Raw genomic sequence first — 576716 nt, forward strand, 5'->3', positions numbered from 1 at the left:
CACTGATGGGCATTGACAGGCATCACTGATGGGCACTGAAAGGCAGCACTGATACATGGCACTGATAGGCGGCACTGACTGGCACTAATAGGCGGCACTGACTGGCATTGATAGGCGGCACTGACTGGCACTGATAGGCAGCACTGACAGGCACTGATAGGTGGCACTGATGCGCACCGATAGGCAGCACTGACGGGCACTAATAGGCGGCACTGATTGGCAGCACTGATAGGTGGCACTGATTGGCATTGATAGGTGGCACTGACTGGCACTGATGGGTGACACTGAAAGGCAGCTCAGATGGGCACTGATATGTGGCATTGATGTGCACTGGTAGGCACTGATATGTGGCACTGATGTGGCACCGATGGGCACTGGCACGAGGCACTGATGAGCACTGACATAAGGCACTGATGGACACTGACAAGTGGCACTGCTGGGGCTACACTGATCATCAGGGCACACTGATCATCAGTGCCCTGATGATCAGTGTACATGTCCCCTCCACGGAAAGCCGATTACCGGCTCTCCTCTCAAGCTGTCAGCGTGACAGCTCGAGAGGAGAGAAATGCCGATAACCGGCATTTCCCTGTTTACATGTGATCAGCTGTGATTGGACACAGCTGATCACATGACCGAGCCGACATCTTCGGCTCTTTCCGTGATCGGTGATCCGCTGTGTCCGAGGGACACAGCGCATTGCCGATAGCCGCGTTGCGCGCTCCCTGAGCCGCGCATGCGCAGTGAGACTGGGAGGACGTCATATGACGTCCTCCCAGAATGAGAGAACCACCTTGCGCCCGTCATATTACTATATGGCGGGCGGGAGGTGGTTAAAGAAGTTGCTTACTGTGATTTCACTGCACACTCTGAGCTTCTCACAGCATGCATTTAGAATACTAAAAGTACAAATTAATAAGTTTTGTTCCTCTTCAGTCAGGTAAATATCCCACATGGAAGAAAAATATATTTGAAATACATTTTAAAAATATTCTTTCCAAATATATTGACATATATTTGAAATTTTGACCATATTCAATATATTTCAAAATATATTTCAATAAATAAATATATATATACTGCATGTTGAAATGCGTTTTTATTACAAAACTATGAAACATATACTGTATGTCTTTAAAAATACAAATCTACATTTATGGAATGCATATACAAATATATGTAAAAATATATGTTAAAATTACTTTTTTATATGTTAAAAAAATCTGAAAAATATATTTTAAAAATGTATATTTTTAAATATATATATTTTTTTTAATATATTCTTCTTGTTTTTTTCTACATACAGTTGTGCTCAAAAGTTTGCATACCCTGGCAGAAATTGCCAGGTTTACATACCCTGGAATGTTTGGCCTTGGTACAGACACACTGTATTTTTCTTGTGGTTACCTATGGGTTTCCCTTTCTATCCTGAACAATTCTTCTGGCAGTTATGGTTGCAATCTTTCTTGGTCTACCTGACCTTGGCTTGGTATCAAGTGATCCCAGTACTGATTGACATAGTCAAGGCTTTGGACATCTTTTTATGTCCTTTTCTATCTTTATAAAGTTCCATTACCTTGTTACGCAGGACTTTTGACAGTTCTTTTCTGATCCCCATGGCTCAGTATCTAGCCTAGTCAGTGCTTCCACGTAAGAGCTAACAAACTCATTGACTATTTATACACTGACACTAATTTCAATCTAAAAAGCCACAGATGTGGGACATTAACCTCTAATTGGGATTGTAATCCGTGTGTGTCACCTTGTGTGTCTGTACCAAGGCCAAACATTCCAGGGGATGGAAACTTTAGATCATGGCCATTTGGGTGATTTCTATTAAAATTATGATTTAAAAATGAGCCAAACAATTATTTAATAATAAATGGCTTCATATGATCATCATCCTTCAATAAAAGAGCATTTTTTGGCATGATCAGTCATATTTTCAATATCAATGCCAAAATTTCACAATTTCTGCCAGGGTGTGCAAACTTTTAAGCACAACTGTATAAAAAAGTCATTTTAACATATATTTTTACATACAGTGGGGCAAAAAAGTATTTAGTCAGCCACCAATTGTGCAAATTCTCCCACTTAAAAAGATGAGAGAGGCCTGTAATTGGCATCATAGGTAGACCTCAACTATGAGAGACAAAATGAGAAAAAAAATCCAGACAATCACATTGGCTGATTTGGAAAGAATTTATTTGCAAATTATGGTGGAAAATAAGTATTTGGTCAATATCAAAAGTTCATCTCAATACTTTGTTATATATCCTTTGTTGGCAATGACAGAGGTCAAAGGTTTCCTGTAAGTCTTCACAAGGTTGGCACACACTGTGGCTGGTATGTTGGCCCATTCCTCCATGCAGATCTCCTCTAGAGCAGTGATGTTTTGGGGCTGTCGCTGGGCAACACGGATTTTCAACTCCCTCCAAAGGTTTTCTATGGCATTGAGATCTGGAGACTGGCTAGGCCACTCCAGGACCTTGAAATGCTTCTTACGAAGCCACTCCTTCGTTTCCCGGGCGGTATGTTTGGGATCATTGTCATGTTGGAAGACCCAGCCACATTTCATCTTCAATGCCCTTGCTGATGGAAGGAGGTTTGCACTCAAAATATCACGATACATGGCCCCATTCATTCTGTCCTGTACATGGATCAGTCGTCCTGGTCCCTTTGCAGAGAAACAGCCCCAAAGCATGATGTTGCTACCCCCATGCTTCACAGTAGGTATGGTGTTCTTTGGATGCAACTTAGCATTCTCTCTCCTCCAAACACGACGAGTTGTGTTTCTACCAAACTGTTCTATTTTGGTTTCATCCGACCGTATGACATTCTCCCAATCCTCTTCTGGATCATCCAAATGCTCTCAGACGGGCCTGGACATGTACTGGCTTAAGCAGGGGGACACGTCTGGCACTACAGGATCTGAATCCCTGGTGGAGTAGTGTGTTACTGATGGTAGCCTTTGTTACGTTGGTCCCAGCTCTCTGCAGGTTATTCACTAGGTCCCCCCCGTGTGGTCCTGGGATTTTTGCTCACCGTTCTTGTGATCATTTTGACCCCACGGGGTGAGATGGAGCGTGGAGCCCCAGATCGAGGGAGATTATCAGTGGTCTTGTATGTCTTCCATTTTCTAATTATTGCTCCCACAGTTGATTTGTTTACACCAAGCTGGTTGCCTATTGCAGATTCAGTCTTCCCAGCCTCGTGCAGGTCTACAATTTTGTTTCTGGTGTCCTTCGACAGCTCTTTGGTCTTCACCATAGTGGAGTTTGGAGTGTGACTGTTTGAGGTTGTGGACAGGTGTCTTTTATACTGATAACAAGTTCAAACAGGTGCCACTGATATAGGTAATGAGTGCAGGACAGAGAAGCCTCTTAAAGAAGAAGGTACAGGTCTGTGAGAGCCAGAAATCTTGCTTGTTTGTAGGTGACCAAATACTTATTTTCCACCATAATTTGCAAATAAATTCTTTTCAAGTCAGCCAATGTGATTGTCTGGATTTTTTTTCTCATTTTGTCTCTCATAGTTGAGGTCTACCTATGATGCCAATAACAAGCCTCTCATCTTTTTAAGTGGGAGAACTTGCACAATTGGTGGCTGACTAAATACTTTTTTGCCCTACTGTATATTTGTAAATGTATTCCAAAAATGTAGATTTGTATTTTCAAAGACATACAGTATATTTGAAATGTATTTTAAAAAATATTTTTCATATTTTGTAATAAAATGCATTTCAACATGCAGTATATATATATATATTTATATTGAAATATATTGTGAAATATATTGAATACAGCCAAAATTGTAGCATTTCAAATATATGTCAATATATTTGGGAAGAATATTTTTTAAATATATTTCAAATATATTTTTCTTCCATGTGGGATGAAATACATCATATAAACATTTCATACAGTTAGCAAACTATTAGATCCTGTAGCCAGCAACTCTCCCATCCCAAACACAGTAACTTTCTATTGCACAGGGACACTTACAGGCCTTCTAATCCTTCTCCACTCTTTCCAAAACTAAAAAAAAAGTTTTACCCTTAGTTATACTTTAATTTTTGAGCTTATGTAAAATCTTCCTTTTTATGACTTGCTTCATGCATCCACAATCCACACAAGAGCAATGTAACCAGGTTTCCACTCCATTAAGAGTGTATGCATCGCTAAATGTTTTTTCAGTTTTGTAAGGACTATGGTGTGATTAGAACCCCTGTCATGTTTTTATTGCTATTTTTGTTCCTGCTGGGGAGATTCACCCTCTATGTCTGTCCTGGTGACTGTGTGACCAAGACAGAAAATGATAGGGAAAATAATGCTAAATGTTTCAGTGGGGAAACCTGTTCCAGTAGCAACTGGCTAACAGGAACATTCCCCTCGCTTTAAAAAGATTTTCTTTCACCTCCTATTGTATGTCAGATAAAGGGAGTGAAGGGAAATCTCCCCAAAGGGACACATGCTGGACCCTATTGGTGCCCATGTTGAGTATGGCGTGTACCATTTGGTTTTTTTTCCTCTAGGGCTCTTCATCAGCCTTCCTAGTTTTAGATTTTTTTACACCTAAAATATAAATAGTTTTAGGTATATCTTTAGGTATAAAAGAGAGAAGGGATCCCGGAGGAGTCGAGTCAGTGATGTTATGGTAACAGAGCAGGAACTGAGGGTAGATAGTGTCTATGCCTCTGTGGGAGTTCCAGGGCCTGCATCTTCAATAATGTAGACTATTTGGTACACTAAGGCTAGTTTCACACTAATGCGGTGCGGAACATCGCATGTGATTCGTACAGGAACTGCACCACATTCCTGTGCAAATCACATGGATATGTATAAAAATCAAAAATGCAGCGCTACAGAACCAAAGTATTTAAATGAAAGCAAATGAATGATTCAAATGAATGAATGAATGAACCAATAAATAACTGAATAAACGCAACAGTTCATGAAATAAGGTGACTTTTAGTGTTCTCCTCTATGTCCTGTCCTTCTGATGCTCAGGCGTTGTGCAAAATAGTGCTGAAAGAATGCACACTCACCAGAACGCACAGGGAAATGAGCGTTTTATCAATACAGTTGTGGCCAAAATTATTCAACCCCCACTGAAATTGAGTGTTTTGGCCAGTTTGACATTGCTTTTGATCATTCAGTCATCTTGCTTACATTTACATTAAAGAGGCACTTGTAGGTCAGACAAATATAACATAACAGTTATAATGAAATAACCACAAATGTCTTTTCTGTGCTCACAGCATTATCAGTTTTATTCAACCCCCAAGTGACATTCAATCTTAGTACTTAGTACAGCATCCTTTTACAGTTATAACAGCTTTTAAACGTAAAGCATAGCTTGACACAAGTGTCTTGCAGCGATCTACGGGTATCTTCGCCCATTCTTCATGGGCAAAGGCCTCCAGTTCAGTCACATTCTTAGGCTTGCGCACTGCAACTGCTTTCTTTAAGTCCCACCAGAGGTTCTCAATCGGATTTAAGTCTGGTGACTGCGATGGCCACTCCAAAATGTTCCAGCCTTTCCTCTGCAACCATGCTCTAGTGGACTTGGAGGTATGCTTGGGATCATTGTCCTGTTGAAAGGTCCAACGTCTCCCAAGCCTCAGGTGTGTGACGGACTGCATCACGTTTCCATCCAATATCTCCTGGTACTGAAGAGAATTCATGGTACCTTGCACACGCTGAAGCTTCCCTGTACCTGCAGAAGCAAAACAGCCCCAAAGCATGATTGACCCTCCACCATGCTTCACAGTAGGCAAGGTGTTCTTTTCATCATAGGCCTTGTTCTTCCTCCTCCAAACATAGCGTTGATCCATGGGCCCAAACAGTTCTAATTTTGTTTCATCAGTCCACAGAACACTATCCCACAACTTTTGTGGTTTGTCCACATGGCTTTTGGCATACTGCAGTCGACTCTTCTTATTCTTTGGAGACAGCAAGGGGGTACGCCTGGGAGTTCTGGCACGGAGGCCTTCATTACGCAGTGTGCGTCTTATTGTCTGGGCTGAAACTTCTGTACCCACATCTGACAAATCTTTTCTCAGTTCCTCAGCAGTCACACGGGGACTTCTCTCCACTCTACGCTTCAGGTAGCGCACAGCAGTCGAAGTCAGCATCTTCTTTCTGCCACGACCAGGTAGCGTTTCAACAGTGCCCTTTGCCTTGAATTTGCGAATGATGCTTCCTAAGGTGTCTCTTGGTATGTTTAACATCTTTGCAATCTTCTTATAGCCATTGCCCTTCCTGTGAAGAGAAATCACCTCTTCTCTTGTCTTCCTGGACCATTCTCTTGCCTTCACCATGTTTGTAACCACACCAGTAAATGTCTAGAAGGAGCTGAGTATCACAGTCATTTTAAAGCTGCCTAATTGGTGCTTATTATGCTTGATTGCTGCTCGGTGACATCCACAGGTGTTTTCAATACCTGATGGAAAGCACCTGTATGAACCTCTGTTCTTCAGAGTGGTAGTCTTTAAGGGGTTGAATAATTGTGGCAATGAAGAAACCACATAAGAACCATTTACTACTGTATTACATAAACAATTGATGTCATTTTAGTTGCATTTGGGTAGTTACAACGTCCTTGTAGGATTTGATTCTGAATACAATTCCAAATGTACACTATAGTCCCTAAACCCCTTTACAGCATTGGGGGTTGAATAATTTTGGCCACAACTGTATATGTTCCCCTTAGAGTCATCAGCTGGTCAGGATAGGGTAGTATGCTGGCCTCCCTTCAGAGCTCCTGGATAATCCTGTGTGATCCCTTGGCAGGTAGCCTATGGACATGCGTTCCTTACCCAGCGGAGAGATGAATGACTGTAAATAAATACTCCCCAAGGGAGTCAAAACAAGGACGCCTCCATAGTGTAGTAGGTGATTAAAAGAGGGTTTATTAACAACTCAATCATCCGAGATACACGGCAGTGTATATAAAACAACGGACTGACCGTCCACTAGTAAAGATGGCCGCCGGAGCTCCACGATGCTCCGGCGGCGTGACGTCACGGCGTTCCTGGCTCTTCCTACGCGTTTCGTGCACACGCACGTCGTCTGGGGGGATTTGCCAAATCCCCCCAGACGACGTGCGTGTGCACGAAACGCGAGGCCAGCATACTACCCTATCCTGACCAGCTGATGACTCTAAGGGGAACATATATTGATAAAACGCTCATTTCCCTGTGCGTTCTGGTGAGTGTGCATTCTTTCAGCACTATTTTGCACAACGCCTGAGCATCAGAAGGACAGGACATAGAGGAGAACACTAAAAGTCACCTTATTTCATGAACTGTTGCGTTTATTCAGTTATTTATTGGTTCATTCATTCATTCATTTGAATCATTCATTTGCTTTCATTTAAATACTTTGGTTCTGTAGCGCTGCATTTTTGATTTTTATTGTTTTAAGGGTGTGTGGTTACCTGATGTACAGCTGCTACAAATAGGTGCGCTCGTATACATATATTCCCCTTTTTACATGGATATGTATGGCTTCAATCGCACAGCACCCTTACCCGCACCAAAAAGGTGCAGGACCCTTTTTTGGGTCTGCCCTAGAATCGGATTACATGGGTATTCACACCTATGCGATCCGATTCTGCACATTGCACCGGGTTTTTTGGACCGATTTTGGGGTGTTGTTAACTTTACACACCCGCATCGGTTTGCATGAATGGGGTGTGGCAGGTGCAGCACCCTTTGGTGCCTAGTGTGCTGTGGCATTAGAAAAATTATGCAATTGCTGTTTCTTTGTTTAATTAGACTGACTTTACTCTGTAATTCCTCCAATGCCGCTCTATGGATGCAGTAGGTTTAAAGAGCACACCGAATACTTTAGTTAACTTCTTTAATAACTTCAATCTTCTTCATATAACTGCTTACAATGGCTTGTTTCATTTATCATACAGTAGCTTATTTCTTTATATTACAGTGGTTTGATTTGATAGCTTGATAAATTTGTTAGATTCGGTAAATTTGTAAGTTCGATTCGATTCGATAAGTTCGTTATATTCGTTCGGTGGAACTACAAGTAAAACACACACAACAGTTTCAACACACAGATCCACCTGCACTGCTAAACAATAGAAGAACACACAAGTGCATTAAATACCTATTTGGCCTTCTCTGCCTCCATAAAGCTTTTCTGATTGGAACTGTCTGTTTCCTCTTCTGTCTGGTGAGCATGTGTCTCTAGAAAATCCTAGCAGGGAGTTTTACACAGGCATAAATGTGAAACTGGTTGGGATTGGTTAAGGCTCTGTACAGTATGAGGCTGTCTGTGATTGGCTCATCTTTAACTAACTCTTAAAGGCATATTTTCCTTTTCTGCTTCTACTAACACAATGAATATATAAATGTCATATAACAATCAAAGACATAAATTACAGCAATGATTCTGCTTTTGGCTTTAACATATGTACATATACACTGTACTGAGGTTATTGGCAGGTTTGGTATACACATATATGTGAACCATATTAGCAACCTAGGACTGGTCTTAGCTGGCCAGCTACATGGGGTGCGATTCTGATGCGGTGTGGAATTCGTACAGAAAACACTGCGAATTCCGCACTGCATCAGTGTGAACCCAGCCTAAGTGGTCCTCCCACCTTAGTGGATTTCCTACAAAGCTGGAGCACTCTATTAGAGAGAGTACCCTGGAGTGGGATTAGTGCTGTACAGAACCAACTATGTTTTTTGGAACCATGAAGTAATGGACTGTTGTATGTTATGTTGTTTTGAACTGCTAAATATCACGCTGCATGGACAGTTGCTGTATGTGGCTTGTTGTACATGCAAATAAAAGTTCCCGCAGAAACCAGATTGAACCCTGTCATTCCAGTGGCCTATACCTGGGGAATAAAACATAAACACAGAAACCTAGGGACTGGTTGTGGTCGAAAAAAGGAGCGTCAGTCTTCTAGGTCTCCTGTCTGGACATTGCGCTGGAAAAACCCAAGACCCTATGCATTAGGGCAGGATGGGTAGCACAGTCTATGATGGACACTGGAACCACTATACTGGTGCTCCTGAACAACTGTTGTGAAGTATTCATGCAGTCTTCTTGCCAACTGCCTTCCAGTGGTGGAGACAGAGCCACACAAAACTTCTAGCCAGCACAACCTCGTCTAGAAGTGTAGAAGGCCTTTTTGATGGAGATTTGATAGACAAATAGATTATCTATGTAGCACCCTCCTAGTTACACTTGGTGGAGATCCCTAATGGTTAGATAGAAGCTGAATAGCAGCTCAGGTGGAATTACCCAGAGGGGTCAAATTCATGTCAGCACTGAGACTCTGCAGGACAACCCCCTCTGGAATTTCCCCCTGCTTTGAGACTTTTGGAAGGGGGCCTTGGAAGCAGTGGGTGGATCTGAAGAGTGGTTGGCTGCACCTTTGAGGGACCTCAGCCAATCCCCAACAGGAAGCTTGGCAAGGGTCTGGACTGTCAGCACCTGTGGTAGTGAGCCCTTATAGATACTCAACTTGGGGTTCCCCAGGGTGCAGAATCTAAGCCCCAGCCTGCTTCTTCACCAGATCCCCTGATGGTGGGGATGGACTTGCAGCAAGCTGGGACAAGGTCACTGCCCCCAGCTGAGGATGAGGAGACCGCTCGCGGGAGCAGAGTACAATGGGAGGGGACAAACGGAAATCCGTTAGACTAGCCGAGGTCAGGACAGGCGGAAAACAAGCACAGTCAGAGAACGAATCCGGGGTCGGTACACAAGTAGTCGATACAGGAGATAGCAACACACAGGAGCTCAGACAACTAGGAAGTTGCTCAGGCAAAGTGGCCCAGACTGAGCATGTCTTATATAGGCAGGCAAACAAGGAGGCAGGCCAGGAAGTGATGGAAGGGAAGGAAATAAAACCCAGAGAACAGCAGAAGACGCCCATAGGTGAGCACAGACAAATACACATGTGAAGGGATCAGGAACAGTACTGCAGCAAGAAGGTAAGAACACACAAACAAGAAACTGCAGGCTAACTTGTGACATGGACTTCCTTAAAAAGTGTTAGAGTCTGCTCAGTAGCAGGAGTTGGAGGGTGGTGGTGAGAGAGGAGTGAGAAGCAGGAAGATGTGAGGCTGGAGGTGGAAGGCTGCTAGGAGGCCTAGTGGGATGGGGCCTGTCTGTGAGCCTGGAGCTGGAAAGGAGGAAAACTCAGGACTCACTGGCCCCCTGAGAGAGGACCACCTGTATGGCAGGAAAGGAGCAGCCCAGCTGATAGGTGATAGGCCTGGTAGCAGCAGCCATTACGCAAGTGGTACAGGAGAGGATCTGAGTGAGTACACCTATTTCCCCTGGGTGGATAGTGGAAGGAGCACTCTGGTGGAAAACCAGATTAGCCACCTACCAGTGACTGTCTATTTCTTAAAGTAGCAGGAACTGGATCCCCTGTTCAGAGACACCCCCAGACTGCTGGGTGAAGAGGAGAAGTTCATCTAGGGTCTGGGGTAGTACACTAAGGAAATGCTGGCTAGCTCTCCAACAGGGACTGTGCTGCAGAGAATGATTGTAAATAGTTCCAGAAGTTGTCCTCAATTTCTCAGTACCCTTGAGCATCCTGTACTCCCCTAACCCTATCCCAGTTCATATCCCTCAATTAAACAACCAAACCAAAGTTCAAGGACTGATTTATGACTCTGGATGCAAGCTGTTGTGGAAATGCATGATTCCTGGCTGTGCAGGACTATAGTGGGACCCAAATCTTCTAGCGCATCCTAAGGAGGTAGTGCTACGTATAATCTGTATATATCTTAAAAAAAAAAAAATATTCCTTTCCTAAAAGAATACTGAGGTTGCAACAATGAGGTGGATGATCCAGGTAATATTTGCATCCAATGCGCAAGCAATAAATGCTCACATAAGTGAAATTTCAATCCTGTGAAAAAAGTAATCCCAGCAATTCACACAAATCCTTGCATGTGTCGCAATGTAGCATCGAGAGGGACTAAAGTGAAAAACATAGAGTAACGTAATAAACATAGTTACTTTGAGGTTTACATTTATGCTACATTACCTAAAAGTTGCACTAACGTAAAATCATTTCAATAAGCAGACTTTATTAATTTTATTTTGTAGAGTTGAGTTGAGTAAATTATGTAAATGTTGCTTAGGAAAAAATTAGGTAAATACATTTTTTTATTTTTTTTACTATTTATTTCCAGTAACAACCAAGGAAATAAAAATATGTGTCCAAATTGGCTATTCAATTGATTTGATTGAAGTTTTATTTGTCCTGAAAAAACATATAATGCATTTGGGTAGACTGCAAAACCTAAAAGATAAAGTGCAGAACTAAGAAATCTTTGAAAAAAAAAAAATGCTGTAGGACTGTACGGATTTAGGGAAGAAAAGGTCTGGGGACTCAAGTGGTTAGGTAAATTGTCATAAAATGTACCCTTGTTTTCACACCTGAAACAGCTGCAATTTTGTTTTATGATTCTTTTGGTCACATTGTCATCCACCTGTCATGAATAAAATAGACTGACACAGCCTTTGTGGAAAAGCACAGTTGGTGTTTAAAGAGTGTTTTCATGAACAATCACCTGACTTTACCTGTTGCTTGAGGCTGAACCCTACGCTATTACAAAACTTCCAGTAAAATGAGCTCAGCCGTCAAGTACTAGCATCAGTCATATAATTTGCTTTGTGGGATGTTCTAGGAGATGACTCATAAACTGGGGCCTCTACAGACACGTTTTCTGCTGACAGATCAGGACTTCCTTATCAAGGTACCAGTCTGTAGGAGGAACTATGTAACATGAACTTTACACGAAATAATTCTTTCCAATTGCAGATTACAGACAGGAAAATTTGTCTTTCTATATATGTTAATGGTATTTTTAGGAAAACTGGATTTTTTGAGGCTCCACAGTGAAGGACATAAATGGCAGGCGGGGAATTTAAAGGTAAAAAGCTTGGAGTTCCCTGTGGTGGCCTTCTTGCTATGCTATCACTGAAGGTCATTCTGTACCAGTTGGATCTACAAGCACAGTTTCCAGTTGTGCTTCTCTTCCTTATTGCATCAATACTTATTCCAGCTGTGCCTCCACTGGCTGTAACAGAACCAATGGTATCACTTTCTGTAACATTAGTAGTACTAGTGGACCCAGTGCTATGACACTTAAAAGAGAAGTTCACCGTGAAGACCTCCTTTTCTCCACCTTGTTCCAGTGTAACCATTTATGTATGTGGGAGACCAGTGACATCGTACCTGTTGTTTGCCAAATTACTTGTATTACTTTCTTTTATTTTCACTTGTATTACTTTCTTTTATTTTTAAACTCATAGCCTCCCTGGCGGTATTCCCGAGTGTAGCTCCGGGTAAAGTTTCAGTACCACAAGTGGTAACCCCAAGCTACACTCGGGCTTACCATGTGGCGCTGCTCTGGGATCTGTTCTTCTCTTACCTTGTCCTGTGCTCCCGCGATGTCCCTCCTGCAGCGTCCCCTGTAATGTCCTCCGGCGGATGTCGGCATCTGTCTCCTGGGTTCCGTCCCTTACGACATCGGGGCGTACGGTGACGGAACGGCGGAGAATTTGAAAATGACAAAAAGTGACATTCACTAATACACTAAAATCACATAGTATAACATTCCTGTATCAAACCATTTCACATACATTTTGTCCCGAGTGCTTTGTCCTGTGCCCTGCCTGCATTTTTACTGTTCTTTCTGCCTGGAAACTGAGAAACGTCCATGGCGTCCAAAAAGCGTCCCTTTAGGTCAAAATCGGTTTTAGACCAGCTAGAAAACATCGATAGTAAATCAGAACCACTTGCAGAATTGAGTGATAATGATTCGTGGGGGAAATTCATCATCAGACACTGGAAACGATTTTGCGACTTTGCTCAGTGATGTGTGAACTTGGCGCTATATTTTCAAATTTCAGTGTTTTTGGTTTGATTATATTATTGAATTAAATGTATTATTATAATATTATTTTTATGATTATTTATTAAATTATAATTTATGATTTTGTGTTTCAAATTTTATCCTACCTGGGATGTTTACTAGACTCTTGTTCGGACAGATTTCAGTGAGTTATTCCTAAAAATTACAGGCCTACAATAAAAAAACGACATATTTCCATGCAAAAAAATGTACCGCTTTGTGCACAGAAATATGGACATAATCAGACCGCTAGGGAGGTTAATAAAAAATATTGGAAATGAAAAGTTTAGAAATGTAAAAAAATCTGGATGGATGCCAACTTTAAAAGTCAGGATCTCTCCAGAGCCTGGACCTTCCTTAGTGATGTCAGCCTTTAGCCCACTGCTGGCCAAAAACTGGTCACAAGACTGGACAATCAAGTGCACTTCTGTAATCTCCAGGAGAAGTAGGGTCAAACAAGGTTTGGCCCTACTTCTTCTTTAAGAAATAAGCATCAATATTGGAGTCATATCCTTCTGCATCAGAAGCCAAATTACTTGCAATGCACGGGATCACCTTCCTCCTGTGGCTCTTTTTGCAACTTCCTGATAGTACCCCATAGTACCCCTTGTCCTTTTCTTACTTTTATGCAGAAGCATAGGCTGCGCAACTGTTTTCACTGATGAATGTCTCTGTTGCATTCATTGGTGCTTTTTCATACATAGGTGCAAATAGAGAAGGGGGACCATAAGGGTATGAGAGGGGAGACACATAGGGGTTGATTTACTAAAGGTGAATAGACTGTGCATTTTGCAAGTGCAGTTGCACCAGAGCTTAGTAAATGAGATGGAAGATTCACATTGCAAAGAATACCCAATCACATACAAGCACAAAAAACATAATGTTTTGCTTACAAATGATTGGATGATTAAAGAAAGCAGATATTCCCCTCATTTACTAAGCTTTGAAGCAACTACACTTGCAAAGTGCACAGCCTATTTGCCTTTAGTAAGTCAACCCCAATAAGTGCTAAGTTATCTTGAGCAAAAGTGTCCACCTTTCCACTACTGTTTATTCCAATATCACTGTAAGAGGAGGACTGGAGGCAAACACAACAAAGTCACCCTTCCATAATAGGAAAAGATTTCTGTGGGCTAAAGAAAGCATACTACACAAAGTGTACCATATGGTGGATGTTCCTAAAAGACGTGACACAGCTTTTCACATATTCCAGCATCTTTTTACTTTGTGACATTGCAGAGATGCAAAGGAAATCGGTGCCAGAAGACCTCCTTCTGCCAGATGTTGTGATCACAGGCCTAAACTTGGAGTGAGTAGCTTTATAATACCCAGTAATGGCAAGTCCTCCCCTTATATCTGTACAAGGACAAGACCTAAACAAGAATGCCAGACTGTTTAATGTTGTAGTACAGGGTATCTCAACCAGGGTTCCATGGAACCCTAGGGTTTCTCCAGAAGTTGCTAGAGGTTGCTTGAGCAATGAGACATTTCTGCCTCTCAGATATGTTCCCACTGACACCGTTGATCTTTTTAGCTATCTTTAATCCTTCCCAGTGACCAAAAGTGTAAGGAGCATTCTTCCCACTGATCATCACACCAATGTGTGATGAGTTGTAGATATAGTGATTTCTATCAAGGGTCCCTGAGACCGGAAAGTTATTTCAGTGGTTCCTCTGTGTTGAAATAGTTGAGAAAAGCGGTTGTACAGTGTAACTAGGCCTATTGCTGTCATTAATATCCCAGCAAGTGATGGCAATGTGGTGAAGATGCTACTAAGGGGTTTATTTACTAAACCTGGTTCACTCAGAATCTCCGACAGCTCTGCATAGAAACCAGTCAGCTTACAGGTTTTATTCCTAAAGCTTAATTGACAAAGCTGAGGTTAGAATTGATTGGTCACCATGCACAGAGCTACAAGATTCTAAGTGAACCAGCTTTAGTAAATAAACCCCTAAGAACTAGCCTGAAATGTAAGATGAATGGATAGTTAGATGTATTGGAAGAACAGGGGCGTATTCATAGCTGGACTTCTCTATGAAACATTTATCTGCCTGGAGTGACCAGACTGGGTCAAGTGACATTATAGCAAGATGGAGCAACAGTAGTAAACATCAAAGTCAGGGCCCATTTCATAATCACTTTTAGTAATGCTTGTATTGTCTGGCAATGACCGGGAAGACAGTGTCTTCTACGACAGTTGGTCTTCAGAATGGAGTGCTTACTCTTCCTTCCTACCAAATGGTGTGAGGAGAAAAAAAAGAAAAATGTAATAGATGAGGTAATGGGGTATAATGACAGACAGTAGAGAGTGAAGTCATAGAGGACCATGGTAAAAGAGGTCTCATGGGAGAATGTAGCCTGTAGTCACACAGCCTTTAGTACCCAAAGCAACAAGTTTCTGCTAGAATCACCTCTATTATATAATGAATAACCTTGAGCCTTCTCCATCTATTAGTCATCATCAGGTATTGCACCTTTCTGCAGAGCACACCTGACTTATTAAGAATGCCTAAATAGACTGCTGGGTATTAAGCCTGTACCTGATCAACAGGTTAGTCTGTCTGATCATCCTATGTATAGAGGTCTGTTTGACTGTTCGTGCCTTGGACTATTATGGTGATTGTTTGGATTGCATTTGTGCTCAGCTAGTCTGTGCTTATCTGGATCATCAGCCTGTTGACTCCGTTACTGTCAGTTATTGTTCTGCCTGTTTGAAACTTGGACTCTGATTGCCTTCCCCTGCATCAGTCTGCTGGTTTTGCCACCATTTGCTGTTTGCTGTGACCATATGAGGATTTAAAGTGTTACTAAACCCAGGACCCTGAATTCAGTATATCCGGTCTCCCACAGTACACAGAACATGGAAATGCAATTATTGTATTAAATATTAACTGCTAAATACCTTTTCTTGTCAGCAGTTTTTAGCAGTCTTGTGGCTTCTATCTGTGTCCAGCGGAGCAATGGTTAAATCCCAAAGGTGGAATTTTCATTCTGCTCTGACGCTTCTATGAGGTTGAATAGCCCCTGACCCTCTGTCTGGACAGTGCTGATTGGCCTTGTGCTGATCACATGCACCCTCCTATAGAAAAAGAAACTCTCTAGCAATACTCACTAAACTGAACATGTGCAGAGTGACTCCTAGAGGTCTGCACTATCAGCAGATGGACTGGGGACAGTAGAAGAAGGGGAGGATCAGAGAAGACAGGATCAAACAGCCTTTTTACACAATGTGGAGTATTAACCCCTTAAGTTCCACAGTGAGTATAACAAGTATTCTTTACTGCATATACAGACTGATTTTACTGTTGTGAGTTTAGTAACACTTTAAACTTTCTAGCATCTGTCCTGCTTGTTAATTGTCTGTCACCCCTGGTGACAAAGATGGGTAGATCCACTAAAACGGGAGAGTGCATAATCTGGTGCAGCTCTGCATAGAAACCAATCAGCTTCCAGTTTTTTTTTTTTGCCAAAGCTTACTTGAACAAGCTGAAGTTAGAAGGTGATTGGCTACCATGTAAAGCTGCACCATATTTTGCACTCCTTAGTTTTAGTAAATCAATTCCAGTGGGTCTACCAGACTGTGTGACATATTACTAGTGATCCCACAGCTGCTCTTAGATACAAGCCTACTGTGTTTAATAGTATGTATACATCCAATGAAACTAAATGTATAGGGATGGGCAGATCCATTCTCAAATTCTCAGAATGGAAATGAATGGTACTGGAGAGGAGCAAAAAAGGAATGCAGTAGATGGTAGGGCCTTGCAGAATCTACTATTCCTATTCAAACATCAAAGGGATGTCCATGTGCAGCCACAAAATTAACCCCATTTGGAATACTGACATGACAAATTTAAGTACAAAAATAAAATTCATAATTTAAGTAGGAGTTTTTACTGTTTATATTGATAACCAAAGTCAAAGTTCTCCTCTGTGCTCTCCTCTGGAATGTTCCTTTGTGTTGTTGTTACATTACTGCACAGGGATTTATTTTCTGAGAAGTATCTTCTACTGCTGGAAGGAAATGCTGAGTAGAGGTCTTGATGGTAGCTTTCTGGTGGTATGCTGCTTCTTAAATGTGAGCGGTACACGTTGTGGGGTGACTGCGGAAAACGTGGGTTTGAAAAAATACGAGAGGAGTCATGGCTTGCAGAGGCGAAATCCGGACTGCGGCAAGGACTGTGAGGTAGATGACTGGACTGTGCGCAGGGGGACCGAAATCCAGCATGAATGTCTAATTTTGCAATAAGTGGCTTTCCAACATCAATTTTCTTCCTTTCTTCCACCATATCCTCAACTCCTTCATACATGTAGATAAGACAGACCGTGAAGGCCAGATTTTCCTTTGTGAGAAAAGAAGAGATATTAGAAAGGATTATATCATCATGGCAAATTAATTGAAGCATGTTTTTGAATGTTCTGCATCAATGAAAAACAACCTGCCAATTAGTACTTTATTCGAATGTTACAAGTACCCAATTTATAAAAATGGTGGAAAACCAAACTAACCTTCTTGTCCAAAAAAGTATGGCTTTAAGCTACTCAAAGCAATTTTGGATCTCACACATGTTCATACTGTATATAGAATATGCAACCCATGCATAGTAAGCAATCCACTTCTTGGCCCAATCATTGTCCTCTTAGGGAATTCAGTTTAACAATTAATGAATTTGTGTATGTATGCAGTAATTATGTACTATTTACTTTGCTTGTCCATGTGTCAGGAATGGACTTGCCAATAACGGTGGGACTCACCTGCCTTGTGGGCTGCAGTATCAGGGCTGGCCAGCGGGTGCTCTCAGCAATCAGAGACTCACCCCTGCAGTCAGCCAAACACCTGAAGCTGATTGCAGGGGTTGTATTTAAGGAATGGCCAGACTCACAGTCAGGGCCTTGGTGTATGTTTTTCATGGGCCCCTGTATCTTGTAACCTGCATTCCTGTTCCTGTTTCTGCCTGACTTGTTGCCGATCCTGACCTCTGCTGACTTCTCCTGTTTGATCCCTGGCTTGTGACCCTGACCATTCTCTCCGCCTGCTCCTCCTGTACCTACCTGCCCGATAGTTATCGACCCGGCCTGCCTGACTACCTTGTGCTCTATATGTGTATGTACCTGTGTATCTATATCAGTTTAGGTTTGGGTTTGTTTCACCTTGTTGTATGTATTTGTGTTAGCTTGGGGTTTGGTGCACTGCGTTTATATTTGTATTGTTAGTCTCAATAAATTATATTATTTACTATATCTAAAGCCTACGTTTCCCTGTGTCAGTCCACACACTTCTGGTCACACCCGCATCCCTGACACCATGATCTGGAAGTCCTGTGTAGGTGCTGCAAGACTAGACTTGTAAAATTTGGTCTCACACATGTGCAATAAAGTTGGCTGCACCTAAGTTGGGTTTTGGTGGGACACTCAATATGTCTATCTTCAGCATTAGGCTCAAGTCACAGTAGTGATCTTGTTGATGGCAGCAACTTGTCCGCAACAGCGATAACATCTACTAACTCCTACGGCATCACTCCCATGCAGGTTGAACCCAGGAGGTGTTCGTGACAAGCAAGAGTTTTGCAGTGTTTTAACCAGCTTGGAGAGACACTGCAGAAACATGTGAGTAGTTTCTGGCCAGTGGCAGGATGGCTAGGGTGATATGACCTTTAAGCTTTAGGCCTACAAAAGGAAGAACTTGGTGCAAATTGCTATTGTCTTCTTAATGCATTCTATGTGGAAACAATATGTTAAGAGGCCAAGGTGGATGAGAACAATATATTAAGAAAGTCTGAACAATGTATAGTCAGGCCTGGCGGGTAGGCAGAGCTGACCAGAGCCATTTAAAAATTATGTAAAAAATACATAAAATGATGTAGACAACTTCTGCAAGGAGGAGCGGGAATGCAGCCTAGCCGGTCCTTACCCAAATGGAACGCTTCCTAAAGTTGAGATAACATAGTCCTTGCACTTTCTCCACTCCTTAGGAACATTTCCCTGCTGTTATGCGCTGTCACTGCCAGGCGGAGAACCTGTTCCTACACTAGCCACTCATCCAAAAGGGCGCCAAACCGGGATCAAGAGTCTTAAATAGACACTGCCCTAACCCAAGATTGCCGCAGAGGTCACATGGGGTGCCAATGTCCACTCGGACAGCTGTTCACCTAGTGATTGCAGGAAGTCATAGAGGAACCACATTCCTCAAGACTTCCTTCCCCCTTGTACATGGCCGCATTGGTTGAGCGCCACTTTCAGACTGTACCTGCCGACATGTAGAGTACAAGGACTCCGCAGATTAGGGAGTTGCCAAACATAAAAGAGCCTTAAAATGGCTTCTTGTATGGAATCTATAAAGTTGATAAGAGAAAAGGGCTTCACACTGATAGGCTGGGAGGGCTGCAGCATTAATAACTTCATACAATGTCAAGGTAACAAACATATTTTGGAAGCTAGGCTTCAGCACTTGGTTATTAAAAGCCTTTCAGTAACCATCTGCTGAAGTCTACTTGCAGAACAAAAAAATTATTTAAAGAGGAGCTGCAGTCATATTTCTGAAAATTAAAGTCAGCATCTACAAAAGCTGTAGCTGATGATGACTTTTAATAAACAGATAGTCACCTGTCCAGGGATCCAGCACTGTGTCCACCTGAGCTGTGCTGCACTTTGTGAATGGTCCTGAAGTTTTCTGGGACCTGTGACATGTTCCAAAAGACTGCTGGGAAGGAGGCGGAGAGGAGAACTTCTGCTCAGATTACCTAGGCAACTCAAATGGAAGTGGTAGCGAGTACCTCTCAAAACCAGATACCCACTCCATATCACCCCAAAAAATGTGCCAAATATTGCAGAGGGGGAGGGATAAGCAGGAATAGCTGAACTTTCCCTTTTGGGTGAAGTTCTGCTTTAACTACAGAATCTATCAAACTTCTATGAGTCCATTCTTATTGTTCTCTTCAAACTAAGCTCTAGGAAGGGGGATGTGTTTATATCCCCTGATAGGTGTTGGATTGTTACTTTGACATTTTATGATTGAATCTACTACAGGACCCATAATTATTGGTGCAGCACTCGTCTTTGCTCAAGTTTTGAATTATTGTGACTCTGGTAGGAATTCACTCCCCAATCCTGATCCTTCCCATAACCAGGTCCATGGCCATGAGTTGAACTCCCCTGTTTCTTTCTTTTCCTTGAGTGCATTTTTAAGATATTCCTATGGAAAATGATCCACCATGAGTTGACACCAGAATCATGGAACACACGGAGGATGCTTTCTAAAGGGCAAAACCAGGAAGTGCCACTCACAGCCAAGCTCTAGCTATCTAAAAAAAATGAAAAAGAGCACAGCTGTCAATGGTATTTTGAAGTACAAGTTTTATTAGGATTAATTCACCTTTACCAAAAAAACTAACTACGCAGGTAAGGGGCACCTATAGATAGAAACAAACTGTGCAGCTTTGACTGAAGTTGGATAATGTCCTTCCTATAGGTGTAGTCCATTTACGTACCTCCTGATGTCTGGCTTAAAGACTCCCAGAAATGGCATCATCCCATCTTGCCTTGTTGCTAGGATGTTGCTAAGACACTACCAGATGTTACTGCCCACCCCCTTCAACAAAGGAGCAATCTCTCAAACCTCTGCACATGAGCAGTCCACTATCTCTTCCATTGCTGAGCTCAGAACTACTGGGACAGGGGCAGGGGCGGACTGACAACTCATGGGGCCCCCGGGCAATAGGGGATCATGGGGCCCCTGTGTCCTTGCCCAAACTCAAAAAAGCCTATGAAAAAGGTACCAGGGGCATCTCATGGGGCCCCCTACTGACCCCGGGCCCTCGGGCAGTGCCCGACTTTCCAAATGGTCAGTCCGCCCCTGATCAATAGAAAACCATGTTAAATGGACTGTCCGCCCCTGGACAGGGGAGAGACAGCGCATGCGAAGGGGATTAAATCAGAGAAATAGCTTGTTCCTGAGATGGGGGGGGGGGGGCAACAGTAATGGCTGGGAGTGTCTTAGCAACAACCTAGCCATAAGGCAAGACAGAGGGATGCCATTTCTGGGAGTTTGTGGTCAGGCTTCAAGAGATACATAAGTGGCCTTCACCTATAGCAAAGGCATTATTCAACTTGGTTCAAGCAGCACAGTTTGTTTTTATCTACAGGCCTGCATTGACAGTTTTGTTTGTAAAGGACATCTAACCCTTTAAATAAGGCACGTATGCACCATTCTGTATTTTGTTTCACATTAGTATCCATACAGACCTTTAGTGTTTGTAATGAGCTCAAGCGAGTGTATAAGCAATGTTTAGGAAGCTCCTTAGACACCAAGAAGCTGCCAGTCTCCTCCGGAGTGCCCTTATTAGTTTCTTTTGGGTCCACATATAAATCCTGCATAAAAACAAACATAGTGCAAACCAGTTTTAAATGTCTTTGATGAATTTTATCAACACATATACATTACTTTCTATACTTACACAACTATCATTAAAAATGACCATGTCAAAAGGATAAAGTAATATAGCCAGCAACATCCTGTAAAATACAATGTTGCATATTTGACTTTCTGAGGGTATGGATAAAATATTTGTTGTCTTGAATAAGTTCAGGCATTGCTTTCTGACACCTCCAGGCTTGTTGGATAGCGTGTTTCCTGCAGAGCGCTGTGGTTCCTCCCACCAGCCCTTCAGTACAGGACAGTAAACGGTAGGAGGAACCACAGCGCTCAGCGTGGAACACACTATCCGACATGCCTGGCAGTTATGGACAGCAGTGGCACCTGGAGCTTGTTCAAGACAACAACATTTTCACTTATTATCCACAAGATATATTGGTAAGCAAAATGTTCTTTTACAGTATGCTGCTACACACACCAATCAGCCATATAATTATGACCACTGACAGGTAAAGTAAATAATATTAATTATCTTATGACAATGGCACCTGAAAGTAGACAGGATAGTGAGCAGTAAGTGAACATGTTGTTCCTGACGTTGATGTATTGAAGGCAGAAAAAATGGTCAAGTGTAAGCATTTAAGTGACTTTGACAAGGGCCAAATTGTAATGGCTAGATGACTGTGTCACAACATCTCCTAAACTGCAGCTCTTTGGGGATGTTCCTTGTCTGCAGTGGTCAGGAACAATCACACATGGTCCAAGGATGGAAAACTGGCTAACTGGCGACTGGGTGGCCAAGACTCACTGATGCACGTGGCGAGTAAAGGCTGGCTCATGTAGTCCAGTCCAATAGATGCGTTACTGAAGCTCAGATTGCTGAAAAAGTTCATGCTGGTTCAGATAGAAAGGTTTCAGAATACACAGAGCATCACACATGGCTGTGCATGGGGCTGTGTAGCCGCAGAGCAGTCAGGGTGCCCATGCTGACCCAGGTCCACAGCCAAAAGTGCCTAAAAATGCCACATGAGCATCAGAACTGGACCACAGAACAATGGCAGAAGGTGGCTTGGTCTTATTAATTCAATAATGGTTTGAGGAATAAAACAATGAGTTTGAGGTGTTGATTTGGCCTCCAAATTTAATTTAATCTAATTGAGCATATGTGGGATGTGCTGGAAAAACAAGTCTGATCCCTGGAAGCCCCACCTCACAATTTACAAGACTTAAAGGATCTGCTACTAATGGCTTTGTGCCAGAAACCACAGCATACCTGCGGGTGGTCATAATGTGATAACTGATCAGTGTGTGTGTATATACAGTTGTGTTCAAAATAATAGCAGTGTGTTGAAAAAAGAGAATAAAGCTCAAAATCCTTCTAATAGCTTTTATTTCCATACACACAAATGCATTGGGAACACTACACATTCTATTCCAAATCAAAACATGAAGAAAAATATATCAAATTTGTGTTGTTCCTCAAAAAAAATTGAAGAAAAGTGAAGACTGTTCAAAAAAATAGCAGTGTTTGTATTCTTTACAAACTCAAACATTCACTATATAAACTGAAAAATGTTTGAAGATTTTGCTTTCCTTTGAATCACTTAATGAATACTTGGTTGTAGTCGCACTGTTTCTGAGAACTGCTGTACATCTGTGTTGCATGGAGTCACCCATCTTCTGGCCCCTGTGATCAGGTATTCCAGCCCAGGATGATTGGACTACATTCCACAGTTCTTCTCTATTTCTTGGTTTTGCCTCAAAAACTGCATTTTTGATGTCACCCCACAAGTTTTCTATTGGATTAAGATCCGGGGATTGGGCTGGCCACTCCATAACATCAATCTTGTTGGTCTGGAACCAAGATGTTGCACGTTTACTGGTGTGTTTGGGGTCGTTGTCTTGTTGGAACACCCATTTCAAGGGCATTTCCTCTTCAGCATAAGGCAGCATGACCTCTTCAAGTATTTTGATGTATTCAAACTGATCCATGATCCCTGGTATGTGATAAATAGGCCCAACACCGTAGTATGAGAAACATCCCCATATCATGATGCTTGCACCACCATGCTTCACTGTCTTCACAGTGTACTGTGGCTTGAATTCAGTGTTTGGGGGTCGTCTGACAAACTGTCTCTGGCCACTGGACCCAAAAAGAACAATCTTACTTTCATCAGTCCACAAAATGTTGCGCCATTTCTCTTTAGGCCAGTAAATGTGCTCTTTGGCAAATTGTAACCTCTTCAGCATGTCTTTTTTTCAACAGTGGGACTTTGCGGGGGCTTCTTGCAGATAGCTTGGCTTCACATAGGCGTCTTCTAATTGTAACAGTACTCACAGGGAACTTTACACCTTCTTTCATCTTCCTAGAGCTGATTGTTGGCTGAGTCCTTGCCATTTTGGCTATTCTTCTATCCATTCGAATGGTAGTTTTTCCCTTTCTTCCACGTCTTTCAGGTTTTGGTTGCCATTTTAAAGCATTTGCGATCATTTTAGCTGAGCAGCCTATCATTTTCTGCACTTCTTTATATGTTTTCCCCTCTCCAATCAACTTTTTAATCAAGGTACGCTGTTCTTCTGAACAATGTTTGGAACGACCCATTTTCCTCAGAATTTCAGAGAGAAATGCACTGTAACCAGCATGTACAACATTTGCTGCCTTCCTCCCTTAAATAAGGGCAATAATTCCCACCTGTTTTTCAAAGAATGAATGACCTCACTAATAGAACTCCACACTGCTATTATTTTGAACATGCCCCTTTCAATTAGCGATTCAATTACACAGAATCAGCAGCATGCATGTCATGATTGTTGGGTCTGTTGGATTTCTATTACTCTACTACACCTGCTAGTAAATTATTTGCCATGTAGAAATATCATTTCTACCAAAAACAGTGATTGATCCGGTTAGTGATGTCTGACTGCTATTATTTTGAACACAACTGTATATATAAAAAAACAGAATAGCCAGGTTGCTTCTCTAGCATGGCCCCCCTAGATAATATACTTACCTTTGCGCCCATGGTGCCTAGTCAAGGGGAGGTTAGCATCCTTCCAGAGAGATCCTGGGGAATGTAGAGTAGATCTTGCTGAGAAGATGATCCTGCAGTGTGCATAGCATCATCTTGACAGATTTAGGCTGCTGAACATTCCTTGGGATCTCGTTGGCAGGATGATAATGTAATTCCCTGCACTATTAAATCAGAGGAAAGGTAAGTATATTCTCTACATTTTTTCACTACAGAAGTTTTTTATGTGGCATTTTAGTAAGGAAAAGGGGCACACTAGAAAAGCAGACCTTGATTTAAGAGCAAAGAAGTTGCTTTCTCTGCAATAACGAAGCTAGTCTCATGCAACCCCTGGTCTGCATCATGTTCCCCTTTTTTTTCAAACATAAACACGAGGAATCTGAGGTAGCCAGATGTACATGGGAGCACATCTGTTTACATCCATCTTCCTATCGGTCTAACAGGGTCAGTTAAGCTTTGGGAGGGTATGGATGTAAAAAAGGAACATTCACATTGTTGGGCTCTGATTTAGCAGGGGATTTGTTCACTGATCTCCTGTTGATCCGAACAGGCACGGCTGGTGTGAAAGGGCTTGTATCTTGCTCAGTACCCCCCGGATTTCATTAAGATATTTAGCCTTCACTTACCAGTGGAAAGTCTGTGATGTTTGCTGTACAGTCAATGATGTTGGAGGGTTTGCTGACAATTCGAGTGTAAATGATCACGACATTGGAGAATTCAGCAGCAAATCCGAGTTTGATTTTCACACCACAATCAAATTCAATGCATATGCTTTCTGGGAGTTCTGGAAAGGTATCACACGACCAACATTACAATCTGATATTTCATTTTATGCCACTGTTAGCAACTACTACAAAGGATCTGCTAAAGGAAAATATCTAAAATGCCATTTTCATTTTATTTAGGTTCACTAATGTATTCTTTCACAATCCATTATATCATTTTTAAATACAGCTGGTATAATTACCTGAAATCTATGTTTATACTGAGATCACACACATCAGTGTGAAATCAAGCTTGCATAAGGGGTGCCCTTCGGTAATTTGATGGGTGGGAGGCAGAGGTAAGTAGGTGTTCTTAAAGAAAGGAGAGACTTAAGGGTGGAAGTCACCAATGTGGACATGTTCACCAGTAGTCCAAAGAGCAGCTTGGTGGCAAAGTAGTTATCCTTCCCATTCAAACATTTAGACCAGCCATTCTCAACCAGGGTTTAGAGGAACTCTAGGGTTCCTCCAGAGGTTAGTAGGAGTTCCTTGAACTGTGCTTGATTGACCTTACGTTTGATGGTGCCTGCATTTTTCCAGGGCCAAGCCACTTGAAAGAGACTGCAGCATGAAACCAATAGTCGTTTTAGCTGTATTGAAGGGTGGCATTCTCACCACCACTGTAAGAAGGGTATTATTCACACTAGTCACCAATGTAAGAGATATTTTTCCCACTAATCCCAATAGACTGGTTCTATCACGGGTTCCCCTAGACCTGAAATTGATTTCAAAGCTTCCTTGAGGGTAAACATTCTGAAAAAAAGGCTACTTGAGAGAATGTCTAATCCAATAGAGCACAGAATACAAACTCTTCCTAAGACTGAATGGAGAGTGCGCAGCACAAGTGCGGACCCAGCTCAGAACATTTTGGAAAGCCACTCTGTAGCCTCCTTGGCAATATGTCATTGGATAAGTGTACCTGTTCCCATTTGAGGACATGTATAAAAATATAGATTGCTGCAGACGGGAGGGCATAAATTAAGTGCAAGGGTTAGAGCTGGGAAGAATAAGCTTTAAGCTGTTTCGAACACCATGATAGAGTTGGGAAGGGTTAAACTGTTGCCTACTCTTGTTCTATCTTGTAGATACAACAGAAAGTCAGAGAAAATATCTCTTAAATATGGGAAATTCTCTCTCCACAGCAAATGCCCCCACTAAAAATATCCCTCTATTTCTGTGTGTTGCTATGGATATTTATTGGTTTTTATAGCTTAGATATTAGTTAAATTGTTAGATTTTAAGACCATGTGCTGTTTTAGTTTATGTCTGTTTAGTAAACCAAATATTAATACAATATAGAGTTTTATTTGCTTCCTTGGCTTGTACCACAAAAGAACTTTTAGTAGACCAAGCAAAAGGATTGTTTTGCGGCAAATTAAAACTTTGGGGATTTTCCCACCCTTTTAGTCCTGGTGCCAAGAGTCACCTGGATAAATGGAGGGGGGGATCTCCTGTTTCACTGTATGTAGGAATGTAGCCACCTTCTTTTGCTCGCTTCCAAGATGGACTATGGATTATAGGATTTATAGGTGTACATAGAGCAGTTCACATGGCTACTTCTAACATGCGATCGTCATTAAGTAGTGCATGGTCCGGTGAGAAACTTGATTAGCCCCATCTGGGACTGTAAATCTAAAGGTGGCAGATTATGGGTTCCCTTAACCAGGGATTCCCTCAGGCAGCTGGGTGAAGAGGAGAAAACGTCTGGGGGTCTGAGGTGGTACACCTGGAAGGCTGGAGAGTTCTTCCAACCAAGAGACTTTGCTGTCCAACGGACTTGTACATAATTGCTAAGGAGTTTGTCCTTAGTTCACAGTCCCCTTGGGCATCCCATACACCTCTCAACCCCATCCAAGTTCAATACCCCTTAATAAAACATAAAACCAAGCTCAAGGACTGTTTACTGTCTCCTGTGTGCAAAGTCTGAAGAAAATGCATGTTGCCTGGCTGTGCAGGACTATAGGGGGATCTAACATTCCATGACTCCTAAGGGGGTAGTGCTACATAAATAACACAAAGGTGTGGGATCCCAGGGTAACAAACATCAATTAGCAAATAGGTTGGGAAGTGAACTGCTTTTCAAAGCTGAAATTGCCTTAAACACTATGGCAGCTTACCATTTGCTTTTTCCCACTGCAGGTTTCTTGCCAAAGATTCGGGTGAGCAGGCCTTGTGCTGTATTGGATCCGTTAATGCCCTCCTAACTGATAAACTGCTGCAGATCTCAAGAGCTTGTACTCCTTTGGTGAGCGAACAATGCCCCATGTCTGAAGGCAAAGCAAAAGAAAAAAAATTACAAATTTCTCTAAAATTACAGTTTTAGAAAATGTACAGTATATCTGCAAAGAACTTTTAGCAGAAATATATTGTTGCCTAAAAGGTCAGTCGATCTAAAAATGATGTTCCAGTTTTAGCTAAAGTCAGGTGGAATGGTACATTCCCTGACTCCTTTATCTCGAGGACCCATTGGTGAAATATACACTATATTGCCAAAAGTATTGGGATACCTGCCGTTACATGCACATGAACTTTAATGGCATCCCTGTCTTAGTTCATAGGGTTCAATATTGAGTTGGCCCACCCTTTGCAGGACTACCAGCTTCAACTCTCCTGGGAAGGCTGTTCACAAGGTTTAAGACTGTGTCTATGGGAATGTTTGACCATTCTTCCAGAAGCGCACTTGTGAGGTCAGGCACTGATGTCCGACTAGAAGGCCTGGCTCACAGTCTCCGCTCTAATGCATCCCAAAGGTGTTCTATGGGGTTGAGGTCAGGACTCTGTGCAGGCCAGTCAATTGTCTCCACCCCAAACTCGCTCATCCATGTCTTTATGGACCTTACTTTGTGCATTGGTGCGCAGTCATGTTGGAACAGGAAAGGGCCATCCCCAAACTGTTCCCACAAAGTTGGGAGCATGAAATTGTCCAAAATGTCTTGGTATGCTGATGCCTTAAGAGTTCCCTTCACTGGAACAAAGGGATCAAGCCCAACCCCTGAAAAACAACCCCACACCATAATCCCCCCTTCCCCAAACTTTACATTTGGCACAGTGCAGTCAGGCAAGTAACGTTCTCCTGGCAACCGCCAAACCCAGACACATCTATCGGATTGCCAGACAGAGAAGCGTGATTGTTCACTCCAGAGAACACGTCTCCACTTCTATAGAGTCCAGTGGCGGCGTGCTTTATACCACGGCATCTGACGCTTTGCATTGCACCTGGTGATGTAAGGTTTGGATGCAGCTGCTCGACCATTGAAACCCATTCCATGAAGCTCTCTATGCACCGTTGTTGTGCTAATCTGAAGGCCACATAACGTTTGGAGGTCTTTAGCTATTGACTCTGCAGACAGTTGGTGACTTCTGTGCACTTCAGCATGCGACTCTGTCATTTTATGTGGCCTACCACTTGGTGGCTGAGTTGCTGTTGTTCCCAGTTTCTTCCTCTTTGTTAGAATACCACTAACAGTTGACCGTGGAATATTTAGTAACAAGGAAATTTTATGGATGACTTATTGCACAGGAGGCAACCTATCACGGGACCACGCTTGAATTCACTGAACTCCTGAGACAGACCCATTCTTTCACAAATGTTTGTAGAAGCAGTCTGCATGCCTAGGGGCTTGATTTTATACACCTGTGGCCATGGAGGTGATTGGAACACCTGAATCCAATGATTTGGAGGGCTGGCCCAATACTAGGGGTGTCCTAGAATGAAGGCATGAGCCGCCATGGAGGCAAGTATAATATCTTTGATTTTAGCTGCATTTTTTACAGCCTGACAGGGTCACCTTAACTGAAATAAAGAAAAGCAATGTCATTGACTCATTTGTGCTGTCTGGCAGGCTACCTGAATCAAAAGACCACCTGCAGGTTTGGCAAGTCAGACAGCTCCGATAAATGTATTTCAGTTTAGTTTTTAGCGGTTTTGACTGGAGTTCAGCTTTGAGTGCAACTGTGGCTGCTCTATAAATAGGAGATAATAATAATGCAGACAGCATCTGCACTCCATGCCCATTATTGCAACAATAAAATATTGAATCACCTTCTGCAACCTGATCCAGGAGGACTGTGATTTTCTTATCTTCCAATAAGCGCTTTTTCAAAAACTTCATAAAAATGCCATTTGCAAGATCGGAATGCTGGATTTCAAATGCCTCGGCCCCTTGGCACCTACAGGAAATTGGGATAGGCCATATGAGAGGTCAGCAGAAAGAAGGAAGGTAAAACAGTACATTGCTAATAACGTTCTCTAGCTTGCGCACTAGACTTTAGAAATCGATGTTCAGTAGTCAGTTTATCACTTCTTCTGCGATTGCTTCCCTTGGGCCCAATTAAGAAAATGTTGGTAGCTTCATGCTGAAAAGCGCTTAGAACAGAGCCCCATGGGAGCATGAAGGAGTTCAAGAAGACATTCCCCAAAGAACCAAATTACCGTTAGCTTGCCATGATAAAAATAACTTCAGACATCATTTCTAATTATTTTACATTATTCGCATCTAAGCTACAGTTGTGTCCAAAATTATTCAACCCCCAATGCTGTAAAGGGGTTTAGGGACTATAGTGTACATTTGGAATTGTATTCAGAATCAAATCCTACAAGGACGTTGTAACTACCCAAATGCAACTAAAATGACATCAATTGTTTATGTAATACAGTAGTAAATGGTTCTTATGTGGTTTCTTCATTGCCACAATTATTCAACCCCTTAAAGACTACCACTCTGAAGAACAGAGGTTCATACAGGTGCTTTCCATCAGGTATTGAAAACACCTGTGGATGTCACCGAGCAGCAATCAAGCATAATAAGCACCAATTAGGCAGCTTTAAAATGACTGTGATACTCAGCTCCTTCTAGACATTTACTGGTGTGGTTACAAACACGGTGAAGGCAAGAGAATGGTCCAGGAAGACAAGAGAAGAGGTGATTTCTCTTCACAGGAAGGGCAATGGCTATAAGAAGATTGCAAAGATGTTAAACATACCAAGAGACACCTTAGGAAGCATCATTCGCAAATTCAAGGCAAAGGGCACTGTTGAAACGCTACCTGGTCGTGGCAGAAAGAAGATGCTGACTTCGACTGCTGTGCGCTACCTGAAGCGTAGAGTGGAGAGAAGTCCCCGTGTGACTGCTGAGGAACTGAGAAAAGATTTGTCAGATGTGGGTACAGAAGTTTCAGCCCAGACAATAAGACGCACACTGCGTAATGAAGGCCTCCGTGCCAGAACTCCCAGGCGTACCCCCTTGCTGTCTCCAAAGAATAAGAAGAGTCGACTGCAGTATGCCAAAAGCCATGTGGACAAACCACAAAAGTTGTGGGATAGTGTTCTGTGGACTGATGAAACAAAATTAGAACTGTTTGGGCCCATGGATCAACGCTATGTTTGGAGGAGGAAGAACAAGGCCTATGATGAAAAGAACACCTTGCCTACTGTGAAGCATGGTGGAGGGTCAATCATGCTTTGGGGCTGTTTTGCTTCTGCAGGTACAGGGAAGCTTCAGCGTGTGCAAGGTACCATGAATTCTCTTCAGTACCAGGAGATATTGGATGGAAACGTGATGCAGTCCGTCACACACCTGAGGCTTGGGAGACGTTGGACCTTTCAACAGGACAATGATCCCAAGCATACCTCCAAGTCCACTAGAGCATGGTTGCAGAGGAAAGGCTGGAACATTTTGGAGTGGCCATCGCAGTCACCAGACTTAAATCCGATTGAGAACCTCTGGTGGGACTTAAAGAAAGCAGTTGCAGTGCGCAAGCCTAAGAATGTGACTGAACTGGAGGCCTTTGCCCATGAAGAATGGGCGAAGATACCCGTAGATCGCTGCAAGACACTTGTGTCAAGCTATGCTTCACGTTTAAAAGCTGTTATAACTGTAAAAGGATGCTGTACTAAGTACTAAGATTGAATGTCACTTGGGGGTTGAATAAAACTGATAATGCTGTGAGCACAGAAAAGACATTTGTGGTTATTTCATTATAACTGTTATGTTATATTTGTCTGACCTACAAGTGCCTCTTTAATGTAAATGTAAGCAAGATGACTGAATGATCAAAAGCAATGTCAAACTGGCCAAAACACTCAATTTCAGTGGGGGTTGAATAATTTTGGACACAACTGTAGTAGCATAAAATAACACCAGTGTCATTTCAGGAAGGATTTAAACCATTTCTGTGCAAGAAAACAAAACACTTAAAGTTTATATAAACCCCAACAATGAACTTCTCTTATTCGCTCCCTTTTGGTCTGTTAAATGTGCTATTCAAGTTGTTTTCTTATTTCTGTTCGGTGATTGAAAAAAAATAATTCTTGCAACCTGTTTCCCACACTTTCTACTGAGCTCTGCCTCCCCGTGCTGATAATAAAAGGGGAGAGGGCTCTGCCCAGTGAAGTAGTCTGCATGGAAGCAAGACACAGACAACCCACAGCATGTAATCTTCAGCTGCTTACACAGAAGAGAGAAGGGGAAACGGTTCCACCCCAGAGAGCAAGCCTGCCTGCTGTCACATCCACCATGTAGAGGGATTGCTTAGACCTTCAGTCCTCCCTGAAGAACACCAGCTCTGGAGATCAGCCACTGTGGACTCTGTATGGACTTTTGCCTGTATAGGTATGCTGGGGAAGCCACAAGCCTGAGTTAGGGATACGTTTACGGAAAAGACTGTGCACTCTGTTTTGGAACTGTTACGCTGAGAGTTTCCAGTAAATCTTTTGAAAGTTTGTCCTAGCCTGGTCTGAAGTTACTTAAAGGGGTACATGGTGGTAATGGTGTATGGAAGAACAGGGCTGTAATGCGCACACACACAGGGTGAATTGGTGACATGCAGTTGCTAGGGGCAACAATTAGAAGGATGAGATGACAGACAGACAGTGGGAAAGCGGTACCGGCAGGTTTGATGGGTCTCATGTATATTGAGGGGAGCGCAGTGATGTATTTAGATTTTGTGCTGCTTTAGGCAACTAAACAATTGTGCAAGAGACAGAGATTCTTCCAGTACTTACCTTCACAGCTCTCCTGAATGAAACCAGCCGGCCATCACCAGAGACATGATCAGGAAATGCCGATGCCATCCTTGTGCGGTGCCACGTATACGGACATGCCAGGGAACAACAGTCGACCTCTCCCTGCACCCTCTCACAGCCTCTCTTAGATCCCATGTAGTGCCTCCCCTGGTCCCCATCCTCAGTCACCCATGTCTCTTTTTCCGGGGGGTGGCACTGCCTCCCAGAAAAGTGCTGCCCAAGGCAAACACTTTGTTGCTAGTGGAAGATATGCCCCTGGGGGAGCAGTTCATGGCCTATCTCCCGAGTGGTCGGTGCCCCAGCAGCTAGGACTGGACCCATGTGGCAGAGACCCTAGAGACCTAGCTGTATTGTACAGAAGAGAAAAAAGTAATTTAAGAGCATGCATGGGGTCCGCGCTGGTTCCTCGGTGGGACCTGTTCTGTCACTGGGAGGTAGATGGCAGAGTCAAGATGGACTGGTGGAGAGGGACACTGCTCTGTGGTATCTCCTTCAAAATGTTGCATCCTGAGCAGGTGTATGTATCATGGGACCTGAAGGCAGGTGAGTTACTGAAGGCTGACAGTGGCGCAAGGCTGAACCATGGACTACCCACATTATGCTAGAAGCAGCAGGAAAAGACGAAGATCTTTGAAGACAAAGGGCAGGAAAGGAACAAGAAGTGCACGTGTGCCACACTGTCCCTATCAGATGAGGTCATTACTACAAGAGGACATGAATTACGAAGAAAAAAATGGCACCTAGCGGTTAACACTGTGACACAGTTCTCTTTGCTGCAACATATTCGACCTTAAAGTTTTACTAAACCCACAACAGTAAAATCAGTCTGTATATGCAGTAAAGCAGGCTTGTTATACTCACTGTAGAACCTAAAGAGTTAATCCTCTGCATTGTGTAAAAGGCTGTTTGAACCTGTCTTCTCTGATCCACCCCTTCTTATACTGTCCCCAATCCATCTGCTGATAGTACAGAGCCCTAAGAGACACTCTGAACATGCTCAGTTTGGTGTGCAGAGTAGAGGCTTTTTTTTTTAGGGGGGTGGGGTTCATGTGATCAGCACAGGGCCAATGAGCACTGTCCAGACAGAGGGTCAAGGGTCATGCAGCCTCATCGGACAGTCAGGGGAGAATGAAAACTCCTCCTACAAGATTAACCAGTGCTCAGCCAGACACCTGTAAAAGTCACAAGACTGCTATATAATACTGATGAAAAAAGTTTTTTAGCAGTTCATATTTACTAAAATATTTGCATTTCCATGTTCTGTTTACTGAGGAAGACCAGATATAGTGAATGCAGGGTCCTAGGTTTAGTAACACTTTAACCATTAAATATAATATGAGGGACTGGGTCACACCAACAGACGGTGTCACGGTTTTAAAACTGAAAAACTCAGAAAGATATTAATACAGTGCACAAACAACTGAGCAGTGACAAAAGGCAAGGTCAAGTGCGAAAGCTATACATATCAAGATATGTTAACCACAAACAGACGTACTCACTGGGAGAGAGCCTACAGGGTCTGGGTTACACCATGGGTTGTGTCACAGTGCTGAAACTGGAAAGTAGTCTGCGGCTAGCTGACACAATACATGAAGGTCTGGAAAGCACCAAGATATAGAGCCTAGTGGGCGAAGGTTGCCTAATAGAGCTCCCACTGATCAGAGGTTCACAGATTAGGAAGGTGTTCAGAGATTGGATACTGTCACTGCTCTGGACAAAGTGTAGAAAGTGACACAATGTAGAACCAGGGACGGACTGACCATTTGGAAACTCGGGCATTGCCCGAGGGCCCGGGGTCAGTAGGGGGCCCCATGAGATGCCCCTGGTACCTTTTTCATAGGCTTTTTTGAGTTTGGGCAAGGACACAGGGGCCCCATGATCCCCTATTGATCGGGGGCCCCATGAGTTGTCAGTCCACCCCTGTGTAGAACTCATCGCTCAAAAGCCATACTTTAGATAGAATTAGTAAATCCAGAGGCTTACTTAACCTGGGAGGCATCAGAAACTGGATAAGCCAGAGGTTATACCACTGCTATGAAACTGGAGAGAACTCTGTGGCTAACTGACACCATACACACAGTCTGGAACATGCCACGATGCAGAGCCAAGTGCCCAAAGTTCACATTCCAGCAATTCCATGGGCCTACTCATAGAGTGAGTCTTCAGAGACTTGGTCAAACCAGAAGTTGTGCCGCAACTCTGGACCTGGAGAGGGCTCTGCAGCTAACTTACACAGTACAAAAAGGTCTAAAAAGTGCCAAAAGCAGAGCCCAGTGCCCGAAATTCACATTTGGCACTAGCACACTTACCAGCCAGCCTGCAAAACAACCAAATTGACCCTGTCTAACCGTTTACGTTAAAAACAGAGGGTTTTGTTTGAACACATTTACAAATATATGCGTAAGCCACAGTGCCCACGGCAAGGGACCTCTATATATACTGTGGTCCTAACTCTAACATTTCCAGAGTCTCCATAGTGGAAGCACATATATTAATGAATAGGTTAAGATCAGTTGTGCCTGGAAGGGAGCCCACCCCTCCTTAAAGGCACAGGGACGCATGTGCACCTTGCTGCAAAGGCTAGTTTAGGTTGGGGTGATTGCCATTTTTTTTTGTACAGTTGGCTGAATTGGGTGCAGGAATGCACTGGATGCCTTTGCTGCCATTGTGCTTTTGCTTGGCGGCACATGCACTCCTGTGTGTTTAAGAAGGAGTGGGCTACCTCCAGGTACACCTACCCTCAACCTATCCATTGTTATATGAGCTCCAACTATGGAGATTCTTAGAGTTAGGACTGTGGTATATACAGGGGTCCCTTGTCATGGGCACTGCGGCTTATACATATACAGATATTAGCAAATATGTGCAAACAAAATCCTCTGTCTTTAACATAAACTGTTAGAGTCAATTCAGTTATTTTGCAGGCTGGCTGGTAGGTGTGCTGGGAAATCTCTTGTTTGTTTGTGATGTGAATAGCCCTTCCATGTGCACCTTGTTGCAAAGGCCAGTTATAGATTGGGATGGTTGCCATTTTTTGCACATTCTAGACTAGCCACACAAATTTGGTCCAACAGTGTTTGGGTATGGCCTCAAAGGCATCGTCAAGCATAAGTGATCCAGATAGTGGATGGATAAGGACTAGCTCATGCAGCATTTTAAAGCCCAACTCCAGGAAACATAAAAATTATCCCTTGCAGTAGGGCTGTGCCCGCACTGCAAGACTTAATTGCTCGTTTAGGTCTGGGAACTTGTTAAAGAGGGTTTACCTACCCAATCCTCTACTCCTCCGCACTGCTAGACTGTTCCCCTTAGCATCATCCCCCTATGCTCCACAGTCTAAGGTCTTGACATCATTAAGATCAACACAGGATCTATAGCCCTGCACTAGACATAATGATGCCGAAGGACAATCCAACGTCACACTGTGGGGATGCTCCATCTACCAAGGGTGCAGAGGACCAGTTAAGTTAAAAAGCATGTCCAGTCCCTTAGATTACACAAGCAGTTAACTCTTGCAGAATGGACACAGCCCCACGGAAAGGGCTGATTTTCAAATTTCCCGCAGTAGGGCTTAAAGTGCCTTGATTGAAGAGAACAAAATGATGCAGGGAACTAACTATGTTAATATGAAAAAAATTAAATTGTTAAATTTGTTAAAAAAAAGAGTCCAACCTCCTAGGACACTAGCAAAAAACTGAACAATGACAGTTACAAGCAAGGCTATACAGGGGCTGGCCTTCAAAGTTTTATTCTCTTTGCCAATGTTCACAGCCTGTAGGCAGCTGTATATAACCCAAATGTCTAAGGTTATCTACAAATCCTATGTCCCCCAATGGACAATAAAAAAGATCCAGGAAGAGTTCAAGTGAGCTCCCAACTTCTTGCAGTGAGCGAACAACATAGTGCCTCTGCAGTACTGAAGTCTTATGCTCCATTCACATCTGAGCGTAACGATTTTGTGCTTTTTTTGCACATATTTTACTGCGATTTTTGTGCGTTTTCATACAGCGTTTTTGAGCTTTAGGATTTTTATATTAGCCAATAGAGAAAAATATCGTCTGTTGCATCATATGTTGCTAGGTTTTTCTGCTTTTTTAGCTTTTCCGTCAGCTTTTTTATTATTATTATTATTATTATTCATTTATTATTATTTTGTTTTTTGTTGGGTAAGGGGTTAGAGTTAAGTTAAAGTTAGGATTAGGGTTTGGGTTAATATTTAATTTATTATCTTATTATTATTTTTTTTTTGGTAGGGTTAGGTGTTTATTATTATTAATATATATATATATATTTTTTTTAGGGTTATGGGGTTAAGGTTAGGGGTTAATTAATTATTTATCTTTTTTTTATTATTTGTGTATTTATTTTACATTTATTTATTCATATATTATTACTTTTTTTTAAATTTGAGCAACACAAAGGCACAGAAAAATGCACCAATCACGACTTTCTATTCATTTCTATGGGAATAAAAACTTGCCAAAAATGCGCAAGTCTGCCCAATTTGAGCTACAAAAAAAGCTCCTGAACTTGTTTGAACTCCAGGCGTTTGGCTTCAGGCGACTTGGAGTGGAGATGTAAATCACCGCCATTAGGAATAATTGATTTTTTTCTCCACAAGTGTTTTGGAGCTTCAGGTTGGAATGTCGCTTTATTGGCCCTGCCCAGTTCACCGCTTTGAACTACAGAAAACCTCCCCGCTATGGGAAAAGGGAGAGGAAAGGGAGAGGAGTCCTGCACTCCTAGCACACTTCTTGTCCTAGGCAGGAGCGTATTTACAACAAGGCAAACAAGGCATTTGTCCAAAGCAGCATATTTATAGGGGAGCAGCACTGCCCCTGGAAGAAGAGACATGCAGCATGGGGACCCGGTGGGATCCGACAGAGGCTGCAGGTTGCTTGATGGTGTATGCAGAGCCCGACTGTCGTTCCCGGGGATGTCCAGAGCTGTAAAGATGAGTGTCTTTCTCTCTGTCACCGGGGGGGATGATGGAGCAGAGGTTTTGTTGGTCATTGTCAGGCTCTCTCCACGGGGGGAGAGGGTCTGGTGTTGGTCGGTATCAGGCTCTGTTCGAAGAGGGAGAGGGTCTGGTGTTGGTCGGTGTCAGGCTTTCTCCACGGAGGGGAGAGGATCTGGTGTTGGTCACTGTCATGCTCTTTTCGCAGAGAAAGAGGGTCTGGTGTTGGTCGGTGTCAGGCTCTTTCCGCGTGGGGAGAGGGTCTAGCGTTGGTCGGTATCAGGCTCTCTCCGCGGGGGAGAGGATCTGGTGTTGGTTGGTGTCAGGCTCTCTCCACGGGGGGGAGAGGGTCTGGTGTTGGTCGGTGTCAGGCTCTCGCCAGGGGGAAAATGGTCTGGTGTTGGTCGGTGTCAGGCTCTCTCTGCGGGAAGAGAGAGTCTGGTGTTGGTCAGTGTCAGGCTCTCTCCGCGGGGGGAGAGGGTCTGTTGTTGGTCACAATCATGCTCTCTCCACGGGGAAAGAGTATCTGGTGTTGGTCGGTGTCAGGCTCTCTCTGTGGGGGGAAAGGGTCTGGTGTTGGTCGGTGTCAGGCTCTCTCTGCAAGGGGAGAGGGTCTGGTGTTGGTCAGTGTAAGGCTCACTCCGTGGGGGGGAGAGGGTCTGGTGTTGGTCGGTGTCAGGCTCTCTCCGCGGGGGGAGAGGGTCTGGTGTTGGTCGGTGTCAAGCTCTGTCCGCGGGGGGAGAGGGTCTGGTGTTGGTCGGTGTCAGGCTCTCTCCACGGGGGGGAGAGGGTCTGGTGTTGGTCAGTGTCAGGCTCTGTCCGCGGGGGGAGAGGGTCTGGTGTTGGTCGGTGTCAGGCACTGTCCGCGGTGGGGAGAGGGTCTGGTGTTGGTCACTGTCATGCTCTCACCATGGGGAAAGAGGATCTGGTGTTGGTCGGTGTCAGGCTCTCTCTGTGGGGGGAGAGGGTCTGGTGTTGGTCGGTGTCAGGCTCTCTCCGCGGGGGGGGGGGGAGGGTCTGGTGTTGGTCGGTGTCAGGCTCTGTCCGCGGGGGGAGAGGGTCTGGTGTTGGTCGGTGTCAGGCTCTGTCCGCGGGGGGGAGAGGGTCTGGTGTTGGTCGGTGTCAGGCACTGTCCGCGGTGGGGAGAGGGTCTGGTGTTGGTCACTGTCATGCTCTCACCACGGGGAAAGAGGATCTGGTGTTGGTCGGTGTCAGGCTCTCTCTGTGGTTGGAGAGGGTCTGGTGTTGGTCGGTGTCAGGCTCTCTCCGGGGGGAGAGGGTCTGGTGTTGGTCGGTGTCAGGCTCTCTCCACGGGGGGGAGAGGGTCTGGTGTTGGTCGGTGTCAGGCTCTGTCCGCGGGGGGACAGGGTCTGGTGTTGGTCGGTGTCAGGCACTGTCCGCGGTGGGGAGAGGGTCTGGTGTTGGTCGGTGTCAGGCACTGTCCGCGGTGGGGAGAGGGTCTGGTGTTGGTCGGTGTCAGGCACTGTCCGCGGTGGGGAGAGGGTCTGGTGTTGGTCACTGTCATGCTCTCTCCACGGGGAAAGAGGATCTGGTGTTGGTCGGTGTCAGGCTCTCTCTGTGGGGGGAGAGGGTCTGGTGTTGGTCGGTGTCAGGCTCTCTCCGCGGGGGGAGAGGGTCTGGTGTTGGTCGGTGTCAGGCTCTCTCCGCGGGGGGAGAGGGTCTGGTGTTGGTCAGTGTCAGGCTCTCTCTGCGGGGGGAGAGGGTCTAATGTTGGTCGGTGTCAGACTCTCTCCGTCGGGGGAGAGCGTCTGGTGTTGGTCACTGTCATGCTCTCTCCACGGGGAAAGAGGATCTGATGTTGGTCGGTGTCAGGCTCTCTCTGTGGGGGGAGAGGGTCTGGTGTTGGTCGGTGTCAGGCTCTCTCCGCGGGGGGGAGAGGGTCTGGTGTTGATCGGTGTCTGGCTCTCTACGCTGGGGAGGAGGGGCGCCATATTTTATTGTTGCCTAGGGCAGTACTACAAAACCTAAATATACCACTGGTCCTAGGGTGACAACACTTCTCCCCCGTAGACACAGTACCGCGAGTGAGCGCTGTCACCTTAGTTTGGAAACGTGTTACAGGCAGGTGAAAAAGAAGAGGATAGAAGCTTGAAAAAAGTCGAAAGAATGCAGCGCCCACTTCTAAGGACAATATATTTTTTGCTCTTGTGCAATTTACTGTTTCTTGGGACTTGCCAGCCACAGTTCTGCCTTAAATCCTTCAAAAATAACAGTGGAAACTTTCAAGAAGTTTGAAATGCTCAACTTAGAAAATCTTAGATAAAAGCAGGAAGTCTCAGTTTCGGTATTCTGAAGAAAAGCAAACGTTTCTCTTCTGGCCTTGTTAAATTTTCCACAGACAGTCCTGACTATTCCTGGGACTCACGGTCAAAGTAACTGTCATTTCTTTGTCTGACTTCTAGGACTCATGGTCAGCCTGCAGTACAGGACACCTCCAACCTTTGTGACTCATGAGCTGTCAGTAGAAAGCCAGGCATATGAGGATGAATCGACTTGCCTCCATTTTACAATTATTTCCTACAACAATATTTATTAGATTATATACTGTATACCTTAAAGGATAAGTTCACCTTTCATAACATTGTTACATGGCACACCCGTATTCAGGGCATAACATGGAACGTGTTACTAAGGCTTCGTTCACACTAATGCAACTTATCATGCGACTTTGGACACAAAGTCACATGGTAAGTTGCAGCCCATTTATTTCAATGGCACCGTTCCAATCTAAAACCCGTTCCAACTTTAGCCCCTTGGCGCCGACCACCTCCCGGGCCCTTTAAAGAGTCTAAAAGCCGAAAGGCGGAGGCGGGAATTCGGTCATGTGACCGCTGTGATTGACTGTCACAGCAAGGAAAAATGTCACCAGCACACCAAGGATCACCAATATGGGTCCAAAAGTTGTAATCAACGATCACATAGTTACAGCAAGGCAATGTTTCGGAGTCTCGCAGGACCCCTTCATCAGGCATGTGACGAGGTCCTGCGAGACTCCGAAACGTTGCCTTGCTGTAACTATGTGATCGTTCATTAAAACTTTTGGACCCATATTGGTGATCCTCGGTGTGCTGGTGACATTTTTTCTTGTTGATTTTGCTCGGTTCCAACCGCCGGTCGCTGCAGCACCCACTTATACAGCCATTTTTAACGCAGGAACGTGTGCCTTTGGATTGTACACTTGCATTCTTGACTGTCACAGCAGTCACATGATCGGTAAGCTCCCTATCACAAATATGCATCGGGAGCAGGGGCGGACTGACCATCGGCACTGCCCGAGGGCCCGGGTCAGTAGGGGGCCCCATGAGACGCCCCTGCTACCTTTTTCATAGGCTTTTTTGAGTTTGGGCAAGGACACAGGGGCCCCATGATCCCCTATTGCCCAGGGACCCCATGAGTTGTCAGTCCGCCCCTGATCGGGAGCTTACCAATCCCTGCCAGATACTATGTTGGGAGCGTGCTCTCAGCACGGTAATTTGTTTTACCAACTTCCCATCCGGCCCATGCATATAACTGGCTGGACAGGAGCACTGCAGGGGCGGGTTGTCGTTTATAAATGTCACCCCGCACCCTGCTTGTGCGCACTCCCTGGGAGCGTGCAGCACCGGGATCCGGTGCCAGGACACAGCGGAACACCAATCATTCTACGGGTCCTCTGTGTGAGATCCCGATCATGTGATCACTGATTGGCTAATCAGTGGTCACATGAATAGTAGTAAGCAAGATGTCACTTCTGACATCATTGCTTACTATGTGTGAAATCTGTGAATGATCACAGAGGTCACATGGTACAAGGTTATTCACAGCAGCCTTGTACCATGTGACATGCTGTGACCAATCACAGCACGCACAGTATTTCTCAATGGCTGCAAGAATGCAGCCAGAGAGGAGAAATTATTGCTTTTATAGCCTTTATTGGTGTAAAAGCAATCAGTGTGAAAAAAAAAACGTCATCACCCCCCACAAGTAGTACAGTGTCACTATGGTGACATCACCCCCCACAAGTAGTACAGTGTCACTATGGTGACCTCACCCCCCACAAGTAGTACAGTGTCACTATGGTGACATCACCCCCCACAAGTAGTACAGTGTCACTATGGTGACATCACCCCCCACAAGTAGTACAGTGTCACTATGGTGACCTCACCCCCCACAAGTAGTACAGTGTCACTATGGTGACATCACCCCCCACAAGTAGTACAGTGTCACTATGGTGACATCACCCCCCACAAGTAGTACAGTGTCACTATAGTGACCTCACCCCCCACAAGTAGTACAGTGTCACTATGGTGACATCACCCCCCACAAGTAGTACAGTGTCACTATGGTGACCTCACCCCCACAAGTAGTACAGTGTCACTATAGTGACCTCACCCCCCACAAGTAGTACAGTGTCACTATGGTGACATCACCCCCCACAAGTAGTACAGTGTCACTATGGTGACCTCACCCCCACAAGTAGTACAGTGTCACTATGGTGACATCACCCCCCACAAGTAGTACAGTGTCACTATTGTGACACTGTACTGCTAGGGTGACGGTATGTTAAAATAAATAAATAATAATATAAAAAAATAAAATAAAAACATAAAAAAATTTTTTTTTAAATTATAAAAAAAATTATTTGTGGTTATACACTAACTTGGGTTATTTTTTTTTTTTAGTAAAAAGATAACTGAATAAATTTTGTCCAAGATTTATGAAGAAAGATTATTTATTTGCAAAATTTTATAAGAAAAACATTTTTTTTTCAAAATTTTTGGACTTTTTCATTTATATAGCAAATAAAATAAAAATCCCAGTGGTGACTAAATATCACCAAAATAAAGTTTTATCTGTCTCAAAGAAATGCTAAAAAATTCATATGGCTACAGTGTTGCATGACCGCGCAATTGTCATTCAAAGTGTGATAGCGCTGAAAATTGGCCTGGGCAGGAAGGGGGTAAAAGTGTCTGGACTGGAAGTGGTTAACAGGGCCGCATGTATACGGCTGCTCGGCATTAAGGCCTCCTCACCGAGCAGGTGCATATATGTGCATTGTGAGTGCCAAGAGGTTAAAAAAGGTCCCTGCATTACTTTCATGCGACTTTCTTGTGGCCTGAGTGCCATAGAGTGTAAAGTTGCATGAAAGTCGCACTGGAAATCACTCAACTTTGGAGTTGCACTAGTGTGAACAAGCCTGAATCAGCAAACCCCTCCCCCCAGCCCCCATTGTGACAGCACGTGGGGGATCTTCTCCCCACATCTGCTGTCACAGTTTAAAAAATAGAATGGCCATGCGGGGTCACCCGATCGTGTCACTCATTCACAGAGTTCTGTGTGTGAATGAATGAACTACACCTACTGTCAATCATTGCAGCTAACGGCTTGTAGTTCTCAATGAATGAGCACTCTCATTGATTCTTCCTGACAATCAGCAACTGCCTGCCTATATGAGGTACGAGCTCACAGCTACACTGACAATCTGTAGGAGCCTGAAATTGCACCACGAACTGCTGATTGTGGGGGCAATACTTTACAGGCTGTGATGTAGAAAAATAATAAATGCACATTTTTTACTTACAAAAAGATGTGCATGTATTTTTTTTTTTTAATAAAGGCAAACTAAGGGCCGGTTCACATCACATGCAGTCCACTGTGTTTTTTTCTGCATCAAAAACACACGGCTAGCAGGTTATATGATTTCCAATGGCATAGTTCACACCAGTGCGGTCAGTTCTATAAAGAAAAAAGAAAAGTAGAACATGCTGCATTTTTTCTGCACTGAACTGTACTGGAATGCAGCAAAACACATCAAAAACGCACTACCACGCACCTAAATAAACCAAAAAACACACTGGAATGCACATGTTCATATTTAAAATGAATGAAGACAAAAAGGTGGAAAAACGCACCGTAGAGCGTCAAAAACGCACCAGAACGCATCAAAAACACGCATGCAAAAATGCATCTGGAACGCTTCTGGACTGTGTTTCTATGGTGTGGACTGGTCCTTATGCTGGATCTCAGCAGGGACCGGCTAAGATTCGATCCAACTATGGGCAGGCTGATTGTACCCAAGACAATCCATCGACAAACTTGGATACAACCACCATGGTTGAATGCGATTATTGCTACAGCCATTAGCAATGATCATTGTGTTCTCCCGGCAGGGATGCCCCCCAATCCCAGTGGAAGAACACCATAGCTCTGTGGGAGACATTCCCCCATCCACACTGACTATGCTAATGGTGGAATCAAGCAATTTTCTTTCCTGCAACTCATGGTTGCAGGAAAGAAAAATCAGATAATTACAAAATAAAAAGTAATGTCACTGATAGTAAAGTAGAGCCAAAAGGCAAAGCTTTTTTATTTTTTTTATTTTAGATAGAAAAAGGGAGGATAACCCTGTCATTTGTTTTCTTTTTCGCTACCATCTGTGTTCCATTGGGAGATTGCTCTTTACTTCCTGTCCCAACATTAGTACAGAAAGTAAGAAGAAATTCCTCTAAAGTGATGGAATCCCTGGTTCCCACCAGAGTCATCAGAACTAGTGTCCCCATTGGAAGATTTACACTCTGATGCCTTCTAAAACTGAATGATCAAATCTTCAGCTGCCAGCCAAAGCCAATGAGTATGAGCAGAACTTACGTGGCATAGCCAAAGACAATGTTAGCCGTCACCTTCAGGTTTTCAGGAATTAGGATAGTGTTGTCATACTGGTTCCTGTAAGAAGATATGTTTTGAGATGAGAGACAGACAGGCACACTGTATAACAAAACAGAAATGTTATATTCATACATTCTTTATTACAAGTTATTGTTCTTTATTCTTATATAGCGCTGCCAATTTACACAGCACTTTACATATATATTGTACAGTCACCCCAGTCCTTAACCCTCAAGGGGCGTACAATCTAAGGTCCCTAACTTTCATTCATACATATAAACACTAGGGCCAATTTAGACAGGAGCCAACTGCCAAACCCAGACACGTCCATCAGATTGCCAGACAGAGAACCATGATGCATCACTCCAGAGAACACGTCTTCACGGCTCTAGAGTCCAGTGGCAACATGCTTTACACCACTGCATCCAACGCTTTGTATCGCACTTGGTGATGTAAGGCTTGGATGCAGCTGCTCGGCCATGGAAACCCATTCCATGAAGCTCTCTATACACTGTTGTTGTGCTAATCTGAAGGCTACATGAGGTTTGGAGGTCTTTAGCTATTGACTCTGCAGACAGTTGGTGACTTCTGCACACTGTGAGCTTCAGCATGCGCTGCCCACGCTCTGTCATTTTATGTGGCCTACCACTTCATGGCTGAGTTGCTGTTGTTCCCAGTTGCTTCCACTTTGTTACAATCCCACTAACAGTTGACCGTGGAATATTTAGTAGCAAGGAAATGTCACGGATGGACTTATTGCACAGGTGACAACCTATCACGGGACCACGCTTGGAGTCACTGAGCTCCTGAGAGCGACCCATTCTTTCACAAACGTTTGTAGAAGCAGTCTGCATGCCTAGGGGCTTGAGAGAGAGAGCACATTTCCACCTAGCAGCCCTAGGGTTGCTGGTTTGAATCCCAACCACAGCACCACCTGACTGGAGTTTGCATGTTCTCCCTGTGCCTGTGTGGGTTTCCTCCGGGTACTCCGGCTTCCTCCCACACTCCAAAGACATGCTGGTAGGTTAATTGGATCTTGTCTAAATTGTCCCTAGTATGTGTATGTATGAATGTGAGTTAGGGTCCTTAGATTGTACACCCCTTGAGGGTTAGGAACGATGTGAATGTATATTATATATATGTATGTATACACACATGTAAAGCTCTTCGTAAATTGACGGCGCTATACAAGTACCTGAAATAAAATAAAAATAAAATTCACACCTGGCATAGTGGTAGCGTACTGTTTTTGCCACATTTTACTGGTGACATGCATAGGGCAGCCCATTGATTTCAATGGGCTGCCCTATGCACAGCAAAGTAGCTCATGGGGCATTTCCTGCATGTTGTGATTTTGCCTTTTTCTGCATTTGTCCCACGTATTTGAATGCAGAAAAATGCGTGTTTGCTTTCTGCATTTGGTGTATTGTTAACAATTAGTGGCACCAAAAGCACAACTCGTTCATTTTAGGTGTATAAAGGTGGCCATACACTATACAATCTCATTGTACAATCTCTTTACTTTAGATTTACCAAAACTATAAAAACTATATAATAGGAGGTCACACCTATCCATCTAATCACTCTGTATCCAGTCAGGCAGGCCCTTGCACTACATAGTTGATGGTAGATCTAAAAGATTGTACAATCAGATTGTACAGTGTATGGTAAATTTTACAAACTTCCAAGGACACACTTCTGTTTTCAATACTGCATAGGCTGTTATGTGATCCCTCAGCTTCTTCTCCTGCACACTGTGCCAAATGAACAATCTATGCCAGAAGAAGGCACACAACCATCATCACGTGCTCCCAGCACAGTGACCGAGCTGGTCTTAGTCTGTAATAATGATCAGGAGTCGGCGGGATGGGCTCTGATCATGTGACCACTGTGACAGCAAATATTATTGGACATGCAATCGGCAGTCCATTGCATTCCAACCTGTCCCACCCCCAACCGTATAGACTCATTTAATGCCAAGGCGGTGCAGGAAGGGGTTAAAAATGGGTGTTACTCTTTCTTTAGACATTGAGCTTTCTAATGATCCCATGTCATGGGGCAGACGGCTGCTTCTTACCTCTTCCGGCACATATCGAGTAAGAAAACATTGAGCCCGGTCTCTTTTTCTTGCATCCGCTTTAGTATGCTTTGCACACACAAACAGTTGGAGGACTTGTATGGTTTTGGAGCATCGATCGGCACCATGAAACTGTTTCCAAAATTTTCGTACCCGTGGCCAGCGTAGTACAACAATCCTGGAAGACAATGGACGTTACTTTCATATCCATCTGCATGGAAACCCCAGATTAGGCAGAATGAAGTCCATCATTTGCTCCGAAAGGTGAATATTTCATACTCTTACCATATTAGGGAACAACAAAATGGCCCCATGGAGTATTTACAATTTCCATATGTTAAGGTTATCAGATATTTTAAATGAAATCCGGGGACACCCTACTGACCCCACCTATAAAACCACACCCTCATTTGTAGTCACACACCTCAAAACCATGCCCCCATTTGATAAACTGAAAAAATAGTGATAGAAGGAAACCTTAGCAGCATGAATAAGTTACACACAGAAATCAGGGGCGAGAATAAAGCAACAGAAAGAGTTCACGGGTCAGGATTAGGTAACACAGAGAGTTCCGGGGTCAGGATTAGGTAACACAGAGAGTTCCGGGGTCAGGATTAGGTAACACAGAGAGTTCCGGGGTCAGGATTAAGTAACACACAGAGTTCAGGGGTCAGGATTAAGTAATATATAAAGTTCAGGGCTAAGGAATAAGTAACATATAAAGTTCAGGGGTCAGGATTAAGTAACACACAAAGTTCAGGGGTCAAGATTAAGTAACACACAAAGTTCAGGGATCAGGATTAAGTAACATAAAGTTCAGGGGTCAGGATTAAGTAACACACAAAGTTCAGGGGTCAGGATTAAGTAACACACAAAGTTCAGGGGTTGGGATTAAGTAAAATATAAAGTTCAGGGGTCAGGATTAAGTTACACACAAAGTTCAGGGGTCAAGATTAAGTAACACACAAAGTTCAGGGATCAGGATTAAGTAACATAAAGTTCAGGGGTCAGGATTAAGTAACACACAAAGTTCAGGGGTCAGGATTAAGTAACATAAAGTTCAGGGGTTGGGATTAAGTAAAATATAAAGTTCAGGGGTCAGGATTAAGTTACACACAAAGTTCAGGGGTCAGGATTAAGTAACATATAAAGTTCAATTGTCAGGATTAAGTAACATATAAAGTTCAATTGTCAGGATTAAGTAACACACAGAGTTCAGGGGTCAGGATTAAGTAATATATAAAGTTCAGGGGTCAGGATTAAGTAATATATAAAGTTCAGGGGTCAGGATTAAGTAACACACAAAGTTCAGGGGTCAGGATTAAGTAACACACAAAGTTCAGGGGTCAGGATTAAGTAACATATAAAGTTCAGGGCTCAGGATTAAGTAACATAAAGTTCAGGGGTTGGGATTAAGTAAAATATAAAGTTCAGGGGTCAGGATTAAGTAACACACAAAATTCAGGGGTCAGGATTAAGTAACACACAAAGTTCAGGGGTCAGGATTAAGTAACACACAAAATTCAGGGGTTAGGATTAAGTAACATAAAGTTCAGGGGTCAGGATTAAGTAACATAAAGTTCAGGGGTCAGGATTAAGTAACATAAAGTTCAGGGGTCGGGATTAAGTAACACACAAAGTTCAGGGGTCAGGATTAAGTAACACACAAAGTTCAGGGGTCAGGATTAACTAGTTGCCGACCGCAGATAGCCGAATGACGGCTAAACTGCGGCCGGCCAGTTCTGAGTGGACGTCATATGACGTCCTCCCAGAACGCGCTCTCCTGTGCGCCCCAGGGGGCGCGCACCCGGCGATCTCCGTGAACGCTGTGTCCTACGGACACAGCTGATCACGTGATGTGGTAAAAGGTCAATCATACCGGCCTTTTACCACGTGATCAGCGGTGTCCAATGACACGCTGATCACAGGGAAATGCAAGTGCCGGTTCTCGGCTGCACTTTCCTCACGCTGTCAGATCGTGAGGAAAGTACTGCCGAGAACCGGCAGTTGTCAGAGCGGGGATCGGCACTGATGATCAGTGCCCTGATGATCGGTGCCCAGCAATGCCACCCGCAAGTTCCGCCCACCTGTGCCCAGCAGTGCGCCCACTAGCTCCGCCCACCTGTGCCCAGCAGACCCACCTGTGCCCAGCAGTGCACCCACCTGTGCCCAGCAGTGCACCCACCTGTGCCACTCTGCAGTGTCACACACCTGTGCCCAGAAGTGCCACCTACCTGTGCCCAGCAGTGCCACCCACCTGTGCCCACCCACCTGTGCCCACCAGTGCCACCCACCTGTGCCCACCCACCAGTGCTGCCCACCAGTGCCACCCACCAGTGCAGCCCAGCAGTGCTGCCAGTCAGTGCCACCAGTCAGTGCCCAAGGGTTGTGCCAGTCAGTGCCGCCAGCCAGTGCCCAGCAGTGATGCCAGTCAGTGCCGTCTATCAGTACCCATCATCAGTGTCACCTATCAGTGCCGCCTATCAGTGCTGCATATTAGTGCCGCCTATCCGTGACACCTCATTAGTGCTGTCTATCAGTGCCGCCTATCCGTGCCACCTCATTAGTACTGCCTATCAGTGCCCTTTAGTGCTGCCTATCAGTGCCCATCAGTGCCGCCTATCAGTGCCCATCAGTGCTGCCTCATCAACGCACATCAGTGAAGGAGAAAAAATACCTGTTTGAAAAATTTTATAATAGAAACAAAGAAACTTTTTTTTTCAAATTTTTTGCAATTTTTTAATTTATAGCGCAAAAAGTAAAGCGCCCAGTGGCGATTAAATACCACCAAAAGAAAGCTCTATTTGTGAGAAAAAAATGATCAAAATTTCATATGGGTACAATGTTGCATGACCGCGCAATTGTCAATCAAAGTGCGGCAGCACTGAAAGCTGAAAATTGGCCTGGTAAATAAGGGGGTATAAGTGCCTGGTAGGCAAGTGGTTAAGTAACACACAAAGTTCAGGGGTCAGGATTAAGTAACATATAAAGTTCAGGGCTCAGGATTAAGTAACATAAAGTTCAGGGGTTGGGATTAAGTAAAATATAAAGTTCAGGGGTCAGGATTAAGTAACACACAAAGTTCAGGGGTCAGGATTAAGTAACACACAAAGTTCAGGGGTCAGGATTAAGTAACACACAAAATTCAGGGGTTAGGATTAAGTAACATAAAGTTCAGGGGTCAAAATTAAGTAACATAAAGTTCAGGGGTCGGGATTAGGTGACATATAAAGTTCAGGGGTCAGGATTAAGTAACATAAAGTTCAGGGGTCGGGATTAAGTGACATATAAAGTTCAGGGGTCAGGATTAAGTAACGCACAAAGTTTGTGGGTTAAGATTAAGCAACATACAAAGTTCAGGGGTCACGTTTAGGTAACATATATATATTATGGGGTCAGGATTAAGTAACACACAAAGTACAGGGGTCAGAATTAGGTAACATATAATGATCAGGGGTCAGAATTAGGTAACATATAATGATCAGGGGTCAGAATTAGGTAACATATAATGATCAGGGGTCAGAATTAGGTAGCATGTAAAGCATTGTGCCCAGGAGCCGCCTGGTAGTGTAAGATTAGCAGTAAATTGACTCCAATTCAGACTGAGAGTGTGAGATGGAAACAGCACAGCTGGAACAATCTGTGTGGTCCGGCCAGAGAACTCGCCATGTATACACCGGGCACCCTGATGGCACCATCTTTGGGTTGCTGGAGCCTCCACACTACAAATTTAAGACTCCAGGGGCAAACCTTGGGACAGACCCCCTCACCATGGGGACTATTTCTAGGAAACGGGGATGAATGGCAACATTTCACTAGATATAGAATGTGCCTCAGCCCCATCAACACAAAGAGAGAGCTCATGCTGTGGTCACCCTGTGAAGTCCATGGGAGATCTTGCTTTTAATGTTGCAAATAGTGTCAGGAGAGAATTACCAACCCTTGTAAAATCATTGGCCCAATAAAAAAGCACTATACTTCTTTAGGCCACATTTGCACTGTCAATCCTACATTTATATGCGTCTAGAGGACATTTTTAAATGCATATTAATGCATGTAATCATTTTTCAATGGCTGGATTTAGGGGATCATCTCTAAAAAGTGCTGTGGCTCTCTATTTGGATGGTGGATTACAATGGAGCAAGAGCTGACTCCAGGGTCTTGGCAGCCAGCTGAGTGCAGGGAATTAATAAAGATACAAGCTGCTCTATGAGCGGAGAAAGGGCTTGGGTTCATCTAACATTGGCTCTCACAAGCCCACCATTCTTGAGGTGCATTCACAGCTCCTAGCACTGGAGTGACAAATGTGATACACCTAAGATTTGCATGTTACATGAACATCTTGAAAAGGAAAGTTTTTGGTTGGCCTATAGTATAATCCAGTCCTAGAATGACCAACCTTTTAAAACGGAAGACAATATCAAGCAAGTTGTGTGCAGGTATCATTGACTACGGACTATTTGCATAGATGGTAAACAAAGCTTTCACTAGGCTGGTGCCAGATTACAGACTGTCAAAGCCAACTAAAAACAGACAGCGGAACTCTTTTGTAAAAGAGGGAAGCAGAGGTCTTATCAGTCTATAATATCTTGCAAAACAAAACCACAGGAAGTAAGGGTGGGTACAATTTCAGAACCAAGCACGAAAACCTAAAATTACCACGGAGCGCACTACTGAGAACACAGAAATATACATGCAAGCTGGATTTATACATAGGCATGTGGCTGTATTTACAATACAGTGCTCTTGAACCTGTGACTGTGTAGAGAGAGATATGGGGGGCTGTCCGAGAAAGAACCTTTGCCGTGGGTGGGGAGCAAACTCAACCATCTAGCCCTTTGATGGTGCAAAGTGTACCATGGTGCCATGTTGATGGAGCACCATGGGGTGGGCATGGTGAAAGATTGGTGTTCCTAAAGAACTTGGTTTATTTGGGAACAAACTCCATCATCTGCTTTTGAGGTTCTTGTCATTGGGTCACAAGACATCCTAGGGGTGCTAAGGAAGTCAGGGCACACATCACACATCAAACACATTTGGGTTGGCAGGCATTCTTAAGGATGTCCTACATTTGGAACAATAGAAGATGCAGAGAGATGTCCGATCTAGCAGCTAATAGTGGTTTTAAATGCTGGGAATTTTCATGGCGCTCATTACAACTGAAGAAGTGGCTTGGACAAGCTACACAATATCTTCAACATTACAGAACAAGTCCAGTTGAATGTGACTGACTACTAGTACTACTCAAAATCGTGGATATCTGAGAGGGGTATACCTCCTCATGAGGGAATAGTGATTGCGGGATTTGTGGTATACACAATGTGTGGTCCAGATGACAGGGACATATTTTAGATGTCATTTTTCTAGGGGAAGGGGAAGTTGATGAAGTTTACCAATATGTTATGTTGACTAATTTTGATACAATAAAGGAAAAGTTTTAAACAGCACTCAGTCCTAAATTAACCTGTCCAATCATCACCTTCACCTGCTACACACATTTTGTTCATAACCATGCCCTCACTACAATTGGATAAGCTGTAGCCTTTGGAATGTAGAACTTCTACATTGATGTTCCAGAGGTTTATAGGTTAGACAACCCCTTTATTAAAGCCCAACTCCAATGGTTAGTTTATGTATGCATTCAAAATGAGTGGCCTGCCTTTAAGCCCATCTGAACTTTGAATTTAAATTCAAACTCCAGGAAAATTAAAAAAAAACCCTTGTATTGGGGCTCTTCTGCACTGCAATGGTTAATTGCTCGTTATGTCGAGGATTAGGGAGAATCCCTATTATTTGCTACAGCAGGATCCCTCCAGTGCTGTAACCGGTCCCCCACATCTCCTCTGTAGGCTGCAACCAGCTTGGGTGCAAAACATACAATACTAGTGTAATGTCCCTGCATTGTATGTAAGGACTCCAAAGCTCTGCTTATAGACTGGAGCTTCGGGCAAAAGAGGAGAGCGCTGGAGCGGGGTAAAAGGTTCATTTTCATGGAGTTGGGCTTTAAGTCATCATAATTCTATATAACCGTATTTATTAAATGCTTCTTACCATAAACTCCTTTGTCCAGTAAAAGCAAGAATTCATCCACCGTATTCTTCATTTCGACTTCAGTGAGGTCAAGAAGAGATACAACCTTGAAGTCAAGTTGTCGCAGTAAGTTTGTGAGTTCGTACACGTCAACCATTGGAGCTTTAAGTTGCAAGTGGTTTTTGTAGGACATGTTCCCGATTAGTAAGGCAACCTTGTCTGTAGCTGTAAAGAGACACATTCAAACCCTTATAATCTTCTCAATGGACTAAGAAATATCTTAACCATTCTAGATTGCCTCATAGTGACCAACTGGATACAAACTTTATAGCAAAATATATATTATTTTTGTTTTGGATAGGTTTTTGTTTATTTTGTTGCCTGTGTACCATTGAGGAGACTTCCCTTTACAACACAGGGCATTTCTCAAATGTTAAAGCAAATTTTGGAAGATTTCCCCTCTATTCATGTTTTGATAGCCAATGTAAGATTGACAGTGGTCACCAGGACAAACATAGCGAGCAGGGAACATACAACCCTTTAAGAGTTCTAACCTTTCCTTACATCATCTAAAAAAAAATGGCTTTATATACTTTTTAAATATGAACAGGACAGCCTTTATCTCTCAACACTGGATTATGGAAGTAGCAATGTATATTAGGTCAAGTTAAGCTTTTTACACCAGAAATACTGTACATTCATATTTATGGAACTTAAACACAAAATAAGGATCTTTATTTTGACCATGTGAGTGTAATCTTTACATCTCATTGATCTCATTTGACAATAACTGTCACTTTTTTAATAGTAAGATCCTTACCCTGGTGTATAAGCTCTGTGAACGGAGCCCAATTTTTTTTTTCTCTTAATTTTTCTGTTACTTTACTGAGTTAAAGTGGAACTAAAGTCTAAGGCTTCATTCACATTTGACGTTTTGGGATCTTGGGCGGAGTCGCTGCAATTCTGCCTGCGATCTCAAATCGCGCTGCAATTGCAAAACGCATATTCAAGCGGAATTCATTTTCAATGGGACTAAAATGCAGTGCGTTTTGCCGTAATAAACCGCACAGCAATCGCAATGCGCAAAGGTTGTCACCGAAATAGGAGTAGGTTAAACTGTGGCAAAACCGCACCACATGTATGTGCCATTGAAAATGAATGGCACCTGAACATGCTTTTTGTGTGATTTGAGACAGCAGGCAGAATTACAGCGATTCTTCCCGATATCCCAAATGCCAAATGTGAATGGAGTCTAAAACAAGAAAAAATACTGTGAGAAGACAGGCATGCAATGCTTCTGTATAGAATTATATTGTAACTGTACAATTGGCTCTATACAAAGCCTAATTGACAATAATAATGTCCCTTCTGCAAAAAAAAAATAAACATACCTGTCTTCTTACAGCCTTCTGTAGAAAATACACTGAGCTGTGCACATGCAGCCCAGTTTCTATTCCAGCACAGTGCCTGTGTGCTGGGATGACTGCACCTCTGCGCATGCACAGGAGTGATGTCCATCTGTAATGACCAATCAAGATGGATGATGACCGGCACTTGGAAGAAGCAGGGAAGAAGATGCCGGTGAGGGACCATGAAGGCATCAGACCATTGAACCAGAGGTAAGTATTGCAGACTTTATTGTCACTTAAAGTAGGTAATGTAGAGTTATAGTATCAGAATTTTATTTGTTGAACACATGGACTACTTTTACTATATGGGTTTGTGAAGGGTAGTGTTAAAACTGTGTGCTACATACAGAGTGCAGGGTTCAGGAGTGTGCTACGTACAGAGTGGAGATTTCAGGAGTGCATTACATACAGAGTACAGGGTAGTGTTAATACTACAGCATACAAAGACATTACAGACCAGGGATGTTAAACTCATTTTCATTGTGGGTTGCATCAGCAGTATGGTTGGTCTCAAAGGGCCAGTGGATCTTGGGTATGTTACAGTGGGGATCGAAAGTTTGGGCACCCCAGCTAAAAATTTGTATTAATGTGCATAAAGAAGCCAAGGAAAGATGGAAAAATCTCCAAAAGGCATCCAATGTCAAATTACAGATTAGACATTCTTATAATATGTCAATAAAAGTTAGATTTTATGTCCATCATTTACACTTTCAAAATAACAGAAAACAAAAAAATGGCGTCTGCAAAAGTTTGGGCACCCTGCAGAATTTATAGCATGCACTGCCCCCTTTGCAAAGCTGAGACATGCCAGTGTCATGGATTGTTCTCAATCATCGTCTGGGAAGACCAGGTTATGTCAATCTCAAAGGTTTTAAATGCCCAGACTCATCTGACCTTGCCCCAACAATCAGCACCATGGGTTCTTCTAAGCAGTTGTCTAGAAAACTGAAACTGAAAATAGTTGACGCTCACAAAGCTGGAGAAGGCCATAAGAAGATAGCAAAGCGTTTTCAGATGTCAATATCCTCTGTTCGGAATGTAATTAAGATATGGCAGTCATCAGGAACAGTGGAAGTTAAAGCAAGATCTGGAAGACCAAGAAAAATATCAGACAGAACAGCTCGCAGGATTGTGAGAAAAACAATTCAAAACCCACGTTTGACTGCATGATCCCTCCAGAAAGATCTGGCAGACACTGGAGTTGTGGTACACTGTTCCACTATAAAGAGATACTTGTACAAATATGGTCTTCATGGAAGAGTCATCAGAAGAAAACCTCTTCTATGTCCTCACCACAAAAATCATCGTTTGAACTTTGCAAATGAACATATAGACAAGCCTGATGCATTTTGGAAACAAGTTCTGTGGACCGATGAGGTTAAAATTGAACTTTTTGGCCGGAATGAGCAAAGGTACGTTTGGAGAAGAAGGGGCACAGAATTTAATGAAAAGAACCTCTGTCCAACTGTTAAGCATGAGGTTGGATCAATCATGCTTTGGGGTTGTGTTGCAGCCAGTGGCACAGGGAACATCTCACGAGTAGAAGGAAAAATGGATTCAATAAAATTTCAGCAAATTTTGGATGGTAACTTGATGCCATCTGTGAAAAAGCTGAAGTTAAAGAGAGGATGGCTTCTACAAATGGATAATGATCCTAAACACACCTCGAAATCCGCGGGGGATTGCATCAAGAGGCGTAAACTGAAGGTTTTGCCATGGCCTTCACAATCTCCTGACCTCAACATAATTGAAAATCTATGGATAGACCTTAAAAGAGCAGTGTGTGACAGACAGCCCAGAAATCTCAAAGAACTGGAAGACTTTTGTAAGGAAGAATGGGCAAAGATACCTCAAACAAGAATTGAAAGACTCTTGGCTGGCTACAAAAAGCATTTACAAGCTGTGATACTTGCCAGAGGAGGCAGTACAAGATATTAACTCTGCAGGGTGCCCAAACTTTTGCAGACGCCATTTTTTTGTTTTCTGTTATTTTGAAAGTGTAAATGATGGAAATAAAATCTAACTTTTGTTGACATATTATAAGAATGTCTAATCTGTAATTTGATGCCTTTTGGAGATTTTTCCATCTTTCCTTGGCTTCTTTATGCACATTAATACAAATTTTTAGCTGGGGTGCCCAAACTTTCGATCCCCACTGTACGTGCAGAGCGCAGGGTTCAGGAGTGTGTTACGTACAGAGTGGAGAGTTCAGGATTACACTATGTACAGAGTGCCGAATTCAGGAGTGCATTACATACAGAGTGCAGGGTAGTGTTAATACTACAGCATACAAATACATTATAGACCAGGGATGTTAAACTCATTTTCATCGTGGGTTGCATCAGCAGTATGATTGCCCTCAAAGGGCCAGTGGAGCTTGGGTGTGTTACGTGCAGTGCAGGTTTCAGGAGTGTGCTACTTACAAAGTGCAGAGTTCAGGATTTTGCTACGTACAGAGTGCAGGGTTCAGGAGTGCGTTACTTTCAGAGTGCGGAGTTCAGGATTACGTTATGTACAGAGTTCAGAAATGCGTTACTTTCAGAGTGCGGAGTTCAGGATAATGCTACATGCGGGGTGCAGAGTTCAGGAGGAGTGTGTTATGGACAGAGTGAAGCATTCAGAATGAAGCTATGCACACAGTGCAGAGTTCAGGAGTGCACTACATACAGAGTGCAGTTCCAGGGGTTCCCTATGCACAGAGAGCAGCACTGAGGGGTGCGCTATGTACAGAATGCAGGGGTTAGGAGTGTGATACATGCATAGTTCTGGAGTGCTTTACGCACAGAGTGCAGAATTCTGGAGTACGCTACTTACAGAGTGCAGAGTTCAGGGGTGTGCTGTGTATTGAGTGCAGGGTTTAGACGTGCGCTATGCACAGTGTGCAACCCCAACCCTCCCCCCAAAGCTTTCTCACATCTCTACTCTCTCCTACCTGACACAGCTCCAGTACCTCCCTGTGTAGGCTCTACCTCACCTTCCAGGGAGATCTCTCCCACCATGCGTGCATGCAGGGATTTGATAGATCTGGGGACCGCTGAGAGCAAAGCTGTCCATTGTAAACACAGAAGGCTTCTACGTTTAAAAATGACAGTGGGGAGTGGGAGCAGAGGGTGAGAGCCAGAGGTGGGGAAATGGACTGGGTGCAAGGGCCACGCGTCATGGCCTGGTGAGCTGGTTTCAGCCCATGGGCCTTGTGTTTGACATGTGTGTTGTACACAATTGTCCTCTTCCATCCTTGTAGTAAAGATTTGGGGAAGACTCCTTTCCTGTTCAATCATGACTGTACCCCTGCGCACAAAGCCAGCTCCATAGAGTCATGGTTTACTGAGTCTGATATGGAGGAACTTGAGTGTCCTGTGTAGAGCCGTGACCTCAAGCCTACTGAACACATTGGAGATGAATTAGAATAGCCATTGGCAAGTCAGGTCACCCAACATCAGTACCTGACCCCACCACAAATGGTTCCAGAATAGGATGTCTAACAAGCTTGTACACCTTGTTCAACATCTCAGACTTTTTTTTTGCTAAACATTTTAAAAAAAATTTTCATAGACAAAGCTGTTTCATCACAACCTGCATCTAGACATTTGTAGAACAAAAAAATGTGTTTCATTTTGGATCAATTTGTTAAGTTACTCATTTTGTTTTGTCATATTCGTAATAAAAGTAGTTTTGTTTCATTTTGTTTATTCATTTTCAAATTTTTCCAATGGATTCAAAGTATTTGAATCACATTTGAATAGGAAATCGATCCAAATTTATTGTTTCTATTTTATTCTATTCTATTGTATTTTTTTTTGCTATTCTATCCTTTTCTATTCTATTCTATTCTCATGTTTTATAGTTTATTCTTTTATTTTCTATTCTATTCTTTTCTACTCTATTCCTGTATTTTATATTCTATTCTTTTATTTTATATTCTATTCTGTTTTACTCTATTCTTTTCTATTCTAGTCTGTCTTAGTCTATTCTTTTCCAAATTCAAATTTCGGAAGACGGCAATATTCTTTCCATTCTATTCTATTCTGTTCTATCCTTTTTATTCTATTCCTGTATTTTATATTCAATTCTGTTTTTTCTTATCTATTCTATTCTCTTCTATTCTTTTTGAAATTCAAATTTTGGAAGACTACTATATTCGTTCTATTTTATTCCAATCTATTCTATTTTTTTCTATTCTATTCTTTTCGTTTCTATTCTAGTACTTTATTTTCTATTTTATTCTCTTCTTTTGTTTTCTATTCTGTTCGGTTTTATTCTTTTTGAAATTCACATTTTGGAAGACAGCTATAATCTTTCTATTTTATTCTATTCTTTTATTCTCTATTTTTTTTTCTAATCTATTTTTTTTTTTTTTTTAATTTTGGAAGACGGCTACAATCTTTCTATTTTATTCTACTCTATTATTTTATTTTCCATTCAAATCTATTATTTTCTATTCTATTCATTTATTTTCTATTTTCTTCTTTTATTTTTTATTCTATTTGAAATGGAATTTCAGAAGATAGCTAAATTCTTTCTATTTTATTCTATTCTAATATATTATTTTTTTTCTATTCTATTCCTTTATTGTCTATTCTGTTTTATTCTATTCTTTTAGAAATTCGGAAGATGGCTTTATTGTAACACTAATACCCACAGTCTTTGAAGGAAATTAGCAATAGTCAGCAATATGTTTACATTTTGAATTTGTTCTCGAATTCAATTTCCAATTAGTTACAAATTCAATTTGAATTTGAATAATTTGTTATTTTGGACGGAATTTAATTTTGTTATTTTGGAATTGTTTAAATTTGTTACTATTATAATTGTAAATAGAAATTTTGTCCGAATTATGATTCTTAACGAACGAATCGCACATGTCTACCTGCATCTGACGTATTCTAGTGGACTAAAGATTACTTTAAAAGCACAGAACAATTATGTAACACATTTCACTGCCCTGCCAGGCTGAATCTGATTGATCAGTATGGGGAAGCTTGATTTACCGTGATTAATATATATATAAATTATGTTTTGATTGCACAGCAACTCAATTTCAAATATGACTGCTCAGGTGTGAGAAGTCGCACATGAAGTTCTGAGGCAGAATGATTAACAAAATCACGATGACTCATACTTTAGCAAAGAGAAAAAGGAAATCTTTTGGAAGACAGTTGTCTCAGTATTAATCATTTTTATCATAAAAAAGTGTAAAGTGACACATTCTGTAACTGCCGGAAATGACTCATTCCTAATGGGGCCCCACACAAATAATAGAGGCCAGTTCCATCTCCTACCAATGGCATCAATCTAAATTCTGAGACATTCTTTTCTGGATATAAAATAATAATGTCAGAGTTTGCTTCATCATTTTAAATGAACGGTAAAAATGTAATCTCGACAAAACATGTTTCTCTAAATTTACATAGAGCCATAAAAAACATACAGAGAAGAAAAAGGGACTTTTTAAGCACCAAAACTACAAAAGAAAAAAAGATCTTATATAAAAAAATATGAATTTATTGAACATAGTACATCAATGAAAAAACAATACATAAAACATAATTTTGATTTGGATGGCGATGATTAGGTTATATATCACCAAAGAGAAAAACTCCAACACGTTTCAATTCATTGAATTAAAAGTAATAAAATTTGAAAGTAATTCAGTGAAGAGAAAAAGACAAAAAACAAAAAACACACACACCATATGAAGAGTGACTCACATGGCCATTGATAAAAACAGGACCAAAAAAATATTTTTTTAAAAAAAAATATATATTTTTTTAATTTCTGTTTTTATGAATGGCAATGTGAGTAACTCTTCATATGATGTGTGTGTGTGCTTTTTTTTTTTGTTGCTCTAAGTATCTTTATGGCATTGCCTTGCAACCGGTACGTGTAGCCCCCATACATGATCATTCGTGGAATTGGGGTTTCTTTTTGGTCCCTTCTCTTCTTTGCTTGGGTTGAGCGTTTGTTTCTTTGTCTCCCTTTCCATTGGAGATATGTTGTGTAGCAACTCTGGGACACACAAACGTGTCGGCACTGATCACGCTGGACCGGAAATGACGCAGCGTATGTGCCGGAAGTGATGTCACGCCAGCCCGGATGTCGGTGGTGGACATCTTTAGTGAGGGAAGACAATCTCTCCCATCCACTGAGTGTTTGATTACCTAATGAGCAACTGGTGTGCTTTTTCATTTGGTCTCACTGATCTCTAACGGCTATGGTGTCTGTTTATGAGCCAGCGGTAATAGATCGCTGCTCAGTTCTCCGGCATTCACGGAGAACACAGTTCTCCTGTGAATGCAGTTTATGAAGCAGTTCTCCGAACGAAGGGAGAACGGTCTCCAAACGCTGGAGAACGGTCTACAAACGCTGGAAAACGGCTGATTTTACTATAATCTCGCGAGATTACAGTAAAAGATCAGTTTACTAAGCAGAGGTAATTTATCTCTGCTTAGTTTGCGGTCCCTCTGATTCTCCAGCTCTGGGCTGGAGAATCTGGAGGGAGAACACAGATCTCCAGTGAAGGGCTGACATGATCTCCTGAGTGTCATAAACTGTGAATGACCAGAGAATAGCTGAGATCTGTTGAATCGCAGCTATTCTCTGTGTCATAAACGGACACCTATATACGCTGTTTATGCAGGCCATAGATGGGTCGAAAATCAGCCGATTTTTGGATCGTTAGTGGGCTAATTGTTCGGCCATTTTTTGGTATTTTGGCAGATTTTTTTTATCGGTAAAGTTGGAAAAAGATCTGCAGATTTTGCCGATCGGCCGATTTTCGCGGCAATTATGGGCATATCGGCCGATCTTTTTACCGATAAAAAAATCTGTGCATGAGCAGTGACCTGCAAGAGGAAAACAAAAAGAAGAAGAAAAAGAAGAAGAGGATGAAGAAGAGGATGAAGAAGAAGAGGAAGAAGAGGAAGAAGAAGAAGAAGAGGAAGAAGTAGAAGAGGATGAAGAAGAAAAAGAGGATAAAGAAGAAGAGGATGAAGAAGAAGAAGAGGAAGAAGAAGAAGAGGATGAAGAAGAAGAATTCCAGTCCGGCAAAAAGTGTCCCTGCAGAGAGCTCCGCTATTTCTTTGACAGTTCCTTGACATTTATAGCGGCTGCAACATTGTATCTATTTGTTTCTGAATAAAAACACCTGTATCTGAAATGGATACAAATAGATACAATGTTGCAGCCGCTATAAATGTCAAGGAACTGTCAAAGAAATAGCGGAGCTCTCTGCAGGGACACCTTTTGCCGGCTGTAGACGGGATGAAAATCGGCCAATTTTTTTTACCGTTCCTGGTAACGTCGGCCGATTGAACGACCGATTTTTTGTTTTTTTAAAGAAAAATCGGCCGATTTTCTCCCCATCTATGGCCTGCATTAGTCCCAGTTCACTTTCTGCAAGTGGGAGCTGTAGTGGTTCTCTGAGCTGTTCCCACCTTAATATAAGTCCTCATGTACACGGGACGTTTTTACAGCTGCTGCTTTTGATGTTTTTTTCCACAGCCAGTAACCCCCCAGCATTATTTATTTATTTATTTCAGGGATTATATAGTGCTGGCAATTTACGCAGCACTTTATTATTATTATACAGTATTTATATATCGCCAACAGTTCGCTCAGCGCTGTACATTACAATGGGAGACAGTACATGAGACAGTACAATAACAATACAATGCGATACACGAGGGGTTCGAGGGCCCTGCTCCTTGGAGCTTACAATCTAGGAGGGAGGGGATAGTGGTACAGGAGGAAAAGCTGTGGGGGATGGAGTGGTAGGAAGAGTGGAGGAGATCGGCAATTAGCAGAGGGCAGGGTAGGCTTCCCTGAAGAGGTGCGTTTTCAGGGTGCGCCTAAAGGAGAGGAGAGTAGGTGATAGTCTGATGGATTGGGGTAGGGAGTTCCAGAGGATGGGTGATGCCCTGGAGAAGCCCTGGAGGAGGGCGTGGGAGGAGGAGACCAGGGAGCTAGAGAGAAGGAGGTCTTGTGAGGAAGGAGCGGAGAGTGCGTTTTAGGTGGTATTTGGATATTAGGTCGGTGATGTACTTTACATACATATTGTACATTCACATCAGTCCCTAACCCTCAAGGGGTGTACAATCTAAGGTATGTTATCCTATGTGTCCATGCACACATAGACTGTAATCAATGTTTTTTGGCTAGAAAAAAAAGTTGTAAAGAAAGCTGACGATCCCCGCAGGATGGATTGGATCCATCCATGCTAAAAAAAACTGAATAACGCACGTTGTTAGCGTGACTTTACACAGCTAACATTACCAGCGTTATCAAAACATCCCGTGTGCGTGAGGACTGAGCCTGTTGTTTGATCTTTATGGGTAGCTACATTTAGTATCTTATTTTTTGTATACCTTCTAGAGACCAGCTGTGGAAACATTTTGTTGGTTCCGCACTTTGATACGTCATACAGGGGAAGCTCATCGGTGATCTAGTCCAGGTATATTTATCGCCTTTATTGACTCATCTATCTGTATACTTGAAGTGGATTATAAATTTATCTGGGACAAGGCTGCTTTTTTATATTTTTGCCTCTCCCCATATAGATATCTCCCTTTGTTTCAGATGCCAGGGTTGATCTAAGTGCTTGATAGAGGGGTGTGTTACTATTTTCAATTCCCTATTGACCTCCATTAGACAATTTCATGTGAGTTTCTTTTCTCTTTTCTCACATATATTACATAGAATGCCAATAGACTTAATATATCTACCGTATTTTTCGCTCCATAAGACGCACTTTTTTCCCCCCAAAAAAGGGGGGAAAATGTCAGTGCGTCTTATGGAGCGAATATGGAGCGGCCGGTCCGGTATTTCCACCGCCGCCGTGTCAGAATACCGGGCCGGCCGCTCAGCTCTGCAGTGGGACCTTATGGAGATGACTGCTGACCTTTGGGGAGGGGGGGAGTGGGTACTTGAATCTGACAGGTACCTGCTCTTACTTCTGCGGAGTTGTTCTTTCACCTTACCTGTTCCTCTATCCAGCGGCGTGCTGTCTTCCCGGCTTCTGTAGTGTCGGCGCTGGGCATGACAGCCGGGTGCCAAGTGCGCATGCGCAAGAAACGGTGCTTTTTGTGAATGGTAAGGCGGTACCTGGGACACATGACAGATCCCAGAAACCGCCGGACCAATCACAAAGCGCAAGTGCTTCTTGCTCATGCGCACTGGGCACCCGGCTGTCATGCCGAGCACCGACACTACAGAAGCTGGGTAGGCAGCACGCGGCTGGATAGAGGAACAGGTAAGGTCAAAGAACAACTCCGCAGAAGTAAGAGCGGGTACCTGTCAAATTCAGGTACCCGCTCCCCCCCCCCCCCAAAGGTCAGCAGTCATCTCCTGTACTGTCCACAGTCTCTGGTCATCCCTGTGCTGTCCGCAGTCTCTGGTCATCCCTGTGCTGTCCGCAGTCTCTGGTCATCCCCTGTACTGTGTCCACAGTCTCTGGTCATCTCCTGTACTATGTCCGCAGTCTCTGGTCATCTCCTGTACTATGTCTGCAGTCTCTGGTCATCCCTGTACTGTGTCCGCAGTCTCTGGTCATCCCCTGTACTATGTCCGCAGTCTCTGGTCATCCCTGTACTGTGTCCGCAGTCTCTGGTCATCCCTGTGCTGTCCACAGTCTCTGGTCATCCCTGTGCTGTCCGCAGTCTCTGGTCATCCCCTGTACTGTGTCCACAGTCTCTGGTCATCTCCTGTACTATGTCCGCAGTCTCTGGTCATCCCCTGTACTATGTCCGCAGTCTCTGGTCATCCCTGTACTATGTCCGCAGTCTCTGGTCATCCCCTGTACTGTGTCCGCAGTCTCTGGTCATCCCCTGTACTATGTCTGCAGTCCATTAGTTCAGAATTTTTTTTTGCTGTTTTCTGCCTCTAAAACCTAGGTGCGTCTTATGGAGCGAAAAATACGGTAATCTATGGTTTTTATGATCATGTTTAGCATTCATTCACTTAGTTGGACCACTGAGGGTTCTGTTTGCATAGACTATGCCTGGAATTAACCAGCAAGGCTCCTTTAAATTTCTGTTTTTATGAATGGCGATGAGTCACTCTTCATATGGTCTGTGGTTTGTTTTTTGTTTTCTTGATTTTTGTTTTGTTTTGTTTTTTTTTTCTCTTCACTGAATTACTTTCTTATTTTCTAGAATACTGTTTATGGCATCTCACCTTTCTCCCTGAAGAAAATTCAAATGATAAATGCAATGAATTGAAACGCGTTGGGTTTTTTCTCTTTGGTGATATAAAGCCTAATCATTGCCATCCACATCAAAATTATGTTTTATGTATTGTCTGTTTTTTCATTGATGTACTATGTTCAATAAATTTGTATTTTTTTTTTTTTTTATACAAGATCTTTTTTTTTTCTTTGTAGTTTTGGTGCTTAAAAAGTCCCTTTTTCTTTTCTGTATGGCTCTGCAATTTTGGGATAAGCATGTATGTTTAATACATTTGACCAGCACAATATATTTTAAGTTTACATAGAGTTTGAAAGGGTTAGATTTGATATTTATTGCTCCATAAGGAGCTTTGCCCTCTGAAGAGCAACTGTGGTGGATTGCTTTTCAGAGGGTATTTTACAGGCAGTCAGAAGTTATGTCACTATAAAGCTCTGTATCACCATACTGCTTTGTGTAAATGCATTGAATGTGTCACCCTTGGTGGGCGGTACCACTCACCAAAAGCAACGTGGGGTTCATTTTTGCCATGTATGCTCCCTGTCCACTGCCTTTGCAGCTAAATGTATTTGTGGGGGTGGTAAAAACGCTACCACTTTTCCTGATTGTATACTCACCCCCCCCCTTCCTCAACTACAGGTACAAACACAGCCATAGAGTGAGATTTCTCCTCACTTCCTGTGAAAGTGACAACAGTAAGGAAATGAAGGAAAATCTGCAACAGGGACAATAAAAAGCTAGAAATTTTAGCCTTTTTCTACCTAGAAGCACTTGGCAGATGGTAAGGTGGCAATATGTCGCCTCCTCAGCGCCTGTTTTAACCCTGTAAATCCTGCACTGCAAATGCTCTGGCAGCGTGTTTGTTGGGCAGGCCTCATTCACTTGGTACTCAGTACTGCCCACCAAATGTGACAAGGGTATCATTTTTGGCATGGTACGTGTACAACCCTGTCTGGCTGACTTTGCAGCTCAAAGGGGGGTGTAGCACCTTCCTGGTCAGTGAGATGGAGCTAGACTCCTATTGTTAGTTAGAGGCTGAGTAGCAGACTGGGTGTGATAGCTAGCAGGGGTCAAATTGTGGCCAGTGCTGAAAGGCTCTGCAGACCAGTCCTCTGGAATTTCCCCCTGCTCTAGAACTTTAGAGAAAGATCTAGAAGCAGTGGGCGGATTTGAGGAGTGGCTGGCCTGTACTCTTAGAGGAACCTGGCCAATCCCCAACAGGAGGCTTGGCAAGGGGCCAGGACAGCCTTTAAGAGCAACCAAACCTGCTTAGTAGCAGGGTGTTGTTGGAAGAGAGTTGAGAAGGATGTGAAGCTTGAAGGTAGGAGCCTGTGATGGCACCCAAATGGGGAGAGGCTCACTTACAGGCAGAGGACCTTGGAAGGAGGAAAGCTCGGAACTTCACCGCCCCCCTGAGAGAGGACCACCTGTGAGACAGGGAAGGAGCTAAAAGGTCTGGTAGCAACCACTGACCCACCAGCAACACAGGACAAGGACTGAGTGAGTAGACCTGCACCCCCTGGGCCAGATAGGCGAAGGAGGCACTCTAGTGGGAAACTGGATTAGCCTGCCACGCAGGACTGTTTCACCATTTATGTGGCAGACACTGGAACCCCAGGGATACACCCAGAACAGCTGGATAAGGAGTATCTAGGGTCTGGGGTTCTGGGGTGGTACTACAAGAAATGCTAGCTAGCTCTCCAAAAGAGACTGTTTGTTGTATATAGTTGCAGGAAGTTGTCCTTGGTTTCATTGGGCATCCCGTACACCCCTTACCCTATACAAGTTACATTCTGCTAATAAAATCACAATTAAAAAAAAAACTCAAAGACTGGTTACTGACACCTGGATGAAAGTCTATATGGAAAATGTGTGTTGCCAGGACTATAGGGGGATCTAAAACTTCAGCAACTCCTAAGGGAATAGTGGTACAGGGGCAGTAAAACCATCAGCAAGACTGCCTGTAACAATAAGGCCACGTTCATGCCTGTGAATATGCCGATACCGATCCCAGTGGGGATCCTTGGCAATTAGCTGCATTGGGCAGGCCTTTTGAAAGCAATGGGAGGCTGCAAATCCTACAGTTAATCATGGCCCCTCGATGTCGCAGCAATCATTTGTGAGTGATCCGTCTGCACCCAGAGCCAATTACTCATAAGTGATCGCTCTATGAGCAGTTAAATGTGATCGGCCCCAATTGAATTACAGGGGGGCTGCTAATTGCTGGGAACCACCACTGGGGTCCTGGCATGTAATCAGCCTTGTGGCCATTCATAGGTGTGAATGTGGCCTAAACAGTTCTGAGATCAGACACACTCACAGCAATGGGGGAGATATCAACTGATCTCTGCATGGGCTCCATAATAGAAATGCCTACAAATTGGGCTGCATACAGGGGAAGAGCTCACAGGCCATAATAGCAGCAATAAAAATGTTCTTTTCTATGGAATCCCACAGCATTTTTTTTTACAGAAACGGTATTTGATCATTAATAAACAAACAAACAAACAGGTTTATACATTATTATCTTAATGAGATTTCTTCTTTAGTTCACATCCTAACTAAAAAAAACAAGAGTTTATTATAATGCAGCTTACCAATTAGTTTTCTATGTTTTTCTTTATATTCACCTGGTGATCTGGCAAGTAACACACCTCCTGTTTTAAGCTGGCCATACATTATACAATTTTCTTGTACAATGTTCTTTAGATTTACCTTCAAGGGTTTGCTAGTGCAAGGGCCTGCCAGACTGGATACAAATTGAAAGTGTTGTTTAGGTTTGACCTCGTATTATATGATGTTTGGTAAATTTAAAGGAAAATTGTACAGGAAAATTGCATAATGTATGGCCAGCCTTAGGCTGATAACATGGGGTGTCTCCACTAGTAATACTGCCTATGGAGGAGCAACCGAGACACCCTTGGACAGCAGCATGGTCTGGAGAGGGTAGTGTTAGATGGACTAGTAGATTTAGATGGACTAAGAGATTAAAGCCTAACTCTTGCTAAAATGTTTTACGCAGTTATAGAAATTATTTTTTCTTTTTTTTCTTGGGATATAGGTGTGACATAAATGAATAAAAGCTGATCATTGTAGTCATCCCCGCCATTGGTAAATGGTTTGTCTCAACCCTCTAAATGCCACTTTTTCTGGACAGCTTGGTCTGTTTTCCACTTGTGGGCTGACTGCCTGCAATGTACTGAGGATGGGTGGCCTGTACAGGCACAGCGAGATACCTGGACATCGCTGGCCACTTCCGGGTACAGGGCACATGCCTCTGTCCACCAACTCCCGCTCTGATTGTACACAGTGGGAGTTTGTCAGCAGGTCCTGGCCAATGAGTCATGACCTGCCACCAACTCCTGCTCTGATTGTACACAGTGGGAGTTTGTCAACAGGTCCCGGCCAATGATTCATGACTGGGACCTGCTGATCGGCTGAGTCCAATCACAGCCCAGGGGCGGACTGACCATTGGAACATTTGGGTACTGCCCGAGGGCCCAGGGTCAGTAGGGGTCCCCATGAGATGCCCCTGGTACCTTTTATTGGCTTTTTCATAGGCTTTTTTGGGTGTTGGTGAGGACACAGGGGCCCCATGATCCCCTATTGCCCGGGGGCCCCATGAGTTGTCAGTCCGCCCCTGTCACAGTGTCATTCAACACAAGGCTCTGTACAGAGGGAATGATCGCTCTGTTTCTTCTCCCTGTAAATCAGGGTGAAGAAACAATGAGATTTTTAGTATAAAGCAGCACACATTACACAAATAACACTTGTTAGGCACACACTTAACCCTTTGATTACCCAAGATGGTAACCCCTTCTCAGCCAGTGCCATTAGTACAGAGACAGTGTATACTATTATCACTGTTTGATAGTGACATTGATTGATCACTGGTATGATCACTGTATAAGTGTCACTGTCAAAGTCAGTGTCAGTTAGTCAGTTTCTACCCAGTGTCAGTTAGTGTCAGATTGCCTGCCACACTATCACAATCTCACTATAAGTCAATGATCGCTTCCATTAGTAGTAAAAATAAATAATAAAATAAAATTCTAGTATATACACCACAGTTTGCAGACACCATGAGGTTGATTTACTAAATCTGGAAAGTGCAAAAATCGGAGCAGCTGTGCATGGCAGCCAATCAGCTTTTAACTTCAGCTTGTTCAATTAAGCCTTGGTAATAAAACCTGGAAGCTGATTGGTTTCTATGCAGAGCTGCACCAGGATTTTGCACCCACCGATTTTAGTACATTAACCCCTATAACTTTCACGCAAACCAATCAATATACACTTTATTGGGATTTTTATTTTACAAATGACATTTTGCATAATGCATTTTGGCCTAAATGTATGAAGAAATTAGATGTTTAAAATTTTTTTGTGAATATGTTTTATAGCAGAGTAAAAAAAGATTTTTTTTTCAAAATGTGTGGTCTTTTTTTTCCCTTTATATAAAAAAAAAATAAAAAAAACAACGTTGATCAAATATTACCAAAAGAAAGCTCTATTTGTGTGAAAAAATTATATAAATTTTGTTTGTTTACTGAGTTTAATGACGCACAATTACCAGTTAAAGTAGCACAATGCTAAATTGAACAAAATAGCCTGCTCATGTAGGGGTTAAAACCTGAAGCTAAATTGGTTAAAGAAAGCTGCAAAATAACAGACTAATGCAGGCCATAGATGGGTCGAAAATCGGCCGATTTTTCTTTAAAAAAACAAAAAATCGGTCGTTCAAGCGGCCGACGTTACCAGCAACGGTAAAAAAAATTGGCTGATTTTCATCCCGTTTACAGCCGGCAAAAAGTGTCCCTGCAGAGAGCTCCGCTATTTCTTTGACAGTTCCTTGACATTTATAGCGGTTGCAACAATGTATTTGTATCCATTTAGGATACAGATGTTTTTATTCAGAAACAAATAGATACATTGTTGCAACCGCTATAAATGTCAAGGAACTGTCAAAGAAATAGCGGAGCTCTCTGCAGGGACATTTTTTGCCGGACTGGAATTCCTCTTCTTCTTCATCCTCTTCTTCTTCTTCCTCTTCTTCTTCATCCTCTTCTTCTTCTTCTTCATCCTCTTCTTCTTCATCCTCTTTTTCTTCTTCTTCATCTTCTTCTTCTTCATCTTCTTCTTCATCCTCTTCTTCAGCTTTTTCATCCTCTTCTTCATCCTCTTCTTCATCTTCCTCTTCTTCTTCATCCTCTTCTTCTTCTTCTTCATCATCCTCTTCTTCTTCATCCTCTTCTTCTTCATCCTCTTCTTCTTCATCATCCTCTTCTTCTTCTTCATCCTCTTCTTCTTTTTTCTTCTTCTTTTTGTCTTCCTCTTGCAGGTCACTGCTCATGCGCAGATTTTTTTATCGGCAAAAAGATCGGCCGATTTGCCCATCATTGCCGTGAAAATCGGCCGATTTTTTCCAACTTTACCGATAAACAAAATCTGCCAAAATACCGAGAAACGGCCAAACAATTAGCCCATTAACGATCCGTAAATCGGCCATTTTTATTTTTGGCCGAAAAATCGCCCGATTTTCGACCCATCTATGGCCTGCATAACTGGCCAGATCACCAGATGAAAATAAAGGAAAAAAAGCCTAAATGCAGCCACAACATGTAGGGATTGCTAAGTTTAAATATAATACATTTTGTTTTTGAGTTTAGATACGCTTTAACTAGGCAAAGTAACAGGTTCTCTTGAAAGCAGACGCTATACAGAGTTTATAACTATGTCCCTGTGTTTCTCTGCTGCTGTAACTTATGAAAAGGGGTACACATTATGCTCCCCAGGTCATGTCGGTGGCCCAAGGCAAAATCCATTTTCTTCACTGGAGGAATAAAAAAAAATACTTTCCTAAACAAAATATTATAAATGGGTGATGCTTACCAAAAATGGGCTCATCTGTGCGTACTGTTAAAGAAACAGAACAAAATATAAGTTGTAGAGGAATGTGAAGAACGATATAAAGATGTGAACAAACATTATCTGTATGTAAATGGTTTCACTTGCTTCACCTTCATCTGGTATTCTGAAGAAAATGGTGTTATTTTTTTTAACTTTTTTTTACTTTTATACATAACTCTGACATGTTGCATAGCATCTAATGATGAGCATGTACAGCAAGATTCACTCCACCAGAATTCCAGTGAATCCAAACATGGACTCCTCATAGGGGGGCTGATTATTTACTATAGCTGCCGGCCTGCCGCCATCAAAGCTGAACTTCAGGCAGGTAAGACAAAGATGAATGGATTTCTGTATTCATTAATGGGTATGTCCAATTAAAACATGTTTTCTTTTCTTGTATTGGGTGAACTGGGGAAGGATTAGAACCCCTGTCATGTTTTTACTGCTAGCCAGGGCTTCATTAACCACTTGCTGTCCAGGGTAATTTTGTAATTTTTCACACATGTTAATGTGTTACTAAACCCACTACAGTAAAATCAGTCTGTGTACGCAGTAAACATGCTTGTTATACTCACTGTGGAACCTAAGGGGTTAATCCTCTGCATTGTGTAAAAAGTCTGTTTGATCCTGACTTTTCGGATCCTTCCCTTCTTCTTCTACTGTCCCCAATCCATCTGCTGATAGTACAGAGCTCTAGAAGTCACTCTGCACTTGCTCAGTTTAGTGTGTATTGCTAGAGAGTTTTTTTTGGGGGGGAAGAGTGAATGTGATCAACACAGGGCCAAACAGCACTGTCCAGACAGAGGGTCAGGGGTTATGCAGCCTCATAGGACAGACAGAACAGAATGAAAACTACTCCTACAAATTGAAACCAGTGCTCTGCTGGACACTGATAGAACTCACAAGACTGCTCTAAGGCTAGGTTCACACCTATGCAGGTTGATTGTGAGCCATTTCTGCAATGCGTTTTGTGTTGCGTTTGTGCACTTGCATTCTTGGCGTGTTTTTGCCATGTTTTTGATGCATTTTGCGTTTTTGTTCTTATTTTTTTTTTTGCCTGTTGCTAGGCAGATTTAAAAAGCAGAATGCATCAAAAACACAATATATGCTTTGCTGTAGCATTTCCATTGAAGGAAATCATGTTAAATGGACTGTACTGCATTTATGCAAAACGCTGCAGAAAACACTTTGGTGTGAACCTAGGGTAACTGCTGATGAGAAAAGGTATTTATCAGTTTATATTTACTAAAATAATCACATTTCTATGTTGTGTGTACTGTGGGAGACCGGATATAGTGAATGCAGGGTTCGGGGAGACCAGATATAGTGAATGCGGGGTCCTGGGAGACCAGATATAGTGAATGCAGGGTTCGGGGAGACCAGATATAGTGAATGCAGGGTCCGGGGAGACCAGATATAGTGAATGCAGGGTCCGGGGAGACCAGATACAGTGAATGCAGGGTCCGGGGAGACCAGATATAGTGAATGCAGGGTCCGGGGAGACCAGATATAGTGAATGCAGGGTCCGGGGAGGCCAGATATAGTGAATGCAGGGTCCGGGGAGACCAGATACAGTGAATGCAGGGTCCGGGGAGACCAGATACAGTGAATGCAGGGTCCGGGGAGACCAGATACAGTGAATGCAGGGTCCGGGGAGACCAGATATAGTGAATGCAGGGTCCGGGGAGACCAGATATAGTGAATGCAGGGTCCGGGGAGACCAGATACAGTGAATGCAGGGTCCGGGGAGACCAGATATAGTGAATGCAGGGTCCGGGGAGACCAGATATAGTGAATGAAGGGTCCTGGGAGACCAGATATAGTGATTGCAGGGTCCTGGGAGACCAGATATAGTGAATGCAGGGTCCTGAGAGACCAGATATAGTGACTGTAGGATCTGGGCAGACCAGATATAGTGAATGCAGAGTCCTGGAGACGAGATATAGTGAATGCAGGGTCCTGGGAGACCAGATATAGTGAATGCAGGGTCTGGGGAGATCAGATATAGTGAATGCAGGGTCCTGGGAGACCAGATATAGTGAATGCAAGGTCCGGCAAGACCAGATATAGTGAATGCAGGGTCCGGGGAGACCAGATATAGTGAATGCAGGCTCTAAAATTATTGCTCTCTCTTGGATGTTCAAGTTAATACCTCATATGTGGTGCAAGCGCCATTAACACACGTGTACAGGACCTACACGCTCATTCACCTTTGCATGTCTGCGTGGTGTGGACGGGGGTGCTTTTACATTTTTTTTTTAATTAAAACATTTTTATACTTTTTTTTCATTTAACTTTATTGCTATCACAAGGGGACTAACAAGCCCCACATGATAGCTTTGAGCAGGTGATAGGTACATCAGGGGTCTATTAGATCCTTAATGTCTCCCCTGCACATTGAAGTAGCAAAGATCATGTTTGAATTGTATTGTAACTGTATTGTCTACCTTCATTTTGTAAAGCACTGAAACTGTTGGCAGTAAATAAATCCTGTATAATAATAATAATTATCTGCTTTCCTGGTCTGAAACTGATGTAAACATTATCACTTCTGGCTTCATTCATGATAGGAGATTGAGGAATGGATGTTCCTCCATCTCCCCTGTGTCCACTGTTTGTCACAGCCCTAGGTTCCCCAGAGAAATGGGAGAGCATGGGTCCACAGTGGCTCGTGGTGGGAGGGGGGTTGACCTTCTCAGCACTGCAAAAGTGTTGGTACCAGCCTTTTGCAATCCTCTGTACAGCAGCACATAGGCTAGGAGTGAGAGGGGCAGTCCTGCCAATCAGGCGTGTTGCATTTAAATGTGATGACAAGGAACATGCTGATAGGAGGAGTGTGCAGAGTTAATGCAGAAAAGTTTTGTTGGACTAATTCACATTTTTACATAGTTACATAGTTAGTCTGGCTGAAAATAGACAAAAGTTCATCCAGTTCAACCATAGAAAAAAAAAGTTATAACCCTACACCCACAGTTGATCCAGAGGAAGGTCAAAAAACCCAGCAAGGCATGATACAATTTGCTCCTGCTGGGAAAAAAAATCCTTCCTGATCCCTCGAGAGGCAATCGGATATTCCCTGGATCAACTTTACCTATAATTTTTAGTAACCAGTTATATTCAGTGTATCTAAATACTTGGAATTTGTTAAAGCGCAATTGAAATTGCAGTTTCAGGGCCGGTTCACACCACATGCAGTCCAGTGCACTTGTTTCTGCATCAAAAACACATTGATAATAGGTTACATGGTTTCCAATGGCATAGTTCACACCAGTGCGGTCAACTCCAGTGCATTCCAGTTCCAGAAATAAAAGTAGAACATGCAGCACTTTCTGCACTGAATAGTACTGGATTGCAGTAAAACGCATCAAAAATGCACAGAAACCCACCTAAATACACCAAAAATGCACCGGAACTCACGTCTTTATTTAAGCTGAAGAAAAAAAGAGGGGGAAAATGCATGAAAAACTCATTGTAATGCATCAAACACGAATCAAGAACGTGCATGCAGAAACGCATCCAGACAACGTTTCTATGGTGTGAACTGGCGCTTAATAAGCTAAATACATTTTCATGTGCACCAAAACAAAAGATGGTCAAAGTCTTACAGTTTTTTTTTTTCCTTCAGGATGAAACCACAGTCTATGCAAAAAAGTCTGTCCCCTGCCAGCATGCTGGGAAGAAGGACCTTTAGCCCTCATGCACAGGGGATGTTTTGATAAAACTGGTAACGTTAGCTGTGTAAAGTCACGTTAAAAACGTGCGTTTTTCAGCTTTTTTTAGCGTTTTTGCATTAGAGTTTAGCTGCTTTTAACCGTGTTTAGCTGCATTTTCCTGCGTTTTTTAGCGTATTTTTTACCACAATAAAATATGGAGGGAAACAAATGTCCAAAAATGCTGGTTTGCGGCATTTTGCCATGTTTTTCACAGTTAGAGCGGTTTTACAGCTAAAAAGCTCCTCTAGAAACCCACTAGTCCTGGGGGTTTTTTCCAGCCAAAAAATGCTGATTACAGCCTATGTGTGTATGGACACATAGGATAACATGCTGAGGGGTTTTACTGGCTGCAGAAAAAAATGTCAAAAGCCAAAAACAGCCGCTGTAAAAATGTCCCGTGTGCATGAGGACTTATGCAGGCCATAGACGGGGAGAAAACCGGCCGAAAATCCGTCTGAAAGAATAATCGGCCGATTTTCGGATCGTTAGTGGGTGAATTTGTCGGCAGTTTTTCGGGATTCTGACACATTTTTTTAATCGGTGAAGTTGATAACAAATCGGCCGAATTTGCCGATTGGCCGATTTTCACAGCAATGATGGGCAAATTGGCCGATCTTTTTACCGATTAAACAAATGTGCATGAGCCGTGACCTGCAAGAAGAAGAGGAAAAAAAAGAAACAGAAGAAGATGAAGACAAAAGAAAAAGAACATCTGTACTTTTAAATGTCAAATAGAATAGTGGAGTGTCCCTGCAGAGAGCTCTGTCCGCTATTATATTTGACATTTAAAAGTATAGCAAAGTTGCATTATTGTATCCATTTGTATCCGAATAGAAACATCTGTATCCAAAATGGATACAAATAGATACAATGTTGCAACTTTGCTATACTTTTAAATGTCAAATATAATAGTGGAGCTCTCTGCAGGGACACCGCTATTATATTTGCCAGCCGTAGACGGGACGAAAATCATCCGACTTTTTTTACCAATGGTGGTAACGTCGGCTGATTGAACGACTGATTTTTCGTTTTTCTAAAAAGAAAACGGCCAGTTTTCTCCCCATCTATGGCCTGCATTAAGCCGGCCATACACGGGTCGAATTCCGAAAGAATTTTCTTTCGAAAATCTAAGAATTGTCGCTTGAATTTCGCACCATTAGTGGGTCACAGAAACGGCCGATTTTCGTGTGATGAGTGATCGGGCATGTTGGAAATTTTTTGAAAAACAAACAAATTTCGAATCAATGATGGGAGAATCGTGCGAAAAATATAAAGCTGTGACCTGGAAAGAAAAGAAAATTCTTGGCCAAGAAAATTCTTTTCTGTAGCAACGTGAGAAGAAATTGAAGGCTCGGTTGGTCGAATTTCGAAATCAATGATGGCACCATCGCATTACAAAATGCACAAAATTTCAGATTTTGTGAAGAAAATTTGCTCGGAATTCGACCCGTGTATGGCCTGTATTACTCTCTGTGGGAAAGCAGAGGTTCCTCTGCAGAGGTCTAACACACACCCTAATGAGCCAAAGCAAGAGATCTCTACTCAGCAAAACAACATCCTGTTATGAGGCACTTTGGCTTGCATGTTTATTTTGCAGACATGTAAAAGGTTTTATCAACTCAAGATAAATAATACTATGTAAAACAAAACGTTAATAGTTCCTTTTGCAAATATTTAGAACTTACCATTATCAATTAAATCACTCAACTCATCTGAAAAAAAGAAACAGAAATATTATTATTACTACTATCATTATTATGATTATTATTATCATCATCTTTAAATTATTATTGAGGAATAATAATAACAAAGATATTAAGCAACAATAAAAACAGAAATAATTAGACACAAAAGAAACCTTAAAAACAAACAATAATATTGTCACGGTCTCCCCCCTCGCCTGCTCTTCCTTCCTTCCCCCTCCCCTCAGTTCACAGGTGGCAGCGGCTCCCCCTCGCTCCCCTTAGATCCTCCCCCCTCCCTTCCCCTTGCAGATTCCTAATGTCCTGCACAAGCCTACATCAAAGGCTGTGCAGGATGGAAGGAAACACCCCCTGTGGTGCGGTTAACACCTCTCCTCTGGTGAAGCTGCAGAGGAGTCGGGCATCCCACTGGGCCTGCAAGGAACAGGCCGCCGGGGTGTCTCCACGCGCCCCACCGGTGGGCGCAGCGTGGGCCCGAGGCTTCCAGTGTTCTGCACCCGCCAGAGACAAAGGCCGTGCTCCCTGAGCGTGGCCAGAGTGAGGGGGGTGTGCCTCGCTGCCCCGGCAACCCGACGTTGGGCCAGCCATTGCCGGGGCAACCAGGAAGCGTCCTGCTACGGCATAAGAAGACCACAGCAGAACCCAGCCCGTTGTTGGTCCCCCGCTCTTGAGAGAAGCACTGTGTGGGGTCTGAGCTGAGGCCAGACCCCCACAGCCCAGACCCCGCTGAGTACTCTGCTGATCCCTGGGGGGCTAGAGGTGCCTGCTGTCCGCTGTGTGCCGAGGGTACTCCTGCCTGCTATCCACTGTGTGCCAAAGAGTACTCCTGCCTGCTATCCACTGTGTGCCAAAGAGTACTCCTGCCTGCTATCCGCTGTGTGCCAAAGAGTACTCCTGCCTGCTATCCGCTGTGTGCCAAAAAGTACTCCTGCCTGCTATCCGCTGTGTGCCAAAGAGTACTCCTGCCTGCTGTTCGCTGTGTACCAGAGGGTACTCCTGCCTGCTGTTCGCTGTTGCCAGAGGTTACTCCTACCTGCTGTTCGCTGTGTGCCCGAGGACACTCCTGCCTGCTGTCCACTGTGTGCCTGAGGATACTCCTGCCTGCTGTCCGCTGGCCGCTGTTTGATTGCTGTTTATCCCTGGAAATCTGTTCCTGTCCGCTGTTTGTCCCTGGAAAGCTGTTCCTGTCCGCTGGCCGCTGTTTGGAGGTCTGAGCTGAGGCCAGACCCCACAGCCCAGACCCAGCTGAGTGTCCTCTGATCGCTGTTTGTCCCTGGAAAGCGATCCCTGTCTGCTGACCACTGTGTCCCTGGGAAGCTACCCCTGCCTGCTGACCGCTGTTTGTCCCTGAAAAGCTGTTCCTGTCTGCTGACCGCTGTTTGGAGGTCCGAGCTGAGGCCAGACCCCACAGCCCAGACTCTGCTGTGTGTCCGCTGATCGCTGTTTGTCCCTGGAAAGCGATCCCTGTCTGCTGACCACTGTGTCCCTGGGAATCTACCCCTGCCTGCTGACTTGGATTAATACTTGACTGCCTATTGCGTGTCTGGATTATCGTAGCTACCTGGACTGCCCCCCCCCCCCCGAGTGCTCGGGCCATCGCTACCCGAATCGCCCTATCGTGGGCCGGATTATAATATGTTTAGACTCTTCCCCCCTCTTCCCCCCTTTTTGGGTACCCAGACGCTACCTTCCTACCCTGATTGAGTGTCTCCTCCGTGTCCGTATCCTGCCTACGCTTCCGTCACAAATATCAATCCACAAAAATTCAAATGTGAAGTTGTACTAGTCCAATCCATCATATATAGAGTCCTAATGTTGTGCTATCATCCAAAGATTCCAAAACCATGTTTGGATTGGAGCCCCACTCCATGCTCACCTTGAAGTTTGACCTACAAATTATAATCGGCCAAATGCACATTTACCCTGGGTTCACACCTACACAACGTTTGATGCCAGGGTGTGGAAATTTTAGAAAAAACGACTTGTCCAGGGACTAAATAGGTGTCCCAAACTACTTGTCCCTCATGACAATCTACTTGTCTAAATGTAAAAAAAAATTTTTTGTAGTCGATATGTAACATGTATATCACAATCGACGCCCCAGCATGTACTTTTACGTTTGTGCGTATATGTGGGGGGCCTCCATTTTTTGAGGGGCTGGAGATGTTATGTGCTTAGGTGTAGCTTTATTTTTTACAATTAAAGAAAAAAAAGTTTTCTTTTTTTTGGTGACAGGTTCTCTTTATTGAGACATCCAAAGTCTAAAAGACCCTGCATGTCATCCCTGTACTCCACTGAATGTAATGCCGTGCACATCGCACCACATTACATTGCTTCCCAGCCTCCATGGTCGGGAACCTCTCAACGGGAAACCTGGAAGTGACGGGTCGGGACAAGAGGGGGAGGGGACGTGTCCGCTCTCCTCCCTCCCCTCTAGCTGACAGCGGTGAGCCGGTCCTGGGCCCGCAAATAGACAAGCAGAGCATAGGAGACAGTGGGAGGGGGGAGGTTCACACAGGGAGGAGAGGCTGGCACTGTGTGGAAGCATTCGGGTGGCAGCGCTGCCGCCCGAATGCTTCCATCTGACAGGTGAGCCAAAGGTAAAAGAAAACTATCTGCCCGGCACCTGGAACTACATGTCCTGGGCGTCAGGCGACACAGTACAGGAGATGACCAGCGACTGCGGACACAGTACAGGAGATGACCAGAGACTGCGGACACAGTACAGGAGATGACCAGAGACTGCGGACACAGTACAGGAGATGACCAGAGACTGCGAACAGTACAGGAGATGACCAGAGACTGCGGACAGTACAGGAGATGACCAGAGACTGCGGACAGTACAGGGATGACCAGAGACTGCGGAAAGTACAGGGATGACCAGAGACTGCGGACACAGTACAGGGATGACCAGAGACTGCGGACACAGTACAGGGATGACCAGAGACTGCGGACACAGTACAGGGATGACCAGAGACTGCGGACACAGTACAGGGATGACCAGAGACTGCGGACACAGTACAGGAGATGACCAGAGACTGCGGACACAGTACAGGGATGACCAGTGACTGCGGACAGTACAGGGATGACCAGTGACTGCGGAAAGTACAGGAGATGACCAGAGACTGCGGACAGTACAGGGATGACCAGTGACTGCGGACAGTACAGGGATGACCAGAGACTGCGGACACAGTACAGGAGATGACCAGAGACTGCGAACAGTACAGGAGATGACCAGAGACTGCGGACAGCACAGGGATGACCAGAGACTGCGGACAGCACAGGGATGACCAGAGACTGCGGACAGCACAGGGATGACCAGAGACTGCGGACAGCACAGGGATGACCAGAGACTGCGGACAGCACAGGGATGACCAGAGACTGCGGACAGCACAGGGATGACCAGAGACTGCGGACAGCACAGGGATGACCAGAGACTGCGGACAGCACAGGGATGACCAGAGACTGCGGACAGCACAGGGATGACCAGAGACTGCGGACAGCACAGGGATGACCAGAGACTGCGGACAGCACAGGGATGACCAGAGACTGCGGACAGCACAGGGATGACCAGAGACTGCGGACAGTACAGGGATGACTGCTGACCTTTGGGGAGGGAGGGGGAGCGGGTACCTGAATTTGACAGGTAACCGCTCTTACTTCCGCAGAGTTTTTTTTTTTATCTTACCTGTTCCTTTATCCAGCCGCGCGTTGTCTTCCCGGCTTCTGTAGTGTGGGCGGACAGCCGGATGCCCAGTGCGCATGCGCGAGAAGCGCTGCGCTTTGTGATTGGTCCGGCGGCTTCTGGGATCTGTCATGTGTCCCAGGTACCGCCTTACCATTCACAAAGAGCACTGCTTCTTGTGCATGCGCACTTGGGACCCGGCTGTCACGCACACTACAGCCGGGAAGACAGCGCGCCGCTGGATTCTCCTGGCGTGCCCACAGATAAGGCTCGGCGTGCCGGCTGTGGCACGCGTGCCACGGGTTCGCCATCACTGACCTAGGGTAAGAAGGACTCTCAGGTGTGCCGTCCAGGAAGGTTCCGAGAAACACCGTTACAGATCACACACCATCCCATTGGGAATCCAAGCAGTTTTGGAATCTTTAGAAGCACATTAGGACTCGATATATGATGGATTGGACTGATACAACTTCGCGTTTGAATTTTTGTGGATTGATATTATTGATTGTTTTTAAGGTTTATGTTTCACATTCGAGAAGTTAGCGCATCACAATTTTTTCGTCTAATTATTTAATTCAAGCGAGAGTACACTTGACCACTGAGTGCAGCATTGTCCACCTTCCTTCATTATACCTAGGGTGTAGCAGCGCACAAGCCCATATTATTTGCAATAAAAACAACCAAAAACAACAAAAAATACCTTTGCCTAAAATTATTAGGTAATATTATTATATTATTATTATTATTATTAATTTAGCAACTTTTCCACAAAACAAAGCAGCCAAGAGCATCCAAACAGCAACCCATTAAAAAAACTTCAGCCAAAGGAAAGCAGCTGATTTAGGCTCCATTCACACTTGCGCAACTTGTTGTGTGACTTTAGATACTAAAGTCGCATGACAAGTCACACCCCATGTTTTTCAATGACAACCATTCAAATATGTGTGACTTATAGTCGCAGCAACTTTTAAAAGGTTCCTGCACTCCGTTGGTTCATTTTATATGAGACTTGAGTGCCATAGACTGGAATGTAAACTCTCAAAAGTTGCGTCTGACAGTTATACAGTACATCCAACAATTGTGCAACTGTTGCCAATTATCATTGGTCAAAGCCAAAGTCGCATCCAAGTCACACCCATACAAAAGTTGCATCAAAGTTCTGTCAAAGTTGTCGTACAACTTTGGAGTTGTACAAGCAGGGCTGGGACAAGGTGAGAAGAAGGGACAGCTGCCATGGGCACAGAGAAGCGAGGGGTCAAAGAACAGATGCAGGGTAGTACTAGGGTTGCCACCTCATCCCTTTTACATGGACACAGGGCACAGAGAAGCAAGGGGTCAAAGAACAGATGCAGGGTAGTACTAGGGTTGCCACCTCATCCCTTTCACATGGACATTCTGATTGGGTCCACCTGCCGTTTTTCAGGCAGACCCAATCGGAACCTCTATTCTTCTCTATGGAGTGATGGGTGTAAACTGATGTGTGTCCATTTACACCTGTCGACATCCAATCCGATCTGCCAAAAAGAGACAGATGAGGATCCAATTCCCCTTCCATCCATTGGATCAGATGGGATGGCAGTTGGATGGAAATGGACAGGTGTTCCATTTCCATCCGACCGCCCATAGAAGACAGCGGGCTGTGTCTGTGTCCGCTCTACAGCAGCAGAGAGGACACTGACCTTTCATCCTCTTGCTCAGTGGGGATCAGTGGAGAGATCCTCCGCTGAGCAAGCGGATCCACAGATAGGTCCACTCCGTGTGACAGGGGCCTAAACCCAAACACATTAACTGCACAGGTTCTGAGGCTAATTCAATGCAGATAATGTACTGAGTTTAATGACCACCCTAATCAGTCACAGAACCTGTGTAATTATTATGTGTTAAGTTTTAAGAGCCCATTCACGCTTGAGCGACTTATCATGTGACTTTGGGGGGCGCAGCAATTCTGGATCCTTGCCCTAGGCCAGGGGTGGGCAAACTTTTTGACTTGAGGGCCGCAATGGGTTCATATATTGGACCCGGGGGCCGGACCAAGAGTAGATGAATGATGTGTATGTGTCATCCATAGTAAGTATAGTAATATTCCCCCATAGTAAGCATAGTAATTAATCCCCCATATAGTAATTCATCCCCCATAGTAATTCATCCCCCATATAGTAATTCATCCCCCATATAGTATTTCATCCCCCATATAGTAATTCATCCCCCATAGTAATTCATCCCCCATATAGTAATTCATCCCCCATATAGTAATTCATCCCCCATAGTAATTCATCCCCCATAGTAATTCATCCCCCATAGTAATTCATCCCCCATATAGTAATTCATCCCCCATAGTAATTCATCCCCCCTATAGTAATTCATCCCCCATAGTAAGCATAGTAATTAATCCCCCATATAGTAATTCATCCCCCATAGTAATTCATCCCGCATATAGTAATTCATCCCCCCTATAGTAATTCATCCCTCATATAGTAATTCATCCCACATAGTAATTCATCCCCCATATAGTAATTCATCCCCCATATAGTATTTCATCCCCCATATAGTAATTCATCCCCCATAGTAATTCATCCCCCATATAGTAATTAATCCCCCATATAGTAATTCATCCCCCATATAGTAATTCATCCCCCATAGTAATTCATCCCCCATAGTAATTCATCCCCCATATAGTAATTCATCTCCCATATAGTAATTCATCCCCCATAGTAATTCATCCCCCCTATAGTAATTCATCCCCCATAGTAAGCATAGTAATTAATCCCCCATATAGTAATTCATCCCCCATATAGTAATTCATCCCCCATAGTAATTCATCCCTCATAGTAATTCATCCCCCATATAGTAATTCATCCCCCCTATAGTAATTCATCCCTCATATAGTAATTCATCCCACATAGTAATTCATCCCCCATATAGTAATTCATCCCCCCTATAGTAATTCATCCCCCATATAGTAATTCATCCCCCATATAGTAATTCATCCCCCCTATAGTAATTCATTGCCCATATTAATTCATCCCCCATATTAAGTCCCCAAGTCCCCCCTGTGTCAATTCACTTACCTTTGCTCCGCGCGTTCCTCTCGCCGTGTTCCCGCGCCGTTCCGGTGTAGCATGAAAATCTGTCTCCTATGAGGATCTGTCCCCCTCGACGTATCTGCGCATGTGCCAGTTTCAGGCATTAGCAGCCGATCGGCGATCTCCGGCACATACGCAGATACGTCGAGGGGGACAGATCCTCATAGGAGACAGATTTTCATGCTAGACCGGTCTTCAGGGTGGACTGTGAGAGGAGCCTAGCGGGAGCCTAGCTCCGCGGGCCGGATTAAAAGGTCCGCCGGGCCGTATACGGCCCGCGGGCCGTAGTTTGCCCATTGCTGCCCTAGGCACTGAATGACTCTCTCCCAGTACTACGTACAAGTGTGAATGGAGCCTAAATTCCATCTTTACATGAAGGGATAAATTTATTTTCTGATTCTTACAACTGGAATCTGGTGTATGAGACTACACGGCTGCGTGAGAGAGGCCCTTTGTCAAAAAGTTCCAGGTGAGATCCAACACCACACTCCACAATCGCATCTCAGGTGCTGGCTCGGCTCATCTCCACCGAAGAAATCAATCAGCAACAGGAGTGACGCACACCGAGATGCAAAATAAACTTCCTTTATTAAAATAGCGAGGATAAACAGGTTATCTTCTGACATGGTGTGCTTTAGGCATGGCCCTGATCCATACCTGTCCCTTTAGGTAGGAAGGTTAGGAGGGACCCACAGTAAAAAAAAAATGTTTTCATGTGCGTGGGGTTTCCCTTAAAAGTAATTCCAGGCCTGAAGGGCCCGGTATGGCTTTTAGGGGGAACCCCATAAACTTCCCCCCCCATTTTTGGGAGGTGGGGTTCCCCTTAAAAGTCCCACCATGACTTTTAAGGAGAACCCACCCCCCAAAAATGGGGGGAAAAAAGCATGGGGTCTCCCTCTAAATTCCTACCAGACCCTTGATCCTAGCACATGCCTGGCAGGACTGGAAAAGGGGGGGGGGGCGAACAACCCCCCCCATCCTCCTCACGTCTTACCAGTCCACATGCCCTCGGCATTGGGACGGTTTCCCCATGCCAGTGGGGACAAGGGCCTCTTCCCCACAACCCTGGCCCGGTGGTGGTGGGTAGAGATGAGCGAAGAAATGAAAAATTCGATTCGACTGATTCGGCGAATTCGTGGACAATATTCGATTCGAGTCGAATAAATTCGCTGTGAATTTAACTTAAAAAAGGGTGTTTCTAGGCTTCAGAGAGACTTAATATTAGTGCAGAACACTGTACCTTTAATTTAAATGCCCTTGGAGTCTGCTGGGGAAGAGAAATAATACTGTCTGTCAGTATGACATGCAGATGAGTGCCGTCGATCTTAGAATCACTGCACACTTCACTCCTTTGGCCAGTCACGGGGCCAAAACCAGTGTTTGGAGCCACAGTGTGGTGGTGGAGGCAGCAGCAATGGGAGGCCATACAGCAACCTATGACAAAATGGAAACCAGCAGGAGCGTGAGGAGACCTGAAAGTGGCACATGGCAGAGTGGGAGCAATGGGAGGCGGTACAGGGACCCAGGTCACACTGTGGGCCCAGCAGCAGCGTGACCAGGCGGTACGGGGGCCCATGGCCGATATGGGGCTTGGTGGCACCTATGGAAGGCCTGTAATCTGCCAGCAACCTATGACAAAATGGACAACCGCAGGAGTGTGAGGAGATTTCAAAGTGGCACATGGCAGAGTGGAAGCAATGGGAGGCCGTACAGGAACCCAGGTCACACTGTGGGCTCAGCAGCAGCGTGACCAGGAGGTACGGGGGCCCATGGTCGATATGGGGCCTGGCGGCACCTATGGAAGGCCGCTAATCTGCCAGCAACCTATGACAAAATGGACAACCGCAGGAGTGTGAGGAGATTTCAAAGAGGTACATGGCAGAGTGGAAGCAATGGGAGGCCGTACAGGGACCCAGGTCACACTGTGGGACCAGCATCAGCGTGAACAGGCGGTACGGGGTCCCATGGCCGATTTGACCTCATTCATCCCATAGTCCTGCCGACTCACGAATAGCGTGGCCTCCTCAAAGGGCCTGAGCAAGCGCAGGTGTCACACATGAGCTGACAATGGCTGACATCTAAGTTACACAGGGAGTACCTTTATCCGCTTTTAACATCAGGAAATCTGTGATGGCCTTTAGCTGTTCGTAAAGGCGGTCTAACATATGTAGGGTTGAATTACACCTTGTTGCAACGTCACAGCATGAGGAGTCGGTACGGGGGCCCATGGCAGATTACATGTCTGGCAGCAGCAATGGGAGGCCCGTAATCTGCCAGCACCCTATGTCAAAAAATTTAACACACCAGCAGTGTGAAGAGACCTGAAAGTGGCACATGGCAGCAGAGTGTGGCGATGGAGACAGCAGCAATGGGAGGCCGTACAGGGACCCATGAGAGACTCTGGACTTGGCAGCAGCATGAGGAGGCGGTATATAGGGGCCCATGGCAGATTAGGGGCCTGGCAGCAGCTATGTGAGGCCCGTAATCTGCCTGCACCCTATGTCAAAAAATTAAACACACCAGCAGTGTGAAGAGACCTGAAAGTGGCACATGGCAGCAGAGTGTGGCGATGGAGACAGCAGCAATGGGAGGCCGTACAGGGACCCATGAGAGACTCTAGACTTGGCAGCAGCATGAGGAGGCGGTATATAGGGGCCCATGGCAGATTAGGGGCCTGGCAGCAGCTATGTGAGGCCCGTAATCTGCCTGCACCCTATGTCAAAAAATTAAACACACCAGCAGTGTGAAGAGACCTGAAAGTGGCACATGGCAGCAGAGTGTGGCGATGGAGACAGCAGCAATGGGAGGCCGTACAGGGACCCATGAGAGACTCTGGACTTGGCAGCAGCATGAGGAGGCGGTATATAGGGGCCCATGGCAGATTAGGGGCCTGGCAGCAGCTATGTGAGGCCCGTAATCTGCCTGCACCCTATGTCAAAAAATTAAACACACCAGCAGTGTGAAGAGACCTGAAAGTGGCACATGGCAGAGTGTGGCGATGGAGACAGCAGCAATGGGAGGCCGTACAGGGACCCATGACAGACTCTAGACTTGGCAGCAGCATGAGGAGGCGGTATATAGGGGCCCATGGCAGATTAGGGGCCTGGCAGCAGCTATGTGAGGCCCGTAATCTGCCTGCACCCTATGTCAAAAAATTTAACACACCAGCAGTGTGAAGAGACCTGAAAGTGGCACATGGCAGCAGAGTGTGGCGATGGAGACAGCAGCAATGGGAGGCCGTACAGGGACCCATGAGAGACTCTGGACTTGGCAGCAGCATGAGGAGGCGGTATATAGGGGCCCATGGCAGATTAGGGGCCTGGCAGCAGCTATGTGAGGCCCGTTATCTTGCAGCACCCTATGTCAAAAAATTAAACACACCAGCAGTGTGAAGAGACCTGAAAGTGGCACATGGCAGCAGAGTGTGGCGATGGAGACAGCAGCAATGGGAGGCCGTACAGGGACCCATGAGAGACTCTAGACTTGGCAGCAGCATGAGGAGGCGGTATATAGGGGCCCATGGCAGATTAGGGGCCTGGCAGCAGCTATGTGAGGCCCGTAATCTGCCTGCACCCTATGTCAAAAAATTTAACACACCAGCAGTGTGAAGAGACCTGAAAGTGGCACATGGCAGCAGAGTGTGGCGATGGAGACAGCAGCAATGGGAGGCCGTACAGGGACCCATGAGAGACTCTGGACTTGGCAGCAGCATGAGGAGGCGGTATATAGGGGCCCATGGCAGATTAGGGGCCTGGCAGCAGCTATGTGAGGCCCGTAATCTGCCTGCACCCTATGTCAAAAAATTAAACACACCAGCAGTGTGAAGAGACCTGAAAGTGGCACATGGCAGCAGAGTGTGGCGATGGAGACAGCAGCAATGGGAGGCCGTACAGGGACCCATGAGAGACTCTGGACTTGGCAGCAGCATGAGGAGGCGGTATATAGGGGCCCATGGCAGATTAGGGGCCTGGCAGCAGCTATGTGAGGCCCGTAATCTGCCTGCACCCTATGTCAAAAAATTAAACACACCAGCAGTGTGAAGAGACCTGAAAGTGGCACATGGCAGCAGAGTGTGGCGATGGAGACAGCAGCAATGGGAGGCCGTACAGGGACCCATGAGAGACTCTGGACTTGGCAGCAGCATGAGGAGGCGGTATATAGGGGCCCATGGCAGATTAGGGGCCTGGCAGCAGCTATGTGAGGCCCGTAATCTGCCTGCACCCTATGTCAAAAAATTAAACACACCAGCAGTGTGAAGAGACCTGAAAGTGGCACATGGCAGCAGAGTGTGGCGATGGAGACAGCAGCAATGGGAGGCCGTACAGGGACCCATGAGAGACTCTAGACTTGGCAGCAGCATGAGGAGGCGGTATATAGGGGCCCATGGCAGATTAGGGGCCTGGCAGCAGCTATGTGAGGCCCGTAATCTGCCTGCACCCTATGTCAAAAAATTAAACACACCAGCAGTGTGAAGAGACCTGAAAGTGGCACATGGCAGCAGAGTGTGGCGATGGAGACAGCAGCAATGGGAGGCCGTACAGGGACCCATGAGAGACTCTAGACTTGGCAGCAGCATGAGGAGGCGGTATATAGGGGCCCATGGCAGATTAGGGGCCTGGCAGCAGCTATGTGAGGCCCGTTATCTTGCAGCACCCTATGTCAAAAAATTAAACACACCAGCAGTGTGAAGAGACCTGAAAGTGGCACATGGCAGCAGAGTGTGGCGATGGAGACAGCAGCAATGGGAGGCCGTACAGGGACCCATGAGAGACTCTAGACTTGGCAGCAGCATGAGGAGGCGGTATATAGGGGCCCATGGCAGATTAGGGGCCTGGCAGCAGCTATGTGAGGCCCGTAATCTGCCTGCACCCTATGTCAAAAAATTAAACACACCAGCAGTGTGAAGAGACCTGAAAGTGGCACATGGCAGCAGAGTGTGGCGATGGAGACAGCAGCAATGGGAGGCCGTACAGGGACCCATGAGAGACTCTGGACTTGGCAGCAGCATGAGGAGGCGGTATATAGGGGCCCATGGCAGATTAGGGGCCTGGCAGCAGCTATGTGAGGCCCGTAAACTGCCTGCACCCTATGTCAAAAAATTAAACACACCAGCAGTGTGAAGAGACCTGAAAGTGGCACATGGCAGCAGAGTGTGGCGATGGAGACAGCAGCAATGGGAGGCCGTACAGGGACCCATGAGAGACTCTAGACTTGGCAGCAGCATGAGGAGGCGGTATATAGGGGCCCATGGCAGATTAGGGGCCTGGCAGCAGCTATGTGAGGCCCGTAATCTGCCTGCACCCTATGTCAAAAAATTAAACACACCAGCAGTGTGAAGAGACCTGAAAGTGGCACATGGCAGCAGAGTGTGGCGATGGAGACAGCAGCAATGGGAGGCCGTACAGGGACCCATGAGAGACTCTAGACTTGGCAGCAGCATGAGGAGGCGGTATATAGGGGCCCATGGCAGATTAGGGGCCTGGCAGCAGCTATGTGAGGCCCGTAATCTGCCTGCACCCTATGTCAAAAAATTAAACACACCAGCAGTGTGAAGAGACCTGAAAGTGGCACATGGCAGCAGAGTGTGGCGATGGAGACAGCAGCAATGGGAGGCCGTACAGGGACCCATGAGAGACTCTGGACTTGGCAGCAGCATGAGAAGGCGGTATATAGGGGCCCATGGCAGATTAGGGGCCTGGCAGCAGCTATGTGAGGCCCGTAATCTGCCTGCACCCTATGTCAAAAAATTAAACACACCAGCAGTGTGAAGAGACCTGAAAGTGGCACATGGCAGCAGAGTGTGGCGATGGAGACAGCAGCAATGGGAGGCCGTACAGGGACCCATGACAGACTCTAGACTTGGCAGCAGCATGAGGAGGCGGTATATAGGGGCCCATGGCAGATTAGGGGCCTGGCAGCAGCTATGTGAGGCCCGTAATCTGCCTGCACCCTATGTCAAAAAATTTAACACACCAGCAGTGTGAAGAGACCTGAAAGTGGCACATGGCAGCAGAGTGTGGCGATGGAGACAGCAGCAATGGGAGGCCGTACAGGGACCCATGAGAGACTCTAGACTTGGCAGCAGCATGAGGAGGCGGTATATAGGGGCCCATGGCAGATTAGGGGCCTGGCAGCAGCTATGTGAGGCCCGTTATCTTGCAGCACCCTATGTCAAAAAATTAAACACACCAGCAGTGTGAAGAGACCTGAAAGTGGCACATGGCAGCAGAGTGTGGCGATGGAGACAGCAGCAATGGGAGGCCGTACAGGGACCCATGAGAGACTCTAGACTTGGCAGCAGCATGAGGAGGCGGTATATAGGGGCCCATGGCAGATTAGGGGCCTGGCAGCAGCTATGTGAGGCCCGTAATCTGCCTGCACCCTATGTCAAAAAATTAAACACACCAGCAGTGTGAAGAGACCTGAAAGTGGCACATGGCAGCAGAGTGTGGCGATGGAGACAGCAGCAATGGGAGGCCGTACAGGGACCCATGAGAGACTCTGGACTTGGCAGCAGCATGAGGAGGCGGTATATAGGGGCCCATGGCAGATTAGGGGCCTGGCAGCAGCTATGTGAGGCCCGTAATCTGCCTGCACCCTATGTCAAAAAATTAAACACACCAGCAGTGTGAAGAGACCTGAAAGTGGCACATGGCAGCAGAGTGTGGCGATGGAGACAGCAGCAATGGGAGGCCGTACAGGGACCCATGACAGACTATAGACTTGGCAGCAGCATGAGGAGGCGGTATATAGGGGCCCATGGCAGATTAGGGGCCTGGCAGCAGCTATGTGAGGCCCGTAATCTGCCTGCACCCTATGTCAAAAAATTTAACACACCAGCAGTGTGAAGAGACCTGAAAGTGGCACATGGCAGCAGAGTGTGGCGATGGAGACAGCAGCAATGGGAGGCCGTACAGGGACCCATGAGAGACTCTGGACTTGGCAGCAGCATGAGGAGGCGGTATATAGGGGCCCATGGCAGATTAGGGGCCTGGCAGCAGCTATGTGAGGCCCGTAATCTGCCTGCACCCTATGTCAAAAAATTAAACACACCAGCAGTGTGAAGAGACCTGAAAGTGGCACATGGCAGAGTGTGGCGATGGAGACAGCAGCAATGGGAGGCCGTACAGGGACCCATGACAGACTCTAGACTTGGCAGCAGCATGAGGAGGCGGTATATAGGGGCCCATGGCAGATTAGGGGCCTGGCAGCAGCTATGTGAGGCCCGTAATCTGCCTGCACCCTATGTCAAAAAATTAAACACACCAGCAGTGTGAAGAGACCTGAAAGTGGCACATGGCAGCAGAGTGTGGCGATGGAGACAGCAGCAATGGGAGGCCGTACAGGGACCCATGAGAGACTCTGGACTTGGCAGCAGCATGAGGAGGCGGTATATAGGGGCCCATGGCAGATTAGGGGCCTGGCAGCAGCTATGTGAGGCCCGTAATCTGCCTGCACCCTATGTCAAAAAATTAAACACACCAGCAGTGTGAAGAGACCTGAAAGTGGCACATGGCAGCAGAGTGTGGCGATGGAGACAGCAGCAATGGGAGGCCGTACAGGGACCCATGAGAGACTCTAGACTTGGCAGCAGCATGAGGAGGCGGTATATAGGGGCCCATGGCAGATTAGGGGCCTGGCAGCAGCTATGTGAGGCCCGTAATCTGCCTGCACCCTATGTCAAAAAATTTAACACACCAGCAGTGTGAAGAGACCTGAAAGTGGCACATGGCAGCAGAGTGTGGCGATGGAGACAGCAGCAATGGGAGGCCGTACAGGGACCCATGAGAGACTCTGGACTTGGCAGCAGCATGAGGAGGCGGTATATAGGGGCCCATGGCAGATTAGGGGCCTGGCAGCAGCTATGTGAGGCCCGTTATCTTGCAGCACCCTATGTCAAAAAATTAAACACACCAGCAGTGTGAAGAGACCTGAAAGTGGCACATGGCAGCAGAGTGTGGCGATGGAGACAGCAGCAATGGGAGGCCGTACAGGGACCCATGAGAGACTCTGGACTTGGCAGCAGCATGAGGAGGCGGTATATAGGGGCCCATGGCAGATTAGGGGCCTGGCAGCAGCTATGTGAGGCCCGTAATCTGCCTGCACCCTATGTCAAAAAATTAAACACACCAGCAGTGTGAAGAGACCTGAAAGTGGCACATGGCAGCAGAGTGTGGCGATGGAGACAGCAGCAATGGGAGGCCGTACAGGGACCCATGAGAGACTCTAGACTTGGCAGCAGCATGAGGAGGCGGTATATAGGGGCCCATGGCAGATTAGGGGCCTGGCAGCAGCTATGTGAGGCCCGTAATCTGCCTGCACCCTATGGCAAAAAATTTAACACACCAGCAGTGTGAAGAGACCTGAAAGTGGCACATGGCAGCAGAGTGTGGCGATGGAGACAGCAGCAATGGGAGGCCGTACAGGGACCCATGAGAGACTCTGGACCTAGCAGCAGCATGAGGAGGCGGTATATAGGGGCCTATGGCAGATTAGGGGCCTGGCAGCAGCTATAGGAGGCCCGTAATCTGCCAGCACCCTATGTCAAAAAATTAAACACACCAGCAGTGTGAGGAGACCTGAAAGTGGCACATGTTTGAGGCATGATTCATGGCGGATTTAGTCAGTTGTGTCAGGAACTGGTGGTTTGAAATCCAGACTAATCCACGCCTGATTCATTTTCACAAACGTGAGTCTCTCCACACTTTGGGTGGACAGTCGTGTCCTCCGCGGAGTTACAATACCTCCTGCCGCACTAAACACGCGCTCCGATGCCACGCTACTGGCCGGGCATGACAGCCTTTCAAGGGCAAATTCAGCTAGTTGGGGCCAAAGGTCAAGTTTCGTTGCCCAGTAGTCAAGGGGATTGTCTACCTCGGTTGGCAGGGTGCTGTCCAAGTAGGCCCAAGCCTGTTGTTTGAGCTCCTGCTCCAGGTCCACCTGATGCTGCTGCTGCTGCTGCGGCTGGTTAGTAGTTTCCTCACTGCGCTGGTGAAGAAAGCTACTCATCATCGACTGCAGACTGAGGCAGCCGCTGCTGGTGGAGCTGCCACTGCTCCTACCACCCCACCCCTCCCCTGCTGCCATGCCAGCGGAACGCGAGCGCACAGGGCCCACAGTGTCTGAGGATGGACGTTGGCGCACAAAGGCAGAGACCAACTGACTACATAGGTGGTTTTTATAGTACGTAATTTTGGCCTCCCTCTCAGCAGGTGTGAAAAAGGCCACCATTTTGGACCGGTAGCGAGGGTCCAACAAGGTGGACAGCCAAAAGTCATCCCTCTGTCTGATGGTTATTATTCGGCTGTCGCTACGCAAGCAACCGAGCATGCTATGGGCCATTTGTGCCAAGGAATGCGAGGGACTCCCTGCCTCCATCTCCACAGCATACTGCCACGGTGCGTCTGGGTCCGCTGTCTCCTCCTCCTCTACCAGATGCTCCTGCTCCTCCACTCCTGTCCGCTGAGTGGAAAAACCACCCATTTCACTCAATAATTCCTGAGCACAAATGTCCTCCTCTACCTCCTCCTCTTCTTCCTGTCCTGCCCCCACAGGGGTCATGTGGCGTTGAGATCTGTGCGCCACGTCTACCGCACCCTGACCAGCCATTGTTAACAGCATTTGTTCCAGGACGTGCAACAGAGGAATGACGTCGTTCATCCCATAGTCCTGCCGACTCACGAATAGCGTGGCCTCCTCAAAGGGCCTGAGCAAGCGGCAGGTGTCACGCATGAGCTGCCAATGGCTGACATCTAAGTTACACAGGGGAGTACCTTTATCCGCTTGTAACATCAGGAAATCGGTGATGGCCTTTCGCTGCTCGTAAAGGCGGTCTAACATGTGTAGGGTTGAATTCCACCTTGTTGCAACGTCGCAGATCAGGCGATGCTGTGGAATTCCGTTCTGCCGCTGCAGCTCAATGAGGGTGTTCTTTGCGGTGTAGGAATGGCTGAAATGCATGCACAGTTTACGTGACATTTTAAGGATGTCTTGCAGTGGGATGGTGGATTTTAGGAACCGCTTGACAACCAGATTGAACACGTGAGCCATGCATGGCGCATGGCACAACCTTCCTTGACGCAGAGCAGACACCATGTTCTTTCCGTTGTCAGTCAACATGGTTCCGATTTTTAGTTTGCGCGGAGACAGCCATCTGTCGATTTCTCTGTTCATTACACTCAGCAGTTCCTCCCCTGTGTGACTACGTTCGCCAAGGCATACCAGGTGCAGCACAGCGTGACACCGTTGCGCCCTGCACATGTGATATGCCGGTCGGGTAATGGGACTTGGCACGGGGGTGGCGGCTGAGGACACGGCGGAAAAAGAGGTGGTAGAGGCGGACATGCTTGCTGGACCAAGGACGTGCAAACGTGGAGGCAAAAGCGTCGTGACCTGTCCAAGTTGCTGGTGCGGCTGTGCCGGCACCACGTTCACCCAGTGGGCCGTAAATGACATGTACTGTCCCTGACCGTAGTTACAGCTCCACACGTCGGCGCTGCCGTGCACTTTGGCAGAGACCGACATGCTCAAAGACTGGCCCACCATCTCTTCTACATGTGAACGCAGGGCTGGCACTGCCTTTTGGGCAAAGAAATGACGGCTTGGCACTCTCCACCGCGGCGCGGCACAAGCCATCATTTCTCGGAAAGGTGCTGAGTCCACCAGTTGGAAAGGGAGGGACTGCAGCACCAGCAACTTGGACAGGAGGACGTTCAGCTTTTGCACCGTCGGGTGCGTGCTCGCAAACTGTTGTCTCTTGGATACGGATTCCAAGAAAGACTGTTGACGGAATCCGAGAAGAGGAGTAGCAGGAGAAGGAGCATCTGAACGAGCGGAAGATGCCAACGAGCGACAACTCCCCTCAGCAGAGGTGTTGGAGCCTTGACTGGCTGATAGAGGGCGATTGACGACGTCGGGTGACGGAGCAAGTAACGGAGCGGGTGATGGAGCGGGGGCTGGGGCAGGCAGAACCGCCGTATGTTTATCACGGTTTTCCCAGGCCACCGAATGGTGACGCTGCATATGCTGACGCAACGCTGTAGTCCCAACATGGGCCCCCTGGCCACGCTTGCATTTCTGGCCACATAGTCGACATACGGCTACGTTTACTTCCTCGGGCGGCTTGAGGAAAAATTGCCACACCACCGAGTAGGAAACTTTGCCCCCGCTACTCTTCACTGGCTGACTGCTACTTCCTCCGTGCGCACCGGCACCACTACTGGCCGTGGTGGTAGGCTGCAGTGGAGCTGGTGCTCTACTCCGTGGACGTTTGGCTCCACTGACACTGATGCGACCCTGCTGCTGTCTCCTGGGCAACCCACCGACTGTTTTGCTCGCTGCCAAGCTGCCACCCTCTTCTCCTGATGATGCGGAAGAAATTGCCTGATGACGACGAGGCTGCCAAGTGCGATCAACCTCCTCATCATCAAGTAGGGTCTCCGCCTCACTACTAGCCCCCTCGGCTGCGTCTGGGTCAGGAGACAGACCTGTCTCTAGACCGGCTACCGAGCCACTCTCCTCGCCAGTACTTGTTCGCTTGGCTGCTGAAAAGGCCGATGTCTCCCCCCGTTCCTGACCGCCCTCTGTTAGCTCTTCCTCACTGTACAGTGGGGCTGAGCCCACAGCATGCGATACTTCGCTTGGTGAGGGAACAGCAAAGGACAGGGGCAGGTAGAGGACACGTGATTTCAGTGGGCTTGCTCCCGGGCCATGCCAACTAACGGTTGTGTCTGACGTACCCACCGACCGTTGGCTGTAGGTGTCAGAGGTGACCTGGGAAGAGGAAGACGACCGAGCCAACCAATCAATGACGGCAGGGTTGTCGGTGGAGACACGACCGCTGGATGACACCGGGAGCACTGGCCTCTGGCTGCGAATACTGCTGCCTCGACCCCTTCCTCTGCTGCCACGTCTGCTCGCTCCTAAAACATTGCCTCCTCTGCCACTCCTCTGCATGTTGTCTGACATACTATTTAATTCAACGATTAGGTGTCCCTGAGTAACAATTCTCTGGCACTCAGTAACAATTCTGTCTGTCCCTGAGTATGAATTCTGTGGCCCTGAGTAACAATTCTGTGTCTGTGCGAGTAACAATTCTGTGTCTGTGCAAGTAACAATTTTGTGTCTGTGCGAGTAACAATTCTCTGGCACTCAGTAACAATTCTGTCTGTCCCTGAGTAACAATTCTCTGGCACTCAGTAACAATTCTGTCTGTCCCTGAGTATGAATTCTGTGGCCCTGAGTAACAATTCTGTGTCTGTGCGAGTAACAATTCTGTGTCTGTGCAAGTAACAATTTTGTGTCTGTGCGAGTAACAATTCTCTGGCACTCAGTAACAATTCTGTCTGTCCCTGAGTAACAATTCTCTGGCACTCAGTAACAATTCTGTCTGTCCCTGAGTATGAATTCTGTGGCCCTGAGTAACAATTCTGTGTCTGTGCGAGTAACAATTCTGTGTCTGTGCAAGTAACAATTTTGTGTCTGTGCAAGTAACAATTCTCTGGCACTCAGTAACAATTCTGTCTGTCCCTGAGTAACAATTCTCTGGCACTCAGTAACAATTCTGTCTGTCCCTGAGTAACAATTCTCTGGCACTCAGTAACAATTCTGTCTGTCCCTGAGTAACAATTCTCTGGCACTCAGTAACAATTCTGTGTCTGTGCGAGTAACAATTCTGTGTCTGTGCAAGTAACAATTTTGTGTCTGTGCGAGTAACAATTCTCTGGCACTCAGTAACAATTCTGTCTGTCCCTGAGTAACAATTCTCTGGCACTCAGTAACAATTCTGTCTGTCCCTGAGTAACAATTCTCTGGCACTCAGTAACAATTCTGTCTGTCCCTGAGTATGAATTCTGTGGCCCTGAGTAACAATTCTGTGTCTGTGCGAGTAACAATTCTGTGTCTGTGCAAGTAACAATTTTGTGTCTGTGCGAGTAACAATTCTCTGGCACTCAGTAACAATTCTGTCTGTCCCTGAGTAACAATTCTCTGGCACTCAGTAACAATTCTGTCTGTCCCTGAGTAACAATTCTCTGGCACTCAGTAACAATTCTGTCTGTCCCTGAGTAACAATTCTCTGGCACTCAGTAACAATTCTGTCTGTCCCTGAGTAACAATTCTCTGGCACTCAGTAACAATTCTGTCTGTCCCTGAGTATGAATTCTGTGGCCCTGAGTAACAATTCTGTGTCTGTGCGAGTAACAATTCTGTGTCTGTGCAAGTAACAATTTTGTGTCTGTGCGAGTAACAATTCTCTGGCACTCAGTAACAATTCTGTCTGTCCCTGAGTAACAATTCTCTGGCACTCAGTAACAATTCTGTCTGTCCCTGAGTAACAATTCTCTGGCACTCAGTAACAATTCTGTCTGTCCCTGAGTATGAATTCTGTGGCCCTGAGTAACAATTCTGTGTCTGTGCGAGTAACAATTCTGTGTCTGTGCAAGTAACAATTTTGTGTCTGTGCGAGTAACAATTCTCTGGCACTCAGTAACAATTCTGTCTGTCCCTGAGTAACAATTCTCTGGCACTCAGTAACAATTCTGTCTGTCCCTAAGTAACAATTCTCTGGCACTCAGTAACAATTCTGTCTGTCCCTGAGTATGAATTCTGTGGCCCTGAGTAACAATTCTGTGTCTGTGCGAGTAACAATTCTGTGTCTGTGCAAGTAACAATTTTGTGTCTGTGCGAGTAACAATTCTCTGGCACTCAGTAACAATTCTGTCTGTCCCTGAGTAACAATTCTCTGGCACTCAGTAACAATTCTGTCTGTCCCTGAGTAACAATTCTCTGGCACTCAGTAACAATTCTGTCTGTCCCTGAGTATGAATTCTGTGGCCCTGAGTAACAATTCTGTGTCTGTGCGAGTAACAATTCTGTGTCTGTGCAAGTAACAATTTTGTGTCTGTGCGAGTAACAATTCTCTGGCACTCAGTAACAATTCTGTCTGTCCCTGAGTAACAATTCTCTGGCACTCAGTAACAATTCTGTCTGTCCCTGAGTAACAATTCTCTGGCACTCAGTAACAATTCTGTCTGTCCCTGAGTAACAATTCTCTGGCACTCAGTAACAATTCTGTGTCTGTGCGAGTAACAATTCTGTGTCTGTGCAAGTAACAATTTTGTGTCTGTGCGAGTAACAATTCTCTGGCACTCAGTAACAATTCTGTCTGTCCCTGAGTAACAATTCTCTGGCACTCAGTAACAATTCTGTCTGTCCCTGAGTAACAATTCTCTGGCACTCAGTAACAATTCTGTCTGTCCCTGAGTATGAATTCTGTGGCCCTGAGTAACAATTCTGTGTCTGTGCGAGTAACAATTCTGTGTCTGTGCAAGTAACAATTTTGTGTCTGTGCGAGTAACAATTCTCTGGCACTCAGTAACAATTCTGTCTGTCCCTGAGTAACAATTCTCTGGCACTCAGTAACAATTCTGTCTGTCCCTGAGTAACAATTCTCTGGCACTCAGTAACAATTCTGTCTGTCCCTGAGTATGAATTCTGTGGCCCTGAGTAACAATTCTGTGTCTGTGCGAGTAACAATTCTGTGTCTGTGCAAGTAACAATTTTGTGTCTGTGCGAGTAACAATTCTCTGGCACTCAGTAACAATTCTGTCTGTCCCTGAGTAACAATTCTCTGGCACTCAGTAACAATTCTGTCTGTCCCTGAGTAACAATTCTCTGGCACTCAGTAACAATTCTGTCTGTCCCTGAGTATGAATTCTGTGGCCCTGAGTAACAATTCTGTCTGTGCGAGTAACAATTCTGTGTCTGTGCAAGTAACAATTTTGTGTCTGTGCGAGTAACAATTCTCTGGCACTCAGTAACAATTCTGTCTGTCCCTGAGTAACAATTCTCTGGCACTCAGTAACAATTCTGTCTGTCCCTGAGTAACAATTCTGTCTGTCCCTGAGTATGAATTCTGTGGCCCTGAGTAAGAATTCTCTGGCACTCAGTAACAATTCTGTCTGTCCCTGAGTAACAATTCTCTGGCACTCAGTAACAATTCTGTCTGTCCCTGAGTAAAAATTCTGTGGCCCTAATAACGTTTCTGTGGCCCTAAGTAACAATTCTCTGGCACTGAGTGAAAATTCTGTCTGTCCCTGAGTATGAATTCTGTGGCCCTAACTAGCGTTTCTTTGTCCCTAAATAACGATTCTGTGGCCCTCATTAACAAGTCTGTGTCCCTGAGTAATGGTTCTCTGTCCCTAAGTAACTTTTCTCTGTCCCCAATTCTCGTTTCTGTGGCCCTAACTCTGTCCCTGTCCCTAGTACAGAGCGGTCTGCCTCTGTTCAATGACTGCAGGCAAATGAAGATTTCCAAAATGGCCGCTATATATACCTCGACCATTACACAGTGCTGGCTGGCTGGCTGCTGATTGGCTGATGCGATCACATGTCGTTGAGGAATGCATTATGGGGCAGCGCGCCTTGTCTGCGCGCCTTCCCCGACATCCCCGCTCCGTCGCCGCACATGTCAGCCGCCATTTTCGGAAAAATTTCGATTCGCGCGTCCGAATTAGGCTGTTTTTCGGATTCGGCACGAATCGAAATTTTTCCGATATTCGACTCGAATTCCACTTCGGATACTTTGATTCGCTCATCTCTAGTGGTGGGGGTCTGAGAGCAGGGGGGCTCATCAGCATCAAGGTACCCCTTTAAATAAGGGGGCACCCTGATGCTGCTCTCCCCTTGTGAGTGATTAAGGGGTACTTGTACCCCTGCCCATTCACTAAAGGGTTAAATGTAGTAAACAATTAGACGCAAGACTTTTGAAAAATTCCTTTATTGAATAAAAAACCAAAACAACAATTTTTGACAAAAATAGCCAAAAAATGGTTCCATCTTCGTAATCCATGTTGTCACGCCACCGCCGATGCACTGAAATTAAAAAAAAAAACTTGACACCCGCCGACCTGTCCACACCAGCCAAACACTCGCCGCAATCTGACATTTGCCAGTCTAATGTAAACAAGTGGGTGGAGGTAGTGGTGACATCATTACTAGCGCCGCCCAATTATGCTGTGATTGGACAAAGCATTGCACCTGACCTGTGAGAGCAAAGTGCATTGTGGGGCATGGTGGGCGAATAGCCCGTTGAACACCCTTACCATGTTCAAACATCAAGCCCACCCCTGCTGGACATACACTATGTCCAGGGGCGGACTGACCATTCGAGCACTGCCCGAGGGCCCGGGGTCAGTAGGGGGCCCCATGAAATGCCCCTGGTACCTTTTTATAGGCTTTTTTGGGTGTGCTTTGAGTGTGGGCAAGGACACAGGGGCCCCATGATCCCCTATTGCTGGGGGCCCCATGAGTTGTCAGTCCGCCCCTGACTATGTCAACCATTCTTATCTTTCCACTAATGTACTTGTAAAGTGTTTGGTTTCTATTTAGAACAGTATCTGGTATCTAATACCGAACGTCAAAACAGCAACAAATATTGACTAGAATTTGCATAGAACATTATATGCAAAGAAAGTTATCCAGAATCTTTCATAAAGGAGCTCCTGGCTAGAGCATCGCACATACTATCAACGTGAAGAAAAGGCCTAGTGAAACAAGTTCTATTCCACAATACTTCAAAATCCATTGTTCTATATACACTACAATACAAGGACAATGGGGTAGATTTACTATAACTGGAGCACTCAGAATCTGGTGCAGCTGTACATGGGAGCTGTACAATCAGCTTCTAACCTCAGCTTGTTCAATTAAGCTTTGACAATAAAACCTGGAAGCTGATTGGTTACTATGCAGAGCTGCACCAGATTTTTCAGCTCTCTTCACATTTGCTGTTAGAGTTTAGGGAGGATAAATATTAACCTCCTTGGCGGTCTGATTATTTCAGATTTATGGTGCTGAAAGCGGTACCATTATTTTGCATGGAAATTTGGCGTTTATTGTAGGCCTGTAATTCTTAGGAATAACTCACTGAAATCTGTCCGAACAAGAGTCTAGTAAACATCCTGGGTAGGATAAAACTTGAAACACAAAATCATAAATTATAATTTAATAAATAATCATAAAAAATAATATTATAATAATAATATATTTAATTCAATAATATAATCAAACCAAAAACACTGAAATTTGAAATATAGCGCCAAGTTCGCACATCGCTGAGCAAAGTCGCAAAATCGTTTTCAGTGTGTGATGACGAATTTCCCCACGAATCATTATCACTCAATTCTGCAAGTGGTTCTGATTTACTATCGCTATTCTCTAGCTGGTCTAAAACCGCTTTTGACCTAAAGGGATGCTTTTTGGACGCCATGGACGTTTCTCAGTTTCCAGGCAGAAAGAACAGTAAAAATGCAGGCAGGGCACAGGACAAAGCACTCGGGACAAAATGTATGTGAAATGCTTTGGTACAGTAATGTTATACTATGTGATTTTAGTGATTTTTGTGAATGTCACATTTTGTCATTTTCAAATTTCCCGCCGCTCCGTCCCCCGTACGTCCCGACGCTCGCAGAGGATGGAACCCAGATGACAGATGCCGGCATCCGCCGGATTACATTGCCGGGGACAACGCAGGAGGGACATCGCGGGAGCGCAGGACAAGGTAAGTGACCGAAGGATCCCGGAGCAGCGCCGCATGGTAAGCCCGAGTGTAGCTCGGGGTTACCGCTTGTGGTACTGAAACTTACCCCGAGCTACACTCGGGAATACCGCCAGGGAGGTTACACAATCAGAAAGGAAGGGTCAGGCCTTCAGATAGGGGAAGAATTAAGCCTTCAGGTAGGAGGTGGTTAATTTTTCCAGCAGCATATGTTTAAATACTCAGGTAGGAGATGGTCAAGTGTTCAGGTAAAACAGAGGTCCCCAACATTTCTAAACCAAGAGCCAGTTCACTGTCCTTTAGACTTAGGGGGTACCAGACTGGGGCTTTTGGGAGTAAAAATGTCACAGCATCAGTGGGGGAAAAAAAATGATGGCTTAGTAGTGGGAGTAACTAGTCGGTCAGGATTCGGTAGGTCGGTAGGAGTAAACAAAATTAACTTGGTATCAGTGGAAAGAAAACTACCCCATTATTGGTGTGAGTGGGAGAGTTAGTGTCCTGTTGTTGGTGTCAGTGGGAGAAATAGTGCCTCATTGTTGGTGTCAGTGGGAAGAATAACACCCCATCATTTCTGTCAGTATAAGAAATATGTGCCTCATTATTGGTGTCAGTGGGAGGAATACTTTTCCATCACTGGGGTCATTGGGTGGGAAAGTGCCCCATTGTTGGTGTCAGTGGAAGAAATCATGCTCCATTGTTGGTATCAGTGGGAGGAATGATGCCTCATCATTAGTGTCAAGGGGAGAAATACTGTACTTCCCCATCATTGGGGGGATAGTGTTCCATTGTTGGTGTCTGTGGGAGAATTAGTGTTCCCTTGTTAGTGCCAGTGGGAAGAATACTGCCTCATGATTAGTGGCAGTGGGAGAAATACTTTCTCATCATTGGGATTAATGGGGGGAATAGTTTCTCATTGTTGGTGCCAGTGGGAGGAATAGTGCGTCCACATTGGTGTCAGTGGGAGAAATACTTCCCAAGGGCCATTTAAAAGCAAGAAAAGGGCTACATCCAGTCTGCGGGTCACTGTTTAGGGACCACAGAGCCAGAATTTATGTAAGCTAAGGTCCTTTTCAGGTAGTGCAGGATTATGTTTTCAAATAGAGGATGGGTAAGTTCTCAGGCATGGGAGGGTTAAATGTTTAGATAGGAGATGGTTAACCATTTAGGCAGTGGAGGGTAGGATATGTTTAAATGTTCTGGTAGAGCATAGTTACAGAGACACAGTCTCGCACAGGCCAACACATACAGCAAAAATCTAAATAAGTTCTGGATGTCCTGCAAATCAGAATTTAACCAAAGTCCTCAACTGTGAGATGTTTATGTCCCCAGTGAGCAAAGGAGAAACTAATGAAGAATAAGGCTAGCTCTCTTTGGGCCCTCAAAATCTGATGACAAATTTCAAATCTGAGATGAAGAAAGAGCTCTTTCATTAGGAAAGCTAATGTTCCTTTAACTGCAGTGAAAGATCTTCTGCACGCTTGTTGGGGCCCAGTTGGTGTGCTACAAGAATTCAGATCTCCTTGGTTGCAACAGGTGGAAGTCCCTGAAAAAGATGCATGTGAGCACAGACAGGCACTATCCCTTTAATTGGTATTTAACTTGGGCAGTACCCCCTTTAAGGCACAAGATGAAGATGCAGGTTTTAAGCAAGAGGTTTAACCTCTTGCCATCCGCCTGCTGTTTATAAACGGCAGGGCGGTGGCAGTCCAGGGGCGGGTTGCCGTTCATAAACGGCACCCGCCTTTTCTAGCTGTGTGCGCTCCCTGGGAGCACGCAGCACCGCGATCCGGTGCTCGCTGTGTCCTCCGGCATTGGGACACCCGCTGTGTCCTCCGGCATTGGGAAACACCGATCGTCAGACGGGACCTCTGTACGAGGTCCCGATCATGTGATCACTGATTGGCGAATCAGTGATCACATGCAAAGTAGTAAGCAAGATGTCACTTGTGACATCATTGCTTACTACGTGTGAAATCTGTGAATGATCACAGAGGTCACATGGTACAAGGCTATTCACAAGAGCCTTGTACCATGGGACAAGCTGTGACCAATCACAGCTCACTCAGTACTTCTCAATGACTGCAAGAATGCAGAGAGAAAGAGAAATGATTGCTTTTACATCCTATATGGGTGTAAAAGCAATCAGTGTAAAAAAAAAAAAAAAATCTTCATCATCCCCCACAAGTAGTACAGTGTCACCATGGTGACACTGTACTGCTAGGGTGACAGTATGTAAAAAAAAAAAATAAAAATAAAAAATAATAATATACAAAAATAAAATAAAAATGTAAAGAAAAATGTTTAAAAATTATAATTTTTGGTTATAAACTAATTTGGATTTTTTTTTTTACTAAAAAAATAACGGAATAAATTTTGGCCAAGATTTATGATGAAATATTATTTATTTGCAAAATTTTATTAAAAAAAACACTTTTTTTCAAAATTTTTGGACTTTTTCATTTACATAGTAAAAAAAAAAAAAATCCCAGCGGTGAATAAATACCACCAAAATAAAGCTTTATCTGTCTCAAAAAAATGGTAAAAAATTCATATGGGTACAGTATTGCATGACCGTGCAATTGTCATTCAAAGTGTGATAGCGCTGAAAGCTGAAAATTGCCCTGGACAGGAAGGGGGTAAAAGTGTCCGGACAGGAATTGATTAAGGGGTGGGCAGAGGGAATTGCTAACAATGGGTTAATTCCTCTCTAGGCTGCAGTATCAAATGGCAACAATGAGACACAGAGGGTGGAAACTGCAGCAGGCTCTGATGACTGAAATACGCCAGAGATGTGTTTGCTAATAGGCCAGGTGAACTAGGCTTCAACTTGTGTAACTGGTGAACAATGGCAGTAACTCTATAGACAATGGCTGATGCAAGAGAATGTCAGTGACAACTTAGTTGGCTGGAGATTGGGACTCTTTCACCCGATCTGTGGCATCATCTGAATCTCTGGTGGTTTCACTGTAGGTGGGGGTCCCAGAGGTTCCTCCTGAAAAGTTTATTTCTGACTGCAGTACTATGGGTTACCAGCCGACAGGGTAATTCTCCAGAATCTTTGGTGATGTCAGCGGTTGGCTGTTCCTTCCTCTTTCTGTATCTCCCTCTGTGGCCTGGTCAGGTCCTCTGGTGTTTCACACAGCTCTCTCCTCACACCTTCCTTCCAGCGCTCTCCCAGCTCACTTCCTGACTCTATTCCTTGCCTTCTACATTTATATGCCTCCACTCACATGCCAGCTCTTCTGGGAAATGTATTTCCCCAATTAGCAGCCTTCTAACAAAGTCCTGAACTTCAGCCTACAAAATCCATAAAGCTTTTCACCAGGATATGTGCCACTGAGGTGCAGGACACTGCCACCTTGTGTCTCTTTTAACATCCTGCAGTCTGAATAATAGCAGGGTGTTACAGAAGGGTTGAGCATTTAAACGGGATGGTTAACGGTGAGGGCATGCTTCTGGCATGCCATGTATAGATTTCTCTTATTCAGCCCACTAAATAGAATTGAGCTCTGGTTCATGTTGATGCAGTGCAGAATTTGCAGCATTTTCAGTGTGAATTGCACCGCATCAGAATCCCACCCCGTTCATACAAACCGCTGCGGGTGTGTATGTTCGGTTAACAACACCCTGACATTGGTCTGCAAAACGCAGTGCGATGTGCAGAATCGGATCACATAGAAGTGAATACTCATGCGATCCGATTCTAGTGTGGACTAAAAAAGGCTCCTGCATGTTTTTGCTGCTGTGCGCATAGAGCCATACAAAACGTATGGCTCTAATCGCACTGCATACAAATCGCATGTGATATGTACAGGAATGTGGTGCGGTTCCTGTGCGAATCACATGGGATTTACCGCACCGCTGTAGTGTGAACCCAGGCTAAAGAAGGAATCTACACTGCCAGCCAGGGGCGGACTAACCATTTGAGCACTTGGGCACTGCCCGAGGGCCCTGGGGTCAGTAGGGGGCCCCATGAGATGCCCCTGGTACCTTTCATTGGCTTTTTCATAGGCTTTTTTGGGTGTGGGCAAACACACAGGGGCTCCATGATCCCCTATTGCCCGGGGGCCCCATGAGTTGTCAGTCCGCCCCTGCTGCCAGCTATTGTATTGAGAAATCCAAAGTGCCCAAGGCTGTCTGAATACATGCAGTTGCATTGGATGCAGTTACTTTTCAGACAACAATTGTCCATAAGGCTTTCCATCTTTCTTTTTTACAAAAGGTATATTGGAGGTTTTTACATTATACAGTAAATAGAACACAAGTGTTCAGGAATGTACAAAATAGCCAATACTGAAGATAAAGCAAAAATGAAATATGGAGATAAAGCAGTAACAGGTTTAGATAAGCAGACAATTATAATCAACTGCACATCAGAGTCAGTAATATCCGAAAGATACAAATCAGGTAAAGTAGAGAAAGAACATTATCAATATGAGAACTACTAATGAATGAAAACCTCAGTATAAAGCTCAACCAACAGTAGATGTAAACCAGACGTGTTAATCCCGTGTTGGTGGGGCTGTTCAAAGACTGCCACACTGAGTGTGATGTCTAGATAAATAATAATAATTATTATTATACAGGATTCATATCCAACAGTTTGCGCAGCGCTTTACAATATACGGGAGACAGTACAATTACAATACATTTCAGTACAGGAATAGGAGGGCCCAGCTCGTGGAGCTTAATAGGTAGAGCAAAAGAAAGAAAGGAGTAATTTAATTAAAAAAAAAGGAAAGAAGGGTAGGGGGAAAAGGGGAAGACAAGGAAAGAGGAAGGGGAAAGGAGATGGGGAAGGTTCAAGGGAGTCTTGGAACCAACTACACCAAATAGTTGAAAGTGAGAGGTCAAATTTCGCTGGAGCAACCTACTCTGTCCAAGGTTGCCAAATCCATTAATGTAGCTGCCGGTTATGATAATATCATTGACTAGGTTTTTTATGGCTTTGAAACTGAGGACGGGGGTTTTCAAAGCCCTAGCCATAGTGAGTTTAGTTGCAGTGAAAAGATGTGTATAATTCATGCACTAAGAACAGAGGAGGGAGTCAATAGTTTAAAAAGTATTTCTTCAAATGGATTTTTCCATATGTTAGAGTGAAAAGGGTATGTAGTTTATTACCAAGGTAAGAGGGGATTTACATTGACCACCAATGTACAGGGGAATGTCCACTGACAACCAATGTAATGAAAAACTTACACTGACAACCAATGTAATGGGGGATTTTACACCAACAACCAGTACATTTCTACACTGACCACCAAATTAAGGGGGAATTTACACTGACCACCAATGTAAGGGAGAATTTACACTGACCACCAATTTAATGGTGGGCTCCTACATGGACCACCAATGTAAAGGAGGATTCGACATTGACTACAAATGCAAGTTAGGGAACGCATGAAAAATCATTTTCCTGACACCACCAAAATGTGTTGCCCTTTAGCAGATACAGCAGTGCCATTAATTGTTAATGACACCCTCACGCATCTGCTGACGTGTACATTTCCACATGCCCCAAAATTCACGGTGCTGTGACTCCGTGTGATTGTGAAAAAGTTTCGGAGACATTATTTCCACATTTCTAGCGCATAGAGCAGCCTACTGAAATGAATGGGTTGCCCTAAATGTGGCGTACATCTTTATCCACCCCGTCAGTACACCTTTGCATCCTAAATTTCCCTGCTAACCTCTGCACCTCCCCTCTCCTCTCCACTCTAACCTCCCCATACCTTAACTCCACATGCCTCCTCTGTTCATATTTGCACTCACCTTTCTTACCTCTGTTCATCAGATCCCATCTGATATTTACATATGAATGTCCCGCTATTTACTGTACATATCAATGCTGCTGCCCGCCTCTATTTACATATGAATGCCATTTATTTACATGTGAGTGATGACACATTCTGCATGTGAGTCATGGCAATAGGGCAGAGCTCACAGCTTAAGTGACAGCACTTCACACTGAGATATGGGGGCACAGTGCAGGATGAATACTTCAAGGGACAAGGGGATGTAAACTGGGACAGTTGGCAAGTATAGGGCCACTGCTTTGGGTCCCACAACAATGACTGGGCCCAGGGCAGCTGCCCCTTTTGCCCCTCCTTAAAGACGGCCCTGGCTGTTGAAGGCACTTAATATCGCACCTGGTCTGTAGGGATCTACTATATCATACCCTGTTATCTTGAAAAGATTTGACTAGCAGACTGCACAGCTACTTCATTTCACACGTACAGGTTTCTGCACTGTACCACCATCTTCCAGGAAGAACAACCTGAACAGCAGGGAAGGAGCCAGCCCAGCAAAAGTCCTGAAGGCAGACAACTACCCATTGAGCTATTGGGAAGGACAATTTGAGTAACCTTACACCCCCTGGCCCGAATAAGGGGAGAGGGCAGTCAGGTGTAGAACCCAACTAGCTCCTCGTCTGGGACTATTTCTTAAGTTGACAGTTTCTGGATCCCCTTGCCAAGGGATACCCTAAGACAGCTGGGTTAAAGCGGAGTTCCACCTGGAAAAAAAAAAGTCAGCAGCTGCAAAAACTGTCTTGCCTATTGCCAAAGACCGGTAATAAGAAGACAGATTAGGAATTCCCACTTCCTAATCAGTACATTCTGCCTGTTCTAGGTCAGGGATTCCCAAAAACTGTGGCTGCTGACTTTTAAAATACAGCCACTTACCTGTCCCTTGGTCCAGCGCTGTCCTCACCATGGTTAGTTTCATCTGCCATCTTGTCTCCCTGGCGCCGGCATCTTCAGTGTGGGCACCCGGCTGTGACAGCTTGCGGCTTCACAGTCGGGTGCCCACTGCGCATGTGCAAGAAGCACTGCGCTTTGTGAATGGCCCCGTAGTCTTCTGGGACCTGTCACATGTCCAAGAAGACTACGGGGAGGGAGGGGGGAGTGCCAATCCTTAATGAGGAGTGGGGGACAAAGGCTTAAAGCAGAAATTCCCATTTTGGGTGGAGCTTCGCTTTAAGAGGAGGCTTCAGCTGGAGTCTGAGGAGGTACACCAGAGAGCTAGAGAGCTCCTTAAAGATGAAACATTTTGTCCATGGACTTGTACAGAGTTGCTAAGGAGTTTGTCCTCCCAGTTCGCAGTTTCCTTGGGCATCCCATACACCCCTCAACCCCATCCAAGTTATGAAATCACAAAACCAAGCTCGAGGGCTGTTTACTCTCTCCAGTGTGCAGATGTGGAAGAAAATGCATGTTGCCTGGCTGTGCAGAGTTGTAGGGGGGATCCAAAACTCAGTGACTCCTAAGGGGGTAGTGCTACATATGTCATGTGACTTGTCAATGCTAAGAAGAAGCATGGAAGAGCTTCCCTCCACTCTGTATTAGAGGTCTGCTGAGGGCAGGCACACAAAGGCTATGGAGGCACTTCTATAGCATCCTATAGCTGGCTGTACACCCCTTCCCCAAGCCTCTCAACAGGTATGCCACTGTTTGCAAGTGATACCCGATTCATTACATCACATGGAAAGATCAGGATATATACAGTATACTGCCACACTGTGCACAGAGCTCTGATTAGAGACTATCAAAGCAAACAATAAATATTTTGGAAAGCTTATTCTGAAATCAATAGGCTTGCACAAGTCATTCAGCTGGAAGCTGATTGCACTGCCTGACATACAGACAACCAACTGAAAGAACACTTAGGGGTCTCTGCAGGGGCGGACTGACAACTCATGGGGCCCCCGGACAATAGGGGATCGTGGGGCCCCTGTGTCCTTGCCCAAACTCAAAAAAAGCCTATGAAAAAGGTACCAGGGGCATCTCATGGGGGCCCCCTACTGACCCCGGGCCCTCGAGCAGTGCCCGAGTTTCCAAATGGTCAGTCCGCCACTTGGTCAACGTATAAAATGGTTGTTGTGCAGAGGTGACAAACATCTGCACATTTAGAAACAAAATCGCTGTATTTTCTCTAATAGGGGCAGCACAGTGGCTAAATGGTTAGCACTTCCGCCTGGCAGTATGAGGGTCGTTGGTTCAAATCCCAGCCACGGCACCTCCTGCCCAGAGTTTGCATGTTCTCCTTGTGTCTGCATGGGTTTCCTTCGGGTACTCCGGTTTCCTCCCACACTCCAAAGACATGCTGGTAGGTGAATTGGCTCTTGTCTAAATTGTCCCTAGTATGTGTATGTATGAATGTGAGTTAGGGACCTTAGAATGTACGCCCCTTGAGGGCAGGGACTGATGTGAATGTACATTATATATGTAAAGCACTGCGTAAATTGACAGCCCTATATAAGTACCTGAAATAAATAAATAATATATTTAATCCCTTTATCTTCACCGCCACCTAGTGACCATAAAAAAAGAAAAAAAAAGCATTATGGCGCTGATGATAAAGGAACTTCATATACTAGAGAAAATAAGACAATTTTAGTTTTAAGTGTCCAGATGTGACTAACATTTTATACATAGGCCCCTTACATATCTGTATATGAAATCTAATCATGAAAAACAGTGCAGTTGCAAGTTACAACACAATAACCTCCAAGTAAGTAGTTAAATAATGAATATTGTTTGCCGTTAGATCTCGGGTGCCCTGCTGTCTTGCTATCGCCAAAGACCGGTAATAAGAAGACAGATTAGGAATTCCCACTTCCTAGTCAGTACATTCTGCCTGTTCTAAGAAATGGTTTGTTTCAATGCTCTAACTCATACATCTGCAGGAGAGTTGTTCTATTGAAAAACAACAATCATACTGGAAAAGAAAGAAAGAAAGAAAGAGAGAGAGAGAGAGAGAGAGAGAGAGAGAGAGAGAGAGAGAGAGAGAGAGAGAGAGAGAGAGCGAGAGAGAGCAAGAGAGATAGAGAGAGATAGAGAGAGAGAGAGAGAGAGAGAAAGAAAGAAAGAAAGAAAGAAAGAAAGAGAAAGAAAGAAAGAAAGAAAGAAAGAAAGAAAGAAAGAAAGAGAAAGAAAGAGAGAAAGAAAGAGAGAGAGAGAAAGAAAGAAAGAAAGAAAGAAAGAAAGAAAGAAAAAGAAAAAAATGTTTGCTTCTGGTTTTAATGTCACTTGAATATGTTGCAACTTACTACCCATTAGATGTGGTGGCTGCTTTAGTTTTCATTTGTCAGGCTAAGTGAATTTTCTGCAAGTGCAGAAAAATACCCATTGATCTTGTAAAAAATCCAATTTCCTTGTTCCTGTGCACTGAATTGAAATGTCAAACCGTGACTTCTCTGCAGTGTTCTGTGAACTACATAACACCTCCTCTCCCCTGTAATGAAGATGAGAAGAGGAAGGGTCTTTGTAATCCAAATCTGGAGAGAAGCCTAGTGTGACAAACCTTCTCCCCCCTATACAGTATACAGTACGGTGACTGAGGGTTGTCAGAGTAGCAGAAGTGTGTTACTGGCAGGATCACCATGTGAGAATTAGAGAAAAAAAAAGCCTGATAAAATAAAACGAATGCAGCCCCCACATCTAAAGACTGGTAAGCTGCAATATATTACATTTCGTTTCCTGAGCCTAGATACACTTTAACCTCGCTCTGGGCCCAGTCATGCTTGTGTTTTTTCCTGCAGTAAAACACATACATTGAACTGTATGAAAATTCGTTCCCTTGGGGTTGATTTAATAAAGGCAAAAAAATGATTTGTTTTGCAAAAGAAATTGCAATTTAAAATTTCACTTTGCAAAAAATACCCAATCGCGTTCCAAGAAAAATTTAAAAAACAGCATTTCTGTTTGCACATGATTGCATGACGGAAGTTAGCAGAGCTTCACCTCATTCACGAAGTCCTGGGAAAACTTCCCTTGCAAAGTGCAAATCCTCTTGTACATTGAACAGCCTGTTTACCTTTAGTAAATCAACCTCTGTGTGGCCAGTTCACATTTTTGCACTGCAACCTAGCTTGAGTGACTGCCATCCATTTTATTGGGTGTGCTGGAGAAATGTGTTGTGCATTTGCTTTAAGAGTGATCCCATTCATTTCTAATGGGTCCCCAATGCAATCAGCTCAAAATGTGTGACACTGTGACACAGTGCTTCTTGGGAAAAAAAAGGGTTTGATCATTTTTTTTTTTTGGGGGGGGGGGTGTAATTTCCCATAGGAGATTAATGGAAAGAATCAGAGCAACTCACACTGACACATCAATAAATGCATGTCAATGCTGACAGCAATGCATATACATAGTATAAATGGGCCCAAAAGCCAAAGCAGGCCTACTAAAATGAACACTAAATGCACACATGTATCATGGGAATTTTTTGCATTTGTACATACGATATCTATGAATGGAAAATCTCATATACATTCACACGATATTCACACATTCTTGTTTGTTAAAACCCAATTTCTGTTTAAATTATTCCAATTGCATAAAAAAGGTGAGTTTAATTTTTTTAGAAAGCAGCCAGCTTTTTTTAAATTAGAAAGCCTGTCCCCTGGCAGCATGCTGCAGAGGAGGACCTTTGCTGTCTAGTAGAAGCAGTGGTCTCTCTGCAAAGGTCAGAAATGCCCCCTTCTGTCAGAGCTAGAGCTCTCCAATCAGCAAAAAGCAGAAGATGTCTTGTGGGACGAAACACGTTAGGCCAGAGCCAAGCTGTGACGCCATCGTGATGGCTCGTATGAACGGCAATACTGTGTGCTGTCCTATATTTCTTCCACATTTGAGAGTATTTATATGAGTTTTCGTAAACATTTTATTTGGAAATACTACATTATGTGGCTTTTTCTGTTCCTCCCTGCACAGGGGATCTTATATTGTGCCCTGTGATAATTACTGCTGTATGCTCAGGAGCAGAATGACAACTCATGGGGCCCCCGGGCAATAGGGGATCATGGGGCCCCTGTGTCCTTGCCCAAACTCAAAAAAGCCTATGAAAAAGATACCAGGGGCATCTCATGGGGCCCCCTACTGACCCTGGGCCCTCGGGCAGTGTCCGAGTTTCCAAATGGTCAGTCCGCCCCTGCTCAAGAGAAAGCTATCCTTCCTGCCTGAGGCCAGTATAAGGAGTCTGGGTAGTGCTTGCGGCCATTACCATCATAAGGGAGAGTGTCAGCCATCCAGCCTGGGATCAGTTTAAAGCCTTGGGGACCTCCTTGGGGAAGTAATGGGGTCATATTTTCTGGTACAGGTGGTGGTATGAGCACTGGATGTGGTGAAAATCACACTGGAATTTCTTGCATTAATACTTTGGAATTTTTTGGGATTATTGGTTTAAATTGACATTTAATATTTTATTTTAAACCGTGCCACACATTTCGTATGCACTTCCTAATTGCTGAGCTATATGTCTGACTTTGGCAGGGGGCATGCCAAACTTGTGCAGAGAGACCGCTGCTTCCACACAGACAGCAAATATCCTTGTCTGCAGCATGATGGCAGGGGACAGACTTTTCTACTTTCTAAATAAAACAAACATGCAAAGTCAGAAACATCAGAAGTACATAAACATCAAAAACTGTAATACTGTATAGTTACAAGTGTGAAAAAGCCCAGTAATGACATAGACAACCCAACACCAAAACATGCAGAAAGATGTCATGCATTACACTACCTTCTGTGCACTCCATTGCCGTATTTGTTCTCTGCCTCCCATGTCCTTTTATTTCAAAAGAAAAACAAAATTTAATGTTTGCTTTGATTATCTCTGTTTAGATTACTTTCAACACTTTTTATGCTATTCACACTGATATCTGGAATCTACCTTCCCCACATTAGCTCATCTGGAATTACAGAACATCTCAAAAAAGGCAAACAGGTAAAGATGTTCAACCAGTAATAGGAAATTTCCAAGCAAAAAAAAAAATCATCAATAAAAAAGGCATTCTATGCTTATGTGGATCTACATTTTGTTTTTAGATATTATAGACTATGTAATCTGAGCCAAAAGTAAGCCCACCCAAATTCAACAGCAGTGATCAGTATAGCAGATAGGGACCTAGAGCAACAAAGTTTTAGGTTTCTGAAGTTGAATTCAGAAAGCTGCAACCTGGTAAGGGCCAAATCTAGGGGAGTGTTGAGGTTTTGATTTTGGTTGTGCCCCCCCGATCTCTGAAAGTGCATCCACTAATCTATGTGCCAGTCTGATGTGGACAGTTGATGCAAGGAGGCACTCTGAAGGAAACACCTGATGTAAGGGGACACTCTGATGGATAAATTGATTTTAGGGGAGAATCTATTGGGGACATTGATGTAAGGGAGGGCACACTGATGGAGACTCTGATGTAATGGAGCACTGTGACAGGGACCCTGATGTAAGGGGGCATTCTGATGGGGACACCTGATGTAAGCGGGCCTCTGTTGGGGACACCTGATGTAAGCAGGCCTCTGTTGGGGACACCTGATGTAAGGGGGCATTCTGATGGGAAGGTGATGTAAGGGGGCATTCTGATGGGAAGGTGATACACAAGGGCACTCTGATGGGGGCACCTGATGTAAGGGGCACTCTGGTGGGAACCTAATGTAAGGGGGCATTCTGATGGGGGCATCTGATGGAGACCCTCATGTAATGGAGCACTCTTGATGTAAGGGGGCATTCTCATGTGGACATTGATGTAAGGGGGCACACTGATGGGAACCAGATGTATGGGGGCATTCTGATGGGAAGGTGATGTAAGGGGGCATTCTGATGGGAAGGTGATATACAAGGGCACTCTGATGGGAACCTAATCTAAGGGGGCACTCTGATGGGGACACCTGATGTAAGGGGGGGGCCCTCTGATGGGGACACCTGATGTAAGCAGGCCTCTGTTGGGGACACCTGATGTAAGGGGGCATTCTGATGGGAAGGTGATGTAAGGGGGCATTCTGATGGGAAGGTGATGTACAAGGGCACTCTGATGGGGGCACCTGATGTAAGGGGCACTCTGGTGGGAACCTAATGTAAGGGGGCATTCTGATTGGGGCATCTGATGGAGACCCTGATGTAATGGAGCACTCTTGATGTAAGGGGGTATTCTCATGTGGACATTGATGTAAGGGGGCACACTGATGGGAACCGGATGTATGGGGGCATTCTGATGGGAAGGTGATGTAAGGGGGCATTCTGATGGGAAGGTGATACACAAGGGCACTCTGATGGGGGCACCTGATGTAAGGGGCACTCTGGTGGGAACCTAATGTAAGGGGGCATTCTGATGGGGGCATCTGATGGAGACCCTCATGTAATGGAGCACTCTTGATGTAAGGGGGCATTCTCATGTGGACATTGATGTAAGGGGGCACACTGATGGGAACCGGATGTATGGGGGCATTCTGATGGGAAGGTGATGTAAGGGGGCATTCTGATGGGAAGGTGATATACAAGGGCACTCTGATGGGAACCTAATCTAAGGGGGCACTCTGATGGGGACACCTGATGTAAGGGGGGGGCCCTCTGATGGGGACCCTGATGTAATGGAGCACTCTGATGGGGACACTTGATGTAAGGGACATGCTAATGGCAACCTGATGTAAAGGGGGACTCTGACAGGGACATCTGATATAAGGGGGCACAGGTTCGGTTTAATCACCCTAATGTAATGACAGACTAATACATGATAGTGTTTCCCAGGCCGTGACATGTGGCAGGAGGCGAGACTCCGTGTCTGTTTTTTTTTTCTTTCATCCCAAGGGGAATTTTGTGTTATAATGCCGCACCATGTGGCGTGCTCCTATTGATTTTAATGGGCACATTTGACAGGTGGTGCCACCTGCTAGCTGAATTAAATTGCTGATGCTGCAAAGCATCACAGCCCTGGCATAGGCACACTCCCGTCTTGCTGTAAAGTTAGAATCTATGTGGGCAGCCAGGGGCCAGTGGTAAATCTGTGGCTCAGTTACTAGTCAAACGTATGAAAGGGTCTTGGTCCATTTCTATCAGTCCTTTAAAGTCCTCTATCTCTACCACAGCTATGCAGACAGCCCGGAACACACTAAAGGCAGTTTGCTCAGAGACCAGTTAATGAACAGAATGTCTTTCTGTTGTGGAAGGAAACCATAAAACAAAAAACAACATCCATACAAACAAAGACATAACATATAGACACATGCAGACAGTAGTAACTGAACCCGGAAGACCTGCTCTACAAGTCAAGACTGCTATTCAAACACAATGGTATTTGAAGTGTTTGTACAGGAATAAAAGATTTAGAGAGGAATTTATTGATGGCAGTTCCAGTAAACATCACTAAATGTGAGTTTATTTTTTCTGCATCTTTATCTCAGTGTATTATTATGTGTGTTTATGCCATGTAACCCTTTTACTACCAAGAACATTTAAAATATTTATTGGAAACCATGGGGTTATAACAAGCTCCTAAGTTGTGAGCTTTATTTAAATATCACACTCTTTTTGATATTCTTTAAATAACACAAGTCTCTATTCTGTTCTATCATGACTATACCCCTGTGTACAAAGCCAACTCCATAAAGACATGGTTTGATGAGTATGATGTGGAGGAACTTGAGAGGCCTACACAGATCCCTGACCTTAACCCTACTAAACCCCTTTGTGAAGAGCTGGTACATCGATTTTGATCCAGGTCTTCAGGTCCAACCAGGGCCACCTGATCCAATCAGTCTCCCCATTAATTTTAAGCACCCCACCTAAGGCCTGGTGTCTCCTTATTTGCAGTAGAGGGCTACTGCAAGCACAGAGGTTGGGAGCTACCACGGCTGCCTATGTACACACAGCCCAGTGTTCCTTGCTGGGGGCCAACACCCAGACCCCAGGCCACCCTGAACACACTGAAAAGACAGTTTAAAAAAAGTGAAGTACTACCCCAGCATCCTTCCAATACTGACTCAGGGCCATCAATAGGGGGCTACTGGCAATACTCCTGAATAGGGCTCAGACCCCATCAAATCAGCAGGAGCGCCTGTACAGTAGTAGAAGCCAGTACCCCCCTATTGGTGACTCTCAAACATCAGTACCAGACCTCACATGCTATTTTGACTGAAGGGGCACACATTTTCCTAAACACACTACAAAATCTTGTGGAAAGGCTTCCCAGAAAACTGTAGGCTGTTATAGCCTCAAGGAAGCAGAAGTGGGGCAATGTCCAACAAACATGTAAATATACAGCAGGTGTAATGGTCAGGTGCAGGAACGGACTAACCATTTGGAAACTCAGGCACTGCCCGAGGGCCCGGGGTCAGTAGGGGGCCCCATGAGATGCAGACCAACAAAGAGATTTGTAGGTCGGCGTGCATATCGCCAATGCACATGACCGGAATTGACTTATCTGACGTATGACGTCAACGCATTTCGCCGATGGGCGTATCTCACTCAGCTTTGTCAGGACCAATTGCCTGATTGTCAATTATTAATGTGTAATAAAGCATAATTTTTGGAAATTTTTCTGAGTATCACATTCTGTCCATAATGTAGCCACTTTCTTGTGAATCTCTTTTCACAAATCTCTTTGTTGGTCTGCATATTTTTTGGCTACTGGATGGAAGCCATATATTGGGTGATACAGTAATTTATATTTGAACCTCTAAACCTATTTTTTACTAAAGGCCCCATGGTACCTTTTTCATAGGCTTTTTTGAGTTTGGGCAAGGACACAGGGGCCCCATGATCCCCTATATCCCGGGGGCCCCATGAGTTGTCAGTCCGCCCCTGGTCAGGTGTCAACAAACTTTTCTCTATATAGAGTAGTTCACCCGAAGAGGATTATTTTTATCGTCAACAAAAGTGAATATCCATGTTAAACATATTCCTTAGGTGTATAAAGATGTTGCATAGCCATTTGCCCAATGAAAGGGCAGGTATGTTAGTTCTGTACTAATGGGACAAAAGAACTGTAAATAGGTCATATCCTGGGCTGTTTGAATGTAAATCATTGTTTGAATAGAAAATACTGAATTTGGTCCCTAGATAGTGCTATGTATAATAGGAATTTCCTAGAATACTTAGCTTCATCTAGTGCCCAAATGTGTTATTTTCCATTTAAACCCAATAATTTACATTCAAGCAGCCTATAATATAGCCTGTTTACTGTCATTTGTTCCCCCTTAGCACAAAAGGAGAATACATGTACTTTTAATGGGCAAATGGCTATGAGAATTCAATAGATCCATCCCCAACGCACATTCAATTGTTCTAACAATTATTGAAAAGTACTCTTTCGGCTACAGATGGATTTTATGGTAAGTTAATTTCAGTTGGCAGCAATAAAAGGTTGATTTGTAACAGATGAAAAAGATAAAGCATTATAATCGGCTGAGTTACAATTTCTTTTCCACTTGCTGCAGACAATGGATTAAAAATGTATTAGATGGGTTAGAATAAACCTGAGATTTGTTCAGAGATTAGTATAACAAGCACTATGCATGCCATTCCAACAGAAGGAAAATTGTTATGAACCACACAAGCCTTTGTAGCGCAGATCCCTGATGGGCCCTGCAGATTTGTCCCAGGTTCTCTTCCCAAATGGGTGCAAAGCAGCCAGGAACACAGCAGCACAGACAGTCCTGACTCATAGTCCAAATAGGGAATGTCTTTTTGGGATTTAATGCCCGTTGAACTTGGATGGGGTGCAGGGTGATCTTTGAAATACTACAAATATTAGTGCCCAAGGTAATAGAGGAACATCTCTGCTAGTGGTGCACTGAAATGAAAATTCTGGTGCCGATACCAAAAATTCAGGATGCACTTGGCTAAAAACCAAAATTGAAATGGATGGTTTTTAAAAATGAAAATATATAAAACAAATAATACACTTTTATGATTAAAAAACCCCCCACAATATATACCCCAATTATTTTGTAAAATATGAAAGATGATGTTATGGCGAGTAAATAGATACCCAACATGTCATGCTTTAAAATTGTTCACACTTTTGGAATGGTATCAAACTACGGTACTTAAAAATCTCCATGGGTGACGCTTTAAAAATTTCTACAGGTTGGCAGTGTAAAGTTACAGAGGAGGTCTAGTGCAAGAATTATTGCCCTTGCTCTGATATTTGTGGCGATACCTCACATGTGTGGTTTTAACACCGTTTACCTATGTGGGTGTGGCCTACGTATGCGTTCACCACTACGTGCGAGCATGGGGGGACAGGGGCACTTTAACCACCTTCCACTCGCCCTATAGTACAATGACGGACGCAAGGTGGTTCTCTCGTTCTGATAGTACGTCATATGACGTCCTACCATTCTCACTGCGCATGCGCGGCTCAGGGAGCACGGAAAGAGCCGGAGATGTCGGCTCGGTCATGTGATCAGCGGTGTCCAATCACAGGTGATCGCATGTAAACACGGAAATGCCAGTTATCGGCATTTCTCTCCTTTTGAGCTGTCACGCTGACAGCTCGAGAGGAGAGGAGAGCCGGTAATCGGCTTTCCGCGGAGGGGACATGTACACTGATCATCAGGGCACTGATAATCAGTGTGCCCTGATGATCAGTGTGGTCCCAGAAGTGCCACCTGTCAGTGCTCATCAGTGCCATATGCCAGTGCCCATCAGTGCCACGTGCCAGTGCCCATCAGTGCCACATCAATGCCACATATCAGTGCATACCAGTGCACATCAATGCCACGTATCAGTGCCCACCTGAGCTGCCTTTCAATGTCACCCATCAGTGCCAGTCAGTGCCACCTATCAATGCCAATCAGTGCCACCTATCAGTGCTGCCAATCAGTGCCACCTATCAGTGTCAGTCGGTGTCGCCTATCAGTGCCAGTCAGTGCCGCCTATCAGTGCCAGTCAGTGCCGCCTAACAGTGCCAGTCAGTGCCGCCTATCAGTGCCAGTCAGTGCCGCCTATCAGTGCCGCCTATCAGTGCCATATATCAGTGTCATGTATCAGTGCTGTCTTTCAGTGCCCATCAGTGATGCCTGTCAATGCCCATCAGTGCCACCTACCAGTGCCTCCTCATCAGTGCCCATCAGTGCCACCTATCAGTGTCCATCAGTGCAGCCTATCAGTGCCCGTCACTGCAGCCTCATTAGCGCACATCAGTGAAGGAGAAAAATCACTTATTTACAAAATTGTATAACAAAAACTAAGAAAAAACATGTTTTTTTTCAGTGGTTTTTGGTTTGTTTAAGAAAAAATAAAAATCCCAGAGGTGATTAAATACCACCAAAAGAAAGCTCTATCTGTCTCAAAAAAATGATAAAAATTTCATATGGGTACAATGTTGCATGACCGCGCAATTGTCATTCAAAGTGTGACATTGCTGAAAGCTGGAAATTGGCCTGGGCAGGAAGGGGGTAAAAGTGCCCTGTAGGCTAGTGGTTAAACTTTTTTTTTTTAAATTTATTAAAATGTTTTTTGTTTTTACACTGTCCCTTTAAAAAAAAGTTTAAATCAGTTTTATTCCTATCACAATGCATGCATCCCCTGTGATGGAAATAGTTAGTGACAGGTCTTTATGGAGAGATATGGGGCCAGTAAGACCCCACATCTCTCCTCTACAATATAAAGCATTAGATCAAAAAAAGCATTGATCTAGTGCTTGAAAAAAAAAAAAGGCCTTGTTTACAAGGTGCAAGAACAAGAAGTGACATCACTCCGGTCCTCCAAGGACATAGAGATGAGTGGAGGCCATCTTTCCTCTACTTATCTTTAAGCCCAGCGCTGGGATCGTTCGGTGGTTTCTCAGGTAAGGCTGAGAACCACCGAGTGTTGGTGGCAGCGGTGGCAAGGGGCGGCAGCGGCAAGGGGGCAGGGTTATTTTTGGCACCTGTATTGGTGCTTACTTTCATATCGGCCAACGGCCGATAGGGGTGTTTTTGGGCCAAAACGTCTCAGCCACCAAAAGTTCGGTGCACCCCTGCCTTATCTCTACTCTTCAGAATCATTCCCTTCTTGGCTGACAATAGGAGAACCAGCAACTCAGAGACTCCAAGCGCAGGGACAGTTCCTATTCAGCAACAGGAGGAGCTCAAAGGTTTAAAGCCGCAACAATCATCCAGCCCTTCAGACTGGGTCTTCTCCTGGACAAGAACCTTATTGCTCCAAATGCCAGACAATTAATGCAACCCTCAGCCACCTACTGGGGATCCCCCCCTCAGGGATTGGCTGAGACCACGTACATTTTTCCAACTCTTCTGCCCTACTGCATTCTGGGATCCACTAGAAGTAAGGAAAAGTAGTTGAGCCTGCAGCCAGTGAGATTCTGAAAAGCCAAAAATAATCACACACCACTCCAATGAATACAGAGGAGCCACAAAAAAAACAAAATTCACCTTAACCTCTCTAGCAACCTATTCTAGGAGGGTGCTATACCTTGATTCACTAAAGATCGGAATATTATTTCTCCATGACTCAGACGCAAGCATTTGTATGTAAAAGAACATTCCCCACAATGTTCGTAGAAAACGAATTGACATTAAGGTCACTGAAAGAAAATTCGGGGGCTGCCGCTGCAGCATTTTTCTACCAAATGATAGTTTACAGGTTGTCATTCCTGTTCAGAACAATAATTTACCTATCAAGAGTTCTGATATCACTGGCTGCCTGCTTGCTCTAAGTGACTTATAAAGTATTGAATCCTGAATGTAAAAAGTGAAGATATGTTATAATTACTTATAACATATCTTCACTTTTTACGTTCAGGATTCAATTCAACTGTAAATGTTAATTGTGCCCAAGTGGTAGCCTGGACAGTGTACCTCTTGTCTTGAATTCTTCCTTGTAATGCCTATGAAATGTGTTGGCCTTGGACCCTTTGTTTCTTGGGTAATTTTTACAATAAAGCATTGTTGCGCAAATGTCAGGGGCACGAGAAGTGACTGATGTAATTTCTTTAGCCAAAGGAACAGAGTTACAAGATATTCTGCTGAGAGCAAGATAAAACCAAGTTTATGGAATGAACCGTGTTTATGACATCTAGTAACCTCACATTAGGAGATAAAAACCTGTTTAAGGGCATCTAAGTTAGAAATCCTTAAGTCTGGGGGAGATGAAAAGAGGTTTTGGGGTAGATAAGAAGCAAAAGTGTGACTTTTCAGATAACGAATATGGTGGTTGAATGTGACTGTTATCCTGGCGGAACCCTTCTGCTAGCCCCTCCTGTGGTGGGTGGAGCCGCCCACTATTGGACCACTTCCAGAAAAAGGGTTTATAAGGCAAAGGTCTGGGCAAGACCAGTGGAAGCTCCCCTAGTGACCAGAGGATGCTCTGACGCTGGGATTTTTACCAAGGCTATATGTGCTCATAGACTGGTCGCGCCTATGGCTTCTCCATAACCCCCTGTGCAGTTTGGTTCCAATGGGATTTGTTCTTCCCAGCTTCTACATAGCTTTGGTAATGTATTAATTCTATGCTGTGACGCTGTCAAATGATGTGTCTATTTCATGCTGTAATGCTCGCATTATTATTAGTGTGTGTTATTATGCAGATTGTGATGACTATAAGATATATCCTCCTGTGTGTCCTGTGATAATAAAAGTGGAGGTTTTGACAGTGCAAGAATATTGCAGTTGGATTCTATTATTTCTTGGAGTGCCGGGTGAACACTATGATGTTCCAGGTGCAGGTATTCATTTGGTAGATGGTCTTTCAAAATGCATAGAACATGTAATGGTTTAAATGCTGATTAAAAGTACCTGCACAACTGCATGTTGATTGTGTGCATGTGTATGACTTGTTTTTAGTAAATGCACCGAGCATCACTATTACATTCCTAAAAAATGGCAGGGTGCTTCTTGTACCTAGACACTCCTGTTCTGTAGCCTCATAACTGTCTATCTGCAGTATGAGATCATCTGAGGCACTGCTGCCTTTGACTGCTAGTCTCAGGAGATTGTGAGTGAAATTTGGTGATGTCACTACTGTGCTATTCACTGTTCTTGCTGGAGAGGAAACAGCACTGCATGCAGCTCCCTGCTTCTGCTTCCTCCATTCTGTAGATCTGTGCTTTGTAAATCTCTGCTGGTGCTTTTTGAACAGTCACGACTTTGTTCAGCCCAAACCCACATACTGTCTATGTGATTGGATGCTAGTCCTAGACCTCTCCCCCTCCTCATCCTCCTGGTCACTGCATACATTAACCCCTTCATGTCTAGAGTACTCTTACATAGGCCTATGCTTTATTTGTGGCCCAGACAGAAGTTCCAGAAACCCAACTGATCACCCAGGACCCATGAAAGATGGGGGGGCACGGGCCACCTGACACCAGGTACATGAGGGGTGTTCTCTTTCACCATCAGGCAGAGGATTCCTTTTCTTCCACCACCAACTTCAGAGCCAACCAGGCTTGCACCATTGCATAAATTGCATCTCCTTCCCCTCCAGACATTGGCTATACATCAGGCAGAGTCTCTTTATTGCAGCAAAACTGATCACAACTCCCACAAAACAGTCCATTCCAGTGGTAATACAAAGTCCCAAAATATGGTATATAAACATTGGTTCAAAAATCGTCACTTGACAGACCGCATTGGCTAGGAGGAAGCCTTTGGGTACTCACACAATTCATAACAAATTGCTTTCAGTCTCAATTCCATTCTGAGGTCTAATAGTTATAGTCCTTCCTCACCCCTTGCATGCACAACCCGCTTCTACCGCTCTCTCCTTTCTGGTGTCCAACTTGCTCTAAACTCCACCCACACCTTAAATATGCAAACAGTTTATAGCACCTACAGGAAGGAGTAGGAATTAAAGGGAACTTGCACCTCCCTACACATTTACCAAGATAGCCACCTCCATATTGACACAGTGTAGGGCAAGGCATGGTGGATCAGTAATGTGGAAAAAGACAGGGCCAGATTAAGGGCAACTGATGCTTAAAGTACAGCCCAACAATTGCACCCCCTTCAGCGTTTCCACTGCTTAATTGACGTTACCAGGTTTTTTATCATAAACCGCGGCGAAGTTAAGTGCACTGAGGCGATGCGGTGCAATTCATTCTGAATGGCAATGCAATGGCACCCTAGTACAGCTCAATGCAAGATAACACACTAACATGCATGTGCCAGTTTTTGGCGGCACCGCTGTGCTGTCTGTCCGATACCGCATTGGAGTGCCATTTAAAATGAATTACACCATATTGCAACAGCTCACCCAATATGCATTGCCATGTGTTCAGCCCAAACCCACATACTGTCCATGTACTTGCCAGTCCTAGACCTCTTCTCCTCTTCATCCTTCTGGTCACTGCGTAAATCAACCCCTTCAAGTCTGGAGTACTCTCACATAGGCCTATGCTTTACTCGTGGCCCAGATATTAGATCTAAAGACTCAACTGACTATCCAGGACTCATGAAACATGGGGGCACGGGCCACCTGACACCCAGTACATGAGGGGTGTTCTCTCTCACCGTCAGGCAGAGGATTCCTTTTCCTCCACCACCTACTTCAGAGCCAACCAGGCGTGCACCATTAAATTGCATCTCCTTCCCTCCAGACATTGGCTGTACATCAGGCAGAGGCTCTTTGTTGCAGCAAAACTGATCACAACTCCCGCAAAATAGTCCATTCCAGGGGCAATGCAAAGTCCCAAAATATGGTATATAAACAATGGTAAAAAAATGGTCACTGGACAGACCAACTTGGGTAGGAGGGAGCCTTGAGGTACTCACACCCAATACAATACAATGCCACATACAGGCTGTAATAAGGTACTGCACATCCTATTTAAAAAAATTGCAGATCTTTATTTATGTAATAACAACATTTTTAATTTAGAAATGTATTTCCACATTTCCAACCTCACTGACAGTTCCTAAAGACTGCAAGGTATCCTGGTTAATTGCAAGGGCTACTATAACTAAAATTAAAAAAAATGGTTATGAAGAAGCTACTGATAACATAGACACAGAAAAACTATCACTCTCCCTTAGCTGCAAAGTGAGACAGCAAGTTGATAGTAATTTTTTTCTATGAGATTACTTACAGGAAGTCAGCTGTATACTGGAAAATATCTCCCCTCACTTACCACCTATAAATATTAAAATGGGTTGGTATGGTACCACATCCACATTTTTAAAAATATCCCAAGAACAAAAGGTTGGACTTTAAATTTAGCAGCATGCAAATAAACAGTAAACCACATTTTTATTGCATAGTAAAAAAAGCTAATAAATTCTGAAAGAGAAATGTGGTTTTACTCTTTATTTGGATGTCGGTACCTTTTAAAGTCTGACCTTTTGTTCTTGGGAGACTTACCAACTATATCTAATGCATCTACTTTTCTAATAATTTCTTTATGCTATAACCTTTTCATGCATATTTCTTTAAAACTCTTAATTCCAAAGCCTCATGCACACAGTATGTCAAAAATGCCACTTTTACAGGCATCTGACGTTTTTTCTTCTGCCTCTAAATGCCGCTCTATGTTAGTCCAACAGGTGTTTAAAGGCAGACAAAAAAACATCACTTGCGTGTTCAGGAGAGGAGCGCTTGGGTGGAAAAACCACCAAATGCTCATAAACGCGCGTTAATACTAGACGCATTTAGACATGTTCACACACTTGCAAATTAATGCATTCTGTTGGCCAAAATGAATTAAAATACTGGTGAATAGAATGCATTTATGCCAAACACGCAAATGTGCAAAAGCACATTCAGGCTGCACTTTCCTCCCCTAGAGCAAAGACGTCCAGGGGAGGAATATAAAACATCCTTTGTACATGAGACCCAAAGAAGCCATAGATGGATCACATTTCAGCTGGCTCAACATGGACCGGCCAAGATTCGATCCATCTAGTAGCAGGCTGGTTGTACTGAAGTCGATTCATAGATCAGCTTCAGTATAACAAGCCTGTTGGATTTTTTACATGCGATTACTGCTGGTGGCTATAGGCTCTAGCAGAAATCATTGTGTTCTGCCAGCAAAGAAAACTCCATGCTGGGCAGAACACAATAGTCCTGCGGGAAGGATTCCCCCATTAACACTGACTGTGTTGACGGGGGAATCGAGCAATTTTCTTTCCTGCAAGCCATCTATGGCTTGCTTAAGTCTAGATTGGATTAAAATTTTTCATAAACCAGTTGGAAATTTATTGTAGCTTCCCTAGCAGTCTGATTATGTCAGTGTTTCTGTGCTCAAAGCGGTAAATTTTTTTGCATGGAAATATGTAGTTTTTTTTATTGTAGGCCTGTAATTTTTAGGAATAACTCACTGAAATCTGTCCGAACAAGAGTCTAGTAAACATTCCGGGGATGTTAAAATTTGAAACACGAAATCATAAATTATAATTTAATAAATAATCATAAAAATAATAATATAATAATAAATTTAATTCAATAATATAATCAAACCAAAAACACTGAAATTTGAACTAGAGCGCCAAGTTCACACATCACTGAGCAAAGTCGCAGAATCGTTTTCAGTGTCAGATGAGGAATTTCCCCCACGAATCATTATCACTTAATTTTGCAAGTGGTTCTGATTTACTATCGCTGTTCTCTAGCCGGTCTAAAACCGTTTTTGACCTAAAGGGACGCTTTTTGGTCGCCATGGACGTTTCTCAGTTTCCAGGCAGAAAGAACAGTAAAAATGCAGGCAGGGCGCCGGACAAAGCACTCGGGACAAAATGTATGTGAAATGGTTTGATACAGTAATGTTTTACTATGTGATTTTAGTGTATTTAGTGAATGTCACTTTTTCACATTTTTAAATTTCCCGCCGTTCCATCCCCATACGTCCTGACGTCGCAGGGAACGGAATCCATAAGACGGAGGCCGGCATTGGCTGGAGGACATTGCCAGGGACACTGCAGGAGGGACATCGCGGGAACGAAGGACAAGGTAAGTACAGACGTGATCCCGGATCAGCGCTGCAGGGTATCCCCCAGTGTAGCTCGGGGTTACCGCTTGTGGTGCTGAAACTTTACCCCGAGCTACACTCGGGAATACTGCCAGGGAGGTTAAAGTTTGTTACATTAAGTGATATTAAAGGTTCTTTTTTTTTTCTTTTAGAACTAACATGGTTTACTTACCAGCTCTGTGCAGTGGTTGCACAGAGCAGCCCCAATCTTCCTTTTCTCTAGTCCCCCGCCAGCATGCCTGGCTCCACCCCCTTGACCAGTGCCCCCAATAGCAAGCCGCTTGCTATGGGGGAACTGGTGCATGATTAACAGAAGTGGGGAGCCAATGGCTCCCGTTGTTGTGTCCCAGCCAATGAGGAATGAGACACTGGGGACAGCCGAGGCTCCTGTCCACATCACTGGATTGAGAGGGGACTAAGTATTAAGAGGGGCTGGGAGGGGAGCAGGACACAGAAGGTTTTTTACCTTCTTGCATAGAAAGTATGAAGATAAAAAACTTTCAGCCATTACAACCACTTTATATATTGGGTAGCACAGTGGCTAAATGGTTAGCACTTCTGCCTGGCAGTACTATGGTTGCTGGTTCAAGTCCCAACCACAGCACCACCTGCCTGGAGTTTGCATGTTCTCCCTGTGTCTGTGTGTGTTTCCTCTGGGTGCTCCGGTTTCCTCCCACACTTCAAAAACATACTGGTAGGTTAATTGAATCCTGTCTAAATGGGCCCTAGTATATGAATGTGGGACTTTAAATTTTTTCCCCCTTGAGGGTTAGGGACTGATGTGAATGTACAATATATATGTAAAGCACTACATAAATTGACAGCACTATAGAAATACCTGTAATAATATATATATACAGTTGTGGCCAAAATTATTCAACCCCCACTGAAATTGAGTGTTTTGGCCAGTTTGACATTGCTTTTGATCATTCAGTCATCTTGCTTACATTTACATTAAAGAGGCACTTGTAGGTCAGACAAATATAACATAACAGTTATAATGAAATAACCACAAATGTCTTTTCTGTGCTCACAGCATTATCAGTTTTATTCAACCCCCAAGTGACATTCAATCTTAGTACTTAGTACAGCATCCTTTTACAGTTATAACAGCTTTTAAACGTGAAGCATAGCTTGACACAAGTGTCTTGCAGCGATCTACGGGTATCTTCGCCCATTCTTCATGGGCAAAGGCCTCCAGTTCAGTCACATTCTTAGGCTTGCGCACTGCAACTGCTTTCTTTAAGTCCCACCAGAGGTTCTCAATCGGATTTAAGTCTGGTGACTGCGATGGCCACTCCAAAATGTTCCAGCCTTTCCTCTGCAACCATGCTCTAGTGGACTTGGAGGTATGCTTGGGATCATTGTCCTGTTGAAAGGTCCAACGTCTCCCAAGCCTCAGGTGTGTGACGGACTGCATCACGTTTCCATCCAATATCTCCTGGTACTGAAGAGAATTCATGGTACCTTGCACACGCTGAAGCTTCCCTGTACCTGCAGAAGCAAAACAGCCCCAAAGCATGATTGACCCTCCACCATGCTTCACAGTAGGCAAGGTGTTCTTTTCATCATAGGCCTTGTTCTTCCTCCTCCAAACATAGCGTTGATCCATGGGCCCAAACAGTTCTAATTTTGTTTCATCAGTCCACAGAACACTATCCCACAACTTTTGTGGTTTGTCCACATGGCTTTTGGCATACTGCAGTCGACTCTTCTTATTCTTTGGAGACAGCAAGGGGGTACGCCTGGGAGTTCTGGCACGGAGGCCTTCATTACGCAGTGTGCGTCTTATTGTCTGGGCTGAAACTTCTGTACCCACATCTGACAAATCTTTTCTCAGTTCCTCAGCAGTCACACGGGGACTTCTCTCCACTCTACGCTTCAGGTAGCGCACAGCAGTCGAAGTCAGCATCTTCTTTCTGCCACGACCAGGTAGCGTTTCAACAGTGCCCTTTGCCTTGAATTTGCGAATGATGCTTCCTAAGGTGTCTCTTGGTATGTTTAACATCTTTGCAATCTTCTTATAGCCATTGCCCTTCCTGTGAAGAGAAATCACCTCTTCTCTTGTCTTCCTGGACCATTCTCTTGCCTTCACCATGTTTGTAACCACACCAGTAAATGTCTAGAAGGAGCTGAGTATCACAGTCATTTTAAAGCTGCCTAATTGGTGCTTATTATGCTTGATTGCTGCTCGGTGACATCCACAGGTGTTTTCAATACCTGATGGAAAGCACCTGTATGAACCTCTGTTCTTCAGAGTGGTAGTCTTTAAGGGGTTGAATAATTGTGGCAATGAAGAAACCACATAAGAACCATTTACTACTGTATTACATAAACAATTGATGTCATTTTAGTTGCATTTGGGTAGTTACAACGTCCTTGTAGGATTTGATTCTGAATACAATTCCAAATGTACACTATAGTCCCTAAACCCCTTTACAGCATTGGGGGTTGAATAATTTTGGCCACAACTGTATATATATATATATATATATATATATATATGCAAATAAAATGAAAGGAACGCTTTGAAAACACATCAGATCTCAATGGGAAAAAATATCATGCTGGATATCTACACGGATATGGACGGGGTAATGTGCTAGGAACATAAGAATGCCACATCAATTGATGAAAATGATCAACCTACAGAGGACTGAATTCAAAGACACCCCGAAAATCAAAGTGAAAAAATTATGCAGTAGGCTAGTCTATTTTGATGAAATTTGATTGTAGCAACTCAAAATGGTACTCAGTAGTTTGTATGACCCCCACGTGCTTGTATGCATGCCTGACAACATCCAGACATGCTGCTAATGAAATGATGGATGGTGTCCTGGAGTATTTCCTCCCAGATCAAGACCAGGACATCACTGAGCTCCTGGACAGTCTGAGGTGCAACCTAGCGGCTTCGGATGGATCAAAATATGTCCCAGAGGTGTTCTATTGGATTTAGGTCAGGCGAGTATGGGGGCCATTCAATGGTATCAAATCCTTCATCTTCCAGGAACTACCTGCGTACTCTTGCCACATGAGGCAAAGCATTGTGATGCACCAGGAAGAACCCAGTACCCACTGCACCAGCGTGCGGTCTGACAATGGGTCCAAGGAGTTCATCCCAATGCCTAATGGCAGTCAAGATGCCATTGTCTAGCCCAAGGGTCCTCAAACCTTTTAAATGGGGCCAGTTCAATGTCCCTCAGACCGTTGGAGGGCCGGACTATAGTTTAAAAAAAAAACTATGAACAAATGCGGACACAGTACAGGAGATGACCAGAGACTGTGGATATACAACAGCGGTGGGAATACTGGACCAGCCGCTCCATAAGACGCACAGACATTTCCCCCCAAGTGTGTCTTATGGAGCTAAATATATGGTAAATGCAGGACACCTTGTTGGGTCAGATCTGTGTACAATGTAAAGAGAGAGAGAGGGGGGGGGAGATAAGGAGCGGAGAGAGAGGAGGGGGAGAGAGAGAGAGGGTGGGAGAGGGGGGGGGGGGAGACAGAGAGAGGAGGGGGAGAGAGAGAGGAAAGAGAGAGAGAGGAGAGATAGAAGAGAGAGGGAGCAAGAGAGAGAGGGAGGAGAGAGAGAGGAGGGAGAGAGAGAGAGAGACGGGAGAGGAGGGAGGAGAGAGAGAGGAGGGAGGGAGAAAGAGAGGAGGGAGAAAGAGAGGAGGGAGGGAGAGAGAAAGAGGAGGGAGGGAGGGAGAAAGAGGAGGGAGGGAGGGAGGGGGGAGAGAGAGAGTGGGAGGGAGGAGAGAGATGGGAGGAAGAGAAGAGAGAGAGGGGAGAGGGGGGAGAGAGGGGGGAGAAAGAAGGAGAGGGAGAGAGAGAGAGGGGGGAGAGAGAGGGGGGAGAGAGAGAGAAGGAGAGGGGGGAAGAGAGGGGGGAGGAGAGAGAGGGGGGAGGAGAGAGAGGGGGGAAGAGAGGGAGGGGGAAGAGAGAGGGGGGAAGATAGGGAGGGGGAAGAGAGAGAGAGAGGGGGGGGGAGAGAGAGAAAAGGAGAGGGGGGAAGAGAGAGAGGGAGAGAAGAGAGAGAGGGGAGGGAAGAGAGGGGGGGGGGAGAGAGAGAGGGGGGAGAAAGAGAGAGAGAGGGAGAGGGGGAAAGAAGACACAAGGCTGGCTGGAAGTGTGGGCGGGGCAGACACAGGAGGATAGAACGGGAGGAGGAGGGGCAGCTTTCTCTCTCCTCTCCAGTCTGTGTGAGGGGGGGGGAACTGTCAGCACTTGGGACTGAATATGCTGACAGATCCCCTGCAGTGCTGGAGGGGGGGAGGCCGTGGGGGAGCATACAGTAGCTAACATGCAGGAGATGGATGGGGGAGGTGATTGGTGGCACATAGAGCAAAAGAGAAATGCATGGTCCTCTATGTGCTACCCGGCCCCCTCTCCAGCCGGCTCCATGGTTGACAGGTTTTCTCTCTCCTCTCACAGCCGAGCACACACGAACCCGCCCGAACATGCCCAGCTCTAGCACACACGAGCACGCCCCCCTGTCCAAGCACAGCCCTTTGCAGCGACGGCATTGGTCCCTTCTGCCTCCTGCCCGAGCCCTGCCGAGCTCTCCCGACCTGCCAAACCCTAGTCCCTTGCCTCACGGTAGATCTGCCACTGCCCGGCGGGCCGGATAAATGTCCTCGGCAGGCCGCATGTGGCCCGTGGGCCATAGTTTGAGGACCCTTGGTCTAGCCTGTTGAGGACTGTGTGTCCCTCCATGGATATGCCTCCCCAGACCATTACTGACGCACCACCAAAACGGTCATGCTGAAGGATGCTACAGGCAGCATAATGTCCTGCACGGCTTCTCCAGACCCTTCACATCTGTCACATGTGCTCAGGGTGAACCTGCTCTCATCTGTGAAAAGCACAGGGCACCAGTGGTGGACCTACCAATCCTGGTGTTCAAGGGCAAATGCCAGTCAAGCTCTATGGTGCTAGGCTGTGAGCACAGGGCCCGCTAGAAGATGTCAGGCCCTCAGGCCACCCTTATGAAGTCTGTTTCTGATTGTTTTGTCAGAGACAATCACACCAGTGGCCTGCTGGAGGTCATTTTGTAGGGCTCTGGCAGTGCTCATCCTGTTCCTCCTTGCACAAAGAAGCAGATACCAGTCCTGCTGATGGATTAAGGACCTTCTACGGCCCTGTCCAGCTCTCCTAGAGTAGCTGCCTGTATCCTGGAATATCCTCCATGCTCTTGAGACTGTGCTGGGTGACACAGCAAACCTTCTGGCAATGGCGTGTATTGATATGTCATCCTGGAGGAGGTGGACTTTCTGTGCAACCTCTGTAGGGTCCAGGTATGGCCTCATGCCACCAGTAGTGACACTGACCCTAGCCAAATGCAAAATTTGTGAAAAACAGTCAGAAAAGATGAGTAAGAAAAAGATGTCAGTGGCCTCCACCTGTAAAACCATTTCTGTTGCCCATCTAGTGTACCTGTTCTCATTTCATTAACACCAAAGCAGCTGAAACTGATTAACAACCCCCTTTGCTACTTAACTGACCAGATCAATATCCCAGGAGATTAATTGACTTGATGCTATACTCTGATTTTTAAATTTTAAATTCTTTTAAACCACCAGAATTTTACATATACTGTATGTATTTATGGGCCATTAGAAAGATCTTCTCAATAACTTATGATGTAACCATTTAAGTTAATAGGCCTTGTTACAAGGGGTTTAGTCATTTAATGGTGTGATGTGCCTTAGGCAAAGGATTTACTTACCGATAATAACCTCCACCTCCCTACTGTCTTCACTGTCACTTCCATTAGACACTCGGCAGAAGTAGAGGCCTTTATCGTCCACTGAAACATTGGGAATCTAAGGAGAGAAACAAATAATACGACTATTTGGAGTGTGTGACTGTGCTTTGTCCATGCAGGGTATATTTTAATAATGGCCCCACTATCAGCATATACTCATTCAAACGACAGACTGATCACCTTTTAGCCTGGGGGGATAACATAACTAACTAAAGGGCTAAAGAACTTGTACCACACAGTGTGCCATTGTGCTTCATTGATTAATGATTATCCAATTTACTACAACACCAATTTACAAAATGCCAGATAGGTGGACTCAGTTTTCTGTAGCTTCGTTCATAAACATACATGGGTGCCCAATGTATCTTGTGAATGCCTGTGATTGAGCTCTCATTAGACAACCCAGATCAGAAAGGCAAAATGTATAGAGAGATTCAGAGTGACTCTGTACCCGTGATTGATATGAACCAATTACAGAGATTACAAGTGTAAACACTGTTAGTTTTTACAAATAATCTGCCCTTTGCTTCCTCTCACAATGGAGAAAAAGTATTCGGTTTCCAATGCTGCTTTATGCATTGACATACCTCCTTAGATCTAGTCTGTTGGGACAATATGATCACCTGCTGACTTGGCACATCCATAGGCAGCTTAACTCTTCAATAAGACACAGAGGTTGAATCCAACACAGTTTTGCTTCTAATAATTGCAGTACAGTGGATGTTTTTCCAGTCTTTTGAGGTGTAAGAAGACAATGACTTTCCTGAGCTCTGTCTCTGTGAATAACTAATGCTGACTGCCAGAGGCGGACTGACAACTCATGGGGCCCCCGGGCAATAGGGGATCATGGGGTCCCTGTGTCCTTGCCCAAACTCAAAAAAGCCTATGAAAAAGGTACCAAGGGCATCTCATGGGGCCCCCTACTGACCCCGGGCCTTCAGGCAGTGCCCGAGTTTCCAAATGGTCAGTCCGCCCCTGCTGACTGCGGGAACATGGAAGAAGTGGGGAGGGACTAGCTAAGCCTCAACTATCTAGTCCTAAACAAGAGGAGTGGACAGAGGAAAATACCAAAATCACATAGACAAGTTTTAATGGCCCAAAACCACCACATACTACATAAAACAGCATACTACAAAACAATAACAACCTAATGCAGTTCAATGCAACACAAAAAAATGCATGAACGCAGGATCTATTCGTATGTGGGTGGATTTGGCTAGCAAAGATTCTTCACCCCTTTTCTGTGGTGGTCATATTTACAGATCTGACATTTTCTGTCTGGGCCTTCATACTGTCTGACAACCTATATCCTTTGAGATCCTTTGTCGGTCTAAAAGCCCCTCGACAACATCTGATCTCTTTGATCTATGCTCAGTTGATACAAGATTCTCCTGATATTTCTAATCGACATCTACATAAATGGGAAGCAGAACTAGATGCCTTGCTGTCTGAAGACCAATGGACACAAGCCCTTAACACCATACATAAAGGTTTGGTTAATGTATCCATTCAAGAGCACAATTTCAAAGTTTTTTCTTGCTGGTATCGAACTCCCCACCTTTTGAGCAAAATTTACCCTTCAGTTCCTGATCTCTGCTGGAGATGCAATCAGGCATTGGGATCTATGTTAGCAGAAAAAAACAAAACAGGGCGCACTCTCCTCATGCATTAACGCAATAACCAAAAATGTATTAAAAAGATGCAAAAACATTCTCACAAGCCATAAAGGTCATAAAAACAGAGAAAAGAAGTCAAAGGTGCCAATCGTGGACAACATGTGTCCTCGGGTAAAGTGCTAATGCGTTTCGGGAGTCGAACTCCCTTCCTCAGAGCAATAGAGCAATATTTTATATAATAGAGGAAGGTTCTCATTTATCCAGGTCATGGTATAGCTAGTAATATTTGTCACATTCAACTGGATATGTTCTGTAATGTTGAAGAGGTTTCGTTCCAATTTGTAACTGAAGAAGAACGTTTTTTGGTTTATTTTTATATAGTTAAAAATTTAAAAAAAAAACAGTGTTGATTTTGGGTACATTATTGCATGTTCAAGGAATTGTCAGTCAAACTATCACAACACTGGAAATTTAAAATGTTCCTGGTAATGAAGAGGTATATACTGGCTGGTACTTAAGTGGTAATGGTAAAAGATGGGTATTCCTAAAGGACATGTGTCCAGCTTCACATAACAATTCCTATGTTACTATTGGCATTTGGTCATATGACATTTTAGTGCCGCAAACTGTGTTGGTTTTAGAAGGCTTCACGCCAGATGCGATGACCGTAGGTATGAACAGTGAGTAGGTAGCTATATAGAACTCAGCATGTATCAGTGACTGCAGGCCTGACCCTTTTCAATGTCTGAATTGTTAACAATCTCTGTTCAAGGCCACCAGCCCCGCATGTATTTTAATTACTGGCCCAAGGGGCAAACACTGGAGTTGGGTCAGGACTTAGGTGACATAATTAGGCCTTATTACTCTACAAATTGTGTGATTTAATTAGATCCTACAAAGGATTGCATTTTTATTCATCATAATACACCGTGTATTTAAATTGATTAGGAGGTATAAAGTATGTTGGCCTTCAGAAAGGAACTATGTGGTTGCTGCCTTACAAGACCATTATTCCATTGAGCTCCATTTCCTTGACAGAGAGGGACTTGAATTGTGTAGCCAAAAAGCTGCTTTAGAGCAGACACACTTTGGAGAAGATTAACAAGGAAGCCAGGGCTTTAATAGCAAATAAATCAGAGAGAGGCACAGATGAGCCTATTCTGGCTAATAAATGTAATGGTGGGCATCTTGTATACTATGCACATAGTTCACATTTATAGACGTATGTCAGCAAATATGTAAAGTCTATCCAGAGTTGGGTCATGTGGCCAGACTCGTGTGATTTCCACAGTGATAACGACCTCTGCATACCTGTTGGTCAATTAATCGGTTCCTGCTAGCTCTGTTTTGGTAAGTATACAAAACATATGACAGTGAAGGAACCTTGACCAGATGCTATGATTGTGCTTGGACTTTAGCAGTCCAAGGTATCCTTGGCCTACTGCTACAAAAGTATTATTAATAAATAACAAGTAAAAATTTGTAGGATCTCTGTGGTGAAGAATGGATGACCTAGATCGATATGGCTACTATGTACAGGCACAGGGGCAGACTGACAACTCATGGGGTCCCCGAGCAATAGGAGATCATTTGGTCTGTGTCTTTGCCCAAACTCAAAAAAGCCTATGAAAAAGGTACCAGGGGCATCTCACGGGGCCCCCTACTGACCCTGGGCCCTCGGGCAGTGCCCGAGTTTCCAAATGGTCAGTCCGCCCCTGTACAGGCAGCACCAGCTGGAGTGATATCAAACCTGAAAAATCCTATTTATTTGCAGTTCAAACTGTCTACAGCAAGAACCCCACAAGAGAAACATCCCTTGAAATCTGAACTTACTGTGCACTCTTTCACTATGTCTAAATACTTTAAGAAGTATTTGGCAAGTTGAAAATGTAGATTCACACTAGAATTAAACACTAAACAGCCACATAACACATGTACCCTGATAAATGCATAGCATCAGTTTGATTTCTGTCCATGCTATGGTTGTCCAGCAATCATTATTGGTATCTACTGACCATTTACATGCAACACTATGCAACTCACGGTGTCGGTCAGCATCCTCACCCATACTATCTGCTTCTTGTAATTGCAAGGCCTGACTTGGAAACATTTCCACCTTAAGGGCTCGTTCACACTTGACTGTTTTACCAACTCTTGCCAAACGCCCATGTAGCGTTTGGCAAGTGTTGGTCCGGCGTTTGCCGAGCATTTTTTAACGCTCGGCAAACGCTTCATGCGCGGTTCAACGGCGGTTGCTAGGCGTTTGCCGAGCATTAAAAACGCCCCACAAATGCCTATAATGAAGTTTAAATGGTGTTACCCCTCGGCAAACGCCCCGCAACCGCGTCCCAACCGCACCGCAAACGCCGGCCGGGCGTTTGCAGAGCGGCACCATAGACTAGAATAGGAGGCTTCAACGCCTCCTGACTCGACCAGAGGCATCTGTTTTGCCGCGACACGACGCTAACGCTCCCGTTAGAACAGCACCATGTGCTGCAATGTGCAGAATTGTCCAAGGCGTTTGGGAAGCGGTAAAAACGCTTCCCAAATGCCTCTCTGCCGCCTGCACACAACGCTAGTGTGAACGTAGCCTAACTTCAGACCTTGTTCTAAGATGATCCTTCCCTATTCCTTCTGATTACAGTAAATATCAGTTTTACACTTCCAAACCTTCCAAACTGAAACTCAATACAAAGCTTAGGTGCCAGGCATGCTGGTGTATGGTGGCCTGTATAGTTCAGTGCCACCTACTAAGTATTTTTGACAAGGATCATATGCACAGCAGTCTGATATCCAGTGCTGGACTTCTAGGAAAATCGAATATTTTTATAATTTGTTATTCATATGCAAAATGCAACATTTTTCCAGATTATTTTAGATGCAGTGAGTATTTTAGTGCCTAAACTCTACTCAGCATTATCACCACTGCCAAACATATACAAAATCTGGACTTTGTTTGAAAGTCTGTATTTGCATATATTTATATGAAGAGGACACTCCTCCAGCTTTCTGGGATTGCAATGTAGTCATTCCTTTCAGTCTACAAGAAAACTGGCATCTTCTATAGTGATTATAAGCCATGTTGGGCATGTGGTCTGGAGCATAAATTGTACCTTGCATTAACCTCCCTAGCGGTCTGATTATGTCTATATTTCTGTGCTCAAAGCGGTACATTTTTTTTCATGGAGATATGTATTTTTTTATTGTAGGCCTGTAATTTTTAGGAATAACTCACTGAAATCTGTCCAAACAAGAGTCTAGTAAACATCCCGGGTATGTTACAATTTTAAACACGAAATCATAAATTATAATTTAATAAATAATCATAAAAAATAATAATATAATAATAATAAATTTAATTCAATAATATAATCAAACCAAAAACACTGAAATTTGAAATATAGCGCCAAATTCGCACATCACTGAGCAAAGTCGCAGAATCATTTTCAGTGTCTGATGACGAATTTCCCAACGAATCATCACTCAATTCTGCAAGTGGTTCTAATTTACTTTTGCTGTTCTCTAGCTGATCTAAAACCGCTTTTGACCTAAAGGGACGTTTCTCAGTTTCCAGGCAGAAAGAACAGTAAAAATGCAGGCAGGGCACAGGACAAAGCACTCGGGACAAAATGTATGTGAAATGGTTTGATACAGTAATGTTATACTATGTGATTTTAGTGAATTTAGTGAATGTCACTTTTTGTCATTTTCAAATTTCCCGCCAGTTCTGTCCCCCGTACGTCCCGATGTCGCAGGGGACGGGACCCAGATGACAAATGCCGGCATCGGCCGGAGGACATTACAGGGGACACTGCAGGAGGGACATCGCGGGAGCGCAGGACAAGGTAAGAGAAGAACAGATCCCAGAGCAGCGCCGCATGGTAAGCCGGAGTATAGCTTGGAATTACCGCTTGTGGTGCTGAAACTTTACCCCGAGCTACACTCGGGAATACCGCAAGGGGGGTTAAGGCAGTTGTGATTTCAGGTCATCTATCAGTATGTCTATTATCTTAAAATGTTAATGATCTGGGATTAGGTCAACTGTTATGTAAATAATCGTATCAAAGGGCATTAATGCTTTAAAAACATTTTTTGTAGGTTTTAAGTCAATGTGTACATATTGGAAAGTTGAAACATGCACAGTAGTTTTGTGAAGTGGTCTGAAGTGGTGGGGGAGTGCTGGGAAGGTTTGAGCAGGATGCTTATGGTATCTGCTGGGCGTTAAACTTCTATGTATAGTAAGTAGAGGTTAGCTTTAACTAAGGCTGGCCATACATTATACAATTTTCTTGAGATTTTTGCTTTAAATTTACCAAAAGCCATATAATAGGAGGTCAAACCTAAACAACACTTTCAGTTGTATCCAACTAGGCAGGCCCTTGCACTACACAGTTGAAGGTAAATCTAAAGGAAATTGGGCAGAAAAGTGTAAGAAAATTGTATAGTATATGGCCAGCCTTAGCCAGTATACACTCACTGGCCACTTTATTAGGTACACCTGTTCAATTGCTTGGTAACACAAATTGCTAATCAGCCAATCATATGGCAGCAACTCAATGCATTTAGGCATCTAGATGTGATGAAGACAACTTGCTGAAGTTGAAACCAAGTATCAGAATGGGGAAGAAAGGGGATGTAAGTGACTTTGACATGGTTGTAGATGCCAGACGGGCTGGTCTGAGTATTTCAAGAACTGCTGATCTACTGGGATTTTCACGCACAACTATCTCTATGGTTTACAAAAAATGGTCCGAAAAAGAGAGAACATCCAGTGAGCGGCAGTTGTGTGGATCAAAATATCTTCTTGATGTCAGAGATCAGAGGAGAATGGGCAGACTGGTTTGAGATGATAGAAAGGCAACAGTAACTGAAATAACCACTCGTTACAACCAAGGTATGAAGAATACCATCTCTGAATGCACAACACCTTAAAGCAGATGGGCTACAGCAGCAAAAGACCACACTGGTTGCCACTCCTGTCAGCTAAGAACAGATAATGGGGGCAGTAATTCGCACAGGCTCACCAATATTGGACAACAGAAGAGTGGAAAAACGTTGCTTGGTCTGATGAGTCTCAATTTCCCTAGAGATTATTATTATTATACAGGATTTATATAGCGCCAACAGTTTGTGCAGCGCTTTACAATAGAGATGGTTGTACATGAAAATCCCAGTAGATCAGCAGTTTTTGAAAAGCCCCTCTAGCACCAACATCCCTGCCATATTCAAAGTCACTTGAATCTTCTTTCTTCCCCTTTCTGATGCTCAGTTTGATCTTCAACAAGTCGTCTGCACCACGTCTAGATGCCCAAATAGACTGCGCACCTTGCAAGATTTTGGTTGCACAGGATTGGAGGATGGAAGTCAGCAGAGCTTCCCCTCATTTACTAAGCTCTGCAGCATACTGTATGCTATTGCAGAATACTACTGTACTTGTGAAGTGCACAGTCAATTTGCCTTTTGTAAATCAACACCAGCGTCCTTATATCTTGACTTACTGAAGCATGCGATTCAATACTGCTGTGTTTAGATTCACCATACACTATGTAAATGTAGAGTAACCATGTCACTGTAAAAAAAGGCAATTATTATTTTGCTTACCATGAAAAGTCTATTTTTGGCACCTATCACAGCAATCCCATTTCGGAACCACTGGTAACGGGGAAGCGACTTTCCCACTGCACCACACTCCAAAAGCAGTCTGCTCCCAACTAGAAGTTTTTGGGGCTGAGGCTGGTTGCAGATTTGTAGTTTGTCATCAAAAAGTCCTACAAAAAAATACAATGGAATGAGATATTTAAAAATGAATAAATACACCATTGAAATGTTTCCACTGGAGGTGTTTTTACCTGTATTTCTGTCCATTCAGTCCTAAGCCTTGCCATACGGCACAGCCAGCTTAGTGACCTAACTTTTCCCTACTGCAGCTAAGCAACTCAGCTAGATCAGCTTCTTGCCTCCAACCCAACCATTCCCAACTAGGCTTCCTTCAGAGGTTGCCAGGGGTTCCTTGAGCTGTGGCTGATTGACCTCCCATTTCATTTTGCCTGCATAGTTCCAGGGTCAAGGCCCATTGATAGAGCAGCATGACATGATGTTTTTTTGCAGTCTGAAAGGGGGGCATTTTTCCCCCTGTACTGCAAGGAGCCAGTTTTAGCTGGGGTTCCCCATGACCTGCACATTTTTTCTTTCTGGAGTGAAAAAGTTGAGAAAGGCTGCTCCAACCTATGACTTTACAGTGAAGGTGCAGCTGCAGACTGATGGGACTATCACTATGCTCTCTACTTCTGTCAGCATGTCCCTTGTCAGCATATTTGTATACAGCACACCTGACTGGCCCCTATTGTTGCCTCCATCTCCTAGTCAGAGTGCTGCTGTATAGGACTGAAAAAAATATATATTTATGTATTTACACTAGATGTTCTTATAATAAATTTCAAGATTTTATAATATTTATAATATGTAATGCATTAATTCATGTTTTTATATCTGCCTGGAGTTTGGCTTTAAAGGCAACCTGTCAGATGGGTAAATCTGGAATTAAAGTGTCACACTGTAATAACTGAATCCAAAGATAGGTCTGTTCTAAACAAAGTTGTATACAAAATTAGAAAGGTTTTAGTGACTGTTCTCCACTCCCTTCATCAGGGCTAAAATATGATATAAAATATAAAAGATAACACCAATATTATATCCACTGAAGTAAAAACCTAGAAGCTAATGATAAATACCTGTTATAATGCAAGTCTAACATTTATCTGTATGTATTTAAAACATAATAAAATAATAATAAGATTACTAAATTATTATTATTATTATTATTATTATTATTATTATTATTAATAATATTATTATTAATAATATTAAGAAGAATAATAAAAACACAAAATTGGTGATATTATAATCATGATAATTGCACTTATTATATGAGTATGATTTATATGGCTATATCACCAATTTTGTGTTTTTCTTCTCATTATTATTTTTCTATTTCAATCATTTTTATTTATTCAAAAAAATATAACAAAGAAAAGGACCAAATCAGCCCACACAGGGCCTAAAACTGACTTTTGGCTTAAAAAGTGCCAAAGACAGGGAAGAATAACAATGACCAAACGTAAAAGATATGAACACAGGAAAGAAAAGTTCCAGGAAGGATCCTCCTCGGAGTTGCAAACCTCATTATTATTTTTATTATAGCTTAAATACATCCAGACAAAATTTAAAATGATTAAATTAAAAGATATTTATTTTTATTTTCTTTGCCATTGAACTGAAATAAACTAATAATAATATCGTATTCATTAGTATTTTTTTTTATCCTGGCATATTTATTGTGAACAGAGAAAGCTGTGTTTTATGTTTTCTCTGGATTTGGTGGTTCCAGATCAGGGCCTGGAGTTTAAAGGTTCTGAAGTAGTGTCTTGGGAGGGACCTTCAATCTTGTATCCAGGCTTTGCTTGGCTCCTGCAGCCTGTGTAGGTACACAGGTGTGCAGGGGCGTTTTATACCAGGATTGCAGATACAAACAATTCAACCCATGCCAAAGAAAATCAATACCTCAATAAATAATTGATGAGCCCTAGAACCAAATCTGGCAGTACATTGTGTTGGGTTCTAGGGTTAACCATAGTAACATCTACACCAGCATTGAATCAGATAGTCACTCAATGGCTCAGGAGTGTGTTGGAGGGTGGATCCCCACATGCTGGTTGTGTTGGAGGGTGGATCCCCACATACTGCTCGTGTATGGTACAATGGCTACCTGACATCAAAAGGTGATCGTTTGGAGATTGTCAAGCAAAGGATTTCCTGAGTGGGATACATTTGTGGAGGTTGTACCCCACCTTTAAGCCTGTTTGACTCTTAAGCCATATCAGCTAAGAGTCCACTGCATCTGAAAAGTGCAAACAGGGTTGGAAGTCAAGGATGGTGTGGGCACGTTGGAGAGTTTTTTGAGCACTATTTTCTGATTGGAGCACAAAATTTACTACTCATTTGTGACTTTTGGGTTTTTTTGTTGATTAATATATATTTTTTTTTTGTATATGTTTATTTATTGTTTATTAATTTATTTATATAATTGTTTTGCGGTTTGGTCACATCAGGATTGAGGATAGCTCAAGGCAGTTGTTGTTTCTGCCGTTCAGGTGCACAGAGACAAGACTCCATGTTGGAGAGATTCCCTTACCCGTGGGACTGGGAAATTTGGGACAGCTAAGCGGGTCTGCAGAGGACCAAGAGAGCTGAGGCAACTCGAGAGTCTTGGAAGGGTATTTGTGAGTCTCAAGAGTGGGAGAACACAAGGTGCTGGAGAACCCTATCCAGTGAGACCAGGAGTGGGGCCTGTGCCATGAAGTACTGCAAGCACATGCTACATATAGTTACATAGTCACATAGTTATTCTGGGGGAAAAAAGACAAAAGTCCATCCAGTTCAACCACAGAAAAAGAAAAAGTTATAATCCTATATCCACAGTTGATCCAGAGGAAGGAAAAAAAACCTCAGCAAAGCATGGTACAATTTGCTCCTGCTGGGAAAAAAATTCCTTCCTGATCCCCCGAGAGGCAATCAGATATTCCCTGGATCAACTTTACCTATAAATGTTATATCCAGTTATATTCTGTGTATCTAAGAAGCAATCCAGGACTTTTTTGAAGCAATCCACTGAGCTGGCCAGAACAAACTCTTGAGGTAGCCTATTCCACATTTTCACAGCTCTCACTGTGAAGAAACCTTTCCGTGTTTAGAGATTAAATTTATTTTCCTCCAGACTTAAAGAGCGCCCCCTTGTCCTCTGTGATGACCTCAGGGTGAATAGCTCTACACCGAGTTCACTATATGAACCACTGATGTATTTATACATGGAGATCATATCCCCCTTATGTATTATACATGGAGATCATATCCCCCCTTATGTATTATACATGGAGATCATATCCCCCCTTATGTATTATACATGGAGATCATATCTCCCTTATGTATTATACATGGAGATCATATCCCCCCTTATGTATTATACATGGAGATCATATCCCCCTTATGTATTATACATGGTGATCATATCCCCCCTTATGTATTATACATGGAGATCATATCCCCCCTTATGTATTTATACATGGAGATCATATCCCCCCTTATGTATTATACATGGAGATCATATCCCCCCTTAATCTCCTCTTCTCAAGAGAGAATAAAGTCTGTTCCTCATAGCTGATCTCCTCCATGCCTCTTATCAGTTTGGTTGCCCTTCTCTGTACCTTTCTCCAGTTCCCCAATGTTCTTTTTCTGAATTGGTGCCCAAAACTGAACTGCATATTCCAGATGAGGCATTACTAATGATTTGTACCGGGGGAAATTATATCTCTCTCTCTGGAGTCTATACCTCTTTTAATACAAGAGAGGATTTTGCTCACTTTAGAAACCGCAGCTTGGCATTGCATGCCATTATAAAGCTTGTGATCTACCAGAACTCCCAGATGCTGAGTAAGTCTGAGGAACCCATGGACTGGGAGACTGAAGACAGTAATAATGCTGCTGACTGAAGCACTAGGTGGCTTGATATTTTCGGAAACTGAAACCCTTGCTTGGGCAACCTGCTTTTGTTGGACTGCAACTTAGTTTTTCTTTTTAATAAAAGTGGGCTACCAGGCCCTCAAAAACACACTTCAAAAATGCATCTACCACAAGAGCCAAACATCCCCCAGATCACACTATCTTTCAATGAAACTAAATACTTTCCAGCACCATTAATCCACTCTTTGAGACAGAAATATAGGAGCTGCCACTGACTTGTGTTTGTAGGTGCGGCTGCAGAGCAGTCATACTTACCTTTGCTCTTGTACTTGTGTGAATCACTGACCCAGAACAAGCATGTGTAAATCTCTTGATATGCTCTTGTTTTATTCAGGTCAGTGACTCCTCAAGTAGTAATGAAATATAAGGATGGTAGCCCTAGTGTCCATCAAAAGTAAGTCAATGACGGCTCCCATATTTCTGTCCTAAGAGGTTCATGGTGAGTCAAGTAAAACTTCATGCTGTATAGGTATAAATATTTATAACCAATAAAGCAATTTTTGCACTTCATGACACTATTTCCTGGACTATTTCTAGGCACAGTCCACCAAAACCAATGCCAAGGTTTTAGGGTTCTTTATTTTATTTAGAACAATAGAAGATGCAGACTGCCTAAATACAGAGAAGCAAATCTTCCTAAACATTGGAAGTCCCCTTAAACAATTCCTAATGGTCTGTGACATTTTATTTGTTGTACAATGTATTTATTGCCCAGAGTTCTCTCTACAGGTCTATGGAATGTCCTTTGGAGTCAGCGTTCATTACATCTCATTCGTCTGGCCGAGTAACTCACCGTGACAGGCCAGATTGCTTTCAATAACATCCAGCTGTACCCAGTTACTGTAATGAAAAGAGTGACTGTTGTTTACTCTGCAGATGTATAAGCCGGCATCATTCACATCCAAGGGGTTAAATGTCAGTTCTGATGAGTTCCCATGTGGTACCTGGGTCGGGATATGAAAAAACCCATAGATCAACAGGTTGTATGTCATATGCATGTTGTATGTCCAATATTACATAGAGTCAATGTATACCAATCATTAAAGTGTTACTAAACCTATGACCCTGCAATCACTATATCTGGTCTCCCACAGTACACACAACGTGGAAATGCAATTATTATAGTAAATATAAACTGCTAAACACCTTTTCTCATTAGCAGTTAGTCTGGTGACTTCTATCAGTGTCCAGCAGAGCACTGGTTAAAGCTTGTAGGAGGAATTTTATTTCTCCCCTGATTGTCCTGTGAGGCTGCATAACCCTTGACCCTCTGTCTAGATAGTGCTGATTGGCCCTGTGCTGATCACATACACTCTCCCAAGAAAAAAAAAAAAGCTCTCTAGCAATACTCACCAAAGTGAGCATGTGCGGTTTACCCCCATGGCTCTGTTCTATCAGCAGATGGATTGGGGACAATAAAAGAAGGGGTGGATCAGAGAAGACAGGATCAAACATCCTTTTTACACAATGCGGAGGATTAACCCGTTAAGTTTCACATTGAGTATACCAAGCATGCTTTACTGCATATACAGACTGATTTTACTGTTGTGGGTTTAGTAACACTTTAACTTTGCTTTAACCCTTTTGCTGCCAGAGCCATTTTTGCATTTTTTTCACACGTTTACAAAATAATTTTAGGCCTGAACATTACACAAAACCCCCAAACATTACATATTTTCTAAAAGCAGACACCCTATAGATTAAAGTAGTGGTAGTTCTAGTTTTTTATATCACGCAATATTACCGCAGGTATAGGAAACGCAAAATTTCCATAAAAAACAAACTAAAGTGAATTTTAGGGCAAACAAATGCAATAAATTACCCAAATATTTGGTAAAATATAAAAGTTGAGGTTGCACCAAGTAAATAGATACCCTCATGTTGAAGTCTAAATTTGTTTGCACCCTTGAAATGGACACAAATTTCAGTACCCTATATTTTCCATAGGTGATGCTTCAAAGGTCCCCTATAGGTCGTATTAATTTGTGCATATATGTGGGGGTGGGGGTGTCTCAATATTTTTTGGGGGGATATTATAAGCACATAACACCCAATCAGGGGTGTAACTATGTTTTTTTACAATTTATAAAAAAAATTTTCTTTTGCTTAATTTTTTTTTCTTACATAGGGGACAGAAAAGATCCTGCATGTCTCCTCTGGGCTCCACTGAATGTATTGCAATGCAGATCGAATTGCAATACATCCTTTTCCGGCTATGCTAGCCAGAGGAAAGTGACAGGGTGACCCGGAAGTGACGTCATAAACATCACTTTCTGGATCACAGCAAGAATGGGCGGAGAGCGTATGTCCCCTCCACCCGCCGACACCTGCCATGTTACTTCCAGGACCGCAGATTGGCAAGCAGAGCCTGGAATATAAGACGGGGGCCATTACTGAGGATGTGTGGAAGCAATTGGGTGGCAGCTCAGTCACCGAATGCTTCCACCTGTCAGGCATGAGTCTGTTTGTCAGTTTTATACACAATCCTGGTGGCTGCAGCCACCAGATTGTGTGTAAAACCTCCCGCTGTCAGGTCAGTACGACCAGGGGCGGACTGACAACTCATTGGGCCCCTGGACAATAGGGGATCATGGGGCCCCTGTGTCCTTGCCCAAACTCAAAAAAGCCTATGAAAAAGGTACCAGGGGCATCTCATGGGGCCCCCTACTGACCCCAGGCCCTCGGGCAGTGCCCGAGTTTCCAAATGGTCAGTCCGCCCCTGAGTACGACTTACGGACCTGGCAGTGAAAGGGTTAAAACACTAAATTAATTTTAACCACTTGCCCTCCAGAGGATTCCCCCCCCCCCCCTTCCCGACAGGCCATTTTTTGCATTACAGCGCTGAGATACTTTAACTGACAATTGTGCAGTCGTGCAACGCTGCACCCAAATGAAATTTATGTCCTTTATTCCCATTAATAGAGCTTTCTTTCGGTGGTATTTGATCGCCTGTGCGGTTTTTATTTTTTGCGCTGTAAAAAATAAGACCGACAATTTTGAGAAAAAAAACAATATCTTTGACTTTTTGCTATTAAATATGTCCAGTAAAAAAAAATTTTTAAATCAAATTTAGTCATAAATTTAGGCCAAAATGTATTCTGCTCCATGTCTTTGCTAACAAAAAATCCCAATATGTGTAAATTAATTGGTTTACGTGAAAGTTATAGTGTCTACAAATGGCGGTTTATATAGGGTTTGTGTTTGGGTCAAGGTCAGGGTCAAAGGTCAAGGGCAAATTAAAAAAAAAAAAACTGGTATCAGTGTCAGTTAGTGTCAGTGTTGAGTGTTTTAGGTAAAAAAAACAAAAAACAAAATGCGCACTATTGTTTCTGGGCTGTGCTACGGGTACAAACAACAAATAACACACACACATATATGGTATCTCTGCGATCCTGAAGAGCTGGAAAATTTATTTTGAGTTGTTCTTTGGTGGTAGGTTATGGTAGTAACAAGAAACACACAGCTAAATTAAAAAAAATATTTTTTTTTTACTATTTTGGGCCAGTTTTCCTTTGATAATAAAAAACACATCAGGAGATATCCATTACCATTTACCACCAAATCAAAGCCCAATTTGTCCTGAAAAAAATGTGGTATAATCCACCTGGATATACAAAGTAGTTGCAATGATATGTACGGTTTTACTAACACATGTCAAAGTTGCAAAATTGTGCTTAGGCATTGAGATTTGTTTCACCCTTAGGCGTGAAGGAGTGAAGATAGAACAAAGAGTGTACTGGAATGAATTGGGAATGCAAGATATACGGTATTTAAACCAGACTGGTGTGGGAACTGGGCCAAGCTGCTGCTGCAACACTGTCATCTTAGAAGAATAGGAGTCACATGCCCCTCCATACCTAGAAGTATCAAGTATCTTCTCCCTGGATGAAAGAAGAGACAAAGCATCTAGGAACGGTATATGTTTGCTGGGGAGGGGGGGTTTAAAATGAATATATTTGTTTTAAGGAATAAAGCACAAGTACATGGTAAAGTATCAACCCTCATTGCGAGTCTCCTATCCCTGAGGGGCAAATGTCACATGGTTTCAACCATGAAATGAAACAAATCACATAGTTATGTACCGTTTTGGTTTCATACTCATCTCCTTGTCATAGTTAGTAGTCATTACCTCTTTGTCCATTTTGAACCACTGGTAATTAACTATGGGATGACCCGTTGCTACACAGGAAAGCTTGACCATTTGTCCAGACTGGACAGCCACTGACTCTGGTTGGATCATCACTTTTATCCCTGAAAAACAGACAACTTGTAACATTTTATATTATCTATTATATTATTATAATATTTTAACTAACAAACATTTACTGATCCACCCTCCCCAAAACTCAACTGATACAGTGAGGAACGGAAGTATTTGAACACCCTGCGATTTTGCAAGTTCTCCCACTTAGAAATCATGAAGGGGTCTGAAATTCACATTGTAGGTGCATTCCCACTCTGAGAGACAGAATTAAAAAAAAAATTCAAGAAATCACATTGTATGATTTTTAAAGAATTTATTTGTCTTGCACTGCTGAACATAAGTATTTGAACACCTAAGAAATAGCAAGAATTCTGTCTCTCAAAGACCTTTTACTGTGCCTTTAAAAAGTCCACCTCTACTCCACTCATTAATCTAACTTAGTAGCACCTGTGTGAGCTCTTTAAAGACACCTGCCCACCCCACAGTCAGTCAGACGCCAAATACTACCATGGGCAAGACCAAAGAGCTATCAAAGGACACCAGAGACAAAATTCTGGACCTCCACAAGGCTAGAAAGGGCTACGGGGCAATTGCCAAGCAGCTTGGTGAAAATAGATCAACTGTTGGAGCAATTGTTAGAAATTGGAAGAGGCTAAAGACGACTGTCAGTCTCCCTCGGACTGGGGCTCCATGCAAGATCTCACCTCGTGGGGTATCATTGATGATAAGAAAGGTGAGGAATCAGCCCAGAACTACAAGGGAGGAGCTGGTCAATGACATGAAGAGAGCTGGGACCACAGTTTCAAAGGTCACTGTCGGTAGAACACTACGCCGTCACGGTTTCAAATCATGAATTGCACGGAAGGTTCCCCTGCTCAAGTCATCACATGTCCAGGTCCGTCTGAAGTTTGCCAATGACCATCTGGATGATCCAGAGGAGGCATGGGAGAAACTCATGTGGTCAGATGAGACCAAAGTAGAACTTTTTGGTCTAAACTTCACTCGTCGTGTTTGGAGGAAAAAGAAGGATGAGTTGCATCCCAAGAACACCATCCCTACTGTGAAGCATGGGGGTGGTAACATCATGCTTTGGGGGTGCTTTTCTGCGAAGGAGACAGGACGACTGCACTGTATTAAGGAGAGGATGAATGGGGCCATTTATTGTGATATTTTGAGCAACAACCTCCTTCCGTCAGTCAGTCAGAGCATTGAAGATGGGTCGTGGCTGGGTCTTCCAACATGACAAGGACCCGAAGCACACAGCCAGGATAACCAAGGAGTGGCTCCGTAAGAAGCATATCAAGGTTCTGGAGTGGCCTAGCCAATCTCCAGACCAAAATCCAATAGAACATCTTTGGAGGGAGCTGAAACTCCGTGTTGCTCAGCAACAGCCCCGAAACCTGACAGATCTAGAGGAGATCTGTGTGGAGGAGTGGGCCAAAATCCCTGTTGCAGTGCAAACCTGGTCAAGACCTACAGGAAACGTTTGACCTCTGTAATTGCAAACAAAAGCTTCTGTACCAAATATTAACACTGATTTTCTCAGGTGTTCAAATACTTACGTTCAGCAGTGCAAGACAAATACATTCTTTAAAAATCATACAGTGTGATTTCCTGAATTTTTTTTGTTAAATTCTGTCTCTCAGAGTGGGAATGCACCTACAATGTGAATTTCAGACCCCTCCATGATTTCTAAGTGGGAGAACTTGCAAAATCGCAGGGTGTTCAAATACTTCTGTTCCTCACTGTATATTAATATTGTGTATTTGCTGGCAAGCTGTAGAGTATGTAGATATGTAGGCATTCGTTTCACATATATCAGAAAAATAGCTGGTTGTTAAGGAGCAAGCATCCGCCATATCCATAACAACCCTGATTCATCTCTTGTCAGTGAGATTCCCGTTGACAGCAGAATTTAAACAAAACAAGTGCCAGCATTAAAGTGGTAGTAAAGTCCATTCTTCGACTCATATTAAAACTTACCTGTAGGTAAAATGAATATGTCCTATGTGTGCACTGTTTAGGAGATATATTACAGCGAGCAGCCGCCGGAGACAACAGCGACAACAGCGACAACCAGCTATTCACATTATTTTGGATGCTTCAAACATCCAAATGAAACAAATGCCTTCCTTAATTTTGTTATGACTTGTTTTTTCTGATTCATTGACATTTGTTACTATGTGCATTTGGAGATCCATATACATCTGTATCTCCGAAAGTCAAATTTTCAGCTGAAAATCGATGTGTTACGAAATGCACGTCTAACAGTATGTTGGCTTCTTGTATGCCTCCCTGGGACTCTAGTATTAAGGTATCTTCACCAGATAACCAGTTACACTACAAAGTTGAGTGATGGTGTCAGGGACCATCGCGACGCATGGGTCTACACAGGCGTAGGTGTCTGCCAAGACGTGTAGGTGGCAGGGCACTAGGACCCAGGCGCACCCGTCGTCTTGACAGTACTAGGCAGGCACTAGGACCTAGGCTGCACCTGTCAGGTGCAGGGCGGGCTATTTAAACCAGCTCTGCACAAACACTTGTTGCCGAATGGTCTTTGTATGCTGTTACCTGTGCTGTGAGTATCTTGATCTGGATTGTTTGACCTTGCTGCCTTCTCCTGTCCTGACCCTTGGCCTGCCTGACTCTGCTCCTGGATGTTCCCCTTTAAATATGATCTTTTGGTATTGACCCTGCGTGTGACCCGACTATCCTTTGCCTATCGTTTTGTACCTCACCGACCCGCTAGTTACCGACCCGGCCTGTATGACTCTGATTTAGCTCATCCATCCCGCAGGGATCACTAGGCTCCCTCACATCAGACTGTTAGCCCCCTGGAGCTCCTGTCAGACTCCTCTACCCCTGTTGGAGATACCTAGCAGTTGCGACCTGGTACCGGAGCGCTCCAAGTCCATCCCCACCATCAGGGGCCCTGGTGAACAAGTGCTCCGGTGCTTAGACTCCGCACTCTGGCGAGGCTCTGCCAGGGGATTGATAGAGGTGCTGTCAGGCGGTCCATTACAGATGGTGTTTTGGCTTCAATTTACACCTTTAGCCATGTAAATTGAGGAATTAACACCTATGCAGACTCTGGCACCAAGGATAGGATTATGTAACTGGAACAGGATGGTTACACAACCTTCACACCACCCGCCATGTTCTTGGACAATCAACATCAACACATTTCATGGTGCTTGAATTAAGGTGTCTTTACTACCTGTGTGGATGTTGGCTTCTTATACAGTATGCCACCCCAGGACTCCAGTATTAAGGCACCAGATGCTCTTCCAAAGTTCTGCCAAACTGGTTTGGCCACTACAAAGTTGAATGATAACATTTTGACAATTCATGCCTTCAGCCATGTAAATTAAAGCGTCAATACTTCCCTTCCGGGTCTGGAAACGTTCAGCCTCAGCAAAAGCGAGGCCTGGAGCACATTTTGGTCATTTTTGATATTCACAGGCTGCAGATACTGGTGCTGATTTACAGGCACCACTCCATGTGAGTGCAAAATCGTTTGTATATTGTTTTAATGGTCATTTAATAAATACTGCACTTAGGTTATTTATCTGTCTGGTTTATCTGAGCGGTCTGGCACCAAATCACCATAAGGATTAGCCCATACCAAACACCATAGAAGTATCGGAGACATGTTGGGTGTCCCTATACTTTAGCTTATGGCCATATAATCAGAGAGCTACTGGAGGGGAGTAACTTTCTGAGAGGATGGTCTCCTATATGACCAAAAAGCGCATCTGACCACCTTTATGGGGGTCAAAAGGTCTGATGAGTGAGCAATTTTTATATTCCTTGCCGCACGTGGTGAAGCTATAAGTCACTTTCCTTGTTTGGGTCACAGCGTAAAGAAATTGAAAGGACTGTCACCTTTTTCTAAATTTAAATTCACCTATGGACTTTTATTGAATTTGTGTTTTTTTGTGTTTTTGTATTTTTTTTGCAAAAGTAGTGGAAATATAGGACTTACCTTTCGGTGCAATATAATTTTATGGTTTGATTTAGGGGCATGTTGCAAAACAAGCCTCTTATAAGTATATGCACATTTTAAATTTTATATGTAGCGCCTGTCTATTTACATTATTTATTATGTAAATTAAAGAATTACCACCTACAGACTTCCTAGTAAAAAGGATGGGATTTTGTAACTAAAACAGGGTGGTTCCACAACTTTCAAACCTCCCCTCCTGTTCTTGGGTAATCAACATCTACACATTCCATGGTGCTTGGATTAAGGTGTCTGTGCTACCAATGTGGATATAAATTCTACAGTAGGTATTTTTCTGCCACTCACTGAAACTGAAGTGGCTTGGAGAAGCTGCAAAACATCTTCACCATTACAGATCAAGTCAGGTTGAGTGTGACCAACTACTGCTGTCTTTGGTCTCACACTCTTCCAATGGAAGCTCTGTAATGTAAAGATAACAAATAACCATGGAACTCCTGATGTTATGGCTCTTGCATTAGGGGATGGGGAAAGCTCGGCATTAGAGTCTTAAAAGAACATAAGAGGCTAGCAGGAGACAACCCATTGGAGCTGTTTACGGTTGATGGTAAATATACAAGGACTACAACGCACCTGGAGGTTTCAGGATCTGAACGGCATTAGACTGGCCAATACTTTGTAGAAGATCCGCCAGTTCCTTTGTTGTACATCCTTGGTCTCCTAACAGTCTTAGCAGGCTGCGGGCAGGGCTTCCTTCGGGCTCCATGACTTTCAGGGAACAGTGGTGAAGCTCCGTAGAACTACAAATAAAGTTATTTATTCAATGTTAAACAGGCGTATTCGAGGAAAGGGAAAGTACATTGTATTTTGGGCAAGCACAGCTTTCAGTTATCATTGTATTGTAGCCAAAACTCTTTATTTTGTTTTGGATAGAAAGTGAAGGGCTTAAAGCCTATGAAAGAACAGAGACCCCCAGATCATAAAAAGACCGGTCACGGCCTATGTTATCACAAGGGATATTCTTCATCCCTTGTGATAGCAATAAAGTTTAATTAAAAACAGGGGTGGACTGACAACTCATGTGGCCGACGGGCAATAGGGGATCATGGGGCCCTTGTGTCCTTGCCCAAACTCAAAAAAGCCTCTGAAAAAGGTACCAGGGGCATTTCATGGGGCCCCCTACTGACCCCGGGCCCTCGAGCAGTGCCCGAGTTTCCAAATGGTCAGTCCGCCCCTGATTAAAAATTAAGGGAACAATGTCAAAAATAAATGTAAGTACAATAATAATTTTGTACCCCAGGGTCACACACAAAGGTAAACAGGCACTTAGGTCCCGCACACATATGTAAACAGTGATCGCACCACACATGTTAGGCATTGTTGCGAACGTCAGCGTGAGAGCAATAATACTTCCTGTCCTGTGTAACTCTAAACTGGTAACTTGTAAAAGCTTTTAAGATGGAGATTTTTAGGTACCATAGTTTGTCGCTGTTTCACGGGCGTATGCAATTTTAAGTGTGACATGTAAGGTATCTATTTACTCAGTGTAACATCATCTTTTATGTTTTACCAAAAAATTTGTAATTATATTGTGTTTGGGTGCACTAAATTTCATTAAATTATTTTCGTCCAGAAAATTTGCATTTGATTAGGCACTGCATAAATATTGTACAACGTGAAAAACTGCAACAACCACCATTTTTTCTCCAGGGCCTCTGCTTAAAAATATATAATGTTGGGGGGTGCTAATTAATTTTCTAGCAAAAAAAAGCTGATTCTTACACATGTGAGAGAAATCTCAGAATTGGCCTGGGGACTAGAGAACATGCTCTATATCACCTTTTGATACAAAGGCCTATTTAAGTAGGCAAGAATTTGCCCTCCGGGGAAGGTGGAGGCCGCAAGTGTGTGATACCATTGTATATTTATGACTTTACATGTTGCACAAGGATATTAGAAGATGCTATTTATGGACACTCATTTGTTCACAATATATTGCTTTTACGTTTTTGATTCTCCATGTTCATATAGGTATTGTGTTTTTGATTTTTTATATTAATGTGATACACAATTTGTTGATTTACTTCATTCATGTAGTACACGTTATTATGTATTATTTTAATTGTTGACATATAGTAGGCAAATGGGAATGTAATATATGATTTGATGTACTAGATCAGGGGTACTGAATTAAATTAATTTGCATGCATCAGAGGTCCGAATCTCATGTAGGCCCCTGTGGTGCATTTTCATGTGCACCAAACCACGTGTTGCTGCAGTGCGATTTTGGAGAAAAAGGTTGGGGGCTTCTTCAGGTTTCTAGCAGGTAGTGCTGACCTACCGGCAACGTGTGCACCAAATGCACATGTACAGATCTGAACCTGTTCATCAGTGTCCTCAATCCCCACTGCACATCACAGTCCCCTCCTCATTCACAGCAAGATCCCTCTTAATGAGTGTCCTCAGCTACCCCTTTACATCACTCCCCTCCACCTCTTTCACAGTAATATTCTCACACTTCCTTGACATCAAACCCCCCCCCAACAGTACTGTCCTCTGCCCCCTTCACTGAAGAGTACTCTGCCCCTTTTTACATCATTCCCCCACATTACTGTCCCCAGACACCCCCATGTTACTGTCTTCAGCCCCCACATTACTGTCCCTAGACACCCCCATGTTACTGTCTTCAGCCCCCACATTACTGTCCTCAGCCACCCACGTTACTGTCCTCAGCCCCTTCCACTTTAGTGTCCTCAGTCCCCACACACCACAGTCCTTAGCCCCCCACATTACTGTCCTCAGCCCCTCCACATTCTGTCCTCGGCCCCCTTTCACACTATTGTGCTTAGCTCCTTTAATTTTGCCCCCCCCCACTGTCTTACCATACACATATAGTGATTGATTGCTAGGACTGCCTTTCATCCTAGCAACCAATCACCTGCTTTTTAACCTCAGGCAGCTCCCACCCTCCATCCAGGACTGTCCTGCCTCCTGCTGTCAGCTCTGTGAGGATGACCATGAGACAGCTGGGGGAAGAAAAGGCTCTTAGATGGCAGGACTGCATGGGTCCAGATGGGACAGTGAATCGGTCTGCATCCGGACCCCGGTCTGCATCCGGACCCCGGTCCGCCATTTAATGACGCCTGCACTAGATTGTAGGGCTGATTTACATGTGTTTGGATTTAGTGTGGCATATTTTAAATATACACATTTTTGGGTGATTTTCTTTTTATTTCAATTGCTTAGGGTTAGGTGAAGGTTGTAGCACAAGACAGATTATAAGAAAGTCCTATTCTACAGCATGCTAGCAGGGGCAGGCTTTTCTACTCAGTCTGTGGCTGCTTTCTAAAGGCAACAAACTAAAAGATATGATCATATGAAGGACTATAAGTTGTGGTCATTGTAGTCACAAGTTTTTAAATCACCTTTTTTTATGTACCTAGGAGATTGTGTAGACAATTGTTTCTCAGCCTTTTTTCAGTCAAGGCACCCTTTCAAATCATGGACAGTCCTGTGGCACCGTTTCAAATGATGGACAGTCTTGAGGCACCCCATTCTAAAATGTGAAAAACTATTCTAATAGTTTTATATAACTCAGCAACATCCACACATGTAGGACACCCAACATTAGAGGTGATTTATTCTGCCAAAGCAAATACACTTTTGCACACTGGTACTGACTAGTATTCCAATGTTTCTCTTCTCCCTCAGTTTTTCTCCATCACTGAGCTAATGTGACCCCAGAATTGATGGAGAGGGGCAGGGGAGGGTCAAACCAGGATGCTGTGCAGGCAGCTGACATCCTCCTTATCAACTGATGATGTAATTGGTTGTCAGGACCCCTGCGGCTACAAGGTGGTAATGGTGCACAATGAAAACCTGTGACTTTGTGTAACTAACAGGCAGGCTTGTTCCACCCGCTGGCTTGTCTACAAGTATTGGGCAATTTTTAGACATTTTGCAAAGGCACCCCTAAAGAAACCTCAAGGCACCCCAGGGTGCCTGGACACCCTGGTTGAGAAAGGCTGGTGTAGAGTATATAGAAATATATGCACTAATATAAGTTATATCTATTGTGTGTGGAAACGCATGTAAGTGTCAACAGCACTAGTATACACAGGAGGTTGGTTATATTTTTTTGCTCTGAAGTTTCATTTGTACACGTAAACTGTAAGACTTTGCTCACCTTTTTTGCTGTGATGCACCTGAAATGTTTGTAGCTAATTTAAACTGCAAGTTCAGTTGGGCTTTAGTGAAATAAAGTATATGTAAATCCTCATGTAACATAACTATAAAAATGTGATTATTTTACCAGTAGCAGAAATGTAACATAAATGTAAAGGTAACATGATTGTTGATATAGTTTAAAGTGGTAGTAAACTGCATTAAAAAAAAGAATCCCCCCTGCAAGGTAAAGGCATAATGTGCTGTGCTCCCCGGGGCTTCCATCTTCACCAGGTCTTCCTTTTGGGTTCGTGAGCTCTGACTGGCCGAGCCGGGATAACGCCACTCTAGCGCATGCATGCGGGAGTCCTGGGGCAAGGCATAGTGCTCTGAAGGAACAGCACATGTATGCCGTTCCTTCAGAGCGCATGCGCCTGCTATCAGAAATGGCTAATATCTCCTAAATGGTTCACGTTTAGGAGATATTAATTTTACCTACATGTAAGCTTTATTATAAGTATACCTGTAGGTACACTTATCAAAGAAGAGTTTACTACCACTTTATTTCTGGGGTGTTATACTGTAGATACAATATTCCCTTCATCAGTAATCAATCATAGACATAGACAATTCTATCCTTGACCCAGCTATTGGAACATCAACGGTCCAATTAACCCCTTTCCCTACAGAACAGAGCCATCCTGGGGGTTGGGAAAAGAACACCCCCCAGGGATGATTGGCCAAGGGCTAATATTCAGCCCACATCCATATTCCAATAAACAGAGTATGTAGGACTCAGAGAAATAAACTTCAGTATGTAGGAAGAACTTCTAGGTCTCTACATATCAGATTAGGGCAGTGTTTCTCAATTCCAGTCCTCATGGACCCCCAACAGGTCATGTTTTCAGGATTTCCATTATTTTGCACAGGTGATTTGATCAGTTTCACTGCCTTAGTAATTACCACAGCTGTTTCATCTGAGGGAAATCCTGAAAACATGACCTGTTGGGGGTCCATGAGGACTGGAGTTGAGAAACACTGGATTAGGGGAACATATAACCAATATAAAGAAAGGGAAAAAGGACCACTGCCTCTCAAGGCATTTTAGGGATCGCCATAACTGCGACCCAAGTACGCTGAAGTTTTGTGGAATAGGCAGGATGGATACACTTTGGAGGGGCGGTGACAAATTAAAAGCCCTTTCCTAAAACGAGACCTCCTGGATATTTGAACTTAAGACCTTGAGACCCTATGGGTTGAATGTGGATCTGGATCTTAATTCTTTTATCTCTAATTTTTAAATTTTCTTTTTGGAGTTTTTATACTATTTTTGATCTATTTATGAGAGGATTTATGATAATTTATATTTTATAATTATTAGTACTTAGCTGTGGTTTTATAAGATGAAGTATATATTTTCTATATATTAATCTTTTTATATTTTATATTTTTGATATAATTTTAAATGGTATATCCATTACCCGAACAGTATATTTGGCTTAGTATTTACTATGAAATTGTGTATTGTCCTGATAGGTTGATATTGGGAATATGTATAGGTAACATGTTCATTCAGTTATGCTATTTCCATTGGCAGTTTATCCCTTGCCCTCAAGGGGGAGTAGCAAGATCGTTGTTATTATTATATATCATATTGTATATTTTATTTTAATTATCATGGATTTCTGTATTTTGTTGATTATTTGTTATTTAATGAAGCTCTGAGAACATTTAGTCAAGTAATGAGGTGTATTTGCAAATATCGAGACCACAATAGTGATGCCCTGTATGGGCAGCGGTCTCTTATATTTTATATTGTAAATTTTATGCTATTTCCATTGGCAGTTTATCCCTTGCCCTCTAGGGGGAGTAGCAAGATCGTTATTATTATATATCATATTGTATATTTTATTTTAATTATCATGGATTTCTGTATTTTGTTGATTATTTGTTATTTAATGAAGCTCTGAGAACATTTAGCCAAGTAATGAGGTGTATTTGCCGCAAATATTGGGACCACAATAGTGATGCCCTGTATGGGCAGCGGTCTCTTCAGTAATATGGCGGTGTTGACCTCAGTGCCTATGTCCGAGAGGAGTATAAATAAGACCTTCCTGTTAGACGTCCTTACCCTTTATGAATAAGTCAGGTGACGAAACGCGTCAAAGGGAAGTGACGTCAAGACACACAGCATAGCCGGCAGTTACCGGACGGCCATCTTGGATCCTGGAATCCTCAGTCAGAGACACAGAAGGAGCGCTCCTAAGGATCTGCAGAGGGACTGACTGTTTTATTGTTGTTTATGACTTTTGTTATTCATTAAAGGTTATCTGGTTATTGATGAGCCTATCATTGCTGGGTTTTGGTGGCAATATCCAGAGTCAATTGCTTACAGAGAAGTAGTATTGGATGAGTCTTTATGAACTGCACCATTATAGCCTGTTCAGTGGCATTGAGTGAACCTATATATGGATGGAGGATTAGTGTTCCATTTGCTGAATCCACAAGGTGGTCTCTTGATTGGGATTTTTACATGCTGGTTTAAATCCACGCTCTGGTAAGGGTATTCAATCCTTATACTTAGAAGTGTACACATCTTTCACAGTATGAACACGGCATGCAAGTGTCACTAGCGTTTTCATGCACAAGTTCACACTAATACTCACCTTTATTAGTGATCACGTGTGGTTTAGTGTGATTCACATGCGTTTGCAGTGATGTTCGTTTGATCCCATGTATATTTATGGTTTTACACTATGTGAGTTCTCTTTCCTTTGAGGTCTGATCTCCAGAAACAATTGGGAATATCACTTTGCTGGAAGTTACAATGTGGATTGTTTCTTTGGAGGACTATTTAATACATTTTTTTGGACATTATATATTATTTTTGTGGACATCATCATTTATCAAGGATTCTTATCGGATTATTATATGTATTATGATATATTGTTATTTATAACAATCAGCACTTTATACTTTTAATAAACAGAGGAACATGGGATATGGACGGGGTGATTCCCACTGAGCCGTTCCAACTGGGGAACTGTATTTGCTTCTGACATGCTCTTGTAACAGGATAAACCTTGGTAAAGTTTATTTCTGTTTTTATTCTCTTTTGTTTACATAGTGAATAGCCAACTGTGAATGTCTTTTTGTCTTTTTTTAAATTGTTTGCATATATTTTATGCACTGCCAACTTTCAGGATATTAAATTATAAAATTAATAAGTGACTTCTGTGTGCTAAGCTGGGGCTCATATTCCTGGAGAGATTGATGCATTTTAGTGTATATGTGCTTGGTCTAAGTTCATTGCCAGTCTGTATGCACTTGTACTGTGTGTTGGCAGCCTGCATGTTCTGTGTTAACTCTTCTTCAACAGTACTGTACAGCTAGGCTGAGGGCCTCCGTAATGCTGGTCTGCTCCTGGTTGCTATAGCAGTAGGACCACTAGGGAGGGAGCCCAAGCAGAGACCCCCTCAATATTGGAGGACCCCACACCTCGCCCAGATACCACACCTAAGACTGGTTTTCTTGTGTCATGAACGTGTACTTAGTTACCCTTAGCAAAGGCCTTGCTCTTCCCTTGCATACTGCATTGGCACAATAGTGAGGTGTTCTTTATACCCCTCTAGTTCTTTACAGGCCCAGGTTCTTATGGATATGCCAGAACCAACATGCACCCCTTTTTTTGAGTGATAACTGGAGATGTGATACCCAAAAAAAATTTTTGTCCATTGCCCTTGGGAGTTCCCTTCTCTCTGGGAGGTCCGTTGGATATCTGTTGGCCTGTTAACATCTGATTTATCAAGTGATGTGCTTTACCAAGTGCTAAGGAGCCTTTATTATGTGTAATATGACCTATTATATTTTTTTGATCAGCAAAAGTCTGATCTTTGGAGGAGAGCAGGCTGAGTTCTCAGCACAGCTAGGGAAATGACCACGCTGTGCTCTCATACCTAGTGTGGTCAGCTTTTATTAGGAAAGTAGATACTGGCAGGAACACCAGGGATTTCACACAAAGGAAATAATACAAAGTGAACAGGATACTTTTTCGTACAAGTACACATACAGTATTCTTTAAGTGATAGATTTTTGGGCAACATTTCCACTGCAAAAAGCCAGTTTTGTAAATAATAATTTGTAATAATATCATTTTCATATACTAATATGCAGTTTTAGTGAAATGTATTATTTACTAGCTGTGTTAGTCTGCAGTTTGTTGTTGTGACGGGAATGTGCACTGGTTATGGTTGGCTGGATTCAGCAAAGTGTGTCACTTGGGCTGTCTATTTTTAATGAAGAAGTTATTTTTCTCTGAGAAAAACCACATATGTTCGGAGATTTATACCACAGTGTGGCGGTGATCTGTATTAGGTTTGTTACTTTGTGCTGCTTCCTTTTACTTTACAGTGGAAAGGATGTTGTATCATGAAAATGTCCTTTGGTGCACTCACTAGCCTGCCTACCTGTCCTTGAGAAGGCAACCTTGTACTGTAATTCTCTAGGACCCATTTAAATCATTGAGGTGCATGAATTGTAATGTGCCTCCTGTCTAGGAAGCCCACTGAAAATAATGGTCTTCCAATGCACCCAAGACATGGCCAAAATCAGACGTTTCCTATTTTTTTTAAATATATTGATACGGGCTGTGACGTGCTACAATGCAGATGTGTTGCCTTGGTGCGGTGGGGTGCAATTTGAAATGAATGCATTCATGCACACTAATGCATTAATACACTAGTGGCACCAATGCATTAGTGGTTCTGTACCTGTTCATTGTAAACCAATCATGGCCATCACATGGAGTAAACAAGGCTAGTGTTTACAAAAAGTCAGCCCATTCACATTAGAGGCAGCTCCACTTAGACTGGGAGAGGGTTTAACGTGCACCTGACACCTGGTTTACAAAAAAGTCCAGCAGAACAAATTAAATTCGTAAACTGAGGTACGCCTGTATATGCAACCTCTGCTTGTGGCTGTTTTTGCTGTGCCTCCTGAGAAGCTGGACAGCTCCCTGTCTGATCCCTAGGGCAATCTTGTTTTGTACCTTGTTTCTGGACAGCCTTGAACTCTTTGTTCCTCTCATGCAGTGATGGGACAAGGTCATCTAGCACTCAGGGCAAAGATAGTGATTTGCAGCCCCCGCCAAGTGGAGTCCCCAGTTTTGTTCCCCTTTACATTAGGTGTCCCCAATAGAGTCCTCCTTTACATCAGGTGTCCCCCATACAGTCCCCCATTACATCAGGGGTCCCCATACTTGCGAGTTGTTGCCCCGTTCCCTTCCCCTTGTATTGAGAGATCGGTACGCACTGGAGTGAAGGCAGAGTCTTCTTCATCTCTCCAGTCACATGACAGGAAGAGAGAGGAAGAAGGACACAGTCTGCCCTCCTTCCTCAGCAGCGCGGTGATGAGACTGAAGACAGTTGTCTGTCTCAGCGCCAGCTCTTTTCTGCCCCAGGCAGACTGGAGGGAGAAGAAAGCCAAATTCTCCTTCAAGCAGCAGCTATTGGCCGCTGCTCCTTTTGACAGGAGTGACACTGCAGTCTCTCCTGTCAAAAGGGGTGGGACGAGTGACCAACTCTTCAGAGCCCCCCTCAACACAGCACCTGGGGCAGGTGCCTGCTTTCCCCCCCCTGCTCTGCTCCCATGAAATTCTTCATGTAAGCCATGTCTCTGCACTACCTGTTTGCCAGATTATTGCACTCCTCTCCAGCCAATATCTTGCACCTCTCACTCCTGCTGCCATCTGTATCTTCACTACCACTTGTTACCAACCTTTGGCTTGTTCCTTGACTACGCTTTGGTCTGATCCCTGCCTGCAACCACTTGTTACTGACCTTTGGCTTGTTTACTGACTTCTGCTTGATCCCTACCTGCTACATCTGCTACTGGATCCCGGCTTGCTCACCTCCAAGTGTGACGATATTGAGGCCCGTGACCTGGTACCAACATGCAGTAAAACCTCCACCATCAGGAGCTCTGGTGAAGACTGGTTAGTGTTAGGTCTGATCAGGCTGGGGAAAAAAGCACTAGATGATGTTGGACATCCTTCAGCCAGGAAATTAGGCTCTATCTGACTTGCTGCAGCTTCTAATGCACATTGTGAGACTATCACAGTGTGCAGTGAAATCAAAGTAAGTATTGTCAGTACAGGAGAGGAGCTGGTACAACTGTGCAAGACTGAAGGGAAAGCTGGAGTTTAGATCCAGATCATGTTGCGTCATGCATCTGTTCCTACAGGGTACACCACAGTGTGCCCCAGACAAAATACAATGTCAGTGGCTTGTGAAGCAATTTAATGCACATGTGCCCAGCTAAAAGGCTTATCATGGAACCCCGCATGTTGTAGGAAATGTACATATCACTGGAATCTATATGACACACACCAGCATATAACAAGTAATTTGCTGATCCGAGCTAGGACTTCTGAGCATACACACAAAATCTGCACATGTGCTGTACAACATGCCCATGTGTACAATTCTCTGATGCTTTCAAGAAATATATATATATATTTATTTTTTTTTTTTTTAACAAAAATGTAATGGTGTATATTTTGGATTTGCTGGCATACTGTAGGATGCCGTAGTATAAATTCCTCATCAAAGCAACCTTGTAGCCTGTATAAGCATATTCTTGCACAATGGGAACAAATATTAACTTCCGTGAGCAAAGGATTTTTAAGTTGACATGACAGTGATGCAAGATTGTACATGTACAGTATACCCATGATTAAATCAGAACCAATGGGCACCAATTCACCAGAAAGATGGAAAAAATGTTTTCTGAATCACACAGACCTCCAGTTACTACAGATAGGCACTGAGGGTATAAGGCAATTGGTATTCCTGTAATGATTGATTAGGTTCATACACTGGTGAGCACTGCATTCATTATCTTTTCGTTGGCAGGGCAATTTTTATTTTTTTAATATTTTTTTGTCCGTTTTGCACATACATGTTTAATTGCTCATTTTTTCAATAATAACACACATAAAAACTATAAAAAAAAACATTATATATTTTTGATGTAGCTCCCTCTAGTGTGCTGCTAGAATAAGTGTAGTGTATTATAGGCAAAATCATTGTGTGACTCCTGGTAGTTGTGTGGGTCATGTGATTGAAGGTCAGGTTATCGCTGGTCAGCTGGATGACTCTACAAGTTGTGGCTGTATTGCCTCCTCCTGACTCTGGAGGACCATAGAGCCTTCTAGAGGTCGGTGAGAAGGAAGGGGTGGAGGCCTAATCTGCATATTCATGGGGGGGTTTGGCCAATCCCAGGTTTGGAGGACTGGTGGAGTGATGGACTGGCCTATAAATATGTGAGAGTCAGGCTGACAGAGGATTTGGGTGGAAGATAAAGTGCCGAGGAGACTGTCAGTGTCCTAGGAGGGGCTCCCTAGGTCCAGGGGGGGGGGGGGGAGCCGGCCTCTAGGCTGGACTCAGGCTGGCTCAGGAGGATACAGCCTGCGGAGAGGCGTAGATGGGATCAAGGCCTGGAGAAGCAGGGAGAAAGGAGGACAGTGTGAGTACAGCAGTATACTTGGGATCTACAAGGAGAGATACTGCCACATGCAGCAAGTTCTCTAAGGACAGCATTGGGCTCAGTCCTTCATCCTTGTCCCAGGAGATCTTCTGAGAAGCCAGGAGGGTTGGTGGTGCTCGCAGGCTGTGGAGCTGGGAGCAGCTCTGTAAGGTGAGAGAAGACGTCTCTGCATGTAGCTATGAGAAGTAAAGTGATTTTTGAGGGGCTGCTAGTTCCTCACCCGTAAGGGGCAGCTGCTACTGATCAACAACGACTGGGGGCTTTCAGGAAAAGAACAGTCCAGGATCTGCTTTGTACATAGGAAGGAAGTGTCCCCCTACCATTGTTTCAAACCAAATTGGGCATCCCATAATCCCTATTTCACTATGCAAATTGAATTCCCCTAATAAAACAACAAAACCAAGTTCATGGACTGGTCATTGTCTTTGGATGCAAGTTTGTGTGAGGAATACCTGTTGCCTGGCTGGCAAGAGGGAAGCTTAGGTGTACCCACAACCAGGGGCGGACTGACAACTCATGGGGCCCCCAGGCAATAGGGGATCATGGGGCCCCTGTGTCCTTGCCCAAACTCAAAAAAGCCTATGAAAAAGGTACCAGGGGCATCTCATGGGGCCCCCTACTGACCCCGGGCCCTCGGGCAGTGCCCGAGTTTCCAAATGGTCAGTCCACCCTTGCCCACAACACAGCAGCCCTCACGAGGGTAGTGCTACATTTAAATGTAGAGGACCCATAGAGTCAAATCATGATAATTGCAATTTCTAGTAATCTCACACCATATTAGTGCAGCTGTTTATCAAAGCTACCGTATATACTCGAGTATAAGCCGTCCCGAATATAAGCCGAGGTACCTAATTTTACCTCAAAAAACTGGGAAAAACTATTGACTCGAGTATAAGCCGAGGGGGTAGGAATAGTGCCCCATCGTTGGTGTCAGTGGGGGGAGGAATAGTGCCCCATCGTTGGTGTCAGTGGGGGGAGGAATAGTGCCCCATCATTGGTGTCAGTGGGGGGAGGAATAGTGCCCCTTCATTGGTGTCAGTGGGGGAGGAATAGTGCCCCATCGTTGGTGTCAGTGGGGGGAGGAATAGTGCCCCATCATTGGTGTCAGTGTGGGAGGAATAGTGCCCCATCGTTGGTGTCAGTGGGGGGAGGAATAGTGCCCCATCATTGGTGTCAGTGTGGGAGGAATAGTGCCCCATCGTTGGTGTTAGTGAGGGGGGGATTACTGCCCCATCGTTTGTGTCAGTGGGGGGAGGAATAGTGCCCCATCGTTGGTGTCAGTGGGGGGAGGAATAGTGCCCCATCGTTGGTGTCAGTGGGGGGAGGACAAGTGCCCCATCGTTGGTGTCAGTGGGGGGAGGAATAGTGCCCCATCGTTGGTGTCAGTGGGGGGAGGACAAGTGCCCCATCGTTGGTGTCAGTGGGGGGAGGACGAGTGCCCCATCGTTGGTGTCAGTGGGGAGAGGACGAGTGCCCCATCGTTGGTGTCAGTGGGGGGAGGAATAGTGCCCCATCGTTGGTGACCCCTGCTCCAGCCTGGGCTCGTTCGCTCCCTCCCTCTCCCATGGTACACACTTACCGGTCAGATGTCTTCCTTCTCCGGCCGTTGTCCTCGATCGTTCTGCGCGGTACCGCTCGGCTCCTCCTCTCCAAGCTCCACCTCCTCGCCGGTGACTGGCCGCCGGAACTGTAGCTCAGGAGAGGCACACAGGCACCCAATCACCGGCGAGAGGAGGAGCCGAGCGGCACCGCAGATTGAGTGAGCGAGTGAGGAGGAGGAAAGCGGCCGGAGAAGGAAGACATCTGACAGGTAAGTGTGTACCATGGGAGAGAGAGGGAGCGAACGAGCCCAGGCTGGAGCAGGGGTCACCAACGATGGGGTACTATTCCTCCCCCCACTGACACCAACGATGGGGCACTCGTCCTCCCCCCACTGACACTAACGATGGGGCACTCGTCCTCCCCCCACTGACACCAACGATGGGGCACTGTTCCTCCCCCCACTGACACAAACGATGGGGCAGTAATCCCCCCCCCACTAACACCAACGATGGGGCACTATTCCTCCCACACTGACAAGATTGATCCCGGGGGGGTGTCCAGATGACAGGGACGGCATGTCATCTGCAACGTTGACTCGACGTTGACTCGACGTTGACTCGAGTATAAGCCGAGGGGGCCGTTTTTCAGCACAAAAAATGGGCCGAAAAACTCGGCTTATACTCGAGTATATACGGTATATTTTTTTGTAAAAAACTTTAGAGCACACAAACACAATAAAATTTTCGAAGTGTCTATAAAATGTAATATAAGAATAAATAGACACCAAATAGGTCAAGACATAACAGAGACAAAGTATATCTAAAATTGTCTATAGGTGATGATATAAAAACATTTACAGCTAATCAGTTTAGAATAAAACTGACCCTAGAATTAATCCTTGAATGGACATACCTAATAGACATATGTGGTTCGTTTAGTTCTGAATCAAAATTTTTATGAAATTTTAATTATTTGGAGATTCAAATGTATCCAAATTTCCGAATTACAACAGTAACAAATTTCAACAAATCCGAAATAAATTTTAATAAAACAACTAAATGAATTCATGTTATTCGGATGTTTGAAGCATCTAAATGAAATGAATTATCCAAATTGATTCGATAATAGCTAGGTATTAAGGAGCAGGAGGCCAACCACTGCATCCTTAACAACCATGACTCAGCTGCTGTCATCAGTAGAATGTGAAAAAAAAAAAAAAAAAAAGAAAATGTGTCACCCCCCCCCCCCCCCCCCAATACATACTAGTCCCTTTAAGTCTGGTATGGATTTTGAAGGGAACCCTAATCCAAAGTTAAATTACCAATTAACGCCCCCCCCCAATCCATACTAGACCCTTATCAAAGCATGTAGCCTGACAGGCCGATAAAGGGGGGGGGGGACAAGCAAATGGCATCCCTCTCCTGAACCATACAAGGCCACAGGTGCTCAACATGGGAGGGGGTGGGGTGCTGTTGGGCAGGGGGAGCTCCCCTCAAAAGCACCTTGTCCCCATGTTGATGGAGACAAGGGCATCTTCAGCTCAACCATGGACCAGTGGTTGTGGGGGATCTGCGTGCGGTGGGGATTATCAGACTCTCTAAGCCCCCTTTAATAAGGGGGCCCCCATATCCCAGCCCCCCCCCCCATACAAATGAGTGTGGGACACATAGTACCCCTACTCATTCACCAAAAAAATAAATAAAAACACAAACGGTTTTTGAAAATGAATTTATAAAAAAAAAAAGGAAAACAAAAAAACCCAATGTCCCCCAAAGTAAATTCAGCATCAATTACGATGAACGCTGGCCGCCAACCTGAAGAAAAAAAAGGGGTGCGTACGTGACGCTTTCCTCCCAGTGACTGAAAGCTCCAGTTCCCACTGATGGTAAATAAACAAAGGAGCCAAGTCATGGGTGACAGTGGGTGATTACGCCCCTTTGTTTATTTATCATCGCTAGGTACCCACGACTGACAGCTCCAATTCCCAGTGCCAATGATAATTAAACATTTACCATCAGTGGGAAACAGAGCTGTCAGTTGTTGGGAGGCAAGTATTGTGTGTACACTGTTTTTTTTATTCGGGTCAGTAGCCCAAAGCACCCCCATCATATTGAGGGCATGTGGCCTAGTATGGTTCAGGAGGGGGGCTGCCTCTCACTCACCCTCCCCCCTTTCCTGGCCTGCATGTTTGGACAAGGGTATGGTATGGATTTGGGGGGGGGGGCTGTTTTGTAATTTAACTTTGGATTAGGGTTCCCCTCAAAATCCATACCAGACTTAAAGGGCCTGATATGGATTGGGGGGCACCCCTTTTTTTTTTATTTGTTTACATTCTACTGATGACAGGAGATGAGTCTTAAGGATGCAGTGGCCAGCCGCCTGCTTCTCAACAACCAGCTATTATCGAATAAATTTGGATGGTTCATTTCATTTAGATGCTTTAAACATCTGAATGAAATGAATTAATTTAATTGTTTTATTAAAATTGGTTAGTGGTATAAATTTTGGATAGGACCTCATGCCATTTGAAAAAAAAATTCCCTCAAAATCTATACCAGACATGGTATACATGGGGGGGGGGGGAGGGGGTATCACGCTGCTTTTTTAAAAGAACATTTTGCTGTCAGCAAGGAATCCCACTGATAGCAGATGAGACACACTTGTTAAGGACGCAGCGGTGGCCCGCTCCTTGACAACCAGCTATTCTTCACAATGAATTTGGATCGATTCAATATTTTCAATTCAAATACTTCTGGAAATTCAAATCCATTCAAAACCCAATAAATGAAACAAAACAAAACAAATGCAATTGAATTAAATGTAACGTAACTCAACATAAAGATCCAAAATGTTTTTGTTCTGCACATGTCTAATACTTAATATGTTTTGGCAGTCATAGTTTACGTATGCTTAGTGCTTGTATGTGCACAGAAAGCCAGGGGTGGGTATTTTCTTTGTATTAATAATTTTATGTTTTAACGCTTTTGACTTTTCCCTCTATGTAATAGTAAACTGATTGTGGGTGTAACATGTAACATGTTACAAAAGGTAAACTTATCCTTTAAAGTGATACCAAACAGAGAAGTGCTAATTTCCATAATTAATTCACACATTCACAAATCATATGTATATCATGCCACTGTGGTTTTTTTTAACCCCTTCACATCTAAGGGAAAAAACAAATCTTAATGTCTAAGCACAATTTTGCAATGTTGACATGTGTTGGTAAAACCGCATATATCATCACAACTACTTTGTACATCCAGGTGGATTATACCTTGTTTTTTTTCAGGACAAATTGGGCTTTCATATATGAATAGTAATGGATATCTCCTGATTTATTTTTTATTATCAAAGGAAAACTGGCCCAAAATAATAAAAAAAACACACTGACACTAACTGACATTGATACCAATTAAAAAAAAAAAAATCCTGCCCTTTGATCCTGACCTTGACCTTTGACCCTGACCCAAACACTCACCCTGGCACTGAACTAGATCAAACCTTGATCTAGGTATTTTTTTTTAATTTTTTAAATATTTCTTTATTTATCTTTTTTTTTTTCTCTATGCCAGGAGTTAGAGCGAAACAATGTATCTCTCTCCTCCATTCAGAGAGAAAAAAAAACAAGGGGGGCAGGCTATAGAGTGACTGATCACTGTGATAGCCAATCAGAGGCTATCACAGCAATCATGTGACCCGGAATCAGGAGTTCCGAGTCCCAATCGTTAGAACGGGACCCCGGGCTCTCAGTGACACCTCGGTCTTTGTGCTGGGAGCGCGCTGTGTGGCGTGCTCCCAGCAGAAATACAGGAATGCAAATATGCAGCCCCATGGAAAAAAGCCCAGTTCTGTGAGGCCGCACATTTGTGTGACATCTGCCCGAAGGGGTAAAAATGTGCAGCTGGGGAGCGTTGCGTTAAGGGGCACCCATTGTAGAGTCCTGCATGGCTAATGTTTTCCTGGTTAGAATTAACTCCGTACTACAGATCTTTTTATTTTCAGTTTTCTGAATCAATCCAAAACAACTGATAATAGAGCAGTAGGTCAGGTGAGAATGTTATCTCTTGCAGATATTGATTTTGTTTTTTTAAACATATTTTCACAGCAGAACTAGAAAAAAACTCACATAGGATCTCACATTTCCTGCTTGATGGCTCTGACTGGTGCCTTCTTCAACTTTGATACGGATTCCTTGATCTTACTCAATGGAAATGGCCTTCAGCTCGTTGTTTCAATGATCAGTTGACTCTAAGGGATGTTTGTTTTTGAAGTTTTTTTGTAGAACTGGGGATAGGGATGGAGAATTGTAGTAAGATACTCCAAAAATTAGAACTATTCATACTGAGGACATCTAGCTGATCTCTTAGTTGAACACTGTAGAAGCCTTGGCTGTCAGTAGATAGTAGACTTCCTTGTAACATATAGCAGCAAGTAGTTTGAGAGTGAGCAAAGTCCCTTTAGCAGTAGTAGTAGTTACATGGCTGAGCTCCTCTGCAGGGGCGGACTGACAACTCATGGGGCCCCCGGGCAATTGGGGATCACAGGGCCCCTGTGTCCTTGCCCACACTCAAAACACACCCAAAAAAGCCTATAAAAGGTACCAGGGGCATTTTATGGGGCCCCCTAATGACCTCGGGCCCTCGGGTAGTGCCCGAGTGCTCGAATGGTCAGTCCACCCCTGCTCCTCAGGTATAAGCCCATTACAACAGACTGCGACAGCCCAGAGGTCATATAGCTGAGCAAAGTCCTTTGCAACAGCAACATTTAGACAAGCTCTCCAGAAAACTAGCCAGTGTTCCTTTTTTCCAGACCCACGCTGACTATCAAACACCAGGGGAGGTAGTAAGCACACAGCATCCCCAAATTCCTCAATGTCAGTACAAGGCTCACAGACAGAATGGTTGCCTCCTTCCAATCATCCAGGTGAAACCCTCCAGTGATACCAGACAGAGCTCTGGAGAACAGCTCCCCTCAGTCAGCTTCCTGAAGAACCAGGGTCACTTTCTCTATCTTCAGGCCCTCTGGTCGACCCACCTGAGGCCGCATAGTAGCAAGGCCTGCCTCCAGCCTGGCTGGTGCAAACTGCTCCTGGGGAAGACACTGAACACAAATGATCTCCGAATATAAATACCACTTCCAGCAGTCAATGGGGCTGCCTTCCCCTGCAATTGGTCAGGGATGTATCCAGGGGCGGTCTGACAACTCATGGGGCCACCAGGCAATAGGAGATCATGGGGCCCCTGTGTCCTTGCCCAAACTCTAAAAAGCCTATGAAAAAGGTACCAGGGGCATCTCATGGGGCCCCCTACTGACCCCAGGCCCTCGGCAGTGCCCGAGTTTCCAAATGGTCAGTCCGCCCCTGGATGTATCCATATTCATGCTGTTCATTTGCCTATCCCCTTCCCATGTTCTAGAAGGCTCTCATAGCTTCCAGAAGGCGGGCAGAGCTCAGACAAACTCCAACAACACCAGAGCAGCATGAGCAGACCTAATTAATCAATTACAGCACTCTGTTAACCTCTTCACGCCAGCCGAACGCAAATGTGTGGCCCCCCCGGCGTCTGGGCCTAGACGCCGAGCAGCCGCACATTTGCGTTCTATTAAAAAAGAGCATATGTGCTGAGAGCACACGCTCTGCGCGCTCCAAGCACACATGTCCAGTACTTACAGAAAGGTCCCGATCTCCTCTTTCGATCGGGACCTTTACGGCGTGTCACATGACCCTAAACCCCGCCCTGCCTCCCGGCTTCTGAAACCCTTAAAGGGCCGGGAGGCGCTGGCGTGAAGGGGTTAAGCTGAATACCACACTGAATTTATCTGACAGGCTCTCTGGTAAGCAGAGAAACACAGGTATGCTTAACCCAACTATACATATCCTAGAGCCTAACTAAGAGGGTGCTACATAAAAAAAAACTACTATTGAACATGATGATAACTCACAAGGCGTTGAGTGACTTGCCACTATCCTGCATGAGGAACCTTTGTTAGCTGAGCCTTCAGAACCCTAGCTAGAATCACTGTGTATAGTACTGATTGAAAAACAACCTGGTCCTTAACCGCTTACCCGCCGCTGTATAGCAGATATACTGCAACATGGCGGCATGGGCAAAAGCACAGCCAACCCGATCAGTGTGCTTACAGTGAAGCACACCCCCCCCGCCCACTAGTAAAACACTCCCAGCACACAGTTAACCCTTTGATAGCCCCTCACATTAACCTCTTCCTGTCCAGTGTCATTAGTACAGTGTCAGTGCTGTTTTTTTAGCACTGATCACTGTATTGGTGTCATTGGGGATGCCAGTGACACCAAATTAGTTCCCACCCAGTGTCAGAATGCCCACCGCAGTCCAAAGCAGTGTGCTTACAGTGAAGAATAAACACAGAACATAATGTAAAACAGCACACAGTTAACCCTTTGATCGCCCCACATGTTAACCCCTGTATTCGTGTCATTGGGGATGTCAGTGACACCAAGTCAGTTCTTAAGTCGCTGATCGCCGTCATTACTAGTAGGAAAAAAGAAATCCCAGAATCTATACCGCCATTTGTAAACGCTATAACTTTCACATAAACCAATTAATTTACACGTATTTGGATTTTTGTTTTAGCAAAGACATGGAGCAGAATACATTTTGGCCTAAATTTATGAGGAAATTTAATTTTTTAATTTTTAATGTTTTATAGCAAATGTCCAAAATATTGGTTTTTTTCTCAAAATTGTCGGTCTTTTTTTTATAGCTCAGAAAAAAAAAATACACAGGCAGTCAAATACCACCAAAAGAAAGCTCAATTTGTGGGAAAAAAAGGACATAAATTTAATCTGGGTGTGGCGTTGCATGACCACGCAATTGTCAGTTAAAGTAACGCAGTGCTGTATAGCAAAAAATGGCCTGGTCAGGAAGGGAGGTAAATCCTCTGGAGGGCGAGGGGTTAAAAAAAGAATTTCAGGCATGGTGTATATTTGAACCAATATAATTATGTATATACCATACCTGTCCAATGCCCCTGGAAGCTAGAAATCACTGAAGTAGACAATGCTACTCCAGTTATCTCCACTTGCTTCCAGGATCTGTGCTGAGAGGCTGTCCTGATGCATTGTGAATACAGGAGGTTGGCCACTTGGCACAGGCACAATCCACAGAATGCTTAGCATTTTCTTAATGAATGCAAAGCATTCTCTGATTGGACGAGGTGAAGAACTTGGGCAGATATGTCGCACTCTCCCCCTCATCCGATTACATCACAAGGCTGGCTGCTGAGCATGGGACCTGGAAGCAAGTAGAAATCACGTGAGAAGTGGTGGTTGGCTAGGTCGGTATATACACTTTGTAGAAATCATTAGTAACACCTCATCTGGAATATGCAGTTCAGTTTTGGGCACCAATTCACAAAAAGAACATTGGGGAACTGGAGAAAGTACAGAGAAGGGCAACCAAACTGATAAGAGGCATGGAGGAGATCAGCTATGAGGAAAGATTAGAGGAACTGAATGTATTCTCTCTTGAGAAGAGGAGATTAAGGAGGGATATGATCTCCATGTATAATACATAAGGGGGGATATGATCTCCATGTATAATACATAAGGGGGGATATGATCACCATGTATAATACATAGGGGGGAATATGATCTCCATGTATAATACATAAGGGGGGATATGATCTCCATGTATAATACATAAGGGGGGATATGATCTCCATGTATAATACATAAGGGGGGATATGATCTCCATGTATAATACATAAGGGGGGATATGATCTCCATGTATAATACATAAGGGGGGATATGATCTCCATGTATAATACATAAGGGGGGATATGATCACCATGTATAATACATAAGGGAGGATATGATCTCCATGTATAATACATAAGGGGGGATATGATCTCCATGTATAATACATAAGGGGGGATATGATCTCCATGTATAATACATAAGGGGGGATATGATCTCCATGTATAATACATAAGGGGGATATGATCACCATGTATAATACATAAGGGGGGGATATGATCTCCATGTATAATACATAAGGAGGGATATGATCTCCATGTATAATACATAAGGGGGGATATGATCTCCATGTATAATACATAAGGGGGGATATGATCTCCATGTATAATACATAAGGGGGGATATGATCTCCATGTATAATACATAAGGGGGGATATGATCTCCATGTATAAATACATCAGTGGTTCATATAGTGAACTCGGTGTAGAGCTATTCACCCTGAGGTCATCACAGAGGACAAGGGGGCACTCTTTACGTCTGGAGGAAAAGAGATGTAATCTCCAAACACGGTTTCTTCACAGTGAGAGCTGCGGAAATGTGGAACAGTCTCCCTCAAGAGTTGGTTCTGGCCAGCTCAGTGGATTGCTGTAGGAAAGTCCTGGATTCTTTCTTGGATACACAGAATATAACTGGATACTAACATTTATAGGTAAAGCTGATCCAGGGAATATCCGATTGCCTCTCGGGGGATGAGGAAGGAATTTTTTTCCCAGCAGGAGCAAATTGGATCATGCTTTGCTGGGGTTTTTGCCTTCCTCTGGATCAATTGTGGGTGTAGGATTATAACTTTTTTTTTTTGGTTTTTAAGGGTTGAACTGGATGGACTTGTCTTTTTTTCAGCCAGAATAACTATGTAACTGTTACATTGGTCCAAGCTATACCTATGTAATGGAACCATAAACCATGCCTGGAATTATTACTTACAGTTAAAAACTCTAGTTTACAAAAAGAAAAATTACCGGTATATTCAAGTCAATACCTTTTATTGCTCTCAGCCTTCTCCAATTTATTTTTTTTTTGCTGTCGCAAATGCGAGCTGTAATACAGCAATGCGTTCAGAGCCACAAAAAATGTTACCTATAAATTGCAACACTGGTAAGTAGAAGAGGATGAAGAATTGTACGTGTGTATAGGCATATGCATGTTTACATGCCCGGATGTGCATATATGCAAGGTATTTATGAAACAACTTTCTGCCAGCAAGATCATGTGTCTACCCATCAGTAAACTATTATGTCTCTGTGGAAGAGGCCTAAATGGGCTTCCAATGCACCACAATGGATAAAAAAATTCACATGATCCTTTTTTTGAGAATGCAGTGCACTGTAAAGTACGGTATGTGCGCTGCACTGCGATTCCTTGCTTTTGCATTGGCCATTACTGGACCGTGCATTTGGATGCTATTCATAATGAATGGCACTGCAAGCTACTGCAGTATGACACATACATGCATTGCGGTAAGGTGCTTTAAAAAGTGCCTTTTCTTGGCTAATACTTGGGGAGGTGATCCATTTTAACTTTGTAGTAGCTATACACGCTACTGTCACTTAACCCTTTACTCCCCCCCCCCAATATAAATTTTTCTCCTCTCTTCCCTTCCCCCGTATTTTCCCCACCAGCTCATCCTGCATCTCTTTTTCTTACTGTTCTTTCCGACCTCTCTTTTTTCACACCTGTCATACCACCTTATCATCCATTCTTCACCAACCAAATAGAGCACTTACCGTCACACAGATATGACTAACCCCAACTATATCATACACTCAAGTTATAAATACGTAAACCATGACGTCCACAACATCTAGTGCCTTCCATACCCTAATCTTCATATCACTCCATCACAAATAAATGCTGAGATTCAAGACGTGATAACATACAGCTACATTGATGTATCCACTTTCCTCTGCGTATCCACTGGTTTGCAGTGTATGCTTGATGTACTGTTCTACTCCACATTGTCCTGTATTCAGGGGCGGACTGACAACTCATGGGGCCCCCGGGCAATAGGGGATCATGGGGCCCCTGTGTCCTTGCCCAAACTCAAAAAAGCCAATGAAAATGGTACCAGGGGCATCTCTTGGGGCCCCTTACTGACCCCGGGCCCTCAGGCAGTGCCCGAGTTTCCAAATGGTCAGTCCGCCCCTGCCTGTATTACAGAGTACAATAAGTCCCATCTGCGAAACGGGAGACAACGTGTCATGTCTATGTTCTGACTGTGATCTATAGCTGTGTATGCTCTATATGCTCTCTTGTCTATTCTCATACTAAGAAAGTATTTTTGGAGGAAAAAAAGTGCCTTTTAACGGGCTGCCAAAGTTTAAATGGGCCCTAATATTGAGAAGGGTATTTACATTTGGTCTGGTTTCAGGGCTTTACATTTTTATGGATTAATTATGACGCATTTATAGTGTCATGCACCTTGTATGATTAGTTTTGCACATATTTTTTGCCATTTGATTTTGGCACAGTTTTCTTTGCATGCTGTTTTTTGTGCACTTTTATTTAGGACGTGTTAGTCCTATTATGTTGAATACATTATTTATGTTCACTTGGTGACTATTCACGTTGTATTTCATCACAATCTATATTGCACTTAGTTTGGTCTGGGTTCAGGCCTTTACATTTTGATGTATTATTTATGTTCACTTGCTGATTATTACTCACGTGGTCTTTGTCACAGTTCATATTGCATCTAATTATGTCTGGATTCAGGCCTTTATACTTATCACCTCTGTTTTGGGGTTATTTTTTCTGTCTCCCCACTCTTCGAATTATTGTGTCCTTAGTACTATTGATATTAGTGCAACCCCGTTTTATTTGTTTTGTTTCCTTGTACTATTGATATTAGTGCAACCCCGTTTTATTTGTTTTCTTTCCTTGTACTATTGATATTAGCGCAACACCGTTTTATTTGTTTTGTTTCCTTGTACTATTGATATTAGCGCAACACCGTTTTATTTGTTTTGTTTCCTTGTACTATTGATATTAGCGCAACACCGTTTTATTTGTTTTCTTTCCTTGTACTATTGATATTAGCGCAACACCGTTTTATTTGTTTTGTTTCCTTGTACTATTGATATTAGCGCAACACCGTTTTATTTGTTTTCTTTCCTTGTACTATTGATATTAGCGCAACACCGTTTTATTTGTTTTGTTTCCTTGTACTATTGATATTAGCGCAACACCGTTTTATTTGTTTTGTTTCCTTGTACTATTGATATTAGCGCAACACCGTTTTATTTGTTTTGTTTCCTTGTACTACTGATATTAGCGCAACACCGTTTTATTTGTTTTGTTTCCTTGTACTATTGATATTAGCGCAACACCGTTTTATTTGTTTTCTTTCCTTGTACTTTTGATATTAGCGCAACCCCGTTTTATTTGTTTTCTTTCCTTGTACTATTGATATTAGCGCAACACCGTTTTATTTGTTTTCTTTCCTTGTACTATTGATATTAGCGCAACACCGTTTTATTTGTTTTCTTTCCTTGTACTATTGATATTAGCGCAACCCCGTTTTATTTGTTTTCTTTCCTTGTACTATTGATATTAGCGCAACACCGTTTTATTTGTTTTCTTTCCTTGTACTATTGATATTAGCGCAACCCCGTTTTATTTGTTTTCTTTCCTTGTACTATTGATATTAGCACAACACCGTTTTATTTGTTTTCTTTCCTTGTACTATTGATATTAGCGCAACCCCGTTTTATTTGTTCTCTTTCCTTGTACTATTGATATTAGCGCAAAACCTTTTTATTTGTTTTGTTTCCTTGTACTATTGATATTAGTGCAAAACCATTTTATTTGTTTTGTTTCCTTGTTCTAGTGGTGTCTAGGTCTAGGTGTTTGTAGCTTTTTTCAATAGTCCTATCTATACCTATAGCAGCGCAGAAAGTTTTTCTATTATTTTTATTTACATAAACCTGACCTCTTTTTTTTTGTACTTGAAAAATTCATGTTGCCCTCCTGGTAATGCGAAGATCCCATCATACTACTATTATAGTGGGTGTCAGGCAGTCAGGATCATATAGGTTCTAATTTTTCCTTTTTAACCAATTCTTTAGTACTGTGTATAGATAGATTAGACAATCAGACCTGCAAATAGTGAAGCAAAGTTGTTTTGGGCATCTGTCTTATTATTTTTTTTTTTTTAGGCATTCTTATGTAAAACATTTTTGGGGGGGGGAAATCAGCCCCACGGAAGTTTTTTCCCAAACAGGAAACACGAAAGTAAACCCATGCATGTATCCTCATGTTGCAGGGAAATCCAAGATGATGAATGATTGTGTCTACATTCCTTCTGTAAACAGGTGGTGTGTGTCTTCTCCCTGGGGGCCCGGTCCTTGATATGTAGCCACAGGCTAAAACCTGCTGGACTCCTGTAGCTGAAGGCTGGGGCATGACTCTCTTATAAAGCTCAGCTCCGAGTACACAGCTACCTACACAGGTGAAATAAATAAATATGTGAACTGTTCATCTGTCATGACTTGTACTTCTGTTTAGCCAGCGTTGTGATCCAGATATCACATCCAGGTGTTTGTCATCTCTGTAGGCTACTCTGCAGTTAAGCTATACAGCCTAGTCCATGATTGCCCCACCATGTGATTATACAATGAAAGAAAAACACTGATGGAGTCATCATGCCTCTGCTCTCCTCTCTTGTAAGTATGCTCACAGTGTTAAAGTAAAAAGCACCAGCAACAGACAGTGATAAGAGCTCTGATTGTCCTTGTGTTTCCCAGTCTTAGTGCTCCTGTGCAGAGAATTTCAAGAGGCTAATATCAAGGTGGATTCAGGCAGCTATGCTGGCTCTACTGTCCTTGAGTCATGAGCATTGACAGATTGATCTCAATTGACCGGTCATGTATAGGGGGCACCACAGTTACCCTCTATGTAAGTGGGAAATATATTGACCACCCAAGTGTAAGAAGGACTACACTGATCATCTACAACCACCCATATCGAGAGGCATTGCACTGACCATCAATGTGACAGAGCACTACATTGACCTCCGATATAGGCGGGCAATACACTGGCCTCCAGTGTGGCAGAGCACTACTTTGACCACCGATATAAGGGAGCAATACACTGGCCTCCAATGTGACAGAGCACTACTTTGACCACCGATATAGGGGGCAATACACTGGCATCCAATGTGACATAACACTATATTGACCACTGATATAGGGGGGCAATACACTGGCATCCAATGTGACATAACACTATATTGACCACTGATATAGGGGGGGCAATACACTGGCATCCAATGTGACAGAACACTACATTGACCACCGATATAGGGGGGCAATACACTGGCCTCCAATGTGACAGAACACTACATTGACCACCGATATAGGGGGGCAATACACTGGCCTCCAATGTGACAGAACACTACATTGACCACCAATTTAGGGGGGCAATACACCGGCATCCAATGTGACAGAACACTATATTGACCACCGATATAGGGGGGCAATACAATGGCATCCAATGTGACAGAACACTATATTGACCACCGATATAGGGGGGCAATACAATGGCATCCAATGTAACAGAACACTACATTGACCACTGATATAAGGGAGCAATACACTGGCCTCCAATGTGACAGTACTCTACATTGACCACTGATATAGGGGGGCAATACACTTGCCTCCAATGTGACAGAACACTACATTGACCACCGATATAAGGGAGCAATACACTGGCCTCCAATGTGACAGAACACTACATTGACCACTTTTATAAGGGGGCAATACACTGGCCTCCAATGTGATGATGGTCTTCCCACTGAACAGCTGTGCTGGGGTGTGTCAGAACAAGTCCATTCATTGTAGGAGAGCAGGCTGCGTTCTCAGCACAGCTAGAGAACTGACTACGCTGTGCTCTCATGCCTAGTGTGATCAGTTTTTAATTGGAAAGCAGAGGGACTGGCAGGAACACCAGGGATTCACACAAAGGAAGCAATACAAAGAGAACAGGATACTTTTCCATACAAGAACATGGTACAGCAGGCACATATCAGGAATATGAAATGTTGGGTTTACATACTCTATAACTTCTCATATAACTCAGAGGCTACCTGTTTTTTTTTTTTTTAGTTTTTCTTTTTATGGTGGGGCATGTCCTAGACTCAGGGGACTGCAGTATTCTGTTTAAATAATGGGACAGTCCCGGGTAGTGTGCGTGAGTATTTCTTTCTCTTAAATTATGATTCAGCTAGAACAATAGAGTTTTACCTGACAGATAGAAAAAAAATACTTTACAATTTCCAGGTGAAACTATAAAATATAAAAATGAGGCAACAACAAGCAAGACAACATCATGGTTTAGAGAAGGCTATAAAAAACATATTCATATTATCTTAAAGGTGGAAAATCCCTTGAAATAACAATCCCTTTTCCCTTTCCTATTTCTGACAAGCGGTTGTTAATCACTCATTCACTCCCACAGCCTCCTACTACACCCACCACTTCTCAAAACTAGGTACCTGTTACCATCAGATCTCTTACTCATTTCCACTACACCAGCCTGTCATTCTTCGTTGTATTTGGGGCATTCTACAGAACTCTTCATTTTCTATTACACATAAGATTAAAAAATAGGGCTAATTTATACAAATATTAAAGGTCCAAAATAACTTTTTTGATTTGTTCCTCTGTATTTTTGTTAAATGTTCATCCTTCGAGTAAATTAAAAAAAAAAACCTTATTTTGTAGTGAAAACAATAATTTCATTTATTTGGAGGGCATTCCCCTTATATATAATTATGTTTTCAATCTAATTTACAAAAAAAAAAATTTTGTCTACTGTGCAGCTTGCTTTCCTCACATGTACTTGATAAACAGGGTTTCAAAATCGTATCTAAACCTGAAAGAAAAAATGTAATATATTGCAGCTTATCAGTGCTAAATATGGTGGCTAAATTAGTCTCCTTTTTTAGGATTTTTTCTTTTGTTTGCACCTGGATCCAGCCAGTGGGTCTGTTGTTTTTTTAATATCCTTTAACAGATCAAAATCTTGGCAGTTAGAGGAATGATACATAGTTACATAGTTAGTCTGGCTGAAAAAAGACAAAAGTTCATCCAGTTCAACCATTAAAAAACAAAAAAACTAAAGTTATAATCCTACACCCACAGTTGATCCAGAGGAAGGCAAAATAACCCAGCAAAGCATGATCCAATTTGATCCTGCAAGGAAAAAAATTCCTTCCTGATCCCCCCGAGAGGCAATTGGATATTCCCTGGAACAACTTTACCTATAAATGTTAGTATCCAGTTATATTCTGTGTATCCAAGAAAGAATCCAGGACTTTTTCAAAGCAATCCACTGAGCTGGCCAGAACCAACTCTTGAGGGAATCTAACAACAGTTTACCACTGACATGGCTTACAATAATCAGCTTTTATTCATTTATATAAAACAGGACACCCAAAAGGGAAAACAGTGTTAGCTGAAGTTTGGCTTCAATTTGTTAGTGTATCTAAATCTGCTACACAGGGGCGGACTGACCATTTGGAAACTCGGGCACTGCACGAAAGCCCGGGGTCACTAGGGGGCCCCATGAGATGCCCCTGGTACCTTTTTTATAGGCTTTTTTGAGTTTGGGCAAGGACACAGGGGCCCCATGATCCCCTATTGCCCAGGGGCCCCATGAGTTGTCAGTCCGCCCCTGCTGCTACATCTAACACTCCCCTTTCTTCAGACCGACAATGATGATAATCAAGAAAAAAAAATACAAAACATGTATAAAAAAAAAATGGGTATACGTGGTGGACCACTCTGTCTTTTCTCTGCTGTCACTCTTCTATGTTTCTATTATCACCGGGTGAAAATAAAGGAAAAAGAAGTCTAAAAAGGGGAAACTATAGCAGCCACCACATTCCCATAGATGAACTGTGGGCACATATACAAACTGACCCTTCCAATATAAACAGTGAGCTGTATCTGCACTGGTGTGTCTTAGGCTACTTTCTAACTGTTCCCTTCTAAAGACGCATATATGTTTTTGCCACGTTTCCAGTGTTTTTGACACGTGACAAAAAAACCCAACAAAAATGCAACCATGGGTGCGTTTTTGCCACACTTTTGATGTGGTTTCCATTCATTCCAATGAGGAGGTGTAGTCTTTTTACTGCACCAAACATGCATCAAAAATGCAGAATGCAGGATTTTACAAAATGCCTCGGACTGGCAGCTGATCTGTGAGAAGCGTTCAAAAGTTCATACAGACACTCAAACCTAAAACAAATGTTATTTCTGAAGTATAATAAAAGAAAAGTATTATGTATTTGAATCAATTTTATTTTATTTAAAAAAAAAGTAAAAGTTTTTTTACATCTATTTTCCACTATTTTATGCAGATTTTGCTTCACAAGTATAGATTTAATACATAACAAAGGTGTCCCAAACTACTACGGGGTGTATATTATATTTTATATACCGGTATATATATATATATATATATATATATATAAACGCAGAGCAATTTGTTGATTGGAATTGCGTGTGCATTTGTTCTGTGAAAATGGGAAAAACATTTTTAATGATGGCAAAATGCTGCATTTGACCACTAGAAGGCACTCATATCATAGAAAATGTCTACCTATCGCCCTCTAGTTGCTAGATGCAGTATTTCCTATTTTAAATGAATGCAAATCATTCAACTAGCACAGGAAATAGCCTGCAGTTTGTGAGCACATTGAATGTCTAGAAACAGGTGTCTCAAACACAAACACACACACACACACTGTACCCATTCATTTCAATGCACCTTATCTGTGCTGCAAATGCAGCATGTAAGCTTTTTGCAAAGAATCCTTTCCTGGGAGGAACATGGAGGCTGCTGCTGTAGAATTAGGCTCTCCTTTTGCAGATGTTAGTTGCCTGGTTGTAAAAGTGATCCTCCTGATTGAATACTAAATCTGGCAATAGATCATTCAATCCATCTATAGGAAAGCTGGTTCTGCTGAAGTCAATCCTTTCTATCAACTTCATTACAACCAGCCTATCTGATTTTATGCATGCGATCACTGCTGGTGGCTATAGCTGCCAGCAGTGATCGCATGTATAAAATCTGATAGGCTGATCATTATGTTCTGCTGGCCAGGAGGGCTCCCTGCCAGCAGAAAACAATAGCAGGAGGGATTCCCCATCAACACTGACTGTGTGTATGCAGGAATGGAGGGATTTTTTTTCCTTCCGCACATGGTGGAAGGGAAGAAAATTGTTTCATCATTGGACTGCCTTAGTCACTGGCCAGAACAAGTATGCAGATAAGAACTTCTGACCTTTATCTTAGGCCCTTTTCACACGGGCGTTCCCTATGTCCGTTTTTCATCTGTCCGTTTACGGATGAAAAACGGACATCCATGTATTTCTATGGACTAGATCATCTGTTTACATCTGTTAATGTCCGTATCCGTTACCATCCATTTTTTGAACAGAAGAAAACCCTATTTTTTCCGTAATAAAACTGGAAAGGGCAAAAAACGGATGTAAAGAGACAGCAAACAGATGTATACGGATGTAAATGGACATACGGTCCATTTTTGTATCAGTAAAGGATGTAAAAAAACTGATTTAAACTGATGAAAAACGGATGTAAACTGATGAAATACTGATTTGAACTGATCCATTTTTTTCATCAGTTCAATCACATTTTTTCCAAAAAAAAACGGAACACCCGTGTGAAAGGACCCTAACTATTGTGATCTGCAAAGTATTAAAAACAGACACAACAGCCAGGTAATTAACATTGTCATTTTAGTGTAGCTCCTTCTTTTAGAAGGCTTACTTTAATTGCATGAAAAATAAAAAATAATTAAAAAATAACTAAATAAATATATATATATATATATATATATATACATACATGCACACACACACTATATTGTCAAAAGTATTGGTCGGCCTGCCTTTACACGCACATGATTGTGTTCAGTATTGAGTTGGCCCACCCTTTGCAGCTATAATAGCTTCAACTCTTCTGGGAAGGCCGTCCACAAGGTTTAGGAGGGTGTCTATGGGAAGGTTTGACCATTCTTCCAGAAGAGCATTTGTGAGGTCAGGCACTGATGTCGGACAAGAAGGCCTGGCTGTCAGTCTCCGCTCTAATTCATCCCAAAGGTTGTCGATCAGGTTGAGGTCAGGACTCTGTACTAGCCAATCAAGTTCCTCCACCCTTTATGGACCTTGCTTTGTGCTCTAGAGTCCAGTGGCTTTACACCACGGCATCTGACGCTTTGCATTGCATTCGGTGATGTAAGGTTTGGATGCAGCTGCTCGGCCATGGAAACCCATTCCATGAAGCTCTCTACACACTGTTGTTGTGCTAATCTGAAGGCCACATGAAGTTTGGAGGTCTTTAGCTATTGACTCTGCAGACAGTTGGCGACTTCACTGTGCACTTCAGCATGCGCTGCCCACGCTCTGTCATGTTACGTGGCCTACCACTTGGTGGCTGAGTTGCTGTTGTTCCCAGTTGCTTCCACTTTGTTATAATCCCACTAACAGTTGACCGTGGAATATTTAGTAGCCAGGAAATGTCACAGATGGACTTATTGCCCAGGTGACAACCTATCACAGGACCACGCTTGGAGTCACTGAGCTCCTGAGAGTGACCCATTCTTTCACAAATGTTTGTAGAAGCAGTCTGCATGCCTAGGGGCTTTATTATATACACCTGTGGCCATGGAGGTGATTGGACAAACCTGAATCCAATGATTTGGAGGGCTGGTCCAATACTTTTGGCAATATAGTGTATATATATATATTCGTAATGCTAATCAATTAATTTAAATACATTCTAACCCAATATGGCAAGCAGGAATTTTTAACTCAATGGCTTCTTCCAGGTCAGTGATTTAGACAGTACTGAAACCACAGACAGCAAAGCAAATGATATTTTAGCAGAGGTCAGCAATGACAGTCCTATTGTTTCTGCTAGTCTGGTCTTTTTCACAGGCGTTGGTGAGACCCGCTGCCGTTCTGAACTCTAGCAGTCACACGTCTGTCATGCCACTTAATCACATAACTGTATGGTGAATATGAAAGTGGAAGCAAGAGCCGACTGCTACTTCCCCTTATTTAGCAACTTTATTTTTACACTACTTTCTGTACAGAACTCATCCTGTCATGTCTTCCTTCCTCTGCTGCTGTCTCCTTTAATAATCATCAAACATTTGAAAGGGTCAAATTTTACCCAATTGTATTTAAAAACTAAATCTTGATCTGCTTATATTTTTCCGTCCTCGGTTCTCCCCCCCCCCCCCACACACTTTCACACCTTATTTTAAATCCAGTGATCACATCACTGAGTCTCTGTGATTCTCTGTGCAATGTAGGCACCTCATGGCTGGTGGGAAGGATCAACTTTTATGTTTGCCATCTGTGTCCTATTGGAGAGATTTCCCTTCATTTCCTGGCCCATAGCCACAATAGGAAGTGAGAAGAAATCCTTCCAAAGTAAGGGAATCCTTAGTTGTCACCAGAACTAGTGTCACCATTGGAAGATTTTGCCTCTATTCTTGTTCTGGTGACAACCCAAAATTTGGGATTTTTGTTCACTTTCGCTCTTGGTGATAATGGTAAACAGGACAAATAGGGAGGATGAATCTCCCTAACTGGGGCAGAAAGAGCGATAAAAACCTAGCAGGTGTTCTAATCTTTCTCGACTCTTTTCAAATAAAATAAAAAAGTTTTGCTTTTAGTTTTGCCATAAAGTAAATCTAAATCCCAAACCAAAAATATAATCTATTACAGCTTACTAGTTCTTGGTGTGCTGGCTGCATTTGTTTTATTTTTTCAATCTCCGTTTGCTTTATTTGCATCTGATAATCCTGTGAATAACATACTTCCTGTCCCTGGGTGGCTACATCACTCCCTCACTGTATCTATGGAGGGAGTCAATGTTGTCACCATAGGCTGCTCTCCCGATATGGACTACAAACATGTCCATATTTCTTTACCTCCGTTACATGGGGGGCAAGGCTATTGGTAGTTTGCAGAAGATCGCTAGGAAAGAAATTATTCTTCAGTGCAGCTCATAGGAAATGACAAGGACACTGCATTTCTGGCAGGATCATCGGGTATTATCTGTATTTGTTGAAAACATTCTTAGTTTGAAAAAAAAAAAAAAAAAATATATATATATATATATATATATATATATATATATATATATTTTTTTTTTTTTTTTTTTTTTTCCTTGGGTTTAGTTATCCTTAAGGCCCTGTTCACACCTCAGCAATGCAGGAGAGTTGATTTTTTTGTGCTTTTTTTTGCATGTGTTTGGAATGACACCATTCACTTGATTGGGCTGCCCTCCACTCCAAAAAACATACCAAAGTAGCATCGGTACACTTTTTGGAGCCAGCTTTGGAGCGTTTTTGAATAGTGTGTGTTTTCATGTTTTTTGGGTGTTTTGTTGCATGACAAAACCTCCATTTCTTTAGCACTCTTGTTGTTGCCTTGAATGGTACTCAAATGCGCATTGCATGTTTTTATCGCATTCTGGAATAACAGGCAGAATTGCGCAGTTCTACTACACTCAGATGTGAGCAGGACCTTAAACTCCCTCCAAAGACAAAAACATAAGGAACTGACAGAGTTTCTAATCCCTATCCCTAAGAAAAAATTGTAATTTGTGAAGATGGGGACTTGGAAGCTGCCTTTGCTGGCTTGGATTTTAAAGATCCAGGTCCTAGGACTGTCATCCTGACTGACCTTCACTAACCCAGAACCAGGACAGATTCCAGAGATGAGTAGCTCTATCCGTATTCCTGGTCAGTAATCCATGAGGTAGGGAGGTTATGATCAGAATGATGGCCTTGGTCCTGTCAGCTCCAAAGCTTCTATACTCACTTCTTTCCTTGGACCATTTTACTGTCACTGATATATGTAGTATGTTGGTAGCATCAAGTGTGTAAATCTAACAAGCTGACTGTGAGATGGCAGCTTCACAGCTTCCACGCACCTAGTAGAAGCCAGCTTTCCACCCGGGAATGGGGTAGTCCCAAACAAGTATTTATGCCGGCTTTGTTGGGGCCCTTATGGTGGTGCACAGTTGTTGAAATTTAGTGCCTTCTGCCTGATTTCAGTTCAAATCCAGAGGCAAGCTCAAACAGTGGCAGAAATGCAAGTTCAGGCAGAAGTAAAAGTAGTTCTGGATTAATTCTGCAATCCTGGATGGATGATATGGTAGCACATGCAGTAGACTAAACAGGCTGGGTAAGTTCTAGAGGCTAGGAGAGTAGGGCCGTATCTGGCCTAAAGTTTTGATCTCTGCTGTACAGTGTGCATAAATAGTTGACAACCCTCTCACCAATCCTGCAACTCAGCCGTAGATGCCGGTGACAGAAGGGCCCCTCACGGGTCACTGTCTTTAACTCTGTGTACCCCTACCATGTCTGCACACCCAGGACCGCCATGGTGGGTGGAGGAGAGGAAGATCAGTAAACATCTGTTCACATATCTCTCCTTCCTGTTAATAACATGAATCAATGTGTAAAAATATCTGCACTACATTTGTTTCAATGGAGGTCAGATGAGAATGAAAGGGAGATTAAAGAGAACCTGTAACCAAATCTGTGATCCTGCTGGTTGGCAAGTTGTCACAGGTGTGACATGGCCCTGAGCAGGGGTGGACTGTCCATTTGGAAACTCGGGCACTGCCCGAGGGCCCGGGGTCAGTAGGGGGCCCCATGAGATGCCCCTGGTACCTTTTTCATAGGCTTTTTTGAGTTTGGGCAAGGACACAGGGCCCCCATGATCCCCTATTGCCCGGGGGCCCCATGATTTGTCAGTCTGCCCCTGGCCCTGAGTCATCTAAATATGGGTTTGTGGCACATTCGTCTTTTATGGGGGCTTCTGTTAAACTACAACTTAGTAGAAGTGTACTTGATAAACAGTTGTAAATCTGAATGTCAGAACATGAGATCCTTCTTAAGATTCAAGGATTGCTGCATAGCTAGCAATAAAGGACATGTGCCCTTTACCCAGTACAGCCATTATAACAAGCAGGGCTAAAGTCTATGAGCCTTGTGTATTCATGTTTTTTTTCCCCGACTGGAGTTATTTTTTCCCTGCCAGCAATAGGGTTCAATCTTTTTAGGACGGGTTTCATGCTGATTGGGGCTAAGAGAACAGTGACTTCAGTTATTAGTAAGAATACATTGACATTGGGTTCTATGTAATACTAACCTACTTGACTGTTGCCCTATAACCTCAACTGATCTGTCAGCAGTTTCAGGTTTCCATGCAGGGCAAAGCACGCAGGTTTACAAAAGAAAAAAAGCTAGCTAGCTGTCTCCAATCTACACATTAAGGCCTCTTTAACACGGGTGCTCCATATGCCCGTTTTTCATCTATCCATTTACGGATGAAAAACGGACATCCATGTATTTCTGTGGACTTGTGGATGTAAACGGATGAACATCTTTTAATATCCGTTAATGTCCGCATCCACTAACATCCGTATTTTTAATGGAAGAAAATCCTATTTTTCTTTTTGATGAAAAACCAATGTCAACTGATGTACACGGATGTAAATGGACCAAAAACGGATGTAGACGGATGAACATGGATGAAAAACAGATGTAAACGGATCTAAATCAGGGGCGGACTGACCATTTGGAAACTTGGGCATTGCCCAAGGGCCTGGGGTCAGTAGAGGGCCCCATGAGATGCCCCTGGTACCTTTTTCATAGGCTTTTTTGAGTTTAGGCAAGGACACAGGGGCCCCATGATCCCCTGTTGCCCGGGGGCCCCATGAGTTGTCAGTCCACCCCTGATCTAAACAGATGACAAACGGATGTAAATCAATGTAAACGGATGAAAAGCTTATCTAAACTGATTAAAAACGATGTAAATGGATTAAAAACGGATGAAAAGGATGTAAACCAATGTAAACGGATCTAAGCGGATGACAAACTGATGTAAACCAATGTAAACGGATGAAAAACTATGTAAATGGCTTAAAAACGGATGAAAAGGATGTAAACCAATGTAAACGGATCTAAACGGATGAAAAATGTACGTAAACGGATGAAAAACGGATGAAATAACGGATGTAAACTCATCCGTTTTTCTTTGAAAAAATGTGACTGAACTGAAGAAAAAAAAACGGAATACTCGTGCAAAAGGACCCTAAAGTGGTCCTCTGGGGAAAAAATAAAAACTCTGTTTTGCCAGATTACCATAATTCCTATACAATCAAAGGATGCTCTTTATAATTATTAATATTATTATTATACCGTATTTATAAAGCGCCAACAGTTTGCTCAGCGCTGTACATTACAATGGGGGACAATACATGAAACAGTACAACAATAATACAATGTGATACACGAGGGGTTTGAGGGCCCTGCTCCTTGGAGCTTACAATCTAGGAGGGAGGGGATGGTGGTACAGGAGGAAAAGCTGTGGGGGATGGAGTAATAGGAAGAGTGGAGGAGATCGGCAGTTAGCAGGGGGTGGGGTAGGCTTCCCTGAAGAGATGGGTTTTCAGGGTGCGCCTAAAGGAGAGGAGAGTAGGTGATAGTCTGATGGATTGGGTTAGGGAGTTCCAGAGGATGGGTGACACCCTGGAGAAGTCCTGGAGGCGGGCATGGGAGGAGGAGACCAGGGAACTAGAGAGAAGGAGGTCTTGTGAGGAGCGGAGAGTACGTTTTGGGTGGTATTTGGATATCAGGTCGGTGATGTAGTTTGGGGCAGTGTTATGGACAGCTTTGTATGTCAGTGTTAGGATTTTGAATTTGATCCGTTGTGCAATCGGAAGCCAGTGAAGGGATTGGCAGAGGGGGGTGGCAGAAACGGAGCGGTTGGTAAGGTGGATGAGTCTGGCTCATTTTTTTTATATATTAACACACAATGACTTTGTGATGATCCCATTTCCAGCCTTCTGGCCCTAAATCCACCTCTTCACTGACCGCCACAATACACATGGCTCCTCTCCAGCGTTATCCCCAGAAGTGCACAGCATCATTATCTCTCATTATCATGCTTGTAATCAGGAGTCAGACTGAGCTCTGACACTGCTCAGGGAAAGGGGAGCACGATGGCCGATGTCACTTCCGGTGTCCCCATCAGCCTGAAACAAATCTCCTCCTGCCAGCTACTTAAGTAATAGCCATCGCAGATTGGCAGCAGTCATGTGACATCACAAAAAATGGTTTAAAAAAGGTGTTTCTAGTGCTCATTTAACAAAATACATAAGAATGCAAAAGCAGTGGTAGAGGTATCAATAAGAGGTATCAATGAGTAGACTGCGTTCATATTGCCTTCTGTCTACTGTGATGTTTGGCGAAATCACTCAGTAGCAGTTCACGGCTGCCAGGAACTATGTTTCAAGACTTGATGACCCACTTTTATTTAAAATGAAAAGTTCCATAAAAAGAAAAAAATGGTTGCCCTCGCAGGGATTTCCACCATCACTATACAATGCCAACAAAAATGACATTAGCCTCCTGGCTCATTCCTGAAGCACTGCTATGGCATCAAACTTAGATCTTTTGCTGGTCCATCTATTCATTACACAGCAGCACTGTGCTCACATACACCTCTGTACCTATGACAGTTCCCTGCTGCACTCATTGTGAAGTCTCACCCTGGCCCTGCCAGGGAACCACCTGGCTCCTGAGCGGAGCCCGTATTACAGTATAACCTTAGAGTGAGAGATCTGTGCCCTTTTATTGGGTTGAAATAAATAAAATTACACAGGGTGCTCAAGGATGCTGATGGAGTGGCTCCAGAATTTGTTTTGAATGGAGAAAACTGCATTTTCAGTTTTCCCCAGGGTTTTTAACTCCTGGATCAGGGTCTGGAGTCAAGAGGCTTCGAAGAGCTTTGGGAGGGAAGAAGCCTTTAAACTAGTGTCCATGTCCTATCAGAGACCATATTATGCCATATTACTATGGCCAGGTCCTAGGTACACCTGCACACATATTACAGGACATTGCAGGACATTATTGCAGGACATTAGATATATGGTCCTCTGTGATCTATATGACCTATATATCTTCTATAGAGTGTGAGCTCTGTCAGTGACTTCCCACATATTGTTTGTTTCACTACAGGATGGGGACATCATGGTGCTTTGTATAGGAAACAAGATATACCATATATATTTCAACAGGCAGAAGAGTCTTTGGGATGTGTCTTGTTTTTTCCTACAAAAAGTGGTGTATAGTCCACATGTAGTGGTGAAGAAACCATTTCAAGCAGAGTGCTGCTGTGTGCATCTTTTCTTCCATCCTGGAAATAAATGGGGCATATTCCCATCCAAGAGCTCTAGGAAACAGCTATCTATATTACAGATGAATGGGCCCCAACCACTTGTGCCGGCACAGGAATGTATTGTACAATATATTTGACATTTATGTCTTCCTTCATACAGGTCTGAGGCCTGCTACTCTCCTTTTTGACGCATATTGTGCTTGCTCCATTGCATACATGTGATATATTTACAGCATAATTTTTTGGATTTTTTAATAGGGATTTGCCATTATGGTTACTGTTTAATCCCTTATATCCTCTATTATGGTATGCCCATGGCATAATTTTTGGATACACCTCCCTAGGGAAGTGTTCACCTGTGTGTTTGTGTTGCAGGGACACTAGACTCTTGTAGCCATTTTCCCTGCTACACATACATTTAGACCGGTTTTTGTGTCATTTTAAATGGTTTTAGGTCTGTGTGTATTGTCTCATACTGAGGTGATGGTAAACCAGGGCAAATGCCCATATGTCATATTCATTTGTGTGTAATAAAGCATAATTTTTGGAAATTATTCCCTTAGTGTCACGTTCTGTTCATTATGTAGCCGCTTTTTTGTGAATCTCTTTTCACAACTCCCCTTTTTTGTACACCTGCACACACAGCCTGCTGGTCTCTGCTGGTAAGACATAGGCCCCAGGTTAGAGGCTTTTACCCTCCCAAAGCTCTTCAAAGCCTCCGGACTCCAGACCTCAAAGTTAAAAAAACCTGGAGAAAACCAAAAAGGCAATTTTCTTCATTCAAAACAGACACTTTGGAGCCCCTCAATCAGCATCCTTGAGAACCCAGTATCATTTTTGCTTATTTCAACACAATGTAAGGATGCAGTCATGCAACGTTGTACCCAAACTACATTTTTTATCACTTGTATGCCATTTTGATTTTAAAACTGGTGATGAGCAGCAAAGAACCCTTCAACCTGCAATCTACACCAAATAGTGGCGTCACAACAATCCCCTGTAAAGCAAGCCATACATTGGTCATTGATCGAAAATACATTGATCGAAAATCGAAAACATTGTTTGTTCTGTAATCCGATGGTGCCACCAATGATTTCTAAATTGAATTTTCCAGCATGCCCGATAAACGAATTGGGTAGGAATCACTAAAATCGGCCGGTGCCATTGCCCCACTAACAGAGTGAAATCGTCCAATTATTCTTGGAACAAAAAATCGTTCGAAAATTGACCCATGTATGGCCAGCCTAATAGTCATCTCACAACCATAAGGCTCCATGCACACTGGGCGTTTTAATAACATTGGTAGCGTTAGCTGTGTAAAGTTTCAATAAAAATGCAAGTTTTTCAGCATTTTTTAGCTTTTTTTGCATTAGCGTTTGCATTTTTTAGTGTTTTTTTTACACACAAGAAAAAAAAAAAGAAAAAAAGCCCAAAAATGGTTTGCCGCGTTTTTCAGCATTAGAGTGTTTTTACAGCTAAAACACTCCTCTAGAAATCCTGGGTTTTTTTACAGCCAAAAAACGCTGATTAAAGTCTACGTGTGTATGGACACATAGGATAACATGCTGAGGAGTTTACTGGCTGTCAAAAAAAATGCCAAAAACCAAAAACAGCTGTAAAAACGTCCCGTGTGCATGAGGGCTACAGGAGAAGTAACAGAAACAGAAGGATGGAGTAAAAACAAAACAAAATTCACTATAAAAAGCATTGGGGGAGATTTACCAAAACTGGAGAGTGCAAAATCTGGTGCAGCTGTGCACAGTAGCCAATCAGCTTCCAGGTTTTATTGCCTACGCTTATTTGACCAAGCTTAGTTAGAAGCTGATTGGCTCCCATGTACAGCTGCACCAGATTCTGAGTGCTCCAGTTTTAGTAAATCTTCCCCATTGCTTCCTAGACACAAACATGGCACAGTATAAATGGTATTAACCAACTGCCCCAATTCAGGGCTCAACTATGCATGGGATTCTAAGCTGAACTCCACAATTTTTTTTTTACAGTCTTGTAGTGGGCCCTTCACACTACAAGGGCCAAATGTTCACCTTTTGACAAAAAATATTAAATGCGCATTTCTTTGCAGGTGAAAAATGTTTAAGGGTTTCAGAAGCTGGGATGCGGGGTTTAGGGTCATGTGACCGCCGTGACATGCCGTCATGGTGGTCACATGATCGGGAAAGGTCCTGATCGAAAGAGGAGATCAGGACCTTCCCGTGAGTACTGGACATGTGTGCTGGGAGTGCACAGGGCACACGCTCTCAGCACATATGTCTTTTTTTAATAGAACGCAAATGTGCGGCCGCTCGGCGTCTAGGCCCGTGACGAGGTTACGTTTTGAGAGCCTGTAGACATTGTAATCAGCAAATCGCTGGTGGTGCCATGCAGGTTTCACCTGTCAGCAGGGTTTTTTTTCAGCGGGAACACAGTTCCTGCACCTCCAGCACTGAATGCATTTAATGGCAAGGGGTGCTGGGGTGTGCTGGAGGGTCTATTGATGTTGGCTGCTGCGGGATCTATTGTCACTTGAGGAGATCTAATTTTGCATGGTGGTCTATTGTTGCTGGAGAGGAGTCTATTATTGCTGGGAGGTTAATTGTTGTCAGAAGGGATCTACTGTTGAGGAAGGGATCTGTTTTTGCTTGTCGATGGGAGATCTGTTTTTGCTGCTAGGGGCTAGTGTTGTCTAGGTGGTATTTTGTCATGAGGGTCCATTGTTGCTCGGGGAATCTATTGTTGCTGGGGGGGGGGCTATTGTTGCTGGCTGCAGGGGATCTATTTTGCTGCTTTTCTCGTTATCCTTAACAAATTCCATACAAAATGATACTTGGCACTGTATTCTCTAAAAGGAGCCATACTGGGAGGTGAGTAGGGAATGGAACCAAGGGATGGTGGTGGGAGGTGGGAAGGGGATGGAGCCAAGGAATGGTGCTCAGAGTTGGGGAGGGGGGCGGAAACAAGGGGTGAAGGGAAAGCCCTGCCTGTCAGTATATACAGGCAAGCAGGTATACTGACAGGAAGAATTAATGAACTACCACGGAGATTTGTAGTTCATTCATTCACATACTGTAACTCTGCGCCTCTCTGTTTTTAAAAAGTGACAGGGGAACGTCTCCCCATACTGCTGTCACAGAGAGGGGAGGGGGGATCAGGCAGCGGCTGCAGTACAGGGAACATATCACATGTTCCACCCTAAAAATAGGTGAAACATGTAACATGTTTCCAAAGGTGGACTTATCCTTTAAATCCAAGGGTAGTGGAACAAGCTGTAATGTTTGCCTTATTTCTCGCTCCAATAGGCTTCCACCGCATTGTGCCGCTAGTTCCCCGAAGCCTCTTCTCTTTGGTGGTCCAGCTGGTGATCGCATTCTAATGACATCACCTACAATGCACGACAAGCACATCTCTAGTGTTTCTACAGATTTTACTGACGTTCATGCAGGCAATATACCTAGTTTCTCCTTCTGTGGGATTGAAAGGATCACTCTGTCTGTAAGAGGTGGTGACTTATATCATAGAGTGTTGGAAAGAGAAGTGTGGTGGATCTTTAAATTGGTCTCCAAAAAATGGGTTGAGGATATATGATGTGTGTATGTATGGATACCTGATAGCTATGACTAAAGCCAAGGTGACTAAAACATGTTAGCGGGTCTGTTATTTTCCTGAGGTGTCAATAAATTGTGATATATATGGAAGATTTTGCCATGGTGCCAACTTTTTTTGATGGACCTTCTATTGGATGGCTGACAAGGGCAATAGTCTGAGCACCAGCACTTCTCATCTGTGGGACCGAGTTATTTGGTTGAATGCAGACTACTTCAATTATACCAATAGTCTTACATTTTACATAGTATATAAGGGTAACAATGCCCCCAGAACCCAGAGTGTTGAAAGCCTACTGGAGAAAGGAAAAGGGTAAGTATTACAGCCTTTTCCTCTAGACCAGCCATCGTCAACCATGGTTCCTTGAAAAGCTAGGGATCCTCCAGAAGTTGCTAAGGGTTCTTGGCCACGAATAGTCTTTTCTGTAGCAACATGAGGTGAAATTGAAGGCTTGGTTGGTTGAATTTCGAAATCAATGGTGGCACCATCAGATTACAAAGCATTAGTTCTTGTGTCCAGCTGCAAACAATAAATAAATCAATAAAGCCCATGCATGGAAAATCTCACTGTTTTCTGATATGCACAGAAGCACTCTGCCCTTTAGCAGACACTCGATGGTGCCATTAATTCTTAATAGCAAACCCATACATCAGCTAACACAGGCACAACCAAAGCAGTACCGCAGGTTCGATGTGGTTCGAATTTGCTAAAGGTTTAGGGACTTATTTTGCACGGTTCTTGCCCACAGGGCAGTCGATTGATATGAATGTGCTGAAGGACACGTGGGAACGAGCTAAAAACGCGCAGAGGTGCACATACGCTCTGTCAAACATACATTTTGTTGATGGAGCCTAAGGGTGTTCCTTAATCTGACTTTACTGTAACGTCAATAGTAGAAGCAACGTTCAACATTTTGGAGACCAAACAGCTCCCCTTCACTCTGCCTGCCTAACAAAGGAGACACAGTGTGGTCATGAAACACTGAACAGTCATCTGAAGGTGTAACTAAAACTTCACAAAATATTATTTTTCTCTTTACGCTCACAGTGCCTGCCAAAAAGAAATTAAATCAAACCCCTAGACTTCCCCCCATAAGAGTGACAACATTACAGCTTTATGTCCTGCAGGCAGTGAAGGATTGTCATGCATGACCATGGTGGACCACAACAGGACATGCTGATGCATAGAGTGCCAACATGCCAAGCATCATCATGTACTGAGATCCTAAAACATCTACACACCACCCATCAGATGAATGACTGACAGTGGAGGAAGGCAATGCCGTGCACGGGTGTGCGTTCTAATTGAAGGAAGATCAAGGAAAGAACAGCAGTGCTGCACGCAAAGAAGACAATTAGAATTATTAGCATGATTCTTATCTCAAAAAAGTCCCTTCTATTACTCCCAGCCTCCAAATCTCAAAAACCCTATTTTTTTTTCTTTTTGCTGCTGTGATATGACTTCATGTTAGAGGGTGGCTGTGTTCGTTCTCCACCCTCTCTTGCTCTCATCTGAGATGGACTATGGACTCTGGGATCTATAGTGTGCATAGAGCAGCCCACATGGAAGAAAAATATATTTTAAATACATTTAAGAAATATTCTTCCCAAATATATTGACATATATTTGAAATACTACAATTTTGACCGTATTCAAAATATTTCAACATATATTTATATATATATATATATATATATACTGTATGCTGAAATGCATTTTTTATATATGACAAAATATATGAAAAATATTTTTAAAATATATATTTTTTAAATATATTCTTCAGATTATTTGGCTGGCTCCCTAGGGTATGGTCCGGGATTATTAGTGGTGCTCCTCTGTCACCAACAGCATCTGGTCTTAGAGTAATGATGGGGAGATCAGGCTCACGATCACATGATCACTGCGGGAGCCAATCCACTGTTAGAAATCAGTTAATTCAAGGAAAAATCCAAGATTGCATTAATGATTAACAACTTGAGCTCCTGAGGATTTACCCCCCTTAATGACCAGGCCTCTTTTTGCTACTTGGTGCTGCACTAATTCAACTGATAATTGCGCGGTCATGCAATGCTGCACCCAAACAAAATTTACGGCCTTTTTTTCACACAAATAGAGCTTTCTTTCGGTGTAATTTGATCACCTGTGCGCTTTTTATTTTTCACGCTATAAACAAAAAAACGCCAAAAATTTTGAAGAAAAACAATATTTTGTATTTTCAGCTATAAAAAATATATAGTAAACTCAAAGTTGGTTATAAATTTAGGCCAAAATGTATTCTGCTACATGTTTTTGGTAAAAAAAATCCCAATAAGTGTATATTGATTGCTTTGTGTGGAAGTTATAGCGTCTACAAACTATGGTATAGATACTGCAATTTACGCCACTTTTCTGCTATACAGCGCTGCGCCTGTTTAACGGACAATTGCGCGGTCATGCAATACGGTACATAAATGAAATTTACATCCTTTTTTTCCCCACAAATTGAGCTTTCTTTCGGTGGTATTTGATTGCCTGTTCGGTTTTCATTTTTTGCGCTATAAAAAAAAAAATCTGACAATTTTGAGGAAAAAAAAACAATATTTTGGACTTTTTGCTATAAAACATGTCCAGTAAAAAAAAAATGAAAAAATCAAATTTAGTCATAAATTTCTGCCAAAATGCATTCTGCGACATGTCTTTGCTAAAAAAAAACCAAATACGTGTAAATTAATTGGTTTACGTGAAAGTTATAGCGTTTACAAATGGCGGGAAAGATACTGGGATTTTTAGAGGTCTTTTTTATACTAATAATGGCGGCGATCAGCGAATTATGGCAGCGACCAGCGACTTATGGCGGGACTGTGGTGGACATTCTGACATTGGGGGGTACTGACTTGGGGTCACTGACATCCCCAAAAACACTAATACAGTGATCAGTGCAAACAAAAAAAAACTGACACTGTACTAATGGCAATGGGGAGGAAGGGGTTAACTTTATTTAGCAGCGAAGGGTTATAGGAGTGAGGGGAGTGTTTTACTAGGGGGCGGGGGGGTGTACTGGGCGGGACAAGGCTGATCGAGAAAGTGAAACTATTCTTTCTCGATCAGCTCGTCCTCGAGCTGACAGAGAGGTGACAGACAGCACAGCTACTGCAGCTGTGCTCTCTGTCACCGTTTACCGCCGATCGCCGGGACATAGCCGCTAATGAGCGGCTGTGACCCGGCAACTGACATCTGCGGCGGTGATCCACAGGACAAATAGGGCGGCAGCGCACCTCGCGCACGCCCCCTATTTGTTTACAAAACACACGTTTTAAAACGTAGTTTTGCCTGTGTGTGCCGCCCTGCCACCGTATATGTACAGTGGCTGGGCGGCATGCGGTTAAAAAATGTAATGAACATTCCAAATAAAAAGAAAAATTTCAAACAAACTTCCACTAGTGTATGGCCAGTTTTATAGTCTGTGGTTTTAAATTTTGTGCCAGTGCGAGTATCAGTGTGTTCAAGGTAGGATAAAAATTAAATTAAAAATGGGTACTGTTGTTTCTGGACCCTACTACAGGTACAAACAACAAATGATGCAAGTATATATAATAAGAACAATAACACTAATAATATAAATGCACACAGATGTGGTATCCTTATGATCGTTACAGGTAGGCAAATTTATTTTGTTTGTTGGGGTTTTTTTTGCTGGGGGGTCATTGCAATGGCATAAAAATATACAGCTACAATTTAAACTAATTTTTTTTACCATTATATAATAAAAAAAATCAGGAGAGAGTCATTAACATTCACAATTTTTGCTGAAAAAAGACGACAAGGTACAATTCACCTGGAGTGCCCCTGGATTTTGCATACTTTTAAAGGGCCCATGACCCTTTAAAGGGTCCCAAGGTATGTTTATAAACATCCAATATACAAGGGGTTAAAGCTCAAAACTGCTACTGATTTTTACAGCTGATAAAAGACTTTCGGATAAACGAGATCCGGGCGGCTAAATCACTTTTTGGGGCTCTGGAGGTATGCCCCCCTCTGTCTTCAGATCCCCCATGCAACTAATGAACCTAGAAGCATGTATTATGTCACTCCCGGGTTCACAGCGGTCATTCTCTGGCTACTGTACCCAAGAATGCAGCTAATCAAGCACAATATGTGCTTGATTAGCTGCAGTGGAGGGCATGGGAGACATTTAGGATCTAATAGACCCCTGTAGTTTCCATAAAGAAGACCAGCCACCTGCTTATACTATCATATAGGGGCTTGTTAGCCCCTGGTAATAGCAATAAAGTTAATAATAATTGTAAAAAAAAAAAAGTGTAAAAAAAAAAATTTTAATGAAATCAAAATAATAAACATGTTTAGAGCACCCCTGTCACCCCCTACCCCTCCATTTCAAACATGCAATGGAGGGTAAGTATCTAAACTTAAAATGCATCACACATGTGCAGTATCATCACAAACAGTGAGAGCAATAATTCCAGGGCTGTAATTCACAGTTAACTATAAACTGATAACCTGTAAAGGCATTTAAACCATCGGCTATGGATAATGTTGGGTACTGTATTTTTTTGCAATTTCACTTGCTCACGCAATTTTAAGGCTTGCCATGTTTGGTATCTATTTGCTCAATGCAACATTGTCTTTTATATTGTACCATAAAAATGTAGTATAATATTACATTTATTTGCACTAAATATTTTAGTGCATTTTAATGTATTTTATTATATTTTTCCTGAAAGTATATGTGTGATAAATATCTAAAAGAAAAATGTTTGATATGTGTGGTTTCTATTTAATCAACGCAACTCCTTTATATTTTACCAAACAAATTGGGTATGATATTGTGTTTGTTTGTGCTAAAAATGTTAGTGCATTTTAGTGTATTTTTTTCTTAAAATAAATGTTTGCTAAATATCTGAAAAATTATGTTTGGTATCTACTTACTCAATGCAACTCCTTTTATATTTGACCAAAAAATTGGGTATAATATTGTGTTTGCACTAAAAATGTGAGTGCATTTTAGTGTAGTTTTTTTTCCTGAAAATATATGTTTGATAAATATCTGAAAATATATTTTTGATATGCTTGGTATCTATTTACTCGATGCAACCTCATCTTTTATAAATTACCAAACAAATTAGGTATAATATTGTGTTTGTTTGTACTAAATATTTTAGTGCATTGTAATGTATTTTAGTGTATTTTTCCTGAAAATATATTTTTTATAAATTTCTCAAAATATATGTTTGATAAATATCTGAAAATATATATTTTTGATATGCTTGGTATCTATTTACTCGATGCAACCTCATCTTTTATAAATTACCAAACAAATTAGGTATAATATTGTGTTTGTTTGTACTAAATATTTTAGTGCATTGTAATGTATTTTAGTGTATTTTTCCTGAAAATATATGTTTTATAAATTTCTCAAAATATATGTTTGATATGTTTTGTATCTATTTACTCAATGCAGCCCCTTCTTTTATATTTTACTAAAAATTGGGCATGATATTGTGTTTGTTTGCACTAAACAGTTCTGTTCATATTAGTGTTCTTTTTTTCCTGAAAATATATGTTTGATAAATATCGAATGGCACAAATAATTGCAACTGCCACCATTTTATTCCCCAGGGTATCTGCTTTGAGAAAATATATGTTTTTGGGGGTTGTGAAGTAATTTCTAGCAAAAATGCTAAATTTCAAAATACATGTGAAATATTTTTAAAATTGCCCTGGTAGACAAGTGGTTAAGGAATGTTGTGGTCTGCCGGTGATATGTGTGATACCTCTTGTATACACACACCAACACATGTTCTGAGATTCTCTCTTTAACATTGTCAAGTATGCTGGCACAGTGCTGCCTCTCCTGCTCTGCGTCTGCCGCTGGATGCCTCATACTCCTAAGATAAGCAGTATATCTAGTAGGAGTCAGTCCTTTTCAACTGGAGTAGGTCTATAATATTGAAGCTGTTTTGTAGATCCCCCAAGCCCCTTCTTAAGCCTCCAAGCCGTGACATTCATTTGTTGTATACACATGCCAACATGTGTTCTGTATGTTCTGAATTTTTTTTTACATTGTCAAGCACGCTTACACGCTGCTGCCTCCTCTCTAGCTGGATGCCCCTTAGTGGTAAGATAAGCACTATATCTAGTAGAGGTCAGTCCTATTCAACTGGACACGTTCCCTAAAGTTGAAGACGTTTCGTTGATCCTCCAAGCCCCTTCTTAAGCCTCCAAGCCATGAAATGCATTTGTTGTATACGCACACCAACGTGTGTTGTTCTGTATGTTCTGAATTTTTTTCACATTGTCAAGCACGCTTACACGCTGCTGCCTCGTCTCCAGCTGGATGCCCCTTAGTGGTAAGATAAGAACTATATTTAGAAGAAGTCAGTCCTATTTAATTAGACGTTTTCCATAACGTGGAAGACGTTTCATAGATCCTTCAAGCCCCTTCTTAAGCCTCCAAGCCATGACATGCATTTGTTGTATATGCAAACCAACATGTGTTGTTCTGTATGTTCTGAAATTTTTTTTTTTTACATTGTCAAGCACTGCTTCATCTCCAGCTGGATGCCCCTTAGTGGTAAGATAAGCACTATATCTAGTAGAAGTCAGTCCTATTCAACTAGACGTCTTCCATAACGCTGAAGACGTTTCATAGGTCCTCCCAGCCCCTTCGTAAGCCTCCAAGCCGTGACATGCATTTGTTGTATACACACACCAACATGTGTTGTTCTGTATGTTCTGAATTTTTTCTATTTTACATTGTCAAGCCCTGCCTCGTCTCCAGCTGGATGTCCCTTAGTGGTAAGATAAGCACTATATCTAGTAGAAGTCAGTCCTATTCAACTAGACGCCTTCCATAACGTTGAAGACGTTTCATGGTCCTCCAAGCCACTTCTCCAGTTCATGTCCAACCACCACTAGCTATACCATGACCTGGATAAGCGAGAACCTTCCAAGACACAAGCCGCACTCTTACCTTAACTTGAAGCGACTGGTTTTGGAAATTGTCCCGGCAAGCTTCCTCCATCCTCGGTCACTGGTCTGGTCTAGCAGATCGCAGACTTTTTGCAGGGTGGACTCTTGTAATAAATGAATATTGAGTGAATAAAACTGCTGAGTGTCAGACATCTCTGTAGAGCAAAAACACTCAGTTGGCTCATTAGCTTATTTCCTTTAAACTCCTTCCTGCTTTCTGTGTCTTTTACATACAATCGGCGTTTGCTGCCTTACGCCATCTTCTGGAGACACGTTGACGTTGCTTTCACTTGCGACCTGTTAAAGTGAAAGAAGCCTGCATATGTCACATAAGACTCTGTGAGAGTTCAGGGAAGTCCCTTTGCACAGCATGAGGTGTTTTCCTCTAATCCAATGTATGCATACACTGTGACTCATCCCTAATTCTTTTATATTATTACTACGTGTTTGTGAGAGTAATCATTTCTCCTGCCTGTGCCAAGGACTGTACATAATAGTTAGGCGTAAGGTGCATTTGCAACAATACAGTTGAGTACAGTTCATGACGCTTTTTACTTTAAATTGTGCTACCAATCAAAGCGGATTCACCCATTTCTTTCAACTTCCTCTTATATTATTGCCCATTGACAGTGCAGTGCAAAACAGATATTGTCAATTTTCTTCTTTATAAACAGTGGCATCATGAGCCACCATGTTTCCAGAGTGCAACTCCCATTCCTACCTATAGGGGGAGCCGGAAAGATGGCGGTGCCCATGAAGCGGGGACAGGAGAGAGAATCAGGGTGTGTGCTGTGTACTTCCTTTTTAACCACCAGAGGGAGACATCCATCCCCTTCCCCATCCCCCTCTGTCACCGACACATGTGGCATTACAAACCTCCTCTACTGCACCCCTACATACTGACATGGTACATTCCATCCATCACCCCCCTTCATGGTGACATGGTACAATCCATTCATGGCCCCCTACATACTGGCATGGTATATTTCATCAATCATCCCCCCCCCCACATACTGACATGGTACATTCTATCCATCACCCCCCACATACTAACATGGTACAATCCATTCATCACCCCCCTACATACTGACATGGTATATTTCAAGAATCACCCCCCCCCCACATACTGACATGGTACATTCTATCCATCATCCCCCACATACTAACATGGTACAATCCATTCATCACCCCCCTACATACTGACATAGTGTGTTTCATCAACCCCCCCCCCCCAACATACTGATATGGTATATTTCATCTACCCCCCCAAAAAAAAAATACTGCTATGGTATATTTCATCAACTACCCCCCTCCCCGACATACTAACATGGTAACATGGTACATTCCATTCATCACCCCCCTACATACTGACATAGTATGTTTTATCATGCAACTCCCCCCCATCATACTAACATGGTACATTCCATTCATCACCCCCCCCTATATACTGACATGGTATGCTTTATCAAGCCCCCCCACATACCGATATGGTACATTCCATCCATCAACACCCCCCCACACACACACTAACATGGTACATTCCATCTGGGATAGGGGGGAGGGGGTGACACCATGCTTTACTGCACCAGGTGACACCAACCCTAGTGACGCCATTGTACATAAATACCTTTTTAACCACTTTCCCGCCATCCTATAGCAGAAATACTGCTACAGGGTGGCAGGGATGTGCAAAATCATGTATATATAGGTGATTTTGCATTTCGGGGTAGTAGGCACGCTTGAGCGCACACCCTACCTGCACCACCATTCGTGGCTTCACCTGTTGATCATCGGGTCCCAGCCGGTGATTCCCCGCCGACATCTAGAGATCTCCGTTTGATCGCCCCTCACATTAACCCCTTTTTGCCTAGTGCCATTAGTACAGTGTCAGTGCTTTTTATTAGCACTGATCACTGCATTGGTGTCACTGGGGATGTCAGTGACACCAAGTCAGTTCCCCCTAGTATCAGAATGCCCTCCGCAGTCCTGCTGTAAGTCGCTGATCGCCGCCATTACTAGTATAAAAAAAAAATAAAAATCCTTTAGCTATACCTCCATTTGTAAATGCTATAATTTTCACGTAAACCTGTTGATTTACACGTATTGGGATTTTTTTTTTAGCAAAGACATGTCGCAGAATACATTTTGGCCTAAATTCTTTATAAAAATTTGATTTTTCTAATTTTTTTTACTGGACATGTTTAATAAAAAAGAGTGAAAAATAATGTTTTTTTAAAAAAATAGTTGGTCTTTTTTTTTATAACACAAAAAATAAAAAACGCACAGGTGATTAAATACCACCAAAAGAAAGCTCAATTCGTGTGGAAAAAGGACCTAAATTTCATTTGGGTGCAGCGTTGCATGACCACGCAATTGTCAGGTAAAGTACTGCAGTGCTGTAGCGCAAAGAATGGCCTGGTCAGGAAGGGGGGGAACTCCTCTGGAGGGCAAGTGGTTGAAATGTAGTTTACTGGCACTTCCTGTCCCGGGCTATTACATCATTAGGCACTTCACTAGATCTCCTGGTATTATTATTATTATTATTATAATACAGGATTTATATAGCGCCAACAGTTTGCTCAGCGCCTTACAATACAACGAGAGACAATACAGCAGCAGTACAGTTCAATACCAGAGGGTTAGGAGGGCCTGAAAGGCAGCTACAGCGCGGTCATCCAGTTCTGGAAGAGCATCCATAGATGTCTTCCCAGCACCACGCCCCCCCGTGCACCCGCTCTGGTGGGCATCCAGCACACCCTGTGTCAGGGGCGGACTGACAACTCATGGGGCCCCTGTGTCCTTGCCCAAATGCAAAAAAGCCTATGAAAAAGGTACCAGAGGCATCTCATGGGGCCCCCTACTGACCCCGGGCCCTCGGGCAGTGCCCGGGTTTCCAAATGGTCAGTCCGCCCCTGTCCAATCACAGCTGATCACATGTAAACACACTTGACGATTATAGGCAGTACTTTCCTCACATGCTGTCACAGTGTGAGGAGAGGAGAGTCGATAACCAGCAAGCATGACAGAGGACATTTACACTGATAATTCAGGCACTGATCATCAGTGGAGCTCCAACAGTGCCAATCAGTGCCCTTCAGTGTGTCCTCATCAGTGCCCATCAGTACTGCCTATCAGTGCCCATCTGTGCTGCCTATCAGTGTCTCCTCATCAGTGCCACCTATCAGTGCCCATCGGTACTGCCAATCAGTGCCCAGCTCTGCTGCCTATCAGTGCCCATCAGTGTCTCCTATCAGTGCCTCCTCATCAGTGCCACCTATCAGTACCCATCAGTATTGCCTATCAGTGCCCATCAGTGCCTCCTATCAGTGTCTCCTCATCAATGCCACCTATCAGTGCCCATCAGTGCCTCCTATCAGTGTCTCCTCATCAATGCCACCTATCAGTGCCCATCAGTGCTGCTTATCAGTGCCCATCAGTGCCTCCTCTTCAGTGCCACCTCATCAGTGCCAATCAGTGCAGCCTATCAGTGTCCATCACTTCAGCCTCATCAGCGCACATCAGTGAAGGAGAAAAATTACTAATTTGCTAAATTTTATAACAGAAAGAAAAACTTCCTTTTTTTAATTGGTCTTTTTTTGTTTAGCAAAAAAAAACCCCAGTGGTGATTAAATACCACCAAAAGAAAGCGCAGTCTCAAAAAAATTATAAAAATGTAGGTACAATGTTGCATGACTGTGCAATTTTCATTCAAAATGCGACAGCGCTGAAAGCTGAAAATTTGCCTAGGCAGGAAGGGGGTGAAAGTGCCCGGTATTGAAGTGGTTTAATTTCTAATGTAAATGTCACCTGCCCACATTAAGGGATTAATCTTGTAATATCAATAAAGTTAAATGAAAAAACATTAAAACAGTGTACAACAATAAAATAAAAAAAAAAAGTAAAAGCGTCCTAATCCCACCCCCCCACCCCCATCAGAATTGATCAGGTCCATCCTGGAAGCACAGATGGAGAAGAGGGGAGACAGCGGGGACCGGCTGTGAGGTTGATAACAGCTCAGAATCCCCAGAGGTAAGCACAATGGTGACTGGGGAAGGGAGAGGGTGTCAGTGCTGGTTCACTTTGACATTTTGTCTTATAAAAGGGAACTATTATTTAAATATTTAATCACAGAAAAGTACCTTCTGTTGCCATCAGCCTCCCCCAAATATCCAGATTCCTTTTCTTTGCTGCTGTGATCCGACTTCTGGTTAGAGGGTGACTACGCCTGTTCTCCATGGTCCGCTATATGTAGAGATGTAGCCATCCATTCTTGTTCGCTCCCTAGGTGGACTATGCAGTATGGGATTTGCAGTGTGCATAGAGAACATGCACTGCAGGTTTAAAACAACTGGAAGTCTCAATCTATACATCCATTTTACTTACCAGGCATATTGTGGTCCAAAATCCCCCCACGCTCGTTAAGTATTCATAATTCCATTGTTGCCCAATCATTGATGATTTGGTTCTGATATAAACTTGAACTAAATCTGGTCTTCTCTGTCTCCCCAGGAGCATCATTTTTTGGTGAACCGAATTTTATTACAGCATTTTCCTCTCCATAGGCGTTTTGTTGGTGGTACGATAGATCCTTTATCAGGTTATCTGACTTCCAAAGAGGAGGATCTTATATTACCTTTGAGATGCTGTGCATACTTTTTCATATTCCGCTTTGTGAATATTATCGTTATCGTCAGATTAGACATTTGTTTAATTCACATTTTGGCCTTAAACCTTCATCTCCGATTTCGTTCTTCGAAGGCATTAGCCGTGACTCTACTAGGGGCAAGGGTCTTATCTCTGATTTGTATCACCAATTCCTGGTCAGTTCCTTTCCCACACCCCCTCTATATAGACAAAAATGGGAAGCTGATAGTGGTATCACCTTTTCGGATGAGGATTGGGATGCCATGGTGGATAACATACGTAAGAGCTCTAGATCCCTCTCTGTCCGTGAGACAGCCCTCAAGGTGTTAATCAGATGGTCTTATACCCCATCTAGACTACACGTCCTGTATCCACAGGTGTCCCACCTATGCTTCTGGGGCTGTGGCCTTACCGGTACTTTGGTGCATACACTCTGGGCTTGCCCAGAGTGTATGCACCAAATCCTCTCCTTGGTGTGGCGCAGGATCTCTGAAGTAGCTTCTGCACTGGTGGGTACCCCAGTACATCTGACTATCCAATCCTGCCTATTGGGAGCTCGTATCCCGGGGGTTCAGACTGAGTTTATGAAGCTAATCCATACTATTTGTATATCCACCCTGTGGGCGATCGCCCTACACTGGAAATCTATCACAGTACCATTTGCCTCTGTTCTACATAGAGCTGATGCTGTGATGCTCAGGGATCAAATTCATTATACCTTTCTGGACAAGATTATTATTATTATACAGTATTTATAAAGCGCCAATAGTTCGCTCAGCTCTGTACATTACAAAGGGGGACAGAACATATGACAGAGCAATACCAATACAATGCAAAACATGAGGGGATCGAGGGCCCTGCTCCTTGGAGCTTACAATCTAGGAGGGAGGGGGTAGTGGTAGAGGAGGAGATAGCTGTGGGGGATGGAGTGGTAGGAAGAGTGGAGGAGGTCGGCAGGTTAGCAGGGGGTGGGGTAGGCTTCCTTGCAGAGATGGGTTTTCAGGGTGCGCCTAAAGGAGAGTAGGTGATAATCTGATGGGTTGGGGCAGGGAGTTCCAGAGGATGGGTGACACCCTGGAGAAGTCCTGGAGGCAGGCATGGGAGGAGGAGACCTCGGAACTAGAGAGAAGGAGGTCTTGTGAGGAGCGGAGTGTGCGTGCTGGGCGGTACTTGGATATTAGGTCAGTGATGTAGTTCGGGACAGTATGGTGGACAGCTTTGTACGTCAGTGTTAGGATTTTGAATTTGATCTGTTGTGCAATCGGAAGCCAGTGGAGGGATTGGCAGAGGGGGGTGGCGGAAACGGAGCGGTTGGAAAGGTGGATAAGTCTGGCAGCCGTATTCAGGATCGACTGAAGCGGGGATAGCCAGTGGCGAGGCAGGCCAGTGAGGAGGGAGTTGCAGTAGTCGAGTCGTGATATGATGAGGGAGTGGATGAGCTGTTTAGTGGTTTCTGGGGTTAGGAACGTGCGGATTTTGGCGATGTTGCGGAGGTGGAGTCTGCACGAGTTTGTTAAAGATTGGACTTGGGGCTGCAAGGATAGGTTGGAGTTCAGAATGACACCAAGTACTCTGGCCTGTGGGGCGGGTTTGATGGTGGCATTGTTGGATGTGATGGAGAAGTCAATGGGGGGTGGTGTCCGGGCTGGGGGGAAGACAAGAAACTCGGTTTTGGAGAGGTTCATTTTAAGGAAGTGGAGTGGCATCCAGTCTGAAAAGATGCACTCATTTGATAGAAAATGGGAAATTTGGAAAACTCATAGACATTTACTACATGACTAAGGGCATTCCATATTTAGGTTGATTGACTTACTCTGTTGGTGGATGTATAATGCAGGCCATAGATTTCTGATTTTCTTGCCAATAAAAAAATTGGCCGATATTCGTACCGTTAGTGGGGAAAAATGTTTCTTAATTTTAAGAGATTTTGAAAATCGGTCAAGCTGGAAAATCCTGGGACGATTTGTTAGAGCGGCTGCTTTTCGAGGTAATTTATGGTCAAATCGGCTGTTCTTCTGGCCGATTTGACAATAAATTGCCTATGAAGAAAAATAAGTAATAGAAGAAATAGATTTTGCAGGAGAAGAAGAAATAGATAGAATATCAAGAAGAAGAATAGAAGAAAAGAGGAGAAGATGAAATAGATTTTGCAGAAGAAGACGGAGAAGAAAAAAAGTTGCAACATTGTATCTATTTGTATGCATTTCAGATACAGATGTTTCTATTCAAGTTCAAATAGATACAATGTTGTTCTCTTCTTCTTCTGGATAATCTATTTCTTCTGTCAAATATAATAACGGGTCTCTATGCAGGGACACCGCTATTATATTAATTGACGGCTGTAGATGGGACTAAAACCCAACTTTTTTGTTTAATTAGTGGCAACGTCGGCCGTCTGAACGACCGATTTACGATTTTTTTTTTTTTTAAAAACGTCCGATTTTCCCCACGTCTATGGCCTGCATTACTCTGCCTACCTCTATTTATATTTCTCATGTACTTAACCTCCTCGGCGGTATGATTCTTTCCGATTTTTTGTGCTGAAAGCGGTACCATTTTTTTGCATGGAAATATGTAGTTTTTTTATTGTAGGCTGTAATTTTTAGGAATAACTCACTGAAATCTGTCCGAACAAGAGTCTAGTAAACATTCCAGATGTGATAAAACTTGAAACACAAAATCATAGAGGAGAATGGAGGTTCCAATCGGGTCCGCCTGTCCATTTTCATTCGACCCGATCTGACGGATGAAAGCGGACTTGGATCCCCATCTGTCCCTTTTTGGCGGATCGGATGTCGGCGGGTGTAATACGGACACATGTCTGTTTATACCAACCGCTCCATAGAGGAGAATGGAGGTTCCAGTCGGGTCCGCCTGTCCGTTTTCATTTGAACCGATCCGATGGACGGAAAGGGACTTGGATCCCCACCCGTCCCTTTTTGGCGATTGGATGGGATGTCGGCGGGTGTCAACGGACACATGTCTGTTTATACCCACCACTCCATAGAGGAGAATGGAAGTTCCGATCGGGTCCGCCTGCCCGTTTTTCAGGTGGATCCGATCGGAACCTCTATGGAGTGGTGGGTGTAAATGGTCATGAGTCTGTATGAAAGAGCCCTAACTTCAACCGACCCCTACGAACGCAGGTTACAAATGCATTGTGCTTGCCCGCACCTGGTTGCATGGTACAAAAGTACCGTACGTTCTGATTGCGGTGAGTTTCCAAAAGTAGCTCATGCACTACTTTTGGTGCGGTGCGATTTCAGCCCATTCAAAATGAACAGGACTGAAATCGCACTGCATAGAACTGCATGTGAATCGCAAACACAGCGCTTTCCTGTGCTCTTCACATGCAGATCCTAGTGTGAATGGGTCCTAAATGTGAAAAATGCTCGTCTATAAGGCTAGGCTCACACCTATGAAGTTTGCATTTGATCCGTTTCTGCAGTGCTTTTTGCAGTCCATTTTGCATTTTTGCACACGTGTTGTTGCCGCGTTTTTGATACATTTTGCGTTTTTAAAAATAAAAAAACCTTTCTTTTCTTGTTGCTAGGCAGATCAAAACGCATAAAAAATGCATCAACAATGCAGCAAAAATGCACTACATGCTATTCTGCAGTGTTTCCATTGAAGTCTATAGAACCAAAAATGCAACTTTTTGCATTTAAAAAAATCCATGACCCTTTCCAAAAAAACACACCGGGTGAAAACACGCAGATGTGAACATGTCGCATAGGAGATCATGTTAAATGGACTGCAGTCCGCTTCTTCAAAATGCTGCGGAAAACGCATAGGTGTGAACCTAGGGTAAGGATTATACAGATAGGAGAGCTGGAGTGGTTCCTGTATCAGGCTCACTGAATTTGTCATACAAATATGTACATGAACCCTACAATTATTCTGAATCATTTACATTTTTGAAGTCCATTGTGTGTAGCAGGTAAAAAAAAAAAACCTATTGTGACTCAGCACCTTGTATTCTCTGCTACAAACCTTCATTGTTGCCAGTTGGAATTTCATGCCATGTATGTCATCTGTGACCTGAACTCTATAGTATTCACACACACACTCCCTTCAGTGTTCAATCCATTCAAAGTTCCTTGAACTCTCACAGGAGTGTGAATAACATAACCACACAAATCCTCCAGACCAACTGTATACATTAGAAGGATATTAGCAAACTTTAAATAAGGGATGAGGTGGAAAATATCCATATATAGCCGTTCCTGCTCAAGGGAAGTTGAATGGGACAGTTGGAAAACTTTAATTCAATCAGTGCCTGCAGGCAATCAGCTGCAGCACTGATCTGTGTATTCTGACAGTAGAGGAGTCCCCACTGTAAGAATATAGTAGCACAGTGGGGGGTCTTCCTCTATCCATCGCGCTTATGTGGATGGGGGAAGATGGCTGATAAAAAAAAAGACCCATGTAGAGCCAGGGAGTACATATCTTCTCTAACATCTCATAATCCCCCCTTCCAGTCTGCCCCCTTAGTACAGACCACCCCAGTGCAAACCCCTCAGTACAGATCACCCCAGGACAAACCCCTCTGTACAGACCACCCGAGGACAAACCCTTCAGTACAGACCAGCCCAAACCCCTCAGTACAGACCACCCCAGCACAAACCCCTCAGTACAGACCACCCCAGCACAAACCCCTCAGTACAGACCACCTCAGCACAAACCCCTCACTACAAACAACTCCAGGACAAACCCTCAGTACAGGCCACCCCAGCACAAACCCCTCAGTACAGACCACCCCAGGACAAACCCCTCAGTACAGACCACCCCAGGACAAACCCCTCAGTACAGACCACCCCAGCACAAACCCCTCAGTACAGACCACCCCAGTACAGACCACCCCAGCACAAACCCCTCAGTACAGACCACCCCAGCACAAACCCCTCAGTACAGACCACCCCAGTACAGACCACCCCAGCACAAACCCCTCAGTACAGAGCACTCCAGCACAAACCCCTCAGTACAGACCACCCCAGCACAAACCCCTCAGTACAGACCACCCCAGTACAGACCACCCCAGCACAAACCCCTCAGTACAGAGCACTCCAGCACAAACCCCTCAGTACAGATCACCCCAGTACAGACCACCCCAGCACAAACCCCTCAGCAAGCAGCTGACTGTGGGGGAACCCGCTGCTCCGTGTATCCATTCACACACGGAGCTGCGGCTCGGCCCTGCTACCCTCTCTTTTCATTAGCTCACTGGGTGTGATTAACAGCAGTGGGAGCCAATGGCTCTCGCTTCTGTCTCAGCCAATGAGGAGAGGGAGTCCCGGGATAGCCAAGACTCCAGTGCACATTGCTGGATCGAGAGGGGGCTTAGGTGAGTATTGGGGAGGATGCTGCACAGAGGTTTGTTTACCATACAATGCATGAAGGTAAAAAACCATGAGCCTTTACAACCATTTAAAATACTGTTGGTGAGGGGGAGGGGCATAATCTAATATTTTATTGAGAAGTAGCTTCAAAAATAGGTCTTGCCACTATGAATGTTATCAGCATTCCTTCAGATAATACTTTATTACCTTTTTTTATTCACGTTAACTGATGATGGGAATAAGATAAGGACTGAACTTAACACGGGGCATGCTATAGGGCATGTTTATTATAATGTAATATTTCCACGAAAAAGGTTTCTAGTAAAATGGAAAAAAGAAAAGGGAAAACACGGCGCAGGGCTTTCCCACGGTGGCAGGTCCAGGTAGGAGCTATGCAGGAATGTGTTTGGTACATGGAGCAGGTCAAGTTGAGAATGAGTTGAAAGTAATTTGTTCAGCTTTTTGTCATCACTTACAGCAAAATATGCAGGTTTACGGAGAACTCTGGGTTGTTTCAACCCTTTCGCTGCCAGAGCCGTTTTTGCATTTTTTGCACACCTGTTTAAAAAATAATTTTAGGCCTGAAGATTACACAACCCCCCCCCCCCAAACATTATACATTTTCTGAAAGCAGACACCCTAGAAAATGAAATAGTGGTAGTTCCAATTTTTTTATGTCACACGATTTTACCGCAAAGGTAACATTTCAGTAAAAAAAGAACTAAAGTGAATTTTGAGGCAAACAAACGCAATAAATTACACAAATTTTTAGTAAAATATAAAAGATGAGGTTGTGCCGAGTAAATAGATACCGAACATGCCAAACCTTAAATTTGTGTGTGCCTATGAAATGGTGACAAACTTCAGTACCCTATATTTTCTATAGGTGATACTTCAAAAGCCCATAAAAGACATCAATTTAATGTTATGCAGGCCATACATGGGTCGAATTCCAAATGATTTTTCATCCGAAAATCGAAAACGGTCGCTCGGTAATCCGATGGTGCCATCGATGATTTGGAAAATCGGCCAACCAAGTCATAAAGTTCACCCCATATAACAGGCAAAACTTCTGTTCCTTCCAGGTCATGGCTCATGCACATATTCTTTTCAAAAAAACGACTCAAAAATTCCAACTCATGGCTGGATTCTATACCCCTCCTCGCTTGCACCCTCTCAGATAACCTCTCTTAACACCCCCTGTACTTTGGAGGAAATAACTTGTGCGATTAGCACACTAAAAAGCTCTACTGCACCGGGTCCTGACAGATTCACCGCTAGTTATTATAAACATTTTGCCTCTATGTTGGCTCCCTATTTGATAACCAGGGGCGGACTGACAATTCACTTTGCCCAGGACTCTGCTGATCTCCTGAAGCGAATGGAGAAGCAGAGTTGTGCCTGTATTTGTAAATACTGGCACAGGATCTGGCTGGTTCCTTTCTCCCTAGACCCTTTTCGGTCCAAGGAGAGAAGGGAAAACCCCCACCCAGGGGCGGACTGACAACTCATGCTGCCCCCGGGCAATAGGAGATCATGGGGCCCCTGTGTCCTTGCCCAAACTCAAAAAAGCCTATGAAAAAGGTACCAGGGGCATCTCATGGGGCCCCCTACTGACCCGGGGCCCTCGGGCAGTGCCCGAGTTTCCAAATGGTCAGTCCGCCCCTGTTGGCAACATTATTTAATGATGTTTTGCAGGGGGGTAAGTTCCCTGAGGAGATGTTATTGGCTAATATGTCTTTAATACCCAAACCACAGAAAGACCACCATTTACCACAAAACTTTAGACCAATCTCAGTAATGAATAACGATCTGAAAATATTAGCCGTATTTTGGCAGACAGGCTGGCCCCTATTATCTCCTCTTTGGTCTCTCCGAACCAATCGGGTTTTATTCCTGACAGATTTATTACTCATAACATTCGCCTTACACTAAATGTTATTCAAGATGCCAATTTACATTCTAAAGAGGTTCTGTTGATGAGTCTGGACATAAACAAGGCCTTTGACAGTGTTCTTTGGCCTTATTTATTTTCCTTGCTGCAGAAAATGGGCTTCAGTGACGAGTTTTTGGCTGGTATACACGGCCTATACGACTCTCCTAAAATGAGAATAAGGCTTCCTGGCTGTAATTCTGATTTTTTTACATTGGGTAGAGGTACCCGTCAGGGCTGTCCTCTATCACCCCTTTTATTTGCGCTGGTGTTGGAACCATTTGGCAATAGCAATCAGATCACATTCAGATATTTTTGGCTATCCATTATTAGTTTCACATTTCAAAATAAGTATGTATGCTGATGATGTTATGCTTTTCCTTACCAAACCGTTAACTTCATTTCCTAATTTATGTGCCGTATTGAACGATTTTGCCATAGCGTCAGGTCTTACTGTTAATTTTACCAAATCGGTGATTATGCCTATTAATGTCCCTGACTCCCTAAGTGCATCTCTCCGTAGTTCTTTTCCATTTTGTTGGGTTACGGAACGGATTTCCTATTTGGGTATTAATCTCACTCCTAGATACTCGGATATGTTTGCTGCTAATTATCCACCATGTGTATCACGTCTCTCTACTCTATTGAAGATTTGGCATGGTTACCATATTTCCTTTCTGGCTAGAGTCACGGCGGATAAAATGAATATTTTGCCTAAACTGCTTTATCTTTTTAGAGCACTTCCAGTTCCGGTCTCGAAAACGTTTTTGGATCACTTTCAGCAGACCATTAATAACTTTATCTGGGGTAATAAACGTCCACGTTTTACTTCATTTGTTTTGTACCGCTCACAACGGACGGGGGGTCTCGGTCTTCCTAATTTTTGGCTGTATTACCTCTCAGCTCGTTTTGCGCAACTATCACAATGAGCAACTGTTAACTCTCAGATCCCCTGGATCAAATTTGAATCTCAGTCTATACGCCCATTTTACTTACCGGGTATTTTGTGGTCCAAAATCTCCCCTCGATCACTTACCTTTCATAACTCCATAGTGACCCATTCACTGACACTTTGGTCCAAATATAAATTTAAATTAAATCTGGTCTCTTCTATTCCTCCAGGTGTTTCATTTTTTTGGTGATCCTACTTTTGTTGCAGCTTTTTCTTCCCCTCACACGTTTCGTTGGTGGTATGATCAATCTTTTATTAGATTATCTGATTTTCAAAGAGGAGGATCTTATATTACTTTTGATATGCTGTGCGTTTTTTGATGTTCCTCTTCGTGAGTACCATCATTACCGACAGAGTAGACATTTTTTTACTTCACATTTTGGCCTTATACCCTCTTCTCCGATTTCATTTTTTGAACGTATCAGCCATGACTCTCCTAGGGGTAGGGGTCTTATTTCTGATCTTTATCACCAATCTTTGATCTGTCTGTCTCATACATCCCCTTTATATAGACAAAAATGGGAGGAGGATAGTGGTATAATTTTTTCAGATGAGGATTGGGATTCCATGGTGGATAACATATGTAAGTGTTCTTTCTGTTCATGAGACTGCCCTTAAGGTTCTAACCAGATGGTATTATACCCCATCAAGACTACATGTATTGTTCCCACAAACGTCCCCTTTTTGTTTCTGGGGCTGTGGCCTCACAGGTACTTTAGTTCATATATTTTGGGATTGCCCGACCATATCTTTGATTTGGCGCAAGATATCTGAGGTGGCAACCTCGCTGGCGGGTATCCTGGTACGATTGTCTATACAGACCTGTTTATTGGGGGCTCATATCCTGGGGGTCTCTGATGCCACTATGAGATTGATATATACTATTTGTATTGCCAATATATGGGCTATTGCCTTACATTGGAAGTCCAATACTGTACCCTTAGCCTCCGTTGTACACAGAGTTGATGCTGTAATGCTTATGGAACTTATTCACTATACCCTACTGGATAAGATGCACTTATTTGATAACAAATGGGAATCATGGAAGGATTATAGACACTTACTGCATGATTAACAACATTCTAAATGAAGGTTGACTGGCATACAGTTGCAAGAAAAAGTATGTGAACCCCTTGGGATTACATGGAGTTTTTCATGAATTTGGCAAAAAATGTGCTCTGAACGTCATCTAAGTCACAACAATAGAAGAACACAGTCTGCTGAACATAATACTACACAAACATTAGATGTTGCCATGGTTTAATTTCACATAACATGTAAACATTCACAGTGCAGGGAGGAAAAAGTATATGAGGCCCTAGCTTAATGACTTCTCCCAGGGCTAATTGGAGCCAGGAGTGAGCCAACCTTGACTCCAATCAGTGTGATGATATTGGATGTGTTGCTGACAGCTGTCCTGCCCTTAAAAAACACACACCTGTTTTGGGTTTACTGGTTTCAAGAAGCACTGTCTGATGTGAACCATGCCTCACAGAAAAGAGCTCTCAGGAGACCTACAAACAAGAATTGTTGACTTGCATGAGGCTGGAAAGGGTTTCAAAAGTATCTCCAAAAGCCTTGATGTTCATGTGTCCACGGTAAGACAGACTGTCTACAAATGGAGAAAGTTTAGCACTGTTGCTACTCTCCCTAGGCGGGGTCATCCTGTAAAAATGACTGCAAGAGCACAGCGCAGAATGCTGCATGAGGTAAAGAAGAATCCCAGAGTGTCAGCTAAAGACCTACAGAAATTTCTGGCACATGCTAACATTTTTGTTGACACATCTACAATAAGGAAAACATTAAACAAGAATGGAGTACATGGGAGGACACCACGGAGGAAGCCATTGCTGTCCAAAAAGAATATTGCAGCACGTTTGAAGTTTGCAAAAGAGCACCTGGATGTTCCACAGCACTACTGGCAAAATATACTGTGGACAGATGAAACCAAGATTGAGTTGTTTGGGAAGAACACACAACACTATGTGTGGAGAAAAAAAGGCACAGCACACCAAAATCAAAACCTCATCCCCACTGTAAAACATGGCGGAGGGAGCATCATGGTTTGGGGCTGCTTTGCTGCCTCAGGGCCTGGACGGATTGTTGTCATTGATGGGAAAATGAATTCCAGAGTTTATCAAGACATTTTGCAGGAAAACGTACGACCATCTGTCCGCCAACTGAAGCTCCACAGAGGATGGGTGATGCAACAGGACAATGACCCAAAGCATACAAGTAATTCAACAAAACAATGGCTGCAACAGCACAGAATACGCCTTCTGGAGTGGCCCAGTCAGAGTCCTGACCTCAACCCGATTGAAATTCTGTGACATGACCTTAAGAGAGCGATTCACACCAGACATCCCAAGAATATTGCTACACTGAAACAGTTTTGTGAAGAGGAGTGGTCCAAAATGACTCCAGATTGTTGTGCAGGTCTGATCTGCAACTACAGGAAACGTTTGGTTGAGGTTATTGCTGCCAAAGGAGGGTCAACCAGTTATTATGTCCAAAGGTTCACATACTTTTTCCTCCCTGCACTGTGAATGTTTACATGTTATGTGCAATTAAACCATGGCAACATCTAATGTTTGTGTAGTATTATGTTCAGCAGACTGTGTTCTTCTATTGTTGTGACTTAGATGACGTTCAGAGCACATTTTATGCCCAATTCATGCAAAACTCCAAAAATCCCAAGGGGTTCACATACTTTTTCTTGCAACTGTATACTGTTGACAGATGTATCATTCAACCTACTTTATCGTCTATGTATTTCATGTACTTGCAATCTACTCTTTTCCATTTCTTCTCTTTCTTATTTACTTTTCTGTATTGTACTTTTCAAAAGTGCCTTGTTTTTGCTGTATGTATCACTTAAAAAAGTACTGTTGTTTGTCTACTTTTGGAAAATAAAACGGTTTGTAAACAAAAAAAAAAACGATCGTACGATTTGACCGTCATTGAGTCAAAAATCAGTCGTTTTTCACAAATTTTCCAACATGCCCAATCACCAAAAAGGGGAGGAACCCCGAAAATCGGCCGGTGCCATTGACCCACTAACAGAGCGAAAATCGGACGATTATTCTTAGGTCCGATTTTCGGATGAAAAATCGGTCGAATTTCAACCCATGTATGGCTGGCATTACAGAAGAGGTCTTGTGCAAGAATTATTGCTCTCACTCCGGCGTACACAGCGATATGTATGTGCATCGCTACTGATGTTTTCACGCGTAGGCACCCCAATGTGTTTACATTCGTATGTGTGTATACAGTGAAGGAAATACGTATTTGATCCCCTGCTGATTTTGAATGTTTGCCCACTCACAAAGAAATGATCAGTCTAAAAATTGAACTCCACGAGGTGAGATCTTGCATATGGAACAAGACCTAGGGAGACTGACAGTTGTTATGTGTTTCTTCCATTTGTGAATGATTGCACCAACTGTTGTCACCTTCTCAGCAAGCTGCTTGGCCATAGTTTGGAAGCCCAGTCCAGCCTTGTGTAGGTCTTCAATCTTGTCCCTGACATCCTTGGACAGCTCTTTGGTCTTTGCCATGGTGGAGAGTTTGTAATCTGATTGTTTGATTGCTCCTGTGGACAGGGTGTCTTTTATACAGGTAACAAAATGAGATTAGCAGCACTCCCTTTAAGAGACTGCTTCTAATCTCAGCTTGTTACCTGTATGAAAGACACCTGGTAGCCAGAAATCCTGCTGATTGATAGGGGATCAAATGCTTATTTCCCTCATGAACATGTAAATCAGTGCATCATTTGTTAGACATGCATTTCTTTTGAATTTTTTGTTGCTATTCTGTCTCTCAGTGTTACAATACACCGACCATTCGATTTTTAGACTGATCATTTCTTTGTGAATGGGAAACATTCAAAATCAGCAGGGGATCAGATACTTATTTCTTTCAATGTTTTTTTTTACTTTTTTTTTTCCATCACATAAGGGACACAAAGTCATTGTGGAGAGAGTCGGGGCATGGCCGAGTCACACTGTGTGTCTTAGAGACACACAGAGGCAGCTCAGGAATGAGCAAGCATGAGTGCCCCCACAGCAAGCAGTTTGCTCTGGGGGCACTTAGCAGGGGGGAAAAATGACTGTCTGCTGTGGGCATAACATTTTTTAGATACATGCGTGCTCATAATGCAGACCATTGTTACCTATGCCTGTACCAATCTGCAGAAATATGTTCCTGATCGAATGTTAATAGAATAAAATCTGATTGTCTACTATGGGTGACTGCATACCTCCCAACTGAGATAGGAAAGAGGAATATTTTGTAACCCAAACTGGGTTATTTATAAATGTAGTTGCCCCTTTAACTAATAGCTCCTATAGAAAATTTTTAGAAACGACAGTGGCTATAAAACGTAGACACACATTCCTGTTATAATGTCAGGTTTCTGTGATGTAAACAAATGAGACAAAGATAAATAATTTCAGAACTTTTTCCACCTTTAATGTGACCTATAAACTGTACAACTCATTTGAAAAACAAACTGAAATCTTTTAGGGGGGACGTAAACATAAATAACTAAAAATCGTGCACACCCTCTTATAACTGGGGATGTAGCTGTGTTCAGAATTAAGCAATCACATTCAAAATCATGTTAAATAGGAGTCAGTACACACCTGCCATCGTTTAAAGTGCCTCTGAGTAACCCCAAATAAAGTTCAGCTGTTCTAGTAGGTCTTTCATGACAGTTTCTTAGTCACATCCTACAGCAAAAACCGTGGTCCAAAGAGAGCTTCCAAAGCATCAGAGGGATCTGATTGTTAAAAGGTTTCAGTCAGGAGAAGGGTATAAAAGAATTTCCAAGGCATTAGATATACCATGGTACGCAGTGAAGACAGTCATCATCAAGTGGAGAAAATATGACGCAACAGTGACATTACCAAGAACTGGACGTCCCTCCAAAATTGATGAAAAGATGAGAAGAAAACCGGTCTGGGAGGCGGCCAAGAGGCCTACAGCAACATTAAAGGAACTGCAGGAATATCTGGCAAGTACTGGCTGTGTGGTACATGTGACAACAATCTCCCATATTCTTCACATGCCTGGGCTATGGGGTAGAGTGGCAAGAGGAAAGCCTTTTCTTACGATGAAAAACATCCAAGCTCGGCTAAATTTTGCAAAAACACATCTGAAGTCTCCCAAAAGCATGTGGAAAAATGTGCTATGGTCTGATGAAACCAAGGTTGAACTTTATGGCCATAATTCCAAATGATATGTTTGGCACTAAAACAACACTGCACCAAAAGAACACTATACCCACAGTGAAGCATGGTGGTGGCAGCATCATGCTTTGGGGCTGTTTTTCTTCAGCTGGAACTGGGGCCTTAGTCAAGGTAGAGGGAATTATGAACAGTTCCAAATACCAGTCAATATTGGCACAAAACCTTCAGGCTTCTGCTAGAAAGCTGAACATGAAGAGGAACTTCATCTTTCCGCATGACAACGACCCAAAGCATACATCCAAATCAACAAAGGAGTGGCTTCACCAGAAGAAGATTAAAGTTTTGGAATGGCCCAGCCAGAGCCCAGACCTGAATCCGATGGAAAATCTGTGGGGTGATCTGAAGAGGGCTGTGCACAGGAGATGCCCTCACAATCTGACAGATTTGGAGTGTTTTTGCAAGGAAGAGCGGGCAAATATTGCCAAGTCAAGATGTGCCATGCTGATAGACTCATACCCAAAAAGACTGAGTGCTGGAATCAAATTAAAAGGGACTTCAACAAATTATTAGTTTAAGGGTGTGCACACTTATGCAACCATATTATTTTAGTTTTTAATTTTTACTTCCCTCCACCTAAAAGATTTCAGTTTGTTGTTCAAAGTTGTGCAGTTTCTAGGTCACATTAAAGGTGGAAAATGATCTGAAATGATTTATCTTTGTCTCATTTTTTTACATCACAGAAACCTGACATTTTAACAGGGTGTGTAGACTTTTTATATCCACTGTACCTAAATACCCCTTTTACTCCCCTAAGGTTTCATGCACACTAGCATTTTTTTAAGCTAAACAAACACTGGAAAAATGCTGGTAATAGCGTTTTTTAGTAGCATTCAGAAGCGTTTAGGGGTGTTAATGTTTTATTAGCATTTTTACAGTACATATGGAGGAAAAAAACAAAAAGCTAGAAAAAAAGCTGTTATGATCATTATAGTAGCGTTTAGCGTTTTTTTTTCTTCTGGAAAAACATGCCAAAAAACTTTACAAAAACAATTTTTTTCTGCACCTATATGCTGAAACTCAAAAAATGCTAATAGCCTACAGTAGTGTGCATGGATACATAGAATGACACTATTTAGCTTCTAGGAGCAAAAAAAACCACTAGCATGCATGGAGCCGAAATCTGTGGTTATATGATGCTCCAGTCCCAAGTCTTCTCTCTTCTGCTGTGTTGAGGTGATGGGGTGCTTCTTTATATGTCACTGCCTGCAGACTGTGGAAACTTCCTATTGGCTGTCCAGCAGTAGGGTTCTCTCAGGATCCAGAAGAAGAGTCTCAGTGGTCACACCAGCAATATGAGACCAGCATGAACTAGCACTCACACACACACACGTTTTTTTCAAGGGTCATCTGGCTAGTTAAGTGGCATCATAGTTTCATAATGCAATGCAAGCCATTTCAGCCCATTACAGCTTGGGTTGGGAGGATGAGGCAAATTCAGTTGAAAAGAGGAATGCTGTCTGGAGAAAAAGTATTCCTGCAGAGGCCAGCTACAGACTGAGAATATGATCCAGGTCTCCCTTGCTAGTCCAGAGGCTGCCTGCCACAGACACAGCTCCATGCATACCGGCAGCACAGGCTCAGTCTAGAGCAAGGATCTCCAGACTTTCTAAACGAAGGGCCAGTTTACTGTCCTTCAATCTTTAGGAGGGTCGGACTGTGGCCAGTGGGAGTAGAAAAAGTCCTGGTGTCAGTGGCAGTAAAAAATGCCCCATGACTGGTGGCAGTGGGAGGAATAGTGCCCCATCGTTGGTATCAGTGGGAGGAATAGTGCCCCATCATTGGTATCTGTAGGAGTTATAGTGCCCCATCATTAGTGTCAGTGGGAGGAATAGTGTCCCATCATTGGTATTTTTGGGAGGAATAGTGCCCCATCATTGGTGTCAGTGGGAGGAATAGTGCCCCATCATTGGTGTCAGTGGGAGGAATAGTGTCCCATCATTGGTATATATATATTTGTCTAATCTCCTAGATTGTAAACTCCAAGGATCAGGCCCTCCTATTCCTCTTGTATTGAACTGTATTGTTGTTGTATTGTCTCCCGTTATATTGTAAAGCGCTGAGCAAACTGTTGTCGCTATATAAATCTTGTATAATAATAATAAACTGTACAGTAGTTTCAGGCTTTAAGTCAGCATTGAATTCTGTGGAAACCCTAGAAGGTAACAATGGCTTAATACCCTGACATTCTTATCTGTTGAGACAATCTGACCCCAAATCTCCATTTAGAAACAGGTTACAAAGCAACTGCCAAACATTTCACAAGACATAACTGTCTCCATATAGAAGGTGAGAAGAGGAAACATTTTGTGTGATTTATGGACTAGGCCTAATTCCTAAACTGGCATACAAAGAACAGTTTGGAAGGGACCGAAAAAAAAATATTATTGGGGATTGGAGAGATCACTAGATTCATCTAATAAAGCCCAAGATGATAATTTTCACCTGTAACCTGTCTGGTGCCCTTTCTTCATTTTATCATGTATATGTAAATCAAACATGGCATTATGGTCTGCATAGCAGGTATCATAGAATACCTGTTAGCTAGCTGGCTCTGCAAATGGTCTATTTAAGGATTGGTCCGACTCACTGTCAGTGCTGACTGATTTTCAGCTTGTCCCTTGTGACCCAATCTGTACTCTGTGTTTCTTCATTTCTGACCCAGCTTACCCATGACCTACAGTTGTGACCAAAATTATTCAACCCCCAATGCTGTAAAGGGGTTTAGGGACTATAGTGTACATTTGGAATTGTATTCAGAATCAAATCCTACAAGGACGTTGTAACTACCCAAATGCAACTAAAATGACATCAATTGTTTATGTAATACAGTAGTAAATGGTTCTTATGTGGTTTCTTCATTGCCACAATTATTCAACCCCTTAAAGACTACCACTCTGAAGAACAGAGGTTCATACAGGTGCTTTCCATCAGGTATTGAAAACACCTGTGGATGTCACCGAGCAGCAATCAAGCATAATAAGCACCAATTAGGCAGCTTTAAAATGACTGTGATACTCAGCTCCTTCTAGACATTTACTGGTGTGGTTACAAACATGGTGAAGGCAAGAGAATGGTCCAGGAAGACAAGAGAAGAGGTGATTTCTCTTCACAGGAAGGGCAATGGCTATAAGAAGATTGCAAAGATGTTAAACATACCAAGAGACACCTTAGGAAGCATCATTCGCAAATTCAAGGCAAAGGGCACTGTTGAAACGCTACCTGGTCGTGGCAGAAAGAAGATGCTGACTTCGACTGCTGTGCGCTACCTGAAGCGTAGAGTGGAGAGAAGTCCCCGTGTGACTGCTGAGGAACTGAGAAAAGATTTGTCAGATGTGGGTACAGAAGTTTCAGCCCAGACAATAAGACGCACACTGCGTAATGAAGGCCTCCGTGCCAGAACTCCCAGGCGTACCCCCTTGCTGTCTCCAAAGAATAAGAAGAGTCGACTGCAGTATGCCAAAAGCCATGTGGACAAACCACAAAAGTTGTGGGATAGTGTTCTGTGGACTGATGAAACAAAATTAGAACTGTTTGGGCCCATGGATCAACGCTATGTTTGGAGGAGGAAGAACAAGGCCTATGATGAAAAGAACACCTTGCCTACTGTGAAGCATGGTGGAGGGTCAATCATGCTTTGGGGCTGTTTTGCTTCTGCAGGTACAGGGAAGCTTCAGCGTGTGCAAGGTACCATGAATTCTCTTCAGTACCAGGAGATATTGGATGGAAACGTGATGCAGTCCGTCACACACCTGAGGCTTGGGAGACGTTGGACCTTTCAACAGGACAATGATCCCAAGCATACCTCCAAGTCCACTAGAGCATGGTTGCAGAGGAAAGGCTGGAACATTTTGGAGTGGCCATCGCAGTCACCAGACTTAAATCCGATTGAGAACCTCTGGTGGGACTTAAAGAAAGCAGTTGCAGTGCGCAAGCCTAAGAATGTGACTGAACTGGAGGCCTTTGCCCATGAAGAATGGGCGAAGATACCCGTAGATCGCTGCAAGACACTTGTGTCAAGCTATGCTTCACGTTTAAAAGCTGTTATAACTGTAAAAGGATGCTGTACTAAGTACTAAGATTGAATGTCACTTGGGGGTTGAATAAAACTGATAATGCTGTGAGCACAGAAAAGACATTTGTGGTTATTTCATTATAACTGTTATGTTATATTTGTCTGACCTACAAGTGCCTCTTTAATGTAAATGTAAGCAAGATGACTGAATGATCAAAAGCAATGTCAAACTGGCCAAAACACTCAATTTCAGTGGGGGTTGAATAATTTTGGTCACAACTGTACCTTAGGATTCTGCTATATACCATTTTCATATAATTTATGACCTCCACTTTCATCTCTAACCTTGATCCTGCTCATGATTTGGTACTGCACTGCTTACCCATCACTGACCTTGGCTTGCTATGTGATTTTGCTACTTCCTCTGACTCCTTTCTGTCAAGTGCCCACTCTGATCTGCTTCAAGATCCAGCTGTGGACTTCTATGAATGTTCCTACTGCCTGCCTGCTGATGTCATTAGAAAACTCTACTGTCCTGAACCCACTGTTCCTCTTTAGCTTCTGCTATTTCTCCCTGTGGTTCTACTAACTACTTGCTTGACACCCTGACTTGCACAATCTGCTGGCTCATCCTGGTCAGCATCACCAGCCTGAGGTTCTACAATCAGCATCTTCTGGCACTCTTGTTCCTCTTGTCTCTTAGTGCCATCTGGAGATGGGGCTTGGGCTGGAAATGCTCAGTTCCTGGCTAGTGAAACCATTGTCAGAGTGTAGGAGGGAGGGCAGACATAGCTGCCCAAGAGCTTGTTAAATCTGCCATGCTCTAAACCCACTGGGCATCTTTGGCCTATGCCAGGCAATGTGCGTGAGGTCAATTGCCGTGCACATAGATCACGTTCAGGTGAAATCAATGTTAAGGCAGCACAGTGGCTAAATGTGGTTTGAATCCCATCCATGGCACCACCTGCATGGAGTTTGCATGTTCTCCCTGTGCCTGCTTGGGTTTCCTTTGGGTACTCTGGTTTCCTCCCACACTCCAAAGACATGGTGGTAACTTAATTGGCTCTTGTCTAAAATCGGCCCTAGTATATGTATGAATGTGAGCTAGGGACCTTAGAGTTTATGTTCCTTGAGGGTTAGGGACTGATGTGAATGTACAATATATATGTAAAGCACTGCGTAAATTGATGGCGCTATATGAGTACCTGTAATAATAAGGCAGGCCCCTGACTTAGAGATGAGCAATGCACCAAGTGCAATGAATGCATGTACTGAGTTCAAGTGAAACATGCTGGCCTATGCTACTGCACACCTTGACTATGAACTGTTTCATTTAGGAGGGACACCACTGAGCCTATGCTCACTCCACCCCTCCAGCATACCTTTGCTACCTAACTCTCATTGACAGAATGGGGTCCTGCCAAGGACCTGAACAGACCTCATGTGTGCTCTTCATTAGCTCCTCTCACTCTCCCATATAGTACGGCTAGGCTGAGGGTCTCCAAAATAAAGGCTCGGTCCCCATTGCTAGGGGAAAATGACTGTTGGGGAGGGAACTGACCGCCTCCCTACAGGAGTACCCCCCACCTCACCTCACCTAGGTACCACACTTCACAGCAGGCTGCTATTCACTCTACACCAGTCCTTGGTTACCTGTGGCAAATACTCCATTACTTTCTTCTCAATGCCAAGTTAACCCTTCTGTAACGGACTTACTTCATACCCCGTAAGTGCATAACTGAGTTCATGTGCCTTTTACCTTCATGCACCCCTTTAAAGTAACTTCAGACCAGGCTCATAAGACGTTTAATGAACTTTACTGAAAGTCTCTGCAGCACAAGTTAAAGTGCAAAACACAGTTAAAAGATTTTTATACTTAACTGTCTGTACTGCTTGGTGGCTGCCCAGGCATACCTCATAAAGCTGATAGTCCATTGCTGGCGAAAGTCCATAACAATTCTTTGGGAAGCTTGCATCTTCAGGGAGACTGCAGGTCCCAGCAGTCCCCCTCTGCAGAGTGGTTTTAAAGCATTCCTGAACCCAAGACCAAACAACGACCAAGGACATAGTCAAAGCTAGGGCTCCTTGGCACCCGTCCTTCTCCACCTGTATTAGCAGCACAGGGCAGGTAGGATGGGTTGACAAAATCCAGGAAACAGGGTGAAAGTTTAACCATTTCCCCCAGCCTGGGTCAGCCATGACTAGCTAACTACTGTGGCAACCTGCTTAAAAACAGGACAGGAAATGAGGGGAAGTCCCTCTAAGGAATCCCAAGACAGCAGTAAAAACCTGACAGGGATTCTAATCCTTCCCTACTCTGTTCACATCCAAAAAAAAAAGTTTTTAGCTTGACATACATTTTAATCATTTCCCTCCTGGCCTATTCTAAAATGACAGCTGGGCAGGACTTTCCTCTTTCCTGGTAGACATCATTTGATGTCCTCCCAGAATGCAGCAGCTCTACAGCATGATCTGTCACTAGCTGTGTGACAGATCACTGTACTACGCCGCTGCTGGTACCATGTGATCGCTGTGAGCAATCACATGACAGTTGTAAACAATGAATGGCCTTGATTCATGCCATTCATTGTGTACAATTGTGTTGCTAGCTGTGATTGGTCACAGTGATCACATGGTACATACAGGGCCAATCACAGCGAATCACAACAATACACACTGAATTAATCAATTTCATTTGGTAAAAAAGAAATTCACTGGTATAAGCAATCATAATATGTAAAAAAAAATCCTGAACATTTCTCCAGAGTAGTAGAATGTTACTATGGTAACATATATTGCTCTGGTCACAGTGTGCTTAAAAAATCATAAAAAAAGAAAAAAGATTGTAATAGAAAAGAAAAAAAATCATTGCTTTACCAGTTATATGATGATGCTGTACTGCACTGGTGATAGTATGTAAATAAAAATTAACAAAAAATGTTTAATTTCTTCATTTTCCAAAAAAGATTATGACAAAAAAAAATACAACTTCAAAAACCTCGCCTTGCCTCTTACTACATACATTGGACTGTCTACTTTCCATAAAGGAGTCATTTGGGGATATTTGTACTGTCCTGACATTTTTGGGCCTCAAGAAATGAGATTGGCCATCAGTACAGCAGGATTGATCAATTTTCAGATATATACCATAATTTGTGGACTCTATAACTTTCCTACAGACTAAATATTTTTACACACATTTATTTTCACCAAAGAAATGTAGAAAAAAACACTTTGGCCTAAATTTATAAAGAAAATGTATTTATTTGCAAAATTTTATAACATGAACAAAGAAAACCGTGTGTTTTCTTCAAAATGTTTAGTATTTATTAGTTTACTTAGCAAAAAATAAAAAAACCCCGATGGTAATTAAATACCAGCAAAAGAAAACTTTATGTTTGTGAAAAAATGATAGTCCATATCATGGACTATCAATCAACGGAAAACTGCAATATGGTCCTGTGAATCGAGTTTCACACTGTTCCCAACTACTAGACGTGTTTACATGTGGCGAATACCATTCCAAGCTGACAACCAGGACTTTATTGTGGCAATGGTAAAGTATCTTGCTGGCGCAATCATGGATTGGGCAGCCATATCTTGGTATTCTGCAGGCCCCATCATTACTTTGAAAGGTAGAGTCATTGCCAGCGACTATGTACAAATTTTGGCCAACCATGTGTAGTCCACGGTGTAGACATTGTTTCCTGAAGACAGCGTCTTGACGATAATGCTCCGATTCACAAGCTGGTGTTGTCAAATCATGGTCTGACAAACATGCACATGAAGTCTCACAACTTCCCTGGGCGCCGCAGCCGCTGGACCTCAATATCATAGAGCCACTATGGTCAATTTTGAAGAACAAGGTGCAGACTTGTTTTCCACCTCCGGCATCTCTGTGAGACCTTGAACAATTTTTACATGAAGAGTGGTATCAGATTCCATTATCCACCATCCAAGACTTCTATTTGTCAATTCCCAGGAGAATTCAGGCCATCTTGGATGCCAAAGGTGGTCCAACACAATATTAGGTAACGATTTGTTCTTTTGCCTAGTATTTCCATAATTTTGACCAATCCCTGTATATCTAAATTAAACACTTGAACATTTGACAGCATATATGTATTTATTTTCCTGTAAAAATGTGTTGCTTTACTTTAAATATGAGAAACAGAAGGTGTCTTCACAATGTTCAAAAATCAGGTTTATGTAAATGCCTACTTTTCATTCTGTAGTGCCGTATTTTTATGATATTGCCTCAATATTTTAAAATCTAAAAACTAAGTACTTAAATCCCAGCCTCCTCGCCTATGATGACAGCAGCAGTATGGTCTTCATTGCATCAAAACTACTCCTAATAAATTGTCCTGCTGTCTTAACATGGTGAAAGAACTCTGCAGCCACCTGCTGGGCACAAGGGGCATGACAGCAGCTAACTCGCCACTCTTTTCCTTTCCACTTTGGTGGGGGAAAAATCATATAGCATATACAATTGCTACACAAGCCATATTGTAACTTAATGTACTAAAAGCAATTTTTCCTTTTCAATCTGCAGCTCTGTAATTTTCTGTAGAATTCAATGCAATATGGCAATCTGGTTGGCATCGTTATTTTCTCAACAAAAGTGGAGTTAGTCTTTAAAGTGATACTAAGCAATATCCTTATTTGTCAAAAATATTCCACATACATCCACTTCTTATAAATAAGGTTTTAACATTGTGCTGTTTATCTCCTCCTCCCCTCCCTGCCTGTCTCCAGCACCGCACCCAGGGACTAGCAGGGAGGAGAGCAAGGAAGTCATGAAAGGGGAATGTCGGGCTCTCATAACACTCAGCAGAAGCGCATCTGCTAAACGAGTAAATGAAGCGCCGGCCCTAATGAGAAAAAAAACCCCTTTATTCCTTCAGGTTACCCTCGCACATGGGTGCAGTACAAGCACATGCTGAGCAGCCAAATCAACTTCCAGTGTCCACTCCGTGAGGCTCCATTCATACCACATTTTGGGATCATGGCAGAATAGCTGTGATTCTGCATGTGATCTCAAAACACACTAAAATCGCAAAACGCATGTTTAGGTGCCATTATCTTCAACGGCACCTAAAATATGGTACTGTTTTGCCTCAACTGTCACATGATTTATTGAGCAGAAGTCGTAGCAAATCGCATCGTGTGAAGCTTGTCGCCCAAAAGACGCCATCTTCCCTGATTATCAATCGCTCGACAATTGAAAATAAGGAACCTGAACCTGCATATTGCAATTGTAAAAAGGCAAAACAAAACAAGCAATCCCCCCCCCCCCCGAAACAAAAATGGGTAGACTCTGATCACTCGGTCTTTTTCTGCCGTGACTGGTCTATGTTTATATGTAGTGCATTCTGAGATCCCAAAATGTGAATGGAGCCTCAGTTGCGGTTCACACTGATGAGAATCTGTTTCTAGGCCACATGTAATCTGCTTGCATCCGGCACACATTACGAATGTTTTTACCTGCAAATACTGCACTTTCATTCATCTGCTACATCTTGTTGTCTGCTATACCTCCTGCATTGCAATAAAATATCCGTGGATGTGAAAAACAGGTGAGTTTAGCTACCTGATAAAGACTGTCCGCAGTGATTGTATCTGATTATAAAGGCCAGGCAAAGAGGTCTCAGCAAGGGATAAGTCACTAATAAAAGAGTTGGAGTCAGAATATAGGATGCAAATTCATAGCCAGTTTTATATAAAAGTGGTTGGAAGGCAATTTTGCATAGAAGTGGCTAGAAGACAGGTTTGAATCGCACCTGAACCACTGATCAGCTACAGTGACAATTGCACTGAACACTGACATGAAAATTGCACTGCATAAAGTAAACACTGCTGCTTGCCCAAGGCAGGGCCAAATGTAAAAAATGAAAACCTGCCTGCATGTCCCATACTGCATGTCCCAGGCGTGGGGCAATATGATTTGCACATCCCCGAACACTACTCCTCCAGACACACAGTACAGTGAGTGGTGTCACCCTAGGCCAGGAAGTATGCTACTAGAAGGATCAAGAAGAAAATAAAGGAAAAAAAAATACTGGGGAAAAAAACACAAATGCAGCCACAATATCTAAGGACCACTTTTCCCACTTGCCCTCCAGAGGATTTACCCCCCCCCCCCCACCCTTCCTGACTAGGACATTTTTTGCGTTACGGTGCTGCGTTACTTTAACTGACAATTGCACAGTCATGCAACGCTGCTCCCAAATGAAATTTGTCTTTTTTTCCCCACAAATGTAGATTTCTTTTGGTGGTATTTGATTGCCTCTGCATTTTTAATTTTTTGGTGCTATAAACAAAAAAATACAGACAATTTTGAAAAAAAAAAAAGAATATTTTCGACTTTTTACTATAAAACATATCCAGTAAAAAAAATTTAAAAAATCAAATTTCATCATAAATTTAGGCCAAAATGTAATCTGCTACATGTCTTTGCTAAAAAAATCCCAGTACGTGTAAATTAAATATATATAAAATGTATATAGCTAAAATTATTAGTAGGACGAATATGTGTATAAATATGTTTGTAAATCATAAAATGTCAACTCATGAAATAGTAAAATAAATTAATAAAATTAATAAAAGTTCATAAAATCTTCAGAAAAAAACGCACCGTAGTTATACCTACGTTTATGTCATAAAATATTGAAAAATAAGTAAATAAATAAGCACAGTTCATCCAAAAATGATCTCCTGATGACGCTATTATTCCCAGTAAACTTGATATGTTCAGGTGGTTGTGTAAGAAATGGATAAAATGCGCACAGATGCGCATATAATTAGCGTGTTGTATCATATATAGGTGGTCTGTCAGGTTTCCCTTCTCAGGGTTGGTCTGGATGCAGCCTGGGGGTAGTCGGCCCTCCTTTTGGTTACAGGATAAGACAGGTCAGCCGGAATTCCCCTTTAGGAAATAGGTGGGTCATCCTCTTCCAGGCACTGGGATGGTCATCAGGGGATAGCTGGGAAATTAAAGTGCTCAGTGCGGAGCAAAATAAGAGGGGATTCCCATAGTGTAGTATTTAAAAATGAATGCTTTAATAGTAATGCATATTAAAAGGTCATAAGTAAACATACACTGTGATTTGTGCAAGCGAAATAAAGCAATACAGTGAAATTGCTCAGTAAGACCCTGACCAGCTGGTACCGTAAAATGGCCCCCGGACCTCCGTGATCTGGTGGCGTGGCGTCTCGGCGAGCAGGGTTCCTTCATTAACGCGTTTCGAACAAAGGTTAGTTTTCAAAAGGGTTGTGCTCCATGTACAGCCAGACGCCATCGTACTGATTTATATAGCCATGATAAAGCGCGCTCTAATTAACGAACGCCATTTTGCCGGAGACCAAGCGCTAATGCGCATGCGCGGGAGTGTGGGCGCCACTTACGCAATCACGTATATATACTGTACATGATTCTGCACAGCCCTGGCGCGCCGTAGCAGTACTTCTGCTATAGGGTGGTCGGGAAGCAGTAATATTACTAGTACTGGCAAAGGCGTACCTGATCATTTAATATAGAAGTATGCATTAGTGCATTGGCAGTGAGTGAAGAAGTCCAGTCGGTGCCTTGATGGTGAATGGGACAGTCCACATTGGGGTCGGCAAGTAAGGAAGTGTGCAATGGTACAGTGATGGTGAGTGCAGTAGTATGTATCAGTAGAGTGGCGCTGAGTGAAGAAGTGTGTATCTGTTCCCATATCTCCCCTCCTACCTTTTTTTCAAAGCGGTACTAAATCCAAAACCAAAAATGTAATATATTGCAGTCTACAAATCATTAGATGTGGCGGCTGCAGTAGTTTTCTTTTTTTGTAGGGTTTTCCCCCTTTGTTTTCACCCGGTGATCTGGCCCATAACACACCTCCTGTATTAGAGTGCCTCTACTCTGGATGGAGAAGCACAGGGGGCACCTTTGGATAGCAGCATTATCAGACTGGGGGAAGAGGAGTGTTAAATAGAAGAGCAGATTTAAATACACTAAAAAATTGAAGCCAAACTCCAGCTATTATTTTATGAGCGGTTACAGAAACACTTTTCTTCCTTTAGGGATAAAGGTTTTACATAAATAAATAAAAGCTGATTATTGTAATCACCCCTACTAATTCTTAAATGATTTGTCTCTTCCCATAGAGCACCTGTGGAGTGTTCTCAAAATAGCAGTTTGGTAAAGGAACTTTCCAATCTGAGAGACCTGGAGCAGTGAGCATGAAGAGCGGTCCAAAATTCCAGTAGAGAGGTGTAAGAAACTCATTGATGGTTACAGGAAGCCATTGATTTCAATTATTTTTTCCAGGGGGTGTGCTACCAAATATTACATTGAGGGCGCCAATAATTTTGTCCAGTCCATTTTTTGGGTTTTGCGTGGAATGTGTCAGATTTGCTTTTTGTTTTTCTGCTTTTTTTTAATCTCATACCAATACAAACAAAATAAATAAACACGAGAATGCCGAACCATTTGTAATTGCAACAATTTTCTGGGTGAAGTGGTGCATTATCTGACAATAATGTAGGGGTGCCAATATTTTTGACCGTGACTATACATGTGAGTGTGGTGTAATGTAAGGTTTTATACGGTTTAATAAAGTCAGCTACTTTGTGTAATGAACCTTTCCCTTGACACTGTCTTTTGAGTGTATTGCATTGGAAGGAATCACATCCTGGTACAATGGTCAAGTGGGTGACAAAACACACAGTGGGTCCAACCAAAAAAGCGCAGTGAGACCTGCCTAGTAATAGATGGTCCATCCATAGTGGTGAATGTAAATCCATGTGGGGTCACTAGGAGCACCCGGAGGTAGTCATGTGTTTATCTGTTATTAACCACTTGCCGCCCTGCCACTGTAGAAATACGGTGGCAGGGCGGCACTGGCAGGCAAAACCACGTTTTAAAACACGTTTTGTAAACAAATAGGGGGCGCGCATGAGGGGCACCGCCGCCCTATCTGTCCCGCCAATCACAGCCGCGGATGTCAGTCGCCAGGTCACAGCCGGTCCTTAGCGGCTGTTTCCCGGCGATCGGCGGTAAACAGTGACAGAGAGCACAGCTGCAGTAGCTGTGCTGTCTGTCACTTCCCTGACAGCTCGAGGACGAGCTGATCGAGACAGAAGAGTTGATTTGTTTTTTTTTCCTCAAAATTGTCAGCCTTTTTTTTTAAAGCGCAAAAAATAAAAACCGCACAGGCGATCAAATACCACCAAAAGAAAGCTCAATTTGTGGGGAAAAAAAGGAAGTAAATTTCATTTATGTACCATATTGCATGACCGCACAATTGTCCGTTAAACTAGCGCAGCGCTGTATAGCAGAAAAATGGCGTAAGTTGCAGTATTTATACCAAAGTTTGTAGACGCTATAACTTCCACACAAAGCAATCAATAAACACTAATTGGGATTTTTTTTACCAAAAACATGTAGCAGAATACATTTTGACCTAAATTTATAACCAACTTTGAGTTTACTATATATTTTTTATAGCTGAAAGTAAAAAATATTGTTTTTCTTCAAAATTTTTGGCCTTTTTTTGTTTATAGCGTGAAAAATAAAAAGCGCACAGATGATCAAATACCACCGAAAGAAAACTCTATTTGTGTGAAAAAAAGGACGTAAATTTCGTTTGGGTGCAGCGTTGCATGACCGCGCAATTATCAGTTGAATTAGTGCAGCTCCGAGTAGCAAAAAGAGGCCTGGTCATTAGGGGGGTAAATCCTCTGGAGCTCAAGTGGTTAATGGCACCAGCACCCGTTCACTTATTTTTTGTTTTTTAAGCAACTATTATTCAAATGGGACTTACTGATACTTTGGACATTAGTTGTATTCTCCGGTGTTGTTCATTTATTTATCTTTTGTACACGTGGCAAAGTGTTTATTAATCTTGATTCACATTTTTGGCAGCGCAGTCTATATACATATTTATAGGGTTCACTAATATGGAAGTCAGATACATTTTGAAGACTACAGCAGTCATATTCACCTTCATCTATGTTTCCTTTTTTTGTTTTTTGTTTTGCCTGTGGTACAGAGTTTTCATTGTTATTTGGAGAAATAGTGCCCCACTGTTGGTGACAGTAGGGTGGGGGGGATTAGTTACCCATTCTTCGTGTCAGTGAGAGGAACAGTGTCTATCGATGGTGTTAGTGGGAGGAACAGTGTCCATTGTTGGTGTCAATGGGGGGGAATACTACCTCAGTGTTGGTGTCAGTGAAAGAAAAAGTGGCCAATGATGGTATCAGTGGGAGGAATAGTGCCCCATCTTTTGTGTCAGTAGGAGGAACAGTTCTCCATCATTGGTCTCAGTGGGAGGAATAGCGTCCCATCTTTTGTGTCAGTAGGAGGAACAGTTCTCCATCATTGGTCTCAGTGGGAGGAATAGTGCCCCATCTTTTGTGCCAGTAGAAGGAACAGTTCTCCATCATTGGTCTCAGCGGGAGGAATAGTGCCTCATTGCTGTAATCAGTAAGAGGAATAGTGTCTCAACACTGGTATCAGTGGAAGTAACCCTATCATTGGTGGCAGTCCCATCACTGGTGGCAGTTGGAAGAATATTACCCGTTGTTGGTGTTAATTGGAAGAATAATGCCCATTTTCTGTTATCAGTAGGAGGAACAGTGCCCTTTGGCTAGTTTTAGTAAGAATAGTGCCCCGAGGGCCATTTAATAGCAAAGCCCTTAACAGCAAAGGTCTGCATGCAGCCCACAGTTTGGGAACCATTGCTATAGAGAAAGACTTTGTGAGCACTGCTGGGTTTGTTGTTGTATTTGTTTTTCTGCTGTCAGCAATTATAGGCAGGTGGATCAGCATTGGTAGTTTGGGAAAGAGAAAAGGAAAAAAGGGGGGTTGTTTTCTCTTTTTTCTTGCTTTTCCATAAATTCAGTGAGTCAGGGTAAAAAGTTATTGTTACATAAAACACAATCCATGGTCCCCACACCTTCCAGAATTTTGCAATCACATCATTATGTCTAGAGATTAATTTTTTTGAGCATCATGGCTTGTGAGACCCAATACTTGACTTCCACAAAGGGGACAGTCTGAGTTTTCTATGCAAGTGTAACACACTGCATTAATACTGTTTGCAGGATGTAATTTAAACACAATATGGTAGTGTAGCACATACAGTATATTGAGAAGCCCGAGAACTTTACACGAAGGAAGTAGATGGTGAGAGGCAAAAGATGGGTGTGTGTGTGTGGAGAAGGCCGTGCGAGACTCCAGAGATCTGGATCCTTTACTGCAGACCACTGGCATCACTGATGAGCAGGACAGTCAATCCCGTGGGCAGGCGGATAGTAGTGTTGTCATTGTCATCGCTTTTCAACAGAGGGACCAAAAAGAACATGGGCACCCCCCAACTGAGAGACTACTTCTTACGCTACAAATTGTGTGAGAGGGTTCCATAAACCAGACTATTACAAGTTGCAAGTGACTGTGTTAATTTCAATTGTTCTATTCAGTTCACCTTACAGCACAGATTATCCCACTGAGACCCAGACTACCTAGCCCATTCTGTATTATGGCCTGCTGCTTTAGTGTTTCACTAGAATCCTGAAACTGCAGGACTTTGGCTACAACACATGGCCCCCTGCAGACAAGATAACCCTAATATCTAATTTCAAGCCTCTTTCAGCTTTAAAGGAACTTGCTTCACCAGACTAGTTCACCATCTTTAGGGGTACAACCTCTGATGAAGTGTTTCCACCCCTTCTTAAATTTTGACCAATTTTTGCCTTTATCCTTTGTGTTAAAGAGACCTTATTCAGTTTCAACATCAATCAAAGGGATAATCTTTCTGTGACTAAACCATCTTGAACAAATCTTGCTCTTACACAAGGAAGGATCTGAACCTTAATGTGCACCAACTATTTTAACAATTTTCACCATTCTTTAAATAGATACAAAAGAGGACACTATTGCTTATAACAAAAGTTTTCATCTCAAGAGATAAACCCAGTTACCTGCAACTGAGAACCCAAAAGTGAGTTAGCCTGACATCTTGATAGTTCACGTAAGCTCACTTGGTGAGAGACATCTCAGAAGCTGGAATTGATGTTTAAATTCTGATCCTGCAGGACATTTGGGGTGATACTGTGCTTTATTAGCTTGTTAACTGTTTAGAGTGGTTACTTTTTCTTTTATGCACATCTACTGTCATCTTTGTTGTGCTTGCACTCTTTATGTTCTGACCTTGATATAATCAGAATACTTACTCACCTTAGACTGTGTGTCAGGGGTGGACTGACAACTCATGGGGCCCCCGGGCAATAGGGGATCATGGGGCCCCTGTGTCCTTGCCCAAACTCTAAAAAGCCTATGAAAAAGGTACCAGCGGCATCTCATGGGGCCCCCTACTGACCCCAGGCCCTCGGGCAGTGCCGGGTTTCCAAATGGTCAGTCCGCCCCTGCTGTGTGCTTATTTTATGGTTCAAAGCCAGGGAGTCTTCCTGGTCATAGTTGCATCTTGGTGTCATCTGGGGCTATACTTTCAAAGCAGGCTTGGAACAGATAGGGAACCCAAAAATACTCAGCAGCCCTCAAGAGGGTAGCGCTACACGTGAAAGCGATGACCTTTTTTGCTGCTGTGAAAATGTGTGTGACTAGTTTGAATTGGGTGTTGGTGCATGCCCCAGGTTTTTACTTAGAAGAGCCTTGTAAGGAACAAGCTGCCTGTGACTTTAGTTCATTTGATAGACCCTGATCCAGGGGTGGACTGACCATTTGGAAACTCGGGCACAGCCCGAGGGCCGCGGGTCAGTAGGGGGCCCCATGAGATGCCCCTGGTACCTTTTTCATAGGCTTTTTGAGTTTGGGCAAGGACACAGAGGCCCCATGATCCCTTATTGCCCAGGGGCCCCATGAGTTGTCAGTCCGCCCCTGCCCTGATCCAAAGTTTTTCGAGTGCAAATATTGCTACAATATATTTATCATCACTAAAAAAGAAGGTCCAGCAGCCACTTTGAAAATACAAAGCAGGATCCAGTTTTCAAAATAGCAGCAGAGACTCATATATTATAGTGGCAGAATGGTCATGGTGGGGGAGAAAGTCCAGGACGACTGGTGCACACCCATGGTATTTAGATAAAGGTTTTATAGATAGACACAACAAACTCAAGGTCTACATGCACTGAGCTGAGAGTTCAAATGCAGACATCTCTTACCAGAGTCCCTGAGAATCCAACTAGTTATTAGTTACATGACCACTTAAGCCTGGGCCCCTTAACCTGATGGGCCCTGCTACGGTTGCAATACACTTAAGTGACACCCAAGGCAGACTGAACTTATAGGAAATGTTGTTTGTAATAAATTAGTACTGAATCACTATCTAGTGACCTGGAAATAGAGTCAGCTGAAGATCAAGTGCATAATAAATGCATCAGAAGTATATTTCCTTAACGACTCTTCACCTCTAAGTATCAAGCACTCCTGTACTTGGCTGACAGATTGTGTCATATTACATTCCAGCACTAAGCAACGTGTCCAGGAACACTATTCATTTCACATGAAATCCCCATGACATTCAATATGACTTTTGCCATACAATTCTGCCTCTGGTGTCCTTGAAAGTAGGGCAGCCAAAGTTTCGAGTGGGAACTCAACTAAAGATCGACAGGGCGAGCCTGAAAGAAAAACTCCACTTGTAATTCTTGTTACCCCCCCCCCCCACACACACACACACACACACACACTCTTAGAGTTTGCAAACCTTTCTCAACCTTTTTCTGTTCCAATATATATATTGAAGTTTGAAAAGTACATAACAATCCACAGCGTGCCTACGCAGGGGCAACATCATGCATTCACATAAGACAATTTGCGCATGTACACATATTGGGTAGTGTAACAGCAAAATTCTACCAAGACTAAAGGGGATCAATTAAAAAGATTGGGTAAATATCACAGACTACGCTACGCTGTCCCCCAAGGGACAATAGTCCCCTCTAATGAACTTCATAGTGGAAGAAAAAGGGAGGAGCGAAGAAATAAAGGACCAAGAGAAAGAGAAGGGGGGAGGGAGACCGGGGGGGGGGGATCAAGGACATGGGACCAGCACAGGCAACGTTTATGAGCGACCAAAACTAGTCAGAGACAAGGACAGGAAAGAGTAGCTTATCCAAGATTCAGGAATTTTGCCTGTGAGTCCTTCAAAATACTGAACATCTACTCATTAACCATCAGAGCGGTCATCCTGGTTTTCATCCCCTGGAAGGCAACAGATGGGGTCTTCCAGGCATGGCAATGGTTCCTTTAGCAGAAACGGGCAATGTAAAACAGCCAATTTCTCAACCTCTTTAATGTAGAGGAACCCATAAAATAACATCTGCGTCTCAGGGAACCCCTCATAATAATTACTATATTTACAGCTCACAGGATATTAGCATTATGGTTAGAGAGAAGAATGCTCCTTACATTCGTGGTCAATGGGAATAAAATCCCAACCTTGTAGATAACGAAAAAAATCCTTGTGTCAGTGGTAGCTTATCTGAGAGGCAGAAATGGCTCAGTGCTCAAGGAACCCTGGTTTTGAAAGGCTGTCATAGACTGTAAGATTTTGATCAGTCATAATAACCACTTTAACCAACCACCATGCAATATAGAGGATATCCAATCCAGTAAAATAATCCTTCTCATTTAGTGTGTCACATGTCAACCTGATTAAGCCTTGTTAGAAATGGCTAGATCTGACATTAAAAGAACATGGTAATCATATATCTAGAAAGGTTTTAGTAGATTTATAGAATCTTCCAATGAGCCAATATTAAGCACATTAGAGCCTAGTTAATGCAAGTATAAACAGTTTATTGCTTCCTTTGTTAACTTGCCTACCACCCTATAGCAGATATACTGCTACAGGGAGGCTGCTCTGCACAAAATCATGTATATATCCATCATTTTGCAGTTCCGGATAGGGGGGCGCTCACAGCCCTACCCATGCTGCCATTGGTTGCAGCAAATGCCAATCACTGGGTCCTGGCGATTCTCGGCCAGCACTTGGTGATCGCCGAGAGAAAGAAAGCAGCATGTCTCCCTAGTAAAACAACATAGTGTAAGCACAACACAACACACAATTAACCCTTTGATTGCCCCAGATGTTAACCCCTTCCTGCCCAGTGCCATTAATACAGTGTCAGTGCTTACTATTAGCACTAATCACTGTATTAGTGTCACTGGAGATGTCAGTGGCCATTAGCGCCTGCCGCAGTCTCCAGTCGCTGATCACTGCCATTACTAGTATAAAAAAATAAAAAAACAAAAATTCCAGTATATATACCGCCATTTGTAGATGCTATATCTTTCACGTAAACCAATTAATTTACAAGTAGAAGAAAAGACATGTAGCAGAACACATTTTAAATTTATTAAGAAATTTTTTTTAATTTTTATGTTGTTTTATAGCAAAATATATGTGACCACACAGGTGATCAAATGCCACCAAAAGAAAGCTCTATTTGTGTGGAAAAAAAGGACATAAATTGTAGTAGTAACTCAGCGCTGTATCGCAAAAAATGGCCTGGTCATGAAGGGGGTAAATCCTCTGGAGGGCAAAGGGTTACCCCTTTTCTGACCAGGGCATTTTTTGCTATTTGGCACTGCGCTATTTCAACTGGTTAATTGCGCAGTCATGCAACGTTGTACCCTAACAAAATGTATATCTTTTTTCACACTGGTTTTATTTTTATTTTTTGTGATACATAAATGAAAAAAGACCGAAAATTTTGAAAAACAAAAAAGGATATTTTCTACTTTCTGTTATAAACATATCTAATAAACTCAAATTTTGTCATACATGTGGGCCAAAATGTATTCTGCTATAAGTCTTTGGTAAAAAGAAAAATCCCAATACATGTATGTTAATTGGTTTGTGTGAACATTATAGCGTCTACAAACTATGGTATATACACTCACAAGCCACTATATTAGGTACACCTTGGCAGTGCCAAGAAAATATACCTCTCACCATTACACCACCAGCCTGAACCATTGTTACAAGGCAGGATGGATCCATGCTTTCATGTTGTTTACACCAAATTCTGACCCTACCATCTGAATGTCACAGCAACCAGTCTTCCCATTCTTCTACTGACCTCTGACATCAACAAGGCATTTTCGTCCACACAAGTGCCACTCCCTGGATATTTTCTCTTTTTCGGACCATTCTCTGTAAATCCTAGAGATGGTTGTGCATGAAAATGCCAGTAGATCAGCAGTTTTTTTAAATACTCAGGCCAGCCCGTCTGGCACCAACAACCATGCCACGTTCAAAGTCACTTAAATCCCCTTTCTTCCCCATTCTGATGCTTGGTTTGAACTTCAGCTGTCGTCTTCACCATGTTTACATGTCTAAATGCACTGAGTTGCTGCCATGTGATTGGCTGATTATCAATTTGTGTTACCAAGCAATTTAACAGGTGTACCTAATAAAGTTGCCGATGAGTGTACAGTATACTGGAATTTACGCAGTTTTTACTTTCTGACATTTCTTGAGGTGCTAAAATGCCAGGGAAGTACAAACACCCCCAAATGACCCCTTTTTGGAAAGTAGACACCCAAGTAATTTGCTGAGAGACATGTTGAGCCCATGGAAGATTTTATATTTTGTCACAAGTTTTTAAAAAATGACCGAAAAAAGTTTTGCTTTTTTCTTACACAAAGTCCAGCTTGGGGGAAATGAGGCCCACTCTACACCACCTTGGGGGACATGAGGCCCACTCCACAACACCTTGAGGGACATGAGGCCCACTCTACACCACCTTGGGGGACATGAGGCCCACTCTACACCGCCTTGGGGGACACGAGGAGAGGCCTGCTCTACACCGCCTTGGGGGACACGAGGAGAGGCCCGCTCTACAATGGCGTGGGGGACACGTGAAGGAGAGACCCGCCAAAGGTGCACATCACTACACCCGCCAGCTTAAGGTAAATTACATTAACTAAACTTACATCTTTTAAAAGAGACTTTAGTTACTAAAGTGTCTTTAAAGATGCAGGAGATAAACAAAAAAAATACAAAATGTTTATTACAGGTTTAAAGCTGTAAAACTTGAATTTTGATTGCACCCAATTGCTATTAAGCTATTGCTGTTATGTTTAAATTGGCATAATAAAGCTATGTTGCAATTGCAGTTTTTTATATTTTGGACTCTTTATTCTACAGAAAAATGTAATTTCATAAACTTTAAGGGGGTGTGGTTTGGGGCAGTGCTGGGGACGGGGCTGGGGTTGGAGGCGGACCTGTGCAGGGTTGGGTGGGGCAACTGGTGAAGAGTAAGGATTGTGCCTGGCTAGTAGGTCTAGACTCGAAATTTTAAGCCCTGTACTAGACCACTGGTGCTCGCCAATTCACCAAAAGGTATTATGGTGCTGGTACTTGGTCTCTGCTGCATATGAGACAATTCATGCGTTCTTAGGACTTAAGCTACAGTACATGGGGCCGGGTATGCCTGATCTTAACAGGGACCTCTTCTCCTTCATCCAAGCTGTCAGGGTGCCACTGCTTTCTACAAGTTTGTATTCTGAGCCAGATTCTGCCAATAAGGACTCCCCTATGCTCTCATCTGACATGCCCAGAATCCTGCAGGCCTCTTAACTAGAGTAGGTTTTTTTGGACATTTTGGCCACCAAATTTACAGGTACCTAGTGGCTGTCAGGGATTGCTTGAACTGCTACCAATAAAATTCACCTGCTAGTGCTAGCAGAGATCAGGCCTGTTTCTGCTAACACTGCGGTTTTGTGTGCAATGTATGACATGTGACAGTGATCAGAAATGACACTGACTCTACACTTCTTGTTGGGGGGGCGGTCGGAGGGGCTAAACTCTAGTGCTGGCAGTGAACTGGGCTGATCCTGTGAACACTGCATTGTTGGGGACATTGTACTAAGGGGGCACTAGTATAGCTCTCTTCATGATCAAAATATTGATACGTACAAACACTTAGCTAGTAGTGGTGATCAGCAAACTTTAGTGTGAGTGCTATAGTGTGTGGGAAATCTAATGCTAGCTGACCCTAGCTGGGAGGGGCGCTAACTGACCCTGACACTATCTGATGTCACTAGTGGCAGTAATAGTGATCAGTGAAAAATAAAAATTGTATATACTGACACTGTACTAATGGTACTAGCTGGGTGACAGGGGTAATCAAACAGCTAAATGTGCTAATCTAACTTGTGTGTGTAAAATGTAGTGCTCTTACTCACAAAATGGTGGGTGCAGGGGTGGACTGACCATTTGGAAACTGGGGCATTGCCCGAGGGCCCAGGGTCATTAAGGGGCCCCATGAGATGCCCCTGGTACCTTTTTCATAGGCTTTTTTGAGTTTGGGCAAGGACACAGGGGCCCCATGATCTCCTATTGCCCGGGGGCCGCATGAGTTATCAGTCTGCCCCTGGGTGGGTGTTTTCCCTTCTCTCCTTGGACCGAAAAGGGTCTAGGGAGAAAGGAACCAGCTAGATCCTGTGCCAGTATTTACAAATACAGGCACAACTCTGCTTAATTCGCTTCAGGAGATCAGCAGAGTTCTGGGCAAAAATTGACTGGGACCCACTGATGAACTTTCTTTGGAAGGTAGGGGGGGCCAGCTCACACCTGGAAATACAGCACGATTTATGAGGTACGTCGCTTTGCCCCAAGCCTCTGCTCACCCCAGTACATTGTGGGTGGGCGGCAAGTAATTAAGGATAGAGATCAGGCCTAAATTAAACCTTTATGTTCCTGGGCAAAATGTGCATCCAATACCACAGACTATAATACAGAAAAAGCCTAATATTTTAGAGCCACTTATTAAGTGTATGTAAACCCTACCAAGAAACACTTATTTTCCCCATTGGATCTGTTAAGTACACAATTAAAAGTGTTTGATAAGAAAAGTGGTTGATCTTGTAAGAATTACCAACCTGTTCGAACCGAAATGTTGTCTGAAGGAGCGCTGGAATACAGAATGATTAGCCTTTATATTGAGGAGATCTGAGAGTCGGAGAGGTTGAGTAGTTTAGCAAATAAAACTGGGTAGGGCTGACACCACTTCGTCCACATATTGCTATGCGATGTCAGATCATAGAAGGACTTAGGACAGTGGTTCTCAACCTTTCTAGAGCCGCGACCCCTTAATACAGTTCCTCATGTTGTGGTGACCCCCAACCATAAAATTATTTTCGTTGCCACTTCATAACTGTAATTTTGCAGTAGGAGGAATAGTGCCACGTCATTGGTGTCATTGGGAGGAATAGTGCCCCATCATTGGTATCAGTGGGAGGAATAGTGCCCCGTCATTGGTGTCAGTGGGAGGAATAGTGCCCCCTTCATTGGTGTCAGTGGGAGGAATCGTGCCCCATCATTGGTGTCAGTGGGAGGAATAGTGCCCCGTCATTGCTGTCAGTGGGAGGAATAGTGCTCCATCATCGGTGTCAGTGGGAGGAATAGTGCCCCATCATCGGTGTCAGTGGGAGGAATAGTGCCCCATCATCGGTGTCAGTGGGAGGAATAGTGCCTCATCATCGGTATCAGTGGGAGGAATAGTGTCCCATCATCGGTATCAGTGGGAGGAATAGTGCCCCATCATTGCTGTCAGTGGGAGGAATAGTGCCCCATCATTGGTGTCAGTGGGAGGAGGAATAGTGCCCCATCATTGGTGTCAGTGGGGGGAGGAATAGTGCCCCATCATAGGTGTCAGTGGGGGGAATAGTGCCCCATCATTGGTGTCAGTGGGGGGAATAGTGCCCCATCATAGGTGTCAGTGGGGGGAATAGTGCCCCATCATAGGTGTCAGTGGGGGGAGGAATAGTGCCCCATCCTTGGTGTCAGTGGGGGGAGGAATAGTGCCCCATCCTTGGTGTCAGTGGGGGGAGGAATAGTGCCCCATCCTTGGTGTCAGTGGGGGGAGGAATTGTGCCCCATCGTTGGTGTCAGTGGGGGGAGGAATCGTGCCCCATCCTTGGTGTCAGTGGGGGAGGAATAGTGCCCCATCGTTGGTGTCATTTGGGGGAGGAATAGTGCCCCATCGTTGGTGTCAGTGGGAGGAATAGTGCCCCATCATTGGTGTCAGTGGGAGGAATAGTGTCCCATCGTTGGTGTCAGTGGGAGGAATAGTGCCCCATCATTGGTATTAGTGACACCAATGATGGGGCACTATTCCCACTGACACCAATGATACTTACCTTGCAGACCCCTGCTCCAGCCTGGGCTCGCTCGCTCCCTCCCTCTCCCATGGTACCGACACTTACCTGTCAGATGTCTTCCTTCTCCGGCCGCTCTCCTCCTCTTCACTCGCTCGATCTTCGCGGTGCCGCTCGGCTCCTCCTCTCCAAGCTCCACCTCCTTGCCGGTGATTGGCTGCCTGTGTGCCTCTCCTGAGCTACAGTGCCGGCGGCCAATCACAGGCGAGGATTGATCTCGAGGTGTGTCCAGATGACAGGGGCGGCATGTCATCCCGCCCACACCTGGAGACGGCGGTGGCGGCGGCGAGGAGCGGTGTCTCAGTTCCTAAGACCATCGGAAATATGTGTTTTCCGATGGTCTTAGGCGACCCCTGTGGAAGCGTCGTTCGACCCCCAAAGGGGTCGCGACCCCCAGGTTGAGAACCGCTGACTTAGGAGGTAATTACATTTCTAGCAGATCAATATTTTCCATCAAGGGATAAAATGGGACCTGGAAGCAAGTGGAGATCAGAGGAGTAGTGGTGTCTACTTCAGTGATTTCCATCACTTCTTATCTGAAATGATAAAACAATTGTCACCTGAACAATAAGAAGGGAACTTCTATCTTGCAGAGCCCCAGATAGTAGTAAAATCCTGACATGGGCTCTAATTCCTCCCCCATCCAAAGCTAAAAAATTTTTTTTAGCTGGCAGAACAAACACTTTTTCGGCTGATGTCACCAAGCACGGGCTCAGGGTAATTGGCTGCGTTGTTGTTTAATATTCATGATACAGATTGTTAACTTCTTTAGTACAGATTGGAGAAGCATGCCCAACAGCACCTGACAGATGAAATACTGCATTTAGGATTATCAACCAAAGAAAAATAACCGCTACTTGCAGATCACCAAGACGAACTCCCTACAGAGGGCAGTAACATTGCATTTCAATATATTTCTTATTAAAAGGTCAGTCTGTTTAAAACAGTGTCTTCTATCTCTCAGGGGCTCAATAGGTCAAACCTCTGAGCTAAGTTCCTTGGCACCTGCTGTGCCAATCCTAACTGGAATTTGTTTGTACGAGGCACTGGAACAGACAAAGTGGGCATGGACACCCAAAACCCCCAAGTGGACAGATGTTCTGGCAGGGAGATCTAAATGTTGGAGCATCCAAAACATACACTATATTGCCAAAAGTACTGGGACGCCTGCCTTTACACGTACATGAACTTTAATGGCATCTCAGTCTTAGTCTGTAGGGTTCAATATTGAGTTGTCCCACCCTTTGCAGCTATAACAGCTTCAACTCTTCTGGGAAGGCCGTCCACAAGGTTTAGGAGGGTGTCTATAAGAATGTTTGATCATTCTTCCAGAAGCACATTTGTGAGGTCAGGCACTTATGTCGGACGAGAAGACCTGGCTCTCAATCTCCATCCTAATTCATCCCGAAGGTGTTCTTTTGGGTTGAGGTCAGGACTCTGTGCAGGCCAGTCAAGTTCCTCCACCCCAAACTCACTCATCCATGTCTTTATGGACCTTACTTTGTACACGGTCATGTAGGGACAGAAAGGGGCCATCCCCAAACAGTCATGTAGGAACAGAAAGGGGCCATCCCCAAACTGTTCTCACAAAGTTGGGAGCATGAAATTGTCCAAAATCTCTTGGCATGCTGACACCTTAAGAATTCCCTTCACTGGAACTAAGGGACCAAGACCAACACCTGAAAAACAACCCCACACCATAATCCCCCTACACCAAACCTTACACTTGGAACAATGAAGACAGGCAAGTACCATTCTCCTGACAAACACCAAACCCAGACATGTCCATCAGATTGCCAGACAGAGAAGCGTGATTGGTCACTCCAGAGAACACATCTCCACTGCTCTAAAGTCCAGTGGCGGCGTGCTTTACACAGCTGCATCTGACACTTTGCATTGCACTTGGTGATGTAAGGCTTGGATGCAGCTGCTCAGCCATGGAAACCCATTCCATAAAGCTCTCTATGCACTGTTGTTGTGCTAATCTGAAGGCCAGACAAAGTTTTGAGTTCTTTAGTGACTCTGCAGACAGTTGGCAACTTCTGCGCACTGTGCCTACTACTTCATGGCTGAGTTGCTGTTGTTCCCAGTTGCTTCCACTTTTGTTATAATACCACTAATGGTTGACCGTGGAATATTTAGTAACAAGGAAAGGTGGCAGCCCATCACAGTACCATGCTTGAATTCACTGAGCTCCTGAGAGCGACTCATTCTTTCACAATTGTTTTTAGAAGCAGTCTGCATGCCTAGGTGCTTGATTTTATACATCTGTGGCCATGGAGGTGATTGGAACACTTGAATCCAGTGATTTGGAGGGCTGGACCAATACTTTTGTGTATTTTTGTGTTTATAGTGTATAAGACACTGCCCACCAAGAACCACGTACTGTATATCTAAAATAGCATGTCTCTGGTGGATTGGCCATTGAAATAAGGATTCTGTATTTTATAATAAACAAAGATGGTGAATGTATCACTCAGTGCATGCTCAATATTATTTAATTAATTATATTTCTATAGGGCTATTCTTCCTGGGAACTCAAAGTGCTTGAGCTGCTGTGGCAGCAAAGAGTGAGACAGCCATCTCAAGCATGAGATTTTCAAGTATTAGAGGAAACCTACTCAAGTACCTACAAACTACATGCAGATAGTATTTTGTCTGGGATTTGAACCACAGTCCTGCAAGACAGACATGCCAACTCCTACAGTACTAATATACAGTATGATAATTACATTGATCCCTTTTTGAATCCCTTTGTTCTTCATAAAGCTAAGGTTTAATTAAAAAAAAAATCCCTACACACTTACAGTGCCTTAAAAAAGTATTCATACCCCTTGAAATTTTCCACATTTTGTCATGTTACAACCAAAAATGTAAATGTATTTTACCTGGATTTCATGTGATAGATCAACACAAAGTGGCACATAATTGTGAAGTGGAATGAAAATGATAAATGTTTTCAAAATTTTTTAGAAATAAATATGTGAAAAGCAGGGGCAGGCTGACCATCTGGAAACTCAGGAACTGCCCGAGGGCCCGGGGTCAATATGGTGCCCCATGGGATGCCCCTGGTACCTTTTTCATAGGCTTTTTTGAGTTTGGGCAAGGACACAGGGGCCCCATGATCCCCAAATGCCTGGGGGCCCCATGAGTTGCCAGTCCGCCCCTGGTGAAAAGTGTGGTGTGCATTTGTATTCAGCCACGCGGAGTCAATACTTTGTAGAACCCCCTTTAACTGCAATTCCAGCTGCAAGTCTTTTGGGGATGTCTCTATCAGCTTTGCACATCTAGAGAGTGAAAATGTTTCCCATTCTCCTTTGCAAAATAGTTCAAGCATATTGTCACAGATTCTCAATTGGATTTAGGTCTGGACTTTGACTGGGCCATTCTAACACATGAATATGCTTTGATCTAAACCATTCCATTGTAGCTCTGGCTGGATGTTTCGGGTCATTGTCCTGCTGGAAGGTGAACCTCCGCCCCAGTCTCAAGTCTTTTGCAGACTCTAACACTCTTTTCTTCTAAGATTGCCTTTGGTCCATCCATCTTCCCATCAACTCTGACCAGCTTCCCTGACCCTGCTGAAGAAAAGCATCCCCACTTCATGATACTGCCACCACCACGTTTCATGGTGGGATGGTATGTTCAGTGATGTGTGATGTGCAGTGTTAGTTTTCCGCCACACATAGCATTTTCCTTTTAGGACAAAAAGTTAAATTTTGGTCTCATCTGACCAGAGCACCTTCTTCCACATGTTTGCTGTGTCCCCACATGACTTCTCGCAAACTGCAAATGGGACTTTTTATGGCTTTCTTTTAGCATTTACTTTCTTCTTGCCACTTTTCCATACAGGCCAGATTTGTGGAGTGCATGACTACTAGTTGTCCTGTGGACAGATTCTCCCACCTGAGCTGTGGATCTCTGCAGCTACTCCAAAGTTACTGTGGGCCTCTTGACTGCTTCTCTGATTAAGTCTCTCCTTGTCCGGCCTGTCAGTTTAGGTGGACGGCCATGTCTTGGTAGGATTGCAGTTGTGCCGTACTCTTTCCATTTTCGGATGTTGGTTTGAACAGTGCTCCGTGAGATGTTCAAAGCTTGGAATATTTTTTTATAACCTAACCCTGCTTTAAACTTCTCCCCAACTTTACCCCTGACCTGTATGGTGTGTTCTTTGGCCTTCATGATGCTGCTTGTCCACTAATGTTTACTAACAAACCTCTGAGGGCTTCAAAGAACAGCTGTATTTATACTGAGATTAAATTACACACAGGTGGGCTCTATTTACTAATTAGGTGACTTCTGAAGGCAATTGGTTCCACTAAATTTTAGTTAGGGGTATCAGAGTAAATGGGGCTGAATACAAATGCATGCCACACTTTTCAGATATTTATTTGTAAAACATTTTGAAACCCATTTATCATTTTCTTTCCACTTCACAATTATGTGCCACTTTGTGTTGGTCTCTCACATAAAATTCTTATAAAATAAATTTATGTTTTTGGTTGTAACATGACAAAATGTGGAAAATGTCAAGGGGCTTGAATACTTTTTCAAGGTACTGTATAATATAGAGGAAATCTACATCAAAAGACATATATAGACATATAATGAAATCTAACAGTCATGAAAGAATGGATGGTAGCTTAATTTATTCTTCCACTCTGTACCCAAAAGGTATGAATAAGGGCCCATTGACACTTCGCTGGTCCATTGTAGTGCATTCAATGTTATCTCAATGAATAGGTGTGAATGGGCCCTAACAGATATCACCATTCTAATGCTATGTCTTCTTTATTGATTGCAACATAAAGACATTACTTGTATACAGATACTGTACTCTTGTTAACATGGAAATAGATTATGACTCTAACATGTTGTCACTTATTTGAAAAAACTTTATTAAAACTTATTGAACAAAAAAAGTTTTTAATTATTTTTTTCCTTTTAACTGTGTTTTTTAGACAGTATGATGACCAATATCTGTGTTCTTTGTTTTCTGGAGTTCTGGCGAGATATTTAATAGCGACCAGAACAGAACAGAGGGAGCAGATGGCTTGGTATAATGTGGATGAAAAAAACAAGCCAGCAAATTTTATCCATGTAAGTCCACCATAACTGACAACCCTATTGGGTCAATAAGATTGGTTGACTGGCTTCTGTTCCTTCCCTCCATTTATGAAGAGAGGTTTATATTAAAGTTATTAAAGCTCACAATGTACTGCATAGAAGAGATAGATTTTAGAAGTTAAAATTTTAAACACTAGTCAGTAATACGGTCCTCTGCAAGCATGTTCACAAGTGACCATAGGTACCCGCAACCTTGTTCTTTCGAGATTCGCTTCATCACAGTTGCGTACTGTCCATGATACTTTTTTAGTTGTAGTAACAGCTACATTTCCAGGACAAGCTTTGAGGGTCTACCCTCTTCTTCTAAGGTCCAAGCAGTACTGATATACAAAATATTTAGAAAAGCGTTAACAAGTTTTCCCTTCCTCTAAGACATCCTTTTTCAAACAAGATTCCTCTTGAGCTTCCTAGGGGTTCCTTGAGCAATGAGCAACCATTGAAGCCTCTCAGATGAGTAACCACTATCAACTATGATCTTTTTAGCTATATAGAAGTGGGGGAATCTTCCAAATGACCACAAATGTAAGGACATTCTTCTAAGTTACCATCACACTAATGAACTGTGAACTTTTGATATAGGAATTATTATCATGGGTTCCCTAGAAACTTATTTCCTCCAAGAGATCCTCCATGTTAAAAAGGTAGAGAGAGGCTTCTCTAAGGAATGAAATCTTTGCTGTGGGACCACCTCGTCACTGCACAGCCCCTGTTCCATAATCTTTAGAATTCTGCAGAATTCTACCCATATGTGTACAGCTCATCTTCCCTTCATTTGGAAAGGCTGTACCCAACATGGCATACTGATTGGGTGGTGGGGGGCTTTACATTACTATCACTTTTGGCAAAGTTCTATTATTATAGAACCTCCTTCCCTCTCACATTAAATTCTCAATTGGTAAATATGTACCTGAAGCCTTGCTTCTTGTATCTTCACTGTGTGGCTTTGCCCAGGGCCACACAGCCCTTTCTTAAAAAAAAGTTCTGGTCATGCCTTGTATGCGGCCATTCCCATTCATTTCTGTGGATAGGTCTGTACTTGCACTGCAATAAGCCATGATAGCAATGAACAGGAATCTAGAGTGGGGGTCTCCAAACTCTCTAAACATAGGGTCAGTTTTCTGTTTGTTCAGTCTTTAGAGAGGCCAGGCTGTGGCCACTGGGAGTATAAAATACCCTGGCATCAGTGAGACTAAACAATACCCCATCATTGATGTATGTAGGTGGAATAGTGCCCCAATGTTGGTATTGGTGGGAAGATTGGTGTCTGTGGGAGGAATAGTTTTGCATCATTGGTGTCAGTGAGAGAAAAGATGCCCCATCACTTTTGCCAGTGGGGAAAATAGTGCCCTATGGTTGGTGTTAGTGGGTGAAATGATGCCCAAGGGCCAAAATAAGGCAAGCAAAGGGCCACATCTAGCCCACAGGCCATGGTTTGGAAATTACTGATCTGGAGTACTGAAATGAAGATGATTCACCCCACATGCCCAACCAAATACAGAGTGCCCATCATTAGCCTTACTTGTTCATTATGGAATATTAACTCTGTGCTCTCCAGTCTTAGAGTCCACCTTCATGGAAGTTACATTTATAAAACACCCACGGCTTAAAAAGCCCAGTCCAGATTCCTTTTCCAAAATGGACAAAAGCAGTTGAATGCTCAATCCACCCAAAACTGATAAATGATATATGATATATGAAAGGACTAATCGCCAACTACCTTTTTCAGACTATTGGAGATGTTCCTGTAAGACTTCCATTGCTTTGCCATCTCTGGTCCCGTTCATCACTATAAAGTCTCATTCCTGCTGCAGATTCCTAGATGTAAAATGTAGACTAAACCAATGAGAGAGGAAAAGCCTCTGTTGTACTGGCAGTGGCAGGTGTGCTGCGTATTGGGCAATAGTCTGTGTCACAGCGCCGCACTTTCTGTATTCGGTGTGAGTGCTGTAGGCACCTGTTCACAAGAAGACGTATGAGTGATAATTAGGCTCTGGTAAACTCACTAGTGAGATGAAATGTTAGTTGACATAATGTTGTTCCTACTTTATTGCAGCTGTGGACTAGGCTGTGTTTTGTCAGACGCAATGAAATTTGAGCACTTTACTGTTGTACAATACTATTCTAGACATGTCCCACAAACTGCCAGGGCCTACTGCATTAAAGCAAAATGCAAATTATTTTTTTTTATCCCCCCTTTGTGTTAAAGCGTTATTAATCCCAAAACCAAAAATGTAATATATTGCAGCTTACCAACCATTAGTTTTCTTTTTTTTTAGTCTTTTACCTTTCTGTTTTCACCTGATGATCTGGCCAGTAATACGTCTCCTGCATTAGAGCACCCCCACTGCGGGCACCTTTGGACAGCACCATTGTTAATTTGGATAGGGGAGTGTTAGCAGGGGCGTCCCTAGGGTTGGTGTCACCCAGTGCGGTAACAGTTGGTGTCACCCCTCCGACGATCCCCGCAGGATGGATGGGATCTGCAGATTGAGCATAATGGATCGGAGTCCGATCCCTTATGCTTCCCAATCCGCACATCCCATCCATCCTGTGGGGATCATCGGCTTGCGTTAAAACTTACCTTTTTGTGGAGCTCGTAGAGAGATCAGTAAACCCCGTATAGGTTGCAAGCCAACGTTCCCTGCAGGATGGATTGGATCTGCGGATTGGGGAGCATAATGGATCGGACTCCGATCCAATATGCTCAATCCACAAATCCGATCCATCCTGCGGGGATCGTCGGCTTGCTTTAAAACTTACCTTCTCAAATAGCGGGTCCGGTGTCACCCCGTGTGATAGGTGTCAACCAGCGCAGCGCACCTGCCTAGGGACCCCACTGTGTGTTAGATGGACTAGCAGATCTACAACTGTAGACACACTAACAAGATTAAATCAAATTCCATCTAATACTTTTATAAGCAGTTACAGCAACATTTTTGTTTTCCTTTTGGGATAAATGTTTTACATACATAAATAAAAGATGATCATTGTAAGCACCCCTGACATTGGTAAATGGTTTGTCTCATTCCTCTAACTGCTACGCCTGCAAGAGAGCTTCTTCTGTTAAAAAAAACAGCAGACTTACTGGTAGACATGTGCATTTTGTTTTGTTACAATTAATTTTTTGGACAAAAATTTTATTTTCGGAGATTGAGATGTATATGAATCTCCGAATGGACATAGAAACTAATGTAAACAAAAAAAAAAAAGTTATAACGAAATTAACAAATGCATTTGTTTTATTAGGATGATGTCACACAATGCGATAGTAGTTTGGGCTCATAGGGAAATTAATTTAATTTTTAAAATTGTTCAATGATTTGGATACTGAATGGATCCGAATTTCATTCCATTCGTTAATTCAGATGCACATGGTGCCAGTCGATTTCATCCAAACAGGTCATGCCATTTCCCTTGGTGGGTTGGACTAGTGTCTGAAAATATCAAATCCTTCTGATTTGAATCCGCCCAATTCCATAATATATCAAATAAATAGCAATCTTCGGGAAAAACTTTCAAGTTCACTTTGACCAACAAATATATACAAATGCTGAAGATACGAAACAAATTCCGAAAAACAAATCCGTTCAAAAGAACGAATATGACAAAACAGAAATAAAAGAAAACGAATGTAGCTGTCGCATCTAAGAATTGGTAAGCTGGAGTATAATAAATGTTTGCATTTGGGTGTAATACTGTTTAAAACATATACAGTAAATATAAAAACAGGCGTCCCACTTTAATAGGCAAGTAAAACTGAAAGCATATCCTAAAGTATATCCAAAGCCAACATTTTTTTCATTTTGGATCCATAGGTGAGGAGTTCGTCATGTCCTCTGTCATGTTTTTGTTGCTGTGTGTGATCCAGTTAGGCAGATTTGCCTTCTCCTTTTGTCCTTTTGATCTTTGTCCCTGGAACTAAAAGTGACGAATAATCCAAAATTTTGAGTTGCCACTAGAATGGGGATAGAAGGAAAACCTTCCATTAGGAACAGTTGTTGCAGTAACAGCTGTCTAAGGGAGTCTTTCCTTCAGCCTAGAGAGAGATTTCCTCTCACTTCCTGCTGTGTCCACATGCCAATAAGTGAAAGAAAGTCTCCCCAATAGGACATCAAAAAAAAGCACTGTCAGTGTTTTCTTTCTGTCCAAAATGAAATTGAAAAAGTGTGGGCTTTAGATACTTTCTTATGGACAGTAAAATCCCAGATTTCCCAGTAACAAGCATGAACAATACTTTTTCTGACAAAGCATTCAGAGAGAGATTTTGGCTTGATCATATCATGTGACAATCAAGGCCTGGGTTTATACACAGGGCCTACTTTATACCCTTCACTCTTACCTCTAGGAAAGAAAAGGAACCTCCAGGCTCCTGCTCCCCTGCCAAACACAACCACCCTCTCTATTCGCTGGCACCTACCTAAATGCTCCTTAAACTCACCTATTCATATGACATTCGGACCTTGAGACTTCTCTCTTTTTCCGTGTCACCACCTGACATGGACACTTCCTATTTTCTTTCCAGCATTGGAGTCCTCTCAGAAACCAATAGTTACTCTACAGATGATAATGGTAGGCTCAGAAACAACTGCAGCAATGGATTAATGGTCCTCTACACTCTGAAATAGCATCAGAAAGAGACCAAAACACAAACCCGGCTTTAAAATAGAACTGGACCAGGTTATGGGCATTCAAATACTAGGTATTCTTAAGCAGAAAATAAACTTTACTGACCTCCGAAGTTACAACAACTGTGGAGAAGTTCATCCTCATACAGTGCTACCCTCTTGAGAGCTGCTGGTTTTGGGTCCCCCCTTACCTCCTGCACAGCCAGGCAACATGCATTTTGTACTTACATCCAGAAACAAGAAACAGTCCATGGGCTTGGTTATTTAGGTTTTATTAGGGAATTTAACTTGGATAGGGTATAGGGTTATGGGATCCCCAATTTGATTGCAGAATAACGTTTTGAGGACAACTTCCTTCTCTAGAAACTGCTACAACAGTGGTAGATGAATGACTGTGGTCCAGCCAGAACCCTGACAAGCTCTTTATCAAAGTACTGCAGCTCGAAGGAGCTCTGAGTCCCCTTGAATAGATTTTAGCAAAATCTCAACTTGTAGGAGCTCTAACTCCCCTAAGTGTTCAAAATACCAGCCCACCTGCCTACGGTATCTGCTCTCAGGACAGGGGATTGGGTAAGCTATGAACTATCCCCGGAAGATTTGCCAGAACTTTCATCCAGCACACTTCTTCCTTTTAGGCCCTAGGGGTGTAGAGGTACTCACACTATCCTTGTCCTGCTGCTGTGGATAGAACTGCTTTCAGGCCTCTGTAGCTCAGCTGGTTCTTTTCCAAGCTTGTCAAGGTGTCCTTCCCCGGAGGACTGCAGGGCAGTGGAGCTCCCTCTTTCAGCTTCCTCATATTTCCATCTCCAGCTTCCAGCCTCCATCCTGGAAACAAGACCCCACTTCTTTGGAGCCCCTTCCCACGCCACAAAGCAACATTTCTCAGCAATCCATCTTCCACCCGACTTCCCTGCTGGACAGGCTTTGTCATATTTATGGGCTGATCTGCCACACTGCCAGGCCTCCTGCCTGGGGTTGGCCAGACTTCCATAAATATGCAGATAAGCCCCTTGCCACCTCCATCTACTGACTACAAGCTTCTAGAGCAGAGGGAGGTATCAGAGGACTGACCTGTAGATTCTTCCAGCCCTGACTTGAAGTAAATTCTCTAAGTAAACCTTCTAGCAAGCCTCTAACTACTGCTATATCAGTGGTCTCCAAACTGCAACCCAGAGGCCGAATGCAGCCCTTTGCTTACTTTTATCTGTCCCTTGGGACACTATTTAATCCACTGACACCAATGAAAGGCATAATTCCTCCTAATGACACCAACGATGGGACACATTCCTACCAATGACATAAATGATGGGGCATAGTTCCTCCCAATGACACCAACAATGGGGTCTAATGACACCAATGATGGGACACAATACCTCCCAACGACACTAATGAGGAGACACAATTCCTCCCACTGTCACGCAGTGATACAGGATTGTTTACTCCTGCTGATGCTGGGACATTTTGTATTCCTGTTGGCCACAGTCTAGCTCTTCTAAAGACTGAAGAACAGTAAACTGGCCCTTTGCTTAGAAATTTTGGAGACCCCTGTGTTACGATCGCAGCGTCAGACCCCAGCCCAAACTCGTGACCAAAGGACTAGCCAATCTAAAACCGCGCTGTCACGTGCGTAACAATGCCACTGCCCAGCTGCACTCTGCACAAAGATTTTCCAGCTAATGGACCACAATCTGTGTACTTGAAGCCTGGGAGCGATTGTTACTGGGTCAGGTTAATTAGGCAATTAACCCTTCACACTGCCACCACCTCCTTTTTGTACAGAGAAAGAGGAAACTCGGCAATATCAGCAATAACACTATGATGTTTGAATAATTGTTTGTATACACAATGTCACCGCAGACAGATGTATGCAGACGGTTAAAACACACAGTAGCGTTCTTCAGAGGCAGGAATTCGTAGTTTGCATTAAAGAGCGTTAGAAACAATTCAACACTTTCAGAAAGTAAGATTTATTACTAAAAGTTCAAAAGGGTGCAATAAAAATATTTACAGAAAAAGATGTAGACAATATATATATAAATATACAGAGAACTATAGCACAGCAAAGAGATAACAGAAAGGAATTTAGATAGATAAAGTACTTGCCAGTCAGCCTTGATTTAAGCAGCTTCCAAGTTTCAGAGCCAAAAGGATGCTTTTATCTCCCACTGTCAGCTTCGATGTTAAAGCGGGGAGATCTTCCACTCTCCCACAGCTCAACTCAGCCTGCTTTTTCTAGCAACTCCACAAGGCGTCTCCCTGGAGCAGTACCCAATTGCCTCATTTGGGGAGGGAGGTGTAGGTGGAGACCTAAGCTATAACCAAAAACTCTCCTAGCTTCTATTATGATTCATAAATTATTCTCGGTGCATTTAGCAGCCTTGCCACTAGTAGATTAATATGCAGATGCATCTGTGGAATGGTTAGATATGAAATATTCGCTTGAATGGTTCAGGAGATATAATTTTCTGCTCTCCGGTATATGTCAGATAGGGGGTGTAATATACTGGGGAATTTGTATTAACGTCAGCCGTCCGAATATGTGCTCCATGTTTGTGTAATTACGTCCTATTTGAAGGTATCACTTATATGAAACAGTGAGTTTTTAAATGTAAGTCTGTTTTTATGACCCCTTGGAAGGTCTTTTGAACTCCGTGATGGACTTGGTTTACGCTTTTACGATATTCCCGATTGCAGAGCTAACAGACAGCTAGGCACCAGCTAGGCTGGGGGTTTTATAGCTCTGGTGCTTTCCTGCTGTGCCTTGATTGCCTGTGACCTCTGTCATCACCCAGACCACATGTCACTCAACAGAGAGGGAGGGGGGATGAGGGAAGCTGCTTTGGGAGTGAGAGATACAAGATGGAGGGTTGGAGCAAAATGGATGACCGCGTCCATCTCTGTATGTACGATAGCTACACCCTGAGCTATATAAACCAGAGGGCGCTACACTCATATTTTACAAGACAAACAATGAAATCCTTCCAATCTGGCCTCAGCACTCCCCTATTCCCATGCACCTGCTCTGTGTAGGTGTAGCACTACCCTTTGAGGGGGCTTCTGTAGTTTAGCTGGTTCTTTTCCCAAAACAGTGCAAATGCAGCCACGTACACTCCAAGAAACCACTTACTCAGATACAGTAGCACAAGTACAGTCATACTGGAACATTCTTCAGGTTTACGGCTGGAGACCATGAAGCAGCTTCAACACAAGTAAAGGCAGACTGGAACAGTCCATGGGTTCACTTTTCAGGACCATGAAGTAGCTGCAGCACAGAAAACACCCACTGCTCTACTCAAAGTATCCTGGGGCTCTACTCGCATGGAACAAGAATTCCTGAATAGTAGTCCAGCATCCAGTCCTAAGGGCTCCAGGGGCAGGAACACCCCTCCCCCCTTCCATTCCCCTCATAGATCCATTCCCTCAGCGGGGATATAAAATACCATCTCCTCAGGGCTCCAGGCTATTTAACAGAATCCCAAACACCATCTGGGCACATATCCTCAGGGATTGGCTAGGCCCTGCTTAATATTCAGGCTGGCCATTTGAATTCTCCCTCCCTAAGTTCCAGAAACTCCTTCTGGAGGCAAAGGGAAATAAACAACTCCCAGCCTGTTAAACTCTGAGCAGAGCAAAGCAACTGATCACTGTTCCTCCAATTACAGCAGGGCCCAAAAACAAAATTGATGTAATTAGGAGGGTGCAACATTACTTCTGGTAGGGGAATGCTGAGCTACCTACTTACAGAAAGTGAATGTAAAACGGAGAATCTATGACTGCTGATGATTTACTTCACAGTGGCTACAGCTACGGGTCAGTGAGGGCTTGTTTTAAAGCCTATTCACTGCCTGACCATAGTTCTATTTTTAAAATGTAAGTATATAGCAACTAATTCATTTCAGTAAAGTATAAAACATGCAGTATTTTTTTATCTCTGTGTATTATTAGATGATTTTATGTAAAATACAAATATGTAAAATGATGGTTTTAAATTATTTACTTCAAATGTGTCACACGGTATTAAGATTTGTCTTTATATTATTGTTTTGTAGTATTCTGCATGCAAAAGTAAATTAAAAGAATTATTACTCCCTAAATCTTTGCATATTGGTAGGGGAAAGGAAAGTGCCTATGCATTGCCAACAGCAGCCAGATTGAAGAAGTTGAGTTTCTACAGCTGCCCTTTTCACCCTTTTTGCCATAGAAAAATCATTACAATAATGTTCAGTTCTCAGGGGACCTTTGCTAAAAAATGATTAAATCTAATCTCGTGGTACATTAGCATGATCAGTTAGCTGTAATTATAATTATTATTATACAGGATTTATATAGTTTGCACAGTGCTTTACAAAATGCATCCAGTACAGTTATAATTCAATTCAATACAAGATGGATTGGGGGCCCTTCTCATTAGAGCTAACAATCTAAGCAGGAGAGTCAAGTTATACAAAAGGGAATAGCTGTTGGGATGTGCTGATGGAGAGAATAAAAAGACAATTTTTTCTGTTAGAAGCTGGATAGGCTTCACTGAAGAGAAGGATTTTCATGGATCGCCTAAAGGTGGGTAGAGTAGTAAATACTTAGACAGATTGAGGTAAGGAGTTTCAGAGGATGGGAGAATCCCTAGAGAAGTCCTGGAGGCAAGCATAGGAGGAGGTGATGAGGGAGCAAAAGAGCAGGAGTTCTTCTGAGGACTGAAGAGAGCGGTTTGGTTGGTTCTTCGAGACTAGTTTAGTGGTGTAGCTGGGGGCCAAGTTGTTGATGGCGTTGTAAATTGCTGTTTATTTTTTAATATTATTCAAGGAGTGAGCGGAAGCCAGAGGAGGAATTGGTAAAGGGGAGTGGCACACACTGAGTGGTTGGTAAGGTGGATGAATCTAGCAGCAGCATTCATGATGGACTGAAGGGGTGATAGCCTATGTAGAGGTAAGCCAATGAGGATGAAGATGCAGTAGTCAGGGTGAGAGATAAGGGAATGAATTAGAAGCATTGTGGTGTCATTGGTTAGGAAGGATGCAAATATTCGCAAGCACCCCAAGGATCTCCAAATGCTGCCCAAAAGGTTTTTATTGCAGAAAGATCACTTCACAAAGAAACAAGTGCAACGTTTCGGAACCGAGCAAGGCCCCTTCATCAGATATGTGATACACACATCCTGCGTGGCTCCAAAACGTTTCACTTGTTTCTTGGTGATATGATATTTCTGCAATTATAGCCTTTTGGACAGCATTTGGAGATCCTTGGTGTGCTGGCAAATATTTGCATTTATCCAAGACGTTTCTAGTAACCAACTGGTAGTCGCTACAGCACCCAGTATTGGAGAGCCCTGTTTCCAGAAACGTGTGCTATGGGAATATAGACAAGACTGTAATTGGTTAGGAAGGGGCATATTTTGGAGATGTTGCAGAAGTTGAGGTCAGCAAGATTTGAACAGTGATTGGATGTGGAGCCTAAATGAGAGTTTAGAGTCCAGGATTATACCTAGCACCTTGAAATGTGAGGATGGACTGACAGTTGGGCCATCAATCTTGACAGAGAAGTCAGGGAATGCGGCACATGGGGGAGGAAATATTATGAGCTCAGTTTTGGATTGAGTTTTAGGAAGTGTCAATAATAAAAAATTAACAAATGAGGTATGTAATGCACCTAGTGAATTTTATTCCACAGTGCATTATTTTTTTAACACCACCCCCCACCCTTCTCTCTGCAGCTTACACACAAAAATATGCACATATACACACTGTGACAAATTTATTTGGAACAATAATCATGAGATTAAACAAATAATTTTGGCGATATAAGGAATACAGACAGTGGAAATTGCAGCATACTTAAGTGCATCGATGGTTAGTGGAAAGAATTTACCTTACAATGGTCCCACTCCTCTGGCTCTATCAAGTAACACTGCAGCCACTAACACGTGGGTCATCAATCTTCAACTGTACCCTGGAGGATAATGATCACACTAGAGCAGGGGCGGACTGACAACTCATGGGGCCCCGGGCAATAGGGGATCATGGGGCCCCTGTGTCCTTGCCAAAACTCAAAAAAGCCTATGAAAAAGGTACCAGGGGCATCTCATGGGGCCCCCTACTGACCCCGGGCCCTTGGGCAGTGCCCGATTTTCCAAATAGTCAATCCGCCTCTGCTCTAGAGAAATATAGGAAATAAAATCAAATATCAGATTGCTTGTCTCTTCCTCTAATTTTTATATACCCCTATACCTTTTCAAAGTACCTGTTGTTCTAATGACAAGTAAATTAGAGATGGACCTTTCAGGTCATGTGAAAATTCCTAACATGAGTTTGGTGAGTGGTGGACATCAGGTGGTGACCATGTAATAAGGATGGAGAAACAGTGTATATGTAGTGTCAGTGCCAAGAATAGTAGGATGCAGGGGCGGACTGACCATTTGGAAACTCAGGCACTGCCCGAGGGCCTGGGGTCAGTAGGGGGCCCCATGAGATGCCCCTGGTACCTTTTTCATAGGCTTTTTTGAGTTTGGGCAAGGACACAGGTGTCCCATGATCCCCTATTGAGGGCCCTGGGTCAGTAGGGGGCCCCATGAGATGCCACTGGTACCTTTTTCATAGGCTTTTTTGAGTTTGGGCAAGGACACAGGGGCCCCATGATCCCCTATTGCCCAGGGGCCCCATGAGTTGTCAGTCCGCCCCTGGTAGGATGGCCCAGAAAAGCAATCTGTGTTAAACCATTCTTAGGAACCCCTCAGAGACTGACATGCTGAGTAACCATGTCTATTACAAAGCTGCAGTAAGAGCAACATGAAACACGAACGTAGTCTCCTTCAATGAACTCTGAGGGCAAAAAATAGGACAACCCCTCAGTATGGCTTAGACAAGGAAAAGATGGCATCTCTGGAAGAAACAACCACTAAAAACTCTGGTCATTACAGTATATTAGAATGAAATGTGCTTTTATTTACCAAGCATAGTATTTTTGTGATCAGAATGCTAGGTTGTATTTTGGCATGGTGTGTTTTTTAAGACCTGATTAGGGGTTAATGTGCAATGCTCCATGTGAGAAGGACAACCTACAAGGACAATTTACTCCATACATACTCCAAAAGCATTTCTGTGATATTGAGAAATGTTTAAATGAGTTTATATGACTGCCCAAACTTATAACATTACACAAACAAGTCCTTCTCCCCTTCTTCGGTTTCATGTGGGCTGGATGATAGTGTTCTCTGTCCTCAACAACTGCTATAACAGCCATACCTGCTTTATTACTAGCTGGGAAATCCAGCAAACGGCAGACAAGAGGTAAGCTTTAAAGAAATTGCATAAAGGTATATTAAATAAATAAATAAATAAATAAAAAAGATCAAATTGAAAAGAAAACCTGACAACACTGTATTTTTTGGTTTAGGCACAAAGTGATTTGCACTGTTTGTTGGTAAAACAATTTGTCAACTGTCTGTTATACACAGTGAACAAATGTGGCCTGGACAATAAGGACTTCGTTAATTAAAGCTGAATGCCAGGCAAACGACTAAATATACAGTTTAACCACTTGAGCTCTGGAAGGTTTTACTCCCTTCATGACCAGGGCATTATTTGCTATTCAGCACTGTGCTTATTTAACTGGCAATTGCTTGGTCATGCAACACTGTACCCAAATTAAATTTATATAATTTCCTACAAATAGAGCTTTCTTTTGATTGTATTTGATCACCACTGCACTTTTTTTGTTTTGCGCTACAAAAATTGACTGAAAATTTTGAAAAAAAATATATACAGTGAGGAACAGAAGTGTTTGAACACCCTGCGATTTTGCAAGTTCTGCCACTTAGAAATCAGGGAGGGGTCTGAAATTCACATTGTAGGTGCATTCCCACTCAGAGACAGAATTAAAAAAAAAAAATTCAGGAAATCACATTGTATGATTTTTAAAGAATTTATTTGTCTTGCACTGCTGAACATAAGTATTTGAACACCTAAGAAACAGCAAGAATTCTGTCTCTCAAAGACCTGTTACTGTGCCTTTAAAAAGTCCACCTCTACTCCACTCATTAATCTAACTTAGTAGCACCTGTCTGAGCTCTTTAAAGACACCTGTCCACCCCACAGTCAGTCAGACGCCAACTACTACCATGGGCAAGACCAAAGAGCTGTCAAAAGACACCAGAGACAAAATTGTGGACCTCCACAAGGCTGGAAAGGGCTATGGGGCAATTGCCAAGCAGCTTGGTGAAAATAGATCAACTGTTGGAGCAATTGTTAGAAAATGGAAGAGGCTAAAGACGACTGTCAGTCTCCCTTGGACTGGGGCTCCATGCAAGATCTCACCTCGTGGGGTATCACTGATGATAAGAAAGGTGAGGAATCAGCCCAGAACTACAAGGGAGGAGCTGGTCAATGACATGAAGAGAGCTGGGACCACAGTTTCAAAGGTCACTGTTGGTAGAACACTACGTCGTCATGGTTTCAAATCATGCATTGCACGGAAGGTTCCCCTGCTCAAGTCATCACATGTCCAGGCCCGTCTGAAGTTTGCCAATGACCATCTGGATGATCCAGAGGAGGCATGGGAGAAAGTCATGTGGTCAGATGAGACCAAAGTAGAGCTTTTTGGTCTAAACTTCACTCCTCATGTTTGGAGGAAAAAGAAGGATGAGTTGCATCCCAAGAACACCATCCCTACTGTGAAGCATGGGGTAACATCATGATTTGGGGGTGCTTTTCTGCGAAGTGGACAGGATGACTGCACTGTATTAAGGAGAGGATGAATGGGGCCATTTATTGTGAGATTTTGAGCAACAACCTCCTTCCCTCAGTCAGAGCATTGAAGATGGGTCGTGGATGGGTCTTCCAACATGACAACGACCCGAAGCATACAGCCAGGATAACCAAAGAGTGGCTCCGTAAGAAGCATATCAAGGTTCTGGATTGGCCTAGCCAGTCTCCAGACCTAAATCCAATAGAACATCTTTGGAGGGAGCTGAAACTCCGTGTTGCTCAGCGACAACCCCGAAACCTGACAGATCTAGAGGAGATCTGTGTGGAGGAGTGGGCCAAAATCCCTGTTGCAGTGTGTGCAAACCTGGTCAAGAACTACAGGAAACGTTTGACCTCTGTAATTGCAAACAAAGGCTTCTGTACCAAATATTAACACTGACTTTCTCAGGTGTTCAAATACTTATGTTCAGCAGTGCAAGACAAATAAATTCTTTAAAAATCATACAATGTGATTTCCTGAATTTTTTTTTTAATTCTGTCTCTCAGAGTGGGAATGCACCTACAATGTGAATTTCAGACCCCTCCATGATTTCTAAGTGGGAGAACTTGCAAAATCGCAGAGTGTTCAAATACTTCTGTTCCTCACTGTATATATTTTTGACATTTTAATACATATCTAATATAAAAATTAAAAAAATAAAATGTCTTCCTAAATTTATGCCAAAATGCATTCTGCTACATGTCTTTGCTTAAAAAATCCCAATAAGTGTAAATTAATTGGTTTACCTGAAAGTTATAGCGTCTACAAATGGCGGTATATACAGTTAGTACTGGAATTTTTATTTATTTAACACTAGTAATGGCGGCGATCAGCAACTTATAGCGGGACTAATAGAACTGACTAACTGCCACTGACATCTCCAGCGACACTAATACAGTGAACAGTACTAATAAAAAGCACTGACGCTGTACTAATGACACTGGGCAGGAAGGGGTTAACATCTGGGGAGATAAAAGGGTTAACTGTGTGTTAGGGAGTGATTAGATTGTGTACTGTGTTGTGTTTTACTAAGGAGACCTGCTGTGCAGAGAGATACAAAGCAGCATGTCCATGCTGACAGGAGAGAACTGTTGTTTACACACAGATCTCTCCCCCATCAGCTTCGCCAACAATCACCAAGTCCCTGCCAGGACCTGGTGATTGACATCCTCAGCAGCCAATAGCAAAGCGGATAGGGCAACCTTTGCGCCCCCCCCCATCCGTAAAATGCGAAATCACGTATATTTATGTGATTTTGCACCGTCCTGTGCAGTACATCTGCTATGGGGTGGCGGGAAAGTGGTTAAAGAGACACTAGGGCTCGATGGGAGGGGGTTGAGTACATTAAAGATGAATTCCAGGTATGGACATTTTTGCATAGTTGCATTGTTCCTGCTTGGACCAATGTAAGTTTGTATGTGTCATAAATGTGGGATCCTCATAGAAGCTGGAAATCAATGTAATTGGCACCTTTACTACAATGATTTCTGCTAGCTTCTGGGTCCCATGCCAAGTGGCTGTCCTGCTTCTAATTGAACATAAGGGGTCTTCTCAACAAAATCCAAAAAGTTCTCTGATTGGACAAGGTCACTGTAACATCATGATCTTTACCTCATCCTCATCCTCATCCTCTTTTTGCAAGACTGTATCTATCAAGCTTCCAGCTGGCAGAACTATATACGGTCTGTACAAAATTCAAATCTATACTCTCCAGTAAACTGCCCAATTCCAGATTTCTGCATAGGTAACATAGGCCATGCCCTAGGGTGGCACATCTGATGGGGACAGCACACAGCAACCACACATCTTGTCTCTGACCCCAAACAACCCTACCAGTACAATCTGGCTGTATCCTCTTTGTTGCTGCTTTTGAAAAGTTTTGACATGTCTTCTGTGCAGGGGCGGACTGACCATTTGGAAACTCGGGCACTGCCCAAGGGCCTGGGGTCAGTAGGGGCCCCATGAGATGCCCCTGGTACCTTTTTCATAGGCTTTTTTGATTTTGAGCAAGGACACAGGGGCCCCATGATCCCCTATTGTCCGGGGGCCCCATGAGTTGTTAGTCCACCCCTGCTCCTGTGGTTATTGAATCTGATCTTATCAGTGTAAGACAATGGCAAGCCAGCTGTTTGGGTATTGGGAGAGGACAGTTGAAGACGTTTATCTTAAAGGTCCCCATGGGCGGCTCAAATTTCAGATTATTCCAAGTGATATGGATGATATTTGAGCTGTAGGCAGCCCTGAAAGCACCACCTGGCTCAATTTAAAAATTGGCTGAGCTGGGTGGGAAATTATTGGCCAAAACAGTGACTACATCCAATCAGATGCAGTCAGTGATTGAGTATTCAGGTAGGCTGCTGCCCATGGAGATTTTTCCATCTATGCTGTTAGCTGAATGAGTGAAAAAAGTTGGGTATGGCTGCCTTAAGGCCCATGCTATGCTAGTGATCCTATCACTGGTGAAAACTCAGATTGGTGAGCCATCACTCCTTTGCTTACAGAAACCCTGGAGAAGGAAAATCGCCACTGAGGAAGCAATGTCTCACTCCTCCAGCTTCTGGGGGAGCAACAAGCAATAGTAGGTGGATATTTAATTTCCCTGCCTAGCCCTACATACTGAATTCTCACCAGCGGCAGGATCGCTAGAGCTAGAAACATAAACCTTTATCAATACTCCCATCGTACACATTCCTGACGTAGGCTAACACATGCCTGAAGAAGGGTTCTTGCGTGGCTCCGAAGCACTGCACTCTTCTGCAGTGATGTGATCGCTTTTAATAAAACCTTTTGGGTGGTATTTGAAGATCAATGGAGTGCTGGTGTATATATCCATTGACCTGGAAAGCATAAACCTGACCTAGTTCTCAGGATCAAAAGGTACAGCCTCGGAACACTTGTCCTGCAAAATCTCAAGTATGCAAAACCAATGAATCATTCAACCAAGTGTCTGCCCAAATATCAGTTTTGGGTGGACATGACCCTTTAAACATATGAATTCGGCACTTGCACTGATGACAGGCTGAGCAAACAAATATTTACTATATTTATATATGTGCCTAAAGATATTTATTGCTAGTCATAGTAAAATGCAACTACCGTCCGAATAATGTCTTGTGTGTAAGCTTACACTTCGAGAGCGCGCATGGTAGAAGTGTCGATTACATTTACTTGGCAAATAGATAAAAATAGATCAAGGCAAGGCATTAAAGGTAGAAGCTAGCATCACAAGCTTTTCATCAACCTCTGCTCAGATATAAGGTAAGACAAACTGTTAAGTGCTTGAAAACTCAAGAGTTTCTGCTCGTAATATTACTTGGTGTGGATGCCTTAATACTGGTGTCACTCGGATGACGTGTCGCTGTCGTATTCTTGGAATGAGAATGATGGCTGTTTAAATTCCCCTCTCTGTGTGAATGGCTAGCCGTGGGAAAGTGCCTGGGCAGAAGATACAACTTAATGGGGCTTTTGATAGCACAAAAGGAGAAATACTGTATTTTATGTATCAAAACAAGAAACAAATGGACTATGACACCAATACAATATGCCTCCATAAAGTACAAATAGCTAATACTGCATTTTAGTCTTCAATTTAGATATTTTGGGGCAATTCTCAATTTTGTACTAACTGGTGTGCTTAATGTATATCTGTCATGTGTTATGGAGCAGATGGAAATAATTTTGAAGGTAATTTTTTTTGATTCAAACTGCCACTGCAGCGAAAACCAAATCTTCTATTGGAATCTCAAATTCTATAGCAGAGGACTGTATGGATTGGGGGCAGAAGTATGGTCTGTGCCAGGACACTGCAGATATGTATTTCAAATGGCATCAATCAAAGAAAATTAAGTTGCCCTGAAGACATACAACGGCAGCCTAAGTGGAAGTAAACACGAAAACTGATTGGATGCATTTAGTTTGCTGAAGTACTGTGATTCATGGAGAACTGTCTTTTTTTTTGACAATATCGTTTTCACCTTTGTTTTTTGTATGTCACCATTGCTGGTAATCTTTAGTATCATTAAGTAATTTCCTGTGTATTAGGGATGAGCAAATCTGCTTGTGCTTGGCTTGCAAACTGTTTCACACGTTAATCGATGTTCAAAAACTTTGCCATAAACCCAACTGAAGTCTATAAGGGATGGGGAGGCGAAACCGGTTATTCATTCCTAGCAATTTGTAAGGATAATAAGCAAGCTATTGGCAAATAAAGGGCATGGGAAGCCAGACACCATCAGGGGGAACAGGTAAAAAATGCCAAAATTAAAGTACAATAGTCTAGTACAATATTGCTTCCTTTACAGAACTGTCAGCTCTCCCAAACAGCACCTATTTATACCACTGGGCTGTCCATTCCTTCAGATTATTGGCTCTTGGGACTCATTGACAAAAGGGAAAGTCATTACAGTGTAGGTTGTTCCTTATTTTCACTGGTAAACCTGCAACATTTTATGAATTGCAAACTCAGAGGATTCGTTGTAAACCCATGGCATTTCGAGCGCATCCCAACTGTCTACATACATGTGTTCCAGTGGTGGCTGTATATCATTGCATTCAGGTAGGCAATGCACAAGGTGAAAATGCAGGAGAGCAAGTGGCAGACAGGGTCATAGTATTGTCAATCCATAAGAGCGTAAGAGAGGGTTAGTATCCCTTTTAGGGTGATCTCCACTCTGTCTACAGCCAGTCTGGGATGGACATCCTTTTTCTTACTAGTGTACATAAAGTGAGGGTAGAACAGCTAAGTAGTGTTGTGCCCAGGAAAAATTACAAAAGCTATCCATGAAGATCTCCATTGGGTGATGGAAAGATAGCCATGTGCTTCTCTTCAGTGGACCTCAGCGTGAACATTGTTCAGCAATATCAGTTGTCAGTGGACTGTAGGAGTAGCCTATGCATGGACTCAGATTTGGTACAATGACAACCAAATGTGTCTATGCAGGACTAGGTGTATTATGAAAATAACTGTTCTGTCAATTATCATTTGTTGTTAAGTAAAGATTCAGAAAAGCAAGTTCCCTGACTGGATATTCCATAATGGGCGAACTGGGATGTATGATATGCCTAGCATTGCATTGAGGACTCTCACGCCCTGGAGGACTTGTTGTTCAGTGTCTGTTCTTGTGGCCCTCTAGGAAAAAGAGCGAGGAGGATTCTGCTGCTGTTTTGGAATGTAATTGAGGAAGACCGGTCTAGGAAGAATTATGCCCTTTAAGTCCCCCTGTTACAGAGCCACCCATGGACTGTAATGTTGCATTCCCCATGGGCCATATGGCCTGAGCAGAACCTTTTAGGCCCTGCGGTCACAAGATGGTATTGAAACCCTCAGCAGTACAAGACTATTAGTAGCACAACCTCTCATGTCCCATGACTTACAATAAACCAGCTGCCATGGGAACTGCTTATCAACTGCCACTATAAGTGCCCTTCTAATCTGGGTACCCACCTTGCAGGTTTGGAACAGCTCTCCCATAAAATGTAAAAGATTACTAGGGATAAGGTGGAGTGTGGTGAGCTTGAGAGCTATGGCGGAGCTCAAGCAACATGTAGGAGCTAAAGTTGAATGGGTTATCCCACTGGGGTATCCAGCTTGAAGACCTCAAGAGTGAATATGAAAATACTGTATATAAGCCTTACAGAGAGAACCTGGCTCCTGATTTGTGAATACTGCCATATCCCCTCCTTACATTTATTGGGAATAGCTGTTTTCTGTTAAAATCTATTACTAATAAGATGGACTGAGGACTTGTTGAGTTACAATTTGTTCTTTAAAATGGATATAGAAACATGATACTTTACCAATTGTGTGGACTGATTATGTTGCATTACAGTAAAGCAAGTTATTCTGCAAGGATTCATGTGTCCGTATGATGGTGTTAAAGGTGGGATTGGGAAAGCCACTTAATTATTCAGTCATTACTAGAGGAGAGAAGAAATCAGACAATTCTGGTTTGGGATGGTGGACAGCAGTCTTCCCTTGTTACACCTCCTTTTTCACTGAGCACCTTTGTTTTATGGGCCTCCGCAAGGATTCAATGCATTGCAACCTTGACCTGGAACCATTTGTGTACTGAGGCTTCAGATTAAGTAAATGTGTTCTGTTGCACAGGCTTAGGGCTATACAGGGAAACAGAACAGTTTATTACAACCACTGGGGCAACAAATCCCTGAAAAGCTTTAGACCTCTTGGACTAGACAACTAATTTAACACTCAAATCCAGGCAAAAAAGTTTCCCCATGCAGTTGGGCTGTGCCCACACTGCACGGGCCAGCTGCTTGTTTTGTCTAGGGGTGAGGAGAAAACATATACCCACCCGATCTTTCATTGGAAAACAGCATTCCCCTATGGTCCATTGGTGGACTGTTCCTGGTCTATGGATCCTGCTCTGGGCTTGATGACGTCAGGAACAGTTCACAATTCAAGACCACTGGAGCGCAGGGGTGTCGGAAGGGTCTTGTGCTGGAAGGATCGTTGGAACAGGTAAGTATATCTTCTTTCCAATCGGCCTATACAAAAACAAGCAGTTAATCTGTCCCATTGCATGGGAAAACTTTTTTCTTTACCCAGAGTTGGGCTTTAACCACTCCAGTCACTGGGAGGCATTATTCAGATCACGTTTTACAAGAGGAACTACCGGAACAAGGACCTTACTGGTAGAATGACCAGGTATAATTGTAATAAAAGATGCTGATTTAAGCAGATTGAAAATTACTTTTGAAATAATATTAACATATTAAAGAATATATGAGATTTTAATGATTGAATTTACATATATGTTAACATTCCATGCACCATCCCTCTCCCCACAGATAAAATAAAAGTTAGTCAGTTATGCCTATCATCCCTGAATAAAACTGGCCTGCTGCTGGACAATTTTACACCACTGTATCTTCTGCAGTATTTTATTTCTTGTAGTAAAGTCCCAGCCTGTGCTTTTTGTCTCTAGAAAATTTGAGCCTAGTCTTGATGTTTAAAATTGTCCCGTTGCTGGCCAGTTTGTGTACTTCTGTCTCCTCTGCAGTTTCTTAATTCTTATGGAAAAACACTTGCCTTACTCTTTCCATAGTACATTTCAAGCAATTATCTCTCATTAAAAATGTCTTGCTGCTGGCCAATTTTTTTTTTAGACTCCATCAGCAGAAACAGACTGCCACTGAAATCAACTGACCAATTTATATCTGCTGGTCAAAGGGGGGGACTGTTCGACACATACATTTTTTTATCAATGTTAAAGCTAACAAAAATAAAAAACTTTTTTTCAAACTAAAATGAATCAGATTGGGGCGATGCTGCTGCTATATGTAAGCCAAGCAAAATGCAAAAGAAAATAAAAAAAATATGTAGTGCCAGTGTATGCTGTTGCTGAGACTGTGAAAAACGTATAATTCTGTAACACCACATACAGCTTCAAAGCATCCTCTAGGCATGTTTAAAGCATTTGGGTATTTTCAATGTTGCTCTTGAAGCCACATGCAAAGAACTTTTACCATTTGTATGGTATAGAAACAAATGCTTAGGTACATGTCCCCTAAGGCAGTGCCCACCTTCCCATGTATTGTTTTTATCAGTAGTTTGCCTATTAGCCCTAAATATCAACAGCATTAAACAAGGGTCTTGCCTCTAAGTGATTTGCCAGATTTTGAACCCTTTGTGACCTGAACCTGGTCAGATTTGTCCATCACTAATAGTCAGTCAAGAATTTGAGAAAGGTCAGTTTCAGCAAGACCACAGGCAATTCTGGTAACTAGTACAACAAATGGCCACTGCCCCAGTCTATAACTGGCCTTCACAGCAAGGAGCACATGGAAGGGTGACGCATGTCAAACAACAAAAAAGAAAAATTCCCAGCTCTAACTTGCCAGCCAGCCTGCAAACAAATCGAATTAACCTGTCTAACAGTATGCATTAAAAACATGGATTTAGTTAGCACACATTTTCAAATACATGGGTAAGTTACAGAGCCTCGTCACGGCACCTCAGTATTATGTAGTTCCTAGATCTACAATTTTGAGAGCCTGCATAGTAGAGGCACATGTATTTAATGGATAGACCAAAGGTAGATGTACCTGAGGGAGCCCACCCCTCCTTAACCACTTCCAGTCCGGACACTTTTACCCCCTTCCTGACAAGGGCAATTTTCAGCTTTCAGCGCTATCACCATTTTTTTGAGACAGATAAAACTTTATTTTGGAGGTATTTATTCACCGCTGGGATTTTTATTTTTTTTGCTATGTAAATGAAAATATCCCAAAATTTTGAAAAAAAGTGTTTTTCTTATAAAATTTTGCAAATAAATAATATTTCATCATAAATCTTGGCCAAAATTTATTCCGTTATCTTTTTAGTAAAAAAAAAAAAATAAGCCAAATTAGTTTATAACCAAAAATTATACTTTTTAAACATTGTATTTTACATGTTTATATTATTAATTTATTTATTTTTTTACATACTGTCACCCTAGCAGTACAGTGTCACCATGGTGACACTGTACTACTTTTGGGGGGTGATGAAGATTTTTTTTTTTTTTTTACACTGATTGCTTTTACACCCATATAGGATGTAAAAGCAATCATTTCTCTTTCTCTCTGTCTGCATTCTTGCAGCCATTGAGAACTACTGAGTGAGCTGTGATTGGTCACAGCTTGTCACATGGTACAAGGCTGTTGTGAATAGCCTTGTACCATGTGACCTCTGTGATCATTCACAGATTTCACACGTAGTAAGCAATGATGTCAGAAATGACATCTTAAACAAAAAACTGTAGTGCAGCGCATAGATAAGAAAACATCAGCAAATATAATAGACATGATCATGTAGATTGATAAAAAAGCCTTAGTGGTATAAATGTCACTTCAAATGATTAGATAAAATTCCAGGGAGTAATTACATCTGGGAGTGGATAATAGGCCAGGAAGATGTAAGAGAAAATAGCGAGAATGCAAACTCACCAGAAGCACTAAAATATTGCGCATTGGATGATGTAATCCGGCTTAAAGGACTCCCATCGGATGGAAATTGGTCTGGTCTAGAAGTTGTCCACCTCTGATCTCATGCACATAAAGGAAGGTGTCAATCAGAGGTCCCTCTTCGGGGTCTTTCTTAGAGGTCTGGTCATGTAGTATATCCCATCCTCCAATTTGGAGGAACCAGAATCCTGGGGGTTAAGTGCTCATAATGGAGCCAAAGAGAGGGGGGATCTCATAGTGTAGTATGGTACATAGTTTATTGAATAGTCAAAAGAATTAAAATGAGTGTGTATAATAAGTACATACATGTAGCAAAAAGTACTGATCAAATGAAGATGAAACACTATATCAATTAACAGTAACCTGTGCCTGCAATGTTACTGACCAGTGTGATGGTTGTAACATCTTGCTTACTACTTTGCATGTGATCACTGATTGGCCAATCAGTGATCACATGATCGGGACCTCATACAGAGGTCCCGTCTGACGATCGGTGTTTCACTGTGTCCGGAGGACACAGCGGGCACCGGATCGCAGTGCTGCGCGCTCCTGGGGAAAGCGCACAAGCAGGGTGCGGGGAGGCCGTTTATAAACCCTGCAGTGCCACCGTCCGGCCGTTTATATACAACGGCCGGTCGGGAAGTGGTTAAAGGTACAGGAGCGCACTGGACACCCAGCATGTAGCACAATGGCAGCCAAGGTGTCCAGTGCGCCCCCTTAATCATCAATTCAACAGTACAAAAAATGGCAACTGCCCCAATCTATAACTGGCCTTCACAGCAAGGAGCACATGGAAGGGTGACGCATGTCAAACAATAAAAAAGAAGAATTCCCAGCCCTAACTTGCCAGCCAACCTGCAAGCAAATCAAATTAACCTGTCTAATAGTATGCGTTAAAAACAGGGGTTCAGTTAGCACACATTTGCAAATACATGAGTAAGCTACAGAGCCTCGTCATGGCGCCCCAGTATTCTAGTAATTCTAGTGACTAGTCCATTGCCCTCTACCCGTTGGTGTTTGGGCACATGTTCCAGAGCTCAGTTCCTCAGTTCTCTGATGTCCCCCCTGCCCTCTAAAGCAACTAACCACGCGCAGATTGTGCTTCTCTGTGAAAACTAGGGAATGACAACTCTGAAACTGGAAGTGACCAAATCATTGTCGCTTCTGGATTCATTCACCACAGAGGAGATGGGGGAATGAATATTCATCTCTCTCCTCTGTGGGAAGCCATCCCAGCTGCTTACCACAGTCCTGGGCTCCCCAGAAGGTTCTGAGAATCACTGCAGATGGCAGGGAGGGGGGAGGCCCTTCAAAGTTCTGTAAAAGTGATGGAGCTGCAGCTGCCACCATGGTCTTATAATAACCACTTGCTGCCAGGTCATTTTTTACCTACGTTGGTCAGCAAGGGGTTAATCTAATTTAAGCTTGGGCAGAAAGTACTAAATAACGCTTGGGCATTAGCACTGTTGTTACTTTAGAATTGGTTCAGGACAGGCTAGGTGCATTTTAAATGATAACTGTACTCTAAAGCCTAACTCCAAGAAGTAGAAAACATCTACCCTTGCAGTTAAGGGGGGCCCACATCAAGGATAGGTTTTTTGAAATGTTCATTAGGGGGGTACAGGAACAGGCATTGTTATTTATGCTGTTGTCAGCTCTGGTTGACTCTGGTGCAGGGGCAGACTGACCATTTGGAAACTCAGGCACTGCCCGAGGGCCCAGGGTCAGTAGGGGGCCCCATGAAATGCCCCTTGAACCTTTTTCATAGATTTGTTTTAGTTTGGGCAAGGACACAGGGGCCCCATGATCCCCTACTGCCCGGGGGGCCCCATGAGTTGTCAGTCCACCCCTGCTCTGGTGTTGCCTTTCTTCTCCAAAAAAGTCTAGTATTCGGGTGGCTCATCGGCATAATCACATACAGTATGTAGTGCACCCCAGCAGGATTTCTTTCCACAAGATTAGCACACATGGAGAAAATGCTTTGTGCCTGGCTCTATTTCCACTGGCTTGAAAACGACAGTCTAGGGGTGTCTTTTTGATGCTTATGTGAAATTTAACTTGGATGGATCATGCTTTGTTGAGTTTCTTTGCCTTCCTCTGGATCAACTGTGTGCATATAACTTTTCTTTTTTGAATGGTTGAACTGGATGGACTTTTTTCAGCCAGACTATGTAACTATGATGGGGGGAAGGGAGCATGGGATACCCCAGAACTGCTGAACTGAATTCTTTGAGGACTCCTTCACACTGAGCTACACAAAAAGTCCCACATAACTATCTACTGGCTGACTATGACTTCTTCCAAGGACCCGAGCTACACCCAGTCACTAAGGCACAGCACTTAGGTCATCTACTCCCAATGCCACAGGATTACTGGCTGCCTCCTTCCAATATCCACTGGGCACTCTTCAGTGAGGGGGACACAGGCTCACACTACCACAGGACAGCTTCCCCCAACTTCCTCCTGGTACTCTTCAGTGAGCTCTCCAGACCCTTTTGGGACCCTTTTGACTTTGCAAGCAGGCCCCCCAGCTTAAGCTCTAGCTGGGACCTCGATGACTCCAGAATGACAATTCTGACTCTGGCAGGACTAGACCCAGGAACCCACAAATGCTGCTCTAGGCCCATACTATTTATGAGCTCTCTTGCCACCTACTGGGCACACCTCACCAAGGATTGGCTGAGTCTCCATAAATATTCAGGCTGGCTCCCTATTCTTCTTCCCACTATGATTCTATAATCCTCTAGAATAGATTGTAAACTCTAATGAGCAAGGCCCTCTGTTTCCTCTTGTACCAAATTGTATTGTAACTGTAAAGTGTTGCACAAACTCTTGACGCTATATAAATCCTATATAATAATAATAATAATAGAATACAAGGGGAAGTAATCCGATCAGTAGCCTGTGAGACACTGAGCTTGCGAATGCAATCAACCCCTGCTCCACTGATTACAGAGGAGCTAAACTAAATTTGCCTAACAACCTACACTTACTAGAAGGGGGCTACATAAACAATGCAGGGCTATGAGCCTTGTATTCTGTGTGGTGGGGCAGAGCAAGTGACTATGGCTGAGAGCACCTTTAAGTGTAAGTTGCAGGCAGGGGCGGAGTGACAACCCATGGGGCCCCCGGGCAATAGGGGATCATAGGGCCCCTATGACCTTGCCCAAACTCAAAAAAGCCTATGAAAAAGGTACCAGGGGCATCTCATGGGGCCCCCTACTGACCCCAGGCCCTCGGGCAGTGGCAGTTTCCAAATGGTCAGTCCGCCCCTGGTTGCAGGGAACCAGTCTCAATGCTGGAGGCTCTTTCTGAAGCACGGAATAAGGTATACTCCTTGTTCCGGAAGACCTAGGCATAACAAGCGTTTATGTTTTGGCGGGCCCCAGTACAAGGATAGATTGGCCTTTAAGAGTTGGGCTTTAAGATGACTCCTTTTATCCTCCCATCTTGCCCTTGAAACATGGAAGAAATAATCTAGGGGGTTGCTACAGACAGTAATAGCGGTTCTTGTGTCAGATACTTTTATCCTCGAGTGATTGATCCGACCTGGCCGGAGTTTTATGTGAAGAATTGAAGTGTGATGTTACTGTCCCAAAAGGTTAACAGTGAGCACAGTAGCCGTTAGTCCAAAATCTCTTTAATACCCTGGTGATTGATTTATGTCGGAATACATATCGGAAAAAGCGCTGACATGATATGCTACAGTCCTGACAAATCCCCCAAATAGTTTGTGATCTGTGTTCCCCCCACATACCCCGGATCCCCATGCTATCCTTTGTATTCAGTTTTCCATTATCCGTCTCTTATTACAGAAGTCTTCTACATGAGACATTTCTATATAACTAACTTTATAGGATTTACAGAGCTTACCTGGATTGTGCTACGTGTTAATGGTGCATCTGTGCTCTCTGGATTATTTCTGGACTGTGCCTTCCAACTGTCCTTTCTTAGCAGGGACTGTCCCGCGGGATGTAACTGATTGCATTCAAGGCATCACATCAAATGTGCGCCCTTCTCATTCTTGTCACTGTAGGTGAAAGCTGAACTCTAGGCAGATATAAAAGACATATATTAAAATAGTACTGAAAAACATTTGTTACATTAAATAGTAATAAAGAGCGTTAACTACCAACTCAAAACACTGTTAGCATTGGTGAAATATTTTTTCTCATTTTGAAAATGTTTGTACATCATCAGTACATCTCTATAGCAGCAGCTGCTGGTTTTTTTTATATTTCCAGTTCTCATTCATCAAAGAAAAGGGGGGTTAATACATTTATTTATTTCAGGTACATATATAGCGCCGTCAATTTATGCAGCACTTTACATATATATTGTACATTCACATCAGTCCCTGACCCTCAAGGGGTATACAGTCTAAGATCCCTAACTCACATTCATACATACACATACTAGGGGCAATTTAGACAGGAGCCAATTAACCTCCCTAGCGGTATGATTATTTCATATTTTTGGTGCTGAAAGCGGTACCATTATTTTGCATGGAAATATGTTGTTTTTTTATTGTAGGCTGTAATTTTTAGGAATAACTCACTCAAATCTGTCCGAACAAGAGTCTAGTAAACATCCCAGGTAGGATAAAATTTGAAACACGAAATCATAAATTATAATTTAATAAACAATCATAAAAAATAATAATATAATAATAATACATTTAATTCAATAATATAATCAAACCGAAAACACTGAAATTTGAAATAGAGCGCCAAGTTCGCACATCACTGAGCAAAGTCGCAAAATCATTTTCAGTGTCTGATGACGAATTTCCCCACGAATCATTATCACTCAATTCTGCAAGTGGTTCTGATTTACTATCGCTGTTCTCTAGCTGGTCTAAACCGCTTTTGACCTAAAGGGACACTTTTTGGACGCCATGGACATTTCTCAGTTTCCAGGCAGAAAGAACAGTAAAAATGCAGGCAGGGCGCCGGACAAAGCACTCGGGACAAAATGTATGTGAAATGGGTTGAAATAGCAATGTTTTACTATGAAAAATTTGTTTTAAAAAAAATGACATTTTTTAAAATTTCCCACCGCTGCCCATACGTCCCAACGTCACAGGGACCGGAACACAGAAGCTGGATGCCGGCATCGGCCAGAGGAGAAGGCCGGGAACGCTGCAGGGGACACATCGCGGGAGCGAAGGACAAGGAAAGCTCTGCGGGGACTCCCTATGCAGCGCCGCATGGTAAGCCCGAGTCTAGCTCAGGGTTACCGCTTTTGGTACTGACATTTTACCCCGAGCTACACTGGGGAATACCGCTAAGGAGGTTAACCTGCCAGCATGTCTATAGTGTGGGAGGAAACCCACACAGACACAGGAACAACATGCAAACTCCAGGCAGGTGGTGCCTTGGTCGGGATTCAAACTAAAGACCCTAGTACTGCCAGTCGGAAGTGCTAACCACTTAGCCACTGTGCTGCCCATAGAACTCTTGCTGATTGTAAAAGTGAAATAACACATCCCTGGGCACCCTTTAGATGTGCATGTTCATGGTTCCATAGGTTACTGTATATGCAGGATACCTTCAGGTGACTGGACACCTGAAATGCATAGTGACTGAGAGATGAATTTATCACTGTGCTGCTTCCCCTTTCACTGTCCAGTCACATACTAGAACGAGTCCAGGATGAACTGGGCTCAAGGGAAGTGGGTTGAATGATGCTGGCCATCAGACTGAAAAATCTAGTGACAGAAAGAAACTGCTTGGGAAATCTATGAATTGAAGGTAAATTTTGCAGCAAAACCCGATTTTGGTATTTTTTCTTTTTTGGGCTTATCATTTTTGCAGTGGGAAAAAAAAGAATCCCCCCGCCCCCTTTAAAATGATCACATTCTGTTGCTTTGCAGCCTGAAATGAAGGCAGACACAATTTTTATTTTATTCAGCTGTATTTCAATGCAACTTATAACATCCCAGTGAAAGATGTAACACCAACACGGTAGTCCTCATGCACGCTCGATGTTTTTACAGCTGCTGTTTTTGTCTTTTGACGTTTTTTTCTACAGCCTGTAAACCCCCCCAGCATGTTATCCTATGTGTCCATACACACATAGATTGTAGTCAACGTTTTTTGGCTGGAAAAACAACAGGACTAGTGGGTTTCTACAGGAGTTTTTTAGCTGTAAAAATGCTCTAACGCTGAAAAACGCTGAAAAACACTGAAAAATGTGGTAAAATGCCGCAAACCAGCGTTTTTGGACTTTTTTGACCCCAAAAAATGCTCTAACACTGAAAAACACAGAAAAATGCTGTAAAACGCCGCAAACTGGCGTTTTTGGACTTTTTTTGACCCCAATAAATGCTAAAAAATGCAAACATGGAAAAATGCGAGAAAATACAGCAAAACGCCGCTAAACTTTAATTCAAAAACACAAAAAAAAGCTGAAAAAACTCACTGACTTTACACAAATAACGTTACCAGTGTTATCAAAATGTCCAGAGTAAAATTAAAAATTCAAAAACAGGATCGCTGAGTTGGAAAAAGGACCACCCCTCCTCCTAATGACTAAACTCAATCAGGTGTAGCTAATCACCTTCACAATGGCACACAAAGCCATTTGACTTTGAACTGTAATCAGCTGTGGTTATTTTGAGTAGTTCAGCATGAAAAGAGCTTTCCTGGAGAATTTCAGTCCCTGATAGTGCAACTGAAGCAAACAATCAACTATGGGTCACAAGGTACTGACAAAAGATAAAGTTGTTGACAGGCACAAGTCAGAAGATGAGTACAAAAAAATGTCAAAGGCTTTATCAATACCAGGCACAGTGAAGTCTATTATTAAGAAGTGGACGGTATTTGGTACAACACAGACCCTCCCTGGATCAGGACGTCTCTCCAAACGAAATAAAAGAGCCCGGAGGAAACTTGCCACAGTGGCTACCAAGAGGCCTACAGCAACTCTGAAGCAGTTGCAGGAATGTATGAGAAAGAGTGATCATTGTGTGCATCAGGGGCGGACTGACCATTTGGAAACTCGGGCACTGCCCGAGGGCCCGGGGTCAGTAGGGGGCCCCATGAGATGCCCCTGGTACCTTTTTCATAGGTTTTATTGAGTTTGGGCAAGGACACAGGGGCCCCATGATCCCCTATTGCCCAGGGACCCCATGAGTTGTCAGTCCGCCCCTGGGTGGGTGTTTTCCCTTCTCTCCTTGGACCGAAAAGGGTCTAGGGAGAAAGGAACCAGCTAGATCCTGTGCCAGTATTTACAAATAGAGGCACAACTCTGCTTCTCTATTCGCTTCAGGAGATCAGCAGAGTGCATGTGACAATAATATCACAAATTCTCCACTAATGTGCCTTGTATGGAAGGGTTGTAAGAATAAAGCCGCTCCTCAAGAAAGGCCACATACAGTCACCACTGAGCTTTGCCAAAATGCACCTTGAAGATTCTGAGGCCGCATGGAAAAAGGTGTTCTGGTCAGATGAGACTAAAATGGAAGTATCTGGCTTCAACACAAAACGATATGTGTGGCGGAAATCCAATCCGCTCACAATCCGAATAACACCATTCCTACAGTACAGTATGGAGGGGGAATATCCTGTTATGGGGGTTTCTCTGCAGCAAGGACTGGAACACTTGTCCGGATAGAAGGAAAGATGGACGGGGCAAAATACCATCAAATTCCTAAGGAAAATCTGCTGCCCTCTGCCAGAAAGTTGTCAACGGGAAGAAGGTTTACCTTCCAACATGACAATGACCCAAAGCACACAGCAAATATGAGCACACAGTGGTTGGAGGAGATAAAGGTGAATGTCCTTGCATGGCCTAGTCAGAGCCCAGACTTAAACCCCATTGACAATCTGTGGAACAACTTGAAGACTGCAGTCCACAAACGGTCACCATCAAATTTAACTGAACCTGAGCAGTTCTGCGAAGAAGAACGGGCAAATATTGCAAAGTCTAGATGTGCAAAGTTAGTAGAGACATATCCCCACAGACTAAAGGCTGGAATTAAACCAAAAGGTGCTTCAACAAAATACTGACACAAGGGGAGGATCTTTTTTCCAATCAGTGATTTTGATTTTTTTCTTTTTTCTGACATGTTGATGTTATATCTTTCACTTGGATGTTATAAATTGCAGTGAGTAAATACAGCTGGATAAAACAAAAACTGTGTCTGTCTTCATTTCAGTCTGCAAAGCAACAAAATGTGATTATTTTAAAGGCTGGTGATTCTTTTCGATACCAACTGTATCTTTTTATTCTTGGCTGTTATCTCAAGACAATAAATTTTTTGTGGCTTTGAATAGACAGGTGGGTTGGAACCCCCTCCAATTTTTACTGCTTTCTGTGGCACTGCTGAACAAGGCTTTAATTCCTTAAAGCTTTTCAGGGAATCATGCCCGTGTCCATCTACGTCTGGCTACATCCAGGGGAGCATATCTGTCCCTAATCACATGTGATAACTTCATGTGTGACTACAAGCGAATAGCTGAGGACAGTTCCAGCCTGTCATTTATTTTATACAAGCTGATGGGAAACACCTGGACATGCCTGTTGCTGAAACCCATGCAGGAAACCCCCATTCCGTGAATGTTTCCCACACTGTGTTCAAAATGCACTGCATTTGTGATCTGCAGCGGGTATCAATGCAATCCAAACAACACCCCCAATGCAGGTCACAAATGCAGTTTCCTGCACCGGTAACAGTACCCTGCGATCCAGTTGCAGTGCATTTTTAAATAGGTGCATGCATCACTTTTGGTGCATTGCAGTGTGAGAGAGAGAGGGGAGAAGGGGGTGAGAGAGAGGTGGGGGTAAGAGAGAAGGTTTGAGAGAGAGAAGGGGGTGAGAGAGAAGGTGGGAGACAGACGGGGTGAGAGAGAGAGGAGGGGTGAAATGGGTTGAGAGTTAGAGGGTGAAAGAGAGAGAGGGAGGGTGAGAGAGAGGCAGGTAGAGGGGAGAGAGGGAGTGAAAGAAAGAAGGGGGTGAAAGAGGGGTGAGAGAGAGAGGGGGGGTGAGAAAGAAAAGTGGGTGAGAGACATGTGAGAGAGAGGAGAGGGGTGAGAGTGGGGGATGAGAGAGAGAAGGGTGAGAGAGAGAGGGGGGAAGGGAGGTGAGAGAGAAGGGGGACTGAGAGAGAAGGGGTGAGAGGGGGTGAGAGGTGAAAAAAGAGAGAGGGGGAGAGGGAGGGGTGGGGGTGAGAGTGGAGGAGGATGAGAGAGAGGGAGGTGAGAGAGAGAGAGGGGGCTGAGAGAGAGGGGGCTGAGATAGAGAGGGGGGAAGGGGGTGAGAGAGAGAGGTGGTGGTGAGAGAGAGAAGGGGGTAGAGAAAGGGTGGGAGAAAGAGAGGGGGTGAGAGAGAGAGGGGTGAGAGGGGTTGAGAGAGAGAGGGTGAGAGAAAGAGAGGGGGAGGGGGGAGAGAGAGAGGGTGAAAGAAAGAAGGGGGTGAGAGAGTTCCTCCTGTGCCTCCCTGTCCCAGTCCTTGTCTGCTAGTAGGCGTGTGTGATGCCCAGTACCTGGCATGCTAGCAGCAGGCAGGGTCTGTTCTCATTCTGGCTGATCTACTCCTTCTTTTACTCTGCGTTCTGCGCTCCCACCCATCCTTATCCTCCGGGCCCCTGGTCAGCCTGTCCTCCAAGCCGAGAGGTGCTACCGCCAGGGATGCTGTGCCCGTTGCTGTTCTCTGGGGGTCAGGGAGATGGTGGAGGTCTTCTCCATCCTGAGCTCTTAATCCTAGCCGCCCTCGATGGTCGCCTTCCCCCTACTCCCACCGCCACCAAGACTGGGACCCCCCAAGACAAGGGGCTCGAGAGGCAGCTGCTTCGGGCCCCACAACAATGACTGTGCCTGGGGCAGCTGTCTCTTTTGCCCTGTTTTAAGGATGGTCCTGCTGATGGACACAGATTGGCAGCAATGCTGGGCACTGATGGGCACTTCTGGGGCTGCACTGACTATCAGTGTAGATGTCTCATTTAGCACTTGCCAGTTATCAGCAGTCACAGCACGAGGAAAGTCCTGCGGATAACCGGCAAGTGTGTTTACATTGTGATCAGCTGTGTGGTAAAAAGCTACTGTGGTTGGCCCTTTACCATGTCATGTGAGTAGCTGGGTCCAAAGGACACAGCAATCACAGACAGCGCCAGGTGCGTGCCGGTGGGGGCGTGTGATTCTGGGAGGACATCATATGACGCCCTCCCAGAAATGGACAACTGCACTGTAGGCGTCATTCAGCTATAGCAGGGTCAGCAAGTGGTTAATGATAGGTTGCTGGCGACCGCAGCTATTCACGGCTGTCCGCACACTTCCACATTCATTGATAATAGTAAACAGGACAAATATAGAGGGGGAATCTCCCTAACGGGAAAACAGAAAGCAATAAAAACCTGACAGGTGTTCTAATTCCTCTCCACTCTCTCCAAAACTAAAAAAAGTTTTGCCTTTAGTTATACTTTAGGTCATAAAGAAGGGTGGAGGGTTAAAACAGCCTAAGAGTCAGGTTGGGGGTCTGGAGGTGTGAGGGCTCATTTTATTGCAAATTTGTTTTTGACACAAACTATGTCACTGGGTTCCTGTTTCCAAAACTCAACATGCCGCAGGAAATGGGTTTGTGTATTGTGTACCATGGTTCAGTTATTGTAAGATAAATGGATAGAAAACAATTCCATGGATCCATTTTTCTGGTCATACCCATGTATTGCAAAGATGACTTTACTAAAAATCAACTTCTTCTTAGATAAAAAAAATGTTCAGTTCATGGAAACCTTCCAGCTTACTAAGCCCTGGTTCACACTGCTGCGACTTATCATGTGACTTGTGACAGTCGCATGACAAGTCAAAACTTTGTTTCAATGGGTGCCATCTTAATCAATGCGACTCAAGTCACAGCAACAAAAAAAACGTTTCCTGCACTATGTTTCTGTGACTTTGGTGCAACCTGGGTGCCCTAGACTGCAATGTTGAATCACAAAGTCACAAGTAAGTCACATGACTTTGGGGTCGCAGCACCGAACCAAGCCTTAGTTTTTGAGTAGCCTTATGCCTGGTACACACAATGAGAATATCAGATGAATGATCGTCCGTTTTTGTTTTTTTTTTGCATGCTAGTCTCATATCTACTAGAGTTACGAAAATTCTCAAAAGACAGAATACAATGTCCCATGATGATGTAATGTATTGTATTCTTTCAATTCTGAGCATGAGCGATCTTGGTCACTCAATTTTTTTTATTGACAAATTCTGTACTGATCAAACGAATATCATTCATTTTGTTATCTTACGAGAACATTTTTTGTGTTTGTCCCTGCGGATAATTTTGCATGAACTGTGGTGATCGACTCTCGAACGATGTGTACTAACGATCCGATTGATGGACAATTGGTCTGAAAGCGGTATACTTCGTCCAGTGTTTTCATTGTGTGTACTAGGCATTAAATGTATTGACTCAATAGCAAGAATAAACCATTAACAATTATAAAAAAGTAATTATTGTAAAGTAATTGAACTAATTATTTTCTATTTTAGGAGAACCTAAAAGCAATCAGGATAAGTCAAGTGTGGCCTGTGAATATAAAGCAACCCACAGATAATAATGCAATTACCTTAATGTTCATGAATCCACAGTGCAGACACAATTTAAAGACTCATGGAAGGGGATTCCAATCCAATTGGGGTCAATGAAAATACACCAAAAAGTGACTCTCCACTGGATCCCTTTGTAACGGTGAGGGGTCTGGCATTCCTTCAAATAGAGGCCTCAAGTGACCAGAGCTCGGACGATGACACAAAGTTTGACACCGAAGAAGATGAGCCAACTTTCTTCACAGGAGACACCCTCTTTATCCTGGAGGATGTCGATCCTGATACAGAAAATTGCAAATTTGTGCTTTGCCCAATGACTCCATATAGTGCCGAAGATTCACTAAACATTGAAGACTCAAGTCGAAGTATAAATGGTGACCTAGTACCACATCACTCACTGTCTTGTAGGTTCAGGTGCCATACCAGTAATGTTGACCATCATTATTGCATGCGGCATGGTTCTAAATATTGTTGCAGAGCCCCTGAGCCAAACTGGGATCTTAAAGGGACTATAGAAAAGGAACTTTATGATGATTGTCTCAACTATTTAGAATGTTCTGATGTCATGACAGATTATGCCAATGGAATCTGGCTGAGTGCACTGCTAGGCAATGAGTCTGTCTTTTTACTGGAAACCGACCAGGATGATGAGACAAAAGTAAGCCAAAATGAGTGCGATATACTCCCGAGTGGTGTGACTTGTGTAAATGAAGGATCAAATAACACTCTAGCTATGGATGATTTAGCTAGCCTCTGTGTCAGTCACTCAAAAGCACCAGCAGTAGATGAAAAGGGACACCTCTCTGGAGATCTTCTAAAAGCTCTAGAGACAGAGATGGTGATTACAGTGGGGCACCAACAGGACAATACTTCCAGTCCGCGAAAAAAGGAGAAATGTAAACTTCCCTGTGCCTCTGCAGCTATCCAAGATGACCAGGCAGGAATTGAGGTGGAAAACAGCCCAGAAGAAGACCGATCAGCATCGATGGAACGCAGCAACAGTAATCCATTTATGGAACTGTATTTGGTGACAATGACAGATGAACCAGGGCCAGATCCACTATTATGTGATTGTTCTGAAGAAAGAGAACAGGAGGTGGAAAAGCTGATATGGGAGGAGGAAATGATTGATAAGGAATCTCCAGGAATTCATACAGAAGAGGGTGTCCACCAGCTGTCTGAGGGAGAAATTCAAGATCAGTTTACTCTGGAAAGCACTAAACTTCATGACAGTGGGCAAAGCCAGATGCAGGAGGAGCAACTGATGGAAGCAGAGGAATGTTCTGATTTTGCTGAAGAACATGTGGATATAAAGTGCCTGTGTACAATAGAAAGTGCAGAAGAAGATCATACCAAGGAAGGCTATCATATCAAGGAAGACGATCTGATCAAGGAAGACAATCATACCAAGGAAGATGATCATACCAAGGTAACACATCACACCTACCTACATTACAAATGAACTGTACAACGCACTGCATTTAGATTGAACTGTACAACATTCCAAAAGCAGTACTAAGCCCAAAAGCAAACATTTATTATATTGCAGTGTACCAATTCTTAGATGTGATGGCTGTATCAGTTTCCCTTTTTAGGCTTTCTTTCTTCTATTTTCATCCGATGATTCAGCCAGCAACTCTGCTGTTTTTCACAACACAAACTCTCCAGCAGAATGTATCAGTCTACATGGATGAGATAATCCATTTACCACTGACAGGGGTGATTAAAATGGTCAGCTTTTAATTATTCATGAAGAGCTTGAGTTTGTATTCAATTTGTTATCTGTATCTGCTAATAATTTTAACACCCCCCCCAAGAGATTGACAATGCTGCTGTCTGCTGTGTCATGTAGTCATTCCTCCAGAGTGGTGTCTCACTAATACAGGAGGTGAAAACAGAGGGGAAAAAGCCAAAGAAAAGAAAACCGATGCAGCCCCCACATTTAATGATTGGAAAGCTGTAATATATTACAGTTTTGGTTTTGGATTTAATATTACTTTAAAGTGGTAGTAAATTCTTTTTTTTTATACTTTTACCTACGTATAAGCTTTTAATAAAGCTAGAGTTTGCGAACCTGGAAGGAAGACCTGGTGAACGTGGAAGCCTATGCCAGTGACAGTGCTCCTCTGGAGGGCTTCATTTTATGGTAAGTCCTTCACAATGTGCTAGTATGCAATGCATACCACCACATTATGACATTACCTTGCAGGGCATTTTTTATTGTATTTCTAAGCTGCAGTTTACTACCACTTTAAGCTCACCACACACATCCCTATCTGACTGTACAATTGCCTTTAAATCTACCAAAAACTATGTAGTATGCAGGCCTGCCTATATAGATACAAATTAATTGTAAAATTTATATTACGTTGGAATGGTAGATCCAAAGGAGATTGTACAAAGATTGCACAGCCAGATTTAAATGTGTATTGTGAGCTTAAAGTGACCCTGTCGTGAACGCATTTTTTGGAAATGAGCATACCTGGAAAATAAGCAAACTGCTCCATTCATGAGAAATCTTCATATAAAGTCCAGAGGGCAACTCACACCTCCAGGAGTGCCAATCGGCTGGGTCCCACGCAATGCAAAGGTGTGAAGCTGACTTTATGCATGTTTGATTTTTTTAAATACAATCCACTTTAATCATGGAGCCTAAGGCTGGCCATACATTATACAATTTTCTTGAGATTTTTGGTTTAGATTTACCAAAAACCATATAATAGGAGGTCAAACCTAACAACACTTTCAATTGTATCCAGTTAGGCGGGCTCTTGCACTACATAGTTGAAGGTAAATCTAAAGGAAATTGGGCAGAAATTGGACAGAAAATTGTAAAATGTATGGCCAGATTAGCAGCAGTGGTTTAACCTGCCAGTTAATGTTGGATTTATTTTTTGCCAGAACTCCCTGCCATGGCTACACAGTGTTGTGCTGTGTTAACACTCAAAAATGTATGTTCTGCACATTGGTATCCTGTGGTGCCATTCATTCTCAATGTTGCAGCACACAGCATGTTGTGGTGCACTGCATTTCCACAAACAGTGAATTTCGGTGCATTAGGCAGCCTATTAAAATATGCAGGCTGCTTTTACTCAACACATGTTAACGTGTAGCATAATCTGCATGCATTAACATATAGAAGTGTGAATCCAGCCTTACTGTGCATTAAGAATGAATTTCACCACAGTGTACCAATGGGCATAACACACAGTTTGTGTGTTAATGCAACACTGTGTACCCGGACAAGAGGGAGAAAGATTAAGTGGTCCTGGAAGGACCAAGAGAGGGGCTGCCAATGCTAATTTTCTTCTAAAAATGCTTGTTGCCTGACTGTGTCTAGCTTCCTTACTTCTACGTCATGAATTCATAACAAGCAAATTAATGACTTCCTTATGTCTATACTAAATCCAAAACATTAAGATGACAGCCAGGCAACTGGTAATTTCAGAATGAGCACTTACCAGTTGCAGGCTGCACACTTTTCTCATCAGGTTCCCTTTAATTGATCCCATTCTATATGTTTGAATATAACGAATACAAGAATGTACAAGGAATTCCCAGGATACCATTTAGGCAGGAAAATGACTGACAGGTGCTGCTGCCGGATAGAGACAGTGATTTGAAAAAGACTGGGATAAACAGAGCGGGATCCTAATTATAGAAGGAGGCTGATAATAGTTGGATGGCCCAGTGGAGATTAGGACAGCTGGATCAAGAAATGTGATCCGCATACTCGATTTATATGTCGCATGTTTAACCCCGTCAGTGCGGTACGTCACACTACACTCCACATACCCCACCATTGACTACTGTCCTCACTAAGACTCATTAAACAGCGGACCGCTTTCATCATCACTGTCCTCACTGCATTAGACAACAGCAAACTGCAGTCATCACTGTCCCCACTTTGATTTACTAAACAGTAGATTACATTCATAACCACTGAATTACCCAACTCAGGATTACATTCATCATCTCTGTCCCTTATCTGATTTACCCAACATAGAAGTATATTCATCATCTCTGTCCCTTATCTGATTTACCCAACATAGAAGTATATTCATCCTCACTGTCCTCCGCTCTGATTTACCCAACATAGAAGTATATTCACCATCACTGTCCTCCACTCTGATTTACCCAACATAGAAGTATACTCATCCTCACTGTCCTCCACTCTGATTTACCCAACATAGAAGTATATTCACCATCACTGTCCTCCGCTCTGATTTACCCAACATAGAAGTATACTCATCCTCACTGTCCTCCACTCTGATTTACCCAACATAGAAGTATACTCATCCTCACTGTCCTCCGCTCTGATTTACCCAACATAGAAGTATATTCACCATCACTGTCCTCCGCTCTGATTTACCCAACATAGAAGTATACTCATCCTCACTGTCCTCCACTCTGATTTACCCAACATAGAAGTATATTCACCATCACTGTCCTCCGCTCTGATTTACCCAACATAGAAGTATACTCATCCTCACTGTCCTCCACTCTGATTTACCCAACATAGAAGTATACTCATCCTCACTGTCCTCCGCTCTGATTTACCCAACATAGAAGTATATTCACCATCACTGTCCTCCGCTCTGATTTACCCAACATAGAAGTATACTCATCCTCACTGTCCTCCGCTCTGATTTACCCAACATAGGTGTCCGTTTATGACACAGAGAATAGCTGCGATTCAACAGATCTCAGCTATTCTCTGGTCATTCACAGTTTATGACACTCAGGAGAATATGTTCAGCCCTTCTCTGGAGATCTGTGTTCTCCCTCCAGATTCTCCAGCCCAGAGCTGGAGAATCGGAGGGACCGAAAACTAAGCAGAGATAATTTACCTCTGTTTAGTAAACTGATCTTTTACTATAATCTCGAAAGATTATAGTAAAATGAGCTGTTTTTCAGAGTTTGTAGACCGTTCTCCAGCGTTTGGAGATCGTTCTCCCTTCGTTCGGAGAACTGCTTCATAAACTGCATTCACAGGAGAACTGTGTTCTCCGAGAATGCCGGAGAACTGAGCAGCGATCTATTGCCGCTGGTTCACAAACGGACACCATAGAAGTATATTCATCCTCACTGTCCTCCGCTCTGATTTAACCAACATAGAAGTATATTCATCCTCACTGTCAGTGCTCTGATTTACTAAACAGTAGATTACATTCATAACCACTGAATTACCCAACTCAGGATTACATTCATCATCTCTGTCCCTAATCTGATTTAGCCAACATAGAATTATATTCATCATCACTGTCCCTGCTCTGATTTAGCCAACATAGAATTATATTCATCATCACTGTCCCTGCTCTGATTTACTAAACAGCAGATTACATTCATCATCCTTGTCCCTGCTCTGATTTACTCAATGTAGCACTACCCCCGCAGGGGCCGCTTGATAATGTTTGTCCCCAGTGGTTGCCCTAACCTTGCAAGCCTCCCGACACCCGACACTCTGGGATCAGACATATTTCAACAATATAGGATAATAATGCAAGAGACACAGTTCTTTAGTAACACCTCTTTTTTCAAAAGAGTAGACTACAAAAATAATGGGTTTAGGATATACAACCCCAGTTACTTCATAAAAGCAGAACACTGCTAAAACAGTAATAATCAATTAGCAAGTAGTAAGCTTCAACTATTTAATTGCAACACCAACAGCAAGAGGGGGAAGAAAAGGCTTGTTGACTTATCAGCTCCCTCCGGGCCACCGGCGCTGCAAAAGGGCATACAGATAATTATGTAAATGTATACTCAGGCATAAATAGATATACAGTAAATACCCTAAATTGAATAACAATGGCCTTAGAAAAGAAAAGATCCCTTTAAATAGAGATTGCAACTCCTGCAATGTTTAAAGCTCCTGATATGGTGATAGCCACTGTCTTCTGCTAGCAATGGTGGGGCCCATAAACATTGCTAAATACTGGAAATTCAATGACGTTAAACAGATAAGCCACGGTACCGCTCAAAGGAAAGATATCCTGATATTGAGGTGTAAATGTGTCTTCATATAGTAGTATGTCTAGAGTAATGACAGAAAGAGGTTGGGCATCTGCCCACTCACAAATCCCATGGAAAGCACGACCACCTAGGAACAGAGTTCTTGCCCAGGCTCTTGGCTGTTTGCAGGGCTGAGTGGAGTTACCTCCTGACAGCCTGTCAGCGTGGCAGGCAGAGATGTCTGTGTGAAGACCGGACAGTGACATCCTTCTGGTTCCCCCAGCTCTCTGGTAATTGTAGTTCAATCAGCATTCAGGAATACAGAATGTTTTGGCTTTAGGACTACAGGTCCCAGGATCCTCTGCTGTCAGGAAAACTGGAACTACTCTGCTAACAGGAAGTGATGTAGTAGTCCAAGTACTGGGCACTAGGGGAAAAGGCAAATGTCCCTTAATGGCATAATGATAAAGCCGGCACCTGGCTACATCAACATTGGATTACATTCATCATCCCTGTCCTTGCTAAGATTTACCCAATATAGGATTACATTCATCATCCCTGTCCCTGCTTGGATTTACCCAACATAGGATTACATTCATCATCCCTGTCCCTGCTCGGATTTACCCAACAAAGGATTACATTCATCATCCCTGTCCCTGCTCGGATTTACCCAACAAAGGATTACATTCATCATCCCTGTCCCTGCTCGGATTTACCCAACAAAGGATTACATTCATCATCCCTGTCCCTGCTCGGATTTACCCAACATAGGATTACATTCATTATCACTGTCTCTTTACTACTGCTATATATATCTATTACAAAGTAGATATTTAAAAAAGCAACACTGTACTATAGGATAAAAGAAAAATAACTGTGTGAGAAGGTTCTGATGGAAGCAGTCATTCCCTGACTCTTGTGTCCTGTGCTAGGTCTGTGGCATTCACTGAACCTAATTCCTGAGCCACAGCCCTTAAACTAGAGTCAATGGGCTCATTCGCTCCAAAATTCCATGAGCCACAGCCAGGGGTATACTGACAACTCATGGGGCCCCCGGGCAATAGGAAATCATGGGGCCCCTGTGTCCTCACCCATACTCAAACCACACCTAAAAAAGCCTAGGGTACCAGGGGCATCTCATGGGGCCCCCTACTGACCCCGGGCCCTCGGGCAGTGCCCGAGTGGCTAAATGGTCAGTCCGCCCCAGGCCACAGCACATGCATTTTCATGCAAAATGAACAGGCTAGGCAAAAAAAATAGATGATGCTGCAATGCACCAAACCTATACAGTGCTTTGTGGTTGCTGCTGTGCACTGGAACACATCTGAGTTCTAGACGTGCAATGGGGTGCCATTAACAATGAATAGCACTCAGCGTACTAACACATACACAATGCATTACTGTCCATTGCAGCGACATATGTTTTACTGCATATTATCCTACAAGTGGGTTGGTGTGAACTGGTCACACACAAGGGTTTTGCTTCATTATGTGAAGAAAATGTTGTGTGGAGCTTCACTATCCAGACAGTGCTGGACCTTGATGTAATCAATATAGGGGTGCTTGCAGTGACTGCAACAGATGGTGACGTACAAAACCCAGCACCATAGTGGAAAGTCACCAGCACTCCAGGCATGTGTTTATGACATTTATTGCAATGCCACATAGGTCAGACAGCCAATGTTACAGGAAGGAAAAGATTGACAGAGTCAATTTAAAGCAGAACTCTCTTTCAAGCTTTTTTTAGGGGGTGCGGCAAGGTTTGAACCTCCACTAGATCTTCACTACATTAGGAAATTTTACCCAACTTCTTTTGTAATAGACAAGGCTGTGTTGTGGGGCTGAACTCCTGGGTTTCCATAACTGGACTGCTCTGTCCTATGGAGAATCCAGTAAAACTCAAAGACATTATAACTAGAGATGAGCGAATCTGCCTTGGTTCAGTTCATGAACAGTTTTTTGAAAATCTTACTCGGTTTAAACTTTGCAATTTAACCTGCTGAAGTCTATAGGGAGTGAATGTTGTTGTTCAATTCTATTTGTAGAACTAATAGTTAAACAAAAGTCATAGGAACCTTGTTTTTTTAGAATTGGGGGCTGAGTTATCCATTCCTTCAGAATATTGGCTCTTGTGACTCAGCTGATCAGGGGCAAAGGCTATGCACCCCACTATAGGTTGTGCCTTATTTTTGCAGTCCAGATTTTTGCAATCTTGAACTTTGTGAATCCTGGGGATGGCCATGAATCCATGGTGGCCACAAACCCAAGCCTAATTACACTATATTGCCAAAAATAATGGGACACCTGCCTTTACACGCACATGAACGTTAATGGAATCCCAGTCTTAGTCCGTAGGGTTCAATATTGAGTTGGCCCCGCCCTTTGCAGCTATAACAGCTTCAACTCTAATGGGAAGGTCGTCCACAAGGTTTAGGAGGGTGTCTATGGGAAGGTTTGACCATTCTTCCTGAAGCGCATTTGTGAGGTCAGGCACTGATGTCGGGGGAGGAGGCCTGGCTCACAGTCTCCACTCTAATTCATCCCAAAGGTGTTCTATCGGGTTGAGGTCAGGACTCTGTGCAGGCCAGTCAAGTTCCTCCACCCCAAACTCACTCATCCATGTCTTTATGGACCTTGCTTTGTGCACTGATGGGCAGTCATGTTGGAACAGGAAGGGGCCATCCCCAAACTCTTCCCACAAAGTTGGGAGCATGAAATTGTCCAAAATGTTTTGGCATGCTGACGCCTTAAGAGTACTTTCACTGGAACTAGGGGGCCAAGCACAACCCCTGAAAAACAACCCCACACCATAATCCCCCTCCACTAAACTCTACACTTGGCACAATGCAGTCAGACAAGTACCGTTCTCCTGGCAACTGCCAAACCCAGACACATCTATCGGATTGCCAGACAGAGAAGGTCATTCCAGAGAACACGTCTCCACTGCTCTACAGTCCAGTGGTGGCGTGCTTTACACTACGGCATCCGACGCTTTGCATTGTACTTGGTGATGTAAGGCTTTCATGCAACAGGGACAATGATAATACATACAGAAATTCAATACATAGTGCAAAGACCCCTTCATAGGAATTACATCACCCACCAACTATTATTTCCCTATGGACCATGTAATTGGGGACATGGCAGGGTGTGTGTCCTTTCCTGCATACATTATACTAAAAGGTGTCCCCTTCTCATTTTGGGAACTCGGGATGTATGCCAGAGGATCAGTGTGGCAGCCAGGCAATCTCCATTTGCAGAAAGAGGGTTCCATGTCCCATGGCAGGTCCAAATATAGGGGAACAGGTCATTGATGTCTGTGTGGCATGCTTCCCTAATAAATACAGGACACTGATTTTTAATTCACTTGATTACTGGAATGTAAAGAATGGCGATCAGCAGCATCGTATTTAGATTTAGGCTCCATGCACACTTGCATCTTTTATAAGCTCAAAAAATGCTAGAAAAAGAAGGTGCGTGAAAAATGCTGATAATAGCGTATTTGTGCTGGCTTGTAGTAGCATTTCAGGCTCCATGCACACTAGTGGTTTTTTTTAAGCTGAAAAACGTTGGATAAAAAATGCTGGAAATAGCATTTTCTAGTAGCGTTTTAGAAGCATTTTAGGTGCTTTTATGAGTGTTAGCATTTTATTAGTGTTTTTACAGTACATGTAGAAAAAAAAGGAAAAAGCTAGGAAAAAAATGCTGTTAGTAGCATTTTAGGAGTGTTTAGTAGTGTTTAGCGTTTTTTCTCCTGGAAAAATGCTCCAAAAAACTACAAAAACAATTTTTTTCTGCTCCTAGAAGCTGAAGCTCAAAAACCGTTAATAGTCTTAAGTAGTGTGTATGGACACATAGGATAACACTATTTAGCTTCTAGGAGAAGAAAAATGCAATTAACAGCTTCTAGGAGCTTAAAAAACACTAATGTGCATGAAGCTTTAGTAGTGTTTAGGCGCATTAGCATTTTATCAGCATTTTTGCAGTACACTTACAAAAAAAAGGCTAGAAAAAATTGTTAGGAGTGTTTTAGTAGCATTTAGGAACTTTCAGCGTTTTTTTCTGCAGCTCACAAAAACTCTACAAACCAATTTTTTTTTTGCTCCTAAATGCTGAAGCTTGAAAACGCTATGAGCCTAAAATAGTGTGCATGGACACATAGGATAACACTACTTAGCTTCTAGGAGCAGAAATAAATGCTGACAACAGCTTCTAGGAGCTGACAAAATATTACATTGCTTGGTTTTGTTGGGTTTGCAAGCGTACAATCCAAACGCAAACGTGCCTGTGTTAAAAATGGCTGTGTGTATAAGTGGGTGCTGCAGAGACCGTCGGATGGAACCAAACAGAATCAGCAAGGTAGAATGTCACCAGCACACCAAGGATCACCAATATGGGTCCTAACCAACACACCGAGGATCACCAATATGGGTCCACACCAGCACACCGAGGATCACCAATATGGGTCCTAACCAGCACACCAAGGATCACCAAATGGGTCCACACCAGCACACCGAGGTTCACCAATATGGGTCCTAACCAGCACCCTGAGGATCACCAATATGGGTTCTAACCAACACACCGGGGATCACCAATATGGGTCTGAACCAACACACCGAGGATCACCAATATGGGTGCACACCAGCACACCGAGGATCACCAATATGGGTTCACACCAGCACACCGAGGATCACCAATATGGGTCCACACAGCACACCGAGGGTCACCAATATGGGTCCACACCAGCACACCGGGGATCACCAATATGGGTCCACACCAGCACACTGAAGATTACCAATATGGGTCCACACCAGCACTCTGAGGATCACCATTATGGGTCCACACCAGCACTCCGAGGATCACCAATATGGGTCCACACCAGCACACCGAGGATCACCAATATGGGTCCACACCAGCACACCGAGGATCACCAATATGGGTCCACACCAGCACACCGAGGGTCACGAATATGGGTCCTAACCAGCACACCGAGTATCAACAATATGGGTCCTAACCAACACACCGAGGATCACCAGTATGGGTCCACACCAGCACACCGAGGATCATCAATATGGGTCCTAACCAAGAAACCGAGGATCACCAGTATGGGTCCACACCAGCACACCGAGGATCATCAATATGGGTCCTAACCAACAAACCGAGGATCACCAGTATGGGTTCACACAAGCACACCGAGGATCACCAATATGGGTCCTAACCAGCACACCGAGGATCACCAATATGGATCCACACCAGCACACCGAGGATCACCAATATGGGTCCACACCAGCACACCGAGGATCACCAATATGGGTCCACACCAGCACACCAAGGATCACCAATATGAGTCCACACCAGCATACCGAGGATTACCAATATGGGTCCACACCAGCACACCAAGGATCACCAATATGAGTCCACACCAGCATACCGAGGATTACCAATATGGGTCCACACCAGCACGCCAAGGATCACCAATATGAGTCCTGTCTTGTTGGGTTTGTCGCGCGACAGCCCAATGACTTGAATAAACTGGCCATCATGAAACAAATGCTCCAAAGAAGCTCAAATACCATTTTTGGCACTGAAAAAAGCAAATTTTTATTTGTTTTTAGAGCGTTTTGTCATTTAGTAAACGTGCAACTTCTACCCATGTTTGGGGTGCCATTAAGAAATAATGGTACTGCAAATGCAATACGTGTTTTTGTGTGTTTTTCGCATGTTTCTGAAAATGCAAACAGAAACGCTCAGGTGTGAATGCAGCCTTATGCCCCGTACACATGATAAGAAAATCGTCCGCAAATTTTGCGGAACCACTGATCGAACAATTTTCTCTTCGTTGATGAGCAGGATGTTTTAACCGATAACGATATTGTTGAACAACAGTGAAAAATTTTGTCGTTTCGCATACGAACTACCGATTTTCTATGCGGTGGTATGACGGTCGTACGAAAAAATCTATCAAGCGCTATTGCGCATGAGCGGAAACAGAATATTACCCGAATGTTCATATCCAAGGAATCTTCATAAACACGAACGGAAAATCCAAATATTAAAAGTAGATTGGCCTAATGAGATAATGAAACCAGAATTCTGCAGATTATATTTTATGTATCACTATTTATGTATATAGGTCATGTAATAAACTATATTAAACTCATTGCTGGTAATTGTTGTGTATACCACTTGTTCTGGACGGAAGGGCGTGGCTACAAGGTCACACGCATAACGCATCACTTCCACTTGTACGGAAGACGTCAACACTACGTATTGCCCAAACGATTTTTTTAGATTGGTTAATGTGGGCCACGATTTCGACTAACGAACGAACGCCTCCCAGTCGTCAGATGACCGATCGGTCGATTTTCTAATCGTGTATTCCCACCTTTAGCGGCACAGTGATTAGTGAATTGACTATGTAGGGCACTTTACTACTTTTGTGGCAAACGGCTGAATGCCTCGGCTGCAGTAAAATAGGTCGTCATTAGGACTTGACAGGCAATGATTTCTATTGCCTATTACAGGACATTATATTATGGAGATGTAACTAATACAACTTGCAATGACACCTTGTCAGTGATGGCCCCTATGACACCTTGTCAGTGATGGCCCCTATGACAACATGTAGTACTTATTAGGTAACTTAATATTAACTCCTCCAAGAGACTGTGACAGGAAACACAACCTTAGTTTGTCATTACTTCTGACAGTGGGTGTCACTATAATACCAGGAGAACGTAAGGAATATACAGTATATGAACCTGGACAGCAACAGAAATTTGTTTCCAATGTCTATTCGACTCGGCATTTGGCTAAAATGTTCTGAATGAGAGTCAACTAAGGCTCCATGCACACCAGTATTTTTTAAGCTCCTAGAAACTAGTGTTATCCTACTGTACGTCACCATGCACATTTTAGGCTAGCAGCTTTTTTCAAGTGTCAGCATTTAGGAGCAAAAAAAATAGTTTTTGTAGAGTTTTTATGCTCATTTTTCCAACAGAAAAAAAACACAAATCGCTCCCAAACGCTACTACAATGCTCCTAGCAGCTTTTTTTCTAGCTTTTTTCCCCCAATACATAGTTCCATAGTTGGTAAGGTTGAATAAAGACACCATTCAGTTTAACCCATGTATGTGTGTTCATGTTAAAACTCATATCCCTGTATATTGTGTTCTCTAAGAAGCCCATCCCAGAGTTTTTGGAAACTATCAATATTTCCCACTGACACCACCAGTTGTGGAAGTGAGTTCCACATCCTTTCTGCTCTGACAGTGAAAAATCCCCCTGCACAGTTTAGGGTTAAGCAGCTTCTCTTACAATCTCATTGAGTGGCCCCACATCTTCTTACACTTTCTGAGACTGAATAGTTTGTTGTTTGCCAGTATCACCACTGAGATACACTATATTGCCAAAAGTATTGGGACGCATGCCTTTAAAACACATGAACTTTAATGGCCTCCCAGTCTTAGTCCGTAGGGTTCAATATTGAGTTGGCCCGCCCTTTGCAGCTATAACAGCTTCAACTTCAACAGCTTCAACTCTTCTGTCCCTTCTGTCCATGTACACATCTTCGTTTACAGTCATTTACAGGCATTTGAGTTTGCGTTCAGCAGTCGATTTTATCAGCGTTTCCAACACACAATGCTTGTAAACGTGGCTAAACGCATCTAAATGCGGCAAATCGCATTTATAAGCGTTTGTGTCTGAAATTTTTTTTTTACTTTTCCAGTTCCCAATGCTGTCCAGAGCCTTTTTTCATCATGAAAAATGCATGCAAAGTGTTTTCAAGGTACTCAGATGGACAAAACACTGAACACAGGATGTTCCTGCCAAGCTTGTCACACATTGTAATCACCAATTCACACCTCAGACCTTTCCCACCCTTGGAAACAAAAGATATGTTAATGACCATTCATACCTCAAATTCCTCATGAAGACCCCCTGCCAGGTGACCTTAATGACTCCCCCCACCAGACACCTTTCTCACCCTTGGAAACAAAAGAAATGTTAATGAGCAACTCACACCTAATTATCTTAACACATACTGCTGTCTCTGCTTCTACTTTCTGTATTTCTCTGAAACAGTCTGAAATAGTTAATAATTTAGCACTTTTCAGTGCATTCTGGGCATTTGGGAGGTTCTCCTGTGCTTATCTTTAAAAACCGCTTCTAAATGCAAACGCACATAAACGCGTTATGCAAACACGGCTAAACAGATGTTTTTTGACCTACGTTTTCCAGCAGTCAGTTTCCATTGTTCAGAAGTGTCCCGTGCACATGGGGCCTAAAACTCAGAGATGCATGATGACAGTGAAGGCATTGAGGGCCGGATGTGGCCCTGGGACCATGTCTGTTCTTGAGACTATAGCTAGTATTCAAGCCCTGATGAAGAGGGAACTTTGAGCCCCCAAAGCGTGTTGGCTGTTTGGCTCACTGGACTCATTAAAGATCTTGTGTTGCTTTCATCCTTTCCGGGCATTTTATGTTTCTATGGAATTGTTAATGAATGGGAGAATGGTATTGGTTTGCAATGGGCAAGAAAAGATTTTCTAACATACATTTCTAAATTTGGAGTCTATTTGTATACAAGTCCTGGCTGGCCAGCCATAGTGAAGCTGGGATTCCCAGCATGCATTACAACAGATAGAGCGCCACTGCTTTGATATGTTTGCTGAGTACCTTCCGCTACCTCCTCCCTCTGTATTGAAGCTGTACATAAATGACCATCCAGATGGAGGATCATGGATCTTCATCACATCCTTGCATGCTTTAAATTGAGTTTTATAGATGGCCTGTTTATGAGAACAAGCCCCATCAATTTAAATGGAAGTGTCATTACACTACCTAATTACACAGGTGCATCACTTCGGGTTATCTAAGTATAATGATGAACAGTCATTTATGATAAAGATAAACACAATGTGAATGATATAATGGGGACCTGATTCTAGATTCAATTTAAAACTTAATTACTGCAGTTTAAAAATTAAATTCCTAAAGTGGAACTAAAGTTCTCATAAAAATTGGTGACAGGCAGTCAAGTTCTGTATTGCAGAAGACAATGGAGGAGATTACAATACTAATTTCAGTTTGTTCAATTAAGCTTTGACAATAAAACCGGGAAGCTGATTTGTTACTATGCAGAGCTGCACCAGATTCTGATTGCACCAGTTTTAGTAAATCCCCCCATTGTCTATTCTACAATAAAATATACTTTCCTGTCTGATTCCAATCCCATGTAGAATGTACATTGAGCTGTGCATGCATGCAGTGCCTGTGTCCCGGGCAGGGGCGGACTGACCATTTGGAAACTCGGGCACTGCACGTGGGCCCGGGGTCAGTAGGGGGCCCCATGAGATGCCCCTGGTACCTTTTTTATAAGCTTTTTTGAGTTTGGGCAAGGATACAGGGGCCCCATGATCCCCTATTGCCTGGGGGCCCCATGAGTTGTCAGTCCACCCCAGGTCCCGGGTTGACTGCACTCATGCATGCTGGCAAGCTGGATTAGCTGATGGTTCCTGCCAGCTGGCCAGGGGCTCCACGCAGCTTCTTCTTCAGAGTATGCACATACATGTTCTTTTGTGTCACACTTACTTTAGGTTAAGGACCTATCCCTGTGACAGTACTGACAGTTTCCAAAATGAGATCCGCCCTCCTAAATAAAGAATGTCCATACAATGTGCTGCTTCAACAATTTACTGAAGATCCTCAAGATAATAACTTGGCATGCAGTATCGCAACTTCACATCTTCATCATTACAGTGTAGAACTTCAGTGTCACCAACTCAAACTCCTAAAGTGCAGCCATCTTTCCAAATGTTCTTTCATGAGTCCCTCAGCAGTGGGTCCTCACATGGAGTCTCTTCTCTGGCCAAGGGCCAGTAGGCCCACCTCACTACCTCACTACAAACCTTCATACTGTAAGTGAAGGGTAGCGAAGTCTCATCTACCTTCTGCCTAGGGCCCCATCCACCCAGAATATAAGGGGGAACCACACTTTACCCACTTCATCATCAGTGGAGTGGTTTCTCTAAAATGGGTACTACCACCTGTTTACATGTGCGGGACTGATGTCATCCTGTAGCTGCCCATCAAGACAACCGAAAGCCAGTATTTAGAAGAAGCGGGCGTCTACTGAAATTAAGGTAAGTATTTTTTCCTTTAATTCCGCTTTAAGGGAAACAGTGTTTTTGTGCTGCTCAGTGACTGCATGGATTGCATTAATAATCCTAGCCATAATATCAATCAAATAATGAGATTTAGAGGTATACACAACAAAAATACTTCAATACTTGTGAGTGTGAGAGTTGATCCAGGGAATATCTGGTTGCCTCTCGGGGGATCAGGAAGAAAGTTTTTTTCCCTGCAGGAGCAAATTGGATCATGCTTTGCTGTTTTTTTTGCCTTCCTCTGGATCAACTGTGGGTATAGGATTATAACTCTTTTTTTTTTTTTTTAATGGTTGAACTGGATGGATTTTTGTCTTTTTTCAGCCAGACTAACTATGTAACCATGTGAGTAAACCTGAACAATGGACATCTTTCATTTGCTTCCTTTTAGTCTCCTAAATATACCACCGATAGATAGTGCTTTGTTATTCAGTATTTGTTTGATAAGTGAAAAAATTACCTGTTGATCTTGGTTTTGAGGTGATAACTTCCTGTGCTCTCCAACTGTGCACAAGGAGGGGTTATGGAGAGGAGAAAGGAAGGAGGAAATGAGGAGAGGTTATGGAAATGAAGATAAGAGGGGGGGAAATGAGAAGAGACTGTGTTCTTTGTAATCCACCAGAAGTGAAGTCAGCAGGGCTGACACCGCGAGCATTGGAATTCAGAGCTGTGTTGTCACAAGGAGGAAGGTTGGAGCACACTATATTTCTGGCAAATCAACAAGTATTTTTCTGTAGTTGTGTATTCAAAGAAATAAAACACTGGAAAATGTGCATGGAGATCTACTAAGCTTTTTTTTCATCTTTCTTATTTTTATATATTCCTTATTTATCAATTTTCAGTACAGACAGGAAAGCTCAGTCCAGTCAACCAGACAATATTGAAGACAAAAAGTGTACAAGAGGTATGGTGAGACCAAAAAATGCTGGAAAAACACTCTGTAAACAGTAGACAATACCAAAAATTACTAATTCAGATATCAATAAATTCTCCTATGGTATGGTTATTGTATAAAAACCTATGTTATCTATAGGTCCATTACTCACTAGATAAGCACTTCCAGAATGGTTAAAAAGCAGCAGAGAGGAGAAAAAAGAAGAGAGCGAGAGAAAAAAAAAATAGGTGGGGTGGGGGGATTTGGAGGAGGCACAAGAAAGAGCAAAATTTAGGGATGGAGGAAGGGGGTGTAAACAGTAATCAGCAGTCCACTGTATTCCTTCCTAGCTCTTTAAGACAACTCCCAGGATTAGATTGCGGGATCAAATTGGGATATCATGATATTCGGGTGTGCAGGTGAACTCAGTTCAGTAAAACTAAGTTTTACAAAAACGTTCATCCCTGTGGTTGGCCGAAGGTATAAGTTCCTCTATGAGCTCCCATTTTGGTAATCTTGGCAAACCACAGACTCAAAGGGGGTGTGGTTGTTTGTTTCTAACAGCCATGGGCATGTCTTCGTGGTGTTGAGTAAGTATATCAATAGAGAGCATTTGTAGTGCTTTAGTGACATGGGAGTTAGATGAAGAAGAAATGCAACCGCATCATCGGGCATGTGTGTATTTGTAAATTTAAAAATTCAATGTTGAGCTTGCACCCAGAAGCCCTGAATTTTCAAGCAAGACCAGAAGATGTGAACTACGCTGCCCTTCTCCTCCTGACATCCTCAACAGAGTGGGGATCTCTGTGGGAACAATTTATGTAGGGTCCAGGAACCCTATACTATTTGTCTATCTTGTATCCTGTTTCCTGAACATTGCATGAGACAGACACTTAGTGGGACATTAACACAATTCTATTCTGTTGTTGATCATTGAAGGTAGTATGGAGGTCGCTTTCCCACTGGGCAAGGTAATTTGTTGGTGATAAGTTCGGTGGGAAGGTTAAAATATGATATGATTTGGAAAAGCCATCGCCATCCACAAATTCTTTGTTTCCCACTCTCTCAACCTCCTAGCGATCATGGAAACCTGAATCCAGGCCACCGACTCTACCTCCCCTGCTGCACTCTCCTATGGAGGTCTCACCTGGACCCACTCACCCAGACCTAACGGTCGTAAAGGTGGTGGGGTTGGTCTGCTCCTATCACCACAGAGCACCTTCCGAGTCCTCCCAAACCCCCCCTCTCTATCCTTCTCCTCCTTCGAGGCCCATTGCATCCGACTATTCTCCCCAACCCCCCTAAAGATTGCTGTAATCTACCGACCTCCCGGACCTGTATCCCGCTTCCTTGATGACTTTTCCTCCTGGTTACCCTTCTTTCTCTCCTCTGAGCTACCCACCATCATCCTTGGGGATTTCAACATCCCTGTCAACATTGACAACCAGGCCTCATCCCAACTCCTCCACCTAACCTCCTCCTTTGCACTCTCACAGTGCATTCAATCAACCACCCACTACAACGGAAACATCCTGGACCTTGTCTTCTCCCACCTCTGCGCTCCCTGCAACCTCACTAACACCCCCTTCCCTCTCTTTGACCATAACCTTATTACCTTCTCTGTCTCCTCGTCCTCTAACCCCTACCCCTCCAAATGCCATACTACTACTAGCCGAAACCTCCGCAACCTGAACCCTGCCCCCCTCCACTCTGCAGCTGATCAACTCTATGACAGCATCCTCCCCCTGTCCTGCCCCGACCTGGCTATGACTGCCTACAACAACGTGCTGTCAGCCGCCCTTGACTCACTAGCGCCTTTAACCACACGAAACATCAGACCCCGACCGCTCCAGCCCTAGCAGATTGATCACAGCAAAACTCTCAAACGACACAGGAGCCCTGGAGCGACTATGGCGCAAAACCAGATCCCAACAAGCCTTCACCCGCTATAAATCTGCCTTCCACACCTACACCTCCTCCCTCCACGCCGCCAAGCAAGCCTACTTCCAGACCCTCATAAAGACCCTCTCCTCCAATCCTCGCCAACTCTTCTCCATCTTTAACTCTCTACTCTCTCCACCCCCACCTCCACCCAGCACCTCACTTACCGTCCTTGAGCTTGTCAATCACTTTAAAAACAAAATTGACACAATTCGCAAGGACATCACCGCTGCTCAAACTCCCTCCAAACCCGTCCCCTCTCACACAGTTACCCCCTCATCGCCCCTCTCCCTCGACCTCACCACTGCTCCGACCTCCACCCCACCTAACATTCCTCACACTGCAGCCCCCTCAACACTCCACACCTTTGACCTTACTACCATCAAGGAGGTCACCAAGATCTTCTCTGATGCCCTCCTCACCACCTGCCCCCTCGACCCTATCCCCTCACAACTCCTACAACCTCCCTCCCCCTCCATCCTACGTTCTCTCACCCACATCTTTAATCTCTCCCTCTCTTCCGGCACATTCCCCTCTGCTCTGAAGCACGCGCACATCACTCCCATACTTAAAAAGCCCTCCCTGGACCCCAATGACCCGAACAACCTCAGCCCCTTCTCCCTGCTCCCATTCACATCCAAACTCCTCGAGCGCTTAGTCTACAATCGCCTAAGCTCTCACCTCAACAACAACAACCTACTCGATCCCCTCCAGTCCGGCTTCCGTCCCCTACACTCCACCGAAACTGCCTTACTCAAACTCTCCAAAGACCTCCTAACCGCCAAAGCTAAGGGCCACTACTCAGTCCTCCTACTCCTCGACCTCTCCGCTGCCTTTGACACAGTCGACCACCCCCTCCTCCTCAAAAAACTACACTCTCTCGGCCTCAGAGATTCCGCTCTCTCCTGGCTCTCGTCCTACCTATCACAACGATCCTTCAGTGTTGCCTATAACGCTACCACCTCCCCCTCACTCCCCCTCTCTGTTGGGGTCCCTCAGGGCTCTGTCCTTGGGCCCCTTCTATTCTCCATCTACTCCTCCACCCTTGGCCAACTCATACACTCTCACGGCTTCAACTACCACCTCTATGCCGACGACACACAAATCTATCTCTCAACCCCTCGCCTCACCCCCGCAATCTCCGCCCGAGTCACAAACCTACTAAAGGACATATCAGACTGGATGTCGCTCCACTTCCTTAAACTGAACCTCTCCAAAACTGAGCTCCTAGTTTTCCCCCCAGCCCACATACCACCCCCCACTGACTTCTCTATCACATCCAACAATGCCACTATCAGGCCTGCCCCGCAGGCCAGAGTACTTGGGGTCATTCTAGACTCCAACCTATCCTTCCAGCCCTAAGTCCAATCACTAACTAACTCATGCAGATTCCACCTCCGCAACATCGCCAAACTCCACACTTTCCTAACCCCAGAAACTACTAAGCAGCTCATCCACTCCCTCATCATATCACGACTCGACTACTGCAACTTCCTCCTCACTGGCCTGCCTCACCACAGGCTATCCCCACTTCAGTCGATCCTGAACACGGCAGCCAGACTCATCCACCTTTCCAACTGCTCCATTTCCGCCACCCCCCTCTGCCAATCCCTTCACTGGCTTCCGATTGCTCAACGGATCAAATTCAAAATCCTAACACTGACGTACAAAGCTGTCCACCATACTGCCCCAAACTACATCACCGACCTAATATCCAAGTACCACTCAACACGAACACTCCGCTCCTCACAAGACCTCCTTCCCTCTAGTTCCCTAGTCTCCTCCTCCCATGCCCGCCTCCAGGATCTCTCCAGGGCGTCACCCATACTCTGGAACTCCCTACCCCAATCCATCAGGCTATCACCTACTCTCCTCTCATTTAGGCGCACCCTGAAAACCCACCTCTTCAGGGAAGCCTACCCCACCCCCTGTTAATTGCTGATGTCCTCCACTCTTCCAAACACTCCATCCCTCACAGCTATCTCCTCCTGTACCACTATCCCCTCCCTCCTAGATTGTAAGCTCAAAAGAGTAGGGCCCTCGAACCCCTCGTGTATGACATTGTATTGTTATTGTACTGTCGCATGTTCTGTCTCCCTTTGTAATGTACAGCACTGAGCAAACTATTGGCACTTTATAAATACTGAATAATAATAATAATAATATGTACAGGGGTGCAAACATGGTCTGGATATCTGATTTAGACTGTCTGTGATAATAGTGCAGAAAATAGTGCAACACCCAAAACTTATGGTCCCGAAGGGTGAAGATAAAGGCTCCATCTCAATGTCCCAGGGAAAATTTAAGATGAGAGATGATTCATGAATGAGGGGAAGTTAGCCGTGCATATATTGCCCACCCTAGGCGTGAGTAATAACCCCATGTTTTTAAGGTGCCTGGAATTCCATTTCTATGGGAAATGTGTTATTAAGTTAGATATGGAGCTTGAGGGCTAGGTCACAAAGAAAAGTCTTCTACAAACCCTGCTACATTATGTTCTCCTAACTTTGTGGGGATTCCCTTGATGCCAAGATTGTTCCTAATATTATGTAAGAATGTTTCTAGTGTTAAGAGAAAGATGAGGGGTAAAAGAGGGCGCCTTTCCCCTGTACCATTATGGAGCTCAAAGATGTGAAAAGCGATCCATTCTTTCGTATGACGTTGTTGGGCATGAGTAAATTGCAAGTATCTGCTTGAGGAAGTTCTCCCCCAGGCCCAGGAATTCAAGTACTACTGTCATGAATGACTAATCTATCTGATTGAATGCCATCTTAGCATCGGCTGAGAGAAGTATTGTGGGTGTGTTCATGGTTCATGCCCAGTGCATGGAGCTGATGGCCATGGTGTTATTGTCCTTTGCCGCTCTTTGCGGTACAAAAGCAACTTGGTCTGGATGGATAACATTTTGAATCCGGGGCAACATTATGGTAGTCAGTATTTTTGGAGCCTACTTCTACTGATTGATTTCTGTTCAACTGCCCTGCCGCAGAAAAGCTGCTCAATCAGTGCTGCAGGCAAAAGGCTGCAGTTCTGATCTGAGAATTCTGACAGCAGGGAAATCTCCCTGCTGTCAGAATACAACAGTTCAGCAGGGAAATCTCCCTGCTGTCAGAATACAACAGTTCAGCAGGGAAATCTCCCTGCTGTCAGAATACAACAGTTCAGCACGGAAATCTCCCTGCTGTCAGAATACAACAGTTCAGCACGGAAATCTCCCTGCTGTCAGAATACAACAGTTCAGCAGGGAGGAATCCCCGCTGAGGTATGGGTGGGAAACCCTCATGGCTGAACAAAAAAATGGAACTATGTATGGCATGCTTAAGGGAAACTTCATGGAGGCAGTGATCTCTGTATCACACTAGATTAAGACAGTGAAGATAAACCTGTATTTACTGCTTCACTTTCCCTGAGTATGCAGCACTTAAATGAGCAAATAACTGCTTCCAGTAGGACCTAATCACACAGGTGTTTTGCTTCGTGACTGAGTACTCACAATGTTCTAGCTGTAGAAATGTAAATTTTTTTCTTTTGCAGATCGGCAATTATATAAAACAAACACCGAAAGAAGTCATTACAAGCATCAATGAGTGATAGCAAAATAAAGTAATAGGAAGCATGTCCTTTCAGCTAAAACTGATTATGTGCCTTGCATGAATGATAAATTACAATGCTGTAATGAAGGAACACAAAAGAAATATTTGACAGCAAAACTTGTTAAAGTTGCGGGGGGCACTGAGCACTGTTGGGGCCCCTCCAGCCCTGTGTGTTGCGGTGATGCACATTTTACCACAATGCACATTAATCTGTGGCACATAGTTATTCATGACACATAACTACAGTAGTGGGGAGTGTTGCAGCACATATCACATGCTGTGTTGCTTTTATTGACCATTTTTACATGCATTATTCATAATATTATGGTGGCTGCATATTTCTTATTGTAAAGTCCCAATGCAGGGATTTGAACCTCACCAACATGTCATAGCTTAATCAGAGGCATAACTAGAACCTTCAGATCCCCGATGCAAAAAACCTTGAAACAGCCCCCCCTGACCCCCAGCCAGCGCCCCCCTTCCCCACGGTGGTGGAACACCAGGGCCCGGATGAAAGTGCAACCTTTGCAATCCTTGTTTCACTACTAGTGTCAGCATTTTTTTTATTTTTGTTATTTTATTTTTTTAATTATCTTTTACTATTTTATTTTATTAATTTTGTTTTTTTACAATTTTTTAAAATAATCTTTTACAATTTTTTCAGGAGTCCTATCGGGGTGGGCTTTGGTGAAACATCAGGAGTCAAAACAGACCTGTGATGTTTCACCTCTGAGACAGAGAAAGGAGATTAAGGACATAGCCCTCAATCTCCATCTCTTAAACCTCAACTGAATGTATGGATCACTACTCTATTCATTAAGACAAGGAAGGGGATAGTAACCTTCCCTGCTCTCTATCCTCATAGCATCCCCCCCAGCAGCTGGTGAAAGAAGGGAAAAGGGAACCCAGCAGTACTGCAGGGGATGGAGGGGGGACCAGGGGATCACATAGAAGCCAGGGCAGCAGGAGGGGCAGAGAGGCGGCATGTAGAGTAACAGATCTCCTCCATTTTCAGCCACTGCAGGAGGAAAATGGAGGGGTATTATTCCTCTACATACATATAAAAATGTAGCGCTAAAAGATAAAACAGTAATAATGCAATCCTAGCTGTCAGTCCGTAAAGCTAGATATGAAAATGTCCCAATGCAATATTTCAATCATAAATATAATATGCAAATTGATAAATTAGAAGTCCCAATTCCAAAAATTAAGTGTATCAAAAGTGCAAACGTGAATCTTCAATTGCTAGATGACCAAACGTTATCCGTGCAAACACGTGTCATCCCACTCCGTGCTCAAAGAAGGCTTACCAGATGTATTTGACCATCAATGTATGCGTTGTCAGGCATTAAAAATGGCACGTGAATGAAATGAAAAAGCTGAATGGAAGGGGATCTCCTGGCTATGGGGCAGGTAGGTTCATCTATATGGCACCCCTCCTATCCAGGTGTACAGGGGCCACACGGGCCCCCCAGAGCATAGGGCTGGAACACAATTGCAACCCCTGTACATATGAGCAGGCACTTAAGAATGAACATGGAATAAATTCTTCAGCTCTTCGGACTCTTTCTGAGGCAATTCAGCTGCATTCTGAATTTCTGTGTTTTGGGTTCATTTTTAATCTCAAGTGGAATTTTAAATTAAAAAAACACACCATGGTTGTGGTGTGCTTCAATGGGCGCATTTGACAGACAGTACCACTTGTCAAACCCTGCTAGCTGGCTTTAAAATGCATGTGTACAACCCCTTACCTTTTGGTGTTGGGGTGGAGCGTACCAAAGCTCAACTTTCTGTTTTTACCACTCCCTGACCATTCATGTGAAAGAACCATCATTTGCATTTGAGCCAGATTTAGAGCTTGAGGGGGGCGGGGTACTTCAGGGCCCCTCATACACAGAGTTGGTTTACATTCTAAATGACAGTCACACATTTTTAAAATGCATGACACAACATCATTCTGAGGTCATGCTTACACACACAGACCTAGCGCTCTGTGGGTGGTTTGCTTGAGCTGCTAAAATGTGCTTTTAAAAACAATACAATATAGCAGTCCAGAGTAAAAAGTTTTACAAATGAAGGCTGGCAAAATATTACCCGAGATACCAAGATTTCCCAAGATACATTTAATAAAAGTAATTTTTTATATTTTATTTATTATTTATTTTGTATTATTTTATATATTGTTTTATATTATTTTTGTATACGGGGGGCACCTTCTGTCAAAGGACCCAGAGCAGTTGCCCCTTTTTCCCCCTTATAAGTCCAGCACTGTTTGCAGTGGGGGCTTCCCATACTGTACACTATGTAAGGTGCACAGTCATTTGTTGTGTGAAGGGAATAACGGAATGCATTTAATCTCAGTATCAATATACAACAATGCAACTTGAACTGCTGCTTAACCCATCACATTACCTCCAACAGTGAATTTCCAAAGTTCTGTCTAATGATGTATTACATGTGCCCAGATTATTCCTTAATTATATAATGTGATACTTTTGTTTATATATTGTTTTCACAGCTAATCCAATTCTTGAAAGCAAACATTCGGCCCACAAAGCCTTCTTCTGAGTTAAAGGTCATTGAGAACCCAGAGCAAGAACAAGGAGAAGACATCCAAGAGTTGGAGGGCACTCAGAAACATCCAGTAGAGTCTGAAAATCAAGATGGGAACCATTCCTTGGAGAAAAATGGAGAGTATATCCAGGAAAATTATGATTTTGAAAATAAGAAATCACCTGTATCTGGACTGCTTGTATCCCTTAAAAACTCTGAGACAAATGAGGTTGTAAGAATTGCGTCAAAAATTGTAGGTTTGGAAAAAGTGAACGGTGAATTACAGACTGTTGACAGTGAACCAAAAATATTAGAAAGTGTATCACAAATTGTGGATAGCACTTTACAGGTGGTGAATAATGATCTACATTTACATAGAACTTCATCTGATGGAAACATTGGCACAAAGTTCACTGAGAACATCACAGATAACCTGGAAGTTTGCAAACAAGGACATGAGCATGAAACATCCAATATAAATGGAAAAGAATCTGAAAAATCATACAACCAGACTATGGACAACTGTGCAAAAAAAACCAATGATCTAGTTGATCAACCACCAAGAGAGAATACCGACTCTGACAGCCAGAGCATGGAAACCTGTTCTATAAACCCTAATTATTTTGCTGACCAACTACCAAGAGAAAATAGTGAATCAGGCAACCAGATTATGGCCCATTGTGCTTTAAGTACTGATGATCTAGTTGACCAACCACCAGGAGCAAATGCTGAATCAGACAACAAGACCATGGCCAATTGTGCGATGATAATAATAGATGATCTAGTTGGCCAACCCCAAACAGAAAATGATGAATCAGACAACCAGACCATGGACAACTGTGCAATAAAAACTGATGATCTAGTTGTCCAACCACCAAGACAGAATACTGATTCAGACAGGAAGAGCATGGAAAATTGTGCTTTAAACCCTGATGATCTAGCTGATAAACCACCAAAAGAAAATAGTGAATCAGACAACCAGATTATGGCCCATTGTGCACTAAGTACTAATGATCTAGTTGACCAACCACCAGGAGCAAATGCTGAATCAGACAAAAAGACCATGGCCAACTGTGTGATAATAGATAACCTAGTTGGCCAACGCCAAAGAGAAAATTATGAATCAGACAGCCAGACCATGGACAACTGTGCAATAAAAACTGATGATCTAGTTGTCCAACAACTAAGAGAGAATACAGATTCAGAAAGGAAGAGCATGGAAAATTGTGCTTTAAACCCTGATGATCTAGCTGATAAACCACCAAGAGAAAATAGTGAATCAGACAACCAGACTATGGCACATTGTGCACTAAATACTGATGATCTACTTGACCAACCACCAACAGCGAATACTGAAATAAATAAAAAGCCCATGGTCAACTATGTAATAAAAATTAATGATCTGGTTGGTCAACCCCCAAGAGAAAATGCTGAATCAGACAACCAGACCACTGACAGCTATGTACTAAAAACTGCTGATCTAGTTGGCCAACCCCCAAGAGAAAAAGATGAATCAGACAACCAGACCATGAACAACTGTGCAATAAAAAATGATGATCTAGTTCGTCAACCCCCAAGAGAAAATGCTGAATCAGAGAACCAGACTACTGACAGCTATGTACTAAAGACTGATAATCTAGTTGGTCAACCCCCAAGAGAAAAAGATGAATCAAACAACCAGACCATGAACAATTGTGCAATAAAAATTGATGATCTAGTTGACAAACCACCTGGAGAGAATAACACAATGGGCATACCCAAAGTATCAAATTATACCAATGTATGTTTGGAACCTACAGAGGGATCCAGTAGCCTGATGGCTGACAACAGTCCTTCCACTGATGATAACCTAAGAACTAAGTCAGTCCAAAACATCAGTGGAAAGCAAATGAAGCGAAATGCTTCGATCCACCAGGAGGTAAAAATGCATAGTAAGAAGAAGGCATTTGAAAAATTTCCATTACAAAGTTTTCGTGCTGCAATTAGTAAAGGACATCATGATAAAATCAACAATGTTGTTGTGGAAAATTACCAAGGGGGTATTGCTGAAAGACATTTGAGTTGTTTTGGTGAGAATGGTGAAATGCCAAGCCTTGTTAAAACCAAGGATGGCATGTGTTATAATTCAACTGAAATAGAAAAGGCACATTCACTGCATGTCAAGGATAACATTCCAAATTCTCAGGAGCCGTCACAAGTGTGCCGAGACCCTGACACAATTAGAGGGGCAGAGCTAGTCCGAGCTCAGAGTGTTGACCTAGACCAGGCTAGAGGAGCCAGCTGTTCTCTGTATTTCATAGGCTCTCCAAGCCTATGTGAGAAGGGTACAGATAGCAAAATGGTAAAGAAGAAGTTTAAATCTGCTGGGAAAGAAGCCATCAAAAATACAGAAAATGAAGCACAGGCACTGGATGTAAATGAGGGTTGTCAACCAGAAGAAGAGAAAAGGCTCAAAAGGCAAAGTAGTATTGACACGGCCGTCTCAAAGGACAGCAAGAAAGGTAAGAAAGTTTTCTAGGCAAATCACTGCTTCTCTTTCATAACGAACTAGAAATGAATTAGTTACACTCAGATGTATACATATATTGTAGATAAAACTACATCTAAACCTAAGGTCACCCTTAAAGCTATACACCTATGTTCTTAAAAGTGCAGTTACTCTATATTTATTTTTAGCATGCACATTTTAAACTATTTTTAGACACTTTAGATGTGGTATTTTTGGATGCTTAATGTTAGTTCACAACTAAAATGTTTCCTCCTTTTATAAGCAAAAAAACATAGTAATTTCTCATAAATAGTAACCTTCAACTGGCATTTTTAAAACTATTACACAGGATAATGAGGATAAGCTGACATGAAACAAACCTAATGAGGCACAGTTTGCATTAATTAGAAAATACTAACAGCGAGCAAAGCATTACTGTAACAGTGTCTTTTACAAGGGTTTTGGGACGATTAGAGCCTCAGAGGACCACATTTAACACATTTATTGGATCGGGCATGTTGACCAAGCTTTTATTTATGCATAATGTAAAGAGCCAGAGGGGTTGATTTACTAAAGGCTTGGAAAAAGTACCCAATCACACGCATGAAAAAAAAAAAAACAGCATTTTTGTTGGCATATGATTGCGTGGTGAAAGTCAGCAGAGTTTCCCCTCATTTACTAAGCTGTTGAGAAACTGCCCTTTAAAGTGCTACGTCTGTTTTAGTAAATCATCCCCAAAGTGTCTATATGCAATTAGAAGAGACATTTTGGGATTAAGAAATCCAGTTAGTATGATTGATGTCTTCAGAACAAAAGATCATTTCATAATTAACCATTAGTCCATCATATCATGCAACAGTTTGGATTTGTTTATGGATATCTTTAGTTACATTACTTAAAGGGACTCTGCAATGGCCATACATTTGAAAAGCTACAATTTTGGTCATATTCAATATATATTTATTGAAATATATTGATTATGGCCAAAATTGTAGCATTTCAAATATACGGCAATATATTTGGGAAGAATATTTCAAAAATATATTTCAAATATATTTTTCTTCCATGTGGGTATGGTGTTGTCAGGGGCAAGCGTGTGTGCTGTTATTAGTATTCTCTCCCTGTCAAAGCAGGAACATGAGCTGGGTGTATAGCTGTAGAACACCTAAGGACCTGTCCCCCAACTAAGCTTAGAACTATCAAATGAAACTCTTTGTGTGCTGTTGTAGCAGGTACAACTTCAACCTAACAAAGTTTTACTTTACGTATTCCCAAATTATATATAACAATTTCTTATTTCTGTAATCAGCACTGAGCTCAGGTAGAAGATGGGCCAGCCTTAGGCCCCTTTCACATGGACGTTCCAATCGGGTCCGCCTTTCTGTTTTTCAGGCGGGAACCTCCATTCTCCTCTATGGTGCGGTGGGTGTAAACGGACAAGTGGTTGTACTATGTGTAAGTGGTAGTGGGTGTAAATAGACAAGTGGCAATACTATGGTTCCCTCAAAAAATCTAAACAATGACTCACTGCAATAGAAGACTATGAATACTTACCCCTTTGAGGGGCATTGAGTCTGAAAGTATTGAGCAATTAAACATTCTGGAAGTGTTGAATACTTGGGTTTCCCATCATGCTCAGTGGTTCCTTCCTCCAACCCCTATGTCATTTAAGCACTAAGCATGGTTGCAGGGGCCAGCAGGAGGAACCATAGTTTCGGGGGATTCAGGCATTCAGAAGCTGGAATAAAGAGGAATTCAGACTCCCCACTCACTGGAGAGTTAAAGTGGATGTCCAGTCTATTCCTAACTATGCTTCCGCCCACCTTCGAAACCCTATTCTATCTACCCTGTGAAAGCAAGATTACTTACCTTTTCTGAGAGTGAACAGGTCTGGATATATGTACAGAGCAGCCAGTTTCAGTGAAGAGGAGATGACAGCAACAACGGCTGCAGAGTCTGTGCGATGATATCATCCATTGGCTTAGCATGGGGCATCCATTGTTGGCTGTCCCATCTCTACACTGAAGCCTTCTCTGACAACTAATCATGTGACTAGATCGGATCACTCTCAGATAAGGTAAGTATACACATCTTCCTTTCACATGGTAGATAGAATAGGGTTTAGAAAGTGGGTGGGAGCAGATTTAAGCTTAGTTAGGAATAGGCTGGACTTCCACTTTAAGTATTCAGTTTTCTCTTGCTGGAAGCCATTGATTGGATTTTTCGTGGAAAGCAACAGTCACTTTAAATAAAGACTAAGATCACCTTTTCAAGAAAAGTAGCCTATGCAGTCACGTGGCCCCAGTAGGTATTAAAAAAATCGTGCAGCTTTGTAAAATTTTCTAATATTATATTATCATACCTGTAGGTAGGGATTTTGTTCTAAGAAAATTGGTGCAAGAACTCAACCATGACCCCCCCCCCCCCCCTCCCCACACACACACACAAACACACACACACGCCAAACTGCATCAAATAGTGGGTGTGGTCAAATTTCATTGACAGTGGGAGGGTCTTAAAGGGGCATTAATACTAAGAGTGCATTGTGTACTGAGCGCAGGCTTCAGTGGTGTGCTATGTACATACTGCAGAGTTCATAGATGCGCTGCATACAGAGTGCAGAGTTCAGAGGTGTACTACCCGCAGAGTACAGAGTTCAGGGGTGCACTACATGCAGAGTACAGAGTTCAGGGGTGCACTACACGCAGAGTACAGAGTTCAGGGGTGCACTACACGCAGAGTGCAGAGTTCAGGGGTGCACTACATGCAGAGTGCAGAGTTCAGCCTTCTTCCACAGTTGCTTACCTCTGCATTCCCCATCCATACCTTACTTTCACCCCTCTTAAGCTCTGACTTTTGCATTTTCAAAGCAAAAGCCCCGTCTTCCACATGTCCTAGTTTTGCTGCTATATTATGCTGAAGTATTCAGCTGGCTCTAGTGCCTCCCCGTATGCTCTAGGTTGCTCTACCTCTCTCATTTGCAAGGAGATCATCCAGTGGGGATTGTCGGCATCTGCACTGCACCCTGGTCACCTCCATCTCCCTTGTCCACATCCTGCACTCAGTGGGAGCCATTCAGGAGACAAGCTGTCACTTGTAAACACAGAAGCCTGACTTCTGTGTTTACAAGTGATAGTGGTGAGCAGGGAGCAGAGGGCCTGACCAAAAGGTGGTTTATTTAACTGAGTACCACCAACTTCCAGCTGAAAAAAGCCCTGCCTGTAGGCCATTTAGGGCCCCTCAGATGCCTGGCTGAAAAAGTCCGAATTAGCAATTGCCTCGCCCTGCCTTGTTGATAGGATGTGAACAGCATTGACACCCACTCCCAGCATTACAGGAGTGAAACCCAACAGTTATTGAGTTCTAACAATAAGGCAGGATGCGGAACTGGGAGACTTTTTTCCAGGGGGCCCAAATGGTCTACAGGTCTGATAATAAAATTGATTCACATTTTACAAAGCTGTGCCAATTTTAAATATCTCTTGGGGGCTCCTTGCCTGCAAAAGGTGAACAAATATCTTATTCGGCCTCACTCTAGGTTCACAGCTATGCAGGTTGCGTTTGATGGGTTTCCGCATTGTTTTGCGTTTTTGCACTTGCGTTTTTGCTGCATTTTTTATGCATTTTGCAGGTTTTATTTTGTTATTTTTCTTGTTAGGCAGATTTTGAAAGCAAAATGCATCAAAAACGTGTACAAAAACGCAGCAAAAACACAATACATGCTTTTCTACAGCATTCCCATTGAAGTCCATAGAACCTAAAATGCAACGTTTTGAGTTAAAAAAAAAGTCCCTGACCCTCTCCAAAAAACGCACCGGGTAAAAATGCGGAGATGTGAACCTGTCCCATAGGAAATCATGTTAAATGGACCGTACTGCGTTTCTGCAAATCGCTGCAGAAAATGCTTAGGTATGAACCTAGGGTCACAGAGGGCACACATAACCATATGCCTGTGGAGGGCCATATTTACCAGCACAGGTGTTCAATGTATTCCTGTGCAACCATTCCCATTTCTGTCAGTTGGGAGTGGCTTCAATATGTGTGTGTGATGGCCCCGGAACACATCCATCCACCCACACCCCCATGATCACACGGTTATGTACACGCCGGTTGAATGAGAACTAAGTATCAGAATAATTTTAGTGTGCTGCATATGAGGTAGCCTGGTGTCAATCTCTCAATAGCAAAGAGAAACAGGCTTTGTTCATGTGTTCTAACTTGCACTCGTGCACATTATGATGAGCAAACTAGTGCAGACCACAACTCGTGATTCTTTGCAGTGGATTGCCATTTGCTCTGACGAGCACCCCAAGATATATACTGTATAAATCGTAAACAAACACGTGCTTTGTGCATTGTGATGCACTGTGGCCAAAAAGTAGCTCAGGTAGGTCCTTTTGTGAGTTGAGGCTTGTTAAGGGCCCATTAGATGCAAAAGGAATACCTGAAAGCTGAAGTTCAGATATGGCAACTTTTACATAGTTACATGGGTCTGGCTTGGACAGTGTAAGTATGTAGGTGTCATACCTGTGAGTATCTGTGGAAGATAGAAATCATTGTAGTAGGCACCACTACTACAGTGATTGCCGCTAGCCTCCAGGTTAGAAATTCAACCAACCAAGCCTTCAGTTTCACCTCATGTTGTTACAGAAAATACATTTCTTGGCTAGATTGGGTAATCTTTTTGCTATATGGGGATGTCTCCTTGCTATATGGGGCTGTCTCTTTCCTGGATTGGGCTGTCTCTTTGCTATATGCAATTAGCTTTGCTGGATTGGGCTGTCTCTTTGCTGGATTTGGCTGTCTCTTTGCTATATGAGGATGTCTCTTTGCTGTATTGGGATGTCTCTTTGCTGAATATATGGGGATGTCTCTTTGCTGACTATATGGGGATGTCTCTTTGCTGGATTGGGATTTCCCTTTGTTGAATATATGGGAATGTCTGTTTGCTGGATTGGGCCCTTTGCTATATGGGGATGTCTTTTTTTTTCTGGAGTGGTCTGCCTCTTTTCTAAATGCGGATGTCTTTTTGCTGGACTGGGCTGTCTCTTTGCTATATGGGAATGCCTTTGCTTTATTGGGTTGTCTCTTTGCTATATGGGGATTTCTCTTTGCTGGATTGGGATGTCTTTTTGCTATATGGGAATGCTTTTGCTGAATTGGGCTGTCTGTTTGCTGGATTGGGATAACTCTTGCTATATAGGACTATCTCTTTTCAATATGGGGATGTCTCTTTGCTGGGTTGGGATATATCTTTGTTGAATATATGGGGGAAGTTAAATTTAGGGTCTCTTTGTTTTTTTGCTTTGGAGTTCTTTTCATTTTCTTAGATCTGCTAGGGGAGGATATATTAGGTACTGCAGTTAGTGTAGGGTCCTGCTCAAAACAATCTAACTTGTTGTGGTGGCAGGCTCCTTCTTCCATTTCTGCGTGCTCCAGTCCTGATGCTCACATGTCCTATGTTTGGCTGTGGATATGGGTTAGCATTGACACCATGAACAGTCTGCGGGTACACAACCCAATATGCAACAAACTGTGATGCCCATTTTGTCTGTTTTCAACACATCAATTTAAGGGACAACGTGTTTACTTACCACCTAATATATACCACCCACTTGTTCATTGTAACAAGAGAATCAATATTATAACCTGTCAGTGGTCATAGCAGCACAGTGGCTAAATGGTTAGCACTTCCACCAGGCAGTACTAGGGTCGTTGGTTCAAATCCCAACCATGGTACCACCTGCCTGGAGTTTGCATGTTCTCCCTGTACCTGGGTGGGTTTCCTCTGGGTACTCCGGGTTCCTCCCACACTCCAAAGACATGCTGGTAGGTTAATTGGTTTCTGTCTAAATTGGCCCTTTATTATGGATATGTATGATGTGAGTTAGGGCGCTTAGATTGTACGCTCCTTGAGGTTTAGTGACTGATGTGAATGTACAAAATATATTTATATGTATATATATAAATATATATTTTGTACATACATATACGTAAAGCGCTGTGTAAATTGACGGTGCTATATAAATACCTGTAATAATAAGCTGGTGATCTGAGTAAATCTTTAGAAGTTGCAATTTCACCTTTGCATTAAAGGAGAAGTGCAATAATTTAGAAAAAAACAAACTTAGATATTCACCTAGATGGCTGCAGCATTGATCTGCCTCTACACCGAGGACTGAGTAATCAAAGACCGCTGATCGCTCAGTTCTCGGGCCTGCTCTGAAGACAGGGCAGTAACTGTCAGTCACCACTCTCTGCTCCGCCCCTGCAGCGCTCACTGGAACACCGGCCTGTGGAGGGGGCGGGAGCAGCTGGCTCAGGCTCTTAGCTGCCAGTCAGGATCCTGACATTACTGTCAAGATTCCTGTAGAATTTTCTTTTGCTTGCTGGTTCATTTTCTTAAGGGCCCATTCACACTTGTACTTTGTGGCAAAACGCTCTGAAATGCATGCATCAATGCCTGCCAATGCAGTTGTTATATAAGCAGTGCACTACAGTGCCATTCATTGTGAGTGGCATCCTAAGGCATGGTACAGTAGAGCCCATTGTACAATGCTCCGCAGCGCACCACAACGTATATACCGTGCATTGTGACACCCTGCATCTTTATTAAAGGTTTATATACATTTCCTTCATCTGTTCTCATGTAATGGTAGCCTATTCCTATTCAATATTCATAATGAATTCCTAATGCATGTCATAACATGCATTAACACATGTTCAATAACACACCACAATGGAACCCTGAAGAGTGAAGTCATTGGAGAAACATGGCAGCTCATTACTTATGGGATGATTTACTACAGGATTGGAGATTGCTTACTTCAATCACCCTATTGTGTACAAACAAAAAAAAAACAATTTTTCTGTTCTTTTGCACATGATTGGGCATTCAAAGAACACAAATTTTACCTTGTATTCACTAAGATGAACATACTTTGTGTACTCTTTAAATGCTGGTCTTACACTTGTAGAATTTCTTTGAACGTTTGGAGGAGAAAGTAAAAAAAAAAAAATCACTCATTTTTTCTGCCCCTGGAGGACGTTGCATAACAAAACACGTAGGTCGGGGCATTGGACGTGACGTCATCATGCATGCTGGGTCTGTGGTCCCAGCCTGAGAGTGCAGCCGGAGTTGGCTTGGCTATATGAGCTTGTGTGCTATACCAGTGTCAGTTGAGACACTGTTTAATGCTAGTGTTTTGGTGTGCTTTTATTGAATAAAGTCATGAATGGTTTTACAATATGAGAGCCTTTTTCTCCTCCTTTGGATTATGTGTATATGGTTGAACATTATGGAGAACCAGTATGGAGAGTTCTTGAGAGAGACCTGCTGAGCCTGGAGAACCTGCAGACCCTGATTCTTAGATTCTTATGCACTGTATGCTGGTTTTATACTTACTTTAAAATTACTAGCATTTTTCTCTGGTGGGTTAAGTTGGTGCATTTGGTGATGGAGAACACTGAATGGTGGAAAAAGGAAGAAAAATTGAAGCTGTCTGAGAACATTTCTTTCTGTTTGCACATGACTTTTTCTTTATATGGGATACTTTATGAATTTAGATGACAATTGAACACTTTTTACTGGAATTTTTTAACATTGCAGTTGCAATATTTCTTTTCACTAGCAAGGGTGACATATATGATATTGCGTTTGATGTTCATGTAATCTATTGTTGGTTATATTATGCACATTTGCACTTTATGATATATGGACAATACTTTTGCACTTTAGGTATATTGAGCTTCAAATAAGAGGTAGCAACGCTGTTCACCTTCCATGAATTAACTTTTCTTGATGATTGCATCATTGGAATAGCGGCTGCATCATTAATTGTCCAGTAGAGAAACTGTGGCGTAGTTCTAGTTGTTTGCTTATATACAAAAAAAAGAAATGCTCGTCTGACCATTCGATGGTGCCTTCATGAAGTCGACCAATTTTGAACACCTTTTCATCGAGTAGTAGGTCGATGTCTCGATTTTCATAGAATGAACCTTCTACTTCTCAATTAACTTTGACAAGTGTGCATAAGACTAGTTATGATTTTCCTCATCTGGGAACAATTAGAAAACCCTTCATTCCCATTAGATTCAACTAAAAATTTCCATTAATTTCATTTGATATTTTTCCCTTGCTCTGGTTGAAACCAATTTTTGAATCACCCCCATAATGCTTCGGTAATCCAAAGAACATTCTAAAAATAAAAATTTTCTAACTAAATCCTACAGGTGTAAGGGCAGCATAAGTCTCTAAGGAGGCACCAGAGGTCAGGAACGGTGAGCCCAAGTCAGGAGATCAAACTTGGACAAATGAAGCCATCTGTTGGCACAGCGCTGACTTATTTACGTTCGTTTATAGACTGTGTATAGCTTTAGAAAGCCTCATGTTGTGGGTATGAGAGGTTGTCTGTCTAAGCAGCACACAAGTGCTAAGCACATGTATGGATGCTATTTTCAGACATCTGGTAATACAATCCTTGTAGATTCTACAGCCTTCCCTTTCTTATGTTGGTGTGCAAGGCCTCACAGAAAAACGTTACTATAGCCAGAATCTCTGGAGATCTACAGATAATGGTTGCCAAAAAAAATGTAGAATAAGGATCCTTTTACAAAAGAATCATCAGTCCATTCACGAAAAGGCTTCATGCATTTGGACGCATAGAGGCCATATAGCGAGCAGAGCCTGCGTACTGACATTTCTGGGGCCTACTGGTGTCACGTACAGCCACCCATTGAGATGCATTAGAAGTGGCAATATACAATAATGTGCTGGGGGTTGCGTAAAACACCCCCACGTGTCCTTACATATGCTCAAACACACACAATCTGTGTCTGAAGCATACCTCAGTGCACATGTGGGTGCTAAGGCACTACCAGGGAAGGACTGACAACTCATGGGGCCCCCAGGCAATAGGGAATCATGGGGCCCCTGTGTCCTTGCCCAAACTCAAAAAAGCCTACGAAAATGGTACCAGGGGCATCTCATGGGGCCCCCTGCTGACCCAAGGCCCTCGGGCAGTGCCCGGGTTTCCAAATGGTCAGTCCGCCCCTGGGCACTACTAGGTATGGTTCCCGGGAATGTCATTACACAGGTTCTGCATGCTGTATGGCCCTATGTATAAAGCCAAACTGATTTGATAAACGCATTTATCCTTTTACATCAGTTTAGACATCAATTTATACATCTACCTTCAGGTCAGTTTATATCAATTTATATCTGTTTTTCAAGTGTCCAGTTCTTTTTTTAGGTGTTGAAAAATAAAGTCAGAGGGTCCTTTCACATGGCCGTGTCCATTTTGTTCAAGAGGGGATCCATGAACAGATCACCTTCTGAATCTGATCTGAACGGACGGATGTCAGTTGGACTTTTTTGTCTACATTTTGACACTAGACATTGTGGACCCATGATGGCTCTATGGGCGACCAGGTGTAAAAGGACCTGCTTCCATTTACATCAGGCTACCTATGATCCAACAAGTTTAGGTTTGGAAAAAATCAGAAAATGATGCAGTCATTTTTTATTTTTTTTTCTGGATCTGGAGGGACTTGGAGGTAGGTGATGCATATAGACTTGCATGGAGCTTCCAATAAAGTCCATCTGAAAAACTGACAGATGAAGCTGATAAACCCAAGAACCTATAAATGATTGTTTGGCACATGATGGAAGCCTGTATGAAAGGGACCTTAGGCAGACAAATGTGTAACCACTTCCATACCGGGCACATTTACCTCCTTCCTACCCAGGCCAATTTTCAGGTTTCAGCGCTCTCACACTTTGACTAACAATTGCGAGGTCATACAACATTGTACCCAAACTAAAATGTTATAATTTTCTGCACACAACTAGAGATGTCTTTTGGTGGTATTTAATCACCACCAGGGTTTTTATTTTTTGCTAAATTAACCAAAAAAAAGACTGAAAAACAAGAAATAATTATTCTTCATAAATTTAGGCCAAGATGTATTCTGCTACATTTCTTTGGTGAAAATAACCCAAATCATTATTTATTATTTAGTCTGTAGGAAAGTTATAGAGTTCGCAAGCTATGGAATATATCTGAAAATTGATCAGTTCCTGAAGTACTGACAGCCAATCTAATTTCTTGAGGTCTAAGAATGTACAGATATCCTTCAAATGACCCCTTTTTGCAAAGTAGACAGTCCAACATATTTCATAAGAGGCATGGCGAGTTTTTTGAAGTTGTAATTTTTTTGTCATAATTTTTCAGAAAATGAAGAATTTAAAAAAATGATTTTCACTATTTTTTTTTTTTACATACTGTCACCAGTGCAGTACAACACCATCATATAACTGCCTTGGCGGTGATCAGAGACACTGACTGGTGACAATAAGAAAAAAAAAATTTGATAATTTTTTTTCCTTTTGTTTTTTTTTTTATTATTTTTTATTTTTTTTTTCTCTTTTTAAGATTTTTTTTTCATATTGCACTATGACCAAAGTAGTATAATGTTAGTAACATTGTACTGCTTTGGGGAAGTGATTTTATTTTTTTATTTTTTTTACACAAGTTGCTTGTAGCAAAGAATCACTTTGCTATAAGCAAGCATTTACCTGAATGAATTCGATTCATTCAGGGTTTTTTTTTTTTGATTAGCTGTGATTTGGCCACGGCTAATCACATGACACAGCTGGGCTGTGATTGGCCCAGCTTGTGCATGTGATCGCTGTGACCATTCACAGCTAGTCACACTTGTATACAATGGATGGCATGGAATGTATACAACTGTCATGTGACCTGCTGTGATTGGTCACAGCAGGTCACATGGTACTGGCAACAGGGCCGGTACACAGATCTGTCATCGGCCATGTCCGAGGTACAGGGCCAGTGACAGATCTCGCCACAGTGTGGCAAAGCGCGGTCCAGAAAGGATGCCATATGGCGTCCACCCGGAGGGAGGAGCTATTCGCCTGGCCGCCATCTGGCTATAGGCCGGGCGGCAACTGGTTAAACATGAAAACTGGTACTTGAATAATAAATGACGTAAACAGAACAGAGGTAAAGAGATGACATCAGTTTACACCTGTTTATGTCTGCAAAAACAGAAAGGGGCTTAGACTTTTTCCATTTTCACAGCAGACATAAACCGCCTTGGATGTAAGCTGAAGTAAACAGATGTATATTTACCATTGTTGCAGAAAGTCAAAGAAAATACCAAACTTTGGGTTGTCACCAGAATAGGAATGGAGGGTATATCTTCCAACAGGGACACTAGTTCTGGTGACAATCAAAGATTCTTTCACTTTGGAGGGATTTTCTCTCATTTCTTGTTTTAGCTATGGAACAGGAAGTGAAGGAGTGTTTCCCCAATGGGATGCAGGTGGGGGTTATAACCTTCCCTTATGATGGCCATAAATGTTTTTTGATAAATAACTGATTTATTTCCAATACATCTCTTCAGGTAAGATAATCAATCTATAACAGACAACCCATGATATGCCACATGCAAGGAAGTAGATTTCAATTGACAATTAAAGTGGTAGCAAACTCTGTTTTTTAACTTGTACCTTCAGGCAAGCTTAACATCAGGCTTACCTGTAAGTACAATGAATATGTCCTAAATGTATACTTTTTGAGAGATATTCACATTGGCAATAGTGCACATGACGCTGTATATTCAGGGTATACTGTGTGCCATAAATGCAGAGTGCCGTGCCATAGTTAAGGCTCCCATGAGCATGCACCATTAATACAGCCAGAGCCTGTGAATTAAGAAAGAAGACCGGGTGAAGATGGGAGCGCTGGGGAGCTGTGACAGCACTGCGCTGCAGGGCTCCATGTGCAGGTAAGTCTGTCATAATGCTCTAGTATGCAGTGCAGATTAGTACATTATCATTTAAACCTGCAGAGGGCTCAATTTTTTCTCTTTTTTGTTGCGGTATACTACCACTTTAACCGCTTTCCTGCCGCAGATATATTGTTACAGGGCAGCAGGGGTGTGCAAAATCACATATATATACGTGATTTTTTTATTTCCGGGTAGGGGCCGTGCGTGAACCATGAGCGTGTCCTACCCTCGCCGCCATTCGCTACCGCGTCTGTCGATCACCGGGTCCCGACTGGTGATTACCCGCCAGCACCCAGTGATTACTGAGCATCTTTAATGGGGTGGAGGACTGTTTTGTTTACTAATAGTTCTCCCAGTCAGCTCGGGCGCACTGCTCTGGATGGCTGTGCACAGCACAACCATCCAGAGCAGTGTGATTACAGTGAAGCACAGAGACATCGCCCCCTAGTAAAACACTCCCTGCACACAGTTAACCCGTTGATCGCCCCTCCTGTTAACCCCTTTCTGCTCAGTGCCATTAGTACAGTGTCAGTGCTTTTTTTTTAGCACTGATCACTGTATTGGTGTCACTGGGGATGTCAGTGACACCAAGTCAGTTCCCCCCCCCCCCAGTGTTACAATGTCCGCCGCAGTCCTGCTATAAGTCACTGATCGCTGTCATTACTAGTAGAAAAAAATATCTATATTGCCATTTGTAAAGGCTATAACTTTCACGTAAACCAATTCATTTACACGTATTGGGATTTTTTTCTGGCAAAGACATGTCACGGAATACATTTTGGCCTAAATTTATGACAAAATTAGATTTTTTAAATTTTCTTACTAGACATGGTTAATAGCAAAAAGTCCAAAATATTGTTTTTTTTTTCAAAATTGTCAGTCTTTTTTTTTTTTATAGCGCAAAAAATAAAAACCATACAGACAATTAAATGCCATCGAAAGAAAGCTGAATTTGTGGTAACAAAAGGATGTAAATTTCATTTGGGTGCAGTGTTGCATTACCGCGCAATTGTCAGTTAAAGCAACACAGTGCCGTAATGCAAAACTGGCCTGGTCAGGAAGGGGGGTAAATCGTCTGGACGGCAAGTGGTTAAGATACAATCATAAATAATGATCTTAAATTGTCAATCACATCTCTGTGTACACCATGTAATCTCATAATCTGATCGATTGTAATATAGTTCATGAACAAAGTATCTCAGTGCTGTCAATTAATACAAAATAATCAATAATTTTCGGCACTGGCTGATGAATTCAATTTAATTGAATCTGGTTGAAAATTGAGTCAAAACAAATGGAAGGGAAGCTACGTCTATTCGATTATTTGCAATTTCAATTCATTGATCAAATAAAATGAATCGAAGTGTGTATGGCCACCATTATTCTATCCAAATTAGAACAAGGTTGTGCTTTCAGTTCTACTTTAAAGATGTTGTAAAGTCTATTTTTTTTTCCATTAAAATTAAAAAAGATGTTATACTTGCAAGCTCTGTGCAAGGGTTGCACAGAGAGGCCCCAAATCTTCTCTTCTGGGGTCCCTTACTTGCGTTCTCTGCTCCACCTCTTCTCTGTGTGCCACCATAGGAAGTCACTTCCTATGGGGGCAGGCATGCAGGTACGCTCCCGAGCGGGACTTTGTGTGTCTATTGACACACACAGAGTGGCTTGGCTGCCACCCCTCACTCCCTCTGCACAGGATTTGATTGGCAGCAGCAGGAGCCAATGACTCTAGCTACTGTCAGCCAAGCTTGTGAGCAGGGGCGGACTGACAACTCATGGGGCCCTCGGGCAATAGGGGATCATGGGGCCCCTGTGTCCTTGCCCAAACTCAAAAAAAACTATTAAAAAGGTACCAGGGGCATCTCATGGGGCCCCATACTGACCCAGGGCCCTCGGGCAGTGCCCGAGTTTCCAAATGGTCAGTCTGCCCCTGCTTGTGAGAGAGGGGGGAGAAGACCTGCTGACAGGCACAGAGCTGAATCGATGTAGGATTCAGATAAGTAATGCATGTTATTGTGTCTGTATTAAAGCACCACATAGATGAAAATGGGCGATAAATGAAGTTAAAGTGGTTCTACAGACAGAAGGTTTTTCACCTTAATGCATTAATGCAGCTCCCCAGCCCTCCCTTATACTTACCTGAGCCCCATCTCAATCCAGTGATGTGCATGTGAGCCTTGGCTGTCCCGGGTCTCTCACTCCTCATTGGCTCACAGCCAGTGAGCCAATGAGAAGAGAGTGTGGCCAAGCCGCACCCTGTGTGAATGGACAATGTCCATTCACAGTAGCACAGCTCGGGAGCAAGCCTGCGTGAGTGCTCCCATAGCAAGAGGCTTGCTACTGGGCGTACTCAGCAGGGAGGGGGACCCAAAAAGAAAAGGATTGGGGTTTTTGTTCAAAACCATTACACAAGGCAGGTAAGTGTAATATGAATCCTATTTGGAAAAAAAAAAAAAACCATACATACAGTAGAATAGATTTTTTTTCTTTTTATAAACAAAATTTGCCTAAGAAGCTCAATGAAGAAGTTTTGTATTGGAGAAATTTTTCAAACAGTGAAAATAGTCATTTTTGTCAGTGGGGGTGTCTTATGTTCCCTCATAGTTTGAAATACCAGAGCGGTGGCAGAGAAGTAAGTGGATCGTAAATACATTTTTCTAAGCATCCCTATAGCAAAGTAAACCTGTGATGTTGACCAGCATGGGTACATGCATGGTGAGCCGGGATCTCTGAAGATTACAGGTATTAATTGCTAAAAAAAAAGTAAACAATTTAAGAAAATCAACTAGAAATACTGTAAATAATTTAGAAATAACCTAAACGTACTGTATCCAACTACTGCTGCTCAAACTATGCACTTTTGTCCTGCTGCACTTTTGTACGGCTGCACTTTTGTACGGCTGCACTTCCAACGAGCAATGCAGTAGGTACAGCAGACAACAAGATGTAGCAGATGAATGAAAGGATGGTATTTACAGGTCAAAACATGGTAATGTATTTCCAGATGCAAGCAGATTACATGAGGCCTAGAGACAAGTGGCTATATTCATCCCAAGAAGACAATGAAGAAAGAAGAGGAAATACATCACTAGCTAGTGGGAGGGGACAACATGGAAGACAGAAAAAGAAGGTGCCATAACCAAAATATCCACAAGATGGCAATGTATGAACATTAATCATAACTATGCTTTGTATTATATTGTTACACACTAAGTATAACAACACAATTGCTACAACTGGTGCTCCATCTGCTGTTCTCAAGCTGCCAATAAGGGGTACCGGCAGGGGAAAAGGTGCAGGCTTAAGATGGCCATAGATGGATTGAAATTCAGCTGGTTCATTATCTCTGGGAAACCAACTACAATACCCAGTGATACCTGAGAGCCGGAGGCGTCTGATTAAAGGACAAACCCAGGAAGGAGCAGGGTTAGTTTAGTAATTGCACGTGTGTGAATTTTGCTGGATCAGGTGGCTGGACTGAGCTGGGTACATTGTGCCAACAGCTGCTCTGGTACCTACTCTGAAACGCCAGTCTGTGATCCAGGCTACCACCACCCAGACCCACTGGGGAAACACAGGAGTGAACCGTCAGGGTACTTGCTATCTTGCCTGCCATCAGTGACTGTTAACTGCATGAAAGGGGGCCCCCCATCAGTTTATCCAACCAACTGTCACAGGGAAATTACAGAGAGAGAGAGAGTGGTGAGCAGGCCACAGACCCACTTTTAACCACTTGCCGACCAGCCACTGTAGAAATACGGCGGCAGGTCGGCATGGCTGGGCAAAAGCACGTTTTAAAACGTGCGGTTGCAAAACAGGTAGGGGCGTGCGCGAGGCGCGCCGCCCTACCTGCACTGCCGATCCCGGCCACCGGTTTCAGTCGCCAGGTCACGGCCGGTCATTACTGGCCATGTCCCGCCGATTAGCGGCAATCACTGACAGAGAGCAGGGCTGCAGTAGCTCTGCTTTCTGTCAGTTCCCTGACAGCTCCTGCCACGCTGAGAGTTTATCTCTCCCGATCAGCGTGTCCCCGTGCAGTACACACCCCCGCCCCCTAGTAAAACACTCCCCTCACACAGTTAACCCTTTCAATGAATAAAAAAGTTAACCCCTTCCTCCCCAGTGCCATTAGTACAGTGTCAGTGTTTTTTTTTTTTGCACTGATCGCTGTATTGGTGTCCCTGGGGATATCAGTGACCCCAAGTCAGTTCCCCCCAGTGTCGGAATGTCTGCTGCAGTCAAAATTCAAAATCCGAGTATCTTTCCCGCCATTTGTAAACGCTATAACTTTCGTGTAAACCAATTAATTTACACGTATTGGGGTTTTTTTTAGCAAAGACATATCGCAGAATGCAGTTTGGCCGAAATTTATGACGAAATTTGATTTTTTAATTTTTTTTACTGGACTTGTTTTATAGCAAAATGTCCAAAATATAGTTTTTTTTCTCAAAATTGTCAGCTTTTTTTTTATAGTGCAAAAAATAAAAAATGCACAGGTGATCAAATACCACTGAAAGAAAGCTCTATTTGTGTGAAAAAAAAGGACATAAATTTCATTTATGTACTGTATTGCATGACCGCGCAATTGTCCGTTAAACTAGCGCAGTGCTGTATAGCAAAAAAATGGCGTAAATTGTAGTATCTATACCAGGGGTGGGCAAACTTTTTGACTTGAGGGCCGCAATGGGTTCATATATTGGACCCGGGGGCCGGACCAAGAGTAGATGAATGATGTGTATGTGTGAATTAATATAAATTAAATTACCTTTGCTCCGCGCGTTCCTCTCGCCGTGTTCCCGCGCCGTTCCGGTCTTCAGGGCGGACTGTGAGAGGAGCCTAGCTCCCCTCACGTTCGTCACGCTGCCCCGCCTACACACATCCTGACAGCTAATCACTGGCTATCAGGATGTGAGTGGCAGCAAGACTGGCCAATCATTGCATTTGAGCGCGCTGAATGATGCAAATGTTTGCCTGCCCTGGCTGTTTTTTTTTTTGTATCACGCTCCGCGGGCCGGATTAAAAGGTCCGCCGGGCCGTAGTTTGCCCATTGCTGATCTATACCATAGTTTGTAGACTCTATAACTTCACACAAAGCAATCAATATACACTTACTGGGATTTTTTTTACCAAAAACATGTATCAGAATACATTTTGGCCTAAATTTATAACTAACTTTGAGTTTACTATATATTTTTTATAGCTGAAAGTAAAAAATATCGTTATTCTTCAAAAAGTTTGGTCTTTTTTTGTTTATAGCGTGAAAAATAAAATACCACCAAAAGAAAGCTCTATTTGTGTGAAAAAAAGGACGTAAATTTTGTTTGGGTGCAGCATTGCATGACCGCGCAATTATCAGTTGAATTAGTGCAGCGCCGAGTAGCAAAAAGAGGCCTGGTCATTAAGGGGGGTAAATCCTCAGGAGGGCAAGTGGTTAAGTTAAATCACTGTTGATGTTGACAGTTCTTATTCCATTTCTAGGCTAGGCCCAATTCAGCTAAGTTACCTGTTCTGCTCCCCAGAGCAATCCAACTGGGTACACCCTAACATTTTACTCCTGTAATTGTGCACACCTTAACATCTTACTACTGCAACTGTGCACACTCTAACTGCTACAGCTGGATCTGCCTCTTTCTAAAGTCCTTAACTGCATGTAAAGTTTCCCCTCCCTTGCTGACTCAACATCTCAGGTGCAGTACCTGAATAGCCAGTCTATAGACACACCCTTATTTTCCTGCAAGCTAATGTCTCCAAAGGGCCCCACCATAGCCAGCAGAATATTCACCTCAAAGACTATACTCAGACCACTTTACCCTGAGCGCCGATTCATGTTGTTACTTTGTTGGTTACTTGGGGAGATTCATCTCATGCAGACAGCTACAGTTGGTGCCCTTGGGGTCATTGTTTATGCTGAAATCTTTAGTCCCTGTAAGGGGAAGCTAATTGTGTATTCATTATTGTGTTCATGCTGGTTGGCTTTAACATGCCAATATACTATGTGAGACTTTTATGACTTTAACCAGCCAATACAGTCTGTTATTCTTTTATAGATTTGTGAGTCTGATTCTTGTGTGCTTGCTGAGGTTTACAGAAAGGTATACTAGTGGTGTCAGTGAGGTTGAGGACTCACATAGGGCTGGACAAAAAGCAGAGGACCCAAATCTACTGCTGGGCTAGTGCTACTTAAAAAATGTGAGTTTAGAGCAGGGGTCTCCAAACTGCGGCCCGTGGGCCAGATGTGGCCCCTTGCTTGCCTTTATCCGGCCCTTGGGACACTATTGCTTCCACTGACACCAAAGACAAAGCACTATTCCTCCCTTTGTCACCAGAGATGGAGAACTAATTCTCCCACTGACACCAATAATGTCATTTTTTTTTTTATTCCCACTGACCACCAGGCCTATGGCACTGTTTACTCCCATTGATGATGGGACATTTTCTACTCCACCTGGTCACAATCTTGCCCCCCTAAAGTTTGAAGGGCAATAAATTGGCCCTTTGTTTTGAAAGTTTGGAAACCCCTGGTTTAGAGCCACTTTAAGTTTCTGCCTCTCCAAGCTCCTGTGCCATGTTAGAAAGTCCCGTGTCCAAGCTGATTTCAACGGAATGCCTTAATGCACAGTATGATAACGTGTGACCTAATGCGCATTTACATACATGCATTAATGTACCACACAAATGTAAATGGGTCTTAAAACATTCCATGTGGCCTTCCACAAAAGGTCATCAGTGGTATTACAGAGCAGAAGTCAGTGATCCATAGTCATATATGGACTGGTACAATAGTTTCCATATGGTGATATCGCTGTAGCACCATGTGTGACTAAGAGCCACCTGACTTAGCAGTCCAGTCTCCTCTGAAACAAACCATGGACAGCTTTATTGCATGTTGTGAAACAAGACGCTCTCAAAGTGAAGCTATTCTAGAGAACTTAATCAAAGTAGTGACTGCACCTGCTTACGCCATCAGTTGTGACTTTCCACTGAACAAGCACTGTGCATGAGAACATGGAAAGGGTCTATTTTTACTGGTGACAAACCTGCTCACTAAGGGAGGTGGGCAGATGCATGGAGACAGAGCTGCTCTTAGAAAACACGGGGGCCCATACAGAGTTTCTGAAAAGGACCCTCTTCACCCTCCAGAAAACATCAAAAGAATATTTTAGGTAAAAATGTAATAAAATTATTATTAGCGGACACAAACATAACATAACTTACAAAATCATCCAAAGGAAACAAACACCAGCGCTCTAATCGTCATGCTCCACATGTAGAATGGTATCTGTCACTTGGTGAGGTGCAGCCCTCTAAAGATGGGGGAGTCTTGATACTAGCAAAAAAAAACACAAAAGGGCGCTGTGAAGGGAGTCACTTTGGGTTGGGGGCCCATGGAACCCTGCTCACTTTGGAGAGGTGGGGAGACCCCTGTCTCAGCTCCCCATATCCCTCTTATGTGTAAGTCACCCTGTGCCTGTTAGGGGTACAGGGTGATCTGTCCTAATATTGGGGTGGGGGGTTGTTGATTGTTCAATGCCATGTGGTTGCATCCCATTGTTCTATTGTGTGTATTGCTTAGGAGCAAACTATTATGGGATATATGTGTTTGTGAATTGGCTTGGTGGGGGGTGTTTCCAGCAGCTCCCTCCTGATGGGACTGTCTGTTGGTGTGGCTCTTGTTACTAAATGTAAATTGCCCCGTCCTGTGTCCCTATTATGCAGGGAGGGGGGATTGTTCCATTGAATGTATATATCTTGTATCTGTGTTAAAATAAAGTAGTCTTTTTCCTGGTTTACTTGAAGACTGGTGTCGTCTAGTCTTGTATGGTCTGCTGTGGTGTCTGTTGTCGGTGTTCGGACTGGGAAGTGGTATTATAATGGAAGTACCCAAGCGCAGACTGGGTCGGTTCCGTTACAGGCGCACTCTCCTCGTGCATTACAAATGAATTTATTAAAAACGTATAAATTGATACTCATAAAACAAATGTAAAAAACGAACATGAAGCCAAATGGGTCAATGTCACACAACTGGAGTCCTGTGATGATGGTGCCCGGTGGGAAAACTGATGCGTTTCGGAAGTTACAAATAGCTTTAGGACCCGGCAGTGGGGCTATTTTCCATGGAGGGGGTGTGATGATGATTTCAATCAGTAATTCTCCCTATTTATGGGGCATGGGCATTCTCTACTATCTTAGTTTTGAAAAAGGAAGTTCAACTCCCGAAGCGTGTCAGATTTTTCACAGCGGGCACCATCAGCACAGGACTCCAGTCATGTGACATTGACCCATTTGGCTGCATGTTTGTTTTTTACATTTGTTTTGTGAGTAGCCATTTGTTATGTTTTTAATAAATTAATTTGTAACCAAGGTAATGTATGAGGAGAGTGCGCCCTTTTGTGTTTTCTTTTTTTTTAATAACTTACAAAATGCCTGCTAAATCTAAAAGATGCAATTGTTTTGAGTTAATAAATAAAGCTCTGTGTGTGAATGAGGCGTTGGGGTTTAGTCACATGGGAACTGTGGCCTGTAAAGTGTAAATCAGCAGGTTTGTTTATGTGGCTGGAGCCGCCTGGAGCTGTGTGCAGGCAGCCTATGTTATGCTATGGGGACACAGCAGCTGAATGAACACAGCCGCAGATCCTAATTTGACAGGTGTGTGGGTGCAGGTGTACGGGATAATTATTCTGTATTTGTGCTAGAATGGGGGACTGAATGGGATTTGTGAAGGGGTTTGGAGTGGGGTAGAGAGGATTTGGGCTTGGAGGGGTGATTTTTTTGGGGGGGGGGATTTGTGCTGGGAGAATAAGGGGAAAGGGAGAGGATTTAAGCTGGGAGGGGGGATTTCAGCAGGGGGGGCACATTTGTAGTTGGAGGGTGAATTTTTTCCATGCTGTGGGAGTGATGCTGTGTGGCCATGGCAGTAATTATACTCCCCTGTTCAATGTGACCCATTCAAATGAGTGGTGCTACTCCACAAGTGCCCCGCACCCACATGCAACTCACAAGGGAGGCAGCATGCTAGTGCAGGGTTGAAGGGGTTAAAGCAGGTGGTGAGGAGGTGATACAACTCCTCCTCGCCACCTGTCAAATGTCTGAAGAGGGACCTGAACATGGATCACTCTTCAGAGAACAGAACACATTTGAACAAGCCCTTAAAAAAGTTTTTTATTTAACTGCCCTGTTTTTTTTGAAATATCAGGCATCTAAACAGACCCCTGATATCTTTTGAGATAGAGAAAGGGACATAGGACTAAGGACATAGATTCCCCAATCCCTCACCTGCACTGGAGATGAATGGACAGGAAGCTCTCCATACAGATCCTTCCTGCTCATTCACAGCTTACTATGCTTCAGTTCTGAATGAGCACAGGAGTGATTGGTACTGATTGCTCACTGTGTTCATTCAGGAACTGAAGGGGTGATAAATATGAAATATTTACCAGCCACCACACTCATCCTGAATCCTGTCCTTCTGTGCCCCACAGCAGCTGACAGGCTGCAGGAGGGAGAGGAGGAGAACCCAGCAGTGCTTCCGGGTGGGGGAATCAAACCAGCGGGAAGGGAGAGGATGATCAGACTGGTGGGAGGGCTAGATACTGCAACCAATCCCCTTGCGGCTACAGAGCCACAGAGAATCAATTTTAGCCATAAGGCAGTACAGCTGGCCCTCCTGCTAGTCAGGTACACAGACCCCTCTGTTGAACTGATGGGACCTGGGACCCCTACAGGAGAGCTTCCTGTACTGCCTTATCGGTAGTTCGGTAGTCTTGCATGGGGACAAAATAGCCAACAAACTGCCTGTTTTCATCCGTAATACCCACTGTACTAATGACACTGGCTGGGAAGGGGTTTACATCTCATTGTATTCATGGGGTTAAGTGTGTGCCTAATGTGTGTTAATGTGTGTAATGTGCACTGCTTTTCACTAAAAATTGTGGCTAAGTGGTTAGCACGTCTACCTGGCAGCGCTAGGGTCAGTGGTTTAAATCCCAACCGTGATGCTACCTGCTTGGAGTTTGCATGTTCTCCCTGTGCCTGTGTGGGTTTGCTCCAGTTTCCACCCACACTCAAAGGCATGCTGGTAGGTTATTTGTCCCTAGTATGTGTATGTATGAATGTAAGTTAGGGACCTTAGATTATACGTCCCTTGAGGGTTAGGGACTGATGTGAATGTACACTATATATATGCGTAAATTGATGGTGCTATATAAGTACCTGAAATAATAATAAATAATACTTCCTGTAAAGGAGGAGCTTTCCAAAAGAGCATTATTCATTTATAGGTAGATTGTGATTATTAAGTGTTCTGTTTATTATTTATATTTGTTGGGTTGTTCAATAGCAAAATTTACCTACTGGAGATGTTGTATTAAAAGAGGTATAGACTCCAGAGAGAGAGATATCATATTACCCCGGTACAAATCATTAGTAACACCTCATCTGGAATATGCAGTTCAGTTTTGGGCACCAATTCACAAAAAGAACATTGGGGAACTGGAGAAAGTAGAGAAGGGCAACCAAACTGATAAGAGGCATGGAGGAGCTCAGCTATGAGGAAAGATTAGAGGATCTCCATGTAGAATACATAAGGGGGATATGATCACCATGTATAATACATAAGGGGGGATATGATCTCCATGTATAATACATAAGGGGGGGATATGATCTCCATGTATAATACATAAGGGGGGATATGATCACCATGTATAATACATAAGGGGGGATATGATCTCCATGTATAATACATAAGGGGGGATATGATCTCCATGTATAATACATAATGGGGGATATGATCTCCATGTATAATACATAAGGGAGGATATGATCTCCATGTATAATACATAAGGGGGGGATATGATCTCCATGTATAATACATAAGGGGGGATATGATCTCCATGTATAATACATAAGGGGGGATATGATCTCCATGTATAATACATAAGGGGGGATATGATCTCCATGTATAATACATAAGGGGGGATATGATCTCCATGTATAATACATAAGGGGGGGATATGATCTCCATGTATAATACATCAGTGGTTCATATAGTGAACTCGGTGTAGAGCTTTTCACCCTGAGGTCATCACAGAGGACAAGGGGGCACTCTTTACATCTGGAGGAAAAGAAATTTAATCTCCAAACATGGAAAGCTTTCTTCACAGTGAGAGCTGTGAAAATGTGGAATAGACTCCTTGGTTCTGGTTCTGGCCAGCTCAGTGGATTGCTTTAGAAAAGTCCTGGATTCTTTCTTGGATACACAGAATATAACTGGATACTAACATTTATAGGTAAAGTTGATCCAGGGAATATCCGATTGCCTCTCGGGGGATCAGGAGGGAATTTATTTCCCTGCTGGAGCAAATTGGATCATGCTTTGCTGGATTTTTTGCCTTTCTATAGATCAACTGTGGGTGTAGAACTATAACTTTTTTTTTTTTTTAATGGTTGAACGGGATGGACTTTTGTCCTTTTTCAGCCAGACTAACTATGTAACTATGTTGCTGGGATCCTAAAAAACCAAGAGCACTACCCTAGTGGGAAATGTCACGGAATGTTTTGGTGAACAACGCTCATTTCCCTTCTCCCACTCTTTGTCTCTTCATATTTTTCCACTTGTTTCCTTTTCACACCCATGTTGGCAGTCAACTTATTTGATATAGGGAGCCTCAAGTGTGGCCCCTGGCATCACTCAGAGATGGCTGTACATTCAACAGGCGGTGGTCAGATACTATGCGCATGCTACAAGAGATGGTCAGAGACTGTACACATGATACATGTCATAAATGCACAATATAAACAAGTAAAAATAATAAAACACTAGACATATGAAAGACACCTTAATTCAGGTTTAAGGGCTAGTTTACACCACATGCATTTCTGTGCTTTTTTCTGCTTCCAAAATGCATAAAAAGTAGGTTACATGGTTTCCAATGGCAAAGTTCACACCAGTGCTTGCACCTCCAGTGCGTTCCGGTTCCAGAAAAAAAAAAGTAGAACATATAGCATTTTTTTCCTGCACAGAACTGTACTGGAACGCGATAAAATGCATAAAAAATGCACCACAACGCACCTACACACATTAAAAGTGTATAAAAAATGCACCGGTTCCCAGTACATTTTAAAAAACATAAAAAAAAGAAGAAAAAAAAGCGTCTGGAATGCATCCAGAAACTCAGCAAAAATGCATCTGAACTTATCAAACATGCATTGAAAACATGCATGCAGAATCGGATCCAGAAGTGGTAATTTTTGTGGTGTTAACAAGCCCTTAATCCACAGTGGATCAATCCTGTACATGTGCGGCTGACAAGCATCCAGGAGGCTATAATTTTGGCTCCTGATTAGCATTTCTTTTTTTTTTGCTAACTAAAAGGGATTCTCAATGAGAATACCACACTCTAGGCGCAAGGCTAGCGATTGGCTCATGGTTGCACAATTCACATGAGTAGGTCATGTTTGGCGGTTGCAATGCCTGCTGAACATGAAGGGGTATATTATTTTCCACACATCTCAAGGTCAAGCATCACGACCATGGCCTGTGTACAACTCTGGCTACCTTTGCAGCTTAAAGTGATATTAAACCCAAAAGTAAATTTTTATTACAGTGAAACTTTTAGACTTTCTTTCTTCTATTTTTTATCTGGTGATCTGGCCAGTAAGTCTGTTGTTTTTCAACAATTGTACCGGCCTAGCAGCACACTAATTTGAACGGGCTGCATTTCATTTGAGAAACGTGGGGAAAAAAGTCCCTAACATTTTTTCAAAAACATGGCCACAAGGAGCTGTATGGTGCTACGGCACCATGCCGTTTCATGCAGAGTGTTGTGTTTTCTGATGTGTGGGGGTACCTTAAGATTTAATAGCAACCCTGCACTTCTGATAAGAGCAGCACATTTTACTTGTGGGTTGGGAATGCACAAAATTTATGCATGCGTTCCCGACTCGCACAAGTGTGCCCCTGATGCTCCTTCATTCAGAATAGAGGCACTGTAATATAGGAGGTGTTTTACTAGCCAGATCACCAGGTGAAAAAAGAGGGCAAAAAGCCAAAAAAAAGAAAACTAATGCAGCCACCACATCTAAAGATTATTAAGTGGCAACAGGGCTGGGACAAGGGGTGGGCAGGAGGAACAGCTGCCCTGGGAGCAGTGGTTTAATGTAAGGATACAGTGACAGAGGTATCACTACTGTCAGCCCAGTGCTAGAAGTGTGCAGGAAAGAGCAGGGAGGAGATGCAGGTTGTGTTCTCTCTCCTGTTCTCCTTCCTGCCAGAGCAGCATGCCTGTATTAACCTCCCTGGCGGTATGATTATTTCATATTTTTGATGCTGAAAGCGGTACCATTATTTTGCATGGAAATATGTAGTTTTTTTATTGTAGGCTGTAATTTTTAGGAATAACTCACTGAAATCTCTCTGAACAAGATTCTAAATCATACATTTAATTCAATATAATCAAACCAAAAACACTGAAATTTGAAATATAGCGCCAAGTTCGCACATCGCTGAGCAAAGTCGCAAAATTGTTTTCAGTGTCTGATGACGAATTTCTCCACGAATCATTATCACTCAATTCTGCAAGTGGTTCTGATTTACTGTCACTGTTCTCTAGCTGATCTAAACCCGCTTTTGACCTAAAGGGACACCATGGACTTTTCTAAGTTTCCAGGCAGAAAGAACAATCAAAATGCAGACAGGGGACAGGACAAAGCACTCGGGACAAAATGTATGTGAAATGGGTTGAAACAGTAATGTTTTACTATGTAAAATCGTTTTGAAAAAAATGAAATTTTTTTTAAATTTTCAAATTTCCCGCCGCCGCCCGTACGTCCCGACGTCACAGGGACCGGAACACAGGAGGCGGATGCCGGCATCGGCCGGAGGAGATGGCCGGGGACGCTGCAGGGGACACATCGCGGGAGCCAAGGACAAGGTAAGCGCTGCAGGGACTCCCTATGCAGCGCCGCATGGTAAGCCCGAGTGTAGCTCGGGGTTACCGCTTTTGGTACAGACATTTTACCCCGAGCTACACTCGGGAATACCGTTAGGGAGGTTAAGAAGCCACAGCTGTGTGTATAGAAATACAGGAGCACTACTCTGTCAGGAAGGAGAACGGGAGAGAGAACACAACCTGCACCTCCTCCTTGCTGTCTCCTGGACGCTCCAGCACTGAGCTGACTATGCCGCTGTCACCAATAATGAAGGAGGGCACAGTTTGGCATTTTTGCCCTGTGCGCTGGATGATCTTGTCACATCACTGAGAGGCAATAGATTATATTTTTGTTTTTGGGTTTATTTCCACTCTAAAGTGCGGTAATACCATGAATAACCACCTATTTTTACAGCCCCTAACCATAAGTGTAAATGAACACTTAGATATTATGTACAAGTCTTTACAGCAAAAATTCTTCTGGAGAGTTAGCCAGCATCTCCCACAGACCCCAGATGAATCCTCTCCTCATCCAGCTGTACTGGGTGAATCCCTGGGCAGGGGATCCAGTGCCTGCCACTGCAGTGTAAGCAGTCCTGGGTAAAAAGATAATCCAGTTTCCTACCAGAGTGCCTTTTCCCCTTGCTGACCCGGGGGGTGCAGGTCTACTCATTTGGTCCTCCTCCTGTGTTGCCGGTGGGTCAGTAGTTGCTACCAGGCCTTTTAGCAGGGCCACTCCTTCCCCACCACACTGGTGGTCCTCTCTCAGGGGTCGGTGAAGTCCCAAGCTTTCCTCCTTCCAAGGTCTCTCTGCCTGGAGGTGAGCCCCTTTCCCATCTGGGCCCCCTTCACAGGCTCCTGCATCTCTTCCTCTCTCACATCTTCCACCCGACTCTTCCTCCTCCACTCCTCCTGGTGAGCAGGCTCAGTTACTCTTAAAGATTGTCTTGGCCCCTTGCCAAGCCTCCTGTTGGGGATTGGCCAGGATCCTCTAAGAATACAGACCAACTACTCCTGAGATCCACCCACTGCTTCTCCAAAGTTCTAGGAAGAGGAAATTCCAGAGGGCTGGTCTGCAGAGCCTCTCAACTCTAACCAAAATGTGACCCCTGCTAGCTATCACGCCCAGGCTGCTACTCAGCCCTAACTAACAATTGGAGCCTAGCTCCCCCTAGTTAACTAGGAAGGTGCTACACCTATTTAAATACACTTTCTGCTTAACACTAGAGGCTACTTCACTTTGTAATTACAGTCCACCCCTACACCTCCTTTCAATGCAAAAGTTAACACCAGTTGACTGGAAAGATTTACCATCATTGTTGGTCCTGGAGACCATTTTCTCCAACAGAGGAGGACTGGACTGTGCTACAAAAAAGTCTTGGAATTGCTTATGTAACCCATTCATGCCATCTCTATTACTGCTGTTCCCTATGGGTGCCCATACTTGCATACACCAAGCCACACATCTGGTTATCAAAAACTCCTACAGTTGGCATACCAAAGGAAAAATGATACAACTGGTTTCTCAGTCTCACATTATGTACAGTAAAATTAAAAAATATCTATATTTTATTCTAATTTGTATTATCTTGTTTACAGCCCCCAAAATCCTGCATGGCATCCAAGCTGAGATGTTTCCTGATCACTCTGGAAACTTAAAGCTCTTCTGTCACTTTGGGGACATCCATGCCGATTCCACTATTACTTGGACTAAGGACTCTAAGTTGCTAGCTCGAATGCACAGAAGGTGAGTGCAACTTTTTGTGAATTGCTAAAAAAAAATATTATGTGTATGGCAAGATCACAGCATTGTACAGCAGTCTGAGACAGTGGTCTTTGTATGCTGCCTGATGAGTAATCAGCTATGGAAAATAAGCATTTTGGGGGTTTTTCAGAGGAGTCAAGCAGGTCTAAATACTACTTTGTGCCTGACTTTGCTGGTAGGTATTCACTTCAGCTGCACCCCTAATAATTAATTATACTGAAGCATTTATTTGAACATGTTACCTTATCTGCCCAGCATACCCACATGCACCTGTCTAGACTATGGGACTGCAAATGCTGAGGTTTACAAATACTATAAATCTGGAAACCACCAGTGTCCCCCCAGATACACCCTAATCACCTCCCCAAAGTTATCAATGTAACTTATTGTTGGGAAGGGACACCCATACCTGAGATGGGCCCAATGAATAATTCTCCAAAATTTTAAAACAGCGCTACCTTCAAAGACCTAGAGATCCCTGCCCTCTACTATGACAAATTAACTTAATGACCGAAATTAGATAAAAAAAAACACAGAAGGAAACAAAACACTCATTGACGTCAGAAACTAAACTGTAAAAAAACTAAAAGGATCAGGGCTGTCTTAATGAATTGGCACACCTGGGCACCACCCAGGGGTCCCAGGTGCATGTCCCATGATCAAGGTTAGGACAAGCAGGATGCCAGCGCGCTGTGTTGGGGGGAGATGTGGCCGTTTGTGCCGATCTTCTTTGACAGAAGTAACTGCTCCTCCTGTGAGAAGAAGCAGCTGGCTGAAGCTGGAGAGATGTTTCAGCTTTCTCTCCCCTCCTGCAGAACAAATCTGTCTCAGCAGTGGAGAGGAAGGAGGAGATGACTTCATTACAGGAGGGAACAGCACTTGGGATCTGTGAATACATGGGGGTACAAGGGGGTACAACTCTGATGTCAGGGGACACTGTGATGGGGACACCTGATGGATGGGGGCACTGTAATGGGAACACCTGATGGATTGGGACACTGTGATGGGGACACCTGATTGATGGGGACACTGTGATGGGGACACTGTGATGGGGACACCTAATGTAAGAGAACACTGTGATGGGGACACCTAATGTAAGAGGACACTGTGATAGGGGCACTGTGATGAGGACACTTTGATGGGGAGACCTGATGGATGAGGACACTGGGGGGGGGGGCACCTAATGTAAGAGGACACTGTGATGGGGACACCTGATGGATGGGGACACCTGATGGATGGGGACACTGTGATGGGGACACTTGATGGTTTGGGACACTGTGGTGGGGACCCCTAATGTAAGAGTATACAGTCATGGGGCACTGTGATGGGGAAACCTGATGGATGGGGACATGTAATGTAGGAGGGCACTGTGTTGGGGACACCTGATGCAGGCTGGTAGGGGCCCCAGTGCATTACTTTGTCCAAGGGACCTTGATGCTATTAAGATGGTACTGCCAAGGACCACCACCTGAGCTCCCACCCTTTCAATCAGGTACAGTAAGTGCTCTTTATATTTTAAAAAAGAAACCACTACAACCATGCTCAAAACTCTGCCTTTTCTGCACACGCCAGTCATGCTGACCCTCCTAGTTACACTCAGCTCCAGGTCTAGTGTCTAGCTCCTACTGGTGGCTCTTCCTTCTGGTTGCTGGCTGTTATACATACTCTGTGAGTCACTTGGATACTCAATATGCAAATCTCTGAGCTCAAAAGGCACAGCTTTTCCCTTACCCTACCCATCAAGACACCTAAAAAATGACAGTTTACACTTGATAGTCCTTGCACCCCTCTTGACTGCAGTTTTGGCCTCCGAGGGGATGAATGTGAGGCTGGGACCTTTTTTACTACAGTCAGGATGCTAGGATGATAAATCTAATTTCAGTCTCCTCTGCAACCATCAAACTCAGAAGTTTTAAGCCCCGAACACATTCATGTTCAGAGCTCCAAATTGCTGTTGCTCTGGGTCAGCTCAGATGCAGATCTGGGACTCTTTCTCTGATCTTTGTCTGTTGGACACAGAGGGTATATCAGTGATCTAATAGACACCTGATGCCTGTAAAAGAGAACCTTCCACAAGGGGCATAACTACAATTCATGTGCCCCCCTAGGGACCTCTCTTTGTGACACCTGGCAATGTCAGTTGGGACAATAGTGTAATTGATCCTAACGTAAAGCATGCGTAAATTGAGAACAGGCAACAGGAGAGCTGTAAACAAGGTCCTGGGGACAGAAGTTTCTAGGGAAGGGTCTAATCACCTTTCAGCTGAGAAGACACTCTGGGATTTTTTAGCCTTACATGGGTCGAATTCCGAAAGAATTTTCTTTCGAAAATCTTTTCTAAGAATTTTCGTTCGAATTTCACACCATTAACGGATCACAGAAATGGCTGATTTTCATAGGACCATCAAATCTGAGTGATCGGGCATGTTGGAAATTTTTTGAAATATGAACAAATTTCGAACCAATGATGGGAGAATCGTGCAAGAAATATAAAGCTGTGACCTGAAAAGAAAAGAAAATTCTTGGCCACGTAAATTGTTTTCTGTAGCAAAATGAGAAGAAATTGAAGGCTTGGCTGGTTGAAATTCGAAAATCAATGGTGGCACATCAGATTACAAAACGCACAAAATTTCCAATTTTCTAAAGAAAATTAGTTCGGAATTCGACAATTCCACCCATGTATGGCCTGCATAAGGAATATTGTGCTAGGCATACAGAGTTAAAGGATAAGTTCAGCTTTTGCTAAACAAATAAGTACACTTTTTTTGCAGGCAAAAACGTGCATTTTTTTTATTTTTTTAGTTGCAGGAGCCTGTAAAGCATTGCACCCATGATCAGCAGATCGGTGGTGCTATGCAGGTCTCCTGCAGACCTGTCAGCATACAGTATCTGTTTGCCTGTCCGGGATGTACGGTCAAGCAGATATACTGACAGGAAGAATCAATTAACTACCACGGCGTTCCACAGTGCCGCGGTAGTTCATTGAGAACTACAAACAACCGGGGACTGTGAACGAGTGATGCGGGAAGACGGGCTACCTGGAGAAGATCCCCCACTAGCTGTCAATGCGGAAGAGCTGGGGGGGGGGAGCGGGGGCTGGTCTATTTGTAACTTTTTACACCCTGAATATTTGTGTAACATGTTATGAAAGGTGAACTTATACCTTAATATTAAAGTGATATTAAAGGCTAATTTTTTTTTTTCTTAAATAACAAACACATCATACTCACCTGCTCTCTGCAGTAGTTTTTCACAGAGCAGCACAGACCTCCTCTTCCCAGTCCCCTGCCAGTGCTCCTTGCCCCTCCCTCCTGTCATGTGCCCCCACAGCAAGAAGCTTGCTGTGGGGGCACCTGCTGCTCCATGTGACCATTCACACACGGAGCCGCTGCTTGTATGCTTGTGTGTGGCTTGTGTACTGTCTTCTCATTGGTTCACTGGCTGTAATTGACAGCAGGGGCAGCCAATGGCTCCCGCTGCTGTCTCAGCCAATGAGGAGAGGGAGTCCTGGGATTGCCGAGACTCCAGTGCACGGCGCTGGATCAAGAGGAGACTTAGGTGAGTATTAGAGGGGCTGGGGGAGCTGCTGCACAGAGAAGGTTTTTCCTCTTCATGCATAGAATGCATAAAAAGATAAAAAAAAGTTGAGCCTTTATAACCACTTTAAAGTGCTGGCCAGGATGTCTAGAAGCTCTGAAAGTAATAAATCTACTCACAGATAAGGGTGATGTAACATAGATCTGTGACTAGCAACAGCATGGTCCAAAAGCATGATCCTGTACATCTTCGACCAGGGGCGGACTGACCATTTAGAAACTCGGGCACTGCCCGAGGGCCCGGGGTCAGTAGGGGGCCCCATGAGATGCCCCTGATACCTTTTTCATAGGCTTTTTTGAGTTTGGGCAAGGACACAGGGGCCCCATGATCCCCTATTGCCTGGGGGCCCCATGAGTTGTCGGTCCGCCCCTGTCTTTAACTCATCCAGAAACAGAGACGGCAGAAAACCTCCCTAGTGGGGCCCTCTTCCCACCCTCAACCTCATAGCAGCCACATGGACTGCTATATGCACATATTTGCCAGCACACCAAGGATCTCCAAATGTGGTCCAAAAGGCTTTTATTGCAGAAAAATCACATCACAAAGGAAAGTGCAATGTTTCATAGGACCTCTTCGTCAGGCATGTGACTATTTAAGTTGAATGTTTGCATGTTGTTCTGTGTTCATGTTTTGGTTAGCACGCCAAGAGACCAAAGTGCTACACCGGGCCCCACACCACAAGGATGATGTTTTCCTATCTGCCAGTGACACCTGTCCTTGCACTGACTATGTAGCTATTTCAAGGGAAATAGTGGTAAAGATTGATTCTCCTTCACCAGTTCTTCAACACACTTTACACTTTACACTTTGTTCAGCCCGAAGGTAACGAGGGAAACTGCTGCATACTTCACAAGGTTTTGCACACTTGTAGTCTAGGGCCAGTTTATCTGAAAGCTCTGCTATGCAGTGGGCCCCAACTATGGGGTCCCTGCCGCCAAGACCGATAGGACATACAGCCACCAATCCATCTCTTCAACTGAAACTCCATCATTGGCCACCACTGCCTCTTCTCCCAAACTGGCTGCTTCTTGCTTAGTTACTTGACACTCTCCATTACCCTGAAGGTCACTTACACTTTATCATTCCCTGTTCCCATATACTGTAGAATTTCACTCACTTGTCATTACCAATAATCAGACCAGATGATTCACTTAACCAGCAACTGAATAAAGATGTGGTAATACAATTGCTTTCCATACAGTTTCTTTTCACGCAGTTTGTTTTTAGCATTCACTTGGAAGTGCAACAGGTGTTAAATGAACAACGTTCCTCTTGAACATATGGCATAGTCTTTAGGGCTATACTGTAGTGTCTCATACCATTGACTTGTAATAGTTCCCATCTAACGGTGGTTTACTCATTACAGTCCTGTTCGGGATCCCAGGGATGACCCACTTCAATGCAGTGCTACATCGTTCCATGTATGGTCCTTCTCTGTCCCATGACCAAAGTCCAAGATAAGAATAATACCTGGACCCACCTCCTCTCGCTTAAATATCTCAACTACGAGGCTCTCCACATGAACGGCAATCATGCTGCAGCAAGTTAATCCCAACAATACCAGCAGAGATTTACGTATACAGTGCATCATAATTAAAATTGGCAAATGGCTGCCTTGTTGTAGCCCACCTCCTCCTCCACGCTATGCAGGCCATGGTGTAGGAGATTAGGGTTGCCACCTGACCCAGACGGTCTGGGTTTTGACACGTGCGCCTGAAACCCGGACACACATACTGTCCCTCCAGTTCAACCGATCTGGAACAAATTCATGTAACTCTAATCATGTTGCCATCTGTCCTGGATTCACCTGGACAGCCCAGTTTTCGAGTCATGTGTCTGAATTTCAGTCTGCATGAAACTCAGGCACATTTTTTAGACCGGACTGTGGCTCCCCAAGAAATTGAAATAGTCATACACAAATCTGTTGCCATCTGTTAACGCAATTTGGCCACACCCACTTTTTGCAGTGGCACGCCGCATTACTACTCTCCTTGGTGCACCCAAAGGTGTCCCAGGTCTTTTACAATCCTATAATGCAGCCGTCATTAAATGGCGGACCACGGTCCGAATCACAGACTGAGTGATGCTCCTTTCTGGACCTTCAGCCCCCCCCAGACTAAAGTGCCATATCCCTGCCGCTCAGCAGTCATTGGTTGCTGGGACTGCGGGGCATCCCAGCAACCAATTACATATTTTTATGTAATTTTATGTTAAGGGGCACTCTGATGGGCATGTTTTATGTTAGGGGGGCACTCTGATGGGCACACTTTATGGGAAGGGGCACTCTAATGAGCACATTTTATGTTAAGGGGCAAGCTGATGGGCATATATTATGTTAATGGCGCACTCTGATTGGCAAGTATTATGTTAAGGGGTACTAAGGGTTCCCCACTCTAATGGGGAAATATGATGTAAAGGCACACTTTGATGGGAACACCTGATGTATAGAGGCACTCTGATGGAGAGAACTGATGTAAAGGGGAACTCTGAGGGGCACACCTGATGTGATGGGAACACCTAACATAAGGTAGCACTCTGATGGGGACACCCTAATTAGGAGTCACTGTGATGGGGGAACCTTATGTAATGGGACACTCTGATGGGGACAACTGATGTAAGGGGGCCTTCTGCTGCAGAAACCTGATGTAAGTGGGCGATTTCATGGGGACACCTGATGTAAGAGGGCACTCTGATGGGGACACCTGATGTAAGAGGGCACTCTGATAGGGACACCTGATGTAAAGGGGCACTCTGATGGGCTCACCTGATGTGATGGGGACACTTGATGTAAGGTAACACTCTGATGGGGACAAGCTAATTTGGGGTGATGGGGGAACCTTGTGTAATGGGACACTCTGATGGGGACAACTGATGTAAGGGGGCCTTTTGCTGCAGAAAGCTGATGTAAGTGGGTGCTTTGAAGGGGACACTTGATGTAAGGGGCACTTTGCTGGAGAAAGCTGATGTAAAGGGGCACTCTGATGGGCATACCTGATGTGATGGGGACACCAGATGTAAGGTAGCACTCTGATGGGGACACCCTAATTAGGGGTCACTGTGATGGGGGAACCTTATGTAATGGGACACTCTGATGGGGACAACTGATGTTAGGGGGCTTTTTGCTGCAGAAACCTGTTGTAAGTGGGCGCTTTGATGGGGATACTTGATGTAAGGGGGCACGCTGATGTCAGTGCACAAACTTGAGTTGGACCTCGGCCGTAAGAAAATTTTTGCAACCAGACCCCCTTGAATTTTAATTCAATACCCCTGCTATAGTATATACTGTGAAACAAAATTGCCATACGCCACTATAGTGTTCAGGTTTGGCTTGAAGAAAAAGGTGGCAACTCTATAGGGCATTTTTTAATTGCAGGCCACATTTATAGTTTGGACTTATCCGTATTTGATTAATAAATATTTAGACGTTCTAGATCTGTTTTACGTGTTGGCTTTTCAGTTCAGTAGAGTTTGGGCAGCACCACTGAGTCCATCCTAGTGATAATTAGTATCAACCAGGGGCGGACTGACAACTCATGGGGCCCCCGGGCAATAGGGGATCATGGGGCCCTTGTGTCCTTGCCCAAACTCTAAAAAGCCTATGAAAAAGGTACCAGGGGCATCTCATGGGGCCCCCTACTGACCCTGGACCCTTGGGCAGTGCCCGAGTTTCCAAATGGTCAGTCCGCCCCTGGTATCAACCCTTATGTGACAAAATGTGTGATAATTATCCTCCTGCAGCTTCATGGCTGCCTCATAACTGATTTTCACACAAATCTTTGGAACAAGATGCTGGTGTGACTCTCCTACAAGAGATTGTGCCTGTTGGTGTCATTGTATACCTCCTCGGCATACCTTTCTATAATAGCTGGCTAATGTAAACACGTGAATTCTCCTTCAGCAGAAGCCTTTTACAATTGTACTAATCACCTCTTAGTAGTTGTCAATCAGAGGAAGACTGCAATGTGTATCCAAAAAAATCCTAGCTTTAGTAGTGGGGGCTGAGGTTCAGACAGACAAAAGACTTTTCTTTACTGAATAGCAACGGCTCATATAGTTAGTTGTACTTGAAAACAGCAAGGTATGGATTATTGGTCACTGCCAACCCCTTATCTCCATTTCCTTTCCCATGTACTTGTCTTCAAATGATCAAATATGGTTAATAGAGGTCTCCATACATTCTTAGATAGTTACCACAGCTGGATGCTCATATAGTTAGCTGTGCTCAAAACCACAAGGTATGAAATAATGCCAACACATGATGATTCTAGCTGTTTTTGGATAACTATCTAAGAATGTGTGGAGATGTCTACCAGCCATATTCAAGCATTTGATGAAAAGTACATGGGTAAATAAATGGAGATAGGCAAATAGACTGTTCACTTCTCAAGGGAATTTTCCCCAGAACTTGGTGATTACGTTGAAGTTCTGCTGACTTCCGTAATCCAATCATCTGCAAGAAAAAATGGCGGCTTTTATTTTCCTTACATGTGATTGGGTATTCTTTGCAAAAGGAAATTTTGCTGCATTCACTAAGCGCTGGGGAATGTTCCTTTGCAAAGTAAACATCCTATTTGTCTTTAGTAAATCCACCTCTTATTTTCATTTATTTGCCAATGTAGTTTTATCCAGTGATTGAATATGGGTGGTGTACATCTCCATACATTCTTAGATAATGATCCATACCAGCTGACTGCCTCCAGTTGGATTGGATTACAGAAGTCAGCAGAGCTTCACTGTATTCACCAAGCTCTGGGGAAAATTCCCTTGTGAAGTGAACAGTCTGTTGGCCTATCTCCATTTATTTACCCATGTACTTTTCTTCAAATGATCAAATATGGTTGGTAGAGGTCTCCATACATTTTTAGATAGTTATCACAGCTGGATGCTCAAATAGTTAGCTGTGCGCAAAACCACAAGGTATAGAATAATGGTCTCTGCCAACACATTGAGGTTGATTCCAGTTGTTTTGAATAACTATTGAAGAATGTGTGGGGATGTCTACCAACCATATTCAAACATTTGATGAAAAGTACATGATGAATAAATGGAGGTAGGCAAATAGACTGTTCACTTCGCAAGGGTATATTCCCGAGCAGAGGCGGACTGACAACTCATCGGCCCCCAGGCAATAGGGGATCATGGGGCCCCTGTGTCCTTGCCCAAACTCAAAAAAACCTATGAAAAAGGTACCAGGGGCATCTCATGGGGCCCCCTACTGACCCCAGGCCCTTGGGCAGTGCCTGAGTTTCCAAATGGTCAGTCCGCCCGTTCCCGAGCTTGGTGAATACAGTGAAGCTCTGCTGACTTCTGTAATCTAATGATCTGCAAGCAAAAATGCTTCTTTTTATTTTCCTCACATATGATTGGGTATTCTTTGCAAAGAGAAATTTTGCCGCATTCACTAAGCTCTGGGGAATGTTGCTTTGCAAAGTAAACAGCCTATTTGTGTTTAGTAAATCCACCCCTTATCTTCATTTATTTGCCCATGTAGTTTTATCCAGTGATTGAATCTGGGTGGTGGACATCTCCATACATTCTTAGACAATGATCCATAACAGTTGACTGCGTCTAGGCTTGGACATCCATTCATAACCGCTGTTAACCACTCTGTGTGCGGCTACATGTGAACACCGGCGGCCGTCATGAGCCTGCCATTAGTTTAAATAAGCTGATTGGCTGCTACTCATTGCATGCCCTGGTCATTCCAATCACAAGTATCTAGCTGCCACATGTAACCAGCCATGTGAATGTGGTCTTGAAGTGTTACTAAAGGCTACATTTAAAAAAAAAATTAAAATAACAAACATGTTATACTTACTTGCTCTGTGCAATGGTACTACACAGAGCGACCCCGATCCTCCTCTTCTCGTGTCACCCACCAGCGATCTTGGTTCCTCCCCTTCTTCGTGTGTCCCCATAGCAAGCTGTTTGTAATGGAGTGGGTGGTGTACATCTCCATACATTCTTAGATAATGATCCATAACAGTTGACTGCGTCTAGGCTTGGGCATCCATTCATAACCACTGCTAACCACTCTGTGTGTGGTTACATGGGAACACCGGCGGCCGTCGTCAGCCTGCCATTAGTTTAAATAAGCTGAGAGGCTGCTACTAATTGCATGCCCTGGTCATTCCAATCACAAGAATCTAGCTGCCACATGTAACCAGCCATGTGAATGTGGTCTTTAAGTATTACTAAAGGCTACATTTAAAAAAAAAATTAAAATAACAAACATGTTATACTTACCTGCTCTGTGCAATGGTACTACACATAGCGACCCCGATCCTTCTCTTCTCGTATCACCCACCAGCGATCTTGGTTCCTCCCCTTCTTCGTGTGTCCCCATAGCAAGCTGTTTGTAATGGAGGCACATGGTATCTGTTCGCTCCTGGCTTGTGTTTACGGAGCTGCACTTAAACAGTGGGGCTTAGCCCCACCCCTCACTTCCTCCTCACTGCATTTGATTGACAGCAGCAGGAGCCAATGGCTCCTGCTGCTGCTCAAGTCCCGAGCACAGCACTGGATCTCTTTTCCCGTCTCTTCCCCTTCACACAAAGAAGGGGGAGTACAGAGAAATATAAAGTGTTTTTTTACCTTAATGCAAGAGATGTGATAACGTAAAAAAAAATTTTTTAGCTTTAGTATAATTTTAACAGGCATCAATAAGCACCCTGAGCAGCATAAACATAAGCTGTAGTCTGTATTTTTTCATGTGACTTTGTACTGCTATACTGCTGTGTAGGCAGCATGGAGGAACATGGAGGAACAGCATGCTTTTATATTAGCATTAACCCACAGGCAGCTTAGCGCCACCTCAAGGCCAGATGCCAAAGACATATTGCTGATATGTGCCTGCTGTACCATGTATTTGTATGAAAAATTCTCCTGTTCTCTTTGTATTGCTTCCTTTGTGTGAGATTCCAGGTGCTCCTGCCAGTCCCTCTGCTTTCCTATTAAACTGACCACAATAGGCATGAGAATACAGCGTGGTAAGTTCTCTAGCTGTGCTGGAAACGTAGCCTGCTCTCCCCCAATGATCAGACTTGTCCTGAAACCCCCCCCCCCAGCCTTTTACTGGAAAGATCAGTGTCCTGCTGTTTCCCTTCCCCAGCTCTTATATAGTTTTTTTTATATCTGTACGCAAATGGTTTGCCTTTCATTTCTATTTTAAACTAAACGGGTTGCTTTACAAACTGAGGGTTTACAATCACTTTACCTATGTTCAACCTGAAGGCAAAAAGTGGTAACATTGCACTTAGTTTGCAAGGCTTTGTATACACGTGGTTCTAGACTCAGTCCCTAGGAGAGTTCCATTCCACAGCAGGACCTAAGTTGGGGACTCAGTCACTTCATAGGTTACACCAAGTGCCATGCTACCCCTACCTATGGAACCTCTTTTACCAGCCACCACTGATTCCTCTTTCAAGCCATTTTTTTTTGTAATTTACCAATGACTAAGTTGCATGAGGGCTTACCAACAATCTATTCCATTTATGCAACCAAACAAGCCAGAGAATTACATTTTCCTTGGTTAAACTAAAGGAGATTATACCGACTGTAACCTGGTTTGCCAGGTTTAGGTCACAAGTGATGGTTCAATTCTACTATAGACAAAGCTCTTTTGCCGTTTCCTTCATATCAGCCTGTACCCGCATCCGATACAAAATTGAATATATATATAATAATGGTTCAATGTACTCTGTGATTTCTAATATGCTGATATACATTATATTGCCAAAAGTATTGGTCGGCCTGCCTTTACAAGCACATGAACTTTAATGGCATCTCAGTCTTAGTCCGTAGGGTTCAATATTGAGCTGGCCCCGCCCTTAGCAGCTATAACAGCTTCAACTCTTCTGGGAAGGCCATCCACAAGATTTAGGAATGTGTCTATGGGAAGGTTTGACCATTCTTCCAGAAGCGCATTTGTGAGGTCAGGCACTGTTGTCGGACTTTATGTAGTTGTGGCTACATACAGCATACCGCACTGGGTTTCGAGACTTCCAGTCATAGACCCGGAACACAGTAGAGTCTATCACAGCTGCGCTCAGCCATTCAGAGTAAACAATACATTCTATCAATTCATACAAAACTTCCTCTGAATGGATGATCATGTCACAACCTCTGACTCAGCCAGTCAGAGTGTCAGGGACCATCGCGACGCATGGGTCTGCACATGCATAGGTGTCTGTCAAGACATGCAGGCAGCAGAGCACTAGGACCCAGGCGCACCCGTCGCCTATGATGGTGCTGGGCAGGCACTAGGACCTAGGCTGCGCCTGTCAGGTGCAGGGCGGGCTACTTAAACCAGCCCTGCACAGACACAAGTTGCCTTATGGTCTGATCTTGTTCCTATGTTCCTGTATTGCCGTTGTTTGAGATTCGTTGCTGACCTGCCTGGACCTGACCCCTGCTGACTTCTCCTGCTCTGACCCCTGGCTAAGTTCGACCTCTCTTTTGGATATCCCTACCTGATCTGAACTACTGGTACCGACCCCGGCGAGTGACCTGACTATTCTTCTGCCTGCTGCCTTGTACCACGCTGACCCCTCTGTTACCGACCTGGCCCGTTTGACCACGCTATTGCTCAGCCATCCATCTGACCCGCACGGATTAGCTGCTACTCTCCAGACCTGTCTGCCTCTTCACGTCAGGCTCTCTACTTGTCATTACCTCTGGTGATTCCTCTACCTCACGTGGGTGTACTCAGGGGCCGCGACCTGGTCACTGTCCGCTCCAAGCCCATCCCCACCATCAGGGGCTCTGGTGAACAAGCAGACTGGGGCTTAGACTCCGCGCCCTGGGGAATCCTGTCCTGGGGACTGCTAGAGTACACCAGGTGGTCCATAACACAGAGGAAGCTTTGTATTTATTGATAGAATACATTGCTTACTCTGAATGGCAGAGCATCACTGTGATAGACTCTACTATGTTCCAGGTCTAAGACTGGAAGTCTCGGCTCGAATCCGGAACACAGTGCAGTATGCTGTATGTAGCTGCAGCTACATACAGTTTATACCGCACATCCAGCAGCCTCATAGGTTAGTGGGGGACATAGTTTGTTTGGGCCAAGCTGGCTCAAATTAACTATGTAAATTATATAGAAAGGTGGAGATTAGCTTTAAATAGGAAGTTCACAGAAGAAACAAAGAGTCCAAGGTGCAAGAGAAACAAGGAAAAGGCAAGGTTGTTGAAGGACTCAAGCAGAAAGCTGTTCAGCATGTCAGGTGGCACAGCAAAAAAGAGATACTGCCAGACACAGCAGAGGTTGCAGGTTCAGATCCGGGTCCTGACAGGCCTAAAGAAATAGCTCCAGCACATACACCAGAGTCTGGGGAGGGAAGAGAGCTTGCATCAGCCAGCCCCAAATGTTTATACTGTTCCCCATAATGCACCACTGGCCCAGGAAACTCCCAGTGGTTGAATGGGAAGAGATATGAATATTCATAATCTAGATTTACTGTGTGATATCATACTAATAGCAGAGATGACAATGCCACATACTGACAGAAGGGAGAATTGGCAGCCAGGCTGGATTTTGGGGAAGCTGAACAAGACACAGATCACAAATTGGCATTAGCTGACTACAGCCATGCAGAACTAAATTTAAAGACACTTCTGCTTAAGGCAGGGTGGCTACACACAATATGTCACATTTACCTTACAAAAAAAAGACATTTTTCAAACTGTATTTTTGTGTTCTTGACCATAAGAAATAAAGAAAAAAAATACAAAGCACTTTGACATACTATAGTTATAAATACATTGGCAATTCTACTTTGCCCTGTCTGTTGTTTCTGAATGTGATTGTGAGATGACAGTGATTGATAGATTAGAGCACCTGCCAGGAACAGTAAAAGTGCCTTGTGATTGCTAATGATAGAATGCTGATACGCTGTACATGTCAAACACAATGCTTGCTGCAGCTGTCATGACAGTAGAATGCTGATAAACACAATGGGTTTGCAAAATATTGGAAATCATGAAAAAATTGAACTTACAAACAGAAAAGTGACGCCAGAAAAAGACCGAGTGATCCATCGAGTCTGCCCTTTTTTTGTTTGTTTTTTTTTTGTTTTAGTTTTTCAGTTTGTTTTTGTTTTTTTACTTGCACAAAATAACCTGCACTCTGCAGGTATATCAACCTCTACTATTTTGTCTACACCTCTCTTTATAGAGGAGGATAGCAGCTTAGGGATTCTCCATTTTACAGAAGATTTTTTATGTTTAAATCACATTTCTGATGCATTTTTGATGCACACTAGGATTTCATACACTGCATTAGTAATGTCTCTAATTCTAGGCTCAGGTAAAGGGGATGGGCATATCACAATGTCATGTCCTTTAACTAAGTTAAATCTACATTACAGGTATCAGATATTTAAAATTTTACCCAGCCCTATCCAATGGCCCCTTAGGGGAAGGGGGGGGGGGGTGTAAGGTAAATGTATTTTTGTCTCATGGTAGTGAGTGAGCCTCACTCAGGCAGTGAGTGAGGTCAGGCTGGATGACTCAGCAATTTAGGACTCTATTGTCCCCACCTGGTTCCGGAGGTTCATGGAAGCTTCCAGAAGCCAGTAGGCAGAAGGGTGGAGACTTCAATCTTCATATTCATGGAAGTCTGACCAATCCCAGGCTAAGAGGCCCTGGTAGTGTGTGGCAGATTGACCCATAAATATGAGAGAGCCATGCTAGCAGGGGAGCTGGATAGAAGATGGATTACTGAGAGGTGTTGCTGTGTGGCTTTAGAGGGAGCCCCAGAGGAGGGGGATCTGCTTCCAGGCTGGAGGCTGGAAGCTGAGGAGAAGCTGAAAGAGGAAGTTCCATTGTCCTGCCATCAACCAGGGAAGGACAGCTTGGAAAGGAGCCAGCCCAGCTAGAAGGCCTGAAAGCAGTTCTATCCACAACTGCAGGACGAGGACAGTGTGAGTACCTCTACACACCCAGGACCTAGAAGGGAGAGATCTGTTGAATGCAAGGTCTTGAAAGTCTTCAGGGGACAGTTCATAGCTTATCCAATCCCCTGTCCTGGGATCCAATACTGAAGCCAGCTAGTATTCTGTGTACCAAGGGGAACCAAGAGCTCTTACACATTGTCACGTTACTAGAACTCCACTCAAGGGACACCAAGATCCTAGCAGGGGATCACTTTACTAAGGACTGTAATAGATTAAGCTGGAATGCAGTCTAGTGTCTGTCATCTTTTACTAAGTGAGGTAGAGCAGGAAGCATCCTCATTCTGCTATTTCTTTAATCAAATTGGGCATCCCATAAACCCTCTACCCTATCCAAGTTAAATCCCTTAATAAAACAAAAAAACCAAAGTCCATGGACTGTTTACTGACTCTGAAGGTACAAGTGTGGAAGATGTGTGTTGCCTAGCTGTGCAGAGCATAGAGGGACTCAAACCAAGTCCAGTGACCCTTACAATGGAAGTGCAAGAATCAAATACTGGATTAATGCTGTTGGGTACTTACTGACCCTCCCAACGTGTAATGTGTTTATTCTTAACATGAGTCCATCAGGTCATAAATAAAGACCAGCCGAGTACTAGCATCTCATAGTCCTTACCTGGCACAGGAGGGGGCTGAAGGTGGCATTGGTTGAACAAAAGACAAAACAAAGACAATACCAGTTTATACCTTTTGCCACATTTTGTTATGTTACAGCTTTATTCCAAAATCAATTAAATCATTTTTTTTCCTCAACATTCTACAAACAATACCCCATAATGACAACGTGAAAAATGTGGCAAAAGTTAAGCACAGTGAATACTTTCAGGATGCACTGTAGTTAAAGAAGAACTAAACTCTCTCAATCAACATTAACTATTTGTAATCCTTATGCTGCTAGCCTTAGTAAGTAAATAGGTAGGCATATGAAATTGACTAGTATTATTTTTTTTTACATATCTTCAGTTACTTCCTTGTTTCATGCCTAGGCCAAAATGATGTCATACATTCCAAGAGACTTCAGGAGGGGAGAATGGATTTTCTCAGCTAAGCACACCCTCCTGCCTGCTTGACTGAGCTACGGGCAAATGGATTCCCGGAAGCAAATACTACATGAATAATCTGCCCTTACTCAAGATGGCCGCAGCTAGAAATGAAATCTTGGGGGGGTGGGTTGTTTTTGAAAGTAAAATAAAGCATAGAGACATGGATGGATGTGTGAACTTGCTTTGAATATTAGAATGAATTGAATAGAGTTTTCAGTTTGTGGTGCTCAGATACAGTTTAGTTCTTTTAGAGTTGGGGACTTATTTTTGAACACGTTTTCATTCAGGTTGAATGAATTGAATTGCCACACTCAGCACACTTAGGGAACATAAACACCAACACAGCAACACACCAAAGTGCAGTTTAGACAAAGTATCACGATTTTACAGAATTGCTACATCTGGTCAAAAACAACCTTTTCTTAAGAAAGAGCTTAATGTATCTTGTATTAAACTCCTATTAGATAATTTATCATCAGCCTAAAGTCCTCTTTTCCTGAGTTCCTCAATAGATTATTACATTTCACAGTTATTACCAGCCATATTGTTTTAAAGTGGTTCTAAAATCTGGACATTTTTCACATAGTTACAGTTAGTCTGGCTGAAAAAAGACAAAAGTCCATCCTTTCAACCATAGAAAAAAAAAGTTATAATCCTATACCCACAGTTGATCCAGAGGAAGGCAAAAAAACCAGCAAAGCATGATCCAATTTGCTCCTGCAGGGAAAAAAAATCCTTCCTGATCCCCCGAGAGGCAATCAGATATTCCCTGGATCAACTTTACCTATAAATGTTAGTATCCAGTTATATTCTGTGTATCTAAGAAAGAATCCAGGACTTTTTTGAAGCAATCCACTGAGCTGGCCAGAACCAACTCTTGAGGGAGTATATTCCACATTTTCACAGCTCTCACTTTGAAGAAACCTTGCCGTGTTTGGAAATGAAATTTCTTTTCCTCCAGACGTAAAGAGTGCCCCCTTGTCCTCTGTGATGACCTCAGGGTGAATAGCTCAACACACATTACCTTAATGCCAGGGGCGGACTGACAACTCATGGGGCCCCCGGGCAATAGGGGATCATGGGGCCCCTGTGTGCTTGCCCAAACTCAAAAAAGCCTATGAAAAAGGCACCAGGGGCATCTCATGGGGCCCCCTACTGACCCCGGGCCCTCTGGCAGTGCCCGAGTTTCCAAATGGTCAGTCCGCCCCCGGTTAATGCATTCCTCGTTGTGCCCATCTGCAGCTGCTTTCTCCCCTCTCTCTGCTCACAGGGGCAGCTGTGGGAGTCATTGGCTCCTGCTGCTGTCAATCAAATCTTGTGAACAGAGAGTGGGGCGGGGCTGAGCCACGCTGTGTGTGTCAATAGAAGCACACAGCACAAATCAGGATTGATCCCGCAGGTGTGCCCTCATAGCGAGCTGCTTGCTATGGGGGCACATAAAGAAGAGGAGGTGCCGAGTGCACCGGCTAGGGACCCCAGAAGAGGGAATTCCGGGTCTGCTCTGTGCAAAACCATTACACAGACTAGGTAAGTATAACATGTTTGTAATTTAAATAAAAAATCCTTAACAAACTATTTAAGGAGCGATAACCTGTGTGGTAATCTATGTGAACTGACTTTTACATTGATTTTACTTTAATGGCTTGATATTTTAAAGGCAATGGCTTTGGCAGTATTGTAATCACACTGGTGGTAAAAAAAAAACACTGTGTAGAGAGAAGGCTAAATGAAGCATATAATGCACCTATGATTTACATAAGCTGTGGTATCAAGGAAATAATGGTTAGACAAGAAAAAACAGCTTTGTAAATTGAGGTCAGGGTGTCTAAGGAATCTAATAGCTAAAGCTCCAAACAGCTGCTACAAAGGTTCATTGCCAGACCTTACAATCCTCGGGAATCAGGTCATCAGCTGATGCAACCCTTACTATACAGGCTGCTGGTGCTTCAGGTTGGCCTTAAAGGGTAAGTTCACTCCTTCGTGAAAATTGAAAATCTAAAAGAACTCCAAATATCCTGTCCACCCCTCTGGACCCCACTGCACTTTGTGCAATATACCACAATACACAGCCCCAGAGTATGTATCCATTATGACGCTAGCAATGGCAAGCGCTCATTGGTCAGCACAACCACATGACCGACGAGAAGTAATTATTTTTTTCAGTACACCTTACTGACAGAGGATGCCTCAGATGCAGTTCTCATTGGTCAGCATGGTCACATGGCTGTGCTGACTTGCCATTGTGAGCATTATGACTTTAGATTGTAAGCTCCATGAGCAGGACCCTTATGTTTCTTCTGTATTGAACTATATTGTAATTTTACTGACCCCCTTTATATAATAAACCCCTGCACAAACTGTTGGCACTATATAAATCCTGTATAATAATAATAATACTCACTCTGGGGATGTGTTCTGCTGTGTACGGTGTATAGCCCACTACACCAGCAGTGCGGGAATCATGGCCACTATGTGCAGTGGAATCTGGAGGGGTGGCCAGGATATCTGGAGTTCACATTTTTTCGAGAAAAGGTCAACTAAACCTTTTATGGGTTAGTTTACCTTTGTATTAAAGACTGCTATGTAATAAAGGGCCCCAGTATTTGTGTGAACGAGCATTCAATGCAAGTTTTCTGGTCAGGGAAGCACCCCTTGGCTTACAGTAAGCCCATTTTTTCTTGCACTGAACATTGTTTTATAAAATACTGGGGACCACTTTATCGAATGGTAAATTGTAATACAAAAGTGAACTTACACTTTACAATGGCTCAATAGTTAAAAACCTCACCCCAACCTAAATGCCTTTTTTCAAAATATATGGTCCCATGACAGCTGGGCAGGTGACCTTAAGCCTAGCCATAGGTCACATGATACTCCTGGCACAGAGAATAAGCACTTAGTCAAAGCCACCAATTGGTCAGTTATGTCTTACTGTATAAACCCATTTCGGCACACGTAGCGCCCCTCTAGATAGTATGGGGAGCTAGTTGGTAATTCTTAGTTAGAAAGGCTGAGCAGCAGCCTGGGAATAGTCTCCAGGGTAAAATTTGGGTCAGGGCTGAGAAGCTATGCAGATCAGTTCACTGATACCTCCCCCTGATCTGGAGACTTGCAGAAGTCTCTAGATCTCGGTAGGCCGGGGTGAGGAGGGGCTGATCTGCATACTTAGAGGATCCTGATAAATCCCTAAGCAGGAGGCTTGGCAAAGGGTCAAGGCAGCCTTTAAGTGTGACTGAGCCTCTTCGGCAGCAAAGGAATTCAGGTGGAAGATGAAGTGGAGAAGGTTAGAGTGGGGCCTCAGGAGAGGGGCCCACATGCAGACATGAGCTGGAAGGGAGGATCTCTCTTTCTCAACTAACCCCTGTGTGAGGACAATTTGGAAATCAGGGAAGAAGGCAGCCCAGCAGAAGGCCTGAAGGCAGCCACCTACCTACACCAGCTCACAGGAAAGAAACTGAGTTAGTAATCCTACACCCCCTGGGCCAGATAAGGGGAAAAGAGTACTCTGGTGGAAAACCTGATTAGTTCCTTACCCAGGACTGTTCATCTGAAAGTGGCAGGCACTGGATTTCCTTGCTACACACGTATTTGAAGACTTCTTTAAACATAGTAGAGTGGTCTGGAGGATGAGAAAAGGGGGCTTACTTAGCTCTAGTTCTGATTTAAGTTGACCCAGGATTAAAATATTAGTGCAGATTTTGTAAAACAGGAACTTTACATACATAGCAAAGTGGGAGGGCATATTATAATATGCTGTGCTGGAAGGCCCATGTCAGACTAGCAATACTGTGTGTAGTGTAACAGCGTATACCCAGAGATGGACGCGGTTCAACCATTTTGGCTTCAACCTCCGTCTTGGCAAAGGGATTCACCATCCTGGCAAATATATTTCTCCCTCATTCTTCCCCCCTCCCTCTCTGAGAGGCCCAGCGACATTTGGCCAGTATGTGTGTGAGTTAGGAAGGTCACAGGAGGGTCATAGGAGCTATAAAGCCCCCCAAGGGAGCAGAGGCCTCCCTGTCCAAAGAACCTGCAAATTGTAACACCTCGGAAGAGATAAGGCAAGCTTTCCCAGGAGTTGAAAGAGATTCCAACCTAATAAACCTAACTCAGCGTAGGTGACAGAATCAGATAAGATTTGTTAAAATCCACTTTTCCTCTATGTCTCATATCTTGGAATATGAGAGACTTACATAAAAACCGGACATATCGTCAGATTGCCCACGAGAAGGCGAAAAGTTTGATAGGTCACTCGCATTGTCTTGACTATATAGGAAAACAGAAATGTAGATTTCGTGAACCGTACAGTGTATAATTTCATAACTCATATCCAATCAATCCTCAGACGTGTCTGCATAATAATCTACCCGCGGGTGGAATGTCACTTGTGCAGATGGAAAGTTATGGGCCAAAATATGAGTTACGGGAGATTTTGGATCTAGTTGAGGTATCCGCCCATACCTACACACCCTAAACGGGGTATTGGTCCTTGACTTCAGAGACACCCCCTGCTGGGGAACTACAAATTAGGCTGTCAGGCCTAAGAAAGTGTGAGTTGAAGACGTCTCCCATTTTAACATCAATACCACCTGGGGAGACCCGTGCCCTTTTGCTCTGAAGCTTGCATCTGCTAACCCAGGACTTTGGCAAGTACCTTAACCCTTTAACCTCTCTCTGATATATCTTTGCTGTGCTGTTAGTCTGTGTATGTTTATATATATATATCTTAGTTACATCTTTTCTGTAAATATTTTTATTGCACCCGTTTTAACCTTTTAGTAATAAATCTTTCCTTCTGAAAGGGTTGAACTGTTTCTATAGCTCTGTATTGCAATTTACGAGTTCCTGCCTCTAAAGAGAACGCTACTGTGTTTGTTTAACCCTCTGTATAACCGTGTTATACAGACGATTACCTCAACCATTATAGTGTTAAAAACTGATATCGCCGAGTTTCCTCTTTCTCTGTACAAAAAGGAGGTGGTGGCAGTGTAAAGGGTTAATTGCGTAATTAACCTGACCCAGTAGCAATCGCTCCGGCTGCCCGTACATTGATTGTGGTCCATTTAGCTGGAAAATCGTTGTGCAGGGTGCAGCTGGGTGTGGCATTGTTACGCACGTGACATCGCGGTTTTAGATCGGCTAGTCCTTTGCTCACAAGTTTGGTGAGAAGGTCTGGGGTCTGATGCTGCGATCGTGACATGTAGCAGTACCCTCTTGAGGGCTGCTGGATTTGTTTTGGGCCCCCCTAAGCTCTACATGGCCTGGCAACACACATTTTCCATACTTGCACACTTGTAGTCATTAAACATTCCTTGAGCTGGTTTTTATTTGTTTTTATTAAGGGGTTTAACAACTTGGATGGGGTCTAGGGGTATATGGGATGCCCAAGGAACTGCAAACTTGAAGACAACCTCTTAGCAACAATACTGTACAAAAATGTGGATTAGAAAATAGCAACTGTCTCAGACTCCAGATGAATCCTTTCTCTTCATCCGGCTGTCCTTAGGGTGTCCCTGAGCAAGGGATTCCAAGATCTGCCAATCAAGTAGTCCCAGATGAGAACCAGTTGGGTCTTTCACCTGACCACCCTCTCCCTTTATCTGGCCCAGGGGGTATTGGAGTACTCATACTCTCGTCAGCATGGTGGGTTGGTAGCTGCTTTGAGGCATTTCGCTGGGCTGGCTCCTTCCCTGCTACTCAGGATGTCCTCCCAAAGAGACGGTGGCACAGTGGAGATCCTCTCATCAAGCAACCATCTTGTAGGTAGGCTCCCCTCCCTGGGGTCACTTCCCAGGCGCCACGCTCCAGCCTTCTTCTAAGCCCATCTTCCACTCACCTCTGCACACCTGCTCACCAGGCTGTGCCACCTTTAAGGGTTGTCCTTGGTCACCATGCCTGGCCTCTTGCCTGGGGATTGGCCAAGGTCTTTCAAACATGCAGATCTGGTACCTCCTCCACTCTTCCAGAAAGTTCTCTCAGTTTCTGGAAGGGTGGCAGGGCTCCACAAGCCCTGTACAGCCTCCTTTTCCTGATGTGAACTCACTATCTCACTCCCAGGCTGACTCATCCTAGGCTTCTACCCAGCCTCTAACCAACAAAAAATCCTATCTAGCTTAACTAGAGGGCATTACATGTGTGTGGTGGCAAATCACCAGGAACAGTGTCGATATGAGATCAGAGAAACCACTCACCTGACATCGTACATAATCATATTATTGCTGGCCAGTTGCCACCAGCATCAGGATCTCTAGTCTGACATCAACCTGAGGCCCAATGACCATAGGTTAATATTATGCTCCTTCATGTTCTGGTTTTAACAACATTGTTCCAATATGGAATTTACTATATCTCATTGCAGTCCTAAGGACGATTCTCCTGTGTCCCTTGCCATTGTACAGACCAGTAAGAAGGACCAGGGGATGTATCTCTGCACATTGAAGAACATGCATGGAAAAGTGACAACTGAATTTCTCCTGACATCTGAAGGTAAGCATGTGTATTCAGTAAATAAACGCATGAAATGTGCAACAATCCATCACAACTGGCCTGCAGAGCTCCCTGATCTTCATTCATGTTACTGCTTTATTAGTCTGAAAGAGTATTCATAATCTAGATATGTTGGGAGCAATCATAACAGGGATTTACCGTTCCCTCACAAGTCTTAATATCTCTCTGGTCTTGTCTTCCATTTACTCTTCTATGTTGTCACCCTGCCCCATGCTCTTTCAATGGAAACTACAAATGGCTGCATAACCCCTGGTTTACATATATACGGCCGTGCGGGCCGTGTTTTGCACGAGAGCCCATTCATTAGAATGGACTCCCATGACACACAGTGAAGAAGTCCCTGCACTTCTGAAAACGGTTCCCAGTACATTGCTTTTCCAGTGTAGGAAGTGTATCATTAGAACTAATGGCACCCGCCCGCGGGTCCGCAGTCCTCTGTGTGGCTGCACGGATTTTCATGTGGATCCGCAGCGGCACCACCCGCACATATGTGAACCTAGCCTTAATGCACATGCTCTGCACATGCTCTGGCGTGTTCTACAGATGTCCAAATCAGGAAACCCACCTGACCATCGGTTAGCATAGTGCAAGTAGACATAATTGGCTGCAGGTATTCATATTAGGTCTGCCCTACAACCAGTACTATGAAAGCACATTAACCCCCCCATCCCCGGTTGCGACTTGCTATGCAATTTGCAAATCGCTTGGCAAGTCACACCCTATTGTCCGCAATTAAAGTGGTCGTACTGGTGCAATTCCGACTTGGTCGGAGCCGCACCGATTTATAAAGTAATGCATACACTACTTCAGGTGCAACTTGCATAGACATCTAGGCAGATGTCTGCAAGTTGCACCTCAAATCAGAATGACATCCAACTTTAAAATCATGTGACTTCACTGGAAGTTGCACGATTTCAAAGTTGGATCGGTGTGACCCGGGGTTAAGCAATATCTGAGAAGGTTCTCATTCATCCAGGTCATGGATTAAAAGTGAATCACATTTAGCTGGACTGTAATGTTGTAGCTTCTCCAAGCTACTTCTTCAGTTCTGATGAGTGCTAGGAAGATGCCTCAACACAGGTAGCACAGATACCTTAATTCAGTAGCCCTGGAATGCGAAGATGTTGGTTGTCCAAGAACAGGATAGGAGGCTTGAAAGTTTTGGAAGAACCCTGTGCTAATTACATAATCCCATCCTTGGTGTCAGGAAGTCTGCATAGGTGTTTTTTAAAGGTGTGAATCGGCAGATTGCTAGGCTAGAGATGTTACAACCACATTATATGTGGAAGAGGAATGGAGTTGAATGTCCCCACTCCTGTTCAGGGGTGGTTGTTTCAGTTTGGTGGAGATGATTCCTTCCATGACTCTTGCAAACCAGTTGCGCTCTTTCTCCAAAAAAATCCACCTCACCATCCTCAAAACAAAGCCCCCTTCCCTTACACTAGTATTAAACCCAAGAGTTAACATGAATTATATTGCAGCTTTCCAATTTGTAGATGTGATTGCTGTATCAGTTTCCTTTTTTTAAGGCTTTGGCTCCATGTATACTGCAGCTGATCAACTCATGTTTAGGAGCTTTACTGCGTTCTTTTCAGCAACCCCTGAACTCTCCCTAATGTTTTCCTATGTATCCATGTACACTATGTTGTTTACAGGCAGTTGAGTTTACAGTCGTTTTTTTAACGCACCAAACTTGCATTCAGGAGTAGATTTTATCAACGTTTCAAATGCCAAACGCTTGTAAATGTGTGTAAACGCAGCTAACTGCTTTTATAAGCGTTTGGAAATTTTTTTTAGCTCTTCCATTTACAGATGCTGCCCAGAGCCTTTTTTCATCATGAAAAATGCATGCAAAGCATTTTCCCGGTACTCAAATGGACCCGGTACACTATACTTTGAGGTTTGGCATGAAAAAAAATATGTTAGACACTGCTGCAATAATTTCTGCACCGAAATGAGCCGGAACACATCCAAACACCACAAAAAAAAATAAAAGACAGCTAATCTCAACAAATACTGCTCTCTCTGCTTCTGATCTCTCTATATTTCTCAAAATCTCTGAAATAGTTAATTTTTTACTATTTTTCAGTGCATTCTGGGCATTTTGGAAGGTCTCCTGAGGTTATCTTTAAAAAACGCTTTTAAACGCAAACTCGGTATGCAAACGCGGCTAAACAGACGTTTTTTAACCTACGTTTTCCAGCAGTCAGTTTCCATCGTTCAGAAGTGTCCTGTGTACATGGGGCCTTTCTTTCTTCTATTTTTATCTGCTGATCCAGCCAGGAAGTCTATTGTGTTTCACAAGCTCTCCAGCAGATTGTATCAGATCACATGGATTTGACAAACCACTTGACACTGTCAGGGGTGTTTAAAGTGATCAGCTTTTATTTATTCAAGTAAAACCTTTATCTCAAAAGGAAAATAAGTTGTTTGCTGTAACTGAATATAAAGTATCAGCTGGAGTTTGGCTTCAATGTGTTAGTGTATCTAAATCTAATACATTTAACACTCCACTACCCCCCCAGACTGACAGTGCTGCTGTCTGCTGTACCTCCTATGCTCATTCCTCCAGAGCTGTGCCTCACTAATACAGGAGGTGTATTACTGGCCAGATCTCCAGGTGAAAACAGAGGGGGGAAAAAACCAAGAAAAGAAAACTAATGCAACCACCACATCTAATGATTGGTAAGCTTCCATATAATACATTTTTGGTTTTGGATTTAATACTGCTTTTTAAGGTGCAGGAGGACTGCTGAGTTGTGACCTGTAGAATTTGGCAATATGTTTGTTGAGGGGCTGTTTTATCTCCCCAACCTACAGTTTGCATTACTTAAAACACTGCATGTACCAAGTTACTTCACTTGTGTTTGAGTCTTGGGTCTTTTGGATGTACATGATTCTGTCTCCGTGTATCGCTGGGCTTGAAGGACACAGGGATGCTGCATACTGTATAATATGTAACAACGGCTAATAATTAATCCTCTATTTTTATTTGCAGTGTTGGAGCAGCTGACACGTTATCAGGATTTAGAAGGTAATGTGAATGTTATTTATTTATCAAAGGTACTTATATAGTGCCATCAATTTACATATATATTGTACATTCACATCAGTCCCTAACCCTCAAGGGGTGTGCAATCTAAGGTCCCTAACTCACATTCATACATACACATACTGGGACCAATTCAGACAGGATCCAATTTGAGCCCACTAACGATTAGAAAATCATATGCATATTCTTGAAATGAAAATGTTCAAACGAAAATCTATACGAGCAAACTCCTGTCTTGTATTAAAAGAGGTATAGACTCCAGAGAGAGAGATATCATTTCCCCCGGTACAAATCATTAGTAAGACCTCATCTGGAATATGCAGTTCAGTTTTGGGCACCAATTCACAAAAAGAACATTGGGGAACTGGAGAAAGTACAGAGAAGGGCAACCAAACTGATAAGAGGCATGGAGGAGCTCAGCTATGAGGAAAGATTAGAGGAACTGAATGTATTCTCTCTGGAGAAGAGGATATTAAGGGGGGATGTGATCTCCATGTATAATACATAAGGGGGGATATGATCTCCATGTATAATACATAAGGGGAGATATGATCTCCATGTATAATACATAAGGGGGATATGATCTCCATGTATAATACATAAGGGGGGATATTATCTCTATGTATAATACATAAGGGGGGATATGATCACCATGTATAATACATAAGGGGGGATATGATCTCCATGTATAATACATAAGGGGGGATATGATCTCCATGTATAATACATAAGGGGGGATATGATCTCCGTGTATAATACATAAGGGGGGATATGATCTCCATGTATAATACATAAGGGGGGATATGATCTCCATGTATAATACATAAGGGGGGATATGATCACCATGTATAATACATAAGGGGGGATATGATCACCATGTATAATACATAAGGGGGAATATGATCTCCATGTATAATAAATAAAGGGGGGAAATGATCTCCACGTATAATACATAAGAGGGGATATGATCACCATGTATAATACATAAGGGGGATATGATCTCCATGTATAATACATAAGGGGGGATATGATCTCCATGTATAATGCATAAGGGGGGATATGATCACCATGTATAATGCATAAGGGAGGATATGATCACCATGTATAATACATAAGGGGGGATATGATCTCCATGTATAATACATTAGGGGGGATATGATCTCCATGTATAATACATAAGGGGGGATATGATCTCCATGTATAATACATAAGGGGGGATATGATCACCATGTATAATACATAAGGGGGATATGATCACCATGTATAATACATAAGGGGGATATGATCTCCATGTATAATACATAAGGGGGATATGATCTCCATGTATAATACATAAGGGGGGATATGATCACCATGTATAATACATAAGGGGGGATATGATCACCATGTATAATACATAAGGGGGGATATGATCTCCATGTATAATACATAAGGGGGGATATGATCACCATGTATAATACATAAGGGGGGATATGATCACCATGTATAATACATAAGGGGGGATATGATCTCCATGTATATTACATAAGGGGGGATATGATCTCCATGTATAATACATAAGGGGGGATATGATCTCCATGTATAATACATAAGGGGGGATATGATCTCCATGTATAATATATAAGGGGGGATATGATCTCCATGTATAATACATAAGGGGGGATATGATCACCATGTATAATATATAAGGGGGGATAGGCTCTCCACGTATAATACATAAGGGGGTATATGATCACCATGTATAATACATAAGGGGGGATATGATCATAGGGTCCTTTATGTCCCCCCCCCCAAAAATGGTCTAAATAGCAATTGCAGAGGGCTGGCTATTCTGTAGGTTACATAGTTACATAGTTAGTCTGGCTGAAAAAAGACAAAAGTCCATCCAGTTCAACCATTAAAAAAAAAATTTATAATCCTATACCCACAGTTGATCCAGAGGAAGGCAAAAAAACCCAGCAAAGCATGATCCAATTTGCTCCAGCAGGGAAAACAATTCCTTCCTGATCCCCCGAGAGGCAATTGGATATTCCCTCGGAGAGAAGAAAGCTCCTTCTAAGTGCAGTATAAGAGTTTACATTTATTCAGCCACAGTTAAAAACACTCACAGGATCTGCAGAAATGAATTGCTCATCACAACAAAATGAAGAGGGAAATCGGGGGGCACCGCCACTCATCCACATCCTGCAGGACCCCCCCCCCCAGTCGGCGTGTCTGTCAGTTGTGGATGGTGAGGAGAGCTCCAGGACACTGTAAGTTCCTGAAGCCAGCTATTCTCTACGTTTAAAGGTCAACATCCAACAGAGTTTCTAACCTAACCAGGGGCGGACTGACCATTTGGAAACTCGGGCACTGCCAGAGGGCCCGGGGTCAGTAGTGGGCCCTATGAGATGCCCCTGGTACCTTTTTTACAGGCTTTTTTGAGTTTGGGCAAGGACACAGGGGCCCCATGATCCCCTATTGCCCGGGGGCCCCATGAGTTGTCAGTCCACCCCTGAACCTAACTAAATAAAACATTTTGGCTGGATCTGGGGATTGTGAAGTTAGGACAGAAAAAGAAACATCCATTGTGTTGAAGCAAACGACAAAAATAAATGCAAAAACTGTATCTACAGAAGCCGAAACTCACAGTGGATCCAGGGAGAGGGCGTAAAAAAATGATAAAGCGATAGTCCACTTTGGTCAATAGAGATATGGATCTGACTTGATTTTCCAGAACATCCCACAGATGCTCAATTAGATTAAAATCTGGAGAATTTGGAAGCCCAGTCAACACCTTCAAGGCACTTCCTTCCATTGCTCTGTGGTCCATTTCTAATGCTCACATGACCATCGTAGGGACATTTGGCTGTGGACACGAGTCAGCATGGACACCCTGATCATTCTGCGGCTACACAGCCCCATACACAACAAACTGTGATGCTCTGTGTGTTCTCACACCTTTCTATCGAAACCAGCATTAACGGTTTCCGCAATTTGATCTACAGTAGCTCTTCTCTTACCCAGTCTTTGGTAATGTCCATGGGTTCCAGACTTCAGGCAGTCATTGCCAGTAAAGGATTTTCAACAAAATATTAAAAATGAACATTTTATTTATGATTATATTCAACTGTCCAACTACTTTTGATCCCTTGAAAAAGGGGGGATGGCTACTCTTAAGAGCTGTAATTCCTAGACCCTTCCTCCAATTTGGATGTACATACCCTCAAATTAAACCTGAGAGTGTGCACTTTCAGCCCATATCCATTATAGAACTATAGCTTGAATATGTTTTGGTAAATACCTGAAAAAATCTAAAATTGTGTCTGTGTCCGAATATATATGGACCTAACTGCGTGTGTGTGTATGTGTATATATAAGCGTTTTCAGCAGCATTTTGCAGAAACGCATTTAATATGATTTCCTATGGGATAGGTTCACATCTCCGCAATTTCACCCGGTGTGTTTTTTGGAAAGGGTCAGGGACTTTTTTAAATGGAAAAAGTTGCATTTTTGGTTCTATAGACTTCAACGGAAATGCTGTAGAAAAACATGTAGTGCATTTTTGCTGCGTTTTGCGCTTTAAATCTGCCTAGGAACAAGAAAAAATACACAAAATAAATGCAAAACACGTCAAAATTGCATGTGCAAAAACGCACTGCAGAAACGGATCAAACGCCAAGTGCATAGGTGTGAACCTAGCCGAAGTTAGAAGCTGAATGGCTACCATACACAGCTGTACCAGATTCTGAGTACACCAGTTTTAGTGAATCTACCCCACAGCGTGTGTGTGTGTATATATATATATATATATATATATATATATATATATATATAATGGTAGCCCCAATTAGCAGACTGTAGTAAGTGTGTGTATATATACATTGTAAATGTGTGTGTGTATATATATATATATATATATATAATTATTATTATACTTGGAGCTTACAATCTATATATATATATATATATATATATATATATATATATATATACACACACACGCACAGACACACACACACACACATATATATATATATATATATATATAGATTGCAAGCTCCAAGGAGCAGGGCCCACGACCTCCTCTTGTATTGAATTGTATTGTATTGCCACTGTACTGTCTCGTGTACTGTCTCCCACCATAATGTAAGGCGCTGAGCAAACTGTCGGCGCTATATAAATCCTGTATAATAATAATAATAATTAATATATGTATATATATATATAATGGTAGCCCCAATTAGCAGACTGTAGTAATGACATCTTCTGGTCCGGAGGTAGAACAGACACACACAGGACAGTAGCTGTGTCACTTGGTATTTATAATCCTCAGCTCACCGCCTGCCTGTACATTCATTGATTCCAAGTAAGGCATTCACAGGGAATGAATCATTTTTGGGAAAAGACACGGGGAACAGACACTTGATGTGGGTGATGAGGACACTCTGTCCACCAGTGTAGAAGATGTCCTTCGTCTTGTCTATAATTAGATGAATGGTTCACCCAGTTTACTGCAAAGATGAAAGCTAATCACGCATTTGGATGGCTCGGCAGCCCGCCGTTCCTCATGGATAAATAATATTCCGGAGATGTGTTATCAGATTTGCCTGGCAGAGATTGTCATCTGTCACCTTGTAAAACGTCCTTCCCTTCTCCTCCCTTCTCTTCCCTTCTCCTCTACAGCTGATATCGTTAAATCATGTTAATCAAGGATAACAGCAGCTACACGTGTGAAGTTAAAGTGGATGCAAGCTATAACTGGATGATATTTAGCCCTGGTTCACACTGATGTGGTTTGCAATTTGCAGCGTTTTCTGTTCGAATTCAGAATTGCACCCCATTCATGCGAACCTCTGCGGGTGTGAATGTTAAGTTAACAACACCCCGAAAGTGGTCCGCAAAATGCGGTGCAATGTGCAGAATCAGAACACATAGGTGTGAATACCCATGCAATCTGATTCTAGTACGGACTCAAAAAAGAGTCCTGCACCTTTTTGGTGCGGGTGTGGTGAGAATAGAGCCATACAAAATGTATGGCTTCAATTGCACCGCACACAAATCGCATGTGATTTGCACAGGAATGCGGTGTGGTGCGGTTCCTGTGCGAATCACATGTGATATACCGCACCGCATATATGTGCACTTAAGGTTAGTCTAGGTTCACACCTATGCAGTCTAAGTTTGACCTATTTCTGCATTGCATTTTGAGTTGCGTTTTGCGTTTTTGACACGTTTTGGATGCGTTTTGTGTTTTTTTTCTTGTTTCTATGCAGACTTAAAATTCGAAACGCATCAAAAACACGGCAAAACGCACTACATGCTTTTCTGCAGCATTTCCATTGAAGTCTATAGAGCCAAAAACACAACTTTTTGCGTTCGAAAACGTCCCTGACCCTTTCCAAAAAAACGCACCGGGTGAAACCGCAGAGATGTGAACCTGTCCTATAGGAAATCGTGTTAAATGGACTGTAGTGCATTTCTGCAAAACGCTGTGGAACACGCTTAGACGTGAACTTAGGGTTGGGCTAGATTCACATCTATGCAGGCTGCAGTTGATGCATTTATCCAACGCATTTTGAGGTCTGTTTTGCGTTTTTTGTTTTCTGGCTAATAAGAATATATAACAGTTCTGTTCATGTAGTGTGACTTTGATGTGACTTTGATGTGAACATGACACCACTTTACACTCTCCGGCACTCAAGTAGAATCAAAGTCGCATCAAAGTAGTGTAGGGACCTCTATGTGTCCAAAGTCCAAAGCATTTTTTGTGGGGCTAATAAGAAAGTATGACCGTTCTGTTTATGCAGTGCAATTCTGATACTCCTTGAGTGCCAGAGAGTGTATGGTCGCATTGCAGCACTATCTGAACAGAACCATGATACTTTTTTATTATCCCCCTCCAAAAAATGCAAAACGTATCAAAAACGCAACACCTGCATGTCTGGTGTAGGTGTATTGAAGTGTACTGTATTACACACAAAACACAACATGCTGTTGTGTTTGTTTGTTTGTTTGTTTTGTTTCAAAAAAACGTATCTCAAAATGCACAGATGTGAACTATATCCATAGGAAACCATGTTAAATGGACTGTAGTGCATTTCTGCAAAACGCACTATAAAACGATAGTTGTGAGCCAAGGATAAAATCCTAAAAGCATTGTGTTATAAACTATTTCCCTATTTTTTCCTAATATAATACAAACTTTATCTTTTTTTCATTCTTTTACATATCAATGCAGCTGATCTCCTGCAGCCCCTTTGCAGCCATGTCTACATATACTTCAAGGATGGCTGCAAATTATTTCTCAGGGTGGGTTGCTTAAAGTATAACTAAGGGCAAAACATTTTATTCCTGGTTCAGCACATTTTATTGAAATTATTGAAATTCCCCATACTAGAGTATAAATGTAATCCAATACATATGCAATTGTCAAAATTGTATTATTATTTGTTTTGGATAGAGTGGAGAGGGAATAGAACCCCCTGTCAGTTTTTACTGCTGTCTGTGTCCATACATTTTGCATGGCTCTAATCGCACCGCACCGTACCAAAAACATACAGGACCCTTTTTTGGGTCCGCACTAGAATCAGTTCACATGGGTATTCACACCTATGCGATCTGATTCTGCACATCGCAACGCGTTTTGCAGACCAATTGTGTTGGTAACTTAACATACACACCCACATCGGTTCACATGAATGAGGCGCGATTCTGATGCGGTGTGGAATTCACACTGAAAACGCTGCAAATTCCACACCGCATCAGTGTGAACTAAGGCTAAAGGAGAAATATACCATTGGGGACATTAGTTCTGGTGATCCCGGTGAAGGATTTCTCTCACTTCCTGTTTTGGCTAAGGGACAAGAAATGAAGGGAAATCCACCCTTATGAGGTCTTCTCTCTGTCACTCTGCTCTTTCCTCCTACCGGCATGTTACTTGTCAGCAAACAAGCACTGCAGCACAATGGATTGTTTCAAAGTCTGAGCTCTACTGTACAGGGATTGCAAGAGGCTGATACCAAGTCAAATGCAGGTATTTATAAGGCCTTATGTACAATGCTGCTCCTAAATGTGAGTAAAAACTGCAAAAATACCTTGTCTCATCAGCAGTATATAGCAGTCTTGTGACTTCTATCAGTGTACGGCCGAGCACTGGTTAATCTGGTTAATAGGAGGAGTTTTCATTCTTCTCTGACTGTCCTGTGAGGCTGCATAACCCCTGACCCTCTGTCTGGACAGTGCTGATTGGCCCTGAGTTGATCAAATGCTCCCTCCCAAAAGAAAAAAAATACACTAAACTGAGCATGTGCAGAGTCCTAGAGCTCTGTACTATCAGCAGATGGATTGGGGGCAGTACAAGACGGGGAGGATCAGAGGAAACAAAATCAAACAGCCTTTATACACAATGCAGAGGAATAACCCCTTAGGCCCCTTTCACATGGACGTTCCATATGTCCGTTTTTCATCTGTCCGTTTACGGATGAAACATGGACACCCATTTATTTCTATGGATTAGCGGATGTAAATGAAGGATCATCTGTTTACATCCGTTAATGTCCGCATCCATTAACATCCGTTTTTTTGAACTGAAGAAAACCCTATTCTTCTTCCAATAAAAAAATGGACAAAAACTAATGGAAAACGGATGTAAACGGACAAAAACGAATGTAAATGGACAAAAATGGATGTAAACGGACCAAAAATGATGTAAACTGATGAAAAATGGATGCAAACTGATGAAAATGGATGAAAAACAGATGCAAAGGTATGAAACCGGATGTAAACAGATGAAAACGGATGAAAAAATGGATGTAAACTGATATAAAAACAGATGAAAAAAACGGATGTAAACTGATAACAAACAGATGAAAAAAACGATGTAAACTGATAAAAAAAATGTCTGAAAAAGGATGTAAACTGATTAAAAAAAGATGAAAAAATGAATGAAAACTGATAAAAACAGATGAAAAAACAGATGTAAACTGATGAAAAAACTGATGTAAATTGATAAAGAAACAGATGAAAAAACAGATGTAAACTGATAAAAAAATGGATGTAAACTGATAAAAAAAACAGATGAAAAAACAGATATAAACTGATAAAATAACGGATGAAAAACAGATGTAAACTAATAAAAAACAGATGAAAAAACGGATGTAAACTAATAAAAAGCAAATGAAAAAACAGGTGTAAACTGATAAAAAATGGATGTAAACTGATAAAACACATGAAAAAAACGGATGTAAACTGATAAAAAAAAACGGATAAAAAAACAGATGAAAAACAGATGTAGACTGATAAAAAAAATGGATGAAAAATGGATGTAAACTGATACAAAACAGATGTAAACTGATAAAAACAGATGAAAAAACAGATGTAAACTGATAAAAATAATGGATGTAAACTGATAAAAAAAAAATCGGATGAAAAACGGATGTAAACTGATAAAAACAGATGAAAAAACGGATGTAAACTGATAAAAACAGATAAAAAAACAAATGTAAATTGATAAAAAACAGATGTAAACTGATAAAAAAACAGATGAAAAAAACGGATGTAAATTGATAAAAAAACGGATAAAAAAACAGATGAAAAACAGATGTAGACTGATAAAAAAATGGATGAAAAACGGATGTAAACTGATAAAAAAACGGATGTAAACTGATAAAAACAGATGAAAAAACAGATGTAAACTAATAAAAATAATGGATGTAAACTGATAAAAAAAATCGGATGAAAAACGGATGTAAACTGATAAAAACAGATGAAAAAACGGATGTAAACTGATAAAAACAGATAAAAAAAACATATGTAAACTGATAAAAAAACAGATGAAAAAACAGATATAAACTGATAAAAAAAACATGAAAAAACAGATGTAAACTGATGAAAAACTGATGTGAACTGATCCATTTTTTCTTGGAGAAACATGACTGAACTGATGAAAAAAAACAGAACACCTGTGTGAAAGGGCCCTTACGCCGGCCAGCCATACACGGGTCAAATTCCAAAAGAATTTTCTTAGGAAAATCTATTCTAAGAATTTTCATTTGAATTTCGCACCATTAGTGGGCCACAGAAACGGACGATTTTCGTGCAACCATCGAATTTGAGTGATCGGGCATGTTGGAAATTTTTTGAAAAGCAAACGAATTTCTAATCAATGATGGCAGAATCATGCGAAAATATACTTGAAAAAGAAACAAGCATGAGCTGTGACCTGGAAAGAAAAGAAAATTCTTGGCCACGAAAATTCTTTTCTGTAGCAACATGTGAAACTGAAGGTTTGGTTGGTTGAACTTCGAAATCAATGGTGGCACCATCGTATTACAAAACGCATGACATTTCTGATTTTCTAAAGAAAATTTGTTCAGAATTTGACCCATGTATGGCCTGTATTAGGTTCCACAATGAGTATAAGAAGCATGCTTTGCTGCATATACAGACTGATTGTACTGTTGTGGGTTTAGTAACACTTTCGGTATTATGAAGCCGTGCAGAAATGATGATCGGCATTACCCGCCCACACTGCTATTAGCTGTTAATTCTTTAAGGCGTAAGCTCATTTCTCCCATTTTCCCTCCATTACACTAAAAAAATACATTTTACAGTAATTTTATAAGAACTAAACTGTGATAAAGATAATGATAGCAATACAGTGTTTAAATTGCTACATATAGGAGCAGATAATGTATGCGCTCAGATCTGGTGTGTAAAGAGAGCCATTATCCTGAAATTCTGCACCTCGTAATTAGTTCAGGAGGGAATGACGATATCAGAGAGAGAAAAGGAAAAAGAGGAGACTGGAGGAAGGGAGACAGAGTAGGGCAGAATACAGGGCTGATTGACAATACCCGTTAGCCAGTGGCGTCCCGAGGCAGGTGCGGGGGGGTGACACCGGACCTGCTCCACGAAAAGGTAAGTTGTAAAGCAAGCCGACGATCCCCACAGGATGGATCCGATCTATCCTGCGGGGATCGTCGGCTTTCTTTACAACTTACCTTTTCGTGGAGCGGGACCAGTGACACCCCGTATAGGTTGCATGCCGACGATCCCTGCAGGATGGATCGGATCTGCGGATTGGGGAGCATAATGGATCGGACTCCGAACCATTATGCTCAATCTGCAGACCCAAACCATCCTGCGGAGATCGTCAGCATGCAACCTATACGGGGTGTCACTGGTCCCGCTCCACGAAAAGGTAAGTTGTAAAGAAAGCCGACGATCCCCGCAGGATGGATCGGATCTGCGGATTGGGGAGAATAATGTATCAGAGTCCTATCCATTATGCTTAATCCGCAGATCCGATCCATTCTGCGGGGATCGTTGGAGGGGGTGTCACCTAGTGTTATGGCACCGGGTGACACCAACCCTAGGGACGCCCCTGCCGTTAGCTAAATTCCAGAATACACGAATCTGCAAAAGTCTATTCATCATGTTTATTCTTATTGAATCTCGGTGTGTTCTGTGTGTTTCTTCCAGATCTGTGCAGTAATCCAATGGGAGACTTTGCCTCTGTGCAGGAGCTTCCTGTAATAAAGACCGACCACTGCTGCTCTCTCTACCTGGTACAGGGCGACTGGTCTTGTCTCCGCCCCCTCCTGCAGCCTGTAGTGGGTGGGCCCACATGGAAGAAAACTATATTTGAAATATATTTTAAAAATATTCTTCCCAAATATATTGCTATATATTTGAAATGCTACAATTTTGGCCATATTCAATATTTTTCAAAATATATTTCAATAAATAAATATATACACATACTGCATGTTGAAATGCGTTTTTATTTCAAAATATATGAAAACTATTTTAAAAAATACATTTCAAATATACTGTATGTCTTTAAAAATACAAATCTATATTTCTGGAACGCATTTACAAATAGATCTAAAAATATATGTTAAAATGAGTTTTTTATGTTAAAAAAAATCTGAAGAATATATTAAAAAATATATTTTTAAAAATATATATATTTTTTAAATATATTCTTCAGATTTTGTGTGTGTGTGTGTGTGTATGTATTTTTTTTTTTAAATATATTGAATATGGCCAAAATTGTAGCATTTCAAATATATGGCAATATATTTGACAAGAATATTTTTAAATTATATTTCAAATATATTTTTCTTCCATATGGGGAGTTTCCTGGGCCCCTCCCACAGCTCTGCTCTCTGCACAGGCTATGTACAGCATAGTGATGATGTCACTGCTACTTTTACAGGGTGATACCTAAGTTTGCAAATGTAGATTTATATAATTTGTGGCTATTGAGTAAAATATTTAAAGTGAAAGTTTTGGTGCCCAAAGTTCAGCTGTAAAAATACTTGTAGGGGGTCTGCCTTTAAAGTTAAAGTATACTTTTTATAGTATGTAATAATGTTTTACATGCTGTACCTGTGTGTGTAGTTACGTAGATATAGGCATGGGATTTTTTCAGCATGAAACGTGGGGTAATGCAGTTCCAGTACCTCCGCCTGTGAATGTATGTTATGGCAGGGGGTGCTGGGGTGTACTCAGTGGTGTATTTAGGTTTTGTGGTGCCCACTAAGCAACACAAAAATTGTCCGCCCTCCGACCACAATCCACCCCCCCTGCTGAGAGAGCCTGACACCGACCAACACCACAGCCCCCCCCCAGCTGAGAGAGCTTTCCACTACCTACACCCTCACCATACCGCCGCCATCACCACCCTCCTCCCTTGGCAAGAAAGAGCAAGGCACTCCCCTTCACAGCTCCATACATCCCCGGGAACAAGTGTCAGGCTCTGCGTACACTGTCAAGCAGCCCGCAGCCTTTCTCGGATCCTACCTGGTCTCATGCCTGGTTCCCATGTGTCCCTTCTCCCAGGCCCCCCCCCCCTGAAAAATGCCGCCCTAGGCAAATGCCTTGCAGTAAATACACCCCTGGAGGGTCTATTGATGTTGGCTGTGGGGGATCTATTGTCGCTGGTGGGGATCTTTTTTTTCATGAAGGTCTATTGTTGCTGGGGTGGGGTCTTATGTTGCTGGGGGGGTCAGTTGTTGTTGAGAGGGATCTACTGTTGAGGGAGAGGTCTATTGATGCTGGCTGCTGGAGGATCTATTGATGCTGGCCGCTGGGAGATCTGTTGATGCTGCTGGGGGCCTACTGTTGATGGGGTGCTATTTTGTTGCAGAGGGTAGATCCATTGTTGCTCAGGGAATCTATTTTTGTGAGAGGGATCTATTCTTCCTGGGGGAGATCTATTGTTGCTGCCAGCAGGGGATCTATTTTACTTATTTTCTTGTTATCATTAACAAATTCTACCCAAAGTATTCAGTGCCACAAAATGATACTTCTGTATTCTCTGAAGGGGGTGGTATGGGAGGTGAGTAAGGGGTGGAACCAAGGGATGGTGCTCAGGGGTGGGCAGGGGGTGGACACAGAAGAGGGGAGTTCCTGCACCTATTGTCTGAGAAAAAAAGCCCTGCATATGGGGCAGCAAGATTTGCACATTATAGATTCAGACTCTTCTTTCTCTGCTTGGCAGTGCTGTTCAATGGTTGTGCTTTACTGCCGCTTTCCACAAAGCAACTTTAGCTGGTAATACATGCGGCAATTTCATACACCATAAAACTTTTTTTATTGAAATTGCAAAGCAATCAAATACATAAAATGGTGATTTCAAACAAAAATAATGGGGTCAAAATTTCCATGTTAAAATCCATCAGAAAATTCTCATAGCTACTGAAGACCTTGCCATGTTTTTTTTTTCCTGCTTTTACTGTGATCTTTCACTAAATTGTATCGAAGCTTCACAACTGACTGAATCCTGTTGGTTGGTCCAACTTGTGGGCTTTGTATTGTGCAGGTTAAAGCCGGCCATGCATGGATTGTAATTCGGGCAGTTCGGCAGGGACGGGCCAAATTTCAATCTATGTATGGGCACCCTGATTGTACAGAAGTCAATCTACTGATTGACATCTGAAAACCAGCCTGTAAGATCAGGCTATAGCCGGCAGTACTGATCATTCAATTCTGCTGGTGGGGAAGGCTCCTTGATGTCAGAACACAATCGCACAGCAGGAGGATTTCCCCATCCACATGGTAATCACGGTAAATCCCTTTCTCCAGCAGTTCATTGGAGATTATTATGTTTGTCCTGTTAGTTACATAGTTAGTCTGGTTGAACAAAGACTAAAGTCAATCTAGTTCAACCATAAAAAATTTTTCATAATCCTATACCCACAGTTGATCCAGAGGAAGGCAAAAAAAGCCAGCAAAGTATGATCCAATTTGCTCCTGCAGGGAAAAAATTCCTTCCTGATCCCCCGAGAGGCAATCGGATATTCCCTGGATCAACTTTACCTATAAATGTTAGTATCCAGTTATATTCTGTGTATCTAAGAAACAATCCAGGACTTTCCTACAGCAATCCACTGAGCTGGCCAGAACCAACTCTTGAGGGAGTCTATTCCACATTTTCACAGCTCTTACTGTGAAGACACCTTTCCATATTTGGAGATTAAATCTCTTTTCCTCCAGACGTAAAAGTGGCCCATTGTCCTCTGTGATGACCAACGTTCAATGAACACGTGGATGGGGAAATCAGATATTTTCTTTTTTCAGTTCAACCCGCTGAATGAAAGAAAATGATGAACGTATGGGCTGCTTAAATTAGGTTTAAATAAAATATACTGAAATAAATATTTCTACCCCTTTCAAGCCGTCAGGTGGCGAGTGCAAATCTATTGCTGTTTTAGAATAATTCAGAAGAGGGATCCCCCCCCCATAAAGAGAGTGTTACACAGATCCTCGGTTTGCAGTAACAGATAACAAGTGCAGTGCTACTGCTGGATTTTTATGATAGACAACTCAGCAGGAAGAGATAGAAGCCAGAATTAGACACATGCGGTTCGTTTTGTTCTAAAACTGAAATTTGGATCAAATTTTCATTATTCAGAGATTCGGATGCTTGTTTTTTTTAGGGGTTAACGACCTGGATGGGGTCTAAGGGTATATGCGATGCCCAAGGAACTTTACAACTTCAGAGGACAACTTCTTAGCAAAAAATGAACAAAAAAAATCAGCAATTCTTAGTAAGGAGCACTGAGTCCCCTTTGGCGTACCTCCTCAGACCCCAGATTAAACTCTCCTCATCCACGCGGCTGAAGGTATCCCTGGGCAAGGGATTTCAGAATCCACTGTGAAGCAGTCCCAGATTAGGACTTGTTGGGTATTGCACCTCCCTCTCCCTTTTTTGGCCCAGGGGGTATAGAAGTACTCACACTGCCCTGTCCTGTAGCTTAGTTGGTTGAAGCTGCTTTCAGGCATTATGCTGGGCTAGCTCCTTCCATGCTGAGAGGCTGTCCTCCCTAGGAGACTGTAGGCTGGTGGAGATCCTTCTGTTTGTTCCGGCCTGTAGGTAGCCCCCCCCCCCACCTAGGGGACCCCTCCCAGGCTCCACACACCAGCACCTTCTTTCAATCCATCTTCCACCCGCCTCCTCTGCTGTTTGGCTCTCTCACATTTAAGGGTTGTCATAGCCACCATGTCAGGCCTCGAGCCTTGGAATTGTCCAGGTTCCCTCAAACATGCAAATGCAGGCCTCCTACCCTTCTCCACCCCTCTTCTAGAAAGTTCCTCCAGTTTCTAGAAGGGTGGAAGGGCCCCAGAAGCCCTGACCTGTAGAGCCTTCCAACCTGACTGAGGTAACCTCATTGCCTCATTCCTAGGCTTCTAGTAAGGTCACAATCCTGCCTGGACTACAGGGCACTACAAAAAAAACCCACATTTTCCTACCTCTACCACCACCCCCACCCCAGCAAAAATAGAGCACCTTTCAGTTGGCTGCACCAGGGGTGTTAAGCATTGATGGCTTACAAGTAATGGTAACCTGTAGCAGCCAAGCTGATTTCTCCATTTAGAAGTTATGGAAACCATCAAGATGCAATGTTGTTATATAGACCACTGCACTCTTTTTTAGTATCTAAATGATGATTCTATGAGATCGTTGAGAGACTATCACACATCTCTTAACAGGTGGAGAGGAGGTTGAATTCAATCAGCTTTTCTTCCGAGAAGATTTCATCACTGACATGTACTTCGGTGGAAACCTCCATGGTCGGATAACGACAGAGGACTTGCACTTTGGAGAAGGGGTCCATAGGAAAGCTTTCCGGAGTAAAGTGATGTGTGGACTGTTGCCAGTATTTAATCCAGGTCACCTGTGTGTCCTGAAGGTGCACAATGCTATTGCCTACGGGACGAAGACCAACGACGAACTGGTCCAGAAGAACTACAAGCTGGCTGTACAGGTTAGATAAGCTTTAGATAATCATTTACTACATAGGGTGCTCATCCATGCCACATGACCTCTACAACTTTTATGGACCTTTATCTTAGTAGCGCTTACCCCCGGAAGGGCCTCTGAAAATATACCCAGATCTCAATGTACTACAGATGCTTCCAGTTACACAAGCACACCGACAAAACCACTTACTGAACAGTCACGTGCCTGGTACGTCATCGGTCTTCAAGTGGGTACGAGGATAATACCTGCAGCTGCAGGCATCATCCCACTACTGTTTTTTGAAGCCAGTGGCCGGCTCTCTTGTAATAGCAATCAGAACGGCCAACTAGCCACTCAATTGCTATTGCAAACAGTGGGAGGGGACATCCTGCCCACCTCCTGACACCTTCTGCAGCTTGCTCAGGCTCTCCCATCCCACCAGGAGACCCTAGCAACCAGCCGGCATGTCGATGGGCTGGTCGGACAGCCAAACAAAGCCGGAATCAAGTTTGATCGGCTCTCCTCTATGGTAACGCGGAAGTGATGACCTGACATCACTTCTGAGTTACCCGGATGTAAACAGCGCCATTTTAAAAAACTCAAAAGCATTCAAAACCACAGATCTTGGTGTTTTGAATGCTTTTAAGTGTAGAGGAGGGATTTGAGGTTTTATAGATCCCAGAGCCCTCCATAAAGAGTACCTGTCACATGCCTATTGCTGTTACAAGGATGTTACATTCCTTGTGATGGCAATATAAGTGATAAACAATATTAAAGCAACAGTGTAAATACAAAAAAATAAATAAAAAACAAAAACTTTCTCTAGAGCCTCTTCTGTAAAAAAATATATATAATGTTTGGGGGTCTAAATAATTTTCTATAAAAAAAAAACCTGATTGTTACATGTGAACAAAAAGTGCCAGAAAAAGCCTGGTCCTTGAGTGGTTAAGGCTCAGTCTAGACCAGAGGTTTCCAGACTTTCTAAACAAAGGGCCACTTTACAGTCCTTCAGACTATAGGGAGGCTAGACTGCAACCAGTGGGAGTAGAAAATGCCTCAGGCTTTGCAGTCAGTAGTGGTAGAAAAATTACATATCACCTGTGGTCAGTAGGAGGGGGAATACTGTCCCATCATTGGTATCAGTGGAAGGAATAGTGCCGCATTATTGGTGTTAGTGGGGGAATGATGCCTCATCGTTGGTGTCAGCCGAAGGAATAATGCTTCATATTAGTAGGAGAGAAAATGCCCCAGGGACCAGATCAAGGCAAGCAAAGGGCCACATCTGGCCCGCGGGCCACAGTTTGGAGAAAACTGGCCTAGGGGATGCCTTATTAGTATTTATTGCTGAAGAACCTAACAGGAGAGTGGTTTGGGGTCACAAGAAACCTCAAAATGATCAATAACAACAGTAGAAGGGCAAAATTCTCTCTCATCTTCCAAAAGCAGCTTTGCTGGAGGTAGCAGGGAATCGCCAGAACCCTACCGCAGCAGTCCATGAAGAAACCTATGGTACTTAATTCCTTTCTGTTGCATGAGTGCTGGAGCTTTGGGGTGCAGAATGCAAAAAGCTGAGCCAACCTAATGTTAGTTCATATTTACCAAGGTTAGTGTGTATGCCAACTGGTTGACCCAACATTTAGAATGGTATAGTTAAATCTTTCTTTTGTCTTGCCTTGTCGCTAGTTGAAGAGACCCTGTCAGTCTCTCAAAAATTCTAAAGGCATTCCTTAACAATTGGAGAGCCATTATGTGTACCTCTCTGGCAGCCAATATATCTTACCTTTGCCGTATTCCAGCACTGCAGCCTCTGTAAGCTTCTTTAGAATTTGACACTTCCAGAAGTGTCAAATGCAGGTATCCACCTCTGCTCAGTTTGGCTCAGTCCTCTGACCCCTATGTGACTGCTGTGTCCCAGTTATGATGTTGGGGTTTTGAGGAAAGAACCACAGCGTACAATGGGGGAGAGGCAACTGACACTCCTGGAATTGTTGAATGTTTAAGAGTCTTATGAAGGCTGCAGTGCTGGAATGGGGCGATGTAAGCAGAAGACATTGGAAAGGTATTGATAATTCCACTTGCAAGGGGGTGCCATTAGGATTCATTTAGAAACTGATAGTTAAATGAGCTGCTAAATTCAAACTGGCCTGAGGTCATTGAACATTTGCTAATAGGGCAGCAGTACAGATGTAGAAAGCAGGCACCTAGAAATGTATGCTCACTTACCTTGTATGGGGTCCCAACTATTCCAAGACCATCATTACACAGGGTCCCCCTCCTCTGTTGTTACACCAGACCCCTTCCTTATACTACCCTTATCATTACACAGGACTCACCTCCTTCATACTACCCCCATCATTACACAGGACCCCCCCCGCCTCCATCATTACACAGGACCTCTCCCCCATACTACCCCCATCTTTACATAGGAACCCTTCCCCCATACTACTCCCATCGTTGCACAGTATTCCCTACCCCATACTACCACCATCTTTGCACAGGACCCCCCTCTTCCATTAATACATAGAACCCCCTCCCTATACTACCCACATCATTACACAGGACCCTTCCTCCTCTATCATTAGACAGGACCCCTCCCCCATACTACCTCCATCATTACACAGGACCCCCCACTTCCATGAATACACAGGACCCCTTCCCCCATACTACCTCCATCATTACACAGGATCCCCCTCTTCTATCAATACACAGAACCCCATACTATCCCCATGATTACACAGGACCCCCTCCCCCATACTACCCCCATCATTTCACAGGACCCCTTCCCCATACATCGTTACACAGGACCCCCCTCTTCCATCAATACACAGGACCCTTTCCCCCATACTACCTCCATCATTACACAGGACCCCCTCTTCCATCAATACAGAGAACCCCCCCCCCATACTACCTTCATCATTACACAGGACCCCCCTCCTCAATCCTTACACAGGATCCCCTCCCCCATACTACCCCCATCATTGAACAGGACCCCCTCCCCATACTACCACCATCATTACACAGGACCCCCCTCCTCTATCATTACACAGGATCCCTCCCCCATACTACCCCCATCATTACACAACCCCCCTCCTCTATCATTACATAGGACCCCTCCCCCATGCTTCCCCCAGCATTACACAGGACACTCTCCTCCATGCTATCCTCTTTAATACACAGGAACCGCTTCCCAATACTACCCCCATCATCACACAGGACCCCTTCCCCATACTACCCCCATCAATACACAGAACCCCTCCTCCACAAACCCCTGCACATGATGTCAGCTGAACCCCAGGCACACCCCGCCAAAGTTTTTTAGCGGGCCGGAGATCTTCAGCTTGTCGGAAATGCTGAGGGAGAGGGGTCAGTGGAACTGGCAAGCGCTCTGCCCAAGAAAGGTTTACCTTACCAAGCTGGCCAATCACCACACACCCAATAACCAGCACCCCCAACATTCACTTTTGCCCTTTAGCTAAATCCACTCATCTATTTGCAAGCAGAGAGGGCTCAAGGCCCCGGGCAGCTGTCCGTTTTGCCCCATAATAATGATGACCCTGGAATCTCCACAAGCTCCCTTGACCCATAACTTTGATTGATGGCCTCATGGCTCAGTAGGGATGTATGGGTCAGGGCCCCCAGGATCCCATTGCGGTTTTGGGCTTTACATGGTAAACTATTGATCCAGTCCTAGATGTCTGCTTTCCAACACTCTTAAAGTTTATTTACAAATGTATATAAATCCATGCACACTCTAAGAATGGTTTAATGTTATGTATATTCAAAGCCCTGCTCCAGTGGGGGAGTGAGGAAAAGAAATAAGGGATGGGGTCTCTGGGACAGGAAGACAAGCATCACTAAAGTCTGTGCAACACATACAGTGAAAGAAATAAGTATTTGATCCCTTGCTGAATTTGAATGTTTGCCCACTCACAAAGAAATGATCGGTCTAAAAATCGAATGTTCGGTGTATTGTAACACTGAGAGACAGAATAGCAACAAAAACATTCAAAAGAAATGCATGTCTAACAAATTATGCTCCGATTTGCATGTTCATGAGGGAAATAAGTATTTGATCCCCAATCATTCTGCAGGATTTCTGGCTACCAGGTGTCTTTCATACAGGTAACAAGCTGAGATTAGAAGCAGTCTCTTAAAGGGAGTGCTGCTAATCTCATTTTGTTACCTGTATAAAGGACACCTGTCCACAGCAGCAATCAAGGAATCAGATTCCAAACTCTCCACCATGGCAAAGACCAAAGAGCTGTCCAAGGATGTCAGGGACAAGATTGTAGATCTACACAAGGCTGGACTGGGCTACAAAACTATCGCCCAGCATCTTGGTGAGAAGGTGACAACAGTTGGTGCAATCATTCGCAAATGGAAGAAACACAAAACAACTGTCAGTCTCCCTAGGTCTTGTGCACCATGCAAGATCTCACCTCGTGGAGTGTCAATGATCATGAGTAGAGATGAGCGAATTATTCAAAAATTCGATTCGGCTGATTCGCCGAATTTGCGGGAGAAATTCGATTCAATGCGAATTTATTCGCCACGAATTTAACTTATTTAAAGGGTTTCTAGGCTTCAGAGAGCCTTTATATTAGTGCAGAACACTGTACCTTTAATTTAAATGCCCTTGGAGTCTGCTGGGGAAGAGAAATAATACTGTCAGTCAGTATGACATGCAGATGAGTGCCGTCGATCTTAGAATCACCGCACACTTCACTCATTTGGGCAGTCACGGGGCACAACGAAGAAGAAGAAGAAGAAGAAGAATGAAAAGAAGAATGAAAAGAAGAAGAAGAAGAATGAAAAGAAGAAGAAGAAGAATGAAAAGAAGAATGAAAAGAAGAAGAAGAATGAAAAGCAGAAGAAGAAGAATGAAAAGAAGAGGAAGAAGAATGAAAAGAAGAAGAATGAAAAGAAGAAGAAGAAGAATGAAAAGAAGAAGAAGAAGAATGAAAAGAAGAATGAAAAGAAGAAGAAGAAGAATGAAAAGAAGAATGTGAAGAAGAATGAAAAGAAGAATGAGAAGAATGAAAAGAAGAATGAAAAGAAGAAGAAGAAGAATGAAAAGAAGAAGAAGAAGAATGAAAAGAAGAATGAAAAGAAGAAGAAGAATGAAAAGAAGAAGAAGAAGAATGAAAAGAAGAATGAAAAGAAGAAGAAGAAGAATGAAAAGAAGAAGAAGAATGAAAAGAAGAAGAAGAAGAATGAAAAGAAGAAGAAGAAGAATGAAAAGAAGAATGAGAAGAAGAATGAAAAGAAGAATGAGAAGAATGAAAAGAAGAATGAAAAGAAGAAGAAGAATGAAAAGAAGATTGAGAAGAAGAATGAAAAGAAGAATGAAAAGAAGAATGAAAAGAAGAATGAGAAGAATGAAAAGAAGAAGAAGAAGAAGAATGAAAAGAAGAAGAAGAAGAATGAAAAGAAGAATGAAAAGAAGAAGAAGAAGAAGAATGAAAAGAAGAATGAAAAGAAGAAGAAGAATGAAAAGAAGAAGAATGAAAAGAAGAATGAAAAGAAGAAGAAGAAGAATGAAAAGAAGAAGAATGAAAAGAAGAAGAAGAAGAATGAAAAGAAGAATGAAAAGAAGAAGAAGAAGAATGAAAAGAAGAAGAAGAATGAAAAGAAGAATGAAAAGAAGAAGAAGAAGAATGAAAAGAAGAAGAAGAAGAATGAAAAGAAGAATGAAAAGAAGAAGAAGAAGAATGAAAAGAGCGAAGAAGAATGAAAAGAAGAAGAAGAAGAATGAAAAGAAGAAGAAGAAGAATGAAAAGAAGAAGAAGAATGAAAAGAAGAATGAAAAGAAGAAGAATGAAAAGAAGAAGAAGAATGAAAAGAAGAAGAATTAAAGTACAGCAAAAAGTGTATCTGCAGAGAGCTCCGCTATTTCTGACAGTTCTCTGACAGTTCCTTCACATTTACAGCGGTTGAAACATTGTATCTATGTATTTCCGAATAAAAACATCTGTATCCTAAATGGAAACAAATAGATACAATGTTTCAACCGCTGTAAATGAACTGTCAGAACTGTCAGAAATAGCGGAGCTCTCTGCAGTGACACTTTTGCCGGCTGATCGGGAAAAATTCGATTCGTGCACCCGAAGTTTGCTAAAATTCGGATTCGATGCGAATCGAATTTTTCCTGATATTCGAAACGAATTCCACTTCGCCAGGTTCGATTCGCTCATCTCTAATCATGAGAACAGTGAGGAATCATCCCCAAACTACACGTGAGGATCTTGTCAATGATCTCCAGGCAGCTGGGACCACAGTCACCAAGAAAACAATTGGTAACACACTACGCCGACAAGGATTGAAATCCTGCAGTGCCTGCAAGGTCCCTCTGCTCAAGAAAGCACATGTCCAGGGCTGTCTGAAGTTTGCCACTGAACAGCTGAATGATGCAGAGGAGGACTGGTTGAAAGTGTTGTGGTCAGATGAGACCAAAATCGAGCTCTTTGGCATCAATTTAAGGTTCTAGAGTGGCCTAGCCAGTCTCCAGACCTTAATCTGATTGAAAATCTGTGGAGGGAGCTGAAAGTTCGAGTTGCCAATCGTCAGCCACCAAACCTTAAGGACTTGGAGAGGATCTGCTAAGAGGAGTGGGCCAAAATCCCTCCTGAGATGTGTGCAAACCTGGTGGCCAACTACAGGAAACTACTGACCTCTGTGATTGCCAACAAGGGATTTGCCACCAAGTACTCATTTCAAATACTTATTTCCTTCACTGTAACACTCACTTTTGCTTCTTTTCCCACCGCTCTGGAGACATGCTCTGTAAGCTCCTGGTGGAGCTTATACTGTACAGGGGGGACAAAAATTATCTGGTCTTCATGTGACAGCATTGGGCCATTTACTAACCATCAGTGCTGGGCCAAACATCAAGCAGCAGCGCTGCTACATGTCAGGAAGAGAATGAGTCACATGATCATACTTGGAAGTATGGGGTACTTCTCTTCATTCCTGGGGCTAATGGAGCAAAGGGAATATGCAGGTGGGATGCCTGACAGTAAAGTGAACCTGTTGCTTTGCCCTAAATGCTCAGTATGCAGGATCTAGTGACATTATTATTGCTTTTGCCTTGCAGGAATGCCATGTTCAAAATACTGCACGTGAATACGCCAAGATTTATGCAGCAGAAGCCGAACAACTGGATGAGTTTGGGGCAGTTCCAGAGTAAGTGACATATGTGCAAAAATTCATGAATTTTCAGCATTATCTGTTATACTCTTACTGTCAGTTCACACTGAATACGACTTTGAATTTGAGGATTTCAAAGCCACATGTCGGTGTGACTAAAGGTGCGAATTGGCTGACATCGGTGCGACTTCATGCACTGAAATCACAAAAAAATAGTGCAGGAACCGTTTTTTTTTCGAATCAGTGCGGCAACTCAAATCCGGAGTTGCACCAATTTGAATGGTTCCTTTGCCAACAATAGGGTGCGACTAGGGTTGCCACCTCACCCCTTTAAACCCGGACACATATTAATGACACAAGTTCTGAGGATAATTTAACACAAATAAGGTACTAAGGCTAGGTTCACGCCTAAGCAGGTTGAGTTTGAGCCATTTCTGCATTGCGTTTTGCATTGCATTTTGCTTTTTTGCACCCGTGTTTTTGATGCGTTTTGGGCTTTTTTTTTTATTTTTTATTAAACTGCAAAACACAGCAAAAACACAATACATGCTTTTGTGCTGCATTTTCATTGAAGTCTTTAGAACCAAAAAAACAACTTTTTGCATTCAAAAAAGTCCCTGACCCTTTCCAAAAAACACACCGAATGAAAATGCAGATGTGAACATGTCTCATAGGAAATTATGTGAAATGGACTGTACTGCTTTTCTGCAAAACACTGTAGAAAATGCTTAGGTGTGAACCTAAGGTAAGTGAGTTTAATTACCACCTTAATCAGCCCCAGAACCTGTGTAATTAATATGTGTTCGGTTTTAAAGGGATGAGGTGGCAATCCTAGGTACAACTTGTCACTTCATATGCTTAGTCATGCGTAGGCGTCCCCAATACGTGCGTTTAGGATTGTTTGTGTATATATGTGGGGGCCTCAAAAAATTGCGGGGGGGGGGGGCTTTTATGTGCTTGGGTGTAACTTTAACTTTCACTTTTTACAATTTTTTTTTATCTTTTTTTTTATTTACTTTTGTTTTTCATCACATAGGGAACAAAAAGTCCCCTATGTGATGATTTTTTTGGTGACAGGTTCTCTTTAATAAGACATCCAGGGTCTAAAACACCCTGGATGTCTCAGCTGTCCTCCACTGAATCAAATGCAGTTCAGATTGCACTGCATTAGATTCTCTCTCTGTTCTACTGGCCGTGGACATTGACATGGGGACCTGGAAGTGACATTTTACACGTCGGTTCCTTTTCAGCAACAAGAAGGGGAGGAGAGCAGATGTGTGTCCGCTCTGCTGTCTCCCTTCTACCCGATGGCACCCGCTATGCCGCCCCTAGGATCCATAGTGGGGGGGGGGAAGTGTGCGGGAGAGGTCCATATGGAAGTAAAAGATATTTGAAATATATATTGACGTATATTTGAAATGCTACAATTTTGGCCATACTCAATATATTTCAATATATATTTATATATATATATGTATATGTATATGTATATTGCATGTTGAAATGCGTTTTTATACAAAATATATGAAAAATATTTTTAAAAATACATTTCAAATATACTGTATGTCTTTAAAAATACAAATCTTCATTTTTGTAATGCATTTACAAATATATGTAAAAATATATGTTAAAATGACTTTTTTATATGTTAAAAAATAATTAAGAATATATTTAAAAAATATATATATTTTTTAATATTTTTCATATGTTTTGTAATGTATAAAAAACACATTTCAACAGGCAGTATACATATATCTATATATATATATAGATATATATATATATATATATATATACAGTCAGGTCCATAAATATTGGGACATGGACACAATTCTAACATTTTTGGCTCTATACACCACCACAATGGATTTAAAATGAAACAAACAAGATGTGCTTTAACTGCAGACTGTCAGCTTTAATTTGAGGGTATTTACATCCAAATCAGGTGAACAATGTAGGAATTACAACAGTTTGCATATGTGCCTCCCATTTGTTAAGGGACCAACAGTAATGGGACAATTGGCTTCTCAGCTGTTCCATGGCTAGGTGTGTGTTATTCCCTCATTATCCCAATTATAATGAGCAGATAAAAGGTCCAGAGTTCATTTCAAGTGTGCTATTTGCATTTGGAATCTGTTGCTGTCAACTCTCAAGATGAGATCCAAAGAGCTGTCACTATCAGTGAAGCAAGCCATCATTAGGCTGAAAAAACAAAACAAACCCATCAGAGAGATAGCAAAAACATTAGGCGTGGCCAAAACAACTGTTTGGAAGATTCTTAAAAAGAAGGAATGCACCGGTGAGCTCAGCAACACCAAAAGACCCAGAAGACCACGGAAAACAACTGTGGTGGATGAGCGAAGAATTCTTTCCCTGGTGAAGAAAACACCCTTCACAACAGTTGGCCAGATCAAGAACACTCTCCAGGAGGTAGGTGTATGTGTGTCAAAGTCAACAATCAAGAGAAGACTTCACCAGAGTGAATACAGAGGGTTCACCACAAGATGTAAACCATTGGTGAGCCTCAAAAACAGGAAGGCCAGATTAGAGTTTGCCAAACGACATCTAAAAAAGCCTTCACAGTTCTGGAACAACATCCTATGGACAGAGGAGACCAAGATCAACTTGTACCAGAGTGATGGGAAGAGAAGAGTATGGAGAAGGAAAGGAACTGCTCATGATCCTAAGCATACCACCTCATCAGTGAAGCATGGTGGTGGTAGTGTCATGGCGTGGGCATGTATGGCTGCCAATGGAACTGGTTCTCTTGTATTTATTGATGATGTGACTGCTGACAAAAGCAGCAGGATGAATTCTGAAGTGTTTCGGGCAATATTATCTGCTCATATTCAGCCAAATGCTTCACAACTCATTGGACGCTTCACAGTGCAGATGGACAATGACCCAAAGCATACTGCAAAAGCAACCAAAGAGTTTTTTAAGGGAAAGAAGTGGAATGTTATGCAATGGCCAAGTCAATCACCTGACCTGAATCCGATTGAGCATGCATTTCACTTGCTGAAGACAAAACTGAAGGGAAAATGCCCCAAGAACAAGCAGGAACTGAAGACAGTTGCAGTAGAGGCCTGGCAGAGCATCACCAGGGATGAAACCCAGCGTCTGGTGATGTCTATGCGTTCCAGACTTCAGGCTGTAATTGACTGCAAAGGATTTGCAACCAAGAATTAAAAAGTGAAAGTTTGATTTATGATTATTATTCTGTCCCATTACTTTTGGTCCCTTAACAAGTGGGAGGCACATATGCAAACTGTTGTAATTCCTACACCGTTCACCTGATTTGGATGTAAATACCCTCAAATCAAAGCTGACAGTCTGCAGTTAAAGCACATCTTGTTTTTTTCATTTTAAATCCATTGTGGTGGTGTATAGAGCCAAAAATTTTAGAATTGTGTCGATGTCCCAATATTTATGGACCTGACTGTATATATATATATGCGCAAAAATGTTGACCATATTCAATATATTTCAACAAAATATATATATACAGTTGCAAGAAAAAGTATGTGAACCCCTTGGGATTACGTGGAGTTTTGCATGAATTGGGCATAAAATGTGCTCTGAACATCATCTAAGTCACAACAATAGAAGAACACAGTCTGCTGAACATAATACAACACAAACATTAGACGTTGCCATGGTTTAATTGCACATAACATGTAAACATTCACAGTGCAGGGAGGAAAAAGTATGTGAACCTTTGGACTTAATAACTGGTTGACCCTCCTTTGACAGCAATAACCTCAACCAAATGTTTCCTGTAGTTGCAGATCAGACCTGCACAATGATCTGGAGTCATTTTGGACCACTCCTCTTCACAAAAGTGTTTCAGTGTAGCACTATTCTTGGGATGTCTGGTGTGAATCGCTCTCTTAAGGTCATGCCACAGCATTTCAATCGGGTTGAGGTCAGGACTCTGACTGGGCCACTCCAGAAGGCGTATTCTGTGCTGTTGCAGCCATTGTTTTGTTGAATTACTTGTATGCTTTGGGTCATTGTCCTGTTGCGTCACCCATCCTCTGCGGAGCTTCAGTTGGCGGACAAATGGTCGTACATTTTCCTGCAAAATGTCTTGATAAACTCTGGAATTCATTTTCCCATCAATGACAACAATCCGTCCAGGCCCTGAGGCAGCAAAGCAGCCCCAAACCATGATCCTCCCTCCGCCATGTTTTACAGTGGGGATGAGGTTTTGATGTTGGTGTGCTGTGCCTTTTTTTCTCCACACATAGTGTTGTGTGTTCTTCCCAAACAACTCAATCTTGGTTTCATCTGTCCACAGTATATTTTGCCAGTAGTGCTGTGGAACATCCAGGTGCTCTTTTGCAAACTTCAAACGTGCTGCAAGATTCTTTTTGGACAGCAATGGCTTCCTCCGTGGTGTCCTCCCATGTACTCCATTCTTGTTTAATGTTTTCCTTATTGTAGATGTGTCAACAAAAATGTTAGCATGTGCCAGAGATTTCTGTAGGTCTTTAGCTGACACTCTGGGATTCTTCTTTACCTCATGCAGCATTCTGCGCTGTGCTCTTGCAGTCATTTTTACAGGACGACCACGCCTAGGGAGAGTAGCAACAGTGCTAAACTTTCTCCATTTGTAGACAGTCTGTCTTACCGTGGACACATGAACATCAAGGCTTTTGGAGATACTTTTGTAACCCTTTCCAGCTTCATGCAAGTCAACAATTCTTGATTGTAGGTCTTCTGAGAGCGCTTTTCTGCGAGGCATGGTTCACATCAGACAGTGCTTCTTGAAACCAGTAAATCCAAAACAGGTGTGTATTTTTTAAGGGCAGAACAGCTGTCAGCAACACATCCAATATCATCACACTGATTGGAGTCAAGGTTGGCTCACTACTGACTCCAATTAGCTCTGGGAGAAGTCATTAAGCTAGGGCCTCACATACTTTTTCCTCCCTGCACTGTGAATGTTTACATTGTATGTGCAATTAAACCATGGCAAGATCTAATGTTTGTGTAGTATTATGTTCAGCAGACTGTGTTCTTCTATTGTTGTGACTTAGATGACGTTCAGAGCACATTTTATGCCCAATTCATGCAAAACTCCACGTAATCCCAAGGGGGTTCACATACTTTTTCTTGCAACTGTATATATACTGTATATATCTCCTAGATTGTAAGCTCGAAAGAGCAGGGCCCTCGATCCCCTCATGTTTTGCGTTGTATTGTTGTTCTGTCACATGTTCTGTCCCCCCTTTGTAATGTACAGCGCTGAGCGAACCATTGGCGCTTTATAAATACTGTATAATAATAATAATATATATATATATATGTGTGTATATATTTATTGCAATATATTTTGAGATATATTGAATATGGCCAAAATTGTAGCATTTCAATATATTTGGTAAGAATATTTTTAAAACATATTTCAAATATATATTTTTCTTCCATGGACCTTACCGGAGGAGTGTGGACCGTTGCTGCCTAAATGCTTCCATCTGGCAGGCAGATGCACCCACTGTGGCTGTAGCCGCTGAGAGAGTTTTTATCCCCCCCCCCCCCGCTGTCAGGTCTGTATGTAGTACAGTACTGGCAGTGAAAGGGTTAAGGTATTATGTGCCCAGGACCAATCATGTGCGTGCACTGTCTCTCCCCATCCAGCCGCATCAACTGTCAGACTCTCATAGAGTTTTGAAGTTCACCAGGGGGGGGCTGCACAGAGCTCCTGTACCTTGTACCCATACCTAAATGCCGAAATCTCAAGCACTTGGGCTTAAAAGCATGTACAGCTAAATGTCACCTAGAAGATGGGCAAAGGAAGCTGTTAGGGCTTGTTTACTCTAGTGGCTGGCGAAGGGGGTGGGTTAAAACCCTATGGTTGAGCTGCATTTTTACCACCACGTTAACTGGAAAGGCAATGTCCAGGGTTGTATCCATTCAAGTGAATAGGGCTGCGCTGCAACCTCCCAACAATCCCAGGCAATGCACGTGGTTGCAGAACAGCAGTCCAGAATTTAGGGGGTTAAAACAGGCGGTGAGGAGGCGATGTCCAAGTACTCTGAAGAGTGATACAGACCGCACTTCAGAGAGCAGCTCTAGTGTAAATGTATTTATTTATTTCAGGTACTTATATAGTGCCGTCAATTTTCGCAGCGCTTTACATATATATTGTACATTATCAGTCCCTAACCCTCATGGAGTGTACAATCTAAGGTCCCTAACTCACATTCATACATACACATACTAGGGCCAATTTAGACAGGATCCAATTAACCTACCAGCATGTCTTTGGAGTGTGGGAGGAAACCGGAGTACCCGGAGGAAACCCACGCAGGCACAGGGAGAACATGCAAACTCCAGGCAGGTGGTGCCATGGTTGGCATTCGAACCAGCAACCCCTAGTACTGCCAGGCAGAAGTGCTAACCATTTAGCCACTGTGCTGCCCATATGAGTCTTTATGGAAGGCAGCACTGTGGGTAACCTGGGATTGAGTTCTCTTTGAATTACCAGGAGTCCTGTTCATTGGAAATAAACTGTACAGACTGTGCCGGTCTATTAGCACAGTGTACGGTAGCCTTTGTTTTTCTTGCCCGTCCTTTTTACGCCCGCAGTAGGAGTGTTGCTTTTATCTTCCCGGGGATCATGGGAGATTTGCTGTTCTTGGATATCAGATGTGAAAAGGTTGTTTGAAACTCAGTCCGTCTGTCTCCTGCCTGTCGGTGGGACACCTGTGTCTGTCTGTTAGAAGCAGCCGGCTACTTGGAATTGTAGTGAAGCCGCGGAATTCATTTCTGACATTTTACTGACGGATCGGAGAGCAGGAGGAGGCCAGTAAGAGGTGCGCACTATTATCCGTCAGGATACATCTCTTCAGTGACATGGTACTTGTAGCATAGGGCTGAGTGAAAGACTATTACAAGAAATACAACTGCAGCTGTGATGTAAAAAAAACATAGTGACCTCTCCTTCTGAAAATGCTCAGTTTGACCCGCTGGCTTCAGTCCCCAGAAGAAGTATGCAGATCAGGTTTTGACTTTACTTGCTGCATGCTTGTTCTGGGTTCGGACTCCTTTTCACTTTCATTATGAACCTTTATTTTTTTGATGTCATTACTGGGCCTCTGTGCTTCTCTATACAGTGAGGGCAGATCATGGATGGTGGGATGGGCCATCATGGTGCTGTACATAGCTTCATAAAAAACGTCACATCTCTCAATACTCCTCTCAAAAGCCCTCAGCCCTGATGCAAACTGCGGGCAGGCTCTTGGGACATGTTATGCCAGTGGTTCTTAACCTGGGTTCGATCGAACCCCCCAGGGGTTCGGTGAGTCAGTCTCGCGGGTTCGGCGGAGGTGAAGACCCACACCCGACTCATATGATTCGTGATGACATGCCCCGCTTGTCCATCATTGGCTGCAGGTGGTCACGCAACATCGCTTAGCCCAGTGGTCGGCAAGCCGCGGCTCGCGAGCCACATGCGGCTCTTCACACGCTTTAATGCGGCTCTTGTGTGCCGGGCGCCCGCTCCCCTCTTTCCTCTCGGGCGGCAGGGACTCTGCAGCGTGATCCAAAAAAAAAAAACAGCCAGGGCAGCGTGCTCAAATGCAATGATTGGCCAGTCTCGCTGCCACTCACATCCTGATAGCCAGTGATTGGCTGTCAGGATGTGTGTAGGCGGGTCAGCGTGATGAACGTGAGAGGAGCTAGGCTCCTCTCACAGTCCGCCCTGAAGACCGGAACGGCGCGGGAATACGGCGAGAGGAACACGCGGAGCAAAGGTAAGTGAATTGACACAGGGGGGACTTGGCTTACTACTTGCTACTTACTTACTACTACTATATAAGGGATGAATTAATATGGGGGATGAATTACTATGGGGGATGTATTACTATATGGGGGATGAATTACTATGGGGAATGAATTACTATAAAACAGTGGTTCTTAACCTGGGTTCGATCGAACCCCAGGGGTTCAGTGAGTCAGTCTCGCGGGTTCGGCAGAGGTGAAGACCCACACCCGACTCATATGATTCGTGCAGTAAATATTCATTATTATGTTTTTGTTTTTGTGTGAAAATCATGTTTTAATGGTTTTGTTCTTTTTTCTTAACGGTTTTGTTCATTTTGTGCACCTATGTATAAATATATACCTATGTTTTGAATTTTAAAAATCATATTTTATTTTTCCAATTAAGAAGGGTTCGGTGAATGTGCATATGAAACTGGTGGGGTTCAGTACCTCCAACAAGGTTAAGAACCACTGTGTTATGCAATTATTAACATGCCTTGATGGGTGGATGTCTGTATTTGCATGCAGATTCCCACATGATGCCCATGGGGGGGGGGGGGGTGTAAAAAAGGACAGCTGAGCACAATGGAGCAACTTGCATATTGAGTTCAATGGGGCCCTGCAATGCCGCAACTAGCTTATTTAGTTCAATGGGGCCGTGCCATGCAATGGCACAGCTTGCCTATTGAGTTCAATGGGGCCGTGTAATTGCACAACTTGATATTGAGTTCAATGGGGTCATGCTATGCAATGACGCAACTTGCCTATTGAGTTCTATGGGGCCGTGTCGCGCAATGGCGCAACTTGCCTATTGAGCTCAATGGGGCCATGCAGTGCAATAGTGCAACTTGCCTACTGAATTCAGTGGGGCCGTGCAATGGCACAACTTGACATTGAGTTCAATAGGGTCTTGCTATGCAATGGCGCATCTTGCCTATTGAGTTCAGTGGGGCCATGCCATGCAATGTCGCAACTTGCCTATTGAGTTCAATGGGGCCGCGCAATGGCACAACTTGATAATGAGTTCAATGGGGTCATGCTATGCAATGGAGCAACTTGCCTATTGAGTTCAATGGGGCCATGTAGTGCAATAGTGCAACTTGCCTACTGAATTCAATAGGGCCGCGCAATGGCACAACTTGACATTGAGTTCAATGGGGTCGTACTATGAAATGGCATAACTTGCCTACTGAGTTCAGTGGGGCCATGCCACACAATGGCGCAACTTGCCTATTGAGTTCAATGGGGCCATGCAATGGCACAACTTGACACTGAGTTCAATGGGACCGCGCAATGGCACAACTTGCCTATTGAGTTCAATGGGGCCGCGCAATGGCACAACTTGCCTATTGAGTTCAATGGGGCCGTGCAATGGCACAACTCGACACTGAGTTCAATAGGGCCGCGCAATGGCACAACTTGCCTATTGAGTTCAATGGGGCCGCGCAATGGCACAACTTGCCTATTGAGTTCTATGGGGCCGTGCAATGGCACAACTTGCCTATTGAGTTCAATGGGGCCGTGCAATGGCACAACTTGCCTATTGAGTTCAATGGGGCCGTGCAATGGCACTACTTGACACTGAGTTCAATGGGGTCGCACAATGGCACAACTTGCCTATTGAGTTCAATGGGGCCGCGCAATGGCACAACTTGCCTATTGAGTTCAATGGGGCCGCGCAATGGCACAACTTGCCTATTGAGTTCTATGGGGTCGTGCAATGGCACAACTTGCTTATTGAGTTCAATGGGGCTGCGCCATGCAATGGGGAATCACTGCAGCATTATAGGGTTAAATCAGGAGGTAAGGAGGCTTTATAATGCCTCCTCCCCGTCTGTCCAATGCTCACTGAAAAGCAATCCAAACACGGATCGCTCTTTGGAAGCCACTGCCCTCCTCCACGAGTGGGAAAGAGTCCTAAAAGAGTGGGCCAGGAACAGTCAAACTGTGGAGGAAAGTGCTAGATGAAGGTGGATGTCCTCCAGCCATGACATGAAACAAATTTCTCTAGACCAGAGAAAGGTAATACCAGGCACGTTCTAACACACTGTAATCCACCAAAAGTAGTGCAATAATTACACTAATTTGGACCTGGACCTCCATTTTCCTGTGTTACTGCCCTACACCAGACTACTCCTTACTGCAGCACTCCCGGAAACGCGAATGTCTGCTAAAAGTTTGCCAAACTAGATGAAGGAACTTCTAAACGGGAAATTAAAACTTCTGCAATCCGCTTCACAAGCCAGCCAATACAATATAAACTTGTGTCGGAGAATGTTGTCATGAATTGTTGAATTCTGAGGTGACTTTGTGAATATGCCAGGAATCCTGAGGAGGAGCGGCATTTACTAAGTGCTCACTGACAGATGAATCTATCATTAGCCGCAGTGATACAGCCAGTGCTATCCACTCGCTGTGAAAGAGGCGCCTTCCGCCAAGATCCTGGCAATCACAAAGGTAACAGCAGAGAGTTCTCGGTGTGACACATTGATTAAGAAGACATTAATTAGATGTTCTATCCCGCTGAAGAGAAGGAACACACTGATAGGAGAGAAGGAGCTACTGCCAGCATTAATAAGCAACGAAGAGCCACACAGTCTTCAACCTACAAATCTGCACCAAATTACATCACTTGAAAAAATAGCTTTAAAGCTGAACTCCAGGCAGATTACTAAATTCACAGGTGAATTGCGAATATTAGAGCTAGTTTTGACTTCTGAAGAATTTGTATTTATGTCCATCCCGTTCTAGGATTTACACAGCTCCGCTATACAGCACAGCCAGGTGGAGGACACTGGAGTCATCATTCCTGTCCTAAACCAAATTCATTTCAGGTGTTTACACTGCGTACATTTAACATTTAGGTTAGGCTCACATCTGTGTGGGTGGTCTGCTGCAGGCCTGCACCTATTCCCGCAGCCGCAATCGCCACTGAAAAATTTGCTGGATGCATTCGGGTGCCATTAATCCTAATGGCATGCCACACGCTTTGAAAAAAGCACCACCACTGGGAACCACAATGCACTTGCAGTTCCCGTGCGGACTGCGATTTCTAAAATGCTACAAGGACCTTTTCCCTGTATTTCAGGAGGCATGGCAGCCCATTCAAATGAGAGACTTGCAGAACCTAGTACTAATGATATATTAAAGTATTTCTAAAGGCAAAACGTTTTTTTGGATAGAGTGGAGAGGAGCTAGAACACTTGTCAATTTTTATTGCTGTCTGTGCTCCCATTAGGGAGATTCACCCCCTCAAATTTTGGGTTGTCACCAGAACAATAAAAAAGGGGGAATTCTCCACTAGTTTTGGTGACAAACAGGCATGGCTTTCCTTCCCACCAGCAGCTGCAAGCACACAATAGGATCCTTCAGGATGGAGAGTGGGGGAAGGGGCTGGTAAATATGTCACATTTACCAGTCCCTGCTTTTCCTGAATGAACACAATGAGTGATATGTACCAATCACTGTGTTCATTCATAACTGTGTAGAAGGGGAGGGTTGTTTTGGAGGTGGGCAGTCAGTTTGGCTGACCCGTCGTTTCTAACAGCAGCCCTGATTGAGCCTATGGCAGTAAAAGTGCTAAATGCTGCCACCCTATGGATAAATAGGGTTCTGCTTTCTCAGTAACGATGCACAGTGTTACATTCCCCTAAAGCAAACCTTGGATTTTACCACTTGTTGTGCCCCCCAAACACCTACCTGTCTCCTGTGATTAATCCATTCCCAGCTGAAGGCCTTCTCCCTTCACTCCCTGCTTTCACAGGGGACTCGGGTCACGGGCTCCTGCTGCTGTCTGTTAAGGAAATTCTGTGAGGAGGGAGCAGGGGGCCATGCCGCAATATCACTGCACAGAGCGGAGAAGTATACCATCTTTTTTATTTAACTAACAAAAAAAAGGGGGGGGGGCACTTACAATTACTTCAATCTGTGTCTATATCTACATGGAGCTCAGCTTTAAAATGTTTAACAGAATGAGTGATTGGCCCAATGATCAGCAAGACAGAGAGAGACAGGTGCAATATTAAAAACAGGTTCATGATTGCAAAAGGCATGCATACCCCGCAGTATACTACAAACAGAATATGGTGGCCATATTCTATACAATCAGATTATATATATAGTTAGTTAGTTAGTTAGTCTGGCTGAAAAAAGACAAAAGTCCATCCAGTTCAACCATTTAGAAAAAAAAAAAGTTATAATCCTACACCCACAGTTGATCCAGAGGAAGGCAAAAACCCAGCAAAGCATGATCCAATTTGCTCCTGCAGGAGAAAAAATTCCTTCCTGATCCCCCGAGAGACAATCGGATATTCCCTGGATCAACTTTACCTATAAATGTTAGTATCCAGTTATATTCTGTGTATCCAAGAAAGAATCCAGGACTTTTTTAAAGCAATCCACTGAGCTGGCCACAACCAACTCTTGAGGGAGTCTATTCCACATTTTCAGAGCTCTATGCAGGGGTGTATATACCACAAGGCAAACAAGGTATTTGCCTAGGGCGGCATTTTTCAGGGGGGCAGCACTGCCCCCTGGATGAAGAGATGGAAGAAGGTATACATACGATCTGGGGACCAGGTGGGATCCGAGAGAGGCTGCGGGCTGCTTGATGGTGTATGCAGAGCCTGACTTTCATTCCAGGAGATGTCCATAGCTGTGAAGGTGAGTGTCTTTCTTTCTCTTGCTGGAGGTGGATGGCGGTGTGGCCGGTGTATGGAGGGTGATGGTAGTAGAAGGCTCTCTTAAGTGGGCGGGTGGGGGGGGGTTGGTTGGAGTCAGGTTCTCTCTCTGCCGGGGAGGGGGGGGGGTGATTTTGCACAAAACCTAAATACGCCACTGGCTCTATGGACTTTAGATTTATCAAAGCTGTGTAATATAAGGACAAATCTAAACTACCCATTCCGTTTGTATCCAGTCAGGCAGGCCCTTGTGCTACACAGTGGTTGTTAGATCGAAAAGATTGTATAGTGTATGGCCAGCTTAAGATAGGAATTCATCCTTTTTCCCATCTCAGTACTGTTGATCTCCTCCAGCCTCTTTTTCAGCCACTTCCTGTTTATATGCACTTGATCCAGTGTCAGTTGCACATCATTGCTCTGGACTGGCTTCTTGATAGTGACAACAGTGGACCATGCCTGGACAATATGTGTCGGCACAACTGCTTGTAGTCTCTATTGGGAGTTGGCAATTGTCCCCCCGTGAAGGAAAGACAAAGATCTTTAGGCCAATTTACTCATGGCATTTCCTGAACGCACGACAAAACGCTCGTTTTGCCACACGTTTTGGAAACACGCTGCAAACCCACATCATGCTTGCAGTGCCATGAATGGTTAATGGCACCCCTAATGCTCTTAGCAGGCATGCATTTTACTGCATGGGAAAAACGCTACATATATGCCAAAAAATACACAGCAATCCACACCCGAAAAGTTTTGCAACTTCTTTGGCAGATTTGTCGCACGAAGGATAGGCCAAACAAGTGAATGGGCTGTCCTATGTGCAACATGCGGAAACGCACAAGGAACGCATGAAAAGACCATAAGCAAAGTGTGAATGGGGCCCTAGGGCAGGATCACCAGGTATTCATTTAATCAAAGGTATAGATTTAAAACGTATGGAGATGATTTAGTTGAACATTTTAGATTTTAGTCCCGGTTCACACTGATGCAAATTCTATGCGGATTAGATCCAATCCAAAAAGCATAGATTTGCATGTCATGTGTAAGTTTAGTGCGGTGCAAATTTAATCTCCATAGACTGCAATGAGACCAGATTGAAATCGCAATTCTGTGATCACATCAATGTGAATCCGGCTGCAAATCCTCCTTCTGAATAGCGGGTGAGTCGGTGGTCAGGAAAGGGTGGGACGCGTGAGTGCCCCCCACCCCTCTCCCCCTGAACCAAACCAGGCCATATGTCCTCAACAAGGACAAGGGCCTCTTCCCCACAGCCCTGGGCGCTGGTTGTGGGGGTCTGCATTTGGGGAATTTATCGGTACCGTACCCCTACTCATTCACAAAAAAGAAGTGTAAATTAAGATAGGAGACGTTTTTGAGGGGGAAAAAATTGTCCCCCAGAGTAGCTCTACCGGAAATCACGATGAATGCCGTTCTACCGAGCCGCACAAAAAAAATTAAAAGGAAGTCCAGGGGCGAGGCCAAAGGTGACATCACCAAATTACATCATTGACCAGGGCATCCCCCCCCCCACGTTGAGGGTATGGTTCGGGGAGGGGGGCGCTCTCTCACCCCCCCCCCCTTTCCTGACCTGCTGGGCTGCATGCTCAGGTAAGAGGTTGGTATTGATTTGGCAGGGGACCCCCCACTATGTATTTTTTTCTAAATCTTGGCATGGGTACCCCTCAAAATCCATACCAGATCTAAGCGTCTGGTATGGATTTTGGGGGGCTACTCCACACTGTGTTTTTTTTTAAATTGTGGCGTGGGGTTCCCCTTAAAATCCGTACCAGACCCGAAGGACAAGAAGGGATTTATTTCATTGCCGGCATTCTTTTGTTTACATTCAGCTGTCAGAGAAGAATCCCACTGACAGCTAATGAGTCCTCATTTGTGAAGGATGCGTCCGCCCCCGCTTCTTAACAACTGGCTATTCATCCCTGGTTCACATACAGGTGAAACTCGAAAAATTTGAATATCGTGCAAAGTTCATTTATTTCAGTAATGCAACTTAAAAGGTGAAACTAATATATGAGATAGACTCATTACATGCAAAGCAAGATAGTTCAAGCCGTGATTTGTCATAATTGTGATGATTATGGCTTACAGCTCATGAAAACCCCAAAAATCCACAATCTCAGAAAATGAGAATATTGTGAAAAGGTGCAATATTCTCGGCTCAAAGTGTCCCACTCTAATCAGATAATTAAGCCATAACACCTGCAAAGGGTTCCTGAGCCTTTAAATGGTCTCTCAGTCTGGTTCAGTAGGAATCACAATCATGGGAAAGACTGCTGACCTGACAATTGTGCAGAAAACCATCATTGACACCCTCCATAAGGAGGGAAAGCCTCAAAAGGTAATTGCAAAAGAAGTTGGATGTTCCCAAAGTGCTGTATCAAAGCACATTAATAGAAAGTTATGTGGAAGGGAAAAGTGTGGAAGAAAAAGGTGCACAAGCAGCAGGGATGACCGCAGCCTGGAGAGGATTGTCAGGAAAAGGCCATTCAAAAGTGTTGGGGACTTTCACAAGGAGTGGACTGAGGCTGGAGTCAGTGCATCAAGAGCCACCACACACAGACGGATCCTGGACATGGGCTTCAAATGTCGTTTTCCTCTTGTCAAGCCAATCCTGAACAACAAACGTCAGAAGCGCCTTACCTGGGCTAAAGAAAAGCAGACCTGGTCTGTTGCTCAGTGGTCCAAAGTCCTCTTTTCTGATGAGAGCAACTTTTGCATCTCATTTGGAAACCAAGGACTCCGAGTATGGAGGAAGAATGGAGAGGCACACACTGCAAGATGCTTGAAGTCCAGTGTGAAGTTTCCACAGTCTGTGTTGATTTGGGGAGCCATGTCATCTGCTGGTGTTGTTCCACTGTGCCTCATTAAGTCCAGGGTCAACGCAGCCATCTACCAGGAGATTTTGGAGCACTTCATGCTTCCTTCCACAGACAAGCTTTATGGGGATGCTGACTTCATTTTCCAGCAGGACTTGGCACCACACTGCCAAAAGCACCAAAACCTGGTTCAATGACCGTGGGATTACTGTGCTTGATTGGCCAGCAAACTCGCCTGACCTGAACCCCATAGAGAATCTATGGGGCATTGCCAAGAGAAAGATGAGAGACATGAGACCGAACAATGCAGAAGAGCTGAAGGCCGCTATTGAAGCATCCTGGTCTTCCATAACACCTCAGCAGTGCCACAGGCTGATAGCTTCCATGCCATTGAGGCAGTAATTGCTGCAAAAGGGGCCCAAACAAAGTACTGAGTACATATGCACGCTTATACTTTTCAGAGGTCCGATATTGTTCTATGTACAATCCTTGTTTTATTGATTGCATGTAATATTCTCATTTTCTGAGATTGTGGATTTGGGGTTTTCATGAGCTGTAAGCCATAATCATCACAATTATGACAAATCACGGCTTGAACTATCTTGCTTTGCATGTAATGAGTCTATCTCATATATTAGTTTCACCTTTTAAGTTGCATTACTGAAATAAATGAACTTTTGCACAATATTCTAATTTTTCGAGTTTCACCTGTATATGCGGCCGTGCGGACTGTGTTTTGCACGGGCACAAGAACCCATTCATTTGAATGGACTCCCGTGCTCTGCGACACACAGGGAAGAAGTCCCTGCACTTCTTCTAAAAACACAGCCCACACAGGAACCTCAGTTCCCAGTACGGTTGCATTTTCCAGTGTAATCGGCGTGCCATTAGAACTAATGGCACCCGCCCGCAGGTCCGCATTCCTCTGTGCGGGTGGACTTTCGTGCGGATCCGCAGCGGCACCACCCGCACATATGTGAACCTGGCCTTACTTTGCTGTTAATGCAGTTTCAGGGGATTGGGCACAGATGTGATTTCTTAAAATTTGCATTAGAATCGCACCTGTCAAACAAATTGCACTGCGAATTCGCACCGCACTTGCATCAAAATACAGATGGAATTCATATCAGTGTGAACCTAGCGATGGCAAACTTGATCATTTTTACTCAAACAATGCATTTTTCTATGAGGCAAAAATGGACAATGAATTAAAAAATTAACGTTAACCCAGCCAATGCAAACACTTAAATCCTATGGTGTAATTTAAAGAAAAGAAATGCCCGCAGCGAAAAAAGAAGAAAAGAATTAGCGCAGGGCAGGCATGACTAGGCCCAGAGTGGGAAGGAAGACGTGTAAGGGGTTAATGATAGTGTTAGGGCTGGTAAAGGATAGCTGGGGGATCTGGTTGTTAGAGGAGAGTGTAGGTGGGGTCTTCTGCACTTTAGGGTGGGGTGTCCTGGGGAGGGGCGTCAGTTGGGAGCTGGACGTGGGAGAGAGAGCTTCCCTCCCGCCCTCCGTTTGGTGAGTGTTGTGTTCCTCCTGGGGGGGGGGTTATTTCGGTTCCTGGGCGGTGGTTGGTCTTTGGAGGCGGTTCTTATCTTGGAGGTACAAAATGGTGTGGAACCCATCGTTGGTATGGTGTGCCCGGGAACATTCCAGTTAACCGAGGTTTAACTGGAAGGTGGTGGTGCTGCACTGCAGACGGTATGGTTGTCTCCGAGCTGGTTTGTTGCGGCTGGAGGCCTAGTGGAATATGGTTGTCCGCAGGTGCATTTCGGATCATTTTGGGGGTGCCTTCAAAGACCAACGACAACTCTTTATGTTTTCTGTTATAAGGAATGGTTGATGTGTTTAAACTTGATTTGTTAATAAAAGGCCGTGTTGGCCATTTTACTCCAAAATTGGTGTTGTGTTTTCTGTAAGTATAGTAAGTAAAGGGGATTGGTATGGAAGGGTAATGGTGGTGTAGTGGGGTCTGGATGAACCTATCTCGGGTGCACTAGTCATGCATTTCCAGATGGCCCCAAAATATTATCAGCGTTACAAAAATAATTTTTTTTGTAAAGTTTTATTTATTTTCTTTCTATTTTTTTTTTTAAGGATTATCCCAATTTTCCTCATTCACCGTCCTGCAAACAACATCCCATATGCCACAGTGGAAGAGGAGCTAATAGGAGATTTTGTGAAATACTCCGTCAAGGATGGAAAAGAGATCAATGTTCTCAGGAGAGATTCAGAAGCTGGACAGAAATGCTGCACCTTCCAGCACTGGGTGTATGAAAGGACCAATGGAAACTTGCTTGTCACAGATTTGCAGGGTGAGACGTGTTTCATTTCTTTCCGTATTGTCATAAGAAAGTGCGCCTTCCATGATATTGTAATACATTAAATTATATCCAAAGTCTAATTTCAATAATGTAGGTAATGGATAGAACTGCTTTCTGCCACCTCCACTTAAAGGTGACCCTGGTTCAGTTGAAGGACCCTTTTACTTTTCTTAACTTTGCAAAGAAAAAGGTGACTTTAAACCTGAATTCCAGACACAAAAACTGTAATTTAACCCCTTCATGCCTGAGGGTAAAACAAATCTAAATGCCTAAGCACAATTCTGCAACGTTGACGTGTTAGTAAAACCGTACATATCGTCACAACTACTTTGTACATCCAGGTGGATTATACCTTGTTTTTTTCAGGACAAATTGGGCTTTCATTTGGTGGTAAATGGTCATGGATAGCTCCTAATTTTTTTTTATTATTAAAGGAAAACTGGGCCAAAATAGTAAAAAAAATCATTTTTTTAAATTTAACTGTGTGTTTCTTGTTACGACCGTAACCTACCACCAAAGAACAACCCAAAATACATTCTCCAGTTCTTGACGATTGCAGCGATACCATATATGTGTATGTTATTTGTTGTTTGTACCCGTAGTACAGCCCAGAAACAACAGTGCGCATTTTGTTTTTGTCTTTTTTTTTATTTTTTTTTTTACATAAAACACACTGTCACTGACACTGACATTAACACTAACTGACACTGATACCAATTTTTTTTTAAAATCCTGACCTTTGACCCTGACCTTTGCCCTTGACCCTGACCTTTGACCCTGACCTTGACCCAAACACTAACCCTGGTACTGAACTAGATCAAACCTTGATCTAGGTATTTTTCTTTATTTTTTAATATTTATTTATCTTTTTTTTTTTTTTTTTACAAACTTTTTTTTTCTCTCTCTATGTCAGGAGTTCGAGAGATACAATGTATCTCTCTTCTCCATTCATAGAGAGAGAGAAAACAAAGGGGCCGGGCTGCACAGTGATTGATCACTGTGATAGCCAATCAGAGACTATCACAGCGATCACGTGACCCGGAATAGGGAGTCCCGGGTCCCGATCGTTAGAACGGGACCTGGGGCTCTCAGTGACACCGCGGTCTTGGTGCTGGGAGCGCGCCGAGCGGCGCGCTCCCAGCACAAAGACAGGTACGCAAATATGCGGCCCCACGGAAAAAAGCCCAGGTCCGTGAGGCCGCATATTTGTGTTACGTCGGCGTCAAGGGGTTAACCACTTGAGCTCCAGAAGGTTTTACACTCCTCACGACCAAGCCATTTTTTGCGATTTAGCACTGAGCTACTTTTAACTGGTAATTGCACGGCCATGCAACACTGTATCCAAATGAAATTTGTACTTTATGTAATTTTATGCATAAATAGAGCTTTCTTTTGGTAGTATTTGACCACCACTGGGCTTTTATTTTATATAATATAAACAACACAAGAATCAGAAATTTTTACTTTCTGTTATAAAACATATCCAATAAAAAAAAGTTTTAAAATCAAATTTCTTCATATTTATTCTGCTATACGTCTGGTGAAAAATAAATTCCAAAAGTGTATAGTGGGTATAGAAAAAAATCACCCCCCCCCCCCCCTGTAAAATAATCAAATTTTTTTGCTTTGCAGCCTGAAATCAAGACAGGCATGGTTTTTGTTTTATCCAGCTGTATTTACTCAGTGCCAAAACAGTCGCTGAGTTTGAAAAGTGATCCCCCTTGTGTCAGTATCTTGTTGAAGCACCTTTTGGTTTAATTCCAGCCTTTAGTCTGTGGGGATATGTCTCTACTAACTTTCAACATCTAGACTTTGCAATATTTGCCCGCTCTTCTTTGCAGAACTGCTCAAGTTCAGTTAAATTTGATGGTGACGGTTTATGGACTGCAGTCTTCAAGTCATTCCACAGATTTTCAATGGGGTTTAAGTCTGGGCTCTGACTAGGCCATGCAAGGACATTCACCTTTTTCTCCTCCAACCACTGTGTGCTCATATTTGCTGTGTGCTTTGGGTCATTGTCATGTTGGAAGGTAAACCTTCTTCCCATTGACATCTTCCTGACAGAGGGTAGAAGATTTTCCTCAAAAATTTGAAGGTATTTTGCCCCGTCCATTTTTCCTTCTATCCTGACAAGTGTTCCTGTATCTGCTGCAGAGAAACCCCCATAACAGGATATTCCCCCTCCATACTGTACTGTAGGAATGGTGTTATTCAGATCGTGAGTTGGACTGAATTTCCATCACACATATTGTTTTGTGTTGAGGCCAAATAATTCCATTTTTGTCTCATCTGACCAGAACACCTTTTTCCATGCGGCCTCAGAATCTTCAAGGTGCGTTTTGGCAAAGCTCAGTGGTTACTGCATGTGGCCTTTCTTGAGTAACGTGTTTTTTCTTGCAACCCTCCCATACAAGGCACATTAGTGGAGAATTTATGATATTGTTGTCACATGCACACAATGACCACTCTTTGTCATCAATTCCTGCAACTGCTTCATAGTTGCTTTAGGCCTCTCTGGCTCTCATCCTGGCTCTTTCATCCAGTTTGGAGTGACTTCCTGATCTAGGGAGGGTCTGTGTTGTACCAAATACCATCTACTTCCTAATAATAGACTTCACTGTGCTTCTAGGCATTGATAAAGCCTTTGACATTTTTTGTATCCATCTCCGGACTAGTGCCTGTCCACAAATTTATCCCGGAGATCTTTTGACAGCGCCTTGCCACCCATAGTTGATTGTTTGCTTCATTTGCACTTACAGGGACTGAAATGCTCCAGGAAAGCTTTTCATGCTGAGCTAATAAAAATGACTCCAGCTGATTATCTGGATAAGGGGTTACCACTGGTCCTCCTGTAAGGGGCCAGGCCAGCAGGGGGGCCCAAGCAGCAGGGTGAATCAGATGTGGACAGGGAGGGTGATCAGCATGGCAGGGGGGCAGTTACTGTAACCGATCCCCTGTATGGCTCTCTCTGCAGCAGCTGAAAGCTGGCTCCTTCTCCTCTCCCTCCCACTGTCTTTAAGCTGCTGCAAAGAAAGCCATAGAGGGGATTAGTAATTGCCCCCCATCACCCTCTCTGTGCACCATACATTTCCCCATGCTGCCCAAGACCCCCTGTGTGCCCCCCACCCCCACACTGCTGCCAGGTTCCCTCTTCTCCTTCCCACCGCAGCTGCAAGGACACAATAAGATCCTTCAGGATGGAGAGTGGGGGAAAAAGGGTCCGTTAAATATGTCACATGTACGAGCCCCATCCTTTCCTGAATGAACACAATAAGTGATAGGTACCATTTACTCACTGTGTTCACAGTTGAAAGTCAAATGGCTTTGTGTGTGATTGAAAAGGTAATTAGCTACACCTGATTGAGTTTACAAGTCTTTTTTAGGGGGGGGTGGTCCCTTTTCCAACTCAGTGATTCAGTTTTTGAATTTGTTTTATTTTTTTCTGACATGTTGGTGTTACAGTGAAGGAAATAAGTATTTGATCCCCTGCTGATTTTGAATGTTTGCCCACTCACAAAGAAAAGATCAGTCTAAAAATCGAATGGTTGGTGTATTGTAACACTGAGAGACAGAATAGAAACAAAAAATTCAAAAGAAATGCATGTCTAACAAATGATGACTGATTTGCATGTTCATGAGGGGAAAAAAGTATTTGATCCCCTTCACAAAACATGACTTAGTACTTGGTGCAAATCCCTTGTTGGCAATCACAGAGGTCAGATGTTTCCTGTAGTTGGCCACCAGGTTTGCACACATCTCAGGAGGGATTTTGGCCCACTGCTCTTGGCAGATCTTCTCCAAGTCATTAAGGTTTGGTGGCTGACGTTTGGAAACTCGAACTTTCAGTTTCCTCCACAGATTTTCAATCAGATTAAGGTGTGGAGACTGGCTAGGCCACTCCAGGACCTTAATGTGACTCTGTCCCCAAGTTTCTGTCGATCTGGACCCATTGGGTGGAAAGTTTCCTCCCACTGAAATTTGATGATTCCTTGCTCCTCCCTTAACATCCCCCAGTCTCGCCCTATGGTGGTCCCATGTACCAACCTATACATTGGTCTGGTCCCGAGATTGCCTCTTCTTTTCCGGAAGTCACACATTCCTCCTCTCCCTCCTCTATCCCCCCCCCCCGGTCTCCTCTTTTCTTTCCCTCTTCTTTTCTACTCACTACTGCTTTTCTTCCTTCGCCTTGCATGGAACCTTCATGGAGTTCTTTGGAAGCAGTACTCCTTATTTAGACCATAACCATGTTTTTCTCCCTTTGTATTGCACTACTCCCATATGTTTAACCATGGTTCCCTGTTGTATGTTTTTCATTTGGCCTTTGGGCGACATGTTCTTCTTCTTTTTTTTTTTTTTTTTGCACGTGAATTTTGAATGTCCTACGCTTGTTACAGGCTTTGGAAAAATTCTATAAAATGTTTGAACAAGAAAACCTTTTTGCCTGATTTGGCCATTGTAATATGAAGTTAGGTTGGAATAAGAAGCATCCTTTGTGTTCAACCAAAAGACAAAAATAAATAAAAAAAAAAAAACAGCCCCTGCAGACGCCTAGTTCAGCTTCAAAGCAGACTTCTCCTACTTCTCCTAGCCCTCTGTAGTTTTTATCGACCTATGGACCATACAAGAAGCACTATAGAGCGATATGTGAGGTATGCTGTAGCCTCTGAAGACATCAATTGGGGGTATGAAGCAATCCATATCAATTCTTCACAGCGACCAGTTAAGTCAGTTAATACAGACACCACCCCTTCTTCTTCCATGCGGCTTTTACAAATCATTCCAACAGTGGTAGGTCATCCCATCCGCTCGTGCTGACCCTAATATATCGTTATGTACTGCAGCCGGAGAGTGAGTCGGCTGCCAGGGAATGAGATTTGAGTCCCATTCCCAGCAGGGAACATTCTGATATCAATGTGAAGAAAATCACTGGCACCAGACGCATCAGAACACTTCTACCATCTGTCTGCTATTTAATGTGACTTACAGCATTCATTTCACAAATGACAGAACACTTCTGCACTACACCGATTGGAACCAGACGATTATTATCTTTATTTAAAGGATCAGTCCTCTGTAAACGAATATTTCAGGTTTTGATATATGGAGAAGTGTTAAAAAGCAGTGTCAGCCGAGTGTGTGAAAGTTCCAAGTCAGCATCTACAAATACTGTAGCTGCTGACGTTTAGCCCGGGTTCACATATGTGCGATGCGGTACATCGCATGTGATTCGCACAGGAACCACGCCACATTCCTGTGCAAATCACATGCGATTTGTGTGCGGTGCGATCGGAGCCATACATTTTGTAATCACACCGCACCCGCACTAAAAAGATGCAGGATCCTTTTTTTGGGTTCGCACTAGAATCGCATTGCCTGGGTATTCACGCCTATGCAATCCAATTCTGCACATTGCACCGCGTTTTGCGGACCGATTTCAGGGTGTTGTTAACTTAACATACACACCCGTAGTGGTTCGCATGAACGGGGTGCGATTCTGATGCGGTGCGGAATTCACACAGAAAACGCTGCGAATTCCGGACCGCATCAGTGTGAACCCGGGCTTAAGAAACAGATACTTCCCAGCCCATGGAGCCAGTGTTGTGTTCCTCGCGGCTGACCCTTCGCAGAGATTTGGATCGTCAGCACCGCCATCTTGATTTTGGAAGCTTGTTGTCACTTTATGAGTAATTACTGCACATGCACTGGATCAAGGGCCGCAGGGCGGAATGGCTATGCGCCCTCCTGGGATGTGTGGTGTTATCCCAGAAGGTAACGGGAGGGGGGGAGCTGAGAAAAGTTGATAAGCGCTGAGCAAACTGTTGGTGCTATATAAATCCTGTATGATAATAAAGGTACTTGCTCCCTAAAAAAAAAAAGCTGCGATTTAGTTAGAATGAAGAAGAGCAAAACTGTAACCTGTTTCTGGTACTTAAAGTGGTTGTAAACCTCATACATGGACAAAGCATATCCCTCTATAGTGTGTACCTATCTCAATTAAGAGCGCTAAGTGTCATTTCTGACTGCTGCCTTGTTCCTCTGCTATCAGCATGAATCACTTCTCAGAGTCAGTTTTCCTGACACCAAGAGAATAATGGGGAGGGATCTCCAGCTGATTGACAGACTCAGCTCTGTTCCTGTCAGCTGTCTGAAGGGGGTGTGTCCCTTCCCTCCAATCAGGTCTCAGAGCTCTCCTCACTGAGCTCTGCAGAGTGTAACTTCAGCTCTCCTCCCCCTTTTTTTGAACTTTCAGACAAGCTTTATACATTCAGCACTTTGAACAGATGTAGAGAAGAGAGCACTGCAGATAAACAGGTACAACTTACAGTACCTTGAAAAAGTGTTCCTACCCCTTAAAATTTTCCATATTTTGTCATATTACAACCAAAAATGTAAATGTGTTTTATGTGATAGAGCAACGCAAAGTAGCACATAATTGTGAAGTGGAAGGAAAATGAGAAATGGTTTTCAACATTTTTTACAATATTGTCTTCCTTGGCCTGTCAGTTTAGGTGGACGGCCATGTCTTGGTAGGTTTGCAGTTGTGCCATACTCTTTCCATTTTTAGATGATGGATTGAACAGTGCTCCAAGAGATGTTCAAAGCTTGGGATATTTTTTTATAATCTAACCCTGCTTTAAACTTCTCCACAACTTTATCCCTGACCTGACTGGTGTGTACCTTGGCCTTTATGATGCTATTTGTTCACTTAGGCTGGCCATACATTATACAATTTTTCTTAAGATTTTTGGTTTAGATTTACCAAAAACCATATAATAGGAGGTCAAAACTAACAACACTTTTAATTGTATCCAAATAGGCAGGCCCTTGCACTACATAGTTGAAGGTAAATCTAAAGGAAATTGGCCAGAAATTGGCCAGAAAATTGTATAGTGTATGGCCAGCCTAATGTTCTCTAACAAATCTCTGAGGACTTCACAGAACAGCTGTATTTATACTGAGATTAAATTACACACAGGTGGACTCTATTTACTAATTAGGGGACTTCTGAAGGCAGTTGGCTCCACTAGATTTTAGTTAGGGGTATCAGAGTCAAGGGGGCTGAATACAAATGCACGTCACACTTTTCAGATATTTATTTGTAAAAAAAATCAAAAACCATTTATCATTTTCCTTCCACTTCACAATTATGTGCCACTTTGTGTTGGCCTATCACATAAAATCCCAATAAAATAAATTCACATTTTCAAGGGGTATGAATACTTTTTCAAGGCACTGTACCTATGCAGGGTGACACAGCAAGTTCTCCAGGGACACAATGTAAAACTGAGTGCATACCTAGAGGTGGAAAATATATGCAGAGCACACTCTGGCAAAAATGTGCTGAATATTGAGGTGGCCTAAAGGAGCATAGTTAACCATTAGCCGCCCGGCCTATAGCCGTTTGGCGGCCGCAAAAATGCTTCAGCTTTCTGGGTGCACGCCATTTGGCGTGCTCCCGGACATGCGCAATTTGAGCGGTTGCAGAGCCGCACAGCGGCGCGATCTGTCACTGGCCGTGTACCTCGGACACGGCCGATGACAGATCTGAGTACCGACCCCCAATGCCGGTACCATGTGACCTGCTGTGACCAATCACAGCAGGTCACATGACAGTTGTATACAATGGATGGCTTCATTCATGCCATCCATTGTATATTAGTGCCTAGCTGTGAATGGTCACAGAGATCACATGCACATGTCATGTGATTAGCTGTGGCCAAATCATAGCTAAGCACAAAAAAAAAAAAAAAACCTGAATGAATCGATGTCATTCAGGTAAATGCTTGCTTATAGCAAAGTAATTCTTTGCTATAAGCAAATTGTGTAAAAAAAAATAAATAAATACTGATCACTTCCCCAAAGTAGTACCATGTTACTATGGTAACATTGTACTACTTTTGTCATAGTACAATATGAAAAACAATCTTAAAATTTTTTTTTAAAAAGTAATAAAAAATTAAAAATAATAAAATATATATATATATATTTTTTTTTTTTTTTATTTTTTTTTCATACTGTCACCAGTCAGTGTCCCTGTTCACCGCCATGCCAGTTATATGATGATGCTGTACTGCACTGGTGACAGTATGTAAAAAAAAAATAATTTTTTAATTTTCTGAAAAATTATGACAAAAAAAATACAACTTAAAAAAACTCGCCATTCCTCTTATGAAGTACGTTGGACTGTCTACTTTGCAAAAAGGGGTCATTTGGGGGATATCTGTACTATTCTGACATTCTTGGACCTCAAGAAATTAGATTGGGTGTCAGTACTTCAGGATTGATCAATATTCAGATCTATACCATAGTTTGTGAACTCTATAACTTTCCTACAAACTAAAAAATACATCCTGATTTGGGTTATTTTCACCAAAGACATGTAGCAGAATACATCTCGGCCTAAATTTATGAAGAACAATTATTTATTTGTAAACTTTTATAACAGAAACAAAGAAAAACTTGTTTTTTTTCAAAATGTTTGGTCTTTTTTTGTTAATTTAGCAAAAAATAAAAACCCCAGCGGTGATTAAATACCACCAAAAGAAAGCTCTAGTTGTGTGAAGAAAATGATAACATTTTAGTTTGGGTACAATGTTGTATGACCGCGCAATTGTCATTCAAAGTGTGAGAGCGCTGAAACCTGAAAACTGGCCTGGGCAGGAAGGTGTAACATTGCTGGTATTGAAATGGTTAAGTAAAGTGTAAGCCTACTCATGGAATAGTATATACTCAGCACACTCTACAGTCCTTGTACCCACAAATACTCCATAATTACTGCACTATGAGTGGGAGACTCCTTTACATAAACCTACATTTAGTAAAAAAAATCCTGCCATGTATACACTTAGATTCAGTCATTGACTGATGAATACTTTGTTGCCAGTACTAAACAAAGTATATTTAGTCCCCTTTTATATTAGAAGTGCCCCCTTCAAATCATGTGTCCTCCTTTAACATCAGAGTCCCCCTTTACATCAGGAGACCCCTTATATCAAGTGCCTCTTTACATCAGGTGCCACCCTTTCACATCAGAGTCCCCTTTAAATTAGGAGTTCCCTTTACATCAGGAGTCCCACCTTCAGATTAGGAGTCCCCTTTTACATCAGAATGCTCCATTTACATCAGGAGCCCTCTCTCTCCCCTACTTAGCATCCGGAGTCCTCTTTTAACATCAGTGCCCCCCTTTACATTATTACATTAGTAGTTCCCCCTACATCAGGAGTCTCCCTGTTCATTAGAGTTTCTCTTCACCTCACCAGTGACCCTTTAAATTAGGAGCCCCACTTACATCAAGGGCCCCCTTTATATCAGGAGCCACCCTTTAAATTAGGAGTCCCCTTTACGTAAGTAATTCCCCTCTTTGCATTGGGAGCCCCCATTACATGAGGAGCTCTCTACTTAGCACAAGCAGTCCTCCTTTCACATCAGCGTTCCCCCTAACATCAGGAATCCTCCTTTCACATCAAAGTCCCCCTTGACATCATGAGTCCCCATTTTACATCAGAGACTCCCTTAACATCACGAGCCCCCTTTTCACATCAAAGTTCCCCTTAACATCAGGAGTTCTCCCGACACATTCTGAGCCCCCTTTTACATCGAGTCCCTCTTTACAACAGAATTCCCCAACTACCTTACAAACAATAGCCCCCTACTGAACTCCAGGAGTCTCCTTTTATGTCAGAATCCCTCTGTTCTGTTAGTGGATCCTGCTCAGATGCTCACACACTGTAGTTAACAGGAGACATTTTATTAGGTGCTTCTAGCTGCCATTATACATGTGTCTGCCCTAGAACTACAACCAAAGAGAGGCAATAACACAGTTGTACCAGTATCTAAGTAGTGAGACCCCTAGAGGCCATACACAGCATATAACATATTGCTACACCCTCTACAACAGATGACTCCCCCTTTGATGTTCCCCTTTACATCAGTGCCTCCTTATTTAACATCAGGAGTCCCCCTTTATGCTGGAGCTTCCCTTCACATCAATAGTGGGCATGTAAACCAGGAGCCTCCCCTTCACATACATTATAAAGCAGTTGGTGTTACAGTCTGGTAAGTGTCCTCCATGGAACCGATCAGAAGCCCTGGAACTGCAGCCAATTAGGACAGTTTCAGAATTTCCTAATTGGCTGCAGTTCCAGAGCTTCTGATTGGTTACCCTTTATTACAATCACAGCCTAATTTAATGAACTACTGGATTGGCTGTTGTTTCTCTTGCACTCACCATGTGAGGGAGAACAATGAGTGGAGTAGTAAGGTAGGCTAATGCTTTGCTATGTGGGACTGCAAGAGCCAGCTGAAAGCCAGCAGGAGGGAGAGGAGAAGCCGGCTTTCAGCTGCTGTAAATGGAGGAAAATACAGCAGATCTGTTCTAGTAAACGCCGCCACGCCACTCCTCCTCTCAAGTTGTGACAGGTAAGTATCGCAGGCCCCCTGGAGCATGGGCGGGTTCACCACTGTGACCCCTGATAGCCAGGGGCTATCGACAGGCTGTTGAAGGTACGACGCGTCGGGGAGATTGACTTCAACCCCTGCAACCCCTGTAGCTATGCCCTTGCTCCTACCCATTAACAACTTTCAGAGGCCAGCAGATTTTCCTCATGAATTTGCCGGTATTTTGCACCATCCATTTTTCCTTCCATCCTGACAAGTGCTTCGGTTCCTGCTGCAGAGAAACCCCATAACAGGAAATTCTGACCTCCATGCTTTACTGAAGGAATGGTGTTATTTGGATGGTGAGCTGCATTGGACTTCCGCCAGACAAATTGTTTAGTGTTGAGGCCAAATACTTAAATTTTAGTCTCATCTGACCAGAACACCTTTTCCCATGTGGCCTCAGAATCTTCAATGTGCATTTTGGCAAAGTTCAGTGGTGACTGCATGTGACCTTTCTTATATTGCTGTCACATGCCCACAATGGCCACTATTTGTTATAAATTCCTGCACCTGCTTCAGAGTTTCTGTAGGCCTCTTGGTAGCCTCTCTGGCCAGTTTCCTTCTGGCTCCATCATCCAGTTTTGAGCAATGCCCTGATCCAGGGAGGGTCTGTGTTGTACCAAATACCTTCCACTTCTTAATAATAGACTTCACTGCGCTTCTAGGCATTCATAAAGCCTTTGAATTCTTTTTTTTCCCATCTCCTGACTTGTGCCTGTCCACAACTTTTCGCAGTGCCCTGTGCCCTGCGACTCTTAATTGATTGTTTGCTTCAGTTGCCTTACCAGGGACTGAAATGCTCCAGGAAAGTTCTTTTCATGCTGAGCTAAATAAAATGACCACAGCTGATCAGTTGAAAGTCAAATGGCTTTGTGTGCCATTGAGAAGGTGATTAGCTACACCTGATTGCGTTTGCAAGTCATTTTAGGAGGGGGTGATCCTTTTTCCAACTCAGTGATTCTGTTTATACATTTTTTTTTCTGACATGTTGGTGTTCTATTTTTCACTTGGATGTTATAAATACATCTGGATAAAACAAAAAACTGTCTTCTTTTCAGGCTGCATAGCAACAAAATGTGATTGTTGTAAAGGGGAGTGATTTTTTGCTATACCCAATGTAGATCTAGACATGGGACAGGATCCTAACATATAGATATAGACATGGTTCATGTACAGAAATGTATCAAATACAGTGAAAATAAAAAGTCTACACACCCCTGTTAAAATGTCAGGTTTGTACAACGCAGTTGAACAACAAACTGAAATCTTTTAGGTGAAGGGAAGAAAAATAAATAAAAACTAAAATAATATGATTGCATAAGTGTGCACACCCTGAAACTAATACTTTGTTGAAGCATCTTTTGATTTTATTCCAGCATTCAGTCTTTTTTGGTTTGATCAGCATGGCACATCTTGACAATATCTCTTTCTTGCAAAAACACTCCAAATCTGTCAGATTGTGAGGGCATTGCCTGTGCACAGCCCTCTTCAGATCACCCCACAGATTTTCGATCAGATTCAGGTCTGGGCTCTGGCTGGGCCATTCCAAAACTTGAATCTTCTTCTGGTGAAGCCATTCCTTTGTTGATTTGGATGGATGCTTTGGGTCATTGTCATGCTGAAAGATAAAGTTCCTCTTCATGTTTAGCTTTCTAGCAGAAGCCTGAAGGTTTTGTGCCAATATTGACTGATATTTGGAACTGTTCATAATTCCCTCTACCTTGACTAAGGCCCCAGTTCCAGCTGAAGAAAAACAGCCCCAAAGCATGATGCTGCCACCACCATGCTTCACTGTGGGTATGGTGTTCTTTTGGTGCAGTGTTGTTTTTGCGCCAAACATATCTTTTGGAATTATGGCCAAAACATTCAACCTTAGTTTCATCAGACCATAACACATTTTCCCACATGCTTTTGGGAGACTTCAGATGTGTTTTTGCAAAATTTAGCTGGCCTTGGATGTTTTGCATCGTAAGAAAACGCTTCCATCTTGTCACTCTACCCCATAGCCCAGACATATGAAGAATGCGGGAGATTGATGTCACATGTACCACACAGCCAGTACTTGCCAGATATTCCTGTGGCTCCTTTAATGTTGCTGTAGGCCTTTGGCAGCCTCCCAGACCAGTTTTGTTCTCGTCTTTTCATTTATTTTGGAGGGACGTCCAGTTCTTGGTAATGTCACTGTTGCGTCACATTTTCTCCACTTGATGATGACTGTCTTCACTGGGTTCCATGGTACATCTAATGCCTTGGAAATTCTTTTGTACCCTTCTCCTGACTGAAACCTTTTAACAATGAGGTCCCTCTGATGCTTTGGAAGCTCTCTGAGGACCATGGCTTTTGCTGTAAGATGCGACTAAGAAAATGTCAGGGAAGACCTACTAGAACAGCTGAACTTTATTTGGGGTTAATCAGAGGCACTTTAAATGATGGCCGGTGTGTACTGACTCCTATTTAACATGATTTTGAATGTGATTGCTTAGTTCTGAACACAGCTACATCCCCAGTTATAAGAGGGTGTGCACACTTATGCAACCACATTATTTTCGTTTTTTATGTTTACTCTCCCCCTAAAAGATTTCGGTTTGTTTTTCAATTGAGTTGTACAGTTTATAGGTCACATTAAAGGTGGAAAAATTTCTGAAATTATTTATCTTTGTCTCATTTTTTTACATAATTACTCAGTTAATCAGGCTGTAAAAAGACAAAAGTCCATCCAATTCAACCATTAAAGTAAAAAAAATAAAAAAAAGATTATAATCCTACACCCACAGTTGATCCAGAGGAAGACAAAAAAACCCCCATCAAAGCGTGATCCAATTTGCTCCTGCAGGGAAAAAAATTCCTGATCCCCCGAGAGGCAATCGGATATTCCCTGGATCAACTTTACCTATAAATGTTATATCCAGTTATATTCTGTGTATCTAGGAAAGATTCCAGGACTTTTTTAAAGCAATTCACTGAGCTGGCCAGAACCAACTCTTGAGGGAGTCTATTCCACATTTTCACAGCTCTCACTGTGAAGAAACCTTTCCGTGTTTGGAGATTAAATTTCTTTTCCTTCAGACGTAAAGAGTGCCCCCTTGTCCTCTGTGATGACCTCAGGGTGAATAGCTCTACACCGAGTTCACTATATGAACCACTGATGTATTTATACATGGAGATCATATCCCCCTTATGTATTATACATGGAGATCATATCCCCCCTTATGTATTATACATGGAGATCATATCCCCCTTATGTATTATACATGGAGATCATATCCCCCCTTATGTATTATACATGGAGATCATATCCCCCCTTATGTATTATACATGGAGATCATATCCCCCCTTATGTATTATACATGGAGATCATATCTCCCCTTATGTATTATACATGGTGATCATATCCCTCCTTATATATTATATATGGAGATCATATCCCCCCCTTATGTATTATACATGGTGATCATATCCCCTCTTATGTATTATACATGGTGATCATATCCCCCCTTATATATTATATATGGAGATCATATCCCCCCTTATATATTATACATGGTGATCATATCCCCTCTTATGTATTATACATGGAGATCATATCCCCCCTTATGTATTATACATGGAGATCATATCCCCCCTTATGTATTATACATGTAGATCATATCCCCCCTAATGTATTATACATGGAGGTCATATCCCCCTTATGTATTATACATGGAGATCATATCCCCCCCTTATGTATTATACATGGAGATCATATCCCCCCTTATGTATTATACATGGAGATCATATCCCCCCTTATGTATTATACATGGAGATCATATCCCCTCTTATGTATTATACATGGGGATCATATCCCCCCTTATGTATTATACATGGAGATCATATCCCCCTTATGTATTATACATGGGGATCATATCCCCCCTTATGTATTATACATGGAGATCATATTCCCCCTTATGTATTATACATGGAGATCATATCCCCCCTAATGTATTATACATGGAGATCATATCCCCCCTTATGTATTATACATGGTGATCATATCCCCCCTTATGTATTATACATGGAGATCATATCCCCCCTTATGTATTGTACATGGAGATCATATCCCCCTTATGTATTGTACATGGAGATCATATCCCCCCTAATGTATTATACATGGAGATCATACCCCCCTTATGTATTGTACATGGAGATCATATCCCCCTTATGTATTGTACATGGAGATCATATCCCCCTTATGTATTATACATGGAGATCATATCCCCCTTATGTATTATACATGGAGATCATATCCCCCTTATGTATTATACATGGAGATAATATCCCCCCTTATGTATTATACATGGAGGTCATATCCCCCCTTATGTATTATACATGGAGATCATATCACCCTTATGTATTATACATGGAGATCATATCCCCCCTTATGTATTATACATGGTGATCATATCCCCCTTATGTATTATACATGGAGATCATATCCCCCCTTATGTATTATACATGGTGATCATATCCCCCCTTATGTATTATACATAGAGATCATATCCCCCCTTATGTATTATACATGGAGATCATATCCCCCCTTATGTATTATACATGGAGATCATATCCCCCCTTATGTATTTATACATGGAGATCATATCCCCCCTTATGTATTATACATGGAGATCATATCCCCCCTTATCTATTATACATGGTGATCATATCCCCCCTTATGTATTTATACATGGAGATCATATCCCCCTTATGTATTATACATGGAGATCATATCCCCCCCTTATGTATTATACATGGAGATCATATCCCCCCTTATGTATTATACATGGAGATCATATCCCCCCTTATGTATTTATACATGGAGATCATATCCCCCCTTATGTATTATACATGGAGATCATATCCCCCCTTATATATTATACATGGTGATCATATCCCCCCTTATATATTATATATGGAGATCATATCCCCCCTTATATATTATACATGGTGATCATATCCCCTCTTATGTATTATACATGGAGATCATATCCCCCCTTATGTATTATACATGGAGATCATATCCCCCCTTATGTATTATACATGGTCATCATATCCCCCTTAATCTCCTCTTCTCAAGAGTGAATAAATTCAGTTCCTCTAATCTTTCCTCATAGCTGATCTCCTCCATGCCTCTTATCAGTTTAGTTGCCCTTCTCTGTACTTTCTCCAGTTCCCCAATGTTCTTTTTGTGAATTGGTGCCCAAAACTGAACTGCATATTCCAGATGAGGTGTTACTAATGATTTGTACCCGGGGGGGGGGGGGTAATATGATATCTCTCTCTCTGGAGTCTATACATCTTTTAATACAAGAGAGGATTTTCCTCGCTTTAGAAACTGCAGCTTGGCATTGCATGCCATTATTAGGCTTGTGATCTACCAGAACTCCCAGATCCTTCTCCACCATTGATTCCCCCAGTTGTACCCCCCCCCCCCCCCAGTATGTATGATGCATGCATATTCTTAGCCCCCAAGTGCAGAACCTTACATTTATCAACATTAAACCTCATTTGCCACATAGTTGCCCAATTAAACAGTGCATTGAGGTCGGCTTGTAAATTGGAGACATTCTGTAAGGACATTATTCCACTGCACAGCTTGGAGTCATCTGCAAAGACTGAAATGGGATTTTTAATCCCAGACCCTTTACATCACAGAAACCTGACATTTTAACAGGGGTGTGTAGACTTCTGTAGATATAGACATGGGACAAGGTCCTAATATATAGATATAGATACTAATCATATATTTATGTCCCATATGGAAACTACTAATCCACATTTCTCTCCCTCTTCAGGTGTTGGAATGAAGCTAACAGATGTTGGAATAGCAACCATAAGCAAGGGGTGAGTTTACCATTCTTTCGGACCATCATTATTATTATACAGGATTTATATAGCGCCAACAGTTTGTTCAGCACTTTACAATATAAGGGAGACAATACAATTACAATACATTTCAGTACAGAAGGAATAGGAGGGCCCTGCTCGTGGAGCTTACAATCTAAAGGAAGGGGGAGGTGATACAAAAGGTGATAGCTGTGGGGGATGATCTGGCGGAGGTGATTCAAGTACAGTTCTTAGGTGGGGGTGAGGTAGGCTTCCCTGAATAAGTGAGTTTTCAAAGATCGCCTAAAGGCAGACAGAGTGGGGGCTGACCAAACATACTGTGGTAGGGAGTTCCAGAGAATGGGAGAGGCTCTGGAGAAGTCCTGGAGGCGAGCATGGGAGGAGGTGATGAGGGGGCTAGAGAGGAGGATATCATGGGAGGAGTGGAGTGGGCGATTTGGGGGGTATCTGTGGATGAGGTTGGTGATGTAGCTAGGGGCAGTGTTGTGGATGGCTTTGTAAGCTGTGATTAGTATTTTGAATTTTATACGTGGGTTAGTGGAAGTCAGTGGAGGGATTGGCAGAGAGGGGCAGCAGTCGCTGATCGGTTAGTAAGGTGTATGAGTCTAGCAGCTGAAGGCTGATTTATTGTCAGAAGGCTGATTTATTTCACCACACGTGTCACATGGACATTATATATCACTTAGCTGTACAATGTGTATCTGTCATGTTACTGTACAGCTTATCCCCAAATGACATGAACTCTTTAGTGTCCTGTGGTGATCATACTTAAAGTACAACTAAAGGCTCCTGTGTGACGGTTTAGACAAGTCCTAAATTCTAATACTATGTAATGCACAAGCCTCATAAAGTAAATACAAAACTTCCTTTACCTCCCCTGATTGAGCCAAATGTTCCTTTATTTGTGTCTCACACGCTCCCCCTCCCAGACACTGCAGCTCACAGTGGGAGGGTTTCAGCAAAAGAGGCAGTGTTGTCAATCCAGAAAGTGGGTGGGACTAGGTGTGGCCAGGTGATGATTGACAAGCTACAGGCTGAATCAGCAGTGACAATGGTATTCATGAAATATTTTTGTAATCTCCATTTCTATTTTCATTCTTGGTAAAGCTGCAACTTACAGCAATGTAAAGTGTGTTGGGAACCAAGATCCCCTGCCAGTTTGACAGCCGAGATTCTGGTGTAGGAAACACTGGCAGTGTCTCTTGCCTAAACTATAAGTGTTCCTACAGAATACAAATGCCTTGTAGAAACACGGATACCATTTTGTTACAGTGCTCATTCACACAATTTTGGTGGTGTTCACTTCCCTTCTGAAAAGCAATCCATGGTAGATCACTCTTCAGATACATTTGACAGGAGACTCAGAGGTGATATGTGCCGTCCTCGCTGCTTGTTTTTAAGTGATTCTAAAGTGTTTTTTACCTTAATGTATTCTCAACATTAAAAAAAAAAAAACTCCCTGCCATGTCTCCTACCTACTGCCATCCCTAAACACTCACCTGCCTCCTCTCACCATCCAGTGCTCTCCCACCTGCAGCACCACTCTCCCCTCACAAGAGTCACGGGCAGGAGCCTGTCAGTAAAACTCCTGTGAAGAGTGAGAGTGGGCAGGCTTACCAGCGCTGTGTGTGTCAATGGACATACACACCACGGTTTGGGAGAACACCCGTATGGGTGTCCCCTAAGCACAGGGCTTGCTGAAGGGGCACATAGAGGAAAGGAGGAGTGGACAGCACTGGCAGGGGATTGAAAAAGAGGAGGTAAAGGACCACTCTGTGCAATATCATTTCAAAGAGAAGGTGTTTATTAATGTTTATTTATTACAGGTACTTATATAGCACTGTCAATTTGTGCAGCATTTTACGTATATATTGTACATTCACATCAGTTCCTGCCTTCAAGGAGCGTACAATCTAAGGTCCCTAACTCACATTCATAATAGGACCAAAATTTTGAAATTTAGTTTGATTTCATTAACCTCCTTAGCGGTGTTCCCGAGTGTATCTCGGGGTAAAATTTGAGCACCAAAAGCGGTAACCCCGAGTTACACTCCGGCTTACCATGCGGCGTTGCTCAGGGGGTCCCTGCAGCACTTACCTTGTCCTGCGCTCCCGCGATTTGTCCCCTGCAGCGTCCCCGGCCATCTCCTCCGGCCGATGCCGTCATCCGGCTTCTGTGTTCCGGTCCCTGTGACGTCGGGACGTACGGGTGCCGGAACCGGCGGGAAATTTGAAATTTTTAAAAAATTTCATTTTTGTTGTCATTGCTGTTTCAATGCATTTCACATACATTTTGTCCCGAGTGCTTTGTCCTGCGCCCTGCCTGCATTTTGACTGTTCTTTCTGCCTGGAAACTTAGAAAAGTCCATGGCGTCCAAAAAGCGTCCCTTTACGTCAAAAGCGGTTTTAGACCGGCTAGAGAACAGCGATAGTAAATCAGAACCACTTGCAGAATTGAGTGATAATGATTTGTGGGGGAAATTCATCATCAGACACTGAAAACGATTTTGCGACTTTGCTCAGCGATGTGCAAATTTGCCTCTGTATTTCAAATTTCAGTGTTTTTGGTTTGATTACATTATTGAATTAAATTTATTATTATTATTATATTATTATTTTTTATGATTATTTATTAAATTATAATTTATGATTTCGTGTTTCAAGTTTTATCATATCTGGAATGTTTACTAGACTCTTGTTTGGACAGATTTCAGTGAGTTATTCCTAAAAATTACAGCCTACAATAAAAAACTACATATTTCCATGCAAAAAAATGGTACCGCTTTCAGCACAAAAAATCAGAAAGAATCATACCGCCGAGGAGGTTAAGCATTATCCGCAGTTGTTTGTACATAATTTCATTCACTCGTGTACAGACATTCTTGCCATCTGCCGATCACTAGAAGGCCTTGTTCATACAGCAATTTTAGCACAGTGGTGGACTGAACTGCGCCTGAGAACTATCATTTTTATTCATTAGCACATCTCACATAAAAAGCTCCATGCAGAGCACTTCAGAAGAATTATACTTTCAGCAGTTTTCAAGAGTTGGAGCACTTATGGATGGTTCAATAAAATCAATGACAGGAACATTTTTAAACACAAAGTAATATATAAAGTATCTGAATGAGGTTGAAAAAATGTAAGGCTATAGATTATGATGAGTGATGATAGCATTGCATACACCAGTGCAGGTACATTTGCTGCTTTTTAACCACTTGCCCTCCTGAGGATTTACCCCCCTTAATGACCAGGCCTCTTTTTGCTACTCGGCGCTGCACTAATTCAACTGATAATTGCGCGGTCATGCAATGCTGCACCCAAACGAAATTTACGCCCTTTTTTTCACACAAATAGAGCTTTCTTTTGGTGGTATTTGATCACCTGTGCGCTTTTTATTTTTCACGCTATAAACAAAAAAACCAAAAAATTTTAAAGAAAAACGATATTTTTTATTTTCAGCTATAAAAAAATATATAGTAAACTCAAAGTTAATTATAAATTTAGGCCAAAATGTATTCTGCTACATATTTTTGGTAAAAAAATCCCAATAAGTGTATATTGATTGCTTTTTGTGAAAGTTATAGCGTCTACAAACTATGGTATAGATACTGCAATTTTCGCCATTTTTTTGCTATACAGCACTGCGCTAGTTTAACGGACAATTGCGCGGTCATGCAATATGGTACATAAATGAAATTTATGTCCTTTTTCACACAAATAGAGCTTTCTTTCGGTGGTATTTGATCACCTGTGCGGTTTTTATTTTTTTGCGCTATAAAAAAAAAAGGCTGACAATTTTGAGAAAAAAAACAATATTTTGGACTTTTTGCTATAAAACATGTCCAGTAAAAAATATTTAAAAATCATATTTTGTCATAATTTTCAGCCAAAATGCATTCTGTGACATGTCTTTGCTGAAAAAAAACCCAATACGTGTAAATTAATTAGTTTACGTGAAGGTTATAGCGTTTACAAATGGCGGGAACGATACTGGGATTTTTAATTTTTTTTTATACTAATAATGGCGGCGATCAGCGACTTATGGCGGCGATCAGTGATTTATAGCGGCGATCAGCGACTTATGGCGGGACAGAGGGACAGCGGCAAACATTCTGACACTGGGAGGGAACTGACTTGGGGTCACTGACTTCCCCAGTGACACCAATATAGTGATCAGTGCAAAAAAAACCCACTGACACTGTACTAATGGCACTGGCGAGCAAGGGGTTAACTTTTTTATTTACTGAAAGGGTTAACTGTGTGAGGGGCGTGTTTTACTAGGGGGCGGGGGTGTGTACTGCGCGGGGAGGGACACGCTGATCAGGAGAGATAAACTCTCCTCTCCGGCTCAGCATGTCAGGAGCTGACAGGGAGCTGACAGATAGCAGAGCTACTGCAGCCCTGCTCTCTGTCTGTGATTGCCGCTAATCGGCAGGACACAGCCGGTAACGAATGGCTGTGACCCGGCGACTGACATCCGTGGCCGTCGCCTCGTACGTGCCCCCTACCTGTTTTGTAAACACACATTTTAAAACGTGGTTTTGCCCAGCCATGCCGCCCTGCCGCCGTATTTCTACAGTGGCTGGGCGGCATGTGGTTAAAGCAAATATTTCCAAAGTTCAGTGACTGGAATTGCACAGAGAGGACCTGATCCTCCTCTTCATGAGTACCCCGCTGGCACTCCTGACTCTACCTCTTCAGTGAGTGCCCCTATAACACTGTCATGCGGGCTTGCTCCCACGCCACCCTGTCTGCGTCTATATAATAAATAAAATAGTGCAGCGCTAAAATTATGATTCAAATGAAAAGGAAGTATTAAGCAACAAACTGATAATAAAAGTTCAATATAAATGAGAGTCTATGTGACTATAAGGTGCCAGGTGACTGGTTAAAATTCATTGGTGGTGCTCCGAGAAATATAGCAGAATTACGCACTCACCAGATGCGTAATAATTATGCGCATTACATATCACATCCAGAGTTTCCTCATCAGATAAAGGTCTGGTCAGGGCTTAGGTGGTCCTCCCTCAGGGTTGTAGTCAGCAATGCCCAGTAACAAATTACACGCGTCGCCAGTGAGTCAGGGACCTCTGGTTACCTATATATTAAAGGTAGTTATTAAGAGGTTGTCAAATGAATTATCATGTCACCCAATATTTGGTCTCCATTCAGTAGCCAAAAGAGGCATTCAAAAAAAGGGGATTTGTGAAAAGAAATTCACAGAAAAAGCGGCTACATTATGAACAGAACGTGACACTCAGAAAAATTTCCAAAAATTATGCTTTATTACACATATATAAATATGACATATGGGCATTCGCCCTGGTTTACCATCACCTCAGTATGAGACAATACACACAGACCTAAAACCATATAAAATGACACCAAGACCGGTCTAAATGCATGTGCAACAGAAAAAATGACTGCAGGAGTCTAATGTCCCTGTAGCACAGACACATAGGTGTACACTTCCCAAAAGAGGTGTATCCAAAAATTATACCATAGGCATACCATAATATTGAATATTATAAATAGAACAATATCATTATGGTGAATCCCAATCAGGGAATCCAAAAATTGTACTATGGATATAAATATCACATGTATGCAATGCAGCAAGCACAATATGCGTCAAAAAGAGAACAACAAGCCTCAGGCCTGTATGGAGGGAGACATGAATGTCAAATATATGATGCAATACATTCCTGTGCCGGCTCAAGTGGTTGGGGCCCATTCATCTGTAATATAGACAGCTGTATCCTAGAGCTCTTGAATGAAAATATGCCCCATTTATTCCCAGGGTGGAAGAAAAGATGCAAAAAGCAGCACTCTGCTTGAAATGGTATCTTCACCACTATATGTGGACTACACACCACCTTTTGTAGGAAAAACAGGACATATCCCAAAAGATCTTCTGCCTGTTGAAATATATGTGGTATATCCTGTATCCTATACAAAGCACCATGATGTCCCCATCCTGTAGTGAGACAAATAATATGTGGGAAGTCACTGACAGAGTTTACACCCAATAAGATATATAGGTCATATAGATCACAGAGGACCATATATCTAATGTCCTGTAACAGTCCACTCACCACCTGTGCTGTGGGTATTAGGAATGAAAGAGATGTCCTTCATGGGTACTGCCATACACGGCCACAGAGGCCAAGGAACCACCGCTGACATCCGCCGATATACCGCGGGTTCCAGCCCCTTCTTGGCGCTTGTGCTGCTCACACTTGCCTCATGGCATGTGAAGATGGCTTCCTCCTTATGGGTCAGCGTGCGTTCCACCTAATGCGCATGACCGGAAGTGACGTATCTGACGTATGACGTCAACGCGTTTCGCCGATGGGCGTATCTCACTCAGCTTCGTCAGGACCAATGAAACAACTGCATTTCAATTTCCTATTTATAGTGGGTAAAGACCCACCCATTTATGCAAAAAAGCTAACCTGCAATTGTTCCTAATGGAAGAAAAAATAGGGCTAAATACTTAGCTCAGCTGCTGGTCTTTGTTGAATATAATTAAAAAGACAGACGGCTGGAGACAGCAGAGAGGGGAGAGGCTTAGCAATTTTAACAATGCATATATTGATCAAAAGATCATGAATTAAATATACCAGTCAATTAAAGCTTTTATCACATTTTAACCAGAAGATGGCGATATAAATCAGAGAATCAACAATTCTATTCATTGAATCAGGTTTTTTAGGAGACAATGTAAATTACCAAAAGACACCACAAGATGGCAATATAACCTGAGAGTTCTCATAAGGGTCATTACAACAAAAATACCCCAATTCTCAGGCATCCATCCTATGGTGTGGTTATTATTCAAAGAGAGGAGGTACTAAGGGACAATTAACCAGACAATCAATCCTTTTACATTTTTTAGAGCTATATCAAAGCTTATACCATAAGATCATCCATACTTTTGTTAATATTCCCAATATATATAGGTTTATTTTGGGGTTATTTAATCTAAAGTCCAACCCTTTATAAAGACAAAAAAATGCCGTAAATTGCCCACCGCATGGGAATAAACAGGTACATAGTCCTATAAACCTATTTTTCCAAAAACACTTGGAGATCACATTCCACATTTAACCCCTTAGGGTACAGTGTATCAAGTTTATATATCCAATGTTTCTCCTTTTTAAGCAGTTCTCTGTCAAAATCACCTCTCCTTTGTGGGAAGTGCAGTGCATAGAAACCTTTTACTTTTGTACCGTCCAGTTTACCTCCATGATATTTGGCGTAATGTTGGGCAAGATTACTGTCAGGGTCATTTGATCTAATATCTCTAAGATGTTCACCTATTCGTACTTTGAGTTGTCTTTTAGTCTTACCAACATACATCTTTTTACAGGGACAGGTTAAGATATATAATACTCTCACTGTGGAGCAGTTTATGAGACTCTGAATCTTATAATGAGTGTTATTTCCTGAGTCATAAAAGGAATCCGTACGATCCACATATTTGCAGATTTGACATTTTCCACATTTAAACATCCCCTTGGTACGTGATTTTAACCATGTTGTTTGTTTTAATGGTTGATAATCTGAATGAATAAGGAGGTCACCAAGATTTGGTGCTCTTCTTGCTACCATCTGGGGACGCTCACCTACAATCTTACTCAACCTAGGGCATTGAGTTAGAATCTTCCAATGTTTTTCTAATATCAATTTTACATCTTGCCATTGGGCTCCAAATTGGGTTATCATTCTAACAGGTTGATCACTCAGTTTAGCCTTTACATCCTTTTTAGGAGATAATAAGTCCTCGCGGTCAGTTTGATATGCCCGTCTCCGAGCATTTCTAATTTGGGAGTGAGAATATCCCCTTTCTCTAAATCTTCTATAGAGGTCCTGAGCCTCCATTCTAAAGTCATTGATGTTTGAGCAATTTCTCCGACATCTCAAAAACTGTCCCACTGGAATCCCTGAAATCAGTGAACGTGGATGATAGCTTCTTGCCTCTAGTAGGGTGTTGGCAGCAGTAGGTTTTCTATATGTCTTTGTAAGGAGTCTTCCATTCTCAAGTCTAATCTCCAGATCCAGAAAAGAAATACATCTTTCATCAAATATATACGTGAGTCCAATATTGAAGGAGTTCTGATTTAACTCTGGTTACCTGGCTGGTTACTTGGATCCGTGTAATTTGTTACTGGGCATTGCTGACTACAACCCTGAGGGAGGACCACCTAAGCCCTGAGCAGACCTTTATCTGATGAGGAAACTCTGTATGTGATACTTAATGCGTATAATTATTACGCATCTGGTGAGTGCGTAATTCTGCTATATTTCTTGGAGCACCATCACCGAGTTTTAACCAGTCACCTGGCACCTTATAGTCACATAGACTGTCATTTATATTGAACTTTTATTATCGGTTTGTTGCTTAATACTTCCTTTTCATTTGAATCATAATTTTAGCGCTGCACTATTTTATTTATTCTATTGTAAGGTTTGTTTTGGTTACTTTGAGTGCTTAGCTGCTGACTGGATAGCGCTCGCTTTTACATTTTTATTATTATTGTCTGCATCTATAGACACAGACAGAGCAGCCCCTCCCCCCACTCCCTCATCACAATGGCTCCCACTGCTATCAGTCTATCCAGAGAGAAGAAAGAGAGTGGAGAGAGCCACCACTCTTGTGCACATCACTGGATTGAAATCAAGCTCAGGTAAGTATAAGGATGTGTGGGGGGAGGGGGACTAGGGGAATCCTTTGGCACAGAAGTTTTTAACTTAATGCATAAAATGCAGCCTTCAGCGTTTTTAATGCAATGACATACCTCCTTAAACCTACAGTGGGCAGCACAGTGGCTAAATGGTTAGCACTTCCACCTGGCAGTACTAGGGTCGTTTGTTCGAATCCCAACCACAGCACCACCTGCCTGGGGTTTGCATGTTCTCCCTGTGCCTGCGTGTGTTTCCTCTGGGTACTCCGGTTTCCTCCCACACTCCAAAGACATTGGGTCCTGCCCAGGGGCGGACTGACAACTCATGGGGCCCCCGGGCATCATGGGGTCCCTGTTTCCTTGCCCAAACTCAAAAACGCCTATGAAAAAGGTACCAGGGGCATCTCATGGGGCCCCTTACTGAGTGTCCGAGTTTCCAAATGGTCAGTCCGCCCCTGTTCCTGCCTAAATTGTCCCTAGTATGTATGTATGAATGTGAGTTAGGGATCTTAGATTGTACACCCCTTGAGGGTTAGGGACTGATGTGAATGTACAATATATATGTAAAGTGTGGCATAAATTGATGGCATTATATAAGTACCTGATATAAATAAATAAAATAAACCCAGTCTGTATGGAGAGTAGGGTCACCTGCTGACTTGGCACCATCCACAGGCAGCCAAACTCTTTAATGAGATACAGAAGTCCAACACAATTTTAATTCAAATAATTGCAGTGTAAGAGGACAATTGCTTTCCTAAGGCCTTTACCAAGTACTAACATTGACTGAGGGAACATGGAACAAAATAGGGAAGGTCTAGCTGGGACTAACAAGCACTAAACAGGAGGGGAGGACAGAGGGAGGAACTTAATTACATAAAGAAACAAGTTGCAGTGACTCTAAACCACTACTAGATGTCAGCAACTGTGGGTGTAGGATTATAACTTTTTTTTTTATTATGGTTGAACTGGATGGACTTTTGTCTTTTTTCAGCCAGACTAACTATGTAACTATGTAGCATAGTACAGAATAATAATAGGCTGATACAGTTCAGCACAGAAAAAAAATACATAGACGCACTGCTTTTTTTTCTCAGAGAATAGGTGCAGGAATTCCCCCCTTCTAAGTCACTCCTTGTCTCCACCCCCCACCTCTGAGCACCGTCCCTTGGTACCACCCCCTACCCACCTTCCAGTACAGCTCCTTTTAGAGAAAACAGAGCAAAGTATAAGTTTGTGGTGCTAAGTAATTTGTATGGAATTTGTCATTAACAAGAAAATCAGTAAAACAGATCCCCCGCAGCAGCAATAGATCCCCCAACAACAAAGGACCCCCGCAACAAAAGAACACCCGAACAACAATAGACCCCAGCAGTAGTAGCTAGCATCAATAGACTGCCCAGCAGCCAGCAGCAAAGACCCCTCTCTCAACAGTAGATCCCTTCCAGCAAAAATTGACACCCCCCAGCAACAATAGATCCCCACCATCAACAATAGGCCTCCCCAGCAACAATAGACCACCACACAAAAATATATCCTCGACAGTGACAACAGATCCCCCAACAGCATCAATAGACCTTCCAGCACATCCCAGCACCCCTTTCCACTACACACTTCCAGTGCTGGAGGTGCTGAAACTGCATTCCCCCACGCTCCCGCTGAAAAAATGCCCTGCACAGAAGTGAGGCTGAACAATTATATAGGCAGTTCTAGATAATGAATCTTTCTGTGAAGGCTCTGATTTATCCAGGTTGGCGCATGTAGTGCATTTTTGCTAAATTTTAATTCTGCCCAGCAACAAAAATGTTTCCCATTTAACAAAAAAAAAGGCTAAAAAAAAAGCAAAATGTGGTAAATGCGTGACAATCAATCAAAAGCAAAATGCATTGATATGAACCAGGCCTAACAGTAAAATACAGGATACTTTCTGCAGTTTTCAAGTGCTGAAACACTTACGGATGGTTCAATAAAATCAATGACAGGTGTATTTTTAAATACATATATCTGAATGAGGTTGAAAAAGTGTAAGGATACAGATTATGATGAGTGATATTTGCATCTAGCATTTCACATACCAGTGCAGGAACAGCAAAAGACTGTATTTCCACTCTTCTGAAGTATACTAAGACTATAACTTACCTAAACTCTGTCTCTGATTAACTGAGACTAACTGAGTGAACAGGGAAAAAGCATGGAGGATCTAGCTAGGATTGTACTAACTAGCACTAAAGAGTGGGGAAACAAAGGGGAAGGCACCAAATGTACACAATGACAAGTTGTAGTGGCGCAGTACCACCACTAGATGTCAGCATATATCAGAACATCAATATCATAATGCAATAAACAGTAAAACACATAAAAACACATAAACAATAACAGTAAAATACATAAAAGGTGGTACAAAATACACATTATAAATGTCAAATGTCTCAGAAAAGGAAAATTGAAATTTTGTTCAGGATAATGTCCTCAAAAAAAAAAAATGAATACTATCATGATGCTGTATACTATTACATGAAATGATATGCTTCAAAATAAATGTCATTGTGTATATTGAGGATATATATTGAGAGCTGAAGACTTGGCAGCAACCTACATTGTGCCTAAATATCAGCCGTTGTATAGCAGGTCACTATTGGCGTGTCTACAATTCTGCCTCTGCAACAGAAAGATGTCACTAGATGACGTATTCCTTTCATTCCCAGCAGAGGGTTGCATGACTTTATTGAAGCATTCTTCATTGTGTTTTCATTATGTGCTCAGCGTCCTCGTCATTAAATTCTCTCACTTCCACACACAAGGATTAATATAGTTCTCTTTTTCTCCAAGTCGTGACTCTCCAAATGCCTTATTAGAGAAATTCTCATTATTTCAGGAGTAAAAGTGTTCCGAAGGGTTCAGCTGGTAATCAATGATGGCAGGTTTTTTTTAATGGTGGCAGTTGCTATTTCTTTCCTGTTGTGCACTCGTATACTTTTTTTCTCAGAGTATAGGTGCCGGTCCCCCCCCCCCTTCTGAGTCACCCCTACCCACCTATTAGTACCACCCCTTTTAGAGAATACAAAACTAAGTATCATTTTGTGTTGCTAAGTAATTTGTATGTAATCTGTTAAAGATAACAAGAAAAGCAGTCAAATAATTCCCCTAGAGCCAGTAACAATAGACCCCCTCCAGCAGCAATAGATCCCATCTACAACAATAGAACCCCCAGCAGTCACTCTAGCAGCCAGCAACAGAAGACCCCTTTCAGCAGTAACTGACCACCCAGCCACATAAGACTCCCCTTCCATCAAAAATAGATGCCCTGCCAGCAACAATAGACCTCCTGAGAAACAAAGCCCCCAGCAACAATAGACCCTCCAGCAACAATAGACTACTGTCTGCAACAATAAATCTCCCAGAAGCCAACATCAATAGACCCTCTAGCAGCCAGCAACAGAAGACCCCTTTCAGCAGTAACTGACCCCCCAGCAACATAAGACTCCCCTTCCATCAAAAATAGATCCCCTGCCAGCAACAATAGACCTCCTGAGAAACAATAGGCCCCCCAGCAACAATAGACCCTCCAGCAACAATAGACTACTGCCTGCAACATAAATTCTCCCAGAAGCCAACATCAATAGACCCTCTAGCAGCCAGCAACAGAAGACCCCTTTCAGCAGTAACTGACCCCCCCAACAACATAAGACTCCCCTTCCATCAAAAATAGATCCCCTGCCAGCAACAATAGACCTCCTCAGAAACAATAGCCCCCCAGCAACAATAGACCCTCCAGCAACAATAGACTACTGTCTGCAACATAAATTCTCCCAGAAGCCAACATCAATAGACCCTCTAGCAGCCAGCAACAGAAGACCCCTTTCAGCAGTAACTGACCCCCCAACAACATAGGACTCCGCTTCCATCAAAAATAGATCCCCCGCCAGCAACAATAGACCTCCTGAGAAACAATAGCCCCCCAGCAACAATAGACCCTCCAGCAACAATAGACTACTGCCTGCAACAATAAATCTCCCAGAAGCCAACATCAATAGACCCTCTAGCAGCCAGCAACAGAAGACCCCTTTCAGCAGTAACTGACCCCCCAACAACATAAGACTCCGCTTCCATCAAAAATAGATTCCCCGCCAGCAACAATAGACCTCCTGAGAAACAATAGCCCCCCAGCAACAATAGACCCTCCAGCAACAATAGACTACTGCCTGCAACAATAAATCTCCTAGAAGCCAACATCAATAGACCCTCTAGCAGCCAGCAGCAGCAGCAGATCACTTTCAGCAGTAACTGACCCCCCACCACAACAGGCACAACGTATGAAGGGGGATTTGTTTAATCTGTGTGTATCGTCTGAGGCCAGTCACCGGGGACATGTAAGGGTTTACATACACTGTAATGGTACATTTATGGCAAAAACTGTAGCTGTTACTTTTAAAATACAGACATACATACGTAAAATACATACAATTACCTGTCCCTCGGTCCAGCAGTGTCCTCACCATGGCTGGTTTCACCGGCCGTCTTCTCTCCCTGGTGCTGGCATCATCAGTGTGGGCATCCGGCTGTGACAGCTTGCGGCTTCACAGCCGGGTGCCCACTGAGCATGCGCAAGAAACGCTGTGCTTTGTGAATGGCCCCGTAGTCTTCTGGGACCTGTCACATGTCCCAGAAGACTACGGGGAGGGGGGGGGGGGGGGGGACAGCTTCCGCTTCTGTTCGCCTAGGCGATCCAAGTGGGAGTGGGTACCTGTCAAATTCGGGTACCCGCTCCCGAAAGGTGCCAATCCTTAATGGGGAGCGGGGGACAAATCATTAAAGTGGAACTTCCCCTTTAGGGTGGAACTCCTCTTTAAATCCTGATCCCCCCTCACCCAACATGCCACCCAAATGTTCTACTTACCTGACCAAAATCCAGAGAATTGCCATATTATGGCTCCTCACTTGATGGACTTTCTATAGAAATGAATAAGGGAACCTACTGCACAAACCAACTAGGAGACTTTCAAGGGATTGTACCCAGCAGCTTTGCAGGGAAGATCTCTGTAGACCAGCATTTCCCAACTTTTTCAACACAGAGGAACCCTTGAAACAACTCTCCGTTGTCAGGAAACCCCTGCTAAAAATGACTATATTCACAGCTCATGAGATATTAGTGTGGTGGTCATTGGGAAGAATGCTTCTTACATTTGTGGTCATTGGGAAAAATGCTCCTTACATTTGTGGTCATTGGGAAGAATGCTCCTTACATTTGGGGTCATTGGGAAGAATTAGCTCCTTACAGATAGCTAAAAAGATCAATGGTGTCAGTGGGAATGTATCTGAAAGGCACAATGCTCATTGCTCAAGGAACCCCTAGCAACCTATTGAGGAACCCCAGGATTCCATGGAACCCTGGTAGAGATCCCCTGCTGTAGACAGTGAATAGGTGCATGGATCACTTAGGAGCCTGCTGGGCAAGGGGGGAACCTGCAGTCTAAGGATAGCTGTACAAAAATATATATTTATCCTTTAAATACAGCCAGCATACCTGAACCCCTAAAGGAGCTGTTGGATGATTGGGTTCCCAGGCTCCTGGTAATAATGATCCTTCAGGCAGTACCACCCTCTGAACACAGTAAAGGCTGGTATACAGTGACTGAAAATTGTCCGCTTCAGCAGGAACCAGAGGAGTTTTGATCTGTGTGTACCAAGGACTGTTCAACAGAAGCCAGCTTCTGTCGAATGGTCCTGTTGGAAAGCTAGCATTCGATCAGCACTTGCAGCCAATGGCTGCAGTGCTGATCTATGTATTCTGATGGGGGGAAGGGGGGCATCCCCACTGTTAGAATACAAAAAACATGGCGGGGGAGATTTTTTGCATCCACATGTGTGAATGCTGGAAAGTGCCCGTGTATAACCTGCTTAAGCCTAATGGAAAAAAAAAGGTTTATTTGGGCAGCAACCTGGGCAGAACAAATACAATAACAGCAAGCAATGGAAAACAACAGTTGCACTAATGACAAATTATAATAAGTCCATAGATCCACCTTATCTCCTCCCACTGACTGGAGACAACTGTGGGAAGATGATGGGAAATTTTCCGGCTTTGGGAGAAGCCTCTGACTTCCTGTTGTTGCCTCTGGGGCAAGAAGTGAAGGGAAACTTCCTCAATGGCTCTACACTGACCACCAATGTTAAGGGGCACTACATTATCCACCAATGTAAGGGGGCTCTACACTGACCACCAATGTAATGGGGCTCTACACTGACCACCAATGTAAGGGGGCTCTACACTGACCACCAATGTAAGGGGGTTCTACACTGACCACCAATGTAAGGGGCACTACAATAACCACCAATGTAAGGGGGTACTACACTGACCACCAATGTAAGGGGGCTCTACACTGACCACCAATGTAAGGGGGCTCTACACTGACCACCAATGTAAGGGGGCTCTACACTGACCACTGATGTAAGGGGCACTACAATAACCACCAATGTAAGAGGGCTCTACACAGACCATCAATGTAAGGGGACTCCACACTGACCACTAATGTAAGGGGGCTGTACACTGACCACCAGTGTAAGGGGGCTGTACACTGACCACCAATGTAAGGGGGCTCTACACTGACCACCAATGTAAGGGGGCTCTACACTGACCACCAATGTAAGGGGGTTCTACACTGACCACCAATGTAAGGGGCACTACAATAACCACCAATGTATGGGGGTACTACACTGACCACCAATGTAAGGGGGCTCTACACTGACCACCAATGTAAGGGGGCTCTACACTGACCACTGATGTAAGGGGCACTACAATAACCACCAATGTAAGAGGGCTCTACACAGACCATCAATGTAAGGGGACTCCACACTGACCACTAATGTAAGGGGGCTGTACACTGACCACCAGTGTAAGGGGGCTGTACACTGACCACCAATGTAAGGGGGCTGTACATTGACCACCAATGTAAGTGGCACTACAATAACAACCAATGTAAGGGGGCTGTGAATGGACACATGGAGCAGCAAATGCCCCCATAGCAAGCTGCCTGCTGTGGGGGCACTCAACAGGGGCCAGGAGAGCCTGCGGGGGTTCTGAGAAGAGGATGATCCAGGCTGCTGTGTGCAAAACCACTACATAGAGCAGGTAAGTATAGACATGTTTGTTTTTTCTTAAAATAAAATAAGCCTTGAGAATCACTTTAAGGAGGCACTACATTAATAACCAATGTAAGGGGGCTCTACACTGACCACCAATGTAAGGGGGCTCTACACTGACCACCAATGTAAGGGGGCTCTACACTGACCACCAATGTAAAAGGCACTACAATAACCACCAATGTAAGGGGGTACCACATTAACCACCAATGTAAGGGGGCTCTACACTGACAACCAATGAAAGGGGAATCTACACTGTCCACCAATGTAAGAGGGTACTACATTAACTACCAATGTAAGGGGGTTCTACACTGACCACCAATATAAGGGGTGCTACAATAACCACCAATGTAAGGGGGTACCACATTAACCACCAATGTAAAGGAGCTCTACGCTGACCACCAATGTAAGTGGGCACTAGACTGTCAACCAATGTAAGGGGGCACTACATTCACCACCAATGTAAGGGGGCTCTACAATGACCACCAATGTAAGAGGTACTACAATAACCACCAATGTAAGGGGGTACCACATTAACCACCAATATAAGGAAGCTCTGCACTGACCACCAATGTAAGTAGGCAATACATTAACCACCAATGTAAGGGGGCTCTACACTGACCACCAATGTAAGGGGTGCTACAATAACCACCAATGTAAGGGGGTACCACATTAACCACCAATGTAAAGGAGCTCTACACTGACCACAAATGTAAGTGGGCACTACACTGTCAACCAATGTAAGGGGGCACTACATTCACCACCAATGTAAGGGGGCTCTACAATGACCACCGATGTAAGAGGTATTACAATAACCACCAATGTAAGGGGGTACCACTTTAACCAATATAAGGGAGCTCTGCACTGACCACCAATGTAAGGGGGCACTACATTAACCACCAATGTAAGGGGGCTCTACACTGACCACCAATGTAAAGGGCGCTACATTACCACCAATGTAAGGGGTGTGTGGGAATAACACCGGTGGCACTCTGTCTGCATGTTTTGCATGGCCACCATTAATAATGGTTTCATTTAAAAAATATTGCTGCACATAATTTTGTTATACAAAGAAGCCCTGAGTGTCACATACTGTATGCTAAATATTCTGCATTCCTTATTCTTTTATTTGGTCTTATATCCCAACTTACTGCTCACACTAATATACTCTGTAGATAAAGATTATTTTTACCAGGGGTCCCCTGAGACCTGAAATGTATTTATCAAGTGTCCCTCCATGGTATAAAGGTTGAGAAAGGCTCCTATGACCAGATAAAAAGATATTAGACTTCAAACTGTTTTTAAAAAGATCTGTAAACTGAAAACATCATGAAAACTTTCAAGCTTCTGAGTTCAGCCTATATTTGAGCTTAGAATGGCTACATTATTGATATCTTCTGTATTTTCCCTTTGAATGCCTGTGGTGTGCTGGGTCGCTCATCCTATTGAACAAAAATGTTCCCACTCATTTATTGATATTATTTGACCACAAGCTGAGATGTGACTCATAGAAACAGCAAGATGCTGTAAAAATATGCGTCTGATATTTCCCGGCACAGACAGCCTGCTTTATTTACAATTGTTGATCAGAGTTTTCTGCAATGATAACGTACGTTTTTTTTCATCGGTTTTCTTATATCAGATACCTCATTGGGGTGGGAGGTGTTCTGGGTGAAGAAGGTCCTTTGTTCCACTTCTGGTCATCTAGGATTCTGTATATTCCAATAATATTGCTTGAAGTGTAAGTCCAACTCTTGACAAAAAAATGAAACGGTGAACTAACACCGTCCACCCACCTCTCTGTCCACCCACCTTCCCGTCTACCCACCTCCCCATCCACCCAACTCTCTGTCCACCCACCTTCCCGTCTACCCACCTCCCCGTCCACCCACCTCCCCGTCCACCCACCTCCCTGTCCACCCACCTTCCCATCTATCCACCTCCCCTTCCACCCACCTTCCCATCTATCCACCTCCCCTTCCACCCACCTTCCCGTCTACCCACCTTCCCATCCACCCACCTCCCTGTCCACCCACCTTCCCATCTATCCACCTCCCCTTCTACCCACCTTCCCGTCTACCCACCTCCCCATTCACCCACCTCCCTGTCCACCCACCTTTCCATCTATCCACCTCCCCATCCACCCACCTCCCCGTCTACCCACCTCCCTGTCTACCCACCTCTCTGTCCACCCACCTTCCCATTCACCCACCTTCCCATCTATCCACCCACCTAACACCATCCATCCACCCACCCACCTGTGGGCTGGCAGCTTGTACAGGCACCAGTAGGTCAGCAGTGTTATCCCGGTTCAGTGCACACATGTGTGCCTCCCCAAACCGCCTCTACCAACTCCCAGGGGCGTATTTACCATAAGGCAAACAAGGCATTTGCCTAGGGCAGCATTTTTCAGGGGGCAGCACGGCCCTCCCTGGAGGAAGGGATGGAAGAAGGGACACATGCAGCATGGGGATGAGTTGGGATCTTAGAGAGGCTGCGGGCTGCTCGACTCTCATTCCCGGGGATGTCCAGAGCTGTGAAGGTGAGTGTCTTTCTCTCTCTCTCGCCGGGAGGGGGCATAGGTGTTGTTAGTCAATGTCAGGCTCTCTCCATTGGGGCGGGTGGCATCGGTTGCTGTCAGGCTCTCTCCGGGGGGGATGAATTTTGTGTTGTCTAGGGCAGCACAAAACCTAAATACACCACTGCCGACTCCCACTGTGATTGGACACAGCAAGATTTTGTCAACAGGTTGCAGCCAATGATTCATTGGTGAGACCTGCTGATCAGCTGTGTCCAATCACAGTCTAGAGCCCTGTGTTGAGGAAACGATCTGTTTGTTTCTTCTCCCTGCAAAGCAGATATCTAGTAAAAAGCAGCACATATTAACACTTGTTAGGCACAGAGGTAATGAAATGCCTTGATTACCCTGAGATGTTAACTCCTTCCCAGCCAGTGTCATTAGTACAGTGACAATGTATAGTATTATCAATGATCACTGTATTAGTGATGACAGTGTCAGTTAGTGTACCTCCCAGCCAGAGTCAGTTAGTGTCGGATTGCCCACCACACTATCACAGTCCCACTATAAGTCGCTGATCACTGCCATTACTAGTACAAAAAATAAATAAATAACAATTCCAGTATACTGTATATATCCCATAGTTTGCAGACTCTATAACTTTCACATAAACCAATGAATATACACTTATTGGGATTTTTTTTGTACCAAAGACGTGTAGGGGAATACATTTTGGCCTAAATTTATGAAGAAATTTGACTTTTTAATTTTTTATTGGATATATTTTTCAGCTTTGACAGTTTATTTTGGGTATGGAACCATTCAGTTTGGTGTGACTCCAACTCCTTCAGAATCACACTGATTTTGAAAGTAGTTCCTGCACTACTTTTTGCAATTTCAGGTGCGACTTGCATAGACATCTGTGCATGAAGTCACACAGATGTCTCCCAGGACGCACTTGAAGTTGCACTGACATGCAATTTTGAAATCGTGCGACTTCAAGGTTACATTCAGTGTGAACCAGGGCTTAAGGATTATGACATGCAAAACAGGTACAAAAAGCAGGGGAAAGGGAATGTCAGCACACAATTCCTATTTTTGCATAATTCAGATGTACTCAGAGTAGAAGAATCATATAAAAGGTAATATCATTTTCAAATAATATTAGTGAAGGTCTTGTCAATTTTTCATGTGCATGTAATAAAATTTGGTTTGTGATTAAAATGACAATTTCCAGGTTTCGGTATTACAAAGTTATCTATAAAATATGTGAGGCAGAAATTAAACATTTACAGTGTATTTCTCCAATGTATTTGAAATGGGAACATTGAGGAAAGCATAGCCGTCTACTTTTATTTCAAGTTGATAATTCAGTTTTTCAAGCTATGTACATCATAAAGCATCTGGAATAAAAACAGAGCTGTCCCAATGCAACCAATTAGGGTCAGATCTACTCTGAAAGAGGACAACTGAAGAAAGAAAAGGAAAATCAATAAAATGAAGATAAATATTTAAGCCCCATTTATAGCAGTGACAAAATAACAAGAAATCCGCTCCCTGACTCCCTAGATTCTATGATTCGCACATCCGGTACCGGTACAGATTTTTAGATTGCTGGAGCATTAATTTATACCTAAATCCAAAACTCTGAGTTGAGGTGCAGTGTGGTGCGGGTAGTACATACACAGTGTCCAGTTGCAGCAAAACTTGAAACTTGTATTAACCACTTGCCTACCGGACACTTATACCCCTTCCTGCCCAGGCCAATTGTCAGCTTTCAGTGCTGTCTCACTTTGAATGACAATTGCGCGGTCATGCAACATTGTACCCATATGAAAGTTTTATAATTTTTTTGAGACAAATAGAGCTTTCTTTTGGTGGTAGTTAATCACCTCTGGGTTTTTTATTTTTTGCTAAACAAACCAAAAACCAACTGAAAATTTTGAAAAAAAAAACTTTTTTTCTTAGTTTATATTGTAAAATTTTGTAATTAAGTGATTTTTCTCCTTCACTGATGTCTGCTAATGAGGCTGCAGTGATGGACACTGATGAGGAAGCACTGGTAGGTGGCACTGATGGGTATTGACAGGCATCACTGATGGGCATTGAAAGGCAGCACTCATATATGACACTGATGGGCGGCACTGATAGGCGGCACTGATTGGCACTGTTAGGTGGCACTGACTGGCACTGTTAGGTGGCACTGACTGGCACTGATAGGCGGCACTGACTAGCACTGATAGGTGGCACTGATTGGCAGCACTGATAGAAGGTACTGACTAGCACTGAAAGATGGCACTGACTGGCACTGATAGGTGGCATTGAAAGGCAGCTCAGATGGGCACTGATATGTGGCATTGATGTGCACTGGTAGGCATTGATATGTGGCACTGATGCCTCAGCTCATGAGGAGAGGAATGCCAATAACCGGCATTTCCTTATTTACACGCGATCAGCTGTGATTGGACATAGCTGATCACATGACAGAGCCAACGTCTTCAGCTCTTTCCATGATCGGTGATCCGCCCGGGGATGTGCACGCGCGGTTAGAGTGGGAGGACGTCATATGACGTCCTCCCAGGGCGAGAGAACCGTCTTGCACCTGTTATTACCTTGTATGGCGGGCGGGAGGCCGTTAAACAGAATGCCAAAGTTACAGCACCCCGGTGAGACAGCACCATTAGAGAGATAACTCAGTTCAATGTAGTCAGAAGATTAGGAGGAGAGGTGCCGACGGCGACTGTTTCAGAGAGTGAAGTGCACCCTGGCCAGTCCCAAGAGGGAAGCTGATGTAAGGGGGCACTCTGATTGGGAGACCTGATATAAGGGGGCACTCTGATTGGGAGACCTGATATAAGGGGCACTCTGATTGGGAGACATGATGTAAGGGGGCACTCTTATCAGGACATCTGATGTAAGGGGGCTCACTGATTGGGACCTTGATGTAAGGGGGCACACTGATGGGGACATTGATGTAAGGGGGCACTCTGATGGGGACATTGATGTAAGGGGGCACTCTGATGGGACACTGATGGAAGGGGTCACTCTGATGGGGACATTGATGTAAGGGGGTACTCTGATGGGACACTGATGTAAAGCGAATTCTGATGAGGACTCATGATGTAAAGGGGGACTCTGATAGGGACATCTGATATAAGGGGGCACATGCTCTGTTTAATCACCCTAATCTAATGACAACCTAATATATACTAGTGTTTCCCAGGTTGTGACACTGTGTGACAGACTTTCAGTGACTCACTCACAGTGTTGTCATTGTGCCCCCCTTACATTTTTTTACTGCACCCCCAAATCAGAGAGGCTAGATTCGACCCTGAGTCAGTAATGAAATTTGCCTAGAATCCTACACTAGTACGGTGCTACATACAGTATGTACAAATATCCATATCTGGAATTCTTTCAGCTCTGGCTACAGGTCCCCTTTACACTGTAGGAGGGTGACACCATCATTTGGCTTTGTAATTGAAAGCAGACGTTGTGCAGAAGGGCTCTAGCCACTAAACATACATGACGATTGCTTGTATTTTTTCCAAGAAATACCTTTATCATAGTGGAGGTGCTATCAGATATTTGATTTTATCAGGAACGAGTATGTGCTTTGGACTGTTTCTTTTGTAACCCCTTTACACTTAAAATCTTTTTCTCTCTGCATTCTCTATTTCAGTTACAAGGGATTTAAAGGAAACTGCTCTTTGTCCTTCATCGATCAGTTCAAGGCCCTGCACCAGTGTAACAAGTATTGTGAAATCTTGAGCCTGCAGCCCCTGAGGCCTGTTAACCCCAAACAAAAAAAAACAGCTCCCACCAAGGAGAAAGCCCAGCCAGTCCCGACCACCTCTCGTAAAAGTCGCAGCTGCATAAAGCCGAAGAATAAAACATAGCGATTTGCTGGGCTCTGCTATCCAAAGGAACTGTCCTGTATCATATGACTGATGTACCCACAGGACCCCACTGGCAGCCATGAGGGTAAATCAGGAAAGGACCCATAGCAATCAGTTTCCCAGTAGCTGCATGGACGTAGTACTGCCTGCTATCCTGTTATCAATGTTATCCACTGAGAACAAATGTAAAGAGACATTGTAAGTTTGCTGCTCCTTGGACAATGCCGCTTTGGGCCTATGTGATAAATATGACTTCTATCTGAACCTGAATTGGTAGGATAGCCCTGATGTCTAGACTTTAAAGCGGTTGAAAACCCTTACATATACCCAGTGAAGTGACTGGCCTCAGGTGATCGATGAAGTAAATCCTCCTACGTAAATTGTACCTGTCTATCTGCAGTCTTCTCTTCTCTACATCTGTTCAAAGTGCTAAATTTATGAAGATTGTCTCAGAGTTCAGAAAAAAGAGGCGGAGAGATGAAATTACACACTGCAGAGCTCAGTAAGGAGAGCTCTGAGAGCTGATTGGAGGGGAGATACACACCCCCTCCACACAGCTCACAGGAACAGAGCTGGGGTGTCAATCTGCTGGAGGTACCTCCCCTGTCACCATTTTTCTCTTGGTGTCTGGAAAACTTGTCAGAAGTGAGTCATGCTAATAGCAGAGGAACAAGGCAGCCGACAGAAATTACACTTAGTGCTCTGGATTGAGACAAGTACACACTATAGATGGATATGATTTGTTCATATTTCATGTCTGAGGTTTACAACCACTTTAAGGAAAATGGAGGCTGCCATTTCTATCCATGCTAGTTGCCTCGATGCCACTCTGATCTTGCAACTTTAACTCCCTCTGAGCTATTGATGTGAAAAAAAAGATGGGGTCAGATCTCAACTCTTGATCTGTATGCAGATTACCTTGGCAGTGGCTCAAAAATTACTGAAGCCATTAGATCAGCATCACAGCCAGGCAACACGAATTTTTAGAAGATGGGATTAGCAATGGCAGCCTCCATGTTTCATTTTAAGGGACGTCTAATAAAACATTGTCATAGATGGATTTTGGGAAGGATTTGTGTTGATTTCTGGGCAGAGTCAATGGCACCTTTTGGACTGACTGACACAGCAGCTAAATGGATGGAATACGACCCATGGTATTGATGATCCTGGCAGTCTATAGCTGAGTTCTACTCAGAATATGCAAAAATAAAAGTCAGCAGCTACAAAAACTGTAGCTGCTGACTTTTAAAAAACAGCCACTTACCTGTCCCATGATCCCACGGTGTGTCCCCCGCAGCCTGTTTCACCAGCCGTCTGGTGTTCTACGCGCTGGCATCTTCAGTGTGGGCACCTGGCTGTGACAGCTTGCAGCTTCACAGCCGGGTGCCCACTGCGCATGCGCGAGAAGCGCTGCACTTTGTGAATGGCTCCATAGTCTTCTGGGACCTGTCATGTGTCCCAGAAGACTACGGGGACGGAGGGTAGGAGGACAATTTCTGCTTCCGATCACCTAGGAGATCGCAGCGGAAGTGGGAGCGAGTACCTGTCAATTTTGTGTACTCGCCCCCCAAAGGTGTCAATCCTTAATGGGCAGCAGAGGACCAGTCTTTAAAGCGGAACTTCCCCTTTTGGGTGGAACTCTGCTTTAACAAACTTCCCAATGACCACTCTTAGCTTTGATGGAACCAGATCTGCTGTACTTTGCCTATGTGCCCACCTAGTCCATTAAAGGGAGACCATAATGTATTTTCTGCCATTCTATGGCATGCACTGTTGAGAATAATTAGTGATTTGCCATTCACGTTAGCCATGTAGGAAGTGTGGTTGGATCCACATTATACAGTCGCTGAGAGCCATTCACACTAGAGTGGCTTACTGTGATGTTTTTTTAACACACATGGGGCAATGTGCCTCATGTTGCACATGGATTGAGATAAGGCAGCCCATGCATTTGATAGGGCGGACCATAATTTTGGCAACATTTTGCAATGTACAGTATTGTATTACCATGTTTTGTGGTGTGCTCCAACATTGACAAGATGAGTTGGGTTGCTACACAATGGGGGTTATTTACTAAAACTGGAGATGCAAAATCTGGTGCAGCTCTGCATAGAAACCAATCAGCTTCCAGCTTTTAACAAAGCCTAATTGAAAAAGCTGATGTTAGAAGCTGATTGGCTACCATGAACAGCTACTCCGGATTCTGAGTGCATCAGTGTTAGTAAATCAACCCCAATGAATGGCACTGCAATGTACATAACCTGTGTTGTGGTAACTCACGCCATACTGCAAAGCACTGGTGTAACTGGACCCTTAGCAAGTTAATAATTTTCAAACCGTGTTACCCAACTGTTCAGTTTTCATTAAAGTAGAATTGTGGCCAGGCTATGGACATTCAACTATTTGCAATTTCTTAACAAGCAGTAAAAAAAAAAAGCTTTAAAACATGCCCTCACTGACCTCTGTAGTGTCAGCTACCTTGGAGCAGTTCATCCTCAAACTTTAGAAAAGAAGCAATGAAGCTGTTCAGATCAGGGCTCAGCACTCTGTCCTCCCCACTTCCTGTGCACCTTCCCTCTGATTACATATGCAGAGACATTCTCAATCTTTTTTTGTATCCTTTAATTTTTTTTTTTTCTAGTCTCAGGGAACCTCTGGAAAAAAGAATGTACCTACCGTTCACAGTACATTAGCCTGATCACTAAAATTGTAAAATGCTTTAATGGGTAACTCCACTTTCACGGGAAAAAGTAGCAAATGAAAAAAATGAATATAGCATATTCTGTATAATTGCTACACAAATCTGCAGAGCTGTAATTTTCTGTAAAATGCAGTATGGCAACCTGGAGGAGTTCTGTACACATATATTGTACAGAAAGCCCCCCAGATTTATCATTTCCTGCTTGTATGATTGGCTCACTGATTTTCCCTGAAGTCTGCATTACAAGTAACATTTTGGGCATCCCCTGCAACAAAAATGTCATTTTTTTTGGTGAGGTATTTCCAAAGGAAAATCACATCTAAAGGGATGCAGACCCTGCCACTTTCCTCATTAGAGCCCCATCGACACAGAGAAACAAACAGATATTTTTTCAAAATGACAAAAGGCAGGAATCTATAAGAAAATTTGTTAAAATCCCTGCAACGTACATGGATTGCCCGGAGGGGGGAATTTTTTTTCTCAACAAAAGTGGAGTTACTCTTTAAATATAAGACTAAGTAATGTGGCATAGTTGATACCCGGGGCAGTTTATATTTTGCACCTTCCTGCTCTGTACAACACAATGTTTTGTGAAATTAAATTGATAATAATATGCAGACAGGAGAGAAGTAACATTATTGGTCAGTTTAGAGGTGTCCCCTTCCATTGGTGGTCAGAGTAGGATCTCACTGTTCAAGGGACCTCTAGCAACCTCAGAAGGGACCCCAGGATTCCACAGAACCACAGCTAAGAAAGGCTGCCAGTCACACTGCTATGATTTAAAATCGTGCGATTTGCGTACCATTTCAGGTATGCTTTCTGAAGACTTTATTGTGACTTGTGAAGATTTTTAATGATTTCTTGTGATTTGCATTATATTCTATGTATGTGAATTGCAATAAACTGCAGAAAAAGTAATGCAAGAACTACTTTAGAAATCGCGCTGAAGCGAATCGCACGTTAAGATGTTGACATTCACATTCATTACTGAAGCATGAGATGTAGTAGTGCCGCTCGGAAGCTGAATGTCAAAGAAATCGGCAGATATAGGGGAGCAGTGCCCCAGTGTCAGTCCAGTCACTTACATGGAGAGAGAAGAAACCGCTTTCACCTTCTGTACGGTCCTGCGTGTAGAGGATGGCCTCAGTCATCACGCCAGCCACGCCCACTGATGCATTTCATCCCGCCCTCCGGGGGCTTTATCACAAGCCCCTGGTGGGCGGGATGAAATGTATCAGAGGGTGTGGCCAGCATGACGGCTGAGGCCATCCTCTACACATTGGACTGTACAGGAGGTGAGAGCGGTGTCTTTTCTTCTCCATTCACATTCATTAGATGTGATTTCAATTCGCAAATTGCACCAGTGTGACCGGGCACTTAGAAGGTTGGCAGGATGCCAAAATAACTGCTGGGAAGAGAGAGCTGAGCTACAGAGAGAAAGTAAAAGTAGAACGGTGAAGTTTCAGGGTCAACCTTTGAGGACGAATTATTCCACAGTGGCTGCAGCTACAGAGATCAATGGGGGCTTGTTTCAAAATGTATTTACACTTCTACTTTAAAGTTCAACTCCATTTTTCAGTACACTAGAAGTTAATGATTCAAAATAAAAATACAGAACTGTTTTGATTTCATAACTATGGAACACAGGCAAAGTACAGACGTACGCCCATATCCAATAAAACTTACATTACAGTCTTGAATACATGCCATTAAAAATGTGGGTGAATGCATAGAATAACTTCAAGTCTTTGTCCAAACTGGGTGATGCTCATTGAGATTAGAATATAATCTATTTGTAAAGAATGGTTCTACTAGTGCTGTAATAGGACCATATCCTGCCATAGAGTTACTAGAAGTTTAGAGAATAGTTACAATGACGTGAAAAATGTGCAAAGTGTTGTAACATGTTCCCAAGGATGCAACCATTGCTTGATCCCTACCCTTGTGACAGCATTATGGGGAGAAGAACCCCGTACCATCTGTCAGTTTTTTATATCAGCGCGGCTGTGCGTGGCTCCACCCACACGGCCGCGTCATTCATTCACAGAGTGAATTAATGAACTGTAGGTACCAGCATACTTTGCGGATGTCAGCTTGTAGTTGCAGTGAACTACTACACTGCCTGTGGAGCATTGTGGTAGTTCATAGAGTCTTCCTGTGAGTGTTAAACTGTCTGCTCCTACTAGGTACAAGAACACAGATTAACCACTTGCCTTCTTGAGGATTTACCCCCCTTCCTGACCAGGCCATTTTTTTGCGTTACGGCGCTGCGTTACTTTAACTGACAATTGCGCGGTCATGCAATGCTGCACCTAAATTAAATTTACGTCCTTTTTTCCCATGAATTATGCTTTCTTTCGGTGATATTTGATCGCCTGTGCGTTTTTTATTTTTTGCGCTATAAAAAAAAAAGGACCGACAGTTTTGAGAAAAACAATATTTGTGACTTTTTGCTATTAAACGTGTCCAATAAAAAAATTTAAAAAATCAAATTTCATCATAAATTTAGCGCAAAATGTATTCTGCTCCTTGTCTTTGCTAAACAAAAAATCCCAATACGTGTAAATTAATTGGTTTATGTGAAAGTTATAGTGTTTACAAATGGCGCTATCTATACTGGGACTTTTTTATTTTTACTAGTAATGGCGGCGATCAGCGACTTATAGCGAGACTGCCGCAGACATTCTGACACTGGGGGGAACTGACTTAGTGTCACTGACATCCCCAGTGACACCAATACAGTGATCAGTGCTAAAAAAAAAGCACTGACGCTGTACTAATGGCACTGGGCAGGAAGGACTTAACATGAGGGCTATCAAAGGGTTAACTGTGTGCTGTTTCACTGTAAGCTCTGTGTGTGTGTTATTCACTGTAATCACACTTGTGTGCACGAGTTGACAATGAGGAAAACTGTTTTGTTTACATACAGTTCTCCTCACCATTGGAGATGCTCGCCAATCACCGGGCGCCGGCGAGTAATCACCGGCCGGGACCCGGTGATTGACAGCCGCAAATGGCAGCGCGCCCCCCTTCCTGGAACTGCAAAATCACGTATATATACATGATTCTGCGCACCCATGCCACCCTGTAGCAGTATATCTGCTATACGGCGGTCGGGAAGCAGTAAACTGACAGTCTGCAGGAGACCTGCATAGCACCAGTGATCTGCTGATTGTAGGTGCAATGCTTTACAGGCTCCAAATGCTTTGTTCATATTTCATGTCTGGGGTTTACAACCGCTTTAACTCACTTATCCACCTACTTATCTTATTTGTCTTGGAGGCTAATGTCGTGAAATCATCTTGCTTGTGTCCCTAGTGTCACCCACCTGTTAAGGCCAGCACAAGAAATGTGTTCTCACTGTTAACATTTATTATTATTATTATTATTATTATTATTAATAATGTTATTTCTTTTGGTAATATATGTTCTGCAGAACCTTCCCACCGGAGTCACCAGCTAGTAACATAAAACAGCAGGTGCTTCTTCTTGACACCTTATCAAACAATAAATTAGCTTTGGGTTGACTCACTTTAGGGAGATTTGAGCAAAAAATAAAAAAATAATAATAATAGTAATAGTAAAGCAGAGTGTAAAAATAATAATACCCACATTCATTTATTGAATTGCAGCAAAAGCCTTTTATTTTGTATATTAGTATGATTATGTAATCCTAACGAAATCATAGGATGTTTGTATTTTTATTTCATGTCAAAGAGCATGTTACCGTTGTTATCTTGCATTATGTTTAATTGCAATGCTTAGTTTTTGTGATGTCAGACTCATGTAATAGATAAGAAGTTATTGCTTAGAAAGTTGCCCAAGGTTATAATATTGGTAGTTTTTTTAAAATAGTAGGGATGCATGGTTTAATGTAATGGAGTCGATTAGCTAGGCTTACAGGGTGGAGAGAGCTCATGGAGACGCACCACACTTGTGTTACCATTTTCATGGAGGGACATCATCTTTGTGTTACTATTGTCATTGAGGGGCATCACCCTTGTCAGGGCTGCTGTTAGGAACCACGAGGTCCCATACAGCCAACCTGACAGCCGCCCCCCCCCCCCCCACACTCACACACAAATAAACCGTTTACTATGCTTCAGTTATGAATGTACACAGTGAGTGATCGGTACCGATCACTCATTGTGTTCAATCTGTAAAGGAAAGGGCTGGTAAATGTGACATTCCCCCACTCCCCATCCTATAGGATCCTATTGTATGCTTGCTGCTGCTGGTGGAAAGGAGAGGAGGGAAGCACTTTGGAAGTGGGGGCACAAAGGGGGACCTGGGCAGCAGGGGGAAACATATGGTGCGCAAGGAGGAGGATGGGTGTGGCAGGGGGCGGGGCAATTACTGGAACCAGTCCCTTGTATGGCTCTCTCTGCAGCAGCTGAAAGCCAGTGGGAGGGAGAGGAGAAGAAGTCAGCTTTCAGCTGCTGCAGAAAGAGCCATAGCTACCTGGGCCCCCCTGCTGGCCTGGCCCTGTACAGGAGGATTGGTGGTACCCCCTTAAGAACAGCCTTGGCCTTTGTGTTAGCATTGTCATGGAGGGCATCATCCTTGTGTTACCATTGTCATGGAGGGACATCAATCTTGTGTTACCATTGTCATGGAGGGACATCACTCTTGTGTTACCTTGTCATGGAGGGCATCATCCTTGTGTTACCATGGTCATGGAGGAGCTTTATCCTTGTGTTACCATTGTCATGGAGGGACATCACTCTTGTGTTACCATGGTCATGGAGGGCATCATCCTTGTGTTACCATAGTCATGGAGGAGCTTTATCCTTGTGTTACCATTGTCATGGAGGGACATCACTCTTGTGTTACCATTGTCATGGAGGGCATCATCCTTGTGTTACCATGGTCATGGAGGGCATCATCCTTGTGTTACCATGGTCATGGAGGGCATCATCCTTGTGTTACCATGGTCATGGAGGGCATCATCCTTGTGTTACCATGGTCATGGAGGAGCTTTATCCTTGTGTTACCATTGTCATGGATGGACATCACTCTTGTGTTACCATTATCATGGAGGAGCTTTATCCTTGTGTTACCATTGTCATGGAGGGACATCACTCTTGTGTTATCATTGTCATGGAGGGACATCACTCTTGTGTTACCATGGTCATGGAGGGCATCATCCTTGTGTTACCATTGTCATGGAGGAGCTTTATCCTTGTGTTACCATTGTCATGGAGGGACATCACTCTTGTGTTACCTTGTCATGAAAGGGCATCATCAGGGCGGACTGACCATTTGGAAACTCGGGCACTGCCCGAGTGCCCGGGGTCAGTAGGGGGCCCCATGAGTACCTTTTTAATAGGCTTTTTTGAGTTTGGGCAAGGACACAGGGGCCCCATGATCCCCTATTGCCCGGGGGCCCCATGAGTTTTCAGTCTGCCCCTGGGCATCATCCTTGTGTTACTATTGTCCACCAGTCCAATGAGCAGCCAAAGGGTGTGGAAGAACATAAAAGGAAAGCATGCAAAACAAAAAAAAAATAGACAGAGCTACACTTAGTCTCGGGCACGTGATCAAAACATGTTATTTTAGCAGCTAGTGGTTTGCTGCATGTCCAAATGACCTTTTCTTGCTGACAGTATCCAAAATTGGAAATATCCTTCAAGACCGACAGGTGCAATATAGCAGTACAGAGCACAATAGTACAAATCAGATTTCAGTTTTCAGCAGTCAGATAATTACTGTGGTTGTGGATTTCTGTACTTTGTGTCTGATGATGATGGAGGAAGCTATGAACTCCAACTGGATATGTTTTGTAAAGGTGACCATAGGTGGATAGAATCTCGAACAAAAATTCTTAGGAAAAGTTAGGAAAATTCATATGAAAATTCACAGAACATTAGTTTGTTGTTCTAAAGGTTGTATTTGCTTTCAACATTTGATTTTGGAATGAATGGACTTTAGCAAACGAAAACCACATACACTGTTAGAAATTCGTTAGTTTGAGAAAAAACTTCCATCCTGCTCCTTTGAATTTTCTCATCACTGCAGTGGAAAACAAACTTTGATTTGACCTGCTAGTGAACCTTCAAAGAACCTTCTTTTCCTAAGAATTTTTATTCAAAATTCTACCCATCTCTGGCCAGCTTAATTTTGAAGACATATTACCACTCGTGGCTCAGTTTTATTGAGTATCGGTGACATATCAGACCAACTATAGCCACACAGGTAACTAACTCACTAATTTAATCATCATAAATGCAAGAAATCTGTCAAGGTAGATTCTGATTGTCCAAGAACATGAAGGGAGGTGTGAAAGTCTGAGAAAACATCCTCTTTATACTACATAATCCAATCAATACTGAAGTCTGAGTCAGGTGCTAAGTGTATACAAACCAAAATGGCATTGTGCCTACTGTTTTTTTTAGATTTTTTTTTTGGGGGGGGGGGGGGCGGAATCTGTTCCAAAGTTCCTGTAAATCCTGATAGTAACAGTATTTCCTGTGACAGGCTGACAAAACTTGGCCAATGCCTCTCAATCGGCAGCAGTGTCACCAGACTTCCATGCCGAGGTCCTTCAGTTTACCATTGGACTGCCCCTCTGACCATTGCCCGGACAAGTTCATCCAACACCCGAGTAAAGATGCCAAATTGTGGCCCCATCCTGTTCCTGATGTGCAAGCTTTGGGGACCCTACACCCAGCAGTCACTCACTTTTCAAAATCATTGCCACTTGCACTATTCCTGTCAGCCTTGCAAAAGTAGGAAGGCACCCCCATCCCTACAGTAAACCATTGCGCCCAGGGCAGCCCCCTCTCCAGTCCACCCCATCCTCTGCCCTGCCTCTGACAGATCTAATAGAAGTATGTTCCTGACACCTACTAGAAATGTAGAAACTATTTGGATGTGCGATTAAAATTTTTGATAATTACGGGACAAAACGGCATAACTGCCCATGGTATAGTGTTTCAGTAACCCCTTCATAACTTTAGCCACTACTTCACTTCAAAAAGTGTATGCAATTATCCAGAGCAGCTAATTTATTTCAGGTACTTATATAGTGCCATCAATTTACACAGTGCTCTACATATATATTGTACATTTGCATAGATCCCTAACCCTCAAGGGGTGTACAATCTAAGGTCCCTAATGCACATTCATACATACACATACTAGGGCCAATTTAGGCAGGATCTAATGTCTTTGGAGTGTGGGAGGAAACCAGAGAACCTCAAGGAAACCCAGGCAGGCACAGGGAGAACATGCAAACTCCAGGCAGGTGGTGCTGTGGTTGGGAATTGAACCTATGACCCTAGTACTACCAGGTGGAAGTGCTACCCATTTAGCTACTGTGCTGCCCAATTTAAGATCATCATTGTGCCTAGTCCTAGTCATGCCAATGAAAGATTCTGTTGCTCGCAGTTACCCGCCCTTCATAATTCTAAGCAAAGGCTTCTGTTTTCTTATATAGTTCTGAAAAAGTCACAAACTTTGCAAATGTTTTGCACTACCGGTCAGTGTGTACCTGTAAATTTGCACATATTTTGTATTTGCGCTTCATTTTTGTTTTACTTGCCCTTCTCCATTGTATTTGTCTTCTGTTTAGAATTCGATTTTGGAATGATTGTTGTGCGCTGTGTCTGAGAAGTTTACAATGATCTGTGTGAAATGTCAGGCAATATCCTGTTTAATAAAGTGTTTTACAATGTAACAAGGATTTCAGTGCCTCTTTAAGCAATAAACCATAAATCTCATCAACATTCTGTATTCAATGACAAAAATCATGAAAACATTTGTGCACTGAGATTGCTGTACATTTGTCTGCCGGGTCTCAAAGATCAGCTTCAGCTAGAACACAGCTCTACCACGTGGCACAGTCCTGTCTGGCATGGCATGACCTCATTTGTTTCTTCTGCAGTTAAAGCGGTAGTAAACCATTGGAGAGAAGACAAAACAATGGGCCCCCTGTAGGTTTAGGTCATAATGTACTAGTATGCACCACATACTAGTACATTATGACAGACTTACCTGTACACGGAGCCCTCCAGTGCTGTGCTGTCATGGCTCCTCGGCTCCGCCACCTTCACCTGGTCTTCCTTCCAGGTTTGCAGGCTCTGGCAGTATGAATGCTCAGTGCCGCGATGAAGTCACTCCCACGCATGCGCAGGGGAGCTCTTGGCTGCGTCACATGCTCTGAAGGGACAACACAGTGTAGTGAAGAACAAAAAACAGAGTACACCAACCTTGCGCATTATCTCAGTAAGCAATTTGTAGATTTATTGATATAGGAAATATACTCACAATAGTAGCAATACAACATTCATATAGAATCCCAGAAACGAGTCCCTGGATTAGGAGACACGTTCGAATCCCACCAGGAGGGGAGACTCTCAGGATGAAGCTGATGCGTTTCAAAGGGGGGAGTCCCTTCTTCATCAGAGCTAACCAGTCTGAGAGAGCCCTCCTCAATAAATAGTCCACATCTATATGTGAGCCTTCCCAGTCTGGTTAGCTCTGATGAAGAAGGGACCCCCCCCCCCCTTCGAAACCCATCAGCTTCATCCTGAGAGTCTCCTCTCCTGATGGGATTCGCACGTGTCTCCTAATCCAGGGACTCGTTTCTGGGATTTTATATGCCTGTTGTATTGCTACTCTTGTGAGTATATTTCCCAGGGGCGGACTGACAACTCAAGGGGCCCCCGGGCAATAGGGGATCAAGGGGCCCCTGTGTCCTTGCCCAAACTCAAAAAAGCCTATGAAAAAGGTACCAGGGGCATCTCATGGGGCCCCCTACTGACCCCAGGCCCTCGGGCAGTGCCCGAGTTTCCAAATGGTCAGACCGCTCCTGATATTTCCTATATCAATAAATCTACAATTTGCTTACTGAGGTAATGCGCAAGGTTGGTGCGCTCTGTTTTTTGTTCTTTACTACAGTTTATATAAGCTTCCCCAGCTTTGTATTAGAGCTGCACAACCTTTGTTCGGTCCTGGAGGAACTTCCATATACCATACTTTATATTACTTTATATTTATAATACTGTATTTTTCTTGTGGTTACCTGTGGGTTTCCCTTTGTATCTTGAACAATTCTTCTGGCAGTTGTGGCTGCAATCTTTCTTGGTCTACCTGACCTTGGCTTGGTATCAAGAGATGCCCAAACTTTCCACTTCTTAATAGGTGATTTAACAATACTGATTGACATATTCAAGGCTTTGGACATCTTTATATGTCCTTTTCCATCTTTATAAAGTTCCATTACCTTGTTACGCAAGACTTTTGACAGTTCTTTTCTGATCCCCATGGCTCAGTATCTAGCCTAGTCAGTGCTTCCACGTAAGAGCTAACAAACTCATTGACTATTTATACACTGACACTAATTGCAATTTAAAAAGCCACAGATGTGGAACATTAACCTCTAACTGGCATTTTAACCCGTGTGTGTCACCTTGTGTGTCTGTACCAAGGCCAAACATTCCAAGGGAGGGAAACTTTTGATCCGGGGGCAGGGACTTCTGATCCGGGCCATTTGGGTGATTTCTGTTATCATTATGATTTAAAAAGGAGCCAAACAACTATGTGATAATAAATGACTTCATATGATCATCATCCTTCAATAAAAGAGCATTTTGTGGCATGATCAGTCATATTTTCAATATCAATGCCAACATTTGACAATTTCTGCCAGGGTATGCAAACTTTTGAGCACAACTGTATATCAGCCAAATACATTCCAGGTGCATAAAAATAATAAGTGTGAAAATTCTTGAAGCTGGTTTTCTTTAAAAAGCACCACAGCCAGAGAAGACAGGCCTGTCCCCTACCCACTTGCTATAGACTGCGCCCCTTGCTCTCCGTGAGAAAGCGCTGATCTCTTTGCTGAGATCTGACCCGCCTCCTGCTGAGTACCAGCCAGAGCTCTCCAATCAGAAGGGAGCATGAGCTGATTGATGAGCTATAGGTTTTACTCAGCAGAGGGTATGTCGGACCTCTTACAAGAGACTACTGCTTTCCCACAGAGAGTAAGGGCTTGTTTACACTAGCGGTACCCTCTGAAAAGCAAGTTGTGGTGGTTCACTTTTCAGAGTGTTTTTGACAGGCAATGAAGAGATGCTACGTCACTGCCTGTGTTAACCCCTAAAAACCCACACCACCTTACCCCAGCCATGTGTATTAAATGGGTAATTTGTGTTCATCTCCAGCTGCTGCCTTTGCAGCTTTTTAAGGTTCTACACATTATACAATTTCTTGTTCAATTTCTATTTGATTTATTTTCAACAATGTAGTCCAAGGGCCTTCCTGATTCCATACAAATTGAAAATGTTTAGGTTTGACCTCATATTATATATTTTTTGTAAATCTAAAAGGAAAATTGTACAAGTAAATTGTATAACGTGTGGCCAGCCTAAAGGAGAGTGGTTGGGGGACAGTAAAAACACAGCTTTTTTTATTATAATGTGAGATATGGAGAAATGGGGCTGGTGGTGTAAGGTATTTTAGTGCTCACTGTTCAGCAATCTGAAGATCCCGGCTCCCCTATAAGACATCGCAGATCCTGAACCTCTAGCAGCATAGTGCATCAGCACAGGTACACTCCACAGTGATGGCCTTTCCTCTCCTGTTCTGAGTATTGCTCTTCAGGGGTTTACAGTAGCCTGACATCGAGGCATTATTAAGGTTCTAGTAATATTAGTTGCATTAAAAAATTGTTCTTTGGTGAACAATGAATCGGGTAGCTATCATACGGAAAAAGACACTGAGAGGGATATACTGCAAAAGTGCATCTTTCTCAGTTTAGAAGGGTCAAAATATGTGTGTGGTCATTGAAGGGTTAATACACAAACATAGGAGACTGGTCATTGAAGATTTAATGTACATACATTACTTAAAGCACATACTCTGTGTATTGGATGGAGCATCTTCTGTGGAAAGGGGAGGGGGGGCATTAAAAAATGAAGAGCAGATTTCAAGAGTGATATGGTGACTGGCTTTGTATGATAGGGAGTAGGTATCAGTAGTTACATGGATACTGGGCAGTGAGCTTTGTGAACTGGGGAGGATATATCAGTGGTGACATGGATACTGGCAGTGAGCCCCAGATGCTGAGGAGTATATATCATTGGTGACATGGACACTGGGCATTGAGCTTTATATGCTGGGGAAATATCAATGTTGACATGGAAACTAGGCAGTGAGCTCTGGGTGCTGGGGAGTATATATTAGTGGTTGCATGGACACTGGGCAGTGAGCTTTGTGAATTGGGGAGTATATATCAGTGGTGACATGGATAGTGGGCAGTGAGCTCCAGGTGCTGGGGAGTAAAGATCAGTGGTATAGAAAAAAAAAATGAAGAGCAGATTTCATGAGTGATATGGTGACTGGCTTTGTGTGATAGGAACTAGGTATCATTTGTTACATGGACACTGGGCAGTGAGCTTTGTGAACTGGAGAGTATACATCAGTTGTGCCATGGATACTGGGCAGTGAGCTCCAGGTGCTGGAGAGTAGATATCAGTTGTTACATGGACACTGGGCAGTGAGCTCCAGGTGCTGGAGAGTAGATATCAGTTGTTACATGGACACTGGGCAGTGAGCTCCGGGTGCTGGAGAGTAGATATCAGTTGTTACATGGACACTGGGCAGTGAGCTCCAGGTGCTGGAGAGTAGATATCAGTTGTTACATGGACACTGGGCAGTGAGCTCCAGGTGCTGGAGAGTAGATATCAGTTGTTACATGGACACTGGGCAGTGAGCTCCAGGTGCTGGAGAGTAGATATCAGTTGTTACATGGACACTGGGCAGTGAGCTCCGGGTGCTGGAGAGTAGATATCAGTTGTTACATGGACACTGGGCAGTGAGCTCCAGGTGCTGGAGAGTAGATATCAGTTGTTACATGGACACTGGGCAGTGAGCTCCAGGTTCTGGAGAGTAGATATCAGTGGTTACATGGACACTGGGCAGTGAGCTTTGTGCACTGGGGAGTATATATCAGTTGTGACATGAATACTGGGCAGTGAGCTCCAGGTGCTGGGGAGTAGATATCAGTGGTGGAAAAAAAATGGAGAGCAGATTTTAAGAGTGATATGGTGACTGGCTTTGTGTGCTAGGGAGTAGGTATCAGTAGTTACATGGACACTGGGCAGTGAGCTTTGTGAACTGGGGAGGATATATCAGTGGTGACATGGATACTGGCAGTGAGTCCCAGATGCTGAGGAGTAGATATCATTGGTGACATGGATACTGGGCATTCAGCTTTATTTGCTGGGGAGTAAATATCAGTAGTGACATGGAAACTAGGCAGTGAGCTCCGGGTGCTGGGGAGTAGATGTTAGTGGTTATATGAACACTGGGCAGTGAGCTTTGTGAATTGGGGAGTATATATCAGTGGTGACATGGATAGTGGGCAGTGAGCTCCAGGTGGTGGGGAGTAAATATCAGTGGTGGAAAAAAAATGAAGAGCAGATTTCATGAGTGATATGGTGACTGGCTTTGTGTGCTAGGGAGTAGGTATCAGTGGTTACATGAATACTGGGCAGTGAGCTTTGTGAACTGGAGAGTATACATCAGTGGTGAATGGATACTGGGCAGTGAGCTCCAGGTGCTGGAGAGTAGATATCAGTCATTACATGGAGACTGGGCAGTGAGCTTTATGTGCTAGGGAGTAGATATCAGTAGTGACATGGACACTGGGCAGTGAGCTTTGTGCACTGGAGAGTATATGTCAGTGGTGACATGGATACTGGGAAGTGAGCTCCAGGTTCTGAAGAGTAGATATCAGTGGTGACATGGACACTGGGCAGTGAGCTTCAGGTGCTGGAAAGTAGATATCAGTGGTGACATGGACACAGGGCAGTGAGCTTTATGTGCTGGGGAGTAGATACCAGTGGTGACATGGACGGCGGGCAGTGAGCTCCGGGTGCTGGGGATTAGAAATCAGTGGTGACATGGATACTTTGCAGTGAGCTCTGGGCACTGGGGAGTAGATATCTATGGTGACATGGATATTGGGCAGTGAGCTGGGGAGTAGATTTCACTGGTGTCATGGACACTGGGCAGTGAGCTCTGGGTGCTGGTTAGTAGATAGCAGTGGTGACATGGAAACAGGACAGTGAGCTCCGGGTGCTTGGAAGTAGATATCAATGGTGACATGGATACTTTGCAGTGAGCTTTGTGTGTTAGGAAGTAAATATCACTAGTCAAATGGTGTCAAAATATGCCCAAAACTATGTATATAACTGATACTATATGGAGTCTCTAAAGCATAACTCTGCACAAGCTCACTTAGATGCTAGTAAAAAGACTACTGTGCAGAGTGACTGTGTGCTGGGAGGTAGATATCACCTTGGACAAGGATAGTGGGCAGTGGCAGTGTATATTGGGGCTGGATACTGAAGACCCCTCAATGTGTGGGGTATTCTGCTGGTGGAACATGCTTTCAATATTGTGAATCCCGTATAATGCTGGCTGATTTTTGTGTAGTATGGGGCATGGGGGCATACATTTACAGAAGACTGAGCTTACTGTGAACCTTCCAAAAGGCCCTAAAACATGAAAAATTTAAATACAGCAAAACTGACACCTATCTTCTTTACCCTTATTTGCCTAATATTTTGTTCCTGCTAAAACTACAAGTACATGTTGAAAATAAAATCCTATTTCATATGTTGTTGCCAGGAGTGACACTGCTGATTTTTATTTGCTCCACACAAGCAAGCAATGATATCTTCTTAGCCACCCCTGCACCCTCCTGCATCTCAACAGATCAGAGCTTCATTCAGGATCCTTTTATACTGTATCCGTTACATTCTCAGATAATTTTTCTTACAAGTAAAACACTCAGGAAGGCAAAGCTTTCTGACAGAAATTCAATTTCCTCTCGCACCTAATAGATGGAGACAAACATAATGAGATTAGATGGATTTTAGAGCTCTGCTGTAGAGGGGTTTGGAGCCTGGGAAATGTGACAAGTCTGCTAGCCAAGTGACAGATGCTGCTTGTTGGATTGTAAACTCTTGTGTCTTATTTATGGCCTTAAAGGACATGTAGCGTTTTTCCATATATTTTTTTTATGTGTTATGTTCTAGAGCAGTGGTCTCCAAACTGTGGCCCAAGGGCCAGATGTGGCTCCTTGCTTACTTTTATCCAGCCCCTGGGGCACTATTTCATCCACCGATACCAACAATGGGGCATAATCCCCCCACTGAATCCAGTGAATAGGCATAATTCATCCCAATGACATTAACAAATGGGCCCAATGATGCCAATGATGGAGCACAATTTCTCCCGCTGACACCAATGATAGGGCACAGCTCCTCCCACCTACACCAACAAAGGGGCACAATATCTGATACTGACCAAGGATGGGGCATTGTTTTTCCCTACTGACATTGGGACCTGATCTCCTTCCAATTAGAAAGTTTTGAGAATCCAACAATTGGAATCAATTACACCAATGATGGGGCACAATTCCACCCAATGACACCAACGTTGGGGCACAAACCCTCCCGCTGACACCAATAAGCCAATGATGGGGCACAACTTCTCCCACAAACACCAACAAAGGGGCACAATTTCTCCCACTAACACTAAGGATGGGGCATTGTTTTTCCCCACTGATGTTGGGACCTTATCTCCTCCCAATGGTCACAGTCCCCCCCTAAAGTCTGAGGGACAGTAAACTGGCGCCCTGTTTAGAAAGTGGAGACCCCTGTTTTAGAGTAAAATTTGCATTTTTTAAACATTTTTTATAACCATTTGTATTCAGGTAATCTTTTTACAATCAGCAGGAGGCAGTTGTAGGTGCGGAAATCCATGATTTTTCCCGGTTTAATGCTGTGGTGTTAATACAAACCTAAATAACTGGATTTTGGGATACACACACATATATAGCTGAATGAATTAGCTGAATGACTCAGAAGAAGGACCCCCACCTTCTCCACTCCTGTAGAGAGGGTGCTATTTAAGCTGGCCATAGATCAGGGGTAGGCAGCCTTTGACAGGTGATATGCCTGAACAACATGAAAGAGATCAAAGATCACAGGGGTTCAATGCCCTTTTTTAAAGAAATTAACTGGCAAGACCTAACTAAATAGTAAAGAATTCTTAGAAATATAATTGTGAGGTGTTACGCTACTGGTTCTGCCAAGTGGTGTTGGACCTGGAACTATGCAAGCTCCATCAAATGGGAAGCGAATCAGCCACATCTTTTGGAATCCTTAGCAACCTCTGGAGGAAACCTGGCTGAGAATGGACAGTGTAACATAAAAGGAAAAAAAAAAAAAGTGCATCTATTGTGTATCAGTACAAACCAAATAAATAATAGGAACAAATTTTTAACAATATAACAAACCACTATAGAGTATAGCAAAGAAAAGTTCAAATAAAAGTCTCTCATTGCTTAACCTAGTATCTTCTGTGTTATTTTTCTTCAAACCACCACTGTGCAAATTCATTCCCAAATGTAGTGGTTTGAAGATAAGAGATCAGAAGAAACAAAGTTATATGTAGCACCCTCCTAGGTAGCTAGGCGGAGTTAGATTCCAAATTGTTAGTTAGAGGCTGAGCAGCAGCCTGTATAATAGTCAGAGGGAGGTTAAATTCAGGTCAGAGCTTAGAGGCTCTGCAGACCAGCTCTCTGGGACTTTCCCCTGCTCTAGAGTCTTTGAGAAAATTCTAGAAGCTGTGGGAGGGAGTGAGGAGCGGCTGGTCTGCACTCTTGAGGGATCCTGACCAACCCCCAACAGGAGGCTTGGCATGGGGTTAGGACAGCCCTTAAGGGGCTCACCTACAGGCAGAGAAGGTTGGAAGGAGGAAAGTTCAGGACTTTACTGGCCCCAGAGTGAGGACCACCTATGCAGCAGGGAAGGAGTGGCCCTGCAGAAAGCCTGAGAGCAGCCATTGACCCACCAGCTCATAGGAGAAGGACTGAGTGAGTAGACCTGCACCCCCTGGGCCAGTAAGGGGAAGGAGCACTCTGGTGGGAAACTGGATTAGCTACTACCTGGGACTGTCTTCCCTTAAAGTGACAGGCACTGGATCCCCTGCCCAAGGATTTCCCCAGAACAGCTGGATAAGGAGTATCTAGAGTATGGGGTGGTACAACAGGAGATGCTGGCTAGCTCTCCAAGAAGAAAAATCTGTTCTTTTGCTGTGAAAGGGACTTGTACATAGTTCAGGAGGAATGTCCTTTTTTGCCATTACCCTTAAGTATCCTTAAGTTCCTTTGCCGGCATTAACATCTTCTATCCAGCTTCTGCATCTTTGGTCACCTTGACTGACGTAACTCCTGCACATGTGAAGGCCTGGCATCTGCACAAAATGCACAAAAATTGTCAGGGAGGGCAGGGAAAACGTTGGGGGCATCTGACAGATGCACACAAAAAAGAAGAATGCAAACAGAAAGGTAAGAAGCCTTAGGCCTCGTTCACACCATACTTTCAGAAAAACTGATGGAAACTGACACGCAAATTTCACTTGCAGAGACATCACTTTACGTCAGCTTTCATGTGCGCTTCAATTAGTTTTGTACACGTGGCAGATTATTGCACAGAAATAATCTGCACATGATACTAGTGTTGTGGTATGAACAGGGCACATAGAGAACAACGGTGTTTGTTGTGCTCTTGCAGGACACGTCCAGAAAAAATGACGTCTCTGCAGGATGGTGTGAATGAGCCCTTAATTTCAAAATCTTATGTCTCCTCTGCAATAAAAAAATCTTCCTGTTCAAATTTTTGGGGGCAAAATGGCTATATTTATACTTTAAAAGCATTTTCTATTTATATTGATATACATATTTGGGCTCTGCTTTAATACATTGGGCTTATTTGTCAGAGCTAACACACCTGGATAAGAATTTATTTAAACAAAAAGACTGTTATTTTCAGTTGAGTTCAATGAAATTTGAAAATTACCATCACATGAGTAAAATAAAGGTATTTATCCATATGCTTTGTGAATTGAGCCTATTAAATTTCATCATTTTACAGCTCTGTATTTTCTACTAGACAGAAGCTCTTTTTTTTTTCCATGGTAGTTGATTTTACATAATCAGCACGGTACTCAATCAAGTCATTGGAAATGACTGCTTACCATTGCCTGTAGGGTGACTAATCTGCAATCCCCATTTCCTACCTCTCAGAAAAGACAGCTGGATAATATGCACAATGTACATGAACTTCAGCTTTTTAAAGGGAAAGAAAACCAATTTATGAGTAAATTTCCCTTTTCCTGTATAAGTATCCAATAAATCTTGTGGGCACGAATAACTCGGAATCTCAGACTTAATTTCTCAGACTCTTGATTGCAGTTATATTGTACCCTGATGGAGGTGGATAGACAGCATTTCTACATGCATTTGACAATATATTTCCATCACAGCAATAACTTGGTGAATGAGACAAAGTTCAGCACTGGATTGATTTCTGTAGGGAGAAGCATTTTGAATTCAAAATGCCCAGCATTCCATTTGCAATAGGCCTTTGGATAGTCTATGCCAGCCTTTCTCAACACAGAGGAGCCCTTGAAATAACTTTCTGATCTCCGGGAACCCCTGATAAAAATGACTATATCATGATACATTAGTGTGATGGTCAGTGGGAAGAATGCTCCTTACACTTGTGGTCATTGGGAAGAATTACCCCCTTATAGATAGCTAAAAGGATCAATGGTGTCATTGGGAACTTATATGAGAGGGAGAAATTGCTCATTGCTCAAGGAACCCCTGGTACCCTCTAAAAGAACCCTAGTCTTCCATAGAACCCTGGTTGAGAAACCCTGGTCTATGCATTGAATTTACAATAGTTTTTAACTGCTCTGTCACCCTGAGTGCTAGAACGGCAGAAGTACTGGGAATGCAATCCTCAAACCTCAAAACTACTGCTTCACCATCTTTTTTCTCTGATTGTGTTGCCTAATTAGGGTTTGGAGGCTCTTCCCCACCCCAAAGTCTCCCTGCACCTCCAATTTCTGGGTCCCAAATGAGGACTTACCAATCCAGAGAGTATTGCAAATCAGTCCTCTCCTCTCTTAGTGAACTACCCAAGAACCCCTTACCCTGCATGGGTTAGAACCCTGGGTACTAAAAAACATCTATTGAACTCTATCTTAAAGGGACCACTACCCAAATATAGCTGCCATCCAGGACACATCCCTGGCATCCTGCACAATAGATTGAAAAGTAAATAAATTACAAAATGATCCATCAATAACTGTATAATGCATAGAAAGCATTTATATCTCAAAGAAGACCTGGGGCACTCAGTAGAAGACCTGGGGTATGTGCCTTGGGTGCCAAGGTCTAGAAACGTCCTTTGTCAAACAATTCAGGTATCCCCTCCTTTCCATCTGTACATGTATGGCCTGTGACTCACATCAATATATTCATTGCCCCATATAGCCTGCATACAACAGTACATTTGCATTGGAGCAACACCTTCTCTCAACAGTAACTTACAGTGCTTTGCCTAAACCATACTGGTGAGGGTATAGAACAGATTTCAGTTTCATTCCAATCCACAGTGGATTGTTAGCTTTTCTGCAATACAGTACATTCAAAACCAAAATTCAGTGTGTCACCCAACCCAGGACTTTCCCTTATGGTCTCACTACACCCCTAAAGGTCTGCAGGCAGTCATTTTATTATTTTTGAAATAATTACCTTTTCTTTATGAGAGGATGAAATGTCTAACCAAGCTGGTACCATCTTGGCTGAAGCCTACACCAGGAGTTCTTCGATATATCTACCACCGTTTGTCACAAATGTTTGATTAGAGCATTTTACCATCTTGGCTGAAGCCTACACCAGTTCTTCGATATATCTACCACACTGTTTGTCACATAGCATGTTACGGGTGAGAGGAACATAGCATTATTGCTTCGGATAGTTAAGAGAATCCAGAAAAGTTTATAAGCCCTGTGGTGCCAGATTGGTGCTGAGCACATTCAGGTTAAGAACTTTTTCTTACCTACTTACCTTTTCTGAAAACCTCAGGCCAGTCACATAATGCCACAGAGTCCTCTTCCTATTTGTATCTTCTCTTGGCTAGGCAGTCCTCAATGATACAGAGAGATGACACCAGTGCCACTCTCTGCATAATTACGCAGCGGTTACAGGGTGATTTGATGACACCCCTTCAGGGGGCTGGTCTATGGTGCCCAGTACTCACAATATAAACCTCAATCTTTTGGTAGTAATTCAATCCAAAGGACGGAGGACATCTTGTGGTAAAGAAAAGGTACTACATGGGATAGAAGCTGGTATTACAGAATAGGTTGCTGGAGGACCAGTTACATTTTTTTTTTAAATAGCCGGAAGTTGGCTTTAAGCAGCAGCTTTTATTGTTAGATTTATGTAGTACACCTCTGAAAGAGCTACTGGCTGATGATGGTCAAAGGCACAGTCACTGTTCACTCCCTAATAAAAGCAGCATAGATGATGAAGACCAGAGTTCTCCCTTAAAAGTGCAGAGACTGCCAGCACACACAGAGCACAGTTCAGGCACACTGACTCAAAGAGCAGTCTAGGGAATGTCTTTTTGTCATTTCATTTAAATAACTTGGAGGGTAGTATGGGATACTCCAGAACCACTAACAATAAAAGGAGGACAGAGTTCTCTGTGTTGCAAACTTCAACTGCTAGGCTCAGAGTACAATCCTCCCATGAGTGACTATGGAAGGCCAGATGTATGAACCCCTCAGGCAGGGCCGGGACAAGGGGTGGGTGGAAGGGACAGCTGCCCGTGGCACAAGGGTTTACTTTAGGGATGGGGCGCCTTCCTTCTGTTACAAGGCTGACAAGGGTAGTGACAGCAGCAGTGATTTTGACAAACGAGTGACTGCTTTATGTGCTTCTCAGCCAAGCCACCTTCTGACCTACCTATAGCACTACCCCCTGAGGAGTTGCTGAGTGTTTAGGTCCCCCTATAGTCCTGCACAGCCAGGCAACACGCATCTTCACACAGGCTTGTATCCAGATTCAGAGATTAGTCCTTGAGGTTTGATTTTGTTGCTTTTATTTAGAGGATTTGAACTGGGATAGGGTTAGGGGTGTACAGGATGCCCAAGGGAACTGAGTGAACTAAGGACAACTTCCTCAAACTATTTACAAGCCTTTTCTGCAACACAATCTCTAGGAGTGCTAGCCAGAATCTCCTTAATGTACCACCCCAGATCCTAGATGAACGCCTCTTATTTCACCCAGCAGAGGGTGAGGTATGTCTGGAGGTATCCCTCAACAGGGGATCTGGTGCCTGGTACTTTAAGAAGTGGACAAACCCAAGTAGGTAGCAAATCTGGTTTCCCACCAGAGTGTTCCTTCCCCTATCCACCAAGGGGGTGCAGGGGTATTCACTCAGATCCTCTCCTGTACTGCTGATGGGTTGGTGGCTGCTATCAGGCCTTTTAGCCAGGCCACTCCTTCCCTGCTGTACAGGTGGTCCTCACTCTGGGGGGCCAGTGAAGTTCTGAGCTTTCTTCTTTCCAATTCCACTGCCTGTAGGTGAGCCCCTATCTCCATCTGGGCTCCCTCTCAGGCTCCTGCCTTCAGCCTCACGTCTTCCTCACTGTCTTCCACCTGAACTTTCCCTGCCTGCAGCTGAGCAGGCTCAGAAACTCTTAAAAGTAGTCCCAGCCCCTTTCCAAGCCTCCTGTTGGGGATTGGCCAAGATCCTTCAAGAATTCAGCCCAGCCACTCCTCATATCTGCCCACTGCTTCTAGACCTTTCTCCAAAGTCCTAGAGCAGGGGGAAATTCCAGAGGGGCTGGCCTGCAGAGCCTCTCAGCTCATGAACCAAGTTTGAACTCCTGACTATTACATCCAGGCTGCTACTCAGCTTTCCTCTCTAACAATCAGACTAGGAGAGTGCTCCATACCTCCCCAGGGCACTGGCATAACAACAGAGGTCGCAGAAGTCACAGTTGGGACCTGGCCCCTGCTTGGGGGGGGGGGACTGCCTGTCAACTCCTGTTCTTTAAAGCAGAAGCTGATTCCTCCCATGTTTTGCAAGGTGCTGCTTTCCTTCTACTTTGCTGAAAGTGTTAACATCCGCTCCTTAGTTATCCTGTCAAGAAGCCTTGCCCAATGAAATATATTATCTCCCTCTGCCCAGCCCGCTCCTCACATGCCCTGTGATCTCTTATCTAGAACTGGACACAAGATGAAAAGCGAACAGGAGGAGTTGCAGCTGTTCAGAGGCTGAGTGGTCTCCTTGTGTCAGTCCATTCAGTGCTCAGTGTAGGGCAGGCAAGGAATCGCCCTCGGCAGGCTCTGTAGTCCAAACTCTGTACAGACGGTGAAAATGTGTTCATGTGGCGTTTGTTCACCAAACAGCATCATTACCTTTCACATTATGGATACCACAGTCTTGTCTGCAAAGTGCTCTGGGAATGGTGAGGACACTGACTGCCTGTATTATTTGAGCATGTGTAATGGAAATGTCCTTCAGTGTGCAGTAAGCCAAACTTTGATTTATTTTTTAGTTTTTTGCATACAGACAAAAGAGAGAGATGAACACACCATGCCTGCAAAGAAATCGCAGGGGAACGTGCTGTGCGTTCCTGTAAAATTAACACTGCATGCAAAACACACTCCATTTGCGATCTGCAGTGGGTGTCAGTGAGAAGTTACTGACACCTCAAACACAGGTCGCAAGCGCAGTGTGTTTGCCCACACCAGATTGCATGGTACTTTTGTTGTAGTGCATTTTAAAAAGTAGCGCATGCAAAATACTTGTGGTGCATTGCAATTTCTGTCCATTCAAAATGAATGGGCTGAGATCGCACTGAGCAGAACTGCATGTGAATTGCACAGGAACTGCGGCATGTCACTGCGCATATCACGTGGAGTTTCTGGTGTAAATCTATACTGAACTAATGGAGTGAGATTAAAGTGGAGTTCAACCTGAAAAAAAAAATAAATAAAAGTCAGCAGCTACAAAAACTGTAGCTGCTGAATTTTAGCCCTGGTTCACACTGATGCGGTGCGGCACATCGCATGTGATTCGTACAGAAACCGCACCACACCGCACTCCTGTGCAAATCACATGCTATTTCTATGTAGTGCGATTTGAGCCATACATTTTGTGTGGTTCAAATCACACCGCATCCATACTAAAAAAGTGCAGGACCCCTTTTTAGTCCGCATCAGAATCAGATCGCATTTGGTGTTCACACCCATGCGGTCCATTTCTGCACATCGCAGCGCATTTTGCGAACTGATTTCAGGGTATCGCTAACTTAAGATACACACCCGCAATGGTTTGTGTGAACGGGGTGCGATTATGACGCGGTGTGGAAATCGTACAGAAACCGGTGCAAATTTCGCACTGCATCAGTGTGAACCCAGGCTTAAAATACAGCCACTTACCTGTCCCTCGGTCCAGCGGTGTCCTCACCATGGCTGGTTTCACCGGTGATCTTCTCTCCCTGGCGTCGGCATCTTCAATGTGGGCACCCGGCTGTGATTGCTTGCAGCTTCACAGCCAGGTGCCCAATGCGCATGCGTGAGAAGCGCTGTGCTTTGTGAATGGCCCCGTAGTCTTCTGAGACCTGTCACGTGTCTCAGAAGACTACGTGGAGGGAGGGCAACTTTCACTTCTGATCACCTAAGTGATTGCAACGGAAGTGGGAGTGGGTACCTGTCAAATTCGGGTACCCGCTCCCCAAAGGTGCCAATTCTTAATGGGGAGCGGGGGACAAAGACTTAAAGCGGAACTTCCACTTTTGGGTGGGGCTCCGCTTTAAGTAAAAAAAGAGGAAAAGAAAATGAGAGAGAGAATGGGAGAGAGAGAGAAATGGAAAGAGAAAAAGAGAGAGATGGGGGGAGAGAAAGATGTAAAGAGAGAATGAGATTGAAATAAAGTTTGAGAATTTAAGAGACAGAGACAGCAAGAGAGAAGGAGCAGAGAGCAAGAAGGATAGAGAGAGACGAAAGAGAATAGGAGAGGAGAAGAGAGAGTGTTTCATGATTTCACTGGGGGGATGGAAATAAAAGGTTGGAATATATTCTTGCAAGTGTTTTTACATTCTACACTTGGGTTCTGCTTACAAGTATTCAAAATAATTGGAGAGGTCATTTTAAATGTGGACAGCTTCTCCAAAATCTTTTGAATTACCCTCTCAATATGTAAATATAGATCTGAAATCACTTCACGTATTTTGGCGTGTGGTGAAAGCAGTGGGTGGTAGTGGGGGGCCCCCGGTCAACTTTTGCATCAAGTCCCACAAGCTTCAAGTTGTCCCAGGGTTTGACTGCAGCATAATAAATATTCATGCTGCCCATTTGCCTTGCTCCACTCCCCATGCTCCAGAACGTTCTAGGCAGGGGAGAGCATTCAAACCTGTAGTCTGTGAAATCTGGAACAGCCAAAAGAAATCAACAACTGTTCCAGTGATTACAAAGGAACCAAAAATAATTAAATTTACCTAACTAGGAGGGTACTACCAGGGGTGGACTGACAACTCATGGGGCCCTCGGGCAATAGGGGATCATGGGGCTCCTGTGTCCTTGCCCAAACTCAAAAACGCCTATGAAAAAGGTACCAGGGGCATCTCATGGGGACCCCTACTGACCCCGGGCCCTCGGGCAGTGCCCGAGTTTCCAAATGGTCAGTCTGCATCTGGGTGCTACATTTACTACTGACTTACTACTGAATTTTGCCTTTATTCCAAAGTTCTTTTCAAGTATTTTTTTTTACTGTACTTCCTTTTTATCTTGAGCTGCTTTCCGTCAGAAGATTCCCTTTGAAAGTCAAACACAGAATTAATTAAATGACCCTTACCCTGGTTGTCGGAGGACAGACTTAAATGCCAGCAAAAATATTTTGTAGAAAATGTGCAATAAGTCCTGGTAACTGAAGAAAAGGTCATTTTCAGACTTTTCTCTGAAATATATGAGTCATAAATATGAATAAATTCAATAGTATTGAGAAATACACACAAAACCATCATTTATTTTTACGGTAATATCTTTAGGGTTTATTTGTCACTATTTCATTTGTTTCATGGAATTGATTATTTTTGCTGTCTGTGCCGTAACCTTGCAGCAATTTACCCAAAGTAATTCCAAGGCAAAATAGCTCCCAATTACTTATGTGACAGGAAGGAAAACTCAAAGAAGTGTAAAAGGAATAGCAAATTGTCACAGTCTTAGCTGTTCCTTAAAATTTCTTTAAACCCAAGAACAGAAATGTAATAAATTGCAACTTACCAGTCCTTAAATGCGGTGGCTGCATTAGGTTTCCTTTTTTAAGCTTGTTTTTTTTTTTTACCTGGTAAATCTGCCAGTAATACGTTTATAATTCTAGGGTGACAATGCTTATTCCCCATACTGTATCTATGAAGAAGTGCTCATTAACTCACCTTTCATTAGATGGTCCATTTAACTCATTTTCCAAAACTCCCTGGGTTCCTGGACATTGCTAGATATAGGCAGGTTGCCTACATTAGTTAGTGCAGTCGGCTGGCCCAGGCTGGGGAAGGTTAACTGTTTTTGCTCTTTTCAAGGCTTTCTGGACCCAGCCTACCCTGTGATTTATATATAGAAAGGGGGGAAGGCTGGATGCTTACTCAGGAAGCCATGACACCCTGGAGTGATGGAGGGGGACTGCTGCACCCAGTAGCCCACCAGAAGATACCAGATGACCAGAGAAATGCCACGCCATGAGAAATGTGGACTAGCACCTTGCTGAGGTATGTTTTGGGCACCTAGTTAGGGAATGCTACTTGTTACTGTCCATGTTGGACTATGCTGCATATCGTTAAGTAAACGTTGTATTAACTGCTCTAAGCCTGGTCTGAATTTACTTTAAAGAGGTGCATAATGGTTCCTGGTGTATGAAAGAACTTGGGTCAGCAAAGCACATTTGGGGTATGAAGCAAGTCCATTATAAAACTGGTGTAAGGTGAATAGCACAAAAATGTGTTTACTAAAGAAATATATGAGCTTTTAGATGTTGGGTAAGCTCCAACTCACCGGCTGCCCCAGGGAGATGCAGGGGAGGCATGAGCGAAGAAAGGGGGAGAAGAGAAACAAAAAAAGGGGGGTGAGGGACAGGGGCGGACTGACAACTCATGGGGCCCCCGGGTAATAGAGGATCATGGGGCCCCTGTGTCCTTGCCCAAACTCAAAAAAGCTTATGAAAAAGGTACCAGGGGCATCTCATGGGGCCCTTTACTGACCCCAGGCCCTCGGGCACTGCCCGAGTTTCCAAATGGTCAGTCTGCCCCTGGTGAGGGAGGAGAGGGGGAGGAGATGTGAAAGCAGTAATGTAGAGAAGCAAGAAGGAAAGAAAAGAGGGGAGACAAGAAGAAGAGAGTAGAATACTAGGGGTTCGAAGAGAACCCCTAAGAGCAGAACCTAGGTCACCGAAGCTGTAGAGCACCCACAAATAGTTACAGGGCAAAGCCCTTAGGGTGCAACCCTATGCGAAGGAGAGGTTGGAAACAGCGGGGTTCAGAAGCTCCCCCTCCCAACCCCAGCCCACAAATAATACAACCTGTAAAACAGAATAAAATGATACAAATGCCAAGCATTGTCAAAACACCCAGCTACCATGTGCAGGTAGCACGATAGGAGGACATGACCCTTATCCCATCAATACGTGTTTTACCATGTGCAAACGTTAACTATAAACTTATCCTTAAAAAAAAAAATCCTTCACAGCAATTTCAATCTCCCAACTTCCTTGTAATGGAGAGCCAAGTCTCCAACATCAGCCATCCAGGAGGGATCACCCAATCAACCTAGAAAAAGAGGAAAGATGATAGAAGAGAGCTAGGGGTCCAGAATCAGGAACAGAAGAGGAGGGGTGAAGGGAGGGAAAAGGGAGGAATGAAGAAAAGCAGTAATAGATAGGAGGAATGGGCTGAAAGGGGTGGTCCCTGGGAGGCTTCAGTCATGCGTCAGCTGCTCGTATCTAAGAGCCGCAAGGCACAATATCCATAGCATATATGAACTACATGTTACAATATTAACAACATTAAAGCCCGCAGGCTGTCTTCCCCAACAAACCTCCGCACTTGGGGAGATTTGTTGGAGAAGATAGGTCCCCCAACCTGAACAGGTACCCACTGCAGACATTAAAAAGGTAAACACATGCCAGGTATAGCAAGATTAGATAAAAAACTGGGATGCCTAACAAGGAAAAATTGATTAACAATTATATTATGAATAGAGTTCCAAAATTGGGTAACTCAAAAATTGCGTAAGAGTAAAATACTGCCGACTCACTAAGTGTTATACAAGAAGTAGTGTCCTCAGATCCATATATAATGTAGTAACAAAAGACAAAAAAACCAGGGGAAAAGGATCCGCTGGCATAGAGGTTCCAATGAGGATAAACAGCTGTTAGACAAAAAGGCAAAATTTAATTTAATTACAAAGTCAAAATCAAAACATACACTGACAGAAATGTGTGACACCTCCACCACACACAGACAGAGAAAAGACAACGTGGTCATGCAAGAAGACAGCCCATGCTCCGGGGTCCCAGCTCCCCTAACATGCACAAGTATGATCAAAGAAGGGACAAAGTAAATGAACCTGAAATTTAGCAAAAGAAATTCCAAAAGTATAAATGGAAATAGGATGGAAATAAAATCAATAGAAATAGGACAAAGGGCACAATCAGGGAATGGAATACAATAATAACAATTGAAAAAATTGACATGGAAATAGAATAAATATATAATATTAAATGTAACTTAAAGCCATGCATGATGTCACTCTATAGTATCAATGATATATGGATGAATAAGTCCTTGTTTGGGGTAATAGTCCCTCCAACCTACCTAATTCTCCCATCTTGACAATAACCTCATATCGAGGAAAAGTTTGCACCACAACGGATGCTGTATATAGTGTGGAGAGGCAGGGAGTGAATTGCTTCAATACGTTGCTGTAAGATGAATCAGTTGGTAGTGGAAACATCAATGACATGGAAGTGATATTGATGTTAAATAATATTGTCAAAGTTCAAACAAAAACGTGCCTAACACACTAAACTATCCCCAAAAGACTTGCCAAGAACTTTTATCTAGCAGACTTCTCCCTTCTAGGGCATGGGGGTGTAGAGGTACCACAATGTCTTTGTCCTGCAGCTGTAGATAGAACTGCTTTCAGGCCTTCCACTGGGCTGGTTCTGTTCCAGGCTATGCAGGCTGCCCTTCCCCAGTGAATTTTAGGACAGTGGAGTTCCCTCTTTCAGTTTTCCCCCTTCCTCCAGCCTGGAGGCAGAACCCCCTTCTCCAAGGCCACCTTCCAGGCTACACTGCAGCACTTCAACCATCCATCTTCCACCCAACTATACTGCTGGCTAGGCTTTGTCATATTTATGGGCCAGTCTACCACACTGCCAAGCTTCCTGCCTAGGATTGATCACACTCCCAAAGATATGTAGATCAGATTCTCTTTACCTCCACCTACTGACTTCTAGAAGCTTCTAGAGCAGGGGGGGGTACCAGAGGACTGATCTATAGAGCTTTCCAGCCTGATCTGAAGTAACCCTCTTACTCACCCCCAGGCTGCAATCAACCCTCTAACTACACTTACTAAAGTATGTACACTAGAGAGCGCTACACTATTATCATTGAAAGTAAAATAAAATCCCAAAATTTGGGTTTTCAACAGAAAAGTAAAAGGTGAGAAAATCTTTTTATTGGGAGATTAGTTCTGGTAACCTGGGGGTCTTATCCGATTCCCTTAATTTGCAGGCATTTCCTCTCAATTTCTGTTTGGCTACGGGACAGGAAGTAAAGGGAAATCTCAGAAATGGGACACTGACACAGAAAAAACCTGACAGTGGTTATAACCCTCCCTTACTCTATCCAAAATGAAAAAAAGGTTTTGCCCATAGCTCTACTTTAATAAAAAAAATTTATTTACTTGTCGTGATTTTTTTATATTTATATTTCACTAGGACCAGAGTAATAATTTTCTTTCTGGTTGAATAATGTTTATTGTTTTAAAGAAGAATACCAGAATACACATCACAATGAGCCCATGCAGGGGCGATGGGAAATTACAGAAATGTAAAACTGATAGAACAATACAAGAAGAGCGAACATCTGTAAATTTGAATTTTATTCATCATATACCCGAGCAAACCTTATCATAGCGAATATCAGCTATTTAGCCCAGGTTTCAAAAACAGCATCCAAATCAGGAATTGACAAAGAACAAAGGAAGAAATAAAAGAGAAAGGGGGAGGTATGCTGGAATGGGGGGGTATACCAAAATGGGGGGGGGGACTAGAACAAGGGTAAGACAAAAGAGGGGAATGGGAAGGTGGGGCCGAGCCAACAATACCTAATTGAGGCAGTGTTCCCAGAGTTTAAAAAATTTTGATTGGGTGACCAATCATTTTCTCTTTAACCACTTCCAGACCGGACACTTTTACCCCCTTCCTGACCAGGGCAATTTTCAGCTTTTACCGCTATCACACTTTGAATGACAATTGCGCGGTCATGCAACACTGTACCCAAATGAATTTTTTACTATTTTTTTGAGATAGATAAAGCTTTATTTTGGTGGTATTTATTCACCACTGGGATTTGTATTTTTTTTGCTATGTAAATGAAATGTCCAAAAATTTTGAAAAAAAGTGTTTTTTTTTTATAAAATTTTGCAAATAAATAATATTTCATCATAAATCTTAGCCAAAATTTATTCCGTTATCTTTTTAGTAAAAAAAAAAAAAATCCAAATTAGTTTATAAGCAAAAATTATAATTTTTAAACTTTTTTTTTTTATTTTTTTATATTATTATTATTATTTTTTTTTTTTTTAACATACTGTCACCCTAGCAGTACAGTGTCACCATGGTGACACTGTACTACTTGTGAGGGGTGATGAAGATTTTTTTTTTTTTTTTTTACAGTGATTGCTTTTACACCCATATAGGATGTAAAAGCAATCATTTCTCTTTCTCTCTGTGTGCATTCTTGCACTCATTGAGGAGAACTGAGTGAGCTGTGATTGGTCACAGCTTGTCACATGGTACAAGGCTTTGGTGAATAGCCTTGTACCATGTGACCTCTGTGATCATTCACAGATTTCACACATAGTAAGCAATGATGTCAGAAGTGACATCTTGCTTACTACTTTGCATGTGATCACTGATTGGCCAATCAGTGATCACATGATCGGGACCTCGTACAGAGGTCCCGTCCGACGATCGGTGTTTCACTGTGTCCGGAGGACACAGCGGGCACCGGATCGCGGTGCTGCGCGCTCCCAGGGAGCGCGCACAAGCAGGGTGCGGGGAGGCCGTTTATAGACGGCCACCCGACCCTGCAGTGCCACCGTCCGGCCGTTTATATACAACGGCCGGTCGGGAAGTGGTTAATCAACAATTGATTCAAAGGGTCCTTAACCACTCAGAACTGGATGGAAGGTTTCTTCCAAGCCCTGGTTATCGTTTGTTTCGCAGCAAAAAACAGATATACGGCTAGTTTCTGTTGGCAGTGACAGCGGTCAGAAATCGGCATACAGTTGGGAAAATAATTATTTGATCCCCTGCAGATTTTGTAAGTTTGCCCACTTACAAAGAAATATAGGGTCTATCATTTTTATCATAGGTGTATTTTAAATGATAAAGACAGAATATCAACCAAAAATCCAGAAAAAACACATGATACAAATGTTGCAGTTCAGTGAGTAAAATAAGTATTGATCCACAAGCAAAACATGACTTAGTACTTGGTGGAGAAACCCTTGTTGAAAAGCACAGAGGTAAGACGTTTCTTGTAGTTGGTTACCAGGTTTACACAGATCTTAGGAGGGATTTTGGTCCACTCTTCTTTACAGATCTTCTCTAAATCCTAAAGGTCTCTTGGCTGTCGCTTGGTAACTCGAATTTTCAGCTCCCTCCGAACATTTTCTATAGGATTAAGGTCTGGAGACTGGCTGGGCCGCTCCATGACCTTAATGTGCTTCTTCTTGAGCCACTCCTTTGTTGCCTTGGCAGTATGTTTTGGGTCATTGTCATGCTGGAAGACCCATCCACAACCCATCTTTAGTGTTCAGGCTGAGGGAAGAAGGTTCTCATCCAAGATTTTACAATACATGGCCCCGTCCATTGGCCCCTCAATGAGACAACGCCAGCCTGTACCTTTAGCAGAGAAACAGCCCCAAAGCATAATATTTACACCTCCATGCTAGGGATGGTGTTCTTAGGGCCATAGTCAGATTTTTTCTTCTCCAAACACAGTGAGTCGAGTTAGTGCCAATCAATTTTGGTCTCATCTGACCACAACACTTTCTCCCAGTCCTTCTCCGAATCATTTAGATGTTCATTGGCAAACTTCAGATTGGCTTTTATCTTTGACTTTTTGAGGAGGGGGACCTTGCGGGTGCTGCAGGATTTCAATCCAGTGTATTGTGTTACCAATGGTTTGGGGACTGTGGTCCCAACTGCCTTGAGATCATTCACAAGCTCTTTCCGTGTAGTTCTGGGCCGATCCTTTACTTTTCTCAGGATCATCTTTACACCTTGACGCAAAATCTTGCATGGAGCTCCAGACCGAGGGCGGTTTTTGTATTTTTTCTATTTGCAAATAATCAATCTAACAGTTGTCTCCTTCTCACCAAGCTTCTCGCTGATGGTCTTGTAGCCCATTTCAGCCTTGTGCAGGTCTACAATCTAGTCCCTGACATCCTTTGACAGCTCTTTAGTCTTGCCCATGGTGGTGCGCAAGAAAAAGATTCTATGGGCAGGTGTCCTAAATACACATAATGAGTTGTCGTTAGGAGCACCTTCCTAAATTGACAGGACTAGTCTGTGGGAGCCAGAATTATTGTTGGTTGGTAGGGGATCAAATACTTATTTTACTCACTGAACTGCAACTCAATTTATATAATTTGTATCATGTGTTTTTTCTGGATTTTTGGTTGATATTCTGCCTTTATCATTTAAAATACACCTATGATAAAAAAAACTTATAGACCCTTCATTTCTTTGTAAGTGGGCAAACTTACAAAATCTGCAGGGGATCAAATAATTATTTTCCCCACTGTATGTAGAAGGGCAAGTCTTGTGTCTTTGAGAACAACTAGCTTATTTTGTTTCTTTCATTATGCTGTTACACAGTTAATATTGAAGCCTTACGTTATAATTGTTGCACTATATGCATGTTCTCTTTTTTATGTCTTTCAGGTCTTCAAGACATCAAGCAAATTGCACTGTTGTTTATTTGCAATTGTATAACTACCGTTATGGTTTAAATAGTGACATTTACAATGCCAGACGGGGAGTATGCTGTTACACAGTTAATATTTATGTTAATGTACATGAGAATTCATATAGTTTATTCTTTGTACCATTTCCTATGGATATTTCTATAGTTAGTAATGCTGCCATCAGTGGCCTTATTTGGTATACACTTTGTTTTTCATATTACCTCCCTGAGATCTATGACACAATTCCTTTGCATATGAAGCTCCTCCCTTCTTCTTGAGTACAGCACTTCCTGTGTCATGGAGGCAGCTAACAGTCCACATGTAACAGGGACACATGTATTCTGCATAGTACGCTACAGAAAGTATCATCTTTTGACCGCATAATACTGGAAACCATTCATTCTGCTGTATCCTGTTGTCACATGTACAGAATAAAGCAACTTCTGGATGAACACAGTATTGGTGAGTTCAAGCTATCTGATAAGGATTGTCCACAGTGATTATATCTGCTTATACAGGCTAGGCAGAGAGGTCTCACAAGGGATAAATCGCTATCACAACAATCTGAGTCAGAATAGTCAAAAGATGCATAGAATCCCTACAGCCTGCTGTGTATATGTGTGTGCCTAATCTGCAATCAAGCTCAGTGCCATCCGCCATCTTGCAAAGCACATGGTCGCACAATCTTACTGCACTTCATGTGAATGTTGAAAACTGTTTCTCTGCATTGAACTGTGTTACCCCACCTGTCTAAGCTGCTGCTCATCTTCTTAAAGAGACAGTACCAATTTTTGCAGAACAGTAAGAAATGTCTAGACAAGGCTCTGAACACTCCTTTATGGCCGAACCAACGCAGATACATCATTCCTCTGAACTAGCAGATGTACAGGGAGCAGATTCTGCAGACATTCCCGAACAGAGCGTAAAACCCAAACGTACAATAAAACCGACACAGAAACTCAGGGAAAACTATGAAGCCACTAGAGATGAGTTCTCCAGTAATCTGTCAGACCTCTGGGACCGAACTTCACAATGCATGTCAGTTTTGTCACACTTTAATGATCAACCAGCTGAATTAAGAGACTCTATAAATCGCCTATCTGCTGCGTATGAACGCTACCAGTGGCTGTCTATAAAATACTCAGCTTTCTTGCAGGACTCTAATATAGAGGATTCTTCAGCAGAACTGACCAGGACCGATGCACTAAACCAACAAAGGGATCTTGCAGTGCAAAATGCTAAGTTTAAAGCAGAACTCCGCATTACCCAACTGCAGGAGACCAGATCTCACAGATCCACCTCAACCAAACGCACTGCACTTTCTTCTAGATCCTCTCACTCCAGAAGTTCGACATTAAGCGATAAGCTAATAGAGGCCCGCGCTGATGCTGAATCAAAAAAGGCGCAAAGCTCTTTTACCAGAAAGGAAGCAGAGGTAGAAGCAAGCAAGATAGCTCAACAAGCAGAGATGATAGCTCAGCAAGGAGAGATGGAAGCTCAAAGCAAAGCTCTCCAAGCACAAATGGCTTCTCAACAAGCAGGGGCAGATTCCCAAACAAAGATTCTGCAGATGGAAGGGGAGGAAGCAGCTTCCCTAGCAAGGCTGAAAGTCCTTGAACAAGCAATGGGACAATGTACTAATTCAGACTGCCTTATCCCAGCAGAACTGGAAGATCCAGTTGAACGCACCAGTGAATTCGTATTAAAGCATAACATTTGCGAAGATACAGAGTCATCTCCTGTACCTCCTACTAACAACACTGTTCTGACTCTCAACACAGAGAGCTCTCAGCTCCATATGCCTAAGCCTCTTCAAATCTACAACACAAGTACATCTCTGCAGCAAACCACATCAACTCCTGCCAACAACAAGGTGACTTCCAGTGACAAGTCGCAGCTCAAGCCACAGCCAGCAAAAGCCTTAGAGACTACACCACAGTTAAACGCTCATGCAACATCATTTTACCCTGGTAAACCTCACCCTACATCACCAAAGAACTTTCACACCCAAGGGGTTCCATAAGTTACTTTGGCACCAAAGAGTGAGAGATCAGACTTGAATGACTTTGCCAGATATATGATTCACCGTGAGCTCATTAACACCAGCCTCTCAAGGTTTGATGACTGTCCAGAGAGCTACAGGGCCTAGAGATCAACCTTCAAGGCTGCTATTTCTGATCTCAACGTTACTACTAAGGAAGAACTTGATTTTCTCATAAAGTGGCTGGGACCAGAATCTGCAGATCGTGTTAAAAGACTGAGAACAGTACATGTTGACCACCCAGACGCAGGTCTTGTTGCTGCATGGGCAAGACTTGAGCAAGCCCATGGTAGCTCTGAAGCCATAGAGATCGCTCTATTCAAGAGACTGCAAAACTTCCCAAAAATAGGAAACAAAGACTATCGCAAGCTCCAAGATCTAAGTGACCTCCTCATGGAGCTAGAGTTGGCAAAGACAGACCCACGTCTAGCTGGACTAAGCTTCCTGGAGACCACTCATGGTGTCAACCCATTGGTGCCATACGGCCTGCAAAAGAAATGGGCACAACAGGGTTCAAGGTACAATAGAGACTATAACGTATCCTTTCCTCCATTCTCATACTTTTTCAGGTTCATTAGTGATCAAGCCTGGATGAGAAATGATCCCAGCTTCAGTGAACCAAACTTACCTGCTTCATCCTCATCATCATCAACGTATGATAACTCAGCAGCTAAACGTAGAGACTGTACTAGAGCAATATCTGTTAAAAGGACAGACATCTCACCCTCCACAACCTCACCTACTGACCAAGGCATTGTGGATGCCAGAGATAAAGACCCTAATCGTCAGTGTCCTATTCACAAGAAGCCTCACCCTCTTAAGAAATGTCGTGGGCTTTGGGCAAAGCCTTTACATGAGCGCAGGGAGATTCTCCAGAAACTTGGAATATGCTACAAGTGCTGTGCTTCTTATAACCACTTTGCTAAAGACTGTAAAGTTGTCATCAAGTGCACAGAATGCGGTAGCGACAGACATGTTACAGCCATGCATCCTACTCCACTTCCAGACAACCCGCAGCAGCTACCTACCTCAACCCCTGTCTCAAATTATGGCAGGGAGCAACAAAGTCATGCTCTAGCCAAAAGTAATGTTTCTTCTTCATGCACAGAAGTCTGTGGAGAGGGACTGGATCACAAATGCTGTGCCAAGATATGCCTAGTCAAGATATACCCAAAGGATCATCCTGAGGAAGCTGCTAGGATGTATGCCATAATAGATGAACAGAGCAACAGATCCCTGGTTAAGCCTAAATTCTTTGAGATCTTTGGCTTAGAAGGTCACGCCACACCGTATACTCTCAGAACCTGTTCTGGCCGTGTAGAGACCTTTGGCAGAAGGGTCGATGGATTCATGGTCTCTCATATCAAGGATGGAGAAGGCATACCCCTCCCAACATTAGCTGAGTGTGATCAGATACCAGACGAAAGAGAAGAGATTCCTACTCCAGAAGCTGCATATTATCATCCTCACTTAAGGCACCTTGCTGATAAGATTCCTGCGATGGACAAGAGTGCTGAAATCTTGGTCCTGCTAGGAAGAGACATTCTCAGAGTACATAAGGTACGCGACCAATGCGATGGACCTGACGATGCCCCTTATGCACAAAGACTTGACCTAGGCTGGGTAATAGTGGGCGATGTATGCCTGGACAGAACGTTATCTGAAATCCATTCCTTCAAAACTTATATGTTGGGAAATGGACATGCATCCCACTTCAGACAGTGCCCTCACCATTATGAAGTAAAGGAGAAGCCTCTTGACATCATCCAAGTACCTGATGTTACTCCTGTTCTTTGTAATGACAACCTAGATACCACAGTGTTTTGTCCTACAAGTGATGACAACAAAATAGCCTTGTCAGTCGACGATAGAGAGTTCATCAAAATAATGGACAAAGAATTCTTCCAGGATGAGTCTAACAGCTGGATCGCACCATTACCTCTTCGTGCTGCAAGGGCCACACTCCCAACCAATCGTGAACAGGCTCTATCCAGATTCAACTCACTTCAACGAACACTAAAGAACAGGCCTGAAATGAAGGAACATTTCATCGCTTTTATGAAAAGGATCTTTGACAATGATCACGCCGAACCAGCGCCACCACTTCAAAGACACGATGAGTGCTGGTACCTGCCTTTCTTTGGAGTGTATCATCCACGTAAGCCAAAACAAATCAGGGTAGTATTTGACTCCAGTGCCAAGCATCAAGGCGTATCCCTGAACGATGTTCTTCTCACTGGCCCGAATCTAACCAACAACCTTGTAGGTATACTTATGAGATTTAGAAGAGAACCAGTTGCCATAACTGCTGATATTGAGCAAATGTTTCATTGCTTCATTGTACGTGAAGACCATAGGAACCTCCTAAGGTTTCTGTGGCACCGTAACAACAACATGGACAATGAGATCATTGAATACCGCATGAAGGTACATGTTTTTGGAAATAGTCCCTCACCCGCTGTTGCAACATATGGTTTACGAAGGACTGCCCTTGATGGAGAAAAGGAGTATGGTGCGGATGCTCGACACTTCGTTGAGAGAGACCTTTATGTTGACGATGGACTTAAGTCTTTCCCTACAGACGAAGAAGCCATAGACCTGCTCCAAAGGACACAAGGTATGCTTTCCGAGGCTAACCTCAGACTACACAAGATTGCCTCGAATAGGGTCGCTGTTATGAAAGCCTTTCAACCTGGCGATCATGCCACTGGATTTAAAGCTTTAAATCTTGGGATGGACATACCACCTGTACAGAGAAGTCTGGGCCTACGGTGGGACTTATTAAAAGATACCTTCGGCTTTCAAGTCGGCTCTGCAGACAAACCATTTATCAAGCGTGGTGTTCTATCAGTGGTGAACAGCTTATACGATCCATTGGGATTTGTGGCTCCCATCACCATACAAGGTAAAGCATTACTTAGACAGTTCTCAGAGTCTAATAAAGTTGGAGATCTCATTCTGCTGAAGGACCAGCAAGCTGAAAGAATCGAGTGGCCTATGGGACTCATTGTAAAGAGCATTCCTAGTGATGACGGCAAGGTACGCAAGGTGGAGGTGAAAGTTGCAAAACAAGGGACTGTAAAGACTTTCAGCAGATCTATCACGGAACTTGCTCTGCTCTTGCCCTTTGGAGAATGAACTTGCTTGCGTATGCTGCTGGATCCAACCTGTGACTTCAAGAAGGAAGTGTCTTGAACTTTAATTGATACAACTTGAAGCCTTACGTTATAATTGTTGCACTATATGCATGTTCTCTTTTTTATGTCTTTCAGGTCTTCAAGACATCAAGCAAATTGCACTGTTGTTTATTTGCAATTGTATAACTACTGTTATGGTTTAAATAGTGACATTTACAATGCCAGACGGGGAGTATGCTGTTACACAGTTAATATTTATGTTAATGTACATGAGAATTCATATAGTTTATTCTCTGTACCATTTCCTATGGATATTTCTATAGTTATATGCTGTCATCAGTGGCCTTATTTGGTAATGCACTTGTTTTTCATATTACCTCCCTGAGATCTATGACACAATTCCTTTGCATATGAAGCTCCTCCCTTCTTCTTGAGTTCAGCACTTCCTGTGTCATGGATGCAGCTAACAGTCCACATGTAACAGGGACACATGTATTCTGCATAGTACGCTACAGAAAGTATCATCTTTTGACCGCATAATACTGGAAACCATTCATTCTGCTATATCCTGTTGTCACATGTACAGAATAAAGCAACTTCTGGATGAACACAGTATTGGTGAGTTCAGCTATCTGATAAGGATTGCCCACAGTGATTATATCTGCTTATACAGGCTGGGCAGAGAGGTCTCACAAGGGATAAATTGCTATCACAACAATCTGAGTCAGAATATCCATGTATACCATAGTTTGGAATGTCAATAAAAGCATCCTTATCCTTTTTATTATTAGGGCATTATGCATATTCCCTCCATAAATTGGTGGCAATTTAGCCACTTGCTCCACCATTATACCAGAGATGGGATGATGCCAGATCACCTCTCCCATTTGCAAGCAGGAGAGACCATCTAATCTACATAAAGAGCTAGCTTTTGAGTGCATTAAGGTCGATAACCTACCTGTTGATTTGTTAACACTGCACAAATAATCCATATCTATGGATGGTATCCAAGAAAAGCTGATGGTCAGTAGGTATGAGTGGAGTGATTTCCACGTTACTGACTTAGTCATCAGTGAAATTCTTAGTTTAAGTCATCAAGCTGCTAAATTGAACTTTATTTCCTAGTATTTATTTATTACAGGTATTTATATAGTGCCAACAATTTACTCGCTTTACATATTGTAATTTCAACCGAGTCAATGCCTTCAAGGACAGGAGCCAATTAGCCTATGTAACCTAAACATGTTTGAAAGAAGGAAAAAAGGAAATTATGTTAAGCTCATGTTTAGCTCATGGAAAGCTTCTTGCTAGGGGGGAAAATACACAATACATTTTTGTGTTTCTTTCTGTGCTCCCATTGAAGTCTTTTCCGCTAGCAAGCTTTTTCCAGCTACAAGTCTTTATCCAGTTCCAAGCTTCTCTCAGGTTGTGAACAGGCACAATCAAAAACTATGGGATTTTGGATGTTGAGAATTTTGGAGCTTGAAGATGTGAATGGGTGCATTTGGATTGTTTAGCTTATTTCATTTAAAATTCTTTGTGTTTTTTTTTTCTCTTTGTGTATTTGATCATTTTTGAACTGTTGCTTTTTTATTTTTCATTTTTAATTCTCTTATTTCTTTCTGTGAAAAAAAAAAAATATATAACAATTTATTAGGGGCCTTTTGTAGCATCAGAACAAGTCCAGGATAGTTGAAATAAGCTTCCATAACCCTCAGGAGCTACAGTATTTAGAGCCTATTTTACCCCTTACAAACACCGAACCTTGGGGTGGTTTTAAATATACCCAGGGGCGGACTGACCATTTGGAAACTCGGGCACTGCCCGAGGGCTCGGGGTCAGTAGGGGGCCCCATGAGATGCCCCTGGTACCTTTCTCATAGGCTTTTTTGAGTTTGGGCAAGGACACAGGGGCCCCATGATCCCCTATTGCCCGGGGGCCCCATGAGTTGTCAGTCCGCCCCTGAATATACCCATGTAGTGGGACTTGTTTCTCTATTGTAAATCAAGAGAGTTCTGGCACATGGGGTCATAAAGGAATTTTGCATGGCTCCATCCACCACCCTGAAACCTTTATTTTTTATATGTGATGGAAGTGAGACATGTAGATATCTTCGGCTGGAAATATTAAAACCTCAGCTCCAATTATACAGCAGCAAACAATAAAAAGTAGGAAGATCCTCTACGGCAGATGAACAGATAACAGCAGAAAAAGATTGTTTTGGGAATAAAACACAGACTTTTTATTAAAACTCCTGTGCTGAAAACAGAGTTCAGAAAAGCCGCTTAATAAATGATTAATTATTGTAAAGAACAGCACATTTGTGGTGTTAGCAGGCTGTTATAAAAGCTCAGGTTTTAGTTACCGGCAACCAATGTCAGATAGCCAGCAGATGGGGGCAGCAAAATGCCAATGATGACTTTTGAATTTCCAAGGTAGAGCAACTTGTAGTTGTATTTTGTCTGAGCAATTTTCACTGCTTATCATCAAGGACAGAGTTTTTATACTCATTAATGCTGAAACCTGATAGACTGTGCATCCACATGCCATGAATGTAGAAGTGCTGTCAGTGTCTGTGACCTAAACCTGCGGTTTAATCATCTTTCACAGATCTATAAGGCTTTGGAAGGAAGGTGTTTCAGTCCACATTTAATTTGGTTCAGCTCACCTCATATATCCCAAATATCAGGGAGAGTTTGAAGGCCAATTGAGAGTCTTGTAGAAGCCATAAGGGTTGATTTGCTAAAACTGGAAAGTGCAAAATCTGTTGCAGCTGTGCATGGTAGCACTCTCCAGGTTTAGTAAATGAATGCCATTGTGTAACTAAATCAGAGGCTAAGTTTTTTTTTTTAGAAAACAGTGGGAGCTCCCTGCAGCTTATGCAGGAAAAAGTTTACAGTAAGAGCTCTGGGACATCCCATTAGCACTTTTCCTGTGATGAGATTTTAAGAACTGTGCAGGCAGATGTAGTCCCAGTTCTCCACTGTAGGTGGTGCTCAGCCAGAGCAATATGGTAGCCGGGGAGGAAGTCGAGAGAAACATGGTTTCTCTGTGGCTTCCATGTACCTTTGAGGCAGTGATTCAGTTGGCTACGCTGCATACAAGTGACCCTGGCAGCCATGTTGAGTCACCAGAGCCTTTTTAGGTGCTTGCTCCCATTATTTGGCGCTCTTTCTGGTGAGTGAGTAGGATAGGGACCGTGCATCCTCTGGCGGGGATAATGAACAGAGGTATAGAGAGGTTCCAGTAAAGAAGGGACAGGATAGGGACACGCCATCCTTCTATGGAATCCTCCCTTTTGGGCTTAGACTGGCCAGGCCATATTCCATCCTCAGAGAAAGACGCTGTCAGTACATCAGAATCTGTTCCTGTATTCAAGTCTGCACAGAACTGTGTTCCCAGCTGAGTATCTTCCCCACAGGTGGCTGTAACTTTTGGGCCATTGTTTCAATACAAGTTTTGTTAATTTCAAATGGAATCAGTGTGTTTACTGCCACAGCACCTTGCTGCACCAACCCACACTTGATGGCAGTTGTCAGGATATATCCCCTTTTGCAGCCAGTGTGACACCATTAGGGTTGGCTCTGGCTCTAGTACCTAAGTTCAACCAGTCCCAATATTCCTCTGGCTGAATGGGAGGAGAGACTAGAAAGTACTGCATGTCTATACCAGGTTCCCCTTCTGGTTGTCCCTCAAAGCAGTAAGCAACCTACCTATCTTGATCAAACGTCTCACCTGGGTGAGGATTCAAATTGAGGATCAGGTGGTAGAGCAGGTGGGGGTAATAGTGACCCTTGGCTCAGTAAACCCAACAGTTCCTGTTATGCTTGGTATAAACGTAATAAAAGATTTAGACTTACCCCCCTTGCTGGCCTGAGGAGAGTGTGGCTTAAGGTGATCCAGGCCTACAAGGCCAAACAAAGGGCAGCCAGGAAAGAGCCTTAACAAGATGGGGTGGTCTGCACTCCTGCTAGGCAAAATTGCTCCTGGCCCCCCCCTGCAAAAGGTGGTCTGGTCGCTTCCCATTGGGGCCCACAAGAAGCTACAAGGGGCCACTCTTTTGGTTGAAAACTGCAAGGACTGGGTGGCTCCAGGAGAGTGGTTGGTGGGTTGTACCCTGTCCAAGGACCACAAGGGAAAAGTGTTGGTGCAGCCCATCAATCTGGGGACAACCCCAATAACACTTCCCAACCATGCCACTATAGACGACCTCTATGTGCTGTTACGTCAATGCATCTCTGACCTCATCCAAGGTTGGAAGCAGTCTACACCCCCCTACAGGCAGCTATGAAGCCATTAGATGAATCACTGGAAAAGCACTTACTAGTATTTGCCACAGGTCCGGAAGACTACGGGTTCACCAAAGCTATTGACCACTCAATTTACAATTTATGTTAGAAAGCAGGGTGATCTGGGAAAGCCGTAGCCACTGGACTGCCCCCGTGGTCCTGGTGTGAAAGAAAGAAAGAAGTCTGTGCTTTATGTAGCGGGTGGACACTTTGGAGCAGATTGGACTGAACCCCTGGTTAGGAGGTACTTCTTCTGCCCCCAGGTGTAGGAGTGGGTGCAAAAGTCTTGCTGGGAGTGTGAGAGATGGTACACCTCCTAGAGAAGACAACACCCATGACAATTACCACCTCCCAGCTTCTCGAACTGGTCACCATGGGTTTTTTGACAATTTGCAGCACACCCTCTGGTTACCAATATGTGCTTTGTTTGTTTGTTTGTTTGTTTTTGTCAATCACTTCACCAAGTTTGCAGTGGTGGTACCCATCAAAAACCAAACAGCCTCCAAATGGCCAAATTCTTCTTGGAGCATATCGTTCAACCGTATGGCTCCCCAAAGCATATCCTCTTGGACCAGGGCCAAAACTTTGAATTAAGATCATGACTGATTTGTGTCACCTCAGCGGCATACTGAAATCGCACACCACTCAATATCACCCTTAGGGTAATGGAGCCTGTGCGCAGTTTAACTGCACCCTGCTTCGGATGCTGGACACTCTTAAACTGAACTACCAGGATGGACTTTAGTGCGGGCCTATAGCAAAACTGCCTACCAGTCCACTGGCTATACACCATTCTTTCTTTTTCAATGTTTTGGCGATATGGTCAAATTGCGCATGGACCTTCTGCTGGCCTCCCCAGAATACTCTTTGCCCCAGACACCCAGTTCTTGTGTGCAAGAACACTGGGAGTGGATGCAAAGAGCCAAGGAGCTGGTGTTAAACCTGCACTTGACTTTGTCCTACAGCAGGGGTCAGCAACCAGTAGATCATGATCTGCCAGTAGATTTCAGCCTGGTGACTGGTAGATCATGGTCTGGGCTTGCTGGTCCACCATCCCAGAGCATCAAACAGAGTGCAATGCAGAGGGACTATTTGTAAAGTTGGAGCTGTAGTCGGGAGCAAGAGCCTCATAAGCCGATGTCTCCTCTGTAGTGCTGGCTCCAACGCTCTGTCAGGGTTGGTGGGTGTAGCACCTTCCAAGGATGACCCATTCAAGTGAATGAGGCCACTCTGCAAGTGCCCTGTAACCTTGTGCAGTACAGGAAACTAGGAGTTAAACAGGCAGCTGTGTGTTGCTTTCTCATCTCCTGCTTTAACCCCTTGGAGCCCACAGAAGCATGCAGTTGCGGGGCACTTGCAGAACAGCAACATTTATTTAAATAGGTCTTGACTGACAGGAGGTAATGCCCATCAAATAGCAACAGGGAGTGTAATTTCTGCTGCAGCATGTGTACATCTTTGGCTTCTGCCTCTGCAGCTAAAAGGGGTAGGGATTGGAGGCAGAAAAAACATGACTCAACTGCAGGGTTTTACCACTCCCCAACTTTACATGTTAATGAGCCCTAAGAGTGCCGCTGCCAAATGCAACTAAGGGTTCATTCACAGGTGCAGCAAGCACTGCTGCTCCTCTGCAAAGCGACCTGAGTGTGTTTGACAGGCAGTGAGGAGGTGATATGTTGCTTGCTCACCACCTGATTTAAACCCATGATTGCCGTGCAATACATGCGATTGTGATATGGTAGTACAGCAATTAGAAATTTAAATCAGGTGTGAGGAGGCGACACTGAGCTCAGTGATCTTTGACTCCTCCCATGTTATTCAGGTAGATCACCTCTTTTAGGTTACCTACCCCTGCCCTAGAGGAACTGCCCGGGGGACTGGGTGTTAGTGAAAAATACCAAGAGCACCAGGGGCAGTAAATCGGAGCCCAAGTGGGAGTGTACCCTGTATCAGGTGGAGGGGCAGCCCTTCCCACCAGTGTATGATGCAGTCTCCCAGGGGCCCAACCTTGTGAAGAGACGCCTTCATCATTACATGCCGAGGCCCAAAGGGGGGACTGATCCAAAAAGCCAAGAGGCATCAGACTCTGTGGAACTTCCACCCATACAAGAATGGTTCCTGCCTCCTCTCATACTTGTATTTGAAGGCAAAGCTGTACCTTTTAGATGTCTTTAGCTTTTTTTTCTTTTTATTCACTAATGTAACACTAAACTCAAAAAGTCCCCTTTATTGCTCTCAACCTCCTCTAAATATCCAAGTTCCTTGCTTTTTTTTTTTTTGCTGTGATCCAACTTAGGGTGGCTACAATTTTTTCCCACTGTGTGTAGGAATGTATCCACCCTCTCTTGTTCGCTCCCAAGATGGACTGTTGAGTATGGGATTTGCAGTGTGCATAGAGCACTGTACATGACCAAAACTAATGTGCACTGCTTATTCCAAACAAATGGAAGTGAAGAGGGGAAAAAAAGAGGTTCGGACCATGTATTGCAATATATATGTACCATTAGCCCATGTTTTGTGTTGAAGTGTGTAAGATCTATTGTTCAACATAACCTCACGTTTAAAGAAGAACTCACCACAAATTTAAAACGCTTTTTAAATCCTCCAAGGAACCCAGTGCACATTTCACTTGGTCCCGCTCAAAACCATGCAAGCGTTTTAAGTGAAGCAACAACTTTATTTCTGTCAGTCCTGGCTGTAGCTTCATCCCAGGCTAAAGCCCAAATTATGGACGTTCTAAAGGGGGAGGTACAGTGAATACTGACGCTACCTCTCTCCTTTTCATTCTACAGCCCTGTGCCTCCTCTGCCATCTCCTCTGGGCATTGCAAAGTACACATAGGAGATCCTGCACAACCCCTCCTCCTCCATCCTCTGAGTATTGCCAGGTCAAACTCTGTAGCTCCACCTGTATTGCATATATCGGTATAGGTATATCCTGAGGAAGTCACGTGGTGTCAATCGTGACGTAACGCGTAGATACACCAGAAGGAGGGGCCAAAGGAGTTCACGTAGTGACATCATATCCGGTGTGGGCGCCATCTTGGTGCACCTTAAACAGTGACCACACATGCAGTACACCCACAGTGTGGTGAAAACGCAGACTGGAAATTGATACTATGTGAGTAAGCATTTTTATATTGAAAGGATTGAAATAAAGGGTTTTACACTATGTTGGATCTCTTTGCTTCACTGGGAATGTCTATGGAGTGATACTCGTCCAAGTATTAGGAGATAGCATCTGGATATACATCTACCAGAGGAGGAAAGAGTTGCAACACCCCAGCTAAAAAGGATTCCACCCTTCTGGAGGATCATAAAGAGGCATATCTAGCTCAATGGTCCTGAGGGGCCTGGGCAGGAAGGTGAGGGGGCACCCCTGTTATTGTGGATTCACACAAAGCACCTGCATGAAGAGTTTTTTTTGAGTGTGGTGTGTTGATTCACCTATAAGGACACTTATCTATTGGGGACTCACTCATTTGGGATTGCATATATCATCAGGAGAGGCCCCCTGTTTTGCATGAGGTCTTGCAAGGGGTATCATATGGGTATTATTTTTTTTACCTTATGCATGTTTATATCATGTTTTATGCATAGATATTTGTTAGCGCTGCACTTAGATTTTGTCTTCTGCTGTATTTTTGGTGCCTAGGTTGTGGCACTTGAGTGCTGGCTGCTTAGTGTGTTCTATTGATTAATAGCGCAGGAGTCATTGATTCTCATTTTCTTTGTAGTGAACAAACTTCTGTCTCCTAAATAAGAAAGGCTGAGCCGAGACCATCCTGCCCGCCACCATTTCAAGATTGAGAACTGTAGCATCTGGCTTGTTATCAATAGTTGTGTGAAAGTGGGGAGTAATATGGTTGAAAGTGGTTGAAGAAAGTGAAGGTCTGCTTTAAGGAAGAAAATTAACCTTAGGACATTGAACATCTTATGTTTTGATACACATGGATGGCATTTAGTTGATATATACTGAGGTTTCAGTTGGACTTTAAATATAATCAATCTACTAGTTCTACTTTTTTTTTTTCACTAGAAAGATTTGGGTTTATTTTTATTTTGTGGGCGGGGTAGCATATGTAGGGTAGGATTTTTGACACATTTTCGTATTTAATCTATGCTTCACTGTAACATACTATTAATTGGGGTTTTTTTTACTTTTTTTCACACTTACACAGCTTACTATTCATTGTAGAGAAGATGGACTTTTTAGGCACCAACCAGTCATATTAACTGAAATACAAATGCTTTTATTCATACATTTAACATATTAAAAACATATAACAAAATAAAGACAAACTTCTTCATTCAATTAAAAAAAAAATTCACACCATTTTTTTCTTTCTGTAAAAAATATATAAATAAAAAATGAGTAATGTGGGGCCATTTTTTGGCACAAGAACAAGTCCAGGATAAATAAAAGGAGCTTCTGTAACTGTAAAGATCCATTTAAATCCAATTGTACCCTAAAAGTGATTCTAAAGAAAAGATTTAAAAAAAAAATAAACATGTTATACTTACCTGCTCTGTGCAAAGGTTTTACACAGAGCAGCCCTGATTTTCTTCTTCATGGGTGGGTCCCCCGCTGGTGTTCCGGCTCCTCCCCCCTGCCATGTGTCCCCAATAGCAGTCCTCTTGCTATGGGGGAACCTGAGCTGTGTGTCCATTCACACATAGAGCATGGCTTGGCCCCATCCCTGCTCTCTCCTCATTGGCTCACTAGCTATGATTGACAGCTGCAGGAGATGATGGCTCCCACTGCTGTGTGAGTCAATGAGGAGAGAGGAACCCTGGAGAACAGCTGCTCTCATGCACATCACTGGATAGAGATTGGGCTCAGGTAAGTATAATAGGAAGCATGGGAAGAGCTGCATCCAGAAGGTTTTTTAACTTTTACCATAGAATGCATTAAGGTAAAAAACCTTGAGCCTCTAGAACCACTTTAATAAACTCCTTCATTTTGTCTTTTGCTGTTGACACACAATTGCATTTTACCAAAATAGCTACAATTTGCTTAAATATTCCAATCTTCACCAAGATTGTGAGCAAATGAAAACTCTCAATTTCACTCAGGGAATATGCAGCTCAGCGATCAGTCAAACCAGGTGGACCTATATAAGTCCACCCTTGGCCTATTGTTATTAGCAAGGATGGTGTACACCAGGTAATTGTACTATGAAGAAGTACTGGTAAGTATCATTCTAATGGAAACGCTGAAGAATTAAAACCCCTGAAAGCCTCGTATATCTATAGGCCTTTGGAGAGAATATTGCATTTGAATTCCTACACTTGCCTACTGGTTACTAGGCTGCTGTTTTTATGGAGAGTTCACAAAAAATTCTAACTGAGTTTGAATATTATCTATTGTTGGGAGATCTAACACTATGGTTGGGAGATCACTCTACAATGGTCTCTAAGTGATAGTCAAATTATAAAATAAGCCTGCAGGTATTTTATTCCACTATATTTTATCTATTTAAGTGGCAAATCATTTTTGGGTCATCTGGCCCTTTAAGGTTTTTTTCCCTTTTTTCAACCTTAGTTAAACTGTGAACATTTTGCCTGCCCTGTCTATTCAAAAATTAATAAAGCAGTTCACAAATTGGAGGACTCACTAGAATGTGTCTAATTTAAATAAATATCACAATTAATGAGCAAATCGAAATTTGATTTGCTGTGTAATTTAGATTCATTAGGGAGACAAAGTATGCCGTCACAGAGAATACCATTATTCTGGATCAGTGAGAAACTGGAGAATGGTGGCATTTTAGATTAATTTATTTTCATCAGTTCCAAGATATCTCACAATCAGAAGACATAAGAAAAAAAAGTTGCAAGTACAATTTACCGAATGATTTCTGCGATATTGAATGTGTGTGTTTTTATTCAAAATACAGTAAAAACTCTTTTTAAAATGAGTGCACAATACATAGTGCCAGACATGTTTCAATCATTCCAAGACTGCACCTTGAAGAGGGATCTTCTGATTCACTTGTGGTTGCAAATCTGGTAAGTGTATCCATTCTTTGCAGTGACAAATCTAGGTATGTAATGCCAAACTTTTTTTTTTTTTTTAATTGCATGTGAAAGAGTTAGAACCTATCATGTTTTTTTTTTTTTTTTGCTCAATCATTTTTTCAAGTAGTAAGGAGCATTGAATTGTGCGATATGTATTAATTATTATTATACAGTATTTATATAGCGCTAAAAGGTTTGCTCAGCGCTGTACATTATAGTGGGGGACAGAACATGAGACAATACAGTAACAAAATAAAACACGAGGGAGTCAAGGGCCCTGCTCTTTCGAGCTCACAATCTAGGAGATAAAGTCTATTGGAGTTAACTGGCAGCTCTACTTGTCCAAGAATTTCTGTAGGAAAGACTACCTTAGGAAAAGGTAAAATATAGGATAAGAATTAGAAGCCCAGCTCCACGTTTAAAAGTCCAGAAAGATAGGTGAAGGGCGGACATGACCAGGTGAACAGGGAAGACAAGGAGATATAGGGTTAACAGCTGGAATCCGGAGATATTAGGTTCCTTAAAGTACTGTGATTGGTGCGTTTTAATTTTAGGAAGGGCTTTAAGAGGAGTCTAGGGTGGATGGAGAAAAAACTTCAAACTCCCTCCCACCCAGTGGCTTGGATTGATGTTTCTTGGTGGTTGCAGTGGCCAGGCAGTTGAGATCAGCGGTCAAAATTAGCAGGGATATTACATACTAGGGACCCATCTATGGTATGGTGTCCTCTGGAGAATTTCCAGTTAACAGTGGGTTAACTTGGAAGTTGGGACATAGAAGTATCTGTGGAGAGTTGGGATTATACCCGATCCAGGGTCTTGCGGCTAGGGACCTTTAAGTGGTTCCACAGGTATAAAAACGAAAGTTGCTCTTTTTGTACCTTCAAAGATTGGCAACCTTGATTAATGACTGTTATGTTGGTTATTTGTAATAAATGGGCAATTTTCATCCCCATCTAGTGTTGGTCTGATTTATTTTAGGTATGTTTGATAAGAGTGGTATAAAGGACATAGCGGTCTTGATGGCAAGTGGTTGGCGACATCTGTTTTACCCTAGTCATGCATTTCAAGGGTTTAAGGGTCTTTCTTCTTCAGGGTTCTAAATATATAAAACCGCAAATATAGTCAATGTCTTATCTAAACAATATTAAAATATTATTAAGAATATTCACATATAATAATTAAAGCGGAGTTCCAGTCGCACTGTAAAAAATAACAGTCAGCAGCTACAAAAACTGTAGCTGCTGACTTTTAAAAACCAGCCACTCACTTGTCCCATGATCCCTCGGTTTTCTCCCCGTAACCCGTTTCAGTGGCCATGCGGTGTTCCCGGCACTGGCATCTTCAGTGTGGGCACCCGACTGTGACAGCTTTCGGCTGCACAGCCGGGTACCCACTGCGCATGCGCGAGTAGCTCTGCACTTTCTGAATGGTCCTGTAGTCTTCTGGGACCTGTCATGTGTTCCAGAAGACTCTGGGGAAGGTAGTGGGAGGACAATTTCCACTTCCGATTGCCTAGGTGATCGCAGCGGAAGTGGGAGCAGGTACCTGTCAATTTCGGGTACCCACTCCCCGAAATCCCCCCCCCCCATCTGCTCATCAAAGGCAGCAATCCTTAATGGGGAGCAGGGGGGCCAGTCTTTAAATAGAACTTAACTGTTTTAATAAATAGAAAATTATTTTCAGGAACTCAGGGAATATAGTGATAAGTGATTTTACATTGATTAAAAATTCTAAAAATTTAATTTTATTTGGTCTATTTAATAAAATATTACTAGTTCCATCCATATATATTCTTTTAAACAGAATCATATATACAGTAATCAAATTGCCAAATACAGTGAGTGTATTAGATTATTTTTATTGCTGTCTGTGTCACTCTGGGAATATTCATCCTCTCTGTTGGTCCAGGTAACCATTAAGGTGGTAAGAATTCCAGCATTTTTCACGTTTAAATCATTTATTTGTAGAAGGTAATACACTATTATAGTTTTATATTTTTGTGAAGTTCATGAAGAGTGATAGGAGGATTGGAAGCTCAACGCTGGATTAAGAAGTTTCTTGTGGACTATTGATTGGACGTTTATTTTGGACATATATTTTGTACATTTTTATTATTTTGTACATTTTTTATTTTTTTATTTATTTTTTTAATTAATTTTTCTTATTTAATTTATTATTTAATTTATTCATTAATTTGTATTTTTACTATTTATTTATTTGTGTTGGGGTTGGAATAGGAGTGATTTATATTAGTTTGTTAGTCAGGAGAAAGAAAAGGTTGGTTATATTAATTAATTTTACTTTCAAGGGTGAAAGTGTCACTTTTCTGAAAGGGTTTATTAGAGTGGGTAAGGCGTGCTGAGGTATTATTCATTGAACATTTTTAATTTATCACACTAATAGCAGATACTAATGACATTTGTCTGTACACTGCGTATAGCTAGCTATACACTAGAATTCAGTTTAAAATTTTTCATTTTAAAAAGTTTGTTCCATATCTAGTCCTTACTGGGATCAAATCACTGTTTGTTTTCAACCACAGCGATGGAAAAACTCAGAGGAGCAGGATGGAATTTTTTCTTGAACAAATTTCTAACAGAGAATGTTGTTTTCGTTCAGGGATGATCAATACACTCCAAAATCGGATATTAAAAGCAAACAAAATTGTAAGTATTTTCAAACAACAGTCACTATACTGAGAATTTTTGTATGAACATTCATCTGAAAATCTACTAGTGTATGGCCAGCTTTAAATACTTCTTCTGTCAGGATCTGGATCTGAACCTGCAACCTCTACAGTGTCTGGCCGTGGCTCTTCTCGCTGTACCATTTGAGATACTGGATAGCTGCTTGTCTGATCCATTAGGACAATCTTGCCTTGTCTCTTGTTTCATGTGAACCTTGAACTCTTTGTTCCTCCCATGAAGTTCCTGATTTAAGACGTGTCTCTGCACTTTCTGTTTGCCAGATTATTGTGCTCTCTCCAGCCAATCTCTTGCTGCTCCACTACTTCTTACCAACCTTTGGCTTGTTCCTTGACTACATTTCTGCCTGGTCCCAATCTGCAACCACCTGTTACCAACCCTTGGCTTGTTCCTCGACTACATTTCTGCCTGGTCTCAACCTGCAACCACCTGTTACCAACCCTTGGCTTGTTCCTCGACTACATTTCTGCCTGGTCTCAACCTGCAACCACCTGTTACCAACCCTTGGCTTGTTCCTCGACTACATTTCTGCCTGGTCCCAATCTGCAACCACCTGTTACCAACCCTTGGCTTGTTCCTCGACTACATTTCTGCCTGGTCCCAATCTGCAACCACCTGTTACCAACCCTTGGCTTATTCCTCGACTACATTTCTGCCTGGTCTCAACCTGCAACCACCTGTTACCAACCCTTGGCTTGCTACTGTCTATGCTTCTGCTTGATCCCAACATGCTATATCTGCTACTGGACCCAAGCTTGCTTTTGTAATGATCGTTTTTCCAAATGTGTGGGTCAAGCTGGCCATACATGGATCAAAATTTGTCTGGTTAAGCAGGGACCAGTGAATTTTGATCCACGTGTGGCCAATGTGGTTGAACAGAAGTCAATCTACTGATCTCCACTGTCAGAATACAAAGGCTCAGCGGGAAGGATTCCCCCATCCACCCAGATGGGTCGAATTGGGTCAATTTTCTCATGCATTTAAAAAACAAAATGCCCATGTATGGCCTGCTTTAGCTTTTGAGCTCTAAGACTATTGACCAATATATTGTGGGATAGTGCTTCTGATGGATGTCTGATCTTACTGTAATGTGGATACAGATCGATAAGCATGCACTTTGCACTACAGTTTTTTTAGAACCTGTATCTAGTTTTGTCACGTAGCTTTACACGTGGCTGTGTTTATTTGAATAATTTTTACTTTTTGTTAACTTGGGAGGCAATTTTTATACCAGTAAGGATGCACATTGTATATATTGTGCAGGATGATAGGTCCTGGACAACAGGTACATTCCCATACTATTTGGGTTTGATCCTTTCAAGGGGGATGGTTTGAAGACATTGTTGAGTATTCAGGGGTTCTCACCCATACAGGGCAAGGGGTTCTGGTTTAGTCCAGTTGGACTGCTTTTCAGTACTCTCTGGATTGATAAGTCCTTATTAGGGACACAGAATTTGGAGAGACCTTTGGGGTGGAAAAGACCCTCCAAACCCTGAATATGGGGATTTTGTGCTTTAAAGTGTTACTAAACCCATAACAGTAAACTCAGTCAGTATATGCAGTAAAGCATGCTTGTTATACTCACTGTGGAACCTAAGGGGTTAATATTCTTCATTGCGTAAAAAGGACATTTGATCCTGACTTCTTTGCTCCTCTTGTTCAAATGTCCACGTCTTATCTTCTGACAAACTGAATCATAGCCATTCTGCACAGGCTCAGTTTAGTGTGTATTGCTAGAGAGTTTTTTTTTTCTTGGGAGAGTGCATGTGATCAGCACAGGGTCAATCAGCACTGTCCAGCAGAGGTCAGGAGTTCTGCATCCTCCTAGAGCAGAAAGAAAACTCCCCCTACACGCTTTAACCAGTCCTCAGCTGGACCCTGATAGAAGTCACAAGACTGCTCTAACTGCTGATGAGAAAAGGTATTTAGCAGTTTATATTTACTAAAATAATTGCATTTCCATGTTGTGTGTACTGTGGGAGACAAGATATAGTGAATGCAGGGTCCGGGGTTTAGTAACACTTTAAGGGGTCAACCTGTCTGCATGTAAGTCCAGAAAAAGAACAGGAAACAACCAGCACCTGTATGTGAGGGAGTGTGAAGCAATACACACCTAGGACCAAGAGTGGGGGACTGCTGGTGACTGAGACAGCTAACCAGTTGGTGACCTGGTCTTTGGGACCCCCGAGGCAGTAGGAGACTTTACACACAATACAAATGGCCAACGTTACCTGGGATATGGGTGCAGATCAGTCCCTAAATACAGTATATGACAACTCTCAAAAACAAATATTGCCCATAGGACTTTTAGAAGAGCTGCACCAGACAACAATACATCATTAAAAAGATCCAAATTATATATATATATATATATATAGTGGGGCAAAAAAGTATTTAGTCAGCCGTTCTTGTGATCATTTTGACCCCACGGGGTGAGATCTTGCGTGGAGCCCAAGATCGAGGGAGATTATCAGTGGTCTTGTATGTCTTCCATTTTCTAATTATTGCTCCCACAGTTGATTTGTTCACACCAAGCTGCTTGCCTATTGCAGATTCAGTCTTCCCAGCCTGGTGCAGGTCTACAATTTTGTTTCTGGTGTCCTTTGACAGCTCTTTGGTCTTCACCATAGTGGAGTTTGGAGTGTGACTGTTTGAGGTTGTGGACAGGTGTCTTTTATACTGATAACAAGTTCAAACAGGTGCCATTGATACAGGTAATGAGTGCAGGACAGAGGAGCCTCTTAAAGAAGAAGGTACAGGTCTGTGAGAGCCAGAAATCTTGCTTGTTTGTAGGGGACCAAATACTTATTTTCCACCATAATTTGCAAATAAATTCTTTCCAGATCAGCCAATGTGATTGTCTGGATTTTATTTCTCATTTTGTCTCTCATAGTTGAGGTCTACCTATGATGCCAATTACAGGCCTCTCTCATCTTTTTAAGTGGGAGAACAAAATTGGTGGCTGACTAAATACTTTTTTGCCCCACTGTATATATAAAATGATTAAAAACATAAAAAATGGAATATGTTACAAAATGACAAGACATCATATGATAACATATAGACATAAAAAGATGATCAGTTGATATTCTACATTCGACACGTTTCGTGAAACAAAATTCACTTCTTCAGGAAGTAGTATTAGATGGAAAATCCACCAGTCATATACAGTAACATGTATGAAAAATATATATGTATAATCTTTCTCCGACAAAAATGCAAGAATGCAGTGGGATGGCACCATGAAGAGAGGCTTGTCCGGGACCTGTGAAAAGGACAGGGGGCCACCACATAGGGCGATACAGCAAGAATAGCCAACCAGGGCACCCCGAAAGAGAATAGTAGACAGCTCAATACAGGGATGCCTAGAGGATCAACTGAATGACTGTCATCATCGAAAGCCAGGAGGAAATAAGTCGGGGACTTTAACCCTGCTTGGGACAAGGTTTATGTGGGCAGTGAGCCATATCTTTATTTTGTTGTACCAGCAAGTGATGGACTATTTTGTTTGCTGAAGATAAACTATTTTTTCTGCTCGCCTGCATTTTGCAAAATAACTGTTTGCTTTTACCAATACAGCTGGTTGATGATCCGCAGGCTTCCACATATGACTATATATATGTATATATTTATATTTTTTGTATATTTATATGTATTATATTTTTGTATTTATTATATTAAATTATATTATCATTTTTGTGCTATAATAAGCTCTCAGTATCATTTTTCCTAGAATAAAAAGGTATTTACTGCTGCCTGTGTCTGTAATAGGTAGATTTGCCCTCACTTCCTGTCTGAAAGGAAGTGATAGTAAATTTCTCAAATGGGGACGCAGACGCTGCATGCCCGGTTTAGCGGCGGTTGCTAGGCGTTTGCCAAGCGTTAATAACGCCCCACAAACGCCTATAATCCAGTTTGAGTGGTGCTACCGCTCAGCAAACGCCCCGCAACCGCACCGCAAACGCCGGATGGGCGTTTGTGGAGCGGCACCATAGACGAGAATAGGAGGCTTCAACGCCTCCTGACTCGACCAGAGGCGTCCGTTTTGCCACGACGCGACGCAAACGCTCCCGTTAGAACAGTACCATGTGCTGTAATGTGCAGAATTGGCAGAGGTGGTAAAAACGCTTCCCAAACGCCTCTCTGCCGTCTGCACACAACGCTAGTGTGAACGTAGCCTTAGGCTGGCCATACACTATACAATGTTCTGTCCAATTTTTGCCCAATTTCCTTTAGATTTACCTTCAACTATGTAGCGCAAGGGCCTGCTTTATTGGATACAATTGAAAGTGTTGCTTGGGTTTGACTTCCTATTATAAGGTTTTTGGTAAATCTAAAGAAAACTTCTCAAGAAAATTGTATAATGTATGGCCAGCCTTTGGGTTTGTTCACAATAGCAGTTGAAGGGATGGTAAAACCCAGTGGCTGAGCTTTGGCTTTATTGCCCCACCCTCTTCTCCTTTAGTTGCAGAGGCATCAGTTGGGGGTGTACACACACCACAGCTGCGATGATTTGCTTAATGGCTGTGGCAGGAACTGCACTCCCTGCAGCTTTGCAGCCGTGAAGGGTGCCGCTCTGCAACTGCCCAACTTGAAGTGTGGAAGTGCAGCGTTCAAGGAGTTACAGCAGGAGGTCATATGCCCTCTAAAGAGTGATCACAACACAAAATGCTCTTTAGATAGCAAGGCTACTGTGAATAAGTCCTGTGTTTTCTACTTCCTTGGAATGTCCTCTGTGAGCTCCCAAACCTCTCATTTTCCCTCTCACTTCCATTTGTTTGGAATGAGTAGTGCACGGTAGTTGCGGTCATGTGTACTGCACTATGCACACTACACATCCCACAGTCCATGGTCTAAAGTCCATCTCAGGAGCAAGAGAGGGTGGCTATGATCCTATATACAGTGCGGTCATGGAGAACGAACATAGACACCCTCTAACAGAAAGATTGCAACAAAAAGGCATTTGGAGATTTGAAGGAGGCTGAGAGCAATAGAAGGTCATTTTTTATGTAAAACAGTAATAAACCCTAAACCAACAATGTAATTTATGGCAGCTTACCAATCATTAGATGTGATGGCTGCATTAGTTTTCTTTTTTTAGGCTTTTCCCCAGGGGCGTATTTACAACAAGGCAAACAAGGCATTTGCCTAGGGCGGCATTTTTCAGGGGGGTAATGAACACACACCTCATGGGGACCAGGTGGGATCCAAGAGATCCTGCGGGCTGCTTGACGGTGTATGCAGAGCCTGACTTTCATTCCCAGGGATGTCCGGAGCTGTGAAGGTGAGTGTCTGTGAGTTTCTCTTTCTTGCCAAGGATGGGAGGAGGGTAGTAGTGGAAGGCTCTCTTGGCCGGGGGGAGGGAGTTGGTGTTAGTTGGTGTCAGGCTCTCTCCTTTGGGGGGATGGGTTGCAGGTTGGTGTTATGCTCTCTCCACAGTGGGGGGGGGGATGTGTTCGTCGGTGTCAGGCTCTCTCCGCGGGAAAGGTTTGGGCGGCCGATTTTTGTGTTTCCTAGGGCAGCACAAAACCTAGACACACCATTGCTTTTCCCCCTCTGATTGCACCTTGGAATGTAGCCAGTAACACACCTCCTGTATTAAAATGCCTCCACTCTGGATGAAGGAGCACAGGGAGCACAGCAGACAGCCATATTGTTAATCTTGGGGGTTGATATACTCGCAGATTTAAATACACTAACAAACTGAAGCCAAACTCCAGCTATCACTTTATAAGAAGGTACAGCAAATAGTGTTTTATTTATCTTTTTGGATAAAGGTTTTACAAAAATACATCAAATCTGATCATTGTAAGCACCCTTGTCAGTGTGAAATAGTTTGTCTCAACACTCTTAACCACTTCCTGTCCGGACACTTTTACCCCCTTCCTGTCCAGGCCAATTTTCAGCTTTCGGCGCTCTCACATTGTGAATGACAATTACTCAGGCATACAACACTGTATCTAAATGAAATTATTATCATTTTTTTCAAACAAATAGAGCTTTAATTTGGTGGTATTTAATCATCACTGGGGTTTTTATTTTTTGCTAGAAAAATGAAAAAAGACTGAAAATTTTGAAAAAAAAACATGTTTTTCTTAGTATTTGATACTAAATTTTGCAAATAAATATACTTTCTTCATAAATTTAGGCCAAAATCCATTGTGCTACATTTTGTTGGTAGACATAACCCAAATCAGTGTGTATTATTTAGTCTTTGTGAAAGTTATAGAGTCCACAGACCACGGTATATATATTTGATATATTTGAAAATGTATCAATCCTGATGCACGGACTACCTATATAATTTCTTGGGGCCCTAAAATGCCAGGACAGTACAAATACCCCCCAAACGACCCCTTTTTGGAAAGTAGACAGTCTGAGGTATTTAATGAGAGGCATGGGGAATTTTTTGAAGTTGTCATTTTTTGCCAATTTTTTAAGGAAATGATGAAAGTAAAAAAATTTTTTTTTTTTTTCCCACAAAGTTGTCATTTAACAAGTTCTTTCTCTCACACGGCATAGGCATACTTGCAATTACACCCCAAAACACATTCTGCTACTCATCCTGAGTATGGCGATACCACATGTGTAAAACTTTTTCACAGCCTAACCACATAGAAGGGCCCCACATCCAATAAGCACCCTTAGGCGTTCTAGGGGAAAAAATTACACATCTAATTTCTTGACTGTCTATCACAGTTTTGGAGGTCCTGGAGCACCAGGACGATTGAATTACCCACAAAATGACCCCATTTTCGAAAGAAAACACCTCAAGGTATGTTTTAAGAGGCATGGGGAGTCCTCTGAAGACTTCATTTTTTGCCACACGTTTTTGGAAAATGTGAAAAGAAAATGAAAATGTATTTTTTTTTACGCAAAGTTGTCAATCTATGAGATATTTCTATTACACAGCATAGGCATACTTAAAATGATACCTCAAAACGCATTCTTTAACTCCTGCTGAATATGGCGATACCAAATGTGTGAGACTTTTTCACAGTCTGGCCACATAGAGGGGTTCCACATCCAATAAGCACCTGTTAGCGTTCTAAGGGCAAAAATTACACATCTAATTTCTTGACTACCTATTGCCGTTTTGGAGGTCCTGGAGCATCAGGGCAATGGAATTATCCACAAAATGACCCCATTTTGGAAAACAAACACCCCAAGGTATGTTTTAAGAGGCATGCAGAGTCTTCTGAAGACTTCATTTTTTGCCACAAGTTTTTGGAAAATGCGAAAAGAAAATGAAAATGTATTTTTTTCTACACAAAGTTGTCAATCTATGAGATATTTCTAATACACTGCATAGGCATACTTAAAATTACACCCCAAAACACATTCTCTAACTCTTCCTGAATATGGTGATACCAAATGTGTGAGACTTTTTCACAGTCTGGCCACATAGAGGGGTTCCACATCCAATAAGCACCTGTTAGCGTTCTAAGGGCAAAGATCGCACATCTAATTTCTTAACTACCTATTGCTGTTTTGGAGGTCCTGGAGCATCAGGACAATGGAATTATCCATAAAAAGACCCCATTTTGGAAAGCAAACACCCCAAGGTATGTTTTAAGTTCTCCGTCACTCTCATTTGTCATACTCAGAATTTGAAATGCCTCCTCGCTTGTATATGATCTTTTGGCCATATTTTTGACACTGATCAGGACCCACTGGTATGGCAGTGATCAGGATGGTGTTGCAGTGAGGGACAGATATCTGGCTGCAGTTGGTTCACACTAGTCACTGTTGGGCAAAAATCAGAGATACAGTGAGGTGGCTGGCAATGTTTTGTGAGTGTGTGTAAACTCTGTGCAAAGGCTGAAAATTACTCACAGTTAGCTGTACTGGATCTCTCTCCTCACAGACGATGGCAGTGAACAGGATCCACTGGTGTGGCAGAGATCAGGGACACTTTATGAACAGGCACACTGTAAGGCGATCAGGGACACTGATTGGGCCACTGTATGGTGATCAGGGACACTGCTGGGCCACTGCGGTGATCAGGGACACTGCTGGGCCACTTGTGTGGCGATCAGGGACACTGTGGCAATCAGGGACACTGTGGCGATCAGGGACACTGCTGGACCACTTGTGCGGCGACCATGGACACTGCTGGGCCACTGCAATGATCAGGACACTGCTGGGCCACTTGTGTGGCGATCAGAAACACTGCTGGGCAACTGCGGTGATCAGGGACACTGCGGTGATCAGGGGCACTGCTGGACCACTTGTCCGGCGATCAGGGACACTGCTGGCCACTTGTGTGGTGATCAGGGACACTGCTGGGCCACTTGTGTGATGATCTGGGCCAATGCGGCAATCAGGGACACTGCGGTGATCAGGGACACTGCTGGACCACTTGTGCAGCAATCGGGGACACTGCGGTGATCAGGGACACTGCTGGGACACTGCGGCGATCAGGGACACTGCTGGACCACTTCTGCGGCGATCAGGGACACTGCTGGGCCACTGCGATGATCAGGACACTGCTGGGCCACTTGTGTGGCAATCAGAAACACTGCTGGGCAACTGCGGTGATCAGGGACACTGCGGTGATCAGGGGCACTGCTGGACCACTTGTCCGGCGATCAGGGACACTGCTGGCCACTTGTGTGGTGATCAGGGACACTGCTGGGCCACTTGTGTGGTGATCTGGGCCAATGCGGCAATCAGGGACACTGCGGTGATCAGGGACACTGCTGGACCACTTGTGCAGCAATCGGGGACACTGCGGTGATCAGGGACACTGCTGGGACACTGCGGCGATCAGGGACACTGCTGGACCACTTCTGCGGCGATCAGGGACACTGCTGGGCCACTGCGATGATCAGGACACTGCTGGGCCACTTGTGTGGCAATCAGAAACACTGCTGGACTACTGCGGTGATCAGGGACACTTCGGTGATCAGGGGCACTGCTGGACTACTTTTCCCGGCGATCAGGGACACTGCTGGGCCACTTGTGTGGTGATCAGGAACACTGCTGGGCCAATGTGGGGATCAGGGACACTGCTGGGCCAATTGTGTGGTGATCAGGAACACTGCTGGGCCAATGCGGTGATCAGGGACACTGCTGGGCCACTTGTGTTGTGATCAGGAACACTGCTGAGCCAATGCGGTGATCAGGGACACTGCTGGGCCACTTGTGTGGTGGTCAGGGACACTGCTGGGCCACTGCGGCAATCAGGGCCACTGCGGCGATCAGGGACACTGCTGGACCACTTGTGCGGCAATCAGGGACACTGCGGTGATCAGGGACACTGCTGGGCCACTGTGGTGATCAGGGACACTGCTGGACCACTTGTGCGGCAATCGGGGACAATGCTGGGTTACTTGTGCGGCAATCAGGGACACTGCTGGGCCACTTGTGTGGCGATCAGGGACACTGCTGGGCCACTGCGGCAATCAGGGACACTGCGGCAATCAGGGACACTGCTGGACCACTTGTGCGGCAATCAGGGACACTGTGGCGATCAGGAACACTGCTGGACCACTTGTGCAGCAATCAGGGACACTGCGGTGATCAGGGACACTGCTGGGCCACTGCGGCGATCAGGGACACTGCTGGACCACTTGTGCGGCAATCAGGGACACTGCGGTGATCAGGGCCACTGCTGGGCCACTGTGGCAATCAGGGACACTTCTGGGCCACTTGTGTGGCAATCAGGGACACTGCTTGGCCACTGCGGCGATACTGCTGGGCCACTTGTGTGACGATCAGGGACACTGCTTGGCCACTGCGGCGATCAGGGATACTGTGACGATCAGGGACACTGTGGCGATCAGGAACACTGCTGGGCCACTATGTGGTGATCAGGGACACTGACAATCAGGGACACTGCTGGGCCACTTGTTGGGCGATCAGGGCCACTTGTGGGCAATCAGGGCCACTTGTGGGCGATCAGGACCACTTGTGGGCGATCAGGGCCACTTGGGGCAATCAGGGCCACTTGGGGCAATCAGGGACACTTGTGGGGGCAATCAGGGACACTACGTGGGGGCGATCAGGGCCACTTGTTGGCGATCAGGACCACTTGTTGTGCGATCAGGGCCACTTGGGGCAATCAGGGCCACTTGGGGCAATCAGGGACACTTGTGGGGGCAATCAGGGACACTTGTGGGGGCGATCAGGGCCACTTGTTGGGGCAATCAGGGACACTTATTGGGGTGATCAGGGACACGTGGGACAATCAGGGCCACTTTAGGGGCGATCAGGGCCACTTTAGGGGCGATCAGGGACACTTTAGGGGCGATCAGGTGTCACTGAGGTGGAGGGCAGTTAGCTACAACCCTCTTCTTCGCTGTTTCTCCTCTCACAGACAACTCCGTGAGAGGAGAAGGAGTTCCCCTTCCCCTCCCACTGCAGTCTCCAGCTCTCCCATCCCTCCAGGAGGCCACGTGTAAGCCGGTGGTTCCGCCGGCTGACCATAGAGCTAATCGGAGACCATAAGCGATGAGCATTTTATCACTTCAGGTTTCGTGGTTATAAACTAACCCTTGGGGTTTTGAAAAAAACATGGGATCATACTGATCTTAGTATGATCCAAAGCTCTAATAGATCTCTCACTATAGAGTACCTGTCACTTCCTATTTCTATCACAGGTGATATTTATATTCCCTGTAAGTACAATAAAAATCTAAAGGGACAGTGTAAGAATAAAAATGTTAAAAAATTAAAGCGCCCCCCCTTGCTGGCACGCAAAGGGCAAACGCACACATCGGTCCAGCACGCATACGTAAACAACAATCACACTACACATGTGAGGTATCACCACGAACGGCAGATCATGGGCAGTAATTATAGTGCCAGGTCTCATTTGTAAATCTAAAGTGGTAACCTGTAAAAGCTTTTAAAGCATTACCTATGGATAATATAATTTACGTACTTTGTCTCCACTGCACAAGCATGTGCAATTTTAAAGTGTGACATGATTAGTATCTACTTACTTGGCGTAACATCATGTTTTATAGTTTAACAAACACTTGGCGGTACTGTATTGTGTTTTTGTGCATTACAAATCCCCCCAAAAATACGTTTGAAAAGCAGCTGTGCAAATACCATGTGACATAAAAAACTGCAACACCCACCATTTTATTCTGTAGGGCACAGGTGTCAAACTGGCGGCCCTCCAGCTGTTGCAAAACTACAAGTCCCATGAGGCACTGCAAGACTGACAGTTACAAGCATGACTCCCATAGGCAGAGGCATGATGGGACTTGTAGTTTCGCAACAGCTGGAGGCCGTCAGTTTGACACCCCTGCTTTAGGGAATCTGCTATAAAATATTCTATAATGTTTGGGGGTTCTAAGTAATTTTCTAGTAAAAAATACAGATTTTTACATGTAAACGAAAAGTATCAGAAAAGGCCAGGTCTTAAAGCGGAGTTCCACTCACTCTGTAAAAAAATAAAAGTCAGCAGCTACAAAAACTGTAGCTGCTGACTTTTAATAAACAGCTACTCACCTGTCCCATGATATCACGGTGCCCCTGCTGCAGCCCGTTTCACCGGCCGTCCTGTATTCCAGGCACCGGCATCTTCAGTGTGGGCACCCGGCTGTGACAACTTGCATGTGCGAGTAGCACTGCGTTTCTTGAATGGCCCCGTCATCTTCTGCGACCTGTCACGTGTCCCACAAGACTACGGGGAGGAAGGGTGGGAAGACAACTTCTACTTCCAATCGCCTAGGCGATCGCAGTGGAAGTGGGAGCGGGTACCCCACTCCTCGAAGGTGCCAATCCTTAATGGGGACCAATCATTAAAGCGGAACGTCCCCTTTTGGGTGGAACTCCGCTTTAAAGTGGTTAAAGTGGAACTTTAATCAGAAAATTAAGCCTGATAGATTACTTCAGGCTGGCCCCTTCTGCAGGTATATATACAGTCATGGCCGAAATTGTTGGCACCCTTGATATTTCTCCAGGAAATCATGTATTTCTCACGAAACGTATTGCATTAACACATGTTTTGCTATACACATGTTTATTCCCTTTGTGTGTATTGGGACAAAACAAAAAAAGGGAGGAAAGAAAGCAAATTCGACATAATGTCACACAAACCTCCAAAAATGGGCTGGACAAAAGTATTGGCACCCTTTCACAACTGCGGATAAATAAGAATGTTACAAGCATGTGATGCTCCTGTAAACTCACCTGGGGCAAGTAACAGGTGTGGGCAATATAGAAATCACACCTGAAAGCAGATAAAAAGGAGAGACGTTCACTTAACCTTTGCATTGTGTGTCTGTCTGTGCCACACTAAGCATGGACAACAGAAAGAGGAGACGAGAACTGTCTGAGGACCTGAGAACCAAAATTGTGGCAAAATATCAACAATCTCAAGGTTACAAGTCCATCTCCAGAGAACTAGATTTGCCTTTGTCCACAGTGCGCAACATTATCAAGAAGTTTGCAACCCATGGCACTGTAGCTAATCTCCCTGGTCGTGGACGGATGAGGAAAATTGATGAAAGATTGCAACGCAGAATAGTCCGGATGGTGGATAAGCAGCCCCAAACATGTTCCAAAGACATTCAAGCTGTCCTGCAGGCTCAGGGAGCATCAGTGTCAGCGCGAACTATCCGTCGACATTTAAATGAAATGAAACGCTATGGCAGGAGACCCAGGAGGACCCCACTGCTGACACAGAGACATAAAAAAGCAAGACTACAGTTTGCCAAAATGTACTTGAGTAAGCCAAAAGCCTTCTGGGAAAACGTCTTGTGGACAGATGAGACCAAGATAGAGCTTTTCGGTAAAGCACATCATTCTACTGTTTACCGAAAACGGAATGAGGCCTACAAAGAACAAAACACAGTACCTACGGTAAAATATGGTGGAGGTTCAATGATGTTTTGGGGTTGTTTTGCTGCCTCTGGCACTGGGTGCCTTGACTGTGTGCAAGGCATCATGAAATCTGAGGATTACCAAAGGATTTTGGGTCGCACTGTAGGGCCCAGTGTCAGAAAGCTGGGTTTGCGTCCAAGATCCTGGGTCTTCCAGCAGGACAATGACCCCAAACATACGTCAAAAAGCACTCAGAAATGGATGGCAAAGAAGCGCTGGAGAGTTCTGAAGTGGCCAGCAATGAGCCCAGATCTAAATCCCATTGAACACCTGTGGAGAGATCTTAAAATTGCTGTTGGGAAAAGGTGTCCTTCCAATAAGAGAGACCTGGAGCTGTTTGCAAAGGAAGAGTGGTCCAAAATTCCGGGTGAGAGGTGTCAGAAGCTTATTGATGGTTATAGGAAGCGACTGATTTCAGTTATGTTTTCCAAAGGGTGTGCAACCAAATATTAAGTTAAGGGTGCCAATACTTTTGTCCAGCCCATTTTTGGGGTTTTGTGTGACATTATGTCATATTTGCTTTTCTGCCTCTGTTTTATATTTGTTCCAATACATACAAAGGGAATAAACATGTGTATAGCAAAACATGTGTTAATGCAATACCTTTTTTGTGTGAAATACTTGATTTTCAGGAAAAATATCAAGGGTGCCAACAATTTCGGCCATGACTGTATGTAAAACATTAAAAATAAGTGTCTATATTATTTCAAATCCAATAATGCAGTCACCCCTGCTCTGCACATGCTCAGTTGCTCTCTATTCTTGGCACTGTGCCTAAAATCAGAGCCACTAGAGGCCGATCAGCTGATAGCTTTAAGGTATATTGTTGCTAAACTGGGAAGAAAGTTTCTTCATTCCTTATCATCACCTTTTATGTGCCAAAAATACTGTTATGAGTGAAAACCCACCACCAGATGAATCCTCACCTTCCCTGGGAAGGGCTTGCTGACGTCACGATGCTCATAATCCTTTGATGGTGTCTGGTAACTATACATTGGAGAAAACGACATCGATGTGGTTTGTGTGTGCATATTGTGTGGAATAGTGTGGTGGATTATAGCACCAATGACATGAGGTATGAAGTGTGGGATGAAGGAAGTATTAAGAAGCAGTGCATAATCATTTGAGAAGTGGAATCATCTGATATGCTGAGGAATCATTATATCAGTCCTGTGAGAGCATTTATGACCTCACTTAGGGGTTTGGTCATATACCCCAGGTGAGAGCACATCTAGTGGTGGGTTTTCACTCATAACAGTATGTTTGGCACATAAAAGGTGATGATAAGGAATGAAGAAGTAAAAGGCAGTTTATAACACCATTGCGAAGCACGGAAGATATACACTGCTAAAAAAAAATTAAAGGAAGACTTTGAAAACACATCAGATCGCAATGGGGATAAATATCATGATTGATATCTATACTGATATGGGCGGGGTAATGTGTTAGGAAAGTAAGGGTGCCCCATCGTTTGATGGAAATTAAAATGATCGACTTACAGAGGACTGAATTCAAAGACACCCCGAAAATCAAAGTGAAAAAATTATGCAGCAGGCTAGTCCATTTTGCTGAAATTTCATTGCAGCAACTCAGAATGGTCCTCAGTAGTTTGTATGGCCCCCACGGGCTTGTATGCATGTCTGACAACGTCGGGCATGTTCCTAATGAGACAACGGATGGTGTCCTGGGGTATTTCCTCCCAGATCTGAACCAGGGCATCACTGAGCTCCTGGACAGTCTGAGGTGCAACCTGGCGGCATCAGATGGACCGAAACATGATATCCCAGAGGTGTTCTATTGGATTTAGGTCAGGCGAGCGTGTGGGCCATTCAATGGTATCAATTCCTTCATCCTCCACAAACTGCCTGCATACTCTCGCCACATGAGGCCGGGCATTGTCGTGCACCAGGAGGAACCCAGGACCCACTGCACCAGCGTACGGTCTGACAATGGGTCCAAGGATTTCATCCCGATACCTAATGGCAGTCAGGGTGCCATTGTCTAGCCTGTAGAGGTCTGTGCGTCCCTCCATGGATATGCTTCCCCAGACCATCACTGACCCACCACCAAAACAGTCATGCTGAACGATGTTACAGGCAGCAGAACGTTCTCCACTGCTTCTCCAAACCCTTTCATGTCTGTCACATGTGCTCAGGGTGAACCTGCTCTCATCTGTGAAAAGCACAGGGTGCCAGTGGAGGACCTGCCAATTCTGGTGTTCAATAGCAAATGCCAATCGTGCTCCATGGTGCCAGACAGTGAGCACAGGGCCCACTAGAAGGATGTAAGACCCTCAGGCCACCCTCATGAAGTCTGTTTCTGATTGTTTGGTCAGAGACATTCACACCAGTGGCCTGCTGGAGGTCATTTTGCAGGGCTCTGGCAGTGCAAATCCTGTTCCTACTTGCACAAAGGTGCAGATACTGGTCCTGCTGATGTGTTAAGGACCTTCTACGGCCCTGTTCAGCTCTCCTACAGTAACTGCCTGTCTCCTGGAATCTCCTCCATGCTCTTGAGACTGTGCTGGGAGACACAGCAAACCTTCTGGCAATGACATGTATTGATGTGCTATCCTGGAGGAGTTGGACTGCCTGTGCAACCTCTGTAGGGTCCAGGTATCGCCTCATGCTACCAGTAGTGACACTGACCCTAGCCAAATGCAAAACTAGTGAAAAACAGTCAGAAACGATGAGTAGGGAAAAAAATGTGGCCTCCACCTGTAAAACTATTCCTTTTTTGGGGGTCGTCTCATTGTTGCCCATCTAGTGCACCCCCTCTGCTACTTAACTGACCAGATCAATATCCCAGGAGTTTAATTGACTTGATGCTATTAAATAAAAAGTTTTCCTTTGTTTTGAGCAGTGTATATTGGGAATTTTCTGTTTGACTGCACAATTATGGAAAGTTTTTGATGGTTCATATGTTTTTTGGAAGTACACATTTAAGTTGATGGTTTTATGTTAAGGGAAGCGCGGCACTTGTGAATATTGATTTTGTAACATTTTAACACATCATATAGCATATAGGGCAGCACAGTGGCTAAATGGTTAGCACTTCCGCCAGGCAGTACTAGGGTCGCTGGTTCGAATCCCAACCCAAGCACCACCTGCCTGGAGTTTGCATGTTCTCCCTGTGACTGCGTGGGTTTCCTCCGGGTACTCCAGTTTCCTCCCACACTCCAAAGACATGCTGGTAGGTGAATTGGCTCCTGTCTAAATTGTCCCTAGTATGTGTATGTATGAATGTGAGTTAGGGACTTTAGATTGTACACTCCTTGAGGGTTAGGGACTGAAGTGAATGTACAATATATGTATGTAAAGCACTGCGTATATTGACAGCGCTATATAAGTACCTGAAATAAATAAATATATGAAGGTGTGAATAGTGTGGGCAATTCCACATACAGATTTAGTTTATTCATTTTGTTGTGTAATAGCAGCTCGCAAGGGTTTGGTAATTTTAACTGGAATGACGTAGACTGTGTGGAGGGAACACAGATTAGGAAGGGATAACAGAAAAGCAGAAGTGACAGGACAAACTCAGCCACCAGGGAGACACAAACGATAAAAATGGACAAGAATAGTGTCTTATCTTCCTGATATTCTCTATATTCTCCACCATCGGCATCCTGTGAACTTCAACACTGTAAAACTTCTGTCAGCCTTCCTCTCTATCTGAGCCAACACATACAAAGCTTCTGTCAGCTTTCCTCTCTAGCTGAGCCAAGATATACAATTGATGCTGGAAATGCACACATTTTAATTACTGAACATAACATATAGTTTTTAAGACCAAGGAAAGAAGAAGAATTTCCAATAAGGAAGTGATTGCTCTGGGCTTCAACCAAATGGGGGCTTCCAGCAAGAAGAAACAGGATCAAAGCTGTAGGCAATTTACAGCACACACTAATTTTGGTAGCATATTTTATTAATGTGGAATGTATGTTCTTTTGTTAAATAATACTGCACTTAAAGTGGACCATCACTCCAAAAATAACTTTACACTATTAAAACACTCCCCATCCCCCTATATGTGTATTGTAGTATTTTGTTATATGTTTGTTTCCCTTTTTTCTGCTTGCTCCTGCCTCCATTCTTGCCTAGGCGAAAATTATGTGTATTCTGCTACTAGTGCCTCCTAGGATATGCAGGTCAGATATCCCAGGACTCCAAGCGGCATCAGTTTGCACCCAGCAGACAGAAAAGTGCAAATTTGATGATGAGTCATTATGGCCTGCTGTCTGAACTGGAAGAGAAATTCAACTCTTGGTGACATAAGAAGGGAAGTTGGCATTACGATTGCAGTTTGCTGCGACGGATCACAACAGATCAATGCTGGATTCAGTGGAACTTTGAGTATGTTTATACAGACTGGCATACATGGGAAAATGAGTCTACAGGTCCACCTACTGGTTGGATATAAAAATGCAAAATTTTTTTTTTCTTCAAGAGTGATTTCTAGGCCTGGTCATAATAAATGAAATTTTGCACCTAGCCTGAAGAAAATTACAAGCCTTATGACCCTATTTCTGGTACACTGGACCTGCCAGCACAACACAGGGTACTAGTAATGAAAAGCTTCCCTGCAGAAAGAAGAGTTCATATAGAGTGCTTTGCATATGCCTGGCCACTGCTGGTCAGATAGGTTGAATACCTGTTTCCTCTGCTGCACGTAGAGGTCTCTCCTGCTAGATCACACTTTTTGTAGTAATATACAACCCAGAAGGAGAATCCACAGTGTATTGCAGGGAAGTAGGTATTTCACACACCTGGACATGTGGAATACTTGCAAGTGGCCAGGGAGGACCACTGAAAAGCTAAGTATATTCACGCTTCAATCTTCCTTTAGCAGGTATGCTTTTAGGTACAACTGACCTTTTGCTAAGAGGGTCACTGTCAGGAATGGACTTGCCAATAATGGTGGGACTCACCTGCCTTGTGGGCTGCAGTACCAGGGCTGGCCAGCGGGTGCTCTCAGCAATCAGAGACTCACCCCTGTAGTCAGCCAAACACCTGAAGCTGATTACGGAGGTGTATTTAAGGGATGGCCAGACCTGCAGTCTGGGCCATGGTGTGTGGTTTTCCATGGGCCCCTGTATCTTGTTACCTGCATTCCTGTTCCTGTTCCTGCCTGACTTGTTGCTGACCCTGCTTGATCCTGACCTCTGCTGACTTCTCCTGTTTGATCCCTGGCTTGTGACCCCGACCATTCTCTGCCTGACCCCCTGTACCTACCTGCCCGTTAGTTGCTGTACCCGGCTCGTGACCTGACTACTCTCTGCCTGCTCCTCCTGTTCCTACCTGCCCGATTGTTATTGACCCGGCCTGCCTGACTACGCTTGCATTGTATGTATTGTTATCTGTGGGTGGTTTGGTTTGGTTCGTTTGCACTGTGTTTATGTTTTAGTATTGCACTGCGTTTTGTATTGTTAGTATTAATAAATTATATTGTTTATAACATATCTGAAGCCTGCGTTTCCCTGCGTCAGTTCACATACCTCTGGTCATACCTGGAGCCCTGACAGTCACTATGCAAAAAAAAAAAAGTTATAACCCTGGTATTTATTCCTGAATAGGTGACAAATTTAATTTATTATGATAATGGTATATAAATAACATTTGACAAAAAATAATGAAATAAAAACAATATTTTGTATTTTTATATCCAACCCACAGGTGGAGCTGTAGACACTGTTTCACATGCCAGTCTGCTGTTTAAGAGGAACTTTACCATCCAGGGTGACATGATTAAGATTGTCAACAAGTTCCATTTTACCAGTTAGGGTAGTGTAAAATTGGCCTATGGGATCTGCCTATGATCTACACTACCTAGCAGATAGACACGTCTACAATTTATAGGTGTACATATTTTCAGCACAGTGTTGACACTTTATTATAATTAGAAAACTTGGGAGATAACTTTTTAATTACATTTTTTCATAGAGATTAATGGCATTGTAAAGCATAATATAGTAATATGTGTTTTTATTAAAAGAGCGCATTGGTATCATCAATATGGCCTAACAGTAGCTAATTAGTGTGATAATGGCGTTTGATAGCTTTGACACAAACACCATTGTCACACTCCACAGCTGCTGTAGCAAGATGTGTCCTTTGGAGGTCTCCGGTACACGGGCAGTGATATTCGCTGATCCGTCAAAAGACTCATCTGCGGCTTTAGTCTGCAATAAAAGAAAAGAGAGAATAAATATTAGAGTTATGCTAGGGTACAGGAAAAGCCTGTAACTGCCCACAACAGGCAATGATATTACTCTATATATTCCCATCTTTGGGTCTGTCTATCTAGGACAGGGGTCTCCACACTTTCAATACAAGGGACCAATTTACTGTCTTTCAGACTTTAGGGGGTCCAGAATGTTGCCAGTAGGAGTAGAAAATAGTGCCCCATCATTGGTATTAGTGGGAGGAATAGTGTCCCATCATTGGTATTAGTGGGAGGAATAGTGTCCCATCATTGGTATTAGTGGTAGGAATAGTGCCCCATCATTGGTATTAGTGGGATGAATAGTGCCCCATCATTGGTATTAGTGGGATGAATAGTGCCCCATCATTGGTATCAGTGGAAGGAATAGTGCCCCATCATTGGTATCAGTGGGAGGAATAATGTCCCATCATTCTAATAAATCCTTTTGTGGTACACATAAATCCCCAAAGTTGTATTTACATAAATCCACACTCAATTCTATCTTAAAATAAATAAAATAAATGCAAAAAATCAAAATTATATAAATAAAAATTATATGTAAAAATTATATATAAAAACTGTGTTCGATAAACCCAAAGTGTCCAAGTTCCAAAAAAATGTTTTTCTTTCAATCCAATAAAGCAGAAACTGATTCTAAGACTCCATGATCACCTCAAAGAAAATAGAAAAAAAGAAAATTCATAGTGTATTACCCTTTTACAATATGTATATATATATATATATATATATATACACTTCACCCTGTGCGCAACACGAAAACCCACTCAAAATCATTTAATGCAAAATAAATCCAATATATATCACAATCCAAATAGGTGTATAAAATTAAATAAATTAAATTAAATAAAACCCAAAACGTGAGAAAACGCGATCACTCCAATCACAAGTGAATAGTGATACTAGGTATTAGTACCCTCTAAACTCCAGCCAAAAAGTGATGCTAGGTACTTTTACCCTCTTGCAGTATTTTTAAGCATGAACTGACATAGGAGATCCATATTTCTCAATCCTTCATTTTCTTAGGTTTTCCTCCCAACTCCTCCTCAATGAATTCTGATGCCGCCAACACAGGGATGGTTTCTTGGAGTCAAACAATCCTTTGCTCAGAGACAATCTAACTTTTAAACCTCAGCTGAAGGAACAATCACCCCAGGTGTATGCGTACCAAAGGCTTTTGGAAAGGGTCAGGGACTTTTTTGAACAAAAAATGTTGCATTTGTGGTTCTATAGTCTTCAATGGGAATGCTTCAGAAAAGCATTTATTGCATTTTTGATATGTTTTTGCCACATTTTCAATGCGTTTTTGATGCATTTTGTATTTAAAATCTGCCTAGCAAGAAGAAAAATAAAACAAAGAAAAACAAAGTAAAACTCATCAAAAACGCAGCAGAAAAAGCAAGTGCCAAAACGCAATGCAGAAACACCTCAAACACAACCTGCATAGGTATGAACCTTGACTTAAGGATGGCAATACAAATCCCTAGGCAGGTAAAACAGCCCCTATATACAGTATGTATGCCATATGTGTATTTAAGTGGCCACTAACACTCATGTCTGTATCTGCACCCAGCTCATCTGTCCTTACTGTAGGAAATGATAGATCATAATGGAACTATACGTTTCTATAAATAAAACCACTGCAGCTGATTATTGCCTCAAATGTACAATACTCTGCTGAACTAAGCATGAAATGCTAAAATATATATATATATATATATATATATATATATATATATATATATACACATATATACACATATATACACACAAAAATAAATATTTATCATACATTACCATATTAATCACTATATATATATATATATATTTATTATACACATTTTAAATATTACAAAATAATAATATTTGTATACTTAGATTTTTTATATACTGTATAAATATATATATATATATATTCAGGTTTTTAAAATATTAGCACACATTGACCACTAAATAAATACATTTTATATTTATATATATATATATATATATATATATATATATATATACTCAATCACTATGTTGCCAAATGTATTGGGACACCCCTACAAATCATTGGATTCAGGTGTTCCAATCACCCCCATGGCCACAGGTGTATACAATCATGCACCTAGGCATGCAGACTGCTTCTACAAACATTTGTGAAAGAATCTCTCAGGAGCTCAGTGATTCCCAGCGTGGTCCCGTGATAGGTTGCCACCTGTGTAATAAGTCCATCCGTGACATTTCCTGGCTGCTAAATATTCCTGTTAGTGGTAACACAATTAAAGCAACTGGGTACAACAGTTAGGTAGGCCGCGTAAAATGACAGAGCGGGGTCAGCGCATGTTGAAGTGTACAGTGCAAAAAAGTCACCAACTGTCTGCACAGTCAATAGCTAAAGACCTCCAAACTTCATGTGGCCTTCAGATTAGCACAACAACAGTATATAGAGAGCTTCATGGAATGGGTTTCCATGGCCGAGCAGCTGCATCCAAGCCTTACGTCACCAAGTGCAATGCAAAGCGTTGGATGCAGTGGTGTAAAGCAAGCTGCCACTGAACTCTAGAGCAGTGAAGACGTGTTCTCTGGAGTGACAAATCACATTTCTCTGTCTGGCAATCCAATGGGCGTGTCTGGGTTTGCTAGGAGAACGGTACTTGCCTGACTGCATTGTGCCAAGTTTGGTGGAGGGGGGATTATGGTGTGGGTTTTTTTTCTAGGGGTTCCAACATGACTGCGCACTAGTACACAAAGCAAGGTCCATAAAGACATGGATAAGTGAGTTTGGGGTGGAGGAACTTGACTGGCCTGCACAGAGTCCTGAACTCAACCCGATAGAACACCTTTGGGATGAATTAGAGCAAAGACTGTGAGCCAGGCCTTCCCATCTGACATCAGTGCCTGACCTCACAAATGCACTTCTGAAGAATGGTCCAACCTTCCCATAGACACCCTCCTAAACCTTGTGGACGGCCTTCCCAGAAGAGTTGAAGCTGTTATAGCTGCAAAGGGCGGGGCCAACTCAATATTAAACCCTACAGACTAAGACGGGGATGCCATTAAAGTTCATGTGCGTGTAAAGGCAGGCCGACCAATACTTTTGTCAATATAGTTTATATTATATCTATATACATAAATAATATTGTACACATATTTTAAATAATATTGATATATTTAGATTATTTATAATTATTTTATTTAAATATATATACTGTATATATTAAACCAAAATCAAATTTGTTTTAAATATTAACACACGTCAGATTTTATTAAGATGAATCATAGTCATTGCTAACCAAACCTTAAATTGCGGTATTAATTATTACAGATTCTCTCCAACTCACATGACGCATGAAATTGTGGCATAGATCTCATGAAAAATAAATGCTATGACAATTGTAAACCCCATGTGATGTATTTTTGCTGAACGGCTTGTCAGAAGCAGAAACAAGATTTCAGCTTTGATGAAGACACAACAAGCCTGGTATCCCAGCAGGTACAGGCTGTTACTGGCAGAAGGCACAGATGTCAACAGCAGCTCTGTGATTGGCAGCTCCGCTCCCCCCGCTCAGCCACTGAGGAGCATCTAGAGATCTCTATGTACAAATCATAAGGGTCTTTCTATCTAAGACTGAGCATCAGACATAAGACATCAGTTTAAAGGAGAACTGCAGAATGGATAAGACGTACGGCTATTTTAACAAAATAAGGTATCAGGGCACATCCATTTGCTGTTGCTCTGCAGCGTTCATTCAAATAATACCGGATGATCCTGCCATGAAGGCCTTTGTGCAGGCCCTGCCTGTTACAGGGTGACAACGCTATGCTCCTCTCCCCCAACTATACCCCTGCATTTTCACCCTGTCAAACACTCTCCCAATGGAGACTACAAGTGGTCTATTCAACACATTAAACAGTCATGGTCCACTATTGTATATGATTCGGAGTGCTCTTTACAGTCTACATCTACTTTAAAACCAAATCAATTGGTGAATATGTTTCAAGATTTTAAGTCTGATTTAAAGAATATAAAGCCACTGTGCCATAAAGCCCAGATTGGTGGAGGTCTGCAGTGATGGTTGTCCTTCTGGAACTTTGTCCATTCTCCACAAAGGATCTCTGGAGCTCTGTCAGAGTGACTATCTGGTTCTTGGTCACCTCTCTTACTAAGGCCCCTTTCCCCTGACTGCTCAGTTTGGCCAAACGACCAGCTCTTGGAAGACTCCTGATTGTGCCAAACTTCTTCCATTTGAGAATTATGGAGGCCCCTGTGCTCTTGGGAACCTTCAGTGCAGCAGAATCTTTTTTTGTAGCCTTCCTCAGATCTGTGCCTTGCAATAATCCTGTCTTTGAGCTCTGCAGGCAGTTCCTCTGACCTCATGTCAGCTGTGAAGCCTTTTATAGAGACGTGTGTGCCTTTCCAAATCATGTCCAATCAATTTAATTTACCATAGGTGGACTACAATCAAGGTGTAGGAACATCTCAGCAATGATCAAGAGAAATGGGAGGCACCTGAGCTAAATTTCAAGTGTTGAATACTTATGCCAAGGTGAATGTTTCAGCTTTTTATGTTTAATAAATTCACAGACATCTCTAAAATTCTGTTTTCACTTTGTCAATATAGGGTACTGAGTGTAGATTAATGAGAGAAAAAATGAATGTAAACATCTGTAGTATCAGGCTGCAATATAACAAAACTGAAAAAAGTGAAGGGGGTCTGATTACTTTCTGAATGCACTATATATATATATATATCTACATACATACACAGTATCTCACATAACTCACATAAGTGAGTACACCCCTCACATTTTTGTAAATATTTTATTATATCTTTTTATCTTTTTTTTTATCTTTTCATGTGACAACACTGAAGAAATGACACTTTGCTACAATGTGATGTAGTCAGTGTACAGCTTGTATAACATGTAAATTTGCTGTCCCCTCAAAATAACTCAACATACAGCCATTAATGTCTAAACCGCTGGCAACAAAATTGAGTACACCCCTAAGTGAAAATGTCCAAACTGGGCCCAAAGTGTCAATATTTTTGTGGCCACTATTATATTTCAGCACTGCCTTAACCCTCTTGGGCATGGAGTTCACCAGAGCTTCACAGGTTGCCACTGGAGTCCTCGTCCACTCCTCCATGATGACATCACAGAGCTGGTGGATGTTAGAGACCTTGTGCTCCTCCACCTTCCATTTGAGGATGCCCCACAGATGCTCAATAGGGTTTAGGTCTGGAGACATGCTTGGCCAGTTTATTACCTTTTACCCTCAGCTTCTTTAGCAAGGCAGTGGTCATCTTGGAGGTGTGTTTGGGGTTGTTCTTATGTTGGAATACTGCTCTGCGGCCCAGTCTCCGAAGGGAGGGGATCATGCTCTGCTTCACTATGTCACAGTACATGTTGGCATTCATGGTTCCCTCAATGAACTGTAGCTCCCCAGTGCCGGCAGCACTCATGCAGCTCCAGACCATGACACTCCCACCACCATGCTTGACTGTAGGCAAGACACACTTGTCTTTGTACTCCTCACCTGGTTGCCGCTCCACATGCTTGACACCATCTGAACCGAATATGTTTATCTTGGTTTCATCACACCACAGGACCTGGTTCCAGTAATCCATTTACTTAGTCTGCTTGTCTTCAGCAAACTGTTTGTGGGCTTTCTTGTGCATCATCTTAAGAAGAGGCTTCTTTCTGGGACGAGAGCCATGCAGACCAATTTGATGCAGTGTGCGGCGTATGGTCTGAGCACTGACAGGCTGACCCCCCACCCCATCAACCTCTGCAGCAATGCTGGCAGCACTCATACATCTATTTCACAAAGACAACCTCTGGATATGACGCTGAGCATGTGCACTCAACTTCTTTGGTCGGCCATGGCGAGGCCTGTCCTGAGTGGAACCTGTCCTGTTAAACTGCTGTATGGTCTTGGCCACCGTGCTGCAACTCAGTTTGCGGGTCTTGGCTATCTTCTTATAGCCTAGGCCATCTTTATGTAGAGCAACAATTCTTTTCTTCAGATCCTCAGAGAGTTTTTTGCCATGAGGTGCCATGTTGAACTTCCAGTGACCAGTATGAGAGAATGAGAGTGATAACACCAAATTTAACACACCTGCTCCTCATTTACACCTGAGACCTTGTAACACTAAGGAGTCACATGACACCGGGGAGGGAAAATGGCTAATTGGGCCCAATTTGGACATTTTCACTTAGGGGTGTACTCACTTTTGTTGCCAGCGGTTTAGACATTAATGGCTGTGTGTTGAGTTATGTTGAGGGGACAGCAAATTTATACTATTATACAAGCTGTACACTCACTACGTCACATTGTAGCAAAGTGTCATTTCTTCAGTGTTGTCACATGAAAAGATATAATAAAATATTTACAAAAATGTGAGGGGTGTACTCACTTCTGTGAGATACTGTATATATATATATATATATATATATATGTGTGTGTGTGTGTTTATTTGTGTGTGTGTGTGTATGTATACCTAATGCCAATTCTTATTTAGTTTTGCATAGAGCAAGAGGGGTTAGCATCTCTCTTTTTAAGTTTTTATTGCTGTGTCTGTCCCTAAAAAGATTTGTGCTCCTTATTTGTCACCAAGACTGGCAGTGATGGGAAAATCCAAAAATGTGAGTAGTCAGCAGAAATAGAGGACATTTGTTCTGGTGACAACTGTCTAAGATGGCATCTCCCCATGGTAGGATTTCTTCTTGCTTTTTGCTTTGTCTAATGGTCAAGAAGTGAAGGAAATCTTTCCAATTGGACATAGATGGTGGAAAAAAAACCTGACGGTGTTTAAATGCTTTTTTACTCTATCCACAATAAAACATGAAATGCACCTCTTTTCTTTTGAGAAGAGGAGGTCAGGGCAGACATACAGTTAATATTTGTTGCTTTCACTCCATACCTTCTTCATAGCTGAGCTTTCAATGGTGCGGCAGAGAATATATTTGTTTAGGTTGTTTTTTCCTGTATAGTTACTCATTGCAGAAGAATGCATTGTATTACAGAAGGTTATGTAACCTTTGAATACCTTAACGTTTCTACTTTTTCCTATATGCCAATATATGCTTGAATGTATCAAGAGATGGATTTGTCTTCCTCTCTTGCCACGTTTTCATGATGGCTTTTGTACTTCTCCGAATTTCCAATGATTCATTTCCAATGATAATAAAAATCATTGGAAATGAAAAATAAAATGATGGCTTTTGATATACTTTAGTTTGTCACTGTTATGAATGAATACTGTCGCTATTGTATTTTAAAAGAGTATATAAAAATATAAATGTTTATTGTAAGGCTGAATATAGAGATTAGAGGTTTGGGTAACACACAGGCACAATGCACCCAACATTAGACTTCGCTGTCTGACACTGGCTCCACTAAACATGCATGCCTGGGTTGGCCAAACATATGCATTTATAAGGGAAAGTCACTGGCAGAATTCTCTTGTGACAACTTATTAAATGTGAAACAATAGTGGTCATTCCAAAAGGAGCAATAGTTTGTCTTTTGAGATCTGCTGATGGGCTGTTTCTGGAGTCATCTGTGCTTATGATGTTATGTCCCTATTTAGCAGCTCTCATCCCATTATCATGCTGTAAAGGCAACTGAGATACCACAAAATATCTTTCTGATTTTTACCATCATGTGGAAAGTCAACTGAGTTTGGGGTTGATCCTTAGAATCTTTGCAAAAGGCTAAATATAAGCTGTAATGTAAGGGAGCTCCTAACAGGGCACCGCTTCTAACCTGTAGGTAAGTATTCCACATGACTGTACCTGTTCCTAATATGACTTTAAACACTATGTTATGGAACATGGGCAGGGGCGGATTGACAACTCATGGGGCCCCCGGGTAATAGGGGATCATGGGGCCCCTGTGTCCTTGCCAAAACTCAAAAAAGCCTATGAAAAAGGTACCAGGGGCTTCTCATGGGGCCCACTACTGACCCCGTGCCCTCGGGCAGTGCCCGAGTTTTCAAATGGTCAGTCCGCCCCTGAACATAGGTCATACATAAGAAACTTATACCATACAAAATACGAGCCTACCAAAATTGTCCATCAAGCTGAAAGCTTAAAATAACATTGATTGTGTCCTGTATCCAAAATGAATCCATATATAATAGCTTCACAGGTTACAGATTAAAGATTACTATTAGAAGATCATGTTAAATTCATATGAAAAAATAAATTTAAAATAACATAATTCTATGATGTTCACTTCCCTCAATTTTAAAAACAGTAAGGGTGAAGAGAGAAATACCAGGTACATAAAAGTAGGTGCTATTACCTCCCAGTGTTGTAATGCGGCTTCATCACCGGTGCTCTGGCAGAGGCAACTGACTCCTCATCCACACGATCTGTATAAGCAAAGAAAAGCCGACACTCCGGTGTATACTTTGCAGTCTTGTCATGTGTACGGCTAGTTTGGCTGATACACGTTGACATTTTTGGCTGTCATCTGTTACCCACCAATAAATACAAGATTGAAGAGTATACACTGGTGTGCCATCTTTTCTTTGCCTATACGAATTGAAAAATACACACCGTGGAAAGTAAAACCTGGTAGAAAGCAGCAATTCTCTGTGGAAGGATGGATCAGTTGACTTCAAGGTGCCTTCAACGATACATCCCACAAATGAAGAAGAAAGCAAAGCAATGGGTACTTGTCATATCTGGACCAGCAGGAGATGGCAAGTCAGGGATTGAGGATTTGGACTGTCTAAAGCTGAGTACACACTATAAGAAAATCAGGTGAACAATCATCAGGTTTTCCTCAATGTTGGAAATTGAACTCGAGGATGGTACTAATTGTACGAAAATTCTCGAATGAGAGAAACGTTGGAGTGCAGTACACAATAAACGAAAATCATTAGCTCTGTTCGTGTTCGAGAAAAATTTTGGAGTTTATACCTTTGGAAATTTTTGTTGGGAAAGTCTGAATCAGATGTCAAAAGTTGTGTAAACACTATACAGAAATCGAACAATCTTTCCTCATACAGAACTTTTCTTCTGACTTTCTTATAGTGTGTACTCAGCTTTAGTGCTGGGGGAAGGAACAGAATGCATTGTATTATGGCCAGTAAGTGAGAAGATACATGGAGAGCCAGATCATATAGTCAGAAGAGGCCAAGGTCAAAATTGAAATGGGAAGCACAGAGAAAGAAACAAATGCAAGCGGATACGGGGAAGACCTGGCACCCAGTTATAGGTTAGGAAGAATTCACAGTCTGGCCACACTCGTCCACTATAAGCAGCCCACGCTACTCAGTCACCCTGTTCATGTATCCATGGCAAATGAGGGTACAGAGATTAGGGCACACTGGAGGAGGAACACACAAAGGTTCACAAAGACCAAGATAAGACTTACCAAGAATGCCTGACCTAAAAGAAAGATGCAAAGGCCCAAACTGGGATAGTCATGGTGATACCACAGCATGAAAAAACTGACACTAGAGAATGGGAAATCCAGATAAAAAAAAGTCAGATGGTTGCCAGGGAAAACCACACAGGCAGGAGCAACCCAAAAGCAGGGGCTGAGACAGGTGATTCCCAGAACAGAACCAAGCAAACCCAAAGATAGGAGCTGAATTAAATGCAAGGTAAAACACTTACATCCCAACCAACGCCGGATATACTGGCTGCTACAAATGCACGTTTATTTATACCCTCAGAAGCTGCTGGAATGTGAGAAAGGTGGGAGTGGGTGGAGCTGGTCAGAAACACAGACAGGATTGATAGACAGGAGACAAATAGTCAGTAGAAGGAAAGCCAGGGGAAGCACAGACAAAAGAGAATAAGTCCAATAGCTAGAGGAAGCACCTAAAGAGCCATAGACAGAAACTGAATCCAGAGGGATCTGTAAGGATCCCTAAACATCAATGAATAATTCAGTTGCAAGGCTTTTGGTCCCTGGGACTTCTACCTGAATATGTCCCCTACATAATTGCCAATTATTTCTTTCTGTGAGATTGTCCCCCAATTTTACAAATATGTCTATACTCGCCTAATCACATGCAATGTCCTAACAGGCAAAGGGCAGTGCACCGAATGCCACAGCATTTAGCACACAGGCAGGGGCGGACTGACCATTTGGAAACTCGGGCACTGCCCAAGGGCCCAGGGTCAGTAGGGGGCCCCATGAGATGCCCCTGGTACCTTTTTCACAGGCTTTTTTGAGTTTGGGCAAAGACACAGGGGCCCCATGATCCCCTATTGCCCGGGGACCCCATGAATTGTCAGTCCGCCCCTGCACACTGGGGTTCTTTACTAAAACTTGAGAGTGCAAAATCTGGTGCAGCTCTGCATAGAAACCAATCAGCTTTCAGGTTTTATTACCAAAGCTTAATTGAACAAGTTCAGTTAGAAGCTGATTGGCTACCATGTACAGCTGCACCAGATTCTGAGTGCTCCAGTTTTAGCAAATCTACTCCATGGTGTCCTTTCTTAGGAAAGTATCCTAACCTGGATCCCCAGGATCATGCAAAAATGTAGTGTTCCAAAAATATAAAATAGGTGGACTGTGCAAAAATCACAAAGTAAAAACAAATTTTTATTCCTTGGCACAAAATGTGAGCAATCGGATTATGGGCCACATAGGGGGCATTTCTCTCCCCACACCAGCTCTGTATTCCTGCATAATTTGCATAAATGAAACCCAAGAGCTAGTTGAAGATTTAGCATGAACTGAAAGAGGTTACATGCAGATACCCCATGTTGGGACAAACATGGAAAGAAAAAATAGCTAATTTGTAAAGTATAATGAACATGGGAATTTTTTAAGTATTGATAAATACAGCCAAGTCCTCAGCTAAATTTTAGGGAACTAAGCTCTTGATTGCTTGCCACTAATGAATCTATTTCAGACAGCACAGTGGCTAAATGGTTATCACTTCCGCCTGGCAGTACTAGGGTCATTGATTTGAATCCCAACCATGGCACCGCCTGCCTGGAGTTTGCATGTTTTCCCTGTGACTGCGTGGGTTTCCTCCAGGTACTCTGGTTTCCTCCCACACTCCAAAGACATGCTGGTAGGTTAATTGGATCCTGTCTAAATTGGCCCTAGTATGTGTATGTATGAATGTAAGGTAGGAATGTTAGATTGTAAGCCCTTTGAGGGTTAGGGACTGATGTGAATGTACAATATATATGTAAAGTGCTGCGTTAATTGACAGCACTATATAATTACCTGAAATAAATAAATACATTTCAGTGCTCAAAAAAGTAATTGGTCTCAAACAAAAGGTTCCTTTCTTATATTCCCAACACAAGTAGTATCTCTTCATGGGTCAATTTTGTGCATGTATTTAGTCTTGTGGATAGCATCCCAGGGGGTAATACCCTGATTTTAAATTTAAAAAAAAACACAAGGGGGAGCAATTATGACACCTACAGTTATGTAACCTGCCAGGCCTACAATGTGAAATCTACTGTTAAGTCTCAAAAATTAGAGACATTTTAACATTTGATATAGTGAGCTTGGGAAGTCAACAGATTTGCAGAAAGTGTACAACTAATACATTTTTAGTGCTTTTCTCCTCAGTCTGTTACTCTTAGCACTGGTTGTGGTAAAGTAAAAGCAGTATTGTAAAATATTTGTTTTATGAATCCTATACGCTTAAAAAAAAATCTAGCCTATTGCCGGTGATAGATGTCAGTATACCATGTCCAATGTCCAAAATACTATATTATTTGTCATTTTAGCACAGGGGATGATGATTCCAGTTACCACTAAAGATTATCAAATTGGAGAGTTTCCATTTCCCAGAAATTTTGGCTAAAATCATATTTCAGCTAAATTTTCCCATATTGGTAAAATGCAATGGAGTCAAAAAGGAAGGCAACATTGTAGTGATTTTTAAGAGGAGCCCTTAAAGGCTTCTAAGCTTTACCAAAGTTAATTTCTATTCTTAACCTTTTCCCCTCATTATTTAATTTTTTTTTATAGAAAAAAATAAAACTATAAAATGTCAGGGCACAAATAACAAATGAACACAAAAATGGAAAACACATACAGTGAACACTAAGTGAAAATAAAATGAACTATTTTAAATATGTAAAAAAAATCCAACACACAATAAAGGAAAAAAAAAAGATTTTTAAGGCTGACACAGGCTTTCCTCCACTTCTCAGAGCTGATCACAAAGTTAAAAGGATCGGATCAAAAGATTGTTCAGAGTTGGAGCAATCCCTAGTCTCAGATAAAGGTGACCCCCACTTAAGAGGATCCTTCTAAGAGGTTATTACAATCATTTTCATGGAATGCAGTATCAGCCCAAATTGCTTTATACCTGAACTTTTGTGTATAAGGATGCATATAAATGTGGTCATTGTGTATGGGTACTTATCTTTTATACTCTACTGTTTCACTTTTGAGTTGTTAAAACTTAAACAAAAAAGCAATTTGAAAATAAAAAGACATTTGAAAATTGATCTCATCCTCGTTGAGCTCTTGCTCTGTCAACATTTTACAGAGAGCGAAATTGGTAAGTATACTACAAAATCAATTTCACTGCAATGACTTTGCTCATACTTGGTTAACATATTATTTCAGCATGTTTAGTCAAAGCTATAGTAGACACATCAAATAGGCCTATATTGTGTCCAGGTTTGGAATCAGGTGTCTGAGGAATGAGGAATATTTTCTTTTAGTAGATCATTCACATGTGTGGTGCCTATATCATTCAGTGCTTTACCAGACAAACGATTAGAATTCTTTAGTTTAACAGTGGAATGCAGTTGTTAGAATCCTTAATGCACCATTCTATAGTAACTGTAAAAACTTCTAGCATTAGAGTATTCCATTTGGGATTCTAGAATATGAGTTAATCTAGTTAGGTCTTTGGAACAATGTAGTGCTACATTTTGACTATGATCCTTGGGTGAAGGAAGGAGGATTAAGCACTGTCTACCACCAAGCACCATCCCAGGATTATCACATATTCTAAATAGCTAAAGGTATTACACCCAATGGCTAGGCAAATTGCAATTTGTGCAATTTTTCATTGTCTTTTTGGTAAAAAAGTGTCCACCCAAAAGTGTCATGACCCTTCTCTGAGTTCAGCTTCAACTAGAAAAAAAAGTCTACCCACCATTTTAGATGACAAGTATTTTTTGTTTGTTTTTTTGAGTAGCAAGGCTGGATGCCTTTTTATGTTGCAGTATAAATTAATGTATATTTTAAAAAATAATTATATGTTTCTTTAATTGATTTTTTAATTAGGCTACTAGCTGAAAATTTGATTATATCAAGTCATTTTAAGTTATATTAATTTAATAAGTCAAGTTAAATGCAGCTGTTAAAAACTAGACATTTTAAATGCCTAAGGTACATATTATGCTTTCATTTTCTCTCTAAATTCCAATTAAATTTATGTAGCAAAAATATATTTCAATTAAAATGTATGTAGCACGTAAATATTTATATAGCATGTATTTTATTTATTTTTTAATGTCTACATTTATTTTTAGGTTATTTATATCTATATTTATAAAATATATTGTTAGACTTAAACAAGAGGAGAATATCTTACCTTAAAAAGTATGAGTTGTAAATACGATGTATATAAAAACTAAATTCTGACAGATCATGGACTTGCTCCTATTTTGGGCCAATTCCTGAGAGTGTAGCTTTACAGGAAATGCCCACTCTGCCTTTATGCAAGGCTGAACTTTTAAGTAAACAAACCCTGTTCTCCCTGATAAGTCACATTAAAATATTGATTAACAGACTTTGTCTAGCATTCCCTTAGAGTGACCCACCACTGGTCAAATAGTGACATTTTTCTAATCCACATATCAGGAGGTCACTTCTGTAGTTTATCCAACTCTTTACGTGAATAAATTGGAAAAAAAAAAAAGATGTCTAATGTATTCCCTTAGTTTTAAGATCTTGGGCAAACATATTTTTCAGGCATATTTTGTATTATATATTATGACTATAAATACTAATGGATTTTTATTTCCATCAATAGGTTTGTAGGTTTGTCTGCCTTATGACATTTCCAGGATTTATTACAGGTTACTAAATAATATTTCTTTGAGATTTATTAAACTTTGAAGAAATGTTCTTAAATTGCCTGGATTAGAGTAGTAGATCAGCAAATCTACGAGCGGGCTAAGCAGAAACAGTTTTTAATTTATTTTTCAACTTAATTTTTTTCACACGATGAACAGTTTGGCAAGCTACTGGCATATCTGGCCCATATAGATTTGAAGCTCCCTACAGTCATTACTTTACGCACCTCCACTGGTGCTCTGATAACAGATCTGGAACTGGTCACAGTGAAGTTGGTTATGGATTTTCACGAGGTCTACGAGACTCAAGTAGATTATCTCGCTTAGGCTCTTGTTGATTTTGTACAGTCTATTGACTTCCTTACTCTGTCTGAGGAACAGGTTTCTATGTTGGAGGCCCCTTGGTCAAAAGAGGAAATAGAAGTTGCACTGTCCAACTGGATTAGATAAAGACCATCTGTGAATGTATGCCAGAAAACTGTGAAAGGAGAAAAGTACAGAGTGTAACACTCCAATCAGAATCCATCTTGTTCAGATTATTAAAACCAGAGTAGTGTTTAATATTCTTTGATTGGTTATTATAACATGAATTCATTTTAATGTAGTGGACCTGAACTCAAAAAATGGCAATTTGCTTTGTTACAAGAAACATTTAAAAATAATAATTGTGTCTAAGCCATACCCTGAAATTTTTGCCTTTTGTCTTCAATTTCTCCTGAAAAACAGCAGTGCACTTAGTGATGTCAGAGTCTAGTAGGAACGAGGTTTGGATCCACTTCTATCATGGGTTTGTGGCAAATCTTGCAAATTGGGAACTTTTGGCCAAAAAGTTTCAACTTCACCACCAGACATAAGGAACAACCCAGTGCACACAGTACATAGCCTTTGCCCTTGGTCAACTCAGTCACGAGGCAATAATTTGAAGGAATAGATGACCCAGCCCTCTAAATTTATTAGGTTTGTTAATTATGGCTTGGCTTCCTATCCCCACTGTCAGTGTCCAGGTTCCTATGACTTTTAAATAACAATATGTAGTTTATTAGCACTACCCATGGGCAGAACTGGATAACAAGATTTTCCCTTCATAGTCTTCAAGGTGGTTTTTCTCAAAATTTGTGTAAGATTCACAAAACTATGCGCAAACTTGACCCAGGCAGATTCACCCATGCTAAGTACCTAGGCATTGCTACCCTTACAGCCTGATAGCTGTATATCTGCAGTGTGAGATCTAAGACACTGCTTCCGCTGACTGCTGGTCTCCCTAGATTTGGTGTCACTACAGTGCTGCTCACTGTTCTGCTTGCTGGAGGTTATGACATGAGAAAGCAAAGTCCTGCCTCTACTGACATGACCAACTCCACACAGAGGCACAGTGCATGCATACCAAGGCATGGCAAGTTAATAATACGGGAAATATCAGCTACAAAGAAACCACTGACAATACAGGTGACTAGTCCTTTGCCTTATGTCTGCATTTTTGTGGGCACAGCTTTTGGAGTTTAGTTCCTCTATAATATTTGGGTCAAACTCTATCATTCTTTTATAATGTGCTGTAGTGACCCCAGGTTCGCTGTTCATTATTTTATAATGTGCTGTAGTGACCCCAGGTTCGCTGTTCATTCTTTTATAATGTGCTGTAGTGACCCCAGGTTCGCTGTTCATTCTTTTATAATGTGCTGTATTGACCCCAGGTTCGCTGTTCATTCTTTTATAATGTGCTGTATTGACCCCAGGTTCGCTGTTCATTCTTTTATAATGTGCTGTATTGACCCCAGGTTCGCTGTTCATTCTTTTATAATGTGCTGTATTGACCCCAGGTTCGCTGTTCATTCTTTTATAATGTGCTGTATTGACCCCAGGTTCGCTGTTCATTCTTTTATAATGTGCTGTATTGACCCCAGGTTTGCTGTTCATTCTTTTATAATGTGCTGTATTGACCCCAGGTTTGCTGTTCATTCTTTTATAATGTGCTGTATTGACCCCAGGTTTGCTGTTCATTCTTTTATAATGTGCTGTAGTGACCCCAGGTTCGCTGTTCATTCTTTTATAATGTGCTGTATTGACCCCAGGTTCGCTGTTCATTCTTTTATAATGTGCTGTATTGACCCCAGGTTTGCTGTTCATTCTTTTATAATGTGCTGTATTGACCCCAGGTTCGCTGTTCCCGTCTTGGTTCGTGAACGTTTATACACATTGTATACACATCACATTGCTGAACTTACATGAGAACATTGCTGAATAATAGAGATCTTGAGCAGGGCTGGGACAAGGATGGGGGGGAGACACAGCCTTGGCAAGGTAGGCACCACATTGCGAGCGTTGCTGCCCTCACCATATGCACGCTCCAGATCAGTGGCTGGCAACCAGTGGGCTGCGGCTTTATGTCTGCTTTGACCGCTACTGCTGTCACCTCATGCTCCAACACTCCAACTGTCTGCCCGAGCCAATATAAAAAGCACACTGCATGTGCATGACCACCTCCAAGCTGTTAGAAAGTAAAGCTGGCCATAGATATATCGAAATTCGACCAGTTCAGCAGGGACCAGACACATTTCAATATAAGTCACTATATAAATAGCAGCTGGATTGCTTTTACAAGCAAACTAGGGTGCACTGCCACCTAGGGGCACCTGGGCGCAGCACAGGTCGGCACTCCCTCTGTGTGGGACGCTGCCACATCATGAATGATTCTTCTGCTGAGGGGAGGGGTGGCAGAGGGGTGGAAGAAAGGACAAAGGAAGATGCCGGGTGAATGAGGCCAGTGTAGCAGCTGTGCTGCTGCTCCTCCCAGTGTTCCTCACAGACTCAGTCCCTTACTGCAAGCCGGCTGGTGACTGCTGATCACTGTGGAGTTCCAGCCCTTCTCTTTCCATTCATCAGCGGAGGTGGAGCTGCGTCAGTGGAGGAAGGTAACGTCTGACTCTGATGTCTCGTGTCTGCGTGAGTGTGACCCAGCTGGATGGATGAGCTATGACATCATCACAATCCCACAGCCTGCTCTTCTGGTGCCTGCTGATCTGTGTCAGTGTTGGTGTGTTGTGTCGGATCTGTCACTGTGTAGGATCACTCAGTTCAGCTGCCTGCTGTCACAGCATTTTATCCCCCCCATTGCCTGGGAAATTCCAGCCTGGGATCTGTCAGAGTGTGGATCCATCATCCTTCACTAACTGCAACTGTCACCCTGCCACTGCCAGCCACAGATACAGTCCATCCGTGACACTGATTTTGTCTTTAATATTGGTGCTGGTGGCATCTTAAGGCACTTATTTTTGCAATTTAAAAAAATTTAGCAGTTTTATGTTTTGTTGATTTAATATTTTCTACTCTCTTTTAAAATGATTTATTTATTAATTTTGAGGGGGGCAGATAGCTGGTCTTGCCCAGATCATCTCTATGAGCTAAAAAAATGGAAGTGATGAGTATTTGCTGGTTGTAAACAAAACATTAAGGGTTTGTAAAAAAGCATCAGATCATACCAATCCTGGCATGATCTGAAGCTTTTAAAGGCAGAGGAATCATCTGGGGTCTTGGTAAAGAGGACCTGTAACTCCCTATTGTTATTACAAGGGATGTTTACATTCCTTGTGATAACAATAAAAATGATTAACAAAATGTAAAGATAAAATATAAAAATAAAATCTATATAAAAAAATTATTTAAAAAAATTTTGTAGTGCCCCCCATCCCCCTGTCCTTGCGTGCAAAGGCAAACGCATGTTTTGGTCCCGCATTGTATGTAAACAGCGATCTCACCACACATATGAGGTATCTCCACAAACATCAGATCGAGAGCAATAATTCTAACCTCCTATGTAGATCTAAATTGGTAACCTGTAACGGCTGTTAGAGCGTCACTTACAGATAATATAATTTATGTAGTTTGATGCCATTGCAGGGGCGTGTGCAGTTTTAAAGCTTGACATGTTGGGTATCTATTTACTTGGTGTAATATCATCTTTTATATTTACCAAACAATTGGGTATTATATTGTGTTTTTGTTCATTAAAATTAAAGTGTATTGTTTCTTTAAAAAAAATGTGTTTGAAAAATCGCTGCACAAATACTGTGACATAAAATTAATTGCAACACACACCATTTTATTCTCTAGGGTCTCTGTAATTTTCTAGCAAAAAATACTGATTTTTACAGGTATGTGAAAAGTGTCAGAAAAAGGCCTGGTCTTCAAGGAGTTAATGGTTGGACCAACCAGCAGAACAAACTTGTCTTCCCTTCGCTACCCCATTGCGACCTTTGCTGCTGAGAACGAATACAAATATGCAATATTTCCTTGACAGTGCTGATGCTAGCTTTTGGCCGCTCAAGCTTCTCAGCCATGTACAAGTTCAACGCTGCAGCTTGGAGTTTCCTCTTTTTGGTGGGTGATTGTGCAGCTATTAAATTGAACAATACTAAAAACAGAGTCCACAAGTGCAATGAAGGAAACTGTAGGATTATTCAAGAAAACACATATAGCAGTAATCAGGATATATGCAGACGAGGCGCAGGATCTCCTATGTTTGACATCCTGTGTTGTGAGTGACTATTTTTATTAAACATTGGTAGGAATGCCACATCATGTTTCAAGCCACAGAGTAGACATGTGCAGAACGAAAAAAATTTCATTTTGTTTTGTTTAGGATTGATTTGTTAATTTACTCATTTTTGTTTTATTGCATTCGTAACCAAATTAATTTTGTTTTAATTATTTATTTTTGACTGGATTAAAATTTTTACAGAGGATTACACGTATACAAATCAAATTCAAATTTAATTAGAATAAAAAAATATTAAATCGATCCAAATTCAATGTGAAGAATAGCTGGTTCTATTTTTTTTGAATTTCAAAATTTGAATTTCGGAAGATTATATTATTTTCTATTCTATTGTTTTTATATTCTTTACTGTTCTTTTCTATTCTTTTCTATATTATTCTATTATATTCTATTTTTTTTGTTTTACTCTATTCTTTTCTATTTTATGCTTTTATTTTCTATTCTATTCTTTTCTATTCATTATTTTTTTCTATTCCTTTATTTTCTATTCTATTTTATTAGATTCTTTTATTCTCTATTCTGTTCTGATTTACTATATTTTTTTCTATTTTATTCTGTTCTCTTCTATTCCTTTCAAAATTTGAATTTCGGAAGATAGCTATATTTTCTATTCTATTCTATTCTTTTCTATTCCTTTATTTTTTTATTCTATTATTTTATTTTCTATTGTGTTCTGTTTTACTCTGTTCTTCTATATTCTATTCTGTATTACTCTATTCTATTCTTTTAAACTTTTGACTTTAGGAAGACAGCTATATTCTATTTTATTCTGCTCTTTTATTCTCTATTCTATTTTTTCTATTCTATTCTGTTCTATTCTATTTTGTTTTATTTCTATTTCTGTTATTTTCTATTGTATTCTATTATATTTATTTATTTTCTATTCTATTATGTTTTACTCTATTCTTTTCTATTCTGTTTTATTCTATTCTAAATTTTTAATGTTTTAAATTTGAATTTCAGAAGATGGCTATATTCTGTCTACTTTATTCCATTCTATTCTATTTTTTATTCTATTGTATTCTGTTCTTTTATTTTATTTTCTATTCTGTTTTATTCTATTAATTTATAGCACAGGTGTCAAACTGGTGGCCCTCCAGTTGTTGCAGAACTACAAATCCCATGAGGCATTGCAAGGCTGACAGTTACAAGCATGAATCCCACAGGCAGAGGCATGATATGACTTCCGTAACAGCAGGAGGCCCATCAGTATGACACCCCTGATTTATAGGTCAAGTTGATCCATGGAATATCCAATTTCTTCTTTGGGTATCAAGAAGGAATTTTTCCCCTGCAGGAGCAAACTGGATCATGCTTTACTGGCTTTTTTTGCCTTCCTCTGGATCAACTGTGGGTATAGGATTGTGTATATAGGATTGTAAAAAATTATCTTAATTTTTTTTTTTTTTCTTTTCATTTTATTGGTTGAAATAGATGGCCTTTTGTCTTTTTTCAACCAGACAAACTATGTGACTATTTGTAAAAATTTGAATTTCAGAAGATGGCTATATTTTAACACTAATATACATAGTCTTTGAAGGAGATCAGCAATAGTCAGCAATATGTTTATATTTTTGAAATTGTTTTCAAATTCAATTTAGTTTTTGAATTTCAGAGGAAATTTTGTTCAATTATTTTGGATTTGTTTAAATTCGTTATTATTGTAATTTGGAAATTTGGATACATCTGAACCTCTGAATAATGAACATTTCATCTGAATTTCGATTCTGAACGAAACAAACCATACATGCTACTACAGAGTTTACTCATAAGGTCTGTAAAAGAAGAGAGTATAGACTTACTGCTTCCACTGCCCACTGGAGACTCCTGAGAAATCTTCATGTGAAGCCCACAGGGAAAGGAACACTTCCAGTAGTGCTGCTCTCCTTTTATGTCATAACAATTTTCCACTTTTGTGGTTCCTTAGCAGCTTCCAGAGCAGTTATTGTGAGATTGTCAGTCACCCTGACTATGGCCACTTTTACAAATTAAACTTTGTATTTTAAAAGTATACTCTTGTGACAGGCAGACACATTTGGCTCAGCTCTTATTAGTCTTAAAAAACACCTAAATTGTGTAAGTTGAGCCTATAAAGGCAAGCAGGGAAATAAGGACTAGGCACCAGTATTACATGCAGCTTTACTAACTTACCATGCCTTGCTCTGCACTGTGTCTGTTAGCAGGGACAACCATCTTGGTAGAGGAGCAGGTCTTTGCTTCCACATGTCAGAGCAATCATGTGATGACTGATGTTTCAAGGACTGGTAGGGGAATATTGAAAAAGTAGCAGGAAAGGTGAAGGAAGCACGTATCCTGAAGCAGAGTAGGGAGATTCTTGCACTGCAGGTTCACAGGTACAACATCTTCTCCAGCAAGGATAACAGTACACAGTAGAGACATCAACAAATCTCACTCTGAATTTTACATATTTCTTGGGAGCTCATCAGTCAAACTCATCTGTCAAACTCTGCACCCAGAATTAAAAAGCAAAGCATTGTGGCCACTGCTTGTGAATTGCCCCATTCAGATATTTTTTTTAGTTCAGGTGAGCCAAAAACACTGCAGTGCAGCCGCCTATTATTCAAATTGGATAATACCAAAGGGTGTAATGTTCTTTTCTCTGACCAGAGGCCAGTGCCAGAGACCAGGCAATGAACACCACATTTATAAAGCTGACCTCAACTGGCTGTATCCCACATCTCCTTCAAAAACCCAGTGCTTTGATTAGGATTAGGTCCATACAAGGGATGGTAAAGCTTGGAAACCCTTGTTTGTTTTGTACAAAGGTACACCATAGTGCCAAAAGTATTGGGAAGCATGCCTTTACATGCACATGAACTTTTATGGCATCCCAGTCTTAGTCCGTAGGGTTCAATATTGTGTGGGCCCACCCTTTGAGCTAAAAAAAAAGCTTCAACTCTTCTGGGAAGGCTGATCACAAAGTTTAGGGTGTGTCTATGGGAATGTTTGACCACATGCAGTCAGGCAAGTACCGTTTTGCTGGCAACCACCAAACTCAGACACATCCATCAGATTTGCCAGACAGAGAAGTATGATTCATCACTTCAGAGAACACGTCTCCACTGCTCTGGAGTCCAGTGGTGGCGTGCTTTACACCACGGCATCTGACGCTTTGCATTGCACTTGGTGATGTAAGGTTTGGATGCAGCTGCTCGACCATGGAAACCCATTCCATGAAGCTCTCTACACACTGTTGTGTTAATCTGAAGGCCACATGAAGTTTGGAGGTCTTTAGCTATTGGCCTAACACTTGACTGAGTTGCTGTTGTTTCCAGTGGCTTCCACTTTGATACAATACCAATAACAGTTGACTGTGGAATATTTAGTAGCAAGGAAATTTCACGGATAGACTTATTGCAAAGGTATCACACTTGAATTTACTGAGCTATTGAGAGTTACCCATTCTTTCACAAATGTTTGTAGAAGCAGTCTGCATGCCTAGGGGCTTGATTTATACACCTGTGACCTTGGAGGTGATTGGAACACCTGAATCCAATGATTTGGAGGGCTGGCCCAATACGTTTGGCATAGTGTATCTCCTAATTTACTGGAAAATCTCTTTATAACAGAGGGAAGGAACTACTGCATAGCACAGACATTATCAGTGAAGTCAAGGATACTGCCTGGTTGGTCCCAACACTTGGGTGTCTCCCACTATCATGCCTGCATTTGATACTTCTTAGGTCTCACATTCCATATATTTATCTATTTCAAATACATATATAGTGCTGTCAATTTTATACAGCGCTTTACATATGTATTGTACATTGCCATCAGTCTCTATCCCTCACGGTCCCTAACTCACAATCATACATACACATAATAGGGCCAATTGAGACAGGAGGCAATTAACGGACCAGCATGTCTTTGGAGTGTGGGAGGAAACCAGAGTACCCAGAGGAAACCTACACAGCCACAGGGAGAACATGCAAACTCTGCGCGGGTAGTGCTGTGGATGGGATTTGAACCGACGACCTAGACAGAGGTGCTAACCACTTCACCACTGTGCTGCCCACATATGCTTTGGGTCTACATCTGCTAAAACCAACCTTCCCTAATTTCAGAATTGTACATTCCCATGGACTTGAATTGACTCTCTCCTGATACAGCTGCTTTTGGCTGGACCAGGAAATACATTGATGCCTATGGGGCACTGCCAACCATATATCTGGGTTACAGATAAACAATGAAACAGTTTAGCAAACCATGTCAACCTGCTATTGTTTATAGCAATAAGTCAATGTCAGAAAAGTCTGTAGCATATGTGTAGTGCTCATTTATCCAGGGCAAAGACTACTCTTGGCGCCAAACCCCCCCCCCCCCAAACACAAGAGAGAGAAGGTCTCCATCCACACACCCGCAACCCCCTGCCCAGTGAAAGAAGTGTAATAAATAAGCCGTAGGATGGTAATAATAACCACTTGTCCTCCAGAAGGATTTGCCCCCTTCCTGACCACGACATTTTTTGCTATGAAGCACTGCGCTACTTTAACTGGCAATTGTGCAGTCACAATGCTGTACCCAAAAGAAATTTATATAATTTTTTCCACACAAATAGAGATTTATTTTGTTGGAATATGATCACCTGGTTTTTTTATTGTTTGCGATATATACTGGCAATATTGAAAAAACCCCATATCTAATGAAAAAAATTTTAAAAATAAAATCTTTTCATAAATGTAGGTCAAAATGTATTCTGCTACATGTCTTTGATAAAAAAATAAACCCAAGTGTATATTGATTGGTTTGTGTGAAAGTTATAGCGTCTACAAACTATAGGACAGATAGTGGAATTTTCTTTTTTCTATACTACTAATGGTGGTGATCAGCGACTTATAATGGTACTGCGACAGTAAGGCGGGCAACTAACTGACGCTGGGGGGAACTGACACTGACAATACTAATTACACTAGTGATAATATGATACGCTGTCACTGTACTAATGACACTGGCTGGGAAGGGGTTAACATCTTGGGGTAATCAAGGGGTTACGTGTGTGGCAAGTGTTAATGTGTGTAATATGTGCTGATGGAGAAATTTCCTTTTTTTAAAAAAATTTTAATGGATGTTTTTTTAGCAGAAAGTAAGAAATAGTTTTTTTTTCAAAATTTTTGTCCTTTTTTTGTTTATATAATAAACATTTAAAACTGATCAAATACCACCAAAAGTAAGCTCCATTTGTGTGAAGTGTCAGTAGGGCAGAGGTTGGTGTCAGTCAGTAGAGCAGTGGAAGGTGTCAGCATGGCAGTGGACTTTGTCAGTGGGATAGAAGACGGTGTCAGTAGAGCAGAGGTTAATGTCAGTATTTTTTTTTTACAACTTTTTTAGGAGCCCCGTTAAGGACTTTGGTAAAATATCAGGGGTCAGACCCCTGATTTCTCATTTTTGAGACAGAGAAAGGGAATGAGGACAGAGATTCTCCAGTCCATTTCTTTGCAGCCTCAGCTTCACTAGACAGTGAATGAATGGGAAGTGCTCTGTGTTGAGCGGCTAACTGTTCATTTACAGACTGAAGCATAGTAAACACAGTTTACTATGCTTCAGTTATGAACACAGTAAGTGATTAGTACTGATTAATCACCGTGTTCATTCACAAAAAGAAGGCATCTACTGGCCCCTTCCCCCATTCTCCATCCTGAAACAGGAGAGGAGGGGAGTTGACAGCAATGTGACGGGGAAGGTGTACCCGGGGGGGGGCAGCAGAAAGAAGAGGATGCTGGAGACGAGGAGTTGCGGGTATGGCGTTTACTAGAACAGATTGGCTGTGTTTCCCTCCTGCAGCTGCTGAATGCTGGCAGGCAGGAGAGGAAGAGAAGTAGACTTTCAGTGACTGTAGAAGGAAAATACCGATCCATTCTAGTAAATGCTGTCCCCCGTCACCCCTTCTCCCCAGGTGTGACAGGGAGGTCCGAGAGCAGGCGATCTTGGTAGAATGGACAGCATCCAGATCCAGAGATCCTCTTTAGACTAGGTGAGTAATGGACGAGGAACTCCCTCCGGTGGCCAAAATAGGCCCTCTGATGATGTGCTGGAGCACGAAAGGCCTTAGGAGGAGCCAGCAGAGCGTGACAGTTTAGCCGCCCGGAGCCACGAGGAGGCCCGGCGGCCATATTACTCTTGGTCAGTCACACAACTATTATCATTCATTGATTCAGTGTTTTCTGCCCTGTTTTATACGATTTTTATTATTTTTGAATAAATGTTCCTGTTTTTACTTACTACACTATGAGAGATTTTTTGGCTCCTACTTGGAGCTAATTCATTTGTAGGACATCATACCTATTTTGGCCACCGGAGGGAGTTCCTCGTCCATTACTCACCTAGTCTAAAGAGGATCTCTGGATCTGGATGCTGTCCATTCTACCAAGATCGCCTGCTCTCGGATACCCACTGTACCCGCCTGATGAGTGATTTCCAGGGGTCATACTACATATGCGCTTTTATATAGCGCGTCCGGTGAGTGCGCAATTCTACCGTTTGATTCTGGGCTTTCTTATTTCTATGCGTTGATTCGCCTGGACAATATTGCTTATTCAATTTAATATTGGACACTATTTCTGTTATACATCACAATGTATTTTCAGATCATCTAAGATATATATTGATTTATAGAACCTATGTCATATCCATCAGCGCCGCACCTTCTTATATTTTCTGTGTATGTCCGAAGGTTTGCTGTGATTGCCTTGGTTGCTTTGGCTGCTGCTGTGAGAGCGCTCACTTTCATATTTTTTCCTCTTATTTTGTGGCAGGGAGGTCGCACAGGCCCCCTGGAACATGAAGACGGCGGCACCCCTGTCAATGCAGAGCCCGGGGCACATTCACCCCCCCTCCCCCCAAGTTTCGGCCCTGCTTTCTTATATCCCTTCATCTGAATGTGGTGCCAGAGGACACCATGAGACAATACCAACATGACTGAAATTCTGACCATTTCCTGATGTCTATGGCTAATTTATTATTGCTGGAAAATATACAGTAGAACATCAATGAAGAAATACCCCACTTGGCCAATAGATCATATTTATTATAGCAGGGACTGGACAGCTTGCACTTAGGTCTGCAGTGCCCCATACAATCCAAGACTGTCGAAACTATGCATCTTGTTGGACAGTTATCCATGGACACAATTTTTCTTTTCTGGAGGACAGGTTTCCTTTAATAAATTTCACACAAAATGTGTTGGCCTTAGAAGACTCAGGACAATGTCATGACACCACTGTGCAATCCTGCTGATTCCTTATTTTAGCAGATAAAAAGTTTTTTATTTGTTTTATGATTGGACCTCCAACTCGAATGAAGGTCAATGCTGCATCCGCACTGCTTTGAGGGAAAAAAGTGGCCAGGAGTTCATCAGATTATAACCTAACGTTCTTTGGATGCCCTTCCTTAAACAAACTATTTAAACAGGCAGCAAAGCACAGATAACAGGACACCAGAGATAGCTGTGCAGTGCACCTTACCCCAGCCACTCACAGATAGCGGCTAGTACAAAATTTTCCAGCGAAGGCTAAAAAAAAAAAAAAAAAAATTACTTATTTCCTATTTGCAACATAAAAGTAATAGGATCCACTTTAAATGAAAACTGTAGTGTGTTTTCAATGAGTATTTGTAATGAAATATTATCAAAAAAATTATATTAAGTTCATATTTGAATTGCTTGCTGTTCTGTCATTTGAAAATAAACAAGTTTATCCAAAATAGTGGAAGAAACATCAAGTTCTCAACAACAGAGCTGAACCCCAGTTTAATGGAAGATGCCAAATCAACAGTATTAACCACTTGAGCTCCAGAGGATTTACCCTCCTTAATGACCAGGCCTCTTTTTGCTACTAGGCGCAGCACTAATTCAACTGATAATTGCGCGGTCATGCAATGCTGCACCCAAACAAAATTTACGTCCTTTTTTTCACACAAATAGAGCTTTCTTTCGGTGTAATTTGATCACCTGTGCGCTTTTTATTTTTCACGCTATAAACAAAAAAAGGCCAAAAATTTTGAAGAAAAATAATATTTTTTACTTTCAGCTATAAAAAATATATAGTAAACTCAAAGTTGGTTATAAATTTAGGCCAAAATGTATTCTGCTCCATGTTTTTGGTAAAAAAAATCCCAATAAGTGTATATTGATTGCTTTGTGTGGAAGTTATAGCATCTACAAACTATGGTATAAATACTGCAATTTACGCCATTTTTCTGCTATACAGTGCTACGCTAGTTTAACGGACAATTGCGCGGTCATGCAATACGGTACATAAATGAAAGTTACATCCTTTTTTTTCCCACACATTGAGCTTTCTTTCGGTGGTATTTGATCGCCTGTGCGGTTTTTATTTTTTGCGCTATAAAAAAAAAAGGCTGACAATTTTGAGGAAAAAAAAACAATATTTTGGACTTTTTGCTATAAAACATGTCCAGTTAAAAAAAATGCAAAAATCAAATTTAGTCATAAATTTCTGCCAAAATGCATTCTGCGACATGTCTTTGCTAAAAAAATAAACCCAATACGTGTAAATTAATTGGTTTACGTGAAAGTTATAGCGTTTACAAATGGCGGGAAAGATACTGGGATTTTTAGGGTTTTTTTTATACTAATAATGGCGGCGATCAGCGAATTATGGCGGCGATCAGGGACTTATGGCAGCGACCAGCGACTTATGGCGGGACTGCGGCAGACATTCTGACATTGGGGGGTACTGACTTGGGGTCACTGACATCCCCAAAAACACTAATACAGTGATCAGTGCAAAAAAAAAAACACTGACACTGTACTAATGGCACTGGGGAGGAAGGGGTTAACTTTATTTTGTAGGGAAGGGTTATAGGAGTGAGGGGGAGTGTTTTACTAGGGGGCGGGGGTGTGTGCTGGATGGGACAAGGCTGATCGAGAAAGAGAAACTGTTCTTTCTTGATCAGCTCATCCTCGAGCTGACAGGGAAGTGACAGACGGCACAGCTACTGCAGCTGTGCTGTCTGTCACTGTTTGCCGCCGATCGCCGGGAAACAGCCGCTAAGGACCGGCTGTGACCCGGCGACTCACATCTGCGGCGGTGATCGGCGGGACAGATAGGGCGGCGGTGTGCCTCGCGCACGCCCCCTATTTGTTTACAAAACACACGTTTTAAAACGTGGTTTTGCCTGCGAGTGCCGCCCTGCCGCCGTATATCTACAGTGGCTGGGCGGCAAGTGGTTAAAACATCAGCTTTAAAATGTCTACAAGAAAGTCACTTGGCTTATTCTCATAGTCGTTAGGGATAACTATCTTGCTCAAGAAAGCCTAAAGCCCAACTTGGGGAAACATGAAAATTCTCAGTTGCAGAGGGTTTCTTACCTGCATATTTAGGACTAGGAGGTATAGAACTGAAGATTTACTTACTTGATCCTCTGCCCTGCTAGACCGGCCCCTGCAGAATCTTGTCCCCCATGCTTCAGCAGTCTAAGGTCCTGACATCATCAAGAGACCATAACCCTGCATCACACATGATGAAGCAAAGTGAAAGTTTATTGCCAGGTATGGGGGAGTGCTGTCTGACAGGAGAATGGAGGATTGGGTAAGTAAAAGTGCTGTAGACTCCCCTAGAATTAACGAGTAGTTAACCCTTATGGTGCGGGAGCAGCCTGTTAGGGTAGTGTGGTGGTTATTTATCACATCCTCCATGTTTCTCTCCTAGCTGGGCACCAAGCAAGGGTCACATGAGAGGCCTTCCCCCCGGAGAGGGTTCTTCTGGGCTATGCTAGGCACTTTGTACAGGGTCTCTCTGCAACACACATATGGGGTACCTTTACTCTGTGCTCTTTTCACCAACGTCCAGGGACAAGGTGGAGGTTGCCCTCAGGGAATACTCGAATTTAAAGCAGGCCTCTACTCTTAGAGATGAATGTACACCATGTACATTTGCGCTGCAGGAGTTCTCCAGGTAACTCTTGGGTCCCCATGTAAATTTACATCTTTCCATTGTAGCTTGCAATTAGGAGGGCCGTGCTGAACACTGACCACAGCCACCAGCCCAGCGTTTCTCACTACCAGTCCCCATAGCAGCATGGAACCTCACCGTGCACATAGTGCCGGCTCCAAGGTGCACTTGACTTTAACTTTTGCATTTCTGTACCTCTATACAGGATGGGGGCCTCTGCACTGCAATTCCATTTCAGTTGCTATGGGAGACAGCAGTTTAGGGGGAGTCGACAAGATCTCCCTCGCGGCTAGAGGCAATTCCACCTATAACAGGTACACATTTCCAGCAGGCTGCTTACTGAATGTACCTTCATTGCTCATGGCAACCACATGTATAACTTTAATTAAAGTGACTCTTAACAAATTAACTCTTTATACCACATGTGGTAGTGACCAAAGATGGAGACTAAGTGTGTGATGGGGCCAGTTACTTGAATGACACGCCTTTGAGTGACTGAACGCCAGGAAAAAGGCAAAGTTTCAATGCTATACTGAATAAAGTGTAGATAATACAGAGTCCAACAAGTCCCCAATCCCTAATGTCCCAGTATATCGGCGAAGGTGGAGTCCATGTAATTATAGAGTCCCTCAGAGGCATTCTCCAGCTGGTATCTTCGGGGAGAGCCCCAAGTTTTGACAACTTTACATCCTGGTAGTAGAGAGCGACATTCTTGTGCTCCTCCCAGGTTCAGCTCTCCAATCCTCTCTTTTACAGTCTCGAACTAGACTCAGCAGTGCAAAAGCTCTCCACTCAGCCCACTGTTCCCTTATATATACACAGGTGCAGTGGGTCAGACCCAAAGATCCCACCAAAAGCTAAAGAACCGGGAACAGCATTAACCCCTATCCTCTCTTCCGAGGAAGCACCTAACTAATTTCAACCTGCTTACAAGCCTCTCTGCAAGGAGAACATTCTAAAATTCCCAGAGTTGTGCTTTAGGGCAGATATAAATCCATTGTCATTCTACTCTGATGTACGTTTTTGCATGCTAATATACAGTAATTGTAGAGCTAACCACCGAAAAGGCCCCTGATTTGTCCCAGGTTCTCTTCCCACTAGTGCAGCAACAGCCAAACAGCAATTTTCACTCCTCTGGCTCAGAAAACAGTCTAGGGGTTGCCTTTTCAAAAGTTTATTGCAGATCAACTTGGACGGGGTTTAAGGAGCAGTGGGATACTCCAGAATTCGAAACAGGAATGTGAGGACACTATTCCCCTAGCCGGCAGCTTCTTAACACAGGTCTTCCAAGTATTAGGACACTGATAAACCATTAGCAATATCACGGACAAGGCAAGCCTTAAACTGAGTGTGGCAGGGGTTAACAACAGCAACCATCACTGAGATCCTTTCTTCATTAGGTATGTTCTCACAGTGTCCCCAGAACTTGGGTGTCTCCCTCAGACGCAGGCAGACTCCTCTGTAGAGCTCCCAGATAATATCCTCAGTGGCATCCCTCTTGTTGGAGTTGGCTCCCAAAGGACCTATAGTAGGGCGGGCCCCCCAGCTAAGCACAGCTGGGACCTTGATGAGACAGGAAAAGTCTTCAGTAGGGCGGCCAGGAAGGGCTGGTAGCCCTTCTGGGTAGGAACATCTCCTTCTGGAAAAAGAACCATGCTCTCTGGTACCCCAAAGTGTTTATACACTCCTAAATAACCATCTGATTACACCTCCCCAGGAATTGGCTGGAACTGCTTAAATATTCAGGCTGCTTATCTAACTTGTCCACACGCTATATTCTGGAAATCTTCAGAAAACAGGAGGAAGCAAACTCTCAGTCTGTAGAGCGCAGAGCAGCCTAAAGCAAAATATACTCTGCTCCACTGATTACAGCAGAGCCACAAAGCTAAAGGTGCCTACTCCTCACTAGCTGCCTCCCTGGGAGGGTGCTACATAATTTTAGGCTGTGTACAGTATTTTAAAAGCTGCAGCTTTCATAAAAATACCACTCTTCCTGCTATAGTATGTCAGCGCTCTGTAATGGCCTACTACTTGTACTCCTGCTTTGTCACCCAACCAAACAGGCTTTCCAAGGATAAGAAAAATTAATAATAGCGCCTATGGTCAAAATTGTATAACTTACTAATAGTGTACCAGCTGCAAAAAATCACCATATATAAAGTGTACCAATAAATAAATAATTTGCGCTAGTAAATGTATATAAATATATATAAAGAAATCATCAAATCATAAGTCCAGAAAAAAATATATATGTGCCAATACCACAAAAAAATATAAAAAAACTTTTAAGTGCAAAAAACTTTTGTGCAAAAAAAGTGTCTAAATATGAAGAATTTCACCAAAAAACCTTGACAATATAATGGCAGATCATCCATAAATATATCTTCAGAAACGGAAAGTCTACAACACACCGATCCTCATCGATCGAAATAACAGGATGAAAAACTTTGTAGTTAATCGAAAATCCACTTCTCCAATAGATAAAAGACCACCTTCAATCGTATCCATGGGGGGAAATGCCAAGCACTCGAGAGAAACAGAAAGACTTCATGGTGCAATATTATAAAAACCAATTCCTTTATTAGGTACTCATTGCACTTACTCAAGAGGTGTCCCAGCCGACACCAGCATCAACAGCATAACAGCAATCACATAAACGAGCCTGGCTACTCAGCACATGCGCAGTAGCTGGCAGCCAAAAACGTAATGACGTCACATCAATCAAGCTCCGCCCTACGCGTTTCGTCATCGACGTCCTCACGGAGCGGATGGATGTGAGACGTCTCAACCTCATTAAATATTCACTCACAGGAAACGAACAGCTGACATCAATGGGGAATCAAGCAAAGCAAGCCGCCCCATAGATGACAGGAGTCCACAAAGGATATACAATGTATCCAATATATTTGTCATCACAAGCAAAAAAACTTTAAAACAAGGGAACAAAAATAAAATAAAAAGAAATTTAAATAAAACAATGATGATAAATAAATTAAATAAATAAATACATTAACGGGCCAGTACCCTCTAAGACTGTGTTTCAAAAAGGGAACTTAAAGGGCCAGTAACACATTAAGCACAAATAAAGGGGAACTCTAGTAATAATACAAAAATAATACAATCTCCCAAATATCGTCTTTAAACAGTTGCCTATATAAAAATATACTTAAAATAACATAAAAATTAAAAATTAAAAATTAGTGAGAAAACAGTTCAAATCTATATCGACATTTAACCCAAATGGTTGCAAGGAATTTAGTTCATAAATCCAAAATGTCTCTTTTTTGGAAATCTCATTAACCAAATCCGAGCCCCTCCAATGGGGTTTTACCATCTCGATCCCATAAAAGGTAAGTAAGCTCGGATCACAATTATGTACCAATTTAAAATGTTTGGATACACTATGTTTATCAAATCCTTTTACTATGTTTCTTATATGTTCGCCTATTCTTGTTTTTAAACATCTCCCAGTTCTCCCAATATATCTCAAATGACATGGACATTCTAAAACATAAATCACATGTGTAGAATTACATGTAATCAGGGATTTAATATCATATTCTTTTTTGGAAAATGAAGAGCAGAATGACTTTCTCTTTTTATTATTACCAACTTTTACAGTCCTACAAACTTTACACTTCCTACAAGGAAAAAAACCATTTAAATTTGGAAACAGATCAAACTTTTTTGGGGGTTCGATGACATTGCGAGCCAGTTTCATCCTAAGAGACTTATTTTTCTTATAAATGAATTTAGGAGTTTTAGATAAGAATTTATTTAGTATATCATCTTTTAACAAAATGGGCCAATATTTTTTAAAAATTCGTTCAATATTTTTGTATTGCATATTATAGTTAGTAATAAAGGGTACATTATTTTCAAATCCCAAATGAGCCTATTTCCAAGAAACGTCTCCCTATCTTTAATACTAATCGAATTTCTCTCTTTAATCAAAAAGGTCTTATCATACCCTTTCTCTATAAATCTTTCAATTAACACCTCAGATTGATCGAAAAAATCTTTGTTAGCGCTACAATTTCTTTTTAATCTGGTAAACTGACTTTTTGGAGTGCTATATAACCAATTTGGATGATGTCCACTAGAAATAGGTATATAGCTGTTTTTGTCCACTTCCTTGAAGTAAGTTTTGGTACAAATTTGGCCATTATCTTTATATAGGACCAGATCCAAAAAATTAATTTGCTCAAAATCACTAATAACAGTGAATCTCAATCCATAGCGGTTCATATTAATATATTCCATAAAGGAATCGAGCTTTTCTCTGGATCCATCCCATATGGCAAGATAAGATCACCACAGATGGGTGTGACTCCCAACTTTCTACACCTGAAAAAATTATTACACCAAATTTAAAATCCCCAACGGTTAATCAAACCACTATATCTTCTCCTAAACAAAAAGTGACATTTCAGAATTCTGGCAATAGAACACCTGAAAATGTTCATGATAAATCACCTCATCAATATGAATATAGTGGTAGACCTTCAAGAGGTTTTTCCAATTATAGAGGTCAAGGTGGATATAGGGGTAATGGATATAGGAGAGGAGGTTACCAAAACCAAAATTTTTTTCCACCGAGGGGGGGTTTTTCATACCATCACCGGGGGTGGAATATGGCACCAAGGGGTTACAGACCACAGGAGAAAGATTGGAGAGAACAAGGGAATTATGGCAGAGAAGAGGGAACAAGAAATACAGAGGCAAAAGAGGAGGAAGGAGACAAAAAGAGAAAAAGAGAATAATAGGGGCAGGAATTTATAACTTGAGTGATGTTACTTTTTCTGAAAGAGAAATTAAAGTTTTGGACCTTGGTTTGAAATATATACCTAGGACGAATTTAAATAAATTCGATGTTTTTATTGATTTGCAAAAATTTGTGAGAAAACTTAATATTAAAAAATTTTTTGAATTGAATAAATCTCAAGGAAACAATCCTACTTCATCTTCTCATGGTTTTCAAAATAGTGGTTTAAAAAATGCTTCTACATTTAACCCTAAGATTTCTGGTAATGCTTTTCTGGAGGTATTTAAAAATATGGTAGAAAATGAGATTAAGAATATTAATGTTAAAAATTCGTACTGTATTCCACCAGATATAAAACTGGGTATTGATGATCTTGAAAAGAGAAAGAATATAGTAATTAGAAGTGCTGATAAAGGGGGAAGTATTGTTGTTTTAAATAAGAATGACTATGAAAAAGAAATGAAGAGATTATTACAATCTGAAGATACATATAAAATTTTGCAAAAAAATCCCACTAAGAAACTTAAATTACTACTTAAGTGTATTATTAACAAAGGAAAAGAGTTGGGGGTATTAACTGAAAAAGAAGCAAAATATTTACTGATTAAACATCCGAAAATACCTACTATATACTATTTACCAAAAATACACAAAAATAAGGAGAACCCACCGGGGAGACCCATTGTGAGTGGGATAAATTCTTTATTTGCAAGAGTTGGTGAATATGTTGATACTTTTCTGAAAAACATTGTTATGACAAATAGGGCTTTTCTGAGAGATGGTGGACATCTTATTAACATTCTTAAAGAATTACATAATGTTGATAATTGTATGTTGGTTACTATAGATGTAGAATCTTTATATACTAACATCGATCAAAATGATGGAATTAATGCGGTAAAATGGGCCCTTAAACATAAATCACTCCTGAAAAGATCGCAGAGGAAATTTGTTGTTGAATTACTTGAATTTGCGATGAATAATAATTTCTTTTGGTACAACAACACTTTTTTTCAGCAATGTAAGGGTGTTGCCATGGGAGCTAAGTATGCTCCCAGTGTGGCAAATCTGGTAATGGATAAATGGGAGGAAGAAAGTATTTTCAATAAATGGCCAGAGATGGCGCTATACAAGAGGTATATTGATGACATTATAATGGTATGGGATGGATCCAGAGAAAAGCTCGATTCCTTTATGGAATATATTAATATGAACCGCTATGGATTGAGATTCACTGTTATTAGTGATTTTGAGCAAATTAATTTTTTGGATCTGGCCCTATATAAAGATAATGGCCAAATTTGTACCAAAACTTACTTCAAGGAAGTGGACAAAAACAGCTATATACCTATTTCTAGTGGACATCATCCAAATTGGTTATATAGCACTCCAAAAAGTCAGTTTACCAGATTAAAAAGAAATTGTAGCGCTAACAAAGATTTTTTCGATCAATCTGAGGTGTTAATTGAAAGATTTATAGAGAAAGGGTATGATAAGACCTTTTTGATTAAAGAGAGAAATTCGATTAGTATTAAAGATAGGGAGACGTTTCTTGGAAATAAAAAGGCTCATTTGGGATTTGAAAATAATGTACCCTTTATTACTAACTATAATATGCAATACAAAAATATTGAACGAATTTTTAAAAAATATTGGCCCATTTTGTTAAAAGATGATATACTAAATAAATTCTTATCTAAAACTCCTAAATTCATTTATAAGAAAAATAAGTCTCTTAGGATGAAACTGGCTCGCAATGTCATCGAACCCCCAAAAAAGTTCGATCTGTTTCCAAATTTAAATGTTTTTTTTCCTTGTAGGAAGTGTAAAGTTTGTAGGACTGTAAAAGTTGGTAATAATAAAAAGAGAAAGTCATTCTGCTCTTCATTTTCCAAAAAAGAATATGATATTAAATCCCTGATTACATGCAATTCTACACATGTGATTTATGTTTTAGAATGTCCATGTCATTTGAGATATATTGGGAGAACTGGGAGATGTTTAAAAACAAGAATAGGCGAACATATAAGAAACATAGTAAAAGGATTTGATAAACATAGTGTATCCAAACATTTTAAATTGGTACATAATTGTGATCCGAGCTTACTTACCTTTTATGGGATCGAGATGGTAAAACCCCATTGGAGGGGCTCGGATTTGGTTAATGAGATTTCCAAAAAAGAGACATTTTGGATTTATGAACTAAATTCCTTGCAACCATTTGGGTTAAATGTCGATATAGATTTGAACTGTTTTCTCACTAATTTTTAATTTTTAATTTTTATGTTATTTTAAGTATATTTTTATATAGGCAACTGTTTAAAGACGATATTTGGGAGATTGTATGCTTTTTGTACAATTTCTGTATTATTTTTGTATTATTACTAGAGTTCCCCTTTATTTGTGCTTAATGTGTTACTGGCCCTTTAAGTTCCCTTTTTGAAACACAGTCTTAGAGGGTACTGGCCCGTTAATGTATTTATTTATTTAATTTATTTATCATCATTGTTTTATTTAAATTTCTTTTTATTTTATTTTTGTTCCCTTGTTTTAAAGTTTTTTTGCTTGTGATGACAAATATATTGGATACATTGTATATGGACTCCTGTGGACTCCTGTCATCTATGGGGCGGCTTGCTTTGCTTGATTCCCCATTGATGTCAGCTGTTCGTTTCCTGTGAGTGAATATTTAATGAGGTTGAGACGTCTCACATCCATCCGCTCCGTGAGGACGTCGATGACGAAACGCGTAGGGCGGAGCTTGATTGATGTGACGTCATTACGTTTTTGGCTGCCAGCTACTGCGCATGTGCTGAGTAGCCAGGCTCGTTTATGTGATTGCTGTTATGCTGTTGATGCTGGTGTCGGCTGGGACACCTCTTGAGTAAGTGCAATGAGTACCTAATAAAGGAATTGGTTTTTATAATATTGCACCATGAAGTCTTTCTGTTTCTCTCGAGTGCTTGGCATTTCCCCCCATGGATACGATTGAAGGTGGTCTTTTACCTATTGGAGAAGTGGATTTTCGATTAACTACAAAGTTTTTCATCCTGTTATTTCGATCGATGAGGATCGGTGTGTTGTAGACTTTCCGTTTCTGAAGATATATTTATGGATGATCTGCCATTATATTATCAAGGTTTTTTGGTGAAATTCTTCATATTTAGACACTTTTTTTGCACAAAAGTTTTTTGCACTTAAAAGTTTTTTTATATTTTTTTGTGGTATTGGCACATATATATTTTTTTCTGGACTTATGATTTGATGATTTCTTTATATATATTTATATACATTTACTAGCGCAAATTATTTATTTATTAGGCTTTCCAAGGAAACTACAAGGATCTGTTCCAACACATTACACAGGTATAAAACTGTGCTTACTTGTGAGCTATTACAGTAGATTGTGATTCAATTAATCAATTTATTAAATAAATAAACCCACCTGTAGTTCGCTGACACTCACACTAACTCATCAAAAAGTGCTATGTAACTAACAATATTAATAAAGCAGTGTCGCGCTCCCATATATTAATACAAATTTAATATAAATTATTATTAATTAATAAAAATTATACTGTGTATCACATATATCACTCTATAAAAATATCAATGTGCTAATTATTCTTAGTGAAAACAAAAAATCATCATATCAATATATCCAAGTCCATATTTTTTAAAAGATTTTTAAAAATTAATTAATATAAATCTAATTAGATTTATATTAATTTTTTAAAAATATGGACTTGGATATATTGATATGATGATTTTTTGTTTTCACTAAGAATAATTAGCACATTGATATTTTTATAGAGTGATACATGTGATACACAGTATAATTTTTATTAATAAATATTAATTTATATTTAATTTTTATTAATATATGGGAGCGCGACACTGCTTTAACATTACATAGGTATGATCCGCTGTTGTCACCATCAGGCAACCTGCCCTGAGATCAACAACACTGAGAAGGAAGGAAAAAGAAGGAAGAAAAAAATTCTTGTGCAGGCACTTCCTGGTATGGTATATTTACATTCTCCCTCTTGTTTTCCACTGTTGTCACCCTATTACATGCAGGGCTGCTGTTAGAAACCACGGGACCCCATACAGCCAATCTGACAGGGCCCCCTCTCCCCAAAAAAACACAGGTTTATATGCTTCAGTTATGAATGAACACAGTGAGTGATTGGTATTGATCATTCATTGTGTTCATTCAGAAAAGGAAGGTCTGGTAAATGCGAAATATTTACAGGACCCTTCCCCCGCTCTCCATCCCAAAGGATCCTACTGTGTGCTTGCAGTTGCTGGTGGGAAGGAGAGGAGGGAAGCCTGCAGCACTGCTGGGGTGGGGACACACACGGTGGCCTGGTAGGAAACATATGGTGCACAGGTAGAGTGATGGGTGCAGCGGGGGGGGGGGGGGGGAATACTGGAATCGATCCCCTGTATGGCTCTCTCTGCAGCAGCTAAAAGCCAGAAGGTTAAAATGACAATTAAAAGTTACATTCCAACATATGTAGCTTTTTAAATTGCAATTAGTGTCTGTGTATAAAAAGTCAATGAGTTTGTTAGCTCTTACATGGATGCACTGACTATGGTAGATACTGAGTCATGGGGATCAGAAAAGAACTGTCAAAAGACCTGCGTAACAAGGTAATGGAACTTTATAAAGATGGAAAAGGATATAAGAATATATGCAAAAGCCTTAAATATGCCAGTCAGTACTGTTCAATCACTTATTATGAAGTGGAAATTTTGGGGATCTATTGATACCAAGCCAAGGTCAGGTAGATCAAGAAAGATTGCAGCCACAACTGCCAGAAGAATTTTTCAGGATGCAAAGAAAAACCAGCAGGTAACCTCAGGAGAAATACAGGCAGCTCTGGAAAGAGAGCCCCCGGTACCCCCCCCCCCCCCAACCTCATGTGAATGAGTCATTCTCCAAGAAAAGTCAAGTAAAATAAACACACAACACATTTTTTGTCATCTTTTATTTAAAAAAAAAGTCCCCTGATGTACACCCATCATCAAGCATGTCATCCAGCGATGTAGGTCCACATCAATCACAATGAATGATGGCCGTCAACATGCATGGAAAAAAACGTGTCACATCCAACCGCTTCTGTTGCTGTGTGACAACTCTGCTCCCCCAACACTGAAGTAAATAAAGGGGTGAAGGTCACCCAGTGATGACATCACTGACCATATATGGATATGTTTTTTTTTTTTTTTTTTTTTGGTGTGAGGTTGCTATGAAAATCTATACTAGACCCAAAGGGTCTGGTATGGATTATCATTTTTAGAAAATTATTTTTGGTGTGAGATCACCCCAAAATCCATACCAGATCTGAAGGGCCTACAAAACCTTTTTATTTTTTTGTTTTGGCTCTTTTATTTATATTCTGCTGTCAGTGAGCAATCCCCTAAATAATAATAAACACTGACACTGGTGCCACTAATGCAGTATAAAGGGGTTAATGTACTGCCACTGGTCACTAATGCATCAGTAACCAGTGGCAGTACATTAACCCCCTTCATGTAATAGCATTGTTAGTTATTCGCCGACCCCAAAGAGGTAAACAGTTAATTGAACCTGTATGCTACATAAATGGCACCCGTATCAGAGTTAAATAACCCATTCATGCTGCAGCGAGAGCAATCATTCTAGGACCATACCTCCTGTGTAATGTCATCTATGGGGATTTTTAGGTACTGTAGTGTGGCAATGTTCCATGGGCATAGGCAATTTTAAAAAGTGACATGTTTGGTATCTATTTACTCGGCGTAATATCATCTTTTATGTCTTACTAAACAATTGGCTATTATATTGTGTTTTTGCGCATTAAAATTCTTTGAAGCATATTGTTTCCAAAACATATGCGTTTGAAAAAAGCTGCACAAATATCATGTGACATAAACATACAACACCCACCATTTTATTCTATAGAACCTTGGCTTAAAAAATATATAGTATGTTTGGGGGTTCTAAGAAATTTTCCAGAAAAAAAATTCTGATTTTTACATATAGAAGAGGAATGTCAGAATTGGCTAAGGCTGGCCATACACTATACAATTTTCTGCCCAATTTCCTTTAGATTTACCTTCAACTATGTAGTGCAAGGGCCTGCCTAATTGAATACAATTGAAAGTGTTGTTAGTTTTGAACTCATATTATATGGTTTTTGGTAAATCTAAGCCAAAAATCTCAAGAAAATTGTATAATGTATGGCCAGCCTAAGACTGGAACTGGTTAAAATAGATTTTCACTTTTCCCACCCAATTTTTTTTAATCCCTGCTTACCTGAAGCTGTGTTCATTTGCACTTATTAAGTTCCTCTAATACAGTGGTTCTCAACCTTCCTAATGCCGTGACCCTTTAATACAGTTCCTCATGTTGTGGTGACCCCCAACCATAAAATTATTTTCGTTGCTACTTCATCACTGTAATTTTGCAGTGGGAGGAGTAGTGCCACATCATTGGTGTCAGTGAGAGTAGTGCCACATCACTGATGTCAGTGGGAGGAATAGTGCCACATTGTTGGTGTCAGTGGGAGGAATAGTGCCCCATCATTGGTGTCAGTGGGAGGAATAGTGTCCCATCATTGGTATCAGTGGGAGGAATAGTGCCCCATCATTGGTGTCAGAGGGGGGGGAGAATAGTGCCCCATCATTGATACTAGTGTGGGGGGGGGATAGTGCCCCATCATTGGTGTCAGTGGGGAGAGGAATAGTGCCCCATCATTGGTGTCAGTGGGGAGAGGAATAGTGCCCCATCGTTGGTGTCAGTGGGGGGAGGAATAGTTCCCTATCGTTGTCAGTGGGGGGGGGAGGAAATAGTGCCCCATCATTGGTGTCAGTGGGAGGAATAGTGCCCCATCATTGGTATTAGTGACACCAATGATGGGGCATTATTCCTCCTACTGACACCAATGATACTTACCTTGCTGACTCCTGCTCCAGCCTGGGCTCGCTCCCTCCCTCTCCCATCTACGGCCAGCATACCTGGCTGCAGCAGCACCATCTGCACAGTACAGACACTTACCTGTCAGCTGTCTTCCTTCTCCGGCCGCTCCCTTGCTCGATCTTCTTTGATCTTCGCGTTGCTGCTCGGCTCCACCTCCTCGCCGGTGATTGGCCGCCTGTGTGCCTCTCCTGAGCTACAGTTCCGGTGGCCAATCACTGGCGAGGAGGCGGAGCTGTTGAGTGATCCCGGGGATGTGGCCAGATGACAGGGGCGGCATGTCATCCCGCGCACACATAGCGGTCCAGGGAAATGTGGACGCATCTGCATGTGGGCGGACCCGCCTGGAGACTGATAGAGGAGCGGTGTCTCAGTTCCTAAGACCATCGGAAATATGTTTTTTCCGATGGTCTTAGGAGACCCCTGTGAAAGGGTTGTTTGACCCCCAAAGGGGTCGCGACCCACAGGTTGAGAACCGCTGCTCTAATAAAATACATATAGTTAAAATGAGTGAGTCAACTCTGTTTCAAATTAATTAAACCTAATTTAATTGTTATTGTTTTAACTATTTTCTTCTTTTGAAATTACGCTGACTCCTTCGTAAGAACCCAGCGGACGCAGTTTGCCATTTTTGCCCTGGGCACCAAGTGACCTTGTCCCAGCACAGACTGCCACTGTCATCTTCTCTGCTTCTTCTGATCTGGTGTCCTCATTCATTGGGTACTGATGATAGGACATTATTCCTGCACTCCATTCCATTCCTGGCGATTTCTGGGAGTTGGCTGCTAGAGTACACTGCACTGCACCGTAGACAATGCACACAATAGGTAAAGGCTGGTAATGGATTTGGTTTTTGGCAGAAAAGACACAAAGTCTATTTTACCCAAAAACTCAGCTGGGGATTTTTTAAGGTTACGCTTTAATGTGTAGCACTTCCCCCTTAAGGGTTGCTTAGTCACTTTTGGGTTCCCTGTCAATCTGGACCTCTTTCTGAAAGCCCAACCTTTGCTGACACCACCACACTCTTGCGACCCAAATAAGTCCCCACTGTAAAATGGACTCACACACAAGTTAGTGTAAATCAATATGAAGTTTATTTTGAGTTTTAACGTAGCTTGGTAAAAAAAAACACAAAATAGCATTGGCATATGCATCAATGTAATCACTCTTGTCAACTTTACGCAAAAGTAACAGCATCCACAGAAAAGTACCAATAACTGTTAGCAAGCCTGCTTTCAGAAATAATCCATTGCCTCCAATCTGAGGAGTCTGTTGAATCCCCAGTGAGCGAAAACGAGTATCAATAAACAGGTAAACTCATTGTGGGTCCTCAGAACCTGATGGCAAGGATTCGATTTGAAAATGGAGAGAGCTCTTGTCTATAATCAACCAATATCCCTTTAAAGAACAATACGGAGTCTTCCGTGCGCTAATTGGGGCCCAACTGGTGTGAAGATGATAGTTAACAAGTATTTCTCCTCTTAATGGTAGTGAACTGATGGAAGGTCCCCTTTAAGGCACTAAACAAGGACAGATTTGAAGTAATAAAGTGTAACAGTTGGCATAAGTGTCGGTAAACAAGAACAACTCTCTCTCTCTCTCTGGGTGACAAGGGCCACAGGCAAAAGTAGTAGAAATCTTGTTTAACTTGCAAGGCTATATTGATGTTTCAGTGGGCACTGCTGTGTTCTGGCCTGAAGCTGTGTGTCCTGCGGTCAGCTTAGATGATGAGACTGTAATGCAAATGTATTCCAATAATGGCGGCTGGGAAAACAAGGCCACAGCTAGGGTAACTATCTGCAAGTAGATAGCAGATGTGATAAAATAGTCAAGGTTCTCTCAGTTAGGGGGTTTATGGGACTCTCTCACCCGATCAATGGTGTCTTGCAGGTCTTAGCAAGTGTACAATCCAAACGCACACCTGCCTGTGTTAAAAATGGCTGTGTATATAAGTGGGTGCTGCAGCGACCGTTGGCTGGAACCAAACAGAAACAGCAAGGGAGGATGTCACCAGCAAACCGAGGATCACCAGTATGGGTCCAAAAATTTTAATATACGATCACATAGTTACAGCAAGGCCTTGCTGTAACTATGTGATCATTTATTCAAATTTTTTGACCCATATTGGTGATCCTCGGTATGCTGGTGACATTCTCCCTTGCAGGTCTTAGCGGTCCATTTTTCTCTGCAGAAGGGGGCCCCCACAGACTCTCCAGTCATGATTCGGTTTACTGGCTGGTCTCCTGCCTGCATATTGGCTCAGGGTGGCAAGATTGATTCTTAGCAGGCTCTTTCTGCTTCTCCTCCTTCTCTGACTCTGGCTCTGCGGCCTGGTCCTTCATTCCAGCCATCAGCACACTTCCTCCTCTCTCCATCTTTCCCCTCTCACTTTCTGATCTGTTTCCCAGGCTTTGAGTTAAATATACTCACACCCACACGCAAGCTCCTCTGGAAAATGTAGTTCCCAGGTGCACTATTCTTCTGCAAAGTCCTGCAATTCAGTATACAGGTTCCACATGGCTATTCTTCAACATGTGGCTGCCACTGTTCTGAAGAACACTTCCATCTTGTGTTGGCTTCAACATCCTGCACTAGACATGTACAGCAGGGTGTTACAAACGCATAGTTGAAACTAGAATTCGGCCAGTCTGTACTTAGCAGTGGAACCTATTGAAGTCTATGAGTGGCAAACTCTGTTAAAACTTTTTAACCAATAGGCAAGCTAATGAAGTGAAAAAAATGTCTGCGCTTAAATCCAAATAGATTATAAAACATAAGAGGTGTTTAAGAGGTTGGACCGCATTAATACACAATTCTGAATTAACCTTCTGTGCTTGAAGTGGTTGTAAAGGCTCTAGTTTTTTTCCCTTCATGCATTCTATACATGAAGGTACAAAACCTTCTGTGTGCAGAAGTCCCCCAGAACCGTTCAGTGTATAATTTCATAATTCATATCTAATCAATCCTCAGACATGTCTGCATAATAATCTACCCGCGGGTGGAATGTCATTGGTGCATATGAAGAGTTATGAGCCAAAATATGAGTTAGGAAAGATTTTGGCTCTAGTTTAGGTCCACACCAAGACCTCCACGCCCTAAAAGGGGTATTGGTCCTTGACTTCAGAGACACCCCCTGCTGGGGACCACAAAATAGGCTGTCAGGCAGAACTGTGTAAGTTGAAGACGTCTCCCATTTTAACATCAGTACCACCTGGGGAGACCCGTGCCCTTTTGCTCTGAAACTTGGATCTGCTAACCCAGGACTTTGGCAAGTACCTTAACCCTTTCACCTTTCTCTGATATCTCTTTGCTGTGCTGTTAGTCTCTGTATATATATATATATATATATATATATATATATATATATATATCTTAGTTACATCTTTTCTGTAAATATTTTTATTCCACCCGTTTGACCTTTTAGTAATAAATCTTTCCATCCCAAAAGGGTTGAACTGATTTTATAGCGCTTTATTGCAAATTCCTGCCTCTAAAGAGAATGTTTGTTTAACCCTCTGTATAACCGTGTTATACAGATGATTACCTCAACCATTATAGTGTTATAACTGATATCGCCGAGTTTCCTCTTTCTCTGTACAAAAAGGAGGTGGTGGCAGTGTGAAGGGTTAATTTTGTAATTAACCTGACCCAATAACAATCGCTCAGGCTGCCAGTACATCGATTGTGGTCCAAGTAGCTGGAAAATCGTTGTGCAGGGTGCAGCTGGGTGTGGCATTGTTACACACGTGACATCGCCGTTTTAGATCGGCTAGTCCTTCGGTCACGAGTTTGGTGAGAAGGGCTGGGGTCTGACGCCGCGATCGTGACAACCTGCACACTGCAATTGAATTACCACACATCTTCGATTTATCCCTCTAAACACAGCTATATACCTCAAACTTGACAACTGCTTCAGTAGGCAAGCTATTGAACAAAAAAGGCATGGGAAGCTGGGCACAGGGAATAGAGGACATGTACCAGTTTCAAACATCCTAAGTGACTTCAAAGGCGATATGGAAAAAACCCTAATACTTTAAATGAAAGGCTTTCAGGGATGCCTTAAAGCAGAACTTTACTCTCTCAGTTTGCCATCCTTATGTTGCTAGCATTAGTAAATAGATAGGAACGTATATCATATTTACTTGTTTTTACATTTCTTCAGTTACCTCCAGGTTTCCATGCCAAGGCAAATGATGTCACACATCCCAGGAGTCTTCAGGAGGGGAGGGACAGTTCTCAGCTCTGCCTCTGCTTAAAATGTAACTAAACCCAGGACCCTGCTTTCACTATACGTTTATATAAGGGAACCTGCAAGGCCACACAATGTTGGTTTCTTATGCCTTATGTGACACAATACTTCACAATAAACACGTGAAACGTATTTATTTGGTGTGCTAGTGCCTTCACATCGTCACCTCCACCCAGGGACACCATGCAGAACAGGGCATGGTAAGTCAATAGTAGAGAGATCAGCTGCAGGGAGCCTAGAGGCAATACTGGTCACTAGTCTAGAGCGTAGGGGGTGGTGTTAGGCTCTTGACCAGGAAAACTGGATCTGATTTTTACACAGCAGAATACCCCAGCACTCAGGAAACCCAGGGTCCTTTATAGTATATCTTCTGACCACAAGTGCAGGCAGCTAGAGGTGACCATTAAAAGAGAAGTATGGAAATATATTTTTAAAAAAAACATACTTACTTAGGTGGATGCAGCATCAATTTGATGCTGCATCTCTCCCCAGCTGGCTCTAAGTATGAGAACTGAGTGATCAGACAGCGCTGATCGCTCAGTTCTCACTGCCGCTCTGTCAGTCACCACTGTCTGCTCTGTCCCCCCCACTCACTGGAGCGCTGGGACGTGGAGCGGGTGGGAGCGGATGGCTCAGGCTCTCAGCAGATCACTGAGAAGCTGAGCCAGGTACCGGGTCAAGGCTCCCAGGTGGATCCTAACCATGTGGTCATGATCTTTCCCCAGCCTGAACTGGCTGAGTGACGTCAGCTGACAGCGGGCTAAAGCCCGGCTAAAAATGGGTCACAGGAGTGCAGAACAAACTGCACTTCTGTGATTTACACAAAACATACAGCCAAATGGGCTTTGGCTGCACTTCTCCTTTAATTATAATTTTCTCGGCCACAATTGGAAGAATACAGGACATGTTAGGGCTGGTGGATTCTAAAGTGTAGGTGCAGCACAGATGTCAAATAGCTGGAAATAACAGAGGCTGAAAGACAAAGTTCAATGGCAGATTAGTGGTTGTGGCTGGGGGAAGGAAGAGAACAATGTATGATGCTTCAGTATTAAAAAAGGACTTTCTAAGGAAGAATCGGAATTGTGAACTTAAGTCTAAATAATAATAAAAAGAAAAGAATACTATTGTTTTTTTTTTTTTAGAATACTATTACTAATAATAATTTTTACCAAATACCTGCCATATTTAGGATTCAAACGCAGCTTTCATTGTCCAGTTATTGATCTGTGCTGTGGCTACTGATTAACATCAGTACACAGTTTAAAGTTCCAATTTTTGTTTAGAAATAGATTTCCCTTTCAGGGCAAGTACTCCAGCTAATCTACCAGTGATAGCTGGCTGGACAGAGTACTGCCAAGTCTGTAATCTGACATGGGGACAGAGACATCATCTGATATCAAGTGTCGTTTCAGAGTCAACTATACTCAAACCCATAACTGTGTATATACTGTATGTTGAAAAACAGGAGTCACAAAGTCATTGTTAAAAAGGTCAGTTTGAGGCAAGTGTAGTGCCCTCCTATATAGCTAGGGAGAGCTAGAATCTAATTATCAGAGAGGAGAGGAGTAGCAGCCTGGGTGTGATATTCAGAAGGTCAAATTTGGATCAGGACTGAGAGGCTTTGCAGGACAGCCCCCTGGACTTTTCCCCTGCTCTAGAGCTTTGGAGGAAGATCTAGAGGCAGTGGGTGGATATGAGGAGTGGCTGGCCTGTACTCTTGGGGGACCCTGACCAATCCCCAACAGCAGGCTTGGAAAGGGGCCAGGACAACCCCTAATGGTAAGAGAGCCTGCTCAAAAGCAGGAGAAGGAGGGAGGAGATGGACAAGAGAGGCTGAGGTGCAGGAGCCAAGGAGGGATCCCAGAGTGGAAGAGGCTCACCTCCAGGAGTGATGCTGGAGAGGAGGAAAGCTGTAGACTTCACTGGCCTCCTGAGAGAGGACCACCTGGCAGCAGGGAAGGAGCAGCCCAGCTTAAAGGCCTGGTAGCATCTACCAACCCAACAGCAGCACAGGAGAAGGACTCCTTTGGGTGGGAAACCTAACTCACTTTGTAGCTGGGACTATTGCCCTTCTAGCAGCAACTACTGGATCCCGTGTCCAGGGAGTCCTCCGTACAACCAGATTGAGGAGCATCTTGGGTTGGATAGCTACATTGGGAGATGCTGGCTAACTCTCCAGAAGATGATTTTTGTGCATAGGATTTGTAATATAGTTTCAGGAAGTTTGTCCTCAGTTGCCATTCCTTGGGCATCCCATATACCCCTTACCCTGTTCAAGTTTAAACCACTAATAAAATTTCAAAACAAAGCTCAAGGACCAGTTTCTGTTTACTGATACAAGTCTGAATGGAAAATGCATGTTGTCTTGCTGTGCAGGACTATAAGGGGACCCAAATCTTCAGCGACCCCTAAGGGAGTAGTGCTACACATGTGAACTAATGTGCAAACTAGTCCCAATTAACTATTTCAAGCTGCCATTAGGAATGCACACATGTACACTCTCTGTGATCAGTGATGGTGAATATTTGAGGTATTACCAGAGAGATAGGTTTCTATAGTTATCCTTGCAGCAGCGATTCTACTAAATCACCCAAGTACTGCACATCTGTACAAAAATAGTTTCAAAACATTTAGATATACAACTTTATTTACACTGATCAGCCATAACATTATGCCAGAACATCCCTTACCCACTGAGTCATGTACTCCACCAGACCTCTGAAGGTATGCTATGTTATTTACCTCTGCCTGCTTGCCTTCTTCCCATACTATATCCTATCTCTTCCCCAGGTAAGCAACAAACTTGCACCCAGTCATCCACATGATGTAAAGGAAAACGTGATTCATCCGACAAGGCCATCTTTTTCCATTTCCCTATGATCCAGTTCTCACATTCATGTGTCCATTGTAGGTGCTTTTGGCTGTGGGCACAGGTCATCATGGGCACCCTGACTGGTCTGTGGCTACGCAGCCCCATACACAACAAACCGTGATGCCCCCTGTGTTCTGACACCATTCTATCAGAACCAGCATTAACTTTTTTAGCTGTTTGAGCTACAGTAGCTTTTCTATTGGATCAGACTTCATGGGCCAGCCTTCACTCCCCACCTGCATCTATGATCCTCGGCTGCCCATGACCCTGGTGCTAATTTGCCAATTTTCCTTCCTTTGATCAATTTTGGTCGGCCCTGACCACTGCAGATCAGGAACATCCTGCAAGAGCTGCAGTTTTGGAATTGCTGTGGCCCATTCGTCTAACCATTACAGTTTGATCCTTGTCGAAGTCAATCGTATCCTTACGTTTAGCCATTTTTCCTACTTTCAACACATCAACTTCAGGGACAACATGGTTACTTACTGCATAATGTATCCCACCCACTTCCAAGTGCCATTGTAACAAGATAATCAGTGTTATTCACTTTACCTGGTGTGGTCATAATATTATGGCTGACTGGTGTGTATTTAAAGCAGTGGTATCCATCCTTTTGACCTTCCTGGGCCACATTGGAAGAAGAAGAATGGTCTTGGACCACCAACACTAAATGCACTAATAATAAGGATAACTGATGAGCAGAAAAGTCAGGCAGAACACAAGTTAATGATCACTGAGATAGGTAATTTACATGAGTAATAAAAATTAATATTTTGTTAACTGTTTTTATGTTTTATTTTTTAAAAGTAAAAGATGGCAACCTAAAACTAGTGTAATATTTGATACTGTTTGTGATACAATGCATCAATATCTGGTTCAACGAATGTAGTAGCAATTCTCAACAAATTCTCAAGGTGCTTATCAGATATTTTGGTTCTAATTCTTCCCTTCGTCCTTGAAAACAGCTTCTCACAAATATAGTTGCTTCCTAAAACTGATCACATGGATAAGGAGTGATTGTACAGAGTGAAAAAGTTTTCTTTGGGAAGATAAAACTTACAAAAGTCCAGTAAAGAGAAAGTCACATTTGTTTTAATAAATTCTATTTTTATTGAAGTTACAAAATTATAACAATTACAACAATGGGCAGTAGCGAGAGCCTCCAACAGACAAATCTAAAACCACGAAGAGAAAAGGACTCTAATTATAGCTCCGTAAATACAGTCTCACATTGGGTGCCTGAACTACTAGTAGTAGGCGCCAAGAGGCTTTGTAAGAAAATATAAGCAGGAAGAATCCATACAATAAATACAAATGACTAGATCAAATATGACAGAACTGCAGGCTTCCACAAAAGTACAGGGTAAAAAACAGCTGTAAATGAGTCTAAAAGGAGATAGGAAATTAGGCACAAACTATAAGGGGAAGGATTCAAAGGGACAATCACCCTCACAGATCCATAATAGTGTCCGGGTGCTCTAACCACAGGTTCCAAATTTTGTCACACTTTTAAGGGACAGCCTCTTCTATTGTAGGAAGACTTGCACAGGGGAAGCACTGAGTTAACCAGAGCTTTTTATTACTGGATAGAAGGAGGGTTAGGCGATTTCTATTTCAAAACAATGAGTTTTCTAGCATAATACAGCAACATACTCAAAAGGACTGTCATAACCTTAAGGGCTCCGCCAGGTGCAGCAAGCACACTGTCATCTCTCGAGGAATCAAAATGATCATCACCACTGAGACAGATTGGAGAACTTCCATCCAAAAGTCTTCTATTGTGGGACAGGTCCAAAAGACATGAATGAAGTATGCTTGTGGGGAGGAACAGCGCCAACAACCCGAGGAGTCAGTAGACCCAAATTTCTTCACCTTGTCCTGTACTAGATGCATATGGTGAACAATTTTGTATTGAATCAGTTTATCTCTTATGGATATAAGATACTGAAAGGGATAATCCCAGACATCCTCCCAATCGTCACCATCCAGGTCAGGAATATCTGACAGCCATTGTTCCCTGCACTTAATCAGGCTTACAGGAAGAGGTGGACTGAAAGGGGGGGGGGGGGCATGAACAAGGAGATAAGCCGAGATTCCTAATGCCCCTGGACACCCAGATGATACTCCGAAACACTGAATAACTGTGGGAGAGTGAGATTATTCCACAAAGGGCAGTGTGGGGACAAGATCCGGGACGTTAGAGGGTACATGACCCCTCTCTTATTCCATACTCGAATTGTAGCTCACATTAGAGGATAAGGAGCCCTGGTGCCCTAAAGAAGAGAGATTGCAAAGTTTCATAAACTCCAGTGCAACCTGTATGTAGGCCCAGTCCACGGAATCAAAGGCCTTCTCAATAATAAATAACCACCACCACACGCCTGCCAGGATTATAGTGTACAGCCTGAAGATTCATAAAAAGACGACTGATATTATTATCTGTAGACTTATGTGGGATAAATTCCGTTTGGTCAGTATCCACTAATATCTCCACAATCTGGGACAGGTGTGTCGCAAGAACCTTTGTGAGGATTTTGAGGTCCATGTTAAGAAGGGAAATTGGCCTGTAGGATCCACATTGCAGTGGGTCCTTTCCTGGTGTGGGAATAAAAATCACATGGGCATGATACATGGGGGTTTATTTACTAAAGCTGGAGAGTGCAAAATCAGACTCACTTCTGCATAGAAACCAATCAGCTTCCAGGTTTCATTGCCAAAGCTTCATTGAACAAGCTGAGGTTAGAAGCTGATTGGTTTCTATGCAGAAGGGAGTCTGATTTTGGACTCTCCAGCTTTAGTAAATAAACCCCATGGAGTCTGGGAGAGTCCCTTGTCCATGGTATAACAAAAATAAGTGGAAAGGAATTAGGTCTATATACAATTTGTACCATTCCACTGGCAGGCCATCAGGGCTGGGGGTTTTACCAGAGGGGAAAGACATAATCACCGCCTGTACCTCTTCTAACTTAATGGGGGCGTCAAGCAGTAGTGTATTTATGTTTTGTTCTGCTCTAGGCAACACAAAATATCCCGGCTGGATCATTAATGCAAGGGACCATTTTTCCGGAAAAAAAATCTGCAGTAGTTTGTCCTTCTTATCCCCTCTTTCAACGGGCAGTTCCAAAAGCTTTTGTAGGAGCAATGGACCAAATCTGTTTGATGCAGCAGGATTCACCTGTGCAAGTGACCAAAGGACAAAGAGACCTGCCGGGCAGCTGTTAGGGTTAAATGGTATCCAACCAGGCAGCCGCATCATCCAGAGCTTGAAAGAAGTTTGCAAATCCCTCACATACCACCTGGAGCTTGCTAGGGTAGAGCATGCTATAAGAAGGGCCCTTCACCCAGAGACGTCTGCGAACATCTTAAAAGGTTCTTCAACAACGCTGGATGTCCGCGGGGTAATCCAGGAGCAGAAAAACAGGTGTTTTTGATGCAAAGTTGTGGCTTATTCTGAGCCATAGACAGGATGCGGTTCCAGTCCTGATAGTTTAGGAACCAGACCAGAAAGAGCCTAGAATTATCTCTGGGGCATATGGGGCCCTCGGGGACTCATTCCACTATGTAGGCAGAAGAAACCATGGTAAGATTGAGGATATCCTTACAGAACAACTCAGCAAATATTTCAAGGTGATCACCTTCTACACCCTCCAGAAGGCCCACCACTCTCATGTTGTTCCTTCGCAGGTGATTCTCAGCACCTTCTACACAATCCAACAGTTGCTGCTCCTCTATGGTGACTGTATGGGAATGAGAGGTATCCTCAATCACTGATACCTGCTCCTTATCTTCAGTAAGGCGGACGCAAAACATTTTGAGACCATGGCAGGATGGATGAAGAATGAACGTATCCTTCAGCCACTCTTGATCACTTCCTGACCATGCAGCTACACAGTCAAATTTTTCTTCAGCAGCATGTGTTCACAAGTGTAAATGCATTTTTACAATAAATTCCCCCCAAAATCAAGTAAGTTTATGATTTTGTGTTGGGCTGGATTCATAGCCATCTTGGTCCACATGCAGCCAATGGGCGGCAGGTTGGAAACCCCTGATTTAAAGTAGTTTAGCAAATAGCAGCTATAGTCAGCAACAATTAGTACCCCTATTAGTTTTTCACATTTTGTTTTCTCTCTGTGTCCTGATGGGATTTCCCTGCAGTTCCTGTTCTGTAACAACATCGTCACCGTGGCTGGAAATAGAGCAAAGTCTCTATTGGGGACACAGAAAGCTATAAAAGGCCAAATGAGGTTTTAGCATTCCCCCCATGACTTCTGTAAGGAATGTTTTTGTAATGTGCCGATTCTCTTAGTTAGCATAGTGATGCTAATTTCATGGATGAAAGATGTTAAAACTTTAAATTCTAAAACTTTGTTTTGAAGATGCTGTGTTACCATGTGTTGTGGAAAGCCAAAATTCATGTACATTGGAGCTGCACTGCCTTAAAGTGATTCTAAAGGCATAAATAAATAACAAACATGTCTATACTTACCTGCTGTGTGCAGTGGTTTTGCACAGAGCCGCCCAGATCCTCCCCTTTTTGGGTCCCTCACCGGCGTTCCTGGCCCCTCCCTCCTCTCCGGTGCCCCCATAGAAAGCTGCTTGCTATGGGGCACCTACCGCTCTGTGTATCCATTCACACACAGAGCTGCTGCTCAGCCCTGCCCCCTCTCTCTTCTCATTGGGTCACTGGCTGTGATTGACAGCAGTGGGGGCCTTTTGTCTCAGTCAATGAGGAGAGGGAGTCCTGGTATAGCCGAGACTCCAGTGCACATTGTTGGATCGAGAGGGGGGCTTAGGTGAGTATGGGGGGGGCTGCTGCACAGAGAAGGTTTTTTACCTTCATGGCTAGAATGCAAACAAACCTTGAGCCTTTATCACCACTTTAAAGTGTTACTAAACCCACATTACTAAAATCAGTCTGTATATGCAGTAAAGCATCCTTGTTATACCCACTGTGGATCCCAAGGGGTTAATCCTCAGCAGTGTGTAAAAAGGCTGGTTGATCCTGCTGTTCCCTGATCCTCCCTTTCCTTTGCTGTCCCCAATCCATCTGCCAATTGTACAGAGCAGCAATGGCAAGTCTGCACATGCTCTGTTTTGTGTGTATTGCTAGTAGGAACATTTCCTCTATGATCTGAGCTATTCAGGTCATATGACTTTGATATGCCACATTAGGGCATATATACAGATTTTAAATGACAGTCCAGTCCTTCCCTCCTGCATGCCTAGCATCATAAAAAGTACACAGTGGGTGGTATGTCACATCTTGATTGATGGAGGTATCACCTCCCATAAAAGCATGTGGTCACAGGCTTTAGTGCAGGGTGCATGTGATCGGCATGCAATCAGCACTGTCCAAACAGAGAGTCGTGGGTCATGTGGTCTCTGCATGGAGGAAACTAAGAGAAGAATTAAAGCTCCTAGAAGCTGAACTAGCACTCAGCCGGACACAGAAACCAGTCACATGACCACTGTTTTATGAACTGTGGGAGACCTTATATTGTTAATTCAGTGTCATGAGTTTAGTATCACTTTAACTACTTGCCCTCCTGAGGATTTACTCCCCCTTCCTGACCAGACCTTTTTTTGCTATTCGGCGCTCAAGAGGTAATTGCACGGTCATGCAATGCTGCACCCAAATTAAATTTATGACCCTTTTTTCACACAAATAGAGCTTTCTTTTGGTGGTATTTGATCACCTGTGTGCCTTTTATTTTTCACACTATAAGCAAAAAAAGACTGAAAATTAAAAAACATATTGTTTACTTTCGGCTATAAAAAAATATATAGTAAACTCAAAGTTAGTCATACATCTAGGCCAAAATGTATTCTGCTACATGTTTTTGGTAAAAAATCCCAGTAAGTGTATATTGATTGCTTTGTGTGAAGGTATAGTGTCTACAAGCTATGGTATAGATACTGCAATTTACGCCATGTTTTGCTATACAGCGCTGCACTAGTTTAACTGACAACTGCGCGGTCATGCAATACAGTATGTAAATGAAATATATATCCTCTTTTCAGACAAATAGAGATCTCTTTTGGTAGTATTTGATCATCTGTGTGCTTTTTTTTTTGCACAACAAAAAAAGACCTACAATTTTGAAAAAAATTATATTTTCTCATTTCTGTCATAAAAAATATCAAAAAAACTAAAATTTTGTCACAAGTTTAGGCCAAAATGTATTTTGCGACGTCTTTGGTAAAAAAAAAAAAAACCCAATAACTGCATATTAAATGGTTTGTGAAAAAGTTATAGCATCTACAAACTGTGGTATAGATTGGGTGTTACCAAATGGCGGACCATGGTCCAAACCTAGACTGAATGACAGTCCTATCCGGACCATGGCTCTGCCACCCAGCAGCTTGGGTGTCCTCTTCCAGCTGAAAACCTCCTTCCCCCACTGCCGCCTCAGCCTTCATCCCTGGCAGGCAGAAGGTGTGGCACGCCCAGAGGGCGGGACTGTCCAAGCTCACAAGCTGCAGACTTACTGCCAGGACATGGGGTGGTCCCAGCAATCACCTGCCCGCCAACAGAAAAACCTGGGAAATCCCGTCCCCCATTTAGACAAGCTGCGCCACCCGCTCACCGACCACTGTGGAAAGTAGGATTAAAAGGGTTATAGAGAGACTCTGATTGGAAGAGGGAAATGAGATGTAAGTTAGAGGACTTTCATGTAAAGCGGACTGGGGGATGTAAAGAAGGAGGCAGATTTGAAAGGAACTTGGAAACAAGAAAGGGGGTTTGTAAAGGGACTGGCATACAAGAAAAGGAAGGGAGCTGTGAAGGACACTGGTATACATGGAAAGGGGAGAGGGCTGTGAAGGGGACTGGGGTAATAATGCAAAAAGAGGTGTGCTGTGACGTAAAGGGGACACTGATATGAAAAAGGCTGTGCTATAAAGGGGGGGGGGCTATAATGTAAAGGGGAAACTGCAATGTACGGATGGGGAGGGGCTGTGATATGAAAGATCTGGCACACTATGAGACTTGGACCTCTGATGAATAAAAAGTTTACTGACCGGAGCTCTGTGAATTTTAATTCCATACCCCTGGTATAGATACTGGAAATTACACAGCTTTTACTTTCTGACTGCCCATCACATTTCTTGAGGTGCCAAAATACCAGGACAGTACAAACAGCCTCAAAAAACCCCTTTTCAGAAAGTAGACAACCTAAGCTATCCGCCGAGAGGCATGTTGAGTCCATGGAAGATTTATTTTTTTTCCACAAGTATTTGAAAAATGACAAAAATTTATTTATTTTTTTACACAAAGTTGTCACTTAAATGATATATTGTTCACACAAGCCACGAGTATATGTGGAATTACACCCCAAAATATATTCTGCTGCTTCTACTGGGATACCACATGTGTGAGACTTTTTGGGAGCCTAGCCACATACAGGAGTCTGAAATCCAATGACGACTTCGAAAACCTGAAGGTGCGTAACTTTTTATTTCACTTCACTACCTATCATAGTTTCGGAGGCTCTGAAATGCCAGGATAGCACCAAACCCCAACACATGACCCCTTTTTGGAAAGTAGAAACCCCAAGGAATTTAAAAAGAGGCATGGTGAGTATTTTGCAGATCTAATTTTTTCTCACAAGGTTTTAAAATATAAAAAAAAAAAGAAAAAACATGTTTTTGTTTTCTTTCTTCATTTTCCAAAAACTTGTGGCAATAAACAAGATCTGAAAAATACTCACCATACTTTTTATCAAATTCCTTGGGGTGTCTACTTTCCAAAAAGGGGTCATTTGGGGGGTTAGGTACTATCCTGGCATTTTAGGGCCTCCGAAACTGTGATAGGTAGTCAGGAAGTATAATGAGGAAATAAAGCCCTTTAAAAGCCTGAAGGTGCTTATTGGATTTTGGGGTCCTGTACTTGGCTAGACTGCCAAAACGTCTCTCACATGTGGTACCCCCATACACAGGAGAAGTGGCAGAATGTATTTTGGGGAGTATTTTCACATATACCCATGGCATGTGTGAGCAGTAAATCATTTAGGTGACAATTTTGTGTAAAAAACAAAAAATTGTTTTGTCATTTTCCAAAAACTTGTGGTAAAAATATAAATTCTTCTACTGATTCAACATGCCTCTCAGCAAATAGTTTGGGGGGGTCTACTTTCCAAAAAGGGGTCATTTTTGGGATGGGTTCATTTTATGCCCAGCATTAGAAGTTTATGCCACACATCACTCACTCTTCTAACCACGTGAAGACCAAGCCTTTTCTGACACTTTTTGTTCACATGAAAAAAATCTGTATTTTTTTGCTAGGAAATTACTTTGAACCCCCAAACATTACATATTTTTTTTTAAAGCAGACACCCTAGTGAATAAAATCGTGGGTGCTGCAATTTTTTATATCACATAGTACTCGCGCAGCAATTTTTCAAACGCAAATTTTTGATGCACAAAAACACAATATACTGACCAATTATTTGGTAAACTATAAAAGATGATGGTATGCCGAGTAAATAGATACCAAACATGACATGCTTTAAAATTGCGCAAGCCCCATGCAATGGAGTCAAACTGCATACATTTTTAATATCCATAGACAAAGCCTTAAAAGCCTTTACAAGCAACTACTGTTTAAATACTGGCACGGGGTCAATGCTCGCACACACAGGTGAGCGTGTGGGGGCCCAAGGGTGCTTTTTATTTTTTTGTTATTTTGATTTTTTTAATTATTTTTCCACTGTCCCTTTCATTTTTTTTTATCACTTTTAATTACAGGGAATGCAAATATCCCCTGTAACGTCAATGGGTATTGACAGATATTGTTTTTTGAGAAATCTGGGGTCTCTCAGACTCTAGATATCTCCTCTGCCCTTACATTATCTAATCTCACCAAGACCGGTGTGATCAGATGCTTTCCCAATTTACAAATGGCGCTGTTTATTTCCTGCAAAACTGAAGTGATGAAATGCGCGTAGCTTCTGACTTCTTAGACTATAGAGATGCTTGGCGCCATTCCAATCTCCAATCAGCTCTATGGTCAGCTGGCAGAAACACCAGATGCATTCTCAGGTTCCCCCGATGGCACGGGACTGCCCAAGAAGGCTGTGGAAGGCAGCAGGGGAGGGGGGACATCTTCTCTCGCTACTTGTAAAAGCAATCCTGCAGCTAATTATCCACTAGGATTGCTTTTACATGGAAGCTGATCACCGGATGAAAAAAACGATACCAGGATGATACCTGCAGCTGCAGGCATCATCCTGGTATAACCACTCAAAATCTAGTGATGTACCAGTACGTTGCTGGTCCTTGTTGGGTATATATGCTGTGTTCTTTTTTTTTATGCAGCCTGTAGACTGAATGAAAAAAAGAGAAGAAATCTCTGCCAGAAAAAGTATGTGGTATACCCACCATTAGAATATACCGCCCTGCATCCATCCACTTCTAATGGTGGGCACACATAAAATGTGTTTTTTTTGTAATTCAGCCCGTGGGTTGAAGGAAAAAAAAAACAACCTAACAGATTCCTCTATTCACATCAGTTGATGTGGATGAAGAAATCTCTGCCAAAATTTTTTTTTTAAATATATACCAAAGCATAGGGGCTATCCACCCACTTGTCATCCCAGGCCCCCATGCTTAGGCACATATGCTCTTTTTTTAACTGCGAATTAAAAATCTCATCCAACAACACTGCACACACCTACTTATGTATATTCTGAGAGCAAGACCCTGTTGCTGTCAGAATAAAAAAATTGGTGCTGCAGCTGAATGGAATTCCTGCAAAGAAAACAGCAATGGTTAACAATAAAACAGTAACTCAATAAAACAACTTTTTTATTGAAATATGTACTAAAAATATTATAATATATATATACTGAAGCATAGGGGCCATCCACCCACTGGCCACCCTAGGCCCCCATGCTTCGGTACATATGCTCTTATTTTAACTGTGGATGAAAAATCTCATCTAACAGTGCTGCACACACCTACTTATGTACAGTGGGACAAAAAAGTATTTAGTCAGCCACCAATTGTGCAAGTTCTCCCACCTAAAAAGATGAGAGAGGCCTGTAATTGGCATCATAGGTAGACCTTAACTATGAGAGACAAAATGAGAAAAAAAATCCAGACAATCACATTGGCTGATTTGGAAAGAATTTATTTGCAAATTTTGATGGAAAATAAGTATTTGGTCAATATCAAAAGTTCATCTCAATTCTTTGTTATATATCCTTTGTTGGCAATGACAGAGGTCAAACATTTCCTGTAAGTCTTCCCAAGGTTGGCATACACTGTTGCTGGTATGTTGGCCCATTTCTCCATGCAGATCTCCTCTAGAGCAGTGATGTTTTGGGGCTGTCGCTCGGCAACACGGACTTTCAACTCCCTCCAAAGGTTTTCTATGGGGTTGAGATTTGGAGACTGGCTAGGCCACTCCAGGACCTTGCAATGCTTCTTACGAAGCCACTCCTTCGTTGCCTGGGTGGTATGTTTGGGATCATTGTCATGTTGGAAGACCCAGCCACGTTTCATCTTCAATGCCCTTGCTGATGGAAGGAGGTTTGCACTCAAACTCTCACGATACATGGCCCCATTCATTCTGTCCTGTACATGGATCAGTCGTCCTGGTCCCTTTGCGGAGAAACAGCCCCAAAGCATGATGTTGCCACCCCCATGCTTCACAGTAGGTATGGTGTTCTTTGGATGCAACTCAGCATTCTCTCTCCTCCAAACACGACGAGTTGTGTTTCTACCAAACAGTTCTATTTTGGTTTCATCTGACAATATGACATTCTCCCAATCCTCTTCTGGATCATCCAAATGCTCTCTAGCGAACTTTAGAAGGGCCCGGACATGTACTGGCTTAAGCAGGGGGACACGTCTGGCACTGCAGGATCTGAGTCCCTGGCGGCGTAGTGTGTTACTGATGGTAGCCTTTGTTACGTTGGTCCCAGCTCTCTGCAGGTCATTCACTAGGTCCCCCCTTGTGGTCCTGGGATTTTTGCTCACCGTTCTTGTGATCATTTTGACCCTACGGGGTGAGATCTTGTGTGGAGCCCCAGATTGAGGGAGATTATCAGTGGTCTTGTATGTCTTCCATTTTCTAATTATTGCTCCCACAGTTGATTTGTTCACACCAAGCTGCTTGCCTATTGCAGATTCAGTCTTCCCAGCCTGGTGCAGGTCTACAATTTTGTTTCTGGTGTCCTTCGAAAGCTCTTTGATCTTCACCATAGTGGAGTTTGGAGTGTGACTGTTTGAACTTGTTATCAGTATAAAAGACACCTGTCCACAACCTCAAACAGGTGCCATTGATACAGGTAATGAGTGCAGGACAGAGGAGCCTCTTAAAGAAGAAGGTACAGGTCTGTGAGAGTCAGAAATCTTGCTTTTTTGTCGGTGACCAAATACTTATTTTCCACCATAATTTGCAAATAAATTCTTTCCAAATCAGCCAATGTGATTGTCTGGATTTTTTTTCTCATTTTGTCTCTCATAGTTGAGGTCTACCTATGATGCCAATTACAGGCCTCTCTCATCTTTTTAAGTGGGAGAACTTGCACACAATTGGTGGCTGACTAAATACTTTTTTACCCCACTGTATATTCTGAGACCAAGACCCTGTTGCTGTCAGAATAAACAGGTCGGTGCAGCAGCTGAATGGCATTCCTGCAAAGAAAACAGCAATGGTTAATGAGAAAACAGTAAAATCAAACAGTTACTCGACAACAACAAAAAACACTACAACTATTTTTGGTTTTTAACATTTAAAATTCTTTTTTGTACTTGTACTTTTTATTTTTTATGTTTTTATTTTTTTTTTTAACTTGCACTGAACCAGATTGTAGGGTCTCTCAAAATGTGATAGCCAGTTTCCTGACTACCTAAAATCTTTTGAGGCCCTGTGAAAATATGTGCCCTGAACTGTGCCGTGCTGTACCCTGTACTAGTGTGTGGTAGAGACGGAAGCAGTCCTTGAGGCAGAGACCAGGTTGGATAAGGACAGGAGGGACAAAAAAAAGTGTGTGGCATGCCTAATTCCATGTCTGCTACAGACAAGACATTGTTTTTGGGGTGTCCTTTCAGTTGGGGTACCAGGAATGGCATTGGGAAAATGCCTCTCATGTAGCCAGCTAACTGCATCTGGGTTGGGGTTTTGGGCCATAGCACCTTCTGGATACAAAGGGCTGTGATTATCTCTTCCTGGAATTTTAGGAAGAATCTACTTCATCCAGTTGCTTTGTAAAGCACAAAAGCAGTATATAGAGCAAATTGAAATAAACAGATACTTTTTTGTACCAGCGTCTGGCTTTTTGGTAAACCAAGTACGGCTTCATCATTGGGTCATTGAAGTCCACCCCTCCCATGTTAAGGTTATAGTCATGGACACAGAGGAGCTTCTCAACACCAGCTGACATGGCAATTTGGATGGTCGTGTCTGCGTGAATGGAAGACAGGATGAAAACATCCCGTTTGTCCTTCCACTTCACTGTGAGCGATTCATCATTTCTCAAGCAGGTTTTTTCCCCCTAAGGCTGGTATTTACAAGCTGTTGGGGGTAGCCCTGGCGATTAGGTCATACGGTGCCACATGCGCCAATTCTAAGATTGTACTAATGTCTAAATAGTGGCACGCTTGAATAAAAATTGTCCACGTATAAGTGGTACCCCATATGGAAAAAGGATGACACCAAGTCCCAAACTATCTTGCCACTGCTCTCCATGTAGTCTGGGCATCCGGGGGGGCTCCACATGAATAACTTTTCCCTCCTATATCTGAAACTTATATGTATAGTCTGTTGCCCTCTCACAGGTCTTATACATCTTGACCCCATATCTGGCATGCTTGCTGGGGAGAAATTGTTTGAATGCAAAGCAGCCAGAAAAATTAATGAGGGACTCATCAACGCATATGTTTTGCTGGGGAGTATAGACATCTGCAAATTTTTGGTTAAGGTGATTTACGAGGGGCTGAATTTTGTGAAGCCGGTCAAATTCAGGGTCACCACGAGGATGACAGAATGTATTGTTGTTGAATGCATAAATTGCATTATACTCTCATATCTATGCCTGGCCATGACAGCAGAGAAAACGGGCATATGATGAATCGGGTCTGTGGACAACCGCAATTCATTCTTTTTAGTAATGCCCATGTTGAGGGTTAGGCCCAAGAAAACTTTAAATTCAGAAACCATAATAGGTTTCCATGCGAATGGTTTGACAAGGTTTGAATTTGGGTTGGCGGCAATAAATTGTTGTGCATATAAATTGCTTTGATCCACAATCAATGCATACAGATCTTCCATGAAAAATCAAGGGGAGTAGTTAATTTTTCTGTTTCCAGCTGAATTCCGTGTTGGGCAGTGAACGGGGGAAGTACGGGTGCTGCAGAATCTGTGGGCTGCCAATCAGGATTTGTAAGCACATCCAGAAGGATACTAGGGGCTCTACAGGCCTGTGTGCAAATTCTTGGTGGTTGTGGGACAACACTTGTGCTTGCCACCGCACCAGCTTGTACTGCTCTTATGGGACTTGCCACGTCACCAAGTGATACTGCAGTGCTGGTATGTATAAGTCCAGGATGTACTAGGCCGCTGGTGCTCGCCAGTTCACCAAAAAGTAGAGCGGCACTAGTCCTGGCATTCTGTTGCATATGAGAATCATCATGTAACATCTCAGCAACCTGGGACCGGGGTCAGGTATGCCTGACCTTAGCAGGGACCTCTTCTCCATCGTCTAAACTATCTGTCAGGGTGCCGATTCTGTCTACAGGTTTGTATTCTGAGGCTGTGTCAGGGAGTCTTCTCCTTTGCTCTCATCTGATATGCTCAGAATCCTGTAGGCCTCTTCACTAGAGTACCTTTCCATTGACATTTTGGCCACTAAATTTATAGGTACCTAGTGCAACTCACGGGAAAAAGAGCAACTGGCTGTCAGGGACTGCTTGAACTGCTACAAAATAATTTACCGGCAAGGGCTAACAGAGATCAGGCCTGATTTTGGGAACACTGCAGTTTTGTGTGCAATGTATCAAGTGACAGTGACCTACTGACACTGCACTTGCTGAGGGAGGGGGGAGGGGTGTAAGCGTAGGGGCTAAACTCAGGTGCTGGCAATTGCTGGGGCTGATCCCGCTAACGTTGCGTTTTTGGGGATACTTTACTAATGTGAACACTGGTATCATGCTAATCTGATCAAAGATATTGATTCGTTCAGACACTATACTAACAATGGAGGTTTATTGTGTACGTTAGCGTGTTCCTGGTAATCAAGGGGTTAAATGTGATGACTGGTGTACTGATGGGCAATCTGATGCTATCTAGGAGGGACGCTAACTGATGCTACTGCTATCTGAATTCACCGCGACACTAATACAGTGATCATCAAAAAAATCTGTACACTGCACTAATGACACTGCTGACAGGGCAGTGAAGGTGTTAACTTGGGGGGCGATCAAGGGGTTAAATGTGACCTAAAATGTGTTTTAACTGTAAAAGTGTAGTGCTTGTACTTACTGTGTCTTCTTTCTTCTCTCTCTGGGATGGAATGTGTCGAGAGAGAGAGAAGATGTCATCATTCCTGTACCTGTGAGAGTGTAAACACAAGTACAGGATGATGTCTGATAGGTCAGGGATCGATCATCCAATCTAGGCCGATCATCATTGGCCTAAATCAGATGACTGATCCCTTGGGGATCAAATCATGGCACCCGTGGGTCGCCCTCCTGACCCGCGATCACCGTGGGAGCGCGAATCATGTAAATATACGTGATTTTGCACACCTGTGCCGCCCTGTAGCAATATTTCTGCTATAGGGCAGTCAGGAAGCGGTTAATGTTTTAGGATGCAATTTCAAAAGTAGAGCAACGCAGATTTTACTGCTATCCAGTCATCCATTGGAGAGACTTACTCAGCCTGTTTTGGGGACAATTAAGGGAAGAGTGGCAGATGCAGTGTGGCTTCCACATACGGTATATTTGCAAATTTTAGAATAAAACCTCTGTTTTTAGCACAAATTGCTAGGTGGAAAGTATGTTGTGCACAGCCCTTCTATAAGCACCAAATGTGAAAGGTAGTTATAAAACGGGGTGGTTGCCATGTTTCTATAGCTCACTATAGACTGCTGCACCCAGACAGATCCAAAAGATGGCATCCAAAGATGACTGTGCTGTGCTCTACTGTGGAGGGGTCCAGGAGGTGCTGTTGCTAATCGATTGGAACACACCAAGAGAAAAAAAACAAAAAAGAAGAATACGGAGCCCAGTAAGGCAAACAGACAAAAAAAAGGCAACCGACTTTCACCAAACCTATAAAAAAATGGTGCCAACTTTACATGGCTGGGAGCTCATATTCATGGCTGCGACACACAGCAAAACCTCATCCTGGCTTTGCCCTCCATGATATGCATACTCCAGACCTTGGACCTGTATACCACAGGCTAACTCAGCACAATGCACCACATGCCAAGGTGAGCTTTCATTAAGGATCCAGTACCTGAAGCAACATTGCAGGCCACCCCTACATCTTCATCCAAGCAGGGTCTGGATACAGTCCCCCAAGGCTAAGTCAAGTAGCCAACAGATCCAGAAGCTGCAGAAGGAGCTGCAGTGGCTATGGTGCAGCAAGAATCTTGACAGGAGAATGATCTTGGAGAAAAAAGTCTAAATAGGAAGAGGTAAGCTTTTCTTAGTAGAGAGAATGGGTCCATCACCTAAGGACACGTAGCTGGAAGTGTGAGGTGTTATATAGGCAGCACAGTGGGTAGGTGGTTAGCACTTCCACCTAGCAGCACTATGGTCGTTGGATCAAATTCCAGCCTTGGCACTATCTGCACAGAGGTTGCATTTTCTCCCTGTGCCTGTGTGTGTTTCCTCTGGGTACTCTGGTTTCCTCCCACACTCCAAAGACATGCTGGTAGGTTAATTGGCTCCTGTCTAAATTGGCCCTAGTAAGTATATACATGATTTTGAATTAAGGACCTTATATTGTAAGCTCCTTGAGGGCAGGGACTGAATGTATAATATATACTGTATGTGAAGTGCTGCGTAAATTGGCAGCGCTATATAAGTACCTGTAATATAGGGAATGCCCCTGCGGCTTCCTTTTCTTGTCCAATTTCCTGAACATAGCTGCATATTGCCTATGGTCTATGATTAGAGATCCTGTGACCTGTACTGTACAAATAAGAAAATAATTTTCACTTCTATGTTACTTTTGAAGTTTTTCCCTAACATCATGTCTGGTAAGGAGGTGTCCCTGAGACAATGGAGTCAGGAGCAATCTGTGGAGTCCCTGCAAAAATTTGGCTATAGATAGACTTTAATGAATTTTTTTTAAATGAACATGTACCTGAATTGGAGTTTTTTTTGGTTTTGTTTTGCCCGCAGTTTAGTATAAAGGGTAACATTTTAGATACTAATCCAGTTTCTGTTTAAAGAAATGATTTCCTCAATTGTAACACCAGACTAGAATTTCTTCACCATCACACTGAATGTTACCATGGATACACTTACCTCCAGGAGAGATGGATTCAGGAATAAATAATTTTTATTATTATTGTTTAATGTACTTTATATACTCAGCCCCATACACTCATGTCTGAGACTTAAGAACATAACCACGGGACGTGTTTCAGAATTATTTTATTAAATATTCAGCAGTAGGCATGATTTCATTACAACACCTTCATTGTTTTGTCACATAAGTCTCTTTCCATGCGGAAAGCATCTAAAGTCCTCATTCTCAGTTATTTATATCCATTTATAAAGCTATTATGACTGTTAAACAAGCATTGTACATAAGCAATACATTTCATACGCTATACAATCGTAAGGTACTGAGCGTCTCTCAGACACATAATTCAGCTTTGCTATAAGATTGTTTTCGTTGTAATAAATAGTTATGAAACAGTATAGAATTGGAGAAACGTCGCGGTTTTATTAAAGGCATCATCTTGTATTTGGAATGTCTGAAAACCAATACATTTGGAAGGAATACGCTAAGGATTTAAGCTTCAGGAGGCTGAAGATTACATTTGGCAACATACATTCCATCTTAAAGGGCCATAAAACAGATCACAAGCTGGTTTACAATAAAGAGGCTTTGATAGCATTCATTGATAAATATCTAACAGTTTCAGGAGACTATTAGAACAGGGAAAAAAATAGAAGTTGAAGTTACGGTAATGGGTGATGATATTTCCCAACACATCTGACTGATGCTCCTGTCCAGTATTGAAGAAAACTACCAAATGTCCTTCTGCACAGAGCAATTTGTTTCTGAGTCACATATCTTGATTTGGATATCTTGATTTTTGTACACATTTTCTACATACTTTGTTTTACATGTTAGTCTTTCACATTATATAGATTCTCACTTTAAGTTTTATGCACCTTTAATGGATTTATAACAGCAAAGAGAAATAAAACATCTACCAGGGATCTACACGATATGGTCAGAAGCATGTGGACACTCCTCCAAATTACCAAAGTTCAGCTTTTTCCATTGAAGAGTACTGCTAATATTACAGCATGGAAATACATTTTTGACAACTGTGCACTTCCAACCTTGTGACCAGTTTGAGTGAGGCCCTTTTCTGTTCCAGTATGACTAGGTCCCTGTGCACAAAGTCATAAAGAAATAGTTTGAAGAATTTGGTGTGGAGGAATTCAAGTGGCCTGCCAAGAGGTCAGGCCCTAATCCTACTGAATACCCTTGATAATGAATTGGAACGCTGACTGTGAGCCAAGTCTTTTAATCTAACCTGACCTCACAAATGCTATAGCTTAATGGGCACAAATTCCCAGAAAATCTTGTGGAAAAGTGGAGGCTGTTAAAGCTGCAAATGAGGGGCTAACTCCATTTTCATGCCCATGCTTTCAGAATGGGATGTCCAGCAAGCACATATAGGTCTGCTGGTCTGGTATCCACTGGCCATATAGTGTATAACCAATAATTATACTGTTGATTAATTAAAAAACCATACCTCCTAGCTTCGTAAAAGTGCAATGTAGTAACTTTGCGGGTGCTTAAAAGCCATTCTTCAATATTCTGGGGGACACCCCCATTAAATAGGCCCCACCCCTTTTAACTTCTCACCATAGGGATTTAGGAATAGTAGTAGGTAAGGACAGGTAGTCACTTATGTAGAAAGCTGTAGGTTTGATGACCTACCATAAAAAATGCCCCACCCTACCTGATGGGTACTATATTAATACATTTTGTCATTTTTACAAGATTCGTAATATAAAAAGAATACAAAAATACAGAGAAAATGAGGACAAAGAGAGAAAAACAATTGTTAAATACTACAGTCTGTGATATTTAAAAAGTATATATAAATTGTACAGATTTATTGTCCTGTAAAGCTGTATATTTAACACAAGATGTATCCAGTGTTTGTATGAAATATTTTACAGTTTAAACCCTTTTGAATTTCAGTACATACTTTGTACATAGTGTGGCACCCCAAAAAAAAAAACTAAAAGGAGAAAAAAAAAGTCATCAATATATCTACATCATTTATAATGAAAGCTAATAGACATATCTAATAGCAACAGGACTTTGGTGCAAAAAAATTGGCGGTTGCTTTATATCATATACAAAAATATCGGACCATTCAAATTTTAATACACTTGGTAAAATATCACCTTCATCAAACCATTTCAACCTACTAGAGATCCAAACAGCAGAGGAAATGCGGTACAAAGGAAAGATAAATGTTGACTTATTTAGGGTAACTTGTACTGAGTGAAATATGTAGGTTGTCATAGCTTACCCAGAGATATTAATTGACTGGCTGATTACATTGATACTCTGACTTCAAATTGTTTTTTTTTTTATTTTTTTAAAGTCACTGATCTGCAAAAGGTATGCATATCAGGTGTTCCAACTCAAAGTATATGTCAGGGCAAAATCAAATAAAAACATGTACAGTAAATCTTGGCAATATATACACATTTTCCACATTTTATCCCTCTGAAGACTCTACAAGTACAGAAAAAAAAACTGCTGATCTGCCAGATATGTGCACAGCTCCTAATTTCCTCTAATGGACTGACACCACGTGCCTTTTTAATTGCAAGGTATAGGGTCAAGGCTGCCAAGTTGTCTAAGGCTAGATAGTTGACTTTTTTTTCTTTTAATTAGCCAGCGGGTTGATTAAAAAAAAAAAATAAGAGTGAATGGATTCATGCATCCACAGAAGTGAGGTGGATGGAGGGACCCTTCCTGCTGTTCCATTGCATTCTGCCCATTGGCTGCAGCTGCTGATGGCCAAAAGTTTTCCAACATTCCCATTCAAGAAAAGTCAATCATTAGATCAACTTCTGTTGAGTGGGAACAGCCATACATGGATCGAAATGTGACCAGTCCCTGATGAACCGGACAAAATGTAATCCATCTATGGCTAGTTTAACTAATGAATCCCCCTGATGTCCTTTACACAACAAAGAAAAATAATTATTCTGTAGTCCAAGATAAAAACTATAAGGACTCCCTAAGATAACACAGGAAGTATACACAAAACCAGGGGCGGACTGACAACTCATGGGGCCCCCTAGCAACAGGGGATCATGGGGCCCCTGTGTCCTCTCCCACACCCAAAAAAGCCTATGAAAAAGACAATGAAAGGTACCAAGGGCATCTCATGGGGCCCCCTACTGACCCTGGGCCCTCGGGCAGTGCCCGGGTACTCAAATGGTCAGTCCGCCCCTGCATAGAACACAATATCTGACTTCATCAACAGGTTCCATCTTATCGAACAGACAAAACAAAATGCTTTCAATGGTATATTTAAGAGTCCAAAAGGCAGCAAAAAAGAGAAAGTAATCTTTATTTTAGATCAGTGACTCAAAATATTGAAGCCGCTGGTAACTGAATTCTTTAGCATGAGGTCAACAATAGGGCACTTCATAACCCTTCTCAACATAGATTTCCTCTGTGTATACAGCGTAGTCTGAGTTCACAGCTAGCTGGTATTGGGGAGTTATCTTTTTACTAATTATACCTTCTACAACTCCTAGAAAACACTAACCAGTGTAATGGATGTTGTACTCAAGACAACACCTACAGAATTAATACAATATCATTTTTGATAAAAGTCTCTGGTGCAGACGGGATGTTCTTATGTGCTCTGGGTGACTTTGGATTAAAGAAGGATTTTATGTCACCTGTGGATAGGGACCATGGTTTGAGAAGGATAATGCCACGTGGAAGCTCTTCATTAATAAGTAACTCTACTCAAAACTGATAATCATTGTGGAAACGTGCAACATCTTTTTAAAGTCTCCACAGACCAAAACTCTTACAAAGCATTAACCAGGATAAGCTGCCACTATATTACAAGGAAAACAAGTAAACCTTTCCAAAGAGAAAAAAAACAGAGGCTGCCATTGTCAGAAGTCCTCATCACCATCACTGTCCTGTGTTAGTTACCCTCTTAAAGCAGGAAAAAGAATATGACAGTAAGACAACCACCATTTGAACAATCTAAAG

General features: G+C 43.0%; 3 protein-coding genes and 1 long non-coding RNA gene across 17 annotated transcripts in view; 1 reads left to right on the forward strand and 3 right to left on the reverse strand.

The window, feature by feature from the left end:
• Window positions 1–14296: 14296 nt before the first annotated feature.
• Window positions 14297–267538, reverse strand: MALT1 (MALT1 paracaspase). 2 transcript variants are annotated; one of them, XM_089683427.1, is made up of 17 exons: window positions 267455–267538; window positions 149506–149672; window positions 144837–144958; window positions 141501–141651; window positions 136733–136899; window positions 129477–129573; window positions 110593–110637; window positions 74730–74756; window positions 69311–69334; window positions 51856–52059; window positions 45805–45982; window positions 43710–43784; window positions 29123–29250; window positions 27198–27347; window positions 24943–25100; window positions 21158–21283; window positions 14297–17259 (listed from the first exon to the last, which is right to left on the reverse strand). In XM_089683427.1, exons 2-17 carry the CDS (start codon window positions 149636–149638, stop codon window positions 16810–16812), a joined length of 2235 nt encoding a protein of 744 aa, XP_089539553.1. In that variant the 5' UTR covers window positions 149639–149672; window positions 267455–267538; the 3' UTR covers window positions 14297–16809. The 2 variants fall into 2 exon arrangements, with proteins under 2 accessions (XP_089539553.1, XP_089539552.1); XM_089683426.1 differs by lacking the exon at window positions 267455–267538 and adding an exon at window positions 197720–197937.
• Window positions 261711–472091, forward strand: ALPK2 (alpha kinase 2). Of its 2 annotated transcripts, none has more exons than XM_089683424.1 (11): window positions 261711–261766; window positions 278965–280450; window positions 304072–306607; window positions 333930–334077; window positions 356049–356176; window positions 359196–359231; window positions 374232–374506; window positions 381575–381663; window positions 399011–399228; window positions 415503–415551; window positions 471617–472091. In XM_089683424.1, exons 2-11 carry the CDS (start codon window positions 279086–279088, stop codon window positions 471915–471917), a joined length of 5145 nt encoding a protein of 1714 aa, XP_089539550.1. In that variant the 5' UTR covers window positions 261711–261766; window positions 278965–279085; the 3' UTR covers window positions 471918–472091. The 2 variants fall into 2 exon arrangements, with proteins under 2 accessions (XP_089539550.1, XP_089539551.1); XM_089683425.1 differs by lacking the exon at window positions 471617–472091 and adding an exon at window positions 437584–440538.
• Window positions 472092–506583: 34492 nt separating this feature from the next.
• LOC149457634 (uncharacterized) lies at window positions 506584–522532 on the reverse strand. The gene is made up of 2 exons (XR_016313595.1): window positions 522435–522532; window positions 506584–508855 (listed from the first exon to the last, which is right to left on the reverse strand). It is a non-coding gene; the product is annotated as an uncharacterized LOC149457634 (long non-coding RNA).
• Window positions 522533–572846: 50314 nt separating this feature from the next.
• The window catches only part of NEDD4L (NEDD4 like E3 ubiquitin protein ligase), a 635056-nt gene continuing 631186 nt past the window's right edge, over window positions 572847–576716 (reverse strand). For all 12 annotated transcript variants that reach the window (XM_089683436.1, XM_089683437.1, XM_089683438.1 and 9 more), the window contains one exon: window positions 572847–576716. This exon is cut by the window's right edge and continues 6988 nt beyond it. The gene's annotated coding sequence lies outside the window, so the exon portion shown is untranslated.

The sequence above is a fragment of the Staurois parvus genome, unplaced genomic scaffold (assembly GCF_062004578.1).
Source record: "Staurois parvus isolate SC_StPar_1 unplaced genomic scaffold, SC_StPar_1.0 ptg000310l, whole genome shotgun sequence".
Lineage (NCBI taxonomy): Eukaryota > Metazoa > Chordata > Amphibia > Anura > Ranidae > Staurois > Staurois parvus.

Coding starts and splice junctions, on each gene's coding strand:
- MALT1 (XM_089683426.1), bottom strand. CDS start 197,871: ATGTCTGACACTCAGCAGTTTTATTCACTCAATATTCATTTATTACAA. Junction 144,959..149,505: donor TCAGATCCTGAAACCTCCAG/GTGCGTTGTAGT, acceptor TCTGTTTTTCAG/GGATAAAAGTGATGATCCAA. Junction 129,574..136,732: donor CCAAAAATAGACTTTTCATG/GTAAGCAAAATA, acceptor TTCTCTCCTTAG/ATTCCCAATGTTTCAGTGGA.
- ALPK2 (XM_089683424.1), top strand. CDS start 279,086: ATGGAAGGGGATTCCAATCCAATTGGGGTCAATGAAAATACACCAAAA. Junction 356,177..359,195: donor ATTTCTCCTGACATCTGAAG/GTAAGCATGTGT, acceptor TTTTATTTGCAG/TGTTGGAGCAGCTGACACGT. Junction 399,229..415,502: donor GCTTGTCACAGATTTGCAGG/GTGAGACGTGTT, acceptor CTCCCTCTTCAG/GTGTTGGAATGAAGCTAACA.